General features: G+C 43.0%; 4 protein-coding genes and 1 long non-coding RNA gene across 12 annotated transcripts; 3 read left to right on the top strand and 2 right to left on the bottom strand.

Moving 5' to 3' along the window:
• Positions 1-3,720: 3,720 nt before the first annotated feature.
• Positions 3,721-22,100, bottom strand: HDAC11 (histone deacetylase 11). Its single transcript, XM_069968849.1, has 10 exons — positions 22,055-22,100; positions 17,738-17,886; positions 16,971-17,071; positions 16,494-16,610; positions 14,757-14,799; positions 12,596-12,672; positions 9,256-9,318; positions 8,475-8,571; positions 6,955-7,133; positions 3,721-4,227 (listed from the first exon to the last, which is right to left on the bottom strand). Coding segments are annotated over exons 1-10 (1,008 nt in total). The 5' UTR covers positions 22,057-22,100; the 3' UTR covers positions 3,721-4,047.
• Positions 22,101-25,035: 2,935 nt separating this feature from the next.
• NUP210 (nucleoporin 210) lies at positions 25,036-87,707 on the top strand. The gene is made up of 40 exons (XM_069967119.1): positions 25,036-25,378; positions 31,092-31,228; positions 31,658-31,789; positions 32,127-32,223; positions 34,266-34,416; positions 34,606-34,738; positions 35,769-35,933; positions 37,796-37,858; positions 38,137-38,243; positions 38,572-38,712; positions 39,601-39,738; positions 39,898-40,053; positions 41,282-41,477; positions 42,998-43,143; positions 43,463-43,684; positions 50,816-50,989; positions 52,904-53,096; positions 53,193-53,299; positions 53,528-53,632; positions 54,913-55,014; positions 56,255-56,383; positions 56,597-56,724; positions 56,840-56,975; positions 58,318-58,380; positions 58,476-58,655; positions 59,035-59,115; positions 59,286-59,417; positions 60,096-60,254; positions 60,483-60,574; positions 61,641-61,815; positions 64,766-64,941; positions 65,491-65,711; positions 67,519-67,655; positions 70,102-70,225; positions 80,032-80,178; positions 82,325-82,575; positions 84,582-84,789; positions 85,933-86,040; positions 86,127-86,198; positions 87,320-87,707. Exons 1-40 carry the CDS (start codon positions 25,221-25,223, stop codon positions 87,418-87,420), a joined length of 5,643 nt encoding a protein of 1,880 aa, XP_069823220.1. The 5' UTR covers positions 25,036-25,220; the 3' UTR covers positions 87,421-87,707.
• An 18,828-nt stretch (positions 87,708-106,535) lies between these two features.
• On the top strand, positions 106,536-360,964 carry LOC138789335 (IQ motif and SEC7 domain-containing protein 2-like). The gene is made up of 4 exons (XM_069967941.1): positions 106,536-106,786; positions 207,157-207,186; positions 304,389-304,433; positions 360,898-360,964. Exons 1-4 carry the CDS (start codon positions 106,536-106,538, stop codon positions 360,962-360,964), a joined length of 393 nt encoding a protein of 130 aa, XP_069824042.1.
• Positions 263,726-264,948, bottom strand: LOC138788811 (uncharacterized). Its single transcript, XR_011362654.1, has 2 exons — positions 264,447-264,948; positions 263,726-264,341 (listed from the first exon to the last, which is right to left on the bottom strand). It is a non-coding gene; the product is annotated as an uncharacterized lncRNA (long non-coding RNA).
• A 26,877-nt stretch (positions 360,965-387,841) lies between the features above and the next one.
• IQSEC1 (IQ motif and Sec7 domain ArfGEF 1) lies at positions 387,842-576,280 on the top strand. Of its 8 annotated transcripts, none has more exons than XM_069967118.1 (14): positions 387,842-387,866; positions 522,723-523,002; positions 527,284-528,536; positions 534,691-534,852; positions 540,325-540,447; positions 543,435-543,601; positions 544,702-544,841; positions 547,902-547,931; positions 550,554-550,679; positions 552,084-552,183; positions 556,989-557,162; positions 559,360-559,536; positions 570,455-570,504; positions 571,359-576,280. In XM_069967118.1, exons 3-14 carry the CDS (start codon positions 527,290-527,292, stop codon positions 571,911-571,913), a joined length of 3,051 nt encoding a protein of 1,016 aa, XP_069823219.1. In that variant the 5' UTR covers positions 387,842-387,866; positions 522,723-523,002; positions 527,284-527,289; the 3' UTR covers positions 571,914-576,280. The 8 variants fall into 8 exon arrangements, with proteins under 8 accessions (XP_069823219.1, XP_069823214.1, XP_069823212.1 ...); XM_069967113.1 differs by lacking the exon at positions 387,842-387,866 and adding an exon at positions 426,704-427,157 and having other exon boundaries at positions 556,989-557,150; XM_069967111.1 differs by lacking the exon at positions 387,842-387,866 and adding an exon at positions 426,704-427,157.
• Positions 576,281-576,716: the final 436 nt, after the last annotated feature.

Below are 576,716 nucleotides of genomic sequence, written 5' to 3'. Positions count from 1 at the left end.
ATACAGCATGCTGTGCGGGTGGGACCACAATGAAATGATAAAGTACTGCAAATAATTCAGTAACACAATGAAACTGCAATGTGTGAACACAGCCTAGATGTTCTGCAACAGCTTTGGGCGGGGAATAGGCAGGGTGGGGGACTGTGATGGAACAGCTGAGGGTAAGCATTGCATTCTGGAACCTGTAGTACTGTGTACATCTGCTCAACCAGGAAGTACAGCCACACAAAACAGAACAAACCCCCCCAAAACAAATGGATTTTTGGTAGTTTCAAAACTGGCATACATAGGTAAGTAATGCGTTATGCTTCTGCAGAAGTTTCATTATTTTTTTTTAGCTCTACCTGGAGTTCCCCTTTAACATATCCGTTTTATGGGGGGGGTGGATCTGATTTGCCATTGACTTTCATTATTTAAAAAAAAAAAAACATGTATCAAAACAGATCCTTGTTTGATTTATTTTTTTACATACCCCCACAAAAAAAAATTTAGTTGACCACATATTCAAGGAAAGAAATTCACTACTTATCTACTACCTTGTTCCCTATAGGTCACGGGCATGTAGACAACTAAATAAGCTCTACAGTGTAAGGACCCAACCACACCTCTCCCTACGTACAACATTAGTGCTGCAATAACTATGAGAGAATAGTTTATACAATTCAGTGTGTGTGACATTACAGTGTAGTCAAAGTCGTGTAAAATCTACCCACTATAGTAAATAGGTTGTGTTTTTTCACCCAAACTACTATTGCTAGACATAACATTTGGCACCTTTAGGCAAAAATCATTTCTTAAAAAAACAAAAAAAATGCAGCTGGTGACAAGTAATGGAATAAATGAGGATAGAGAACTTAAGATTTTAGTGTTAAAACCCCATCAGCTATAATACTGACATTTAAAAAGAGTATTCCTATTTATAGTATTTATGGCACATCCATAGGATAAACCAAACATGGCTAATAGATGCAAGCCTTACCTCCGGGATACCAAAGTTTAAATTGTCACAGTCATTTCAGCTTCCCTTCATTTTGTAACCAACATGATTCCTAATATCTCTGTAAATCTCTTCAGTCAACAAAAAATAAAAAGTAAAAAAAAAAAAACAGCTCAGGTCTTGGCTATTAGGGGTCTCACGTCTCTGCGGTCTGCCATCCACTGCCATCCACTGCCTTTTGTTAGGTTCAAAATATCCCTTGTAGCAGACAAAGCAAGATGGAACACAGTAAGTGGGGGCGGGGCTTAGCATATGCCATGTGCAGGGGAAAAAAATCTTAGCAACAAAGTGCATAGGAGAACCCCTTCATTGCAGTGCTGCTTCTCTTTTCTTCTGCTCACTTACCACCTTGCAAAGCCAGTGCATCAGTAACTCCTTCTTCCACATGGCATATATAGTATATTGTACTGTAGTGTATTGCTCAGCACAGTGCCAGCCTGTTCAGTGCACTTTTCCTATGATTATGTCAAGGCATAGATAAGAGGAGTAGATGGTGTGCTGTGGATGGCCAAAGTAGTAAGGGAGGAGGTCCCTGCTTGTGCACTACTGGCAAAAAAAAATCAGCTGGTCCCCATACCCTAAAATGGAGAGAATGAGAAATAGCTTTGCTACATGAAAGGGACTCTCAAGGGCCTTTTTTTATATAGTTTAGTGTAAAGGTGGCCACACTGTTTACTTAAAGCGACTCCGCCAGATAGCTGCTTTTAATCCAAGATCTGTCCTGGGGTCCGTTCAGCAGGTGATGCAGTTATTGTCCTAAAAAATAACTTTTAAACTTGCAGTCCAGTGTCAAATTGGTGTGGGCTACAGTGTCTCTGCCCTAGGCCTGCACCTCCTCCCCGCCCTCCTTCTGATTTGGAATGTCCCTGGGCAGGAATTCTCCTAATCATCACTTATCTAAACACTGCACATGGGTCTTAACGATCCAGCACATGTGCAGAGTTTAGGAAAGTGAAGATTAGGCGAAATCCTGCCCAAGGACATTCCTAATGAGGAGGAGGGACAGAGAGGCGGTGCAGGCTTAGGGCACAGACACTCTAGGCCATGCCAATTTAACCCAGGGCTGCAAGTTTAAAAGTTGTTTTTTAGGACAATAACTGCATCACCTGCCGAACGGACCCCAGGACAGATCTTGGATCAAAAGCAGCTATGTAACAGTACAAGCGGTTTCCGGGGGTTGCAGATTGTGAGTACTAAGCCGCTCTAAGGTCCCTGTTCAACTTAAGGGGCATCAACCACACTTAATAGGCATTTGTGGCATATTCTGTGAACATAGTTTGAAGATAGCATCTTAAAGGAGAAGTCCGGCCAAAATTAATTTTTGATATGTTGTTACTTATGAAAAGTTATACAAATTTCTAATGTACATTAATTATGGGAAATGCTCATATAGAGCTATTTCCCTTAATTTAGTAGATCAGGAAGTGTTAGAAATATCTCTGAAGAAGTGACGTCACGACCCAGGGTGTAATTCCTATGGAGTGTCCAGCAGGGGGCGCTCTCTATATAGAAGTCTATGGGACTTTATTGTTTCTATGGGTTTCTATGTAATGTAATGTAGTGTACAGTGCTTTATTGAATGAATACATCTATGGAATACTTTGGGGAGCAAGTGTCCTTGCTCCCCAAAGTATTGCATAAATGTATTCATTCAATACATTCAATACACAGTAAGCCCGCCGATCCGCCGCATTTCCGCCGAATTTCCGCCGCATTCCCGCCGATCCGCCACACGCTGAACCGCCGCATTCCCGCCGATCCGGACCATATACATTGAACTACAGCTCCCATCATCTGCTTCTAGTATGAACAGCTGATGGGAGCTGTAGTTGGGTAAGGGATATGACATGCCGCCGGGCGCAGGGGGGAGCCGCTCAGTACACAGGAGCGCTCCCCCCCCTCCTCCTCCTCCTTCCGGGATAACTTCCGCCTATACCAATGCTGACTCCCTGCCTTGCCGCCGCTCTCCGCTCACATATACCGGCTCCCGGCATCAGCGCGGACACCAGGATGCATCGGGAGCCGGTATGTATGGGGGGGAGAGCGGAGAGCGGCGGCCAGGCAGGGAGTCAGCATTGGTATAGGCGGAAGTTATCACGGAAGGAGGAGGAGGAGGGGGGAGCGCTCCTGTGTACTGAGCGGCTCCCCCCTGCGCCCGGCGGCATGTCATATCCCTTACCCAACTACAGCTCCCATCAGCTGTTCATACTATAAGCAGATGATGGGAGCTGTAGTTCAATGTATATGGTCCGGATCGGCGGGAATGCGGCGGATCAGCGTGTGGCGGATCGGCGGAAATGCGGCGGAAATTCGGCGGAAATGTGGCGGATCGGCGGGCTTACTGTGTATTGAATGTATTGAATGAATACATTTATGCAATACTTTGGGGAGCAAGGACACTTGCTCCCCAAAGTATTCCATAGATGTATTCATTCAATAAAGCACTGTACACTACATTACATTACATAGAAACCCATAGAAACAATAAAGTCCCATAGACTTCTATATAGAGAGCGCCCCCTGCTGGACACTCCATAGGAATTACACCCTGGGTCGTGACGTCACTTCTTCAGAGATATTTCTAACACTTCCTGATCTACTAAATTAAGGGAAATAGCAGTATATGTGCATTTCCCATAATTAATGTACATTAGAAATTTGTATAACTTTTCATAAGTAACAACATATCAAAAATTAATTTTGGACGGACTTCTCCTTTAAGTCTCAAGAAGATGACACTTAAGAAGTATATTGGGCTTCAGTGCTTTGTAAACTCCCATTAGATATAGTTGAAGGTTCAAGTGACTAGAATCCTCTAAAAACCGTATTATGCCAGAAGATCGTTTTAAGGTGGAATTCTCCTTTGACAACAAAAAAATAAAAATAAATATTATAAGTGCTCTCAGATTTTCCTTAAGGTATTATCCAAAATTCTTCCCATCTAAATAAATACACAGTATTTTAGATTCACACATTACATTTTTGGTAATCAAAATGTAAATTATTGCCACACCGATCAGTTCAGTTTCGTAAATCAATGAAATCAATGCTCATAAACTGGGTTCATGTGACAGAGGATTGGAAATAAGGCCGAGGTTGTGCAAATTTAGTATGGAATCGGCTATTATCCGTGCGGTCCTCTTCTGGTAGCCTCCTGAGGTGACCATCAGAATTGGGATGGAACGGCTCCTGGCAATGCTGAACACAATTTCATCTCTCTTTATAATTCCCTAATCATGGAAGCAATGCAACAGGATTATTTTAACTAAGGCTTCATTCATATCTTCATTTCTATTGTTCTGCTTCTCATAGGAGTAAAGCAATGGCGTGCTATATCATTTTATATGGTGATTATAGTAGGGTGCGTTAAAGGAGAAGTCCGGCGAAAATTTTTATCTAAGTATTGTATTGCCCCCCAAAAGCTATACAAATCACCAATATACACTTATTACGGGAAATGCACTTAACGTACTTTTTCCCTGCACTTTACTCCCTTGATAAAAATAGTGATGTCACTTCCTGGATAAAAAGGTGATGTCGCAACCCGACTCCCAGGGCTGTGTGGGCTGTGGCTGCTGGAGAGTATGATGGTCGAGAGACACTGAGGGACACAGGGCACTGGAGAGACACTGAGCATCCCTCTGCCATCATCCTCTCCAGCAGCCACAGCCCACACAGCTCGTGACATCACCATTTTATCCAGGAAGTGACATCACCATATTATCCAGAAAGTGAAGCCTTGATGCAGTAGTAAGTGCAGGGAAAAAAGCACTTTGTGTGCATTTCCTGTAATAAGTGTATATTGGTGATTTGTATAACTGTTGGGGGGCAATACAATACTTTAATAAAAAATTTTGACGGATTTCTCCTTTAATTATTACAGGATCCATCAGTTTTCCGTGGGGTTTTTTTTTTCATAAATCCCATTCTGAAATCTCCAACACAGATGGGGCATAAGCCATAGGACTTTTTTTTGCCTGTGAGAACCCATGCTTAGAGGTATAACAGTATGTGCAACTCCTTTTATGATCAACTGCACAGAGCCAAAATTGTGGTGGTCCCAAATTTTGTCAAATACATGCCTTGCCTTTTCCATAGCCCAAAATTACCTTAACCCAGCACCCAAAGAGAGCACATGACCCCTTTTATCAGACAGCAATTGAACCAGGTCCAAATAGAACCCAGTTTTAGGAAACACTTCCTTAAAGCGTAACTGTCATTTCAGGGTCATTTTTCTGAAAACATTAAATATCAACAGTACAAGCGATTTTAAGAAACTCTGTAATAGGTTTTATGTACTAAAAGAGTTTCCTTCTGCACTGAAAAAGCAATCTCCCAGCCTCCCCCCTCACATCAAATGAAGCAGGATTTCTGTCTCCATTATGTGGCTATGGAGAGGGGAGGGGCTGTTAGGAGTGACTGAGCACGGAGCAGTCCTGCACAGCACAACACCCTGCAATCTTCTCTCAGTAAGTTCATAGATAAGCACTGACCTTTCTGACACCTGAATTTAGCGTTTTAGGTGCCCAGAGAGTCTACAAACAGCTGACCTTCATGTCACCTCTTCCTGCTCCCTCATCTCCCTCAGCCCCTCCCCCCTTCATAGGCTTACAATGGAGAGAGCAGAGCCCGTCTTCACTGGCTTCTCTGTAATGTAGACATGTTTGCCTGATAATTCACAGATAAGAAGTCAGGGGGGGAGGCTGGGAAATTTCTTCTTGAGTACAGAAGGAGGCTTTTTTGGCTGATAAAACCTATTACAGAGTTTCTTACAATCGCTTATACTACTGATTTCTGCAATAAAAAAAAACATGACAGTTACGCTTTAAAAAAAGTTATCCTGAGACTTCACTGCACTTCAGTTGACTCACTGCAGCACCCACATATAATATACTGTAGTAAGGCACTGTGTACACAATACAGGTTTTATATCCATACTGTAGACTGTTTGTATTTTAATGAGGACCTGTCACCAATTCTGTCCTGTCAGTTTTAGCGAATACATGCAATGCCCTCGAAATAACAATTTCAAGTCACCTACTGCAATAGATCTGGGTTGTACTATTCCTCTGTTATTCTTACTAGAAATCAATGACTCAATAACCAACTGGGTGTTACCAATTGAGGAGGAGGGGGTGTCACTACATTGTCTGCCACTATACGAACAGAATTTACAGTGTTAGCAATAGGGGGTATATCCCTACACAGTCTAACACCTAGATTGTTATTGAGTCACAGATTTGTAGTAGGAATAACAGAGGAATGGCACATCACAGAGCTATAAGAGGAGATGTATGAGAACTGTTATTTTATGCAGAATACAAGAAGTTACTAAAACTAGGTCAAGAGAGACCAAAGATCCCCTTTAAAGGGCTTGTCCCACAATTAAAGAGGATGTATCTCCTGGTACATCCTCTTTAACCTAAACCCACTGATCGAACGGCGCCGGCACGGGGAAGTCGGTGCCGTGGTCCGCTTTTCGGACCGAGGCCCGGTTCCCGTGCACGGCGCCGTTCTATGCACCGGAACCGGCCGATGCTCAAGCACTGGAGGCTGGCCGGGCCGCCCCCAGTGGGAGGGAATTCCCTCCCCTGGATGACGCGGCTCCATTCATTCTAAGGGAGCCGCGTCATACAGGGGAGGGAATTTCCTCCCACTGGGGGCGGGCGGGCCTACCTCCAGTGCTTGAGCATTGGCCGGTTCCGGTGCATAGAACGGCGCCGTGCACGGGAACCGGGCCTCGGTCCAAAAAAATGGACCGCGCCACCGGCTTTCCCGTGTTAGCGCCGTTCGATCAGTGGGTTTAGGTTAAAGAGGATGTACCAGGTGGTACATCCTCTTTAAGCATTACTTTTCTCTGTCAAATCTTGCAAAACAAGTACTTTTATAACAAAAAGACTCCATTTATGCATACATTACATATCCGATATATATATTTTTAATTATTTGCTACTCACTTGAGGGGAAATTGAGAGCCCCCCGAGTGGATCTCCATCCAGGATATCTGTCCCCGCATTGTAGACGATGACATCTGGAGTGACCTCATTCAGTGCCCCTTTTACATGGGTTTCTACTTTTTCCAAATATTCCATGTCTTCTGTGCCCCAGTCTAGCTCTATTTTCCTCTTTATTGCACCTTTAGATTTTATAAGAACAAAGCAAAATCTACACTCATTCAATATATTTTTACTATGTTCATTATATATAAAAGCATTCATTGCCATAACGTGTAATGTAAAAATTTCCTATTGACATAAAGGCATGTAGTTTCATGAACGTTGCATGATAATAAAAATGGTTCCACACCACTGTTATGCTCCTGTTGAACACAATGAAGAAACTGGGCTTCTACAAGAGATATTAAAGGGAATCTGTCAGCTGAAATTTACATTCCGAACTGCTGACACATGATACCTTTCATATATCTGTCTGTGCTTCCAGAGGCTATGTTCACACAACGTATTTTTTCGTATTTCTACGGCTGTTGTTGCCGATTGCAACAACGGCCGTAGTAAATACGAGAAAATACGTTGGTCGGGAGTCTATAGGATCCCGGCTGGAGCGTATACACATAGTATATGCTCCGGTCGGGACCCCTAGCGGCGCCGCAAACAACTGACATGTCATATAACTGACTCACATATTCAGTGAAAAGCCCTGTCAGTTCACACTATGAAGCGAGCGGCTCTGGCTGCAAGCTTCATAGTATGCAGTGGGGAGTTCTAAAGCGGGCGGGAAAGATCAAGACTGCAGAACCGGCTGAGTTGATCTTTTCAGAGACCGGCCGCTCCATGACCCGGCCGGGTCCAGAACGGTCGATCTCTTACGCCATGTGAACATGGCCAGAATATAGAAAAAGGCTCTTTTTCTCTGGTACAAAGAGTCAAAGTGGCTTTCCCAAGCTTCTGAATAGCTGCTTGCTTGATTGATCCTGGAAGCTGGATCCTAAGCAGGGTCAGATATGGGAGGGGGAGGAGGTGTTACAGCCGGGTGCACTTCAGGAGCTCAGGAAAGCCTTTTTGACTATTTGTACGATTGAATAAAAGCATGTTTCTATGCATGTAAATCCAATGTAGCCTTTACCTTACAAATGTCAAAAAAAAGGTCCTTTTAGCCTCCACCAGGATGGTATAATTTTTTTCCTGTCTATACAATAGTATAGTTTACTATTTCATTTATAAAAGGGCAATAAAAAGGAAAAACAAAAAATACACACAAAAAAACGAACCAGTGTACCAGACCTTAGTTATCAGCCAGCCAAAAGCAGGACAGATAAATATAATAGTCCGCTGAAGTCTCACCATTTTCTAACACAAGCACCACGGGCAGGTTTACAGTGTATTTTTCCGTTTAGTGTTATTTTTTTTAAAAAAATCTAGTTTCCAATAGCTGATCTAACCCCGCGTTATCACCCATCTCCTATTAGAACATAAAAATCATCAGGCACTGATAATGTTATAAAGTGAATTTTACATACGCTTTGCAAATGTGTCTCCGGGGTATATGTGCCGGTTATACATGTCCATGATGTACACCCTTTTATCCTCCATAAAATCTCTAGCATGCCCATTACCCTAATAAAAAGACAATGAAATAAGGTGTTTATTGACATAAACCATGTATAGCAGATAAGTGTCCAGAATTAGTATGTGCCATATGAGCCACCATTTGTACTGTGTGTTATTATTGACTGATATTATTGGTTTTTCTAGTTTAATCACTGTATTTTGGGTAATATTTTACTTAAAATGTGACGTCATTGGCCTTTATGCCCTGCCCCCTCAGCAGCCATTGGAAAGGGCCCCACCCCCCTAGGTTGGCCCATTCCAATGGCCACCAAGGGGGAAGGGCCTACGGCGCAAATGTGGGCTGGCTACGTGGCGTTGGACGAGAAGCTCCCACTTGCCCATGTGGCACAAACCACCAACGATAAGCATTTTTCACTGGACCAAGCACCAAAAAAAATCTATAATAAAGTAAGGTATGAAAACTGCAGGATTTAGGCTTTACATCTGTGTAGAGAAGTCCTCATACATAAAGGGGGCGACAGTATCACTTTAAATGGTTGCACGTACAATACAGGGAATGTTTGGGCAGCTAAATTAGTTGTGGCTGCAAACAGGTGTTCATTTCAGTCATTGACACTCATTTGTGTCCTTGCATGGTCCCATATCCCGCTGTGTAATAGGACTTTTATTCAATTCCATAAAAACTAGCAGAGATCTGATGACATGAAGATACACGCATAGCAACGGTACCTGATGGGCGTCCAGGTCTATTATGGTTGCCTTGCAAACACCTTCAATGCGCTCAAATAAGAACTATAAGAATAAATATATGAAGTGTGTTACTGATTCTTGTTTTATTCTTTCACATAGACAACAATAAAAACTTACATTTTCAGTCATTGAAATACTGTGATATCAATTTAAAATAAAGGTGTGATCACTTTATCCTTCAATAAAATAATTAGCTACAAAAGGAGGGGCTAAAAAAACATTAAATTTCAGGAAGGCTAATTTCCAAAAACTAAGAGAGGACCTTGGGAACATAGACTGGGACAATGCCTTCAGAAATAAAAGTACACAAGAGAAATGGGACATATTTAAGAGCATCCTGGGTAAATCGTGTGAACGACACATACCATATGGGAATAAACGTAGTAGAAATAAGAGAAATCCAATGTGGTTAACTTCAGCTGTAAGGGGTGCAATAAATGATAAGAAACAAGCATTCAGACTACTAAAACAAGAAGATAGTGGGGAAGCATTGAGCAACTATAGACAGAAGAATAGAATGTGTAAAAAGCAAATAAAAGAAGCAAAAATAGCAACAGAAAGAAGGATAGCCACAGAAAGTAAAACAAATCCCAAAATGTTCTTCACTTATATAAACAACAAAAGACTTAAAACTGAAAATGTTGGTCCCCTCAAAAATAATCTGGGTGTAATGGTGGAGGGGGAAGAGGAAAAGGCCAATCTACTAAATACATTCTTCTCTACTGTATTCACAGAGGAGAATCCCATAACAGACGACATGACTAGGGATAATATAAATCCTCCCATAAATCTCACCTGCCTAACACAACAGGAAGTGGGGAGACGCCTTAAAAACATTAAAATCCATAAGTCACCGGGCCCAGAAGGTATCCATCCTAGAGTTTTGCAAGACTTAAATACTGTGTTAGACAGACCGTTATTCCTAATATTTAAAGATTCTATTACGACAGGGATTGTTCCACAGGACTGGCGCATAGCTAATGTGGTACCAATATTCAAGAAGGGGTCAAAGAGCGATCCTGGAAACTACAGGCCCGTAAGTCTAACATCTATAGTAGGTAAAGTATTTGAGGGGTTTGTAAGAGATAATATACTGGAGTATCTTAATGAAAACAATCTTGTGACGCAGCATCAGCATGGATTTATGAGGGATCGATCCTGTCAGACTAATCTGATCGGCTTCTATGAAGAGGAAAGTTATAGACTGGACCTGGGGGAGGCTGTGGATGTTGTGTATCTGGACTTTTCAAAGGCATTTGATACTGTGCCGCATGAAAGGTTGGTCTACAAAATGAGGATGCTGGGACTCGGGGAAAACGTATGCAAATGGGTAAGTAACTGGTTGTGTGATAGAAAACAGAGGGTGGTCATTGATGGAACATATTCAGATTGGGTTTTAGTTACTAGTGGGGTACCACAGGGGTCAGTGTTGGGTCTACTTCTTTTTAATATTTTTATTAATGATCTTTATGAGGGGCTACAGAGCAGAATCTCCATTTTTGCAGATGATACTAAACTGGGTAAAGTAATCACCACAGAGGATGATAATATCATATTACAGAGGGATTTGGAGAAGCTAGAGGCTTGGGCGGTGAAATGGCAAATGAAGTTTAATGTGGATAAATGTAAGGTTATGCACTTGGGCCATAGAAATAATAAATACAGTTATGTGCTAAATAATAAAACACTGGGTAAAACTACTTCCGAAAAGGACCTGGGGGTATTGGTGGACAGTAAACTCAACTTTAGTGATCAGTGCCAGGCAGCAGCTGCCAAGGCTAATAAAATAATGGGATGCATCAAAAGAGGTATAGATGCTAAAGATGAGAACATAGTTTTGCCTCTTTATAAATCACTAGTCAGACCACATATGGAATACTGTGTACAGTTTTGGGCACCGGTATATAAGAAGGACACAGCTGAACTAGAGCGGGTGCAGTGGAGGGCAACAAAGGTCATTAAGGGAATGGGTGGGTTACAGTACCAGGACAGGTTATCAAGCTTGGGGTTATTTACGCTAGAAAAAAGACGTCTTAGGGGCGATCTGATCACAATGTACAAATATATGAATGGACAGTACAGAGATCTTTGTAGTGGTCTTTTTACTCCTAGGTCTGTAACAATGACAAGGGGGCATCCTCTACGTCTAGAGGAAAGAAGGTTTTATCATCAGCATCAACGCGGGTTCTTTACTGTACGAGCGGTAAGACTGTGGAACTCTCTGCCACATGATGTTGTCATGGCCGATTCATTAAATAAGTTCAAGGGAGGCCTGGATGCTTTTCTTGAACAATATAATATTACAAGTTATGGGCATTAGATTTCCGGTGATACGTTGATCCAGGGATTGTTCTGGTTGCCATTGGATTTGGGGGGGGGGGGGAGGGGGGGGAGTTTCTCCATGTGGTGGGGCGGTTGTCGTCTCCCTAGTGGGGTTTTTTGCCTTCCCTGGATCAACACAGTAGGGTTTCCCTAGGTTGAACCTGATGGACTCTTGTCTTCTTTCAACCTTATTTACTATGTTACTTTACGATAAACAAGGTTTACATTTTTAGGACCCTCACCAAGCCTAACAATGAAGGGGTTGCAGTAATGGTGCAGTGCAGTGCTGTGTCCAATCATTGGCTATTGCACAGTATTGTTACGGAAATCACTCTGCATTCAAATGAATGGGACCCGGCCAGGAGCGGTCTTTTTAAAAATAAAATAAAAATAAAAATTAAAAAATCATTTCTCCAGGATCAGTGATTCTGCAGGATCATTGACATCATGGAGAAACCATCAGTGATGCATCAGCGTATATGCAAAAACAAATAAAAGGTCACACAGATTGCTAGTCAGAGCTTGAGGGGAAAAAAAACGGATGGCACATGGATGTTGCCTCTGTGTTTAGTCAGCTAAAAACGGACCCATAGACTTCTATTGGAGGTTCTGTTCTACAAAAGCAAGCCTTATAAGTGCAGGTCCTACTTTTTTGCCGAATAGATCAGTGTTTAAAAATGTCATTGAATCAGAATCCTGATTCACGGACAGAAAAAAACTGATGTATGGATGAGGTCTTGGGTTTTGTTGATTTTGCTCTTTACTGTTATAGGGTGGGTTCATAATATCCGTGGAATTCCGCTGTCTGTCTGCACGCACGGCCGCGCGCCTTTCCGCCGGCTCCATAGACACCATTCTATGGGCCGGCGTATTCCGCTATCCGCCGAAAGAAGTGACATGTCACTTATCCGCGAGAATTCCGTAGTGTGAACCCACCCATAAAGGGATTTTTCAAACAAGCATATAACATGCCTATATAATACCTCTTGGATCATACCTTGATGGCTAATGTTATGTCCGCATATGCACAAAATCCTCCGCCTTTGTCACTGGAACAATGATGGAAGCCTCCACCTTTAGATAAATAAGCAGATAAAATGTAAAAATGCATAGTCGTCTGTGCACCTGTATACAATCCAGCATGTAGATCACTGATCCCTAACCAAAGCTACAGATCAGGCATTATATTGTATAGGGCCAATCTATAGCAACAGCACAAAACTACTATCTTTTATAGTTTAATTAGCCATAAAGTAACGTAAAAGCAGTGCAAGGCCGTGTTTTTGAAGTCCGTTTAACTTATCAGTTTTATGGGGGGGGGGGGGGGGGAGAATGATGCAAATGTTTGTATCCTTTTGGATCTGTTTTTCTATTGGCTTCCATTATTTAAAAAAAAAAAAAAAAGGATTGAAACAAATCAGTTTTTTTTAAAATACACACATGGTTGACAGTTTCTTTTGTACGTTAAAAGTAACCATTCAAATGCGGATCTGTTAAACTGACTGCAAGAACGCAGTGTAAACCCACCTGTAAGCATTACATCACATTACATCACGTTAGTCTAGTGGGTGTGGTTATGAACAGGGTAATTTCTAACTATTTTCGATAAAATACAACTTTGTAAACCATTAGGCACAGGACCCTGAAGAATCTCCTACCCTCAACGCAGAAAGTAATTCAAAACTTCCAGCAGTGATTTCTCACTTTTTTTTTTACTTGCTTTACAGTTTTAGATATCTTTAATCTTTGTTTTGTTCTCATTTTAGGTGATATTTTGCCGCCTTTAACGCCAGTTCTAGGTTTCAATAGACTTTTTGTCTAAAGTTACGATAGTTTCAAGTTAAATTCGTCTTCCAGGATTGAATTAATCTTGTAAATTACAGGACAGCTGTAGTGATACAAGTTAGGTTAATAATTGAGGTATAGTGCCCTCTAGTGGCCACAGAGGTAAAGAAGTATACAGGTTTACAGATCTGCCCCATTACACTGCCGTAATCTGTGGAGGAAACTGTCAGTCAGTGCTATATTCCTTCATGGTGTCACCACTAGGGTAATAAAACATTACATAATGCCCACTGATATCCACATATAAAGATGTGTAGTACAATCCAGGGATCCCCTTCTATCAACTCAGAATCTGAAAGTGTAACTGAAATTTGTTATTGTAACTCAAACAACTCCTTTAACTCAAAGGGAATATATCCTATAAATATTAACCACTAATCTCCATTGTATGTGACAGGCGAGACGCTGCAGTATTATAAACCTAGACAAGTGACTGCACGCACCGTCATCCTGCACGCTTAGATCCTAAAGCTTTGATTCTAATCCCTTCTTTATTTTAGTTAAAAAAAAAAAACATGCATGCTGGGACCTGAACTAACACACCACACGCTTGGTGAACAAAAGAACAAAAAATATATATGTGTTTTCCAATAACACCCTATATGTGATGGCTGTCACTGTATGGCATCTGTCGGAGGCATCTGATTAATGTACAGTGTGTGTTTTGGTTTATACTGGAAATGGATGCCATCAATATAATGTGTACAGAGACTAAAGACCTGCGGGGCAATTGGGCTCCAATCTGATAGATTGGCACTTGCTTACCGAGCCTTTTACTTGGCTCGATAATCGTGCAGGTAGATGTCCATGCAGCCCTTGCTTTAAAGGGGTACCCTAGCGTCTATATATAGAAAATTATAAAGATGTTATGCTCACTTCTCTACGCTCTCCCAGAGTCCTCCTGCCATGTCACTGGGTCCCACATTGTCTGCAGCCTCCTTGTCTGCAGAGGTGGCAGCTGCGGTCAGCAGGGGACTCAGAGACATGGCAGAAGGACACAAGAGGAGCGTGGAGAGGTGAGCATAACATCTTTATAATTTTCTATATATAGATGCTAGGGTACCCCTTTAATCAGCTGTTGGCAGCACATCAGCTATTACAACAGCGGCCGATGATTTTTAACCGTGTTAAAAGGCAACAATCAGCGATCAAGCGAATGATTGCTCGCTCCTCGGCTGATCGCTGTCTTTATTACACAGGGTGATATGTACCTGATTCGGCAAATATTCGCTGTGTAATAGCGACTTAAGAAAAAAAGTCAGCTACATTATTATATCTTGAGCCGGATAATAAATAACACATCTTATACTTGCCAACATTGATTGCCCATCCTCTTTCAATTGCCAGTTTTCCAGCCTAAAAGAGAAGTAGATAAATCCAGTACCTGTAGGTCTATGTGCTTGAGCATTGTGCTGGCGGCTGATCCTACTCTCCTACTCTATGAGCTTAGCTGGTGGTGTTCCACTATGGCCGCCTGCTGCAGGAAACAAAGGTCGTATATACTGACTTATGATACAGCAAGTGCTCTGTCCTTCTTGGTACGCCATCACTAAATAACAGGTAACATGTATTATTACGGTTCAACAGGAACAGGCTTTAGCAGTCTGGTTTGCAGTACAATCTATCGAGTTTCTTTTTACATGTGGACAAATTGCCTACAGGTTTGTCTTCAAACCAATGGGAGTAAATCTTTTCTACAGATGCTGATATATACTGTAGTTAACATTGCCATTTATATCGGTAGACTTCTTTCTTACGGCTACTGACACCCCAAATGAAAGTAAAACAAGTGTCATAAAAGGAAGTAAAGTCAGATGTGTACAACATACATATCTGTAAAGGAGAACAATATGTGTAGTTTTAAGTGAAGTAACTTATTTCCCTGTACCATTTTTCTCCCCCATGCATCAAATCCCATCCTGGTTTCCTCCGTGAATTGTGTCCCCACTGTTGCCATGTTTACACACTTTTCCACAGTTCCTCTCCCTTGCAGGCTCAGTGGAGACTTCCAGTATTTTCTGGAGATGGCATTTGAACTGAGCATGCCTGGTCCAATTTAGTTGGTTGTAACCAAGGGCAGAAAGTCCCAGAAATATGGTGTGACCACTTTAGAATGCAGGGGATGTGTTTGAGACGCATGCAAAAGGGGACACAGCCCGATTTAAATTTCTACCAACTTATCACCATCTTGAATTGACAGTTTTCCTACTGACCAATATGTCCCCCATCTTGACAGGAGCCATTTTCACAAGAAAATCAATAGTATATGCCCCCCTGTCAGTGATTTCAGTGTTAAGGCTGATCAGGACAAGTTCTTTTTAGGTGAGCAGGGGTCAAAGGGGTACTAACTATCATTAAGGAGAGTTTGTCATAGAGACATATGGAGACTTACAGACCATTACTGTTCCATTGAGAATTCTGGGAAGAAAGGAAATGCAAAATAGCTCTCACACCTCTTGAGCAAAGAGATGTCCCTTCAAGTCAAGTCTCACTCAATCTAGGAGTCTTAAAACATTGACTGGGGATTTTATGTCAAGCCAAAGAATCTCTCCAAAAGGAAAGATTTCCCATCTGCAGACAGCTGTTTCGGGGTTGTTGCCCCTCTTCAGTTCGGAGCAATGTGTGTTGGCTGGCCATTGAGAGGCCTACCGAGGTGGGTCAAAAAGCATTTGATATGTTATATGGGGCGGTTGCAAATTTGGTTGGCATGGCTGTAGCAGTCCCTACTTTACAGACATTACTATGCAATAGTATTATATTATGTTATATTTAATATATATTATATTATGTCTTATTGTGAACAGTTGGTGTCACAGTGTGGACAGTGCCATGTTGATATTATTATGTTAGTGACACTTCTATATGTACAGTGCACTGCACCAATATGTAGATATTATGTGGTCCTAGTGTAGGAATTGTAGAGGTCAATTTGGAATAATATGGGAGTGCATCAGTCATTAAGAAGAAGATTGTACCTCAGCAGCCCAGTCATTTTACCTTATTTACTATCAGGTTATATGATAAATTTGCTATAGTCCTTGTTCACCTACCATTATGGTGCCTCCTGTCTGCGTCCTCAGTGGTTTCAGTACTCTCCTTTGAACTAGGAAGTTGGGAAGCAGGAACAATGGTGGGATCTCTGTTATGGTGGCAACTACAAAGGACCACTGTAAGAATGTTTCAGAGAGGGGATGATTCAGGACATATTATAAAGATAGCCTATAACAAGAGACAATTATTGGCTGAAAAGGCCGATAACTGTTCTGTGTAATGTACCGCCGAACAAGCACATCTGTGAGCGACAACCTAGGAGATGTGCTGCGGCCAATGAATAATAGAAGTAGAGGGCCACAAAACAATCCACAGGTCAGGTTGCATAAAGTAGTTCAATGTTTTCTTTCCCTTACAGTAAACCCCAAAATCACTATATAAGCTTTTGGGTTTTGGGTACTTTGTAATACAAAAAATAAAAGAATGATAAAAATAAATGGCAATCATGGGCACGATATCCATTAAAGTTAGACTACCTTTAATTTACTCAGGTAGCGTCTAGTATGTACAACCAGGAGATCATCTTCTGTTGCTTCCTTAGCAGCCACAATAGTGTCATCTGCGAGTAACTTCTCATCTGAAAGGGAAAATGGAACATTCTGTATTGACTAGGAACACTGTGCACTGTGGTGCCCTACAGAGGCGCCATAGAGTGCTAGGTACTGGAATATGGCAGTACAGACCAGATTCATATTAATAGTGGGAATGCTGTCTATCACTGAGTAGGACAGCCCTCTGGACTCCAAAGAAGCAGTGATTGAAATGTACAGATTACACATTATCTTTCAAGGAGTGAAGCTGTATGTCCTGCAGGAAGTGGAATTATTTTCAGTGTGGAGAGCAGGAGAGGTTTGGGATTTGCTGCTGCTCTGGACAGTTCCTGACATGGACAGAGGTGGCAGCAGAGAGTACTGGAAAGAATACAGTACTTCCTGCAGGACATACAGCAGCTGATAAATACTGGAAGACTGTAGATTTTTAATGAAAGTAAATTATAAATCTCTGGCACCCGTTGATTTGAAAGATTTTTTTTTCTTGCTGGAGTAGCCCTTTAATTTTTGTCACACATTTATAGTATACATCACTCTTTACACTTCTCCTGCCTTACACTATGCTGCTGGCAGATCAGACTCCATTTTTATAATAAAGGATTCCCTTCAAAATGTTGATCTAATGTGAACAAAACGTGTTTTCTTTTCTTTTCTGTTTATTTTTCTTAAAATAAATAATAATAAAAAATTACCTTTAAGGAAGTTAATAATTTTCCCCCATTTGCCAGAGTCAAACGGATGAAGCTTCTCTAGTCCAATAAAGGTGATGTTATAATTAGTGGAGTACACAATCGGCCAGCGACCTGCAGGGATGTCTTGATACAGCTTAGTTTCATGAGGCCTGGTAAAGATATACAGACATCTCATAATCACCCAAGGAGAATTCACTAAGACTGATCTTTCACAACCTTCCATTAAAGGGGTTTTCTCATCTCAACTAGAGATGAGTGAACCTGGAGCATGCTCGAGTCCATCTGAACCTGAACTTTCGGCATTTGATTAGCGGCGGCTGCTGAAGTTGGATAAAGCCCTAAGGCTATGTGGAAATCATGGATATAGTCATTGGCTCTATCCATGTTTTCCAGACAACCTTAGAGCTTTATCCAAGTTCAGCAGCCGCCGCTAATCAAATGCCGAACGTTCGGGTTCAGATCGACTCAAACCCGAACCCGGTTCGCTCATCTCTAATCTCAACCAATACAGTTATACTTGTAGGACTCGTGAAGCTTAATATTTTTGCAGATCCATTGCCTCCTTCTCCTCATATGCTGTTTTTCCCTTCCATTGTTGACAGTTTGTTGCCTAAGTCACCGACCACCACTCTGCTTTAACCCCTTAAGGACCGGGCCATATGTCACTTTTGCGTTTTTGTTTTTTCCTCCTCGCCTTCTAAGACCCATAACTCTTCTTTTTCCCACCTACAGGGCCATGTGGGGGCTTGTTTTTTTAAGAAACAGGTGCACTTTGTAATGTCATCTTTCAATCTGCCATAAAATGAAGACAGAACCCCCAAAATATCATTTATGGAGTTAATTGGGGTCAAAAAATGTGACTCCGCAAATTTTTTTGGGGGTTCCATGTTAACGTAATGCACTTTACAGTAAAACTGAGATTTTTTTCTTTATTCTATAGGTCGGTCTGAACCCAGCGATTTGCATGTTTACGAGGTTTTCTAACGTTTTACTATTTTTATTAGCAGTAAAACTTTTTTTTTTGCAAATAGATATATTTAAAATGTCCTATTGTGACTCTTACAGCGCTTGTATTTTTTTACCTACGGGGGTCGTATGTGGTGTCATTTTTTGCGCCATGATCTCTCGTTTTTATTAGTTACATTTTTTTCTAGATCAGACATATTGATCACTTTTAAAAAAAAAAATGTATACAAAAAAAACGTAATTTAAAAAAAGCAATCTCTGCGTTTTTGTTTTTTTTTTTACAGCTTTTTGTTCACGCCATTTACCATGCAGGAATAGTACTGTTTTATTTTAATAGATCGTACGATTACACATATTACGGTATATTATATGTTAATTAACTTTATTATTTTTATGTGTTTTATGTATAAAATGAGTACTTTACACTTGATAAGTTACTTAATACTTTATAGTCCAGATCTGTACTAAGAGTAGAGTGATACAGTTGTGCTGACTGAGTTGCGTGCTGAGAGGATCCAAAGAGTAGAGAGGAGGATTTTGAGAGAGTCCCAACTCAAGTAGTACTGTGCTCTGCCAGAACTTCAGAGGTAGAAATAGAAGAATACTTGAGAATAGATCAGAATACTTGTGCCTATGTTTTGACTCTTTGGTCTTTGTACCACCTATTGCCCACTAGTGCCGAGTGACCTGTCCTAGAGGGTGACACAAGCTTTAGACCTTGTTACCTGGGATGAGCGGTATGCTAAGGGTTCCCTGCTTACACCCGCGCTGCGAGATAGAGTTCATAGGCTTCTAGCAACTTTGCTCTATCTGGATCAATTCCTTACTTCTTCATGGATACTGTCCTGCACTGTGTTCCTCTGGTCCTCGATGTGGGTTAGGGTGATCCGTCACTTGTCCTCTCTAATGGAAGCTTAACACTGTTGTGAGATTGCTTGAGAAGGAACTGTGTCTAGCTGCATGTGCTGTCCATCTAAACCACAAGTTAGACTGGGGACCTGGTAGGAGCCAGGGCCCAACTGGACTGCTGTAGAGAGCATTCTAGCCTACATCCTTCTTCTACAGAATCCAAAGACAAAAGACCCTACACTTCCTCTACCCATGTGAATTCCTTTCTACAGCGCATGTGGGTGGGTGAGGAGTGCGTATGATAAAGTAAAGAGAGAGATGATAGGAGAGAAGAAAATAGAACTCTCATTGGTGTACAGACCCATGTGGTACATAAACAAACAATAATCCTTTGGGTACTACAGCTGTGCAACATCTAGATACACATAGTTATAACAGCGACATCTTGTGGCAAAACTCTGGTACTACTACATCACCACTCACTCTTAAAAGTACAGGCTTTTACAAAGGGTGTAACCAATAGTAACACCCGTGGTGGGACACCACACTTTTGATATTTATTTATTTTTACACTTTTTAGGTCGCCTTAGGGGACTTTTATATTAAAACATTAGATTTCATACATTGATCACTGCTATGCCATAGCATAGCAGGGATCAGTGTTATCTGTGGTCTTTTGTTGCAGACTCTATCAGAAGATCGGACTGCACGGAGGTAAGCAGTAGACCTCCGGCAGCCAGGCAGTGCGATTCGGAACCCCACAGGCATGCTGCGGGGGTCCCTTTCGGTAAATGACAGGAGATGCTCCTGTCACTTACACCTAAATGCAGCAATTGCGGCATTTAAGGGGTTCATGACTGGCAGCCGCCATTGAAGGTGAGTCCTCACCGGCTATGGAGCGCGCTCAGCTCATGAGCCCACTCCAAAGCCTGGGACCCTGGCAGGGCGTACATTTACGCCCTCCTGCGCTAAGGCCCAGGCAGTCGGGGTGTAAATGTACGCCCATGGTCGTTAAGGGGTTAAAAACATGGTCTGGCTGGTGTATATATTACTGTATAATATATAAACTACATATTCATATCTCCGCCAGCCAGACCACTGCTTTTAGAGCAGAGCTGTGGTCAGTAACCTAGACAACAAGCTCTCAACAATGGAGGGAAAGAGCAGCATATCAGGAGAAGGAGACAAGTTTGCTAAATGATTGTATATATAAAAATATTTAAATTGACTAGTCCTACAAGTATAACTATGTTAGCTGAGATGGGAATAAGCCTTTAACTTTTTGCTGTCTGAGCTATAAGCAGCACAACACAAGGATAAGGATAACACTCCATGAAACTGTCTGAGAACAGGGCTTCAAGTCACTCAGGTTCAAATAAATATATATATATATATATATATATATATATATATATGTATTTGTATATATCACAAGGAGATGGTGATGTAAGCTGTAAGGGCTGGTCAGAGGCGATGACATTCAGGGGGCGGGGCTAAAGCTCAGAGATAGAGGTAATCAAAAGCGTTATCAAGGATTTGAAAACACAAACAAAAAAAAACAAACAAACAGCTACTTTCTTGCAAAAACAGTGCCACCCCTGTCCTTAGGTGGTTGTGTGTGGTATTACAATTCAGCTCAATTCACTTCAATGGAACATATCAACATCAGTGGCTTTGTTTTGTTTTCTCCCACACTACCCCTTTAAGTGACTACCTTTAAATTACTTACTGATCAGCTGTTGTATGCCCTGGAGGAATATATACTGACAGGAAAGATACGGCTCTCAGAAAACAGGATTAAGGAAATAAAATATTTAAAAAAACAATGCGTCATAAAGATAAAACCTGCCAGTAAGGGGTTAAGGTTCCACCAAACAGTCTTTGCAGTTATTGGGTAAATTCACACAATAGATTTGTTACAGAAGCTTCATCGGAACGCTGCAATCTCGGCAACTCCTAATCAAATAGACAGTCTGCAAAAATCTGCAGCATGTGAATATACCCATAGCCGCCTTCTATACCGGAATGTAAAGCCTCATCTTCCCTTACTGCTGTTATTAGCTATGGCTGCCAGGAGACTATAGTCGCCTCCCTCCTGTCTTGCAGCTTTTCTATACATAATGCTGGGGGGAGGTAGACATTCCCTGTTTCACTTCCTATATATTGCTAGCTGGCCCTATTGCTTGTATTTGCTGACCGGCTTCCTTTCTGTCTATGGAAACAATAAACAGTATAGTAGTAGTAACAACAACAACAACACGGCCTCTGCCTTCCTGTCTGTGTGCAGATCACCCAGCAGCCTTCTGTATACACATCCCAGCAATCTGCCTAGACCAGTCTCTGCACTGGTGGCCCAACTATCTGCACACAACCTTCCTGTGTATACAGATCCCCCCCCAACCTACATACAGCCCCTATTTATACCCAGCAACCCTGCATATATGCTGCCCCTTCCTCCTGCCTATACACTGACGCCTGCTGCCCCCCTCTCTGCTTACTCACATGTTGTTTCCTTCCGTAGGGCTGGGTTACTTCTCCAGCTCGTGACGTCAGGCAGAAGGCAGGGCTATGCACTTGTCACCGTGATGTCACCAGAACCTGCTATACATAAGGGCTGGGATACAACGGACTGTCTGTAGCTACTGATTGATTTTAACTATTGAGTGACAGCTGCGGTGCATCCGATTGGATTTGATTCAGTGTATTGCTTTGGCTACAGCTGTAGGTCAATAGTTAGAAGAATTTATGTTAAAACTTCAAAAAGTCACAATGTAACCCTGACCTTATGGGGCTATGTTCACACATTCTACAAACGGCCGTTCACCATCTACTTACGGCAGGAATTAATGATCATGATCATCGATTCCGGACGTGGATTGTGTTAACGGTGGAATGACTGTTGTTTGTAGAACGTGTGAACATAGCCTAAAGATGGACTACTTCTCCAAAACTACAACGTCCATGATGCCCTAACAGTTAAAGGGGTACTCCAGGCAAAGTGTATTTTTAAATATGTTATTACATAAGGAAAGTTAGACAAATTTCTAATATACACTAATTATGGGAAATGCACATATAGGGCTATTTCCCTCAATTTAGTAGATCAGGCAGGCTCAATTCCTCTAAAAAACCGTGACGTCACATCTCAAGTGTATGTTCCGGCAGGGTCCAGCAGGGGGCGCATGTAGAAGTATGGAATTAGAATAGACATCTATGTAGATGAATGAGTGCCTTCTGCCTTCCTCGCTGTGCTGCCCAGTGCTTGTAATGTCTCCCTCCCTGCCCGGTCCTATTACACCTATCCAGAGTATCAGAGGCTTTCTATGGGAATCCCCATGGAAAACCTCTCCTGCTCTGGACAGTTCCTGTCTCGGCCAGAGATGTCAGCAGAGAACACTGTGTCAGACTGAAAATAAAACAACATTTCCTGCAGGACATACAGTAGCTGATAAGTATGGGAAGACTTGAGATTTTTTTTTATAGAAATAAATTACAAATCTTTATAACTTTCTGACACCAGTTGATGTGAAAGAAGCGTCGGCAGCTGATCATTGCTAGGCTGATTGTTGCCCTTTCAACCTGTTGAAAGACAACAATCAGCCGACATTGTGCTTGTTGGCTGATCGTTGTCTTCTATTACACGAAGTGATTATATCCCCGTAACGGCTGATATCAGCCAAATATGGCTGAAGAGGCACATGCACAAACAACATGGTACGCTTTAAGGTTTGACTGCTTATTCATTGCACATGTGTTATATATCTGGGTATACTGTGTGTATGTATGTATGTGTATATATAGTGGTACCTTGGTTTAAGAGTAACTTGGTGGTTTAAGAGCGTATTGGTTGAGGAGCTCACAGTTTTTCAAAATTTGGTGACTTGGTGTAAAAGCATTGTTTTGGTTTAAGAGCTCCCTGTACTGGGTGGGAGGGCGAGTGGGGGAGGGGCATGGTCTGCATAGCGGGGTCTACAGCCCCAGGAAGTCTCCCTCACCTTCCAAATCATAGTAGATCCACTTCAGGCTGGGGCTTACATCAGGGAACAGGACTGTGGAGGTAATCTCTTCATAGCTGTAACCTCTCTCTCCCCGGACAGGGTGCTGATTGGTCCATGCTGAACACCCCCCCCCCTTCCCCATTGCTGTCATGTGACCACACAGACCTCTGACAGCAGCCCTGCTTCTCTATTCTAGCCTGTTGTACTACACTACTGCATTGTGGGGATCTACAGTTCCATACTGTATCTACAAACTTTCAGATTTCTGCAATTACTATACATTATACACCACATGCGGATTGCTATACTGTACAGTAACTTATAATATCACATATTCATCTGTTTCTGAATGTTTATTTCATTTGTTTTACATGTTATTCAGAATATAAAATCATTATTTTTGGGGCCTGGAACCAATTGTCTGAATTGCAATGGTTTCTTATGGGAAAATTTACTTTGGTTTAAGAGTGATTTGGATTACAAGCACGGTCCCGGAACGAATTATACTTGTAATCCAAGGCACCACTGTATATATATATATATATATATATATATATATATATATATATATACACACAAATATAGTATATATAAATACTGTACATATTGTCTGATACCCTGTATGTATACACATGTATGTATATATTGGCTGGTGTGTGTGTATGTATATATTGGCTGCTGCTGTATGTATATCTCTGTGTATACTGTCTGACACTGTATGTATATATTGGCTGCTGTATGTGTGTATGTATATACTGGCTGCTACTGTATGTATATATGTGTGTGTATGTATATATTGGCTGCTGATGTATGTATGTATGTGTGTGTGTGTATGTATATATTGGCTGCTGCTGTATGTATGTGTGTGTGTATGTATATATTGGTTGCTGCTGTATGTATGTGTGTGTATGTATATATTGGCTGCTGATGTATGTATGTATGTATGTGTGTGTGTATGTATATATTGGCTGCTGCTGTATGTGTGTATGTATGTATACATTGGCTGCTGATGTATGTGTGTGTGTATGTATATATTGGCTGCTGCTGTATGTATGTATGTATGTGTGTATGTATATATTGGCTGCTGCTGTATGTATATTTCTGTGTATACTGTCTGACACGATATATATATTGGCTGCTGCTGTATGTGTGTATGTATGTATGTATACATTGGCTGCTGATGTATGTATGTATATATATATTGGCTGCTGCTGTATGTATGTATGTATGTATGTATGTGTGTGTGTGTATGTATATATTGGCTGCTGCTGTATGTATATTTCTGTGTATACTGTCTGACACGAGATATATATATATATATATATATATATAGATATAGGCTGCTGCTGAATGAATGAGGATGAGCGCTGCCGGGGTCCCCTCCATCCAGCCTGAGGCGTGCAGCGCACATGTTATGTCGTGTGGAGCCGCACGCCGCCCTCCCTCTCTTTACGGCTCTTTCTCCCAGATAGCGGTGCGGGCAGGAGGAGGCGGAGGTGATGAAACACATGGCGGGAGCTGATAACCGGCCGGCCTCCCGGGCACGCTGCGGGCTCTAGACGCTGCCGGATAGTGACGCTGCGGACAAGCCCCGGGACGTTGCAGCCTGCGGGGGGCGCTGTGTCAGCTCAGGACTGTCAGTACTAAGCGGTGGTTACACCGAGTCCAGCATGGGGCACCGGGAGCTGCGGGCGGCGGGGCTGCTCGTCCTCACTCTCCTGCACGTTACTTTATCGTCCAAACTCAACATCCCCAAAGTGCTGCTGCCCTTCACCCGGGGGACCAGGATCAACTTCACCCTGGAGGTCACAGAGGGCTGCTACAAGTGGTGAGTGCCTGCAGGGGGCGGTGCAGGGGGCAGGGGATGGCACTGTGCTGGGGGGAGCAGGAGATGGCACTGTACTGGGGGGGGGGGGGGGCAGGAGATGGCACTGTACTGGGGGGGGGGGGGGGGCAGGAGATGGCACTGTACTGGGGGGGGGGGGGCAGGAGATGGCACTGTACTGGGGGGGGGGGGGGCAGGAGATGGCACTGTACTGGGGGGGGGGGGGCAGGAGATGGCACTGTGCTGGGGGGGGGGGGGGCAGGAGAGGGCACTGTGCTGGGGGGGGGGGGGGGGGGGCAGGAGATGGCACTGTGCTGGGGGGGGGGCAGGAGATGGCACTGTGCTGGGGGGGGGGCAGGAGATGGCACTGTGCTGGGGGGGGGGGGCAGGAGATGGCACTGGGGGGGGGGGGCAGGAGATGGCACTGTACTGGGGGGGGGGGGCAGGAGATGGCACTGTGCTGGGGGGGGGGGGGGGCAGGAGATGGCACTGTGCTGGGGGGGGGGGGGGGGCAGGAGATGGCACTGTGCTGGGGGGGGGGGCAGGAGATGGCACTGTGCTGGGGGGGGGGCAGGAGATGGCACTGTGCTGGGGGGGGGGGGCAGGAGATGGCACTGGGGGGGGGGGGCAGGAGATGGCACTGGGGGGGGGGGGCAGGAGATGGCACTGGGGGGGGGGGGGCAGGAGATGGCACTGGGGGGGGGGGGCAGGAGATGGCACTGTGGGGGGGGGGGGGCAGGAGATGGCACTGTGCTGGGGGGGGGGGGGGCAGGAGATGGCACTGTGCTGGGGGGGGAGGAGATGGCACTGTGCTGGGGGGGGAGGAGATGGCACTGTGCTGGGGGGGGGGGGGGGCAGGAGATGGCACTGTGCTGGGGGGGGGGGGGGGGGCAGGAGATGGCACTGTGCTGGGGGGGGGGGGGGCAGGAGATGGCACTGTGCTGGGGGGGGGGGGGGGGGCAGGAGATGGCACTGTGCTGGGGGGGGGGGGGGGCAGGAGATGGCACTGTGCTGGGGGGGGGGGGGGCAGGAGATGGCACTGTGCTGGGGGGGGGGGGCAGGAGATGGCACTGTGCTGGGGGGGGGGGGCAGGAGATGGCACTGTGCTGGGGGGGGGGGGCAGGAGATGGCACTGTGCTGGGGGGGGGGGGGGCAGGAGATGGCACTGTGCTGGGGGGGGGGGGGCAGGAGATGGCACTGTGCTGGGGGGGGGGGGCAGGAGATGGCACTGTGCTGGGGGGGGGGCAGGAGATGGCACTGTGCTGGGGGGGGGGGGGGGGCAGGAGATGGCACTGTGCTGGGGGGGGGGGGGGGGGCAGGAGATGGCACTGGGGGGGGGGGGGGCAGGAGATGGCACTGTGCTGGGGGGGGGGGGGGGCAGGAGATGGCACTGGGGGGGGGGGGGGGCAGGAGATGGCACTGTGCTGGGGGGGGGGGGGGGCAGGAGATGGCACTGTGCTGGGGGGGGGGGGGGCAGGAGATGGCACTGTGCTGGGGGGGGGGGGGCAGGAGATGGCACTGTGCTGGGGGGGGGGGGGGCAGGAGATGGCACTGTGCTGGGGGGGGGGGGGGGCAGGAGATGGCACTGTGCTGGGGGGGGGGGGGCAGGAGATGGCACTGTGCTGGGGGGGGGGGGGCAGGAGATGGCACTGTGCTGGGGGGGGGGGGCAGGAGATGGCACTGTGCTGGGGGGGGGGGGCAGGAGATGGCACTGTGCTGGGGGGGGGAGGGGGGCAGGGGATGGCGCTGGGGGGAGGGGGGCAGGGGATGGCGCTGGGGAAATTCCCATCTCACAGGGCAGATCCTTCCTGTTCAAAAAATGTGTAACTTATCATAGTAAAAGTAGCAAAAAAGTATTTGTGGCCGCCGTGTAATGTGGGGGATCGGTATTGTTCTGTGTATTGTGGGGGATCAGTATTGTTCTGTGTATTGTGGGGGATTGGTATTGTTCTGTGTATTGGGGGGATCGGTATTGTTCTGTGTATTGGGGGGATCGGTATTGTTCTGTGTAATGTGGGGGATCGGTATTGTTCTGTGTATTGTGGGGGATCGGTATTGTTTTCTATGTATTGTGGGGAATAGGTATTGTTCTGTGTATTGGGGGGGATCAGTATTGTTCTGTGTATTGGGGGGGAGCAGTATTGTTCTCTACCAGTGTCCTAGTACATTCGGCTGACGTATCACCTATCCTGTCCTGTGGTTTGTGTTGCACTTAGATGAATCTTTGCAGCACCGGTTGTGGTTTTCTGCTCGTTTCATTCTCTGCTGTAAAGTTTTGCAGCGCCCAAAGTCTCCCGAAACTTATATGGCAGAAATGTGGCGTCAGCTTCATGTGCAGTTTATAGGAGACAGAGACCCAAACCACAGGTCATAGGGGGACATGACACGGTTGGATCTTCATGCTCCTTTGAACATTCACCAAACTAGTGATAGGCTGGTGGTCTTACAGTATGATAGATGGGGGGGGGGGGGGGGGGTATATAGTAAGAATTATTACTGTACACATCAGCAGAAAACCAGATGGGCACTGGTATTGGATTTCTCGCCCCTCTGGCTGACACCTGCCCGGCATGTGGTTATCTGCTGACATGTTAGCTGTCAGTGGAGATCTATATACAGTCTGATCACATGGCCAGTGTATATAAACAATCCCATTCCATTCGTCTGCTGTCAGCTGCTCATAGACATCACTTTCCCCGGCTATAGGTGCCGATCCGTGCAGAAGATTACAGTTCTGACCACGTAATACACACAGGTGTCAAACTTGCGGCCCTTAAGGGATTGGTGCCAGAGATTTGTAATGTACTTCTATTAAAAAAATTTCATGTCTTTCAGTACTTATCAGCTGCTGTATGTCCTGCAGGTTGTGGTGTATTCTTTCCAGTCTGACACAGTGCTCTCTGCTGCCTCCTCTGTCCATGGCGGGGATGTGCCCAGAGCCATCTGACTGGTGAACATCTAAGGTTGGGGCATTGTGTCTAGTAAATGAATAACTGCCTGAGGTTACAGGCGGGAAAGTAGATTGTAGATCTGTGACCGTTTACTCATCTAGAGAATAACGCTGGAGCTGGAAGTAGGAGGGGACTGTACTGTGAGCTGCCACTTCCTTCTATGTCGCCTCCAGCTAAGATTCCTATAACTATTATACATAAGAAGCCTACACTTCTCTATGGTCACCTCTGCTCTCATTCACCTGAAGTTTCTTTTGCACCATAGCAAGAACTTTTTATTACTGTGCAGACTGTGTGCTTCATGTTTTCCCTTGCAGGGCCATAACTAATGCTATACACTGCACTAATGCTATATACTGCACTGTTGCTATACACTGCACTAATGCTATACACCACACACACAAACTTTTCATACGTCAGATGTTTTTATCATTGTGCCCCACCTGAGATGACTGGGGAGACGTTGCTGTCTCCTTACTGAGGGTATGTGCACACTATGGAATCTGCACGGATCACGCAGCTCGCCCCCGCTGACCTCTTCACGCATTTCCGCCTGTGCCATAGACCCCATTCTATAGTGGGGCGGATTCCGCTGTCCGTCCGAAGCGGCGGAATTCGCCAGACCATAAAATGGAGTCTATGGTAAGGCCCTATTCACACGCCCGCAATTGCAGACAGAAAATAGGGTTAATGTATTTCAATGGCTTCATTCACACATCCATAGTTGTGTACAGGGCTGTGAAGAAAAGGACAGGCCCTAGTACAGACTAAAAGTCCTTTATGGACACACCAATAGAACCTTATGGCATCTGTAGTATCAGCAAAAAATACAGATGCAATACGGATGGAAATTTGCGGATTGCTGATGAAAAATAGTGGACTTAAATTTGCGGAGTGAAAAATATACTGACGTGTGAATAGACCCTTAGGATAGGTTCACACTACAGAATCTGCCCGGAAAAGTTCATTCAGATTCCGTGACTCATACCCGTTTACGGCGGTGCGCCTATCTGCCCGTGCCATAGACACCTTTCTACGGCCGGGCCTATTCCGCGTTCCGCCGAAGGAACTGACGTGTCTATTTTTTCGGTGGATAGCGGAATAGGCCCAGCCATAGAATGGTGTCTATGGAGCTGGCAGAAAGGTACGCAGCCGTAAGCGGGTACAAGCAATGGAATCCACCGGAACTTCTCCGTGCGGATTCCGTAGTGTGAACCCACCCTATGGCTCTCAGCCCTTGGACTTATATGCTCCTCATGGGTCTCTATGATGTGTCAAAGGTTTTCTGAGAGTATAGTTACACATAAATTTATAGAGATTATACATATATACTATAAAGGGGTTATTATCTATCATTGGAAAAGCACCGCTACATTCTTGCAAAAACAGCGCCACCCTTGTCCCCAGGTCGTGTATGGTATTACAATTCAGCTCCATTCACTTCAATCTAACAGAGCTGTAAAACTACATCCAAACTGAGGATAAGCGAGATGGTGTTTCTGGAAGAAAGTGGACATTAAGAAAAAACTGGACAACCCCTTTAAATTCTATTAGGAGATATTCAGAGTAAAATAGTATATGGTACATGATGTATTTGAATTTTCTGGCAAATTTTTATCCTTTAATATAAATGTGACTTATACTTTCCGTCTTCCCCTTTAAAATCCTATCACTAATACATGACCTCTTTCCGATTTACTACTTTCCTTTTTGGGTCTACCCCCCTTTTCTGCAGTGGAATATCCACAGCGTTTCCACAGATATATCTGCAGCAGCAATGAATTGGGCAGATCTGTGGGTTTTTGGTTAAATTCTAGACAAAAGAATAAATTGTCATTATACATCTTCCATTGCAAAATCCATAACTTCCTCATTGAAGTCAGTGGTAAAAATCTGCAAATAAAATCCATGAGTTATCGGCAGTATAAATTCTCATGCACACATCGGTTTTCATTCCGATTCTTCCGCTTCTGTGTAGGTAAAATCTCGCCCAACTCCCGGCCACTGTTACTGACGCTTTTTTTTTTTTTTAAAGTCTGTATATATGTCGCATGCGTAAAGGCTTGTGCAGTCCTGCAGTTCCTGACCCAGCCATTGGTGGCAGCAGAGGGGCTGTGTCTCCCCTAACTGCTGCCAGTGGTGGAATCATAGTTTTTCAGCAGCTGGAGGGCCACAGGTTATGTACCATATTGCAGTAAATTATACAACATCTTTTTTAACACATCTGATCAGCAGTGATGATCTCTTCCGGTGACTTTGATCTCTGTATAAATAGACTTATCATCCGTTGGTTCATCTCATGGATGAATCCGGTGGAAGTCGAGACTAAATACGTACACAGCTGTGTCCCACATATTTGCATCCTTTTATCCCTTATTCAGATCTATAGTTAAAACTGAATGCAAATGGACCCAGAGGTGATACAGGATCCTATTGTTTGTCTCAATGAAGAACAGCATCAAGACATCCTGATTTTAGTACAGTTGATGTAAATGGCAGCAGGATAGGTGCTCTCTGTTTTACAGACTTTTTTTATTTTTTTTGTTAATGCTGTATTCATGAAAAAACTTTTTGTGCAGAAAATGCTGCTGAGTCTGCTCCCTCTGATGTTCAACTTCTGGTAATTGGAAAGACCAGCAACATAAGCGTGTATCTCCATTATCATCCCTCTGAACTCTTGCCTCCTTGTTATATCTCTATGACATGTCAAAAGTTATCCCGTACGACACTGACACTTATTATTCATTTATTATTTTTTTTTTTAGGTCCTCAACCAGACCTGAAGTTGCCAGTATCGAACATGTAAATGTCGATGACCGTCAGTGTTCACAACGGGCCGTGGTACAAGCACGTGCAACCCATCCTACACGGCTGACCAGTATCATTTTTGCAGAAGACATATGTAAGTGGATTTTTTTCATTCATATTACGTTGTTTCTATTCTGTAGCACTGTCCACATATTATAATCACTTACACCATTCGCAGATTCATAGTATGGATGATTCTGGCGTCTATCTTCAGCAGCCGTCCATATGTCTTCAGTCCAGGCTTTGTTGTCAGAGTACAGTATTGCACAATCCAGTTAGCTGTCTGTCCCCAAAATATCCTGGGAAAATATATAAATAAATATATATATATATATATATATATATATATATAATATATATATGTGTGTGTGTGTGTATATATATATATATATATATATATATATAATATATAGCGCAGTATGATTCATTGGAACTCAATGAGGCATGCTGCATGAAAATTGTAAGTGAGTGTCTGTCTATTTTACCTGCTCCATTTTATAATTTTTTTTTTTTTGGTACTTAGATACCGGGCAGGTGCTCCGATGTGACGCCATTGTTGACATAGTCCATGACATTCAGATTGTATCCACGACAAGAGAGCTTTACCTGGAGGACTCGCCTCTGAAGCTGAAGATACAAGCGTTGGACTCTGAAGGTAGATGATCACATTTTTTGGTTTCCTAAGGGGACTTTTATTTTGTAAAAACTTAGATTCCAACCAATCAAAACTTTTAAAATGTCTCTTATAAAACTTTTCAGAGTGTTCAGACGCCCACTGATCATTAGAACGAGTGGGAAGAGTCGCACAGCTCAGTGCTTTACTCCTCGGTTGCCAGTTGCACTAAAACTGAGACTAGGGCTCAGCTCTAGGGCTGCATCCATCTTCTCCAGTGTTTTGCTAACCCGAACGTACTAGTTTTGCCTATCTATATTCATGTCAAAGGTTTCAATCTTTATGCATTAATTTATACATCACATTTGGTATGTTGCAGGCAACACATTCAGCACTTTAGCTGGCATAGCCTTTGAATGGGCAGTGGTGAAGGATTCTGATGTGGATGGATACTCTGATTCTCATAATACATTGCGGTAAGAGAAGTATAATGTAAACGCACCATAACACTGAGTGCAGGGGCGTAACTAGAAATGGCTGGGCCCCATAGCAAACTTTTAATTGGGCCCCCCCCCCCCTCAACCGACCACAACACAGTCAACACACCCAGCTCTACACAGGGTCTGTACTACATATAAATTACAGTGCAAATATATTTAGTGACTCACAGGGGACGTCTTCTCTGATCGGAGTTCTTCCCTTTTCATCATCTTCTCCATCTGTCCTGGGCCATTATGAGAACTTCTCCGAGCCACGAATCCACAGAATCTGCCAGACAGACATATTAGGCTCCTCACTCTGGCACCATCCTCATCTCTATACACACTGCACATCTGTATTGGCCCCTTTAAGCCCTCTTTCAGTGGGTAGCCCTGGCTCCTTATAGATAGTCCCTTGTTCAGTCTTCCACATAGATGGCCCTGTGTGCATCTACTATAGTAGAGAGCCCCTCTGTGTTTATAGTAGATGACAACCTCTGTGCATCCCCTATACCAGGGGTAGGGAACCTCGGCTCTCCAGCTGTTGCAAAACTACAACTCCCATCATGTGTAGACAGTCAAAGCTAAAGCTGTAGTTTTTAAACAGCTGGAGAGCCAAGTTCCCCATCCCTGCCCTGTAGTATATGGCCCCCTCTGTGTAGTCCCCTTATAGATGACCCCTCTGTTTAGTCCACTAAAATAAATACCCCCCCTCTGTGCATGCCCTATTATATACATCCCGCAGTGTAGTTACCCTTATAGATGCCTCCTCTGTGACGTCCTCCTTATAGATTGCCCCCTGTGTTGTTCCCCTTACAAATGGCCCCCAGTGTTGTCCCTCCCCATATATATAGCCCCCAGTGTTTTGCCTCCCCCATATATATATATACAGCCCCCAGTGCTGTGCCTCCCCCATATATATCCAGCCCCCAGTGCTGTCCCTCCCCCATATATACAGCCCCTAGGGCTGTGCATCCCCCATAATATATATATATATATATATATATATACAGCCCCTAGTGCTGTGCATCCCATATATATATATATATATATATATATATATATATATATATATATATATATATATATATATATATAATACACATATACATGGGATGCACAGCACTAGGGGCTGTGTACATACATATATATATATATATATATATATATATATATATATATATATATATATATATATATATATATATATAATATGGGGGATGCACAGCACTAGGGGCTGTATATATAATATATATATTATTTATATATATATATTATATATACAGCCCCTAGTGCTGTGCATCCCCCATATTATATATATGCAGCCCCTAGTGCTGTGCATCCCCCATATATATACAGCCCCCAGTGTTCCCCTCTGATAAAAATAAAAAAACTCACAACTCACCTAACCACACGATCCCCCGTCGGTCGCAGGCCTCTTCTTCTCTCTTCATCTGCACCCGACAGATCAGCAGCTTCCAGGCGAAGTCCCGGGCAGTGCCACCACTGAGCTCAGTGTGCGCCGCGGCGGCTGGGACTTCCGGTACAGGGTGCGCGTCACTTCCTGTACCGGAAGTCCCAGCCGCGGGCAACACTCTTGTGATCGCAAGCAAATGCTGCTTGCGGTCACAAGAGTGATTGACAGGGCGGGAAGCCTATGGCTTCTCGCGCTGTCAATCAGAACACTGAACACCCGGGAGGCCCGCTCGGCCACCGGGTGTTGTAGGCAGTAAGTTTCGGGGGCCCAGGCCTCAGGCCCCCCGATGCTAGGGGCCCCGTAGCAGCCGCTACGGCGGTAGTTCCGCCCCTGACTGAGTAATTAACAATGATTTTAGGGTCAGATCGTTGCCTGCAATTACACGGAACGATTATCGTTTCAATTTGAGCAATATGACGTTTTTCCGCACGATAATTGTCCCGTGTGATAGGGCCCTTACTCCGGACCTTTAAGTAAATCTGGACCATTGTTTTTTGTATTGTGGTTTTTAACCAATTTTTTAGCATTTATGTCACACTAAGATCAAATTTATTATTGTTAGAATTCTTAAGTTTTTGGAGTCGACCTATGTGCCTCCGGCCTACATATCCGAGATGGAGAAAGTCGCAAAACAGGGTGACACCATTTTGGTGTCTGGAATGAAGACCGGAAGCTCCAAACTCCGAGCAAGAATGTTGGAGCCGGTGTATGAGGCAAGTAAATGGGGCAATTGTGGGACATAGTTTTGGGTGATTTATATAAGGCTTTTAACTTTTATATAAGGATTCTAGTTTATTGCAGCTGTACTTTGTACTGTTGATGTGTATACACTCCATGTATTAAATGCGTTTTTATGTTTGTGTGATATAAACTGTAACTTTCTTTACCATGTTACATTGCAGAATGTGACTCCTGCAGAGGTCCGACTCCTTATTCTGGAAAACATTCTCCTCTATCCGGCATCTGATATTTATCTACTTGTTGGATCCTCTATAAAATATAAAGTGCAGAAAATCAAACAGGGAAAGATCACCGGTAAGCTTTATCTCTTCTGTTCATCAACCTCCTTCAGGCATCTAAAATCTTCTGAGGTATGCTGCTCATTTGTTTAGGTCACCTAGGGTTGCCTCGATGGGATGCGATCATATCTGTCTTCTGTAAACCGTAAGGCTGCATTCACACGTCCTGAGTTCTGTCCGTGAAACTCGGACGTTGAATGCAAACCCTGGTCTGATTTCCGGGACAGCATCATGTATCAACATCATGCTGGCAGCGGGGAAACTCTTTGAACTATCAGATGATCCTTTCTTCAGGCCCAAACTTAAAATCATTGGGTGTCGATCGTGCATCTCTACATGTAATAGCGATGCGTGCCCGGCGGCTGACAATTCTACAGGCAGTGTAAATTACCAATCCACGTTCCAGGGCTCCTCCTGCGGTCTTCTTCCTCCCAGGTCCCGAACGCTGCAGCTTCATATCGGCCCGTCTGAGCTGACATGCCGCTTAGCCAATCACCTGAGCTGACAGGCTGCTTAGCCAATCACCTGAGCTGACAGGCTGCTCAGCCGCCTCCAGTGGAGCGTGGATGGGTAATGTATACTGTTTGGGCCAGGGCTGCAAGGACATCGGTAACAATGTCCGTGCAGCCCTTGCTAAACGATTATCAGGCCGTGTAATAGACCCAGTAAATGAACGCTGATCTAGCAGATCTGTGCATGCTTACAGTATTCATCAAGCCCCCGTCAGCCCGTGTGATAAGACCTTAAGCTGTGTTGGGCTCTCCCTAACAACCACCGACAGATGGCATTGGTGGTGTAAAGTCACCTCGCATGCGGCACAGGGTAATGTGTCTCAAAAGTTATCAACACAGAAAGTTGCAACAACAATGTGAAAACTTCCCTATGATGCAAAGCTATTTGATGTGTTCAATGTGTCTTCCATGGTGCTGAATAAAAAGTTGAAGTTGAACACAAAGCAACTACCTTTTGACTACTACTTTTTGTATTTGGAGTTTTTGTTCACTTTCTAATGCTCTTTATTTTGTGTTGGTTTTTTTTCTCTCCAGATTTAGCCATGCCGTCTGATCAATACACTTTACAGCTACAAAACCACATTCCCACCCCTGAGGGTAACAAGTTTAAACCAGTAGCTAAGCTGGACCAGACCACATCCACCGCCACTGCATTACAGAAGGGTCATACCAACATTGTGCTGCTTCATAAGAATATCCTTGTGTGATGGCTGTCTTTTGGTTTCCATCTGTCATGTGCTCTTAGCTCGTCCTGTATAACTTGTTTCAGTGACGCTACTCTAGCAGCAAGCACAATACCGTATTGTACGGCTGGGAACTGCAAATAGCCTGTGAACTGTGTCACTTTGTCTATCCAGGAGTAGGAGCGTGCAAACCAGATCTTATACAAACAGCTCAGTGTGAGTGCGGGCCGGCCAGCTGTGCGAAAATCCTCTAAGTGTCTGTACAAGTGGATAATAGTCATGGCGTAAGGCCAGCAGCTGCAGACATGTGCTTGTCAGCATTATCCCTCCGGGTAGCCGCAGATCACTTGTACTGGTAACAGAGGCAGGAAAGTAAACCAAAGAATAGAGGGGAAGTGTACCTGGAATTATCGTGGAATATTTTTTACTGACATAGAAAACTTATTATAATATGGGTCGTGTGCAAGTGAATTCTGCAGTCCTGGACCTAGATTCCCCTTGTTCTTTGTTGTCATAGCTAAAAACAGAAAATTAGGGTAGATACAGTTCAGGCTGTTTTATTCCAAGTGCCTGACCCCTTTAGTTTTCTGAAAGATTAGCTTCTAACAATGATCTTAAAGGTGTACTCCAGTAAAATAAAAAAAATCTTTCACGCTAACTGTTGTCAGAAAGGGACGATTTGTAATTTATATTGCATACTTGTACTTTTGCTTATATTACATACTGGTATTCAAAAATCTCCAGTCTTCCAGTACTTATCAGCTGCTCTATGTCCTGAAGAAAGTGGTGTATTCTTTCCAATCTTGTAAAAGCAGGAGAGGTTCTTTTATGGGGGATTTGATACTGTTCTGGACAGTTCCTGACATGGGCAGAGGTGGCTGCCGAGAGCACTGTGTCAGACTGCAAAAAAATACACCACTTCCTGCAGGACATACAGCAGCTGATAAGTGCTGGAGATTTTTAAAAAGAATTAAATTACAAATCTCTGGCACTTTCTGATCCTAGTAGATGTGAATGATTTATTTATTTATTTATTTATTCCACTGGAGTGCCCCTTTAAGTAGTGTTGAGCTGAGAGGCCAAATTGTTCGGGTTCGGCAGCATTCTTCGAACCCGTATGCTCTGCATTTGAATACCGGTAACTGACTAAGTTGGATGCAGCCTTAGGGAGTCCTGGAAATCATGGATATAGCCTATGTCATCTAACTTCTCTACGAGGAGTTAAATGCCGCATATTTGGGTTCTGAGAACGCTGCCTGAACAGTATAGCGCCTCTGCTGAATGCTTATCCTAAATCCTTTTACTGGGGCTGAGATAGTTGCCTGTTTGCAGCGACCGAGTCAGATAACTCTCAGTAAACACACAAATGAGTAGTCATATATTGCGATCATCATTTCCATTATCAGCAGTGCATTCTGTTTACAAGGGAAGATCTGCGGCCGACCAGTTAATTTTTACTTCTGCATAAATTCTTTTGTGATTTCAATCTTGCTCATTTATTGGCCAATCCTTGAATATTAGCTGACCAAGAGTCCATAGGAATGCCCCATGCCATAGGCTGTATCCATGTTTTGCAGGACTCCCTAGGGCTGCATCCAGCTTCTTCAGCCACCGGTGGTCAAATTATGAATGATCGGACGTGAGCTGCGCTCATCTCTAGTGTCCACTTTGTGTCCGTCGCTGGTGGACACAAATGGTCAAGAGCTCAACGCCACTACTGAATCCAGTTGTACATGAGTGATCCCTGCTATTGGACGATCTGGGCACTAGTGGCACCTTCTTTGACTGGCACCAAGAAATGTTGTGTTCAAGCGCGGGAACCCCTTCAAAAACTTTTTCTTTCAAACATGTTTTTCTTTAACAATCTCCTACATATCCGTATGCAGGGTGTGTCTAGGCTGCCCAATGGTACCATCTACGTGGTTGAACCCGGATATTTAGGTAACTACCGTACATTTTTCCTCTGTATTAACTTGCGCGGTTGTCAACAATCTAAAAGGGCAGACTAGATGGAGCAAGTGGTCTTTTCGTCTATGTTTGTATAATTGAATGACAATACAAGTGGCTTCATTTGTATTTGTAAAGTAAAAAGGATTTTAGTGATTCTGGGACTTAAAGTTATATGTTCAGGACGGGCACAGAGAGGAATTCTTAAGTAGCCGCTCTTAAAGGGGGCCAATAGAAAATAAGTAAATTAACGTACGTGTTTTTTTTAATAGGTTTCACTGTTTACCCTGGAGATCGGTGGGTTCTTGAAACTGGAAAATATTATGAAATAACCATTGATGTGTATGACAAGTCTAGTAACAAGGTCTACTTATCAGATGTAAGTGTGAGGGTTTTATCTTGTGTGCTCTTATAAAGGGGGAAAAAATGCTTAGAGAAGGCGTAGGGAACCTTGGCTCTCCAGCTGTTGCAAAACTAAAACTCCTATCATGCCTGGATAGCTAAAGCTTTGGCTGTCCAGCCATGATGGGAGTTGTAGTTTTGCAACAGCTGGAGGGCCAAGGTTCCCTACCCTTGGCATAGAGTAAAATTTAGGACTGATCATAGATTGAAGCGGAGGGGAAATATGACTCTCACCTAGAGATATACCGGGCGCAGGTTGTTTTTATTTTAATTATCATTCAAGCTTGTTTTATTGTTGGTTTCAGAACATACGTATTGAAGCACACATACCTAAAGAATATTTTGATGTTCTGGAGTCCTCCCTGAATGGTTCTTACCATCGTGTGAAGGCCTTGAAGAGTGGTCAAACGGTTATTGACGCCGCTCTGACATGTATGGTGGACGAAGTACGTAGCATTTACAGTTATCTTTCTTTTACTTTCCATATTTCTCTCTCTAGTCTAGACAAAACCTACTTTGAGGCCCTATCCACACGTCTGCAATTTTCTCTGCAATTGCGGATCCGCAATTACTGACAGAAAAAGGGTCTATGTATTTTAATGGCCCTATTCATACATCAGTAGTTGTGTACAGGGCCCTGATCTGTGCCGCAAAAAAGGACAGGTCCTAGTCCGGCCTGAAATTCTTCCACGGACCCAACAATAAAAGTATGGGATCCGTATTTTTGCGGATGCGATCTGCAAATAGTGATTCGTTTATTATTCTTAAGTACACTCACATTTGTGCGGAATCGGCAAAAGTTATGGATGCAATACGGATGTAATATTGCGGGATGAAAAATTGTAAAAAAAGGACAGGCCCTAGTGCAGACTGAAAGTCCTTCACAGACATACCAATAGAACCTTATGGGATCTGTATTATTAAGCACCATTTTTTTGCGGATCAGCAAAAAATACAGATGCAATATGGATGGAAATTTGCGGATTGTTAATGAAAAATAGCTGACTTAAATTTGTGGAGTGAGAAATATACTGATGTGTGAATAGACCCTAAGAGAATGTTTAAATGTGGGTTTTACACTGCCAATTGTAACAATTTTCAATAGATTGAATCAATAGTAAAGTCATTTATGTGAATATTCAGCATTACAAAGATATGGCTGCTTTCTTCTAGAAACAGCGCCAGTCTTTTGTCCTCAGTTTGTGTGATATTGCAGCTCTCCTCCATTGAGGTGAATGAAGCTGAACTGTAATATCACACTTAACCTGAGACAATGAGTAAACATTTAGCTTTGCCATGTCTCTGCAATACTTTACACATCTCTTCTCTTTCAGGATGGCGGTGTTCATGTGTTGTCAAATCCAGTGAGGAATCAGCAGGAGGTGGAGATCTACACCCCAATTTCTCTATCACCCAAAATCCTAACTTTCCCCTGGCAGCCAAAACCTGGAGCCTACCAGTATACCATTAAGGTAAATCAGTGTGATGTGTGGATGATGTCTGAATATTTCAATGGATGGATTCTACCAAAATAATGTCATGTATTTGAAATGAACTATTACATGTATTACTATTAGTGTATGCCTATGAAAATGCATTGATTGATGAAGTCTTTTATTGCCCATGTCAAGGTACAAGGTGGAAGCGGCAACTTCACATGGTCGTCATCTAATAACGCTGTGGCCACTGTGACTGTCAAAGGGCTGATGACTACGGGAGATGACATTGGTGTCAGTGTCATACGGGCTCGGGATGTTCAAAATCTTCTACATTATGGAGAAATGAAGGTAATAAAAAATCTGGTTACTAACAATGGGATTAATGCTACTTTTAAAGGGGTTGTCACCCATATGTGATGATCACTGTTTGCTACCAGCCCTCTTGTTTTAGAAGGTATACCTCTAAGATGACAGAGAGCTGGAAGTAGAATGCTGGGGATGGAAAGGTTGTACCTTCTCTGCTTCCCAGATAATCCCTTTAACCCCTATTTGATCTTTGCAAAGTAAGAATTTTATGAACAACATATGTCCCCCTGAAGTTAAATGCTGTCCCTAGGGGTTCTTTTACAAGGCCCATTAAGCCGTGTGTGGACACAAATGAGCACCAATCAGTGAGATCAGGTAATCCGTACAGCCGCATGTGATAAGATGGGAATACTCCTTTAACTGAGCTTTCCTGCCATAAATGTTGAATTAACTCCTTTTAAAGGGGTTATCCATGGAGCAGAAAAGTTTCTGCCCATCTGCTCCACTTCCTCTCTCTGAGAAGAGACTGAGGGACGGATGCATTTTGCAAGCATTGCATGCAGGGGATATTCAGTAGCTGCACAATGTTACGGTAATGGTCACGGTTGGGATGCTTAAAAGGTACTTGTCCTTTTGTTTTGTTTTTTTGTTGTTGTTGTGGTTTTTTTTTTTGCAAAAATCAATAGTACAGGTGATTTTAAGAAACTTTGTAATTAGGTTTATTAGCCGAAAAATGCATTTTTATCATGAGAAAGCAGTTTGAAGCTCTTCTTCCTGTATTCATTGTTCTCTATGGAGAGGGGAGGGGTGGAGGGAGATGAGGCACCATAACAGGACAACAAAGAGTTAATTTACAGCTACATCACCGGTCTATCTCCTCTTAAGTCAGCACTGTTCTCTCTGACCTCTGAATAGAGGCTTTCACATAGCTCCTGCTGTGTAATTCTTTGTTCTTTGCTGCCACTAATGTCCCTCCTTCCTCCTCCCCCCTCCCCTCTCCATAGAACAGTTAGGGGCATGTCTGACGCAACAATACATAATTTCCTGATAATGAGCAGTGAATGGAAAAGTGGAGGGCAGGGGAAAGTCTTTTTGAATGCGTATAATGACATATTTGCCTAATAAACCCAATTACACAGTTTCTTAAAATCGCCGAAACAGGGATCTGCAATGCCTTTTCGCTGTATCTGTATTTCATGATTATTCCTGTGACCAATATATATATGCTCTCTGTTGGATAACATAATATTTCCTAATATAATCTAACTAGGTGTTTGTCATTGAACCCACCGGCATGGAGTTCATACCTTGCCCAGTTGAGGCCAGGCTGGGGAAGCCTCTGGAGCTGCCTCTCAGGATCTTTGGCCTCCTTAGTGGTGACAATGAGGTGGTGACACTGAGTGATTGTTCACACTTTGATTTGGCTGTAGAAATGGAGACGCCTGGTATATTCAAGATCCTGCCAGGTATGTAAATGCAAGTAATATAAATTGATTGTGTTACTATGTGTCTATTATTCTTTTCCATCTGGTTAGAGACTTGTCAAACCTTTTCATATCACGTGTAAACAAGCCATAATTCTCCAACCAAGGGAAAGTATTCCCATCTGCAGTAGTATGCCCTATTTGCTGGATAAGGAACTGCAGTAACCTGGGGCTGCTAGGTGTTGGAATGACCAGTGGGTTAGGTGTTGCGTGTACCAACTAGGCACTTGTCACATACTCCAGTTCTTAAACAAGCTGAACAGTTGACTGAGAACTTTAGTGCTATACAAAAAGTATAACTTTGCAAAAAGGGAAATAAGTGTATATTTCTCCTTGTGGACAACACAGAGTACTTAAGTTGGGTATTGAGGTATGTAAGTGTCTGTATTGGAACTTACTTAAGGCCCTATTCCACGGAACGATTATCGTTCGTATTCGGCCGATATCGGCTGCTACGGACGATAATCGTCCCGTGGAATAGAGTGCAACGATCAGCCGACATCGTTCATGTCGGCTGATCGTTGCAGTCGCTTGTTTTTCAACATGTTGAAAAACAAGCGACTGATATAGCAGCGATCTGCTGCCGTCGCTCCGTTGACAGGAGCGTCGGCAGCAGATGCTGCTATATCCTATGGGCTGCCCGGACGATCTAGCGATCCCCCGGGCAGCCCCCCCCCGCAACTCCCCGCCGACCCTCCCGCACTCACCCGCTCGCTGCAGCCGCGCTGAATAGCGGCGGCAGCAGCGAGCGGGAAACGAGGAGCAAACGAGCGCTGAGAGCGCTCGTTTGCTCCTCTGACGACCAGTGGAATAGGGGCATTAGGTCAGGATTAGTCTTGGTTAGGCTTGACTTTTGAGAAGGCTAGGGGGCCTTGCCTAACTAGTTGCAGAACTCTGTCAGGGTGACTTGGGTTTGTAGAGCTCTTGATAGAAGTAAAGGAGATTAAAAGTGTTACCGCCTCCTGCCACAAGCACGAGCCCTGGGCTTGCACAATCTGGTATAGCTAGCTACTCAAGGTTCCCCAAGATGGCTAAGCGAGGATCAACAGAGTACTTCGGCTTTATCTGCACTTTGCTCTGCTGCAGATAAACCTTTTTCTTGAAACCTCTTTACTTGAACACATAGAAGGATAGTTACCCCAGACATAGGCAAGATATCCTCATGTGGTAGTTTACGCCACTTTTAGGCTTTAGCACTGCATAATACCTGTATCTGTCATAGAATTTTAGCTATATACTCTCTCTGACACAAAACTAACGTTGGACTAAATTCCCACTTAAGGACCTCAGGGTGGGAGCTTTATAGTAGAGGAGGGGACTTAGCTCCCATTGGTGGGGAGGTTTCTGGAAAAGACGTAAACCTGAGTGTGTGATAGGCTTTGTGGTACCCAGCTTAAGGATTGGTCTCTAATTGTGTCTTCTATACATGCTATGAATGTGTATTATGCCGATCCCAATAATAATCTGCTTATTTATCTATATTTTTACACTTTGATTGCTAGGAAGACTTAAGCCTGGCGCCGACTATTGTAGCGGTATTAGAGTTCAAGCTGAAACACCAGGATACACCAGCATATTTGTCAGCTACACACATGGCCATGTACATCTAAGAGCTAAAATCATTGTGGCTGCCTATCTACCCCTGAAGGTAAACAGGATTCCTATGTGTGTAAAGTACAAATGATATTTTCCATTTGCATTCCCTTTATAGTCATCATGTCAACCATTGGCATATATCTGAGTAATGGAGGATTGGGCCCCTGGTTTAAAAAAAAAAAAAAAAAAAAAAATTTTCCCCAAAGTTTATGTCCTAGAACCCAAAACTGTTTCTCAGCAGAAATGTTGTGGTTTTTGGCATAGAATGCATAATATTAAATCTGTTGTGTGAATGGGGCTATACTCTCCATGTATGCAAAAGACCATTTACATTGAATAGTTAATTGAATGTATTTTTCTTCTGTTCTTAGACTATTGATCCACCATCAGTAGCGCTGGTTACATTGGGTTCCTCAAAAGACATGCTATTTGAAGGGGGCCCCAAGCCTTGGGTCCTAGAACCCCTGAAATTCTTCAGGAATGTATCGGCGGAGGATAAGCAGAGCGCCAGTCTGTCTCTGCTGGATACACCACTATCTCATAACCATTTCCAGCACTGGGTTAGAGCTGTGTGCAGAGACCTTGGTGAACAGGTAATCGCGATGGACTTTGCTGTATTTGAACTGTGAACACTCAAGTCCAGGTACCAATGCCGAACCCAAGGGCTGAGAGTTGTCACATTTGTAAATTTGTATAAATAATCCATTGATTACCATAGTTAAAGGGGCACTACAGCAAAAAAAAAATTCTTTCCAATCAACTGGTGTCAGAAAGTTGTATTCATTTGTAATTTACTTCTATACAAAAATCTCGTTTTCCAGTACTTCCAGCTGTTGTATGTTCTGTAGGAAGTAGTGTATAGTCTCCAGTCTGATACAGTGTTCTCTTCTGCCACCTCTGTCTGTGTCAGGAACTCTCCAAAGCACTGTCCATAGAAAACCTCTCCTGCTCTGGACAGTTCCTGTCTTAGAGGTGGCAGCAGAGAACACAGTGCCAGACTGCAAATACTGGAATACATCACTTCCTGCAGGACATACAGCAGCTGATAAGTTCAGGAAGACCTGAGGTTTTTAAGTAGAAGTAAACTACAAATCTATATAACTATTTGACACCAGTTGATTTAAAGGAAAAAAATGAATAAATAAAAATATGCAATCATTTTTCCTCTGACATTTGTGGGAAAATAATGGGCATACCGATATAAGTCTGTCCTAAGGTCTATATGGAAGCATTGCACATATGCTGGGCATGTGCTCTAGTCATTTATAGTGTTAAAGGAGTTATCCAGTTAAAATCTTTTTCTTTCAAATCAACTGATATCAGAAAGTTATATAGATTTGTAATTTACTTCTATTAAAAAGCTCAGGTTTTCCCATATTTATTAGCTACTAAATTTCATGCAGGAAATGTTTTTTCTCGGGCGTCTTATTGGGGGACACAGACACCATGGGTATAGGCTGCTGTCACTAGGAGGCTGACACTAAGAAAAAATAAAGCAAGTCGGCCCCTCCCAGCAGGCTATACCCGCCCACTGGCACTGAGCTAATCCAGTTTAGCTTAGTGTCACTAGGAGGCAGATGCAGGTCTGGTTGCTCCAGATAATCTCTGCTTTTTTTCCTTTTACTAACCCCTTTTTTCCCCTTACAGGTTGGGCACGGTGAGTGATCTAGACTCACCCTGATCCCACTTTCCACGTGACCAGGGAACAGACCCTAAATATAGAGGCACTGTCTACCCTAGGTCACCTACGGCCGGACCCAGGACACAGACCTGCCCAGCTGTCTGTCTCCTTTTTGCGGACCTTGCTCCGCCAGCCCCTGCACACTCAGCCTCCCAGAGTTGAGCGTTCAGCGTGGCACAGTGCCGGCAGAAGACCAGAAGACGTCGGATGGTGAGTTATCCTTCTGGCCCTCTTCCCGGATAAGCTCCCTGTACCCCCGGGTTCCCGACTTGCCCGGGCGTTCTGCGCGTCCCCTCCGCTCCCCCCGTGTGCACTCGGCCCCGGCGCACGGCCGCCTCTCTCGGCCCCGGCGCGCGCCCGCCTCTCTCGGCCCGCGCCCGACTCTTTCGCCGGCTGTAGCGCGCAGGGCCTGTCTCCCCCGGCTGCTCCTCCACTCCGGGCCTGGTGTCGGAGGATACCGCGATCGGCAGTGTCCAAGGCTCTCCCTGGCAGCGTACTCTACACTCCGGTCCCGGGCGCCATTCTGGTTCAGGCTCCTGCTCTGCAGGCTCTGGGTCGGCTCCAGGATACCAGGCTTCCGGTCCGCACGCCATTACTGTGTCCTGCTCTGCAGTTGTTCTGCTGGTCTTCCTGCCGAGTGCCTGCTCCTGCATCATCTTCTCCAGGACGCTTCTGATTCTCCCGGGTAAGCTCTCTGGGATTCTTTACCTCATTTTACTGTCTTTCTTGCTGCCAGCTCACTGGGTATCTGTTCTTCCCCTGCAGGCTGTCAGCCTCCCCAGCCTCCTTGGTACTCTGCTGGAATCTTTCTACCACGACACCTTTTTCCTTAAGCTGTCTGCCCCTAGGAGGATACACTTGTGTTTTTTCCTTTATATTGCATTATGTCTGACTCAAGGTCTGACTCCTCTCGCCGTCAGCAACCTCCACCTTCCTCTGTTACTTACTATTTCTGTTCATCCTGTAACACTAAATCTTCTTCTGGCCATTCTCAGCCACTCTGCACTGCTTGCTCCATGCAGTCCGGTTCTTCTCAGTCCCTTGCACAGGATCCCCCTCCTTCACAGGAGTCAGATGAGCCAGCTCCAGCTTGGGCGCGTTCCCTCTGTCGTTCTGTCTCTCAGATGGCTGAACTTTCCCAGTCGGTCACGGCTGCCCTCGACCGTCTATCCACTTCCGCGGCAGCTCAGGCTCGCCCTCTCCCTTCCACCAGTCGCTCAGGTCGGAGTCGTTCCCGTAAACGCCCTCGGGCGGCCTCCTCTCGTTCGTCTTCAGGCTCTCCTAGGTCGAGTTTGGCTCCTGCCCACATCTCCCCAGCTAGACGGTCTCATTCTCCTGGAGACCAGTCAGATTCTGAGTTGGCTTCCACCTCTGACTCAGAGGATTCTCTCATGTCTGCCACGGTGGATAACCTAGTGGCCGCCATCCGTGATACCTTCCAGTTGAAGGATTCAGCGGACCCACCTCCATCCGGAGAGGTCTGTTTCAACAAGAGCGCCCACCGTGTCCGTAGCGCCTTTCCCAGTCACAAGGAATTTGGCGCTTTACTCACTAAGAGCTGGAAGTCCCCGGATAAGAAGTTTGCCAAGCCCAAACGCTTAGAAGCCTTGTATCCGTTTTCGCAGGACCTTGTATCCCTCTGGTCCTCCCCCCCCTTCTGTGGATCCTCCAGTTTCCCGTTTGTCTAAGGCCACTACGCTTCCTCTTGACAACGTGGCTTCCTTCAAGGATTCCACCGATAGACGGGTGGAAGCCTTGGCTAGGTCGGCTTTCAAGGCCTCCGGATCCTCCCTTTTGCCCACTTTTGCCTCCACGTGGGTTTCCAAGGCGATCTCGGTGTGGGCTAAACAACTGAGGGACGGTCTTCTTTCTGGGGCCCCCCCTGACGACCTGGCTGACCTTACTCAGCAGATACAAGATGCGGCCCAGTATATCTGTTCGGCTTCCTTAGACTCCGCAGCCAGCTCGGCCTTCGCATCAGCAAATATCGTGGCCATACGCCGATCTCTATGGCTCCGTGAGTGGCGGGCTGACCCGGCCTCAAAGAGGTCTCTTACCAGCCTCCCTTTTGCAGGTTCCCGTCTTTTTGGGAAACGCTTGGACGAAATTATTTCTGATGCTACCGGGGGTAAGAGTACCAGTCTTCCCCAGCAGCGCCCGAAGCGTCAGGATCCCCGACGCAAGCCGGGTTCCTTTCGGTCGCTCCCGCCGGCTCCCTCCGCTAAAAATGCGGGCACTCAAAACAAGAGGACTGGTTTCTCCAGGAACCGTCCTTCCTGGCAAACCCGGACGAACTCCTCCCGGCCCCCCTTTAAGTCAGGCGCTCCCAAGACCGCCTCCTCCTGAAGTTTTCCCCCCCGTGCGACTCCCCGCAGGTGGGCAGCTGTCTCCTGTTTTTCCAGGAGGCCTGGCTCTCCCATGTCGAGGACGCCTGGGTGCGGGACGTGGTTTCTCGGGGCTACAAGATAGAGTTTTCCTCCATTCCTCGCGACCGCTTCTTTCCTTCTCGCCTGCCTCTGTCTCCCTCCCTGGCGGCCGGATTCTCTCAGGCCCTTCAGTCTCTCCTCGACAAGAGAGTTGTCGTTCCCGTTCCTCCCCCCCCCAACTGTTCCGCGGTTTCTATTCAAACCTATTTGTAGTTCCGAAAAAGGACGGCTCGGTGCGTCCAATCTTGAATCTCAAGCGACTAAACCGCCACATCCGGCTATCTCATTTTCGGATGGAGTCTTTGCGTTCTGTCATCGCGTAGCTGGAGCCGGGAGAGTTCCTCTCCTCGGTGGACATCCAGGACGCGTATCTCCACATTCCTATTCCCCCCCCCCCCCCCCCCCCACCAGCGTTTTCTTCGCTTCGCCATCGGATCGGACCACTTTCAGTTCGTGGCCCTACCTTTCGGCCTGGCCACGGCCCCTCGTGTTTTTACGAAGACCATGGCGGCCGTCATGGCTCTTTTACGGACTCAAGGGATTTCTGTAACGCCTTACTTGGACGACATTCTGGTCAAAGCCCCGTCCAGGGACCAGAATTTAGAAAGCCTCCGTATAACGTTGGACACCCTCTCTCGTTTCGGGTGGCTCCTCAACCACCCCAAGTCCTCCTTGACCCCCTCCCAGTCCATCGTGTTTCTGGGGATGAGGCTGGACTCGCTTCAGGCTCGGGTCTTTCTCCCGGAGGACAAGCTGGTGTCCCTTCGGTCCGGGGTTCGAGCTCTTTGCACTCATCGCCTGGTGTCCATTCGATTCTGCATGAGGGTTCTGGGGAGGATGGTGGCCGCAAAGGAGGCAGTGCCTTTTGCGCAGTTCCACTCTCGTCCCCTTCAGCTCTTCCTTCTGGCGCAGTGGGACAGGTCGCTCCCTTCACTGGATTGCCGGGTCAGCCCCCCTGCTCGTCTTCGGCGGGATTTCCAATGGTTGCTCCAGTCTCCGAGCCTCTCCATCGGTCGCTCATTCCTCCCCATTCACTGGCAGATCGTAACCACCGACGCCAGCCTGCAGGGCTGGGGAGGAGTGTGGCACACTCTCACCGCGCAGGGGACTTGGTCGCCGCAGGAGTCTCGGCTTCCTATAAACATACTCGAGCTACGGGCGATCAGGCTCTCTCTCCTGCACTGGCAGTCACAGCTCCGAGGTCTCCCCGTCCGCGTACAGACAGACAATGCCACTGCGATGGCGTACGTGAATCATCAAGGCGGTACCCGCAGCAGGGCTGCCATGACGGAAGTGGCGCTGATCCTCTCCTGGGCAGAGGTAAGCGTGCTGGCCCTATCAGCTGTCCACATCCCAGGGGTGGACAATTGGATGGCCGACTACGAGTCGCGCACGTGTGGATCCAGGGGAATGGACCCTGCACCCCGAGGTGTTCTCCCAGATCTGTCTCAGATGGGGAACGCCCGACGTGGATCTGATGGCATCCCGGATCAACCGACGTCTGCCGAAGTTTGTCTGTCGGACGCGGGACCCTCAGGCTCTGGCTTCAGACGCCCTGGTGATTCCCTGGCGGCAGTTCAGCATGCCTTACATTTTCCCTCCCCTCCCGCTCCTTCCGCGGGTCGTGAGAAAAATCAAGGCGGAAGGGGTTCCAATCATCCTGGTGGCCCCGGACTGGCCCCGCCGTGCCTGGTACGCGGATCTAGTGAACCTCGCCGTCGACGCCCCCTGGCGTCTGCCCGACCGTCCGGATCTTCTAAGTCAAGGCCCGATCTGCCACCCGCATTTCGCGTCTCTTCGTTTGACGGCGTGGCTGTTGAAACCTGAGTTCTAAAATCCCGGGGCTTCTCGGACGCAGTCGTCAGGACGATGATCAGGGCGCGAAAGTCGTCATCTGCCAGGATTTACTATCGCTGTTGGAAGGCCTACCTCCGCCATTGTGAGGAGAAAGCGCACCCGCTTTCCTTTTCATTGGCCCGGCTCCTCGCTTTCCTCCAGGCAGGGCTGGAGTCCGGTTTATCCCTTAGTTCCCTTAAGGGTCAAGTTTCCGCGCTTTCTGTTTTTTTCCATAGACCCTTGGCTTCGATCTCTCAGGTAAAGACCTTCCTTCAGGGTGTGGCACATCTCACCCCCCCCTTATCGTCGTCCAGTTCCCTCCTGGGACCTGAACCTGGTTTTGGATGCTTTGCAGTCTTCTCCGTTTGAACCCCTCCGGGACGTGCCCCTGTCTATTCTCTCCTTCAAAGTGGTCTTCCTGGTAGCCGTCACGTCGGTTCGGCGGGTATCGGAGTTGGCCGCTCTTTCTTGCCGCCCTCCCTTTCTGGTCTTTCATCAGGACAAGGTGGTGCTGCGGCCTGTGGCCTCATTCCAGCCCAAGGTCGTGTCGCCTTTTCACCTCAATGAGGATATTATCCTTCCCTCCTTCTGTCCCGCCCCCTCTCATCCGAGGGAGCGGGCGCTTCACCACTCGGACGTAGTTCGCGCCTTGCGCATCTACCTTGCGCGGACGAAGTCGTTTCGCACTTCTGACTCCCTTTTCATCATCCCTGAGGGTCCTCGCAAGGGATCGGCAGCGTCCAAGGCAACTCTTGCCCGCTGGATTCGTTCTGCCATCTCTCGAGCTTACAGCGGTAAGGGTAAGTCGCCTCCGTTCGGAGTCTCGGCTCACTCTACTCGGTCGTTTGGGGCTTCCTGGGCTATCCCACACGGGGCTTCGGCCCTTCAGGTGTGTAAGGCCGCCACATGGACGTCTCTGCATACCTTCTCGAGGTTTTACCGCGTGGACACCTTTGCATCGGCTGATGCGAGCTTGGGCCGGAAGGTCTTGCAGGCAGCGGTGGCTCCTTCTCCTTGAGTTCTTCTCTGCTCTTTCCCACCCAAGGGACTGCTTTGGGACGTCCCATGGTGTCTGTGTCCCCCAATAAGACGCCCGAGAAAGGAGGAGTTTTTACTCACCGTAAACTCTTTCTCGTAGTCTTCATTGGGGGACACAGCACCCACCCCTTGTTTGTCTGCGTTGTAGTTGCCGTTTGGCCTGTGTTTTCAGACCTTGAGTGTGGACTGTGTTTTTCTTTTCTCTTTCGGCTCCTCCTACTGCTTTTCACTACTGGATTAGCTCAGTGCCAGTGGGCGGGTATAGCCTGCTGGGAGGGGCCGACTTGCTTTATTTTTTCTTAGTGTCAGCCTCCTAGTGACAGCAGCCTATACCCATGGTGTCTGTGTCCCCCAATGAAGACTACGAGAAAGAGAGTTTACGGTGAGTAAAAACTCCTCCTATTTTCAGTCTGACACAGTGCTCTCTGCTGACATCTCTGGCTGAGACAGGAACTCTCTCTTTATTCTATGAATCCCCATAGAAAACCTCTCCTGCTCTGGACAGTTCCTGTTTCGGCCAGAGGTGTCAGCAGAGAGCACTGTGTCAGACTGATAATAAAACAACATTTCCTGCATGACATATAGGAACTAATAAGTATAGGAAGACTGGAGATTTTTTAAGAGAAGTAAATTACAAATCTATGTAACTTTCTGCCACCAGTTGATTTGAAAGGAAAAAATTTTCACTGGACAACCCCTTTAATAACCAGATGAAGTTCACTGATCCTTTTCTTCTCCTGCAGATCATCTCACTGTCTGTTGGAAACCAGCCCACCGAGACCAATCTGTTCCCAGCAGTAGAGAGTGTTACTGTGAAGCTGGCCTGCTCTCCCCCATCACGATTCACTGTCAATCCTGTGTATAAACATTCCCATATGGATCTCATCTGTCCCCTCATGCAGCAAGAAAAGCAAGTGGTATGTGCTGGAATCCCCCTTCCCGTTTCGTACAGGGTTCATACATGCTTTGTGCATTATTTAGTGTCTCATAAGGTAACTAAACAAATTGAGAATGTTTACCTTCATAGTTGGTAGAGGGAGGTTTTATGAGCTGTCAGTGATCGTAATGTTATTGGACTTTCCATAGTATAAATTTATCAAGTTTAGATTATTGGAGTCTGAGTGAACCATTTTTTTTTTATTTTTTTTTTATATACATGCAGCATATTTAACCCATTCAAGACAGAGCCCCTTGATGCACAAAAGTCCGGGTCAATTTAATGCAATGTTCCTCCCCGCCTTCTAAGAGCCGAAGCGCTTTTATTTTTCCACCTACAGGGCTGGTTGGGGTGTTATTTTTTGCACCATGATCTCTGGTTTTTATTAATTTCATATTGGTGTAACAGAAAAATTTTAATTGGTTTTTATTTTTTTTCTGATATATAATTCATTTCAATGAGCAATCCTGGAGTGTTTTTTTTTTTTTTTTTTTCAGTTTACGCCGTTCACCGTACGGGAACAATAATGTTATATTTAGATAGATTGGACCAGTCCGCAGGCTACAATATGAAATATGTTTGTTTATTTTTTAGTATTTTTATATTTATAATGGGCAAGAGAGTATTTTAAACTTTTAGTACTTTTTTTATTTTTTTTTTTTTACACTTTATCATTGTAAAACATGCAATCATTAGATTGCATATACTGATCTATGCTATGCCATAGCATAGATCAGTGTTATCGGCGATCTATGTATAGAGCCATCCTGAGAGCAGACTCTATGCACAGATCGCCGAACCGACAGGACAGAGGTAAGAGGCATACCCCCGCCTGTCGGCACAAGCGGTCGGGAACCTCGCAGCCATCACTCAGTGACAGAAGCTTGTTCTGTCACTGACTACCTTACACGCTGCGATCGCAACGTTTAAGGGGTTAATGAGACGCAGCTGCAGGATTGCAGCTGCCTCTCATTATCTCCATGCCCAGGCACACTGATGTGTGCAGGACCACTCTCACTGCAGCGGTCCCGCACACATTAGTAACCCCGTCAGTGCAGGAACATATATATACATTCCTACTGCACGGGGTATGTTCAGTAGGAATGTATATATTCATGTTGCTGACGGGAAAGGGTTAATAACGTATGTATCTGCACTCACACGTTTGCAGTTATCAACAATGGAGTTTATTCAGCTCATACAAAACCATAAATATATATCTAATAACTTAATATATTCTGTGACCTAAAGGAGGAGTGTCCTTCACCTCTTCACTTAGGCCCCTTTCACACATGTGTAGTGGATCAGTTTTGATGGACAGAATAGAATCACGACCTGTTGGTTTTATATGGGCTTTGTGTCACATTTGGGTCCATGCAGAAAAAAAACTATTGATGTCAGAACGCAACTAAACGATGAATCATCAGGATGGGCCCTAGTGGTTTTTCCTCAACCCACCAGTCTTTATAGATCACAGCTTCTTTAGGTGTAGGGATCCATCACACAAGGCTAGAGAAGCCACTGGGGCCTATCCTGATGAGGTCTGGTTCAGGCAGCAATAAAGTAATGACGGGTTCTCTTTAAGATATTAAAACCACTTGATCACTGCAGATCTGACTTTTTGAGAACAGGTTTGAATTAAGCTGCAGTCATACATGATCTATTCTTTGTACCTTGAAAATATTAAAGGGGTTATCTAGCGCTACAAAAATGTGGCCACTTTCCCCCTACTGTTGTCTCCAGTTTGGGTGGGGTTTTGAGACTCAGTTCCATTGAAGTAAATGGAGCTTAATTGCAAACCACACCTGAACTGGAGACAACCGTAGGGGGAAAAGTGGCCATGTTTTTGTAGTGCTAGATAACCCCTTTAAGGGTAATGTATGTTCTGTCCTAGATCCCGGTTTCCAACTATCGTAACCAGTTGCTGCAGTTATCGGCCTATGATCACCAGGGAAGGAAGTTTGACAACTTTTCTTCCCTGGCTGTGGAGTGGGACTCGTCTAAGATGCCATTAGCCAGCTTTGATGCTTCCAAACCTATGGAATATATTCAGAAAGAAGATGGAAGCGGTCAGAGGAAGATGCATGGTATTAGTCGATCATTGCTTTTACTTGATGTTGAGTTAAATGACTCAACATAAGAAATACAAGGTCGTGATATTTCACTTACTGTCATTGTCTTAGGTTTGAACACGGTTCACGTTCATCAGGTGTCAGGGACAGCAGGCATTACCGCCAAAGTAAACAACTATCAGGATTCTCACCTCCGAGCCGCCAACGCTAGAACACTGGTAAGTATCACTAGCCTTCCTTGCCTTGTGTTGTATAGATGACGCCATCTTTTCTCTTGTTATTTAAGAATGTTTTTCTCAGAAGTAATGTATATCTATATTAAAAGTATACATTTTCATATTTACACTGTTTACTATGACATCATTATATACAGGGTGTAAGAGGGGTTTATTTGGGATGGGGGGGGGCATAGATTGTATGTATAGTTGATGTTTTTTTTTTTTCAGGGTAATAAGCTCACTCCTGTTGCTGCCAGCCTAGAACTTCTGCTTGTAGAGGATGTGAGAGTGACTCCTGAATCTGTGTCCATCTATAATCATCCGGATGTCACGGTGAGATTGTGTCCTCAAAATTGTGAGATTGTGTTCTGTTCAATGGAGCACAAGCCAATAAGAAACATAAGGGCAATACAAATGATATAGCTGTTTAAGTCAGCATGTTAATATATATATGGGGTCTTTTAAGGACCTTGTACTAATTTGTTGACTATTTGTACTTTTCCCTCAAATAGTCAGGTGCGTGGGGGCTTTATTTGGTCAACACTAGGCTAAGAGGGTGGGATTAGGAACTTTATAATCACACTACTTGAATATGATTTAGTCCACCTCTGCCTCATAGTCAACCAGATTTTATAGACCCTGTTGGAATATGGACAACTGAGATCATAAAATTTATATAGAACTTCAGAGTACCTGTGCTCAGTCCAAAAATTAAGTATTCATGAGAGTTTGCAGTGCTTGTCTTATTAAAACACGCTGCTTGCATATGTTTAGTTCTTAAAGGGGTATTTTGCTCAGGTAAAATATATGTTGAATCACCTCCCCCCCCCCCCCTCCTGGAGACTAACAATTTATTTAATCCTTTCCAGTCCTGAGCTTGCTGCTTTCTGCTGATGACACAGAAAACTGTGTTTGAGCTGTTCACTCTTTCTCTGCCCTTCCGAGACACCTCATGTAAACAGTGTCCCTGGCTGGCTGTCTCTGCACTGTGTGATGTCTGGAGGATTAATCTGAGGTCAAATTGTTGATGACCTCACTGTGATTATCCTTCCCGGCATTACAGAGTCTAGATACAGCTGGCCAAAAAGCTGTTTATATGGGCCGTCTCGGAAGGGAGGTTGGAGGAAGGAAAGTTCAGAGCAGGGACAGAGTGAACAACTCTGTTTTCTGTGTCTTTAGCAGAAAGCAGCAGCTCAGAACTGGGGGAAAGAGACTGAAAAGATAATAACAAGTATGGAACAAATTGTTAGTCCCCAGGAGGGGGAATGACTAAACGTCTTTTTACCTTAGAAGAATACCCCTTTAAATTCTCCTCTGTCGGTGTGAAGACTTGTACTGCAGATAACCAGCTCTTCCCAGCACCCAGGGAGGAGCAGCACTGAGTTAAAAGGCAGAAGGCTGATAAGTCAACTACCAAGATGATAAAGCAAAGATGGGCTCTATAGAAAGTCTATGGAGCAGTCTTCTGCAAGGATCCAATTGGATCCCTACTGATGTAATGATCAGCAGAGATCCTAATCGATAAACTTTTTTGACATGTCAATGGGAGTAATGTGTTAATGTCTGTGTAAAGCGTCTCTTTCATATTACTAATATTTCACCTTCTCTTTCAGGCTGAATTCACTATCTTAGAGGGTTCGGGATATTTCTTCATTAACAGCAGTGTCCCTAATATCATTAACACCGCCTTTCAAGAATCAAAAGGAGTTGTCACAGTGAGTAGATATATATTTGATATAGTTTATTTAAAGGGGTAGTTCAAAAAAAAAAAAATTTCAAATCAACTGGTTCTAGGAAGTGCCAGAGATTTGTAATTTACTTCTATTAAAGAATCTCAAATCATTCTGTATTTATCAGATGCCGTATGTCCTCCGGAAAGTGGGGTGTGCTTTGTAGTCTGACACAGTGCTCTCTGCTGACATCTATCTATGATAGGAACTGTCCAGAGCAGTAGCAAATCCCCATAAAAAACCTCTCCTGCTCTTCAGACTGGAAAAAATACCACTTCCTGCTGGACATACAGCAGCTGATAAATACTGGAAGAGTGGACATTTTTTTTATTAGACGTAAATTACAAATCTGGTACCATTTTGATTTGAAAGATTTTTTTTTTTTTTTTGTAAACTACCCCTTTAACATGGCTTTTGATACAGACAAATACATTTTTATGTACTCTGCACATAACAGTAGCAGGAGACTGTGTCCACGTGTTGCAGATGAATTGTGTTGCATGGGTTTCTGGTAACATAAAAAAGGCAGCAGCATGGAATCGGGTAAATATAGAATAGTCTGTGTATTATATAAACCACTTAGCCACCAATCCTTTTCAAAGGTTCAAATGCCTCTACTGCCAACAATGGCTGTGGCGGGAACTGCAGGGCTGCACAAGCCCTTTCTGGTTACATATTGCTAACACTGCTGTATGCAGATACTGAGCCTCCCCTTATGTTTATTTTAATGCATGTTAGGATAGACATTACATTCCTTCAGTCTGATGCCTATCCCCTATTGCCTTTTTCAAACTAGTGAGGTCTGTTGGTAATGAGATTTTTTTTTTTTGTTTTTTTTTTAATGAAATAAAAAAGTGAGTTTTAACTTTTAAGATACTGAATCTCCAGACACACAACATAGGACTTGTTTTATTGTATCTGTATTGTGCACTCATTTAAAAAAAAAAAAAATATATATATATATAATTTTATTACATCGCCTATTTTTCATTATGTACTACTTTGTTAGGTTTTTTTTGTTGTTGTGGAATTACCGTGTTGTCCATAGTCTTCGCTCTTACCGAAGTTAAGCCATCTAGAGACGCATTAGTGTTATTAAATCCACTAAATCATTGTAGTCTCACGGTATTGCTCTCATTTGGTGCAGGTAGACTATAATCCTCTTTTTGTGTATAATGATTGACTTTTAGACCTGTGTTTGCTTATGACTTCATATCTCTTGTAGGTTTATCCTTTGCATCCAGGAACGCTGTCGGTCATGGTTTATGATCTTTGTTTGGCCTTCCCTGCGCCGGCTACGGTTAACGTTCACGTGTCGGATATTCTCCAGGTGGATGTGAGGGTGGTTGATAAGGTAATGTTGTTCATTCATTACATGGGTTCCTAGTTATTGGCAACATTATATTTCTGAGGATTGCTAAAAAAAAGGCTAAATCTTTACATAAGCTGTATAATAATTATTCATCTGTAGTGCTAGTAATATCTCAAGACATTATGGACAGCCATCTATGACACAATACTAAACCAAAGTATGAGACTTCTGACCAAGTTTCCTTGACTAATACAGGTAGAAATTGGGAAGACTGTGAAAGCCTACGTGAGGGTGCTGGACTCTTCTCAGAAGCCATTTCTTGCTAAATACTTTGCTTACATGAACTTGGATCTGGGCTCATCCTCTCAGATTGCGTCCATCAGGTGCGTATTCAGACTCCCTAGACCTAGAGATATATATAGATATAGAGAGGGAAAGAAAAAAAGAAAGATAGATATATGTTGTGTGTCATCAAATTCTCTGATATTCACCTTGCAGAGTCCTGAATGAGAAAGTGGATGAATTTACTGCAGTCTTTGCTGTCCGCGGTCTGGCCATAGGTCAGACAAGTCTCACTGCATCAGCTGTCGACAAAGCTGGTAACAGAATAGACTCTTTGCCTAAACCACTGGAGGTAAATAGCCGTGATGAAACCTGTAATGTTCTGCTTGGTTATCCTCTGATGATCGGTGGTGGTCTATCCTCTGCCACCCCCACAGATTGATTGTATGGATTAGCCAGGCAAGGGTAGCTCTGTCTCTCCTTTTAAGTTATTCCCTGCAGAGTGCCTCCTAGTCGTGCAGTTTTGCAGGAAAACGCATTTTGGGTGTGCCCTTTTAGGTGACTACAGCCAGCTATGGTTCTCTGCATAGCCAGGAGGGCTGGTGTGCTGCGTTGTGGGGAAAAACACAGTAAGGTTATGCTCACACTACGTATGAGACAGGCCGTTCCGTCACGGAACGGCCAGTCTGTGAAAGCATCATCACGGCCGATACTGCAGCACCAGCCAGTTGATCTTAAGCGCCACTAAGTGCTGATGCGGGCGCATCCGTGCGTGCCCACATTAGAACTCCCCACTGCATAGAATGGAACGAGCAGCGGGATACTATCATAGAGATTTATCAAACATGGCGTAAAGTGAAACTGGCTCAGTTGCCCCTAGCAACCAACCAATTCCACCTTTCATTTTCCAAAGAGTCTGTGAGGAATGAAAGGTGGAATCTGATTGGTTGCTAGGGGCAACTGAGACAGTTTTACTTTACACCATGTTTGATAAATCTCCCCCTATGTGTATACACTCCGGCTGGGATTCCCTCAGAAGGCAGCACTACGTAAGTTCCGTGGGAATTGCGGCCCCTGGAACAACGGCCAGGATTCCCACTGAACTAACGTTGTGTGAACATAGCCTAAGGGTGCAGTCACACAGATTTGATGCTGTATTCAGTTATTCAGTCAAATCTACGGATCCTGTACATGTGAAGCTACCCTAAAGGACATAACGTTACACCGGTGCTGCATCCCCTTAAATCTCACGATTGTTGGGATGAACCACTACTAATCAAGTGATAACATAACCTAGTATTATGCCATTATTTTATTAAATGTGAAAACTCTCTTTAAAGGGATACTTCAGCAAAAAATCTTAAGTCTTCAAGTACTTATCAGCTGCTGTAAATCCTGCAGGAAGTGATGTATTCTATGGGGATTTGTACTGGAAGACTGGACATTTTTAAATACAAGTAAATTACAAGTCTCTGACATGAGTTGATTTAAAAGAAAAACATTTTGCTGGAGTACCCCTTTAAGCGCAAAGTCCATTTATTTCAGGAACATGCAGAAAAGCCTGATGTTTACCAAATGTATTTCCTGTTCACTGGAGAACTAGGAAAATGATTTGCTAATCTCTTTATGTTAAAAGGCTCACGGAGAGCTCATACATACAGCTATTATCTCACATTTTGTCATTTACGTCACAGGTTTTCCCTCCATTCCGACTTTTGCCCAGACGCATTATACTCCTTATTGGTGCCATGATGCAGGTGAGTATTATTGGACGGTGGTAAGGTCAATGTGAATGACCTGTGACCCCTGATTCCGGAAATCAGAGTGACATACATCCTCTTATGTTGCCTAGATAACGTCGGAGGGCGGCCCGCAGCCTCAGTCAAACATCCTCTTCTCCATCACTGACCATGACGTTGCGTCTGTAAGCAGTAGTGGATTGGTGAAAGGGGCAAAAGTTGGAAATGTTACGGTGACCGGCGTCATTCAGGCTGTGGATGCTGAATCTGGAAAAGTGGCAATAGTCTCTGAGGTAATAATCTCCTGAGAAGATGATTGTGTAATAGGATAAACAGTAAGTAAGAATGTGCCCTGATAGTTACAGGCATCGTTGTGTGGGGGTTATTGTAAGTTGTGAGGTTCGTTTTTTTTTTTTTTTTTCTTCTATATTTAAAGGAAACTGGATGCCACTTTCATGTTGCCCGAACCAGGTGTCATTGAGGCCGTCCTTGAGAGCATCACACCTTTCCTCAGGTTGTGTGTAGTATTACAACTCTTCTCCAGTCACTTCACTGGATCAAAGCTGCAATACCACACACAAACTAAGGACAAAAGTGGCGCTGTTTTTGAAAGAAAGCAGCTTTGTTTGCAACCATTTTTAAGATGATGTATCTGCCTCCTTCTCTTTTCAGGATAAAGTACAAGTTGAGGTAATTCAGCTGAAAGGTGTTCGGATTCGCGCCCCAGTCACCCGGATGAAAAGCGGCACGCAGGTGGGTGTAGGTGTAGTACCTGGATACGCACAGGGATCATGATGGGCTAGACATCATGGCAGTACCAGTAGACCCTCTATCCTCCATTCTTCCCTGTGGTTGGATACCTTCCAGACATAGGGCCAATGTAAACCTAGAGTAAACTGATAACACTTCTTTCTCCCCACCAGATGCCGGTGTATGTAATGGGAATCTCCAGTAGCCAGACTCCTTTCTCATTTGGTAATGCTGTCCCTGGGCTCACTTTCCACTGGTCGGTGATAAAACGGGATTTTATAGAGGTGAAGAGCAGACATGATGAGGTAAGGACAGCTCTAAAATAAGTACATGCTGGTATGTAATGCTGTGGAAGGCTCCATTTGCATCCCGCTAGACATGGCCTCTGCAGATGGGTCTGCCACTTCTAGGTGTTAAGAGTAACCCATGGTCTCTACTGGACAGTTCACATCGCTGAGGTCCTGGGGGGAGGGTCTGGCTGCTTTAGTGCTGCTGGGGGCCATCCGTATTTACTGATAAATCCGGTCAAGTTGCAGATGAACTTGCTGTGATTATCAGCCGTCTGGGAAGGGGAGGGGAGCGGAGAGAAAAGCTCACACACTGTTTTCTGTGTCTTCAGCAGAAAGGATTAGCTCAGAACTAGGAAAAGGAAACTGAATAGATAATAAGTATAGAATTGTTTTAGTATCACCATGGGCAGCAAGATATAAAAAGTTTGAGTGGAATACCCCTTTAAGCATCACCTATAAATATTAGCAATAATAATTGCATAATGTAAGAAGTTAACATGTGAAACCTATTTCCCTGCAGTGAAGCTACTGGCCATCACTTTATTACAATAATCATACGGTATATAGTAAGAAGGTTTAGTGATCAGATCTATCTCCTTCTCCAGCTTTCCCAGTCATGGCACTGTTCTCTACACTCCAGGCGTGTAGTATATTCTAATATTTCAGTGCTCTGCTCTCCCTTTCTCTTGCCAGGCATCCTTTCATCTACCAGAACAATACAACTTTGCTATGAATGTCTATGCCAAAATGAGAGGGAAAACTGGGCTCAGAGTAACGGTACGAGTAACAGACGCTTCTGCAAATCAGTTCTTCGGCCAGGCCCAGGAATTGTCCGATGAGATTCAGATTCAGGTAATTGATCCGAGAACACGCTCTTCTGTCATTCTGCATCACTCATGTGATGTGTAAAGATATGCGCTCATGTGTACATGGTATCTGCCCTATATTCCTTATTGTAATCTCTAATCCTTATATACAGCATTGCTGGAGGACTTGTAGCTTTTGGTTAATATTTTTTGTGTTTTCTTCTCTTATTCTGTATATTTCTATAAACCCTCTAAGTGCATATTCCTGTCCTAGGTCTTTGAGCGATTGCATTTAATAAACCCAAACATAGAAGCTGAGCAGATCCTTATGTCTCCAAATGCCAACCTGAGACTTCAGACCAACAGGTACCTTCATTGATTTTTGTATTTGAAATCCCATTATAGAAGAAAGTAAATAAAAATTACGCTTTTTATACTTTTTGGTTTACTTCTTTATTGAAAAAAGGAAAGTGAGGTTAAAAAAAAAAAAAGAGGAGCCGAGCCACTATTGATTCATAGCTGCAGAGTTAAAGTGGTACTCCGGATACTGGTAATTTCTTTTCTTTTTGCTATTAGATTGCTTCAATAAAGTAAAATTATTTTGTAATATAACTTTATAAAAAAAAGTTTTTTTGTTTTTAATTTCTGTATGTATTTCTGGTAACTGGCAGCAGTAAGGGGCCACACGGACTCAAACTATGGTGGCAGCAGAGGGGGGCCATGTCGCTCCTTACTGTTGCCAGGCACTAGAAATATGTACAGAAATAAACTATATATATATATATATATATATATATATATATATATATATATATATATATATATATATATATATATATAAATTTTTTTTTTTTTTATATATATATGTATATATAGATAGATAGATAGAAAGATATCTTTACTAAAGCAATCTATTAAAATCTTTTTTTTTTTTCTCTCTCCGGAGTCTGGAAATCTGGAAACTGGTACCACGGATATATGCGTATCTATGCTGTCAGTTTCCCTTTAATATATATATGCATCTTTATATATGCAGCTATCTTGTCTTTAAAAATCTTCCAGTACTTATAAGCTGCTGTATGTCCTACAGGAGGTGGTGTATTCTTTCCAGTCTGACACAGTGCTCTCTGCTGCCACGTCTGTCCCTGACAGGAACTGTCCAAAGCAGTAGCAAACTCCCATAGAAAACCTCTCATGCTCTGTACAGTTTGTCACGGACAGAGGTGGCAGCAGAGAGCACGGTGTCAGACTGGAAAGAATACACCACTTCCTGCAGGACATTCAGCAGCTGATAAGTACTAGAAGACTTGAGATTTTTAAATAAAAGTAATTTACAAATCTATGTAACTTTTTTGGTACCAGTTGGTTTGGGAGGGGGGGGGGGGGATGCAGGAGTACCCCTTTAATGAATATTTTTTCCCCTCATACACAGGGATCAAGCAGCCACAGTTAACTATCGCATATTGAATGAACCAAATGCGTTACCTGTTATTCAGGTGGATAGCAATGGACTCCTGACATCGGGTTCGCTCACTGGTGTGTCCACCATAGAGATTAATTCTCAGGAACCCTTTGGAATCAACCAGACCATTATCGTTTCTGTGAAGGTAATATCCGAGCCGCCCGGGGCTTTTATTTATCCTTATAATAACTGACTAGTCTTTATTTTCCATATTAACCCTCAGCTTTGGCCCAGCTAGTAGCCGCATCTATGATTTAACTCCGAGAAGCTGCTCGAACCAGTGTTAGGAGTTTAATAGAAAAAAGTGCACGGCAGCGCTTGTGTGTAACTGCTGCGAAGTGACATAAGTTATAGCCGGGATTGTGCTGGCTTCTTGGCTCACACTAAAAACCATTATTTATGGCCGGTCTGCAGCTGTGATTGATTTTACCCAGCAACAATAGAACGGCAGCAGAATCGGCTTTGTGGGTTCATTAAAAGCTCATAGCAATGGGAGTCTGGATTAAAGATCTGTCACCTTCAATGTCATTTATTCCAATATTATTGTACAAGGGACACTTGATTTTTTTTATTTTTTTTTGGGGTGGGAGTGATAAGCGATGTGGAGGTGTTTAGGATGTCATCTTCTAATGATCAGATACCTGACATATAGATAGACCCTGAGTATTAGAAAAAAAACATACCCGCTTTCTTCCAAAAAAGAGCACCACACCTGCCCTCAGGTTGCATGTGGTATAACAACCTGGCTCCATTCACTTCAAAGGAGCTGAAGTGTAATGCCAAACTGAAGCTGAGGACAAGAGTGGCGCTGTTTCTGGAATACTGGATAACCCCTTAAAATCCTAGAACTGTAGGGAATGGAAGGGATGGGGAGGGGTTGGTAGAAGAGGACTGTACCTTCTTTTTAAAGGGGTATTCCACTCAAAAATAGCTTTCGATATGTTGCAGCCCAAAGCTATAACACAAACAGTGTATTCTTACCTTTCCGCTCTCTCCTGGTGTCCTTCTACGGCATTGAGTCCTGAACGTGACAGTCCTGCCTCCACTTCCGAGACAGACTCGCTGCAGCCGGTGATTGGCTGAGCGTGCTGTCACCCTGAGACGAGTCTGTCTCTGAAGTGGAATTGTCACAGCTGTGATCTGAAGATGACTTAGGGCAACACTGGGGGAAAGTTAAATGTATGCTGCTTGTTATGTTATCCCCATAAGCAGCAACGTTTAAAAAGTTATTTTTCCCCTTTTAAAGCAACAGTGTACCCACAATCTGACCCCCTTCCCCCCCGAAAAAAAACAAACCAAAACCATTTATACCTTCGGATAGCTGCTTTTAACCCTTTAAGGACATGGCCCATTTTCGTTTTTACGTTTTCGTTTTTTCCTCCTTGTGTTTAAAAGTTTATAGCACTTGCATTTTTCCACCTAGAAACCCACATGACCCCTTATTTTTTGCGTCACTAATTGTACTTTGCAATTACAGGCTGAATTTTTGCATAAAGTACACTGCGAAACCAGAAAAAAATTCAAAGTGTGGTGAAATTGAAAAAAAAAACGCATTTCTTTTATTTGGGGGAAATGTGTTTTTACGCCATTCGCCCTGGGGTAAAACTGACTTGTTATGCATGTTCCTCAAGTCGTTACGATTAAAACGATATATAACATGTATAACTTATATTGTATCTGATGGCCTGTAAAAAATTCAAACCGTTGTTAACCAATATAAGTTCCTTAAAATCGCTCCATTCCCAGGCTTATAGCACTTTTATCCTTTGGTCTATGGGGCTGTGCGAGGTGTCATTTTTTGCGCCATGATGTGATCTTTCTATCGGTACCTTGATTGCGCATATACGACTTTTTGATCGCTTTATATTAGATTTTTCCTGGATTTGATGCGACCAAAAATGCGCAATTTTGCACTTTGGGTTTTATTTAAAACCTGGGAAAAGGGGGGTGATTCAGACTTTTATTAGGGGAGGGGGCTTTTTACTATTAACAACACTTTTTTTTTTTTTTACACATATACTAGAAGCCCCCCTAGGGGACTTCTAGTATATACACTTGGATCTCTCATTGAGATCTCTGCAGCATAGATATGCTGCAGAGATCCATGAGATCGGCACTCGTTTGCTTTCGGCTGCTGCAGCCGAAAACGAACGAGTGCCGAGCAGAGGACGGCGCCATCTTGGACGCGTCCCCGGCCGGCATCAGTAACGGAGATCGCTCCTCCGGGACAAGGTCCCAGAGGAGCGATCTCCCCCACTAGACCCCAGGGAAACGTTGCCTCCGGTAATCGGAGGCAGCTGTCAACTTTGACAGCTGTCTCCGATTAGCTAATTAGCGGGCACGGCGATCAGACCGTGCCCGCTAATAGCAGCGGTCCCGGGCTACTCGCGGCACCCGGGATCGCGGCACTTCAAAGCAGGGCCGCCGCGCGGCCCCGCTTTGAAGTGCAAGTGAGGACATATGACGTACGCATACGTCCTATGTCCTTAAGAGGTTAATCCAAGATCTGTCCTGGGGTCCGTTCGGCAGGTGATGCAGTTATTGTGCTAAATAACAACTTTTAAACTTGCAGCCCTGTGTCAAATGGCCTAGAGTGTGTGTGCCCTGCTCGCCCTCTTCACAGCTAGGTTTTTTAATATTCCTCATTTGTCTGAACACCACACAGGTGCCTTAACGATCCAGCTCATGTGCAGTGTTCACACAGGTGATGAATAGGAGAAATTGTTCTAGGGGCATTCCTAATGATGAAGAGGGCGGGAAGGAGTGGCAAAGAGAGACAGTGCAATCCTAGGGCATGGGTACTCTAGGCTACGCCAATTTGAAACAGGGCTGCAAGTTTAAAAGTAGTTTTTTAGGCCAATAACTGCATCACCTGCCGAACGGACCCCAGGACAGATCTTGGATTAAAAGCAGCTATCTGACGTTACAAGCGGTTTGGGGGGGTCACATTGTGGGTACAGAGTCACTTTAAGACTTTAATTCATCCAATCACATTTCATATCATGAAACTAGGGAGTTTTATTCTTCAGCACAGATCTTTATGGTAACGCTACCTTATGGAAACGCCATCTCATTGTATTCTGTTTATCACACAGGTGTCACCCATTTCATACATGCGCATAGTGACCAGCCCGGCTATACACACGGGGAGCGGCCATTTATTGTCTGCCATTCCTCTGGGAGCTACATTTCGTTTCTCAGCCCGTTTCCATGACAACACAGGCGAGGTCTTCCATGCACAGAATTCCATTCTCAACTTCGCAATTAACAGGTTTGAGTAGATTCAGTATTTATCAGCATTAAAGGGAACCTGTCACATTGTAACCTTAGTCCAATCAGGGGGTAGCATGTTATAGGCCAGGAGGAGCAGAGTAGATTGATATATACTTATGTGGGAATGACTTGTCATTTATTTATGTAAATCTCCACCCTCTTGACTACTTAGCCAGAATCTTCATTGATTGGCAGCTCTTTATGTGCACACTTAAACACAGACTACTGTCAATCACTTAGAAGGACCGCCCCCTATACTAATTGGTTTACAATCACCAGAGATTTACATAAATAGATAAGTTATCCTGAAACTTTTTTCCTTTTTAAATCTGTATATCATTCCCCTCCGCTTCCCCTGCCTCACCCCATTATCACTAGTTTTGTTTCATGTCTGGTTCTTAGGCGCTCATTCACAAATAAATGTATGTTTTATGAGATTAGTAGTGCATTTCTCATCTTGTCACCACATGGTGGCAGTGTTAGGACATAGATGCCTGCCATGTGGCTTCTATGTGACGGTATTCAGTATTTTTATTCTTTGTTTCAGGGACGACTTTATACACATTGGAATGGGACCCACAAATGACAGCTTCATCATGCGCACAGTCAATGCTGGTTTTACAATATTTCGGGTCTGGGATACTGAGAGTCCTGGAATATCTGATTATGTTCCTATCCCTGTACAGCACAGCATTTACCCGGCTGTGAAGGAAGAAGCTGTGGTTGGGGATGTCATCTGTTTCACATGCCCAATAACTAGTCAGGAAGGTAAGCTGTTATTTTATATAATAATCTTAATACTTAAATGGGGTTTCTGGGACTTTTTTTAACGATTGGCCAACACTATATGTCCATTATACACTTGAAAACCCCACAGTTAAGAGCAGTGATCCCTCCTATACAGTAACTTCCAATTTATGGAAAGGGCCTCAGCCTATTCAATGTTTACCAGGGATAGCACCATCCATTCTGTAATGGCCGTGCCTGGTACTGCAGTTCAGTCACATTTACTTGAATTGCTCTGAGTTTATCAAATATTCTGTGTAGTATGTAATTCCCCCAGAATGCAATGCGGGACTGGATATTATATTATATGAGTGTTGCCCTTATTATCTGGCAGGAAAAAAAGAAAACAAAACTTTTTAATAACTATATAGAGAATATAAGTAAATATAATAAAGATTTTCTTATATGCCTATGTCGGTACATAACAAAGTAGCAGCTAGTCCATGTAAAGGAGAGGGTTGTGACCTACGGAAGAATAAGGATTATTTTGTCCTCCGGTCCCCCCTCCCCTAGCTGCGGCACACTCCGGGCTCAGCCAGTCCTTCCTTGCAGCCTGGAGCGCTTCCCTATCTAATAACACTGGGCCTGGAGTACTGACACTGCATAGTCCGCAAACAGCAGAGTGACTTCTGCCCTGATCTGCTGTGCCGTCAAGAGGATGACTGCACCAACTTTCCCGACAGGTTTCTGTATTGGGGTATCTCCTCCTATACAGGTTCTTTCTGCAGCGGCCGGATGTGCTTATTATAGTGGATGGGATTGTGCTCAAATTATAGTTTGCAGGTTTTTTTTATAATAGGAAATGTGTTTAGTATTCACAGCGCTGAAACCACTGGAGGCTTGTATTCTGCTACATGACTTGAAATCCATTACAGTACTTGGCTAGAGCTTAGAGAGTTGTATAGTATAGAGTCTGCCTACCTCTTATTCAGAAGATCAACTACCAGAGACTGTAAGCAGCACATTTATAGGAGCAATGAAGTATAAAGTAGCGTACGAGGAGAAGCCACAGGTGTCGTACAGTGTTAATGTTTGTGGCCAGGTATTTCTCAGTGCTTCATGGTCATTGACTCTATTACAGTCATTGGCTGTAAATGTAACTCAATGTAGTGTGTTCAAGTGCGCTGCAAATGGAGGGAGGTGTACTTTAGGTTTGGTGCTCTCTGAGCGTATGTTTACACATACTTATATTGATTATATTCACAGTGTTAAATCTGCAGTGGATTAAGTATGTGTGAACATACTTTTATTTTTTTTTTAATCCACAGCATGAGATTGCTGTACAGTAAGACACTTTAGAAAGTAAGGCTACATTCACACAACCGTAGTGCAGCCTGCGACTGCAACCCGCACTACGAATGTGCCTCTGTAGTTCTCTGAACTTCACGGAGCACTACATTGCTGCTTCATTAGTATAATGATCCGGACTGCAAAATGCGGTCCGTATTAAAGCAGGTCCTATTTTTTTGCGTCACGGATTGCGGCCCCGTACACACATATGGACGTGTGAATCGGGCAATTGAATAACATTGGTCCTAGGTTCTGTCCGCGATTGTGTGCCCGCAGTAGCTCACAGAACAATGGACATGTGATTGTAGCCTAAATCACCAGATCAGGCTCAGCAGAGAGAGGCAAAATTATTATTCCAGCTCTGGTTTGTAATGCATTACTCTTAATTTTACTACTTTTTTATTGTGAACATTTTACAGCTTTATCTAGGTGACTGAAGCAGGTGGCTGGGCACTCTTCTAATGCTTCATTTATTTATTTATTTAATTTTTTTCAACAGGCATTACTGGGACCTGGAGCTCTTCCTCTAGTTCATTACTTCAGATCGACCCAAAGTCTGGTGCTGCTTTAGCAAGAGATTCTGGACTTGTTACTGTCTATTATGAAATTCCTGGCTTACTGAAGACCTACCGAGAGGTAATGGACTTTTATCACGAGTTGTGACCTCTAAAAACTACATCATAAAGTATATAACGGTGGAGCTAAACTTCAGCTATTCTAAGGGGGCACCCCTTTTTCCCCAGTTATTTAGCAAGTACAGTGGAGTGAAAACTGCAGTAGGTGATATTGTCTATGGTGATAATGGGATTGCAAGGGTCTTGGATTCAGGAAGGTGTACACCAGTTACTTTATATAATTATATATAATATATCAGGCATTAAAGAGAATCTGTCGGCTCTTTGGACCCGTCTGGTGTGTATTTTCTGTTAAATAGCAATTTGGGGACGTACCTGAATGTTGTGCTGTTCCTCTATTATCCCTACTAGAGATGAGCGAACCAGGTTCGGGTTCGAGTCGATCCGAACCCGATCGTTCGGCATTTGATTAGCGGTGGCTGCTGAACTTGGATAAAGCTCTAAGGTTGTCTGGAAAACATGGATACAGCCAATGACTATATCCATGTTTTCCACATAGCCTTAGGGCTTTATCCAACTTCAGCAGCCACCGCTAATCAAATGCCGAAAGTTCGGGTTCGGATCGACTCGAGCATGCTCCAGGTTCGCTCATCTCTAATTACTACATATTTACTTTTTACTATTCCCCTTGTCCATTGAGCATACGCCTACCCACTCCAATACTGCCCTCTCAGTACTTGTTGTCCATTAGGAGTAACAGAGGAACAGTAGAAAAGGTGCATTACACTTATTTTAAGGGGGATATAAGTGTTCAATAAAACTGAAAGTCTGGGCTGTTGTCTGCTACTAGTGGAATTCCCTTTGCCGTTATCTGCTAAGAATAACTTTATAGGCAGGACTGACTATGTCTGAAAATGAATGGCGGATTTTCTTGTAGGATTCCTACAGTTTTTATATGGTAATAGGAGGAGGATTTTACGTAGATAAGATTTGTCAGATTAGTAGGGATAATATCTCAAATAAAACTGGAATGTTCATTAAAGTTCATGTTCTTTTGTCTGTATAATTTGGAGGGCAGTTTGTCCTCCAGAGCTGCTGCTCTTACTGTAGCTGAGGATCTGCATTTAGACACCATGTTAAAAGGGAGTTTGTAAGCTCTTTATCATGTTCAGATAGATAAAACAACTCACTCTGGCCTCTGGTAACTGTTTGCATAGATTTAAAACAATGTTTTCCTTCTAAGCTCAAATATAATAAAGACCATTATGTAACCCAACCCCCAACCCCCCCCCCCCCCCCCCACGTCCACCCCCGCATGGCTGATGTACAGTATTTGGCTTCCAGTAGCAATCATGTATGGAGAGGTGGGGAAGGGAGGAGGCATGCATGCTGCAGCTGAACCTTCCTCTATGCCTTTTATGCTTTGAAAGAAAAACATGATTTTGTGACTTAGTTTTTTTTTTTAATCTGCCGATGTCTGCAGCTGTGAGCACAATGTAGAGCTGGCCATACATTTTAGATTAATGCCGGCAGAATCGGCCAACCATCTATGTTTGTTTGAATCTTCCAACTTAGTCCAGATGGAAGTTGTCGAGGGAGAGGTGGATCAAGCTGTTGAGTTTTAACTTGTCGGTACTTTTTGTTCAGAAGGAAGATAAGCAGCCACTAGAGGCCTACTCCACTCCATCCGCTCTAAGCACATGCACGCTCAGCCAAACTCTCATGTGCATTGGGAAATGATGAGAGATGGCTGCTAAGCCGACAGCTGTCAGCTTGTTTCCAGCCTTACCCACCTGCACACACATACTATTGCCTGTTCCTGCTTTCTCACCACCATTCTCCATGTTGTGTACCTTTACTGATTATCTCTACACCTAGATTGTAACGTCCACATGACGGCCCACATGCATGAGCCAGGAACTAGACATACAAACTTTCTTTTCACATTTCCATAAGGAAGATTGCAGCCTAGAGAGCTTCATACGGCAGCTATTAATGACCACCACAGGGCCTTTTGGCGTACCATAAATCACAGTAAACAGGAAATAGAATACGCTTTCATCAATTTTTGTCTACAATATTGAATAGCCTGCAGCTTCAGAATTATCATACCATCAAAATCGGGGAAAATGCAGCAGCGAGCGCTGATCCCTCCGGTGCTTTTGTGGCCAGCTTTACACACGGGCAGCAGGAGAGAGATTTTTCATCCTGGTTATTTGTTGTCTGATGTGGTCACAGATCGAGGTGATACGGTTTGTTTAGTCATCTGCTTTATGATTTGCATTTCCTAATCTGAAAAAAAAAGCATTTTTGTTGAAAATGTAATTCCATTCACTGCAGGTAACCACCCTGCATAGCAAACGTTACCCCATGTATGCGAATGTTGGCTATTTAAATGAATGTGTACGCTCCACATGGTGTTCTATGCCGCTGAAGGGCGTTGTGTTTGTCTATCTAATATTCAAATCTTATTACTTTTATTTATTTATTTACCTTGTGTGTTTCAGGTGTTAATACACTCTCCGCAGAGAACACGAGTTGTGGATGCAAATGGAGAGAAAATCAATTTGCAGTCTGCAAATATTCATAAATTCCTTGTTGATATCGGGGAAAATGGCAACAATTTGAAAGGTAAATGTAACAAATGGTTCTCTTTCAATTTTCTGGATGAAAGGCCTTAGCAGGTAGCGCAACCAGTATTATAAAATGTCTTTCTCTGTCAGACCAGTGTCTCTATTCCAACTAGCAACTGCATGGATATATATAAATATATGTGTATATATAATCTTTTTTTTTTTTTTTTTTTTTAAATAGCTCTTAATTTTCATCAAATATTTTCACAAGTAAAAGTAGTAAGCATACACCAGCATGTACAATATACCCATTAGTATTAGAGTAGACTTGCTTTGCGCTATGCTGGTGAGTTATACAGTACCTCAAAAGTTGGGGAGGGGGAATGAAGAAGTACAGTGGTACCTCTGTTCACGAACTTAATTGGTTCTGGAAGGCAGTTTGAGAACCGAGCAGTCTGATAACGGAGCAAATCCGTGATGTCCGTGAAAAACGCGTATCAAATATTTGCAAACTAGTACTATTCAAATATAACAGAAACAGATGCAATACTGATGAATTCATACGGACCATGGAGTAAAAATAGCGGGAGTTTTTGCGGTCCAGAAAAATTACTGAACGTGTGAGTAAGGCCTAAGCCCCACTGCTGAGGGAAGCCTTTATTTTGTATGGACAGTGCAGATAGTCCGGATTCTTGCAGATGTATAGCCCTGGTTTTCTCTCTGTCTCACTCCCTCTAACCTGCACATGATATGCCCTATCCTCCTTCCTGTAATCTGACCTTTCAGAGGCTGTTACTAGAGACAGATTTCTCCTGACTACAGGCGTCAGACAGCATATTGTCAACAAAATCAACACAAATATTAGAATTCCCATAGGCTGGAGGGATTGTTTGATACAACATTGACCATTTAATGCACTGATATAAGATTAACCTCCCCAGTCTTAATACATTAGTGTGAAAGTGTTATCTGTTTCCATGGACAACCAACAGTATATTGGAAACTATTAAATGAAAGAAGAAATTGTTGCAGAATAGTTTGCCTTTTGTATATGATTCTCTTTAGATTAAAACGTGATCTTATTTTAGGTTTCATCCGGAGTTTTCTGCATCTCTATCGCATACATCATGTCATGTAGGATTTATTCTTTTTGACAGATCTGATATTTGATGTAATTTTTATGCAGACTCCCTTGCCTATTGTAAATGAGAACTATAGCTGACATTGCAGCACTATGCAGAGTATTATCTTGCTTAATGTCTTAAAGCAGGGGTAGGGAACCTTGGCCCTCCAGCTGTTGCAAAACTACAACTCCCATCATGCCTGGACAGCCAAAGCTTTAGCTTTGGCTGTCCAGGCATGATGGGAGTTGTAGTTTTGCAACAGCTGGAGGGCCAAGGTTCCCTACCCCTGTCTTAAAGAGTCCTTGTACTCTAGAGAGACTCATCATAATGCCACACACATCTAATGCCTGGCAGACCTGTTAGTGTGAGTAGCAGAGGCGTTCCGCCATTGCCATCAAGGGTCCCGCGTTTTATTGCTGGACTATTAATATAGAGCTCGCTCCTCTAAAATGCTATAGAGCACACTAAAGGCCCATCGTTTCTTTTTCCTTCCATAATGACTGTAAGTGCCGGACAAGTATCCTTAATGAAGAATTACTCCACCGCATTAGTGGAAGACTCTAGTCTGCATCTTCTGTACAGAACATTATCCATTATGTGCTCACACAAGTGTCCTGTTTCTTCCTCTCATGTCTGTTTGCTCTCAGCAGAGCACCAGATACAGTCTATTAGGGCGCACTGAGTGCTGTCATTGTCGTCTTAGTAGAATCCAGATGAAAGACAGAGTTGTGTTTCTACTAGTGGTATAACTAGTGGTTCACCCACTTCATCGTGCTTGTTTTGTTTGGCCTCTTGAACACGTGTCAAAAACTATTTTCATTGACGTCGTATTGCATTTACCTGCCAGCTGCTGACCAATGGCAAGCAATGCACAGAATCGTTCGAACTGTGTGAATATTTAGATCATTACAGCTATTGTACATATGTCGCCATATTTTAAGGAAATCTAGCATAACATAGCCCATACTCTTTACCTCTATGTATGCCAGAATCCACATTGATAGTGTGTATGTGGAAATAACACAAGAGCTGCTTTTGGCAAGTGTGCCCCGTGTGTCACACCTAGGGAGCAATTGTGATGTCACATGAAGGTTTGGCATCACAGGCACAGCAGGATATGGGGAAGGCTCATGGACCCCTTTAAATCAGGACCATACTACAGGTGACAGATGCACTGCAACACTATGATCCTGTGTTATATGCCAGTAGCTTAATGATAGGTGTTCTCTTTCGTTGTCTGTGATAGTCGCCTATGTATTTGACCCACACGTAGACAATATATACATTTGGGAAATAAACTATACGCTGTCTTGATTAGGCATTGCTTGGGTCATTGATGTCTCTGGGCCTTTTGGCAACACATTAGGTTGCATGTCGACAGATGGTGTGCCCATGAGAGGTCATAAAACATGGTTTAAATGCCGTCTAAGGGTCCTATTGCACTGAGCAATTTTTAATACTTAACGGCTAACAATAATCGATCGCAGACTAGATTGTTTATCGTTAACCTGAAATCGTTCACCATATTACACAGAGCGATGGTCGTTAGATACGATCGTTATTGCGATCGTTACTATGATCATTTATTACTTCTGATCTCAAAACAATGGACAATGTGCAATTACACTGAACGATTAGTGAAAAAATGCGGAAGGAATGTGGAATTACAGGGAACAATTAACGATAATTTTAGGTTTAGATCTAAATCAATGACACTCGAACGATTTTTCGACCGTTGCCTGCAATTACACAGAACAATTATCGTTTAAATTCAAACGCTATAACGATTTTTCGCACGATAATCGGCCTGTGTAATAGGGCCCTAACTCATTGGTGCTTACTTATGCAGCTGTTCATCTTCTTACTCCTTTATTAGAAAAAGAAATCCTAAATGTAACAGTAAAACTAAAATGGATGATAACCAGAAGAAAAGTTCCTCTCGGAAGGGTGGGGGGACTGTGATTTTTCCTCTGGATGTCACCCCTCCCTTACTGATCCAGAAAGTAAAAGTTTTCATCTGTCAAGCAATTGCCGAGCCCTGAATATCGAGCCTGGTATCATTATAAAGCTTAAATTCCAGGCTTTAGTATATAAGTTTACAAGGAACCAGTCATCAGTGTCATGCTGCCCCAAACCTCCTTATTACAATGATTATCAACTCTGAAACGTTGCAGACAAGAGCCGGCTCTATGTCATCAAGGCAGCTCCGACAGCTTCTCCCCGCGCTGCCGCCTCTGATTGCCGACCGGCCTTATAACAAGGATTCCTCTAAACTGCTGCAGTATTTCAGAGATAATCATATATCATTGTAATAAGAGCCTATGCCTGCTTTATGCTGTCCACAGCAAGCATGAAAAACCATTCTGTATTACATACTGTATATTCTTGCTAGTAAAACTGTTAAGGCTCCTCCATCTGTTATGCGCACCGTTGGGGAGGGGGTCCTAGAGGCCCATAAGGCTTGCCTGTGACTGCCCATAGTGAGGATCCTGTGAAACTGTATCTAGCAGGTTTGTCATTTGGTTAAATTACATAAAATTCTGGTTTGTTCATATTGCAAACCAGCAACGTTGACATTTTTTACAACGCTGAATCCATATGCATTACCACCGTTGTCGCTCCTCCCCGGGTGCTGGAAAAAGATAGATCCAGTCCTTGGAAACTTCTCCCAGTTTTCCAGGACTGAATCCATGTTTTCCCAGGAGTGTCATGGAGCGGAGCAAACTTCAAAACCCACAGCCTGATCTGCAGAATGCAGATAGGAAGAAAGCGATTCCTTCAATCACGATAAACAGCCGGGCGCGCAGTGCAGGTGCAACTCTGCTATTCCCTGTTGCTGCCAGTACTGCAGAGTAGGGTCGGCAGGAGGGTATAGCAGAGCTGTGACTGCACTGTGCTATTTAGGGATGCACAGGAGCAGGTAGTGGTAGCATGCTGCACCCATATACCGCTAACGTCTACAGATTCAGCATCGCAATAGGTAGAAAGAGCTTGGGGGGGGGGGGGGTAACTTTTCCACTGCAATTTTCTAATAGAACCATTCTGAACAGGTTAAAGGAGTCCTCCATCACTTAAAGCTTTTTATATATTGCTATTTTATTTATTATATATTAAATGGGGGAGACTTATCGAACATGGTGTAAAATCAAACTGGCTCAGTTGCCCCTAGCAACCAATCAGATTCCACCTTTCATTTCTCACAGACTCTTTGAAAAAGGAGAGGTGGAATCTGATTGGTTGCTAGGGGCAACTGAGCCAGTTTTACTTTACATCATGTATGATAAATCTCCCCCTTATTCTTACCTCACCTCACTCCCCCAGTGTCCTTTTTTCTGCATCTCTCAGTCCTGGTTTTTAATTGAGTACAGTACCCTTTTAATGAAAAATGTGGGGGGGGGGGGAATCATGTAAATTTCAATAATAGAAAAAAAAAAAAAAATGTTTTAAAACTATTCCAAGTTTTGTGGACTGGACATGGAGATAGTAGATTACTAAGCTCCCTCGCTGGTAGCTCTCTCAGTAGGTCATGTAATTGGTCGTTCTCATTGTAACTTGTTTACTCAGCACCAGTATATGAATGGAGAAAGCTAGAGCGATGTAACGTGGAGGATATCTGATAGCTGATGAGTCTGATCCCGCCAGGTTTGTCTTGAAGGAGTCTTTTATTGCTGACATGTCTCAGCTAAAAAAAGAGCAATTTGGGGGATGGGATTTGTCTTCGTTCAAATACTTATAAATACGTCTAAAGCGGCCATAATAACCATTTACAGGATGTCTAGTAGAATACAGAATCCTTTTTTTTTTTTTTTTTTTCCTGCATCATCTACACCAGTGTTTCTCAACCTGCGGTACGCGTACCCCAGGGGGTACACGCCGCAGGCTGAGGGGGTACGCCGGGAGGTGGGGGGGAAAAAATAGTTTTGGGTGCCGGGACACTGCTATCACCCAGCAGTGTCCCGGCACCTATCCCCGCCGCTTGTCTCACATCCTTCCCCCAGCAGCAGCCTCACCAGCATTCTGTGGGGTACGAGACCAGCAGCCTCGCAACTGACTGTGTCTCTGAGGCCCTGTTGGTCCGGCCGCCGGCGGGGACATCAGCCCGCCGCCGCCGCATCTCCTCTCCGCAGCCTGTCACCTCAGGCAGCCTGTTTGGGATTCGTCCCCAGGCTGCCGCATATCCTCCTGCAGCCCCTGGCTGGACGCTGCTACCCGATCCGGCAGCCTCGGGGGAAGAGCGTGAGGCTGCCGGATCGGGTTGCAGCGTCCATACGGGGGCTCCAGGAGGATATGCGGCAGCCTGGGGACGAATCCCAAACAGGCTGCCTGAGGTGACAGGCTGCGGAGAGGAGATGCGGCGGCGGCGAGCTGATGTCCCCGCCGGCGGCCGGACCAGCAGGGCCTCAGAGTCAGTCAGTTGCGAGGGGGTAGTGGTGCGCAAGGCTACCCCGTCCGGAGCTCCTGCATTGGATTGTGGACCAGGAGATGGGGCGCCCCCCATATCCACCTGCCGCCGCTTCTCACGGTCAAGCAGTGGTGTGTGGACCGGGAGATGGGGCCCCCCACATCCTACGACTGGCGCTGCTGCCTGTGGAAGTGGGGTGCTCGATCTCCCGGTCCACAATCCACTGCAGCAGGAGCCCCCGGCGGGGTAACCCGGTGCACCACTAACTCATCTCCTCCCTACCCACATTATCACCTCTGTACCCCTCCACCTCCTCTCTACCCCCATCATCACCTCTGTACCCCTCCACCTCCTCTCTACCCCCATCATCACCTCTGTACCCCTCCACCTCCTCTGTACCCCTCCACCTCCTCTCTACCCCCATCATCACCTCTGTACCCCTCCACCTCCTCTCTACCCCATCATCACCTCTGTACCCCCTCCACCTCCTCTCTACCCCCATCATCACCTCTCACCCCCATCATCACCTCTGTACCCCTCCACCTCCTCTCTACCCCCATCATCACCTCTGTACCCCTCCTCCTCCTCTCTACCCCCATCATCACCTCTGTACCCCTCCACCTCCTCTCTACCCCCATCATCACCTCTGTACCCCCTCCATCTCCTCTGTACCCCCATCATCTCCTCTCTACCCCCATCATCACCTCTGTACCCCTCCTCCTCCTCTCTACCCCCATCATCACCTCTGTACCCCTCCTCCTCCTCTGTACCCCCATCATCACCTCTGTACCCCTCCTCCTCCTCTCTACCCCCATCATCACCTCTGTTTCCCCTCCTCCTCCTCTCTACCCCCATCATCACCTCTGTACCCCCATCATCACCTCTGTACCCCCTCCACCTCCTCTCTACCCCCATCATCACCTCTGTACCCCCTCCACCTCCTCTCTACCCCCATCATCACCTCTGTTCCCCCTCCACCTCCTCTCTACCCCCATCATCACCTCTGTTCCCCCTCCACCTCCTCTGTACCCCCATCATCACCTCTGTTCCCCCTCCACCTCCTCTCACCCCCATCATCACCTCTTTTCCCCCTCCACCTCCTCTCACCCCCATCATCACCTCTTTTCCCCCTCCACCTCCTCTCTACCCCTATCATCTCCTCTCTACCCCCATCATCACCTCTGTACCCCCTCCACCTCCTCTCTACCCCTATCATCTCCTCTCTGCCCCCATCATCACCTCTGTACCCCCTCCACCTCCTCTCTACCCCCATCATCTCCTCTCTACCCCCATCATCACCTCTGTACCCCTCCTCCTCCTCTCTACCCCCATCATCATCTCTGTTCCCCCTCCACCTCCTCTGTACCCCCATCATCTCCTCTCTACCCCCATCATCATCTCTGTTCCCCCTCCACCTCCTCTGTACCCCCATCATCTCCTCTCTTCTTCATCATCTCCTCCCTACCCCCATCATCTCCTCCCTACCCCCATCACCCCATCATCTCTATCACCCCATCATCTCTATCACCCCATCATCTCTATCACCCCATCATCTCTATCACCCCATCATCTCTATCACCCCATCATCTCTATCACCCCATCATCTCTATCACCCCATCATCTCTATCACCCCATCATCTCCTCCGTACCCCCTCCACCTCCTCTCTACCCCCATCACCTCCTCTCACCTCTCATCACCCCTCTCCTCCTCTCTCCCGTCTTCCTCTCCCTTCTTCACCTCCTCTCTCCCCTGTCTTCCTCCCACATTCACCTCCTCTCTCTTCCTCTCCCCTTTCACCTGCTCTCTCTACTTCACCTTCTCTCTCTTCCTCTCTCCCCTTCACCTCCTCTCTCTTCCTCTCCCCCTTCACCTCCTCTCTCTTCCTCTCCCCCTTCACCTCCTCTCTCTTCCTCTCCCCCTTCACCTCCTCTCTCTCCTTCACCTTCTCTCTCTTCCTCTCCCCCTTCACCTCCTCTCTCTCCTTCACCTCCTCTCTCTTCCTCTCCCCCATCACCTCCTCTCTTCCTCTCCCCCTTCACCTCCACTCCCACCCAACACCTCTTCTTTCTTCCTCTCCCCGTTCCCCTCTTCTTTCTTCCTCTCCCCCCGCCATCACCTCCTCTCTGTTCTTCTCCCCCTTCACCTCCTCTATCCCCCACTTTCCTTTTTTCCCCCCTCAGACCTTACTCTCCCCTTGATCTCCTCGTGGCTCAGAGGCTGGAAAAGAGAACAAGACCCGCTCCATGCGCGGATAACGTAAGTATGAATTTTTTTTTGTTTGTTGGGGCAGGAGGGGGGGGGGAGTAGAATGGTGGGCATTACTATGGGGGCAGGGCAGGGGGCATTATTACTATATGGGGGGTCATAGAAGGGGATATTATTTTTAAATGAGGGATCCTAAATACGAGGACAACCCACACACCTACTCACTTTACTGCGCATGACACCAAACAGCAGAATTATTACTGTATGGGAGCCTATAGGTAGGAAAAAGGGAGGGAGGTTAAAGGAAAACGCCTAAGATGTTTTGCAGGTTCTCTGGCAAGAGGTAAATTGTAGCTGCGAGAAATCATCATGGTGGTCTGGGCCAGATGGAGAAGCAAAGGAAAAGTGATGTCTGGCTACATGGGGAGGTATCTGGCTATAGAAGGAGGTATCTTGACTACATGGGGAGATGTCTGGCTGCAAGGGGGTAGGTATCTGGCTACATGGGGAGATATCTGACTACATAGGGGGGGTATCTGGCTACATAGAGGGAAGTATCTTGACTACATGGGGGGAGGTATCTGGCTACATAGAGGGAAGTATCTGACTACATAGGGGGAGGTATCTGGCTACATAGAGGGAAGTATCTGGCTACATGGGGGAGGTATCTGGCTACATGGGGGAGGTATCAGACTACATGGGGGAGGTATCAGACTACATGGGGGAGGTATCAGACTACATGGGGGAGGTATCAGACTACATGGGGGAGGTATCTGGCTACATGGGGGAGGTATCTGACTACATGGGCGAGAGGTATCTGACTACATGGGCGAGAGGTATCTGACTACATGGGCGAGAGGTATCTGGCTACATGGGGGAGAGGTATCTGGCTACATGGGGGAGAGGTATCTGGCTACATTGGGGGAGGCCTCTTGACTACATGGGGGAGGTATCTGGCTGCAGGGGGACATATCCATCTCTGTGGGTTATATCCCACCTGCTTCTCTGGCACCCGGTTCACTGACAGCAGGCTCAGCCAATCAGTGCACTGTCCCACCGTAACCACTGATTGGGTGAGCGGGCTGTCAGTGAGCCGGGAGCCAGAGAAGCAGGTGGAAGTACAGGCAGGTAAGCAGGATCTGTTAAGGGCCGGCAGCTAATTAGGTAAATAGGCTGTGGCTACATTCTCGCAGCAGATTGAAAATCCTCTGTGAGAATGCAGATACATAGGCCATAATAGTACAGAGTATCGCAGTGGATTTTGCTGTGAAACGTACATGTAAATCTACCCTGGGCAATGTTATTAATGGATGGCTTCCTTGGGGGTACTCGGCTGGAGCATCTCGTCGCATGGGGGTACTTGGCTTGAAAAGGTTGAGAAACACTGAATCTACACAAAGGATTTCACAGTCTGACATGCCGCTATATCCAAACAAAACACTTACATTCTATTAGCGGAGGAAACTATGGTTTGTGATTTTTCTTACAAATACAACAGCAGATTCCTCTATAAAGCAAACAGAGCTGGTTTTACCAACCTATAGAAATATATATAGAAATATAGCATACCATTGCATCACCAGGTACAGAATGGGCAATGGAGATACCATTAGAGAGAGAGTCCTACCATTAGAGAGAGAGGTTATTCATTATAGGACACATGCATGTCTGACATGAAAATCTATAAGCGTTGCTTAAAGGGATTATACCAGAAGTATCAGTTCAGTAGGGATCTAACCGCTGGGACCTCCACTGATCACAGGAGCGGAGGTCAAATGTCTCCGGAGTGATGTGTATTGGACTTCTGAACATAGATGAGTGTTGTCAATGTTCCGAGGTCCCATAGAGAGTGAGCAGAGCAATAGGCAATCCTATAATCCATCTGACACTTCTATTACCGGTAGATGGGACCTGACCTCTCCAGTGTGCAATAAGCTGAAGGTTGGTGTAAATCTGCTCCTTCGGATCTATGCAGAACATTACAAAATACATCAATTAACAGGTTTCTAATAAAGCTGTCCAGAGCCGCACAGCAACAAGTGATTTACTGCTGTTTTCCTCTGTTTGGGTAATCGTATTAGGTTATTAATATTGGTAGGTTAAAATGTCTCATTTTTCGTCTTCTCTTTCAGGGGAATGTTCTTCCGGCCACATAGATGCAATTCAAGATCTTCACCCAGAAAACCTTATCCATTGCCATCTGCACTTTAAAGATCACAGCCCTGATGTCCCAGCGCCTGAGTTGTTTTCTATTAAAACAGGATTTGATGTAGAGACGGGTACGTTGATTTGGTAATCTAATATACTTGGTGCGGCACTGGTTTCGGCCCTTATTGTCTGGGCCGGTCCCTGTTTAGTGATTATAGTAAATCTGTCAGCTGCAATTCAGATTGTAATCCGCTGACACTATTAGGGAAAGGAGACATGTGGTATCTTTCTTTGTGAAATGTTAAGAGGTGTTCCCAAATCTCTGAAGTGCTGAGAATTGCAACACCTCTTGCTTCACTTTCCATCCCTGTCCTGTTTGAATGACAACTTTTAGGCATGTATATTAATGCTATGAGGCATGTATATTAATGCTTTGTTGCAGCTCTGTCCTGCGTCCCTGTGTACAGCCAGGCAGTTACCTATCCTTAAAGAGGGTACTCTGGCAACATTTTTCTTTCAGATCAGCTGGTGCCAGAAAGTTTTCTATAGATTTGTAATTTACTTCTATTTAAAAATCTCTCCTGCTCTTCAGACTGGAAAAAATAAACACCACTTGCTGCAGGACATACAGCAGCTCATAAGTACTGGAAGACATGAGATTTTTAAAGAGATGTTAATTACAAATCTATATAACTTTCTGAAGCCAGTTGATTTAAAAGAAAAATATTTTTCTCTGGAGTACCCCTTTAATATAGCACCTTATGGATGAGAATGTGATATGTTATTCTGCTCCCACCACTGCACCTTCACTCCTATGGAGGATGCATGATGACATGTTTTTTACATTCTCCTCCATAGGCAGCCATGCATGGATAGGGCAAGGGATCGACAGGGGGCTGAGATGCATAATTATACTCAATGGGGCCAACCCAGAGCAGACTGAGGTGCCTCAGTCATAATCTGTAGTGGTCACTGGAAGAAAGCTGCTATGTTTTCTTAATCCTGGATAACCCCTTTTAATACAGATTCAGATATGTGACCCTATTACTCTTGTCTTAAACTGGCCCAAGAATTAGGCCCTATTCACACATCCTGTTCCTGTCCGCAATTGCGGATCTGCAGAAAAATAGGACCAATGTATTTCAATGAACCCATACACACATCCGTGTTGTGTACTGGGCTGCAATCCGTTCCGCAAAAAAAAAAAAAAGGACAGGCCCTAGTACGGACAGTAACTGACATGGGGTCCGTATTTTACGGATGCAATACGGATGAAAATTTGCGGATTGCTTACGGATTAAAAATTGTGGATTGGAAAATATACTGACGTGTGAATAGACCCTTATGCTTGATGTCATCGTTTTTTTTTACAGATTTCTATTAAGTGTGGACTCTCTAAGGTTTTCATTGAGTTACTTATTCCTGATCAAGTCATAAGTGTAACTCGCATTCAGATTTTTTTTTCTTTGTGCTTTGTCTGCTGGATCTGGATCCTGATTGATGTCGCTCTTTCCCAGTTAATGGTACAGGTTGTTCCTTAAAGGAGAAGTCAGGCGAAAACTTTTATTAAAGTATTGCATTGCCCCCAAAAGTTATACAAATTACCAATACACACTTATTACGGGAAATGCACATAAAGTACTTTTTCCCTGCACTTACTACTGCATCAAGGCTTCACTTCCTGGATAACATGGTGATGTCACTTCCTGGATAACATGGTGATGTCACTTCCTGGTTAACATGGTGATGTCACTTCCTGGATAACATGGTGATGTCACTTCTTGGATAACATGGTGATGTCACGACCCGACTCCCGAAGCTGTGCGGGCTGTGGCTGCTGGAGAGGATGATGGCAGGGGGATGCACAGTGTCCCTCCAGTGCCCTGTGTCCCTCAGTGTCCCCCTGCCATAATCCTCTCCAGCAGCCACAGCCCGCACAGCTCTGGGAGTCGGGTCGTGACATCACCATTTTATCCAGGAAGTGACATCACCATGTTATCCAGGAGGTGAAGCCTTGATGCAGTAGTAAGTGCATGGAAAAAAGCACTTTATGTGCATTTCCCGTAATAAGTGTAAATTGGTGATTTGTATAACTTTTGGGGGTAATACAATACTTTAATAAAAATTTTCGCCAGACTTCTCCTTTATGTTGCTATTGTATATGATGTGCCTGGCATCTGTCACTTTTTATCCTGAGCCCAATTGCACATTCTGTTCTGTCATAACCATTTCATGTGCGCTGTACAAGCTCCTCACCATTATCTGTACTATATCTAGGTCACTACACCTGTTCCCTCTCCAGACAGCAGCTTTCAGAGAGCCAGCTCAAACATCTCAGCATGGGGGACACGTCTCTTACTGTAACAGCATCCATACTAGGGAATCACGTCTACCGAGAGCAGGTCGGCGCCCTGGCCTCTGTTTATCCTGGATTTTATGCCAGTCAGAAGGAAATAGTGCTCAGCAATCATTATACCACGGCCGACATAAAGATATTTGGAGCGGCAGAAGTTCTGAACAATCTGGAGGTGAGGCGTCCAATGCTAATCATTGTTCTGTGTGATCACACGTTCTAATGAAGTGAGAATCCATACCAGTGGTGTTTGGTTTATTGATGCTCAATAGAAGCAACGTGTCACGGACCCCTTCAAATCCCACAAGTCCATCCATGCCCCTTGCAGAGTACCAAGAGAAGTTGCACTTATTATACAAGGCAATATTATTACCGAGTTATTTATAAGGCAGTTGCCTAGAATAATCCAACGCAGAGTTTATTTTCCTTCTTTGCTTTCTCAGGGGTTAACATTTCTGAGATATTTTACAGTTTAAGGCTGGGTTCACACTATGTATATTTGAGGCTGTATTTGTGAGGCTGTATAGCAACCAAAACCAGGAGTGGATTGAAAACACAGAAAGGCTCTGTTCACATAATGTTGTAATTGAGTGGATGGCCGTCATTTAATGGCAAATTTTTGCTGTTATTTTAAAACAACGGCTGTTATATTGAAATAATGGCCGTTATTTACCGTTATATGGCGGCCATCCACTCAATTTCAACATTGTGTGAACAGAGCCTTTCTGTGTTTTCAATCCACTCCTGGTTTTGGTTGCTATGAGGACCTGACTTGAGGACCAAATACTGCCTGAAGTATACAGTGTGTGAACCCAGCCTAAAGGGGTACTCTAGCAAAAAAATCAACTGGTTTCAGAAAGTTATATAGATGTGTAATTTACTTCCATATAAAAATCTCCCATACTTATCAGATACTGTATGCCCTGCAGGAAGTGGTGTTTTTTTCTGTTTGCTGCCACCCCTGTCTGTGACAGGGACTATCCAGAGCAGGAAAGGTTTTCTATGTGGATTTGCCACTGCTCTGGACCGTTCCTGTCTCGACAGAGAGGGCAGTAGAGAGCACTGTGTCAGACTGAAAATAACATAATAAACATTTCCTGCAGAACATACAGCAGCTGATAAGTACTGGAAGACTTGTGATTTTTTTTTTTAAATAGTAAATTACAAATCTATATAACTTTATGAAATCAGTTGAAAAACAAAACAAAGATTTTCGTTGGATAACCCCTTTTAATGCTGGGGACACTGTTGGCTACTTTATACAGGGTTACAGAACAACTTTATTTAAAGGGTTGTTCCATGACTTAAACAAATCTCCTGTCCATGGGATGGGGGATAACTATCTGACTGATAGGGATTCTCATCAGCTCATTATCCTCCATCTTGTGGATGGGTTTAAAATTGGTATAAACCCTTTAAAGGGAATCTGTTCGCACTATATCATCCAGAAATGGGTAGATACCTGATAGTGAGATATAAAACGTGATACCTGTCTCTTAGCTGATGCCTGTTTGTGCAGTTGTTATAAAATCGCCTTTTCAGTTGAAGCTCAAGTGCAATAGAGGCCGAGCTGAGATGCAGCATGCACACCTCCTCCATCCCCCCCCCCTCCCCCCTCCCTGTTTGGCTTCTAGCACAGAGTTCTGTACATCAGTCAGACAAGGCAGGTAGGGGTGGAGAGGAAGAAGGCATGCATGCTGCAGCAGCTTGGCAACGCCTCCTTGGCACTTGAGCTTCTAGGATGATATTGAGCTGACGGATTCCCTTTTAGATACTGTAACGGACAATGGATTAAAGAGGTTGTCTTACTGAAGGGAGACCATTTTAGATTAAGTCCAGCGTGGTTGTCAGCACACTTCTATTCTTCCGGTATTAGAGACCCTTGGCAATGACCACTCATCGCCAGATGTTTTCTTCAGCGCAGAACACTTGGATAGCTACCTGACATCAAAATATAGAATCACATTTGCTTAAAGATGTAAAAAAAAACATACACAGTTTACATAGCATAGAATACCCAAAATGAAGACTGATCCCCCTTTCTCCTCTTCTATAGCATATTGTTAAAAAAATATATATATGCTGTATGTAAAATAGTGGTGGAACTACATGGACAGGACATGAAGGGTTGTGTATTCCATGGAATGGAAAGTGCCTAATCTTCTATGATCTGTTCCGCAGGTGAAGACTGGATCCCCACTGGTGACCGTGTATCGAAAAGAGAAGTCCTATGGAGTCCCCAGCTTTGTGACATATGAAGTTGGCATCACTGACGCACAGGCTTTACACCAGGGACCATTATCCACATCACTTTCTGTTTCTAGTTACTTGTCAGACCAGACCATAGATGTTCCCATCAGACTGATGGCAGTGACAGGGCCCATTAATGGTGTGTATTGGTGCAGCTCTTATTGTTTCTGCGCCAAGTAGTAAATCGCTATAGACTTGCTGAATGTTCCTGGAGAGACTTTTGGCATGAAACAGTTTTCTGTCACTCAGAGCCTGAAATTTGATAGGACTGCTGTTGTATAGTTCTTCTCACAGTGCTGGGCTGTTTTAGGCTCTGCTAACACTTAATAAGGGGATCAAAGGGGTTATCCAGTGTTTTAAAAAACATGGTCACTTTCTCCCAGAGACAGCACCGCTCCTGTCTCCAGTTTGAAACTCTGTTTCATTGAAGTAAATGGAGCTTAACTGCAAACCATACCTGAGCTGGAGACAAGAGTGGTGGTGCCTCTGGAAGAAAGTAATATGTTTTTTTTTCGAACGCTGGATAACCCCTTTATGTTAAGGTTTCTGAGCTGTGTATAGATGGATTGATAGATTTGGACCTAAAATGTCACTGTTATATAAAACATTTCACATGTCAGAGAGATACGCCAAAAGTTTTGATTGGTCCAGGTCTTTGTGTTCAGACGCATACAGATTGTGAGATTGAGCCAGGAGTCCGTGCTCAGCTATTTCCTCTCCCGGCTCTGTTTCACATGATGGGTCACACTCGTATTGCATCGACCCTTTTCACTGAAACAGAGCAGGGATCGCTAGCGGTCTGAACACTCAGGGGGAGATTTATCAAAGGGTGTAAAATTTAGACTGGTGCAAACTGCCCACAGCAACCAATCACAGCTCAGCCTCCAGCTCTGGTGAAAGGAAAGCTGAGCTCTGATTGGTTGCTGTGGCCAGTTTGCACCAGTCTAAATTTTACACCCTTTGATAAATCTCCCCCTCAGACTCAAAATCCTGTCCAGGCATGATGGGAATTGTGGTTTTGCAACAGCTGGGTGGCCAAAGGTTTCTCACCCCTGCCCTATAATGTAGTAAATGAAGAGTCCCTTCGATCTCTGACTAAACACACATGCAACACAGCAGGTTTGCCTCTGGTTCCATTAATTAAACTATGCAACTAGGATTCTACATTGTAGACGTTTCCTCATGGATTTCATTATGGTGATGTCAGTGAGTGACATACATTGTACCATAAATGACCCTTTGAAGCATGCTTTGCTTTAGTCTCTGTGTTCCTCTCCTGCAGTGCCTTATACCGGGGAGCGCGGCTTCTACAGGATATTTATCGACTCTTATCCCGTGTTCTTCTTCACTTTGTTCGCTCTCATAGCCGGGGCTGCCATTGCTATTCTAGGTAAACACTGAAATATTCTTACATTCTATGGCTGAGTTCACAGTCCTGTGTTATAATTATATATATATATTTTTTTTTTCTTTCAGTCCTCTCGCCAAAGGAGACTGTTAACCACCCGGCGTTTATCTCACGTTCTTCCCCCATTTCTGCAAAAAATAGTATGTATTAAAACCAGTTCAATGCACGCCATAGATTTATTGTTCCAATAAGTTGTGCCAGGATGTAATTGCAAAAAAAGTAGATGCCTGGACTGTATATCTGTGCATGTATGGAGGTCTCTTATACTGATCATGTTATTTTGTTGAGACTATGGACCCTATTACACGAACGATAATCTGCTAAATTGACCCTATCCGGCGGATTATCGTTATGTGTAATAAACACAACCATTAGCCGATGATCGTTGTTATCGGCTGATTGTTGATATAGGTTTGGACCTATAATTGCGGTGCGCGGCTGACGATATGCAAAGAAGAATACATTACCTATCCATGCTGCAGGGCTCCTCTTGCGCTCTGCTTCTCCCCTTGTCCTGCGCGCTCCAGCTTCAGAGCGGCCTGTCTGAGCTGATAGGCCGCTCAGCCAGTCACAGGCCGGGACCGCCACGGCCAGTGATTGGCTGAGCAGCCTGTCAGCTGAGACAGACCGCTCTTAAGCTGGAGTGTGCGGGACCCGGGGAGAAGCAGAGCGCAAGAGGAGCCTAGCATGGAAAGGTAATGTATACAGTTTAAACAAGGGCTGCAAGGACATTGGTAACAATGTCCCTGCAGCCCTTGTTAAACGATAATCGGGCCGTGTAATAGGCCCAGTAAATGAGCGCCGATCTAGCAGATCGGCGCTAGTCTACAGTTATCAGGCCCCCATCGGCCCATGTAATACCACCCTACAAAGCATGAGTCCTATTAAAGGGATAGGCCATCAACCTCTGATCAGTAGGGATCCAACAGCAGGAACCCTTGCTGATTAGTTGTTTGTCACAGCCATGATGTCTACATATACAGAGAACAGAGCAAGAGGAGGCAGACAGCTCTGTATGTTGTGTAATGGCAAGATGATTTCATCTCGGCTCCTTCCCACCTCAATAGGAGTTTAGCTGTAGTAACCCAGTACGGCCACTACACTGTGTATGGAGCTCTCTGCTTCCAGCTCTGTATATTCTTGGTGCTGTAATAGAGCCCTGAGTTACTGCAGCCAGGTATTATTAAACCAGAGGACCCCTTTTATAGGGGCTACATTTTAAAGAAACTTTACAAAACTTACATCCCCTTTGCCTTTTTAGGTTTTACATCATCGCCAGTGAATTATACCAACCACAGTCCAAACTGGAATAACAGGTCACCACCTCGGCTACTGTGGAGTCAGGATTATGCTTCCAACTAGAGAAGCCCAGGCTTCCCCAAAGAGCAGATCTATTTAATTTTGGTGCCTTTTCTGGTGCATGTGTTGTATAGCGCAGCATGAGGCTGACATTTTATGCATTTTGTTATGTTTGATGATTTGGGGGTTTCTGCACACAAGGATGTTGTACCCTTCCCAATAGGTGTGGATTATGCGCTGCTCATGCCAGTAGCCATCAGATCCTCACATATCGACAGCTATTTTTAATGCCGTCCATTTTGATTTCATTGAGGAAGTGTACTTATACTTGTTTGTACCAATACTTTGATTGGTACTTTTTTTTTTTTTTACACTTAGGTATTGAATGGAATTGATTGTTTTATGTATTTTTGAAGTCTTAGTTCTTGTCTGTTTTTATTCATTTTTTTTCTCTGTTTCCAAGACAAGACTTTATTTTTGTAATTTTGTTGGTTGACTATATGACCACTCAGCGATTTTTATTTTTTTATTTTTTTTTTTGCCTTCAGGGTAGGACATAGAATGCTTTGTATGTTGCAGCTCTTTCTGTTTAACTCAGGAATATTTTGCACTGATTAGTAATTGTAGCCTTGCAATGTGAGCCTGACCAATTGGAAGCGCATAGCTGTGAATCTGCCCTGTGCACGTCCGCCTCTATCCATAGAAACGACAAGCATGTCAATGCCGACAGAGCTGCATCGTACTGGGCTGCCAGCTTCTGGCCTCTCCACAATACATTGTTTCTCAGTGCTAATGTGTGAGAGGTGTCGCAGTCACATATTAGAGTTCTTCGTGAGCTCGAGGCATTTTACGGATGGCGAGAAACCACTGTCACTGGGATCACTTAGTATCTCTGGATGTGAGTATAACTGACCGCGCTTCTGTATACAATTTATTATTTTATCCTATTGTTTCATACTATACAACTGGAAAAATGTGAGGTTCAGATCCGTTTCCTGAACAGATAAATCAATAGTCCACCATTACATTTGCACTATGAGCCTTATAGCAAAAAATGGAAGGAAAGGGATCACTTAGGCTAGGTCACATTTTTGGAAAAGGTGCATGTATAACATAATGTCTGCAAAGGTATGTACATATAGGCACATACATTCCCACATACAAAAAAAATAAAAAATAAAAAGTATATGCAAAAGTTTTTTCTAACTGGACAAGAAGCGCTGTATTATCTATAAAAAAGACAAACACATGACAGCATAAGCAGATATATGTTTGGCTATGCTCCATCATACACTTCCGTACGCCCAGGTGGTAGACACAGGGCTTCAGCAGGGAGATGGTGGAGTCATTCTCCACGTCAAATGGCAATTCCCATTAGTTCTGCAGATATAACACTTATCAATAAGGCTAGGGTTTCAGTGCCACTTTTAGATGCTTTATAGTTATGGTAAAAATTGCAGTTCACTAAATCTGTTGGCAAAAAAGTGTTGAGGGATGATCGGATGAATTCTGCCATCAAATAATATTTTTTGTACTCTAGAATGTGACTTTACAGCAGTAGGACTATATAGCATGGGTGTGCATACAATAGGATTGTTCGTATACTAGTTGCCTATTATTTACATTCCAGTATCTCTACTAATATACCTCATTGTATAATATCCTCCAGCCTTCAAAATCAGTTCCTTGTTTAAAATTAAAGGGGTATTCACAAGAAGTTAGCCTCCATTCACAGGGTTGGGGATAACAAGCTGATCGATGCGGGTTTGACCGCCAATCCTGGGAATGGGGACACAGTTGTCTCTGGAATGAATAATGCACAACCATCCAGCGCGTCATTCATTCTCAAAAAGGCTGTTAAAGGGGTTATCCAGTGCTACAAAAACATGGCTACTTTCTTCCAGAGACAGCACCACTCTTGTCTTCAGCTTGGGCGGGGTTTTGCTGCTCAGTTCCATTGAAGTGAATGGAGCTTAATTGCAAACCGCATCGGAACTGAAGACAACAGTTGTGTTGTCTCTGAAAGAAAGTGGCCATGTTTTTGTAGCACTGGATAACCCCTTTAAAGATTGCAGTCGCCTCATAGATTGAAACGAGGCCACAGTGTGGAACCATTCATCCTGGGACGACTGTCTCTCTTCTTACGAATGGTGTCTGTCCCAACGCTCCAACCTATTAGCTTGTTATGCCCCCTCCTGTAAATAGGGGATCACTTCATATGATGGCAATACCCTTTTATCATGAAACTGACTCCCTGGCTGCTAAATTCTACAGCCACAGAGGTTTATAGTATTTTCACACAGATTACCACCATTGTATTAAAGTGCTGAACTCACGCTGTTGTTTTAATAGCACAAAATAGAAAAGAACTATAGTCTGACCCAGAGCTTGGCTTAGGGGCAGTACAAAGATCTATTAAAGCAGGGGTAGGGAACTTTCGACTCTCCAGCTGTTGCAAAACTACAATTCCCATCATGCCTGGACAGTCAAAGGCTGTCCAGGCATGATGGGAATTGTTTTGCAACAGCTGGAGGGTTGAAGGTTCCCTACCCCTGTATTAAAGCAATGATTCCATTGCGCTCCCTGAAAATCCTTGTTATGCTACAGCCACTCTGAACTAATAGTGAATCCTGGAGGGAAGTGATCATCACGTGATGTTCCCTTAATATGAAATAGGGTTATCCAGAATGGACAACCCCTTTAAATGTGAATGCCTATACAGACGTTCTAGCGCACTCCTGTCTACTGACATTTAGCACTGTACGTACATCCTGCCATGTTTAGTACCTCAGGATATATTCCGCAGCTCTCACGCTTTGTTCTGGACACACTTATTTCCGGATCCCTCTTTTAGTTTCAGGTGATAATTGTTCTTCTCTATGCAGAGTCCTTTCCATGTTAATGCATACTCCCTGTACTGTTATCGATTTAAAGGGCACAGTGATAGCCCGCGTGTTAAAAAGGCTTAAATAATTCATTCTGCCAGTTTTCAAGATGCTAAAAATGTCATGGCCTATCACTTCTGCGTTGCATCATGTGAGAGGGATCACTGTAACGTGTGTAATAGGTCGGATACAATGTGAAGAATGTGAGTTTTGTTTTCTTTGTCACAGTCAAGTGCTGAAGACGTATGAAGCTTGTTCTCAGGAGCCAGTGAAGTGTTCTCAAATACCTCAAAGCTTTTTTTTTTTTTTTTTTTTTTTTTAAAACACACTGAATGTTCCCACCACTATCTGTAGGTTTTATATTAAATTAGCTCCATTCATCATTTGTGTTTTGCTCTCTATCCTTGTGAATGCCATTTGTGCCTTATTTTTACCATGTCGGCTGCATTGCAAACTTATTTTCCTATGTACAATAAAGTGTTTCTTAATATGTTGCCTTTTATTGAACGATTACCAATTGTTTTCCACAATCTTTGTGGCAATGTTATCAATGACCGATGTTGGTGTGATCCAGCTCCGTTCTATAGTAATGTATGGTAAGCACAGCCCAAGGCTCTGTATAAGCCATATGTGTAATTCCAGAATGTAGTAAACCCCATAGCCCCCTCTACTGACAGAATTATGTGCTGGTAACGGGAGCATTAATCTGCAGACGTTGCCAGTGAGAGGGCTGTCCCCATGGCTGCCCAGCCCTATTTCCTCTAAAGCGAATCTGTACTGGACGCCACCCACCTCAAACCACCAGCACCAGTTTTCTAGCCTTCACCATGTCATGTCCAGTCCTGGGGTCTGCCTTTTTCCTGGGGCCAATATTGTGCCTAAAAACAAGTTTAATTATGGCAGCGAGGCAGGGCCTAGAGCATTTGTGCCCTAGGCCTGCAGCACCTCTCTCCCCACCTCCATCCAGCCCAGGGGCGTGCCGAAATAGAAGAGGGGAGTGAGGCCCCGCCTCTCCACCGGGAAAATAATTGTTTTTAGGCATAACAGGAGGAAAGCAGACTGCGGGACAGGACATGGGGTGGAGAAGGCAAGAAAACAGTGTCGGCGGTTTGGGGGGGTGGTGTCCAAGACAGATTAGCTTTAGGGTACGTTCACACTTACCGAATCCGCAGCAGATTTCATTTAAATAACTGAACACAGCATCAAGTCTGCTGCGGATCCTGTAGGTGTGAACGCACCCTTAAAGGAGAATTTCTGATATAAATTTTTTATATTTTTAACGATAGTCAGAAAAGTGCGGGTTAAAAAAAAAAATCCTCACTCTTCGTCCCCCGCGTTCCCGAGGCTTCTGTCATAGGCCCGCTCAGCCAATCAATGGCATCCTACATTAGTTTTTTTTTTTCTTATAACCCACACCTGCTTGATCATCATCATAAAAATAACTTAAAGGGGTTATCCAGCAATAAAGTTGCCAATTCAGGAAGAAATTAGCCATGTTTATCTAATCCTTACTAACCTCTTAAACAGGTTGTTTAGAATTATAAGTGGTAATGAAGGAACAAGTTCACACACACACACACACTGGTATTTACTGAGGGATAATGTGATATTTAAAGGGATTTCATCACAAAGTTAGTGTATACTAACCTGAATGGATCATCTACTAGTCTGTCACCATAATTTTAATGCTGTGTTCCTTTTTAAAATCCATTTAGCTGTTCCTGCCCAGGCTATCCGCTATGAACACACCCACTGTGAACGTTCATACCTCCCACAGCGGTGACAAAGGAGCTCTTGGCCCAGGAGCACAGTAGAGGAGCCTAGCAGCAAAGAAAGTATATATCCTATTGGGTGGTCATATAATCCACCACTGCTTGTATATGTGAAAGGCTAAAATGAAAGTGAGCAGCAGTTTTATAGAATTTTTCACTGCATAGAATTTTTCATTCAAAAACCCTGCGGTCAGATATCATAGCAAGTTCTACAATACGCAGTGCTTCGCTTCTGGTGCGTTGAGGGTCACTGGACTGAAACATTAAAAATGTATATAATGTTTTACAAATGTTTAAAAATTACATGGGGAGAAATCCAAAGGGTATAATAGTAAAATTCTATAAGATGTTTGAAGCGGCTCGGCAGGGAAGCCTTGCTGTATGGATATCAGTAGGGTATGTTTGTAATTCTATAACTGTGTTAGGATGACTCCAATCTTTTGTTATCTTTGGAAGTAAATTGTATAATGGAGTTGTCAGAAGGATTCTAAGCAGACCCAGATAAGAAAGCTAGGGCTGTTCTTAGATTATTGTGAAGAACATATTAGAATTAATAGTTAAAGGGGACGTTTAGCAAAAAAAATGTTTTTTCCTCAAATCAATTGGTACCAGAAAGTTATATAGATTTGTGAATTTCTTTTATTTAAAAATCTCAAGTCTTCTAGTACTTATCAGCTACTGTATGTCCTGCAGGAAGTGGTGTATTTTATTCCAGTCTGACACAGTGCTCTCTGCTGCCACCTGTCTGTGACAGAAACTGTACAGATCAGCAGCAAATCTCCATAGAAAACCTCTCCTGCTTTGGACAGTTCATGTAATCAGTCCCATTTATAGATCAATACAAGTAAGAATACATAAATGGTTATATTATTCTGTTTGCTGGTGTAAAGTAGAATTGTCTTGCCCCTAGCAACCAATCAGATTCCACCTTTCATTCCTCACAGATTCTTTAAGAAAAAGAAAGGGAAAAGACAATTCTACTTTACACCAGTTTGATAAATCTCCCCCATTGTTTTTTAAATCAACTGGTGTCAGAAAGTTATATAGTGTTGTAAATTACTTCTATTTAAAAAATATTAGGCCTTCAAGTACGTATCAGCTGCTGTATGCCCTGCAGAACGTTGTGTATTCTTTACAGTCTGACATGCTGCTCTCTGCCGCCACCTCTGTCCCTTTCAGGAACTGCCCAGAACAGTAGCAAATTCTGGAGGCTACAGGGAGCACTGTGTCATATTGGAGAGAATACACAATTTCCTGCAGGACATACAGCAGCTGATAAGTACCTTAGATTTATATGCAGGGGGTGATCCTAGTGAAACAAGCACCGTACTGAGGTGGGGAGAGAGGACTCGATGGCAAAGAAGCCCCACCATGTGGCTGGGAATGTCACCCGTGCAATAAAACAGTATCACTTTTATATACCATCTTTATTAGTTCTTCAGTTTTTTGTTTACTTAACAGACCTGGTGATATATGGTGTGTATATATATATATATATATATATATATATATATATATATATATATATATATATATATATTCTGTCCACTGCTATGCCATCTCATTCATAGCAGCATGTGACATGGAGAAAAGCTTGTCCAATTCCTTAGAGTGTGTGCACACTACGGAATCTCTGTGGATTCCGACGCTCGCCCGTGCCTTAGACTCCATTCTGGGCACAGGCAGATTTCGCCATCCACTTAAAGAACTGACTTGTCAATTCTTTGGGTGGATGGTGGAATCTGCCACTCTCTTATGTTGACTGCAGCTGGTATTGTAATGATTACTACAGTCACCTGCAGTACCAGACATAACCCATGAGGGCTAGAGAAGCGTTGTTTTTAGACTCTTCTACAACAGTCTTTGTTGGGAAAAATCTGGAAATTTTTACTTGGACTCTATTATAAACCTATATTGAGGAGCTAGGACTGTATGTGGCCAGCAGATGTCAGTGTAATAAAACAACTCATCGCCTATACACAGGACATCATCTATCCACCAGAGATGGCCAAGCTGTAATCTCTGCAATCTCCAGCTTTTTAAAAGGTTTACCCAGCATTAGATTAGAACAACATGGCCACTTTCTTCCAGAAACAACACCACTTTTGTCACCAGTTTGAATTTGATTTCCGAGCTCTGTTCCATTATAGAGAATGGAACTTGAAAGGGGTTATCCAGTGCTACAAAAATATGGCCACTTTCTTCTAGAGACAGCCCCACTCTTGTTTCCAGTTCGGGCTGGGGTTTGTAATGGTGCGTTTACACTGAACAATTATTGTTTCAATTTTCGCGATAACGATCGCACAGCGAACAATCAAGCAACGAGCGAGAATTGGTTCATCGTGATCTTTCAACATGTTCTCAAATAGTCAATGGTCGTTCGCAGAAAATTCGCAGATAGCTTCATCTAAACATTCTTTTACCGATTCACCCTGTGTGTGAGATGGGCTTAAGTGATCTAAAAACGATTGAAATAACAATTTTTTTCAAGCGATATATTGTTCTGTCTAAACAATGATCGTTCTAAAGAACACATTGTTACTTTGAAATCATTAATCGTTCGATTGGGCGAATTATCGATCCGTGTAAACGGACCATTATGGTGCGTTTACACAGAGACATTTATCTGACAGATTTTGGAAGCCAAAGCCAGGAATGGATTTGAATAGAGGAGAAATCTGAGTCTTTCCTTTATGACCTGTACCCTGTTTATAGTCTGTTCCTGGCTTTGGCTTTAAAAATCCGTCAGATAAATCTCTGTGTAAACGCACCAGTTTAATTGAAGGAAATGGAGCTTAAAGGGGTTATCCAGCGCTACAAAAACATGGCCACTTTCCCCCTACTGTTGTCTCCAGTTTGGGTGGGGTTTTGAAACTCCGTTCCATTGAAGTAAATGGAGCTTAATTGCAAACCGCACCTGAACTGGAGACAACAGTAGGGGGAAAAGTGGCCATGTTTTTGTAGCGCTGGATAACCCTTTTAATTGCAAACCTCAGCTGAACTGGAGACAAGAGTAATGTTGTCTTTTAAAAAAAAAAAAGTCATGTTTTTTAACGCTTGATACCCCCTTTAAAATCATGGCAGTTGAAAGCCCCTCCCTCCCTGCAATCATACTCTAATCTGGTGCTTCCCAACCTTTTTCACCTCAGGGCACCCCTTAGAAAAAAAAATTAGCTCGGGGCACCCCTACAAAATAATGTTCTACACAATATAAAAACCGCCATTTAGTGACTCACGGGTGACATCTTGTTTGATCTGAGACGTTACTTTCCCTTTTCCTCTCCATCTGGTCCAGACCACTATGAAAATTTCTTCAAGCTACAATTCATCTTTTCAGAACCTGCCAGACATTTTAGGCTCCGCACTTTTCCAGCAACTTCCTTCCCTTTCTCCTTCCTATACGCTCCCAAACTGCTGTGTACCCCCATACAATAATAATGCCCCCTTATACTAATGATCCCCCTTGCTGTGCTCCCACATAGTAATAATGCCCTATGCTGTGTACTCCCATACAATGATAATGCCCACCTTATACTAATAATGTCCCATGCAGTGCCCCCACATAGTAATAATGCCCCCTAATGTGCTCTCCATATAGTAATAATGCCCTCCATAGTAATAACACCCCTGCTGTGCCCTCAATATAGTAATAATGCCCATGATGTGCCTCTCATAAAAAAATGACAACTGTTGTGCCCTCCATAGTAACAATCTACCCCCTATTGTGCCCTTCATCATAATAATGCCCCCTTGCTGTTTACCTCAGTATAAATGTCCCCCCTCCCTGCTCTCCCCCCTAGTAATAATGTCCCCCATGCTGTGCCCCCACCTTCTGTGCACCAATAAAAAAAAAACCTACTCACCTAATCTGGGCTGTGTGGTTGCAGGGAGCAGCTCTGATTTCTTTTCAGGCTCCATCCTCCGAGCCGCGGGGACAGAACCTCCAGCAGGCATGATGATGTCACATCATCGCGCCTGCTGGAGAGGTCATGCCAAGGTGTCCCATAGGCTGCAGGTATGAAGTGTCAGCGGCCTATGGGGTTGAATGTAGGATCAGGACGCTGACAGTTCCTGCTCCTAGATTCTGTTCAATTGAATGTTTCGCATCAAAGTGATCGGTAAATCCCTAGAACTTGTGCGGCCGCAGCTTATAGGGATATTAAAGTGACAGTATCACAATTTCCACCGGTATCCCACGGCACCCCTGGTGGGTTCTCAGTAGTAAACCCCAGTGTGCTGCGGCACCCCGGTTGGGAACCACTGCTCTAATCCATGATCCACAAATCTAAAACAGCTAATATAGTTATACTTGTAGGATTTGTTATGTTAAATATTTTTGCAACCTTGCCTCCTTCTCCTTATGCTCACCTTCCAATGTTAACAGCTCATTGTCTGGGTTACCCACCACCACTCTGCTCTAAAAGTAGTGGTCTGGCGCTGGTGAATAAATCGCTTTAATATGTTTGTGTGTGTGTGTATATATGTAATATATATATATATATATATATATATATATATACATACACAAACACACAGCAGCCATACCTGCTTTTAGAGCAGAGTGGTGGTCGGTAACCCAGACAATGAGCTGTTAACAAAGGGGGGGGGGGGGCGGGTGCAGACATATCAGGAGAAGGAGACAAGTTTGCTTAATGAATGTATCTGCAAAAATATTTAACTTGATGAGTCCCACAAGTATAACTATGTTAGTTAAGATGGGACTAACCCTGGAGGAGAAACCTTTAACTTGAATCCATACTTTTTGTTTCTTTGGTGTTGGTTAGTTCATTGTTACTTTTAGCTAAAAACAACACACTTTGGGTACAACTGACACCTGCGCAGCTCTTGTATCCATGCCCCATTCAGGGGAGGATTGACTTTACCATAGGCCCCGGGCTGTTCACCAAGCCTGGGCCCCCCCAACCCACTGTAACTGTGGCAGCACTAGCGTGGTGCTCATAGTACAGAATAAATAATGTCATGATGCACTGAATTGTGCAAAATTGCTGTACAAAAGCCACAATTTTTTGCAGAACTGTATCGAGGAGACATTTCACCACTAAAAGTATCAGTCTTTTTGGGTGGCCATGGGTCCCCCAGGAGCTCAGGGCCCCGGGCTACTGCCCGAAACGGACCTATAATAATCCACTACTGGCCCCATTGTATCACCCCATTCTGCTGCCGGAGTATTATCACATAGAAGGATGCGTGTGGCCATTTTATATAGCTCAGGTATAGCTCGTATAGGAAGGGTTATTGATCAGTCTGAATTGAATGCACATTACATTACAGCCGATGATTGTCCTCCTTAGAATTAAAATGTATTCTTTGCATTCTCCGGAAATTGCTGATGGATCTATTTGCTGTAACACTGGGGGTAGTGCGGGACAGAGGCATTAATGACCAATTGTGATTATTAAATGTATGGCTTATAGATTATTACAATGAATTAATATGATGGATGGGTAGAGACGGCCAAGTAGGTTTTATTGGACGCTGGTTACATACAAGTGAACATTAAACAGCCCTGCTTAGAAGAAAGAAAAGCCTGTAAGCTATGGCTGAGCGAAACCGATAACAGCGTAATATATCAATGAGGATCAGCTATACAAGCTTAATTCTTGCTGACTGAAAGACGACTCTGGTATCTCCTTCAAAGCGGACAGTGTTTGCCTTCATACCGATCTGAAAGGGAATTCGTGAAATATTAACAATGTTTTGTGCTTTTTATTCATTCGTCATGACTTTTTTTTTCCAGGCTTAAAAGTATTAAATAGAAGGCTGTTCATTGTACGTGGACTTCACTAGAGGACTACCGATGTCCTCTAGACGTCTACAGCAGGGATGGGGAATCTTCAGCCCTCCAGCTGTTGCAAAACTGCAATTCCCATCATGCCTGGCCAATCCACACTATGGAATCCCATAGACTCCATTTTAGGCTCGGGCAGATTCCGCCGTCCGCCCTAAGAATTGACATGTCTATTCTTTGGGCCGACAGCAGAAGCCGATTGACCATACAATGGAGTCTATAGCACAGGCGGAGATGCAAGCCGGAATTCCGTAGTCTGAAGGCACCCTTTCATCTGACTGCCATGAATGTCTAATAGATGCAGGCGATGCAAGCCGCCAGCCCACTCTGGCATGCTTGGGAAGCTGGATGTTGCCAAATAGGCTGCTTTATGCAGTTTCATGTAACTCTTATAAAAGTTGACGGAAGCTGCTTAGTGTATTAACACTAGTCACACTTTTTCCTTAAAGGGGTTGTCCAGCGGGAAAAAAAAAAATCTTCCAAATTAACTGGTGTCAGAAAGTTATATAGATTTGTAATTTACTTCTATTAAAAAAACTCAAGTCTTCCCATACTTATCAGCTACTAAATGTCCTGCAGGAAATGTTGTTTTATTTTCATTCAGACACAGTGTTCTCTGCTGACATCTCTGGGGAGACAGAAACTGTCCAGAGGAGAGGGAATCCCTATAGAAAACCTCTCCTGCTCTGGACAGTTGCTGTCTCGGCCAGAGATGTCAGCAGAGAGCACTGAGTCTGAATGAAAATAAAAAATAAAAAAAATTCATGCATGACATACATCAGCTGATAAGTACGGGAAGACTTGACATTTTTTTAATAGAAGTAAAATACAAATCTTTATAACTTTCTGACACCGGTTGATCTGAAAGAAAAAGATTTTTGCTGGACAACCCCTTTAACACAGGTTAAAATTTTATGCCATACATACTTGCTATCTTTTTCTGTAGCATTTTTCTGTTCTCTCAGGCATTTTTATTTTTTTTTAGTGTGAACCTAGCCTTACAGCTTGCAGTGCAACTCCCATTACAATGAAGAAGATATTTGCACATCCGCAAATTTGTGGACCTTACGGACGGGGAAGGAATGTAATGGATTCGTTCCTCGCCCGACATGATGTGTCAATATCATGCCGGCAGCGGGGAAACTCTTTGAATTGCCACAGTTCTGTCACTACAGTGCCGTGGCAATTCAAAGAGTTTCCCTGCTGCCCGCATGATATTGACACATCATGCTGGGCAGGGAACGAATCCAAAACATTATTTTTTTATAATGGAAGTCAATGGATCAAAACAGATCCAAACGGATGACACACAATTGCATCTGTTTTTTTCCATAAAACATATACTTTACACGGCCTGCAAAAATGGCGTGTGAACCTAGCCTAATGCTACGTTTACACGGGGCGATAATTCGCCCAATGGATCGTTTAACGATTTTGCGGCAACAATTTTGGTTTTATAACGACCAGCGTTTACATGGGACGATAACTCGCCTGTAAAATCGTTTTTGCGATCGTTTTAAGATCGCTTAAGCTGGCCGAAAGCCCACCCGCAGCCCGGCCCTGCATCCTACAGCCCCCCCGCCGGCCGATCAGCACCCCCGCCGCCCCTGCCCCGAGCATACCTTACCTGCTCGGCGTAGCGGGTGTTTGAAATTTCCGGCTCCCCTCTTCAGTGCATTGATTTGCTGAAGAGGAGCTGTTTGAAATTCCCGGCTCCCCTCTTCAGCCAATCAATGCACTGAAGAGGGGAGCCGGAAATTTCGAACACCCGCTACGCCGCTGGCGATCGAGCCGGCGCAGGGGGCTGTAGGATGCGTGGCCGGGCTGCGGGCAGGTGGACTTTCGACAACCGTTTACACTAAGCGATCAGCAAAATTTTAGCAAACGACCAACGATGATTCGTGAACATGTTCACAAATCAAAGTGAACGATTTTTCACTCATCGTTTGCAGTGTTTACACGGAACGATTATCGCTCAAATGCGAAATTCGAACGATAATCGTGCATGTAAACGCAGCATAAGGTCCCCACTTTGACGTGGGAGCCCCCTAATATCCACCCCAGCTGTTTTTGCCTAACTGAGCACCTCTGAAGGCTACGAACTGGAAGGCACTGCAGGGTCCATAAATTGGAGGCAGGTGCAGGTCCCACCAGTGGGCCTTGTAACTATCAGACATTTATGTAACAGCCAGGCTTCTCTGAATACATCTGATGGATTTTAATCGGAATAACTTCATCAGTGCTCCTTTACTCTATAGAAACTCTGCCATTAGAAACACAAGCATCTCTTTCCATCCCTGAGGATTCCTTGCTCATCATCATGCCACCTCAATTACATGGCAGGAGGTCACGTGTAGACGAGTAAATCACCAGCAAGCCATGTGATATGTACATAGTAAGCAGAAAAACAGACACCCAGGAGTCATTAAAATGCTCTCCTCCTAACATCAAAGTGCAGATCCTCCTCCATCAGCTGATAATCTAAGGAGGCCTCGTATGAACGAACGTAACGGAAACTTCCCAGAGGAGGCTGAAGTGCCTTCTCACATAGACGCTTGTTATTTCCTTCTCTTCAGATGCCAATTACATTAACCTTCCTTTTTTGTGCTTACATTTTAGTCAGTTTTTGTAAAGTGACGCGATAGTAATTAGTCAGATAAGAAGAACTGGTACAGGGCGTGTTCACATTAGCGTCTGACGGCTGCAGATGGGAGCTACTCTTCTGAGAAGATTCATTCATTCAGTGCCCCATTTAAAGGGAACCTGTCATGACTTTGATGGGGCGGCCTCATTGGCTTTTCTCCGGCCCATGTACCTTTATTGAGAGATATCTCCCTGTTTGGGTATAGAGACATGTATTATGGCTGGGTCGGCAAAAGCTACCTGGGACCACACTGATGACCACTTCTTTAAGTGTTATGGTTCACTTTTTTGTGGTATAGGTTTATCCTTTTGGTCACTCACTAAGGTATAGGGGAGGTCAAATGAATAAAAAGGATACCTGCCCTGGATGATGATGGAGGAAAGAGGGGGGGGGGGGGGGGGTTAGTGGTCACACTACCTATCTATATAGCATATATCACTAGTGGTGAAAGGACCTGTCTAACTGTTTGGGTTCATCATTTGACTCCCGCAGCTGTATCCATGTTTTCCTGTCAGCCCTAGGGCAGAATCCAAATGGCATGGACCCCTGCATTCAATATAGGGGCTCCCGGCCCCAACTCACATCTAGCACGTACAGATGTGTATGGGGCCATAGGAAATAAAGGGTCCGCATTATGCCAATAGCCGTAGACCCGCAGCTACGGACAGAATTACCGCGTTTCACCAAAAATAAGACAGGGTCTTATATTAATTTTTGCTACCAAAGATGCACTAGGTCTTATTTTCAGGGAATGTCTCATTTTTCCATGAAAAAGAATTCACATGTCACATGCACAGCAGGGACAGAGCACATGGTATGGCATCTTCCGGCCACCAGGGGGAGCTCACCACAGCACACTCGTACAGCACAGCAGGGACAGCATACGGTATGGTGGCAGGCGACAGGATAACAGCAGACTGTGTGATACTCTACATCTGGCGGTAGGGGACAAGCCTCTTGATACCTTACCTGCACATTTACAAGTGACGGCCGCGGAAGGGAACATCAGGGTTGGTGGCAGGTGACGGTCATCATGTCCTGCACACAGCTTTTCTGTAATAGATACGTGTAAACGCAGCGAACAATCAAACGACGAACGAGAAATCGTTCATTTTGATCTTTCAACATGTTATCAAATTGTCGTTCGTAAAAAATTTGCAGATCGTTCCGTGTGAACAGTCGTTCGCCGATTTAACCAATGTGTGAGATAGGCTTAAGCGATCGCAAAACGATTTTCCGTACGATATATCATACCGTCTAAACGCTGATCGTTATGAAAAAAAAAATCGTTACTCCGACATCGTTAATCGTACGATCGGGCCAATTATCGTTTCGTGTAAATGCACCATTATACTTAGCAATTCAGCAGAACCTTTACTAGGCCTTAATATTCAGGGGATGTCTTATTTTTGAAAGGGGCCTAGAGGTAAATGGGGAGATTTATGAAAGGGTGTAAGTATATACCTGCCCACAGCAACCAATCACAGCTCCTTTTAGATTTTACCAGATCTGCAAGCGGAGCTGTGATTGGTTGCTGTGGGCAGTTTACACCTGGTGTATATTTACACCCTTTCATAACTTTCCCCCAAAGAGTAGAAATGAGCAAATCCTGAGCGTGCAGCCATTACCGCCATTGACTTAGAATCCTAAAAGCAACTGCACATATGGGAAAATGGATTGAACATAGTCACTACTGGGGTGGGTATACTGTGATATACGTTTATATACTGTTCTTCCAGTTTACAAACTGAACCATTTTCAGATGTGAACATAGCCCAGACTGAATCTTGCATCTTGTTATTCCAGATCTGTTCAGGTTAAGTTAAACTCTCCAGCCTGCAGCTTAAGCAGATGTTAGATAATAGGTCCCTCTGGTGACGGCACGTCTATGTAGACACCACGCTTTACTGTATGTCATACGTATATGTCAAGAGGGTCCCTGGCGAATACGCCAGACACATGTCACTGTGTAGGCAGACAGTGGCCACTATGCCAAAAAGGTATATACTATGGTATATGTGACAGATCACTGTATAGAGGGCAGACTGCTGCACATTCCTATATAGTCATGCCAATGGGGGGGGGTCTATGGCTATTTTTGGAACAAAAGCCGACAGCTTTCAATGTACTGTATATACACTGAACTTATACACCAATCTACCTTCACAAGGACTGATTACAGCCAAGTGTGCCAGCCCGGGGCGTTACAATGACATACTGACAGCATCATGGGGTCATCTAAGATTTTACATTGATTCCTATATGGATTTCTTAACAAAATCAATACTGAATCCGGTCACAATCCTCATTCATTTCATGAATGTAAATGGGATTTCCCCAACGCTGTCTTCACGCAAAAGGAAACGTATATACAGATATTTTTACTGTGGAAAAAAATTAAATTAAAGTAAAACTAATTTTGCACAGAAAAGCCGAGAAAGGATGAGACTTACTGACAATGGGGCTAAACCTTGTGCAGATGACAAACACTGTGTGGCTGACAGTCAATGGTTTTTAAGCATCTCACAATTGAGTGATCTCTGATGTGTGTAATAGGGCCTTAGGGTCTGTTCACACGTACAGATTTGCAGCTGAAATCTCGCTGCGAGTTTTGCAGTGAGATCAGCTACGAGTCAAGGTCCTGGCAGGTCCCAGTACTACATACTCGCAGCGGTCTGCTCTGCCGCCCAGCCAATCAGTGGCTGCGGCTGGGCAACACACTGATTGGCTGGGCCGGAGAGCAGGATGCCGGGATTCCGCACAGCAAGGAGAGGTAATGTATATACAGACAGCAGAGCGGGAGCCGAGCGGCAGCAGAAGGAGTTAAGGGGGCGTCTGCATTACATACTTAAAGACCGCTGTGAGTATGTAGTACTGGGACCTGCCAGGACCTTGACTCGCAGCGAGATTTCAGCTGCGAGTCTGTACGTGTGAACAGTGAAGTGAATGTACCAGCAGTAAGTGTTTCACATGGATAGAACGGCGCCGATGCAGGGAAACCGGTGCAGTCCTTTGTTAGAACCTCAGCTCGGTTTCCGCGTACGGCAGCGTTCTATTCCTGGGCACCAGCTGGGGGAGAAGCAATGGAGTCGGGCCAGCCTGCCCTCAGTGCGAGGACCCCCCCCCCCCCCCCCCCCCCGCTATGATGCAGCTCCATTGATTCTAATGGAACCGTGTCATAAAGGGGTGGGGGTTTCCTCCAACTGGGCGTGGGCCGGCCCGACTCCAGTGCTTCACCCCCAGCTAGTGCCCAGGAATAGAACGCTGCCGTACGCGGAAACCGAGCCGAAGTTTCCCTGTATCGGCGCCGTTGGCCAATGTACTTACCAGAACAGCGCCACCCTGTCCTCAGGCTGTGTGTGGTATTACAATTGAGCTCCATTCCCTTTAATAGAACTGAGGACAGAACAGAAGTACTGTTTTTGGAAGAAAGCGCCCATGTTTTTCTAAGCCTCGATAACCCTTTTAGGTTACAAACCCACTTGGCTGGTCTGCAGCAAGTCTCCATGCTGCGTTTTTGCAGCGAGACTCGCTGCAGATCCCGGCCCTATGCTTTTAATGGCAGACAAACACGCAGCAGGGATGTACATCCCTGCTGCGAGTTTGTCTGCAGCCCACCCCATTAACCCCCCGGCCGCCGGAGCTGATACTTCACCTGATCCCGGCTCCGGCGGTTCCCGATGTCTTCAGCAAGCCGGAGCGGGGACCAGGTGAAGTATATGCTCCAGCCAGCCGCCCGCAGCCCCGGCCGCCCGATCGCCCCCCCGCAGCCCCGGCCGCCCGATCGCCCCCCCCCCGCCCGATCGCCCCCCCCCCCCCGCAGCACCGATCGCACGCCCCCCCCGAGCACCGATCGAGCGGCCGGGGCTGCAGGGGGGCGTGTAAGCGATCGGTGCTGCGGGGGGGCGATCGGGCGGCCGAGGCTGCGGGGGGGGCGATCGGGCGGCCGGGGGGGCGGCGGTGCGGGGGGCGATCGGGCGGCCGGGGCTGCGGGGGGGGGCGGCCGGGGCTACGGGGGGTGGCGATCGGGGCTGCGGGGCGGGGGGGGGGGGGGGGGCGATCGGGCGGCCGGGGCTGCGGGCGTCTGGCTGGAGCATATACTTCACCTGGTCCCCGCTCCGGCTTGCTGAAGACATCGGGAACCGCCGGAGCCGGGATCAGGTGAAGTATCAGCTCCGGCGGCCGGGGGGTTAATGGGGTGGGCTGCAGACAAACTCGCAGCAGGGATGTACATCCCTGCTGCGTGTCTGTCTGCTATTAAAAGCATAGGGCCGGGATCTGCAGCGAGTCTCGCTGCAAAAACGCAGCATGGAGACTCGCTGCAGACCCGCCAAGTGGGTTTGTAACCTTAAAAGGGTTATCTGGGGAGCAGAGAACATTCCTGGCTGATCTACCTCTTCCTTCTGGCCATCTTGGAAGTATGAATATCCAATAGCTGTCATACAACATCGGGGAGCTACTGAACATCCTTCGGGAGCGGAAAGAGGTAAGTCCTTCTCTGCTCCCAGGATAACCCCTTAAAGGCTTCATGCACATGTTCCGTAAATGACAGAAGGTGCGGACACTGAAGCTGTGCGGTGGAATTGCAGACCCCCCGGCATCATGTAGCATTATGATGCCGGGAGCGCAGAAAGCATTTAAAGGGACTCTGTCAATAGGTTTAGGTTGTTCTATAATAGATAGCATAAAATAGTGACAGAGAAGCTGAACAGAATGATGTATCACTTACATTGTTCTGTGCAGCTGATGAAGGATCTCCTCCTGAATAACATGGACAATAACTAGTCCTCTCCGTTATGTGCATGAGCCCAGTAGTCCTGGATATTCATGAGAAGCAGAAAACTCCGCCCACCAACTGCTGATTGGCAGTTATATATTCATGCTGTGTATAGAGAGTCAACTGTCAATCAGTATCTGAGGGTGGGAAGGGGTGTGGCAAGAATCCTATTCTCCTGCGTATTAGGAGAACAGCTGAACAGAATGATGGAAGTAATACACCCAGCATTTCTGTCACTAGATTAGGCTGCCCTGCCCTCTTTTAAGACAGCATAAATCTAGTGACAGATTCCCTTTAAGACCAGTTTCACATGTAATCGATCAACAGCGGATTTCATGCTGCATATTCTCACGGCCATCACAATAAGCCAGTAAAATAAGTGACAATGCTAAAAAAAACAACCTCAAAGGCAAAAATTATGTGCATGAAAATGCAAAAGAAATACTGGAAATGTTGTGGTCTTTTTTTTTCATGTATAAGAAGCGTATATATAAGCTCCATGATACAGTGTGAACACAGCCTGAGGCTTTCTGTGAGGTAAATTACCGCATGTAATTCTTGCAAACTCCGTGTAGCACCGGTCCTCGGCTGCCGTGCCCCCTCCTGTCTCCCGCCGTCCTCCTGCCCCCCGTCTCCCGCCGCCCTCCTGCCCCCCGTCTCCCGCCGTCCTCCTGCCCCGTGCCCCCCGTCTCCCGCCGCCCTCCTGCCCCCCGTCTCCCGCCGCCCTCCTGCCCCGTGCCCCCCGTCTTCCTCCTGCCCCGTGCCCCCCGTCTTCCTCCTGCCCCGTGCCCCCCGTCTTCCTCCTGCCCCGTGCCCCCCGTCTCCCGCCGCCCTCCTGCCCTGTTCCCCTCAGTCGGTTCCTCCGCCAGTGGCTGGAGCACGGGAGCAGCCCGACATCCCTCCCGCCTTCCTCCTCTCCCAGCCCCCAGCTAATGAGCCCAGCCCTTAGCTCCATCATCCCGGGGACGGTATCCCAGCGACTCCCAGTCACCAGCAGCGTCTCCCATTCATCACCAGCAGCGTCTCCCAGTCTCCGGCATCAGAGCACAGGAGGCAGGTGTGCGGACAGCCCTGGCACCGGCTGCGGTCACTTCTCCCGGACACACACCGGCAATGGCGGCAGCGGGGAGCGGGCACCGGGCACAGGAGTGACTATGGGACCCGGGCAGGCTCTCGGGGTCTGGTGACCGGCTGCTCCCCGCTCTAAAGACCCCGCCACTGCCTGTATAGCGCCCGCCTGCTCTCCATAGGCATGTGGCCATAGCGGAGCGGGGGGCTGCGGTCCTACAGCATGGAGCCCCCCGCGGAAAGTCCCTGCCGGGCAGCGGAGTACCTGAAGGAGCTCAACAAGATCATCGAGACCCAGCAGGAGCTCCTGGAGCGGCAGAAGAAGAGGATCGACGAGCTGGAGGAGCAGGTGAGCAGCCTGTACCGGGAGAAAGCCAGCCTGCACGAGGAGCACCAGCAGCACCTCAGCACCTGCCGGCTGCACCAGGGGCCCCCGGGGCCCAACAGCCTCAGCGCCATCCAGGAGAACGACAGGTGAGTGCCGGCCGACTGCAGGGGGCGCTGTCACACCTGGGAAGATAGGGGGCGCTGTCACACCTGGGAAGATAGGGGGCACTGTCATACCTGGGAAGATAGGGGGCGCTGTCACACCTGGGAAGATAGGGGGCGCTGTCAGACCTGGGAAGATAGGGGGCGCTGTCACACCTGGGAAGATAGGGGGCACTGTCATACCTGGGAAGATAGGGGGCGCTGTCATACCTGGGAAGATAGGGGGCGCTGTCACACCTGGAGGTGGAAGATAGGGGGCGCTGTCACACCTGGGAAGATAGGGGGCGCTGTCACACCTGGGAAGTTAGGGGGCGCTGTCACACCTGGAGGGGGAAGATAGGGGGCGCTGTCATACCTGGAGGGGGAAGATAGGGGGCGCTGTCACACCTGGGAAGATAGGGGGCGCTGTCATACCTGGAGGGGGAAGATAGGGGGCGCTGTCATACCTGGAGGGGGAAGATAGGGGGCGCTGTCATACCTGGAGGGGGAAGATAGGGGGCGCTGTCATACCTGGAGGGGGAAGATAGGGGGCGCTGTCACACCTGGGAAGATAGGGGGCGCTGTCACACCTGGGAAGATAGGGGGCGCTGTCACACCTGGGAAGATAGGGGGCGCTGTCACACCTGGGAAGATAGGGGGCGCTGTCACACCTGGGAAGATAGGGGGTGCTGTCATACCTGGAGGGGGAAGATAGGGGGCGCTGTCATACCTGGAGGGGGAAGATAGGGGCGCTGTCACACCTGGGAAGATAGGGGGCGCTGTCATACCTGGAGGGGGAAGATAGGGGGCGCTGTCATACCTGGAGGGGGAAGATAGGGGGCGCTGTCACACCTGGGAAGATAGGGGGCGCTGTCACACCTGGGAAGATAGGGGGCGCTGTCACACCTGGGAAGATAGGGGGCGCTGTCACACCCGGAGAGGGAAATGTCATACCTGGAGGGGGAAGATAGGGGGCGCTGTCACACCTGGGAAGATAGGGGGAGATGTCATACCTGGAGGGGGAAGATAGGGGGCGCTGTCACACCCGGAGAGGGAAATGTCATACCTGGAGGGGGAAGATAGGGGGCGCTGTCACACCTGGGAAGATAGGGGGCGCTGTCACACCCGGAGGGGGAGATGTCATACCTGGAGGGGGAAGATAGGGGGCGCTGTCACACCTGGGAAGATAGGGGGCGCTGTCACACCCGGAGGGGGAGATGTCATACCTGGAGGGGGAAGATAGGGGGCGCTGTCACACCTGGGAAGATAGGGAACGCTGTGACACCTGGGAAGATAGGGGGCGCTGTCACATCTGGGAAGATAGGGGGCGCTGTCACATCTGGGAAGATAGGGGGCGCTGTCATACCTGGAGGGGGAAGATAGGGGGCGCTGTCATACCTGGAGGGGGAAGATAGGGGGCACTGTCATACCTGGAGGGGGAAGATAGGGGGCGTTGTCACGCCGGGAGAGGGAAGATAGGGGGCGCTGTCATACCTGGGAAGATAGGGGGCGCTGTCACACCTGGGAAGATAGGGGGCGCTGTCAGACCTGGGAAGATAGGGGGCGCTGTCACACCTGGGAAGATAAGGGGCGCTCTCATACCTGGGAAGATAGGGGGCGCTCTCATACCTGGGAAGATAGGGGGCGCTCTCATACCTGGGAAAATAGGGGGCGCTGCCATACCAGGAGGGGGAAGATAGGGGGCGCTGTCACACCTGGAGGGGGAAGATAGGGGGCGCTGTCACACCGGGAGGGGGAGATGTCATACCTGGAGGAGGGAGATAGGGGGCGCTGTCACACCTGGGAAGATAAGGGGCGCTCTCATACCTGGGAAGATAGGGGGCGCTCTCATACCTGGGAAAATAGGGGGCGCTGCCATACCAGGAGGGGGAAGATAGGGGGCGCTGTCACACCTGGAGGGGGAAGATAGGGGGCGCTGTCACACCTGGGAAGACAGGGGGCGCTGTCATACCTGGAGGGGGAAGATAGAGGAAGCTGTCATACCTGGAGGGGGAAGATAGGGGGCGCTCTCACACCTGGGAAGATAGGGGGCGCTGTCATACCTGGAGGAGGGAGATAGGGGGCGCTGTCATACCTGGAGGGGGAAGATAAGGGGCGCTGTCACACCTGGGAAGATAAGGGGCGCTGTCACACCTGGGAAGATAGGGGGCGCTGTCACACCTGGGAAGATAGGGGGCGCTGTCACACCCGGAGAGGGAAATGTCATACCTGGAGGGGGAAGATAGGGGGCGCTGTCACACCTGGGAAGATAGGGGGCGCTGTCATACCTGGAGGAGGGAGATAGGGGGCGCTGTCATACCTGGAGGGGGAAGATAGGGGGCGCTGTCACACCTGGGAAGTTAGGGGGCGCTGTCACACCTGGGAAGATAGGGGGCGCTGTCACACCTGGGAAGATAGGGGGCGCTGTCATACCTGGAGGGGGAAGATAGGGGGCGCTGTCATACCTGGAGGGGGAAGATAGGGGGCGCTGTCACACCTGGAGGGGGAAGATAGGGGGCGCTGTCACACCTGGTTAGATAGGGGGCGCTGTCACACCTGGAGGGGGAAGATAGGGGGCGCTGTCTCACCTGGAGGGGGAAGATAGGGGGCGCTGTCACACCTGGAGGGGGAAGATAGGGGGCGCTGTCATACCTGGAGGAGGAAGATAGGGGGCGCTGTCACACCTGGGAAGATAGGGGGTGCTGTCATACATGGAGGGGACCTGTGATACCTGTAATGTATAAGAGGGTTAGGATAGGGGGCGCTATCATACGTGAAGGGGAACTGTGACACCTGTAATCTGTAAGGGGGAAGATAGCGAGTGCCATCATACCTGGACTCTCCATGGGGAAGATAGGGGGTGCTGTGATACCTGTCACCTATATAGGCGGTGCTGTACCACCTGTGATCTATATTGGGTGCTGTGATGTACGTAGGGGAAGATAGGGGGCGCTGCGACACCTGGAATTTACATAGCAATAGATAAGGGGCACTATGATACCTGTAATCTACATGAGGATAAACATAGGAAGCTATGTAAAGGAATAGCGAGAGATAGGGGGCGCTGCAGTACCAGGAATTTACATAGGCATAAACATTTGTGTCCCCTTTACAAAAAGATAAAGATAGGGGGCGCTGTGACCCTTGTAAGCTATATAGGAGGCTGTAATATATAACATAAGAGTGACACCGTGAGGTTGTGTTATTGCAGTGTTTCCCATGGCGCCTTCATCAGTCAGGGTGCTGGAGCTGGAGAACACTACATTACAGAGCGGTCAGAAGCCCTGCCACCAGGGGGCAGTGTGTGGGCAGCGCGGCTCTTGTATCCATGTTGCCATCAGTTTCTGTGTTTATTATGTGGTCACAGCAAAGCGGCGTTGTCTCACTCCATTACCTGTATACGGATTACACGCCTGGGGATGTATATATGGCTATGGGTTTCCTATCTCAGCGTGGGATTGCTATTCCTTCTGTCCCTCTCCTTACTGTATCCATATGCTCCTGGACATTATCCATATACAGGATCCAATGTAACCATCCTGCCGTGACTGATAACAGAGAGGGAGCTGGCGGTGGAGAAGAGCTGCTGCTAATACACATGCAGAAATAGAAATATATATATATAATCTGAGCCCTAGAGCTGACACTCTACACAGCACCAGGACAGATCACAAATATTATATGACACCCTCAGATCCTGAGTAATAATAATAATCTGAATAATAATTAATCTGGGAGTAAAGCCGTCAGCTGTGAGGACGTGACGGGGATTGATGGCCGATCACCGGGGGTTTGAGGGTTAAAGGTTCCTGACTCTTCCTCGTAACGATCCCGCTTGATCCATTATCCTCCCATTTGTAGCTAAAATCATACGATTTATCAAGTGAGTCTGACTAGAAAGCGCTGGGGGGGATCGGGCAGATGAATGCGGGTGACGGGCGGCGTTCCTGGATTTAACATACCATTAATTCATTCAGAAGTGGAATTATTATACCCAATCATTTATGGAGCCGGAGTGTAATTTGGCCGTAAAGCTGAACGCTCCATTATAGTGCGGCCGCTGATATTTCATTCTAACTTGGCAGACGCTGAGGAATCTGCAGAGAGAGAGAGAAAAAAATCCAGATTTAAAGGGGTTGTCCAGGATTAGAAAAACATAGCCATAGCTGCTTTCTTTGAAATACAGCGCTACTCCGATCCTTAGTGTGTGTGCGGTATTACAGTTTAGTCCTAATAAAGAGAAGGAAGCAGAGTTGTAATGCCGCACACAGCCTGAGGATAGGGGTGGCGCTGTTTTTGGAAGAAAACTGACATGTTTTTCTTTTCTTGGAGAACCCCACCTTTAAAGAGGTTCTCTGCTAGCTTGTTGAAAAGGTCAGAAAGCAGCTGGGATCTGTGGGGAACCTGACAGTAAGTGAGAGAGAGAGACGCCTTTCAGAATGTGGCCCCCTGGGTCCTGCTCCCAGCACCCCAACAAACAGCATGTAGAGGTAAATGTAATATTACGTAGCAGTATATTTACACCTCCAGTAGGTGTCACTATAGAGCAAGTCTTCTTTTTCTTCTTGAAATTAGCTACTTTGCATAATCTTTTCCCATGAAGCATTGCAGAGCTTGTAAGAATCCATTTGCCAGTTTGGTGGTCTCCCTAAGGAAACACAGCTGCTGTGCATATCTAATACAAGGTCTGCCAGAAGGGGGCAACACTAGAACAAAGCCCCTTCTGGCTCATATAGAGGGGTAGCGAGCAGGGATCCTCCTCTTTGATGTCTATAACACCCTATAGAGTATATAGATAGTGGTGTCTTCATGAGACCATGAAGATGAATGTATGCTGTTATGCCGTATGCATGATGTGCGGCCGGCTCTCAGGATTTCTGTAGGACCAACGCTGAACATACAGATTACTTTTTGTTTTGTATTTATTTATATGTTGCAGGGGAGAACTGAGGACGGCTGCTTGTGTTTGTTTCAATAATCTTTATTTGCTGTTTGATTACAACAATAAAGAGAAACAGGAACATAAATAAGACAAGTACAAATAGAACAGCAAGAAGTTCTGGACAAATAATCAACTGAGGAAAGAAGGATGAAGCTATGTGCCCCATCCAGCCCACCTGGCTGAGATTTGTTTTCCATCCATCTCACCTTTATGTCCCTAGGACTAAGAGTCCTATTACACGGGCCGACTACAGCCCAATCATTTTTGTAAACGAGCGCCGATCTGCTAGATCAGTGCTCGTTTACTGGACCTATTACACAGCCCGATAATCGGGCAGTAAGTGTTGCATGGACATTCTTAGCGATGTCCATGCAGCCCTTGCCCAAACACCTGAAACCTTACCTTTCTCTGCTCCCAGTCTTCTCTCCTGTGCTCCGCAGCCTCCTGTGCTCAGCCAATCACAGGCTAAGATTGTCACGGCCTGTGATTGGCTGAGCTCAGACACTGCAGCCACCGGGACTGGGAAGCTGCGGAGCACAGGACTGGGAGCAGGGAGAGGTAAGGTATAAGGTGTTTGGGCAATTGTTAGCCATTGGACCCGCAACGCTATTCCATGTAGTGATGTGCGCCCGACGATTTTAGGTCCAAACCTAATCCAACAATCAGCCAATGATCGTTGTCTCTATTACATGAAGCGAAAATCAGCCAAATTGGCTGTTTTTCACTGTATATTAGGCCCAAATTCCCAACTCCTCATTTGCTTATAGTGACATTTCTATATAAGATATGGGGGCGGGGGACAACGATCATTGGCTGATTGTTGGATTAGGTTTGGACCTAAAATCGTCGGGGGGGGGGGTATCCTCATGAACCTTTAGCAGAGGGGAGAAATCAACCAAGGTTTGCCCCCCCTTTTATTCATGTAAATTGTTGCTCATTCTGGGGTAAGTGAGCAAGTGGGCGGTCCTACTCAGTGACAGTTTTTACTGCAGCACACTTATACACATGTCAATCATTAAGCAGGACCGCCCTCTTGACTACTTAGCCCAGAACAGACAGATATTTACATCTATAAATGACAAGTTATCCTGGAACTTTCCTGGGTCTGCTTTTTGCATATGGCTTATGTCGTCACTGTATCAGTTGTATTGTAAGAAGCTTCTAAATTGTCAGGCTGGGCTTTACACTTATATACTTATAAACTTATATACCTGAATTGGCTTGGCGTCAATCAAGATAGGATAGGGGTGGGAGGGGAAGCAAAGGGGCATGCCAGCTTGCAGCAGATCAGCTTGGGAACGCCTCTTTGACACTTTGCACCAAAGAATAAATACAGACAGACAAATATATAAAAGGTACCATAAACCCCTTTAAAGAACACTAGAGATAGTCCTCGCACTATGCCCAGTCCTTCTCACTTTGGTATAGTTGTCAGCGATCTTGTTTTTTTTTTCTTGGAACAATCCAGAAGTGGCACTGGGTGCTATTTACCTCTCGTATCGATACTTACTGGTTTTATTGCAGTTTTTCCAATTTACCTATATTGTATTCATGAAGGAAATATCATTACTGGAAATATTCATAGCAGATTATACAGAGAGAGCAGGTGTCCGAGCGCGCGCTATTCAGCCAACAGCAATTCTGCCTTCAGATAGAATGGAAGTGTAATAGTTCTGGCACGATCTGTCATGAATATTGAGAACAGTTGCTATTGTTTAATTCATATTTATTTATAAGATATACAGTATATACAGGGTGTCTAAGGTGAGGAGGTGCTTTCTACCAAATTGCTGTCTTATATATTTTCTAATTGGAAACTCAAAAGTGCATAATGTTTCCCGATCCCTAAACCCGCTGACTTGGGGGTAGTGTCAAAAATGTGTCCATAATACTCCAATGGACGTTGTCCTATGCAATTGTTGGGGTGGTTGTCACCTACATGATAGTCATGTCCTGGAGTGGATTTGCAGAATTATTATGAAGCAGTGCACCTAGAAGTCTGCCTGTCTTGTTTGCTTTTTCTCTATGTCTATAAAAGTTCTTATTACTTGGCTTCAGCTACTAAAAATATGAAACCGGCCCCTGGGGTCATATAAATGAGTCATAAAGTCTACAGTAATTTGTCCATCCTTCTGCCGGAGTAACCACAAAGAGAACGCGTCCCCTGTAATATTATCCGGAAACCTCACGTTTGGGGAAAGTGAATTTTTCAAGTAGAAACTTACATATTGGTAGCCGACAAATGACGCCTTTGTTTCCCATGTTCAACGTGGATTCCATATGAGGCGATCCAAACGTTACGCACACACAGCGGTGGAAACCTTAACGGGATTTATTATCTGCAACATGTTACGTTCTGCGGATTTCACCATGACTTTTAAGATATTGAGTAAGGTAAAAATTATGGTAAAATTACAAAAAATGTTGGTGTCCGTATAGATATTAATAGATATTTACTAGTGGTGAGCGAATAGTGATTATCTACGAATATCTCCCGAATATTCGATCGATTGTTCGATCCCATTAAAGTCAATGGTAACAAGTATTCGATTATTGAAAAACATCTATTCAACCACTTGGAGGTAAAAACCGGAAGCTGGGGGATTTGAACGCTTATCGAATATTTATTGAATATTCGGCGAACTATTCGATAATCGATAGATTGAATACCTCACTATTTGATCGAATATCTATTCGATCGAACAGTATTTGCTCATCACTAATATTTACTGGGTTCTGTTGCAGACATTGGGGCAAATTTACTAATTCCCCTTCAGACTGTTTATCCCTTGGTAACTGCCCATACGTGGCTGCCACCTTTTTATGGCATTAGCCTACCAGCCTCTGATACTGAGTCTCTGATCCTGAAGGTTAACTTGCTACATGTCGCAGTCAGATCATAACAGATCTAAAGGTGTCACTTACTACATTGGCAGTCCACTGACACCATGACACCATGGCTGCCGATGGGTTTTCATGGCCTGTCATGTACAGCATTTTGCAGCATTTTACACTTAACTACAGTGTACACACACAAAAAGATCATTACTTAAGATGAGGAAACCTCGAGCATTTGATTATTGGTGGCTGAAGAAGTTGGATGCAGCCGTAGGGAGCTCTGGAAAACATGGATATGGCCTATGCCTGTATCCATATTTTCCAGTCAGCCTTAGGGCTGCATCCAACTTCTTTAGCCACCGGTAATCAAATGCTGCATAATTGAGTTCGGACTAACCCAAGTGCACTCAAGGTGTATTCATCTCTGGTGATTAACTCCACCCAAAAAATGTTTGTAATTTAATCGAAAAGTTATATGAACCTTAAAATGGCACCAAAAAGGACAACTCGCCTGCAAAAAACAAGCCCTCATGTGGCCATGTCAACTGAAGGATTTATATTTAAAAAAAAAAAAAGTTATTCCTCTTGGAATGCAACAATGAAAATAAAGAAAATGATTTGGACAGTAAAAAATTAAAGGTATTGCCCAGAGATAGACTTTTTTTAATGGCCCAGACTGGCTTTAAAAAGGATGTTCTCCTGCCGATTCTGTGTTGCTGCTATTCCGCACACAGACCAGCACTTCCTCCCGCCATCTTCCTGGCCAATCAGAAGTGACCCACCTCTGATTGCATTTCCTTGTATCAAGATGGGAGCAAGAAGTGCTGGCGCCACCAGTACAGCAACAGCAAGGGATCAAGCAGATAAACCCTTAAAAATGTTTTCTGTCACCAAACAAACCCTTTAAGGCAGTTTGCATTAGAGGGAGGCTATGGAGTAAGTTGTCTGCAAAAAGTCTATTCCCTGTTTTCAGATCACTCCATAAATTGGCTTTTCTTTATTTTCCATATTAGAGACTAGTTTTAGTTTCTCAAATATAAAGGCTCAAATTTATTAAATTGCCTGAATTCAGGACTGTTTTTTTCTTTTAGCAACCAATCACAGCTCAGCTTTCATATCTTAATAAACCCTTGTAAAATGATACCTGAGCTCTGATTGGTTGCTTTGGGCAAACCAGACAGTTCTGATTTCAGGCAGATTGACAGATCCTTTTACTGACCAATTTTTTGCTTGCAAATACTCAAAGGAGTATTCCACCCAAGAGCTAGAATATGGAATGCTCCCAAACCCAGCTGGTGTTACTCACCAGTTACAGATCTACATAGATAGATTAGAAAGAGAGAGGGAGAGAGAGAGATGAAACAACTGTGTCTCCTTTCCCCTATACTGCTCAGGAGGTTGTAAACATGTGCCTTCTAATCCTAAAAAGGAATTCATTTTGTATTACATAGCAGTGTGACTGGCATATACAGCTAAACAATCCATAGCTGTGTCATAGAAATAATGTAATCTAAGAGCAAGAACATACTTCATTGACTTATTGTAGATAAGCAAAGCTAAAGGTGGAGATGTGGCTATAGCCTAGGTGGTTGTTTTATTGCAGAATAATACATAGCCTGTGCCAGTACATTGGTTGCCAGCAGTAAAGGCAGTTGTGGTTAGTGCCGGATGGGATGACGGAGTGGCTCCGGCTGCACTGCAGAGATGTGGTCTCTCCTTCTATTTGTTTTATTTAATTACCTTATTGCATTTGATACAAGTGTTATATAGGCATGGGAAACAGGAATGATATCAAACAAGTGATAAAACATATGTTATGCCTCATAAGTTGTACAAATCAGAGCTCCGGACTATTCATACCTTGCGGTGAGGAGCCAATTTGACTGCGCAGATTTTCCCGGTTGCAAGATTTCCATGTGTCTAAATAGGAATTTATGGATTCTGTTTTCCATAAAATCAGAAGATATTGCTGTAAAGACTCAACCTGTCGGCAGTGATCAGCACTGCTTTTATGCCTGATCGACGTGTTTATTTTTGTAAAACGATTTGATATAGATATATTTATATATTTTTTACATTTAGCATTGCAGTGATTTATTATATGTATAGGTATTACTGCATTATTTTTTTCGGTTGCCAGGGAGCAGACAGGATTTTTGAACAGCCGTGGGGTCACCAAAGAGTTGCGGTGATCTCAATGAAAAGTAAAGCAACAAAATTTCAGCAACACAGTCTGACCACATTACGACTTACCGATTAATTTGAGCTTTAGAACCAGAAAGTTTAAATAAAAATGTTGAATACACATAGAATTGACCGACTAAACCAACGCTGACAGTTTCACACTTTTCACTTTTTATTTAGGCACTGCTATTTTAACAAATAAATAGTACAAGTGCATATAAAATAATGTTGAAGTATATCCTATTCAAGAAAATGACATTTTTCTCTGATAAGATATATTACAAGGTTACTTATATTTATTTTTACTATTTATGCAGAATTTGTTTAAAGCAACAGTGCGTATGGGGTCAGATGACCAGAGGATCAGGTTGCATGTTGCCCATAGAAGTTTATGGAGAATGGAGGAAGGAGACGGTTCTTCGAGTGATTAATTCAGGGAAACTGACAAATATAGATGGAGCCTGCAAAGGGGAAAACTGGTGAAAAATGCCATATATGAGTTATATAACTTTTGTGCTTAGTGCCACTTTTATTGTTTGCAGACATGATAGCTTATTCTGAAATGTTACCTGAAGGCACTTTAAATAGGCGCTGTTGTTTTAAACAAACTTTGCATAAATCAATAGTAAAAAGCAAATGTAAGAAACCTTGTAATATATCTTATCAGAGAACAATGGCTCTATCTCCACCTAAACACATAAAATAATGCATCTCAAGTTCATCTTGTCCTTACTAAATAATCTAGAACCCCACTGGGAAGTAAGGTTACATGTTGCTCATAGAAGTGTGGAAGAGGAAGAGGAGGGGGCAGTAGCTGGAGAGAGCCAAAATGTGAGAGACAACATCAGCTTACAATGAATATTAGGTCACACACCATTGTTTAGACTGCTCAGCACTGCTTTATAATGTCCTCCATGCTGCTAATGCTTCTGAAGGTGTGCTATAGAGATATAGGAAAGCAGGATCCCTTCTTCTGTGTCTACCCACTAACTCAAGGGTAGCTGAAGATGGAGTATGTAGAGCTAAAAAAAATTGTTGAAAAATGCCATACTCTAGTTAATGTGCTGCTCTTCATGTACACACATGACAGGTTATCCTGACAGTTTATCTGAAATGACAGGTACATTTTATTAAGCTACAGTACTGCTGCTGTCCAAAGAAATACATTGAGTTGCATACAACCGAGTGCACTCCTGTGGATTGCAGCTGTCATTTAGACCGTGTTCACATATGCATTAGAGCACACATGTCAAAGCTGTTGCAAAACTACAATTCCCATCATGCCTCGCGAGATAAAACTTTAACCCCTTAACAACGTCGCTAGGGGCGCTCAGAGGGGGCCGCGCAGTGATCCTGCTCTGAACCACCGCAATCCCGGGTGCTGACAGCTGCATTTAAATGCCTGTTTTCTCCATACCTGGTGGTCTAGTGGGGGGGATTGCGCAATCGTAATGGTGCTGATCCCGGCTCGGCAATCTATTGTTCTCGGCTGCAGCAGCCGAGAGCAATAGAACACAAATCTCATTGATCTATGCAGTATATCAATGAGTGATCAATGTAGTGCTACTACATTGAGAGATCAATGTAGTGATACTAAAAGTCCCCCTAGTATGTGTGTAAAAAAAAATATATATATTTTTTTTTAATAAAAAGCCCTCTCCCCTAATAAGTCTGAATCCTCCCCTTTCCCCATTTTATAAATAAAAATAAATAAAGAAACATATTTGGTATCACTGTGTGCATAATCACCCAAACTACTAAATTATCACATTCCTGATCTCGCACGGTAATTGGCATAAGCACAAAAAAAATCCAAAATGCAAAATTGCGTATTTTTGGTCCCATCAAATCCAGAAAAATTGTAATAAAAAGTGATCAAAAAGTCGAATATACGCAAACAAGATACCGATAAAAAGTACAGATCATGGTGCAAAAAAGCCCCATAGACCAAAGGATAAAAGCGCTATAAGCCTGGGAATAGAGCAATCTCAAAGGGACTCTGTACCCACTTTTGTCCCCCCCCAAACTACTTATACCTTCTTGTAGGTGCAGAGAAGTTCTTTCAGCTGGTATAATTTTCAAAGCTTTTGGCGTTTTCCTGAGGGCAAAAATCATACTTTAGTTGTGGTTCAGTCGTACCGAAGAGGCATGGCCTAGAGCGCTTGTGCGCTAGGCCAGCGCCGCCTGTGTGGTGGTGTTCTCCGTGTCCCCCTGCCTCCCAATCCACCCTCTGTCTGCCCTCTGTCCGCCGCACACTGCTTACTGTAATTGCGCATGCGCCGCCTCCTGACCCCCCCCAGGAATCTGCTTGCCTTCTTCCTAGCGCATGCGCCATATGTCTCCGTTCCGTGCTGATCCCGCGCAGGCGCAATGATGCGTCAGGCTTGTTGGAGAAAGCCAGTCACGTGCCTGCGCAGGAGGGGGGTGCAATGGAGACCAACGGCGCATGCGCGAGGAAGAAGGCAAGCAGATTCCTGGATCCTGGAGCGCCGCCACCATGGTATGTGGGGAGGGGGACAGTGACAGACAGGAGAGGCAGGGAAGGCTGTAAATGTCACTAACACGGGGCGGGGACGGCGCTGAGAGGCCACACAACAGAGGCGGCGCAGACCCGCCTACGTCATTCCTGCAGCGCCTGGCGGGTCAGGAGGCGGCGCATGCGCAATTACAGAAAGCAGTGTGCGGCGGACAGAGGGCGGAACGGGAGGCAGGGGGACACAGAGAACACCACCACACAGGCGGCACTGGCCAAGGGCACGATCGCTCTGGGCCATGCCTCTTTGGCACAACTGAACCACAACTGAAGTATGATTTTTGCCCTCAGGAAAATGCCAAAAGCCTTGAAAATTATACCAGCTGAAAGAACTTCTCTGCACCTACAAGAAGGTATAAGTAGTTTGGGGGGACTAAAGTGGGTACAAAGTCGCTTTAAGGAACATTTATTTTTTAAAAAAGGTTAAATTTTCTTAAAAGCCATCAAATAAAATAAAAGTTACACAAGTTACATATCACTGTAATTCTACTAACTTGAGGAACATGTATAAGTTCTACACAACCCCCCCCCCCCCCCCCAAAAAAAAAAACAACCTTTTATTTTCAATTTCACACATCATTTTTTTCTGGTTTTGCAGCATACCTTATACAAAAATTCAGCCTGTCATTGCAAAGTACAATTAGTGGCGCAAAAAAATAAGGGCTCATGTGGGTCTCTAGGTGAAAATTTTTATTAAAGTATTGTATTGCCCCCCAAAAGTTATACAAATCACCAATATACACTTATTATGGGAAATGCTTATAAAGTGCTTTTTTCCCTACACTTACTATTGCATCAAGGCTTCACTTCCTGGATAAAATGGTGATGTCACAACCCGACTCCCAGAGCTGTGCGGGCTGTGGCTGCTGGAGAGGATGATGGCAGAGGGACACTTAGGGACACAGGACACTGGGGGGACACTGAGCACTGAGCATCCCTCTGCCATCATCCTCTCCAGCAGCCACAGCCCGCACAGCTCTGGGGGTCGGTTTGTGACATCACCATTTTATCCAGGAAGTGACATCACCATTTTAACCAGGAAGTGACATCACCATTTTATCCAGGAAGTGACATCACCATTTTATCCAGGAAGTGACATCACCATGTTATCCAGGAAGTGAAGCCTTGATGCAGTAGTAAGTGCAGGGAAAAAACACTTTATAAGCATTTCCCGTAATAAGTGTATATTGGTAATTTGTATTACTTCTGGGGGACAATACAATACTATAATAAAAATTTTCACCGGACTTCTCCTTTAAGGGGTAACGTTGGCTATCCAGGTATGATGGCGATTGTAGTTTTGGAACAGCTGGAGGGCTGCAAGTTTGACTCCCCTGTATTAGATAATCTAAATGACTGACATAATAGTGGAAACCTGACACACCATCATAGTTAAAGGCATCCATTACGCACTGCATGTGTTCACCATGTGGTTCACCACAACACAGGTGTGAACAGAACCTAATGCATTATAATGGTAAACTCTCCCTACCTAAAGTCTGCACATAGTCTTAGTCTTAGGGTACCTTTATTCATACTATGTTTACTTAGGGCCTCCAAAAACTTCATCAAGAAAGCCATCGAGAACATGCCCCAAGGCACAACCAATTGATAGAAGTCATCAGCCTCAGTTTAGGCCATCAGTGTTTAATAAAGCAAATTGATCCGGGGTTAATGCTCTGTGTAGGGTACAGACTCCACAAAGTCGCTTAGATTTTCACACATCATCAGGCAGGATACTTCTCCTCTATAGCTACAATCTATCCAGGCTGAGTTTCCGGAGCTGCAGACTTGAGTGTTTTGTTATATATTGCTCAATAATGACCATCGCCCCCTGCGTCTTCAGCATTGTGACATACAACAACTGGCCGGGACGTGAAAGAGGAGATAAAGAAGTCCCCGGTAATAGTGTCATAGGCACCTGTCTACTCTGGTGGTCCTGACGCCGAGGGACACGCTGATGCATTGTGCACTTATTTTCTAGTTGCCATGGCGACCTGGTTCCTGCACAGAAGGTTGTAGAGGTGATCTCTGGTTCTGTCATGACCACTGTTCTATACGGAGACATCAGTCACTATTACAGGTCCCAGCGGACGTCAACGTACAGTATATCTGGGTGAAAGATTTGCATATAGCAATGCAAAGACAACTATGTAATGAGACTTCTATAGAGCGATGACTTCCGAGCTGAAGGGGTGGGTTCCACATTTTGATTATTGCATGTAGTTGGTAGCACGCCTGCATGGGGTGACCAGTGATCGTGTAGCGTTCTCCATGTTGCACCAACATTGTGAGGCAATTGGTCATTGCGTCTGCAAAAATCACAATGGAGTACTCCATTCCTAAGGCAGAAGTGAAGAGCTTGAAGCAAGAAGGCTAAGGGCCCTATTACACCAACAGATTATCTGACAGATTTTTTTTTTTTTTTTTTGAGCCAAAGCCAGGAATGGACTATAAACAGAGAACAGGTCATAAAGGAAAAACTGAGATATCTCCTCTTTTCAAATCCATTCCTGGCTTTGGCTTAAAAAAAAATCTGCCAGATAATCTGTTGGTGTAATAATAAGGCATTTAGGGTATGTTCACACTGAGCAAAACTGGCGGAATTTTGCCTGCCTCAGTGTCTCTATGGGATGGGTCGCGCCTCTGCTCCCGCCGCCCTCCACTCAAAGAATCGACGTGTGGAGGCGCGCCAGCCATCCCACAGAGACACTGTGACACACTGAGGTCCACCGCGGAATTTTGCCTGTTTTGCTCAGTGTGAACATACCCTTACACTTCCTCCTTTCTGATAACTCCTTTAAGGAGGACCTGTCACCGCTCCTGACCTGTGTGCTTTATCAAATATATGCAGAGCCCATATTATAACTGTTCTGGATGACCTGTTCTTGCATCTATGTGTTTTGCTGTTCCTCTGTTATTCTAGAAAAATGTATGGCTGCATAGCCAACTGGGTGTTACCAATTGAGGGCGTATCCCCACACAGTCTGACAGTTTACTGACAATGCCAGAGAGGGAAGGGACACGCCCTCAACTAGTACCACCCAGTTGACTATTTAGTCATACATTCTTAACATGAATAACAGAGGAATGGCACATGCCAGAGCCTACCGTTTTACGTTTGGTATATACTCGTATTTCCCATGAAATAACAGCCAGGATTGCAGTGGTGACCGGTTCTCTATAAGGTTTTCTCCCTTTTTGAGTTCTTTGGGTTCTCCTACCCTTCTTTTCCACCCTTCTGGGAAGTACTTACCTCTGAGATATGGAATCACAGGAAGTGAACGTCAGGGAGTAGAAGGCTTCAGATGTCTTCTGCTTTCTGGACAAATCCCTTTAACTATTCAACGAATAGATATAATTTACAGATGTATTTAAAGACACCATAACTAGAGATGGCTGATCCATGTTTTCCCGGACTCCTTAGGGCTACATCCAACTTCTTCAGCCACCGATATTTAAATGGTGACGGACTTGACCATCTTCCGGTTGTGTTCATTACTAACTGTAACAGGATGCCAGCCATGTTTGTTACAATAAGAAACTTAATAATGACAAAAAAAGACAAAATAGCCTAAATATATGTACTTTTATTTTAGGTACAAAATTTTCAACTCCAAAAATACAATTTTTGCTAAGTCCTAGGAGTGTGGGAGCTTCTATAGTCCGGAGCTGGCTTACAGAATGGAGGCGAAGCTTTGTCCGATTTCAGAAATATGTTGGAATAAACACTTTTCCCCGGCCGTTTTATTGTAATTGTTGTCATAGTGTTAGAATCCATTCGCTGGCTTGCTTTAAAGCAGATCTATCCACTTGAATCAATCTGTCGATATTGTGTTAAGGAGCAGGAGCTGTTTATCAGCGTGATGAATAGCTGTATAGTAAACAATGCAGTTTTTGCTTCAGGATGAGTCTCTTCTTCACATTGGGATTTCCGATTCTGCGGATTCCCATGTTTCACCTTGCCCTGTCCTTATTAATTGATAGCTGCCTCTATAATAGATATGTGAGCTGCACAACAGTAGGAATAGTCCATAAAGAACTATACACCAGCAATACTCCGCTCTGTGGAGATCATGCATAGGCCGACATCCAGTATTCACCTTAGATGATGCTCAGCTTCACAGTGCAGTACTCAAGTCCATATCATTCCATAGAACATGTTAGCACTTTTCAAGAATCCAGTGATGGCGTGCATTACACTACTCCATCTGACCTGGCACACTTGGCGACCCAAGGATTGCATGCAGCTGCTCGGCCATGGAAACCCATGACATGAAGCTCCCAACAGGGCAGTTTTTGCATTTATTTTAATACTAGTTGAAGTTTGAACTTTGTAGCTTAGATGCTGTGGTTTCCAATCACTTCCAACCGTGATTGTGGAAGATCTAGAAAGAACTGACTTGTTGCAGCAATGGCGTCCAATGGCTATGTTCACACAACGTCAAAAATAAAGAAAAAGCGGCCGATTTTGCTATTTGAAATAACGTCCGTTTTTGCCGCGATTAAACTGACAGAAATTGCAATGCACTGAAGTCGATGGGAAGACGGACGTCCAATTCACACAATGCATTGAATAACGGATGTTTTTACAGCGGACGGCAAAGTAATGAACATTATCATTATTTTAAGATGTCTTTTGCAAATAGAGGACGTTTTTTATTAGTTGTTCACACACAGTTTTTCTTTTGTCATCTTTCTTTTTCAGTTTTTACTAGGACTTTTCAATTAAGCCGCATCCAAAGCCCAATTAGTAATCCCAAACTAAAATAATGTACCAACAGCCATCATTGCACTAAGGGGAGGCAAGGCTGCTAAATGACGTCCGTTATTTTAGACTCAAAATAACGGACGTCATTTTAAAACAAAGCTGAAAAACTGTTGTGTGAACATAGCCTATTACAGTACAATGTTGGAAAATCCATTCAATCCATCCAATCCATTCTATCACAATTGCTTGTAAAGGCAGACTGTTTGGTAGGTGCCGAAATGTTATACACCTGTGGCAGTAGGACCAAATGAACCACCTGAATGAATTGATTATAAGATGGGGCCCAATATCTATAGGCCTATAGCGTACATTAAGCTAGGCAATACGTCCAGCAAAAATATGAATACTTGGTTTTCCACAGAAAGATTACACTTCACTTCTGTGGCTCCTCCAAACATACATTTATAGGGTTGAAAGGTCTATTATTGTTTCTAGTGTAAAAGAATATACAGGCATGCTCATTTCTGGGATCAGAGCTGTGAAGTTGGCTTTCTTAGCATTAGGTGTGCTGAATACTTTATAGATCATGGAGAGTTCATCACAATTCATGAAGCATTAATCATATGGATGGACAGAAGAGAGGACTGCGGGAGCCAACCTGATATCTGTTGGTTGCCTAGTAAGTAAGTATTGATAGAAAATAAGAGTAAAAGTTAGGCTTTATTTATATAATATTAAACCTATGCACCTTCTTTTGAAAGAAACTGATCTTTAAAGGGGCATTCCATCTTTATCTTTTTGACATATATGTGGATAAATTGAAATCGGTGGATCGCCATGTGTCAGTTTACCATTCTGACAGATTACCAACATATGCCCCAGATAGGTTATTTCATACGTGGACCTAGCCTTCCCTTTTAGGCAATAAGTCCAGTATAGCCACGTTAATGTCAATATAATACACCTAATGTAATTTCAGTAAAGGAATTCCTGCCTAAGGCTGCATTCACACATGGCATTATAGGCCATTATAGGTCCGTTATAGACATTCCATGTCCGTGCTTCATGCGGAACATGGAACCAGGGCTGTGGAATCAGAGTATATTGTATATGGGCAGCAGTGTAATATGAAGATATCCTGTGTAATATAGAAGAGGAGAAGACATAAGTAGTGAAGCAGTAACCTCTGTCCTCAGTGTGGTGTTTCCTCCCTGGGAGAAGATTGCGTGTTTTCTTAAGTGATCTATGGCTGCAGCTGTGTGTGTGTGCTATGGCTGCAGCAGGCTGTGTGTGTGTTTGTGTGTGTATGTATGTATGTGTGCTATGGCTGCAGCAGGCTGTGTGTATGCTATGGCTGCAGCAGGCTGTGTGTGTGTGTGTGTGTGTGTGTGTGTATGTATTTATGTATGTATGTGTGCTATGGCTGCAGCAGGCTGTGTGTATGCTATGGCTGCAGCAGGCTGTGTGTGTGCTACGGCTGGAACAGGCTGTGTGTGTGTGTGTGTGCTATTGGTTGCCCCCACAGTGACCCCCAACATCACTATGTGTGACCCCTCTCTATCAGTATGGCTGACCCCTCTGTATCACAGGGATTTGGCAGTGTTAGCAGTGTTTCTTTGTGTATGGTGAATATTTAGTTAGAAACATAGAAGACTGTTAGCAGGAAAAACCACCTGCTCCATCTAGTCTAGTTCTGAGTTGTTCAGGACAGGCTGAATCCTCTGCACACACAGTAGAAGCTGCTTTATATTCAGTATTCCTTTATTCACTCAGAAGCCGCGCCCAGGATCATGTAGGACATTAGGGAGAAGATGCTGAGCCAGTGTTATAAATAACTCCCCTGGTATCTTACTGGCCATTTATGAAAGAGCAGGAGTCGGAGTCGGTCCTGATAAAATTCAGGAGTCGGAGTCGGAGCTGCGGCTTACCGACTCCACAGCCCTGCATGGAACGTGTGAATGCAGCCTTAGGCTATGTTCACGCATAGCATATAATGCAACTTTAATTAGTACTATTTTGCCACGAATTTGCAATTTCGCTGTAAGATAGCAATACTTTTGCGGCAAAATAATTGGTGATATTTTTGCTGATTAAACGTGCATTGCTTCCATTTAAAAAAACTACTTATACTTATCAGCTGCTGTATATCCTGAAGGAAGTAGCGCATCCGTTCCAGTCTAACATGGTGCTTGCTACTGCTGCCTCTGTCCATGAGTAGGAGAGGTTTTCTATAGGAATTTGCTACTGCTCTGGACAGTTCCTGACATGGACAGAGGTGGCAGCAGAGAGCAATGTGTCATACTGGAAAGAATACACCACTTCCTGCAGGACATACAACAGCTGATAAGTACTGGAAGGCTTGAGTTTTTTTTAAATACTGTAGAAGTAATTTAAAAATCTGTATACCTCTTTGGCATCAGTTAATTTGAAAACTTTTTTTTTGAGTACTCCTTTAAAGGGGCACACTGGAGAAAAACAAAATGTTTTTAAATCAGTTGGTGTCAGAAAGTATACAGATTTAGTAGGAAGTAGAGATGAGCGAATCTAAAGTAGGAACGAAGCAATTCGCTTCATTCTTACTGTAGATTCGCTCATCTCTATGAGGCTATGTTTACACTATGTAAGTTCCGTGGAAATCACGGCCCTTGTTTTAACGGCCATAATTTCCACAGAACTTACGTAGTGCTGCAGGCTGAAGGGATCCCGGCCGGAGTGTATACACATAGTATACGCTCCGGCCGGGATCTCTCGGGGAGCCGTAGCACACTGACAGGTCAGTTTTCTGCAGCCGCTATTCCCTTTAAGTTTGCTGAAATTTGTTGGTGGATTGGGCAGTGCTTGTCTTGATAGTCTCTATTAAGCTGTTTGGCTCTTTAGTTTGAGTGGTGGGAATACTAAACGGATTGGTATAATTTATACCCAGTGATTGAAGTGCTAGATGATATTGTAGCAAGCTGATGGCTAAATGCATCTCAGAGAGCTCTTAGCTCCCTTATCGGTAGCGATGAATGAATTGTGATATCCCCCTTGGAATCGGGCCTTTTATGGCTTACAGAAGCACCACAACTCCCTGGACTGAATCCTTCATTAATTATGGAAAAAAATTACATTTAATTTGCTATAAGTATGTAAAACTATGCATCTATATGTCGGGAGCCGCCTCACATGGAAAAAAAATATACTAAAGATGAAAAATAGCCTAGAACTAATAAAATGCATAAAAGATCATAAGAAAAGATACATAATATACAGTAATATATCATGTTATAAAATCCCTACAAGATGATAATACATGATGGAGCACACACACAAAAACATTAAAGAAATAAGAATAATGCTTTAAAAATCAAATAACTGGTGTCAGGAAGTTATATAGGTAAACGTATAAAAAGTATAAATTAAAATAAAGTAATTTAAAGTATATATTATTTTTTTCCTCAAATCAACTGGTACCAGAAAGTTATATAGATTTGTGAATTTCTTTTATTCAAAAATCCTAAGTCTTCCAGTACTTATCAGCTGCTGTATGTCCTGAAGGAAGTGGTGTATTCTTTCCAGTCTGACTCAGCATCACTTCTGTCCAGAGCAGTAGCAAATGGCCATAGAAAACCTCTCCTGCTCTGGACATTTCCTGACATGGACAGAGGTGAAGGCAGAGAGCACTGTGTCAGACTGGAAAAAATACACCCACTTCCTGCAGGACATGCAGCAGCTGATAAGTACTGAAAGAGTTTTTATAGAAGCAATTTACAAAATATGTGTTGTAGGTTGGGATGATCAGAGTCAACTTGTATGCCTTGCTTTTTACACATGGTCACAATATATTAGTTTTAGCAAAAGTTAAAAGTTCCTGTTAAACTTACCCTGACTTTCCAGACTGTCCCTACTGGGAAGAATTTGTGTACGGCAGAAGCAAACCGGGGCACATCAGCGCTCTGGTATACGGCCTGACTCCCGAGTGGATACTCCACCAGATATCTTAGACCTGAACTTTGTTTTTTTCCTCATTCATTTTTCAAGAATCTAAAAAGCTCCGGTTCAGGATGGGGTCCTTTGGGGGCCAAGGAATCAAATTCAATTTTTGTGAGATTCTGCTTTGGGCATCCTGGTAATGTAACCTGCAGGGTATGCTTACATGGGATGGAGAAACTTGTTTTAGATTTTGCCACAAAGTCCACTCCTTATTTACATGTGGATATTGTCACATTTAACCCTGTGCATAGCAAAAAGAATTGACGTTCTGCAGATTTTAAATCCAAACTGTATTTAAATTTATGCATGGAAACTTGTCTTCAATGTGTGGATGAGACTTGCTTAAAGCGACTCCGTACCCACAATCTTAAGATAGCTGCTTTTAATCCAAGATCTGTCCTGTGGTCCGTTCAGCAGGGGATGCAGTTATTGTCATAAAAAAAACTTTTAATCCTGCAGTAAATGTTCCTGGATCATTCCTAATGATGAGGAGGGTGGGGAGGAAGGACGGAGAGGTAGTGCCAGCCTAATGCATATACAAATGTAATGGCCGACCGGACCCCGGGACAGATCTTGGATTAAAAGCAGGTACAAGTATTCGAAGGTACAAGTGGTTTGGGCGGGGTCAGATTGTTGGTACGGAGTCGCTTTAATAGTGAGAGAAAAAAGAACATAGTGTATGTGTCACAAGTGTGTAACTGTTTGGGTTAGAGAGAAGTTGAGATCAGCAAATCGCTTCATTTGATCGGCAATTGACTTATCAGCCTGCTGCCTTTCAACTCTGTGCCGCTCCCTGCTGCTCCTCCCTGGGTGCCAGGAAAAGCTGGATCTACTCATGGGAAACGTCTTCCAGTTTCCCAGGACTGGATCCTAGATGTACACTTTAGAGGTATGATAGGGAATGATCCTACTAGGGTCTTGTAAGTGCTCTATGGGGGTGCTCTGGAGAGGTTTTTTATTATTGGGTTGTCTTATTGCTCTTGTCAATGAGTGCATTTTTGGCCGTCTCTCTGGGGTCCTTAGAGTGATGCAAAGAGGTCATCCTGGAAGCTAATGCATTTAAGACATAACCCAGGACCATAATGATATATAGTTTCTCCCCTTGTTGTTGCAGTCAGTGCACAGCACACTACACCCTGTGAGTGACTGCAGACCCAGGAGACGACACTCACAACCCAATTTCTTTTTTTTTTAATATTCTCTACACATTATATGATTTTAGTTTGTGTCTCCATATATTTTACATAACATTGTAATTATTTGTCAGTCTAGAGATATGCTATAAGTGAACTAATGCCCACACAATGGGTCTTGTAGCTGGGTCTCCTGGATCTCTGGATCATAGTGTTGGTATGCAGTAGAAACTGGAATCTGCTTTTGAATGTCAGATGAAATCCTGTTCCTATGTGATATGTCCTTACTCAATGCTATTCTACATAATCCTGGAAACTATAGTATATCGCGCTGTAGAATCTTGGAATAATCTTTAATCAACTTTGTTGTCTGATGTTTTATGCATTTTGCATTTTTCTGCATCGGGAGTAGCGGAGCAGATTGATATATGGTTTCAATATAATTTCTTATTTACTGTATGTAAATGTTTGCTTATTTGGAGATTAGGAGTCCAGTGGGCGGTCTTAATCCATGATTGACAGCTGTCTGTTTGACTGAGACTGTTTTAATCAGACAGGTTTCCTTAAAGGGCATCTATCACCCAGATTTTTTTTTTACCAAGTAGAGACAGATCTGGAAACATGCTCTTTTTTTTCTTATCTGTTTCTGTTTCATTTTTTTGTACATTATTATGGGGCAGCCATGTAGTCTGAGCTGTTTTAACAGAACTTCTAGATGTGTTTTACCATAAACCTAATCGACATAGACAACAGTGGACAAGAGCTGTCATGAATGGGAAAGTTTTCTGGGCATGCTCTATGATCTTACTAGAGGTCATTCCACAGGTAGTCATAGGCTGAGCTATGAATATCACCTATTGTCTCATAATAAGGAACATTATGTGATTGATCAAATTCAGTGACATAGCTATAGGCTCTTGGACCCTGGTGTAGAAGTTCAGCTCTTTTTCCACTGCGCTTTTCAGTCCCACAAAATTAAAAGTACATTTGAGAAACAGACCAAACAGTCACTAGTACACTGTGTTTGGACCATTGAAGTCAATAGGCAGTGATGCATCCTGTACTGTACTGTATGCATCACCATTAGTACTTCTGGCTTTGCCCTGCAGCACGGTGAGCATAGGGATCTGCTAGTCATGTTAGCAGCTGCTATGACTGTATATCTGGAAACCACAGGGGTCCCGTGCCTTTTACTGACATCTTATGTGCTGAATATAGATTTACTATCTCAGTACAGAAAAGTGTTTGTAATTGACATTTACCTTTGGGTGATCTCTAATCTTCATTAATAGCATTGTCCTTATATGTGATCAGTTTTATAAGGCATCGATTATCGCTTTTTAATGATAGAGTAAACTAGTCAGGACGGGATGTCCTTTAAAGGGACATTAATGTATATATTTAATATATGGGGTTTTCTTCCATTATCAGGATGTCTGGGGAGCTGGTATTTCCACAAGATGCACAGAGGGACCGCAGTGCCAGCTATGCCGGAGCAGCATAGAATTCAAATTGTGATTGTATGAGAGTTTATTTCTAGTCATTCGGAGCTGGGGAGACTTGCGGAAACCTCTTTAGTGACGGGGTCTGTGCTGCATACAGAGGAGGAGAGATAGGGCGAAAAAGGAAAATGAAGCAGCACACACACAGCAGATTTATAGTAGCAGAACCTCAACCACATGCTGCAGAGAGGAATCAGCATAACGTCCATGCAGAAATAGATCTGCGGTGTGGATTTAAAGGGAACCTGTCCTTACTTTCATTTTGACTAAACTACGAGTCGTTGGGCCGCGGTCCCTGGTGCCTTCTTCCTGTCCTGTCAGCCTTGATCGATAGCTCTCCCATTTTAGATAACCAGGGAAAGATCTATCACTCAAAGCTGGTGGGGTGGAGAGAAGTCACTAGGGACCACGCCGCATGAAAGTAATGACAGATTCCTTTAAGCCTCCTTTAGGGTGGGTCCACACGTAGTGAATCACAGCGGGTTTCCTGCTGCAGAATCCGCTGCAATTCCCAGCACTGTCATTTTGAGTAGGTTTACATACTCGCAGTGGAATTTTTATGTAAACCTCCACCCCCTTAACCTGTAAATGCTTTGCCAGTCCGCTCTCCGGCCTGCTCCCGGCATTCTGACGTCACTCTGAGCCAATCGGTGTGCTTTACCGCCGCAGGTACTGATTGTCTGAGCGGGATATCAGGATGCCGGCAGCCACAGAAGCAGGCTGGAGCGCGGACTGGATAGGTATTTACCGGGCCACAACGGGTTAAGGGGGACAGGGTTTACATACTCACAGCAAATTAAATTAGAATTCCACTGTGAGTATGTAAACCTATTCAAAATAACAGTGCTGGGAATCGCAGCGGAACTCACAGTGGAACTCGCAGCATGAAATCTGCAGCGAAGCCAGTATGTGTGATCCCACCCTTAAACAACTTTTTTTTACCAGCATTTTACTGCTTAAAGCAGTTTACATAGGATATAAGAAGATGTCACTACTAGGGATGGTCCGAAACTGCCGAGGTTCGGATTCGTATGAACCCGAACGCTCTGCGTCAGATTCCCGCTGTCTGCCCGCTCCGTGGAGCAGGTGGATACAGCGGGAGGACCGTTTGGAAAACTGGGATACAGCCTATGGCTATGGCTGTATCCCAGTTTTCTAGGCGGTCCTCCCGCTGTATCCACCCTCTCCACGGAGCGGGCAGACAGCGGGAATCATTACCGAGAGTTCAGGTTCGTACGAACCTGAACCGAACTCTGTTTGGACCATCCCTAGTCACTACTCAAGCAACACAACCGTCTCCCATTCCAAGAAAAATAAGAAAAGGAATGGTCCCTGCACTTTTCAGCTTATGGTGGCAGTGCAACCTTTTTATAATGGGTGATGTTAGGACTATTCTTTCATTCTTTTAAAAAACTACAATTTCCATCATACCCAGACTGCCAGAGGGTCAAAGCTTCCCAATCCCTGCACTGTACCATGGGGTCTTTAGGTTACACTGCCCAGAATACCTTACTGTTGTAATTACATATATATATATATATATATATATATATATATATATATATATATATATAGCCATCATAACTTTTATAGCTAAACACTGGAAGGCGTGTCAGCTTCTCATCTCGATCATCTTGGCAATAGTAATAAATAGCGGTTTATTGGATGGTGTACAACGTTTGGATAACTCTGACCCTTACTCACATGTGGCACATTTGGAGCGACTGTCAGGACCCCCTACTTATATATTATATGGTACCTGGCAGACTAAATAATCTGCTCTCAGTGATGGTCACTTGTTTACAGAGACCTTACTAACACTCAGTCAGTCCTGTGGCCCTTTCTGACAATCAGTTGCACAGTACCTATTAAAGGGGTACTCCAGCTTTTTTATTTCTTTTAAATCAAATGGTTTCAGAAAGTTATATTGATTTGTAAATTACTTTTTAAAAAAGTCTTCCAGTACTTATCAGATGCTGTATGTCCTACAGGAAATGGTGGATTCTTTCCAGTGTAACAATGTACTCTCTGCTGAATCTCTGTCCAAAACAGGGACTGTCCAGAGCGGGAGAAAATCCCCATAAAAATCCTCTCCTGCTCTGGACAGTTCCTGACATGGACAGAGGTGGCAGCAGAGAGCACTGTGTCAGACTGAAAAGAAAACACCACTTCCTGCAGGACATACAACAGCTCATAAGTACTGGAAAACTGGAGATTTTTTAAATAGAAGTAAATTACAAATCTGTATAACTCTTGGACACCAGTTGATTTAAAAAAAAAAAAAAAAAAAAGGATTTTCACTGCAGTACCCCTTTAAACAATGAGATGTGTGGCCTATGATTTTCCGGGATGTCAGGATGGCCTGATCAGCCGACAAACGTATCACGATAATAGAAATAGTCTAAAAATGAGACAGATTTATTAAATAGCCTGAGTCCCTGTGATAAATCTGCCTTGTCCAATTTTACAGTAAAAGTACAGAGATAAATCTGCCCCTATACGTGAAGGAGGCATAAGAACCTTTCATTTTTCTCAGCGGGGTTCCTTACATACATTGAAAAGAAAATCCATGAAATTCAGTGAAATTATTTTCCTGACTAACAATAGGCCGGCTACGTGGTGCAATGAAGATCCAGTCTACTATGCAGAGAAGCTATTCATGCAGCAGAATACAGTAATAACCCAAGTCACAGATAGACAAATGGACAGAGGTAAATGAGCCTGGACTGGGCCAACAGCAGCATCAATCTCAGCTTCCAGGAACTGTGTGATAGTAGGTACAATACAGCCGGTGTAATTCAGACTATGGATATATCAGCCACTAGATAGTCTTTGATAGTTTTCTTGTGCACTAATCATAATGAATATGATTTGCCATTTAACACTTGAATATGCACAACATATTATTATTATACAGTATGCCTCTTTATCTATGTTTGGTCCTTCATGTGATCAGTCCGTTCACTGAGAGGTGTGGGAGGCTGAGGATGTTTCCAATGCAGCTGCTACTGCTAGACAGAATACAGTGTATCCCAATAGCTAGATACATCTACACTGTAAGTTCACACTACATTTTTGCTATCAGTTTTTGCAATCGTTTTTTCTAAAAAAAAACGGGTGAAAACCTGATGAACAATGAGATGCAATTATGTGCATCCGTTTTGATCCGTTTTTCCATTGACTTCCGTTATAAAAAAAAAAAACGGATCTGTTTTTTAACCTCTTAAGGACGCATAACGTACCCGTACGTCATGCACCCGTAAGAGGTGTTCAGAGCGGGGCCGCCCGGCGACCCCGCTCTTAACCGCCGCGGTTCCGGGTGCCCCTTGTAGCCCGGGACCGCGGGTATTAGCGGGCACGCTCCGATCGCCGTGCCCGCTAATACAGTAATCAGATGCAGCTGTCAAACATGACAGCTGCATCCGATTACCGGACGCAGCACTTCCCTGGTGTCTAGTGGGGGAGAGCGCTGAGTGATCTCTGTACCTGCTGCCGGTCGGGGACCGCTCCAAGATGGCGCCGTCCCCGGCTTGGCACTTGTTTGTTTTCGGCTGCAGCAGCCGAAAGCAAACGAGTGCCGATCTCATTGATCTTTGCTGTATAACTATACAGCAAAGATCTCAATGAGAGATCAAAGTGTATATACTAGAAGTTCCCTGGGGGGGCTTCTAGTATATGTGTAAAAAAAATAAAAATAAAGTATTGTTATTAGTAAAAAGCCCCCCCCCCTAATAAAAGTTTGAATCACCCCCCTTTTCCCAGGTTTTAAATAAAAGTAAATAAATAAATAAATAAACAAACATGTTTGCTATCGCCGCGTGCGTAATCGCCCAAACTATTAATCACATTCCTGATCTCGCACGGTAAACAGCCTAAGCGCAAAAAATACCAAAGTGCAAAATTGCGCATTTTTGGTCGCATCAAATCCAGAAAAAATGTAATACAAAGCGATCAAAAAGTCGTATATGCGCAATTAAGGTACCGATAGAAAGTAAACATCATGGCGTAAAAAATGACCAACCACCTCTGCTGGATGTTTGGTACAAGCATCTATAATCTTTTAAGTACAGTAATATTTTCTCATGTTGCTTCTGTCCAATAACCTCAGATTTCTGGTGTAAGAAAAGTGAAGTACATATGTGAGCAGCAATATTAATATTTTAAAAAAATAGCAATAAATAAAATCTCAGTTACAGTTGTTGGCATGGGCTACATAAAAATAAAAAAATAGTTATTCTTGCTTTATTTTTTCTCGTTGAGGTAGTTTTGCACCTTTAACTACCAGTCCATGTGTTTCTTAATACTTTTTTGTATTGGAGTCTGTGTTATTAGAGAGATTTATCATGAGCCGCACAATCTTAAAAACAACATAGCAGACTTCCTTACGTTGCCAAAAGCCATCCCTACAAAAGTATTGATGGACCTTTGACCAGCACGATGCAAACCGTCCCAGGGATTGTGTTTACTTTTATCACAACAGTAGGTATTGATGAGATTGGATTTTCCATTAGATATTAGGGAACGGCACGAACAGTAACTCCCCAATGTGTTACCTGCTCTTGGAATCTCCGAATTTGCATGCAGACGTAAGGGGATGTTTACAAATGGGGACGTAGCAAATGTGTGGTTGAAAATCCATTCCATAGATCTGAATGGCTTATAGCAGGTCCAGCACTATAATCTTTCAGAAAAACACAACTTTCCTCTTTGTTGAATATGTTTTAGGAGTATAATTCGAACATAGAACAAGATAAGGGAAATCCATTACTTTGTAATTGGGATTATTAGCCAAAAAATGCTTGGGGTGGAGGGAGATGAGGCACCAAAACAGGTCAACAAAGAGTTAATTTACAGCTACATCACCGGGCTATCTCTTCTGAAGTCACCACTTACCTCTCTGACCTCTGAATAGCAGCTTTCACCCAGCTCCTGCTGTGTAATCCTTTGTTCTCTGCTCTCTGCTGCTGACTAATCTTCCCCCTCCCCTCTCCATAGAACAGACAGGACCCGACTGATGTAAACAAGACGCGATTTCCTGATAATGAGCAATGAATGAGAGAGAGGGGGTGACTTGGGAAAAGCCTTTTTGAATGCAGATAATGGCATATTTGCCTAATAAACCCAATTACAAAGTTTCTTAAAATCTCCTGGACTGCAAAAAAAACAACAAAAAAAAACCAAAAAAAAAAACACAACAGTGACTCTTTAAAAGTGAATTAGCAAATCTGGGAGAAGGTCATGTGACATAGTTTTATGCATCCTTTACATGTGATGGTCTATAGGTGACAGCACAGAGAAATATTAGACATTTGCATATCCTAATAATACAGAGTATGCTGAAATAGCAATGTGAGAATATATATTAGGTAGATGTTAAAGTTACCTGAGGTGACTTTGCCTGATGGCTGCTTGTACGTGTGGTTCTAAATGGGGTTATTAGTTGGATGCAGCCCTAGAGCCTTCAGGAAGGCATGTATATAGCCTATGGCCTACGGCTATATCCATGTTTTCCAGGTCTTCCTTGAGCTGCATCCAACTTCTTCAGTCATCGGTAATCAAATGCCGCACGCTCTGGTTCAGGCGGGTTATAGAAGAATAATGACCACATGTGAGCTTACCCCAAGGGTGTGTGTGTATATGGACAAAAACCTCATTCGGCTATGTCCTGTTTGTCTCCAGGCTGCAGGTAACATGGCAGGGTGTGTAAGGAAACTCCTGTTAATTTAAATGTAAGCTTCAAAGCTTGACTCGTACATGGTAGTCACATTTAGGACCACTCTTTCCACACGACAGGCCCTCCAACGATCAGCTGATCCCAGTTCCAGAATATGTCTGATTAATTTTTTATTTTTTTTTTGCTTATCGGCATCGCCATCTTAAATTGTGAACAACTATTCATGAGATCCATACAGTATTGTTAACAACTCTGTATAATTTTATTTAACCATTTTGCAACTGGAGTACTTTTGGCTTTCAGGATGAAACACAATTTACCGGCTATTTTCCGCAGTTTTCCTCAGTTACAGGAGCTGACACTGCAGTCTCATTTACAGAAGCCACTACAACTCACAATTACAATCAGGGCTCATCCGGGTCTAGTTCCTGGCTCTGCCCTTGTGATGCTCATGTGGTTCTCAGGATCCAGACAGCATGCAGCATTGCCGCCATTCCTTCAGTTAGTGCTGTGTGTAATGCAATACAGAAGATACAAGCAGTAACACCTCTGCCTTCTTCATGTTGGCATAAAAACAATGGCATCATGTTTCTTTAGGCTTCTTGCACACATCATATTGTCCAGAGGTGTAATAGGGCTCCCATAGAGGTGCATGGAGCCTTAGGGTACTATTACACAGAACGATTCGGACGATTATTGTTCTGTGTAATAAAGACAACGATCAGCTGATGATCGTTGTCATCGGCTGATCGTTGATATAGGTTCTGATCTATAATTGTCGGGAGCCGTCCGCGCACCGCTACGTGTAATAGCGGTGCTCAGCCAGCGACTGACAATATACATTACCTATCCAGGCTGCAGGGCTTCTCTTGTTCTGTACTTCTCCCTGAGTCCCACGCTCTCCAGCTTCAGAGTGGCCTGTCAGCTGACAGGCCGCTCAGCCAATTACTGGCCAGGACCTCTGCGGCCAGTGATTGGCTGAGTGGCCTGTCAGCTGAGACAGGCCACTCTGAAGCTGGAGCGCACAGGACCCGGCGAGAAGCAGAGAGGAAGAGGAGCCCTGCAGCCTTGACAGGTAATCCATAACGTTTAAACAAGGGCTGCAAGGACATCGGTAACAATGTTCCTGCAGCCCTTGTTAAACGATTATCGGGCAGTGTCATAAGCCCAGTAAACGAGCGCCGATTTAGCAGATCAGCGCTCATTTACATTTATTATCAGGCCCCCATCGGCCCGTCTAATAGTACCCTTACTGTATGTGCGTGTTTCTTGGATTTATATGTATGGAGTTCTTCTGCACAATTATGCACACTTAAACCCGGACCGATCAAAACCTTTGACATTTCTTTATGACATGTCAAAAGTTTTTTGTAGTGACAGTGACACTGTTTTTGTTAATCACTGTTTTTGTTAATTTAATGAATTTATTTAGTTAAAGGGGTATTCTCAACTGCCAAACTCACCCCTCTTCATGCTCCTGGTCTGCTTTCATTACCTGCTTTGGATGGAGGGTGGGCACCTCCCCCACCATTGGCTGTTCTGGCCTATGTGCGCCTCTGCTCTGCACTCTGCTGTTCTGTTCAGCTCTGATATGCTAAGTCGCTTCCTGACAGCTCCACAGGCTGTCAGCTGTCAGTGTGAAGATGGATTACTGCAGATAAGGTGGCCCAGCACAGGAACCCTGCTTTGATATCCGGACCACGCCTTCGTTCATAGCATAACAGTGAGGGTGTAAGTCATTAGCCCGGCCACTGATAACACAAGAAAGGTGGTCAGGAACCTAGAAAACCAGCTGTAAACATGACAGACAGCTTAGAGAGCCTTGTAGAGTTAAGACAGCTAAAAAGATAACTAGAACCAATTGTAAAGTTTTATTGACCTACTGTTTTAGCTATAATTGTTGTGATGAGAATACTCATTTAAAGAGGTACTCTTTGCTCTCTTAAAGAGTGCTCTTTGCTGCCACCTCTGTCCATGTCAGGAACTGTCCAGAGCAGGAGAGGTTTTCTGTGGGAATTTGCTACTTTTCAACTCAGCTCCTACTCTCCTACTGCTCTGAGTTCCTGATATTCTGATGAGCTTTCCTAAAAAGTGTTATTGTTATTCATTAAGGAGTTAATGTATGTAATTTTTTTAAATGTATTTCTTGTCCCTTGTCCCTTAAAGTATTGCTCCCCAAAAGTTATACAAATCCCCAATATACACTTATTACGGGAAATGCTTATAAAGTGCTTTTTACCCTGCACTTACTACTGCATCAAGGCTTCACTTCCTGGATAACATGGTGGTGTCACTTCCTGGATAACATGGTGATGTCACTTCCTGGATAAAATGGTGATGTCACGACTCCCAGAGCTATGCGGCTGTGGCTGCTGGAAAGGATGATGGCAGAGGGATGCTCAGTGTCCCCCTGTCCCAGTGCCCTGTGTCCCTCAGTGTCCCCCTGCCATCATCCTCTCCAGCAGCCACAGCCCGCACAGCTCTGGGAGTCGGGTCGTGACATCACCATGTTATCCAGGAAGTCACATCATCATGTTATCCAGGAAGTAAAGCCTTGATGCAGTAGTAAGTGCAGGGAAAAAAGCACTTTATAAGCATTTCCCGTAATAAGTGTATATTGGGAATTTGTATAACTTTTGGGGAGCAATACAATACTTTAATAAAATTTTTTACCAGTCTTCTCCTTTAACTTATTACATGGTGTTGTACATACATTGTCACTGCTTACAATAGCCCTTGTCCCCTTTAGGGCTCGCAGTCAAATTTTCTAAGACCTGTTACCCTATTACTATGGTTTTTGGCGGATGGGAAATGAAAGGAATCCCCAGAACATACAGCCCAATGCAGGATTTACACCCATTGCTGCAAATAAACCTTACTAACCACTAAGCAGCTGTGCTATCCTTGTGTGTGTTCATCCACAACCGTATATTTCTTTTTTAGAGGAATAAGGACATAGATTTCTATTATAAGCTGCAGTGTATGAGGCATGACACCACACCGGAGAGTGATCTGTAATCAGTCTTATCGTAGATACGTTTCCTTTATGAGTTATACGTCTGATTTACTGATGAGTTCTTGCCCTGATATAACCCACAGGGATACAGCAAACACTTACACAATAATAATAATAATTACACAACTACTTGTCAGAAAGATAAAATTAATAGTAAAAAGGCAAAAAGATTAAAACTCTGAGTAATGCCGTACTTAGCTCCTCACTTGTGAATAATTTATTGTGGATTCTCCAGTCAAGCGAATCCCGGACAATTTATTACGAGGAGTCTAATAATAAAAACCTCTTCTGTTGTTTTCAATCGCAGCTTGAGGCCTGAGGTGGCTGAAGCCAAGTCTGTGAAATCCTTTAAGTGGATTTGGTCTCGGGATGACAATTAATCTGGGATATTTATGGAAGGGAACTTAGCTTTCCAGGGTATACCATTAAGATATTACACTTCTGTTTCCTCCTAAATCTTTGCGTCTTGAAAACAACGGCGTCGGAGGGAAGAAGTTTCTCGCAACTCCATTGGAGCTTCATGGGAAAACGTAGAATTGTTGTGCCTTTTGGTTTTTATATTGGTGACTCATAATGACGTTCCTGATAAGCCCGGATTAGAGAATGATATCTGAAATAAACATTCGTACCCGTTCTGTTATAGAGCTCTCGAAAGTAGTGGAGAAGCCCGATCTCTCATCAGTGTATCATAACGTATTAACATTTATCGCTCTACAACGCTGTACTATAAAGCAGGGCGAAAAACAAGTACAAGAAGCATAAAGTGATGGGCTGGTACACAGGGCAGAAGAATCCTGTGCGCAAGGGCTTGCAATCTACAAGGGAAGGAGGAAGGGGATAGGAGGTGAGGTTAGAAGCTTCTTTTATGGTAGTTAGGCAGCAGAGTTTTTATATAGAGTTTTTTTTTAATTATTTTGAAGGTTTCAGAAGTGAAGTAATACTGTGTTTCCCTGAAAATAATATAGGGTCTTATTTTTTTTTCCCAGAGAAACGCAATATGCCCGTACACTGTACTGTAGTTAGCCCCCATACTGTATGCCCCACTGTTTTTAGGCTTCTATATTGTAGGTGCCCCTGTAGTTAGGCCTATATACCCTCCATCTGTAGCTGTTCCACCATACTGTATAAATCCCCTCTCTGCAGTTGGTCCCAATACTGTATACCCCCCCCCCCTCCCTCTGTAGATGTTTCGCCATACTGTATACATTCCCCCTCTGCAGGAGATCCCCATACTGTATACCTCCTTGCTGCCTGTGTAATTGTCCCCACTATAATTTATACACCCTACTCTGCAGGTAGTCCCCATACTTTATATCTCCCTTCCCCCTCTGTAGTTGTCCCATGTACCCACCATATTTAATGTCCCCTACTGTGCATCTTCTTACCCCTCCTGCCTCCCCTGCAGTTTGTGTTGAGCAGGTGGTGGTGGAGCTTAGAAAGTCTGGCAACAAAATGAAGAGAGTCCAGCTCACTGAGTGCTTGAAGGATTACCAGGGTGGATCCCAGGATTTGCAGAGCAGGTGGAGGGAGGAAACGGGCCTTTCACTGGAGATACCAAATATAAGAGAGTGGTTTCCACAGCTTCATGCGGTAAAAGTAGAAAATCTTTATTCCATTTTTTTTAAATCTTTTTGTACACGTTTTTAAGAAAGGGAATAAAGATTTTTTACTTTTACCACATGAAACCACTTTTTCTTACATTTGAAAAGTCTGGCCTGATAGGCTAATGCTCAGCCACCCGGTGTCAGGGATCTGGTCAGCTGACTAAGACTAGGGTTTATTTTTGGGATAGGGCTTATATTTTAAGTCTACTCCAAAAAGCCTGCAAAATAAAGCTAGGTCTTATTTTTGGAGAAAGTTCCAATGTATATTAAAGCGACTCTGTACCCACAATCTGACCCCCCCCCCCCCCCAAACCACTTGTACCTTCGGATAGCTGCTTTTAATCCAAGATCTGTCCTGGGGTCCTTTTGGCAGGGGATGCAGTTATTCTCTTAAAAACAACTTTTATTCCTACAGCGTTGTGTCTAACAGCCGGAGCTTACATTTGTATATGCATTAGGCTGGCACACCCTCTCTGTCCTTCCTCCCCACCCTCCTCATCATTAGGAATGATCCAGGAACATTTACTGCTGTTTGAGCTTTGCACAGGTGTCTTAACGATCCAGCCCATGTTCATTATGCACACAGGTGGGGAATAGGAAGCAATCTGCCTGGAGCACTCCTAATGATGAGGACGGTGGGGAGGAAGGACAGAGAGGGTGGGCCAGCCTAATGCATATACAAATGTAAGCCCCGGCCGTTAGACACAGCGCTGTAGGATTAAAAGTAATTTTTTAGCACAATAACTGCATCACCTGCCGAACAGACCCCAGGACAGATCTTGGATTAAAAGCAGCTATCCGAAGGTACAAGTGGTTTGGGGGTGGTCAGATTGTGGGTACAGAGTCGCTTTAAGTATAGTAATTCTGTTCTCTTATAAAGAGTACAAAAAAGTGTTTTCAAGCTCCTAAATAGCTGCAAGCTGGAATGTCTCCTCTCCCTCCTTGATTGACATCTGGAAGCTGAGTCCCAAGGAGGGATAGGAATCAGAGGGGAGGGAAGGAAGGATACACTTGCTGCACTTCAGGAGCCCTTGGACACTTTGTACTAGAGAATAAAAGCATTTTTCTACATTCTACAAGTACAGCTGGATACAGGAAAGGTACCATGTGTCTCCTTGACGTAACAGCTACCTAACAGTGCCAGCAGTTTGGAATGTGAATTGCAGCTGACGGATTCCTTTTGAAAACAAATAATGGATTGGCAGAGGGAACCCTAGGGAGAAGTGGATTAACTGGGAAGTAGAGGGGAGGATGGATTGGAGGAAGGAGTGTGAGATGGGAGGACGAGGAGAAGGCTAGAGTAGACCGAGCAGGGGATGGTGAAGACATTCACTAGTATTTTTTTAAAGGGGTTATCCAGCTCTACAAAAACATGGCCGCTTTCTTCCAGAGACAGCACCACATTCTGTTGAAGTGAACGGAGCTTAAAGAGGACCTGACCCCCCCCCCCCCCCCGTGCCGGGGTGACAGGCTCCAGACCCCCAGTTAGATCCCCTTATACGTACCTCATTCCGCCAAGTCCCGCTGCCGGAGCCGGTCCCGGGACGGAGATATCCCGATAATAAGCCGGCGAGCGCTGTGGAGATAGCTCCAGCGTCCATAGAGAATGAATGGAGACGGACTCATCTCTGTAGCGAGCGCACGGCTCCATTCATTCTCCATGCCGGACCTCTCTCCAGTGCACACGCACCGGCTTCTGACCGGGATATCTCCGTCCCGGGACCGGCTCCGGCAGCGGGACTCGGCGGAATGAGGTACGTATAAGGGGATCTAACTGGGGGTCCGGAGCCTGTCACCCCGGCACGGGGCGTGACAGGTCTCCTTTAATTGTAAACCACACCTTACTTTGACACAAGAGTGGTGCTTACTCTGGAAGAAAGTGGCCATGTTTTTTGTAGTGTCGGATAACCCCTTTAAGCCATACCTAACCTTTTGTAACCATATATTGTAGATTGCATTGACTCTATATCTTGTTGGAAGCGAATGTCAGAGAACACAGAGTACTGCCGGGCCCTTGTGAACAAAATTTCTAACATTTAAATTATTTTTCTCCATTGTAGTCAAAATTTGCATATGAATTCACAATTCACAATATTCATATGATCATTTTTTTTTCATGAATAACTTTTTTTTAGTTATGACTGATCTCACCTTGGCTCACAGAGACACTATCTTCTATACAGTTCTACAATGTGATTCTAGCAGCTTTATTAAAACTACCGAACATAAAGCCCCATTCACACATCAGTAATCGTGTTCGTAATTGTGGATTAAGGACAGAATTTAGATGTGTATCTGTGCTCGTCCGCATTTGCATGCACCCATTGATGTCAGTCACAGCCCTTTTACTGATCTGTAGCAACTGTGGATGTGTAAAATGGTCCATTCAAATCAATGGGTACTATACTGTCCACAATTACAGACCTGTAATTGCAGACAGTATTATACTGATGTGTGAAAGAGGCCTAAGGAGTGAACCTACGTCCCCCATTGTCCTCATCCAATAACCACAAACAACGTTCTTTTTGGCAAAATGTTATGTGGCTTACACTACCCTTTTATTAGACATTTAAAATGTTACGTATGCATCACGCAGCCTCACCACCATTGCAGTGAACCCCTTATGGTTCCTTATGTGGAGGTCCCAGCATTTATCTTTCCTACTGCCATTGTCCTCAATCAGTAAGGGGTCATTTACACGCTCTGTGAATTACAGACCCTATGAAGCGGGAAGCAGTACATTGGAGTAACAGACCTTCCAGCATCACCTATCAATATGATGCCTGGAGAGCTAAAAGTATTTAAATCGGGTGGCTGTGTCAGTACAGTCTTGGAAAAATCTAAACACTTTCAGTTCTCCTGGCATCATATTGATATATGATGCCGGTAGCACAGCTCCATGCTCTGTAGAGTCTGTAAATCACGGAGCGTGTGAATGGCCCCTAACCAGAAACAATATTGTTGTTGGAGAAGGTAAGCGTGGCACAAGCCACATTTTTATTAAAGGGGAACTAGTCCCCCAGAGTTCTGATCCAGCCTGCCAACTCCACTGATAATCGTTAGAAGGGGTGAACAAGCCAAACGGCCTTATTAGACAAAGCAATTTGCAACACGGCCTTGATTAATTCTTTACCTACATTGTGCTGCAGCTAAGGGAATCCTGGCCGGAGTGTATGCATATAGTATACATAGATCCCTAGCGGACGCTATTCATTGAATAGCGGGTGCTGAGAACCTGTCAGTTCACACAATGGATCGTGCGGCTCCGGCCCCAAGCTCCATTGTGTGCAGCAGGGAACTCGGCTGCTGGTGCACGCTGATGCGCCCGCATCCGAATTCATTAGTAATGAAGATTGTCCGGCTGATACTGCAGTAACGGCCAGGATGATCAGCAGTAACACCAGCCGTTCTGTGATCTGGCCGTTGTTTTACTACATGTGAACATGGCCTAAAACTGCAGTGCCGAGGATGAAGTTAAGAGACATACCTTTATCTTTTGCACCCCTTACACCATAGGAAACTATCAGTAGGTTTGATTTGTCTAACCTACTGATAGTTCCCCTTTGAACATTTAAAATACTAAACACTTCACTCCCCCATTACTTAAAGACTGGGGATATATTTGCAATTATTTAATGTTAATTTGTTTCCTGAATGCAGCATGAAGCAACTTGATTCGTATAAAAATTTAGTTGGTACTCAGAGAGGGTGTTACATACCAGCTCAATGTATGGGCAGGGGGGTAGAGAATCCTTGGAGGACAGCTTACGTATGCTGCTAAGAGAGCAAATAGCACATAACAGGCAGTTTGCTGGGGACAATTATGTGGGTCGTGTTAAAGTGTAGATGAGTAAAGGTATGTTCACGCTCTGCAGATTTGTTGATGAAATTTTCATCTTATTAGGGTCTTCTGAAACCATGCATATGTTGTAGAAACAACCATGTCAGATCACAGGACAGATATTTAGTTGCAGAAATGCGTGCAACATATCTGTACATGTATTTTTAGATTCTTAGGTTTTGCTAACCCAGCCATAGTATTACATCAGGTTGCTTTTTGACAAGCGAAGTATGCTGCACATTTCTATTAAATAAAAAAAAAAGGTAACCTCATGGGATTTAGTACATTATAACACCTGTCATATATTTGATGGCTATTTACAGTTATTAGTTCAAAATGCCCCATACAGATTTCCCTCCATGAATATATGAGTCTCCTCTCTATTGGAATAAATGTAAACCTTAAGAGGATGAGTTAGCATTGGTAGATCCTATGGGAATGCATGTGGGCTTTGCCGATCAACACAGCAGGCGCATACGACTGACAGCGGAGTAACAAGCACAAATCTTTAGGACACATATTTGCTCTCTCAGCCATGAAGATTGGAACCACATTTCATTATTCTTTTTTTTTTTTTTCCTTTCTACCTACAGTCAAAGAAAATTTAATAGGGAGATGGGAGAAAGCCGCTATTAGACTCCTGGGGATGGCTTATCTCCACAAAAGCAATGGGGTCAGGCATGTTGAAATTCAATATGCCTGCCCATTCTGTCCCCGGACAGCATATATATACATTACATCAGAAATGGGGTACCTTTGGCCCTACAGCTGTTGCACAACTACAATTTCCATTGTGCCTGGACAAGTATGATGGGAATGTAGTTTTGCAACAGCTAGAGGGCACCAGGTTCCGCATCATGGGTGTAACTACCACTATAGCAGACATAGCGAGTGCTATGGGGCCCGCTGCATTAGGGGACCCGGTGGCTCACTCCTGCAATACACTGGGCCCCCTAGGCCTGCATCATTTGCAGCACCAAGTGTCAGGACTGCAAATGTTCCTTTAACTGCAAGCGCTCCTGTCAAGCACTTGCAGTTAAATGTTAAAGGTTATGACTACACTTGACGGGTTTGTGGTCAGTTGGGAGGTGGGGACCCAATCAAAGGTTTGCTATGTGGCCCAGCCATTTCTTGTTACACCCCTGCTCAGCATCCTTGCATTAGACAGTCGGCTGATCTACCAAAATAGGAATGTCTATGGCCAGCTTAAAGGGGTATTCCAGAGACAAAAATATTGTTTTCAAATCAACTGATATAACAGTAATTTGTATAGATTTGTAAATTACTTCAATTAAAAAAAAATGTTGAATGTTTCAGTGCTCATCAGCTGCTGTATGCCCTGTAGGAAGTGATGTATTCCTTCAAGTCTGACATGGTGCTCTGTGCTGCCACCTTTTTTCAGTGTCAGGAACTTTGCAAAGCAGGAGAGATTTTCCATTGGGATTTGCCACAGCTCTGGACAGTTCTTGACATGGACAGAGGTGGCAGCAGAGAGCACCATGTCAGACTGGAAAGAATATATGACGACTTGCAGTGCATACAGCAGGTGATAAGTACTGGAAAACTTGAGAATTTTTAATTATAGGCAATTGCAAATTTGTGTAACTTTTTGACACCAGTTTATTTAAAGCGACTCTGTACCCACAATCTGTCCCCCCCAAACCACTTGTACCTTCGGATAGCTGCTTTTAATCCAAGATCTGTCCTGGGGTCCGTTCGGCAGGTGATGCAGTTATTGTCCTAAAAAACAACTTTTAAACTTGCAGCCCCGTGCCCAATGGCAGGGGCTTAGAATATCTGTGCCCTAACTTTGCACCACCCCTACGTCCCTCCTCCCCACCCTCTTCATCATTAGGAATGCCACTGGAACAGTTTCTCCTGGCTAAACATTGCCAAAAGATTCAGCCTATGTGCCGGGCTGACACAGGTGGGGAATATGAGACAATCTGCCTGGAGCATTCCTAATGATGAGGAGGGCGGGGAGGAGGGACAGAGAGGTTGTGTATACACAATCTAAGCCCCAGTTGTTGGGGACGGGGCTGCAAGTTTAAAGGGAACCGATCACACAAAAATAGGCCATAAAGCTAAGGAAACGTGCTGGTACATTAGCCAGCACGCTTCCTAACCATCCCCCTGTACCCTCCGACCAATGAACATTCAGCCTGCAAAGTTAGTTTAATCGTGTCCTGCGCTCTATGCAAATTACCATACAAGTAGCCACGGTGGGTGGGTGGCTGGTCAAGTAGTCACGGTGGGCGGGGGCTTCGTCAAGTAGTCACTGGGTCCTGGGCCGGCTCCAGTGCTGTAATCACGCCCCTCCGCCGCGCAAGCGCAGTACAGCAGCGTCTACTCAGGCTGCACTGCGCATGCGCAGCTTAGTAAAGACGTCGGCGTGGCCGACTTGCAATGAGGCCCCCCCCCCCCCCCCCCCCCCCCGAGTGACGTCACCAGACGCCGCTTAACAACACGCCCGGAGGGGCGTGATTACAGCGCCGGAGCCGGCCCAGGACCCAGTGACTACTTGACGAAGCCCCCGCCCACCGTGACTACTTGACCAGCCGCCCGCCCACCGTGACTAATTGTATGGTAATTTGCATAGAGAGCGGGACACAATTAAACTAAATTTGCGGGCTGTATGTACATGGGACAGAGGGTACAGGGGGATGGTTAGGAAGCATGCTGGCTGATGTACCAGCACGTTTCCTTGGCTTTATGGACAATTTTTTGTGTGAATGGTTCCCTTTAAAAGTTGTTTTTTAGGACAATAACTGCATCACTGGCTGAACGGACCCCAGGACAGATCTTGGATTAAAAGCCGTTATCCGAAGGTACAAGTGGTTTGGGGGGGTCGAATTGTGGGTTTAACAACAATTTAACAACAATTTTTTTCTTCAGAGTAAGCGTAGTAAATGACTCATCCTCCTTTACCTCCCATCATTGTATGTAAGACAAAGCACTTATTAAAGGTGGTCATACAATAAAGTGTTTGCATTTGTAGTTGGACCCTTGGAGGGAGGGATCCCATTCCCAGTTGGTCTTTTCTTGTTTAGTAGGTGGTAAGCACCCACAAAGGGACATGGCCTCCATAAGTCCTGCATATAAGGTACTTGAGTGATGAAAATTGGATGGAGCCAACAAGACCTCCTCTTGTGGGTGTGTAGGAATGGGATGGTGTAGATGCACCTGAAAGCTACCTTATTTTTAAATCTATTATGGCCCCTTTTTCCTATACCCTACTGAGACCTATCTTGAAGAGTAGTTGACGTGTGGCCAGTAATGCTAATACTAGGTTATATGACACCGTTAGTTTGATAACTATCGATACACTATAATAGTGCAGCCCTTTAGGAAGCGACAATGTACTGGTACACGTAGCTTTCCAAAATGGACCTCTTATTTCTTTTACTATCAATGTAAATAACAACCGAGACCATGATCCCAAGAGCCACAGCTTCTGGTACCTGGAGAATTTGCATGAATGCCTTACTAAGTAATTTGTTTGTCTTGGAGAGTAAAGATCAATAGCCGCAGAAGATTGTTTGTATTGACGTGCTTTAGTATGGATGACTAAACAGCTGTTCAGGGCAGGGAGAAGCCCATTAGATGATCAGCGGGGGGAACATTGGCTTATTTCTTGTAGTATTTAAATAATACATTATTACAGAATGCCTGGTTATTATACCTTATCTAGAAGCAGATATTCTACCGCTGATAGGTGAACTGACTTTAACTGTTTCAGGCCTGGAAGTGTTTTACAGCTTCACTGTCAAGCCTAACGTGCCGCTTTCCTTAGATCAACTTACATAGGAAAAGCAATTTAACAAATACTTGATATTGATAGGACCCATGGGGCATTGCTTTTTATAGTATGAATACAGCTGAAGGATTAACCCTTTAAAGACGCGTTTCCTCCTTTCCTTCTAAAAGCCGTAACTCTTAGTTTTCCATCTACAGTGTAGGGACACACTAATGTATGGCAAACCTGAAACAAACAAACAAAAAAACATATATATATATATATATATATATATATATATATATATATATATATATTAGGGATGGTCCGAACCTGGTTTGGACGGGGTTCGTACGAACCCGAACCCTCCGAAATGATTACCACTGTCTGCTCGCTCCGTGCAGCGGGCGGATCCAGCGGAAGGAACGCCTGGAAAACTGGGATACAGCCATAGCCATAGGCTGTATCCCAGTTTTCCAGGCTATCCGCCCGCTGCAGCGGGCAGACAGCGGGAATCCGATGCCGAGCGTTCCGAACCCGAACCTCGGTGGGTTCGAACCATCCCTAATATATATATATATATATATATATATATATATATATATATATATATATATAATGTGTGTGTGTTTTGTGTTTGTGTATTTGTGTTTGTGTATTTTTTTCATGTTTTTACTACTTTTTAAAAATTCTAACTTAAAGTGTAAATTTTTTTATTATAACTTTCAAAATCGAAATTAACGGTATATGTGATATAAAGCAAGTTTGCAATATACATTCATTATTATTATTTTCTTTTTGTTATCATGCTGTAAAACAAAGCTATACTTACTTGTATGAGAGTCTAAATACAGGAAGCGCCGTGTTTTCCATAGCTGAAAAAATAAATAAATAAGTAATGAATGTAAATTACAAATAGGCTTTATATGACATCTACTGTGGATTAATATTTTGAAAGTTCTAACGACAGGTACACTTTAAAAAAGTAATAATCTGTCTGAAATTGCTCTCTTCTCCTCCCTCTGTAGGGTTTTGTGAGGGCTCGTTTAGGTTCAATTTAGGTTTAGATGGATCTTTTATAATCACTTTTTTATTTTTTTTCTGATATATTATGTAAGCAAAAAATTTACAATTTTGGTGCTTGGAATTTTTTTTCATTTGTCGTTTATCGTGCTGAACTTATAACATTATATTTTAATATTGTAGACGATTCTGTATGCAGTGATGCCAAGTATGCCTATTTATAGTTTTGTTTTCTTTTTTATTTGAAAAGGGGGTATTTCAATGTCTATTTTTAAAAAAAAGATTTTTCTATAAATTTTTTATACTTTTGTTCTTTTAGAAGTCCCCCTAGAATGACTTTTATAAGCAATAATCGGATTATTTATACTGATCAATGATACGATATTACATAGCGTTGAGATCAGTCAAATCCATGTTCCATTAGTAGAATCTGCGTGGAGCATAGTTACTATGGATGGCATGAAGGCATAGTAAAAGCCTCTGATTGTTATAGATGTGTTATAGATCAGCACCCTGCGATCACTGTTGATCATAGCATTTAAGTGGTTCAATGACTGACATGATCGCAGTTGTTGGTCATTGGTCATCGGCAGTTCGCATCATACAGCCTCTGTGAGCATAGCCTTGCTGTGGAATTTTGCACAATGTCTGGATATGGTCTAGGGTCAAAGGGATACTAGTTCACTTTAAGGAGAGTTCATCATAAAGAAGTGTGGAGACTTAATGGCCATTCCTCCACTTGGAATTCTGGGAAGAAACTATATGCAAAATAGCTCTCACATCACTCAGACAAAGTGGTGTCCCTTAAATTGCTTCACTTCATCTAGGAGTCTTAGAACATTGACTGTGTATTTAGTGTAATGGATGACAAGCCAAAGACTGCCTATCTACAGACAGCTGTTTCGGGTGTCTTAGGCCGGGATTACATTTATCCAGCAATCCGGCAGCGTTTCCCTTTGGCGCAGTAGAAAAGCACCGAAGGGAAACACATCTTTGAACGGATCCCATTCATTTCAATGTGACAGTTTAAATTATCTGGCATGCTAATGGTGCTGCCGGATCGGTGGAAAAGCCTTACGTCTGAACGTGTCTTGCAGCGTTCTGCTGTGTGGCCTGCCCATTAATGGAAGAAAGGGTTAAAACAAGTTGACAGCTGATGCCTTTTTGCATCAGTTGTGGCATCAGTTGTGTTCAGTTTCTGGGAAAAAAAAACCTGAAAGGGAAGCAACTGATAAATGTAAACCCAGCCTTAGAACATTGACAGGGATGTATGCCAAGATGGAGTGAAACACTGACTTGAAGTGGTGTGAGAGCTATTTTTCACATCCTTTATTCCCAGAATTCTCAGTGGAACAGGAATTGCCATTAAGCCTCCACATGTCTATATGATGAACTCTCCTTAGGAAGAACTAGTATCCCTTTGGCCTCTCACTAGCCAGCCATCACCCTGCTCTGCACTGAAGAGGGGCAAAAACTCCGAAACAGCTGTCTGCGGATGGGCAGTCTTTGCTTTTTGGAGAGATTTTTGGCAGTTATTTTGGAGAGATTTTTGGCAGTTTTGAGAAATTTGGAAGTTAAAATGTACCTGTATGATCGCCTGTGTTGACTAACACTAGCTCTGTGCTCTGAAATGTGGAACTAAGATGATGAGCTCTTGAAGTGGTTGTGTCAGGTCTCCTATGTTACCCTATCTGGGGGCTACAAGCTGAGCTCTGGGATACATAGTTTACTCTGATTTGATTCTGTATTTTCATGTAACAAGCTGTTTATAGAGCATTTGGCACTAAAAGGCCGCTTTTCTGTGTCTCTGGAGCAATCATATGAAAATGATATTCAGCTCGATGTGACAGCAATTTTCTTCCAGTAACTTACACTGCATCGGTCCCAAATATTATCTATGTATACAGTATTATGAAAATGACTTCTGATAAATATTCATCACTCAGGATTCAGCCGCTGACTGGTTAATAATCGCTGCTATATCTAATAGGCCAGAGCCAGCACTGCAGCTCCTTCCTGCAAACTCACTCCGATACACTATACTATACTATATAGTGAATGTGACTGAAAAATAACACAAAAACATAATAGAAATGTAAACTATGTCCTCCATCTAATGCTACGTTCACACAGAGCAAAAGGAGCGGATTACGCAAGGAAATATTTCCGCCTGAAATCAACTGACGCTGAATTCCGAGCAGAATATAAGCAGAATGTAAGCAGAAACCCTGCGTATTCTGCTAGGAAAGTGTTCAGCTCGTAATCAGCTCTTGACAAATTCAGCGCGGAATACTCGAGGAATCCGCGCTGAATCCGCATGCATTCAGCGCTGAAATTCAGCGAGTATTTGGCGAGTAAACTAGACTATACCAGAACATATACTAGAATCCTCCTCCCCCCCCCTTTCCCCATTTCCGCGCTGATTCAGCGAGTAATTTCCGCTTGTATTCCGCGCCGAATACGCGCGTATTCCGCGCTGAAACAGAAAATCAGAGCCCCATTGATTTGTATAGGCTTTCGCTAGCGGAAGAATGAACATGTTCATTCTTCTGGCGGAAAGCGGATTAGTTCAGTGCGGAAATTCCACTGTGTGAACTGCAGAGCAGAATTTCCATTCAACACAATGGAAATTAGCTCTGCACCTATTTTAACGGCTGAAATTTTAGCGCTGATTCAGCGCAGAAATTCAGCTGCTTTTGCTCAGTGGGAACGAGCCTTAAATGTCCACAAGAGGAAACCTCATGTATGGATTACTAGATATAAATGGTTTATGTTCCCAATTTGTAGTTTCCTTGTCACCCTACATCAATACTATAGGGTGTCACTGCCTCTGTATTTACTTTGTGTATGTAACTGCACTGGTTCTCAGTGAACATTCTCTGGGCTTGGTGTAGATGTACAATCTCTACTCGTGTACTCTGAGCAGAAAGGAATACAGTGTGAGTAAGCAGTGATGGATACAGAATCATAGCTTGCCTTTAAAGGGGTTATCTGGCTAGGTATAATATACGCGTGGAATTATCCCACCTCCCAGTGACTAATAATTTGTTCCATATGTGTCATTGCCTCTGTCAGTCTCCTTCCTCCAGTTCTGAGCTGCTGCTTTCAGCTGAAGACACAGAAAACTGTACGTGAGCTTTTCACTCTGTCTCGCCTCCTCCCCTTTCCTGCACCCAACCCAGCTTATGTCTTACTGCTCTGTAAGTACAGGAGCAAGGACTCCTGTCTTTGACTGATGTCCCTGCTCCTGTATGTAATTTTTATAGTGCCCTACCCCAATATTGTAGGGTGCCACTGAAGCTACGTACAGGAATGGGTACCCCTGTCAAAGACAGAAGCCTCTGCTCCTGCAAACTAAGCAATGAAGCACACAATGTAAATAAGCAGCAATGGATAGCGTGATGAATCACTCTAGGTCAGGCATGTTCAAACTTTTTTCGAAGAGTGCCAAATTTGATGAAGTGAACATGTGCGAGGGCCGACCATTTTACATGCTACATGCTATATGCTTTATAACACAGGCAGATAATAGCAAGCTGGATACCTGGGGGGCCGTAAAAGTTCGGAACGCGGGCCGCAAATGGCCCTCCGGCCGGACTTTGGACATGCCTGCTCTAGGTGGTCCAACACATTCGCTGGGCTAGACGCATACAGTACATGGCTTGCGCTCAGTATGTACAGGTGCAGGGACCCAAAGGGAATTATCAATAGTCAGATTTGAATAAACAGCAATGTATCACTTACCTTTTTTTCATGCAACAGATATTATAAAATCGGCATTTATCCTCGGTACCATAAGCCAAGTGCATAGCCATCCCCCTTGCCAGCCCTTCATTAATTGACAGCTTTCTGTATAGCCAGTGGATGGAGATCGTCAGGTCTAGTGCATTCGGCTTATAAATCTTCATTTTATAAGATCTGCATGAAAAGAAAAAAAGAAACTTTAACCCATGCTGCTGTTAGATCGAAGAGGAGCATAATAGAGCTGACAGACCCACTTAAAAATAGGGTAAATTGTTAGTTAATGGCAAGTAAAGTTTTTTTTTTTTCATTTAAATTCTTAAAGTTGTCAGGATGGGCTAAAAGTAAGGTAAAAAGAAGAGCCGAGGCGCACCATAGGGGGATAATGTTAAGAAAGGGGAAGGGGTGAGCTTAGTTTGACTCACCTATGCATGTTGTGCTAAGAGAACAACATTTACCAGCGCATGTAAGACACATAAGCAGCTTCATGTTCTGCCCTATTCAGTAGCTAGGTAGTAGACAGTATTGGGTTTATCAACATATCGAGGCTATGTTCACAGTGCGTATAAGTCCGGCCGTAGTGCGAACCGCGAATATACGCACGTAGTTTTGAGGTTGATGCGTTCGCTTGAAAGTATACGATATACGCCCGCACATTGCACACTACGTATGAGCTTATGAACGGATCGTATGTGGCGCCGTGAAAAATGAACAAGACCATTGTTTGAGGAAGGAAATGTTCCAACTCACGGCCGTGGTGTTCCATGCGGTCCCGTACGGAGTACTTATTTCCGCCAAATTGAACTTGATTTTTCGATCCAAAAGGTTCTGTGAGTTTTATTGGGCTGGGCGAAGATTTCCAAGTAAATGACCTGTTTCAGATCGCTTCAAAACAAGCTAGGGAAGCATAACTGTATTACGGGCGTATGTTCGCGGTTCGTACGCATCCGGCCGCATGTCGATTTTTCCCATGCCCGTAGTTTCAGCCGCACATGTACGGCGGCGTACGAAATGCAGCCGGACTCATACGCAGTGTGAACATAGCCTGAAGATGGAACAGCTTCGATTTCTGGATAAACCACCAATCTCAAGCACTAAACCTAATATCAAATAAAGTTATGACGTTTGTAAGATAAATTTATTAAAGGGTTATCCAGGATTAGAAAAACATGGCCACTTTCATTCCAGAAACAGCACCACTTTTGTTTCCAGTTTGGGTGTAGTTTTGCAACTCTGTTCCATGGAGCTTGTTTGCAAAACCACACCTAAACTGGAGACATGTGTGGTGCTGTTTCTGGAAGAAAGTGGCCATGTTTTTCTAATCTTGGATAACCCCTTTAAAGAAAATGTTTTGTGACAGCAGTAAGATGTGACACATCTGCTGCTATCAACAACTCTGCTTGGAACTGCAGGGCTGTGCAAGCCCTGTCCTGCCACAGTTACATATCACTAGTGCTGAATGCATTGTTAGCGATAGTCCCCTAATGTCCCCTAATGAGTTGGAGATGCTTCCTGTGTCAGGAGTGCTGCAGTCATAGCACAGTGTAACACAGCAAGCCAGAATAACTGTCAGGCACCACTCGCTCTGCTACAGTCTGCTCCCCCTGCAGCGCTCGTGACACAGGCCGCCTCACCAAGTGCAATGTCTGTTGTAATGTTAACATGCATTTGAATAAACTTCAGGAAAGACTCAGTATCTGCAGTGTTATGGATATGTAACTGTCCTGGGACCAGAGCTTGTGCAGCCCTGCAGTTGTTGGTGGCAGCTGAGAGGCTTAATAATAATAATAATAATAATAATAATAATAATAAAAAATTTATTTGTATAGCGCCAACAGATTCCGCAGCGCTTTTTTTCTATGCATACAGTACAGAGGTACATAATACGCAGTTAAATTGGAATAAATAAGTACATAGTTAATAAAAATAACAAAAAATACAAAATACAGAATATAGACGAGACCTGCTCGTTGGAGCTTACAGACTAATTTTCATAGACACCAGGCATAAGTGCTTTATTTGTCCATGGTCCAGCCATTGTACATAATTAGAATTACAGGATGAGCCAGTAACAACGCCAATGTCTGATGCAGGTAAACATATAAAGTGCAGGAACAGTCAGAGAAATAGAGCAAGGGAAACAGAAGGGGGAAACAGTTTAGGGAACGTTATAAGCGAGCCTGAAGAGATGAATCTTCAGGGCACGCTTGAAACTGTGGGTATTGGGTATTAGTCTGATGTGTTTGGGTAGGGCATTCCAGAAAATTGGTGCAGCACGAGAGAAGTCTTGGAGGCGGGAATGAGAGGTTCTGATTATGGAGGATGTTAAGGTTAGATCATTTGCAGAGCGCAGAGCACGGGAAGGATGGTAGGTGGAGATGAGGGAGGAGATGTATGGAGGGGCAGAGTTGTGGAGAGCTTTATGGGTGAGGGTGAGGAGCTTGAAGTGGATTCTGGATTTGATGGTTAACCAGTGCAGTGACTGGCACAGAGGAGAGACATCGGTATAGCGGCTGGAGAGGAAGATGAGTCTGGCTGCTCCGTTCAGGATAGACTGGAGAGGGGAGAGCTTAGACAGAGGAAGACCGATTAGTAGGGAGTTACAGTAGTCAAGACGGGAGTGGATCAGGGCGACAGTCAGAGTCTGAGCGGTGTCAGTGGTGAGGAATGGGCGGATTCTGGAGATGTTTTTGAGATGGAGATGACAGGAGCGTGTAAGAGCTTGGATATAGGGAGTAAAGGATAGATTGGAGTCCAACAAAACCCCCAGACATCGAGCCTGATGCACAGGAGTGATGCTAGTACTACAGACTGAGAGGGAGATGTCGGGTTTAGGTTTGTTAGAGGGAGGAAATACAAGAAGTTCAGTTTTAGAGAGATTAAGTTTGAGAAACAGAGAGGTCATAGTGTTAGAGAGAGCGGATAGGCAGTCACTAGTATTTTGCAGGAAGGCAGGGCAGACGTCACGGGAAGAAGTGTATAACTGGGTGTCATCAGCATAAAGATGGTATTGGAAACCAAACCTGCTGATGGTCTGTCCGATGGGGGCTGTATAGAGGGAGAAGAGGAGGGGACCCAGGACTGATCCATGGGGAACCCCAACAGTAAGAGGTAGGGGACTGGAAGTAGAGCCAGAGAAGGATACACTGAAGGAGCGGTCAGAGAGGTAGGAAGAGAACCAAGAGAGAGCAGAGTCCTTGAGGCCAAGAGAGCTGAGCATGGAGAGGAGAAGCCGGTGGTCCACAGTGTCAAACGCTGCTGAGAGATCCAGGAGAATCAGCAAGGAGAAGTTTCCTTGTGACTTGGCCTTCAGGAGGTCGTTTGACACTTTGGTGAGAGCAGTTTCAGTGGAGTGAAGGGGTCGGAAACCAGACTGTAGAGGGTCAAGAAGAGAGTTATCAGAGAGATAGCGGGTTAGGCGAGAGTAGACAAGACGTTCCAGGAGTTTAGAGATGAAGGGGAGATTGGAGACAGGCCGATAGTTGGCTGCACAGGATGGATCTAAAGAAGGTTTTTTCAGCAGTGGGGTTATAATAGAGTGTTTGAATGAGGAGGGAAAGATACCAGAGGAGAGGGAGAGGTTGAATATTTTGGTGAGGTGAGCAGTGACAGCAGGAGAGAGGGACTGGAGGAGGTGCGAGGGAATAGGGTCACTAGGGCAGGTAGTAGGACGAGAGGAGGAGAGGAGCTTGGAGACTTCTTCCTCTGTCACTGGGTCAAAGGCTGAGAGCGAAGGGGGAGAGGGAAGGGGACCTAAGGGAGAAGTAATAGGAGCTATGGGACTTTGGGGCTGGGAGGTGATGTCGGAGCGGAGAGTGTCAATTTTGGTTTTAAAGAAGGAGGCCAGGTCTTCAGCGCAGAGGTCAGTAATGGGTGTCTGAACTTTGGGCTTAAGAAGAGAGTTAAAGGTGTTGAAGAGGTGTTTTGGATTGTTGGAGAGGGAAGAGATGAGAGAGGTAAAGTAAGCCTGTTTGGCAAGGTGGAGGGCAGAGTAATAAGATTTGAGGGTGAATTTGTAATGAATGAAATCAGCGGAGGTTCTCGATTTCCTCCACAGACGTTCGGCCGTCCTGGAGCACCGCCGAAGAAAGCGAGTTTCCGGGGTGTGCCAGGGCTGCCGGCATCTGTGGCGGGGTGTGCGGAGAGTAGGGGGAGCTACAGAGTCTAGGGTAGTTTTAAGTGTGTTGTGGTAGTGTTGTGTGGCTGTGTTTGGGCAGGTGAGGGATGAGATTGGGGACAGTGAGGATTGAAGGGAGTCTATGAGTTGAGGAGTGTTAATACCACATAGATTTCTGTATATGTATGGGGTAGGAGTGTCAGGAGTGGGGCAGATGTTGGTAATGGAGAAAGAGAGAAGGTTGTGGTCTGATAGCTCAGATGGATCGTTAGAAAAGTTAGAAACAGAACAGTGGCGGAAGAAGATCAGATCCAGGGAATTCCCACCATTGTGTGTGGGAGAGTTGGTTAGTTGTGAGAGGCCAAAGGAGGAGGTTAGAGAGAGAAGCTGAGAGGCAGCAGGGGAGATGGGAGTATCAATAGGGATGTTGAAGTCACCCAGAATAAGTGTGGGGACTTCTGTACATAAGAAATGAGGGAGCCAGGTGGCAAAGTGGTCAAGGAATTGTCGAGGAGAACCAGGGGGACGGTAGATGACAGCTACTCTAAGGGGGAGCGGGCGGAAGAGTCTGATGGTGTGAACCTCGAAGGAGGGGAATGAGAGTGAGGGCTCAGGTGAGATTACCTGGAAGGTGCACTGTGGGGAGAGAAGGACCCCAACACCTCCACCTCCTACCCTCAGGTCTGGGGGTGTGGGAGAGATGAAAACCACCATAGGATAGAGCAGCAGGGGAAGCAGTGTCCGATGGTTGCAGCCAGGTTTCAGTGAGGGCAAGAAGGGTGAAAGATTTGTTAATGAAGAGATCATGAATCTCAGTGAGTTTGTTACACACTGAGCGAGAGTTCAAGAGGGCGCAGGTGAAAGATGCTGGAGAGACAGAGGAAAGGGAGGATGGCAGACAGTGGTTCTTAGTAAGCTTAAAACAGTTTTTGGATGGAAGTGAAAGAGAAGGATTAGCAGTAAAGGAAGGAGGACCAGGATTAGGAGAGATGTCACCAGCAGCCAGAAGCAGGAGGATAGAAAGAGACAGCAGGTGGTTAAGCAGAAGGTTAAAAGACTTGTGAGAGCGACTTCTGTGCTGAACAGTGGAAGGAGTTGTAGGGATGTGAGTGAGAGTGTACAGGGTATGGGAGCAATGCATAGGGGAGGAGAGGAGAGAGGGGCTGATGTGGATGTAATTTATAGTGTGGATAGAGGGTGGGTAGGACGGACAGAGAACACAGGAGGTGCAGACAAGGATAGTTAGGAAGTTGATGAAGTATTTCATGGTGATCAGATGTTGTAACTTACAAAAGAGTGTATTTTCAGCAGTCCTTCTCTGATCAATCCTGATCCAATTCTGGCCTAATTCTGAATTTAGCACTTAAAGATTGCACTTTAAGATGGGCAAAAATGAGACCAAGGTCTAAAATGAGACCTTGTCTCTAAATTTATACTACTAGGTCCAGGAAGTTGAATCAGATTACTGCTTACTGCTGTCACTCAATGTAAAGCAAAAATTTTAGAATGTTATGTAATTTTACTAATTTGTGTTATAAAAAAAAAAATCTTTATTCTCTAGAATACCACTTTAAATATTTCTTTTTTTTTTTTTTTTTTTTACTATTTCCATATATATATATATATATATATATATATATATATATATATATATTCGAAAGTACTGCAGCACACCGTAATCAAAGTGAAAAAGTAAGGTGATTTATTCAATCCATACAGCAGGTAATGCGACGTTTCAGTCTCTACACTGAGACTTTTCTCAAGCAAGCGGGGTAAAAGTCTCAGTGTAGAGACTGAAACGTCGCATTACCTGCTGTATGGATTGAATAAATCACCTTACTTTTTCACTTTGATTACGGTGTGCTGCAGTACTTTCGATTGGATATTTGTGTACTGGAGATCCCCAGTACACTGCTGGCACCCGACACTCACCTGATAATTTTCAGAGTGCAGCGCCATTTTTTCTTTGTGTATATATATATATAATGTTTTTTTGTTTGTCTATATATAGTTGTGCGTGCGTGTACCTCTGTACATCTGCCAATGTTCTGCTCCTCAGCAATCTCAAGCACTCCACCTGGAGTTTCAGTCTATCAGACGTGTGGAGCAGGGATTGAATAATTCAGTATCTGTCAGAATAAGAGCAGCACATGGGGTGCAGTTAAATATTTTTATGTCAGCTCCTGCCTCAGCTCAGCAACCGCAGTGAGATGTCAGCGAGGTCCATATGTTCCGCGCACATCCAATTACGCATCTGCCAGAAGAATGTAAAAATGTTTATTCTTTTAAAGAGATTATTTTTTTTTTATATGACTGTATTTTTAACATCAGCTTCCTGAAGCTAATAAGGCTAATTTACGAATCGAAAAGATTTAGACATATATATATTTTTATTATTGGATGTAAAATAGAATTATGCTCAGTGTTCGTGGACGGCCATAAATTATAATAAATAATCATAAATTGTGGAAAAGAATAGCACATTTTAAGCCCCCATATAATAAAGTGTTTGAATTGGAATCATAAAGCAGAAGTTTATATAAAATTATATACAGAAGGAAAATATATGAAACTGTAGATTCATGATGAGGCCTTAGAGGAGATTATTATTTGTATATTGAACTATTTGTGCTCTTTTTTTTTTGGCTAATACTAAGTTTTTGTGCCAAATGCATTGTTAGGTAGATTTCTCCAGCACCCAAGCATTTTTTTTTTTTTCAATTAAGCTGTTTTAGGCAAAAATTGTGCAGGAATTATCAAGGTACTTGTGCCTAATGATGATTTTTTTGTGCAACAATCAGAAAATTTAGCGTACCCATAAAAAGTACCACCTGCACAAACCAAAGCCGTACATGGCACATGTCCCGATTGTATTCTAGAGGGATGATGCTGTCAAAGATATATACAGAAGATTTCATGGAATTACAAATCTGAAAATTCATAGAAAAATCTGATTTGGGTTGAGGGTGGTCTTCTCAAAGAGGTGGTCTTTAGATTTGGATATATGATTGATACTGTTATGCTAATGCTACTTTTCATTTACTTTTAGCATGAAAGATTAGTTGTCTTGTCACAAAACTTTTGACAGGTCATAGAAACTAGTCAGAAGTTTTTTATGGTTGGGGGTCCGGTTTTTGAGACCCTCACTGGTTGATAACACGAATGGGGAGAAGCACTCAGCTAAATGCTTTCTCACAGACGGGCTCAGTGCGCACAGGATTTATGTAGAGGCAGCGCACCTCTACATAAATCCTCTGAGCTCCGGAGCTGCAGGGGCATTTGTAAGCCCGGCGTAAAAAAACACCGGCTTCATAAATGTCCTCCATAGACTTTCTAAACAGTCTGTCCTCAGAGACAGAGCACTTCTCGCCATTCATTGTACTACCACCCCCGGCCGGCCTTCTAATGAATATCGGCTGGATCGGTGCACTGGGGGTGGTAGACTTGCCTCCAGTGCACTAAATCTCCTTACTAGTCCAGGGATCAGACTTCAAACTTCACGAAAACAGAGTTGAGGATGAAGGTAATAAACTTCATCCACTGCGTCCTGTGCCCTATAGGAACATACCCTGTTTCCCTGAAAATAAGACATCCTCCGAAAAAAGGCATAGTGGAGGCTTTACAGGATAGCTCAAAATAAGGCATACCCTGAAAATAAGGCGTCTCCTGAACGTAAGACATCCGCCGTCACCAGGGTTATGTCTGGTTATACTGGAAAGTATGTAATAAGTGTTCGTTTTTTTCATTGTTCATCAATACGTGTGAATTTTTCATGGAAAAATAAGACATCCCCTGAAAATAAGACATAGCACATCTTTGGGAGCAAAAATTAATATAAGACACTGTATTATTTTCCGGGAAACACAGTATAAGTAAGTTAGTAGGTTTCTCTTTAAATGCTTATTTGTAGCTTACTGGTAAGTACTATGCCCAAGTGTCTTTCTAGCCATATTATCCACAGTTGTAATTTATATAAAATATATGAAGGGATTCTGTTACAATGCCCTGGTTACTAACTGTTCAGTGGTATTTCTATTTCATATAGTGATTTCATATTGGGAGGGTGTGCCATTACTTGAGCTCCCACCGATCCTCTTTTGCGGCCGGGTCTGTCCCTGCACAGCGATGCCAGGTCACCATTCGCATGAACAGGGTCAGCTATGAATCCCTGCAGGAAGTGCTGCAGTCATTGGAAGTGCTGTGCAGGGATTTAAAACAACAGGATCATGCTGTTCTTAGGGGTCGGACGTCCCATGATTATAAAGCATATCCTAGTTGTACACGAAGATGAGAATAACGCTTTGACTTTCATCTGCTGCTGCTGTTCACCTGGCTAGTATACAAGTTTGTTAAGATTTTTCTCCACAGTCTAAATTAGTATTTTACATCGGAATACGGAGCAGCTGCCAGACAGCCCTGTCCTATCAGTTATTACATCAGTCATGACATCACAGGAGACATTTGGAAACATGTAGAGAGGACAGGATCTGTGTTTTCTCTGCATGTCTGCCCATACAAATCAATGTAAACAGTGATCTAATGGGCTGTTAGCATTAGGTCAATATTATTAGAGATCTGTATATAAGAACAGCAGGGAAACGATAGATAACGTCTTCCCTGCTATACTGTAACTCTACAGTGGAAAAAAAAAATAAACACAATAAAATATGATTATATTTATTTTGTTAATTGATCATTAGGAAATAAAAATATGTCCCTCCTCCCCCAAAGACAGGGAAGAGAAATTCCAAATTGCCTGTACAAAAAAGCAAGTATGAACCTGAACTCTCGGCTTCTGACTGCCGCTGTCTGCCCGCTCCGTGGAGAGCGTGGATACAGCCGGAGGACCGCCTGGAAAACTGGGATACAGCCTATGGCTATGGCTGCATCCCAGGCGGTCCTCCGGCTGTATCCACCCTCTTGTAGGAGGCTGCAGACAGCAGCAGTCAGAAGCCGAGAGTTCAGGTTCATACGAACCCGAACCACGGCAGGTTCGCTCATCTCTAGTGCACACTATGGAATATGGGCTGAGACTTCAAGAGGATTCCACCACGTGGCCTCTGCTTGAAGTTCCGCCTGTCCCATAGACTCAATGATATTTGCCGGCGAATTCCCCCCCCCCCCATTGCACCCCCATTGACATTGCACACGAGTAACTTGAGTAAAGTTGTGTGGCTTTAACTGCATTTCACTGAGTTCTGGTTGATAGTAGCTACTACTTGGACCTTTGAACATGCTCCACCCCTTTCTCTTTGGATTTGTTTGTAAACAAGCTAATAATTGGTCTAAAGCTGTGTTCACACATTGCGGTTTTCTGGCAATACTGCAATGTGTGCAGTGCCGCAACAGTGCTTCAATGTATCTCCAATGTTTGTGAACACGGCCTAAACTTTAGACTAGACAGTTTGCTACATGAGGACATTATTTGCCGGTAAGGCTAGATCTGTGCGCTCTACTAAATAACTATTTACATTTAATACGATCATTTAGTCAAGAAGCCAAATTAGTTTTATGAGAGGGGAACATATTTTATAACTTGAACAAATGTAGTATTAAATAGTTTAGGAGTTACACTAAATCAATTCTCTTTCACGTAATTGAGTCTGCCTACAGTACGGCAACTTGCGGCAAGCATCGGTGCATAAAGGGAAATTCATTTACAAGTCACAAAATCAATTTTGTCCATAAAATTAATTTTGTAAGTCATAAATAGATGGGAGGCCAATGCTTCACTGTCTCGATTTTTCCTCTGAATTTGGGGATGTTAGTTTGGTGTTCACAGTGTGGCAAGTCTCATATCGACAAACCCCTTTAATCAGGGATGAGTATCACCGAAGAGTCCAAACTTCATAGCTCTTCAGTTCTATCTATTACTCGGAAGAAAAGAAAATGTGTCCCTCTAGTGCAAGGCTTTGAGGTGTCTGCATGATGAAGGGTTGTAGTCCTAAGACACCGTGCACACTGAAGATACTGCCTTGAACTAAGAACATTAGACCATGCACTATTCTTTTGTGGTCCATGAGGGGCAGCCGGGTCACAGGCTCTTTACTGCTCCTTTAGAGACATAATTGGAATAATCATCCGCTAACAAGGATTCTTTGCTTTCGGCCAGGCACACCGTGTTCTTTTTTATCTTCAGTAGAGTAATAGTCGAAATGATCTCGCTCTCGTAAGATCTTTTGATGTGTAAACCAGTTTCCAGGATGGTTGTTTTCACTTCTTCTGTTTCTGAAGTTGTAAACTTTTCCTCTTGTTTGATATATTATGCACACTACACATTAATAACCACTGCTACTACTACTAATTCATAGCCTGGGCTGTGGATTCAAGCACTTGGCTTGTACTCAGTGTAAGGGTGGCGCACTTTACTGCAGCTTTGGTTCCTTTTGAAGCAAACAGGAGTCAAGGCTGCAGTAACCCAGTGTCACCACTACAATAGAGTATGGAGCCAGCCGCATTATGGGCTTGTTCACCCTGTAGTGTGGCTGACAAACAGCTGATCGGCAGGGGAGTTGGTACCCCGCTTATGAATTAATTTTTAAAAAGGACAACCATCTTGGACAACCACTGTAATCGCAACAAATAGGAAAAGTATATCACATGTTAACATTGTATGTAAATGTATGTATCCTTACTTAGTGGACACTTTTCACTTTATCATACCTATTGTCCATTTGGGATCGCAAGCTTTGTCAATCTTCTTTCTTGCCATCCGAGAAGGGGCTGCAAAAACTGGACTGGAACACTGTTAGGGTCCTATTACACAGAGCCATTTTTAACGATTAACGACTAACCATATTACACAGAACGATAATTGTTAGATACGATCGTTATTGCAATCGTTTGTTCCTTCTGATCTCAGGAAAACAATGGGCAATGTGCTATTACACTGAACGATTAGTGAAAAAATGCGGAACTTGAGTGAACGAATGTGGAATTACAGCGAATGATTAACGATAATGTTAGGTTCAGATCTAAATCAACGACATACGAACGATTTTTCAATCGTTGCCTGCAATTACACAGAACGATTATTGTTTAAATTCGAACAATATAACTATTTTTCACACGATAATCGTCCTGTGTAATAGGGCCCTTAGGGCAGGGATATATTCATACTGGCTTTTCGTACACAAGGAAGCAGTCCATTTTTTAAAGTTGTTTTTTTTTTTTATTTCACCCCTGGCACAAGCTGTGCGCATATCTATATTTGGCTGATCACGTTCCAATGGTGCAGCGTTATTTCAGTGTCCCTCAGGTTCCGCTGATGCCCATGTGACTTTTCCTTTGACTGTCCAGAGTCTAAAGCGCTTTAAAAGACACAGAACTCACTTCTTGCATACAAGACAATCATTACCAGTCTCTGAAGACTCTGAACTTAAAAGTGGCGCAAACAGTGTTGTGTTTAAAAAGTTTTGCCAAAATAATAGCATAATAAAGGAGATGGACCTTCTTTTTCCTTCCTTTCCCTTTCTTACCTTCATTCATTTCTTCCTTCCTACCGTTCTTTCTGCATGGGTATGTTCCCATTACGGAATCAGTGAGGAATCCTCCGCTTGAAGTTCGGCCTGTCCCATTACTTGAATAGGATTTCTCATGTGGATTCTGCCATAAAAATTGACATGCATGGACTTCACTTGAAAATTCCTCACCAATTCCGTACTGGGAAAATACCCTTTATCTCTGACAGCAGGGAGGAAGTAAAGGGCCGTAGTAATTCATGTATATCATCCTCCTCTGCTTCATAGTAAAATAAATTGTGTGTTTAGCTAGTGAATATTATCGAACACCACAGACCATAAATTTTCTTCGAAGTGTAGAATAAACAGTATAGAATTCACACACTGTAACACTGTGGTTACTATTGAACTTCAGTTTCCAAAATGTAACATTTGTAAATAAAATAAAAAAGCCTAAAAAGTATGTATAAGCTATAAATGATGATAGCTAAGGTGTAGGACCATTTGTCGTTCATGGAAAAGTTGGAACATGGGAGTTTGCACGTTGCAGCGCTCTACTTGTAGGCAATTACACCAGTAAGCTTTACATTAGCTAATTAACTTCTGTGAAGACGGAACCTTATAAACTCCTCTTAATTAACACTGGCGTTCTGATTGCTGCTCCAGATGAAAGCTGCCAAAGCGGAAGGCTTGTGTACCGACAGAAGGAAGAGCAACATACACTGCCTGCCATGTTCTACCGAATATATTTGCACACACAGATGTTCCAGAACTGAATTTTTTATGGGACTGTATCTTCTATTTATCCCTGTCTAATTTACAAGATAACCCTTAAATCCTTAGATACAGCAATCAATGGAGATCTCGGCATATAGGGGGTTAAACAGAGGGAGGGGAGCTTAGTTTGTCGCCCTATCAATAGAGTTGCAATGGCAGACTGGGGCCTTTGTGGCGCTGCATGATGGATTGCCTGTAAGTGTAATACTGACAATCAATATTGCTTTGGCATACTAAGTATAGCACAGCATTATGTAAATAATCAGCGGATGGCAATGTGTGGTTGCAAGTTGGACTAAGAATTATTTAGTAGAGTTTGATTAAAAAAAATAAATAAATAAATATATATATATATATATATATATATATATAGTGATACCTTGGTTTAAGAGTAACTTGGATTTGCAAGAAGAGCTCTCAGTTTTTCAAAATTGTAACTTGGTTTAAGAGCACTGCTTTGGTTTAAGAGCTCCCTGTACTGGGTGGGTGGGGGAAGGGCATGGTCTTTATAGCGGGGTCTACAGCACTGTACTCTGACCCAGGAAATCTCCCTCACATTCCAAATCATAGCAGATCCACTTCAGGCTGGGACTTGCATCAGGGGACAGGACAGGAGGGAATCTCTTCATAGCTGTAACCCCATATCTGCCCTTGCTCATTCATTCATGCTCCCTGCAGTCTCTCAGCCCTTGTGTTTCCCATCTTCTCCATTCTTTTTGTAATGTGCCTGCACTTCTACTCAGCTATACACACTGCTGCTATAATGTGCCTGCACTTACACTCAGCCATTCACACTGCAGTATAGAAAAGTTTCTGCCACTGTCCTCCTGCACAGCTCTGTGATTGTCACTTCCTGATTGGTCCATGCTGAACACACCCCTTCTCCATTGACCACATGTGACCACACAGACCTCTGACAGCGGCCCTGCTTCTCTATTCTAGCCTGTTATACTACACTACTGCATTATGGGGATCTGCAGTTCCATCCTGTATCTACAAACTGCTGCTGTTTTTTCAGGTTTATGCAATTTTTATATAACATATTCAGCTGTTTCTGAATGTTTGTTTCATTCGTTTTACATTGGCTTCGGTTTAAGAGTGATTTGGATTACAAGCACGGTCGCGAAACGAATTATGCTTGTAATCCAAGGCACCACTGTATGTATGTATGTATGTTTTTATATATATATATATATATATATATATATATATATATATATGAAACAATGTAACTTACATTAGTAGAAGATGTGCCACATACAGTACTTACAAAGGTGCGGCATAGTGTCAGCCCACTGCTGGCACATATTGTATTGTCACAGAGAAAACAGATGAACAGAGCCGACAGCAGCATATATATTACTCTCCTGTATCTCTAGGAAAAGATCAACCCCGTCTATCTCACTTTTTTTTTACATGTCATTTCCCATTTATTCCTATAGCTTACTTTTACAGAGAGGAAAATGATAGAGCAGAGCTGGCAGCATTATATCATGGTCCATGACACTGCGTTTTCCAGGAAAAAAAGAAATGTTCAGCTAACGTTTATTGAAAACATAATTTCCCAGTGATTCATATGGGGGACGTGTAGCATAGGCCGTGGTCACACAAGTGGATTCCACACTTACATACAAACCTAATATGTCAATATTTTACAGCTAATGCAAGTGATTGGTGTATTTCATTTATCATTCAAATACAGTAATCAAAATCCATACATAATAATGAACGCCTTGTGGGTTTGAAAATATACAAGTTCAATATGTGCCTGGGTTCCACACAAAACACTGATTTTTTTTTTTTTTAACTCTTAGTCATATCCTGAATGGGTGAACATAGAACATAGCATGTATTTTGCAAATATTTCTACAGAACCAATAGACCTAAGGGGTATAAAAAAATGGGGGTTGACCTTAAAAAAATTCATGTCATAGTGACTACTAAATTATTGCTAGAAATGGGCAGAAGTGCTCAGCTGAGTGCCATGCTAGTTCTTTTCCACTTAGCACTAATGGCTGTGTCAGGAACTGCAGGGCTGCTCAAGCCCAGACTCTGGCACAGTGACATATTAAGCCTTCCCTGGTGTCTATTCTAATGCATGTTAGCATTAGAATAGACACTATACTTTGGAAAGCTGCCTGTGTCAAGAACACTGCAGCCAAAGCAAGTTTTAGCAGAGTGATCAGAAATCACTCTCAATCACCACTTTCTGTGCTACAGTGCTCCTGACGGGGACAGCTTTCCAAAGTCTAGTGCTTATTCCAATACTAACATGCAATAAACATCATAGCAGCTAGCGATATGTAACTGTCGGGATCAGGGCTTGAGCAACCCTGCAGTGCCTGACACAACCACTGGTGGTAGCAGAGGGTCAGTGCCACCCCTTACTGATACTAATCTTTAAAATTGGGAACAAAAATATACCCTTATAATTATATATAATATTATATTACATCTAAATATTGCTTGCAACACTTTTGAGTTGACCTGAACAGTCATGACGCTGAGCACCATATGCGTTTACATGGAACGATTATCGTTCGAATTTGCACGATAACGATCGAATTCGAACGATAATCATACATGTAAACGCAGCGAACGATCAAACGATGAGAGAGACATCGTTCATTTTCTTAAACCGTCGTTCACAAAAAATTTGCAGATCGTTCCGTGTAAACATTCGTTCACCCATTTTACCTGTGTGTGAGATAGGCTTAAGCGATCACAAAACGAATTTTCGTATGATATATCGTTCCGTCTAAAAGCTGATCGTTATAAAAAAAAAATCGGTACTTCGAAATCGTTAATCGTACGATCGGGCGAATTATCGCTCCATGTAAACGCAGCATAAGTCTCTTCAGTTTTAGTTATTAGTGAGAGTCTCGGCGATCACCACCGACGAAAACTTCTAACATGTCACTATGAGCATCGTGGTTCGCTTTGTTGTTGATGTGCCTGAAATGTAAAAAAAAAAAAAAAAAAGCATGCATACAAATAGTAATATATACATGACCTCAATTTCAGGAACCGTAAGGCCAGTTTATTTATTGTGACCATGTACAGTGCCTATAAAAATATTCATCACCTGCCATGGCAATAAATCATATTCTTTTGTTGATGTAAAAAAAAAAATCCAATTTAATCTATAGTGATTTAATAGTGTTACACAATAAAACACAAAGTAGTAAAAGATGGCTGAATACTATACTTTATAGGCAGCAGTTTGGAAGAGTTATAGCAAGCATTTTCCTGCAGCTTGCAAGTACTGCTGCTTTGTGGTGCAACCTGTTAAATTTAAAGGAATTGTTCAAGAATTTCAATGAATGTCTTACCCTTAGTATAAGGCATCAATGTATGATAAGTGGGGGGTCCAACCCCAGGACCCCAACCGATAAGTAGAAGAAAGGTGATCGCCAAGTCTCCTTCATTGTTTATACAGGCACAGCAATAAATGTGACCATGCCTGGTACTGCAGATCCGCTCAGCGCCATACACCTGCATTGGCTGAACTACAAAACCACATTCATGAAGGCACTGCTGTAAGGTGAGAAATATAGTCAGCTCACCCCAAAGAGATTTGTCCCATGTGCACCATGAGGTTCCCAGAAAGGAGCACACAGAAGTTACTCAGGCCATGTCCCAGTGTATGCAAACATGGAAATAAAATTGTGGATTCAAAGCTCCAATAAAATCCATAGTAGTTTATTAACACATATATAAAAAATAACAAACGCTAAAAACACATAGGCACATTTCAGGGTAATCCCCTTAGGCCGGGTTCACACTGAGCAAAACTAGCAGAATGCCGTTAGCCTCCCTCTCATAATGTGAGTGGGAGGCGCGCGCTCCTGCTCTGTCCGCGCTGAAGAATGAACATGTTCATTCTTCAGCGCGGAGAGACGCTGTGAGAACAGCAGCGCGCTCCTCCCATAGACTTACATTATGAGAGGGAGGCTAATGTCTTTGATGGGGACATTTTTTTTGTTTTTTGTTTTTTTTCCTTCTTGGGTGCTAAGAGCCATAATTCTTGTATTTTTACATAGATTGAGCCAAGCGTACCCTTCACAATTTTTTTTTTTTTAAGAAATAAACAGGGGTTGTGATCAAAAGCAGTTTAGCAATATACAGTGGTGCCTTGTATTATTGTAATCCAAATCCACTCTTAAACCAAAGCAAATTTTCTCATAAGAAATCATAGAAAGGCAGACAATTGGTTCCACAAAAATTATGATTTATTATTCTGAATAACATGTAAAACAAATTAAACAAACATTCAAAAACAGCAGAATCTGTGATATTATAAGTTACTGTACAGTAATGGAGAGGATGGGAAACACAAGGGCTGACAGAGACTGCAGGGAGCAGGAAGGAATGAGCAGGGCAGATGTGGGCACATACATGCAGCACTCTCTGTCCGGGGAGAGAGGGGTTACAGCTATGGAGAGATTACCTCAACCGTCCTGTCCCCTGATGTAAGCCCCAGCCTGAAGTGGATCTGCCATGATTTGGAAGGTGAGGGAGACTTCCTGGGTCAGAGTACAGGGCTGTAGACCCCGCTATGCAGACCATGCCCCTCCCCCACTTGCGCTCCCACCCAGTACAGGGAGCTCTTAAAACAAAGCAATGCTCTTAAACCAAGTCACAATTTTGAAAAACTGTGAGCTCTTAAATCAAAACACTCTTAAACCAAGGTACCACTGTACTCTCTTTTTCTATGTTTAAATCAATGTTATAAATATGGCCAAACTGTGGTCCATGCCAATATTTGGTCTTTTCTATGTTCAAAAAAAGAGACCAAACACAGGAAGTCCCAGGCCTTTGCGCATTTGTGTAAGGAAAAGCACCTTTTCATCATGCAGTGTGTATAAGGGCAATTAACTGAGGCTAATGGTCCTTTTACACGGAGTGATAATTCTCCCAATCGGACGATTAACGATTTTGAAGTAACAATGTGTTTTTTATAACGAACAGCATTTAGACGGAACGATATACCGTTTGAAAAAAAATAATCGCTATTGCGATCGTTTTAAGATCGCTGAAGCCCACACACATACGGTAAATCAGTGAAAGACTATTTAGCCCAGACATGTCAAACTCAGGCACTCCACCTGTTACAAAACTACAATTCCCATCATGCCTGGACAGCCAAAGCTTTAGCTTTGGCTGTCCAGGCATGATGGGAATTGTAGTTCTGAAACAGCTGGAGGGCCTGAGTTTGACACCCTTGGTTTAGAAGAAGCAATCTGCTAATTTTAAGTGAACGACAAACAACGATTTGAGAACATGTTGAATGACCAAGATGAGCGACTTCTCGCTCATCGCTAGATCGTTTGCTATGTTTACACGAGCCGATTATTGCACGAATGCGATTGCTATCGTGAAAATTCAAATGATAATCGCTCCGTGTAAAAGGAGTTCGAAGTATAAACTCTAATTTCTCTAAATTCTAAACCGCATACACAAGACATCTCCATCAGTCACCAGGCTCCTGATGCAGTGAGATGGATAGCACACAACTGGTTAAACCCTTCTCTACTAGAGCGTAGCTGTCATGTGCTGCCCAGTTTCAATCATCAATCATTTCCATATTGTATGCTGTGAAGTCACGTGTTGTACTGTATCTTTTTTTTTTTTTTACCAGGATAGATATGTAGATAAGCAGTGTGTGAAGAATCAGAAAACAATCAATGTTTTACTTGCTTTACATTTACATGAAATATATATATATTTTATTATTGGGAATTTGTGTTGTTATTTAGATATTTTTTACTGTCCATTGTTGTATACATATAGTCTACCACTAGAGGGTGTTGTAGCATGGAGTACATTTTCACATTCTGTCATGGCACGGCGATGTTTTCACTAAAATAACGTAGTAACGCAACAGTACTTTAATATGTAAACGCAGCTGTACAAATAGACAATAGTCTGGGGTTTTTTTTGCGTGGTTCTCTGCATTTGTCTAATATATTGGTCCACATTCGAGATAAGCACATAGACATGAGCAGTAGAGCAGTGCGCAAGTCTTATTCTTTGCAATTTTAATACCGGTGGGTGACGGATTGGATGCAGCCCTACGGAGTCCAGAAAAAAACCTACACGGAATTTTAGGTGGATTCCGTGTCAAAATGCACGGGTCGGATTCCACTAGAGAAATCCTATAGAGGTCAATGGGGCTTGATTTCTGTTTGAAATTCAGCTTGAATTCCGCTTGCATTCCACTCGAAGATGAATAGGTGAGGAATTTCAAGCAGAAAACTTTCCTCTTCAATTCCTCGCTAAAAACTCGCCTATTCCTCAGTGTGAACACACCCTAAAAATAAAGGGCATAATTTTCAGGTAAAAAAACGGTTGTGTTTTCAATGCAATAATGCGCTCCATTAAAGTCAATGGGAAACAGGACGGCAGTGCACGCACCTTATTTTACTCTGTGTGAACATGGACTTAAAAGTAACAAGCAGACACATAGAAAGTATTGATAAAAAAAATAAAATACTGTAGAGTATAATGCTAACCTTGCGAGCAAGACCTCAGAGGATTTATATAAGCAGCAGTAATACTTATTTGTAAATATTACTGAGCTCCTCCCGTAGAGATTTCATGAAATCTGAAGCCTCAGTCTCGGATGCAGAAAGTGTATGAGAGACTTAGTATTATCAGATTAACGGCAACAGATACACAGTACAAGAGACACACACACTACGTTTTATGTGTAAAACATCCTCTCCTCTGAGAAAGCAGTCACGAGCTTGTCCGTGACTGATGTACGCCTTTTGTTATTCACTAGCAACATAAAGTAATTAATTGCCACAGAACAATGGCGGGCTCCTATTTCCATGCAACGCTCATAGAACGTCTTCACTCTTCAAATACATTCATCAGTCAAACCGTCGTTCTGATGGTGAATGGCTTTATCATGATTCTTACAATAATGAAAGATAATTATTCAGAATTGTTCGAGTACGTTCGCCATTGTAAAACGTCCCCGACGATCATCCCACTGCACAACAATGAGATGACGATAACGTAATATTTTTACAAGATTAGATAAATAAATGTTTCTCTCGGAAAACAAAGGTAATGTAATTGGCATCGGAAATCAAATTAAACGTGCGTGTACTTTATTTTACTGCGAGGTTAAACAATTATTTACTTGTGCTTTAATTAAAGGAAGTTCTGGTGAGTTAATTTTATAGTTAAAAGAAATCAGGGAGGTGTGAAAAAAGAAAAAACAACAACACATACTCACCTATCTCTGCTGTTCTGATGGTGTCAGTCCTTGCTCCTAAGTAGGGATGGTCCGAACCTGCCGAGGTTCGGGTTAGTATGAACCCGAACACTCGGCAGCAGATTCTCGCTGTCTGCCCGCTCCGTGGAGCGGGTGGATACAGCGGGAGGACCGCCTGGAAAACTGGGATACAGCCTATGGCTATGGCTGTATCCCAGTTTTCCAGGTGGTCCTCCCGCTGGATCCGCTCGCTCCACGTAGCGGGCAGACACCGGGAATCATTACCGAGGGTTCGGGTTCGTACCATCCCTACTCCTAAGTGCTCACTATTCTTCTCTCTACAAATGGGAAATGTCTGCTCAGCCAATCACTGGCCATTGCGGTGACTTGCCTCAGCCAATCACTGGCCATAGCAGTGACTTGCCTCAGCCAATGACTGACTGTGCCGAGCGCAGAACAAAAGCACTCAGAAATAGCCGCAGCAGGGGAGTGGGGGCAGGTGAGTATGTGTTTTTAATTGACTAATAACTAATCAATAATAATATATACTCTGTATACACTATCCCTGACATGGGCATTATAGTTTATTTGTCGGTTATTGTAGACATGTAAATATTATTTAAAAATGACGTGACGTGCCTGGCCCACTCAGCCAGTCAGCAGTCCAAGTCCCGCTATGGCTGCTGACTGGCTGAGCAGGTGTGACACGTCATGTCCCAGGTCCCCACTCATACCAAGAAGCGTTTTGGACTGGGAGCCCGTAACTGCGAGATACCGGCACCAAGGCTTCAGCGAGGGGAGATGAGAGCATGTTACTTCCTTCATCCTCCCCCTCCCCAGCACTCTGCCAGAAATCACCCCAGCCCAGAGTTCTCCTTTAAGGAAGTCGTTATTTGTTGATTAGCGCTAAAAGAAGCCTAATTGTATCCACTGCAGAAGGCAAGATAAATCCATCATGTAGGGAGAGACTGCTTCTCTACCCGTAGGAGGCTTTTAAGGTAATGTTGTTTAGAGATAATGAATTCTCTCCTAGGCTGGCCACGTGCAAACTTGTCTTGAATGAATTTCAGGTTCACCATGGCATGTTAATGGTTGAGGGAAATACATTAGGAGGCAGAATGCTGCTAGAATTGCATACTAATGTCGAAATAATCAAATTGGTATTATAGGGTGCACATAGGAGTAAATGTGTGAATTTGCTGAAGGTTTTTGGGGGCAATTCTGCAATAAACGTCTCCAACAATTTACGGTATAATAAATGGGTCAAGGTTTTCAAAGTAGTGGGAGATCTGTGTCAGCTTGGCAATATAATCTTCTTGTGATACATGTTGAAGCTGGCATGGATTCATAGCAAAATGAGCGGTGGAAAATATCTGTCACATATGTACTAGAGATGGTTATACACGGTGTGATTTCAGTGGGATCGGCCAACCATCTAATGGGTATGGTGGTCTTCACGGCCGCCCTTGATGGCAGATGGACAGGGTCCCTGGAGAAGACCCAGTAGGCGGCTGGGCACCTCAAGGAAGCTGTCCTTCTGTTGTTCTTTGGTTAAACTATTAATCCAAGGCTTGGATATGGGCATGGAAAGACTTTTTACGTTGTTGTGCATGGAGCATAACCACCCAAGGTGAGCATACTATAATCCAAGTACTCGCAACCTATTCAGTAATGGCACTTTGTTTTTACCCTGTGTTCTCCATTTTCTTTTTACAGTAAAGATCAGGCACAATGGATGACTGCCTGATCCATTTGTTCTCAGGGATATACACTCACTGGCCACTTTATTAGGTACACCATGCTAGTAACGGGTGGTCTTCTGCTGCTGTAGCCCATCTGCCTCAAAGTTCGACGTACTGTGCGTTCAGAGATGCTCTTCTGCCTACCTTGGTTGTAACGGTTGGCTACTTGAGTCACTGTTGCCTTTCTATCAGCTCGAACCAGTCTGCCCATTCTCCTCTGACCTCTGGCATCAACAAGGCATTTCCGCCCACAGAACTGACGCTCACTGGATGTTTTTTCTTTTTCGGACCATTCTCTGTAAACCCTAGAGATGGTTGTGCGTGAAAATCCCAGTAGATGAGCAGTTTCTGAAATACTCAGACCAGCCCTTCTGGCACCAACAACCATGCCACGTTCAAAGGCACTCAAATCACCTTTCTTCCCCATACTGATGCTCGGTTTGAACTGCAGGAGATTGTCATGACCATGTCTACATGCCTAAATGCACTGAGTTGCCGCCATGTGATTGGCTGATTTAGAAATTAAGTGGTAACGTGCAGTTGGACAGGTGTACCTAATAAAGTGGCCGGTGAGTGTAAACCACTGCTTTGGTTGACAAGCAGTAACTTTCTCTTCATCCCTAACCTGAACACATATATACTTGGCCATTCCAATTGTACGTGTGTATGGGGGCGATAGGGAAAATGCTTTTGTCCAAATAAACTTTGTAGGGCCAGCTTGACCCATATTTAGGTTGCATCTCCTGTCAAACGCTCACAGACAGTTATAGTATCTTTTTTTGTTTTTTTTTGTATAAAAATAGAACAATAAAAATCCACTGTGGAAGTCCATACCAATAAATATTTTTAAAATGTACAAGTTTAGCACATTAGGAGTAACATTGCAGTTTAGATACCAAGAAAGACAGAGACCTGATAAGGTAGAAACAAGAAGGGAAATACAATACATCTCCTAATGGAATACAAGGTGGATAGAATATGCAACTATTATATGCTTGGAAGAGGAAACCAACACGTGTACACAATACATAGAGGTTTTATATATGGCAGTATATATTGTTGATGTAGGGGCCCTTAATAAATATGGTAGTTCATTGAAATTTCATGACCGTGTTCTGAAACACCAAAGTCTTATATTCTCTATTTCAAGGGAAAATTGCCTGAAATCTCTCGGGAAAAGCAGTTAATCTCCTATCCCCATTAAGAGTGTATGGGCGAGATTAATTGTTTGAAACACGCCGTAGGCAATTAAATCGCAACAATGAGCGATTAAACGACATCATTACGGTACACACAGAATCAAAACTGCTTGTATAGCACAGCAAAATGGAGAGAAATAGATATGAACCAGCCATTCTTCTTGGTGGAGTAATGCACGACTGAAAATGTGCGCAGATCAGCTGTAAGGCGAATGGCCACTCTGAAAAATGGGTCTCTTCTTTTTGTTTTAAAAAAGGTCCAAAATTGTGTACTGAGGTAATTGCATATTGAATTTCTATAACGGTCAGAGTTATGTTTTTCTGAGAGCTCTAAATTCCCTTCATAGTCATAGAATTAAAGATGGCCATCATAGGCTGGCCATACACATGAAAGAGCTTGTTTAGCTAGTAGACGGTTCTTCTGCTGCCCCCCTCCCCCCATACACAAGTGTTCTTAATAGGAAGGTCAGAGAAAACTCTTCCATGCACCTCTGGCCATGACTTAAATTGCAAAAGACTAGAAAAATTGACCAGTTGTAATCCAATGTGTCCGACTATTTTCTTCCCTGACGTCTTTTGTCAATGGAGAGTCCGCTAGATCCTACATCAGATGAGTCAGGTGATTTTGCCAAAATCAGCATGTTTGGCTGACTCTTACGTAATATATAAGGCCACCTGTGACAGAACTAATCAATACTGATGACTCCCACTTTGTCGTCCATTTCCACGCCGTAAGCGTTCATTTAGCAATTTTACACCTAAATAAAAAAATGTTACTCCTATTACATTCTTCCAATGACTTTAATGGGAGGAAATTCATAGCAGGCATAGAAGACTTCAGGAGGCCCCTGGCTGCCATAAGAACTTATTGGCACCTATGATTGTGTTTTGGGTTGTGGGTGGTGATTGGACACAACAGGACAGGCACTTATTAGCTGCCTAGATGCCACGGCATCTGCGAGGTTAAATCACCAGGTTCAATGCCGGTCACTGATGGTCAGTGTTTGATGCTACGTATGGAACAGGTGTCTCATTTTTTATCTTCAAGTTATCCAACCTAAGGAAACTTCACCAATCACAAGAGCATTGTGGGGGATTTTCTCAGCCCTATCGAAGTATATGGAAAAATGAAAAAATTGGTCAGCTCTCCTAGAACACCGTTCACACTAGGCAGGAGCACGTTGCCATGGCTGAAATTGCAAACACATTTTTGCAGGTATTAGACGGATCTTGCATGCCCAGAGCATAGGCGTATTACACGCCATGGAGAGGCTATTACAGTGTAGGGTCTGCCTTGATATGAGTTCACCTTATCGTGGTGAGGCAGTTTACGCTGTTGGCAAATAGTAATCAAGACACTCATTATTTTTGTGGGAATTTTTTTTGGCAGTTGGGGGGGCTGCTTTTAACTATTATCGAAGTATATAGAGCTGAAGTGAGATACTTGTGCTACTGTAGTCCACAAGCCCTACAGGAAAAAAAATTGCTTGTGGCACAACGCCAATTTATTTGTATGAGTGAAGGGGTTGCTTACCTTAACGCCTTAGAGAAGCCTAGCCAAGTACCTCTTCCCATGCCTCTTCAGCACCGGATCAAGGCTTGGGGATCTCAACCAAAGCCGACGTCACAACCTGGTGGATTGACTGGCCGCTTAGCCAGTCAATGACTCGGGCAGGACACCCTGCTGCAGTCACTGATTGGCTGAGTGGCCAGTCCATCAGCCGGGATAGGCCTTTTCCCCAGAGTAATGACGTGCTCACAAAATGCCTTCAGTAGGGGGCCCAGGGCCGGTCATGTGGCGGATGTCTGGCACGGGAAGAGGTAAGTAAACGGCTCAATAATCATGCAGTCAGAGCGTAGATTTGCATGGCCGACGGCCGATGATACTTTGGCATGATGAAAGACAATGATCCCCCGACAAGTAAGCGTTTCCTCGCTTGTTGACTGATCAATGTCTCTGTTATATTTGCCTGATTCGACAGAAACTCGCTCCGTGTAATAAAGCCTTTAGATGGTCACACGATTCTTCAAGAAAATGAAAAACGCTTGTATCACGTCACATGTAAACTTATTGTTCTATTCTATTGTTGATCCAGTGTATTCCATTTATGAAAATGGTTTGGAGGAATAAATATATTGCGGAATGTTTCTAGTTCTCTGACATAAAACTTCATCTAAAAGTTAAAATAGGAACTATCACTAAGCGTAAATGGTTGAACACATTGGATATTTAAATTTGTGGCATTTGAAGTTGATAACACTTGCAAATGTGAAGCCACAATGTATTTCCCAAGGTACATTTCACCGGCGATGGATGTTTTTCCATAACAGCAAATAACGTGCGCTCTTTAATCTCACCCACGGGGCAAAGGATTATCTACATATTTACAAACCAATATACAACGTTCAAAATAACCAACAATTCTAAAGTGGCGTCCTGAGTGTATTAAACAACATTAGCCTAGAAAAACAACATTCTCCTTCATTGTGAGCGAGACAAGGCGCACGCAAAGTGATATTTCACCCAGTTCGACAGAAGGTCAGATTTCGAGACATTTCAGATGGTAAGATATGTCACCATAGCAACAGTTCTGGTTCTTTTTAACACGTACCACATCGGTATATTAAAGCGGATCAGTCATCAGACTATGCTGCCCAGCCACCCTTTTCTGCGGTGATTGACGGGCTGCCATGTATGCAGATATATACGGCCGCCAGCCATCAATCACCGCTGGAAGAAGAAGGGGGATTGTGCTCTTTGTGAATAAACCGAACTTATAAATTTATTTTCCGTATTGCTATCTCATTATTCCTACTAGCCAAATGGAACTTTTTGCCGGCTTGGCTAATAGAAGTGTGAACCTGTTCCTATATTAAGCTGCCCTTTCATAGGATGGCATTGTCTAATGATTAATCCCCTCTAAAGGGTTTAATCAATTGATGTCAGGACGTTATATAGATTTGCAAATTACTTGTATTTAAAAAAAACAAACCTCGAGTCTTCCAGTACTTATCAGCTGCTGTATGTCCTGCAGGAAGTGGTGTATTCTTTTCAGTCTGACACAGTGCTCTCTGCTGCCACCTCTGTCCATGTCAGGAACTGTCCAGGGCAGTAGCAAATCCCTATAGAAAAACTTTCCTGCTACAGGGACTGAGGTGCAGTGGCGGTCTTTGGCACCAAGCACCCCAAGCGATCGCTTGGGGCTCCCAACATCCAGGGGGGCCCGCTCTTGTGCTCAAGACCGCTGGACAGGGCCGCTGCCCCGCTCGCTGCTGCCATCTGAACTGTAACTATGAGCACTCGTAATGAGCGCTCACAGTTACATGCAGCAGCACTGACAGGGAGGGAGACATTGGCCCCCTTCCTGTCAGTCACTCTTGTGGCCGCAGGAAGGGTTTTCCCTACGGTCACAAGTGGAAGCTTTGTCCTTGTGGTGCCGACGCTCCAGTGATATCAGTGGAGCATCGGCGCCAGGACAAGGGGAGTGCAGTCTCTTGTGATCGCAGGGAAAACCCTTTCTGCGGCCACAAGAGTGAAGAGAAGAGGAGACGCCCGAACCAGGTGAGTATAAGTGTTTGTTTTATTGTGTTATACACTATATGGGAGGGGGAGCACACAGGGGTCTGTTTAACTGGGGGAGCGCACATCGGGGGTCTATATAAATGGGGGGAGTACACAGAGGGCTATATAACAGGGGGAGCACACAGGGGGCTATAGACTACGGGGGCTTCACAGAGGGGTCTATATACTACTGGAGGCAGCACACAGGGGGTCTATATACTACTTGGGGCAGCAGAATGGGGTCTATATACAACTTGGAGAGCACACAGGAGGTCTACATCCAAGTGGGGGAGCACACAGGGGGGCTATATACTACTGGGGGAGCACACAGGGGTCTATATACTACTGGTGGGGCACACAGGGGGTCTATATACTACTTGGGGCAGCAGAATGGGGTCTATATACAACTTGGAGAGCACACAGGAGGTCTACATCCAAGTGGGGGAGCACACAGGGGTCTGTATACTACTGGGGCAGCACACAAGGGGTCTATATAATACTGGTGGGGCACACAGGGGGTCTATATACTACTGGGGGAACCACACAGGGGGTTTATATACTGCTGGAGGAGCACACAGGGGTCTATATCCAAGTGGGGGAGCACACAGGAGGTCTATATCCAAGTGGGGGAGCACACAGGGGGGCTAAATACCCCTGAGGGAGCACACAGGGGGCCTATATACTAGTGGGGGAGCACACAGGGGGTATATACAACTGGGGGCAGCACACAGGGGGTCTATATACAACTAGGGCAGCACACAGGAGGTCTATATACTTCTGGGCGAGCACACGGGTGGGGCTACATATAACTGGGGGAACACAGAGGGGTCTATATACTACTGGGGGAAGCAAACAAGGGGTATATACTATTGGGGGCAGGACACAAGGGGTATATATTGGGGGAGCACACAGGGGGCTATAGACTACGGGGGCTTCACAGAGGGGTCTATATACTACTGGAGGCAGCACACAGGGGGTCTATATACTACTTGGGGCAGCAGAATGGGGTCTATATACAACTTGGAGAGCACACAGGAGGTCTACATCCAAGTGGGGGAGCACACAGGGGGGCTATATACTACTGGGGGAGCACACAGGGGTCTATATACTACTGGTGGGGCACACAGGGGGTCTATATACTACTTGGGGCAGCAGAATGGGGTCTATATACAACTTGGAGAGCACACAGGAGGTCTACATCCAAGTGGGGGAGCACACAGGGGTCTGTATACTACTGGGGCAGCACACAAGGGGTCTATATAATACTGGTGGGGCACACAGGGGGTCTATATACTACTGGGGGAACCACACAGGGGGTTTATATACTGCTGGAGGAGCACACAGGGGTCTATATCCAAGTGGGGGAGCACACAGGAGGTCTATATCCAAGTGGGGGAGCACACAGGGGGGCTAAATACCCCTGAGGGAGCACACAGGGGGCCTATATACTAGTGGGGGAGCACACAGGGGGTATATACAACTGGGGGCAGCACACAGGGGGTCTATATACAACTAGGGCAGCACACAGGAGGTCTATATACTTCTGGGCGAGCACACGGGTGGGGCTACATATAACTGGGGGAACACAGAGGGGTCTATATACTACTGGGGGAAGCAAACAAGGGGTATATACTATTGGGGGCAGGACACAAGGGGTATATACTATTGGGGCCAGCACACAAGGAGTATATATTACTGGCGGTAGCGCACAAGGGGTATATACTACTGGGGGCAACACACAGCAGTCTATTATTTTGGAACGAGTGTCGAGGGGGGCCCCAGACATAACTTCGCTTGGGGCCCCAGAAATGCCAAGACCGCCCCTGCTGAGGTGACCACAGAAAGCACCATGTCAGAATTGAAAGAGTACACCATTTGGTGCTGGGCATACAGCAGCTGGTAAGTACTGGAAGACTTGAGCTTTAATAGAAGTAATTTATAAATCTGTTTAACTTCCTGACATCAGTTTATTTAAAAGTAATAATAATATTTATTTGTATAGTGCCAACAGATTCCGCAGTGCAGTAATTCTCCAGAGTACCCCTTTAAGACTCCTTATTAGGCAAATATTTTATATAAAGGTCAGCCATAAATACAAAGATGTTTCCGGGATCAGTTGAGCTCCATAATACTTCTAAAAGGTACAAAGTGCTTTACAGTTTGTAAAATCTTTCAGAAAGTTAAATTTAAACATTCACTGTGTTTGAAAAAAAAATATCTTTGTACCTTTTATCTTCTACCTTTTATGTGTACGAAAACTCCAGCAGACACATGAAATCATATCCACCGCCTATCTAACCCTGCCCATATCATGCCAGTGTTCTTCCTTCCATGTAACCCCTATCTCCTGTCTGTCATCCTGATTATAGGGATCATTGTCTGCAGCCGGTAACTACTTTCCCAATCATCAGAAATGTAGGTGTGCCAGATGACATCTGTCAGAAGCAATAGTTATAGAGTTCTAATCTATAAGAAGCATGCCAGATTGCTGCAAATAGAGGTGTAAGATGCGTAATGGTGGCATGGGAGAGGTGGCAGGGCTGCAGCATTTGAGCTACTGTAGATAATAGAGATGAGCGAACCCTGAGCATGCTTGGGTTTATCTGCCTCACACTTTGGTTACAAGTGTGCTCTAGGTGCTGAAAGGTTTTAGTTTTTTTCTAATCTATTTTCTGATTTGTAACTTTTAAAATTTTATTTATTTACATTTTTTGGACATAATTACAGGTCAGCCTTCTTGTTTTTTTTTTTTTTTGTTTGTTTTTTAACAGCATTAAAAGCGAATGCACCACTAGGTACATCACTTGTTTTTTTTTCACATTAACGGATCGGTGCCGGAATGGGGATACCGGTGGCACGGTCCTTTTTTCGAACCGCTGCCCAGTTTCTACACATAATAATAATAATAATAATAATAATAATAATAATAATAATAATAATAATAATAATAAATTTATTTGTATAGCGCCAACAGATTCCGCAGCGCTTTTTCTATGCATACAGTACAGAGGTACATAATACACAGTTAAATAATTAGAATAAATAAAAATAACATAAAATATAAAGTAGAAACGAGACGTGCTCGTTGGAGCTTACAGACTAACAACTTGAGTTGACACCAGGCATAAGTGCTTCATTTGTCCATGGTCCAGCCATTGTACATAGTTAGAAATGCAGGATGAGCCAGTAACAACGCCAATGTCTGATTGCAAGTAAACATAAAAAGTGCAGGAACCGTCAGAGATAGAGCGAGGGAAACAACAGAAGGGGGAACAAGTTTAGGGAACGTTATAGGCAAGCCTGAAGAGATGAGTCTTCAGGGCACGCTTGAAACTGTAAATATTGTGTATGAGTCTGATGTCTTTAGGTAGGGCGTTCCAGAGAACTGGTGCAGCACGAGAGAAGTCTTGGAGGCGGGAATGAGAGGTTCTGATTATGGAAGATGTTAAGGTTAGATCATTTGCAGAGCGCAGAGCACGGGAAGGATGATAGGTGGAGATTAGGGAGGAGATGTATGGAGGGGCAGAGTTGTAGAGAGCTTTATGGGCGAGGGTGAGGAGCTTGAAGTGGATCCTGAATTTAATGGGTAACCAGTGCAGTGACTGGCACACACATGGCACCAATCTATTCACAAGCACTGGTGCGGAGCACTGTGGGTGGGCCCTCTGGCCCCCAGTGTGTCGAAACCCCCTCCCCTTCGTAACGTGGCTCTATTGATTCTAATGCATCACAGGGGGAGGGAAGATCATAACACTGCAAAATGCCACAGCCAGAAGTTAGCTGTGGAGTTTTATGAAATGCCATATTTTGCATTCTTTTTTAACGTTTCCTCTCTGGCTATTTTTTTATTTTTTTTTTCCAAAATGCAGCATGTTGAGCTTGTGACATTTTATTTGTTGTTGTTTTTTTGCAAACTGTGGTTTTTCTTTCTCATAGACTTCAATGGAATTTCTTCTGTTCATCTAAAAAATTCCATAGGCAAAAAAGCCATTCACACCTAAAGTCAAAAAACGGCAAAAGAAACCAAATCAGTAGGATAGTCTTTGGCAGTTTTTTAGGCGTTTTTTTTTTTTTTTTTTTTATGGCACCCTTACAGCAAGCCTCGCAGCTTAGTGGTCAGAAGCAGTGAAGTCCTAGGTGCATTGCCCCCTAAGAAACATGAAAATGCAAAAGAAGAGCCCGTGGAGCCTCATCAAAAAGTCTCAAAACACAGGACTAGCCAGATATCCCTCCGGGAAGGACCCAGCCAAGGGGTGGCTCCTGTAAGGATACCACCAAAACCACCATATTAAGTGGCCCTGTAAGTCAATGTAATGACAAGGGAAAAACCAAGCCCAGGTAACCATCCACATACAGCTGTTTCGGAGTGTTGCCCCTCATCAGTGTGGAGCAGGATTCTGGCTAGGTGGGAGCAATGCCTAGTAGAGCCATAAGAGAAACACATCGCTGATCTCAGGGAGACCAGCCAAACGACAACACCGCCGGCTGCTAGTGAAAGCACTCAAAGCAGTGAAGTCCTAAATGCATTGCCTTGGTTGCCCTTGTCATTACATTGACTTACAAGGCCTCTTAATATGGTGGTTTCCTTACAGGAGCCACCCCTTGGCTAAGTCCTTCCCGGAGGGATATCTGGCAAGTCTAGTGTTTTGAGACTCTTTGATGCGGCTCCACGGGCTGTTTTTTTGCATATTTATGTTTCCCAGGGGGCAATGCACCAAGGACTTCACTGCTTTGAGCGCTTTCACTAGCAGCCGACGGTGTTGTCGTTTGGCTGGTCTCCCTGAGATCAGCAATGTGTTTCTCTTATGGCTCTACTAGGCATTGCTCCCACCTAGCCAGAATCCTGCTCCACACTGATGAGGGGCAACACCCCGAAACATCTGTATGTGGATGGTTACTTGGGCTTGGTTTTTCCCTTGTCACTACATTGACCTACAGGGCCACTTAATATGGTGGTTTTGGTGGTTTCCTTACAGGAGCCACCCCTTGGCTGGGTCCATCCCGGAGGGATATCTGGCTAGTCCTGTGTTTTGAGACTCTTTGATGAGGCTCCACAGGCTCTTCTTTTGCATATACTTCAGCCGGGATCCCTAGCAGCACCTCAAAAAACTGATACGTAAGTTTTCTGCGGCCGCAGAAAACCTGTCAGTGCGCACAATGGAGCGTGCGGAATTTGGATGTGTGCGGAATTCGGATTTGGGCACGAATGCACCCGCATCCGAATTCAGCAGCAGTAGAGATCATCTGGTCGGTACTGAAATACCGGTCGGGATGATATTTTCTGACACCGGCCATCCCGTGACCCGGCCAGGTCTTGGAACGGCCGGTGTCATACAAAGTGGGAACTGCAGGTCATTTTCTGATGAGTGAGGTCACTGTATGGTAAAATTGTGCGCAATGATGTCTCACAGAAAGGACAATAAACACAGTAATGCCATACAATGTCACATGGATATTAATAACAGTGTCCACAGCCTCCAAACCCCCTGGAGTCCCTGGGTCATTGCTGTGGATATGAGATAGATATAGATAGATAGAAAGGAGATAGATAGATGATAGAGATATGATAGAGAGAGAGATAAATACAAAAGATAAATAGAAATATGATAGATAGATAGAGATAGTATAGGTAAAGAGAGAGAGATAATCTAATCTTATATTATTACAATAATAGATCCTCGCTGTGTAAAACATATATAGTAAAGATTACTATAGTATAAAAGATAATATAGAATAACTATAGCAAGGAATGGTTAATATATGAGAACATTGAGTTGCTAGTGGACTTGCTGTGATCGGCAATAACCCATGTAGTGGTTAGGAGATATTAGTCCTATATAAACCCATTTCATTGTGTCTATGTTTTCAGCATGTCCAGTGAGGACGCTCCGCTTCAGCTCACGTCGCAGCATTACTACGGGATTGAGGTCAGGACTCAGACTTGGCCTTTGTAAAATACAGAATCTCTTCTGATTGATCCACTCTTCTGTTGATTTACTTCTGTGCTTTGGGTTATGTTCATGTCAAATGCCTCAACCTTTTTTTTTTTTTTTTTCACTTCTGTAAGGCAGACAGACATCCTGCCGTTCCATTGTCCTGATATAACACGGACACTTGTAAATGAAGCTTTTCAAGCCATGAGCTATTCGCTCCCGCCAACAGGGATTTGATGGAATATTTAGTATTGCTCACACACTTGTTTCATTGGCGGGATGTCTTTCTCTTCTAACCTCCTATGAAAAATTTTCTGTGTTGTTTTTATCTTTAAGTGGTAGAAAAATTACTTATATATTAAAATTTAAAGGGAAACTAACAGCAGGTTTCTACGTATGAACCTGCTGCTGGTTTGGTGCACTGGGGGCATCCCCTGGCCTGCCCGCCTGCCCGTCAGCTTATACTGTACCTCCTACTTATACATATTCATATATGAATAATCAGTGACGTCTCCCTCCTTGGTCAAGATCTTGCGCTTGCATAGAAACACTTGCCCAGCACCATTTGGCTCTTAGTGCATGGATTCTGGGAAGGGAGATGTCGCTACTTATATATGAAGATGCATAAGTAGGAGACCTAGTATGAGCTGAATGGCGGGCAGGATGGTGCACCAAGGGGCCGAAGAACACCCCCAGTGCAAAAAATAAAAAAAAACCCTCAATACTACAGAGAAAGATAAGAGCCTTGCTGGAATCTACTCGTCTTCCTCTATAGTATGTACAAACTCGCTGATAGTTTCCCCTTAAAGCATTGATGTCATGTTATGGTAAAACAGTACCATTGTATAAAATCTTTTCATGCTCACAGATGCAATACTCTTGTGCCATTAGAAAATGGTATATTAATTAAATGGAACATTTTTGTGAAAAAAAAATTGTTTTTCATTTTACTAACTACATTTTCAAATAATCCAGAAATTTAGCAGTTTAAATTCTGAAAGCTAGACTTACTGTATGAGACTTACATATGGGTCAATTATGAGGTGCCCCTAGGAGCGCTTATTCCCGCTCAGTGACCCGTGTTTGTTCACACATTCAGGGATTTGATTGCAATTAATGAAAACAATGCCAGAAATTGATTTGGAAAGACGAGAACTCGCAGTCTTTCTTTTATGACCTGTCCTCCATTTATAATCTGTTCCTGGCTTTGCCTTCAGTAATTGCAATAAAATATCTGACTGTGTGAACATACCCTAAAAGCACCAGTGATTCATTTGATTGAATCCACTCTGCGGCCAGTAAAATCATAGTTATGCGTCATAGGTGATGTGTCCGATAATGATGAATCTGAATGGTCACATGAACATTTCCGCAAACTTGTCTTGTGAAGGCACAGCAATTCACAGGGATTGGCATTCACTTTCTGCAGCTGGTATGAAGGTCCTTAAGTAGAGACTTTGGGGGAGATTTATTAAGAGATAAAGAGATTTATGACTTCGGAGGAGATTTATATATTAGGCCCTGCCCCCTTTTCCATGGCCGGATTCATTAAGAGGAACACACCTCTTAGTGTATCCGGCCAGCCAGGCGCCCGAACCTGTACCCGGCGTACCAAATCTACACCTCCTTCCAGGTGTAAATGAGTAAATGAGGCGCAGGAGGAGGTCACACCTCCTCCTGGCCTTGCCGTGCCCCCCAAGCCCCCCCTTCCCACCCATTGGATGAGCAGTGGATACGGCAGGTGTAGACCAGGGAGAAGGAGCAAATCTGCGCCTTCTCCCTGGCGTATGCCTTGGGCGGGACTTTCATAAAATGCCCCCCAGTCTCCTCCTTATCATCATTAACAGGAGAACAGTGAAAGGCAACACTAGTAGATACATAAGATACCATATTTACAATGTTCAGAGCTCCCCCTCTGTACACATTGGAGCGTGCGGCCAGAGCCGCACGCTCCATTGTTTGCACTGACAGGTTTTCTGCTGCTGCTATTCACTGAATATCGGCCTCAGAAAACTCACATGTCAGTTTCTTGTGGTGCCGCTAAGGGATTCATAGAAGGCAGCACTACATAAGTTCCATAGTAATCAAGGCCGTTGTTACAATGGCTGTGATTATTACGAAACTTGCGTAGTGTGAACATAGCCTAATGTAGTAAAAATTAAGTTAAAAAAAAAAATTGAAAATACTTTGGTTAATCCTTCCCTGACTGATAACATAAAACTGTTGCCATTAATAGCATAGAACTCACAAGTATTTCCAGAATAGCATTACAAGCCGATGCACGGAGAAATGCTTAAATAAACTTGTGTCCCCTTGACCGATCGTCATGAATACAAGAGAATAGGAAAAACAAGATCCGCACAGATACATTCATCTACTGAGCTCTGAGCGCCTTTTCTCATTCTGCTCATGAACGGACTTCATCTAAAGAGGAATATTTAATATATAACATTGAGTGTACTCTGCCTTGAGCGCTGGGTTTGTGAGCACCGTTACAATGTACAAAGACTTCATAAAAAGCCGAGTCTGGAAAGCTATTTTGGCAACACAATGTTTTACCCAAGGCCGTAATATAATGTTTTGTTGTAGAATGGTTATAGCCACTCACTCTCACAATTTCTGATTTGTAAGTCATTGTGAATTGTGACCTGTGTGTGTCAGGACAGCACCGTCACATCTTATCCACAGGGTTTTCTAATTAATTAAGGTTCTGTGCCTCCTTTCCAACACGCTTCATTAAAGCCAACCTCGTATTCCTGTGTATCCAACGCTAATTGCCGAGATTAAAACTAAACTAATGCTGAAAAACATCATTAGCGTAATGTAATATTTTCATATTATGTAGGACAAGGGAATTTGGAATTATTTTTGAAATCTTTATAGCCCCCCCCCCCAAAAAAAAAGATAAATAAAACTTAATAATAAGGGTCAGCATGTAAATATTTTATATGCTTTAAAGAAAAACTTACAGCACAGATATTGTCTTTGGAAAAAACTATCTTGCTTTCAGGCTGACAGTGTCACAGAGGTGGCACTTTGCGCCCACCTATCTTTTCAGCCACCTCCCTGTCTTTAGGTTGCCACCGCCTCCTTGAGAGTGATTGACAGCCGTCTCACCTTGAAATCCAGCACGGCTAAAGATAAGCTGGCTTTCAATCATTCTCAGGCCCGCCTCAGTGATATTGTTGGCCCGAAATAAAGATTTTTTTTTGCCAAAGACATGGGATCACAGAGATAAGACAAAGATAACTACAGGACACTAGCGGCAGGATACACGCTAGCTGTGGTGAGGTCTTGTTTTTGTGAGGTAGGCTGCAGATTTTATAGGCATGATTATTACTTACACTTGTTTAAAGGGGACCTGTCTGGTTTATGAAGGATAAGGATAAGGATTCATTATTCAAATGAAGGCCGAAAGGTTTCCTCTTTTGACCTCCGTCTGGCTGACATACATCAGGGATTCACTATCCCTACTTGGTTTGATAGAGAAAATCTGTAGCATTAATGGACATGCTGATAGAGATGTGTAGTGTTCACATGAGAGCTTTCCCATTGGACACAACAAGCATAAGGGAACAATGGGATTGGAGAACCGGAGAAGAATCTGGTAGCGAGGTTCCCTGCAGCAACAGCACCACTATATACATGGTGCATTTTGAAATGAATGGGCTGTTATGTAATGTTCAGATAGAATAAATCCCATGAAGTGAGGGATACTCAATGCACCTACTTTCCTGAAAACACCAGGTATTTGAAATAAGATTTTTAAATTTTTTTTAAATTTAGCATTATTGAGCAACTCACTAAACTACTGTCTATGCTAAGTGCGGGCAGTATAGTCTAGAAATAGCAGGATTGTCAGGTACCATTCAGTTCAACTAAATGGGATTTTTATAATGAAAACAGCATGCAACACTTGCTCCACGGAAATATACATTAGTAGCAAAGCTATAAAAAAATCAATTTCAGCTCATCTCTTAGATTTAGTTCTATGGTCTAGATGAAGGCAAATGCCCCCCCCCCCTCCCCCAATTCTTTCCTGGCTGATTTTTACTTGTAACCATATTGATATATTCTCTGTTTTTCTGTTCATCCTTCCTCTATCTTTGCCTCCTTTGACCTCTGCATGAAGGGAATCCCCACTCCTGTAACCTTGGTGTTCCCAAACACCTTAATTATCTCCCCCGATTTTGTTCGGATACCGGACAATATTCAAGTACCGGACAAAACTTCAGGGAGGAATTTTGTTTGAATACCAAAGGAACCGAGGTATTACAGTATTTAGATATTTACATGGTCTATGCTGGTTGGTAGCAATAAGGTGGACCTTTTCTGTGTATGTACCCATGATGGAATGACTGTGTATGACTAGACTATCCTGGACTATCGAGGGGTTAGCGAAAAGTGGATTTGGGCTTCCCCACACATTTATTTTAATTTAGGATAGAAACTGATCCAAATAATTCCTGATATCTATGTCGGCATGTAGCTGTTGTAGCACAGACAGGGGTACAGAGAGTCACTATTAAAGTCACAAAGTAAAATTTGCACCATTGCATGCTGTCATGAGACTGGCATATAAAATTCCAATCTTTTATATATTTGCCCCACTATATGTTTTAGTAACACCCGCTGCCAATAATCAGCCTGTGTGATAGGGGCAGCGATCATCTGATCTGACACTCGTTGATCTGCTGTACAGCCGATGTTTATTATGTTCTCCAGCAGAATTATATAAAAAATGTCCTAACGCTGGATAACCCTTAAGATTTTAAAATGCTGGGTATTAACCAATAAATGTTGATCTGAGATTTTTTTAGTCCCACTTTATATCTATGAACATGCCCTTATCTGCTTTTAGCTGCATCATAATCTTTGTTGTAAAGATGGCATCATAAATAAGACCTTAAAGGGAAACTATCACTAGGTGTATTCTGCTTTCTTCCATCATTTCAGCCGTTCTCCTAATATGCAGGGGAATTGGATTGCTGCCACACCCCTCCCCCACTTCCAGCTGCTGGTTGACATTTGACTGCCTATACACAGCATGGATAGATAACTGCCGATCAGCAGCTGGTGGGCGGGGTTTTCTGCTTCTAATGAATATGCAGGACTGCTGGGCTTATGCACATAATGGAGAGGACTAGTTATTGTTCATGTTATTCAGGAGGATATGTCCAAATCAGCTGCATAGAATAATGTTAATAATGCATCATCCTGCTCAGCTTCTCTTCCACTAGTTTATGCTACCCTTAGATAGGACTGCATAAACCTGCTGACAGAGTCTCTTTTAAGGAGAAGTCCGTCAGGGCAACAAAAATTAAGTCTGGGCAGGGGGTGGGGGAACATAAAGAACACATACTTACCACTCCCCGTGCCTGTTCCACACCGCACCACATCCTGCTCCAGGGGCACCCATCTGCTTTCTCTACCTCTCAGCTCTTCTGCATCATGACCCGGTTGATGGATGCCCCATTCAGCCAGTCAGTGACAGGGGAAGGACAACTTTGCAGTCACTGATTGCCTGATGGGGCAACCATCAGCCGGGTCAGGCATTTTTCCCCGAGTCGGGACGTTATCAGAACTCCTTCCGGCGGGGTCCAGGACCTTCTGACCTGGCGATTCATGATCATGGGCAAAGGTAAGTAATTGTTTATTATGTTCCCCCCCCCCCCACCCCTGCCAGCTGTTAAAATAAAAAAAGCGCCAGACTTCTCCTTTAAAGGTTATATGTGAATCATCCCGTAAGAAACAGACAATAGGGGCAAATGATTTTTTTCATGTCCAAATGGAGTTCTCTTCTGCTGGCCATAGTTTTGTGCCAGAGCCATGTCCTACCAGCTCTTGTATTCTGCACCGCCAGTCTAACAACTTAAGAAACACATAATTGAAATTTTGATAACATGACATTTTATAGTTACATTATACAGAATAAACACAGAACTTATAGTATATATAGCGTTATACAGTCATGATTTATAGCATGAGGAAAAGTGGAGTTACCAGGATCTGGAAGCAGAATCTACGCCAAGCACACGGGCGACCTTTGGCATTTGATTGTAGTATTGTTGTTTGGCCTGACATTTACCAGGAGACACGCATTTCATTATGGTAGAACCTGACCCATAGTGACATAGCGGACCTTATTACGGTATACTAGTGTATTGTGACACGCAATAAGAAGCCCTAATAATAACATACCTGTCAGGGCTGTAATTGGGAGATTACTTGAATTTATCGAAGAAACAGGTATTGACTAGAATATATTTCCCTAAAGTATATCGACTATATTACAAAAGACGTAAGTTTTTGTTACTCTAAGCAAAATATTAGCTATGAGCTTAATATACTTAAGCTGCCCTTTGGTTCAGTAAATCAACATATTAAGAGGATATGTCATAAGAAAGTGATGGTTTGGTAAAGTAAAAGGACGTGTAGTGGGCATGCTCTGTGACCTGTGCAGATATCATTCTACAGGGAGGGGGAGGAGGGGAGGTGTGATCATCATCTTTTGTGCTTTCTGTCTAGAGGTGATACCTTTTATTACTATCTTGCTTGTGATGACGAGCACATGACTGCTGGAAAGTGATCTTTACAGAACAGGAAGTGACAGCTTATTGTTAGGCTTAGTGGCCAGAATAAAATATAGGATAAAAAAATGCAAAGTTAGTAAATATCACCAAAATTATGTCTAGTATAAAAACATGATTTGAACTATGTCTTTTTCTGATGGTACATTCCCTATACAGATCCATTTCTTAGTATTTCTTTTTATTATATAGTATACTTAATTTATTACAGTTGGCTATAACTGCTCCCTAAATAGAACATGGAAACTGAGGAGTATTGAAAGACCATTTAGATTCCTTGTCAGCACATGCAGGTTGTTACTACATGTTATTTTTGATGTTCCCTGTATAGAACACACATCACTGGCAATAGGCACCCTGTTGGCATACATGCATGTAACTACATGGATCTTTTTTTTCTCTCCATATCTGAATTGTGCATATTTGTAATGGAGGCCTCCCAATACAATATATGAGAATGGCTTTTAGTATAGGTTTACGGAAAATGAAACAATGTTTAAAACCAGTTATTCCCAACCTGTGGACTGACAGCCTTAGCAACCACCCTTAAAGGGCTTGTCCAATTTATAACAACATTGTCATATTGAGGAGTTCTGAAGCTCTCTGCAGGATCCTCCTCTCTAGATGTGACCGGTGTCAAAGTGCCCCTGATCTGGAGGACCTGTCCTGTCCTGCACAGCACACAACTAATTGATTTGAATGGATATTGTGTAGTGCTCAGTTTCCCCTGTGGTGGCGCTGCAGGGAAATTAAACACCTAGTTCCCCAAGATTACTGCTGATCACTAGGGATCTCGTCTGCAGGACACTTTGGATGAACTTATTGTCAAGGGGCCGTTTCAAGTATGGATTGTCCAAAGCAGCCAGCCCCTTTGGAAATATACCAGCTTCTAATGCTTCTAATTCCTAGAGAGCGGTACATTGCGTTCATGCAGGGTCTGCATAAAAAAATCACAGCTTGTTTCATCAAATTCCCACTGTTTTACTGTTTTAGAGGATAAATATATTGCTATATACAGCACACAGTGCTCAGAGATGACTACAGCAAAACAAATTCACAATGCAGTTCTGTACTGTCATCCAAAAAAATATTAACCCCTTAGGGTACATTCACACATACTGAGCTCACAGCGGATTTCACACTGTAAGGTTTGCAGCAAAATCAGTTGCGATACTCTGTACTGTCATTACCTATGGCTCTACATTCTCACGCCGGATTTTTATTCTGCCGCAAGAATGTAGCCCCTGCCCACTTCACCCACCAGCTGCCGGGCTAATACATTACCTGCCCGCACTCCCACTTGCTTCTCCAACTCCCGGGATGCTGACATCCTGCTCAGCCAATCAGTGCGCTGTCCTGCTACAGCCTGATTGGCTGAGCATCGTCAATTTTGGGGGGACAGATTAATAAAATACAATCATACTTGCATTGTTTTTTTAACTTCTCAGCACCCAAACCCTCTCCTGCTCTGGACAGTTTCTGACATGGACAGAGATGGCAGCAGAGAGCACTTCCTGCAGGACACATTGCATCTTGAACAGTCATGTCAAACTCTGGCCCGCGGGCCAAATCTGGCCCATGGTGCCACTATTTTTGGCCCGCCAGGCAATTCAGAGTTTTAATTACATCTGGCCTGCCATGGCTACTGTATAAGAGACTATGGGGAGGGCTGGCTACTATATGAGACTATGGGGGAGGCCTAGCTACTATATGAGACTATGGGGGAGGGCTGGCTACTATATGAGACTACTGGGGAGGGCTGGCTACTATATGAGAGACTATGGGGAGGGCTGACTACTACATGAGACTATTGGGGAGGGCTGACTACTACATTAGACTACTGGGCAGGGCTGGCTACTATATGAGAGACTATGGGGAGGGCTTGCTACTATATGAGACTACTGGGGAGGGCTGGCTACTATATGAGAGACTATGGGGAGGGCTGACTACTACATGAGACTATTGGGGAGGGCTGACTACTACATTAGACTACTGGGCAGGGCTGGCTACTATATGAGAGACTATGGGGAGGGCTTGCTACTATATGAGACTACTGGGGAGGGCTGGCTACTATATAAGAGACTATGGGGGAGGGCTGGCTACTATATAGGAGACTATGAGCAGGGCTGGCTACTATATGAGAGACTATGGGGAGGGCTTGCTACTTTATGAGACTACTGGGGAGGGCTGGCTACTATATACGAGACTATGGGGGAGGGCTGGCTACTATATAGGAGACTATGGGGAGGGCTGGCTACTATAAAAGAGACTATTGGGGAGGGCTGGCTACTATATCAGACTATTGGGGAGGACTGGCTACTATATTAGACACTATTGGGGAGGGCTGGCTACTATATCGACTATTGGGGAGGACTGGCTACTATATAAGACACTATTGGGGAGGGCTGGCTACTATATGAGACTATTGGGGAGGGCTGACTTCTATATGAGACTACAGGGGAGGGATGGCTACTATATGGGAAACATGGGGGGCTGGCTACCATTTGGGCACTATTGGAAGGGCTGGCTGGCTAATATGTGGAACAATTTTTGGGGGATTGGCTATGATATGGGTTTGGGTTTTAATCATGTCATACCAATTCATCATGTCATGTCATTTATGACACAGGGCTGGGAGACGCACACCTCTGACAGTGCCATCACCGCGGCATTCACGCTTTAATAATTATCAAGGTTGTCCCCGCGACTTTGTCCAATTTTTAAATTTTGGCCCACTGTGTATTTGAGTTTGATACCCCTGATCTAGAACAACCACTGACAGATGATATCGGTGGTGATGATGGTTGGCCGTAATGAAATGTGATGGAAAATCACGGCGACCCCCTTGTTCAGAAAGAAATAAGCTGTGGCTTACCCCTCCCCGTAAAGAACACATCAGCTGTGTCAGGCAGAATACATAACTGATGGACGTACGATCCTTCAGCCGTCAGTTATTGAAGGTGTATGACCACATTTAGTGACTTGCCATAACCTGGTCCATCACTAAGGGGGTATTTTTTTATTTTAACTGCCTGAAGGACACAGATCGGAGTCTTTTGACATGTCCTAAAATCATCGCTGGTCGTTCACTGATAGGCTATGTTCACACAACTTCAAAAATTGAGAAAAAGCACCCAATTTTGATATTTAAAATAGCATCCGTTTTTGCCGCGATTTAACTGACTGCAATGGCAATGCATTGAAGTCAATGGGAAGACGGACGTCCAATGCGCACAATGCATTGAATAACGCACGTTTTTACCGCAGACGTCAAAATAATGAACATGATCATTATTTTTGGACGTCTTTTGCAAAAAGCTGACATTTTTTATTAGTTGTTCACACACAGTTTTTCTTTTGTCACCATTCTTTCTCCGTTTTTACTATTAAACTCAATGGACTTTTCAAACTGACGAACGTTATTTTAAGCGGAGCTGAAAAAACGTTGTGTGAACATAGCCTTATTATGTTTTGTCTAAATAGTGGTTCAAAGCAAATAAGATGAGGATAACGATTTCCCAACGATTGAAAGAACACGATTTATCTCTTTGTCTAAACATAGATTGTGTAAAAAGCAAAAGTGTTGCTTCACAAATGCTAAACAATGGATTGAGCGATTTATCTGTACGTGTAAAAGGACCCTAAGACAAAATGTATTTACTTATCGTGAATCCTGTATCTAAATATCCTGGCCAAGGTACAGTGTCTCGTTGGCGTCCTTCCTAATATTGAGCACTCGATGCACATTTACCACCAACCCCCCCTCCCCTCCTCATCCTCCACCCAACCTATGCCCTTCTTGTGGTCTGTAGTGTCGCAGCCCTGTACATGAGGCCGGGTATAAATCCTGTGCTATGGCAGCAGGGTCACAATAGTCATTTAATCTATCTTGAAACCACCTCAGGTTATATGACAGCTGATGTATCATCTGGAGATCGTTACGGCAAAGTAATAAGGGACCATTGCGTGCAGCACAAATGAATTCACGAACGATGGCTGGAGTTTTCATAGCTCCCCCAGTATAAAGGTTATATCTGCATGCAGACACTGGCGTCCTGTAAGCCCTATCTGCTATTTAGCCCTGTAGCTAAGCTAATCACTGGGGCATGGCAACAGACTTTCATGGCAGGTGGATTTGCATAACGGTATAACTTCAGAGTAAAAAAAAAAGTGCAAAACTATGACACTGCCTTTAGCAGGAGAATCTCCGTTCACGGCCATCTTACCGGTTGATGCATTTATTCCTATTCCACAGGAAACCATTGCACGGGAGTTGGAGGTAAACTACTAATCTGCATGTCTTGCTGCCCAGGAGGGCAATAAGCAGCCGGTGTAGATGTAGTAATAGGCTGTCAAAGATGAGGAGATACAGTATTGTGTTTGTGCTGAGGGACATGATATAAAGAGAACTCTGAGGTTTTTTACTTAGAAGGGATAATAAACTATTGTTGTCCCTTCAGGCAACAACATAAGTGAATCAAATTAGATTATTTGTTCATTTAAGTATCCAATAATATTCAGATTTGAGAAAAAGCTTTTACTGCTGTATTTTTAATTTTATTTTTTATTTTTATTTTTTAATTTTTTTTTTCCATTTAAATTTGCATTCCTAATTTAATGGCTTCATCTGATCATACTAAATAGCAATACAAGTCTTATTAGAATATATTGTTTTATTAGCTATATGTATTATTTTTAACCCTTTTTCCTCCTCTGTGCTGATCACGCACAGGGGTCACGGGGGGCATTTTTGGGGGGGATTGGGAATGTGGTTTGTACCAAGTGGGATTGGGGAAAGTGATTGTATCTGTTTAATCCACTAAACCAGGGGGTGTTAAGCTTCCAGCCCTATAGCTGTTGCGAAGCTACAATTCCCATCATGCCTGGAAAGCCAAAGCTTTAGCTATGACAGTCCAGGCATGATGGGAATTGTAGTTTTGCAACAGCTGGAGAGCCGTGAGTTTGACATTTGTGCACTAAACCATGATCAATAGCGATCGCATCAGCAATAAAGGCAGAGGTTTCCTCATTTTGACCCTTATGTTTGCTGTTTTTATGGGACACCCATGGGCATGACAAACTTGACATTTCCCACAGGTTCCATCAGCCCACACAGACTACCACTAGGACAACCAGGCTGCTTCTCTGAAAAGTATCACCTTCCCCATAAAGCATTCCATAGCATGTTTTTATTTTATTCATTTCTATAGCACCAACATATCCCACCGAGCCCCTACAGGCTGTTTTTGTTTATTTTCAGATTACTTTTTGATAGGTTCCTGATGTTTTCTGTGAACAACCATTGCAAGACCAAAGGTGCCTATACACATAGGAGCAAAATCAACTTAACCTGCTAAAACCATTGACACTTCTATAATCAAGTGCAAAAATATAGAGACATTGGGGGACATTTACTAAGGAGTCTAATTCATCGGACACTTCTAATGAGGATCGGTGTATATTTTGGTCCACTATTTTGTGAATGATTTATTAAAATGTTGAACTGCCTTAGTGAACGTATCTAAGTAAAAAGTCTTAGAAAAGGGCGCAAAAATTGGACAAGTATATTCACCTGGTACTGACCAGACGTAGGCCTGCACCTGTTTGTGCAACTTTTTAAAAAGTCGCAAATTATAAATTGAGTGACTATCCCGGATTATCCGAACTTTCTAGTGAATACTTAAAACAGACGGATTAAAAAAAAAAGTCACATCTAAAAAATATTCACCCGTCGAACACTGGTTCATAAATAGAACTTAGACCAAAAATGGGTGAAAAATCCAGTTATTCACCTAAAAATAGACACAAAGCCCTTGATAAAATTTCCCCCTTTGTCTCCTATGTGTCAGGGTAGAGGCTGTGTTTCAGATAGCGGGACTCAGTATTGATAAAATATGGATGCATGTACTATAAATTGAACACAGAGTATAACACCCCACCCACACACACACAAAAAGGCCTCAAATATTTTCACAAACAACTAGCCCTTGACTGTGTCGATGGAAAAAAAATAGGTAAGTCTTGGAAGGCTACAATGCAAAAAACAATTTTTTTTTTAATAGCACTACATCTCAATGCCCTTACAGTATGATGTAAAAGGTTTGCATAGATATATGTACATGACTGATGATGTGTACACATACACAACAGTTCCTTACTTAGAGAAGCAGGAACTCTTGTCAAGCAAAAGGAGTCCCTGCTCCTGTACTGAACAGTAAGGTGGCAGTGCTTTTTGCATCACTGGCTTACTGTCATTAGATTTGCTGTCCCAGGCACTGTGTGTCCAGCTAAGGGAATCTCTGTGGCAACAGAACAGAGAATAACCAGCATTGCTATATGCATCACCTGTCAAAGACAAGAGTCCCTGCTTCATCCAGGGACAGATGTAACACGCCATTGATCTAGATGGAGTTTTGACACAAGACCGGTGTGTCTAATGATTGTCTGCAGTGATGACATGGATATATGGGCACATTATCAATGCAGCCATGTACACAATGCCAATACTGGACACAGCTAGGGTCAAATTGATCAGTATAGGATATTTTTATGTTTATCACAATAAGGGAATATTTACACCTTTTCTGTCGTCTGGAATAATTTCTCACCTTGGTAAAAAATAAAATAAAAAAAATCTGACTTACATGAGTCTGCAGTTTATGCTCCAAATAAATACATATAAATATACTAAGATTTGTTATGTATTAATGGGCCCCATAGCCCATTTCTCAATTTTTAGATAGGTGTGAAGGTTGTCTAAAAGCTGCAGTAAATAAACAACTATATACAGTACATTACTGATGGAGGCTTAAAAGGTAAGTGAAGTTTAAGAGAGTATGTGGAAAGGTTACACAGCTGGAAGTCTGTCTTTATGGGAAGAGCGTCCTAATAACAATCATTATCACTATTAATTATTCATATAGACAATGGGATTTGTGGAAACCTCATGTTGTTTGTTCCCTACTGTTCCTGTTACTTGTCAGTTTCTAATTGCCCACCCACTTTTTATATAATGTAGTGTCCCTTTTCCAGCGGATAAAAATCTTTGCGGGAATGTACTGATTCACCTGTGCAGCTGTATTTGTACATTTCTTTGAAGAGTTAAACACTTACATCTCTCTCTGCATCATACTGATATGTGGCACAAGAAGAGCTGTGAGTACATGTCGCAGTTTAAGGCTATGTGCACACATCGTAAGAGACAGGCCGTTCCGTGACAAGGCCAGGCCGGATGATCTTTAGGGCCCCAGGGTTCTGATGTGGGCGCATCCGGGCACGCCCACATCACAACTCTTCACTGCTCACTATGGAGCTTGCGGCCTGAGCTGCTCGCTCCACAGTGTGCACTGACAGGGTTTTCTGCGGCAGCTGTTCAATGAATAGCGGGCGCAAAAAAAGGACATGTCGCCGCTAGGGGTCCCCGCCAGAGCGTATACTATGTGCATACGCTCCGGCCGGGATACCGTAGGATCCCATACACAGCAAGGTAACGTATATTTTCGTAATGATCGTAATGGTTTTTCTAAAAGATACGCTGTGGGAACACAGCCACTTCATAACCTCTTTGGATTACCTAGCATGGGAATAAGCCCTAACAGTATGGTGGTAATATGTATGGTGATAGTTGCATATAGATAGATAGATAGATAGATAGTAAGGGGAATATTTATGAAGGCTGCGCCACTGGTGTATGCCAGGGAGAAGGCGCAGATTTGCCCCATCTTCCTGCTGTATGCCAGCTGTATACCCCACTCGCCCGAACTGTTCAGGCACTGGAAGGAGCTGAACAAGAACAATCTGATTCAGGATTCAGGTCGTACTGCAGGCTGCTGGTATGTGGTGGGAGTGACATCGGCAATACACTTTAACACTGATTGGCAGCACACGCACTGCGCCAACGGGCGCAGTTGGGACACTCAGACTGTGCGTGCCACTTCTCCATTCTACGGTGCCTGTGAGAACTGTGAAAAGAAGATATCATCCTGTAATAGATTGGATCATAATTCCCCCCTTTACTCCAGACTATACCAATTTACAACCACACTTTCGTTGCTGAGCCCCCCCCCCCCACAAAAAAAAAAATAAAAATAAAAAAATAAAAATAAAAAAAAAATATATATATATATATATATATATATTATACATACAGATTTTACTATTTGACTTTTCCAAGAATAGTCAGATCGGGGAAGTACAAGTTCCTGCCCATCTTACTTTTCAGGAAAAGAGGGATATTCAAAATAGTTTGGAAACAGGTGGTGTCCGTCGTGCACACAAGGCTAAAAAAATGGTGTAAAATAGATTTTATATTTATATTGACCACAGTGGCCTCTATTAAATAATTTTTCAGAAGAGGAGCAGTAAGGGCTGGAGAGTTGTTACAGGACGGAACAGTCTGCACTTTCTGTAAAAACTTGCAGGGGGCTGCAGAAGGGAAACAGAACACAGATAAAAAAAAAAGTATTTTTTAAACATAATACGTACAATAATAGAGAAATTACATTTAAGTGTGCCAATATTTATCCTATCAATAACTTATACATGAGAATATGGAACAAGGCCTTACAGTACAAGTGGCTGTATCCTGAAAAAGATGGGATGAAACATGTTTCTTAGCAAAATTGTACTTCCCTGACCAGTTCAACTATATCCATGAACTTCTCTCTCAGGAACATTTTTTTTCCCTTTCACAAAGCTCATTTTTAGCCTTTTCCCTTCAGCTGTAAAGCAGTCTACTCCATCACTGTCTGGTGGCTGCTGTGACTTCTACAATGCTGGCTCATCTGAGACAACAGATCCATATTGATGAACCTTCCTAGATTTTTCTTTCATTTTTTTAACCCTAGTTCCATGACTAGAATGGAATCGATGATCACTACATAATCTCATCTTTTGAAAACCTTGCAAATTTTTTTTAGTCTATTCCAATTTTTTGTTTCTTCTTCTATGGGACACTTAGGGACTAATTAATAATTATAATATATAGGATATAATATATCTTCTTATTTAAAGCGATATTCTGAGTAGATTTTTGAGGCGTGACACCGCTGTGGCTGAAAGAGCTGTGCAAGTTGTACGCTGTATAATGTATGACATTACTACAGCACAGAGATTTATTAAACTGGTGTAAAGTAGAATTGTCTTAGTTGCCCCTAGCAACCAATCAGATTCCACTTTGCATTCCTCACAGATGCTTTGAAAAATGAAAGGTGGACTCTGATTGGTTGCTAGGGGCAACTAAGACAATTCTATTTTACACCAGTTTGATAAATCTCCTCCTTACTCTCTCTGGTTTTAGCAAAAACTTTCAATCCCACCTTAAAGGGAAAGTCCGGGCTAAATAATTTTAAGATATGTTCGTGCCCAACAAAAGTTATGGAAATTACTAATAGACACTTATTATGGGAAACGCACCTATAGTGGATTTTCTACTACAGCATGGTGTGTTCAGGTCTCTGTAAAGTTGGTGATGTCACGTCACATACACTGCCGACTCCTGCTGCAGCGGTGGGACAGACTGGAGCAGTAGGAGTTGGCAGTTTATGTGACGTGACATCACCAACTTTACAGAGACCTGAACACACCATGCTGTAGTAGAAAATGCACTATAGGTGCCTATTAGTAATTTTCATTACTTTTGTTGGGCAATAACATATCTAATTATTTTGCCTGGACTTCCCCTTTAAACCACCCACCTCCTCTAAAAACTTACACAATATCGCATATACTGTGGCAGTAACCAATCTACTAGCTGATAAAACTGATGAAAAAAAAAATCCATCCTCTGACTTTAATTCTTCAGTGAGTCTAGTTCTGCCACTATCCACCTGTGTGAATCACGCCTTCCATTTTTTTAATCTCAGCTTTCATTTGGTTCCAGCTCCGTTGCTGATTCAACATTACCACCAAGTGTAAATTTAAATATAAAGTAAATATAAATATCGGTATGTATTTTCTTAAGCAGGTATTGAATTATTATTGAACAGGTATTAAAATTATTGAAGACATTGAAAATTTAAAGGATGTTACATAGAGAAATCTGAGGGTAGGGGAAAAAGGGGGAATATATCAAAACAATATAAGCACCCCCAGATTTCTCCTTTAAATTTGCAATGTCTTCAAATATTTCATCTGTAACTCATCTGATGAAGATGTTCTTGCACATAGAAAGCTAACGGATCTAATGATTTTTTCTGGTAAAGCCAATAAAGGTATCAAACCTGAAATGCAACGCAACTGCATCCCAACTCAACCAGTCGTGTATATTCACCCCAATGGACAGAGATGCCAGGAGTGTTGCAGTTCCGGGGTTTTGTCTTATCCCAGGATGCTTAGTACTCCACAAGATAAAGCACACGTCCTGTATAATAAGTGTATCTTGATTCCTATTACTCCTGTTTCTAGTGAAGCGAAACTAATCAGTATTTAATTACAATACGTGTCAGATTCAGGATGTGTGCACAAAGATAAACTGTGTTCATGGAGGCCTTACCTAGATACATGCAGCTCTGCTCTGGGGCCATAGGCACTCGTTGTACCTTAATAAAACACTGTATTACTGTGATAGTCAATTTTCTATTTCTTTACTTTTTCCCCCAGAATTGCTGAGCGTGAGGCATTGTTCTTTCCAGTAGAGAAATAGAAACTGCCAGAATCTTTTACAAAAGAAAAAGATTTTTTGTATCTTTCTTTGTACTCTAAAAACACCATTGTGGTTTCCTATGATATTGGACCTGGCTTACTGTATATGCGCATGGCCCTTTCGGTCATGTAGCTGCCTTTCACTGTATGTCTTTGTCTGTGCCCCAGTCCAGCACATTGTTCCCTATGCAGCATATCCTTCCCTTTTTGATTCCACTCTTCTCTCACCCTGACCCTTTTATCATCCCCAATGCAGCCCACCCACACCGTTATGCTATGGGTAAACGTGTAGGACATGAAGACCACTATGTTGTGTTGTGACATCGCATCTAGTGATGACGTAACTGCTGTGTGATGGTGCCCAAAATCCAGTTTTAAGAGCTCTTTTGTCACAGGTTGTATTCATCCTTGCCAGCTCTGACCCTTATATGTTTCCAGCAGATATAATACTATAACCTCATATCGATCGGCATGTCTCTGTCACATTTGCTCTCCCTTTTGCCCATTGATGGAAAGAGCATCGCGCTGGGATTCGTCCAGCAACTGGTTCTGATTTGTGTGTTATCACCCGGCCAAGCTCCCCTCCCTAAGGAGCGGTAATACTGTGTGTAGTCACATCTGTAATTACTTTTCTAAAATATCCTTCTCTTACAATGTGAAAAAAACAGATAAAAGACCCGGTATGTAAATAATACAATGCATGCACCGACTGTGTCATCATTCTGCGCTCCGGAGGAGGCTGTAGTGTTCAATTTACAGCTTGCATTTTGACAATTTAATGGTAAGGAGAGTTCTTGATATATTATATACTGCCTCGTACTAGAAACAGTTAGTTTCCTGGCATGGCAGATTGCAATATGTCAGGAGGTTTTCTTATAACGGATGATAAGAGGACCACAAATTGCTTTGGACATCCAGGCATGAGATTTAAATGGTAGATGTAATGGCCTAACAGGTGTGGACCTGCTTTGTTACCTTACCAGTGTGACTCTTTGGTCAAACTCGGGAATGCAGTCTCATCTAGGTTTTTACCCTTTATCTAGAATGGAAGTTTGATGTCTGCTGCTAGAACATGCCAGGTCGCTCCACAAGAGTGATCCAGCTTAAAGCAGAATGCACCACTTTAGAGGCTATATCAAGTGTTACATACCATTGGATGCGTGCCGACACGATGAATCATCTGTTTTTTAATCAATTGTTCCATTCGCATTATTTTGCATTATGTGCAAATCTGGTCAGTTGTGCACAGGAGGTGAGCCCGGGAAGAGCAGTTCAAAGATATCTCCTCCTCAAGCCACCATGACGTGTGCCTCCTCTTCTCCTCAGTCTTGCCTCCAGTCCCCTCCCCATCTGACCTGTCAGTGCGGCCCCATCTCGGGCCATTATCAGAGCCGTCATCAGAGATTAACTGATGATGAAGATGCGCTGAAATGCTGACAGACCGAGCGGAGAGGAGACTAGAGACTGACGGAACTGAGGAGAAGAGGAGGCACACAACATCAGGGCTGGGGAAGGAGATAGCTTTTAACTGCTCTTCCCCAGCTCACCACCTGTCCAGATTTGCACATAGCTATTCAAGTGAAAATAAAACAAATGGGACAACCGATTAGAAAACGGATGATTTAGCGTGGCAGCGCACATCCAATGGTATGTGACACTTGATATAGCCTGTAAAGTGGTAAGTTTGCTTTAAGGTAATGACTCACCAGGCTAGTACCAGATAGTACTAGTGCCAGACACTGGGGCCACGGTGAGAGGTGAGGCAGGTAGAATAGGCCAGTAGTCTGGTGGTAATAGGAGGGACGCAGAACATTGCAGTGTAAGTAAGTCAAAAAGCAGATCCAATTGGCGGCTCTGGTCTGCAGAAAGTAATTCCACCCATCAAGGATTAGAGGCTGAGCAGATGACCTCATGTAGAACTGAAAGTGTTCTGGTAGCAGCTAGGCAGTTGAAAGTGAAGATGTAGCAGAGCTGGAGATGTTAGCAGCTAGCCAGTTACAGGAACAAACAAAGTGTTGACAGTCTGATTCAGATGCAGGATAGTAGGACCACCTTGCTATGGCAAAACCATTATATTACTCTGGCACCATTGAGTGGGCAGTGCAGCCTGAAATGGAGAGAGGCGTGCACTGAACCTTTAAGTTATAGCCAGTGCACACATGTGGTTTATAGGGGGCACAGCAGGAATTAAAGCCATCGTGGAAAGCCACAGGAGAGTGCCTAGAATAGAAAAACTGAAGCAGACTGCCGGGAGACGGAGCAGAGAACACGACTTCATTGGTTAGAACACGCAGTTAGCACCCATCAGCATAAGAGTAGAGAATGTGTTTTATGAAAAGCATTTCTCTAGTATAAAAATATCTCCAGTAGAAAGAAGTCTTAAAGCGACTCTGTACCCACAATCTGACCCCCCCAAACCGCTTGTACCTTCAGATAGCTGCTTTTAATCCAAGATCTGTCCTGGGGTCCGTTCGGCAGGGGATGCAGTTATTGTCATAAAAACAACTTTTAATCCGGCAGCGCTGTGTCTAACGACCGGGGCTTAGATTTGTGTATGCATTAGGCTGGCACACCCTCTCTTTCCTTCCTCCCCGCCCTCCTCATCATTAGGAAAGCTCCAGGCAGATTGCTTCCTATTCGTCAGCTGTGTGAGCCCGGCACATGGGCTGGATCGTTAATACACCTGGGCAAAGCTCAAACAGCAGTAAATGTTCCTGGATCATTCCTAAAGATGAGGAGCGCGGGGAGGAAGGACAGAGAGGTGGTGCCAGCCTAATGCATATACAAATGTAAGCCCCGGCTGTTAGACACAGCGCTTCAGGATTAAAAGTTGTTTTTATGACAATAACTGCATCCCCTGCCAAACGGACCCCAGGACAAATCTTGGATTAAAAGCAGCTATCTGAAGGTACAAGCGGTTTGGGGGGGACAGATTGTGGGTACAGAGTCGCTTTAAAGTTCATTCCTCTTCTGTCAAACTCTTTAAAAAGGTATTGTTCCTTCAGAAAAACTGTACTGGCATCAATATATCCAATATTGTCACTGTCACAACGGTCGTCGCCCAGCTGTTCCAGACTCTTTATACACATTTCGGTATAGTTATTAGGGCTGGATCAATGTTTATGGAGGCTGGTGGCAACTTATTTGGTGGATAGTGGAACAATCGGCATGTGTGGACCCACTGTGCCAATTTAGTGGTTTGGGAAACTCCTGAGGGTGTAATCTAAGAGGTCTACTGGTTTTTATCCAAGGATCACAGAAAGAACTGCAAGGGACCACCATGTCTGACCTCACGGAAGGCTCCAGTGACAGGACATGCAAACAGTTGTGTTACCACATATTCTCATATACTTTAATAACGTTTCATAGCGCAGATGCCACAGGTTAAAATTAAGTTTTGCACAGAGCCTAAGAAATGGATGAACAGAATTTTAAGAGGACGGCTCATTGACTTTTTCAGATTTATTTTAGTGGAAATGTACCTTTGAGTTGTATGTTCATAGGTGGACATTGCAGTATGCAACAAGGACTGCTCCAAATGTCAGATTGTGCTGTTTTCTAGAATCCAGAATAGTAGATATGTTTATAGCAGATGTCTCTGTGAATGTTTTATAACTACACCGTAGCTGAAATCCACCATCGAAATGTTTTAAGTGCACATTACACTGAAATATGGCTTATACCGAAAACAATCTATATGCATTATTTGGTTCTTTTTCTTTCAGCATAAAACAATTGCACTCCTGAGGTCTGGCTGAGATGCATGGTTCAATGTTTTCTCATTAGCAATATGGAGCGTGCATGTAAACATTTTTCAGGATCATTTGCCCACTGGGGGCACTATTCTTTTGGAGCCTAACATTTACCTTTTTTTTATTTATTTATTTATTTATTTATTTATTTTTACCTTGGACAATCAATACCACGGCTTTCTAGTTTACTGGCAAATATCTGAAACTGCTCTTACAAGATGGTATTGTTATATAATAGACTACATTGTTGTATTCACTTCTTGCATCCATAATGCGGGATGCTGCCTGCACTTTTTCCAGCAAACAGGTGGGACAGCTATTGAAGTAAATGGGTCCTCATTAATGTAGGTTTCTATGAGAGATAATATCCTTGGTATTTGGTTGGCGGACTTTGGTGCACTTAGGGGTCCCCAGTTGAACAGTTGTTTAGCCGTCAGTTATCTTTCCTGTCTGGTCCCTGCCCTCCTCGTACACAGGAACATTCAACACGGCTGAGCAATCCTGTGTTCTCTATGGGGATGTAAGAGGTAAGCCACAACCAAAGAGCAGAAAGGGGTCGGCAGTGATTTTCCACCCTGGCTGTCATTGCCACTCATAGGCACGTGTCCAATAGAAAACAGACCCTGAATATACATACCACCAAGCTATCTGCCCATGCTCACAAGAGATGAGCTCAATTCACACATGCTCCAGTCCCATTGTTCCGCTTTTGATTACCGGTGGCTGAAGGAGTTGGATCCAGTCCTAGCGAGTCCAGGAAAACATGGATACAGCCTATGGCCGAACGATTGGACTCAAGCATGCTCAAGTAGCGGTCATCTCCAAAAGAACATATTGAAATATTGAAATTGGTAAAATCAGCTTTTACTAGCATTGTCAAGATGGAAAGACTACGCTGATACATTGTTATATTTATATTTTTCAGGTATGAAGAGGAAGTGCCAAGAAATGTAAGGTAATGTACCATTTAAACTTTTTTTCATACAGTAAATATACGTCCATTGCCCACTGGAGACTATCCAAGTATGTGTATATTCTGTATCCATGTAGATAGAAATTATATACAGTAGCGGATTACAAAAGGTCCGTTTTGGGCGGTAGCCCGGGGCCCTGAGCTTCTGAGGGGCCCATGGCCCCCAAACAGACTTATATTCAGTCATAGTTTTAAAAAAAAACACAGCTTTTTAGCGCAATTTTGCACAAATCACGGCAAAACTGCAGCCAGGAAACAATGCAGTAACATTAGAGAATATATTGAAGGACCTTATCATGTGACAATGATGTCACCACAGGTCCTTTTCAGGCTGCATTATGGAGGAAAAAGACTTAAGTTAGTGCTGCCATAGTTACAGTGGGTTGGGGGGCCCAAGCTTGGTGAACAGCCTGGGGCCCATAGTAAAGTTAATCCGCCCCTGATTATATATACAAGCTTCCTCAAATGATTTTATTATTTGCCTATTTGTATTTGATAAGCAACATCTATGGTTAGGGTTATGGTATTGGGATTAGACTACTGCTGTTGACAGAAAGGATTGGTCAGACTTTTTCTCTTTCTTTACTTAATTTCATTTTACCATTTTACTATTTTTATTCTCTTTTACTCTCGCTAAGAAATAAGACCAGGCTGGATCCAACCTTGGATCTCGGCTATGTGTTCCTTGTAAAAACAGATGCAAATCGATACAAGAGCCTTCATGAAACATGAATGTTAGAATAAGTTATGTAACGTAGTAGAGACATAAATAGTCTGCCTGAAATATAATAATAGCTATATATAGAAAGCCTTATATTAATAATATAACATTATTTCCCGTTTTAAATTCATAACTGTGGGGGAAATCCAATATTTCCTATCAAGTAAAACACAAGTATGAGTCCCTTCTTGACTGTATCGAACGGTTAATGATTTACCCGAACCTTCATGTAGAAATATAGTGCCTTGCCTCATTTCACAATATGGTTCCTAGGATCTAATATTTCTCCCAAGTGTTAAGATTTGTTTTTAAGGCTTTGATTACTGCAATCTAAGCATAGCTATTGTACACTGTTTCCTGGATTGCGTGTACTACCTGGTTACTATTACAGTTAAAGGACAACTCCGGCCAAAACATATTTTTTAATATGTTATTACTTATGGAAAGTTAGATAAATTCCTAATTATGTTAAATGCACATATACTGCTATTTACCTTAATTTAGTAGATCAGGGAGTCTTCAAATTCTCTCAAAAACTGTGATGTCACGAATCAGGTGTAATTCCTATGGAGTGTCCAGCAGGGGGCGCACTATATACTAAAGTCAATTAGTACCATTGACTTCTATTTATAGTGCGCCCCCTGCTGGACACTTTATGCATTCTATGGATGTGTATGTAAAAAGTAATGTAATTTAATGTAGAGTATGTTTTATTGATTGAATACATTTATGGAATACTTTGGGGAGCAAGTGTCCTTGCTCCCCAAAGTATTCCATAAATGTATTCAGTCAATACATTTGGAGGGCACCCAGAAGGGAGGGAGAGAGGTGCCTGTGCATCTAACTACCTCCCCCCTCCCTCGCTGCTCGGTGCTGGACACATATACACTGTACTACTCTTCCAATCATCTGCTCATAGTATGAGCAGATGATGGGTGAGTAGTACCAGGGCCTTCCCAATCACCAATTCACAGAAATGGAGGAAAAGTAGGAAGTCGTGTGGGCCTCGTATCGGGCCCCGCAGGTTCTGTTATGAATAGAGCCGTGGGTCCAGCGCACAATCCGCAGCTCTATTCATTCAACAGAAAGAGCCGAGTATGCCGGAAGAGCACTTTACTTGGCTTTTTCTGTTAGCTATATAGGAATAAATAGAGCCGTGGTTCGTGTGCTGGACGTGCAGCTCTATTAACAGAGCCTGCGGGGCCCGATATGGAGATTTCCGTGGGGTACAGTCTCTGCTGTGTGTCTATTCTGTCGGACTGCACTGACGTCTCGCTCCCAGTTCAGCCAATCATAGCGCTAAGAGCTCAGCGTTAGTCCCAGCTTTGTTCCCATTCTGTGAGCTATCAAAATCGTTGAATTAGGCTAACCTAATAATCTTTAGGCTCCAACTAAACTTCCAGCACAGAGAGAGGTCACAGCTTAGCCAGAAGGTCAGGCATGCTTGATAAAGGCAGTTGTATCTGTCGAAACCTTGTATCTGAAGATGGTGGAATAAACATATCCATGTTTTGTAAGTAACTCTCTGGCTATGCTGTGATCTATCCCTCTTGTTCTCATGTATTATAACTAGAGATGAGCTAGAGTATTCTCAAATCCGATCGTTCTGCAGTTGAATTCCAGTGGCTGAAGAAGGTGGATGCAGCCCCAGGGAACCATAGCCCGTATCCATGTTTTCCCGGACTCCCTAGAGCTGCATCCAACTTCTTCAGCCACCGCTATTCAAATGCCGTATGCTCAGACCTGCTTGAGTTACGATCATCTCTAGTTATAACCCCCTAGAGTCAAACCATTAGGCATAAGTTGTGCAAGTTGCTGATGAAAAATAAATGGTTTTGAATGATTTTATGATTGACTATGTACAAATTGATCAGCGTTCAAGAAACCTTTAGACAGACCAATAGAAGCCAGTGGAAGGCCACACGATCGATCATTGGATCATACATGTGGATATTTTCATTCAACACTATTGGCAAAATCTCCCGTTTACATTGGGACGTGTGCTGCCGACTCATAATGACTTTTCAGGCTTCCTGATCCCAGCTGTTGGACAACAAATGAGTGATTGTTTTTGAGACAACTGTTGTTCCTTTTCACACAGGGTATTAACCGGCCCACTAAGTTATTTATTACCTTGTGTAAACGACCCTTTAGTCCTGTGATAAATTAGTTTATTTCCATCTGATTTGAGAACAAGTCCACATTGTGGAAACTTGTAACACCAAAGCAATTGTCATTTATTGACCATTTTGCAGACATCGGGTTAGAGTGTTATTACACACGCCGATGGGGGCCCGATAATAGCTGTAAACAAGCGCCAATCTGCTAGATCGTCGCTCGTTTACTGGGCCTATTACACGGCCCAATAATCGTTTAATAAGGGCTGCATGGATATTGTTACTGATGTCCTTGCAGCCCTTGCTAAACTGACATACATTACCTATCCATGGTCCAGGGCTCCTCTTGCGATCCACTTCTCCAAGGGTCCCGCACGCTGCAGCTTCAGAGCAGCCTGTCTTAACTGATAGGCCACTCAGCCAATCACTGGCTGCGGCGGTCCCAGACAGTGATTGGCTGAGCGGCCTGTAAGCTGCAGCGTGTGGGACTCGGGGAGAAGCAGAGCGTAGGAGGAGCCCTGGACCATGGATAGGTAATGTATTTACTTTGCAAATCGTCAGCCACCGGCCGCGTACCGCTATTAGACGTAGCGGTGCGCGGTTGGTGGCTGACAATTATAGGTCCAAACCTATATCAACGATGACAGCAATCATCGGCTGATCATTGTGTTTATTACACGGAACAATAATCGGCTGGTTAGGGCCGATTTGGCTGATTATCGTTCCATGTAATAGTACCCTTAGTCCGGATGTTGTTGCCTCTATGCTTCTTACCACACTCTTTGTTTAGTTTTTTTATATATGCTTTCCTTCTATTCTTTTATATATATATATATATATATATATATAATTGGAAGACCTTTCAGGGTGTATACTTTGGGGTACAATATATTCAGATCTTTTTACTTATTATAGATGATTTAATTTCTAAGGAACTAAACCTGAAGTTCTGTTATACCTTTTGCCTTTTCTGTTTTATGATTGACCTCGGAGTAGCTTCATAACGCTCCCTGTGGTCCCATTTCTATTCTTCATTATAAGTACAGTCATGCAAGTCTCACTGGAACTTTCTTTTTTTCTCAGTAAATGGGATGGAATCCTCAAGAGCTTTAACAGCTTTCAATGACTTTTGATATAATTCATCATATTTAAGCATGTCCAATAAATAATTTAGTGGCGTTAATCTCCTCTTGGATTTCTTTTATTTTTTTCCTCCTTATAGTTGAATATTAAACTTAAAAGTTTCACTTAACACTTTGAGGGAATTTGATTCCACTCCTGTACAAAAAAAAAAACATCTGAATGGGATTTTCTTCATCCCAAGACCTCTCTGAATCCTATTTGTGAATATGTTTACAAGGGGTTTAGATCCCACCATATCTTGATCTATTCAATGGTGGGTTGGAAAAATAGTTGGGTGAATAATTTGATAATTTCCAGTGGGGGGAATATATTGTCAATGTAAAAGGTTACACTGGGTATAATATGTATAGTATATCATTAAATGGACAGCAAAAACTCACTGTGAACCTAGCCCTACTGAAAATTAGTAATTTAATTAAAGGGGTATGCTAATAAAATTTTTAAAAGATAAGAGATCACGGAGGGTCCAACCTCACAGACCCCCAGCAATCTCCGTATCGTCCCCTGGCTTCTATGTTAAAAATAGAGCCACAGGTACGGCACGAGACCGGGGTCTCTATTCATTCCTATGGAGGTGCCAGAGAGAGCTTAGTAAGCACTCTTCTGGCTTACTTGGCTCTTTCCGGTGTCTCTATTCATTCCAATAAAGGTGCCGGAGGGAGCTGAGTAAGTGCTGTTCCTGCTTACCTGTCTCTCTGGCACCTCCATAAAAATGAATAGAGCCATGGGTCACATGCCGTACCTGTGGCTCTATTCATAATACAGAACCCAGTGGCGATACAGAGATCTCCGGCGGATTCCGAGGTTGGACCCCCATGATCTATTACTTGTCCCCTATCCTGTGGAGAGGAGACAAGTGAATGTTTCTTTAAATACCCCTTTAATAGAAAAAAACTTTAAAGACATCATCCAGCGCTACAAAAACATGGCCACTTTTGCCCCACTCTTGTTTCCAGTTCAAGTGTGTTTTGCAATTAAGCTCCATTTACTTCAATAGAACTGAGTTTCAAAATCCTACCCAATGTGGAGACAAGAATGGTGCAAAAGTGGCCATGTTTTTGCAGCGCTGGATAACCCCTTTAAGTCAACCTGCTTTGTGTAAACTTGTCCTGTTTTGCCAAAAAAAAAAATGATCTCCTTTCCTTTCTGCCTTTGGCTTTTTTTTAGGATACTTAAAAAACTGTCTGGACACGCTTTACTTAACACAATAAAAAGGTACACCGCTGCTTAGCCTCTCTCACAGGGACATAGTGGTTCTCCCTGTATAAAGCTCATTACAAGGTCACCCTAGGACATAAATCAGGTTTTTGCTTGGACTGTTAAAGTAGTTTTAGGGTATAAACCCACACACCGTATACACAGCGTATTTACTGCTGCGATACGCAGTGAATACGCAGCAAAAACGCAACAAATACGCAACAAAAACGCAGCAGATTAGATCTAAATAACTGAACTCAGCATTAAATCTTCACCATCAAACTGCTGCGTATTTGCTGCGTATTTGTTGCGTATTTGTTGCGTATTTGCTGCGTATACGGTGTGTGGGTTTGTACCCTTACTTTAATTCATTTAGTTAATTTCAGGAGCTGTTAGATCATCTGCCGGTAACCCCTTGATCCTTAAACATAATGTGCTAAGAGCGCTTACATCTCAAGTATCCACATCTAAAACACCATCCAGGGGAGCTGTATAAAGTAGAAGGCCCAGAGTCTTCTTTCAGTGTACTTTTAGTTTTTTTGGCTTTATAGTAGAGGAATAACAATTATCATGGTCGTCACCTACCATATCCTTCACCTCTTTCTTGCTGATAGGGTGCTTATTCTGACTTGTCCTACAAATCCAGCATGTCTATGTTATTTGTGGTTCTCTGTTAGGGTGGGTTCACATTGAGGAATTCTCGCTGTTAAACTCAGCGGAATTCCGCCTGCTGTATGGGCTGACGGACGCGCGCCTTTCAGTCGGCTCCATAGACACCATTCTGTGGGCCGGCTTATTCCACATTCCGCCGAAAGAACTGACATGTCAATTCTTTCGGCGGAATGCGGAATCAGCTTGCCCATACAATGGTGTCTATGGAGCTGGCGGAAAGGCGCGGGTCCGTGAGCGCGTACAGCCGGCGGAATTCCGCAGAGTTCATCCGCGAGAATTCCTCAATGTGAACCCACCGTTAGTGTCTCATGCTTAACCCCCTCTTTGCTGTACTCCTCTTTGGTTATGGTTCTCCATGCTTATACCTGGGGCTTTTGTATGATGATGTCATCATGACTTCCTATTTATGAACCTCTGCCCCATTACTCCTCTGTCTGGGTAGATGGTGTAAAGGCATATCTACTGCTGATTATCCTTATAAAGGCTTGACTTGTTTCTGACCTTGTACTTCTATCTGCTGCCTGCCCTGATCTTCTGCCTGACTATGAATTCCAGCTTCTGCACTGTTATCATGTTTTGGTTTCCAAGTCATCCAAGAGCCAGTCCTTAGCAGAGACTACTTTGGGAGTAACATCCTTGGAATGGCCACCCCCCTAGTAATACAAAAAATCAACATTTCTTGTAGGCAAATGACTCAAATCTTACAGAAAAGAAAAAATTCTACTTCTCCCTCAAATCGCTTAAAAAAAGTCAGTTTTTAAACCCCACTGCTTCATGCTAGCAATTTATGGGGCTAGGTTTGGCCACATGGCAAATCCCAATAATTTTTGGGTAAACCTCTTTAGGAGGATATCTTTAGGAGGGATATCTGTCTTGTCCCGTGTTTCAAGACTCTCAAAGGAGAAGTCCGTCTATAGCAAACTACTACCAGCCGTCAGGGGAAGCAGAGAAAAAAACAATCGGACATTGCTTACCTCTCCCCGTGCCCGCAATGTGCTGTGGGCCCGGCTCTGGGACCCCCACCAGAAGGCATTTTCCCCCGAGTTGTGATGATGTCATGTCTCATGGGGGCCACCGGATATCCGGAGCTGCCAACGCCACAACCTGTTTGATGGACAAACACTCAGCCAGTCCATCACTGCAAAGGCATGTGGAGTGGTAAGATAACATTGTTTGTTATGTTTCCTCTGTGCCCTGCGGTTTTTAAAAATGTTGTCGTCAGACTTCTCCTTAAAATGACACTCCACGGACATATTATATCAATCAATGAGTATGTACAACGTATTTCTAATATTTTAGTGCTGTACCCAAGTGATCTTAGGCACTATATCCATGGGTGATCACTACTTCCCCCCATTAGGTGAGTTAACCCTGAACGGTGAGCCACAATACCCTTTATTATTTGACCCATTTAGTGTATTATATAGAAGATTGGCACATCAGATGTTCCAGAATTGATGTTCCAGAATTTTCTCACGGGAAGTAGAGGTGTTTATTGAATCAGATATGTTAGTCACTTCAGTGTGCGCCTGGCTCTAGCATGATGCCTGAATATTATTACTGTGACAGCAACCGGACAATAAAATATCAGCCATTTAATGAGGATGTTGGCCTCCTAGGACATGCCGTATCATAGGCCTCCAGCACTACACGCTCCTGCTGCAGTAATTGAGTGAATCCATCACTGTAGCTACAAGCAGAGGTGTATAGTACATGTGCACAAGACGCGGCACTGAAGAGATCACATAATCCAGGGTGACCTGACATACCTGCTATATTGATTCAGTCTTGTCTTCTGTGGCTTTAACTGTTGATATGTTTATTCATCGAGATCTATGCGTGTTATAGTTACCAGAAGAGAAGAAATCTAAATTCCGAATGCAAACAAATTTGCAGTGGAAATGCCATGTGTGTTCAGCAATGTTTGGAAAGCCCATAGAGAGTAAATCGAATAGTGACCACTAGAGATGAGCAAACTTTGAACACGCTTGTGTTCGTCAAAACCTGAATGTGCAGCATTTGATTACCGGTGACTGAAGAAGTTTGATGCAGCCCTAGAGAGTCCCGGAAAACAGTCATACAGCCTATGGCTATGTTCACACTATGTAAGCTACGTAATAATCACAATTATTACAACGTCCGTGATTACAATGTAGCTTACGTAGTGCTCCCTTCTATGGAATCCAGGCCGGAGTGTATACACATAGTATCCCTAGCGACGCCGCAAGAAACTGACATGTCAGTTTTCTGTGGCCGCTATTCAATAAATGGCGGCCACAGAAAACCCTGTTAGCTCACACAATGGAGTGTGCAGCGGGAAATTCGGATGTGGGTGCGCACGGATGCACCCGCATCTGAATTCAGCGGCGGTAAAGATCATCCAGCCAGTACTGCAGTACTTCCCGGACAGACCGTGTCATACAGAGTGTAAACATGGCCTATGGCTGTATCCCTGTTTTTCCAGACAGCCCTAGGGCTGCATCCAACTTCTTTATTGACTGGTAATCTAATGCCAAACGCTTAGGTTCGGATGAATGTGCTCATCTCTAATGGCCACACATGTCAGGTCTGCTTAGTTCATTTAGGGCCACCATTTTACGCCATTCTCGAGAACAGCGAGGGCCCCAGTTGTTGTATCCTCACCGACCCAAATCGTATCCCTAAATTCTGTGGATAGGGGATTAGCTTGCTTAAATGAGAATACTCGATATTTCCAATATTCCCAACTATCAGTAGGTTAGAAGTATGTAACCTGCTGATATCTCTGCTGGGGAAGAAAATATGTTTCTTACCTTTATCCTTGGTGTCATTTCTGTGATATTAGTAGCTTAATCCTTATGCAGATATGTTGCTTTGGTGTACTGGGGGCAGGATTACCAGCCCACTCTGCTGATATTCATAGGAGGGGTAGGCCGCCCTGGGGTGGATCGGTGCACTGGGGGTGGTAGTCCTGCCCCACTGCACCTAAATCATGTATCTGCTTAGAGATTAAACTCCTAATATCACAGAAACAGCGCCAAGGATGAAGGTAAGAAATGTACCTTCATACTCAGCACCCCATGCTCTATAGGGAGATATCAGCAGGTTGGATACTTCTAACCTGCTGGTAGTTTCCCTTTAAGGTTAATACCAGATCCGCCTCATCACGGATGCAGTCATACTCAGCCATTCAATGCAGAACTTTTACATTACAGAGGGAAATAACTATATTTTACTGTTTTACTCAAGGTGCTTCAAATGAAAAGAAAAAAATTCTAATCCAAAAAACTCATTTCCAGCATTTCAGATAATAGATCCCTTCTCTATGCTTAGTAATTATAATCAGTTTTCTGATTGTTCTCCACCAGCCCAAGGTTACAAAATTAGGTAATTTAACACTAAAATTGCATATTTGTCATTGTGCTCAGCAGGTAAATTACTTACATGCCTAGGAATATTTTTCCCCATGCAATCTCACAAGATATGAAGAATGTGTTTGTTCTATTGCACGTGTAAAATTACTCCATCGATTAAAGGGTTACTAGAATTCCATTCTCCTGCCCGGTCTGATCCTTTGCGGTTGCTACAGTTGTCTAGTTGTTCTATGTACTGGTGTATTTGGGGGCTGTTCAGTTTAGAATACACATTTTCGTATATGCCTTTAGGCAATTCTGAAGTATTACTGGGGGTCCTTTGTTCTGGATCTTTATCTTTTTTTCCAGAATGAAGAGGATTAGGGTTTGTGCACACTACGGACTTTGGGCGAAAATTTCAAGCAGAAAAGCCTTGAGTAGACTCAATGATATTTTAAAACTCATTCTGCCGACTGCCCATAGAATTGACATGCTGTTTCTTTCGGCTTTAGAGTACCATTGAGTCTATGGGACAGGTGGAACTTCAAGCGGAGACCGCCGTGTGGACTCCGCTTGAAATTTCCACCAAAATTCCATAGTGTGCACATAACCTTGTAAAGGACATCTCTTGTTCAGGAGGACCTGTTCTGCATTACAAAGACAACCTAATTAATGTACTCTGTGTAATGCCTGACTTCCCCTTTAGTGGCGCTGCAGGAAAAGCAAACACTACTTTTCTCCTACTGTGTGATCAGCCTTTTGTTGAGGGGCCCTCCTAACAAGTAAGGACTGTCCAAACTAAGTTTTACAGAGGTATACTTTCTGAGGTGAGAGGGGGGCAGTTGCGTTTTTCCGGCTACATCAGACAGCTATTGCACACAGCATGCGGGCATCTCGTGTGTCTTGGAAATATACCTTCATAGGGAAGAAGTGCAGTGCTGGACCGAAGAACATGTAACAACTGCTCCCAGACAACCCATTTAAATGTGGATTTAAATCAGCAGCATGTTAAGTTTTTGTTATATCCACTGTGGATTTCTTGTGAATTTCCTACATTGTTGTCATTGTTGAAGTCAGAATCTGGATTTCACTACAGATAATCTGCCAATCCTCAGCAAAATCTGCATGTGTGAATTACACTGATTTTACAGGAGCAGGGACTCCTATTTCTCCCTGGACAGTACTAATTGTGAAAGGGTGAAATAGCGGAGCACCACTAAATCTTGCTGCTGTTAACGAGTGATCTCCTTAGTGTGTCCCTGTACACACTAAGCAAAGGATAAAAAGGAAGTAAAGAAAGTTAGAGAACCTCAAGATACACAACATACTATGTCTAAAAATCTAATTAAATCGCAATAAAAATAGCAATAAAATGAGTACATAGTCCAGTAAAAAATCAATATATTTGGAAAATATGATCTAAAAATAGTCCAGCAATAGTCCTATTGAAAAATTGTGAAATTGTTCTATGCTCCTCGTGTGTGCAGTGGGCTTACCAGTCCGATGTGAAGAGGTTGCATGCAGTCTTACCCGGGTAAGTATCAGACAGCTCCGGAGCGTCTGATGGTAGAAAGATGTCTTTCAGCGTGAGACTTCTATCGGGATTGCTGATGTTAGAAAATTTCTTTGTATCGGGATTGCTGATGGTGAAGGGATGTTTTTGTATGTTAGGCTGCTGTTAGGATTGCTAGCAATCTGGTTTGCCGTATCTGCGATGCGTGTGGTCAGCGAGGTCAGCAATGGAGCAGTAGAAATACCTGGAAGTGAAAGATGGTAAATGCGGGTAGTAGTTGTGACTCGGGCTGGATGGCTGAGAGGTGTAGTAGTCCTTGCAGTATTCCTAGGATGTTAGACACGTTTCAGAAAGTCTCTTTCCTTCGTCAGTAACGAAATGGTTAAACAGTTATGAAACATAGTGTTTTATACAAACTCTCAATAGAGGAGGTACTTGAAGTTAGGGTCAGTGCTAACAGGAGGTCTGGAATCTCGGATTTGGGTCCAAAGGTACCTGTGTGGAGATTAGTTGTGTGAGCCTGCATAAAAAAAGTACTGTTTGTACCTACACTTATTATACATTAGCTGATTTGGTGCAGATTTGTGATAGCATTTCCTCCACATGTGCCTGTGGCCTCACACTAACGGGACATTCACACCTTCCATGACTATGTGCTATAAAATGGAGCAGGTTCAGGAACATTTGGGGGTACAGTTTTCATGCATACAGCCGGGGCATATGCTAGGAAGAAGGCGTATGCTAGGATAATGGGCAGGCAGGGGTGCAGGCGAGAATGAGGCAGGAGACTGGGCACTGCCAGTGCCTCGTTTATTATGATTTACAACTGATCACAGGTGTAAATTATGATTCAAATCTACACCTGCTGGAAGCAAGTGTAGATTTGGTATGCCGAGCACAGGTTCGGGTGCCTGGCTGGCCAGATTCAATAAGAGGTGTGCGCCTCTTAATAAATTTGGCCTGGGAAAGGGGGTGTGGCTTAATTTGCGTACGAGTTCATAAATCCCCCGCTTAGGCTATGTTCACACAACGTATATTTTTGTAATAATCACGCCCGTTGTTGCAATGTGCAACAACGTGCATGATTATTACAAAAATATATGTTACCTTGCCGTCTATGGGATCCCGGACGGAGCATATACACATAGTATGTGCTCCGGCCGGGATCCCTAGCGGCGCCGCAAACTGACACGTCAGTCTTCTGCGGCTGCTATTCATTGAATAGCAGCCGCAGAAAACCCTGTCAGTGCACACTATGGAGCGAGCGGCTACAGCCGCATGCTTAATTGTGTGCAGTGGGGAGTTCTGATGTGTGCGCGCACAGATGTTCCTGCCGAGATTATCCTTTCTGAGACCGGTCGTCTGAAAATAGCCTTAGTATGCATAAAAAGTACAGGAAGCATTCTCTTGGGGTGGTAACAATAAGCTGGTGTGGCATGGACTAAGCTCAAAATCTCTAACTCTGATCCCTGACCTCTGCTCCAGAGGCTCACAATACACTCACTCAGTCTCTAATTGCGACCAAGGCTTTCACTACCCTATCAGAACCCTTGAGACTTGGAGCCCAAAATACTTCTGGATTCTGCAATTCCTATTGAGATAAACCCCCTGGGATTCTCCTTGATGTATAACAATCCTTCCTTTGCACGGTGACTTTAAGGGATTGCAGGTTGATTACCTTGGCCGCAAGGGCAGAAGCGTTTGTGAAATTGGCCATAGATCTGTTATTGGTGGCGGCTGTGATGTTTGCCGCTCCGGTCGCAGCTCGCCTGTTTTTGCATTCCTGAGGAGTTTTTAATGACTCATTGTGACGGCTGAATGCGGGTGATTTGACATTCTCTTGTCTCGAGGTGGTGAGGACATAATTCCTGTTATGAGACTAATATAATTTCTTTGTCATATTACGGTACTCAATAACAGGAGCTCATTTATTCTTTTTTTTTTTCTGCTGTAATACAACTAACATAGAGTTATTACATCCCGGGATGACTTCATTCATTACTTTGTTATTTGTTGGTAATTGTTGTCGTCTCAGCCATATTAAATGGATAATTACATTTCTAACTAGATCTGACACGCTGTACCTGTGGATCCCTGGGGTCATAGTTGCTTTCCTATGTATAGAATTCGAGTCACAAGGCTAAAATGTGTTAATAGCAGAGCCGTGAATGAGCCATTTTGGTGTAGAGAAGCTAATCTAGTCATTCCTCTCTTTATATACAGTTTATGTTGTTGTGCTCTTCTCCTCCCTCTTCTCAGTGGCTAACAGTCTTTAGTATGTTACTCTTTAGGCCACAGGTGTCATACTGCAGCTTTCCGGCTCTTGCAAAACTTCAATTCCCATCATGCCTGGACAGCCGAGGGTATATTCACGACAGGCTTATACCAATAAGCCTGAATGGGCAAAACACCCAGCTAAAAATGTAGATCAGTCCTCAAGAGGTTCACAGACCTAACACATGTTATAATGTTTGTGAACCCCTTGAGTACTGATATACATTTTCATCACTATATACATGCACTTCCCATAACATGTCATTTCTTGAAATTCAATTATATTTTTAGTATAATTAAAACATGTAAAAAAAATAACTGAATATCTAGAGAAATTACAAGAAAACACAAACCACATTGTAAAAACACTTGAAGGGAAGATATACAATTTAAAAGAAAAAAGTCAGTACTATTGCAGGGATGCAAAATGTGCAAAAACTCTTGTGTCTGAAATGTACCTATTTTTTATTTTTTTTATTTTTTATTTTTTATTGCAATATGAGGGAGAAGCTATGTTTCGAATGTGAACTGCCAAACTGTTTAGAAAGTGAATTAAAGGGGTTAAAAGCCTTTAAACATTGATGGCCTATTCTCCAAATAGATCAGAGGGGGGTCTGATTTCCTACACCCCCACCAGTCAGCTCAAGTAGGGATCCAAGACACCAGAGTTTAACCCCTTAAGGACAGAGCCTGAAATGGCCTTAATGACAGAGACAAATTTTATGAATATGACCAGTGTCACTTCGGGATGCTTTTACCTATCCGGCTGATTCTGAGATTTTCTCGTGACATATTGTACTTTACATTTCTGGTAAATTGGAGTCGATACTCATAACCAATCTTTATGAAAAAAAAACCAAATAATGTGAAAAAATTTGAAAAAATGCATTTTTCCAACTTTGAAACTTTTTTGCTTATACAGAAAGTGGATATACCACATAAATTATATATTAAATAGCATTAGCAACATGTCTAATTTATGTTGGCAGCATTTATTAAACGATCTTTCATTTTTTTTAGACAATAGGAAGCTTAAAACATTAGCAGCAAATTTCCAAATTTTCAGTAAAATTTCAAAATCAGATATTTTTAGGGACCTGTTCAGGTTTAAAGTGTATTTGAGGGGCCTGTATGTTAGAAAGCCCCACAAAGCACCCCATTTCAGAAACTGCACCCCCCACACTCTGCAAAAGCATATCCAGAAAGTATTTTAACCCTTTAGGGGAGTCACAGAAATAAAAGCCAAGTGTGTAAGAAATTTGAAAATTTTAATTTTCTGTGCAGAGATTTTATTGTAATCCAATATTTTTCATAATTATAAACCTATTACCAGAGAAATGCACCCCAATAATTATTGCCCCGTTTCTGCAGTTTATAGAAATACCCCATATGTGGCCCTATTGCGCTATTTGACGCAACCACAAGCCTCAGATATAAAGGAGCGCCTAGTGAATTTCAATGCCTCCGTTATATTTGGTCATTTTTGACTGTACCACTTCAGGTTGGCAGAGGCTCTGGGGTGCCAAAACCTAAAAAACACCCCTAAAGGGACACCATTCAGAAAACTACACCCCTCAAGGAATGTAACAAGGGGTGCGGTGAGCATTTGGACCCCACAGGTGCTTCACAGATTTTCCGAACAATATGGCGTGAAAAAAGAAACATTTATTTTTTACACTAAACCGTTGTTCTAGCCTTCAATTTTTAATTTTCTTAAAGGGATAAGAGGGAAAAAAAGACACAAAATGTGTAGCGCAGATTCTCCCGAGTACGGAAATACCCCACATGTAGCGATAAAGTGCCAAGGGGGCGCAGGACGAGCCTCCAAAGGGAAGGAGTGCCAATTGGCTTTTGGAAGCTGAATTTCACTGGAAAGGATTTCAAGGGCCATGTCGCATTTACAGAGCCCTCGTGCTGCCAAGACACTGGAAACCCCCCACAAGTGACCCCATTCTGGAAACTACACCCCTCAAGGAATCTAACAAGGGGTGCAGTGAGCATATGGACCCCACTGGTGACGGGCACAAATGTGGAACAATGTGACGTGAAAGGGAAAATTTTCATTTTTTCACTTTCATGGCACAAATGTGCCCGTCATCAAGGGGTCCATATCCTCACTGCACCCCTTGTTAGATTCCCTGAGGGGTGCAGTTTCCAGAATGGGGTCACTTGTGGGGGGTTTCCAGTGTTTTGGCAGCACGAGGGCTCTGTAAATGCGACATGGCGTTCATCATCCATTCTAGCCAAATCCAACCTCCAAAATCCAAATGGCGCTCCTTCCCTTCGGAGGCTTGCCCTGCGCCCACATGGCGCTTTATGTCCACATGTGGGGTATTTACGGACTCGGGGGAAATTGCTCTACACATTTTTTTTTCCCCTCTTTTAACCCCTTGTGAAAATGATAAATTTAAGGCTAAACCAACATTATAGTGTAAAAAATTTAATATTTCATTTTCACGCCACATTGTTCCACATTTGTGCCCGTCAGCAGTGGGGTCCATATGCTCACTACACCCCTTGTTACATTCCCTGAGGGGTGTAGTTTCCATAATGGGGTCACTTGTGGGGGGTTTCAACTGTCTTGGCAACACAGGGGCCTTTTGAATGCAACATGGCCCCTCGAAATCCATTCCATCCAAATCCAGCCTTCAAAAACCAAATGGCGCTCCTTCCCTTCGGAGGCTTACCCTGCACCCGCATGGCGCTTTATGTCCACATGTGGGTTATTTCCGTACTCAGGGGAAATTGCGCTACACATTTAGTGTTTTTTTTTTTTTTATCTTTTAGCCCCTTGTGAAAATGAAAAAATCATGACAAGGTTAATGATTTAGAGTAAAAATTTTACAAAAATTACACTAAATGTTGGTCTAGCCTTGATTTTTTCCATTTCCACAAGGGGTTAAAAAAGAAAATGAACACAAAACGTGTAGGGTAGTTTCCCCTGAGTACGAAAATACCCCACATGTGGGCATAATGTGCCATATGGGCACAGGGCAAGCCACCAAAGGGACAGAGCGCCATTTAGAGGCTGGAATGGAGGATGGAGGCCATGTCACATTTCCAAAGCTCCTGTGCTGCCAGGACAGTAGAAACCCCCCACAAGTGACCCCATTCTGGAAACTACACCCCATAAGGAATCTAACAAGGGGTGCAGTGAGGATATGGACCCCAATGGTGACGGGCACTTACGTAGAACATGTGCCGAGAAAATAAAAAATACAATTTTTTTCATTTTCACGTCCCAAATGTGGCCGTCACCAGGGGGCCATATCTCTGCTGCCCCCCTTGTTAGATTCCTTATCGGGTGTAGTTTCCAGAATGGGGTCACTTGTGGGGGGTTTCTACTGTCCTGGCCGCACAGAGGCTTTGTAATTGCATCATGGCATCCTCTAAAGGGAATGGCGGCCATACCTACTTAGCTGGGGAAAAGGGACAATTTTAATTTATTTGGGGGTATTAGGCCAATTATTGGTTTATAAGGTTGAAAATGACAGGTGTCCATCAAATTCAACCTGTGTTGACCCAGAGGAAGGCAAAAAACCCTCGTGAGGCAGACAACAGTAGCCTCATCACAGGGGAAAAATTCCTTCCCGACTCCATAATGGCGATCAGAATAATCCCTGGATCAATGTGACCCCTGAAATAGGAATAAGGGACAGAATTTAGATAATAATGTAGAACCCCAATGACGTGTGGTACGCCTTGAAGCGATCCAGTATGCAGAGGCCGGGATGATCAGGACAGGTGTCACACTGGAAAATGGTGTCCCTCCTGACAGGGGCGTAACTACCACTATAGCAGCCATAGCGGCTGCTATGGGGCCCGCCGCATCAGTGAATGGAGCCCGCCTGTGCATAGAATGGAGTCTATGACACGGTTAGAGACATGCGCTCGCATCAGTCCGCCGGCGGGTGCCAGCTGCGGAATGCACAAAGGGTTATCCTTCGCCATTCCGCAGTGTGCACGTACCCTAAATCTGAAAGAGTACCCAGAGGTACGCTCACAGAGTTTGTAGAATTTCACGCCATACCGTCATCTCTTAGTGGGACGGTACTGGAGGAAAAGACGTGTCTGGGGGGCAGCTGGGGGTACGCTACGCTACCCCCCAGACATGTCACTGGCTGATGAGGATGAATGGAGGAAAGAAGGATCCCCCCCATTCATCCTCACTGGCTGTTTCGTTGTCGGAGGCAATAATAACGTATCCCTCTGACGCCGAAAACACCCGGTCATCTTTATACGGGGACTAGTATATGGGGTATGTAGTGGTGTAGTGTCAAACTTTATTCAATGTAGTGTGGTGTAATGTAGTGTTTTTTACGTTTTTTTTTTTTTACAGTAAGTATAAAAAAAACCTCACCAACAAAGGCGTTGCTGATAAATGCCGCACTTATGTGCGGCACTTATCAGCAGACCGTGGCAGTAGGATATAGAAAAAAAACACCCTACGCCAAAAAGGTTGAGTTGCTGATTAGCAGCGCACTTTCGTGCGATGCTGATCAACACTCAGCGGCGATAGGGTGCGGAAAAAAAATAAAAAAAATTTGCGAAAAAAAAACAACTTTCTACATTCTGAACATCCCTGTAGCTGCTGATAAGTGTATTACACATATCAGCCGCTAGGGGGCAGCAGAGCGCAAAATCCGGAAAAAGACGAGGCTGGAGCCGAAAATAGCCGAAAAAAGCCGATGGGGACCGCCGGAAAGAGCCGAAGACCGAATGAGAAGACGGAGGACGCCGCAAACCCGGAAGACGCCGATCAGGACCCCGGGACAGGTGAGTAATGTACAAATACCTGCTCTGGACCCCTCAGCTACCTAGCTGAGGGGTCCAGAGCAGGTATTTACTATTTTGGGGGACTCTGATCACCGTGCCACCGGCCCGATCACCGTGAACTACCGGCCGGTACCGGACGGCCGTTCACGGCGATCATGCTGGTGGCACCGTGACCACCATTACTTTTTACAGTAATGGTGATCGGTGCCGTCCTCGGACAGCACCGACCGCCATTTTTATCCGGTTCATCGGGTCACCGATGACCCGGAAAGGTTCCGATCGCCGCTATTGGCTAATCTGAATTGATCAGCCAATAGCGGCGATCGTAAGCACGGGGGGTGTTAACCACCCCCCGTGCCGAGAAGCTAAGATGGCCTGCTATGATTTATAGCAGGCCATCTTCCCCGATCGCTGTGTGCGAACACGCAGCGATCGGGGAAACATCGGGCGTAAATTTACGCCCTGATGCGCTAAGTACCAGGGCGCGAGGGCGTAAGTTTACGCCTGATGTCGTTAAGGGGTTAAATGTAGACACTTTACAGCAGCAACATTTCGGCCACAACTGGTCATTTGAAACCAAAACTGACACTGTACTAAAGGTCCCAATATTGGCCCATATACGGACACAAACGAGCGCTGATCCACGGGATTGGACCTTGTTTGCAGAACTTTTACACAGCACTATAAATTGAGCAGCTGGGCAACACAAACAATCCATGTTTTGTTTGTATGGCCATTAACATTCATAATTATTGACCAAACATCTCCTGTTTACTCTGTTTTACCATAAATTTTAACCCTACACAGTGTGCAGTGCCGCCACCCCTTCAAATAGCTGATCGGCTCAGGATAGGCAGTCAGCTTTTACAGACTGGATAACCCCTTTAACTGTTTACGTAATCACAAAGGAACAATCACATCTCCTATTTACTAGATTGTTGCTGTGTCGAGAGTCTACAAAGATGCCCTGTGTGTTTTTTTTATTTAGACATAAACAATGGAATATTATTTATAAGGTGAGTTTCCCTTTAAGAGTGTTCCTATCCAAAATAAAGCGAGGGCCCATTCTCTGAAGCTATATTCATTGAAGGTGCAGGGGTTACTAAAAGAGCTGAGTTATCCACCAGTCTTTCGATAGCTGACGGTCCTAAAGGCATTTCTGGCATATCCTGTAAATGTTCAAGGTGGTAAAGTCTCTTTTAAAATAAACACCCATCCAATCCACTTCTGATTTCAGAAGGCTTTAGCGAGTGTAAAGTAAATGGCCGCTCCGGCTCCAGATATTTGCATATCATTACGTGTCATGAAAGATGGAATATCGTCATTGATTGAATTTTTTCGAATTATATTTGCTAGAATAAAACTAAGGAACAGTCAATCTGTTCCATTATTAATATTAATGCGTTTACTGCGCTCTGTCACTTTGAGGAATTAATTATATTAGGATTTGCGGCAACACAAATTCTTACTGTACATCCGAGCAAATTCTGTTAACGTCTGGAAGAAATAAATGAGTCATAATGAAGGATCCTGTCTTCATTTTCTTTTTTGCCCGTAATGTGTGACATAGGTCTTCAGAACTGATTATAATCTGCTCATTTGCATTTGTGCACATTTGTAACAATGACTCGGAGATTTGTAGGTGACCTTGGTTCTTTTCTTTTTATCTGTTGATTATATTGAACCTCATGTATCAAAAATCCCACAGAGGAAATGGCTTTGTCGCCCTTAGTAACAAAAATTTTACAGTGCTTCCCATGTGCAGTACTTTTGTGCAGCCTTCAATAAGTTGTATAGAGCTCTAGTGAGACCACACCCGGAATACTGTGTCCAGTTCTGAAGACCTCACCTACAAAAAGATATTGATAAAAATAGAATGGGTCCAAAGACGGGCTACAAAAATGGTAAAGGGTCTGAAGCCTAAAACATATCAAAACTAAAGATCCCCATACACCTTATACTTTTGTAGGCTATAGCCACCATTCTGGTCCGGTTTGGCCGTTAGTATAAAGTGTAGAGCACAGAAGATATATATACAAGGATTCAGGCCTCCAAATTAGATACTGTATTTGAATAAAAAAAAAATTCTATGTAAGGTTGGGCTCAAACTGCGTTTTTGCTGTCCATTTAATGGAAAAACTGATGTATTTGTGTTCTTCACTTTTGATCCGTTTTTCCATGGACTTCCATTCTAAAAAAAAAAGGAGAAAAAAACTAATCAAAATGCATAATTTTTAACGGACACATTTTCTTTATAATCAAAGTCTAAAAATGGATCAACACACAAATGCATCAATTTTTTTCCATGTCCCCCCCCCCATTAAACAGACAACAAAAACGCAGTATGAACCCAGCCATAGTATATTGTATTTGACATCTTTAAGAAGTCTTGGTCAATATTATTTTTTTTTTATTCAGCATATTCTAGGTATGTTTTTGTGTGGTGTCTTCTGTATTGACTTCAGTAACAGATGAAGCAATATATATGAACCATGGGCGAAAAGGGACAGGGGAAAACACACCTGTTGGAATTGACCCAAGGATGGGTGCAAATCAACCCAAAATTTAGGAGGAAAAGTATATGGACTAAGAAATGGAAAAAAAAAATCAAGAGACAGTTAGGAGAAGGGACTAAGGGGGAAGTAAAGGTCTTCAGTGTCCAGGTATTGTACTCAATACCTTGCAGTTTTGTAAAAGCTAAACATTGTTAGCCCTTAAGTCATTGTCCTGGATTTTTTTTCCAATTATCGTGAAAGCATGCTCCCTGTGCTTTTTGTGTATTTGTTATGGTGCTCCCTGGTGTTCTCTTTATTCTCTCATGACCACCTAGCATGTCCAGTGCTGAAGCCATTTGTAATACACTAATTCTTATTGTCTCTATAAGTAGGTGCAACCACCAACACTTGGGCGCCATAACATATAATATATATATATATATATATCCTTTTTGAATGGTTTCTTTGTTGCTTTTACTTTGGGGGGCATTTATCAAAACTGGTGTACTGGAAGAAGACCACGCTCATCCCAATGCCCAGAGAAACAATAAAGGGGAACACTAAACCGGCAGGGATAATGGACACAAACTCTGCACTTTTCTGACAGACCACATTACTAAATCAGCCCCATAGTATTTCATTGCACATTGCATTTGTAGCCCTCTTTTATTGATAATAGCCACCGGACTCTCCATTGCATTGGTCAAAATTTTATAAAATCCAATTCATACAATATGAGAAGTCACCCAATTCTTGTTCTTAGATCTGCAACGTATCCTATTCTCTTTTCTAATTTCCCAATACTCTCAGGGAGGAGAAACCTTAACATTGTAAATCATCATATTACCAAACCACACTAGTGGTATGATTATCACAATAGTTTTCTGAACATTTTCTAGAAGAACAGGTAATCTATGTGTATTTAATATATAGGTTTCCAGTGTTTTCCTTCCAGCGGCGGTGCAGCTTCCAGCAATGCCGGGGATCTTTCACAATGAGAGTCTTCTGTTTTGCATTTGACAAGTTACATAGCACGGTGGAGGAGCTGGTGGATTTAATACATTTTTCAGTCCAGGGGCTGTGAGATCTCATACATTTTTCAGCAGTGGTTGATCTGCCGGTGCTTTATACATTTTTTGATTGAAAGAGTGTTTGCCTAGCTCCTCATGGCACGGCTTACACTGTATTTTTCCTGCCTGTAAATATTTAAACAGCCAGCAACACATGTAATTTTCTCCATATGCTTTAGTCATCATACAGCATGTCTAAGGTTAGGAGATTTTCTTTAAATGAAATGCTGAAATAGGATTTGGCATGTTCAAAGAGGATTTACTGATATATCCACCAATTCTATTATTTTTTTCATGAATTTATTTATTTATTTTTACTTATTTCATTAAACCTCTTTTGGCATGTAAAGGGTTACTCTGAACAAATTTAAAGTGATATTGTCGCCCCCTTACCATATGAGGAGTTCTCAGCACCATTCTTAAGCTTATATTCTGGACATTTCATATCACAGCGTATAAAGGATATTAAGTGCCGTAGGGGCGGCGCTTAATAGCGGTGTTGCCCCATATCTCCTCCCACATCTACACCATAGGCCCCACCCCCTCTGTGATTGATCGGCGTCTAGGGCCTCACCCTCTCCACAGCATCATCAGAATGGGCCAACCTAGAGGCATAGACGCCGCCCTCTCTGTGACAGCCAGATCAGAGGGAGCGGGGCCTAGGCCTCTAGGTCGGCTCATTCCAGTGGCTATGGAGGGGATGGGGCCTAGATACCGAAGACATCACTGGGGGAGGGGGCTACAAGGCAGATGTGGGAGGAGATATTGGGCACCATGGCTGTTAAAGCGGTTATCCAGCGTGGGGGCTCTTTTTAGATGTGGCCAGGGAGGAGGTGGCTGAAAGAAAAGACGTCCCGCCTCCTTCACTGAGTGGCTGAGCGGACCTGAGACGTCATGTCTCGGGCCCGCGTCAGACACCCGGAAGCGGCCGGGCATCGGAGCGCCGCAATGCGGGACCCGCCACTGAAACCGGGGAGGTGAGTGGATGTCTTTTCTTTCAGCTACCTCCTCCCCGGCCACATCTAAAAATAGCCCCCACGCTGGATAACCCCTTTAAGCGCCGCCTTGCGGCACTGTCCACCAACAATGCATTTTTGAGGGCAGAGACCACTAAGAAATCTTTTATATGGGAAGATATGAAATCCACAATATAAGCTTAAGACATTATAGGAACTACCAGCTCAGCCAAGTGTCCTGCCTCAGTCACTGATTGGTTGAACTGGCATTTCTGTGCAGGGCAGTGATGACACAGGTTTGGGAGATAAAGTAGACCAGCAGGTGAACGTCCGCTGCTCTGCAGGGGCGCCAGGATTGGGAAGTATGGTTACAGCCATAGGCCGGGTTGCAATTTGGCCGCTATTTATTGAAAATATGTAGTGTGTGAATATGGCCATAAGCTATATTCAGGTTTTCCAGGACTCCCTAGGGCTGCATCCAACTGGTGTGTGTGTGTGTGTATGTGTATATAGATATAGGTTTCTGCAGGGCGTCTACAGTATATCTAGAGTCCAACGATGATATGCTGTAAAATGTTTTAAGTTGAATGTTTTCATTCAGTAAAATTGAATGCATTAAAATATCTCTACCAGCTCTACAGAATTACATGTGGACTTCAGTATTTAGCATTATAAAAGAGGTGAACTCTTAGTCAATGTAAATCCTACATGAATGGATTTCTATTCATGCGCCGCTAATGCACAGAGGTTTTGTGCATTAGGTAAATGTCACTGTACATCCAGCGTTACTGTGTAGTCTTTGATTGTTTGACCTTTATTGTATTATACAATGCTTTTGTTGTTTTATATACTTTCATATACTATGGCATGTTAATAGTATGGGATTATTTTCAACTTGCAATTGACATATTGACTTGAGACTTATTGAGTTGCATACAGATTTGTCCATCTTTGCCTTTCTGTAAATTTTGTTAATGACTCTTCATTTTCACAAAGCAAGTTCAATGTCAGCAAAACTCTCAACAGGCTGCAGGACATATCACAACCACTAGGTGGTCACCTATAGACACATATAGCATAAACATATCCCAAATAAGCATTGTAGAATCATGTTTTTTTCCAAAGTTGGCCATTTTATGGCACTATGTTGTCATAAAAGTATAAAGGGACATACAACGCATTCAGAAAATCTTCAAACTGTTCACTAGCAGGACATAAAATCCCCAAATCCCTTTGAATAGTGCTCATTGATAAATGTATTTCAGGTATACCTGAATTCTTTTCTTTTCTTTGTATTTTCTTTCTCATTAAGTATTTATAAGAGTTATAAAAGTAACAATAACAAGCAAGAGCAAGAACACAGGGAATCTCCAACATGGGAGCGGAACCCTACAAACAGCTAAAAAACAGCACAAATTGAGAGCAAGATGTAGCAAAAGCAAACTCATCAAAAAGAACAATCATGACTAGCATCTGTGCACGGCAAGCAAAATGTAACAATATAAAACAATAAAAACAAGGGAACCTGAGACAAAACAAGAGAAGAAAGAGAAGAAGAAAGGGAAAGGAACCAATATAGGAGGGGGGGTCACAGTCATGGATACAAAAATATGAAAACAGAAATTACCTCACAGTAAAAGTGTTTTGTCGGATATACACCAACAACCGACCAGAAGGGAAAGCAGACAATGACTAATCTTGGGGCACCATGGAATGTCACAATGTGTAAGGAAAGAGAGTAGGAAAGTATATGGAGAAGAGGAAAGAATAAAAGAAGAAAAAGAAGAAACACAAAGACAAAAAGTAAGAGTTGTAAGTGTGTTAGAGAGTGAATGCAGCTATACTAATTTATATGCATCCTTCTTCATGAGAGCAACCCATTGCAACAGCAATCATGCCCATTTGTGGTCTGGATAGCGTCTGCTATCCTATGTAAGAGTATGTGAACACTACGGAATACACGCAGAGACTTCAAGTGGATTCCGCTGCGCAGCTTCCTGCTTGAAGTTCCGCTGGTCCCATAGACTCAGTGATATTCGCTGGCAAATTCTGCCCTCCGCCCAAAGACATGTAAATTCTTTGGGCTGACTGTGGACTTCACCAGCGAATATCATTGAGTCTATGGGACAGACGGAAATTCAAGCGTAGGTCACACGGTGGAATCCACTGGAAGTCTCCACGTGTATTCCGTAGTGTTTACATACCCTAAGTGAGCTATCCCCTGAAACCACTCTAAGATCGTAGGGGAGGACATATCTTTCCATTGATGAACTATAACTGTACAAGTAGGAAGGAGTTGGCGCTTTACCAGGGATTTGGAGGACCGTTGTAGTGACCACAGAGAACAACGCTAGAGAGTCCCATAAATATTTAGTAATTGGACATTCCCATAAAATATTGGACATGGTACTGTATGTATGGCCTCATCGCCAACACCGAGGAATAGATCTTAGCAAGAACTGATGGAACACTATATCAATGAAATACTGCTTTATAGTTATAGTCTTGTGTTTTGCAGGAAAGGGATGATTTATGACATAAAAGCTTTATGCGAATCCTCCGTCCATAATAAATGCCCAATACTTTTTCCAAGTTGATCATAAAAGAGATCATAAGTTTCTGTGTGCACGATCAAGTTTCGGTGTTGGCACGGAGGACGCACACAACAATTTGAAAAAGGCATGATAGAGGTATGGCCTCCGATTGTAAGTTGGGCCTCCGATTGTAAGTTGAAGGTAAGCTTCACCTTACAGTCCCCTCAGCCCCCCCTCATGCCCGTCCAGTGCTCGTCCCCACTAACTCATCTCTCCACCATCACTGAAGAACATCTCTCCAAATTACTCTCCACTTCGCACCTCACCACCTGCGCACTTGACCTAATCCCATCCCACCTTATCCCCAACCTCTCCTCAGCACTAACCCATCTCCTTCATCTATCATTAACTTCTGGCGTCTTCCCATCTCCATACAAACATGCAACCATTACACCCATCCGTAAAAAGCCATCCCTTGACCCTACCTCCTTATCCAGCTACCGCCCCATCTGACTTCTCCCCTTTGCCTCAAAACTCCTGGAACAACATGGAGGAACTATCCTCCCACTTTTCATCCAACTCGCTTTTTGTCTCCCTGCAATCCGGCTTCGGACCCCCACCACTCCACAGAAACTGCCCTCACGAAAGTGGCTAATGGCCTGCTAACTGCCAAAACCTCATGCCAATACTCTGTGCTCCTTCTCCCTGACCTATCTTCTGCCTTCTACACAGTTGACCATTCTCTCCTCTTACAAATTCTCTTATCCTTTGGCGTCACTAGCTTAGCCCTCTCCTGGATCTCCTCTTACCTCTCAAACCGCACTCTTAGTGTCTCCCATTCTCTCACCACCTCCTCTCCTCGTCCCCTCACTGTTGGTGTTCCCCAAGGCTCTGTAGTAAAAAAGAAGAGGGAAAGGGGGGAAGGGCGCTTCCTAGTGCAATATCAGGGTTACTGGATAGCAATAATGCACAAGATCGTCAATGTGCTCACCTTTTAAGGTTGTGCAATGATAGGCACAACACTATATCAGACGTGATATCAATACCGCAGCTTAGCCTAGGATCATCCACACAGCGTGTGGAGCAGATACACCGGGAAGAAGCAAGGTCCTTGTAAGACTATAGGGCCCACAAACGATCCTTCAGACAGCGTAGCGCAGGTATTAAAGCCAGGTGGTTAGTAAGCCATATACTACTGGCTACCAAAAGATGTGACTCACCAAGCCAGATCAGAATGCCAAGATAAGTTTATTTAAAAAAGCGACGCGTTTCGGCACACTAGTCTATCAGTGCCTTTCTCAAGCTTGAGAAAGGCACTGATAGACTAGTGTGCCGAAACACGTCGCTTTTTTAAATAAACTTATCTTGGCATTCTGATCTGGCTTGGTGAGTCACATCTTTTGGTAGCCAGTAGTATATGGCTTACTAACCACCTGGCTTTAATACCTGCGCTACGCTGTCTGAAGGATCGTTTGTGGGCCCTATAGTCTTACAAGGACCTTGCTTCTTCCCAAGGCTCTGTACTCAGAGCTCTTCTCTTCTCCATCTATACCTCTGGCCTGGGACATATCATAGAATCCCACGGCTTCAGGTACCATCTCTATGCCAATGACACACAGATCTACCTCTCTGATCCGGATGTCACCTCTTTGCTATCTAGGATTCCAGAGTGTCTGTCAGCCATATCTTCCTTCTTCTCCTCCCGCTTTCTAAAACTCAACAATGACAAAACAGAACTTATCATCTTTCCCCCATCTCGCTCCACCCTGCCGTCTAATCTGTCAATCACTATCAATGGCAGCCACTTTGTCCCCTGTCCCCCAAGTCCGCTGCCTTGGGGTCACCTTTGACTCTGCCCTGTCCTTTAAACCACATATTCAGGCCCTGACCACCTCCTGCCACCTTCACCTCAAAAACATTTCCAGAATCCGATCTTTTCTCACCCCTAACTGCACCAAACTGCTGGTACATGCTCTCATTATTTCCCGCTTGGACTAATGTAATATCCTCCTCTCTGGCCTTCCATCTAACTCCCTTGCTCCCCTCGCTTTGCCTCTGCCTCTACCCTCTGCCAATCCCTCCACTGGCTTGCCCTTGCCCAACGTATTCACTTAAAATTGTTGACCATGATGTACAAGGCCATCCACAACCTGACCCCTCCGTACATCTCTGACCTGATATCCCGCTACCGTCCCTCACATAACCTCCGATCCTCCAGTGACCTCCGTCTGCGCTCCCCCCTTGCTCGCCTCCAAGACTTTGCCCGAGCCTCCTCCATACTCTGGAACTCGCTACCCCGACACATCAGGCTCTCATCCACCATCACGTCCTTCAAAAGTAACCTAAAAACCCATCTCTTCAAACTAGGCTACAACCTATAATAATTCTGCATCACACTTGACTGGCTGCACTTTACCTCCTGTTTCTCCCCCCGTACCATATACATTGTAAGCCCCCACGGGCAGGGTCCTCTTCCCCCATGTATCAGTTTGTCTTTTGCCCTCAGGTAATTTGTTCTGATCTTGTATTGTTCCTGCTTATTTCCCCTATCTATTGTATAGTGCTCTGGAATTAAGGGCGCTCTATAAATTAATAATAATATTAAAGATATTCATACCTGCAAACCGGCTGGACAGGTTTCAGGGAGAAAAGGTCAGAAAAGGGCTTTAAACCATTGGAAACCATTAGTTTATGCAATTTTTAAGCTGGAGGAAAATCTGCACACCGCTGTGTTAACAGTAAAATAAAAAAAAATAAAAGCCTAAAAATAAGTTAGAGCTTTTAGAAGGCGGGGATGGAAAAAAATTACTGCTTCAGAGAAGGGTTAAAACTTACAAAAAAAAAAACAACAACCCTCCATTCTGCTACTAAACTAGCATCAAAGTACTAATATAGCGGCTCTTTAATGTCTTCAGAGGCCGAGGGTTATAAAACAGGTGTCAGTTAATGGCATTTGGCTTCCAGCTCCTAATTATTAGCGGTGAGGTTGCTGTTATCTGCAGATGTTGCTACTTTGGAAATTTAATGAGTTTCTTACGTGCCGCGATGGAGAAGGACAGTTGTAGATTTCACTGAAATTATCAAACTTTCAGAAAATGAAAAAATACTGGAACATTCAGGGCAGACCAAAGCCTGGGAAGTTATCCAAATGTATAGATGAGGCATTGAACCATCACAGTTTACAAGTCTCCATCCCTAAAACACCCCCCAAGGGAGTCTACAGTATATCCTTTTTAGTTAATTGAGATGTCCGGCGCCCAATTTTTTTTTTTTTCTTAAGAGTCGGGGAGGAGGTGGCTTAATTTAATTACATGCACCTACCTCCCCGATTCTAGCGTTGGAGTCTGCTGTCTGGCTGAGCGGGGCTGACATGTCACCGCCCAGACCAGGAAGCAGCCAAGGGACTGGGAACAGAAGGGGCCAACAGCGGACCGGGGAGGTACAGTAGGTGCCTGTAGTTAGGCCACCTCCTCCCCGAGTCTTTAAAAAAAAAATGTCGGGCACCGGACATCTGCTTTACTATTAATTTTTAAGCCTTCTTGCATTCAGGGCTAAAAGAATTTCCAACTCTCCCTCACAACATGCATAGAATTTATAGCTTGGATAGGTATAATTTTTCATTGCAAGTGCTATGTAAGGTTTACAGCTATATTGTTAAATTGTATTTGGTATTAATTTACAGTTGACTAAGATGACATTTCTATACAGTCCCTTCAGGCTCATCCTATTTTGGATACAGTTGTACTGGTGTAAACCCGACCTCAAAAGTCAAAAGTACAGTCCCACAAAATTCTAATGTATTCTAGTGTACGGACTATAGGCTGGTATAAAAATGACTCAAAAAAAGTTATACCATGTAAAATGATCAATTTTCACCATTGCAAGAACTGCTGTCAGTTTCTTATACAGTAGAAGAGTATATTTAAAGGGGAAACTAGATAGTGTCTACAGGAATATCTCTGAACTTGGTTTATATAGGCAATTCATATACTGATATGGATTAATTGATTAAATCTTAAAGTGGCTTGCCCAACAAAAACAAGTTATGCCCAATCCACAGGAAAAGGGATAACTAACTGTTGGGGGAGGGTCCAATTGCTGGGATCCCCTTGTTCTCAAGAATGAGAATCTAACTCATGGCAGTGCTTATGTTGCTTTATTCATTATCTATAGAAGTTGCTGGAGATACTGAGATTATGTTGAGGAGGGGTCGAGTGGTTGCACCCCTTGCAAGCAGTTACTTATCACTTATCCTGAGAATAGAGCATAACCTCCTTTAAATTTTTTGGCAAACAGCAATCTACCTATTGATCGGTAAAATAACTATAATGAGCTAGCATTGAAAGATCTTATTGCATGGGAAAAAACGTCATTATTAAAGAGTACCTGTCATTAAAAATAACTTTGGCATGTCATCAGCCATGTCAAAAGTTACTGATCGTGGCGGGTCTCACTGTTGAGACCCACAGTGAACAGGAGATGGCAAAAAAAAGTGCCGCAGCCACTCCCCGGACGTATCTCCGTAACAGGTAATTCCAGCAATGTACTTTAAGTCTATAAGGAAACTTTGAAATAAGTAAGTGGCCTGGAAGTGGATCACGCCGCTGCTGCATTCTCTTCCCGACTATGTCCGCTAATCACAGCGGGTCTCAACCTGATGTTCAAAGTTACTTTTAACAGGTACTCTTTAAATATGGAAGTGTCCTGAGTCACAGGTGACCGAAGACAGTGATTGTATCATTATCATGTGAATAAAAAATAATCTGAGCAGAGGCACTAAAAACATTTATGTACCCCCAAGGCTATGTATGTTACAGTCTGTGTACACCCTAGAGACATGATATGCACCCATGAACACATACCACAGGTTGAGAACCTAGATATCAGACAGTCTTTAGTTCTTGCCATTTCGCCTCCTTAGTAAATGCTATTGTGCATCCTACGTTATTCATGGACATCTGGAGTAAAGACCTAACAGTTATTATTACTACTATGTGTCTTTTTTTTTTTAGTTCTCTCTGTAATGATAGTGTTAGCGGTCAGTTCGGATATGCTGTAACCTTCACAAAGGTCGCACACAGTAACACGTTCCTGTGGCTGTTAGCATCTGTGGTATAGAAAGCTCATACATTTTTTAATATGCATTACTTACGGCAAAGTAATTATAAGTTATCCCCGGCAAGGACTGTGAATGTTTCCAATCCTATATCCCTAAATATATTTATATACAAATGTCACTGTCAATGTTATTGCCATTTTGAAATCTAACTTGTGCCCGACAAAATAAACTAAACAAAGTTCTTTGTGGGCAATGCGTCTGCGGGCCGGTGGGAAGGTTTGTTGTTTTTGCCTTTAATCATGTCTTGAACCATTGTACAAGAATCGAGCCATGATCAACATCTTGTTCTTTGAATAGAATTCATTTCAATGCATTAGAATTGATTGCAACGCTTGGCAGGCTTAGAAAACAGGTGAGAATGGAAATCACAGCTATTGTTGAACCAACAGCGAGGTGAAGTAAATCAGAAAGAATTGTTTCATTAGTGCTCCAAAGGGAGTTTCTTAAAATCTGCTATGGGCACCCACAGAGGTAATTTATGGTAACCTTAAATAGTGCCTGGGTAAATAAATAGTGTCTGAAAGAGTAGCAGTCTGGGTTTTGAATGTACTTTGGAGTTGAATAAACAAGAATTTGCTTATAGGAATCTATTAACAGAAGTGATGATAGAACGAGTCAAATAAAGAAAGGCAACTGAGACTTTTTATACTCTCTGCAATTGCCCTGAATATTCATCAGCAGAGTTTAGGCTGCCATACTGTATATTTTAGGTTGTTGTTTATTTCCAGCCCATCCTGCTATATTTTCAGACTCCACTCACCAAGTAGCTTCTTTGATAAAGTTATTACAGTTAATTCCTGATTTGTTAATATATTCAGGAAAGTGGTGAATTATGTTTTTTCTTTCTTTTTACATTTTAAATTGATAGTTTTTAGCGTCGAGTGAACTTGCCGAACTGTTCAGGTATTGCAACGTTATGTGAATGCTCGGCATTTGACTCCCAGTGTCTGGAGAAGTTGAATGCTGCTTTCATATTTTCAAAGACTTGTTAGGGCGGAATCCAACTTTTCTAGACACTGGGAGTCAGATGCCGTGCGTTTGGGTTCAGAGAACGTTTCTGAACTCAAAAAGTTTGTCAAGTTTGCTAAACACTAGTATTTTGTTTTCAAAATATGTCAAACATATGAAAAAATAAAATTATAACAAATTCCAAAGCATAGTAGAGTAGTAGTAGCACTGTATCTCTGTTTTTCTGTCTACTTTCCATTATTTCACAGCAGCAACCCTCACAGTATATGAATAGACCATCACACACATCATAAATTAAGCAGCTCTTACTGCCTCTCTAACAGCGGGAAGTCCCAGCAAAACCCCAAACACCAGTAAGGACCTGATTCACATCCATCTCATTAGCTTCATGTAACAAAGTCCTTGGCTCTATGTGTATGAAGGAGACCGTACAAACATATTTTTTCAGGAAGGATAAAGGCTTTGGCAGAAAGTAGAACCTAGCTATGGCCGGGGATGGGGTGTTTATGGACGGCAGAGGTCCATTACCACCCCGGGTCCTGGATTGCGCCGCCCGGTACACCCATCCCACGACCGCTTCCTGGTTTGAGCTGCCGCATGAGACGTGACGTCTTAAGGCAGCTCAGCCATTCTGTGGCCGTGGCAAAGTCCCGCCTCGGCCGTTGAATGGCTGAGCTGCCTTGAGACGTTACGTCTCATGCGGCAGCTCAAACCAGGAAGCGGCCACGGGACGGGTGTATCGGGCGGCGCAATCCGGGACCCGTCGCTGGAACCAGGGAGGTAAATGACCTCTGCCGTCCATAACCACCCCATCCCCGTCCATAACTGAAAAATACCCCCGGGCCAGAGTACCCCTTTAATATGTTACTCCGATATAGAAAATACAAAAATTGCTCGCTGATTCCAGCATTTTGGTATTCTTCTCAGTTTATGTATTTGTTGTGATAACTACTTTTTCTTGACTTATAACAGATGTTACCGTCAAATTTAGGTTTAAATTTTAGTTGTCAGTGAGTAGTAACAACAGGTGTCGTCCTATGTTAATAATCTCTGTTCAATTTATCTAGCTCTCAGTCTGGAGACAATCCTGTTATCCAGACAATCCAGACCCCCAAGCCTTTCCTTACGAGAAATAGTTAGTCTGCTATCCATCTCAGAGCAGCCAAACTGTTAGTCCTTCTTCTTTGGAGATTTTGTTAAGAACCTTCCAACACCTGGAAAGGTTCTACTCCTGTAGCTTTATGATCCTTACATTAGGGGGCACTGATATAGAAGCTTTAGGGTCCATTTACACAGAAAGATTATCTGACAGATTATCTGCCAAAGATTTGAAGCCAAAGCCAGAAACAGACTATAAACAGAGATCAGGTCATAAAGGAAAGCCTGAGATTTCTCCTCTTTTTAAATCCATTCCTGGCTTTGGCTTCAAATATCTGTCAGATAATCTTTCTGTGTAAGGGTCCTATTCCACGGGCCGAGAAGGGCCCGATCAAGGATGTAAACGAGCGGCGATCTGCTAGATCGCCGCTCGTTTACTGGGCCTATTCCACGGCCCGATGATCATTGAGCGAGGGCTGCAAGGACATTGTTACCGATGTCCTTGCAGCCCTTGCAGCATCACACATTACCTGCAGGTCTTCTCCTCCGCGCTGTCTTCATCCCCGGGTCCCGCGAGCTCTATCTTCTGAATGGCCGGTCAGCTGACCGGCCACACTCAGCCAATCACAGGCCGCGGCGGTCCCGGCCTGTGATTTGCTGAGCGCTCCGTCAGCTGACCGCCCATTCAGAAGATAGAGAGCGCGGGACCCGGGGATGAAGACAGCGCGGAGAAGAAGCCCTGACAGGTAATGTATGCTGCTGCTGCTGTCAAATCGTCGGTCGCCCGCCGTGCACCGCTATTTAACCATAGCGATACGCGGTGGGGCAACGATGATTTTAGGTCTGGCCCTAAATGAACGATCAGCCGATGACACGATCATCGGCTGATCGTTCTCTCTATTTTACCGAACGATAATCGGCCGAATCAGGCCAAATGGGGCCGATGCGGACGATTATCGTTACTGTGGAATAGGGCCCTAAATGGACCCTTAGCCACTTTATGCAAATTGGGAGGTAAAGCCAACAGAGTGTTCCCCTGGGCGGCAGAAGTCCTGCAATTCATGTTGAGCGGACTTGTTTGGGTTCAGAAACACTCTTTGTCTGATTCCCTGTGGTTGCAGAAGTTGGATGCCACCCTAGGGCTGCCAGGAAAACATGGATACAGCCTATCGTCTATGTATGGATCCATGTTTTCCTTCTCCAAACTCCTGCATCCGCGGGGAATCAAGTGCAGAGCATACAGGTTTGGATAATGTTGCCGAACCTGACCATTTTGACAGGTTCGTTTAACACTACCAGCAATGTTTACAGCATAGGTGTGGGTTTTATCTCCTGATTTGCATTAAACTTCTTAATCTTACTGTATATCGGTGCTGGAGATAGGTTCGCTGTAATTCTGCAAATCTGCTGTGTTTCTTTGTTGTATCTGGTCTTGTTTTATGTTGGGTATTGTCCCTCCCCTTCTTTTGGTTGCTTAGTTAGCTGCCCTTTCCTAAAGTTTCCCTTACCTCTGCACAGCCTAGTGTTTATAAGCCTTTGTTTCCTTCCACACAAGGCCTGCATGCCTAAATTCGTTTTCGTTTCTATGTTAAAACTTTTTCAACAAAAATAAATGAGAAAAGAATACGCTTTTATGGATTTTTCTTATTGCGATGATTACATATTCTGTTTGATGTTTTACCTTGTTCTGTCCTCTTGAATGTTTATAATACTTAGCAATACTTCCCCAACTTTAAGGAAATCACCAGACTGCAATATAAGTGTAAGCCCAAAATATAATAAAACAGTCATTTCTACAGTCCAGCACTTGGAGTTGGTCTTCAGATGGTTTCAGAAAACTATTGACATTAGCATTATGGCCTCAGCTGCAAATATAACTAGCAGATTGTGGGGGTCCTGATCACTAAGCCCCACCCCCACCCCTACTTGAGAACAGGGACTCCAGTCTGAGGCCACATACAAATAGAAAAAAAAAACATACTTGCCTACACTTGCTGGTTCCCCACAGTCCTGTCCAGCTGCTTTCAGTCTTCTGATGCTTCTGTCTTCTGGCCACTTCCAAGACGAGAGCTCATAACAGGATATGCACACTTAGCCGATTAGTGACAGAAGTTGTGTCTTTTCTTGGCCAGGGATACATTGGGTAGCAGGTCCTTCTCCATGCTCTCGTCTTGGAATGAGAAATAGAGGACTGGAAGAAGCTGAGCAGGAGCTGCAGGGTTAGGCAAGTATAGCTTTTTCCCACCTTTATGTGGCTCGAGCAATGTACAGTATGTTGTTTTTTTTAAGTGCTGGGATACCTTTTAATACTGGTCATACTGGTTATGGTAATGGGATCAGTTGACTATCCTATGTGTATGATGTTCTGTCCTCTAGGCACAGATTTAATGAGCAAGAAAAGTCTGTGCTCGACTTGACCTACCATGCATGTGTATGGTGGAGTTGACTAAAGCAAATTTTTGGCTCCACTAAAGGGGAGCATGAAATTCCATGATCATCTGACTTCCGTGGTTAATGGCGTCCTCGGTGATCAGTGTATACCAGTAAAATATCTTTATATTTTCTCCTACCACAGTTATCATTTTAGATGCCAGTCAGGAGGCAGAAAATATTGGTCAAATAAAGCAGGGAGGGATGTCGTATATATCAAATATTTCCCATGTGAAATGTTTTTTTGAACATTGACTCCCGTTCATCATTTTGATAGAAAAACCTCAAACGGCATTTTTGGTTTCATTCTATGAGTTACTGAGAATACATCAGTCAAACCATTTATAGTTCCTGTCACTTCAGCTACCAAGTGGCTTCATTCTTTTTTGAGTGTATTTACAGTGGGGAAAAAAAGTATTTAGTCAGTCACCAATAGTGCAAGTTCCACTACTTAAAAAGATGAGAGGGGCCTGTAATTGACACCATATGTAGACCTCAACTATGGGAGACAAATTAGAGAAAACAAATCCAAAAAATCACATTGTCTGATTTTGTAAGAATTTATTTGCAAATTATGGTGGAAAATAAGTATTTGGTCAGTAACAAAATTTCATCTCAATACTTTGTTATATATCCTTTGTTGGCAATGACAGAGGTCAAACGTTTTCTGTAAGTTTTCACAAGGTTGGCACACACTGTTGTTGGTATGTTGGCCCATTCCTCCATGCAGATCTCCTCTAGAGCAGTGATGTTTTGGGGCTGTCGCTTGGCAACACGGACTTTCAACTCCCTCCAAAGGTTTTCTATAGGGTTGAGATCTGGAGACTGGCTAGGCCACTCCAGGACCTTGAAATGCTTCTTACGAAGCCACTCCTTCGTTGCCCTGTCGGTGTGCTTTGGATCATTGTCATGTTGAAAGACCCAGCCACGTTTCATCTTCAATGCCCTTGCTGATGGAAGGAGGTTTGCACTCAAAATCTCAAGATACATGGCCCCATTCATTCTTTCATGTACCCGGATCAGTGGTCCTGGCCCCTTTGCAGTGAAACAGCCCCAAAGCATGATGTTTCCACCCCCATGCTTTACAGTAGGTATGGTGTTTGATGGATGCAACTCAGTATTCTTTTTCCTCTAATTACGAAAAGTTGTGTTTCTACCAAACAGTTCCACTTGGGTTTCATCAGACCATAGGACATTCTCCCAATACTCTTCTGGATCATCCAAATGCTCTCTAGCAAACTTCAGACGGGCCCGGACATGTACTGGCTTAAGCAGTGGGACACGTCAGGCACTGCAGGGTCTGAGTCCCTGGTGGCGTAGTGTGTTACTGATGGTAGGCTTTGTTGCATTGGTCCCAGCTCTCTGCAGTTCATTTACTATGTCCCCCCGCGTGGTTCTGGGATTTTTGCTCACCGTTCTTGTGATCATTTTGACCCCACAGGGTGAGATTTTGCGTGGAGCCCCAGATCGAGGGAGATTATCAGTGGTCTTGTATGTCTTCCATTTTCTAATTATTGCTCCCACAGTTGATTTCTTCACTCCAAGCTGGCTGCCTATTGCAGATTCAGTCTTCCCAGCCTGGTGCAGGGCTACAATTTTGTTTCTGGTGTCCTTTGACAGCTCTTTGGTCTTCACCATAGTGGAGTTTGGAGTCTGACTGTTTGAGGGTGTGCACAGGTGTCTTTTTATACTGATAACAAGTTTAAACAGGTGCCATTACTACAGGTAATGAGTGGAGGAAAGAGGAGACTCTTAAAGAAGAAGTTACAGGTCTGTGAGAGCCATAAATCTTAATTGTTTGTAGGTGACCAAATACTTATTTTCCACCATAATTAGCAAATACATTCTTACAAAATCAGACAATGTGATTTTCGGGATTTGTTTTCTCATTTTGTCTCTCATAGTTGAGGTCTACCTATGATGTAAATTACAGACGCCTCTCATCTTTTTAAGTGGGAGAACTTGCACTATTGGTGACTGACTAAATACTTTTTCCCCCCACTATATTTGCAATAGTTTTTTGGCGCTTTGGCCTGTCACGTATATACATGAGCCCAAATGCAAACTAGTGTGTACAGACAATGAAATATGTGTCATATGTATTTTTAGCGTGGAAAACAAATCGGTTTTTGACAATTAATATCAAAGGAGTTTTAGTTTATAAGACCACAAAAAAGTTAAATTATTAGGGTCTTAACATTGTGGCTACCGCACAGAGCCCAAACCATGGCAGCATGCAGTGGCCATGGCTACATGTTGTTGATGAAATTTAAGCGATAAAGCTAATAAAAGGGGGAAAACTACCATTTCCTTCAATGCATAAATGTTCTGACTGAGACCTCCAACACTGTCAAAGCGAACCAAGTGATCAAGGTTTATTGGGTCTACATCAGCCAAACTAGCACCAACTTTTAACTGTTCACGCAAGATGCCGCTGGCTGGATCCTCGGGCCAATCCTCAGGGTACCCCATCAATTATAGATCAATGGCCCCCTGGTTTTATTATTAAAAACCTTTAGCATATCACAGGGACATGTCTAATGTTTTAATGGGTTGGGGCCTAACTACTGAACCCTGTGCCGATCAAGAGAATAAGTGGAGATACACACACATAAGCTTGCTGCTCTTCCCCACTCATCTACATCCAATGGTCCTATAGGCTGGGGTGCTTATTTTCCTGATTGTCGCAGGTCTCTCATGTGAGGACCCCCTCCCACACACACACAATTTTTATAAAAAAAACAAACCCTTTGACATGTCTCAGGGACTTTTAAGAAGCTTTGATTGCTTGGACCCCCACCGATCAGGAGAATGAGTGGGGAGTGACCTTTAAGGCTCTGCACCTTCTTCAAATTTACACATCTTGCAAGGTTCCTGCTTGCAACAGTGCAAGGTATTGCAGTATTGTCTCATCCAAGTGAACGCCATAGTACTTTGCACTGCAGATACAATAAGAGCATTTTCAAGTATGAACTAGATTGCAGCCCATGTAAGCAATGAACAGGTTGCAGTGCCACCCAAGTGCCATGTCCATTGATGGCTGGATCCTTAACCCACAGTAGCCTGTTGCTACCAGCTATGGGAAAATTCTTATTTAATGTCTTTTTAAAGTATTCCCAATATGATCTTTACTTTAAAGGAAACCAAAACAAAAAAAAAAAAACATTGCAGGCTGGAGGTGGGGAAAACATCATAAAGAGATTATACTTACCTGTCCCTGTGCCCCCGCACAGGGACAGGTAAGTATAACTTCTTTATTATGTTCCTCCTACCCCCTGCTCGCAAGGTATTTTTTGTCTTGGCTGGACTTCTCCTTTAACCTTTTGAGGACCAGGCCCAAAATGACCCAGTGGACCGCGCAAATTTTGATCTTTGTGCTTTTGTTTTTCCCTCCTCCCCTTCTAAGAGCTCCAGCACTTTCAGTTTTCTATCTACAAGGCAATGTAAGGGCTTGTTTGTTACAGGAATAGTTGTACTTTGTAATGGCGTCTTTCATTTTACCATAACATGTATGACGGAATCCCAAATACACTCACCGGCCACTTTATTAGGTACACCATGCTAGTAACGGTTTGGACCCCCTTTCGCCTTCAGAACTGCCTCAATTCTTCGTGACATAGATACAACAAGGTGCTGGAAGCATTCCTGAGATTTTGGTCCATATTGACATGATGGCATCACACAGTTGCCGCAGATTTGTCGGCTGCACATCCATGATGTGAATCTCCCGTTCCACCACATCCCAAAGATGCTCTATTGGATTGAGATCTGGTGACTGTGGAGGCCATTTGAGTACAGTGAACTCATTGTCATGTTCAAGAAACCAGTCTGAGATGATTCTAGCCTTATGACATGGCGCATTATCCTGCTGAAAGTAGCCATCAGATGTTGGGTACATTGTGGTCATAAAGGGATGGACATGGTCAGCAACAATACTCAGGTAGGCTGTGGCGTTGCAACGATGCTCAATTGGTACCAAGGGGCCCAAAGAGTGCCAAGAAAATATTCCCCACACCATGACACCACCACCACCAGCCTGAACCGTTGATACAAGGCAGGATGGATCCATGCTTTCATGTTGTTGACGCCAAATTCTGACCCTACCATCCGAATGTCGCAGCAGAAATTGAGACTCATCAGACCAGGCAATGTTTTTCCAATCTTCTACTGTCCAATTTCCATGAGCTTGTGCAAATTGTAGCCTCAGTTTCCTGTTCTTAGCTGAAAGGAGTGGCACCCAGTGTGGTCTTCTGCTGCTGTAGTCCATCTGCCTCAAAGTTGGATGTACTGTGCGTTCACAGATGCTCTTCTGCCTACCTTGGTTGTAACGGGTGGCTATTTGAGTCACTGTTGCCTTCTATCAGCTCGAACCAGTCTGCCCATTCTCCTCTGACCTCTGGCATCAACAAGGCATTTCCGCCCACAGAACTGCCGCTCACTGGATGTTTTTTCTTTTTTAGACCATTCTCTGTAAACCCTAGAGATGGTTGTGCGTGAAAATCCCAGTAGATCAGCAGTTTCTGAAATACTCAGACCAGCCCTTCTGGCACCAACAACCATGCCACGTTCAAAGGCACTCAAATCACCTTTCTTCCCCATACTGATGCTCAGTTTGAACTGCAGGAGATTGTCTTGACCATGTCTACATGCCTAAATGTACTGAGTTGCCGCCATGTGATTGGCTGATTAGAAATTAAGTGGTAACGTGCAGTTGGACAGGTGTATCTAATAAAGTGGCCGGTGAGTGTATATCGTATATCGTGAAATCGTAAAAAGAATGCAATATGGTAACGTTTGGGGGGTTCCTGTGTCTACGTAATGCACTATATGGTAAAAGCGACATGATACTATTACTCTATAGGTCAGTCCGAACACAACCATATGCAGGTTTACACAGATTCTCTAATGTTATATATATATATTTTTTTTATGAAATCCTTTTTTTTGGCAATTAATTATTAATAAAATGGGCCTATTGTGACGCTAACAGTTTTATTTTTCACCTATGGGGCTGTGTGGGGTGTCATTTTTTCTGCCATGATCTCTAGCTTTTATTAATACCATATTTGTGAAGATAGGACGTTTTGATCACTTTTTATCAATTTTTTTTATATATATAATGTTACATAAAATCGGTAATCCGCGGACCTTTTTCCCTCTTTTCGTCTACGCCGTTTACTGTTTGCAATGACGCTTGTTATATTTTAATAGATCAGACAATTACACACGCTACGGTATATTATATGTTTATTTATTTATATATATTTTATTTATATAATGGGAAAGGGGGGTGATTTAAATTTTTATTGGGGGAGGGGTTTTGGGGTTGTGTAATAGTGATTTTAACTTTTTTTTTTATACATTTTAAGTGTCTTTGGGGGACTTGTACATACATTACTTTGATTTTTACACTGATCATTGCTATACCATAGGCATAGCATTGATCAGTGTTATCGGTGCTCTGCTGATTGAGCCTGCCTGTGCAGGCTCATTGACCACAGCTCCGATCGGACCGCATGGAGGCAGGTGAGAGACCTCCGGCGGTCCGTTTTAACGATCGGGACCCCCGCAGTCACAGTGACAGGGACTCCCCCTGTCAGTTACACTTAAACGCCGCGTACCAGTACATTTGGAGGGCACCGCATAGTGACAGGAGGGACATGGGGGTTGTGTGTGACAGGAGGATAGATAGTGACAGGAGATAGGGATGTGTGTGACAGGAGGGCCGCCGCTCTCTGCTCCCACATACCGCCTCCCGGTCTGCACTGCATGCCTGCCGCATCCGCCCTCCCCCACCCCTAGGGAGCACGGCGCTCCCGGTGCTTCCTGTCCCTGGCCGGCCTGTCACTATGCTGTGCCCTCCAAATGTACTGGTTAAATACATTTATGGATTATTTTGGGGAGCAAGGAGACTCATTGACTTCTATATATAGTGCGCCCCCTGCTGGACACTCCATTGGAATTACACCCCCGATTCGTGATGTCACAGTATTTCAGAGAATCTGAAGTCTCCCTGATCTACTAAATTAAGGGAAATAGCCCTATATGTGCATTTCCCATACTTAATGTAGATTAGAAATTTGTCAAACTTTCCAGTAATAACATATTAAAATAACATATTGTAATAACATATTAAAAAATAGTTTTGGCCGGACTTCTCCTTTAACTAAAGTAGTTCTTATATGTTTATTTAACAGTGTCCGCCAATGGACACAACAATAACTTTTTAAGCAGCACATTTGGATTCTTCTCCGGTGCGTCACTGCTGCAGAATAGAAATAAACTAGTTAGAAAGTCTGTCAGTAGTAAAACAGCTGGCAAAACATGGCATAACCCATGCCAAATGATCCTGCAGCATCACGCTGCAGTGAGACACTGCATAACAAGGCACAGCCATTTTGTTAATAGTGCGGTTAACTTGCCATACGCTTTTAATCAGTAAGATCAGAATTTGGAATAAATAAGAAAAGACGACGGGAAAAAAAAGGGCTGCGACAGACGTTTCTTTCTATAAAACAAGGATACAGTAATCCATTGAACAGAACATTAATACCTTTGCCAAACAATAATTAGCATATGGCGGTCCACTGTGCCCCATTATCTTACTGGGAAGTGTGGAGTAGAGATGTGCGGCACATAAATGAGGAACACAAGGCCCCTCTGTTTGTGCAGTGTAGAAGATACATCTGTAGCAAAGGGCTTCATGCAACAAAAGAAGCCAAGAAACTCCTTTTTCTATGTCAGATTGTTCCTTTGTAAAGCAAATGAAAAAAGTTATTAAATGCAGCTCTCTAATATGTACTGTATGTCATGCATGTAAGCTTTGATTAGCAGTGACTCCTCCAAGCAAGAGATCAAGTCCACTGGAGTCCACTGGATAGAGATGATTGACAGTAGGGAAATGTATGCTGATGTGTTTGTCTCCCCGCTTATTTTCCTGATCGGTTGGGGTCCCAGCGAGATTCTCAAAAATCAAAACTTTTGTCATGTCCCAGTGACATGTTAAGAGGTTTTTCTGTTATATGGCAGGTATGTCTTAAAGCGAATGTACCACTAGGTACATGGCTTTGTGTTTTATACATTAATAGAATGGCACCGGCATAGGGATGCAGTGGCACAGTCGTTTTTTTTTTTTTAAACTGCTGCCCAGTTCCTGCACACGGCACCAGTCTATTCCCCAGCACCGCCCTGTCCCGGACTACTGTGGGCAGGCTGACCGGCCCCCAGTGTGACGAAACTCCCTCACCTCTGTTATGCGCCTCCATTTGAATCAGTGGAGCTGCGTCACAGATGGAAGGGGAGATCAGATTTGCCCCCAGTGCTCCAGGGCAGGCCGCTGATCGGAAATAGACCAGTGCCGTGCGCGGGAAAGGGTGGCCGTTAAAAAAAAAGGACCACCAGCATCCCCATGCTGGTCTATGAATGTAAAAAAACACAAAGCAGAGTACCTAGTGGTACATTCGCTTTAACTAACTGGATAGGGGAAAAGTTAGTTATTTACGAAATACCTCCCATCTGCGTTAGAAGTTTCCACTGGGAACTGTCCACCAAAGATGCCAACCAATGTAGTAATATTCCAGTCCCCATGATGGAAATCCAACAGACCCTAATAAATGGGTTAATAATCTTAATAACACAATATTCTGGAAGTTACATTTCATTGGCCGCTGTTCATGTGTATACTGAGGGGGTGAGGAGCAGGAGCCACAATGATAGGCCACTCCCTAGGTGTTAAGATAACAGGTTGAATATTAATCTGTGATTGAATTGTCAAAAATATGCCTTGGTAGATAATAAACAATCCTTTTTTTCAAATATAATCCTTCATAATTCATTTTTACTGGTTATCACTGACATAAAAACCCTTTGAAGAGGCACTGTCATGAAAAGATACATTTTTGACTCAGACCCTGACCGATAAAAACTTTTGACATGTCTCACTGAAATAGACAAAAGAACAAAAAAAAAAGCAAAAACAAAAAAACTTGTAACATGACACACACAACAAGTTTTTTTTTTTATCTGCAAAAGAAAAACCAGGATGGCACTATAGGATAAGAGGCAGAACTCAGAACTCCACAGTTCCCCTACCATGGTGCTCTCCCTCCACAGTCCAGCAGAAAAAGATAAGTCTCTCGAAACAATAATACTTGTAAAATGACTTGCAGTGTGAACTTCAGCCAACATTTATTGCATGTCAATTTCATATGCAAAGAAAAAAGTGTGACTAATCCATAATGGTCAACACTGCCCAAAGAACTCCAACAGTTGGAAACAGATAAAAAGTTTAAAATATTTATTAAAATATGCACAATTTACGTGTTTCAAGGATCAAGTCCTCTTCATCAGAATAGCAGTGCATGACATTTATTGCATATAAAAATTAAGTCATAGAACACAGGCCTGTGTCCGTGTCCTATGAACTTTTAGTTCTTTTAGTTCTTTTAGAACTTGAGTTCACACTGGTGAGTGCCGCAAGTCATTTTACATGTATCATTGTTTCGAAAGACTGTCTGTGCTGGACTTGTAGAACATCACGGTGTGGGAACTGTCCTGAGTGCCGTGTGTTATTCCACTCTGGTAGTGCCATCATGGTTTTTCTTTTGTTGCATTTGTACATTTTAAGTCTAAAGAAAAGCATCAATAGATATAATAAATGCATTTAAAGGGAGAATCATTTTTTGTTCTGAATTTCTACTTTTGAGTTTTCCCAGCAATCATCTCTCATTGGGGAACCAAGTGGTAAGTATTGCTCTGCAGAGCCCCCACAGTCTATATGAAGCATTAAAAAACTGCCTATAAAAAGGACTACTGGGAAGATTTATGAAACATGGTGTAAAGTGAAACTGACCCAGTTGCCCCTAGCAACCAATCAGATTCCACCTTTTATTTTCCAAAGAGTCTGTGAGGAAAGAAAGGTGTAATCTGATTGGTTGCTAGGGGCAACTGAGCCAGTTTCACTTTACACCATGTTTGATAAATCTACCCCTATGTCTGTAACGCATGGACATGCTGGATTCTCCAAAGCAAATAAAGGCCCTATTACACCAAACAATTATCGACCGTTACAGCCGATAATCGCCTTGTGTAATGCTGCGTTTACACAAAACGATAATTGGCTTGATCATACGATTAACGATGTCGGAGTAACGTTTTGTTTTTTTTAAACAATCAGCGTTCAGACGGTACGATATATCGTACGGAAAATTTGTTTTGCGATCATTTTGCGATCGCTTAAGCCTATCTCACATATTGGTTAAATCGGCGAACGACTGTTCGCACGGAACGATCTGCGAATTTTTTGCAAACGATCAACGACTATTTGAGAACATGTTGAAAGATCAAAAGGAACGATTTCTTGCTCGTCGCTTGATCGGTCGCTGCGTTTACACGTATGATTATCGTTCAAATTCGATCGTTATCGCGCAAATTTGCACGATAATCGTTACGTGTAAACGCAGCATAATAGAAGGCTATGATCAGCCGACAACAAGTCAGGCCTGCTCAGCCATTCAGCAGCAGAGGTGGGACAGCGCTACAGCCACATAACATCTCAACTCCCATCTCAGACCAAGGGGTTGCTGAATACCAGGGACCGGAGTAACGGGATGTGGACGGCAAGGCTGGAGCTGGAGAGGAAAGTGGATTTTATTGCTCTTACCCACACCCTGCTCGGTGATTGTGAAAAAAGGGATCTCGGTCGGAGTACCCCTTAGTTAGGGCAGTGATATGGTAGGGTAAATACGTGGGTATATTAACAGAGAAACCTGCATGCAGACTAGTCTAATAGAGGCCAGCTCATCCACATCCAAACCACAGCCAGTTCCACAAAATTGAAAATGAAAAAGTTGAAATTCCAATGGGGAGATCCATTGTGTGAATATAGTCTATAGGTTATATCCTGTCAACTTCTCAAAAATAACGTAAAAAAAAAACACTTTAATGGAAAATAAAGTTTAAGAGTCGACTGCAGGGGCTGAAGAAGGAATACCTAGACTATATACCCGCCATATTCTCAGGGTATTGAGAACAATCGGACATCAGCTAAATGATGCCCTTTTCCCAGCTGAGCTATAGGTAATATTTGATATAACTTTGTATGTAAGAAATGGAAGAATCAGAGACCACTTAGGCCGTTATCCAGCAGAATAAATGCACACAGTCCACAGCACAGTACTTTTCAGGGATTTTCAAATTTTTTGGAAAATGCAAACATGTCATTGAGCAACCCTGAGCACATAAAGCAAGGCGGCTCACGTCTGGTCTGTCAGCAGCACTCAGAGCCAAAAGACATTGTAGTGATATAAGTAATTCTGCTATTGACTCCACGGACTCTGTTATGATGAGATACGACGTGAGGACCATCAAAATTATTAGAAAGCACCCACAAAGGAAATTACAGCTGATAAAATTCATAATAAAATGGTAAGCCAGACATAAAAAGGAAAAAAAAAGCACACTGTTCAGTCTTCTCTCCAGAATGATGTTTAAGTGGATGCGTTGAATAATGTACTCACTGTGACAAACACTTTATTAAATAATCTAGTTTATATATTTGGTTATAGAAACACTGTGGCAATTTTTTTTTATCTTCAAGGTGCATATAGGTTACTATTAGAGGTGTACTCCGCGGGGGAGGGGGGGGGAGAGTTTCATATCAATTGGTGTCAGAAAGTAGGGATGGTCCGAACTTGCCAAGGTTCGGGTTCGTACGAACCCAGACTCTCGGCAATGATTCCCGCTGTCTTAAACCTCCGTGCAGAGGGTGGATACAGCGGGAGGACCGCCTGGAAAACCGGGATACAGCCACAGCCATAGGCTGTATCCCAGTTTTCCAGGCGGTCTTCCCGCTGTATCCAACCTCTGCACGGAGGTTTAAGACAGCGGGAATCACTGCCGAGAGTCCGGGTTCGTACCAACCCGAACCTCGGCAGGTTCGCCGGACCATCCCTATCAGAAAGCACCAGAGATTTGTTATTTACTTCTATTAAAAAATCTCTAGTCTTCCAGTACTTATCAGCTACTGCATGTCCTGCATATGTTTTTTTTTACCCAGTTTGAGACAGTGCTCTCTGCTGCCACCTCTGCCCATGTCAGTAACTGTTGAGAGCAGCAGCAAATTCCTATAGAAGACCTCTACTGCTCTGTACAGTTCCTAATATGGCCAGAGGTGGCAGCAAAGAGCACTGTAACATACTGGAAGGAATAGACCAGTTCCTGCTAGACATACAGCAGCTGATAAGTACTGGAAGACTGGATTTTTTTTTTTAAATCTCAGGCACTTTCTGGCACCAGTTGATTTGAAAGAAAGCATTTTTTTGCTGGAATACCTCTTTTTAAAGAATAATGTGGAAGTTCATGGGCATATTTCCTTTTAGCTGATGAACCATTTATGGGTTGTCTGCCATCTTGATTTTTCCCCCCTATGATATAGGAAATAATGATATAATGCAGTACTGTATATATTTCTCATGATGCCTCTGACTTTGCAGAGCCCCGTGCGATGAATTGGTGCATTAGCTTCTCGTCACAGGGACTGTGTACCCCCCACATAGTATAGCCCCTCCTTCGTCGCTCCCACATAGTATAGGTCCCTTTGTAGTCCCCTCATAGTATAGGCCCCTTTGTAGCCTCCACATAGTATAGGCCCACTGTGTAGCCCCCACATAGCATAGGCACCTTTACAGCCCCCCCCTTTGTAGCCCCCACATAAGATAGGCCCCTTTGTAGTCCCCGCATAGTATAAGCCCCCTGTGTAGCCCCCATTTAGTATAGTCCCCCCTATGCAGCCCCCACATAGCATAGGCCCTCCTCCCGTGCAGCCCCCACATAGTATAGGCCACATAAGAGGCTGAGATCCTGTCTACACTGTGGAGAAAGTCACTTATTAGTAGTCTGAATAGTGGTCACAAGACCTAATTTAAAGGGGTACTCCAGCTAATTTATTTTTGTTAGCGTACCCTTTTAAATAATGAAAGAGTTTAAAATCTATAGATGCAACTGAGCTGGGATGACACCAGTCACATTCCCAGGCTCCTGGTGGTGAGTTAACATTATACTGACATAAAATTATACCAGAGTCCCATGATGTAAACAATTCAACACAGACATTTGTAAATTTATTGCCATTGTGAATATTGAATTTAATAAAGAGTATGAGGCTCGCACACATTGCAATTCATTAGCAAGGAGAGGCCTTGAGTTCATTTATTATTCCTAATTTTTGAGGTCCTCTTCATCTATATCTTAAAGCCAATGTCTCACGCCAAATAAAAAAAGTTTTTAACGTTATTCTTTTTAGTTTTGACAAGGTATTGTGGGTAGTTTATACCCTGGTACATATGCAGAGCCGTAGCTTGTATTGTTATGATTACTTATTGATTTTGATGTGCATAGTCATTTGTTGATTTGAGGTCTGCAATGTGGCTGTCGACAGAAGTAATTGTGCTGACCACAACAATCACTCAGATCACATCTTCACCTTACCAGTCTGTTCTGGAGGAAGGAGAGCTGTGTGAGCTGCACCTATACTTATTATTAGAAGCCTCTGTATTTCTGTCCTGTGGTGTAAGAAGCCTCACGGTCTTCATTCTTAACCACTTTGAAGGGGATTAGACTTTTGTGGCAGGCAACTCCCAGGTAACTATCCTTATTGCAGTTACCCTTAGGGCCCTCTTACACAGAAAGATTATCTGACAGATTATCTGCCAAAGATTTGAAGCCAAAGCCAGGAATGGAATTGAAAAGAGGAGAAATCTCAGTCTTTCCCTTATGACCTGATCTCTGTTTATAGTCTGTTCCGGGTTTTGGCTTCAAATCTTTGGCAGATAATCTGTCAGATAATCTTTCTGTGTAAAAGGGCCCTTAGAAGCTCGGTACCAAATTATTTTTACATATATATATATATATCTATATATATCTATCTATATATATATATATATATATATATATATATATATATATATACACACAGAAGGTGATTTTTTTTTTTTTTTTTTTAGATATGGGACAGGTCAGGGCAGGCAGAATACACTCAATCAGCCAGGTCACAGGTCACAGGTCAGGGAAGGCAGAGAACAAAAGAATGGTGAAATAATTGGATCGATACAGTCAAAAAGGAAACAAAAGTACATCTTTGAAGTTCATTTAAGGCATAGGTCTCCAAACTGCAGCCCTCCAGCTGTTGCAAAATCACAATTCCCATCATGCCCGGACAGCTAAAACTTTGGATTTGGCTGTTCAGGCATGATGGGAAAAGTAGCATTGCAACAGCTGGAGGGCCGCAGTTTGGAGAACCATGTTTTAAGGGATAGAGATTGTGCAAAACAGAAAGCACAGAAATCAGATAGTGTGTGAAATGGGGAAGAGGCATAGTAAGTATGCTCTAAGTAAGTATTATTTAAAAAAGTAAGTAAAGATTAAAAAATATATATTAAACATTACTTTATAGGAACAAATATGCAATGATACAAGAAGTCCCTGGTGTAGAGCAAGCAACCACTGGAAAATCATTGTATTACTATATACAGTTATATGTTATAGTAATCAGGTTATCTCTGCCAGTCAGCCAGCCGAGAGGCATTTGTTGCTTTTCATAAGCCACAAATTGGGACATCAGGACTTAATGAAGTGGGTGCATACACAATGTTAATATCATTGTGGCATTGGTCCCCAGTTTATTCCACAAGGGGCTTAAGTCCACCTTATTCTATCAATGAGTGAATCCTCAGGGGCGGGGCCTATAATGATTGGTCACACCGCGATGATTAAATGAATTTGAGGGAGACAGCACTTTATAAAGTGAAAACGGTGGCCTTTATTCACACCTCAATGTTGCGACGTTTCGGCTATACACAGTAGCCTTTCTCAAGCATAAAACCAAGTGCCAATACACACACTTATATATGTGAACACTACAATCAATTTCAAAGCATCAGCTGTGATTCAAATAAGCAACAATAAAGCAATTCCAAAAACAATCATAAAGTACAAGTGCCTAGTGGAGTATATACAATAAAAGCATATAGATCATCATGTGTCCGTGTTCATTCGTATGCATAAACAAGTGTTATAGGGAGCGATCCTCACACCGATCGCTCTATAATCCCAATATTGAACATGTAAACAGTAAAGTAACAAGTGACAATCATGTGTATACTATATAAATCAAACAAAAGAGGGGGGAAGGATGTTATTACCTAACACACAAGGATGAATGGCGTCCCATAACTCCAGGTGAAAGCAGTAACATGGCGCAGAAACAATGACTACACTCATGCCACGTCACTGACCGGCTCCCGCGCATGCGCACAGGGGTCGGCTGTTCCCTGGCGGCCATCTTAAAAAAGGGCTGAAATGCCAGGAGTCCGGTTATGGTGAATAATATGTCAAAGTAATAAACTAATGATGCGAATCATCTAAGGTGGATTATAGAAAAGGGACATAAGCATTAAGAGGACCTATATGTCAGTTGGTAAAGATATAGATTCACAGCCCTGTCCACATCCACAGTGGATAATATCATGGGCTGGAGGTATGTGAGATTAACCCTTAGTATACACATCAAGTGTTGTAGACCGTTACCTGTCAATATTTTATTTACAACGTCACCTTCCCCGGTGGACTGCGCCACCCTTTATGACTATATGTCAAGACTCCATCCTCATGTCTATACATGGCAATCTACACAGAGTGTTAATCACCACATAGTCAACACAGCAGACCACCAATGAATCTCCGGTATACCAAGAGACTATCATTGGGGCTGACGTGGAGTCCAATTTAAGTCAATTATTGGGGCAAGGGACAAATCGCACTGTGTAGTGCTTACAGGGCAAGGGACAAATCGCACTATATAGTGCTTACAGGGACGCATAAGGGAAAATGGACCATATCTACCAGGGTTCGCATCCTCAATTTATACTAATCCACACAGATTCAGCCATCACCATCAGTTTACAGAAAAAATGAATAAGAAAAATATAATGCACAAAAAAAAAAAAACAATTACATTAATCAGCCTTTAATGATAATAACTCCATGTGCAAAAAAAGATGGCTTCAGAATTCATAGATGAGAATATTCAGAGATTGAGTAAAGGGAGCCAAATAATATTTCAAAGCTTGTGGTTGGTAGTGTTCCATCCAATCCCATAGATGAATTATCTAAAGAGAAAATTAACGAGAAGGTTACTGATCAAGATAAAAAATTATAGAAAAATACAACTCTGTGTAATGTTGGCACTAAGTAACCTCTCACTGCAGTAATATGAAAAACAAGATTACAGGTACGCACCAAGTCATGGCTGTATCCCAGATGGCACATTCAATGGTACAATATCAGATATTAAATTCTAGGTTCAAACCATGTGGGGCTAAGCTGTTCAATTTATGTATCCACATGAGTTCCCTCCGTTTCAGTTCTGCCACCCTATCCCCTCCTCTACGTCTTCTTGGGATCCTGTCAATGATGGCGAATCTCAGGTCCTCTACCCTGTGAGACATTTCAACAAAATGATGGGGGACAGGCAACTCCACTCTCTTGGTTCTAATTGTGGACCTATGTTTATTGATCCTTGACCTGCAGTTCACAGTCGTTTCACCTACATATAGCATTTTGCAGGGGCAGGTAAGTACATATACCACAAAGTCAGTAAGACATGTTAGGTAGCCGCGAATCTTATAGATCTGTCCTGTCAAGGGATGTTGGAAGGTAGGGCCTTTTAGCATTAGGGAGCAATTGCTGCACCACAAACAGGGGAAACAGCCATTTTTAGGGGGCCTAAGATGTCCCTGAACAGTGATGGGTAGGGGACCTAAATCTGCCCTAACTAGGGTGTCCTTCAGATTTTTCGGCCTCCTATATGCCATCCTAGGGGGTGTATTGAACTCCTCTATCTGTGGGAATGCCCTTCCAAGTAGAGCTGGGCGGTATACCGCAAAAATACCGATACCGTCACTGGCGTCGGTTAACCGACCTCAACTTAGCCAGGACGGTATCTGCGGTATTTTTGTACTTCCTGTCCCGTCAGAGCACACATGCGCGCCGCCCGGCATTAGCGCTGCACGTTATGTGCAGGGATGCCGGCATCAGAGCGGGAGGAGGAGGAGGAGGGGCAGCAGCAAAAGCTTACCTCCCCCCCCCCGCAAGTCCCGTCCAAGCGCTCGCTCTCCCCACCTCACATGTCCAAGGCCCCCACCCCACTGGTCCGGTCCCGTCCCGTCCGAGGCCTCACCACCTCTCCTCACGTGTGTGTGCCAACACGCTGGCATTTCAGAGCTGGAGCTGGAGGAGCAGCACTTGGCGGCAGCTGTCCTGTAGTTCCCTCATTAACAGTACAGGAGTCTAGCATAGGAGGAATGGATGTGCTGCAGCAAGCAGGATGTCACACACAGCAATGTCTCCTATAGCTTATCCTGCCTGCTGAAGCCCATTCACTCCTCCTCCTATGCTACACTCCTGTACTGTTAATGAGGGAACTACAGTCATACACCCCTGCCCCCCCCCTGTACAGTCATAGACCCCTGCCCCCCCTGTACAGTCATACACCCCTATCCCCCCCTGTACAGTCATACACCCCTATCCCCCCCTGTACAGTCATACACCCCTATCCCCCCTGTACAGTCATACACCCCTATCCCCCCCTGTACAGTCATACACCCCTATCCCCCCCTGTACAGTCATACACCCCTATCCCCCCTGTACAGTCATACACCCCTATCCCCCCCTGTACAGTCATACACCCCTGCCCCCCCTGTACAGTCATACACCCCTGTCTGCCCCCCCTGTACAGTCATACACCCCTGTCCACCCCCTCCCTTTATAGTCATACACCCCCCCTGTATAGTCATACACCCCTGTCTGCGCCCCCCTGTATAGTCATACACCCCTGTCTGCGCCCCACTGTATAGTCATACACCCTTGTCACCCCCCCGTATAGTCATACACCCCTGTTGGCCCCCCTGTATATAGTCATACACCCCTGTCGGCCCTCCCTGTATATAGTCATACACCCCTGTCGGCCCTCCCTGTACAGTCATACACCCCTGTCGGCCCCCCCTGTACAGTCATACACCCCTGTCGGCCCCCCCTGTACAGTCATACACCCCTGTCGGCCCCCCCTGTACAGTCATACACCCCTGTCGGCCCCCCCTGTACAGTCATACACCCCTGTCGGCCCCCCCTGTACAGTCATACACCCCTGTCGGCCCCCCCTGTACAGTCATACACCCCTGTCGGCCCCCCCTCTATAGTCATACATCCCCAAATAATGACAAATGGTAATGATAATAATAATGATAATAGACTAACCACGGGTTGCTGCTGAGTGAGTTCTTTTTTACTTTTTTGATATCGCCAGTTTGTCATGGCAAGTGGGTGTGGTTTGTAAAAAGGGGCGTGTCATAATTATCGTTCAGTTATCGTCACCGCGGCTACATGTGCGATAAACCGCGATATTGATTTTGGCCCATATCGCCCAGCCCTAAGTGGAACCTCTCTTCTTGAAGTTCTTGATGATGCGATAGATTGTTGAATGAGGTGCAATCTTTTTAGCTGCAATACTCTTCCCTGTTAGGCCATTTTTGTGCAGTGCAATGATGACTACACGTGTTTCTTTAGAGATAACCATGGTTAACAGAAGAGAAACAATGATGCCAAGCACCAGCCTCCTTTAAAGTGTCCAGTGGTGTCATTCTTACTTAATCATGACAGATTGATCTCCAGCCCTGTCCTCATCAACACCCACACCTGTGTTAATGGAGCAATCACTGAAACGATGTTAGCTGGTCCTTTTAAGGCAGGGCTGCAATGCTGAAATGTGTTTTGGGGGATAAAGTTAATTTTCTAGGCAAATATTGACTTGGCAAGTAATTGATGTTAAGCTGATTACTGTTTATAACATTCTGGAGTATATGCAAATTGCCATTTTAAAAACGTAAGCAGTAGACTTTGTAAAAATTTATATTTGTATCATTCTCAAAACTTTTGGCCATGACTGTATGCCATCTCTTTATAATTGGTAGGGGTCTGACCTCTTGAACCTGTGCCTATTGTGGAAGCCCATGTATTCTCAGGATGGTGTGGACCCCATAGGTCAGACCAGGGCTGGACTGGGACTGAAAATCAGCCCTGGCAGTTTAGAGCACACAGGCCCACTCGCCGCGCGGTGATAGGTTATGAGACAATGTTGTGAGTGCAGCACGGCTACATGTTGTATCATCACGGCCATGACTGGAATTACAGATAATAACACAGTAAATGGGGTCAGAAGGTTCTGTCTCTGTACTGTGTAGCGGTGCTGCAGTTACAGTTCGTCACCACTACACAGTGTACAGAGTTGACTGTTTTCGGCCCTGAACACTGTGCTGAGTTTAAAGGGGTACCGTGGCCCGGGCTATTTTTAAGCTATGGCCGGGGAGGGGGTGGTTATGGACAGCGGATGTCACTTACCTCCCCCATTACAGCGTCGGTGCCCGGATCGCGCCGCCCTGCGGCCGCTTCCTGGTGTGAGCTGCGGCATGAGACGTGGCATCTCAGCCATTCAGCGGCCATAGCGGAGTCTCATGCCGCAGCTCAGACCAGGAAGCAATCCGGGCACCGGCGCTGGAACCGGGGAGGTAAGTGACCTCCGCCGTCCATAACCACCCCCTCCACGGCCATAGCTTAAAAATACCCCAGGGCCAGAGTACCCCTTTTAACAATACTACCACATACTGACTAATACCACCACATACGGACTAATGTCGCTGCTGCTACTCAATAAAATCCACTTCAAATAGACCAATATCCCCTTATACAGTCACCATATAGAGGTGGACACAGCTCCACACAGCTCTGTACACCATATACATTACAGTGCATTTACATCAGGTGACTCACAGGGGACGTCTTCTCTGATCAGAGTTTTTCCCTTTTCATTTTCTTCTCCATCTGTCCTGGGTCATTATGAGAACTTCTCCGAGCCACGATCCACAGAATCTGCCAGACAAACATATTAGGCTGTCACCATCCTCCTCCTTTCTCTACAAACTGCACATCTGTACACCCTCATTTAGTGGGTAGGCTGACTCTATGTGACCCCCTTATAGTATATGCCCCCGCCCTCTATGTAGCTTCCTTATAGATGGTCCCGCTTTGTGTATCCCCTATGATATATGCCCCCATCTATGAAGCCACCTTATAGGTGGCTCCTTATTTAGTCTTCCATATAGATGGGCCCATGTGCATCTACATAAGAGCCCCCCCCTCCTCTGTGTAGTCCCCCTTATAGATGACCCCCTTATGTTGTCCCTCTTATGGATGGCTCCCCCTGTATTGCCCCCCCCCTGTATTGTTCCCCTTATAGATGGCCCACCGTGTTGTCCCCCTTATAGATGGCCACCCTGTGTTGTCGCCCTTATAGATGGCTTATGCTATGTTGTCGCCCTTATAGATGGCTCATCCTATATTGCCCCCTTATATATATCCCCCTCTCCCCCTATGTTGTTCCCCTCTCCCCTATGTTCCCCTCTCCCCCTATAGGCCCACTCTCGCCCTATATTGTCCCCTTATAGATGGCCCCCCTCTCCCCTCTGTGCAAAGCAGATTTAAAAAAAAAACACAACTCCCGTCCAGCCTCTCTCCACCTGCAGGCTCCGTCTGGCCCCCGAATGATGCACGGCTGCCTGGGGTGTCCCGTCCTATGCCCGAGCAGCACATCAGAGAACTCCTTGTGCGCCGGGCTGGGACTTCCGGCAGAGGGAGTGTCACTAACGCGTGCTCCCTGTTCCGGAAGTCACGGCTACAGGCGCACAGAGAGTTCACTGATGCGCGTGCTGCCTGGGGATAGGATGGGACACCCCAGGCAGCCGCACACAGTCTTTCTCCTGGCCCAGTGACTCCTTTTCCCTACATTAGGGGAAAGGAGTCGCCGGGTCAGGAGGAGCACAGGACCGGAGGCCCCCATGTACCACATTTTTATTTGTGACTTTTTTTTTTTTTTTGTTACATTTTATAGTTTGCACAGTTACGCATGCAATAATGCCAAATGTTTATTTATTTTTTACTTTTATGCTTTTTGAACAAAAGGAAAAGGCGGGGATTATTAGAACTTGTATTGTGATTTTTTATTTTTTACCTCTTAAAGACTGAGCCAATTTTTGTTTTTGCGTTTTTGTTTTTTCCTTGTGTTTAAAAGGCCCACATGAGCCCTTATTTTTTGTGTCACTAATTGTATTTGCAACGATAGGCTGAATTTTTGCATAAAGTATACTACGAAACCAGAAAAAAAATTATGTGTGGTGAAATTGAACAAAAAAACAATTTTTTTTTAATTTAGGGTATAAACCCACACACCGTATACGCAGCAGATATGCAACAAATACGCAGCAGATTTGTTGGTACAGATTTGATGCTGTGTTCAGTTATTTAGATCTAATCTGCTGCGAGTTTGCTGCGTATCGCAGCAGTAAATACGCTGCATATACGGTGTGTGGGTTTATACCCTTAGGGGTTTTTTGTTTGTACGCCATTCACCCTGGGGTAAAACTGACTTGTTGTGCATGTTCCTCAAGTCCTCAAGATTAAAACGATATGCAACATGTATAACTTTTCTTGTATCTGATGGCTTGTAAAAAATTCAAACCATTGTTAACAAATATATGTTCCTTAAAATTGCTCCATTCCCAGGCTTATAGCGCTTTTATCCTTGGGTATATGGGGCTGTGTGAGGTGTCATTTTTTGCGCCATGATGTTTACTTTCTATCGGTACCTTGATTGCGCATATACGACTTTTTGATCACTTTTATTAAATTTTTTCTGGATTTAATGCGACCAAAAATGAGCAATTTAGCACTTTGGGATTTTTTGGGCGCTGACGCAGTTTACCGTGCAAGATCAGGAATGTGATTAATTAATAGTTCGGGCGATTACGCATGCGGCGATAGCAAACATGTTCGTTTATTTACTTTAATTTAAAACCTGGGAAAAGGGGGGTGATTCAGACTTTTATTAGGGGAGAGGGCTTTTTACTAATAACACTTTTTTTTTTTTTTTTTTAACACTTATACTAGAAGCCCCCCCCCCCCCCTAGGGTTACGGTTATTCCCCCTAGGGGACTTCAAGTATATGCACACTGATCTCTCATTGAGATCTTTGCTGTATAGTTATACAGCAAAGATCAATGAGATCGGCACTCGGATGCTTTCGGCTGCTGCAGCCGAAAGCATCCGAGTGCCGAGCCGGGATCAGCGCCATTTTGGCGGAGACCCCGGCTGTCACCAGAAACGGAGATCGCTTCTCCGGGACAACGTCCCGGCGGAGCGATCTCCGCCAGTAGAAACCAGGGAAGCGCTGCTTTCGGCAATCTGATGCAGCTGTCATCTTTGACAGCTGCATCTGATTACTGTATTAGCGGGCACGGCGATCAGACCGTGCCCGCTAACACCCGCGGGCACGGGCTACAATCGGCACCCGGGACCGAGGCAGCGACCCCGCTCTGAACACCTCTTACGGGCGCATGACGTACGGGTACGTCATGCGTCCTTAAGAGGTTGAACACTTTTTTTTTTTTTTACAATTTTTAATTCCCCTGTACCTCCTTGTACACTACAACTCTCAGCATACCTCCTTGTGCACTACAACTCCCAGAATACCTCCTTGTGCACAAGGAAGTATGCTAAGAGTTGTAGTGCACAAGAAAATATGCTGGGAGTTGCAGTTGTGCAGTAGCAGCCTCCCGACACACTAAATAAAATAAAAAAAATATATGTGTGTGTGTGTGTATATATATATATATATATATATATATATATATATATATATATATATATTATAATATAATATAATATAATATATACATACATACACATATATATACATACATACACACACACACACACACACCCTATGGGGACCAAACTACAGAGAACCCTTTATTATAGAAACCTAGCAGCAGTGGTACGTACAGTATGGCGGCTATCTACCGTATAGAGTGGGCTACAGTGTAGGGGCATACTGTGTGGACAATAACACCTATCTCCAAAAAAAAAGCCCTAGCCTTTTTTTTACATAAAAAAAAAAACTATATAAGACCTGTGGAAGAAACAAAGTTTAAAAAAAGAAAACTTGGTATAAAAATATATATTTATTAATAATTGAATAAATTGCAAAAGTTTTGTGAGGATGAGTGGTCGGCTACTGATGGTCTGCTAAACTGGGGTCTTCTCTCTGGATGAGTCTTCATGAGAGTCTCAGCAGTTTGACACCTGTGTTATAGATGGTCTCCTCTCTGTTGGAGTCTTCAGCAGCCTCAGATCTAATACATGGTCTTTTCTCTGTTGGAGTCTTCAGGAGCCTCAGATATAATAGATGGTATCCTCTCTGTTGGAGTCTTCAGCAGCCTCAGATATTATAGATGGTCTCCTCTCGGGAGTCTTCAGGAGCCTCGGATATTATAGATGGTCTCCTCTCTGTTGGAGTCTTCAGCAGCCTCAGATATTATAGATGGTCTCCTCTCGGGAGTCTTCAGGAGCCTCGGATATTATAGATGGTCTCCTCTCTGTTGGAGTCTTCAGGAGCCTCAGATGTTATAGATGGTCTCCTCTCTGTTGGAGTCTTCAGGAGCCTCAGATAATATAGATGGTCTCCTCTCTGGAGTCTTCAGGAGCCTCGGATATTATAGATGGTCTCCTCTCTGTTGGAGTCTTCAGGAGCCTCAGATGTTATAGAGGTTATTGGGAAACTGCAAAGAAATAAGAGAAATAAATGAGTGAGAAAATGAACATTTTGTCTTTTCACAGTTGTAGAACAGTCAGAGATGAGAGGGTTGTCACTGTCAGGCTCTTACCTCTAGATGAGTCCCAATAGATGTTGTATGTAGGTAGATCCTCAATCTGCAGCCTTCAGTCCACCTCCATGTCCTCCACCGCCGGCAGGCGAGATGTGGAAATCTTCCTCCTCTTCTTCTTTGATACATCCACCATCTCCACATCATCGGGAAATTGGCGTCCGCCAACCTCCATGGGCTCGCAGATACTCTTGTATGCCCTCTTGAGCATGCGAGCCGGTCTTGCTGGTGGGGCAGGGTGGGATGGGGCGGGGCGGGGTGGTGGGGCAGGGTGGGATGGGGCGGGGCGGGGTGGTGGGGCAGGGTGGGATGGGGCGTGGTGGTGGGGCAGGGGTAGTGGGGCAGGGTTGGATGGGGCGGGGTGTGGTGGTGGGGCAGGGTAGGATGGGGCGGGGCGGGGTGGTGGGGCAGGGTTGGATGGGGCGGGGCGTGGTGGTGGGGCAGGGTTTGGTGGCTGGGCCACAGTCGAAATCTTTCTCTTCCTGATTGTCATCCTGAGAGACTCTCCAACACTCCAACTTCAACAAAAGTTAGCCTGGACTAACACTGCTGTCAGGGTGCAGCTTGGTTTTATTGCCACAATCAGGTTCTATTGTGACATCATCCTCATACGTGTCATGATGACATCACAAGCAGTGGGTGTGGCCAGAGCACTCAGAGATGAATACTATGAGGGAGATTTATCAGACATGGTGTAAGGTGAAACTGGCTCAGTTGCCCCTAGCAACCAATCAGATTCCACCTTTCATTTTCCATAGTCTGTGAGCAATGAAACCTGTAATCTGATTGGTTGCTAGGGGCAACTGAGCCAGTTTCACTTTACACCATGTTTGATAAATCTCGCCCTATATGTACCTGCACTGGACTTCTACATTATAAGATTACAGGATTTGTTCTCTGCTCCACTTTTAGTCCCATTAGTAAATAAAAGTAATAACCAGTGTTTTGTCTGCCTGGTAGTGCAGGACGGGGTCTATAGAGGGGCTTTATTTATGGTGATAATCAGGAATACACCCCCTCCCAGGCTGACATGATGCTTTATGGTAGATGCTGAGGGTTGTACAACCTGACGGCTCCATCATGAATGAGCTCCCAATATATCTGTTAGATGGCTCCTATGTTCTGGATGGTAGATGCCGCTGTTAGGCGTCTCACAACCTCCCCATCATAATTTATATGGAAGCTATAAAATAGTGTTATAGTGTAACTGTCATTTATAACCTATGGAGGGGGGGGCAGCTTTATGAGGACAGAAAGAGACTTTTTTGCCTCCCAAAACCAGTCAGTTTCCTATCACTTATACTATTTGCTTTCTGTACAGTTGTGTGACATGACAGTTACACCTGAACCCGTCATTACTCTGCTTCCTGCTCTGAGGCCACGTTCACACAGGGTATTTTTTCATTAAAGGGGTTATCCAGCGCTACAAAAACATGGCCACTTTCCCCCCCACTGTTGTCTCCATAATGGGTGGGCTTTTGAAACTCCGTTCTATTGAGATAAATGGAGCTTAACCCTTTAAGGACGTGGCCCATTTTCGTTTTTACGTTTTCGGTTTTTCCTCCTTGTGTTTAAATGGTCATAGCACTTGCATTTTTCCACCTAGAAACCCACATGAGCCCTTATTTTTTGCGTCACTAATTGTACTTTGCAATTACAGGCTGAATTTTTGCATAAAGTACACTGCGAAACCAGAAAAAAATTCAAAGTGTGGTGAAATTTAAAAAAAAACGCATTTCTTTTATTTGGGGGAAATGTGTTTTTACGCCATTCGCCCTGGGGTAAAACTGACTTGTTATGCATGTTCCTCAAGTTGTTACAATTAAAACGATATATAACATGTATAACTTATATTGTATCTGATGGCCTGTAAAAAATTCAAACCGTTGTTAACCAATATACGTTCCTTAAAATCGCTCCATTCCCAGGCTTATAGCGCTTTTATCCTTTGGTCTATGGGGCTGTGCGAGGTGTCATTTTTTGCGCCATGATGTGATCTTTCTATCGGTACCTTGATTGCCCATATACGTCTTTTTGATCGCTTTTTATTACATTTTTTCTGGATTTGATGCGACCAAAAATGCGCAATTTTGCACTTTGGGATTTTTTTGCTCTGACGCCGTTTATCGTACGAGATCAGGAATGTGATTAATTAATAGTTCGGGCGATTACGCACGCGGCGATACCAAACATGTTTATTTATTTATTTATTTGTTTACTTTTATTTAAAACCTGGGAAAAGGGGGGTGATTCTGGTAATCCAAGGCAGCTGTCAACTTTGACAGCTGCCTCCGATTAGCTAATTAGCGGGCACGGCGATCAGACCGTGCCCGCTAATAGCAGCGGTCCCGGGCTACTCGCGGCACCCGGGATCGCGGCACTTCAAAGCGGGGCCGCCGCGCGGCCCCGCTTTGAAGTGCAAGTGCGGACATATGACGTACCGGTACGTCATATGTCCTTAAGAGGTTAATTGCAAACCGCACCTGAACTGGAGACAACAGTTGGGGGAAAAGTGGCCATGTTTTTGTAGTTCTGGATAACCCCCTTTTAAACAACGTCCGTTTTTGCAGTTTGCAGACACAGCAGTAGTTTATTGCCACTGCGGCATTACATTAGATTGCATAGAATCACAGCCATAGTGTATACACTGGGAACTGGGTGCCGGTTAAAAAAAGGTCCACGGCATCTGCATTCCCTCGCTGGTCTGTTGATATAAAAGGGGATGTTCACCCAAAATATTTTTTTTTATTTCAAATCAACTGGTGCCAGAGATAATAAGAGGTAATTTACTTCTATTAAAAAAAAGTCAAGTCCTCCAGTACTTACCAGCTGCTGTATGTCCTGCAGGAAGTGTTGTATTCTTTCTAGTCTTGGGGGCAGGAGAGTATTTGCTGCTGCTCTGGACAGTTCCTGTCATGGACAGAGGTGGCAGCAGAGAGCGCTTATATACCTTTATGATCTACAACTTGGTTACTGGTTAGCTGTGGTTATTTAGTCTTAACATGTCTGGTATGCCTCTAAAGTTACACGGATCTGCCGATTCAGCAGATCATTGCTCCATGTAATAAAGACAATGATTGGCTGGTCATGCCTTCCGATGCTGCCCTAAAATCATCAGCTGCCGGATGCGCATCGCTACATGCAATAGTGATGCGCGATCAACGGCTGATGAGTCTGTAAAGAAAATAATAAACTCTGTATGTTACCTCTCCACACTCCTCTGTGTTCTCTTCGCTTCTCCATGCTTCCCCGCAGCCGCCGGTACAAGTTCAGAGCCGGTCTCTGAAGTGATAGGCTGCTGGCCGGAACAGTACCGCCGCAGCCGGTGATTGGCTGAGCAGCCTGAGGCTTCAGAGACCGGCTCTGAACTTGTACCGGTGGCTGGTGAGAAGCCAGTAAGATACCAGGGAGCATGAGAGGTAATGTATACAGTTTATTATTTACTATATACAGCAAGGGCTGCACGGACATTGCTAACTATACAGGGCTGGGCGGTATACCGCAAAAATACAGATACCGTCACTGGCGTCGGTTAACCGACCTCAACCTAGCCAGGACGGTATCTGCGGTAATTTTTTATTTTTTTATTTTTATCTCCCAGAGAGCTCCTGCACACAAACTCGCGGCCCGGCGTGATCGCTGCACGTTATGTGCAGGGACGCGGAAATCTGAGCGGGAGGTGGAGGAGCAGCAGGGCCCAGGTGAGAATGCCCGAGTGCACAGCCCTCTGCCCGCACCCATCCAGTCCGAGCGCCCGCCCGGCGTCCCTGCACACACAGAACATTAATGTGCAGCGCTCGCTGGCTGGGGGAGAAGGGCATTTGGACGGGACTGGTACCGGTCCCCCAACCCCCCCGACCGGCGAGCGAGCGCTGCACACGTTGTCCTGTGTGTGCAGGGAAGAGACCATGTCAGAGCTGAAGGTGGAGGAGCAGCACATGGGGGCGGCTGTCCTGTAGTTCCCTCAGTAACAGTACAGGACTGTAACATAGGAGGAATAATGGGCCTCAGCAGGCAGGAGAAGTTATTGCTGTGTGTGGTCTCCTGCCTGCTGGAGCCCATTATTCCTCCTATATTACAGTCCTGTACTGTTACTGAGGGAACTACAGGTCCCATACCCATAGACCCCTGCCCGCCCCCCTGTATACTGTATACCCATAGACCCCTGCCTGCCCCCCTGTATACTGTATACCCATAGACCCCTGCCTGCCCCCCTGTGTACCCATAGACCCCTGCCCGCCCCCTGTGTACCCATAGACCCCTGCCCGCCCCCCTGTGTACCCATAGACCCCTGCCCACCCCCACTGTGTACCCATAGACCCCTGCCCGCCCCCACTGTGTACCCATACACCGCTGCCCACCCCCACTGTGTACCCATACACCGCTGCCCGCCCCCTCATATAGTAGAGGAGAGAGAGATAGGAGATAGATATCTTCACAGCGTGTCAGTGCAGCGCCATCTGCAGCCCCCTATAATGTGCCACTCATAATGTCCCCATAACAGTGCCTTTGTACTGTCACCTATACATATATACTGTACGTCCCTGTACTGTCACCTGTATATACTATATACCCATCATATATACTCTGGGTACCTATAGTACATAGCTATATACCTGTATATACACGTCCTGTATTGTGCACATAGCTGTATGCTGTATACCTGTATATACACGTCCTGTAGTGGGCACATTGCTGTATGCTATATACCTGTATATACACGTCCTGTAGAGTGCACATAGCTGTATGCTGTATACCTGTATATACACGTCCTGTAGTGTGCACATAGCTGTATGCTGTATACCTGTATATACACGTCCTGTAGTGTGCACACAGCTGTATGCTGTATACCTGTATATACACGTCCTGTAGTGTGCACATAACTGTATGCTGTATACCTGTATATACATGTCCTGTAGTGTGCACATAGCTGTATGCTGTATACCTGTATATACACGTCCTGTAGTGTGCACATAGCTGTATGCTGTATACCTGTATATACACGTCCTGTAGTGTGCACACAGCTGTATGCTGTATACCTGTATATACACGTCCTGTAGTGTGCACATAACTGTATGCTGTATACCTGTATATACATGTCCTGTAGTGTGCACATAGCTGTATGCTGTATACCTGTATATACACGTTCTGTAGTGTGCACATAGCTGTATGCTGTATACCTGTATATACACGTCCTGTAGTGTGCACATAGCTGTATGCTGTATACCTGTATATACACGTCCTGTAGTGTGCACATAACTGTATGCTGTATACCTGTATATACATGTCCTGTAGTGTGCACATAGCTGTATGCTGTATACCTGTATATACACGTCCTGTAGTGTGCACATAGCTGTATACCTGTATATACACGTCCTGTAGTGTGCACATAGCTGTATGCTGTATACCTGTATATACACGTCCTGTAGTGTGCACATAGCTGTATGCTGTATACCTGTATATACACGTCCTGTAGTGTGCACACAGTTTGGGTTGCTGCTCATTGAGTTACTGCACTTTTTTTTTAACTTTATTGAAACAAACTATCCCCAGTTTGGCACGGCCAAGTGGGTGTGGCTTGTAAAAGGGTGTGGCTTACAAAGGGGGCGTGTCATAGTTATCGTCCAATTATCGTTACCGCAGCTACATATGCGATAAACCGCAATATTGATTTAGGCCAATATCGCCCAGCCCTACTTCCAAGTATACCCCATTCTTTCTGAAGTATACGTGAGACATGTCTGCTGGCATGGGAATATGTGTTGACAACTGTCATACGTGGATTAGTCCTTGTCTCCCGTAGGTTTGTAATTGGTCTGGGGGATAAGGCTTTCTCTCTCTGTTGAGCGATTAACATAGGGGGATACTTCCTTGCCCTAAATTTTTCACACATAGTGTCCAGTCTTTCCGGGAGTCTCGTCTGGTCTTGTACAATCCTGGTCACTCTCAACACCGCGATGATTAGACAATAAAGAGCTAAATTACAATCGAAAAGCACAATTTCCAAAAAAAATTACAGTAATTCCTCTTTTCATCATAGGATACAGTATTTGTGCTACACCCTGAGGTCACAATGAGCTTAGATTCTTGTGTTCTAGTTCCAAGAAAAATGCCATACATGTCATGTGTAATTCACAGTTGTGCACAAATACATACAAGGATATCCAGTAATGTACACATAATTTCTGTACATTTGAGGTGTATACATTGATAATGTCGCACATACACAGTATATATTTATTGTAGTGATGGACATGGGCCATAACTTTAGGTAGCCTTACAGCATGGTGTTTCTGTCTTCGTATTTAACATACCAATTCTACTTCCTGATCACATTTTTTTCTAAACAGTTTGGAGGGGTTATAAATTATTCAGGGAACCATAGAGGGCATTTGGATCAATTTTCTTACCGCCTGCCTAAATGAGTCTCTAAAGCTCTTGACTTCCCATTGAAGTATTTTTCTTACATAACTACTTGTAAAGTTGGTTGTCTCGCGAGTTGTAAAAGTCATGGCTCGATGTAATTTAATGATAAGATAATAACAATCGCGCTCCCGTACGCATTTACATTTATACGTTTTCATAATTTCGAATATATAATCCTAAATCTCTATTCAAAACGATATACATGAAAATATTCCACATATCATATCCATAGTTTACATAATCTATAGCAGAGGGGCAACAATTAAAGTGTACCTGTCAGGAACTTACCGTCCGATTCACCCCTGAACAATGCGGGAGGCAGGGTCTTCTTGCTATGGGAACCTTCCCGTCTCTAGCATTGGGGGGGGGGGGGGGGGGAGGGGTTTGGATCCATCTTTTCCCAGCACCTGGGGAGGAGCGGCATGAGCGGAGTGGACTTTAAAAAGTCTTGCTTTTGATTTTGTCTTTCACATATTCTCCAGGTTTTGACTGATGACTATTCTTCCTGATGGGCCTGCACATTGCAGTGTAGAGACCATCGCCCAGTTAGGGTCTGCTATCTAGGGCAGTACACCCAGGTATGTAGAGTGGGGTGGGTATACTTACAGCTCACTGCTCCCCTACAGACGTGGCAGTACTGTACTTGTCACAGTGCGAACTTTGAAACTTCAGCTTGCAAACACAGTGGCCATAGGAACGTTCTAGCTTTAACCCTTAGAGGACACAGCCAGTTTTCATTTTTGTGCTTTAGTTTTTTCCTCCTGGTGTATATAAGGCCATAGCACTTGCATTTTTCCACCTACAGACCCAGATGAGCCCTTATTGTTTGCACCACTAATTGTACTTTGCAATGGCAGACATCATTTTTGCCTAAAATATTATTTGAAAACAGAAAAAAAATAATGTGTGGTGAAATTGAAAAAAAAAAAAAAAACAATTTTTATTTATTTGGGGGGGTTGTTTTTTTTCCCCGTTTACCCTAGGGTAAAACTGACTTGTTATACATGTTCCTCAAGTTGTTACGATTACAACGATATGTAACTTGTATAAATTTTATTTTATTTGATGGATTTAAAAAATTAAAAACTTTTTTTTAAAAAATATACGTTCCTTTAAATTGCTCTATTCCCAGGCTTATAGCGCTTTTTTCCTGTGGTCTATGGGGCTGTGTGAGGTGTCATTTTTTGCGCCATGATGTGTTCTTTCTATCGGTACCTTGATTACGCATATGTGACTTTAATCACTTTTTATTACAATTTTCCTTGATTTGATGCGACCAAAAATGCGCAGTTTTGCCCTTTTGGAATTTTTTTTTCTGAAAGACATCACAGGAGGAGCCCTGGGGACTGAGGTAGGTACACAGGTACACATGTACACAGACACTGCACAGTCACGTCTAGGCCTTTACACGGGCAAGCAGGAGAATCTATGCACCCAGTAGTCATCTGCTCTTAATGTGACCAATAAGTCTATCACTGCTCCCAGAATATTAACATATTGTGGTCAACCCACAAATATTTTTTATAGCATGGGATATTACAGAGACGGGGAACGTGTTGCCCTCCCGCTGTTGCAAAACTACAATAACCATCATGCCTGGACAGCCAAAGCCAAAGGCTTTGGCTGTCCAGGCGTGATGGGTATTGCAGTTTTGAAACAGCTGGAGACCTACAGATTCCCCATCCCTGTGATAGTAGATAGAATCTGCTTGTTTCTTTCACTACGGGCCAGCTATAAACTGCTGGTATATAGTGTATAATACAACTTGAGGCTGGGTTCACACTACGTATATTTCAGTCAGTATTGTGGTCCTCATATTGCAATCAAAACCAGGAGTGGATTAAAAACACAGAAAGGCTCTGTTCACACAATGGGGAAATTGAGTGGATGGCCGCCATATAACAGTAAATAACTGCCATTATTTCAATATAACAGCCACTGTTTTAAAATAACAGCAAATATTTGCCATTACATGGCGGCCATCCACTCAATTTCAACATTGTGTGAACAGATCCTTTCTGTGTTTTCAATCCACTCCTGGTTTTGGTTGCAATATGAGGACCACAATACCGACTGAAATATACGTTGTGTGAACTCAGCCTAATAGGTACAAAGCCACTTTCCATATGTTTCAACCCTTCACTACAAAATATGGAAAACATGGTGTAAAGTGAAACTTTTTTTTTTTTTTTTTTTTTTTTTTTTCTGGTTTGTGCGTATTCCACTTACATATTTTCCTTCTGTGGATTGTTTTGTGATGGGGCTATGGTTACAACCCCCTTTGTGGGTGGTACCAAACCCCAGGTGCTTGTATTAACAATGGACATAAATATGGCTACATAGCATGTGGAAGTCAGCCATGACTAAGGAGCTTAGGCTCTGAAACGCGTCGGTTCTTTCTTTTGTATGGACGTCCATGTAATTTTTAATATGTATTTACAATAAATTTGGATTTTTTATTCGCACTGGCTGGAGCTGGATTCACATTTTTTGCCATTTGGCACATTGCATTTGTATCTGTGGATGGGAGTCGGCCCATTACCATCCGTGCTCCACCGAGGATTGACATTTACAGGTCTGAGGATTTGGGTGAGCTGAATTTTTCTTTGCTTTGCTGTCAGTAAAGTGAAACTGTCTCAGTTGCCCCTAGCAGCCAATCAGATTCCACCTTTCATTTTCCAAAGAGTCTGTGAGCCATGTTTGCTAAATCTCCCCCCATCACTCTATAGAATCATTGTCAGGGTGTCCTGGGGTGTGGGAAGATGGCAGTCCCTTCTCTCGACCCGCAACCCCTGTTCCTGCCTACTTGCCCCCCTGGGCTAAACCCCAGGGCAGCAACTGGGCAACAGTCCCCAGCCTAACTAGGGATACACGTCGGTAGACAGAACACACAGACAGGTATACAATAACAGGTCAGACAGTCCGAGTCGACAACAGGAGGTAACGTCAAAATCCAAATCTGTAAGCAAAGGGTTAACAGAGTCCAGTCCAAGGTCGAGCACAAGAGGTAACGCAGTACAAAGGGATGAGGCAGAGGCAAGTCCAGGTCCAAGTGTCAAATAACAAGCAGTATAATGGATACGCTGGTGTAGCTGGAGACCAAACATACACTGGCTACTCCTGATAGAAATGGGCAGACTAAATGCTGCCAGAACTCCCTCCCCAGCCCCTGATAGGAGCAAAGAGTCTGACAGCAGTGATGGAGACCAATAGCAGCCAGGGAGCCCTCCCCTGTGCTCTGAATGGCGCAAGCCTCAGGAGCAATGCAACACTGAAGGCTTAACCCCACAAGCACCAGAGAGGAATCAGGAGAAGCATGAAGCCGGGTAAGAAGTGTGTGAATGAGGTCAGAGAGATATGACGTCAGCTGGTTCTTCCAGCCGACTTCACACACAGGGAACAAATTCTAACAGTAATGGTTTGGTTTGGTTGGGTTGAATAGGGCTCCTTCGTTCTTTTCTGTCCATGCCCATCCTTACTATGTTTTACATCTGACTGACCTTACTTTGGTGTTCACAGACGACGGTGGCCCCCTGTATTTTAGCACTTGCCCCATGGGTGTTTACCCCTGCCCAGCAATTTAATGAAGCATTTGTAGCAGCCCATAGTCCACACTGATACATGCATGTAGACTATAAATAGTATAGATTGTAAGAGAGTGTAAAAGGCTTACTTTTAGAGCATGTTTAGGTGTCTATCAAAGTGCACTAGGAAGAAGCAACTAGCACCAGAAGTGTCCGTCCCTGGGGGGGAAGTGTACAGATGGTTGAGTCCTTCTTTAAATCAAGATATTTAGAAACCTGGACTCCTGCCACATCTAAGAGGCCCTGGCAGAAAAACGAAATTATCCGAGAATAAATTGAGGCCATTTATTTTTTAATGACTCATCCCTTTAAGGGCTGTTGTGAGGAATTAATATTCATCATCCAGACACATCATTGTGGAGCATTTGAAGGTAATTGGTTAGTGGCCCCTGACTGCTTAGACTGCATAGACTATAGAGAGTGTAAAACCCTCTGCTCCCTTTGACAAATCGAGGACATTGAGTTGCGCGAAACTCAATTGACTGTTCCAGGAATGTGATCTTTGTAATAAATGTAATGCTTTGTAAGTAGTCATATAAGTCACGTTATGAGCTGCCTTGAATAGAAGAGGTCAGAACCACAGACTGGAAACATAAAAGATGCGTCAGCCGCCATCACCTTATCTGTCATTACCACTTAGAGTCACTTTATGAATAATCTTTGTTTTCGGCAGACGATTGTACGGAACATTTTATCAGTGGTATCACAAAAAATTCAGTTCAAAGACCTACAGTATCTGCATATACATCAACTTACTATTAGAAACAACAATGCTTTTTGTGTTCTGCTTATAGCAACTCAACTTTTTATTTGATGGATGAAGAGGCCTATATTATACTATCAGACTATGGAATGTCAGAAAGAGCAAGATGAGATGTGACCTTGTGGGGTTATTTAATGCCAGTAAAAGTCATATTATTAAAAAAAAAAAATTATTTAAAAAAATCCAAATTCCTTCAGATGGACTGGTGCCAGAAAGTGCCAGAGATTTGTAATTTACTTCTATTAAAAAAATCTCAAGTCTTCCAGTACTTATCAGCGGCTGTCTGTCCTGCAGGAAGTGGTGTATTCTTTCCAGTCTGGGGAGCAGGAGAGGTTTTCTTTGGGGATTTGCTACTGCTCTGGGCAGTTCCTGACATGAACAGAGGTGGCAGCAGAGAGCGCTGTGTCAGACAGTTTATCTTTGGTTCAATTCCCCTGATGAAAATAAAATGTTGTTTATTTTTAATTTTTTTCTCATTTTTAAAAGTACAATCAGGTCCAAATTAGTTTTCAAATTAGTTTTTCTTAATGCAATGATCAGAAAAGATCAAAATATATACTTGAAAACTGATTTGGACCTGCACTTTGCACTTTTAAAAATGATACAATAATGAGAATACTAGCCTATGAGTGATGGATGGCATACTAGCCTATGAGTGATGGATGCAATACTAGTCTGTGAGTGATGGATGCCATACTAGCCTATGAGTGATGGATGCCATACTAGCCTATGAGTGATGGATGTCATTCTAGTCTGTGAGTGATGGACATCATACTAGTCTGTAAGTGATGGACTTCATACTAGTCTGTAAGTGATGGACGTCATACTAGCCTATGAGTGATGAATGTCATACTAGCATATGAGTGATATATGTAATACTAGCCTATGAGTGATGGGTGCCATACTAGCCTATGAGGAATGTATGGCATACTACCTATGAGGGATGTATGGCATACTAGCCTATGAGTGATGGATGCCATACTAGCCTATGAGTGATAGATGTCATACTAGTCTATGAGTGATGGATGTCACACTTGTCTATGAGTAATAGATGTCATACTAGTCTATGAGTGATGGATGTCACACTTGTCTATGAGTAATAGATGTCATACTAGCCTATGAGTGATAGATGTCATACTAGCCTATGAGTGATGGGTGCCACACTTGTCTATAAGCGATGGATGTCATACTAGCCTATGAGTGATATATGTCATACTAGCCTATGAGTGATATGTCATACTAGCCTGTGAGTGATAGATGTCATACTAGCATATGAGTGATAGATGTCATACTAGCCTATGAGTGATGGACGTCATACTAGCCTATGAGTGATGGACGTCATACTAGCCTATGAGTGATGGATGTCATACTAGTCTGTGAGTGATGGACGTCATACCAGCCTATGAGTGATGGATGTCATACTAGCCTATGAGTGATGGATGTCATACTAGCCTATGAGTGATGGATGTCATACTAGTCTATGAGTGATGGATGTCACACTTGTCTATGAGTAATAGATGTCATACTAGCCTATGAGTGATAGATGTCATACTAGCCTATGAGTGATGGGTGCCATACTAGCCTATAAGTGATGGATGTCACACTAGTCTGCGAGTGATGGATGTCATACTAGCCTATGAGTGATGGACGTCATACTAGCCTATGAGTGATGGATGTCATACTAGCCTATGAGTGATATATGTCATACTAGCCTATGAGTGATATATGTCATACTAGCCTGTGAGTGATAGATGTCATACTAGCATATGAGTGATAGATGTCATACTAGCCTATGAGTGATGGACGTCATACTAGCCTATGAGTGATGGACGTCATACTAGCCTATGAGTGATGGATGTCATACTAGTCTGTGAGTGATGGACGTCATACCAGCCTATGAGTGATGGATGTCATACTAGCCTATGAGTGATGGATGTCATACTAGCCTATGAGTGATGGATGTCATACTAGCCTATGAGTGATGGGTGCCATACTAGCCTATAAGTGATAGATGTCATACTAGCCTATGAGTGATGGGTGCCATACTAGCCTATAAGTGATGGATGTCACACTAGTCTGCGAGTGATGGACGTCATACTAGCCTATGAGTGATGGACGTCATACTAGCCTATGAGTGATGGATGTCATACTAGCCTATGAGTGATGGATGTCATACTAGCCTATGAGTGATATATGTCATACTAGCCTATGAGTGATGGATGTCATACTAGCCTATGAGTGATGGATGTCATACTAGCCTATGAGTGATGGATGTCATACTAGCCTATGAGTGATATATGTCATACTAGCCTATGAGTGATAGATGTCATACTAGCATATGAGTGATAGATGTCATACTAGCCTATGAGTGATGGATGTCATACTAGCCTATGAAAAATTGATGTCATACTAGCCTATGAGTGATGGATGCCTCTGTTAGGGACGATTATCGTTCAGATTATCGTTAAATCGTTCGAATCTAAAATATAATCGTTCGATTAAAATGCAGTTAACGCTTAACGACCGAACGAGAAATCGTTGATCGCTTTATAAGACCTGGACCTATTTTTATCGTTACTCGTTCGCAAAACTTTCGCAAATCGTTCGCATTGAATAAGACTGTCGATACGGCAATAGATACGAACGCAATAGCGAATAAATAGTGAAGAAAAACGATCGCAATTACGATCATAAGTAACAATTATCGTTCCATGGAAATGAGTGAACGTTTTCAGGTCTTTTGCAATAGTGGTCGTTTGAGATCGGTAATCGTTAATGATTATGCAAATGATAATCGTTTGGTGGAATAGGGCCCTTATGGCCCTATTCCACGGGTCGTTTTAGAGGAGCAAACGAGCGCTATTAGCGCTCGTTTGCTCCTCGTTCCCCGCTCGCTGCCGCCGCTATTCAACGCGGCTGCAGCGAGCGGGTGAGTGCGGGAGGGGCGGCGGGGAGCTGCGGGGGGGCTGCTCGGAGGATCGCTGATCGTCCGGGCAGCCCATAGGATATAGCAGCGTCTGCTGCCGATGCTCCTATTCAACGGAGCGCCGGCAGCAGATCGCTGCTATATCAGTCGCTTGTTTTTCAACATGTTGAAAAACAAGCGACTGCAACGATCAGCCGACATGAACGATGTCGGCTGATCGTTGCACTCTATTTCACGGAACGATTATCGTCCGTAGCGGTCGATATCGTCCGAAAACGAACGATAATCATTCCGTGGAATAGGGCCCTTAGGCTTTTGTCACATTCTCTGTTTAAAGCTTTTTCCCACTGTATCCACTTAACAGAGGGGAAAACATGATGTGAACCAAGATATAGTATAAATTAGTTAAACATTGCCTCACACATTAGGAACCATCTTTTATTTTCCCTTCATCAATATTTAGCAATTTGTGTTTCACTCTGGTGAATATGATGATTTATGTCACCTATTCTCTAGCTGTAATCCTGTATCTAATAAAATAGTGCCTCCATTAATGTGTTTTAGAGTCTTTTACAGGGAACCTGTCATGATGAAAATACTTTCGATATTCAGAAACACTACGGCACATAGAACTGAATTAACTTAAAGGATTATTCCAGGCATTGAACATTGATGGCCTATCTACAAAGTTAGCTTGGTGGGGTGCTGACACCCAACATCCTCACCGGTCAGCTGTTCAGCAGAACCGTCACTCCAGCATGGAGATGGCCCATAGAAGAGAGCAGCGATTTGCTGCCACCGCTCCCAGTACGCTCAGCGACGGCCAGACCATCGCTATCATTGTCATTTTTTAAAAACATGCTGAAAGACAACGGTCAGCCGACATTGTGCCCTTCAGCACTGAATGATTTTTTGGAGTTAATATTTTCCTTTATCATCCGGCAGGTCATGTAAATGTGTATCGAGACTAGAGGCTTCTCGCTCGTGGTGTAAACGTCCATTGTGGGCGGAAAGTAATAAATGACGTAATCTTTCTTAGATCTGGTAACCATTGCTCTTCTGGTTGACAAGAGGGATATTTGCAGGGGATGCTGAGTTTGCTTTCCACTGACTGCGTAGTCCTCTAATCTTTGCAGTTTATCAGTGGAAATACACTGGCTGCATCAGGAGATCATTGCACAGTGACAAAGTGTCACTCCGACTAGAGATAGGACAGATGATGTACATAAACACATTTCCCCTGTGTCTTCACCTGCCAGCAGCAGCCGGTAAGCAGAAAACGCTCATGCACACAGACAAATACATTTCTATACTGGATTTTGACAGAATGTGATACAAGTCACATTACATTATAACAGGCTGTGTGCAAAAACAAACTCTGTTTATTACTTACTAGACTAGAGGAGGCAGCATGATGGCCTAGGGCGACATCTTGTCTGGCAACACTGGATTTGTATATAACAAGGGTCAGTGCTTTACCTGACCATCCGCCCTCACCCCCAAAAATATATTTGGGGCCTCACTTATCAAAAATGTCCGGCCTAGTTGCCCATAGCAACCAAAGCTCATTTATATTTGGGTGTTTCTGCAGCCAAAACATCCAATAGGGTTGTTTTAGCAAGGGCATGTAGTTCTGCACATGCCATTCACATAAATGGGACTACTAATGAATATACAATAGGCTTAAAGAGGATGTACCACCAGGTACATCCTCTTTAATCTGAACCGATGGATCGCGGCACTGGAACGGACCGCGGCATCGGCTTCCCCGTGACTGCGCCGGTCAATGCATCGGAACCGGCTGATGCTCAAGCGCTGGAGGTAGGCCGGCCAGCCCACGGTGGGAGGGAATTCCCTCCCCTGTATGACGCAGCTCCATTAGAATGAATGGAGCCGTGTCATAGAGGGGAGGGAGTTCCCCGAGGAAGCGTGCAATAGCGAAACGTACGTAGGAACGGCTCGTGCGGTGTCTGACACTATGGGTAGGTGCAATATGCTCTAAAATGTTATAATGGCCATTTGGTTATTACAGCCTATGTGTTTATTGGAACTGAGGCAGTACTAGAGCACTACGAGACTTAAAGCACCTTATATACTTATACTCATATAGAAAAACTGTTGTGGTTAATATATTTCATTGCGGACACCTGTTTTATATAGAATTTTACTGTGGTCATACTTTTTAACTTCATTTAGCATTGAAAAAGTTTTTTTATGTATTGGTACCTATTATATATAATAAAAATTATTTGTATTTTTACGAACTAAGCCCATTTTTCCTTTTATTGTATCCAATTTTAGTGTGGGTAGTTTCAAATGGTAGAGTGATATCTGGTGGTGTACAGTAGGTTGATACTACAACCCATATTTTTAGATCATTTTTTCACATCTATCACAAACCAGTGTGTGTAAATATACAGTATTTTGTATAAATCCCGGCTGCAACAATGGCCGTGATATGTACAAAACATACGTTCTGTGAACATAGCCTCATTATGTAATAATAACATCTGTTTCTTTACCGTAGTTGTAGGATCTTTACAGAACAGCGAGGGACAGAGTTTTCCACAGGGATATACATTTTTTTTCTTACTTTCTTTTTAAATTAATTTACTTAATTCCATTGTGGCCTTTTGCTGTGTGTTTAAGGTCATCGTCCTGATAGGATTACATAGCCTCCTAAGGGCTAGAGTCCCTCACACCGCGTCAATGTTTCCAGCTCGATTTGCCTTCCTACTTCCACGTTAATTTTTTTTCTATTTTTAGGATTTTTTTTTTAAACAGGCATAAGGTATGATTCCGAATAAAATGACCTTCCTGGGATTCCTGTTTTCTATTCCATATTTTACCTTCGTGTACTAGAGCGTACAAGGCATTGTGATTCCTATGCATTTCAGCCCATACATTTCTCTTCTCTTCCGTACGGTAGTTAGCGCGGTAATGATAACCGCCCGTCCCCGGATCCATCACTGTGTCACTCTTATCTTTCATTTGTTCTGAGTAGAGAAGCAGTAAACAGAAAAGCTAAATGGAAAGTCATTCATAAAGATTAGTGCAGAGATATATGAAGCGTCGCCTCAAGCAGCCAATCCTATCACTTCTTTTAATGTCTAACCTGCACCGAAAACAAATAATAAATAAATGGCTGGTGTCTGTGTGCAGCTAATCCATTTCTCTGCAACATTTTTTACATGGATGAGGGACTGTGACTGAAAGCTGAGAAATGATATTGATGATGGTTTTGATGATGATGGCTTACTGAAGGCATTCATACATAGTAGGTATATGGATACTTGTAAGTTGAGCGCACCTCGAGCATGCTAGAGTCCGTCCGAACCTGAAAAATATTTTTTTGCCCTTTGGAGTACCCCTTTAAAGGGGTACTCTGGCAAAAAAAATTCTTTAAAATCAACTGGTTTCAGGAAGTTTTAAAGATTTGTAATTTACTTCTCAAATCTTCCCGTACTTACCAACTGCTGTATGTCCTGCAGGAAATTGTGTTTTCTTTTTATTCTAACACAGTGCTCTCTGCTGACATCTCTATCTGAGACAGGAACTGTCCAGATCAGTAGAGGTTTTCGATGGAGATTTTCTGTTGCTCTGGACAGTCCCTGACATCAACAGAGGTGTCAGACTGGAAAGCATACACCACTTCCTGCAGGGCATACAGCAGCTGATAAGTACTGGAAGACTTGAGATTTACAGATAGATGTAAATTACAAATCTTTGTAATTTTCTGAAACCAGTTGATTTGAGAGAGAAAAAGATTTTCACCGGAGTTCCCCCTTTAATTCTATAAGCACACATGTGCTTGGAGATGTCATTTTATGAGTTCAGCCTTATGAAAGTAACCACTGGGTGTCACAATAAAGCAGTTATATCCATTGACAGGTTAAAATGAAGTTGAATATATTTACCTTAATTTATATATTATTATTTAATCTGAATTAAAGTTGTGATTTAACACTACCCAGTGGGATATAATTAATGCGTGCCTGCTGTGTCCTGAATTACCAGGATAGAAGGCCTTCATTTAGGCCCCGTAGTGTACCAGAAAATACAGTGTGCCGCCCCATCCACCCAAGCCATAATTGCTTGGAAATTCAATATAACTGCACTTTTTCATCCTGCATTCAAAGTAAGAGAAGCTAATGAGATTTTGCTTTGTATAGAGACAGATTCCCGAAGAATTTACAGAGCTGAAAAGTGACAGTCTCGGCTGGTGGAAGCAAATGTCTGACAATCAGCACAATTGTATTGCAGATTAGCTGTGCGGACAATTGATGCAGGTTCCTCCGTTTGCGCTAATGGAAACTGAACCCGTCAGATTACAGCTCGGATTTCAATGGCTTTTTTTTTTTTTTTAATTCCCCCTATAGTTCATATTTTCTCCCTTAATTATAAGACTCTCCGGCATGTAGCTATGGGTAACGTGCATAATATTTCCAACCTTTCACCCTGACGTCGCCCAATGAGCTTGTATACCTCAGAGCGGCATAAGGCGAACGCTGTTATTATTATTTTCCTACAGTTAATGAATTACTGGCAAGTCACCCAGAGCAAATAAACAATTTACAGCCCGGATATAGATTCCATTATTAGATTATTAAAGTTTATTACATTATTAAAACCGACTCATTTGTGTAAAAATACGATTGTGATATCGAAAACTCTTCTAGCCTTCATTGTAAAGCAATTTTGCCGATTGTAAGAAACAATATTATTTTACATGGTTGTTTAGGTGGTGCTTATGCCTTTCATTCATGACCGTATTAAAGAGAAACTCTGGTTTGGTCATTAATCAGGTTAGGAAACAATAAGAGCAAATCTGATGGATTTCAGAAAGAGCAGAGAGCGTTGTAGGTAAGAACAGGCTGCAGAAGAGAAATCAAGCAAAATCAGTAATAAAGACCTATAAGATTGTTTAATGTAGTAATAAAAATTGTATTCAAAGTTGTTCAAAGCATTTACATAGTAATTGAACATGTAGTTACTTTATTCCTACATTTGTATTATATATATATTGTATGTATGTGTGTATACTATTAGTGAGTTTTTGGATTGTGGAAGGAAATCTATACAAATACAGGTAAAACATACAATCTACATGCAGACTATGTCCTTGGTGAGATTTGAACCTAGGAATCACAGTGCTGCAAAGTAACCAAGTGCTGACCACTAAACCACCGTGCTGCCTATTGTTATAAAATGATACAATGTAAGCGATATAGCTTCAGCTTATACTTGATCAGGGGGTAGAAGAAAAAACAAAATGAATAGAAGATTAAAATAAAGACTACGAGAAAGCCTTGAAGTTTCCCAGCAGTGTCCCAGATCTCTGTTTGTTTCAGTACTTGCTGCTTGATATTGCATTCTTCATGATTTCTTTGTTAGTTTTTTTCTTTTTTATTTATATAATATCTGGTGGTCTAGGGCAATTAAAACGTACCTGTCATTAAAAAAACTGACATGTCACAGAGATGTATCAAAAGTTCAAGGGATGAATGTTCGGACCATAACTGATCAAGACAATGAACCTGGAGACGTCGACGCTTAGCGTGCTCTCTCCCATGTCTGTGTCATGTGATCGCATAATGTAAGTTTCTGGAGCCCTCCAGCTCACACAGACACGGAGCAGGGAGAGGAGGGCACTGTAGAGCCGACGATTCCCTGCTGGCTTTCCTGATCAGTTGCAGTGTAAGGCTATGTTCACACAACGTATAAACAACGGCCATTATTTAGCAATCAAATCAACAGCTGTTGTTTTAAATGAAAATTGCATTGAAATCTTAGGACAATGGGCATAAATAATTGACATAAATGTTATTTTAACGACCGTAGCAAACAATGGCTGTTGTTCAATACATTGTGTGAAACAATGGCCATTGTTTGCATTGACTTCAGTGCAAATTATTGCATTATGAAAAGAACGTCTGTTGTGTAAATTGAAAACAATGGCCGTTCTTTTCATAAATATGTTGTGTTAACATAGGCTAAACACTCAGAACTGGACGAATCAAAACTTTTGACATCTCAACTTCAATGTGTCAACTTTTGACAGTTTTTTTCTAACGGCGGGTACTCTTTAAATGGTAAATGACAGTATTCATTATGGTCTACTACTGAGAAGGAGCCGACTGTTAGAGATGAGCGAACCTGCCGAGGTTTGGGTTCTTATGAACCTGAACTCTCGACTTCTAATTCCTGTTGTCTGCCCGCTCCGTGGAGAGGGTGGATACAACCTTGAGGACCTCCTGGAAAACTGGGATACAGTCATAGCCATAGGCTGTATCCCAGTTTTCTAGGCCGTCCTCCCGCTGTATTCACTCTCTCCACGGAGCGGGCAGACAGCGGCAGGCAGAAGCCGAGAGTTCAGGTTCATACGAACCCAAACCTTAGCAGGTTCGCTCATCTCTACCGACTGTCTCTGAGAGAACTCGACAGCCATGCTGCTGCGCAGTTTGTAGAGTGTTTTTTTTTTTTTTCTAACTCTAATCTGTTTCTATTTTTATGAACAATATTAGGGGTCAGCCATATTGCCTGAGCTCCTGCTCGACCTTAACAGCATTTTGAGACATGCTTTACAGCAGCTATGTAGGCGTAGGAAACAATAGATCGGGGATGACTCATCAAAAATTTTCTAGGCATGCTCTATGACTTGTGTAGAGGACATTGTTTAGGGAAAGGATAGTGGTGTCTGATTCCACCTTAGGTACTGTTTATAATGGGGTCACCTGAGGTCATTTAAGGCATTGTAATCCTGCCTTGGATGATAAGGAGGAGACTGCTGAAAGGTTTTCTCGGCACAGGAAGTGTCAGAGATCAGAAAAATTCTGGGTACAAATAGCATTATAGTGTCCCATTATTATCTCCATTGAATGTTACTACCATTTGCTTTCTCACCCTATTGATGGCTCAGAGATGTTTGAAGGGAAGATGTAAGTGTTTGTTGATGGTCTCTAAATGCTGCCACTATACACACTGTCACATTTCTGCTCTCTCATCTACTTATATGATCTGTGATGGTCATTAAGGGAGCTATTTCTCAATGTCTTCGATCTGTAAATGGCTTTTACGAAGATGTTCTTGAGTAACCCTCATGAGATTTATGGAAGCCGACAATTTCACATCATTATTTAGAATGAGCCAGCATATAGTTTTGGTGCCATTGCTTGGGTGAGCATGTCGTGTAAGGCTGTGGCTACACAGAGACATCTAGCAAGTTGTCATCCCAGAATAAAAGAAGTGCAGCACTCACCATGGATACATTAATACGCTTCATTCTGTGCACTTGGTCATGGATGGAGGCCTTAGGGCAACATCCACTTAGCCCCGCAAATACACATGCTTCCTCCTGGCCCTTGTCCTTCTTGAGATTGTGGGTGGTTCCGGGTCTTTCTACTTCTCCCATACACTGAGGTTTTGTCTCACACATTGACCATGACCAGAGAAATATTGAATGAGAAGTCTGGCTAATTTATTTATTTATTTATTTATTTATTTATTTTCAGATCAACTTGTAGCATAAAGTTATATACTGAAAATTTGTAAATTACTGTACTTCTGTTTAAAAATCTCAAGTCTTCCAGTACTCATCAGCTGCTGTATGTCCCACAGGAAGTGGTGTATTCTTTCCAGTCTGACTCAATGCTCTCTGCTGACACCTCTTTCAGCAAAGTTGGTGCAAGGAGTATTTATAGTCAGCAAGTCCAATTCATCAGTTTAAGAGTCAGTGCAGTACCAGGGACAAGACAGGAACCGTGAAGGGTCAGGGCAGGCGCCTTTAAGACAGGTCAGGCAGTCCACATTGGCAAAGGAAGAAGCTAGTGGTACAAATGAGAGTCAGGTCAAAAACATAATCCTGAGAACAGTCACATGTCAGTATACATGAAAATTTAGCAGGAAGAACAGACGAATACCTTCACTACATCAGGGGCTGGCTGGCAAATTTTAGCCTGGGGGGCAAGCACACAGCACTGGCCCATGAGTAGCCGGCTAGCGGCCCATCCTTCTAGGCCCTCACTTATTACACTCCCCACATCAGTGCAGGGAAGGTAGATGCCACCCACTCCAATACTTTCTCCAGTAGCACTGTTCTCACACTTCGGATAACACATTCAGCCCTTCCAGTCATTTGTAAACAGGGAATTCCTACTGCTCGCTGTGACGGGGTCGGGGATCTCTTTACTGTATAAGTATATGGGACGGCTCAGCGCTGACACGGAACCATCCCACAGACTTACATTGACAAGGTGACTTCTGGCCCCTTCACACAGAGCAGTAGGAATTCCCTGTCACAAATGACCAGAAGGGATGGAGACGTTACCCGAATTGTTGGAACATCGCCGCTGGCACAAGTACAGGTCCGGGGTGCCATCTACCGTCCCTGCACTGATGTGGGGAGAGTAATAATAGGTATGGGCTGGAGTGCTCCTTAAAGGGAACCAATTAGCACAATTGTGATGATATGGTTTTCAGCTGCACAGTATAGATATACTATGCAGCTCCCCGAGGCTACCAGCCACTGAGTATAAGATAGTGGGAAAGCTGGGTGACCATAATATACTGAGTATAAAATGGTGGGAAAGCTGGGTGACCATATTATACTGAGTGAAAGATATTGGGGAAGCTGGGTGACCTCCATTTTACTGACTACAAGATGCTGGGAAAGCTGGGTGACCTCCAACATACTGACTACTATACAATATGCTCCAAAATACCCAACAAAATGTGTGTATTGTTCTGTATGAGTGTGTATTGTTCTGTATGGATGTATATTGTTCTGTATGAGTGTGTATTGTTCTGTATGGGTGTACATTGTTCTGTATGGTTCTGTATGGGTATATACTGTTCTGTATGGGTGTATATTGTTCTGTATGGGTGCGTATAGTTCTGTATGGGTGTATATTGTTCTGTATGGTTCTGTATGAATGTAAATTGTTCTGTATGGGTGTATATTGTTCTGTATGGTTCTGTATAGGTGTATATTGTTCTGCATTGGTGTATGTTGTTCTGTATGACTGCATATTGTTCTGTATGGTTCTGTATGGGTGTATATTGTTCTGTATGGTTCTGTATGGGTGCGTATTGTTCTGTATGGGTGTATATTGTACTGTAAGGCTGGGTTCACACTATGTATATTTGAGGCTGTATTTGTGAGGCTGTATAGCAACCAAAACCAGGAGTGGATTGAAAACACAGAAAGGCTATGTTCACATAATGTTGTAATTGAGTGGATGGCCGTCATTTAATGGCAAATTTTTGCTGTTATTTTAAAACAACGGCTGTTATATTGAAATAATGGCAGTTATTTACCGTTATATGACGGCCATCCACTCAATTTCAACATTGTGTGAAGAGAGCCTTTCTGTGTTTTCAATCCACTCCTGGTTTTGGTTGCTATGAGGACCTGACTTGAGGACTAAATACTGCCTGAAGTATACAGTGTGTGAACCCAGCCTAAGGGTGTATATTGCACTGTATGGTTCTGTATGGGTGTATATTGTTCTGTATGAGTGTATATTGTACTGTATGCTTCTGTATGAGTGTAAATTGTTCTGTATAGGTGTATATTGTTCTGTATGGTTCTGTATAGGTGTATATTGTTCTGCATTGGTGTATGTTGTTCTGTATGACTGCATATTGTTCTGTATGGTTCTGTATGGGTGTATATTGTTCTGTATGGTTCTGTATGGGTGCGTATTGTTCTGTATGGGTGTATATTGTTCTGTAAGGGTGTATATTGCACTGTATGGTTCTGTATGGGTGTATATTGTTCTGTATGGGTGTATATTGTTCTGTATGGTTCTTTATGGGTGTATATTCTGATTGGGTGTATATTGTTCTGTATGGGTGCGTATTGTTCTGTATGGGTGTATATTATTCTGTATGAGTGTAAATTGTTCTGTATGGGTGTATATTGTTCTGTATGGGTGTATATTGTTCTGTATGGGTGCGTATTGTTCTGTATGGGTGTATATTGTTCTGTATGAGTGTAAATTGTTCTGTATGGGTGTATATTGTTCTGTATGAGTGTATATTGTACTGTATGGTTCTGTATGGGTGTATATGGTACTGCATGGTACTGTATGGGTGTATATTGTACTGTATGGTTCTGTATGGGTGTATATTGTACTGTATGGTTCTCTATGAGTGTACTGTATATTGTACTGTATAGGTGTATATTCTGTATGGTTCTGTATAGGTGTATATTGTTCTGTATTGGTGTATGTTGTTCTGTATGAGTGTATATTGTTCTGTATGGTTCTGTATGGGTGTATATTGTTCTGTATGGTTCTGTATGGCTGCGCATTGTTCTGTATGGGTGTATATTGTACTGTATGGGTGTATATTGCACTGTATGGTTCTGTATGGTTGTATATTGTTCTGTATGGGTGTATATTGCACTGTATGGTTCTGTATGGTTGTATATTGTTCTGTATGGGTGTATTTTGTTCTGTATGGTTCTTTATGGGTGTATATTCTGTATGGGTGTATATTGTTCTGTATGGGTGTAAATTGTTCTGCATGGTTCTTTATGGGTGTATATTGTTCTGTATGGGTGTATATTGTTCTGTATGTGTGTATATTGTACTGTATGGTTCTGTATGAGTGTAAATTGTTCTGTATTGGTGTATATTGTTCTGTATGGTTCTGTATGGGTGCGTAATGTTCTGTATGGGTGTATATTGTACTGTATGGGTGTATATTGTACTGTATGGTTCTGTATGGGTGTATATTGTTCTGTATGGTTCTTTATGGGTGTATATTCTGTATGGGTGTATATTGTTCTGTATGGGTGTATATTGTTCTGTATGATTCTGTATGAATGTAAATTGTTCTGTATGGGTGTATATTGTTCTATATGGGTGTATATGGCACTGTATGGTTCTGTATGGGTGTATATGGTACTGTATGGTTCTGTATGGGTGTATATTGCTCTGTATGAGTGTATATTGTACTGTATGGTTCTGTATGGGTGTATATTGTTCTGTATGGTTCTGTATGGGTATATACTGTTCTGTATGGGTGTATATTGTTCTGTATGGGTGCGTATAGTTCTGTATGGGTGTATATTGTTCTGTATGGTTCTGTATGAATGTAAATTGTTCTGTATGGGTGTATATTGTTCTGTATGGTTCTGTATAGGTGTATATTGTTCTGCATTGGTGTATGTTGTTCTGTATGACTGCATATTGTTCTGTATGGTTCTGTATGGGTGTATATTGTTCTGTATGGTTCTGTATGGGTGCGTATTGTTCTGTATGGGTGTATATTGTACTGTAAGGGTGTATATTGCACTGTATGGTTCTGTATGGGTGTATATTGTTCTGTATGAGTGTATATTGTACTGTATGCTTCTGTATGAGTGTAAATTGTTCTGTATAGGTGTATATTGTTCTGTATGGTTCTGTATAGGTGTATATTGTTCTGCATTGGTGTATGTTGTTCTGTATGACTGCATATTGTTCTGTATGGTTCTGTATGGGTGTATATTGTTCTGTATGGTTCTGTATGGGTGCGTATTGTTCTGTATGGGTGTATATTGTACTGTAAGGGTGTATATTGCACTGTATGGTTCTGTATGGGTGTATATTGTTCTGTATGGGTGTATTTTGTTCTGTATGGTTCTTTATGGGTGTATATTCTGATTGGGTGTATATTGTTCTGTATGGGTGCGTATTGTTCTGTATGGGTGTATATTATTCTGTATGAGTGTAAATTGTTCTGTATGGGTGTATATTGTTCTGTATGGGTGTATATTGTTCTGTATGGGTGCGTATTGTTCTGTATGGGTGTATATTGTTCTGTATGAGTGTAAATTGTTCTGTATGGGTGTATATTGTTCTGTATGAGTGTATATTGTACTGTATGGTTCTGTATGGGTGTATATGGTACTGCATGGTACTGTATGGGTGTATATTGTACTGTATGGTTCTGTATGGGTGTATATTGTACTGTATGGTTCTCTATGAGTGTACTGTATATTGTACTGTATAGGTGTATATTCTGTATGGTTCTGTATAGGTGTATATTGTTCTGTATTGGTGTATGTTGTTCTGTATGAGTGTATATTGTTCTGTATGGTTCTGTATGGGTGTATATTGTTCTGTATGGTTCTGTATGGCTGCGCATTGTTCTGTATGGGTGTATATTGTACTGTATGGGTGTATATTGCACTGTATGGTTCTGTATGGTTGTATATTGTTCTGTATGGGTGTATATTGCACTGTATGGTTCTGTATGGTTGTATATTGTTCTGTATGGGTGTATTTTGTTCTGTATGGTTCTTTATGGGTGTATATTCTGTATGGGTGTATATTGTTCTGTATGGGTGTAAATTGTTCTGCATGGTTCTTTATGGGTGTATATTGTTCTGTATGGGTGTATATTGTTCTGTATGTGTGTATATTGTACTGTATGGTTCTGTATGAGTGTAAATTGTTCTGTATTGGTGTATATTGTTCTGTATGGTTCTGTATGGGTGCGTAATGTTCTGTATGGGTGTATATTGTACTGTATGGGTGTATATTGTACTGTATGGTTCTGTATGGGTGTATATTGTTCTGTATGGTTCTTTATGGGTGTATATTCTGTATGGGTGTATATTGTTCTGTATGGGTGTATATTGTTCTGTATGATTCTGTATGAATGTAAATTGTTCTGTATGGGTGTATATTGTTCTATATGGGTGTATATGGCACTGTATGGTTCTGTATGGGTGTATATGGTACTGTATGGTTCTGTATGGGTGTATATTGCTCTGTATGAGTGTATATTGTACTGTATGGTTCTGTATGGGTGTATATTGTACTGTATGGTTCTGTATGGGTGTATATGGTACTGTATGGTTCTGTATGGGTGTATATTGCTCTGTATGGGTGTATATTGCACTGTATGGTTCTGTATGGGTGTATATTGTACTGTATGGGTGTAAATTGTTCTGCATGGTTCTTTATGGGTGTATATTGTTCTGTATGGGTGTATATTGTTCTGTATGGGTGTATATTGCACTGTATGGGTGTATATTGTTCTGTATGGGTGTATATTGTTCTGTATGGTTCTGTACAGGTGTATATTGTTCTGTATGGTTCTGGATGAGTGTAAATTGTTCTGAATAGGTGTATATTGTTCTGTATAGGTGTATATTGTTCTGTATGGGTGTATATTGTTCTGTATGGTTCTGTATGAGTGCGTATTGTTCTGTATGGGTGTATATTGTTCTGTATGGGTGCGTATTGTTCTGTATGGGTGTATATTGTTCTGTATAAATGCGTATTGCTCTGTATGGGTGTATATTGTTCTGTATGGGTGCGTATTGTTCTGTATGGGTGTATATTGTTCTGTATGAGTGCGTATTGTTCTGTATGGGTGTGTATTGTTCTGTATGGGTGCGTATTGTTCTGTATGGGTGTATATTGTTCTGTATGGGTGTATATTGTTCTGTATGGGTGCGTGTTGTTCTGTATGGGTGCGTGTTGTTCTGTATGGGTGCGTGTTGTTCTGTATGCATGCGTGTTGTTCTGTATGGGTGTATATTGTTCTGTATGAGTGCGTATTGTTCTGTATGGGTGTATATTGTTCTGTATGGTTCTGTATGAGTGTAAATTGTTCTGTATAGGTGTATATTGTTCTGTATAGGTGTATATTGTTCTGTATGGGTGTATATTGTTCTGTATTAATGCGTTTTGATCTGTATGGGTGTATATTGTTCTGTATGAGTGCGTATTGTTCTGTATGGGTGTATATTGTTCTGTATGAGTGCGTATTGCTCTGTATGGGTGTATATTGTTCTGTATGAGTGCGTATTGCTCTGTATGGGTGTATATTGTTCTGTATGGGTGTATATTGTTCTGTATGGGTGCGTGTTGTTCTGTATGGGTGCTTGTTGTTCTGTATGGGTGCGTGTTTTTCTGTATGAGTGCGTTTTGTTCTGTATGGTTCTGTATGACCGTATATTGTTCTCTATGAGTGTGTACCATTCTGTGTGTTGGGGCACATCAGTCTGAAGTGTGTGTGTGTGTGTGTGTGGGGGGGGGGGGGGCAAAGCAGCCTGAAAAGGGGGGGGGGGGCTCACACAGCAGCCTTAGGAGGTACATATCAACTACAGGTGCAGAGGGGCAATGCAGCCTGTGGAAGAGGGTGCAGCTATGGGGGGTAAAGGGCAGCAGCTACAGGGGGTTGGGGGAACAGATGCTAGTGTGTGTGTGTTTGCCTCTGTCAGCCCAGGTCAGCAGACAGCCCTCTCCTCTCTGTCCCGACCTCCCTCCTATCTACAACCCCAAGTAGCTGCATTTATAGCTGCTGAGCACAGAGCAGGAAACGAGGGGGATGGTCAGGAAGCAGGAGCCCCCCAGCCCAGCCCGCCCCTGCACTACATGAACTAGAATGCAGCAACGTTCAGGCAAGAAGGGGCAGGTGGAGCTAGTTTATGTAGGTGCAGGAGGCTCTGGATTGGCGTTCTTGCCAGCTGCATACTGTAGCAGTGAGCAGCCTACTGTCCTGGGGTCCTGATCGGCATTCAAGCGCCAGAAGAGTGTCCCCCACACTGTCCCACCAGGTCGGCCCACCCCCTCCCATGCCGCTGAGCTGACAGCCTGCTCCCAGCCTGGGACAGTGTGGGGGACACTCTTCTGGCGCTTGAATGCCGATCAGGACCCCAGGACAGTAGGCTGCTCACTGCTACAAGTATGCAGCTGGAAAGAACGTGATTGGCGCTGAGAGCCTGGGCAATTGAGGGGGCGGGCTGAGCGGCACGGGGAGATGCTGCCTGGGCGAGCTGGATTGGAGGAGGTGCAGGAGGGCGGTACAGATGGGGGCGGACTGGGCGGGACGGAGTGGTGCTCCCGGACTCAGGCAACGCCCCAAATACTCTTAAGCCCCATATTTGCATAGGGGCAATTGGCTAATTTTAAAAGAATGCGGAGGCGCAGAGGGGCGGTTATAACAGCTATCAGCTCCTAAGGTAAGCAGCTTCTGTGGCATATCAGCAGGTTCTCTCGGCAGAACCTGCTGATAGTGCTGCTTTAAGTAAAAGTAATCTATAAATCTGTATAACTTTCTGACACCATATTTAAAAACATTTCCCGGAGTACCCCTTTAAGGTCAATCTGTCACCTGCCATTAATGTCCCAAACTGTTGACAGTGTCAGATAGCTGCCAGGCCAAGGAGACATGGTGTATCTTTCATATATTAGTTAAAAAAAAATTTTATTCTCTAATATAAAGTGTTAAAGAGGCTTTCCCAACTTCCTGAAGTGCTGAGGGCTGTAACACCTCCTCACTTTACCTTCTATTCCTATCCCTGCTTCATTGACTATCGGCTTCCAACAGCAGGAAGGGATAAGGATGGGGGGGGGGGGGGGGGGGGCAAAGAGCCATTACAGCCCTCAGTACCTCTTGGGCCTGGGAAAGCCTCTTTGACATTTGAGCATACTTGGGGTCGTCCGAACCAGAGTGTTTGGCATTTGATTACCAATAGCTGAAAAAGTTGGATGCAACCATAAGGCTGTCTACAGGGGCGTAACTACCACTATAACAACCATAGCGGTTGCTATGAGGCCCATCGCATCAGTGGGCCCAGTGGCCTACTCCTCCAATACACTGGGCCCCTGGAGCCATCATCTTTTGCAGCAGCCAGTGGCCGAGTGGGCCTCCCGGGTTCTGCACATGTTCCTTTAACTGCAGGCACTTGCAGAAAACATGGATACAGTAATAGGCTATGTTACCTGCAGTAAGAGACCGGACGTTCCGTGACCGCAGTACCGTCCGGATGATCTTTAGCCCCCCAGTGTTCTGATGCGAGCGTATCCATGCACGCCCTCATCAAAACTCCCCACAGCACACTATGGAGCTTGTGGCCGCAGCCGACATGTCAGTTCTTTGCGGTGCCACTAAGGATCCCGGCCGAAGCGTATACTATGTGTATACACTCCGGCCGGGGTTCCCTAGATGGCTATGGCGTATATTCTCGTAATAATCGTGGCCATTGTACAACGGCTGTGGTTTTGCGAAAATATACGTTGTGTGAACATAGCCATAGGCTGTATCCATGTTTTTCTGGGCTCTGTAGAGCTGCATCCATGTCTTGTGCCACCAGTAATCAAATGCTGCACGCTCGGGTTCGGACATCTCTGTTTCTTAGTGAATCCGCAGGAAGTAGTGGCCATGGGGCAGTAAGTGTCACGTGTCCTCCTGTCACCCCCCTCCCCCCAGTACAGTCTGACAACTGGTGCCCTGTACGATCATACAAATTGCACATACCGGCTAAGAGTATCAATTATATTGTATGACACTGTGCTGCATAGACTAGAAAGAAATGAAGAGAAATCTCGGAATGGCCTCTGCTAAATATTACATTGCAAGCCTCTGAATTTCATTCCATGATTTTTTTTTTTGTAGTGCTTTGCTTTCTGAAATGGATCTCGCCTAAAGAAATGTGCTAATTTACTCGTTTTATGTCCCAGTCGGTATGTCTTCTTCTTTCTACCTGACTGTATTATCCTCTTAAAGAACTGTCAACCGCGTGTTTTGAGGCTGAATTTACACCCGCGTTCTAGGTGGGACTTTGATGAAATGCGTCGTCCTGTACTTAGCGTGACACCGACACTTAAATCCTTAATACCTTTCAGTGTGTGGTAATAACGGAGCTGACACATGAGCAGGAGATCACAGGCAGAAAGGGAAAAGTGTCCACCAGCTTTAAACACTTCATTGATTCTCTGGATTATTGACAAGGCTTTTCCTGGTAAGATTTGGAAAGAGAGCTGATGTTTTCCCTTGAAGAAATAAATTGATCCATCAGCACAATGAGATGTGGGTGTTAAATAGAGTTATTGTTGAAGGCAGTGAGATGGAATGGACAATAAGATGTCATTTAGGGCATCTGTCTGTCTATCTATCTATCTATTTATCTATCTATTTATCTATATCTATCTATCTATCATCTATGTCTCCATTCATTACCTTGTTACCCTGTTACCTTCCTCCCTGGCACCGGTCACGCACGTTAGTCTGGGTAAACTCTCAGACCCTTAGGAGCACGGCTGCATCATCCGACCCACCCCCTTCAGTGAACATAGAAGGGGTGGGCCGGATGACGGAGCAGTACTCCTAAGGGTGCTCCGGAGCATAGTTTACCCCGACTAACAGCGTAGGACTGGTGAGGAGGAGGAAGGTAACAGACAAAACTTCCTCCTCAGCATCCTCGGCGCTATAGGGGGCTATCAGCAGGTTAGATCCATCTAACCTGCAAATAGTTCTCCTTTAATGCATCCTACACACATCCCTATTACTCAAAGCGATTATCGCATAACGATTCACTATAACGATTGAGCACTAGCGATAACTAGTGATTTAGTAGCGAACGATTCTGACGTTTACATTCACCAATTGCTGTTATGAACGATCATTTTTGCCTCATTATATGGATGTTAATCGTTTCTCAGGACAACCCACACAACACGTTTTATCCGTGAACATCTTATAAGGCAATCAGATAAGCGAACGATCGGCAAACTATCAACGTGTTAAAAAACAACGATTAACGACTTTAAGTTCATCGTTTGCTCATCTTTGCTCATCCTATGTTATTACACAGTGAGATAAACGCTCATTGTTGGTCGTTTTTGTGAATTTTGAATTATTACTGCCCTCTGTTTACTTGATACTTTCAAGCAAGCTTGATACCACATATTCTCATCCCAGCAATTATTATATAGGATCCATATCAAGTCCTATCTGTTTGCTTGGTCACCAAAGAGAGAACAATGATTCCACTGTGTACGATTATAACTCAGTTCGGAAGTAAATAGTCGGAAATGTTTGACGCTGTTCTATGTATCAGTGCTTAGTGACAAATGATATTGTCTTGATGGGTATAAGGGAGGAATAACACTTCCATCACCGGCCGCTCATCCATCCAGACTAATTGGTCAGAGTGAGAATAGCAAATTTACTGTGTGACTGCTCGGAGCTGATAACACCAGCACAATCTATGATCAAGCTGAGAAGTCTCCATTGTCCAATTCTACCATTAATATGGCTTGTAAACCGAAGTGAACAAGCAAACATCTTGGTATATTCAGAAAGTCTATAAGGAAGAGAACAGACCGACATCATGTACCCTGTGAAATACAAATTAATACTCATTTCCATATACCTAGTAATCCAGTTTAGTTTGATGCCACGAACGGCCCCATTGGCAACAATAGGATCGATTCTGGCATCGGTTTGCCTCCAGTTTCGAAGGGAAAACTTAAGTTGCTGTTGTGAGTGGCAGCTAATGTGTGGTATGCCCTGATTCCAGATAGAATACGCCTTGCAGTGTTTTGCCATTGGTCACTAAACTGTTCACTGTAAAATGTGGATGACAATTGATGCATTTTTAAATAAAAAACTGAGCCTGATTCTCCGGACATAGTTGAACCCAGCCTTTGTTGTATATATGATGCTATATAAAACATACAAGCCTTTTGTCAGGAATGTGCAGTAGCCTGGTGTGAACTGGGCTTGTTTTTACTTTTTGTGTGACACACCTGCTTGCTTTTCAGCCTCTTGACAATGCAGGAGTAATGGTGGTTTTACACGGAGCGATAATTCGCCCGATCGCATGATTAACGATTTTGAATGAACGATTTTTTTTTTATATAACGATCGGCGTTTAGACGGAACGATACATCGTACGGAATATTTGTTTTGCGATCGTTTTGCGATCGCTTAAGCCTATCTCACACATAGGGGAAATCGTTGAAAGACTGTTTACACTGAACGATTTGCTAATTTTTTGCAAACGATCAACGACGATTTGAGAACTTGTTAGAATATCAAAATGAACGATTTCTCGCTTGTCGCTTGATCGTTCGCTGCGTTTACATGTACAATTATCGTTGGAATTCGACCGTTATCGTGCAAATTCGAACGATACATCGTTCCGTGTAAAACCACCATAACACTGCTCACTGCTAGCCTTGATTGCTGCAGCTGAGCAGTTTGAGCTCTGCCTGTCCGGAACCTTGTGGATCAGCGCGCCGGTCCAATGGGGATCCGGACCGGGCTCTTGATCCTCATAAATGAAAGCAGAGCCAGTCATTCCCTGCTGGCTATTAAGGTTTATACCCTGATCCCAGCTCCCCCTGTCTATTCCTGCGATCCCCGTACCCAATTCCTCTGCTTTACCTGTTACCTGACCTCCCGCCTGACCTTTGACTATCCGTTTGCTCTCTGATTTTGTACCGTGTTGCCCGTTTGGTTCTGACTTGGCTCCCTGACTCTCCTTTATTGTGTTTGTCTGTCTGTCTTGTTCTGTGTTGCACGTATCCAGTACAGGGAAAGTCTTTGTGGTTGTCCATGGCTGCCTAGAGCCAATTGAGGCAAGTAGGTAGGGACAGTGGGTGGGTTCAGTATCGGGGCCCACTGTCTTGTCTTTACCTCCCTGTCCTGACACCTTTGATATCCTTTTTGCTGTGTTTTGGGGTTTTCTCGTCTACAACTTATTCCATATATTAAATGGGTTATTAAGGATTTGTAAAAACAGCACCATCCCTGCCACTAAACCAGTGATGGTGAACTTTTAGAGAACGACTGCTTAAACTGCAACCCAAAACCCATTAATTTATTGCGACGTGCAATCCTGAGGACTGCATGAGATTTGTGTACTATATTAATATATACTACGGTATGTACTATTATTACTATGGACTATGTGTTTTCAGGTGTATGTGCAAATCCACACACAGTACACCTAAAAGGAGCGATCTGTGGCACGTGTGCCAGCAAGGTCACCATCAAGGCCCTAGGCTGTGTGTGTGTGTGTGTGGTATTGCTGTTTCTGGCAGAAAGCAGTCATGTTTTTCTATGCATGGTGAACCCCTTTAATAGAAGGGATGCAGATGTGATAGTCAATCCTGTTGAGCTGTAAATCTTGACGGGACTATGTCACCTCCAGCGCACTCCACCCCTAAAATAGTCTTCTGCATATTGGAAAAAATAATCTGATTCCATCTGTGTAGTGGAATTTTTAGTTTTTTATGCATTTCCTTGCTTTTCGCCTACAAACTGGGCATGATAATGCATAGAGAGGACTGCTTAGCTCAGGGTATAAGGGAGAGGACTACTAATGCTAGGTTTACACTTTACGATAATTGGCCCGATCGTCCGATTAACGATTTCGAAGTAACGATTTTTTTTTTATAACGATCAGCGTTTAGACGGAATGATATATCGTACAGAAAAATCGTTTTGCGATCGTTTTGCATTCGCTTAAGTCTATCTCGCACATAGATTAAATCCGTGAACGACTGTTTACACGGACGAACTGCCAATTTTTTGCGAACGACCAACGACGATTTGAGAACATGTTCAAAAATCAAAATGAATGATTTCTCGCTCGTTGCTTGATGGTTCGCTGCATTTACACGTACGATTATCGTTCGAATACGATCGTTATCGTGCAAATTCGCACAATAATCGTTCCGTGTAAACGCAGCATTAGACTACTTCATTTGTAGGCTTATAGCAAAGGGATGCAAGAACATAGAAAGATATAAATTGCAGATTTAGAATCAGAGTTGTTTATTCTACTGAACTAACATTTGGGGGGGGGGGGAGTCCCTTTATTGAAGTTTGGAGGACTTGCATACTGCAAAAAGTTTAAACATGTAACACATGAGTAAAGAACAAAACATAAAATTATTACACATAAGGGGCGGTAGAGACACACTCCCAATCCTTTTTTTGCAAGGTCTTGGCAACGCAGTTTGATTGCACTACAGTATAGTATTATAAACAGGCTGGTGTTTACCATTCTCTTTGTTAGAAGGGTTTTTCATGACACTTGGCACATCACAAAGTATTCCATTGCTTAGAATCCCCGCTGTAATTTGCAGAGAGAACCTGCAGTAGGTGTTCAGTTTCCCTTCGCTGCCTCCACAGGAGATAATAAGTATTACGCGGGGCCTATTCAGATCATTAGGTTGTCTGTGCAATGCAACTGGAAAGGACAGGTCCTCTAAAGCAAGAGACGCTCTTTGTAACTGTTCTCGACTTTGGACAAGAGATACAGAACATGGAGACCCCCTTTTTAACTCACTATTTCTTAATAGGGTATATGAAAGGGGTTTTACTAAAGTAGACAAGCCTTTTACCATCCCAGTTTGTACCCTGTTTACAGATATTTAAACCTGGGGTAGAGAACCTTCAGCCTTCCAGCTGTTGCAAAAATACATCTCCCATCATGCCTTGACAGCCAACGCTTTAGCTTTGGCTGTCCAGGCATGATGGAAGTTGTAGTTTTGCAACAGCTGGAGGGCCAATGTTAATTAAACCATATAAAAAATGTGGAGCAATCACGTAAGTCAATATGTTGGCACCAATTGTGCCAATATTCTGGTGCTTTGTTTTTTTATAGTAAATCTGTCCCTTTATATCCCACACTAAGAACAATTTTAGATGGGAACACAAATGTGAATGTGTTATGTGTTCCTATATGTCGGCTAGCACCTTTCCATGCATGAAAAGCTTTACACGTTATTAAGGTAAATAACACGTCAATATTACATTTCAATCCTAGAGGACTAAAGACTGAGCTTGGAGCGATCCACAGTATGTGTTCACTGGGTGCACTGGGGCAGATCACAGGTCAGTAGAGGGTAATGGAAGCGAATACTGTTTACAGACTGTAGAGCTGAAGGAAATGAAGGTTACACACTATATCATTCTTCTTGTATGTCCTCTCTGTGTTTATCCAGTCATCTTCATTAAACATCTTACAATGTTTTTGTAGAAAGGGACCACTGGGTCCAAAACAGTAGTCCTATTGTAGAAAAATTCAAAGACCAAAAAGCTAAGCATAGGTTAGGGTATAGCTAAGCTCTGGATTTTACATGACACTAGTGTGCAATATAGAAATGGATAAAATATATGAATAATAGTAATCATAATGACACTACAGACAGTGCAGATGACATCTTGAATGTCTATGAGATTCAGACATCCTAATGTCTAAGTAGTAGGCACTAATACATATTGGTAGGTGAGTGACATGCATGGATAGATATCAATGTTACTGCTTTATTTTAATTGTAGGCGTCTTATTCCTGCCTTTAATAAAACATGTTCACTGTGAAGAAATTCTTTCGCAGCATTAAAGGGCTAATCCACCTTTAATAAAGGCATAGTAAGTCTGTAATATAAATGTATAAATTGTCTATCTATCTATCTATCTATCTATCTATCTATCTATCTATCTTTGCATTGAATGGCAGCAATAGGGAGTGACACTGCCTCTCTGCTGCCACCAGTGGCTTTAAGAGCTGCAGGACTGTTCACGGAGGCTGCAGACAGCAGGAATTAGAAGCCGAGAGTTCAGGTTCAGACGAACCCGAACTTCAGCAAATTCGCTCATCTCTAGCTGATATGGCCTCTTCCTCAGGTGCTTATAAAACACCTGAGGAAGAGGCGGGATCGGCCTTGAAATACTTTGTGCTCATAACCTGCTGATTATAGTTTTATTGTTTTAATAAATCGCTTTTATAACCATTGGAGGAGTTGTATCTGTCTTACCCTGGACATTGAGGACTGGAGGTCTGCATCCGATCTCTTATCCTGGCACAGTTACGTATCGCTAGTGCTGCTGCATGCAGTTCTAGTGATACTGAGCACCCCTGATGCCTGTTCTAATGCATGTCAGCATAAAATAGACATGACATAATAGATTTTATTTTTTACATTGAGTATAAGCACTCAAGGGGCGACTTGTCTCTCTGCTGCCCCCTGTGGATGTGTCAGGAACTGCAATGCTGCACATGCTGCTCCTTTTTCTTTTAGATGCTCTTATTCAAATAAATGGTTGTACAAATCCTATAACTGATCCAAGGCCAGACTACAAAGATGATATACAATAGGGTTGTGTATGAATCTTCGGAGGCTGGACGAAATTAGGTAACCCTTACATATTAACTGCCTGCTATGATGTTAATAATTTTTACAGATCACGCATAAGAAATGATCTTTTCCTGACCTCCATCCCATGCAGGAGCTATAAAACTGTATGCATTGTGGTATGCATACATGAACAGCAAATATCCATACTTTAGTTGACCCATTGGATTTACTAGCCGAGTTGTAGGTAGGATAATCATACAGATCATACAGCACTATCTGTATCATGATGTGAGCGATGAATAGATTGATATCATTTTGTGGGCTCATCTGGTGCGGCTACAGTATTACAGATATTTTATGATTACACAAGCTCTTAGCATCCCTTTCTTTTAGTAATGAATGATTCAGTGAATAGTTAGACCTTCCTGACATAGACAATAATGAAGCATGAGTCTTATTTCTCAGCTGTAAAGAGAATTACGGCTTGATGGATTTGTGTACTTTGTGTCATACCACAGTATGTACACAAGGTGGCAGTAGAGATAAAGCATAAATTCTACAAGACAATTTATTCACAGTTAAGGTATGGACTGTAATTACGCCAAAGGCTAGAGCTGACTCATTTACCAGCAGAACCTATTTTAATGCTATATTGCTAACAAGGCATGTGTAAGGTAAGCACATAATGTAGGCAAGGGCGATCTAGGGGAAAGAGACTGTAAAATCATGTCTTAATTGGGTTTAACCCGGCTTAAGACAATGTAGGTACTGTAAAAATAACATTCATTGACCGCATATGCCCTCAATATGAAACTTTTTGAGTTTTTATCAGGGTTATCTCATTGGGATTTCCAGATTTACATAAATTAACTTAAATTTTTACCTTTAATTTGCCAAATATCCAAAATATTGATAAATAAAGCTCTGACCCTAGTTACGTACGTGTTCCATGTCTATATACTACATACTATTTACTAATTACTTTGTAAAATTAGAAAGTTGCATCACCTCTTATTATACAGTGATTAAAGTGTACCTGTCATTATCGGTAGCCTATCAGGATATGCTTTTGTGCGTACAGGAAGAGTAGCACTCCTGACCATTGTACAGCTTGTATTTGCCATTTTCCATCGTTTTTTTCTACAGGCTCCATCTCTGATTTTCAGTTTTCAGCTAGTAGATGGAGCTAGGAGAAGTTCGGCGAAAATAGTTATTAAAGGGATATTCCCCCCAAGAGCTAAAAAAATAAAATGCTCCCAAACCTAGCTGGTCTTACTCACCAAGTCCCCCTGAGTATTTTGAGCTGTCTCTTGTCTTTCTAGCTGCTTCCTTTCCATAGTTACAAGTTTTTAAAAAAGCCAATCTATATCCAACATGGCGCCATCCAGAAAACTACATTTCCCATCATGCAATGCTTATGTCTAACTGGTACATGATGTAGCAGAGCTAATATGCAGTAGATATATCAGAGTTGAATGAGCGGCATAGCAGAGTTGAATGAGCGGCATAGCAGAGTTGAGTAGCAGAGTTGAGTAGCAGAGTTGAGCGAGCGGCATAGTAGAGCTGAATGAGCAGCATAGTAGAGCTGAATGAGTAGCAGAGTTGAGCGAGCGGCATAGTAGAGCTGAATGAGCAGCATAGTAGAGCTGAATGAGTAGCAGAGTTGAGTGAGCGACAGAGTTGAATGAGCGATATAGCAGAATTGAATAAGCGATATAGCAGAGTTGAATGAGCGTCATAGCAGAGTTGAGTGTGCGACCTAGCAGAGTTGAGTGTGCGACCTAGCAGAGTTGAGTGTGCGACCTAGCAGAGTTGAATGAGCGATATAGCAGAGTTGAATGAGCGGCATAGCAGAGTTGAGTGTGCGACCTAGCAGAGTTGAGTGTGCGACCTAGCAGAGTTGAATGAGCGATATAGCAGAGTTGAATGAGCGGCATAGCAGAGTTGAGCGAGCGGCATAGTAGAGCTGAATGAGCGACATAGCAGAGTTGAGTGAGTGACATAGAGTTGAGTTAGCGGCAAAGCAGAGTTGAATGAGCGATATAGCAGAGTTGAATGAGCGATATAGCAGAAATGAATGAGCGATATAGCAGAGTTGAGTGAACGACATAGCAGAGTTGAGTGAGCAGCATAGTAGAGCTGAATAAACAGCATAGGAGAGCTGAATGAGTGATATGCTGATCAGGTCAGTTGGGGGGGGGGGCGTATGGATGTCGGGTGCCGCGGGCGATGACCTCTGGTCAGTTCAGATTTGGAGGGGGGGGTGTCGGGTGCTGCGGGCGGCCACTGCTCATCAGTTCAGGTGCGGGGTGTCGGGTCCCGCAGGCGGCCGCTCATCAGTTTCGGTGCGGGGGGGGGGGGGATTTTTTCGGGTGCCGCAGGCGGCCGCTCATCGCTTCAGGTGCGGAGGGGGGTGTCGGGTGCCGCAGGCGGCCACCTCTCAGCAGTTTAGGGGCGGTGGTGGTGGTGGGGGGGGGGAGTGTCGGGTGCCGCAGGCGGCCACTGCTCATCAGTTCAGGTGCGGGGGGGGGGGGGGGGGCGGCATCGGGTCCCGCTGGCGGCCGCTCATCAGTTCAGGTGCGGGGTTTGGGGTGTTGGGTGCCGCTGGCGGCCGCTCATCAGTTCAGGTGCGGGGGGGATGGGGGTGGGGGGTTGGGGTGTCTGGTGCCGCGGGGGGTGTTTTCAGAGAGGGAGACAGTGATCAGCAGCAGCTGTCACTGTGTCACTGTCCTCCCTCTTTTCAATGTGCTGGGTTAGAAGCGATAACCCAGCCCATTGAAGAGACTGAGGACACGTGATGCCGTCTCGGAGCAGGGAGCGTGTCGGAGTGGACTTAGAGCTGATGATTCTATGCAATCGGTGGGAGTGGGGGCACCTAGATAACAGCAAAACTGTGCAGAATCCATAATAACTTTATATTGGAAAGATGGAAAGCTACGAATGGGCAACATATTAATGCAAAAATAATTTTGGGGGGAATACCCCTTTAAAGTATTGTATTGCCCCCCAAAAGTTATATCTAGCCTCTCAGGAGTAATTGATGGTTTGGTGCTGGGGTTGCTACAAATGACGCCTGATAAAAGGAGAAAAAAACATTTGTGTCTGGTAAGATATATTAAAATGTTTGTTGTACTATTGGTTTATGCAAAGTTTTGAAATAACATTGACCATTTAAGATTTATTCACATACAGGTGAGAAATTCTTTTAAGCAGCAGAAAACTGATTTCCTTAGAAACATTATAACTAATGAGGTAGCTGTAATGTTGGAATGTACCCCTAAACTACTAGCTAGTACCAGAGATATTGTTACTGTATTTCCATGTTTTTGTGGATACCATTTTAACTGTAATGCATTTTGTAGGGGAAGAAGAACACCTGTGCCCAGTGCTGGAACCAGAGGTGCACTGTAAGTACTTTTTCATGTTTTTTAAAGGATATTTGTTGGGGGAGGGGGGTGCTATTTCATCCATCTGTGCAGTCGCAGCCACAACTTGTATCTGCTGATGAGTTTTGAGCAATCTGCATTCACTATGTTTTGTTTACTATGTCAGCAGATTTATTCTAGAAATTTCTGTGACTGTCCTGTTCATCCCAATGTGACTGTGAATTTACCTTATGGCCCATTACATGTGGGCAATGGTTGCCAGCCCTGGCCTGACCACCTGTCGCTTTGTTATATATTGCTGCATGCTTACTAATGGTGAGCATATCCTATAAAGCTCACACAGAGCGAGTGAGCTCCGCAGATTGACGAGCGTCTTCTGCGCATTGTCGCATTGACTGGGCCACTTTAACTTTTGACACGATTTGTGATTTTTGTTCTTAATATATCTTTTGTCCTGGTCTCAACAGTTCACTGAGTGATTTCAAGCACTGGGGGGAAGGATCTATAATTTTCTATATAACACTTCATTATGGAGTTCTAAATACTCAGCGACATCGTTATGACGGTCCTGATTGCATATTATTCTGCCTAATCAGCCGCACATTGTATTCATACAGATGGAAAGTTTATGCAGATTATACAGTACATATAGTACACAGCATTACACAGAGTTAGTCTAAAAATGAATTCACTGACAATATGAGCCGTTAAAATAAATCTGATGGCGTAGACAAATATTGTTGTCATGAATGCGCTAAATGTCACCTAGAAATGGTCGACTTTGATTATTACACCTGGCGATATACAATGGGGATATTCTTTTATTACAATTTCCTTATTACCTGAGTCATAGGAAACTATATAGTGAGAGGGGGCTCTTCACCAGTCCAGGACACCGCCCAGATGACTTGTCACGGCTTTCCCCCTGCCTTGAACACTTGATTAAAAAGCTATTTATGGGGACCTGAAGCAAAGGAGCCCAAAACCCTTGGCTCCATAGGAAACCCGACTCTGAGATCTCTTTGCCCCTATAGAGTAATTAAGTCTCCTCTGTACCCCCAAAGAGTATTAAGGCCCTCTCTGTGCATCCATATAGTAGTTAGGTCCCCTCTGTGCCCCCAAAGAGTAATAAGGCTCTTTCTGTGTATCCACTGAGTAGTTAGGCCTCCTCTCTTCCCCCATAAAGTAATAAGGCCCTCTATGTGCCCCCATATAGTAGTTAGGCTCCCTCTGTGCCCCCATATGGTAGTTAGTCAACCTCTGTGCCCCCATATAGTAAGTAGGCCCCCTTTCACAGACACTGTGGTAGACTACTACACTATAACATTGAGCAGTATTCTGTTAAACATGTATGTTAAAAGGAATCTGTCAGCTCTTTATCATGCTCAGAGCTTATGTGTCAAGGGGAAGTTGCCAAGCTGCAGCATGCATGCCTCCTCGCTCCCCACCCCTCACTGCCTTGACTGATTGACATGCAAGGCTCAGTACTGGAAGTCAAGCAGGGAGGGAGGAGGCATGCATGCTGCAGCTCAGCCTTTTTTAGCCTGTGATTTCAAATGGATTCTGCAGTAAGGCCTCTGATGCAGTATGAAGCAAGCCTGAGCACTTTGTAAGTGTGTGTATTTATCGATGTTTGTGTATTGGAATATGAATGGCTCTGTGTTTTCATAGCGGAATGGTATCACATACAGAGTTTACTATGGGCCCTGTGATTATTTTGTGTGTTGTAAGGCTATTAGTAAAATGCTATTACAGTCAGGGCGGTGTTAACAGCTGAAGACGCCCCATCTTAACTCACCAATCAGCATCATGATTTTTTAGTTTCTGAACATCATATTAATATCTGATCAGTTTTAGGCCGCGTTCCCATATTTACTTTATGTCACCACATGCAGCCGAAACCAGACCCTCATGCGGTAACCAATAGGCGTATGGCCACTAATCCTGGTAACAGCACATAACTACTGGGGAAGAAATGGGAGCGTGGTTTCGGCCACATGGATTTCTCTACATGTAGAAACATTGTCTGAATTGGGGGTTTTCATGGTTTTTAACTGCTTAAAACATAAACATAAACATAAAATTTCCATATTTAATTAATGATTAGAGCAGTCTGCATATTGTCTAAAGGAATTTTCTCCACAGGATTGCTAGATTGGTAGGTAATAGTACAAGGCGTCACACTTACCACCACCACACCAGACCTGACCAACACCGTCATACTGTGACTGGATAACACCTCCATACCAGACCTGACCAATACCGCCACACTGTGACTGGATAACTCCGCCACACCAGACCTGACCAATACCGCCACACTGTGACTGGATAACACTGCCACACCAGACCTGACCAATACCACCATACTGTGACTGGATAACACTGCCATACCAGACCTGACCAATACCTCCATACTGTGACTGGATAACACCGCTATACCAGACCTGACCAATACCACCATACTGTGACTGGATAACACTGCCATACCAGACCTGACCAATACCACCATACTGTGACTGGATAACACTGCCACACCAGACCTGACCAATACCACCATACTGTGACTGCATAACACTGCCATACCAGACCTGACCAATACCACCATACTGTGACTGGATAACACTGCCACAACAGACCTGACCAATACCGCCATACACTCTCCCCCCTAGTGGTAAATACAGCCCTGATTACAGTGATGAGGGAGTCAAGATGGCAATTCTTGTATAAAAATAATGTAATTCAAATAAAAGATTAGAAATTGCCGAATGCGGTATTCACCTTAATGACCTTCTCAGAGAATAGCAATTGATTTGATAATGATCGAGTAAGATGTAAAATTGACAAATAATGTTCCACCCAATTTAAGGGAACATTATGAGAATGCTATGAGCTGGTATAGGGGGTCACAGGAGTGATTTATCCATGGTAATAGCGGCCAATAGCCACTTTAGGGTCACCACTGTGCTCCTATATTACACTGAGGAGACTTTTCATTAAGTTACCCCATACAGAATATATATTTTTTAACCTATTGTAACTATAGTCTACAAACAGTGGGGGCAGCAATTCACCACTTTTTATATTTGGGTGTGTGATATTTTTTTCATACAGTGTTGGTGACTATCAGCTAGCTCTGCTACTGTATCTGTAAAATCTGCATTTGATCCTGTTAGCTTTCCTGTTTGTGTGCAGATATAACTATGTGGCAATGTCTGAATAAATATGATGCTAGAAAAATGCTGCTAACAGATGGTGCAGCACCTCTGCGTATATAGAAAGATCTCTGCAAAGGCCCTGGGTTTAGGATGAAGGCGACAGAGGCAACTTTATATAATTCTTCTGATTCAATACGTAATAAAATTAAAAGACTTGATTCCAAAAACACTCAACTGAGTATTTTATATATAGAACTGTGTATATCATTCGGATAGACCATAAGTATCAGACTCCTGTCAAACTCAGCTGATGAGGAAGCTTTGGGGTAGGGCTCCATATATTGAATGGATGGGACTGGCACAGCCACTGTAAAAGGTATAGAGCTGTGCCCAGTGAACAATGAAGAGGATGTAGCATTTGCTGGAGCACCATAGTTCCCTCATTCAGTGATGAAGGTACTAGGAGTGGGATCCTCTCTATCTGATACTGATGGAATATCCTAAGGATAGGTGTTGGCATTTTAGGTGTCTCAAAGGGGTACTCTTTAAGTCAATTGGTGTCAGAAAGTTTTATATATATATATATATATATATATATATATATATATATATATATATATATATATTTGTAAATTACTCTGTATACCTTTCTGACACCAGTTACCTTAAAAACCTTTTGCCCCTCTGAAACACCCCTTTAACACCTTTAAAGCCCGAAGCACACATTACCTGATCGGCGCCGCGGCTGTGTGAAGCTCCCGTCTCCCTTCGCTCCTCATCAGCCAATCAGTGCACTGCAGCAATGATTGGCTGATGAGCGAGGGAAGCTGGGAGCTTCACATAGCTGGGGCACTGAGCAGGTAAGGCATGCTCTGGGCCGGGGGCAGCCCTAGAGCATACATCACCTGCTCTAGGCTCCTGCTTGCTTCGGAGCCTCCCCGCATCTCCCGGCGGTCAGCCAATCAGTGCGCTGCGGCCGGGCAGACCGCCGGGAGATGCTGGGAAGCCCCGAAGCAAGCAGGAGCCTAGAGCAGGTAATGCATGCTTCAGGCCGGGGCATCGGGGGTTAAAGGGGCCGGGTTACATATCCGCAACGGAATGAAAATATGTAACCGCATAGACCTTCACAGTACCAGGATCCGCAGCAGATATGAGTAGCAATATATTGTTGTATATTTTTTGTTTTAAATATAAAAATAGCCTTGAAAAAGACACTTTCGCCCCCTCCATCTTTTCCAGCCCCCTCGACCCTCTGTTTAGAAGGTTGAGGAACAATGTCACATGTTCATAGATGGCAGCCAATAACATATGATTATAGTTATAATAATTCCCTAAACGGGGCACAGTAAATGGGATTTCTGAAACAAGTCCAAATCTCTGTAAAATGCTTTGGTATTACAGCGCTAATATACTGTGTACGAGGTTGGAGATGTTTATGTTGTTTGTATGGAGAACCCGGCTAACCCTATGATCTTATGGAGTTTTTGCAGTTGTCTTAGGAAATGCAGAAAGCTGCCAGAAATTCTTATCTATGATTTCCTTGGGCGAGAAATCACCGCAGACAGCAAAGCTATTACACATTGCCTCCGAGGATGTGATTCCTTAAAAATATGACTATGCTCTATATCAAACTGTTTAGTGGAAGCTGCAGATAAGCAGAACCTTTGTATCAATCCTTATTGTCTCGCTGCCTTCAGATAATGTATTATCAAAGTTTAGAAAGAAAGTTGCACTGCATGATGCTGGCCATATACTAAGCAATACATACCCTGCAGGGATACTTAGGCATTGCTTAAAGGGGTACTCTGGAGATTTTTTTTTCTAAGAACAGGAAGTTATACAGATTTCTAATGATATCCGTTAAGAAAAACTTTTGCTATGGCCGTTTGGTCCTGCTCTGGACAGTTCCTGACACGGACAGAGGTGGCAGCAGAGAGCAATGTGTTAGACTGCAATTAGACAGCAGCTGATAAGTACTACAAGACTGGAGGTTTTTTTAATTTGAAGTAATATATATCTATTTTTTCCCCACAGCTCGCCATGCTACCCCGCCCCCAGCCCCCCCCCCCCCCCCCCCCCCCCCCGCTCTAACTTGCTCACTGTCGGTGTGTAATAGCGTTGGCAGCAAACTGGGAACGAGAAGCAAGCGATCGCTGATCTGACTGATTGGTGCTCGCTCCTCCAGATTGATCTGTGTAATGGTGCATTTACACAGACAGATTGATCTGACAGAATTTTGAAGCCAAAGCCAGGAATAGACTATAAACAGAGAACAGGTCATAAATAGAGATGAGCGAACCTGGAGCATGCTCGAGTCGATCCGAACCCGAACTTTGGGCATTTGATTAGCGGTGGCTGCTGAAGTTGGATAAAGCCCTAAGGCTATGTGGAAATCATGGATATAGTCATTGGCTGTATCCATGATTTCCAGACAACCTTAGAGCTTTATCCAAGTTCAGCAGCCCCAGCTAATCAAATACCAACGTTCGGGTTTGGATCAACTCGAACCCGAACCCGGTTCACTCATCTCTAGTCATAAAGGAAAGATTGGGATTTCTCCTCTTTTCCAATCCATTCCTGGCTTTGGCTTAAAAAAAACTGTCAGATAAATCGCTCTGTGTAAACACACCATTAGGCTATGTTCACACTAAGTATGAGACCGGCCGTTACGTGAACCGGCTCTGAAAAGATCATCCCTGGCAGTACTGCAGTACCGGACGGATGATCTTTAGCGACGCAGAGTTCTGATACGGACATAGCCCTATAGTGCCTTCAGCAAGCAGTATCAAAGGTATACTAAAGTAGACATAAAAGGCACAGACAGCTCTTTCTTCCTGTGGCTCTCCAGCACTTGCCCAGTATAGACAACATAAGGGGGAGGGGGATTTACGAAGCATACACCAGGGAGAAGGTGCAGATTCTCCTCTTCTCACTGGCGTAGCCGCCTGCTCGCCCGATGGGCGGGCTGGCGGAGCTTGCGGGGGAGTGATAAGGTGGGGAGGAGGCGTGGCCTCCTCCTGCGCCTCATTTATTAAGATTTACCCCTGCTCGCAGGCATAAATCATGATCAAAAGCAGCAGGTGTAGATTTCGTACGCCGGGCGCAGACTCGGGTGCCTCTTAGTGAATCCTGCCGGAGAAAAGGGGGCGGGGCATAATATAAGACCGACGTACTTGTTTGCCGGTCTTCGTAAATCCCTCCCTATGTGTTAAAGTTAGCAGTAATGTAGTTAAACTAAATTCCATGCTAACGACCATAAAAATGGGTCATGATCATACAGTATAACATATTGGTACTACAGTATACATACACTTACCTTCACTCATAACTTTATGTAAAGGGGTTAAGCCTACAAAATGGAAGAAGATAAAGGTCTGGAGTTATACACATCCCTATTACCACTCTCCATATATAAGCAAACCATATCAGCAGTTTTTGCCCTCTTTTCTTACCTCTCTGCAGCTGTGATCTCCTCTCTGTCTGTGTCTGGAACCAGTGTGATTGTGTGACTAGGAGGCTCCGTATTTTCCGGGATTGCATTGCAGTCTATCTTGGTTCCCCTGTCTCCCTCCGCTGACCTACACAAAAAGTAGTCCCTTACATACAGCTCTAGAAATCTCAATAAATAATGCTAAGGGATCCAATCTGCTTGAATGGTTTTCGGTGGGGCCTAGATTCCCCTGTGCCCTAGCACCCCTAAAGGCCCTATTCCACGGGGTGACTGGAGGACCAAACGAGCACGGTCAGCGCTTGTTTGCTCCTCGTTCCCCGCTTGCTTCCGCCATTGCACGTGGCGGCAGCGAGCAGGTGAGCCGGGGGGGGGGGGGGGGGGTCATGGGGAGCTGCTCAGGTGATCACTAGATTGTCCGGGCAGCCTATAGGATATAGCAGCGGTCTGCTGCCACCTTTCCTAATCCACTGAGCGACGGCAGCAGATCGTTTGTAGAGTCAACATGTTGAAAGACAAGCGACTGAAACGATTAGCCAACATCGTTCATGTCGGCTGATCGTTGCCTTTTATTACGCAAGACAATTATCGTCCGTAACGGCTGAATGCGGCCGATAATAGTTCCGTGCAATAGGGCCTTAAGCCTACCTGTGCTGTATGTAATGTTGTGGGCATACAGCACAGCGAGTCACAGCAGTTCTAGGGTCCAGGAAATCTTAGACCCCGCCCCCTTTACTATTTTTTATGAATATAAAAACAATCTTGATTGTAAGCGTGTACTGATATCTATTCACTGCCATCTCAATAGGCATCCGTGGTGACAGATTCGCTTTAGGATTTCCAGGCAACATCTTCAGAAACCAGATCGTCCTCTTTCATTTCTCCTCTATCGCCTTGTTCCTGGGCCATGAATGGGCCTATAAAGAACCTTAGGATGTCTGTTATCATTACAGTCTTGTACTAGCATTTCTTATCACATAACAGACTCCGTTTTTCTTTGCACAGTTGCCAGGCTGAGAAGAGGAGAGCAGCAGGTGGTTCTCCATAGATCTAAAAATCACATAAAACAAATATATTTCTCTTCACCGGTGGCTTCGGGCAACATCAGGCAGATGCTTTTGAAAGGGTGAATATCCTTTTCATTCACTCTTTTTCCTCGAATGACTACCCCTGTCCAAATTATAACGCTGAGGCCGGCAGTGAGAAAATAACACCAACCACGTGCGTTGGTATTGCTCCTCTCTCAGCAGGGTGCACACTTTATTGCAAATACAGTGGGGTCTTATACAGTTCAGGGTGGGCTCAAAATGGACAAGAATACACATGTGAACTTCTCATTGGCTGTAGTCCAGAGACAGGGCACAGTTCTTTGCATATTCATAACTTCACAGTAAAGGTCTGGTACTTCCATTTAGGGCCAGGGCTCCTCTCAATACATCCAGGATGGTATAGCTTGATTGACAAGAGGGTCTGTTGTCCAGCAGCATGGCAGAAACAGAAAACCTTCACACGCAGATTCCATATGCCAAATATATATTGGCTGAGTCTGAGTCAAAGAATTAAAATTTTTTATATATTTTAATATATACCTTCATACTTTAACCCTTAAACCCTGCTTCTCGGCATTGCAGCTATCTCTCCTCTAGTGCTACAGTAGGTTCTGATGAGAAGGACCAAGATGCGACTAATCGGACCTGTCGCTGTACATTGTACACTTAGCCTGAATGTGAATGTAGTTGGTTAATGGCATGCCCCATTGGACTGTGTATCGTGAATCCATTCCCCAAAATACAGCACCATATGGAGCATCATGTGGCAACACAGCTGCCTGGACTCCGTTTGTCTCTGGGCAGAGCGTACTGCCATGGGCATGAGGCCTAAACACATACCAGATTAAGAGGCCTAAACTCATACACGTTAGCCATTTTATATCCCATGGGGCTGTTGGCTAAACAAGCATGTGGTCTGTATGTAATTACCATTGATTTTTTTTCTCTCTCTCTCTGCTAATTGTTCGTGGCATACAGTCAGTATTATTTAAAGAGGCAGTGTTGCAAAAACTTTTTTTTTTTTTTTTAATCAACAGGGGTTATGATTATAAGCAGTTTTGCAATATATTCTCCTTTTTTTGTTTATTTTTTCCTATATTTTCTATGTTTAAATTAACATTATACATATGGCCACTAGGTGTCTCCCATGTGTGTCCACATTCAGTAGCAGAGAATTCTGGAGTTGCTCGCATTGTATGGTCAGCTCTACCATCACAAAGTAGGTCCTGCTGTAGGTCCTTATGCTGTCTGTCAATACAGAATACCATAAATAGCATCTCATATGGATGTCTTACACAAACAACTGTGGTCTGCAACATGTGATTCACCAGACACTGATCATACACCGCTGACACATAAAGTAGATGGGTTGCAGCAACCTATAAACAAATATATAACAGTATAAAAATACAGTGGTGCCTTGGATTACGAGCATAATTCGTTCTGGGACCGTGCTTGTTATCCAAATCCGCTCTTAAACCAAAGCAAATTTTCCCATAAGAAATCATTGAAATGCAGACAATTGGTTCCACACCCCAAAAATATTGATTTTATATTCTTAATAACATGTAAAACACGGGAAACAAACATTTATAAACAGCTGAATATGTTCTATTATAAGTTCCTGTACAGTATAGCAATCAGCATGTGGAGTATAATGTATAGTAACTGCATAAACCTGAAAACATAGCAGCAGTTTGTAGATACAGGATGGAACTGCAGATCCCTATAATGCAGTAGCGTAGTACAACAGGCTAGAATAGAGAAGCAGGGCTGCTGTCAGAGGTTTGTGTGGTCACATGACAGCAAATGGGGAAGGGGTGTGTGTTCAGCATGGACAAATCAGGACTGACAGAGACTGCAGGAAGCATGAAGGAATGAGCACGGTATATGTGCACACAGTATAGCAGCACTCACTGTCCGGGGAGAGAGGGGTTACAGCTATGGAGAGATTACCTCCATAGTCCTGTCCCCTGATGCAAGCCCCAGCCTGAAGTGGATCTGCACTCTATACAGACCATGCTGCGCTCCCCCACTCAGGCTCCCACCCAGTACAAGAAGCTCTTAAACCAAAACAGTGCTCTTAAACCAAGTCACAATTTTGAAAAACTGTGAGCTCTTAAACCAAAATGCTCTTAAACCAAGTTACTCTTAAACCAAGGTACCACTGTATGTGCACATAGGGGGAGATTTATCAAACATGGTGTAAAGTGAAACTGGCTCAGTTGCCCCTAGCAACCAATCAGATTCCACCTTTCATTTTCCAATGAGTCTGTGAGGAATGAAAGGTGGAATCTGATTGGTTGCTAGGGGCAACTAAGCCAGTGTCACTTTACACCATGTTTGATAAATCTCCCCCCCATGGAATATAGACAAGGAGGAAAGATATTCAAGGATACAGCATTAGGGTATATTCACACGGGCGGGCTCGCAGCGAGATTCTCGCTGCGAGCCCCGCAGGTCCTGTCAGTTCCCATAAACTACATACTTGCTGCGGTCTAAACGACCGCAGCGAGTATGTAATTATACCGCGCTTAACCCCTTCTACTCCCGCCGGCTCCCCCGCTGTAAGCAGCATACATTACCTGTCCTTGCTGCACGGGTCCGGCGTCCTGCTCTCCCGTCCGGCCAATTAGTGTGTTGCCCAGCCGCAGCCACTGATTGGCCGGGCGGGAGAGCAGGACGCCGGACCCGTGCAGCAAGGACAGGTAATGTATGCTGCTTACAGCGGGGGAGCCGGCGGGAGTAGAAGGGGTTAAGCGCGGTATAATTACATACTCGCTGCGGTCGTTTAGACCGCAGCAAGTATGTAGTTTATGGGAACTGACAGGACCTGCCGGGCTCGCAGCGAGAATCTCGCTGCGAGCCCGCCCGTGTGAATATACCCTTAAGGGAGAAAGCAACTGGATATTACTACCTTTACTTCTAGGTTACAAGACATTTACAGAAGAAAAACTAAACCCCACCACACTTTATTTATGGATTACTTTACAACTTTTACCATAAATTCTATTGAATATTTATATTTAGTACAAATAATTAAACAGGTTCCCTAAATAATTCTGCAACATGCAGACTAAGTGATTAATACGTAATGACTCAAAAACTTCAATTGTTTCTTTATGCCTGAAAGAAGTAAGAAATAATTAAAAAAAAAAAAAAAAACTTATTGGGGATACTGATTAAGGCTATGTTCACACTGCGTACAAATCCGTACGCAGGTCTTACGCTGCCGTACATGTGCGGCTGACACTACGGGCGTGCAAAAAATCGACATGTGGCCGGATGCGTACGCACCGCGAACATACGCCCGTAGTACAGTTATGCTTCCCTAGCTTGTTTCGAAGCGATCTGAAGCAGGTCATTTACTTGGAAATCTTCGCCAAGCCCCGTAAACCACACAGAACCTTTTGGATCGAAAAATCAAGTTCCATTTGGCTGAAATAAGTACTCCGTATGGGACCGCATGGTAATCCACGGCCGTGATTTTCAACATTTCCGTCCTCAAACAATGGTCTTGTTCATTTTTCACGGCGCCGTATATGATCCGGCCGTAAGCTCATACGTAGTGTGCATTGTGCGGGCGTATATCGTATACTTTCAAGCAAACGCATCAACCTCAAAACTACGTGCGTTTATTCGCGGTTCGCACTATGGACGGATTCATACGCAGTGTGAACATAGCCTAATAAAGGTAAAGAAGAATGATCAGCAAAAAAAGGGCTTTAGTAAAAAGTAAAGATTGTTTCTGGGTTGATTATTCTATGGAGAGAAAAATAGACAAGGTAGCACATCCATAAACTTATGACTGACCATTTGCTTCTCAGCACTATATACTACTAACAATAGGAGTAAGGGTATGTTCACACTGAGCAAATTCAGCAGAATCCCGCCTGCCTTTGCTCCCTGTCAATTCTTTGAGCGGAGGAAACGGAGGTACGCGAGCCCTTTAATACAGACACTATGGGAAACTGAGGCAGGCGGGAATTCTGCCGAATTTGCTCAGTGTAAACATACCCTTAGGGTGCGTTCACACCTACAGGATCTGCAGCAGATCTGAAGCAGATTTGATGCTGTGCTCAGTTATTTAAATGAAATCTGCTGCAGAAAATCAGCTGCAGATCCTGTAGGTGTGAACGCACCATTAAAGTAGAAAGTAAAGATTGTTTTTGGGTCGATTTGCTATTCTATGCAGAGAAAAATAGACATGGTAGCACATCCATAAACTTATGATTGACCACCTGCTTCTCAACACTGTATACTACTAACATCAGGATTTAGTTACATTTTGATCAAAGTGCATAATTCTATACACCGTTTCAAGGTTCCTGATTCGCGTGGGTCCCTAACTTAGAAATGGCGCAGGGGGCAACCACCACCAGAACAACAACAGCGCCACAGGAGGGAGTGGCCCAGATAACCAGCAAACCCAAAGCTGCCAGACATAGTCCCCCTGGGCTCTGGGCCACACCACCTGCAGACACCGCGCTGCCAAAGCAATGGCCACTGCATGGAACCAACAACACAAGGAAAAGCAGGTGGAAAAGAGACCTTAGGGTCCATTTACACAGAAAGATTATCTGACAGATTATCTGCCAAAGATTTCAAGCCAAAGCCAGAAACAGACTGTAAACAGAGATCAGGTCATAAAGCCTACGATTTCCACAGAACGATTATCGTTCATAAACTCGCTCCAACGACCGCTCGTTAGCGATAATCGCTTTGTGGAATTGGTGTAAACGAGCGAATGACAAAGGCGAAATCGTTATATTGTCGTTTAAAATAGTTTTTCAGCATGTCGAAAAAATTTTAAATCGTTAGTAAAAAGGTTTTAAAAAGTAGGTGTGTGTCGTCTGGTCATGATCACCCTGGCGAACGTTTTAAACGACCATGTAACGACCGCAAAATAATCGTTATATATATATATATATATATATATATATATATATATATATACGTTGCTACTGCACATACCCTGTGCAGTAGCAATGTATATATATGCACAAGCCAAAAAGACAGAAATGGCTGCACATCGCACCCATGGCTGACACAAAAGCTTATTCAGCTACATTTAAAACCAACATCAGAAGTTAGTATATAATTTGGCCAAACCATATTGCCTCATGTACCACGTGCAGGTCTTCTGATACACATGAGTCCCTAACCAAAAAACATCACTGTGCCGGTCAGCGACCACAATCCCCGCAAAACGTGCGCAAGCAGAGAAAGGGGGCCACGGAATGGCCCTGCAACCCCATTGTCACAGGACCAGACCCTGGAGGGCCCCCCCGAACCCCGCAATGTATATATATGTTGCTGACTACAGGGGCTTTCTGATGTGAGCGGGAGCACTACAGTGAGAGCGATGCCGCTAACATCAATGTCCGGGGCCTGGAGGTAATGAGAGTCAGCTGCGATCCCGCAGCCGACTCTCATTAACCCCTTAAACGCCGTGATCTACAGTGCTCACGACGTTTAGGGTACGTTCACACGTATCGGATCCGCTGCGGATTCTGTATTGTGAACGTTAATGGGTCCTATAAACGCAGCAGATATAAATAAACACATTACATATCGTAGCGTGCGGAATTGTCCAATCTGTTAAAATATAACATTATTGTTCCCGCACGGTGAACGGCGTAAACGGGGGGGGGGGGGGGGGGGGGGGAACGCACCAGGATTGCTGATTTTATTAAATTTTATATCACAAAAAAAGATTAATAAAAAGCAATCAAAAATTTCTGTTACACCAATATGATATTAATAAAAACTAGAGATCATGGCGCAAAAAATGACACCCCAACCAGCCCTGTAGGTGGAAAAATAAAAGCATTATGGCTCTTAGAAAGTGGGGAGGAACATTGCATTAATCTTACCCGGACTTTTGTGCATCAAAGGGCTCTGTCTTGAAGGGGTTAAATAACCAAATGCACAGGCAGAGTTATCTAAGCTTATAGGTAGAGATGAGTGAATTTTCAGTACTAATGCTCCATGCCATTCCTTTCCGGGTGCCTGAAAAAGCTGGATCCAGTCCTGGGAAATGTTTCCCAGGACTGGGTCCAGCTTTTTCCAGCACCCGGGGAGGAGTGACAGTGAGTAAGAGCCATATTACACTAACAGATTATCTGACATTATTCAAGCCAAAGCCAGGCATGGATTTGAAAAGAGGAGAAATCTCAGTCTTTCCTTTATTACCTGTTCTCTGTGTATAGTCTGTTCCTGGCTTTGGCTCAAAAAAATCTGTCAGATAATCTGTTGGTGTGATAGTGCCCTTACAATGAAGTCGGCTGATGAGAAGATTTCTGAGATAATGAAACGATTTGCTTTGTTATTACTGTAAATTTGCTCATCTCTACTTATAGGCATACATTGGCATAGTATATGTTTGGTTGCATCTAAAGAGAAAAAGTCAATATCCAATTCACTTTTGAAAGAAGAAGAATGGGCCTGTTAGATAAATGACATCTGTTTGCACCCAATTGGCTTTTGATGGATTGAATACATACACCTTTACAACTTTCCACTATTTATTTTTTGTATTCCACAGTTCGGACTATGTTGTCAGGTCCATTACAGTAAAGCTAAGCTAAAATCCATCCAATTCCATTCTAGTTGTATTGCAACAAGAAAAAAAATGCCTAGAGGGAGGTGAATACATTTTGCAAGGTACTGTAAATTCTGTAAATTAATAAAATACAAGGTAAACTAAATTATTCTCCTGCTCTATAACCTGCTGCCTGCAGATTTGATTCCATTCTCAACATGACAGTTTTCCTTTAAAGGGGTACTCTGGTGAAAATGTTTTCCTGTCAAATCAACTAGTTTAAGAAGGTTATATAGATTTGTAGTTTACTTCTATCTAAAAATCTCAAGTCTTCCGGTACTTACCAGCTGCTGTATGTCCTGCAGGAAGTGGTGTACTCTTTTCAGTTTGACAAAGTGTTCTCTGCTGACACCTCTGTTTATGTCGGGAACTGTCCAGAGCAGGAAAGGTTTTCTATGGGAATTTGCTATTGGTCTGCAGAGTTCCTGTCACAGATAGAGGTGGCAGCAGAGAGCACTGTGTCAGACTGAAAAGAAAACATTTCCCTCCGGACATTCAGCAGCTGATAAGTATGGAAAGATGAGATTTTTAAATAGAAGTAGATTACAAATCTGTATAACTTTCTGAAATCAGTTGATTTGAAAGAAAAAGATTTTCTCCGGAGTACTCCTTTAAAGGGAACCTGTCACCTGTTTCATGCTGCCCAAACCACAGGCAGCATGAAACATATACAGACAGCGGGCTGCTGTGACAAAATCAATTCTCTGAAACACTCAGTCCTTTCAGAGAAATCATAGTTTAAAAAAGCTGGGTGAGTATTCACAGGAGGAGAGTTAATATGGCTGCTCCCTACCCTGACGGCTTTGAGTGTTTACACCTACAATTTTTTTTGTGTAGTTTGCACCAAAAATTGTGCCATAGAATAACCTGTTTTATTAGCAAGTTTAAACATATAAACGTTCACAGACTCCGAACATAAACAGGTAAAAAAAAATTTGCCCAAGCACTGTACATTATTATTAAATTGGTGCTCGAGGGGGTGAAAATGTGATGATTGAGGAATAGTACATCCCCCAATGTGTTGTAAAGGTTTTATTTTCTTTAATGGGGTCCGTCGGGTTTTCCCGCTCCTGTCTGTTATTTTACGGGACAAAAAATATACTGAACACAGCATTTTATTTGTCCCGTAATTCCTAATGGATTCTGTAGCGGAGGTCTGGCCTACATATGTATGGCGACTGTACATTAACTGAAAAGTAAGTATTGTGCATATATATATATATATATATATATATATATATATATATATATTTTTTTTTTTTTTTTTATATCCCCCTTAGAGCCAACATTCATATGATGCAAAAACTTACAATTTCAGCCAATGACAATACTGAGCACCAGTGCAGGAATAAAATAGAATATAAAGCAAGTAATAGAATTATTACAGCTGACATATCTGATATAACAGCACACCCTTTCATATATACATCTTTCCCCCATGGGTTGCGTTATTTCTCAACATTTATTAGATGTGATAAGATCAATAAATGAATAATAGGATTCCAACATGTTTTCCTTGGCGATGTCTGTGAAATCATTACTTAAGACAAAGAAGTGCAAATGACGCTGCTCCCTCTCTGGCTGGAAGATAACCCAGGACCATAGGGCGCATACACATGGCAGCTTTCCCTCCATTTGTGTCATGTTGACTGTGATCTGCATTCATTGCTTCGGAAACGCAGCTGAACAGACTCTGCATATTGAGCAGTATCTGGAGTGAAAGGAAAAATATAAGTACAAGAGTTTCCCTGCATAGAGTTCTTTGGCCTTCATAGGACCACTGTGGCTACTGCTCTTGAGGGGGGCACAATGGCTGTTTTCCAATGGGGTGTTTTATCGTTCACATACTTTTTATTGTTTTATTGTTGTTGTTATTATTATTTATTTTTTTTTAGAAAGGACAAGTTACAGTAATAACAGACAAGTTGAGGATCCACCAATAACAAGGCGGCCCACGGCAACCAAAACAGGGCTTGGTACATGAAGGCAGTATACAGAATAAAACAGTCTGCAGTAAATAACAGTATACAGAATATGGCTAAAGGAGAAGCACACTTAACATACAGTAGTCGGAACATAGATTCCACCTTTCAGAAAAGAAACCATAATTGTTCATTCTTTGGGCTATCAGTCTTTCCATTTGATAGTTATGCGACACCATAGCTAGGATAGAAGAGAGAGTGGGAGGCACAGAAGTTTTCCATGCCTTGGCTATCGCTGACCTAGTGGTCTTAAGTAAATGAACCATAACGGTTAGGTGTGGGGGAGGAAGTTCCTCTAAACTCAAACTCAGAAGAGCCGCCTCTGGGCCCCAGGGGAAAGGAAGGCGCAGTAACTGGCGCAAAGAACTTCGGACCTTATTCCACAGAGGAAACGGTGGTACAGGTCCACCAAATATGCATCAAAGTTCCAGTGGCCTTCTAGCATTTCCAACAAAGACTAGATGATGTTGGAAACATCCGAGAGAGCCTATATGGGGTGTAATACCATCGGTAAATTAGTTTACGTGATGCCTCCAAGTGGTAAATGCACCGTGAAATACTTTAATGAAGAGAGAAGATGGAGCTCCATTGAGCGTCTGTAAATAATTTAGCAAGATCAGATTCCCATCTTTACTAGAATATGAGACATTTGCCCATAGGGGGCTTTGAGAGCTCCCGATATCCAATGGAATCCAATGGAGGGGCTTTTCTACAGCCACTTCAGAGATTGAGTAAGATGGTGAATTTGCAACAACTTAAATAGATCCCTGCTGGAGATGCCAAACCGCCCAACTATGTCGTCGAAGGGTAACAGACCTGTAGTGTCGCCAATATCAGCTAAAGACAGAATGCCTTTAGATCACATTTGTTGAGATAAAAAAAAAAACACAGATGAACGTCACTCACCAATAACTTTTGTGGTTAATTTATTTCTGCATCACAAGACACTGGTAACATGCTATATTAGACAAAGAGCAACAGGGGCGCTCCCCTAGGCTATAGGGATGGCCTACTAGGTTGTTTCCATTGGCCAGAGGAAGCGCGTCAGTGTGAAATGGCCGTAGCCTAGTGGAGCACCCCTGTTGCTCTTTGTCTAATATGGCATGTTACCGGCGTTGTGTGATGCAGAAATAAATTAACCACAAAAGTTATTGGTGAGTGACGTTCATCTGTTATTTTTATCTGCACGAATGTAAATTGATGCCTACTGAATTAGAACAGAGCGCCACTAACAGGTTAACCGGTATATCCAATTGCGGGTGCAGTGAATCAAGCTAATTGCTCACCTTGCCCTATGGTAGCGGCAGTGCCGGGATTCTACTCACTTTGCAATAATGCCTTTAGATATCCATGTTTGTAGGTAATGCTTCAGTGGGTCTAAGAGCGAGACCATTTGGTACTTAGCGAGGCAGGGGCACCCCAGGCCACCTACTCAATTGGTAGGTACAGGACGTTTACTGCCATTCTGGGTCTCTTATCAGCCCATATAAATTTAAGGAGTATTTTTTGCAGTTTGTAAACAAAGCGAGCTGGGACAGAGATGGGGATTGCGAACGAAGTAAAGAATTTTGGTGCGTTAGATCATTTTGGTAGCAGCTATGCAGCCCAACCAAAAGATAAGGAAGAAAACTATTTAATACCCTTACTAATTGTTGCTATAAGATTATTATAATTACCAGAAGTTACCTGGCACAGGAGAAGTGAGAGTAATGCCAAGGTATGGAATACTCATTGAAATGGGAATGTATCCACAAGTTCTTGCTTCCATTGGGCTGGGAGGTGAAGGGCTAAAATACTAGGTTTAGAAACATTCAGTTTATATGAGATAGCTCTGCTGAAGACATTAATGATATCCATTACAGGACCTAATGATGACGCAGGGTTCGCTAATGAAATAATTAAGTCGTCAGTGAACAATCTTAGACGATGGTCAGTGTTACCTATACGGATACCTGAGATATCAGGAGAGGGGGTGTTTTATCTTATATTGGAGACATTCTTTGGATGCACTGTTCTACTTATGGCACTGTAGTTTTTACTGTTACAAAAGCGTTGTGACTCGTGAGAGAGGGAACTATTTGGGATATTTGCCTCAAGCCTCCACGGGCCGACTGTGAGGAGCAAACGAGTGCTGTCAGCACTTGTTTGCCCCTTGTTCCCCGCTCGCTACCACCGCTATTACACGTGGCAGCAGCAAGCGGGTGGGGCCGTGGGGAGCTGTGGGGGGGCTGCCCGGGTGATCGCTAGATCGTCTGGGCAGCCCATAGAGGATAGTGGCGGTCTGCTGCCGCCACTCCTATTCCACGGAGTGATGGCAGCAGAGCACTCCTATCACAGTCGTTTGTTTTTCAACATGGTTGAAAGACAAAAGACTGCAACTTTCAGTTGACATAAACGATGTCTGCTGATCATTGCCTTCTATTCCACAGGACGATTATCGGCCGTAACAGCCAATATCGGCCGACAATCGTTCCGTGGAATATGGCCTTTAGATACCAAAAGAGCTTGTCCTGTCCTGGACCTACTGACTGTGTAAGATAGTCCCTCCTCCATTAGGATGAGAACTTAGCTCTCTAGTGCCACCTATTGGAGGTATAATCCCCTCTGAGAACTTTGAAACATAATTGGGGATTATTAGCTAAGGCTTATTTCAGACATTTTTAAATGTTTACTGTTAAGGTAGAGAAAACGTGGTTAACCATATTGTTGGGGGGAAAAAACGACAATTTTTTTAATTTTTTTTTTTTTAAAAGTCAGTAGAAAAACTAATCCAAACTGGTGTGCACAATTGCCTTCTTTCCTCCTCTTCTGCCTTTCGGCCTCCTCTTCTGCCCTTCTGTCTCCTCTGCTGCCCTTCTGTCTCCTCTGCTGTCCTTCTACCACATTGATTTCCCCATAACAGTAGCTGGGTCAAGACTCACCACGTTTGCACACCTATCCCATTATACCTGTAGCTTATGGTATAGTTTATTTAATGTACTAAAAGGGAAAGCCCCTTTAAGGTAGAGTTTAACTGCACAGCATCTGTAGGAGGAAGATGCATGAATAATCCAAGTCACTAGGCGACTGCTAAATGTAAACACTTCATAAGGGTTCAATGACTTTGTTAATGTCTGTGCAGACCCCTAAGCAAATTGAGGTTCAGACTCTTTCAAGTATATGTCAGAGGTTTGGCTGAAGATGTTGGTTAATTTCTCATTACCGAGGATGCCGTTTTCCTATAAGCTGGTTCCTGGATAAGCTGCATGGTTTCAAGTGGTTGCTATGTGAATTTGGCTCATCTCATTACATGGTAAATTAGGTTTTAACTGGCATTTTGTATCATTTGACCTTAACTTTCTATTAGAAATCCGTGACATGAACTTTCTGTGTACTGCTGCTAATGTAACTTTAAAAGCATTTTGGGTACAAGAAATATTGCTAGCAGGTGTGAGGAAATATATTAATTCCCTTATTAATCCCTTAAAGGGGCTCTCCGGGCCTTTAAGAAATTCAACTAGCTACAGGATTTATTTTTTAAAAATATGTTTCTAATGCATTGTAGCCTCCTACACTCCATTGTTGTACCCTCCGCCACCCCAGGGGCCACTCAAGCATTGGCACTGGAGCAGCAGGGGATAAAAGGTGGGTAATACGTTTTTTTTTTAGTTACTGTGTTGCAGTTAGTCGGCTCACAAGTATCTTTCGTGATTTCCCCATACACCTAACGTCGGCACAGCTGAACATTCATATGTTATCTATGGAGAGGTAAACCAACCCCATACCTTTCTGGTGGTGGCTTATGTCTCTGAGAACAATAGGGTTGGGCATTTGAAATCCAGAATGCCTGACCCTTTTCTCTCCCCCCACATTATCTGTTGAGGAGGGGGGAGTTGGGAGGCCGCCATACACTTTATAGGGTTGGCTGAACCCACCACTTGGAGCTCAGCTTGCAGCTGACTGTAAAGCAGGGTTGAGTATGGGAGGGATAATTGGAGGTGTTACAGTTTGCAGCAGATCAGGAGCTTGAGAAAGCCTCTATGACACCTTTCACTGGAGAATAAAAGCATGTTTCTGTGTGTCAGCAGTGTGGAACGTAAATTGCATATGACAGATTTACTTAAAGTGTCTCCTTCAGCATAACGTAAAAAAAAATGAAGTTATAATGTAGTATGTGCTGTTGGAGAAGAGTCATGTATGAAGTCATGCATCATTACAAGCCAGCAAACGCTAGCAGATCTTACTTTACTGCTTGTGCCCCAGATGACAGGTTCCCTTTAAATATATATAGGCATCCCCCGAGTGGTGAGCAGCCTGGGTCTACCCATCTCCATTAGATCTCAGTACCTGCCCGATATTACCAGAGCTATTGAAAAATCACTATCTGTATGGAACAGGAGTTTTTCGGGGTCCTACACAGTGCACACAATGTACCAAAAAAATACAATGAACCTTCCTCACCTGGTGGGCAAAGGAGCAGTTTAAAGAAGAAGTCTGGCGGATTATAAAATCCAGCAGGGGCAGGGGTGAAATTGATTAAAAGTACTAAATTACCTCTCCCCGTGCCTGTTCTGAGTGGCAGGACCGGCCTCGCCCCCCCTCCCCCCCGGTAGGCATTTTCTCCCAGGTTGAGATGACATCACAACACGGCGGGGAGGCCTGTCCCAGCTGATGGACTGGCCGCTCAGCCAATCAGTGACTGGAGGAGCGTCCTACCCCAGCCAATGAGGAGCCGGTCCATCAGCCAGGTCATGACGTGTTAGCTCTGGAGATCCTGGAGCCTGGCGGGGTCCTACAGACGGTCCCACCACTCACCGCAGGCACCGGGAGAGGTAAGTTAGTACTTGTTTCCTAAATTTCCTAAATATTTGGGTAATTTTAGGCAGAACAAGGAACAACATGTTGTGCTGTAAAAACATTTTTTTTTAATTAATTAAAAAAAAAATGAAGATATTTTTTAAAGACTTCTTGTGCCTAGTATTTGAATAAAGAAAAAAAATATTTGTGGTCCAAAGCTATATTTTATTTTGTAAAACAAAGAGCAGATCCATGCCCAGGGAAGGAAGTGTGAATGGAGCAATATGGATATAAATGGATTCCGCTTAAGCCCTAGTTGTTTTCCGTCAGATATCTTTCTTGCCTTTGATACTGTACGTATGCATCTGAAGTGACATCTGTAGTGCAGATGTCTATCACAAGTGAGATAAAAGAGAAGAAAAGGCATAAATCTGTAAGTAAACTCAATTCTGTTGATTTACATCTCGCATGCTGTCGACATAAACCTTTAAGTAATATTTATCCCTATCCTCTTAGACTTGCCAATAATATATATAATCGTAAATAACAGGAAAATAGATCTTTCTGGCAATTTTAATTTTTCTTGTTGCCTTAGAGTTGCACATAACGCAAGGAGGTCACAATGCTTGAGTGAAGCCTCATCACATAACTCATCTAAGCATTCACCCTAACAAGGCTTCAGCTTCCCCCGGCGTATACCTGCCAAATATTTTATGCAATATACGTCCATTATTCATATGCAGCTGGAGTACTTCCAACTATGTGGAACATAAATTGTGATATTACAAATGCCTACTGAAGAGGATTACATTGTATAAGAGGAGCTTTTGGGGAAAATGTAAAGTAGGTTATACTGTATTGTATTCACTTTTCATCCGTCTGAAGATTCAGGATACTTGTGTGTGTAAACAAGAAAGCTGGGTTATCCTTAAAGTGATGGTTCATTGTATTTACTTTCTGTACTCTATGCAGATTATTTTATGACTACATCTGTATAGGGTGGTATGTGTACTGTTTTTCTGATGCAGTTAAATGATTAAAGGGGTAAAAGCAGAAATATTTCAGACAAGACATAGCAGAGAGGAGCTGTGCTGTGACTGGTCAAAGTAGTAAGAAAGGAGGTTCCTGTGCGTGTACTACTGTTAAAAAGCTCAACTAGTCCCACCACCTGATGTCGAGAGAATAGCTGTGGCCATAGGGTTTCATACTCTTATTCGCTCAATAACAAGAACAGCACAAAAATTACTTTGTCATAGGGATGGTCCGAACCTGGTTCGTACGAACCCGAATCCTCGGAAATGATTCCCGCTGTCTGCCCGCTCCGTGGAGAGGCTGGCTACAGCGGGAGGACCGTCTGGAAAACTGGGATACAGCCATAACCATAGGCTGTATCCCAGTTTTCCAGGCGGTCCTCCCGCTGTATCCGCCCGCTGCACGGAGCGGGCAGACAGCGGGAATCTGATGTTGAGCGTTCAGGTTCATACAAACCAGAACCTCGGCAGTTTCGGACCATCCCTACTTTGTCAGTATCACTAAAAGTTAATCTAATAAAACCATGGAGGGTTTTACAGTTGTGGTATTAAAGTTGTACTGTCATCTATTTAAACTTTAGATTGTCTGAGCAGGCATTGCCTATGTCGGGATGTAGAACAGGAAACCTTGACAGGCAAAACTGGCACCATCACAATGGCACGCATTTCTTTATTTCTAAATAAATGTATTTCTCTGGATGGCTGAAGCCGAGTGCATGTCCCGAAGTAGGATCTCTCCTCCTCATATCACACTGCCCGGCCATAATACATCTTTATGCCGTATACCGGGTAGCTGTGCGGTGTTGTGGCTGCTGCGTGGGTGTAGGCTCACTTGGGCACTTGTCATGGAGGCCAGGAGTGGTGTTGGAACTGACCCCCAGACAAATGGGCACTGCGCTGGAGGTTTGGGTAGCCCAAGTGTGAACAGGTATATAGGTGCAGGTGCGGAGGAATAGACCAATGTCCAATGGCTTAACCAGAATAACTTGGGTTACTTGTAGAAACCTCAGTGCAATACATGATAAATACACTGAGAGAGTTACTTTACCCAGGTGTTCAAAGACTAAAGGTACTATTACACAGAACCATAATCGGCTGAATCGTCCCTATCCAGCAAATTATCGTTCTGTGTAATAAACACAACGATCAGCCGATGACAACAATAATTGATATAGGTTTGGACTTATAATTGTTGGGCACCGACCGCGCATCACTGCGTGCAATAGCGGTGCACTGCATACATTACCTAACCATGGTCCAGGGCTTCTCCTGTGCTCTGCTTCTCCCTTGTCTTAGCTGATAGGCCACTCAGCCAATCACTGGCAGTGCTGTACAAATATTATAGTCTCTCATATTGGTCCCTGTCTTCAATGGGGCTCAGTGTTTTGGGGTGTGATAAAATCCATGTAAACCTTGGGGGCCATACATGCAGCTGTTATCCTTGGTGGCATTTCATCCCAGGACTCCAACACTACAAAGTAACATGGCTAACCTCCCACAACATATCAGCTCCTGGTCTCCTCCATGTCATGCTGCCCGTACTGCTGTAGTTTCTACTGGGCTCAGATGTTAGCTCCTCCTACAGGGGTGGGACTAAAGAAATGTGGATGCATAACCCCGCCCACCTGATGACTGTTCCCTCACTGGCAGGAACAGGAAACAAAAAGGGAAAGTGACATCACAGGAAATAGAAAAAACAAAGGCATGGTCATGTGACTGAGCCTGAGAACACAATTAGTGCCCTAAATATAGCACAATAAATGCAGCTAATCTAGCAGTAGTTGTAGTAATCCAAAATTGTATAGAGCTGTGTATCAGAAGGGGCAAGCACAGATTATTATAAAGATATATTAAGAAATGAATAATCATAGGATTTGGACCTACTATAATTAACCTTCCTGCACGAGGACGTAACTGTACACCCTCATGCAGGTGGGGGAGTTCAGAGCAGGGCCACGCGGTGACCCCGCTGTGAACCGCCATGGTCCCGGGTGCGGCATGTAGCCCGGGACTGCGGCTATTAGCGGGTACGGTCCGATCGCTGTGCAGCAGCCAAAAGCAATAGAACACTGATCTCATTGATCTATGCTGTATAACTTTACAGCATAGATCTCAATGAGAGATCAGTGTGCATATACTAGAAGTCCCCCAGGGGGGCTTCTAGTATATGTGTAAAAAAAAAAAAAGTATCATTATTAATAAAAAGCCCCCTCCCCTAATAAAAGTTTGAATCACCCCCCCCTTTTCCCATGTTATAAATAAAAATAAATAAATAAATAAGCATATTTACTATTGCCACGTGCGTAATCGCCCAAAATAATTTTTGGGAGCATTTGTAGTTCAAGTCATGCCACATGTATGGACTTCTGTATTTTGGGCCATTAACAGCCTAAAAAAAGGGCCTGACGTTTCATTTTACGTTTCTTAATGCATGTGTGCACAAACAAGCAGTTTTACCGTTAAGTCCAATAGACTGAAAACTTGAAAGAAAAAAAAACACACCGTAAGGCTAGGTTCACACTATGTAACTGTGCGGCTGTATTTTTTATGGGGCTGTAAATGTGCGGATGAAACTCCGGCCGTAGGAAAAAAAATAGACATGCGGCTGAAAACATATGGTCATTTACTTGGAAATCTGGTTCAACTAAAAATAACAAATAAAATCTTAAGAAAGTGATGCAAACACCTCTGGATGCATCTGGGAAAGCAGGGAACACAGTTTACATGAATTGCTATTACCGGGGTTTGCGATCCTCTGCAGTATGCCGATGCCGATGTCTCTCATGGTTAATATATTGAATTAATAAAACACATTTTCTTTGTAATAAAGTCCCTTTCGTTGTTCAATAATTTAATTCTAACGAATCCATCATTTTGCAATTAAATATACTGTTAAAATAAATATATATATAAATAAATGTATATTTATATATATATATTTATTTTTTGACAGTATATTTAATTGCACAATGATGGATTCGTTAGAATTAAATTATTGAACAACGAAACTGATTTTATTTCAACGAAAATGTGTTTTATTAATTAAATATTAATTAGTACAGGAAGCTCCAGTAAGCCGTTAATTCATATTGCCGGCAAAAGAGCTTTCTGTACTAATCATCACTTTACTTTAATTAAAACATCAAATGTTTCTTCTAATTATGTTATCACAATAGCATTATTAGAAGAAACATTTAGAATTATATGTGCGCTCAGCTGATTGGCTGATCGGCTGAGCGCACGTATAATTAGCGGGTCCACAGCACAGTGACTTCACTGTGCTGCGGACCAGCGAAGAGGACACATCGGGGTGAGTATAGAGCTCTCCCCACCCCCTCCCCTGCACTGCACCCCTCCCAGCAAGGAAGGGGGGTCACTTAACCCCTTCCTTGCTGGGATGGGTCAGTCTGACATCAGTCTGGCCCCCAAGGGGTTAAGGGGGATACAATACATCCTCCCTTAACCCCTTGGGGGCCAGACTGTAAGCAGCGATCTGTAAAGATGCTGCATACTGTAAGGAGCACAACACCGCTCACAATGATGGGTGTTGTGCTCCTTTTTGTGTGTTTTTTGTGTGTTTCTCCCTTTTTGTTTTTCAGATATCGGTATCCTGGGGATTACGTCGGATTCGGTGGACTACGTCGATGACCAGCGGTTGTTTTTTTTTTTTTTTTTTTTTAATAAAATGGTCAATGAGGGGTGTGGGGGTGTTTTTATTTGAATAAAAAAATTTTTTAACTTGTGTCTTGTCTTTATTTCTTTACTTTATAGACTTAGTAGTGGAAGCCGTCTAATAGACGGAATCCATTACTAAGTTGGGGCCTAGTGTTAGCCGGTATAAAATGGCTAACACTAACCCCCTATTATTGCCCCAGTACCCAATGCCACCAGGGGTACTGGGAAGAGCCGGGTGCCAGTGGTCCCGGAGCGTCAAAATTGGCGCTCCTGGACCGGGCGGCAGCAGGCTGGTAAGATTTAGGCTGGGGAGGGCCTAAACCAATGGCTCTTCCCACCCTGGTGTTACCAGGCTGCTGTCGTTTGGTTTTTAACCCGGCTGGTTATAAAAATAGGGGGGACCCTATGCAGGTTTTTTTTTTTTAAATAAATAAATAATTTAAAAAAACGCATAGGGTCCCCCCTATTTTTATAACCTGCCAGGTTAAAAACCAAACGACAGCAGCCTGGTAACACCAGGGTGGGAAGAGCCATTGGTTTAGGCCCTCCCCAGCCTAAATCTTACCAGCCTGCTGCCGCCCGGTCCAGGAGCGCCAATTTTGACGCTCCGGGACCACTGGCACCCGGCTCTTCCCAGTACCCCTGGTGGCATTGGGTACTGGGGTAATAATGGGGGGTTAGTGTTAGCCATTTTATACCGGCTAACACTAGGCCCCAACTTAGTAATGGATTCCATCTATTAGACGGCTTCCACTACTAAGTCTATAAAGTAAAGAAATAAAGACAAGACACAAGTTAAAAATTTTTTTTATTCAAATAAAAACACCCCCACACCCCTCATTGACCATTTTATTAAAAAAAAACAACAACAAACAACCGCTGGTCATCGACGTAGTCCACCGAATCCCCAGGATACCGATATCTGAAAAACAAAAAGGGAGAAACACACAAAAAACACACAAACAGGAGCACAACACCCATCATTGTGAGCGGTGTTGTGCTCCTTACAGTATGAAGCATCTTTACAGATCGCTGCTTACAGTCTGGCCCCCAAGGGGTTAAGGGAGGATGTATTGTATCCCCCTTAACCCCTTGGGGGCCAGACTGATGTCAGACTGCACTCATCCCAGCAAGGAAGGGGTTACGTGACCCCCCTTCCTTGCTGGGAGGGGTGCAGGGGAGGGGGTGGGGGAGGGGGTGGCGAGATCTGTATACTCACCCTGATGTGTCCTCTTCGCTGGTCCGCAGCACAATGAAGTCACTGTGCTGCGGACCCGCTAATTATACGTGCACTCAGCCGATCAGCCAATCAGCTGAGCGCACATATAATTCTAAATGTTTCTTCTAATAATGCTATTGTGATAACATAATTAGAAGAAACATTTGATGTTTTAATTACAGTAAAGTGATGATTAGTACAGAATGCTCTATTGCCGGCAATATGAATTAACGGCTTACTGGAGCTTCCTGTACTAATTATAATTTATTTAATAAAACACATTTTCGTTTAAATAAAATCAGTTTCGTTGTTTAATAATTAAATTCTAACGAATCCATCATTGTGCAATTAAATATACTGTCAAAAAATAAATATATATATATAAATATACATTTATTTATATATATATTTATTTTAACAGTATATTTAATTGCACAATGATGGATTCGTTAGAATTAAATTATTGAACAACGAAAGGAACTTTACTACAAAGAAAATGTGTTTTATTAATTTAATATATTAACTATTAGAGGCATCGGCATTCGGCATCATTGCCGGCTATTTTTGAAGTACTCCGTACGGACTGCCTGTCAATCCACGTCCGCATGTCCAGCCGCAAACAATGGTCTTGTTCATTTTTTACGGGTCCGTTTACGATAGGGCCGTAGATTCATACATAGTGTGCACTGTGCAGCCGTATATCGTATACTTTCCAGCGTACGCATGAACCACCAAAAATACCGCCGCACAATTACAGCCGCAAATACAGCCGCACAGTTACATAGTGTGAACCTAGCCTAATACTGTAAGAGGAACAAGGCCTGTTACAAGCTGATCGTTTTTGTTCTGATGAATTAAAGTGATTCTGTCAGCTGTAATTCATGATCCAAACTGCTGGCACTATTAGATGCTATTTAGTCAAGGAGACACATGGTACCTTTCATATATCTGTCTGTGCTTCCCAAACATAGAAAAATGCTTTTATTCTCCTGTGCAAAGTGTCAAAGAGGTGTTCTGCAGGCTTAAACAGCACCTCGCTCCACATCCCATCCCTATCACTGTTTGTTTTCTAGTATCTGAAAGCCCTGACTGTAAATCAAGCAGACATAGGGCTAGGAGGGGGGTTGAGGAGGCATTTGGCACAAGAACAAGCCCTTTTTCCTCACTCGTTGCCACATATAACTATACCTTTGAGATGGGCTTCCTGCTGCATCTCTATAGCTCCCATCTCCAGCGTGAGACCCAGCACCATACGCTTACATTATGCTGGGTCATGCACTGGAGCCATAGAGACACAATGAAAAGCTCTGTCTCAAAGTATAGCTGTGTGCGGCAGAGAATAGAGGGAAAAGAAGCCTATTCCGGCACAAAATAGATTTACAATAGAGAAATGACTGCACAGTACTGGACAACAGTCATGTTTCAAAAAAACTTTAAGCCCTTTCTGTGAGACTGTGGATATACCTTGCATAAGCATAATGCAAGCAAACTGTGCTCAGCTTCTCTTAGGCTTCTCATTATAAAATGAGCCTCATATTTTCATGCTTTTTTTTGCTATCTGCAGTGTTTTTGTGCACATTTTTGTTTTATGGAGGGTGTTTTGCATGTAAAACAACCATATAATGTCCAACACTTCCTTTGTGACTTTAAAGGGGTTGTTCACCAATTTTTTTTTTCTTTCAAATCAACTGGTGCCATAAAGTTCCAGAGATTTGTAATTCACTTCTATTAAAAAATCTTAAGTCTTCAGTACTTAGCAGCTGCTGTGTGTCCTGCAGGAAGTGGTGTTTTCTTTCCTGTCTGACACAGTGCTCTCTGTTGCCTCCTCTGTCCATGTCAGGAACTGTCCAAAGCAGCAGCGAATCCCCATAGAAAACCTCTCCTGCTCTCCAGACTGGAAATAATACAACTTCCTGCTGGGCATACAGCAGCTGAAAAGTACTGGAAGGCTTGAGATTTTTTAATATAAGTAAATTACAAATCTCTGGCACTTTATGGCAGCAGTTGAATTGAAAGAATTTTTTTTGGGGTGTACAACCCCTTTAATAATTATAAGCTATGTGCTACGGGGCAAGTGTTTTCCCACTGAATTAAGATCAATAGGGAAAGAGTGACATTAAAAATGGCCATTTTATGCCTGAAAATACACTGTGTGTGTGATCATACCTCAAGACTGGACCACGCTCCCAGCAGGACTCTGTCCATTAACAGGACATGTGGCGTCACCTGTCTCCGCTCCCTCAGGGCAAGCTAAAAGCAAAATCAATGAGCAAAATAATTGTCTCATATGTGTCGTCCTATAATTGCGAGAAGGGAACCACCGCGTCATTTTATTAATAGTCGACAGCTACATGTAATTGCTCGCCCCAGGGGGTTACAGGACTGATATTTCTGAGGTCCATTATACACTTTACAAGGAATTCTGGGTAAGAGATCACACTGGAAGATAACATCTCTGTTCATTTCTATTTCCTTTATGCATTAACTATATATAAGACCACTAAGTGGATATCATGTATAATGGGCTCAGTGTGATGTACAGAAGGCAATACACACATTCATGTAGATTTCATAGGATTCTAGGAGCCATATAGATTTAGACTTTTGACCCTTGGATGCCACGCTACAACTTTCATCAATTAAATGTGTCTTGTGTATAGTGAGGAATAGGGAAGATGGGACACCATGGCACCTGTCAGACCAAATACAGATGATGGCTGAGAGGAGATATTGTTTGCTATGAATGTGTATTGTGAGCATGGATCCCCAGCCCTCTAAGATCATCTCTAACCACAAACAAGTCTCTGAAAAGCGTCCTCATTGGGACAGACTACAGAAGGAAATCCATTTTGTGGAGACATCAGATTAGCAGCTTTATATTATCTTACCAACCAGACAGCATCTGGATAAAGGAATAAAAATGCTAGGACAAGATGTAGTTCAGCATTCCGATTAATAAGGGTATTAGTGCTGCTTAAAGGGGTTTCCCGTCACATTTAAACATTTTCATACAGGTCGGGATCAGGTTGAAAAAAAAAATATATATGTGTGTGTGTATTTACCCCTTATTTAGTCACCTCTCCAGTGTCCCCGACCAGATGTGTTGCAGTGACATTGTGTACATTGTGCAACCAGTGGCTGTCCAGGAAGGTCACTCTAGACTGGTGGGAATGATGACTACAGCTTTGTCGGAAGTGGCAGGTAGTCACAAAGATCTATCTGGTCATTCAAATGAATTCCAAATAATGCAAGGAGGATTATATAGACAGCTGAGGTTCCAGGTTGTAGGTTCACAAACCTGCACCCTAAGGTTTGTGATCCTACAACCCGGAATCTCAGGAATCTGGTTGGATAATCCGCCACGGATTCTGCCGCTTACCCCCGCTCCCATCTCCGCTGGTGCCCTAGACTCCATTCTATAGTCGGGCGAATTCCGATGTCCGCCCAAAGAATTGACATGTCCGTCCAACCATAGAATGCAGTCTATGGCGCGGGCGGAGATGCGAGCAGGGGTGAGCGTCGGAATCTGTGGCCTAATCGAGACCCCACATGTTTTTACAGACCCCACTTATCAGAATTCTGTTTCATTTTCAATTTTTATTAAAGTTTTCAATAACAAAAAGAAAACAGAAAAGCAAGTAAAACAAGTTTATAACAGAAATCATATGCAAAAAGAAAAATAATACAGGGGTAGGGGTGGGGTGATGGGGGTTAACCAGGAGAGGGCAAGGGACCTATGGAGGCATATAGTACACCAGTCGCAAGTAGCAGCTTATACGAACCACTGCATCAGGCAGACTAACAATGAACCGGGATGCAGCAAGAATGTATCTCATGGTGACATTGCCAAAATCCAGCAAGCAAATCAAATAATAGCAGATGGAAGAAAGTCTATCCAGAACAAGAGGTAAAGAAAGGAAAGGTACAAGAAAACGAGCAACAGGTGCCTGATGTCCCGACCACTTAATAAAGAAAACATATCCACTAATCAGAATTCACAAGATGGCGCTCATAGAGTAACTTGGTATAGGCCCATACTATACAGGAAACTCCTTCAGGACCATGCTCACAATTCTATCAGGATTAGGGTGCATATTCTTGACTGGATTCATTGACATCCTGACAGGTTTAAATGCACAATGACTAGGCCAGGGTTAATAATATCTATTGCATGTTTAGTAAAGAAAAGGATTAGCTCCACTCATCTACAGTGAAGGTAATCCATGACTAATTTGACTAAGGCCATGTCCAAACTGTGTGAATATCCCTTTAAGGACTTTTTATTTGGGGAGGATTTTGGGCTTTATGAGCTGATTATTGTCTGTAAAAGGCGCAGCCAATGCTTATTTGTTGGTTGACTGTATTGTTTATGTGGCCATGATGTTTGCTGGCATCACATCTCTCTGTGTAATCAGGGGACAGGATGCTGACAATAATGGAAGGCCTCACAATTAATCCAGTGATTGTTCAGGCAGCTGATTATCCCGAATAATTCCCTATATATATTTTATATATTTTGTGAAGTCATTACAATATGGCGCTGACCTTCTAAACACTTGTTTACATGTAGGAGATGTTTACATTCCCTATAGCTTATGTAAGTAAACACTAGTGCTATGCAAGTAACTCTTCTTTTACCTCAGCCAATGAAGTAGTTAAATAAGCCTTAGTAGAAGAACCCCCCCCCCCCCAGGATATATATACCGCCTGCCAGTGCCATCTTTGAAAAAAGTAGACCCACTTTGACCATGTGTCAATGTTTTTCTTTCGTGCGCAACTTTTAACTATGCAACTTGGAGCAGACAAGTCAATATGTCAGCACTCTTGGGGTGCATCCATTTTAGCCCATCAAAAGGGCCCTTTCTCTTTCCAGCAACTGTCAGTCCATATGATATGACCCTTAGGGGGTATTCACACATTCCATGCACAGACTGTAAATAAGGACGAAAGGCTATGGAATAAATTCGGAGTTTCCAGCATTATCATTCATTATTATTCCAGGAGCTTCAAAACTGTTTAAATCTTTGCGCAACTGTACTGACACAGTGTGTCAGTACAGTAGCCTGAAGATTTAAACAGTTTCGAAGCTCCTGGAATAATAATGCCAGGAATTTTGCATTCCGGTCCGCAACACATGGTCCTTGCACGGACCGTAATTAGGTAATGGTTAAATGACCCTTAATTCTTTTAGACATATTGCATGTATAAAATCCACAGTCAAAACTATATATATATATATATATATATATATATATATATATATACATATATCATACATTTATTGACCAAATAGGGATCACATAGTGTACTTGTACATCTCAAAACCTCATTCTTTAAACCTGTTTCATAGACTATGTACTGTCCTATCACTTGTCTGATAATCGATCATGTAAAGAGACCTGAGGCATGATCAGGGACATATCCGTTTGGTTCCATATCATAGGAACAACATGGCAACTTATTCTCTGTTGTTGGGCTTAAATATTGCTTAATATGGTGAAATAGAATTTCTGGGATTGGTGCAACAGTGACTTTTTTTATATATATACTTATGTGTATTATATATACCTCCATAACTTGTATAATATCTCTATAAATTGTTATATTTCATTGTAAACTAAAGTCATTTACATTAAGTACATCAACATTTGCAACCTATGTAGGTTTAGAAAGTCATTTCCCTGGTGTCTTATTCCAATGGACAGAGGAATGCGACTGCGGTACCTGCTGGGAGGCCGCCAGATCTTTCTTACTAACAGAGAGACAACCTAGGTCGCCCGGTATTACAGCTAATCGTTCTTATGAGCAGCTTTAATTAATTAAATTGTCAATTTTCCAAACACAATTGTACATGAGCAAATGGATCTGGAAATATTGTGGGCACCAGGGTTATAGATCAGGTGGAAGGTAGTGTAGATGTAGGCAATGCAGATGCCTGTATGAATGAGAAAAGATTACTATGAAAATATGAATTCCTCTAAATACCCAATGCAGACGCTACCGGTAGAGACAGCGTTAGAGACAACGTTAGACACTACATAGTAACTAACTAATAAACAGAGGTCACATGATGCACAGAGGTCACATCGGGAGTGCACCTATGTGCTTTTTGTACATTTTTATTGTATCCCTAGAGTTCCCCTTTAAATGTTTATTGGGCAAAAAGCAGAACACTTAGAGGACTGATTTTCATCTTTGTTTGTGCTGTGTTCTGTATTGGATGGGTTACCAGTGCAGTGACTGGCACAGAGGGGATGCAGCAGACAGAAAGAGTCCGACCGCTGTATTTAGGATAGATTAGAGAAAGGAGAATTTGGAGAAGGGAAGATCAATTAGAGTGTTTTCTTGTGTGAAGTGGAAAATACATTCCAAAGCCATGTTCACGCAATGTATGTTTTGTATAAACCACGGCCGTTGTTGCAATTTGTAACAACAGTCGTGGTTAATACAAAACATAGGTTGTATGTGCATGAATAGAATCCCGGCCGGAGCGTATACACATAGGGGGACATTTATTAAGTCTGGCGTTTTCTGCTAAAAATGTCCCTGCATCACCAACACTTTGCTTATTTACGTAAAGAAGCACCACCTCTACATAAATCCCGTGTGCACCAGTGTACGCGCCGAGGAAACCTACGCCAGCTCAGAGCTGGCGTAGGTTTTCTTGTCATTTTTTAGCGTGAAAAATGATAAATTAAGCGAACCCACTGCCGCTGTCTGCCCGCTCTGTGGAGAGGGTGGATACAGCGGGAGGACCGCTTTTCCAGGCGGTCCTCTGGCTGTATTCACTCTCTCCACGGAGCAGACAGACAGCGGCAGTCAGAAGCCGAGAGTTCAGGTTCATACGAACCCGAACCTCGGCAGGTTCGCTCATCTCTACAGAACACGATCTTTATTAGCAGCGATCGATGTAACCAGACAGCTGCCTTCTCCCGATATGCTCCAGAAGTGCGAACATAGACTATGGCTGCCGTTCAAGCTTTTTACCTTAACGTTGTTGATAGCCCCTTTAACTGGCAAATCTTTTTAGTTTAACAACAATCATGGAGTTGGAGTGTCCCTGCATTACTGGTCTGATTTGTCAGTCACACCTCAGAGATAACAGAGTACAATAGATAATATGTTATGTATATAGTGTATATTTGGATAAGAAATTCTGATTGTGCCGCTCCATTAGGCAAACAGACTGACATGGGTGGGGGTAATCTTTGTATTGCGCTACAGGAAAGAGTACAATAAATAGTAGTAAAGTGTCAAAACAGGACTTACTACATAATAGCTCTGCAAGGGTAGGAAACCTTTGACCCTCCAGCTGTTGCAGAACTACAGTTCCCATCATGCCTGGACAGCCAAAGCTAAAGCTTTGTCTGTCCAGGCATGATAGGAACTGTAGTTCTGCAACAGCTAATAGAGGGTGGAGGAAAATTTCTTTCTCTGTAAGAATGGGACATTGGTGATATCGCTCATTATTCGGGTGCCCCCCACTAGGCTGATCTTCTTTTAAGTGATTTGTCTTGTTTCATTCTTAAGGGGATTCACTCTTTTCCTTCTGTGTACGGAGATCACAGCAGAAATCTTTTCACTGAAAGTAGGTGAGAAAAATACATGAAAACCTCATAGTACAATAAGAAGGGAAAAATCCTCACTGTTAAAGTATTTTCGGAAAAGTTTGTGATCTGTTATCCTTCTCGGGAATGTGTAGGAGGAACGACGCTTATTGCTGCAAGTCTCTAAGGAGCTCTCAGCTGATGCTCTTTAAGGAATAAAATGTGCTTCACGATCCTGATGCAAAAACTTAGTATTTGTCCCCCGTCATAGAGCTTTAAGGGATTTTACGAGTGTTGAATGGGTTGTATTGGTAGAACCCAAAGTTTGATGACAAAACATTTGTAAGTCAAAGTGGAGAGACGCTAATAAGCATTTGGGGAACTCCAGCCATCCATGTACTACATGGACAGCCTTTCATCAGAATGGACAACTACTTACTCAAAGGGGTAGTGCGATGTTCAACATTTATTCACTAAATAACACTCAAAGTTATACAACTTTGTAATGTGTGTTATTTAAGTGAATGGCCCCCTTCCCCTATGCTCAGCTAATGGCGGCTGAGCAGCTGATGACGCGCTGTAGGGGGGCCGGCATGAGGGATGGCTGGAGCGGTCCAGCCGGCCTCCCGAAGATGACGTGTGATTCGGTGAGTATAATGCACCACACTTCTGGGGTGGGGGAAACATGGGGAAGGGGGCCAAACACTTAAATAACACACATTACAAAGTTGTATAACTTGGTAATGTGTGTTATTTAGTGAATAAATGTTGAACACCGCACTACCCCTTTAAGCAAGTAGTTGGTCATTCTGATGAAAGGCTGTCCATGTAGTACATGAATGGCTGGAGTTCCTCAAATGCTTGTTAGCGTCTCTCCGCTTTGACTTATATATGTTTGGTCATCAAACTTTGGGTTCCACCAATGCAACCCATGCAACACAAGCAGAAAGCACACGGTCACACTGCAAAGAATACACCTTTCCTACAGGACATACAGCAGCTGATAAGTACTGGAAGCCTTTAGGTTTTAAATAGAAGTAATTTACAAATCTATATTACTTTTTGACACCATGTTTTTTTCCCTCCAGAGTACCCTTTAATGTTGACATCACATTTCCCGCACATTCTTATGGGTAAAAGGCATAAACCGTGTAGCCCCTTCAACCACCTGTTCAGAGTGCATGTTGGGAGTCAGATTCCCATTAATGTCATATCGATGACCTTTCCTGACGATAGGCCATCCATTTTAAAAGCCTGGTTACCCCTAAAAATATCTGAAGTCATTTTTTAAATGAGACCTAGGGGACCGGGCTTCTATCCCCCCACCTCTTTTTTTTTTTAGCTATTTTAGTCTCATTCCCATTCAAAGAACAAAAATGATGGCAGAATTTTGCTAAAAATAATTAGCTTTTACACTTTCTTGCCCCCAGCAACTCTGGTCTCTTTTTTCTTCAAATAAAATTAATGGGAAAAAAAAAAAAAAAAAATCAGTTCACTTTATACATTCTTATTAGTTGTTACAACTTTTCGATCACCTCAACTCCCAGTGATGTCAAATAGACGATAGAAAACAGACAAACAACAACAACATAACTTGTCACCTGCCGTCTCTGTCCATCATCCCAAAGGATGACAACATATGCACGCTATTACACAAAAAAGCAGACAAAATTGTATTGAAACCAATGGTGTCCCCTTTAGCATGTTGTTTTTTTGTCAGAAAGAGAATTTTGTAAACTGAGTCCTAAAAAATAAATGATAAATCGAGAATCCTGTGACAAATTTCTTTTATGTTATATGTGTCAAGATTATAGATCATAGCAATGTCAGCCATGTAATAAATGAGCCCTCTTGGTCGCCTTGTGACAGGTGAATTGTGGCGTCCTGTGAGCGAGTAACATTAAATATGATGGTGGGTGTTATTAGCAGAGCGCCGGGAATAATTGCTCTTGTACAATGACACGAGAGAAAGCTATTCGGCGGCTGTATTTTTATAGCTGGTATAAACAACATGTTTTGCCTATCATAAGATAGACCCAATAAATTATTTTCCTATTTGCGGCCCGTTCAGTACTTCCTTTGGAGGACATCATTTTCTGTGAAATAAATAATAAAAGAACTTTGTCCAGTGAGATCTAGGGTGAAGCAGGGCAGAATAAGGATACTATTACATGGGCCGATGATGGCCTGATTAATATTGTTAACAAGCGCCGATCTGCTAGATTACACAGCCCGATAATAATTTAGCAAGGACTGCACGGAGATCATTAGCGATGTTCGTGCAGTCCTTGCCCAAACAGTTAATACATTACCTGTCCATGTTCCCGGTGTTCTCCTGTGCATGCTTCCCGATCCCACAGCTGCAGCTTCAGAGCGGCCTATCTGAGCTTACAGGCTGCTCAGCCAATTACTGAACGGGACTGCCACGGTCAGTGATTGGCTGAGCGGCCTGATGCACAGACAGGCCACTCTGAAGCTGAAGCCACGGCACCAGGGTGCACGCAGGGCGCAGGAGAACACCGGGAAGGTGGACAGGTAATGTATTAACTGTTTGGGCAGTCGTAAGCCGTCGGTTGTGCATCACAATACGCGTAGCGGTGTGCAATCGACGACCAATGATGTTGATTCTCGACCTTTAGAAACGATCAGTTGATGATCGTTTCATTGGCTGATCATTGTCTCTATTAAACAAAGCAATAATCAGTTGAATCGGGCTGATTTGGCTAACTATTTCTCTGTGTAATAGGGACCTAAGCTGGGCAGGCACCCTCCTAGGGTACCAATAAACTACAAATAAGACCCAATTGGTTGAAAAATAAACTGCCCTTTTAAATTTTGGCCCGCCCACTTTGCATCAACCTCCAATGAGCACTTTCCCTGAGCTAAAGACAGGTGCTCATTTGTGACAGAAAGGTTGCAGTCACCTAGGATTGGCCTGTATTCCTATGACATACAGCAGTAATAACCAGTTGTTCAGGAGCTCCCCTTTTTACAAGGGGAAGTAAATGCTTGATTGAAAAGGCAAGGTAGCTATTCAGTGTTCATGTGGCCGGCAAAATGGCGGCCACATCTGGGTGAACAGACTTCAGAGCTTGTCCCATCCCTGTTGAGATCTGTATAACTGTACATCTGCCATCCATTTACATTGTATACTTGGCTTATGTTTATCCACTGGAAAAAATGGAATGCAAGACAGCAGGGAACAGTACAGTTTCACATGATTAGATGTAGAAGAAGGGGATGTATTATAACAGTGCTAAAGATTTCTTAAAGGGGATTATCCAGGCTTAGAAAAACATGGTTGCTTTCTTCCAAAAACAGTGCTACTCTTTTTATTTTTTTTATTTTTTTTGGTTCATGTGTTTTATTCAGGGATGGTCCGAACAGAGTTCAGTCCGAGTTTGCACGAACCCGAACCCTCGGTAATGATTCCCGCTGTCTGCCCGCTCCGTGGAGCGGGCGGATACAGCCGGAGGACCGCCTGGAAAACTGGGATACAGCCATAGCCATAGGCTGTATCCCAGTTTTCCAGGTGTTACTCCCGCTGGATCCGCCCGCTCCACAGAGCGGGCAGACAGCGGGAATCTGCTGCCGAGCGTTCGGGTTCATGCGAACCCGACCCTCTGCAGGTTCGGACCATCCCTAGTTTTATTGTATAATGTGCTGTAGCCATGTTACATGAACATCTGTTGTGTTATATAAAACATATAACTAATGTTCTACAGATCCAGGTGGTTATACAGAAAACAGCTATTCCCTCTGCTCTCCGCTTATTTTCTCTCTTAGGGTATGTGCACACTACGGAATGGTGACGCATTAACCAATGCACATTCCGCAGCTCACACCCACCGGTGGACTGTGGCGGGTGCGCATGTCTCTGCCCATGTCATAGGCTCCATTATATGCACGGGCGGATTCCACCGTCCGTCCAAAGAATGGACAGGTTCATTCTATGGACGGAGGGTGGAATCCGCCAGTGCATATAATGGAGTCTATGACATGGGTGGAGACGCGCGCACCCGCCACAGTCCACGAGCGGGTGCGAGCTGCGGCATGTGCGACGCGTTATCTGTCACCATTCTGTAGTGTGCACGTACCCTCACTGAGTAAGGGCATAGGCATAAATCCTGATGCCCTTACTTGGTATCCATTTGCTGGGGAGCACATGGACCTCTTAATAAATCTGGCGCATCTTACTCCAGTGCACTGTATGAAGAGCAGCCCATGAAATATAGACCTTTAGACCTATAGACCTGATGTGTTTTTGGCATCTTGGTATAATTTTCTCGTAATATTTAGTGTTTGTTTTTTAGTAGCATTCTCTAGGTATGGTGTTTTTTCTGATGGTTTTCCTCATAAAATTCTCTATAGGACTTAAAAAATTCCAGGAAAAATGGATGCTGCTAAAAAATTCTTGAAATGCATGCCTTTTTTTTGTTTTGGAACGAGGCTTAAATGGCATTTTTTGATGAGCAGTTTGTCTTTTTGGCAGTGGGCCAATTCTTCATAATACACAATCCCACCTCTTGTAATTGAGCTGTTTCACTTCACTCATGACATATTGCTCGGTTGATGATGCCTCAGCTACAGCATATCCATTATATACCGGCTGGACACATAGAAGGCCGCACATTCGCTGCACATTTGCTGACCACCATCTGAGGTTAGTTTTTATTCCACAGCTTCAAATGGATAGCTAAAACTGATATGTCCTCTTGCTTATAACTAGCCAAATCTTTCATTCAAAAGACCGGGAAAGCTGAGCAGCTGTTGCTATCTAACAGAGCAGGGTCTTATACTTCACAGTGTCTATATGACAGATAGCACCATATGTATGACCGCACCATATAGTGCCATTTGTTGTAGTTAGTTTGTAGTAAATTCTGAGCAGCCGGGCATATGCATCATTTTTAATCCTCTGTGCCTGACCTCCCTGATACCCCTTGGTGGCGATGGGAAATGCATGTTTGTACGTTAAAGAATACTGTATTCCCCCTTCACTGTCACCCTCTGAGGTCACACACATCTCCAGGGCTTGGATTGTCCCTGGAGACGTGTGTAACCTCAGTGGGAGACACAGCGATGCAGAGCTGATTCAGCGCAGCACGTATGCGTCCTGTCCTCCATCCCATCATGCCAAACCAGAAAGTGAGGGGGACGCAGCGGTGCCAAGTTGAATTTTCAGCAGAGGAGATTAACCCTTTAAGCCCTGCTTAGTAATGGATGTTGGAAGTACATAAAGTTTTTTTAGTCCTCTAAACCACAACAGTCCTATCTTACCAGTTGAAATGGTTACCTGTACAGGTCGTAAACATATACTAATCTGGCCAAGATTTGGACAGTAATAAATTAATTTAATATAATCATAAATAGCGCATGATATAAATATTCATCAACAGAAGATAAAAACATATATACGCATTCCTATAGTTATCAAAAATGAGGATTAATACATGGAACATTAAATAAAGCATCATCGCCACTGACGAAGAGGTTAAACATTGAGAACCTTGAAACGCGTATGGCAATTATACAGACTAATGCTACATCAGATTAGTTATTGTGATTTTAAACCGAACATTATTTTTTCTCATTTTTTTTTTTTTTTTTTTTTTTTTTTTTTTTTATTATTATTATTATTTTTTATTTTTCTTTCCTTTTTCCCTTTTTTTGGGACCTACTCTTGACCCATTGTCCCTCTGGGGGGCCCCCCGATTGTATTGTACCATCTGGACACTTGCCATTTGGAATACCACAACCATCTTTACCACCCTGTCCCGGACGGAGTCATCTGTGACGAGATCGAGGCTGTACCATCGCGCGCGAAGGTATCCTCAGAACCACGAGGACGCGCTGCGGGATCGCTACACTAGCCGCTAACCTCATTCGGCCGTTGCGAGCTGATAGCAGAGAGGGAAGAAGCGATACCACCAGCCACCTCGGGACGGGTGAGAGGCGCTACAAACGCCATAAGTTTGTGTCTGATATCACTGTTTGCGTAAAATATCATCACTGATCTAACAAAGCAGACCATACTTTGATGACTCGGGAGGACTATTAGTCTAAAAGGGTGTCTGTAAAACACGTTAAAAAAGACTATCAGTCCGAGTCTTGATATGTACCTGGAAGGACTACAAGTCCAAGACCACCCTCTAAACTGAACTGCAACTAGAGTGGAATTAGTAGCTTACAATTAAAGGTATAAGCAATATTACTTCGCAACCGGCCGGCACCTAGCGGTACCGCTCATTTTAAAGAGACCCTTTTTTTTTTTTTTTTTTTTTTTGACTCATTTTTCTATTGTTTATTTTTTATTTCTATTTATTTATTTATCTGTGTATTGAACCTTTATGTGCATTTATTTAATGTTCCATGTATTAATCCTCATTTTTGATAACTATAGGAATGCGTATATATGTTTTTATCTTCTGTTGATGAATATTTATATCATGCGCTATTTATGATTATATTAAATTAATTTATTACTGTCCAAATCTTGGCCAGATTAGTATATGTTTACGACCTGTACAGGTAACCATTTCAACTGGTAAGATAGGACTGTTGTGGTTTAGAGGACTAAAAAAAACTTTATGTACTTCCGATTTCCTCACTCGCTCCTTTCTAGGTAAGGGCATTTTTTAGTTTAACCTCGACCTATACAGCGATAATTGTGAGCTGCACCAATATATTATAGTAATGGATGTTATCTTTCAAATGGCTCCAGTACTGTAAAATTCTGTAAAATATAAAAGTCTGTAAAATGAATACAAAAAAAAATAAATACAAATCAGTGATGGCTTTTTTTTTTTTTTACATGAAAACTCCCGTACACCCCTTGTAGACCATTCTATAGGACAAACAAAAAACAAATCTACTGGTCCAACAGTCCATCAAATCTGCCATAGTCCATGAATCTAAAGAAAAAAAAATACATACTTACCTTCTTCCCCACAGTCACTGTTGTGTTCTCTTCTTGGTATTGGGCCACAGAGAGCTCATTCCTGCAGCCACAATAGACAGGTCCTCTCAGGAGGTACAGGCAGTAGTGGATTATAATAGGGGCGTTTCGGGCGGCAGCCCGGGGCCCTGAGCTCCTGGGGGGCCCATGACCACCCAAAAAGACTTATACTTTCAGTGGTGTACTGTCTCCTGGCTACACTTCCGACATGATTTGCAAAAAATCACTGTTTTTTATGGCAATTTTGCACAAATCAGGACATCATGACATTATCTGTCCTGTACTATGAACGCCAGGCTAGTGCTTCCATAGTTACAGTGGGGTGGGGGGGCCCAGGCTTAGTGACCAGCCCGGGGCCTATGGTAAAGTTAAAGTTAAAAAAATACTAAATTACAAAAAGACCTATATATAAATGGGGTTTAAAAAAGGATAGTTATTGATACAGGGCTCCAGATGGCGACCAAAATGGTCGCCAATGCGACTGACATTTAGCAAATGGCGCCCAGATTTATTAATCTGGGCGCCATTTGCGACTGGCCCCGGCGGCGGCGCGCTGTCTCTTTAAGTCCGGGCCCCCGGCTGATGCGCGGCTGCCGGGGGTGTCCTGTCCTATCCCCGGCAGCGCGGCGCATCAGTGAGCTGCCTGGGGCCCTGACTTCCGGCACAGGAAGCGCACGTCAGAGACGCTTCCTGTGTCAGAAGTCACAGCCCCGGCGTACAGGGAGCTCACTGACGCGCCGCGCTGCCGGGGATAGGATGGGACACCCCCGGCAGCCGCGCATCAGCCGGGGACAGCGCCTGAAGAAGAAGAGGATCGCCGGGGGAGCGGGTTATCAGGTGAGTTTGTGTGTTTTTTTTTTATTAAATACTGCTTAGCATAGAGGAAAGGGGGGGCATCTATAATGGGGGGAAGAGAAGGGGGGGCATCTATAATGGGGGGAGAAGAGGGGCCATCTTCAAGGGGGGGAGAGGGGGCCATCTATAAGGGGAGGGGGTATCTATAAGGGGGGAAAAAGAAGGGGCATCTATAATGTGGGGGGGAGGAGGGGGCATCTATAATGGGGGGGAGGAGGGGGCATCTATAATGGGGGTAGAGGGGGTCATCTATAAGGGGAGGGGGTTATCTATAAGGGGAGGGGGCCATCTATAAGTGTAGGGCAAACTGGCTGCAGACACTGGGAGATAGATATATGCACATTTATTATTATCAGGGCCCCTCAGGTGTCTGTATTGTAGGGGGTCACTTGCATTAGTCAGTAGGTGAGAGATATATCTATTTATATACACATCTTGTGGGGGGTCACTATGGCTGCAGTCATAAGTCTAGCTCAGTATGTATAGACTGTTGCAAGCTTTTAAAGGGAACCTGTCACCCCTGGTGCCGGGGTGACAGGCTCCCAACCCCCGTTAGAACCCTCTATACTCACCTCATCGCGCCGGGTCCCGCTTCTGAAGATGGTCGGGTCACGGAGATCTCAGCTGCTGCAGCCCGACGCGCACACTGAGAGATGAGTCCAACGCTCATAGAGAATGACGGAGCGCTGGACTCTCCCGTCATTCTCTATGAGCGTTGGACTCATCTCTCAGCGCACGCCAGGCTGCAGCGGCTGAGATCTCCGTGACCCGACCATCTTCAGAAGCGGGACCCGGCGCGATGAGGTGAGTATAGGGGGTTCTAACGGGGGGTTTGGAGCCTGTCACCCCGGCATGGGGGTCGACAGGTTCCCTTTAAGTTCAAGTTCAGAAGAGTAAGCCTCATTAAAAGGCTAGCCAAGTGAAGCTGAAGTACTGAGTCAGACTGTATATGGTTGTCAAGTTGCAAGTTTCCATGTTGAACGTTTTCAAACTAAGAAAAGAAAGGATCTAAAGGAGGATGCTGCCGTGGCCTCTGCACACAGTAAGTCCCATTTAACATAACATTAATTTTACATGGTTAAAAATGTTGGCGACCAAATATTCTATTTGGCGCCTAAATTTTTCAGGTTAGGAGCCAATGGCTCCCAGGTAAATTTTTTAGTCTGGAGCCCTGTGATAGAAATACCAAATCACTACATGAGCACATTTATAGGATATAGTTCTTGCTACAACAAACCATACCCAAACTATGACTGTGAATATTACATAACACTTCAATAAAGGAACAAGTCAATATAAAGGTGCAAAGGTAAGAATGTAAGACATATAGAAACTGACTCTATTAAAACTTAAAAAGTAAGAAGAACTCTATTGAAGAGCTCTAAACACTTTGGAGAAAAACTCTTCTTAGGATAAGGTTACTGGATACGGTCAGGACTTGATATCCGCTAATTTCCTAGGGAATAAAAAAGAAATTTACCATTGTACCGAAACAGAATGTGTAAGAGATACAAAATTATATTGATCCTCCATTCCATAAAAAAGAGTAGTTTTTAAAAAGAAAGCATAATAGACATGGTGCCCCTCTTGTGTGGAAATATTGGAGGCAATGTCACTTTAATGGGGGATGTTTGACATGCTGGGCTCGGACATAGGGATCGGGCTACTCTAACATTAGCTTGTAATAGCCAGCTGCACATTAGTTATTTCACACAGGTTGTCTCATCAAGGACTTGTCAGCTAATCGATGCAAGTCCAGCTCTGAAATTCCCCTATGGGAAGTTGCGGATGACTGTATATATTTACCCACTAAGATTACATGCCATTTAAATGGATGGCAACCATGTAAAAAGTAGCATGTTCCTATCTAAGAGTAAGAGATGGTCTTCAGTAAGAGACTCTGTGCTCTGGCTAATAGAGTAGGTCCCAAACTTGTTACTCTCCCCTTAAAGTGAATGTGTTGCTTAGAATTTTCTTTACTGGTTAGATGCAGATACTGAAACATGTTGTTTTTTTTACTAATGTTTTTATTTTGTATGTTTTTAATTGTATTTTAGCACATTATTATGGGGGCTGCCATCTTGCCTAAGCTGTTTAAACAGTATGGAGTGACATGCTTTACAGCAAGCCCCATGGACATGGAAACAAATAACATCTCTATACCCTATTCTGAGTATGGGAAACATTTGTAACCGCTCAACAACATTGGGCGTATATTTATGCCGCTAGAACGGTTCAGAGAGGGGTCACGCCTTTGGAATCACTTGAGAACCGCTCACACAGGCTGTACATAGAAAGAGGGGAATCAAAGGGCGGTCCGAAGGGGGAGAATCACATGGGTGTAGTGTAGAGATAAAGCAAAGCTTACACAGCAAACTGTAATGGCTGTCGAAGAGAAATTAAGCAACATATTTATACCAGGAACCAGGACGGTGTTTAATTCTCTGTCCTGGTTCTCATTCCCTGCACTGTTTTTCCTGATTCTTACTTCTGATTCTGATCTCTGACTTATTTTTTGAGTTTACACCTAACCCAGCCCTCCAGACCTAGCGCTTCCATCCACATTCTCTCGGTGCCCGGTCACTACCTGGTCTTGAGAAGTGATATGGCAGGTCCACTCAGCCAGGCAGAGGCAGGACACTGCTACAGTCACTGAATGGCTGAGCAGCCTGCCGTCACAAGTCCCATCCAGGGCCGATTCTAGCTTTTCTGCCGCCTGAGGCGAAAACTGACAAAGCGCCCCCCCTTCCCCTCAGAGCAATAGTCAGAGAGAGAAGATCCAGGACAGGCACAGTGCATTACCGCAGTGTGTATGGGACAGCACTATAGATAACAGTGTGCTCTGTGCAGTGACCAGATTTTTTAACTGTTTGAGCCACTATGGGCCCCCTGGGAGCTTCAAAACAAACAACAATCTGCAACTGCTGACCTCTGACCTCAGGAGCCGGAGAAGAGCCATAAAACAGGCTGCTCTGTTAACTCTTTCAGTACTGCAGAATGTAGAGTATTACTGTGCATCACTTACATTCTGCAATACAGAAAGAGTTAACAGCAGAGCAGAACATTACTTTGATGCCTCTTCTCCTGCTCTTGCACTGTGCTGAGGTCAGCTCGGAGGTCGGCAGTGCAGAGAAGACATAATATAGCGTTCCCGCTGCTGCTAACTTTTTCTTTTCTACAGTGTGTAAGTGATGCAGAGTATAATAACTATATCTATGTCTTATGTGATGTGAATATGAGGCTTCCAGTGCCTCCTCAGCGCTTCTCATGAGGAAACTGACAGGAAACACGGCTGGGCACTGAGCCGGAACTAGTTGTAATGATAAGGACACAGGACGCTGATGCCGCCCCCCTCAAGGGCTGTGTTATCTGCCGCCTGAGGCAAACACTTCACCTCGCCTCATGGCAGATACGGGCCTGGTCCCATCTCAAGACCAGGAAGCAGCTGGACACCCGGGGACCAGGTTGGCAGAATGCGCCCACCAGCTGCTGTTGCTGTTATCTATCCATGCTGTGAATAGTCAGTCAACTGTCAATCAGCAGCTGGAGGGCACTAGGAGTGGAGCGGCACAAACCCCATTCTCCTGCATATTAGGAGAACAGCTGAACAGAATTATGTAAGTAATACATTGTTCTGTTTAGAATTTCTGTTATTCTGACCATTCACTTCAATGGAAATGAGCTGCAAAACCCACACCCAAACTGAGCACAAGGGTGGGTGCTGTTTCTGGAAGAAAGTGGCTATGTTTGTAAGCCTGGATAACCCCTTTTAGTTGCATGTATCTATGTGTATATCATTTTTAGCTGCTCTTTTTTTTTTTTTTTTTTTTTGTATCTCTTTACCCTCCTTCTGTTGTCAGAAAATGTTGAACTAAATCTGGACGTAAAATGATAACTCATAGACAGACTGATAATCTATTACTAGAAAGCATGACATCAAGAGTTCCTACAATGCCGAGATCCCGGGGATTCTCCTTTCACGCTTTTTCCTGATTATGACACCTCGGCATCTGCATGGAGCACTGAGCGCTATCGTGAACTACCATTTCCTCTCTTTAAAGGATGAGTCACTTTGCTGATGGAAACGGCAACTTCTTTATACAGTTTAATGACACCATCCCTTGTAGGAATTGTGAGTTGCAGCAAGCTAGTGTAGAGCTAGAAGATCTCATTATGTGGCAAGACCCCAGATCACTAAAAGGAGGAGAGTGATATTGCCCCATGTAATAGGGCCAGTGATCAGCCAATCAGCGATTTACCGTGCCAGGAATGGGATTCTGTGTCATCAAGGTGATCTGCTGGCCCTGATCGACAGATTGCTTCACCCATGCAAATAAGCAGATGACTCAAGAGCCCTGTTAATGGCCAACGTTACAGCTAAGATTACACTATAACATAAATAAATATATAAATATTTCAGATATTTTACACACTTTTTGCTTTTCACTAGACAGATATGCAGAGGATGGAAGGGTGGGTAAGGACATAATCCTGGCATTGATGATGTCCTTACATACCCACCTTTATAAGTATATCAGTGTGACCATTCCTTCAAGCTTGAAAAAGGCCTGTGACCTAATAGACAGGCTGAAACGTGTTGGACCAAATAAATACAATATCGAGTCACGCCAGTGTGCCAGCCTTTGAATGCTATTGTGTCTTCACCTTGGACATCTGCCTGCGCTTATCCAGTTTCTTCTGGTCCGATGACCCTCTGCATGCATCCACCCACCGCTGGTGGCGACAACCCGAGGAAGAGCTGCGGTACCTGTTCAAGTGACACCCCTCTGTTTACAGTAGAGTTGTGCCTGTCCTTTGCACAACTCCGCAAGGTGAGTCCGTCTACTTAGCACCTTGACTATACACCCCCCCCCCCAGCCTTATTGCACCAGGAGGCGCCCCTCTTTGTTCTTCACTAGACAGATGTGAATTAGACCAAACTTTTGGCCAGAAGTTGGCCACCAAAAGGCAGCTTATAGGAGAGGAAAGCTTCTAGCAACATACGCCAAATCTATCACAGAGGGTGCACAACTGATGGGTTTGGCACAGGTTCTGCCTGCTCTAGCTGAGACAGTAGTAATAAATCTGCTCCATTATGTCTAGCTACAACTGTTATGGGCTCAGTAAGGATGGCAGCAGCGTTCCATGCACATTGTGCCTGGGTGCAGATGTTTAGATTGTATTGGAGGGTGTCATTGTATGGGCACTATGTCTGGCTATATGGCACGCTGCAGGTAGTATCCTCTCTGGTTATATCAGGGTAATAGGAGGATAGGATGCATGCTCTGTGTATGGGATATATCAGTGTAATAGGAGGATAGGATGCATGCTCTGTGTATGGGATATATAGGAGGATAGAATGCATGCTCTGTGTATGGGATATATCAGTGTTATAGGAGGATGGTTGTAGTAATTGTGCAGGAGTGACTCTATCTTTCAGGATCTTAGGGACACAGCTAACAAGCTATTTACTATACAAGTTGTAATATTAGGCCTCCTTCACATCCTATATTCCATGTACATCACTGGTATACTTTGGGAAACTGGTAAAAGGGTACGCTGATGTATACCGTGAAGCAGAAAGAATAAAGTAGACTGAATGTAAATTGCTAGTGACTACATTTAATCCATTTCTCAAATTTTTATAGGACTCAACAGTGTAGTCTGCAGCCGGTAGACACAAAGACACAGGTTGGATACTTACTTTCCTTGCTTCCTTTCAGCACCTCAGTAATGGGGACTACCTGCTTCCCGACAATCATGCACTTACCGGTGGTAGGAAGGTTCGACAAGGTTCGAGTTCTATAGAACCTAAGATTTTCCGATGTTCCATCATCTCTTATCACAATTTTTAATAATTTAGAGGACTAATATATTGTGTTTTTAAAAAGAAACTAACAATAAGGGGCCACAATCTGAGATTAGTAAAGGGAAAGGTCAGAAGCAACATGAGAGAATATTTCCTCAATGTAAGAGTAGTAGATGCTTGGAACAAACTTTCAGCAGATGTGGTTCGTAAATCTACAGTAAGCAAATGTTAACCTACCTGGGATAGACATATATCTATGCTAAAATAATAAGAAAGGAAATAACATAAGGAAGCGGCATGGTGGTGGTGGGGGCCCAAAGTACCACAAGTAAGAGAAGTACGTATCCCCCCCCCCCCCACCTTCTCATCTGCCTTAGCACCATTTTTTAAAATTAACATACATGGGATAACAACCCTCCAGGTGACACATCACCCCTCTCACCCACACCGGTCTAGCAGCCTCAGACATCTGTGTCAGCTCGGAGCTGGTGAAGACTTCTACTACTATTCACACTTGCTTGGAGGTGTTAATTGTAGTAATTTTGGCGCAGGAGAGGCCTCGTCGGGTGCACAAGCAAACGTATTATTTGTAGAAAAACATGCAACATTTTGTACCTGGCGCGCCCTGAATCTATACAGACGATCACACGATTGATTCATTACCTAAATTAAAAATGTAATATTTACAGGTTCCCATAGTGAAAAAAAGCTGGAAATCATTTAACTATCTTGTGGAATTGTTCAACTACAAAACTACTAATGAACTGAAGAGGCTGATTCATCGTCACAGAGCAGACACTGACATCTAGGACATAGGCAACACACTCATCGCATATGTTATATATGCAAATGAATGTTAGCCCCCAGTATATACTATATACCTATATACAGCCATGACCTAGTTTTCTCTCCAGCCAACCCTATTGCACTCTAGAAATGACCCGGGCTTTGTCAATACCCAGAATAGAACTAGCACAGCAGATAAATTATTAACCAGGGCTGGGGCCGGCGTAGCTTGCATGTGATCGGCTTACACCGATTATTATTATTTACCGCTAAGCTTTGAACATGTTGTGATTTTGTGAACGTGACATCATTTACGTTGACCTCTGCTTTTCCATATACATATATTTTTTTTTTCCTCTTCTTCCTTTGACTGAAGCTTAAATCCTTCTGCCTTATCAGCGGCCAGCATTGTGTACAAGCATAAATTGCAGATGAGAGTGACTATTCCCCAGCACAGATGCTGCTGTTACTATGGGGACGCGGCAGCCAATGAACGTCCGATGCTGCGGACTGTACTATGATGCTGAGACAAGATGGTGAATTCTACCTCTGCCTCTCATTCATTCCTTCCAGCTGATGCAAAACACGCACACAGGGTGTAGAGCAGCACGTCAATGAGAGCTCAGCCATCAGCTGCAAAACACCAACAAAAAAAACCACAGCCTTTTTTTTTTTTTTTCCTCCTCTTTGCTATCTTCTCCGATGCTTGTTTGTTTATTTGACCCCGATCACGGGCGGCGTAGGCTCTTTTGATTTATTTTGGCTCTCCATAACAAGTCCCCACAGAGGCTTGATAGCACGCAGCCCTTGAAGATGGTTACATCACAGGCTGACTGGTGTACATCTCTCCACTGAGGATCAGGCTGAATGAGCAGACCGGACTGTAGATCGCAGCACACACATTGCCCGTAGAGCCTTCAGATCCAGAATAAGTCATCCGAACGTGACCGCCCTGACGACATTGAACATGGCATGCAGAAGGTGTTATTTGTGAGTATCCTTCCCTAATATATTTTATAGAACGCCACGTCCATACCCGGGGAGCCGGTGTCATTGAAATTTTCTCGGTCAATAAACAAGCGGCCGTAACGTGTACCATTTTTGAGATTTAAGCGAATCACCGGGTTTTGCATATTAATCGTGGGAAGGGATTGCAGATCTGGGTGGTGAATTGGAAAGCTTTTAAGGGATGATATTACCGGGGTCAGCACTTACGTAGAAAATGCTTTGTCATAATAAGCTGTAAATTTCCTCAGGGTACGGGCATAGCCATGGATTGTGCTATAGGCTGACCGGTGCCAACCATATAATGACATGAATGCTAATATATTAGTTTGGGTAGTAGTGACATATAGTATACCGATATTGAATAATCTCATTGCCTTTGAGTTGATGTTATACTATATGCTTATTCAGGGCACCACTGCATGCATCCTGTCTATGAATAGTAAGTTGCCAAGTGTGTTTTCTATGTACCGAGCCGATAGCGTCAAAGCCGGACAACAGAGTATTTATCTAATAAACGACATCTCGACAAAGAGATCGATGCTGTAAATGAATTAGGCTGGGTTCACACTACGTATATTTCAGTCAGTATTGTGGTCCTCATATTGCAACCAAAACCAGGAGTGGATTAAAAACACAGAAAGGATCTGTTCACACAATGTTGAAATTGAGTGGATGGCCGCCATTTAATGGCAAATATTTGCTGTTATTTTAAAACAACGGCTGTTATATTGAAATAATGGCCGTTATTTACTGTTATGTGGCGGCCATCCACTCAATTTCACCAGTGTGTGAACAGAGCCTTTTTGTGTTCTCAATCCACTCCTGGTTTTGGTTGCAATATGAGGACCACAATACTGAGCAAAAATACTGTGTGTGAACATAGCCTAAACCTGCATTTCAGATCCGTGCGCCCGTCTACTGTCGGGGTGATACAATGATGGTGTCACATATTGCATTACAAATTGCAAATATTCATTTTCAGGCTCTCTGTGCAGCCATTTTGGAAGGCAACATGCATCAATTGGGTATTAAGTTACGTTTAGGAGACAGTCAGCCCCCTGCTTAATGTTGTGGAGTCTGAGTGCTGTGTTTATGGATTTCTAAGGTAGACTGCTGGTAAAATATGACTATAGGATGGTATAATTATCGCTTTATTATTACGTGACGGCAAATTGGTTTTGATTATACGTAAAGCGCTTCACTTTCTCTTTTGGGTCATAAGGTTTTTTGAGATTTTTACCATTTAAAACTAAATCTGTTTTAATTCCTTCCGAGTGATAAGACACGTATGACCTGGACTTATCCACTGCCTGCGTCCGCCTGGTTACAATAAATCATTACGTCTCTGCCGAATATTTGTATGTTTGGTATAATGGAGCCATGTCTATTCCCGTATGCATATTTGTATTTAAATTAACATAATGTTCTCGTCTCCATACATACAAATTCAGCTTGCAGAAAGTGTGTGAGCACCTCTGCTTTCTAATACCCTAAGGGTATATTGTTCAATCTACATCTTTTCTGCACCTTAAATATAAGTGGACAGGGTCATATCCCTGGTGTCACTGCAGACTGGACCGGCTGTCATTTTTAATCATATCCTATCACATTTCTATCAAGTGTTGTCAAGATTACACACAGACACAGAGGAATTCCCAGCAGGAATCACATTATACACTGTAAATATGAACCTCCCAGTGTTTTATGATAGCCTAATGATATTCTTATTTCTGTCCATTAATAATGTTATAATTATTTATAAGCAAGTGTAGCGGCATACATTGGAGATGAACAAACCTCAAGCGTGTTCGTGTACTCTCGGCATTTGATTACCAGTGACTGAAGAAGTCGGATGCAGCCCTAAAGCTGCCTGGAGAATATGGATACAACCATAGGCCATAGGCTGTGTCCATTTTTTTTTCTAGGACTTCCTAGGGCTGCATCCAACTTTCTCGGCCACTGGTATTCAAATGGCGAGAAGAGTTTGTGCTTGAGGTTCACTCATCAATATAAAACAAACTAAGGCTATGTTCTTACAATGTAAGTTCAGTAGTAATCACGGCCATTGTTGCTGATTTTTAACAACGGCCATAATTACTACTGAACCTAAATTGTGCTGCAGGCTAAGGGAATCCCGGCCGGAGTGTATACATATAGTATACGCTCTGGCTGGGATTGCTAGCGGCGGCGCAAAAAAACTGATATTTCAGTTTTCTGCAGCCAAAATTCATTGAATAGCGGCTGCAGAGAACCTGTCAGTGGCCACAATGGAGCGTGCGGCCACATATGCGCCCACATCCAAATTCATCAGAAGTAAAGATCATCCAGCCGGTACTGCAGTACCAGCCGGGATGATATTCTCTGACACCGGCTGTTCCATAACCTGGCCGGGTCACGGAACGACCAGTGTCTTACACCATGGGAACATAGCCTAAAAAAGTATCCCTGAATCGTCAAAACTTTCATAATACAGGTTATGTCTAAGGGTAGGATGTAATGCCTGCTTAAGTAAGCAGTGAAAGTCGTTAGAACCAAGGTTTACAACAAGCTGAAGCTTTAGTGGCTGGTTTAAAGGCTAAAAGTTATTCTGACGCCCTCCAGTCACAAGAACAAGGAACTTTGGTAGGGGTCTCAGAGGCCTGGCCCCCATTGACCAGATATCTCCTATATTAATCATGGTTAAAAAGTTCTTCAAATAGCCCTATAAAGTAGAGATGAGCGAACCTCGAGCATGCTCGAGTCCATTCGAACCCGAACTTTGGGCATTTGATTAGCGGTGGCTGCTGAAGTTGGATAAAGCCCTAAGACTATGTGGAAAACATGGATATAGTCGTTGGCTGTATCCATGTTTTCCAGACAACCTTAGAGCTTTATCCAAGTTTAGCAGCCCCAGCTAATCAAATGCCGAACGTTCGGGTTTAGATCGACTCGAACCTGAAACCGGTTCGCTCATCTCTACTATAAAGCTATTAAATCCAGACTGATACTATTCAGCCCAAATATTTGTAGTTGCTATGTTTGTGATGACTATACAGAATTATCCAGCCAATGCCGTGCAGTGACCATACAGTATGTCTATATTATATAGGTGTTCACACACCTTAGACTGGCCAAACCTACCAGCTTTGGCTTGGTGATTCTCCACTGACATGATGTTGATGGAAAAAAGGTCGGGGTTTTTGGATTCTCACCATGCGACCCCACCGTTCTGGGAGGGACACACCACCACCAGGACAGTCTAGCAGTGACTCGCCCCTCCCCATAGAGAACACATGAACAATCGGCCATGCTGTACGTTTATAAGTATGTTGTAGTTGCGAGTGATAACTGTTGGCTGGATGTTTTCTTGACAGCTATTGAAAGTGTAAGGCCACAAAACCACATGGTGTTACATGTTGCTCCCATTTAGAGCTATGTGAATGTGAGTTTGATCCAATTAGCGTCTACACGCAGGGATCCTATATTATGCATCCCTTTCCAGTTATTAAGTATATTAGGGCAGTACCTCTGGAGTACCTAGAGCTATAGATCGGAGCAACGCCCATAGGAATTGTCACCAGAGTAACACTAAGTGACAATTCCTATGGGCATTGTAATTACTGCCATTAATAGCAGTCACTTGAATTTGAAATGGTTGAATAGGATATTAAGGAATGCTCTTTAAAAAAACATGTACCCCACAGACTTGGGCAGATGCCAAGGCCCACTGGTCTTCTCAGGCCTATGGGCTAACTTGCTCTTTACTTGTCAAGTGCTGCTTCCTAGACACTCCTGGAGCCAGCCCTGTCTGCTAATCCACCTCCTACCGAGTAACACCACGTTCTCCAAATGCAGAGAATCTCACCACTTACCTACTCATCCATAGTCCAGAAGGGGCAGTGAGTATCTTTATTTCTGGGTGAAACGTGATAGTTTAGAGGGATGTTCCTGTTCAGTTTCGATGGGAAAGCTTGTCACTGCCATTCCATTTTCCTTACAGGATCACATTTGGCTTAGATTTATGCATTATTTAGGATTATATGAATGAACTAATTTCTTATCTCCCAAGTCTGACTGTTTGACCTCTAAATGGGTTTTCCTGAGAGGATTTTTTCCTAGAAAACAATGAAAAATAAATGATATACCTATATATTTCCCTTAGTAATACAGTAGTGTGATTATGTTCCCTCTTTTGCCTGTCCCGTCAGCGTTTCGGCAGGTTATATCAGCAGGTAGGAAGCTCCTACGGCTGTACAGGTAGAAGAGATGTGTGATTATGACAGCACAGACATAATAAATCAAGGATGTCATGTGGATGTCTTTAGATTCAATGGGAGATGTTACATGCAAATAAAAAATGACAAGAAGGCAGGGGTTTGTGGGAACATAATAACTAAAGTATACTTACTCATCCCCGTTCCCGCAAAACGCCGTTCCTGGGACTTGCTGACAACCGCCGGCTGTCATTTTCAGCTGTCATCTGGGTACTTCATGTATCCGGCTCCTTCAGCTTTAATGGCCTTGCCCGGTTGATGGATTGCCTTCTCAGCCAGTCAGTGACCGGGAAAGTGCCCCACCCAAGTTACTGATTGGCTGAGCGGGCAGTTCATCAATGGGGTCCCTGATGCTGTAGCTGGAGGAGATGCAGGAGGCCGGCTACTGTCAGTAAGACCTGGAAACAGTGATGCAGGGCACCGGCATTAGTTAGTATACTTTGTTCATTATGTTCCTGCACCCCATGCCTTCTTTTCATTTTTTAGTTTTCATGGGATTTCTCCTTTAAAGGAAGAGAGGTATATAGCTTTGTATATTTATGTAAAAACAAAATAAATTCCTGCCTCAGATTTTCTTTTTAATTCAGAACCCTTCCACTTTTCATATTATTTCTGGTTTAGCAACATCCAGAATTGTATTGCTTTATCATCTGCTGATAAAACCGGAAAGTAAAAAATGTTTGCAAGCCTTTGGTCATCACAGTCATTTTTACTCTATAAAGTTCCGTGCACACGGAGCAAAAGTGGTGAAATTCCGCGGCAGAGAATGCCACCAGCCTCCCTGTCATAGTGAAAGTCTATGGGAGGCTCGCGCGCCTCCTCTCCCCGCACTGAAGAATAAACATTGAATATATACACAAAGGTTCACAGAAGAGGGACTTAATCACCCAAATTTGTAGTATAGCCTACTAATTAATTATGGCTATGGGCGTCACTCTTACTCAAATACCAGAAAAACCCACCATAAAGATGAATACAAAAAGAGCCATGGGCATAAATTCTAAAGCACTGCAAAATTTATTTATCACAGTTATGTTAATAACATGATAGAAATTTCATATAAAATATCACTAAAACGTATTTAAAAACAACCAGGTACCATATATGTAAAAAAAGAGACCACAGCATAGGAAAGATGGGTGATAAAAAATAATAAATGAACTACAAAAATGTGTCCTGTCTCAGAGTAACCTGCTATTCTAGCAATCGTATGGCATGAGACAAAACACAAATGATCATAAACCGTATTATCACTCACCCATCAATCCTATGTAGGTCACAAACGTCCCTACGTACGTTTCACCACACCGGGCTTCTTCAGGGAACTGAAGAATAAACATGTTTAATGAACTTTTTTCCGCGGAATTCCGCCACATTTGCTCCATGTGCAAAGAGCCTAATGGAATGTGGATTCTGCCGCAAGTCTTCCACATGTTTGTTTCAGTGTGCACATACCGTAAACCAGTAAAAACTACTTTGAGTCTTTTTTTAAAAAGTCATATGGGCAGGGTCAAATAAAAAAAGATTGTACTCACCCCTGAGTTTGCCATCCTCCCAGAGCTGCTGATAAAGGGATTGTGATGACATCCCCATATACTGAGCATGTGATGCCGCGGCTTCCTGCATGTACTGCGAGTGCCTGGTAAGGTCATTGACTGGCTGCTGGGTCACATGCTCATCGCCGTACTTTAGGAGCAGTGTTGGGGCTGGAGCAGTGGAGAACAGTACTTTTTATATACCTGTTTTTGACACCTGCTGCCCTTATTTCAACAACAATCTCTGTAATACTTGGGACTTGTTTAAAAAAAAAAAAAAAAAAACACTGGTGCACATAACAAAGTCCATAGTACATAACAAAGGTTTTATTGGGCCTCCCCAATAGCTGCTGGATTTTGCCATCCATAGAAGTGTCTAGTGTTTGTCCTATCAGTGACCCTGAGAAAATACTATATCCTTTTGGTTTCTAACAATGCAGTTCTGCAAATAGGGTCCTTTATGGCATTTGCATAAATTGATGAAGCTGAGCCCTAATCTGGAGCAATTCGGAAATGTGCCAATGATATACGTTTATATGTCGCATTACTTACTTTGCCAGACTTCCGATCACTTAATAGATCACTTGTCTTTCCTTCTTCCCTCCTGTCTCCTCTGCGAATACAGTAACTAGCAGATGCCTGTTTACGGGAAGGGATATGACACGACAAATAATTTCTGTGTCACCGTAAAAGATTTGATCAATGACAAACAAGCGATTTCTTGTTTATTTGAATATGTGAACACAGCAAAAGTACTGGAATTTAATTTTTAATTTATATATTTTTTTGTTAAAGGCTAAATAACCACAATCTAACATTGATAGGAAAAGAAATGAACCAGGCCTCGTCTTCCTCCTGCTGAGTACCCCATAACAGAAGTTTCTACTCTACATATGACCTTGGCCAGAACACTCCCACAGGATGATAAAAGACTTTGTTATAGCTTTGAATCAGACAATAGGTTGCCATCTTTAGACTTAGGGCCCTATTACGCCAAATGATTATCAGCCGTACTTTGCCAATTACTGGCCGTTCCGGATGATAATCATTTGGTGTTAAAAGACCACGATCAGCCAACATGCGCGATGTCAGCAGGTTGAAAAACCGCGATAACGACTTCGGTGCGCGTCATTCGGTGTTATAGGAGCAGCAGCAGCAGACCACCACTGACTTCAGTGGGCCACCATCCTTAGGTCGTCCGGACAGCCCCTTTTCCCCCACTCCTCCCTGTGCGTGTAATAACACAGACAGCAAGGGGGGAAAAAGAAGGAAGAGAGCGCTGACCAGACAGATCAGCGCTTGCATCCTCCTCTAGACCGTGCCGTGTAATCTGGCCCTTAGGGCCCTATCTAATAGGGCAAGTGATCAGCCAAAGACCAAGCAAATGCTCATTCATCGACTGATCCTATTTTGTTTATGTGTCTGAAAATCACCATTCATCAGCTGTAATGAGTGATTATATAGGAAATTGAGGCTCCTATTGGGGTGGTTGCTTGGCGAAATATTTGTAAAATATAAAAAGGGGAAAACATTTCCCTATTTATTAATGTTTGTGGCTTACCATTGTCTTTTAAACGGTTTCGTTGCCATTAAATTTAGACATTAATTCTGTGTTGTACTAATAATGAAAATGATTGGTTATATTGGTTAGTATATGGTTATATTCGAGATGGCAGCTTTAAAGATGGTGAAGAGGTAAGCTATCACGTATCATAGGTGCACTTTTTTTTATAATACATAGTTATAATGACAAAATCTTAAAAATAATATTGATTATATCTACAGTTAGACTTATGTCTATTATATATATATATTATGTATGACACGGTACATAGACGACGTAATTCCTCCAGAATTTGATTTGTAGCAAATTATTACAGCGCTAAATGTTTTCAGTTCATGGTACTATAATATTTTGGATGCATTGTACTCAACTGTCAATTTTAATACCCAATTATCTATTGAGCTTTCATATATTGTTCTCACCCTGACAACTCTCTGTATAAAATGTTACGAATGGCACAGCGCTTTGTCTTGCCAGCTAAGGCAAGATTCTTTTTAATTGAATAATTTCTGTATAAATTGACAAATTGGGATATTTAAAGATTTTCTTTTGTGTTGTTCTAGTACATGATGATATTAATTTTTAAAAAGCTCCATAGTGACCCATAACAGAAGCATCAATATTCTATTATCCCTCTCAGTGTTGGCATAGAGTTGCTCCTGACTATCTCTCCTGCCCATCTACGTATAAAGGAGCTTTACAGATCTCAGATGTTCTTTGCGATTAAGTGTTCTCTAGTCCTGACTGCTTTATTTCATGTTTTATTAAAATCTGAGTATTTTCCTCATTAAAGTAGCAAGAGGCACAACTCGACATTCCCGATGCAAATTCTATTCTTGTACTTGGTAATTGTGTCAGATGACATTAAAGTAATCTTGCACAGTATATAAGGATTCTATAGATGTTTGTACAGTGAATGTTATTTGAGAAGATTACCAAAACCGCACTGTAAAATGGTTCTCTAGATGTGTGTCTTGGGGGGGGGTGTTCTCAAATAAAAAAGGAGCTATGCATAAAGTATGGTGGACAGAAAATCCATCACGCTAAATTCGGTCTTGAAGTGGGGCTGGTCTTCTCAAATAAGGAAGTATACAGTTAGAGGTCAGTCTTAAGGCCCTTTTACACAGGCCGATTATCGGCCAGGAGTGTTGCTAGAAACAGTCCTTCAGCCGATAATCAGCCAGTGTAAAAGTGACAGCCATCAGCTGAGCAGCGAGCTCATGTGATATGTCTTTGTACAGTGTCAGTGCGTGAGACCACATTTTGGCCATGTTCACGCCTTGTAAAAGAATGGCCGCCATTTGAATTTAAAATAACGGACATTTTTTCTTTTCTTTAATGACTTCCATTGAAGTCTATGGAACCAATGGCCGTTTGGTTCACACAATGTTTAAAATAATGGCCGCTGTTCGCACTGCTTTTTTTTCACCATCCTTTCACTGTCCTTCGAACTAAAATCAGTGGACCCTTTAATTAAAGATACACCCAAAAGGGCCATCTTTGACTTTGAACTAGAGAAATGTTCCAACGGTCGTTCAATGATTGGAACATGCTAAACTGCATCCGTCGTTTGGTACTCAAAACAACGGCCGTTATCAAATAACGACCATAGAAAATTGTTGTGTAAACTTAGCTTTTTGGCGGAGGATAGAGAAGTTGAATCCACAGCAATCAGCTGATCATTGGGTTGGCTTCTATTTTAAAAGGGTGTTGTCCTCGTTGTACATTTTTTTATTGTTTTTTTTTTAAATTCAGGATGAAGTCTTCAACTATGAATGTATAAGGAAAAGGTTCACATTCTTTTATTACATTTCTTGTACATGTATAACACCTTTTCCAGTAGTATTTGTGAATGTACGCTGCGGTCCCAATTTGTATAGAAATACAGTGAAGGGTATAAATAAAAACTGTCTAACAGCAAAACTGTCTGGATTTCCCATAGAAACCAATCAGGGCTCGGCTTTCACACCGTAATGAGCGCTGTGATCGGTTTCTATGGGAAAGCCAGACAGTTTTGTTGTTAGGCCGCTTTTATTTATTCCCCCCAGTATACAACTTAATGCTACAGTTTTACCTGCAATAAAAATACCTTTCCATAAAGAAGATTAATTTGGTCCAGTACATGAAGCGGTGCTAGTGCCCATAAGACGTTATTACTCTGCCCTCATATTTTCTGATGTCAAGAGAAGACCTAAAAGTGGGTTGAACTGTAAGGTGTCTACACACCTTTAATCTATCCCGTCTTTCTCCTACACATGAATTGCCAAACATTGTGAGAACAGGAAAAGGGGTAAGAGGGATAAGATGATTTTTTACGCCCAACCCTTTAAGGTGGCCATAGACCATCAATAAATATCTCTACAGCTGTCTCTCTTAACCTTCCCATAAACATGAATGTTTGGCGTGGCCGAACTTTCAGGTATGCTTCAGCCAGCTTATTTTTCTGATAACAAAGGGGTCAGGCAGTGAAGTTCCATCATACCCAACCTGTATAGTTACCAATGTCATCTATATGGGGGGTGCAGTCAACATAAGTGTTAAATGTATGGGGACCTCTAGTCTGTCAGGAATAGTGTTGAGCGGACTTTCCGAACTGTTTGAACTGTAACTACCAGTTACGTCTCACTTGTTGTGTGTATGGCCACAGTCGGGTTGAGGGTTTCTTAAAAGGGGTATTTCGCTCAAAATGATTAACTCTTTATTCAGTTATATGCATCACAGCAAAAATCTACTGAACTGCTTCACCTCTGTCTTGCTCCTTGCTCTCTCCCGCCTCCCATTGGAGACGTCGATCACAAGTCCTCCATCTCTGCAGTGGGCCGGATTAGTGCTTAATACCCAGCCCACGGCAGAAATGGAGGACACAAGATCCATGTCTCTGTCGGGAAGGGGGGAGCAAGGAGCAAGATGAAGTGGAAGCAGTACTGCAGCTTTTTTGCCTATGGAGGGGGTGAGTCTTAATAAAACCAATGGAATGGTGCAAAGGCCATTGGGAAAAGGAAGAGAGCACTGACATCAGTGTTCTGGGATGGACCGTGTCCCTCCCCATATTGCCAATCCCAGGCCTTCTGCTTGCTTTTGTGTTAGGCAGCTTAGCAGTGCGGCTCTGGGCAGGTAATAAAAGACAGGCAAGTATGTATACTAATATGCAGGAGGTGCACGGCATGGCGGGAGATGTAGTTCCCTGGGCAACGCTATCTTCAATATAGTCCCTGACATACAGAAAGTTCAAACAGAGGAATGGAGGCACCGAGAGGAGCGGGAGAGAAGTCTTAAAACCCTGAGTTGGGCTGTGAGTGAGGGTCCTATTTTACGGGCCGATCAGGGCCCGATCAAAAATGTAAACGAGCGCCGATCTGCTAAATCGGCGCTCGTTTACTGGGCCTATTGCACGGCCCGATAATTGTTTAGCGAGGGCTGCAGGGACATCATTACCAATGTCCTGGCAGCCCTTGTTTAACATTATACTTTACCTATCCAGGCTACAGGTCTTCTCCTGCGCTCCTTCTCCCGGTCCCACGTGCAGCAGCTTTAGCCAATTACTGGCCGCGGCGGTCTGTCAGCTTAGACAGGCCGCTCCGAAGCTGCTGCTGCTGCACGCGGGTCCGGGAGAAGGAGCGCAGGAGAAGACCTGCAGCCTGGATAGGTAAAGTATAATGTTTTTAAAACATCGGTCGCCCGCCGCGTACCGCTATTCTACGTAGCGATGCGCGGGTGGCGACCAATGATTTTAGGTTTAAACCTAAATGAACGATCAGCCAATGACACGATCATCGGCTGATCGTTCTCTCTATTCCACAGAGAGATAATCAGCCGAATCGGGCCGATTCGGCCAATTATCGCTCCGTGGAATAGGCCCCTAAGACCAGGGGACTTTGGAACAATTTGTTTGGGGAGGGCATGGGCGAAATACCCCTTTAACAGACAGGTTAAAGGTTCTTGACGGATTCCTGATTCTCACTGAGTAATATGTAAAATTTTCTGGGCTCCACCAAGTGGGGCACCCTGTATTACAAGCTATCACCGAATTCTGGTTGTCTAGGTTGGCAATTTTTATATCACCTTATCATATAGACTAGTAAGAGAACAAGACAACCTAAACAGTGCTTAATACTCTGCTGGCGTGTTTATTCTCGTGATACTCCGCTACTTCTGGGATGTGTTCAGGCTGCCAGAACAGACCTGCAGACTTTAATGAGCCAACTCCTTGGAGTAACACAGGAATGGAGATGATCCTCACTTGTAGAGTTCTTTGGAGTTGTATACCAGCTCTATCACTCCCTTGAGAGTAAGCAAGATTCAGAAGGCGTCTATTATAAGAAACAAGTGTTTTGTCTGGGTCTGGAATAGAAAGTTAGATCAATACTACATTCTCTTGGTACAGAGCCATTATTTCAGGATTGTAGTCCTTTACCTGCATTTGAATCATATACTATGGTTTTATATGGTTTCTCTGCATATGATATTTATTATTTTTTGTGCTATAGAGAGGTTGTTTTTGCACTTTAATGTATTTGCTAGTGACCATGATCTGTGAAGTATATCCATTTCTGCCCTCCGTTAGGAATGGATTCTAAGTTTAGATCCAGGGAGCGATCGCTAAGAAACCGCACATGTAATCTCGCCTGGGTCCCATGGGTCCTGGGATATTTTAGTTTTGCTTATTTTGTTTTCCATCAGGGAACAATAGCAATTTAAATAATGACTCGGTTTAATTAGAATATAGCAGATGTGCGCTTCCCGTCTAACATGCACGCACCAGATATGCCGCTATAGAAGAATCGCACCAGATATGAGCTCTACGGCCTTTATCATATTGATCAGAGAAATGGGAAATATCCTGGTATACGGCTTAATAAAGAAAACGCTGGAAGCCCAATGAGTCTTCTGGGAGTTGTAGTACAGCTATGTAGCGGCCACTTTTTCTTCTTCCATGTAATTGAAATTTTTGCTTTATTAACCTGAAAATTCGGGGGCCATGTGATATGAGTAGTAAGATTAATATATTACTATATTATTATTATATAGAGTGCTGCCAACATTGAAGGCTTTATCCACTTTAGATGACCAAACTAATTATGGAATGGGGGCCTCGAGGATCTTCTATACTCAGGAGAGTAACCACAAAGTACGTTATCCGCATCACAAAGAACCTATTCTTTTTAATACGTATCAGTGGTTCTTCAGAATGGAGAATGACTTAAGATCAATTTAAGCAAATAAAGATGCTTTTCAATCAGACAGCTCCCTTATATTGGCTGAACACGAGGTAAAAGGCTTATACCAAGGGGTCGTATAAAGGAGATGCCTATTTAGCAAAAATGTTTTGCTAAGGCCATGGTCAAGGCAGAATCGGCTGGGTCTTGCAGAGCAGCGTGCATGGCCGCCGTATAGACACATGGACTATCAGTGGCTATATACTGTGGAGCTGTAAGCAGTCTGTTTGTTGCCGTATGGTGCTCCATATGGAGGTATCTCCATTATCTCTAGAGGAAATAGCTCCATAGTACAACATCGAATGAAGCAAACCTAAGCTTTTTTTCCTGTTCGATATACAGTTTATACAGTAGAGATTTGTTAAGTATTGTAATAGCTAAAACCCACTTCAGATCACAGTATCATGTATGGGGATTTAATAAATCTCCTCCACATTGACCTGCGGCGTGGAGTAGGACTTTTAATTACAGAGAATATCAATTTCTATTGCAGATTTGCAGGAAAATCCGTGTCAGCGAAACCACAGCAAAATCCATATCTATCCAATGCGTGTGAATGACATATATATATACATGTGTATTATTGGCCCCATCATGGCCAAAAAAAAAAACTGCCATGGAAATTAGTTGGCTATGTAGTTCTTGAGATTTTACCTGTAAATGAGAATAAGGCTACGACTTCATTTTTGCAGTCCTTTTAACATATGTTTGTTGAAAGAAAAAAAGAACAGTTGAAAAAAATGGATGTTTTTTAGAATACACAAAAATGTGGTTGACCATGTTTTTGTGTACGTTATAAGTAACTATTTAAAAATAGATATGTTAAATGGACTGCAAAAACTTTGTGTGAACCCATCCTAATCCTTGAAATTCATGGCACACCCAAAGCAGGGGCGACCTTCGATTCCTGCCCTTGGAATACTGTTACATTTTTGGGCTATGTTTACATGCTGTACAAACAATGGCCATTCCACACGAACGGCCATTGTTTAACGCTACCTACGCCCAGAATTGATGATCATGATTATTTCAGACATAGGTAGCGTTAAAGCGACTCTGTACCAAATCTACCCAAATCTGACCCCCCCCCCCCCCCCCCAAACCACTTGTACCTTCAGATAGCTGCTTTTAATCCAAGATCTGTCCTGAGGTCCGTTCGACAGGTGATGCAGTTATTGTTCTAAAAAACAACTGTTAAACTGGCAGCCTTGTGTCCAACGGCCGGGGCTTAGATTGTGTATTCATTTGGCTGGCACAACCTCTCTGTCCCTCCTCCCCGCCCTCCTCATCATTAGAAATGCTCCAGGCAGATTGTCTCCTATTCCGCAGCTGTGTGACTACTGAACATGGACTGGATCGTTAAGGCACCTGTGCAGTGTTCAGACAAGAGAAAATGTTCCAGTGGCACTCCTAATTGTGAAGAGGGTGGGGAGGAGGGACAGAGGCGTGGTGCAAAGTTAGGGCACAGATACTCTAAGCCCCGGCCGTTGAGCACGGGGCTGCAAGTTTAAAAGTTGTTTTTAGGACAATAACTGCATCACCTACCGAACTGACCCCATAACAGATCTTGGATTAAAAGCAGCTATCCGAAGGTACAAGAGGTTTAGCGGGGTCAGATTGTGGGTACAGAGTCACTTTAAACAATAGGCGTTCACGAGAAACGGCAGTGAACGTATAAGAACGGACGGACCAAGTGCTCGTGTCTTTTCATTGGGATGAGGAGAAAAGGCTGCTGCTAGTCAACTTATTTCATGGGGGAAAAAATGATTGGGTGTTGAAATTCTTTTCCCCAACATTATCTTTTGAAGAAGCGTCAGGAGACCTCTGTACACATTGGACAGTTGAGCGGTCCCATCAGAATCACCAAGTTTTGTAAATTTAAATCTAAGTTAAGCAACATATAACAAAGAAACTTGGAACACAGGAGCAATGAGGCAGAGTTGGTGCAGGGCGCAGCATATATCACAAAGGCAGCAGTAAGAGATAGGGAGATAGCAATACCTAATATTACTATATGTGATACACCAATTGCAGGAAGCAATATTTTAGAACCGGAAAATATAAAAGAAATTCTGTAAATAAATATGAATGATTCAACCTTCTTTGGAGCATGCTGCATACATATTTAACCCCGGCCCATGAATATTTTATGTTGTACCGCTCAGAGGGGGATCCTCCTTTCTCTTCCACAAAATTAGACAATGTGGCTGTAAATTCAGTGATTTGCTTTGATGCTCCTGATATTTACCGAGCAAACAAACTTCACCTTTCTTGGAAGTTTACAACTCACGGCGTCCTACAGAGAGGGACAAGTGGAGGAACATCCATTATGCTAATCCGGTGGCTTCTCTCTCCTAGTTAAATTGTTTATTTATTTGGCGTAGATGCTGAGGAATACTGAACATTTCTATACGTTGTGCATGATAGGCAATGAAAATAATGGAGCTGTCATTGGAGACATATATGGGAACATTTGGCGACATGGAGTGTGGACTTGATGGTCAAACAGTGACTGTAATCTTGCAAAAAAAGACAAAAAAACAAACAAAAAAAACTATTTAGCATTGAAAACCTCATGTTTGTATTTTTATCTTGAAAGAAAGTTATTATATAAATGAATGAACTTGAAATAACCTTGTCTTACGAGTATGAACGGATTATCTGCTGAAGACCCCCGGGACCTTTGTAAGTCTTTTTTATGGTTTGGTCTACTTGGCGTTCCTTCCAAACCTCTACAAATTTCTGATGGTTTTGTTAAATTCTGGCACAAAGCCCTGAGGCTCAGATAATAAATCCCATTTTTTTTGTATTTCTGTCTATTTTATTCTTTCTCCTCCTTGTTTTTTGTTTTTAATGTTGATACTGTTAACAGAACCTACCGTCTCATATGGTGTAGTTCTGAGAATTGCTGCTCCTGAATGGCTGGTCCAAAAGCTCCCGATTTTTCTAATGTGTCTTTTTATGTTACTTTGGTTGTATTGGTATACCATTTATTGTTAGAAAAATCTATGAAATTGAAGAAATATAATGTTATCCAGCTCCCTAAACGCTGCTGATCTCTGGGGACAGGGACTGAAATAAGCCTTAGAGGGGAATGGACCACATTATAGATAAACAGAAATATTACAGCAGGTTCATAGAAAGCTAGACTGAAGCGGTAGACGACAAAAAAGCATTAAAGGGGGATTTATTTAGACCGGGGTTAAACAGGTAAAACTATATTGGCGTAATGTGCACCAGATGTTTTAGGAAGCACAAGCCTTTTGGCACATCTTTCTTATTGTCTGTGCATTATAGTAACCTGTGCTGGGTTACTGCAGCCAATGAATAACTGAACACTCGTTTGCTGATCAGACTATTTTCACTTGCTTAAACATTATTGTCCATTCTTAAATGAAAATGAAAAATCCAGTAAACAAAGCTCTGCCTTACCATTCACAGACCCCTGCCGGTCTCCAGTTTCCCCCAGCTTGCTGTGTTGTCACAATCCAGCTGAAACTCCCCGCTCAGCCAATGAGTGATTGCAGCAATGTCCCGCCTCATTCACAGACTGGCTGAGCAGGCAATCTTTATCCGAGTTGTGACATTGCAGAAGCTGCAGGAGGCTGGTGGGGGTCAGTGAGTGGTAAGGCAGAGCTACAAGGGTATCTGGACAAGTAAGTATAGCTGGTTTATTTATTTCCCCCCCCCCCCCGCTTGCACTGTTTGTTTGTTTTTCTAGTTGTTGTTCCTGCGGCCCTTGCCACTCGATTACTGAGCTGTGTAATAGGCTTAATAAATGATCGATCAGCGAGATCATGCTCATTTACAGAGCAGCTATACTAGTTTTAGTAAATCTACTTTTATGTATGCAGCCGTCTATTCTGGTTGCATTCACTAACTGATGCAGGCAGTGTGGCTCTGCAAACAGCTGAAAGGTGTGTGTGTGTATTGGGTTCCCCGCTGATGAGATATTGATGGCCTATCCCGAGGATGCACCATCAATGGAAAAAACACCTGGAAAGACCCTTTACGCCCAGATTTAGCTTCAAGCATATTTTGAAGCTTATAGGCTCTACTGAAGAATGTGTTACAGGGATCCATATTTACATTGTGCCATGCAATTTTAGTACTAGTGTCTTCAATTGTGGCACATGGGCTCTCTTGGCACCAGGACTTAGTGGCAACTAGTGTGGCTAAACATCATCAAGTCTACACCTAAAAGGGTTAGAAAGTTACATTCTAAGGGCCCTGGTCCTGCCTGTGATTGGCTGAGCAGCCTGTCAGCTCACAGGCCGCTCAGACGCTGACACTGCCAGGACCGGGAAGCTGCGGAGCACAGGAGAGAAGACCGGGAGCGGGGAGTGGTAAGGCATTAGGTGTTTGGGCAACGGCTGCATGGACTTTTCTAACGATGTCCATGCAGCCCTTACTGCCCGATTATGGTGTCGTCTAATAGGTCCAGTAAATGAGCGCCTATCTAGCAGATTGGAGCTTGTTTACTAAAATGATCGGGCCGTAGTCTGCCCATATAATAGTACCCTTAGGCTCCTCGTTTCAATGCCACTATGAACAATCCCTTCAACTATACACACAGAACATATTCAGCGATGACCAGTATACGGCACAATCATTAAATGTTGCTTGTTGACTACGGTGGAAAAATAAAAATATTTCTTGGGAACATTTTTGTACAATTCAGAAATCAAGCATCCATTTCTGAGACATAAGCAGCGATCATTTGCAGTAATATTATTCATGGTTTGTATTATACTTCAAACAAGGCTCAGGTATGAGCGCGCCGTCCCGTCAGATGAAATATTCAGGAGGCTGTTTACCTATTCCGTAAGATCTCTCATGTGACTATGTGATCGCTGGAAATAGTAATGGAACGTTAAGTGCGACTCTATCATCTTTTCCTCCACACAATACTTTATGGTCTGGAATTCTCTTTCCATTCAGATTTTATACAGATTGATATTTTTTATTAGATATCTTCATTTCTCTTAAATCCTGAGAGCCGACTCCTCCGCCGCTTGTTATATATTCAGGATTTTCAACAAGAAAGTAATGATGTGTCAAAGCCAATCTACTCTTTTCTTATCTCGTAGGGGAACCGACCACCGAGCAATCACCGCGCAGTCAATGTAGTTTAAGTGGTCAATAAAGCTAAAGTCTATCTTATCAACATTTGCTGTGCAGGTGACTGTCTTCTATTGTTCCCTGCTATCAGCCAGTTCAGGATAAAGCAGGACTGTACTGACTGTAGCTTTCTTTGATGGGATTACTAATGGGGAGGGGGGAGGTAGAACGTTGTCTTTCAACCATGATCACAAGTCGCGAATAATTTTTCTGAGAATATTAACGTGACACCTACGTATTCTATGGGGTCGAACAATAGAACAAAAGAGTAACAATTAACATACAAAGTAAAAACGACAAGAGTAGTATACATTTTTTTTATTAATATGGGAGTGTATGAGGGATGCCATTAAGTTAAAGGAGATGTCTGAAGAAAATCATAATTTTTCAGTAGGCAGGGCTTGGTGAAACATAATAAATAAGCTGTACTTGCCTTTCTCCATGCTTCTGCAGCGTTGCCTTACCTCTCCAGGATGCCCCACAGGCTCCTGGATGTCCTTCTGAAGGGATGTCACCACTTCGCTGATGGACTGCCCACTCAGCTAACCAATAACGGGGGCCGGACCCAGCTGCACTGATAGGCTTAGCTGGCAATTCATCAGCCAGGTCAGGTATTTCCCCCCAAGTTGTGACATAATCGCAGTTGACGGGGGATCCCGGAGCCTGTGACACAACACTATGGAGGCACGAGGAAAAGTAAGTAGCCCTTGTTTATTATGTTCTCCCCTACCTTCTGGAAAAATAAGATTTTTACCATAGCTCTCCTTTAAATCCATCTTAAAGGGGTAGTGCGGCGGTAAAGAATTATTCACAGAATAGCACACATTACAGCGTCATCAGCCGCTCAGCCGCGATTGGCTGAGCACAGTTAGCCTCAGCCAATCGCGGCTGAGCATCGGATGACGCTGCAGAGGGTGGCCGGCATTCGGAACAGTCGGAGCTGTTCGCCGGCTGAAGAAGACGTCACTGACTAAAGATCGGAGACAGGGGTCGGCACGTGACAGGTAATGTATAGTGCACCACACTTCCGGGTACACGGGTGGGGGTGGTGGGACATGGGGAAGGGGGCCGTTCACAGACATAACATACATTACAAAGTTGTATAACTTTGTAATGTGTGTTATTCTGTGAATAATTCTTTACCGCCGCACAACCCCTTTAAGGCTATGTTTACACACACTGTCAGAATGGCAGACATTTTTATTGGATGACCATCACTAATTGGTACAGAGAGTACAACCATACCTTTCGATGGTATGCAAATGTTACCTTCCTTCTGAAGCAAGCCACTCGAGCAGATCTCTTAGCTACGGAGTGGTCACAGGAGGGCCTTTGATATACTAGGCCACCAATGCCAGCCTGTGTTTGAGCCTGAACCAAGACAGACCATAAAAGCAGGAGGAAGCTCATTAGAATATATTGCAGATTGGCGCCATGTTACAATTTGCAGTTTGAGGGCTGTTTAGTGGGCGAATTTAGCGCCAAATAGTTGAAGAATAAAATCCTTTGGATCCCATCTACAGTTTATCATAGAGGCAATGTAAATTTTCAGGCGGCCCTGCCATATATCTCAAAAAGAGTTACCTCACAAAAATGAGGCTGCATAATCATTGGTGCACAAAAGGTTACTATAATGATACTGTAGGACAGTGATATACACAGTGTATGGTAATTGTCTGACTGAAGTACTTCTCCCTTCAGTGGTTTTAGTCTAATGTTTTTTTATTGTATACTTGGGGGGAGATTTATCAAACATGGCGTAAAGTGAAACTGGCTCAGTTGCCCTGAGCAACCAATCAGATTCCACCTTTCATTTTCCAAAGAGTCTGCGAGGAATGAAAGGTGGAATCTGATTGGTTGCTAGGGGTAACAGAGCCAGTTTCACTTTACGCCATGTTTGATAAATCTCCCCCTTGGTGTCCAAAGTTTTCTGCTGGTTTAGTCATTGCTTTCCAGTGGCATTTAAAGTGAATGTACCATCAGGTACATTCGCTTTAAGTTCTGCGTATGTATAGAACGCTTCAAAGAGCTCCGTGGCACTCCCCCATTATCGCCTGTAGACACAGTCTTATGTGTGAACACACGTTTGCACGGAGTGTGCCACTGGTGGTGCTCTACTTCAATCACACAGTCCAATTGTAGTATAAATCCTCAAAAGAAATGAATGTGGCACTCGCCATCTGTAGCAAAAACACGTGATAGCTTTTTTTCTTCACCAACAGATTACATAGAGTGGACAAGACAATTAGTCTTGTTCACTCCATGTAATCTGTTTTGTGAAGGAATAAAGCTATCACACATTTTTTGCTGCAGATGGTGAGTGCCACATTCATTTCTTTTGAGTAATTATGTATAGAACGCCACCGACGCAGGGAAGCCAGTGCCACGGTCCTTTTTTTTGGACCGTGGCACTGACAGCTATCTATACATATGCAGAACTTATGATGGTACATTCGCTTTAAGTTTGGGGAGTCATAAACGTTAGCCATTGTAAATGGCCCCGTCTTGTCTTATCCACTAGTGTAACTTTTTATTGTAATGCTCTCTGTGATGATAAGGAGGAGACTGTTAAAAAAGTGATTAGCACAGAATGGCTTATTATCAGGCTCAGTGAATGAAATGGAAAGATGCCAGGATTTTTTTTTATAATATAGACAGCAAATGGAAAATTAGAAGAAAAAAAAAATCAACAAAGCTTTTAAAAAAATATATGTCCAACTTAAAAACCTGATTAAGATAATAGGTAATTTTCTGGTGACACATTCCCTTTAAATCATCCCCTACATATCCTTCATTTGCAAATGTATGAATATGCAAAGCCATGTGTGAGCTAAGGAAAACAACAGGAATGTGTCAGCAGAAAATGATCCACTATTAATTAAATGATCGTGTACAAATATTTTGATAATTTTTGTTGACTTTTATTTCTCTTATCGCTACATTATAAAAAATTATTCTGGCCATTAAGCCAAATAATATGTGAACCGCAGTCACTCCCAAGTCATCCACTGAGGGATCTGACATCAGACAAGGCTCCACAACAAGAGTATATGGGTACAGGTCTGGGTATAGGCAGGAAAAATTTAAAACTTTAAAAACTTTTATTAAAATAGACACAACGCGTTTCAAGACCGCACCAATCTTTTTCAAGTGTCACAGAGAAGCAAATCTACATATAAGTATTACAGCATCAGGCCATTTATAATATGTAATGGTTACACCGCTTCTCTTCCCCCTCTATGCACAATTACCTTTGCAAAGGTCACAGAGCACGCCCATAGCAGTCTCCTTGTAATCATTGCGGAGAAGTAACATCTGCATGTAAATAATACAGGATCAAGTAATTTACAAAATGTAGTGGTTACACCACTTATCCTACCCATCTCTACACAGTGACCTCTGCAAAAGTCACAGAGCATGCCCACAGCAGTCTCCTTGTAATCATCACAGAGAAGTAACTTCTACATATAAATAATACAGCATCAGCCCATTTACAAAATGTAATGGCTACACCACTTCTCCTACCCATTTCTGCACAATTAACTCGGCAAAGGTCACAGAGCACGCCTAAAGCAGTCTCCTCTTAATCATTTCAGAGAAGTAACACTACATATGAATAATACAGGATCAGGCCACTTACAAAATGTAATGGTTACACCACTTCTCCTACCCTTCTCTACACAATGACATCGGCAAAGGTCACAGAGCATGCCCATAACAGTCTGTTTTTTAATCATCTCAGAGAAGTAACATCTACATCCATGTTTCCCACATAGCCTTAGGGCTTTATCCAACTTCAGCAGCCACCGCTGATCAAATGCCGAAAGTTCGGGTTCGGATCGACTCGAGCATGCTCCAGGTTTGCTCATCTCTATTCCCAATGTATAGTCTTTAGTTAATGTGATAATATGCAGCATCCCCCTAAATATGTGACACCCCGCATATAATCGGTAGTGTTATTTCCATTATGTATTGCAAATTAACGCTTTCATCAGGAATATATTCTTAAATACATATTAAACACAATCGGAGGCTGAGAATAATTATAGTATTTCCCAGCGCAGAAAATGAAGCGAGGTATATAGGAATATTACTGTTTTGCTCACAGCTGCGAGATGAAAGTTACAATGAGACGAAGCCGCGGTTTTCTCTTTGAATAGCCGTGAAATGGGCGCAGTTCCTGCCTCATTAAAAATATACATGAAAGTAGAAGTAAATTCTCATCAGGATTTAGTCTGGCAGGAGCCGAGCACAATAATGAAGCCGATTCCCACATTCTTAATGAAGATTCCAATCAGCCGACTGCAATAAATTCTTTGTGAGCAAAACCACCAAACAGTTCACATTGTACACACGACATGCGCTGATACATTGATTCATTCCTGGGCCGCCTATATGGAAAGAGCCTTGAACTAATCCTCTATGGCGCCAGAATCTTGTGGAGCGGTTATCGATGGAATACCAAATAGTACATGTATCTCCATCTGACATAGATCAATATTCATGGTACATAATGCATTTCTACATAAGCCATGCTGAATATCAGGTGCACGGCTATGGGGGCGAGCAGCGCAGGAGGAGGCGCCAACAATCCAGACTGTCTGGAATAAAAAGTTTGTGTCTAGGGATAATAAACCAGTTCCTTGCCTCAGGTGAAGAAAAGTCTGATGGATATGATGGATTTGTCTTGATCCGTTCAATCCAGTAGGATAATGTCTTTATTACCTTTAAATTATAACGGGCTGCGGCATATGAAAACAGATCACAACTAACTAAAGTGAGAACTGAGGCCAAGTATGAACAGGTTGCGTTCAGCTTTCCTATTATTAGGCGTGTTACTTGGTTCAGCCTTCAGGCATGATTGTGGTTTCTTCCATAGTTCACACTCATCTTATTGCTGGCCATCTTCACCTTTATTTTTAAGGGACCCGGTAACATTAAAAAAAAAGGAAGCATGTTATAAAGCAGGCGGAGCTGAGCAGATTGATATATATTTTTATTGGAAAAATTCCAATATGAGGGTATGTTCACACCGAGGAATAGGCGAGGAATTGAAGAGGAATCAAGTCTTATTTCAGCTTGAAATTCCTCTCGTAAAATATGAACTGAGCAATGTCCCATTGTGTTTAATGGGATTTCCATTCTGTTGTTCACACTGCAGAATTTCCGAGCAGAATTTTCTGACGCAGACGCTTTCTGCCCAGAGAATTGACAAGTCAATTCCTTTGGCGGATTCTGCTAAAGGATGAATAGGCAAGAAATTTCAAGCAGAAAACTTTCCTCTTCAGTTCCTCGCTGAATACTCACCTATTCCTCAGTCTGAACATACCCTAACTAAAATCTGCTTATTTTGAGCTAAGTAGTCATGTGGGTGGTCCTAGTCATGATTGACAGCTCTATAAGTCTATAAGTATGCATATAGAGAACTGTGAAGGACCGCCCACATGACTACTTAGCCCAGAATGAGCAAAGATTTACATGAATAAATCACAAGTCATCCTGGAACTTTTCCCACAACTTTTCCCAGCTCTTCTTTCCCTATAACCTGATGCCTACAAATTGAATTGTATTTTCAATGTGACAGGTTCTCTTTAAGGCTAGATTCACACTGTTCTTATTTGCTGCAGATATTTTCCACAGCACATCTACAGGAATTTATATGGAAATCTGCAAGGCAAATTCAGATCACATTGTTGCAGTACTCCTGTTTGGCAGCAGGTGTCACTATATCAAGGTGCCCAATCCTTATCTAGAGTGTATTTGAGTTGTACTGCAATGCATTAGAGGTACGCAGAATTAACCTTTGATGGCTCATTAAATATTTCTTACTTTCTGGATATAAATATAGATATACTTTTATTGTACGCAGTAACAGTAGTGGTATGATCTGACATTGTCTCTACTGATGGAGTTATCCAGTGCTCTCTGTTCTGTGTGATATACCGTCCTTGTAGAAAAAATCGAGGATTAGTGCAAAGAATCTAATTATTTTCCACTCCTGATTATATAACAAAACTATAATTCGTCCCGCAGCCAAACGTGCAAACAATTAAATGTAGAGCGCTTATTTGTGGGGCGATAATAAAGCGCTCAATGAATACGGTAAGTGGTGCGCGGAGATGAAATGCTTTACATGGTCCTGTGAACGCCGATGATGGTTTTGGCAGAGACGGTTTCCTCTCAGTAGGTGATTAGCACAATATCTCTCGCTTTGTTCTGCAGCATCTCGGAGTCTGACAGCACAGAATGGTTTATCAGCCGCCCCTGAAAACTGACAAGATACAAGGAGATTACAGCTTGGCTTCATCCAGCTCCCACAATGCAGCAGGGGTAAAGGAAAGCATTGTGGGCAAAGGCTAGAACAAGATGCATTGGATACATTCTCTGTATTCAAGGGCAGACAATGACTTTCTGTAGATCCAGTATAAGGGGCCATTCACACTGCAGATTTGATGTCGCAAATATCAGTGTAGCTGATTGATGGAACACAGCGTCAAATCTGCTGCAGATCCTGTACGTGTGAATAGACCCTATTGGCATATTTTATGTTTATTTATTATTAAAAATAATAGTAATGTCACAAAGTAGTGCTTAAATCGTTTCTTTTTTTTAAAGCACACATTTTATGGCCTTTCCCATCCCACTATATGCTGCGTTGTAAACTGCATAATGAAGCATGCATAAATACAGTAGGTTCAAAAAATGGTAATGGAAGGCGTACATTTTCAGTTTTTTGCATAAATAATTGTCATTTTTTAAAGGCTGTAAGTAATTAGGACTTGAGAAAACTGTGTCCACAAAGCCTAAGCATTAGGCCAACGGAGCACCTGCCAATCAGCATGATCAGCGCTCAATTGCAGAGTGTTTACAAGGCTTAAAGGAGAAGTCCGGCAAAAAGTTTTATTAAAGTATTGTATTGCCCCCCAAAAGTTATACAAATCACCAATTTCCTCCAGCAGCCACAGCTCTGGGAGACGGTTCGTGACATCACCATTTTATCCAGGAAGTGACATCACCATGTTATCCAGGAAGTGAAGCCTTGATGCAGTAGTAAGTGCAGGGAAAAAAGCAGTTTATAAGCTTTTCCCGTAATAAGTGTATATTGGTCATTTGTATAACTTTTACTTTTTTTTTGGGGGGGGGGGGGGGCAATACAATGTTTTAATAAACATTTTCGGTTTTTAAAATTTGTCAAATTTATTATGGCGGAAGTGTTCCTGCCTGACGATAAAAGGAGGTAACTGATGCAGTCCTTGCCAGTTCTGTTCTATAGGAAGGTCCAAAGACTTCTTTGCTTCTTAGGAGGACTGATATAAATGCCATGTGATTATTCAGCTGTTGCAGGATAAGGATGCTGCACAGGATCTTCAGAATCTTCAGCTCTGGCTCATATATTAGTTTATTGCCTTCTGTTCTAGATAGAGGTGAAAATACCAGTACTTCAGGCTGGCACTATATACAGTATTCCAATATCATTGTTTTCCTTGTAGATTGCAGAAAACGCATTAGTTTTACCATTGTGGCTAATGTACTAGCACTAAAGTAATACAGTGTCTGCATTGCCAGTGGCCTCAACCATAGCAGGGCTGGGACAAAGATAGGCAGAGTTGGTGGCTGCCTAGGGCAACACTGGGAGTTTATAGGATGAAAAATATAAATTATACAATGTACCAATGCATGAATGGTAGTACATAGATAATTTTAGTAATCTTGTTACACCTTTAGGCTACGTTCACACTACGTATATTTCAGTCAGTATATGTATATTTCAGTCAGTATATTTCAGTCAGTATTGCAACCAAAACCAGGAGTGGATTAAAAACACAGAAAGGCTCTGTTCACACAATGTTGAAATTGAGTGGATGGCCGCCATTTAATGGCAAATATTTGCTGTTATTTTAGAACAACGGCTGTTATATTGAAATAATGGCCGTTATTTACCGTTATATGGTGGCCATCCACTCAATTTCAACATTGTGTGAACAGAGCCTTTCTGTGTTTTTAATCCACTCCTGGTTTTGGTTGCAATACTGACTGAAATATACTGACTGAAATATACATATACTGACTGAAATATACATAGTGTGAACGCAGCCTTAGCTATGAGATGGTGGCATCCTCTATAGAGATGAGCGAACCTCAAGCATGGTCGAGTCCATCCGAACCCGAACATTCGGCATTTGATTAGCGGTGGCTGCTGAACTTGGATAAAGCCCTAAGGCTATGTGGAAAACATGGATATAGTCATTGGCTGTATCCATGTTTTCCAGACAACCTTAGGGCTTTATTTAACTTCAGCAGCCACCTCTAATCAAATGCCGAACGTTCGGGTTCAGATGGACTCGAACCCGAACCTAGTTCGCTCATCTCTAATTCTCTACATCTAGAGGAAAGAAGATTCTTTTACTGTAAAAGCAGAAAGACTATTAAATTCGTCCCCCACAGTGTAGAGATAGCTGTTTAATGATAATGTTTAATAGGGACTTGGATTTCTTTCTTGAAAAAATATAACATATAAAAATATAACATCTTTGGACCTGGGACATTGATTCAGGGATTTATTGTCATATTTTTTGTCGGGAAAAATTCTGTCCACAGCACGGAGCTGTTAGCATTTAGGTTTTCTGCTTTCTCTGGATTAGCGCAGTAGGGTTATTGATTAACTTTCACTCTATATCTATGTAAATTATACTCATCTTTTACATTTCTTTGTATAACTACGAATACTGTTTTTAGGTTGTGGATAGAGATGAGTGCAACTCGAGCATGTTCTAGTCCGATTTTTCAACATTTTAATACCAATGGCAGAAGAAGTTGGATGTATGGAATACAGCCATAGGACATAGGCTTGTCCATGTTTTCCCAGACTCCTTAGGGCTGCATTCAACGTCTTCAGTCACCATTTTTCAAATGCCAAAAAATCAGACTTGAGCATGCTTGAGTACCTCTGGCTGCTCATGATGCCATCTGAAACCCATGTCTTGAGCACCAAGACATTGTGCTCTACTTTGTAGCCATATACTATTAGTGTTTGATACACTCTCTAGTACCGTATACAGATGTGTACACCATTACCTTTCCACAGTCTAATTTTGCACAGTACAAACTCAGTATTTCAGCATGCCAGCAAACCCATAGCAGCATGCAGTTCACATCACAGCCACATATAGTATACATTACTCCTGACAGAGTATTAGAAGTCATGTTTTTTTTTCAGAGTGGATGACATAGGGATATGTGGAACTAAGAGGAAAGGCAAGGATGGACACATTTATATAACCAGATAATGACTTTGCATCCACCCTCTGTTCCATCTTATTGGTGGAGGTCTTGAATGAGACATGGGCCTCTGTTAAATAATAAGGTATAAGAAAATTGGTTTTCTAAATCGGGCAGCCTTGTCAAGAATATCTGCATACAAATGGCTCTAAAATTAAAGTGCATGTATAAATTGAAAAGAAAATGGATCCAAGAACAGAAGCCAACAAAGAGAAGACATCAAAAGGAGGAATAGCTGAGTAAGTGACAAAAGCAATGGACTGATAAGATAAGACGGGTTAGTAATGCTTGTTCTTAGCAATATGTCCCTGAGTACTTTACAAAGGACCATTTCTGTGGAGTAATGACAGTAAAAGCAGATTGTGGAGGGGAATTAGAGAAATGATAGCTCATTATATGTTCAAGGAGCTTAGATATAAAATGGGGCAGTTAAACCCAATGACGGACTGAGGAAAGGAAAGTCCTGAGAGTTATAATGATGGGTTTGATACTGTGTTTTAATGAAGATGGGAATGTGCCAGTAAGGAAGATATTAGAGTCTGAGCGCCGTATGCCTCAGGGGTGAAGAAGATGTGAGAAAAGAACTTTTATTTTTATGTCTCTGAAATCAGAAGAGATAAGAGCAAACAGTGAGAAACATGCGGGATAAGAACACTTTTATGAGTAGGAGATAAATCACAATACTTAGTCATAGGGTCAAATTATGGAAGGAAGAACACATTCACTTATTATCATGGAAGACGTATTAAGTCATGGTTTCATGTAAGCAAAGAATGTGACTAGAGATGAGGAAAATGAATGTTATGAACTGAGATTCATTTAGAACTTTGCAAAAGTTTGGTTGAGTACTGAAACAAACGTTTTGCAAAGTTCGGAAAAAATGCGGATATACTTACATGTCTGCACTCCACCTGTGTCCCCTGTTGTTTGTAGCCGCCTTCTGCCCACTCAGCCAGTCACTGATTGAGATGGGACAGTGTCGCAGTCACTGTTGTCTTGGGGGTTGAAGTAACACTCAGTCAGTCAGGCTGAGCAGGCTTTTGGCAGTTGCAGGGGACACCAGAGAAGAAGGAGAATGGTGGGAGCATGGACAGGTAAGTATGAGTGAGGAGTGAACTTTGTGAACTGCACTAAAACAGATAAACATCTGCAATCATTTAACTGCTTTAGTGCTGTTTATTTACGATACGAAATCCACGTTAAAGTTCTGTGTACCTGCTGAGCCAAACCTTCAAAAAGTTTGATCATATCTAAATCTGACGTGAAATAGGCACTTTTATTTCTACAAATCTTGCAAGTCAATAGTACAGGTGAATATAATAAATAATTTATTTATTCATCAGGATACTTTCTTGCCCTCTCCTCTAAACTCATTATTAATTATGAAAAGCGAGTTCTTCATGAGAAAGAAGACAGGCCAACATCTCACTGAGGGACAAGGTTACAAGTTGCCTATGAAATACAATGGGGGTTGGCTGCGGAGAGCGAGAGAGCTAAACATAGAGAATTCAGGAGTTTATAGTAGTGTTATAATTCACTCCATTGCCGGATTCACAGCTTACACTGTTCAATACAGCTCTAAAAAGGGGTGAATAATACTACGCATATACAGTACAACTTATGTAATGGCTATCATGTACACACACGTATCCTGTAAAAGCCCTGCTTTGACTGTTGGTAAGAATGCAGTATATTCTATTATAGGAGAAAATACCCTATGAAAACATTTGATTGCAGTATTTTAATAAACGTGTCTAACTGAAAGATTAATTTATTAAAAAATGCTAATATCCTCATTTGATTTCCTCCTCTATTCTAGCTGGAATAAATCGAAGCTGACAGTAATATGCAAAGATTTAGTTAAGCGGTACATCCAATTAGAAATAAATGAATCCTGCCCTTTTACACTGCCTGAAAAACAAAGAAACTGAAGAAGAAACATGTAAACTACAGGGCAATAAGGAAAGAGTTCATAATGCTTCACTGGCATCAAAAGCAGAAAAAAAACAAAAAGCTCAATAACCCCATTAATGTTCATTTTGTCAGGCTAAATTATATTTTGTCAAAGCAGGTCCTTGTTACTAAGTGGGGTTTCTTTCTAGCATATTATTCCGCTAATGATAATGACATCTGTGTACATTGCTCTTGGTTCTCTTATCCATTCGGGATATTTAGAAGAACTAGTCATCTTCTGTAGAACATCAATGTCTACTCATCACCAGTGTATCCCTGTAACCCGGAGCAATTACTAATCTCAATCAGATGTTCCGTAAATGACTTTGTTCACTGTTACCAAAGTTATATATAATGAACAGGTTGCCCCAAGGCTTCTATAAGGCCAGTTTTTGGCCTACAACATTTTCCCCCATGGTCAATGTGAACTTTACAATCCGCAAGACAGTAGTATGGAAGTAAGGGACTGAGGGTCAGGTCAACCCTCTCTACTATAAGGAATAGGTAAAGTGGTGCTGATCAGCCAGTTACTGTTGTGGAAGTTCTGTAGATGAACCGTATTTTACTTTTTTGCCTTCCTATATGTGTGCGCTTTTTAATTGTCATTTCTTTAATTGGATTTTTAGTTTTTAATAGCGATTAGGGTGCTACAACATCTGTCATGCTTAAAGTGAATCTCTAGGGGCTTTTTAAATTAACAGGCAGGCTTGGGGATGCCGTTGGCACAGTGCTTTTTGGAACCGCCCAGTTCCCGTGCATTACGCTGGTCTGTTCCTAAGTACCAGCAAGCATGAAGCACTGGGGGCGAGCCCGCCGCCCCCCAGGGTGATGAAATCCCCTTCTCTCTGTGACACGACTCCATTGGAACCAATGGAGCCGCGTCACAGAGGGGAGATCGTCACACTGTGGGCCAGTGGGCTCGCCTTCAGTGCTTCATGCTTGGCCAGTGCTCAGGAATAGACTGGCGCCATGCTCAGAAGCCTTGCAGCAGTTCAGAAAAGGGTCTGCACCACCAGCATCCCCGCACTGGCGCTGGTCTATTAATATGAAAAGGCCATAGCAATGTACCAGTGGTACATTCACTTTAACCTGCTGATATGCCACAGTAGCAGAGGACCGTAGTAATACATACCCATTAGTTTAACCCTTCTACACCCCCGCATTGTTTGTAAAATTGCTAATTGCTCTTATCCAAATTACCAGCATAGGAGCATTTAGGGTGTTGCTCGTGGCCATAGAGCATCGCTGCGTCCCGCCAAGCCCGCCCCCTGCCGTCCCGCCCAGTATGCATATTCATACATCATACATGGTGGCTGCGCAGGGAAGCAGTCCCGTCAGAGACGGGCTGCTACCCACGTATGTGTGAACCCCCCGGGCCGCCGCCGATCCTCCCGGAGGCCCCTCGGGGCGTAAGTATAAGATAAACTTTATACCTACGTCACTTTAAGAGGTTGTGGAGGTAATCTCTTGATAGCTGTAACCCCTCTCTACCCGGACAGAGAGTGCTGCTATACAGTGCCCCCATATGCCCTTCTCATTCCTTCATACTCCCTGCAGTTTCTGTGAGCCATTGTGTTTCCCATCCTCTCCATTCCTGCTATATTGTGCCTGCACTTACACTCAGCTATACACACTGATGGATAGAAAAGTCACTGTCCTCCCGCACAGCTCTGTGATTTTCACTTCCTGATTGGTCCATGCTGAACACACACCCCTTCCCCATTGCTGTCATGTGACCACAGAGACCTCTGACAGCAGCCCTGCTTCTCTATTCTAGCCTGTTGTACTACACTACTGCAATATGGGGATCTGCAGTTCCATCCTGTATCTACAAACTGCTGCCGTTTTTTCATCCTTATGCACTTACTATACATTATACTCCACATGCTGATTGCTATACTGTACAGTAACTTATAGTATAACATATTCAGCTGTTTCTAAAGGTTTGTTTCATTTCTTTTACATGTTATTTAGAATATAAAATCATTATTTTTGGGGTGTGGAACCATTTGTTTGCATTTCTGTGATTTCTAATGGGAAAATTTGCTTTGGTTTAAGAGTGGATTTGGATTACAAGTGTGGTCCTAAAACGAATAATGCTTGAATCCAAGGCACCACTGTATTCTTTACTGCAAGCTTATCCATAACTCATCATCATGCATGAGTCCTGGTTGTCATAATTAAAGCTGCTGATTGCCCCCTGCAGCCAAATAGTCCTCTACCTTCTACCAATACATCACCTGTGACCCGGGGCTACAATCTGTAATGTGGAGGTGGTAAAGTGGTGTCATTTGCAATGCAAAACAGTAATTATAACTGAGAAAATGTAAATTTCTATCATTAGAGGTAACGTTTTTATTATGTACATGTTAAAAAGATTTAGTTTGCAATGCAATTAAATAGCTACACCTCTAAGAGGACAACAATATCCTCAGCAATGAATCAGTCCAAAAATAGACACCCTTTAAGTATGATAAAGACATGGGGAATACTAGAAAACATAGGACTCTTATGTAACATAGGACTCTTATGATGGGACCATATACTTCAGATGGCTGTTAGATGTCTATTCCTCCCCACGCTACCATATTTATGCATGCTTGGCTGAATATACATGTGTTCTCACTGAGAAGAGGGGAGTAAAGGTGGCCATAATAGCTGAATGATCGTTCAGCTGTCTATTATGTGTCCTGTCCAGTGCCCATCCTCCCCATACAAAGGAACATTCAACACATGTTCTCAATGGGGAGTATTGAGCCACAATCTACGGAGTATTGAGCCGCAGCCAGAAAGCTCTGACTGCGGCTAATCTCTCCTAGAACAAAGAGCGCACTGTGATATGCTATCACCCTTAAACCCCTATCTGCCGACAAAAATATATGGTGTATGCAGAGCTTAAAGGAATCTGTGTCATCAGAAAAGGACTTATTGTTTAAATAATGTTTTTATGTTCAACGTATTTATTTTTTAAAGATTTTGGGGACATTTTTTGTAATTTTCTTTTCTTTATATATAAGATAGAATTATCCTAAAATCTTGTAGTTTTCATTCTTACCACTGGTGCTAAAACTAAGCTGAGACTTCTTGTTCTGCTGTGGGGATAAACGGAGGCTGCTGTGAAGTGATTTGTACAGCATTGCAGCGACATGTGCCACCAGTAGATAGAGGAGACAATAGCAGCTCCCTGTGGAATGACCTCTTCACAGGTCACGGAGCTCACTCAGTGATGTTTCACATTCATCTCAAGGGGACAGACTCTGTCTATTGTTGTCTACATCTATAAGTCTTACTGTAAAGCATGTCACTAAATGCTGTTAAAAACAGCCCAGGCAAGATGTCATAACAATGTACAAAAAGTGAAATGAAAAAAGTTGCAGTCAGAAAATAGAAACATATTATAATTAATTAACAAGTTTTAGTATCTAACACTAATCATTAAATGCAATGTGGTCTTACTCACCAAGTCCCCAAGTATGTTGAGCCATCTCCTATCATTCTAGCTGATGCCATTCCTCAGTTACAGATTTTTCTAAAAGTTGGTCTATATTCAAGATGGAGCCAGCCAAGAAACTACATCTCCCAGCATGCATTGCCCTTTAGAACCAACTGCCAAGTACCTGCCTTATGTTGTAGTATCTGCACATTGACAATTCAATCTGCTTCTGCTTTACACTGCTTACACTATCTATCTATCTAGATTAGAAGGACAGAGAGAGAGACGAAAAATCTGTATTTCCTTTTCCCTATACTGCTCAGAAGGCTGTCACTATTCTGTTGTTTCCCCACCCCTTGGCAAGGTACTCACTGATTGGTGTAATGTTACTGGTGGGCGGGGTTACAGATGAGGTGTTACCGCTTGCCTGGCAACAGAAGAGATAGATCATGAAGGAAGGTCTCAGAAGGGAGGGGGAGAACAGAGGAGTGGAGACCAGGAAGTGGACCAGTTGGACCAGGAAGAGAGGCTTTTATGCAGCTTCGGGTGTGAGTCAGGTTCTGCTGCAGACAAATGGCCCAATTTATGTAATAGAAACTTATTACATACAAGCTTAGATTATGGGTAGGAATTGAACAGGGTTAAATTTTCTTAAGTAGAGTACCCCTTTATGTCTTTGTAAGATATCCCAGGTGGTGAGTTACCTCACTAAGAAAGGCATACTGCAATTCAATGGGCCTTACCTTTTCTTCCTCCTGACATCTGTATCAGGACAACCCAAAACACATTAGATGGTCGTCGGCTCCTGCTGAAATAAGCCGCTTTATCCGATGTTGTGAAGTCTACTTGATTGGGGCATCTGCAGTTTTAATCTTGTTTGCATCATGTGCTTTACACTGCCGTAATGGATTTCTACATTAAGAAACAGTAAGGTGCTAATAGCTATAAAAAAAAGATGTGATGGGAGAAGATCCTAAAGCCTAAACCCCTGGTGCCTATTAAAACCATCTCAGTGCATTTTCTTAATAAAAATTCTCATTCTTAAATAACATCCTTTGAGAACGATCACCCGTGGTATTTATTAATGGCTTGAGGAGTCTTCTAAGCAAGTTCTGATTTCTCTTTCCTTCTCATTATGTAGTTATTACCCACGGACCTCATTGGAAACCAGGAGCAGTTTATCTACAGAACCACTAAGGTACTGTGTAATGCATTGTATTATCTGGGAAGATTCCCCCTCGTCTGCTCAGCATGAGTCCATGGCTGTTTTATTACTTATCTTCCTTTTAAGTGTTAAAAACTCCAGGTCTACTACTACCATTCAGAAAATCAGTATGAACCTTCTGTAGAAAAAAGAAGGTGTTCGGCTTCAATAAGTCCTGGAGATAGGGACAGTGGAAATGGCCGCTCGGGATCTGTGCATTTTATTCAGATTGATTGACTGCTTCATAGTCTATTAACATTGGAGATGTAGGTTCCATCCAATTCACCTTCAGCCTCATGTGGTTGGGCACTGCTTTTGTGTGTGGGCGACTGCACGGTACATAGTCATTTAGACCATGTAATGCATGTCATTTATTTATTTTTTCATCTGAACCAGCAGAAAATGTGCATGCCTGGCATGACATAGGACCCAGGTGGCGTCCACACACATTGTATCAACAGAATAAAAATATTAATAAAAATTAAGTTATAATAGATCTCTTCATCGTTATGAAAAGTTAAAGGAGAAGTCTGGCGATTTAAAAAATTTGTGGGGAACCTAATCACAACTTACCTCTCCCTGGGTCCGTAAAACCATGTGTCACAGGCATCCCCCCCCCCCCCCCCCCAGTTCTGATGTTTTTGTGATTCAGGGGAAAATACCCAACCTGGTTGATGGATTGCCCCTTCAACCAATCAGTGACTTCAGCGTTGTCCCACCCCAGTTACTGACTGGCTGAGTGGGCAGTCCATCAACCCAGTTGTGGTGTTGCGGCCAAAGGAGATCCCTGGCAGAATTTCCGTAACCTTGAGACAGTGCTGCAAAGGCTCGGGGAGAGGTGAGAAGTGATTGTTTATTATGTTCCCCCCTGCCGGCTGACAAATTTTTAGTTGCAGGACTTCTCCTTTAACACAAAAAACTTGAGCATAATGATTCATGTGAATGTGACCCTATCATAGTCTCAACACTTCATGTGAAGATCTAAGGGGATGTGTATGGACAGGACTGGGATATGATAGTAATACAGTACAGAGTAGTGGGCCCAGGGGTCTAAGCTTATACAATAATAAAACTTGTGCTGGCCACACTCTATATGAAGTTAGTACTTGTCTGGGTCCAGAGCTATAACCACTAGGGGAGATTTGTCAAGCTATCTTATAGGAAGATTGCCTTTTTTGCCCAAAGCAACCAATCAGAGCTCAGCTTTTATTTCTCATAAAATTAAAGCCGAGCTCTAAATGATTGTTATGGGCAACAAAGAAAATCTTACCGATAAATCTCCCCATATAGCTTAAAACTCTGGACCTGGAGCAATAATGACTACATATCGCAGGGATGGGGGACCTTTGGCCCTCAAGCTGTTGCAAAACTACAATTCCCATCATGCCTGAACAGCTGAAGCTAAAGCTTCAACTGTCATGTCATGATGGAAATTGTAGTTTTGCAACAGCTGGAGGGCCAAAGGTTCCCCATCCCTGATATAGAGTGTTGCCAGCATATGTTGTATTATTTTATACTCTTAGACCCCTGGGCCCATTACTCTGTAATGTACCACAAACCAGTTGTCTCTTCCTGGCCAGGAATATTTCCCTGTAGTAGTTCCCATAGTCCCTATACAATCCTGGATCTCCAGTACATTTGTACATTTGCTTGTTGCCCTTTACTGTAATAAACTATAATGACATTACTATCCCTTGATATACACTCATATGCTATCCCTTATATTGGTCCATTCCCCAATGGGATCTGCACATTCAATAAAAATTCCAAAATATTTTCAGGCTGGGTCTTGAGAAAATGCATATTGAAGAAATACAATCCACAATCTTTTTGTTTTGTCTATGATGTTACTGTCAGTTTTATTATTGTTTTGTTTTTTTTATATAATTTTATCCAAAAAGTCATATAACCGATCAAATGTACATCCTGGAATTCAACCTCAGCTGGTCACTGAACATTTTTCTCAAAAACTCCACATACTGTATTCCCCTTTATTTTAAAAACAGTTTTAAACTCAATATCATTTACAAGTTGTTTGTCAGTTAAGAAAATAAATTTTCAGTTAATAAATAAAGTGGTTTCTTTGTTCAGGATCCTCATCTCTGGGTCACAGTGTAGAGCAGTTATAAAGAGCGTCTCTTGCTCTGGAGGACCTGACCTGTCCTGTCACTCGGATAACCAATTGATTTCATAGGCATAGTGTAATGCTTTATGTCCCCAGTGGAGGCACTGCAGGATGTCTGAACACTTGCTGCTATTCTTCCCCCACAGATTACAACTGATCAATGGGGATCCCAGCAGAGGGATACCTATCAGTGCTCATTTACTGCACTAGGGTGGGTTCATACTGAGGAATTCTCGTGGAAAATGTCCACGGAATTCCGCTGTCTGTCCGCCCGCCTTTCCACCGGCCCCATAGACACCATTCTATGGGCCGGTGTATTCCGCTATCCGCCGAAAGAAGTGACATGTCGGGGCCGGCGGAAAGGCGCGCGGTCGTGCGCGCAGACAGACAGCGGAATTCCGCAGACATTATCCGCGAGAATTCCTCAGTATGAATCCACCCCTAGTCAGTAAACCCTTTTGGGACATGCCAAATGGGTTCTGACATTTTGATAAAATTTTGCATGACTACTATTTCATGGCTCATGGCTCGATAATCGTTTAACCAAGGCTGCATGGACATTGTTACCGATCTCCTTGCAGCCCTTGCTTTAAACAGCATGCATTACCTATTCATGGTCCAGGGCTCCTATTGCGGTCCGCTTCTCCCCGGGTCCCATGCTCTGCAGCTTCAGAGCGGCCTGTCTTAGCTGACAGGCCGCTCAGCCAATCCCTGGCCGCGGCGGTCCCGGCCATTGATTGGCTGAGCGGCCTGCCAGCTAAGACAGGCCACTCTGAAGCTGCAGCTCGTGAGACCCAGGGAGAAGCAGAGAGCAGGAGGAGCCCTGGACCATGAATAGGTAATGTATGCACTTTGCAAATCGTCAGCCGCCGGCCGCGCACTGTTTCACGTAGCGATGCGTGATCGTCGCCCGGCAATTTTAGGTCCAAACCTATATGATCGATCAACCGGTGAGTGTTGTCATTGGCTGATCGTTTATTTATTACACAGAACGATAATCGATAGGGCCGATTCGGTCGATTATTGTTCTGTGTAATAGTACCCTAAGAAGTTGATCCAATATAACCAAAGATGGATTAAATGCTGGAGACTAGAGTTAGACCAATAAAAGCCATCAGCAGAAGGGGATCCTTTATTCATACTATTCATACATTGACGCCAGAACATTAATTTACCAATGTTACGCTTACGCGGGTGCTTCTGCCACGTTATGTCATATGTTATGTATTACAGGAAGACAGGGGCCTGCTTTAATTAAGCTAAAGTGTTCCCACGTATCGGCACTATACATGACAAGCCCGCTCACGGCTAATGTCATCTACAATGTTTTACATAATTTAGGCTGCCGGATTCATAGTGCACAGAAATGTAATTTGCTTCATCTTGAAGTCTGCAAATGCACGATAAAATGCGCGGCCCTCTGGTTTTTCCCTCATGCCTCAGTGGTTATTGCTTTTATTTCCTGTAGCGGCTGGACACTTTTATTAGATCTCACTTCATCATTCACAGTTTTACTGTTATTTAGGTGTTTAGTTCTTCATAAATATTAAGGATTAGCATTATTCCGTAATGTAAGTGGAAAGACAGATGCCGCCATATAGACACATTTATCTCTAGCATTATAATTAGGAATGTAAAAGTTTATGCTCTACATTTTATTGAAAACAAAGAAGTTTTTAAATAAAATGGGACACATACTGTAATACATCCCTTAAAGGTGTACTCTAAAAAATTCAAAATTCAAATCAGTGCCAGAAAGTTATACAGATTTGTTAATGACCTCTATTTAAAAATCTCATCTTCCACTACTTATCAGCTGCTGTATGTCCTGCAGGGAGTGGTGTTTTCTTTTCAGTCTGACACAGTGCTCTCTGCTACAAATGCCCATAGAAAACCTCTCCTGCTCTGGACAGTTCCTGACATGTACAGAGGTGGCAGCAGAGAGCACTGAGTCACATTAGAAATAATACACCACTTCCTGCAGGACATAAAGCAGCTGATAAGTACTGGAAAAAATTGAGATTTTTAAATGGAAGTAAATTACAAATCTATATAACTTTCCGAAACCAGTTTATTTGAAAGAAAAAAAAAATGTCTGAGTACCGAGGGGTCCTACTCAAATTGATGGGTTTAGCCTACAGTCATCTCATGTGTATGGCTAGTAGCAGTATAAGAGCTGTCATATATGTCTTTCAGCTATTCTAGGGGTTGGTCTGAAACATTTTGGTGAAAAAAAGTTATAGTTTCATACAACTTTCTTAGATACAAACACATATCCATTGATTTCCCACATTATTTGATGGGAGGAGAAGGGAGACGCTATCTTTCTGATTAGCGTTACATGAACAGGTTGCTGGTTTAGTCTTAGCCGCTCAGTTCTGTCTTTGCATCTATGTATATAATGTTGGGGGCCATATCTCTTTGTGATCCTTGCTAGCACTGTATTCTGCCGGCCGCCTTTCATCATAATGGTCTCATTTACCATCAGGAGAGAATTCATGAAGAATCAGCCGGAGACGGCTTGTGTAGTATACTCTGCTGTTTCAGGAACCCACCTGTTTTATGTGCTATTAAATCAGAGTAAATCATTTACATTGCAAATGACATCAGCTATAAAGACAACTCACAGCGAAGTAAAGACTGTGAGGCTACAAACAACCTACTAATGGTTTCTATGTAGGTTATTATTTCAGGGCATTGCACAACCATTTAGCTTCGGCTAAAGCAAGAGCCCTCTCCTATGCTGAATAGTAAATCTAGTGATAATTAAAGGGGTTCTCCAACATCAGCCTAACAAAATGTAAAAATGCTGCAGAAGCATGAAGCATTGCTTACCTGTCTGCTCCAGTTCTGTATTTCATGGTTGTACCTCCTGGTTGAGTAGTTGCTCAGTACTACAACTCCCAGGATGCATTGCTTTTTTTCAGTACTCCCACCCTGCCTCCCTCCCTCCCACAGCACTCTTGACAATCCCCCGCCTAAAGCTGTTGCAGCACATATGTCTAGGGGTGATGGTTCTATTTAAATACAGTCTCCCTATACCAGATAACCTCTTGAAGGTTAGGCCTACTCGGCGATTGATGGTTATGCACCATGTAACAGTGTCACACTGCCTGATCGCATGATGAGCAAATACAGAAAATTAATCCTTGATGTGTACACAAAACAGTGGCTGTTGTGCAACGCCATTCACAGAAGACCGAGGCCTCCAGAATGGACACTCTTTTGGATCCATCCGGTGGCCCATTCATACTGTACTTTTGACGTATGTGCGAGGAGTCTTCCCGACACATACAGCAGATAGCTTGAAAATAACATGGTGTGAAAAGAGCCTTACATTAACACAGCATTTTAAATAAACCAAACCTGACATGAAGCAGCTCCACTTCTGAAGTATCGTTCAGGAATATATTAGCCGATTGCATAAATCTCTCTTCCTTAGCGTATCATTATCAGAGCATGCAGCGCAAGCAGGGAGAGTGTAAAACTCCTTCCAGCAATACAGGTTATTATTAGATCATTCTCGGGGTTAAAAGGAGCGTATCCAGCAGCTATAGCTATTATTCCTATTCCTTAAAGGGGCCCAGCTCAAATGTCTATTTTTGTAAATAGTAGAGACGAGTCCAAACCCGAGCATGCAGCATTTCATTACCGCTGGCTGACGAAGATTGATGCTGCCCTAGAGACAGCCTATGGCCTATGTCTGTATCCAGGCAGCCTAAAGGCTGCATACAGCTTTACACAAATTTTGCACACTTGGGTTTGGACGAACCCGAACGTGCACAAGGTTCACTCTTCTCTAGTAAATACTTAATACATACAGTATAGTTCTCATGAAATGGCAATACCTTCTAGAAGTGGGTTGTAGTAAGCCAGTGTAGAAGTGACAGCAAATGCCCAATCCTCAGCTGATTGCATCTTTCTGGCGGGCTATAAAATTTATTGTTATCGGCTGGTCGTCTTCCTGTGTAAACTATGGGAAACTGACAGCACAGACATGCATATACTGTATCTGTGCTGTGTATCTGTTGCATATACTGTATCTGTGCTGTCAGTTTCCAGATCACAAACAGTTCATACTTCACTTTTGTGCTGCTGCGTGATCCGGCATCCTGTTCTCCGTCTCTCCCGTCCTGCTCCGCTGTATCTTTAGGTCCCTGCTTCCTCCAGAATGATTAACAGCTGGTGGAGCTGAGGGGGTACAATACAGCGGGGGGACAGGAGAGCTGGAGAGCGGGATGCTAGATCATAAGCAGTGTAAGAATGCAAACGCGTGCCGATCTCGCTGATCAGTGCTCATTTGCTTCTGTAGACAGACCCATGTTGGGTCATCTAAAAGGTCCCTTATGCATATGGTCAGCTTTATAATGACAGCCTGGACACAAAACCTGGGGACGGTAATGTGGATAATGGGATATTAATAATAAGCTCTATTAAAGAGAGACTGTCAGTAGGTTTATGCTGTCCTATCTCAGGGTAGCATAAAATAGTGACTGAGAAGCTGAACAGAATGATGAATCATTGTTCTGTGCAGCTGATGCAGAGATCTCCTCCTCAATAACATGGACAATAAGTAGTCCTCTCCGTTATGTGCATGAGCCCAGCAGTACTCAATATCTACCAGAAGCAGAAAACTCCGCCCACCAGTTGCTGATTAGCAGTTATCTATTCATGCTGTGTATAGGCAGTCAGCTGTCAATCAGCAGCTGGAGGGTGGGGGAGGGGTGTGGCAAGAATCTCATTCTCCTGCATATTAGGAGAATGGCTAAACAGAGTGATATAAGTAATACACCAATCTGTCCAGCATTTTTGTCACTAGTTTATGCTGCCCTCATTGAAGGTGACATAAACCAAGTGATATGTTCAATGAGTTGCAAAAGTTTTGGTGCTTAAAGAGAATCTAATGCATCCTCCTCATTATATGTGTACAATTAAACGGACATGATACCCATCTAGCAGACACAGAATCTGTCTTGTAAATCCTTGAATAAAATAGGTAGCAACCCAATATCTCTTTCAAAGTCTTTGATTCGCTTTGTCTCGGATCGTGAGATGAAGCTTAAAGCTTTTTTTTTTTTTTTTTGTATTGAGTTGTTTGAAGGAAATGAGAAATGTTGAAACTCAGCGGCTGCCGCTGACAGAAGTCTTCATTTGCATTCCCGTGCTGGCAGATTACCGCTAAGTATTAGTGACTGGCAGCTAATTCACCCGCAGCTTAACAATAACCGTCCCAGACTTCAAAATGTGAAGGAGACGATAAAGTGCTCTCATTTCTACATGGAAGAAAGAGTGTAGTGGAGGCCAAAATTACAGTGCGAGCACAATGAAGGCGGGGGCAGGGGGATCTCTTTAAATCTTTCCATTAAAATAATCAGTGTTTTGCCGCATTTCCAACCTAATTATATGTGTGCGATTCATTGCTGGATTTTTGTTGTCATTGCTCCTCCATAGTAATTAGCATCACATATAATCTCAGGAAGACGCCTACTATATTCTTATGTAAATACACCAAATTTTTTTTCCCCATCTCGTGAAATTTTTGTTAGTATTCATTCAAATTAAGGTCCCTCTGTGGACTGTGATACTGAGTCCATAAGGTTTCTAACCTGATCTACTTCTGACACAGTCCACAGTAACTGTTCGTAGCGCCATCTGTAATTTTTATTTTTTTTTCTGTGAGTTTGCCATGCACACTGCAATCACATTTGGTGCCTCAACTAACCTGTGCACATATTGGTGTGACCGGGCCCTCAGGTTGGAACCTAAAAGGGACTCTGTCAATAGGTTTATGCTGTCCTATATAGCATAAAGAAGAGACAGAAACTGAACAGAATGATGTACAGTATCACTTACATTGTTCCGTGCTACTGATTTGGAGATGTTCTCCGAGTCTTTGTTATTCATGAAAAGCAGAAAACTCCGCCCACCAGCTGTTGATTGGAAGTTACTTATCCATGCTGTATATAGGCAGTCAACAGCTGCTGGAGGGCGGGGGAGGGGTGTGGCAAGAATCCTATTCTCCTGCATATTAGGAGAACGAATGAACTCAATGATGTAAGTAATACGCTGATCTGTTAAGCATTTCTAATCAATTTCCATCAATCTTATAGCAGTGAATGAAGAGGCAGTCATGCATATGTGTTTTATGGTCTCGTAATGTGGTTGAATTGCATTAAAATATTGTGGCCGGGGCTAAGCCTGGTGTAAGGTGTAACCCTGGTATTTACTTTGCAGTCTCTTAAAGATATAGTACAGTCTTTTTCCAATGACTGTGTTCACAAGGTGTGTTTGACAGCAATTTCCCTTTAAAGGAGAAGTCTGGCGAAAATTTTTATTAAAGTATTGTATTGCTCCCCAAAAGTTATACAAATCCCCGATATACACTTATTACAATATACTGCTTTTTTCCCTGCACTTACTTCTGCATCAAGCCTTCACTTCCTGTCCCTCTGTGTCCCCCCGCCATCATCCTCTCCAGCAGCCACAGCCCGAACAGCTCTGGGAGTCGGGGCATGACATCAACATTTTATCCAGGAAGTGAAGCCTTGATGCAGTAGTGCAGGAAAAAAACACTTCATGTGTATATTGATAATTTGTATAAACTTGGGGGGCAATACAATACTTTAATAAAAAATTTCACCTGACTTCTCCTTTAAGAGGTTCTGTAAAGAACCCTGCGTTAGCATTTAAACTGGGAATAGATAATACTTCCTGGAGGGAACCTGTCCATCTACATACTATGCTCTGTTTGGGGGATTCTGACATCCTTGGGTACAGTTGCGATAAACTTCACATGAAAGGAATAACCCATACTCATGGCTATGACTGATCTGTTGATGCTGGCCAAGTACACAGAGTGGCAAGTCCAGTAATACGGGTCCAGGTTTGCACAACTGGGCAGAGTGAGCTCCTCAAATTAACTGAGTAGGAAAATAGCGGGACACGTCAGCAAACAAAAATTTGACAAACCTCTCACAACATGGACAGGTGTGATCCATGATAGGTACCCTTCCATAGCTTAAGAAGGCCATGGCCTGGCTTTCAGGAACTTACATAAGCAGGAACTGTTCTGATCTTAATTTACCTCTAGCACTGGCCATAGGGCCAGGCCCTAGAAAGAACACCTTCATGATGCTTTGTTCTGCTCTTGTCACAAGAATCACAGATGTACAACATATCTAATCTAGACACATGGCCCCCTCCACCAGACTTATAAGCTAGGGCTGGGGCTTTCTTATTGGTGGAGCAGGTTCTGAGCTACCTGGCACCCGATAGGGTAGAACTGGAGGGAAACTTTTACAGGGCTGTGATAGGCCCAGAGCTAGGGAGACAGCTGGTAAATATCCTCTCAAGTAGGCACAGATTTGGACTTAACCCCTGCAGCATCCTTTACCATGTGCTCAATATAAAATAAACAGAGACATCTAGTGACCAAAATGCAGTATAGCACCTTTATCCACAGGTTACCCTGAAATATACATAATATCAGTGACAATCTACATACATGCATACACAGCAGTGGCACATGGGTTCTAAGAAACTGCACCCCCACTTCAATAATGTTATTAGGGAACTTAATAGATACTCTCTTTTCACATATCCCCTGTAATTCACTCTCTAATATGTTCTATACACATTCCATGCAAACACTGTTCTAAAACATTCATTAACATTTATTCAATGTAAATTTATAATCAGATAATGACTGTATACTTTGCGCCAAGCGGAGAGGAATACTTTATGTATGTAGCAGCATGATTATATTATCATCAGGATGATGGCCGGGTTCACACACAGCATAGAGATTATACAGTCTAAGAATACGTATCGAAATCTGCAATGAAATATACATGGGGTATATGCAGATTTATATATATATATATAGATGTAGATTGTCATCCGCACAACAACACATAGGGCACTAAGCAATCACATGGAATACAGATCGGACACAATGTTACTGAAAGGGATAAGCGGTAAAATAGAGATGGGGATGAGAATTACCGTAATTACTCATTAGTCTATTTATAGCAGTATAAATGATTGGCGTATACTTTGTATGTTTTATAAAGCGATACCCCATAGTCTACTCAATGAAGAGCTATCACAGCACATCACATTTGAGGCCGACAAATGATTTTTTGGAGCCACTGAACAGATTTACAATTCCACATCAACGTAAATCAAAAGAAAAAGCTAACAGATGGAAAACCGGGTCTAAAAGAGGAACCGTGCTCTTCTCTACTTGTATAATGAGAACTTTCCAGTCTAATGCCTAGTTATAAATGCTGGTGTCCCAGAACACAATTATGATGGAGACCTCTGACCTGTGGAACATTTCAGAGTCTTTGGTCTATTTCAATCAATACAGAAATCTACTTGTAGTAATGGCAATCTGGTAGGAAGATGGGAAGTCAGATTACTCACAAAAATTACGCTAGAAATACACTTTTTTGGGATTACATATGACTAATGACTGTACAGTATTGGGATTATGGATATATACAGTCTGGGAGTTTTCCACATATTCACTACTCTGAGAACCCATTGGGGTGTAATCCCAGCCTTAGGCCACGTTCACAAGTTGTATTTGTTAGTAGAACAACGGCCGTCGTTAACTAACAATACTCGATTGCAATGAAGTGTATAGAACAATGGCTGTGGTGTATACACGCTGTATATATTATGGCTGTTGCTCTCTGCAGCCACACAAAATAATTGACAGGTCTGTTTTTTACGGCCGCAGTTCGGTGAACAGTGGCCGTACAAAATAGCCTGTGCTCACAATGTAAAGTACTTCAGAGGAAAATCCCAGCCCTCACCACTTTCATCATCATGAAATTTTTTTTTCGGTTCCATAAACCATATCAGTGGTTAACAGCAGATCGGGTTTCGGCCATTTGCCTTCGTCAACTGCCATTTGATGAAGGCAAATGGCCGAAACGCGTTCTGCTGTTTACACTGATATGGTTTATGGAACCGAACAAAATCGCATGAAGATGAAAGTGGTGAGTGCCGGGATTTTCCTCTGAATTACTGTATTGGGACTACATTCTTTTCCCTGTGCACCACCTGCATACACAGAGTGCCGCTCTGATCCTTTTCTACACAATGTAAAGTACGGCTCCCGGACATACTTTACACTGTGGTCTATGGCAAATTAGAGTGCGGGCACACCAGAATGTGCCCACATTCCAATTAAAATCAAATGATGTTCATCTGGCCTATACTTCAGTATCAGCTGGATGAATATGTCAAACAACGGCCCATTTTCTCACAGTGTGTGAAGATGGCCCCAATAATAATATAAATGAATGGAATCTGGGACTGAGCTGCCCCCCGAACGGGACTCCAAGGCAAGTGTGAACCCAGCCTTAATAATGCGGTTTTCGCTTTCTTAATTTTTGAGGTTACGCTCAGCTGCATCTCTGTTCCTAGGCTTAATACTTGAGACCTTTTGTGCAGATATCCAGTTTATTATACTGGGGAAATAAAATGTCAGGCACCACATGGTCCCTTACTATTAACTCTATTGATTGGTGACAGGGATTACCTAAATTATCAGGACATCTGTGACTTCTGGAGTTCATAATGATTTTTTTTATGGTTATGACATAAACCCAGGAAAGTTCTGCCCCTGGTTGTGAAGGTCATCTATATAAGTGCTGGTAGGAGTTTTATACATCATAGGAGATAAAGGCACTTTAAATATGGGTATATATAAGATTTTATTAGCCTATTCTGGTCATTTCTGTGGACAAATAGCTGTTAAGTAGAAGCCGTCTTACCTGGCTCCCTGGCCAAGGCAGAATTGTTATTTGATGCCCCTTCTGTCACCCAGCATCTAGTGCTTATAACTTACTGAACCTTTTGGCAACAATAGGACGGATTGGCATAGGAGATGAATGAGTAATGGGTGGATGTGCAACCACTGATCAGAGGAACAGGGGTCTCTGTTTGAATGGAGGTCGTAGAGATCCATGCTCCTACTCTATTCATCTTATGGTCATGGCCATGGATTTGGATGGAGCAGCAGCATGCAAGCCCAACCTCTGCCCCACTCAGGCAGGAACACAGGACCCCCTGTTCTTGTGATCTCTATCCTCTGGAGTGTTGTTAGTTTGGAAATCCCTTTAAATATGGATGACAATGAACTCTTGGTTGCAATTGGGGACATTATGACATATGAGTGTTTTTTTATTGAAACATAAGAAGCTTTCGTTGTTGCTGGCAGCAGATTACATACTGGTACAATGTGGTGCACCTGTAATAATGTATTCTTCTGATGTAATGACTGCTGGTGCTGCTGTGTTCTGCACTGTCTATATTGTATCCACCATTATTATATTGGCTTCCCCCTAAGTTAGTTTCTCATTCTGTGGAGTAGCCAAAACCAGATAAAGTCATCAATTTTTTTCCTATGGACTAAAAGGGAAACTACACCTGTGCTGTATCTGGGCCTGACCACTGAACCCTCATTCTGATGACAGCTGCTTCTCATATTTATGCACATACAAGCGTCCATTATTATTCCAGTGGGAGCAATGATATAAGCCGCTGCCAGACACTTATGATAGCAAATTTGTTTCCTGCAAGTACAAAGGATTGGAATTATTAGAACTCAGCATGGTCAATCCTCCTTTTCCACCTGCCATGATGGGACTTCCATACACATTAGGTTCTCTGAGTATGACGACATCTGACTTTTTACATTAGAGTCCTATTACATGGGCCGACTACGACCGGATCATTTTAGTAAACGGGCGCCGATCTGCTAGATCGGTGCTCGTTTACTGGACCTATTAGATGGCCCGTTAATCTGGCAGTAAGGGCTGCATGGACATCGTCAGTGATGTCCATGCAGCCCTTGCACAAACACCTGACACCTTACCTCTCCTGGTCTTCTCTCCTGTGCTCGGCACCTTCCAGTCTTGGTGGAAGCTGCGTCTGAGCGGCCTGTCGGGATCGGGAAGCTGCGGAGCACAGGAGAGAAGACCGGGAGTGGGGAGAAGTAAGATGTCAGGTGTTTGTGGAATCGTCAGCTGCGCATCGCTATTAAATGTACCGATATGCGGTCGGCGCCCAACGATTTTAGGTCCAAACCTAAACCAACAATCAGCCGATGATCATTGTCATTGGCTAACCGTTGTCTCTATTACACGGAGCGATTATCGCTCCATGTAATAGTGCCCTAAGGGTGTTATTACACAGGCCGATGGGGGCCCGATAATAACTGTAAACGAGCGCTGATCTGCTAGATCGGCACTTGTTTACTGGGCCTATTCCACGGCCCGATTATCGTTTAACAAGGGCTGCATGGACATCGTTACAGATGTCCTTGCAGCCCTTGCTTAAACTGTATACATTACCTATCCATGGTCCAGGGCTCCTTCTGCGGTCTTTTTCTCCCCAGGTCCTGCATGCTCCAGCTTCACAGCTGTCTCAGCTGACAGGCCGCTCAGCCAATCACTGGCCGTGGCGGGGAGAAGAAGACCGCAAGAGGAGCCCTGCAGCCTGGATAGGTAATGTAAATCGTCAGTCGCCGGCTGCGCACCGCTATTACACGTAGCAATGCGCAGTCGGTGTGCGACAATTATAAGTTCAAACCTGTATCAACGATCAGCCGATGATTATCGCTCCATGTAATAGGGCCCTAAGTCTATGATCAGCTTTTTGTTGCTTTTTGTAACATTTTATTCTGTGGGAAGTTTACTCTTCCTCTTTCATCATGAAATTTCTGCAATTATCCTGGAATATCCCCATTCAGATAAATCAGGGTTAACCCTTGTTCACATGTGGTAGATACGCTGCAGATTTTTACTTCCCTGTTAAAGTTAATTCTGCAACAATCTGCATGGTGTGTAAATACATAGACTATGTTCACACTGCGTATGAATCCGTCCGTAGATCGTACCCCGCCGTACATGTGCGGCTGAAACTATGGGCGTGGGAAAAATAGAGATGCGGCCGGATGCGTACGAACCGCGAACATACGCCCGTAGTACAGTTATGCTTCCTAGCTTGTTTCGAAGCGATCTGAGGCAGGTCATTTCTTTGGAAATCTTCACCCAGCCCCGTAAACCACACAGAACCTTTTTGATCGAAAAATCAAGTTCAATTTGGCTGAAATAAGTACTCGGTACGGGACCGCATGGCAATCCACGGCCGTGAGTTGGAACATTTCCGTCCTCAAACAATGGTCTTGTTCATTTTTCACGGCGCCGTATACGATCCGGCCGTAAGCTTATACGTAGTGTGTATTGTGCGGGCGTTTATCGTATACTTTCCAGCAAACGCATCAACCTCAAAACTACGTGCGTATATTCGCAGTTCGCACTACGGACGGATTCATACGCAGTGTGAACATAGCCCTAAAGTGAATTCACACACGACATATTAGTTGGTGACATTTCTGAACACCTGTGACATTCACGTGAATGGGATATTTCACCTTTTTCAGAAATTTCTGCAGCCAATCTACCATGTGTGAGTTCACATCTTTTTTTTTTTTTCTTTCTCTTTTCAGTTTTTAAAGGGAACGCTTTCTGTATTGTTCACATTGGTGTAAGTGGCCCCTCCCAGACTTGGCTTTGTGTGGAGGGGGTCTCTCCCAGGGTCTTGTACTGCACGCTACACAGACATTATTCCCCTGAATAGCAGAGAAGGCTGTCATCCAGGTCCCATTTCGGCTGTTATCAATGTGTTCCTGTTTCCTTAGAAACCAAGGAGGGCCAATCCCCGGGCCCCCGTCCCTGGCTGGGAGCCTGTCCCCCCTGTGCAGCATGTGGCTCTCACGATTAGCTGTTCACACAGACCTGACTGACAACGTGTGCTGGGAATAAGATCAGAATAATTTCTCTTACGGCAGGGAGGGTGTGTGGTGACATTTCTTTTTGTCGCGCGCTCACATGTTCGGTTACAATGGACTGGACGTGTCCGGTGACAGCAGAGTGAGCCGTCCTGACAATTTCTACTACAAAGAGGATTTTCTGGTGATTTTTTTTTTTTTTGGAAAGCCTTTGGATTAGCAAAAAAATGACCCTGGAGGATGATCGGAACCTGCACGGATTAGTTTCTTCTCCCATACAAAGATCTCCATAACTTCCCAGTAATATGAGGAGGTGGGAGCAGTCACTCGGAGGTGTCGGTCTTGTCTTGCTGGATCTATCTGGAGTTTGTTACTTGTTGGGGATGCAGAATCTTGCCAGGGATCTGTGCCAATGTGCACTAAGGCACCCGCTGGTATTGGATGGTGCCATCTAGGCACTCTTCACCACTCGCTATCAAAATGATGAAGTTTAAAGCTTTCTGTCTGGATTATTGGCAGTTTCTGTGTCTCCAACCCCTTCATGGGCTCTATAAGAGGTATGACATGTCAGTATCACTTACATCCAATATGATGTATAATATACTTTTATAAAATTCAGTATATGCATCCAATGTGTATCACTTACATCCAATATGATGTATAATATACTTTGATAAAATTCAGTCTGTGCATCCAATAAATGTATATTATTGCTTATGCATGTAGAAATGTCAGTGTATCTGCTGGGTGGATATTCTGTATCCATATCACTCTGCATGTTCTTAAAGCTGCAAGATCAAGGGTTACTAATCTGAGGATGTTGTCAAGATGGAGATATCTGCCATTGGCTAATAAATAGTTAATCTCTGTGAGGCTCATGTCCTGTGACAAAGCAGCTTTGTGATTGATGGTGAGAAGGGAGGAGGGAGCCGTGTAAAAGGCAGATGCATTCATATTCATGAGGAGGGACCCATCCTTTATACCGGCAGATATCAGCAGATTACACACCCACCATCCACACAATGGATTTACAGACTCTCCGCCTTTCTGTCTGCAAGCTTCTCCTATGGTTAGTTAACCTGTCCTTCGTGCTGAGGTTCAGGGGGTGGACGTGTCGTCGCCTTTGCAAACTAAATTTAGCCTGGGAACTTCAATGTGTGATAACACATTGCATATTTGCCGTCACGTGTCCCTAGATTACATGGTGACTCCGATGACTTCCAGTAGTCGTGTGATGAAATCCACTTAATGTTTTGTGTCATCCCCAGTATTAAAGGGGTTATCCAGTGCTACAAAGGTGCGGTTTGCAATTAAGCTCCATTTACTTCAATGGAACTGAGTTTCAAACCACACCCAATCTAGAGACAAGAGCGGGGCAAAAGTGGCCATGTTTTTGGAACCCCTGATAACCCCTTTAACACAATTGTATACATCAACTAATCTCGTAGTTTAGTTGGATTGAATACCTGTCTATAAAATGTGACTGGTCATGCCACTTTGCTATGTCTAGTGTTAAACTGTTGCTGTGATCGGCTAGCTTGGTCTGAATTGCAGCTATTAAATCATTTGTATTGTCGATCCCGTGATCAGTCGATTGTGCTTGATCAGAATCTTATGTGTATGGACAACGTAGGATAACTTTAAACATGGCACTGGGCCTAAAGGACTGACATTACCCCCCCTCCTCTCTAAAACAACATTTCATTTGTTCACACTCCCAGGGTTAGCGAGGAGCACCAGCTGGTTGTGTCATCTCTCATTGTTGTGCATAGATGGGACTCAATTACCCTTTGTTGTCCAGCACGTGTAAGGTTTAAAGCCCTGAGAGTGGAGGAAGGAATCAGGGACAACATGTAGAACAGAAGACTGGGAAATTAGAGAGGCCTCCAATTTGCTGCCAATTAAAACCTAGAAAATATTTACTAGCCTGGAGGCAACTGAAAAGGGAGACTCATCACAGGGAATGGGTATAGGACTACAGGACCATGTCTGCTACTGAACCAGACACCAGTGTAATCATACAAAATATGTCCATATACCATGTAATATATTCTTAATGACCTATTACAGTTTCTACTGATATAGAGATCCGCTGCTCTACTTCTTAAAGGTGATGTCTGTGAAAATATAAAAATGACTGAATAACAGAATTCAATCCCAGCTAACATTTCTATATACTTATAATATTAAAAGTGTGATTGTGGTCAGCTCACCCGCTGTGTCTCTGCAATCGGTGCACGGCAAAAAACCCAGAGCCAAGGTAACAAATAGTGAAAAGGAAATCCAGCACCAGATCAGCCGATAATAGCAAAATAATTCTTCTTTATTGGAAAATCTTCACATAACAGGAACAGTACTTGCAGTTAGTTGACGCGTTTCAATGTATCTTACATCTTGTTCACAGCTGAGCACGATTAATTGTGAACAAGGTGTGAGATACGCTGAAACGCGTCAACTAACTGCATGTACTGTTCCTGCTATGTGAAGATTTTCCAATGAAGAAGAATTATTTTGCTATTATCTGCTGATCTGGTGCTGGATTTCCTTTTCACATACTTATAATGTTATAATAAGTATAATACTATAATAAGTATATACTTCTATATACTTTCTATATAAATATAGACTTTAACCATCAGGTTGGGTACGCAGCTGCAGAGGTGGTGAGGGGTGTGATTGTCTAATTATGTCTCTCTCTTGGGCATAGGATATGTACATAGGTCCCTATGGATTCACAACACATGTGCACATATAGAGACATCTCCATACCTCCTCCCCATAGCTGTGATTATATATGTATATTGCTCATCACACCCTTATTTTCATATGTTTTTTTTCCACATTTTTCTTTTTTGACATTTTATTTTATTTATTTATTTTTTGTCGCTAGTGATGTATTTATAGTCTTGTCATACAGCTATAAGGAATTAAAAGTTTCTACAGTAGAACAATACACGGTCACATTGGGTCCTCCACTCATTGTAGGGCCCCCTACTGACAGAACGGCCGGTCTCTGAAAACATCATCCTAGTACCGGCCAGATGATCTTTGCAGCCGCAGGGTTCTGATGTGGGCCCATCCGTATGCGCCAGCATCAGAACTCCCCACTGCACGCTATGGAGCGTGCGGCCGGAGCCACTTGGTCCATAGTGTGCACTGACAGAGTTTTCTACAGCCGCTATTCATTGAACATGTCAGTTTTGTAAGCCACGAGAGAGATCCCGGCCAGAGCGTATACTCTGTTTATACGCTCTGGCCAGGATTCCATAGAAGACTAGGGAACATATCTTTCCGTAAAAAGTATGGCTTTTACGAAAAGATACGTTGTGTGAACATAGGCTTAAAGTATATACAGAGGTCGACCTCATCAGCAGAATGTCATAACAGTGAGTGGGAGGGGTTTTCTTTTCTTTATTTTTAAGGTCTGTGATGCTTGCTCTTGAGGTCCACATCTGCCTTTCGGTAATGGTGGGCTTCTGAACAGTGCCTCCTCCTCATTGCAGCTGTCACATTGGCGCTTAAAGAGTTTGTCCCACCAGTTATTCCCTTAGTACAGGGACGTAGTTACAGCTCCTCCTGCCCTAGGCGCACAAGAATCAACATTTTATAGATATATAAGACAACCCGCATCAGGGATAAGCAGATTTTGTTGCAGATTCACCATGGATCTTACATGCATACACAGAAAGGGGTCACAAATCCACAACATGCTTAGCAGGTGCGAATCTGCAGGTAAATGTCAGACTGCTACTTTCTTTAGTACTGGCTTTACTCATTAAAGTGCTGTCCTTCTCAACACTGCTTCCCTAGGCACAGGGCCAGGAGTGCCTAATGGCAAATACAGCCCTGCCTTAGGCCTCTTTCACACATCAGTATTATACTGTCCGCAGTTACCCCTTCTACACATCCATAGTATATCCACCCATTTCAATGGATAGGTCAGTGCAAATGCAGACTGGGACGGATACACATCCAGATCCTGTCTGTAGTTGTGGGGCAACAATTATGGCCAGGATTACTGATGTGTGAATGGGGCCTAATAGTCTGTTCACAGGAGGGGGAAAACACAACTTCTGGGGCAGATCCCCTTTCCACACAATCTCAGAAAGGGCACCCCAAGTCTCCCATCAGAACATATAGATAGTCAAGTGTGTGCTACACAACTGCATATGGGAATTGAAGCACTGCTCCATTCATTCTCTATAGGACCCGACACAGGTACAGTAGCTGTCTCCTGCAGCTCCCATAGAGAATGTATAGAGCAGTGGTGCACATGTATAAATGCCACTGAATCCCAGCAGCCAGACTCCCATATGATCAGACACCTATTCCCTATCCTGTGGATAGTTATGTTCTTATGATAGGACAGCCCTCTAAGAGCACACTCACATCACTGTTAGAGGGGAAGTATGTTAAAGTAATGTATCCATAGAGAGAAAAAAGATGAAGGCACTCACCATATATCATGATCTTCTTTCTTTATTTCATCTTTATACGTGCATAAAAGTTACTGGATACATCGGGCTTAGCGTGGACCCCAGACACCCACCAGATTGGGTGTCTGGCCTCCACGCTAAGCCCGATGTATCCAGTAACTTTTATGCACGTATAAAGATGAAATAAAGAAAGAAGATCACGATATATGGTGAGTGCCCTCATCTTTTTTCTCTCTATGGATGTTTGAAACCGGTGTATACCTAACTTCGTAGTGAGCACCAACCAGTGATCCACCTTCCTATCCCTATTAACCTGTGGGATCTCATATCGTGAGCCGAGATAGAGCAGTGTCGGTGGCTGTTTGTCTTTTCAGAAGTTTAAAGTAATGTATACCCACCACACAGCCAATAACCACATCATGAAATCACATCAATATACAATAAAATGCACTGTTACGTGTGTTTTATGCATTTGCAAAATTCGCCACAACCGATATGAAGCCAGATATTACTCTAAAGCAAATGCACCACCGTTACATCGTTTTTCTGATATTCGCATGGATAGAGTGGCACCGCCACAGGGATACCGGTGCATGGTCAATTTTTTTGAATCACTGCCCAGTTCCCGCATACGGCGCCATTTTATTCCTGGGCTCCGGCCGGGGTGATGCACTGGCAGCAGGCTTCCAGTGGGAGGAAACCCCTGCCCCTCTATGACGCGGCTCTATTAGAATCAATGGAGCCGCATCTATTAAAGTCTATTACTGTGTATTGGTTTGTGTTTTTTTGTTGTTGTTGTTTTTTAATGGAGTTCAGCTGTGTTTGACATCTTTTTGGTAAAAGCTTCAGGAATCCCATCCAAATATGTATGTTACAAAGGAGGCCTAACCCAGTATTTTATGCTGCACTGAACAATCTCATTTCTTCTTTATTTAACCTTTGTTTTATTAAAGAGAACCTGTCATGTTTTCCGCTCCTATGAATTATACATTGCTTTTGCTTTGGATGCCTCTTCTCCAGAATCCTGGCATTTATTCCAAGCCTTCAGCGGTGAGGACACTGACCCCATAGAAGGAGGCAGGAGTCCCTGGTGCTATGGCGTCCCAGCTGTATTTGTTATGCACTGGGTCTTAGCCAAGTTCATGACAAGCAGGGCTCTCTGCATGTCATATTACAGCTTGTGTTATGATCCGCACTGTACAGGATAAGCCCTCGCAGTACGAGCATTTATAAACGTCTTTTCATTCATTTATAATTTTTCTAAAATATTTTCATCCCCTTCTGCCATTAGCAGCTAATGAATAGCCAACATGCTGGTAGACCTGGCAGATCTCGCTCAATATGATCTATCTGGCAGTGGTATATCATTCCTAAGGAATTGGTACCATTTGGCCAGAGTACAAGTGTCAGTGGAATGGGAGCTGCAGTGCACTCATTAGCATATTTGCATATTCATGAGCCATTATGCCACTCATTGAAGTTTTCCTTGTGACAGATTTTGATAAATATTTTGTCAGCACTGTAAATAAAGCATAAAACCGCGTCTGTCTCTCCGTCGAGCCGGATGATTATAACAGGAAGTGGGGAACGCGAACGGCTGCTATCTAAGGCGGGAGGAAGTCCAAGTTCACATTGTTGGCACGCCATACTGGGCCTCGGGATGGGGGTCACAACTGTTCATCAGTCTAAAAAGACGCCTGTCATCTTCTGATCCAAGTCACTATGTTCTAAAGAAAGATATCAGTATGTAGATGTTGCTCAGGAAATCATGCGTTGGTGGAGAGTTAATGTGTAGCCACTAAGTGGACGTTTATAGAAACTGATATCTGCGCAAATAAGATTAGGTAAAATAAGGAAAAATTAGACTTTGACTCAGATTCTCTGTAACACCACCTGGAAATATCCCAAGGACCTAAAGACACCGCAAAGACCTTATCGACGTAAAAAGGTTTAAGACTTATTACGATATGGCAACAAAATTCTGCTGCCAATTTCCCACAGGAGATAAGCCATCGCCGGAGGTGTCTGCCAGACGCTTATTTTCCTCTCCCCATTGAAAAAATTTGAATTCTCTAGCCAATTCATGCATGGTTGGAGGAGTTGGGGTGGGGATATTTGGCCACAATGGATGTTCAGCTATTGAAGGTGTACGGACTTTAGTCTTTTGTAGGGAGTGAACTTCAAGCTGCATGGAAAACATGGATACAGCCATAGGCCATAGGCTGTATCCATGTTTTCCCGAACTTCTTAGGACTGCATACGACTTGGTAATCAAATGCTGAACAATTAGACTGGAGCATACTCGAGTTATGCTTACCTCTATGTAAAGGCCCTATTACACTATTACACTGACCGAAGATAGCGGCAGTCTGCTGTGCAGCTCCTACATGGAGCAATGGCTAGCAGACTATCATTATTGTAATTTTTTAAAACATGTTGATATACAAGGATCAGATGACATTGTGCCTGTCAGTTAATCGTTGCCTTTTAACACCAGCTATTACACCAATCAGCCAAATATGACCGATAATCACTTGGTCTAATAGGGCTTTAAGACATATGGAGGCCTCCTAACTCTCTGCCAATAAATGATTTTAGTGGATTAAAGCTCCTATTGCACGGGGCGATGCAGAGGAGCAAGCGATCGCTGTCAGTGCTTCCTTGCTCCTCATTCCCCGCTCGCTGCTAGAGCTATTACACGTGTTGGCGACAAGCTGGTAAGAGCTGGGGGGAGCACCAGGAGCTGCGCGCGGGGGGCGGGAATCTGTCCTGGGGTCCGTTTTTCAGGTAATCCAGTTATTGTCCTAAAAAAATACTTTTAAACTACGTGCCCAACGGCCGTAGCCTACATTGTGTATGCATTAGGCTGGCACAACCTCTTTGTCCCTCCTCCCCGCCCTCCTCATCATTAGGAATGCTCCAGGCAGATTGTCTCCTATTCATCAGCTGTGTGAATACTGAACAAGGGCTCGATCGTTAAGACTGTTCAGACTGGAGAAAATGTTCTAGTGGCATTCCTAATGATGGAGAGGTTGGGGAGGAGGGACGGAGGGGTGGTGCAAGGTTAGGGCACAGATACTCTAGGCGACGGACGTTTGACACATGGCTGCAAGTTTAAAAGTAGTTTTTTAGGACAATAACTGCATCACCTGCCGAATGGACCACAGGACAGATCTTGGATTAAAAGCAGCTATCTGAAGGTACAGGTGGTTTGGGGGGGTCAGATTGTGGGTACAGAGTGGCTTTAAAGGGTTGGGCATGTTAGACATCCACCAACCGACCCTATTGTTTGGGATGAGATAAGCTGTCCTCCTTACCCCTCCCCATAGAGAATGTTAGTCAGACAATTATTGCAAGTGTATGGGCGCCTTAAGGATAAATTCAGAAGATGACTTAACTACAGCTGGGAATTTTTCCATAATTTAGTTTAATAACAAACAGTACAATGGCCTGTGGAGAGAATAGGAGAAGAATATAGAGACGTAATGCTAAATTGTCTAGAAAACCAGAGACCGGCCTTAGATTTTCTCTGTGATTGACATGAGTGACAAAACCAGTGGGGACATATGCTAATCCTTTAAATCCCACATTGCGGGTACTTACACTACAGAAAGGACAAGTCATGTTGACCGGGGCCTCCAGATGTCTTTCTCTCGGCTGTGGTGAGACAAGTTGCCCAGTGTCTCCTTATGCCAACATGACATCACTGCAACAGGCCGTACAATGAAAACAGACTACTGTATACCACTTGGATTTTCTATGAGAGTCCCATTCATGGGTGACAAAGGCTGCACAATTTACCAGTGGATTTGTTCTGCATTGGAGAAATATTGTGTGTGGATCTACCCTTAGGAAAGGATCTGCACACCGGTCTTCATACATTGTCAGAGAGTAGGAAATTGCCTTGTTACATTCCGTGTGTGTGTGTGTGTGTGTGCGTGTGTGTGTGTGCGTAGTTAGCTCTTCATTCACATATATATGTGTAGTTGTTGTCACACTGGTCCCGTCCTAGCAGCCCGTACATTAATCTCTGTTACTGATCACTGTTCCTTTAACAATAGTTTCTGGAGTGATGCTCTGCAGCAGGACCAGGAATTAGGCCAAAGTTCTTCCCTTCTGGTGGTGTACAATGGAAAGTGCTTGGAGAGCATGGGAAGAAATTTCACCATCTTCCCTCCCAATCCAAATCTTTCAAGACAATTTTCTGCCGTTTGCTTCCAAATGAGTTCCGGTCCGTGCGAGCCGGGAGATTGCGGCCGGAATAATGAGGAATTAAGCGACGTTTCAGGCTTTGGGTTTATTGTTGATTGTCCTGCACCAAATTCCGTCCAGATTATAAATGATGTGCTGAGATTTCGCAGGCCTCGCCTCTGTAATTCTGTGATTTACGCTGTCATCTCTTTGAACTGGGATCGGCTGACGGCCGGGGGATTGCTGCATTAATTACATCTAGACCACTGAAGCGTGAAGGAGAATTATCATTAAAATGTAGTTTTGCTCTTTATGGTTATTTTAGAATGAAATCTTCTGATGCGTCTTCTCTTTTCGGTCGTGTTCTCACTTTGCGAGAGTAAATGTTTGCTGTCTCTTTGTACAGGTATTATTCTGCTGAGTCTTAGCTATTCGGACTAGTGTTTTCAAGGGAGATTCAAATCTTGCTGTCACTTATGGTGGAAAGTTAAATGGTGCCCCCTTTTCTCCATTTTGGGCGGCACATTATATGCAGTGAGCACCCTGTCACCTGTAGGGGGCGCCCCTGAGTGTTCTCATTTCTGTTATTTCTCATTGTGCCTCAACTACTAGATCATAATGTACTGTCTAGAATCTTATGTCTTTCTATAATAAATTTCAGTTCTGTTTGTTACTTCTTACAGCTTTTCTTTGCCTTTAAAGGGTTTCCAGGATTAGAAGAGGCTTTCTTACAAAAACACTAGCTCTTCTGTCCTCAGTTTGTGTGTTTGATCTTGCAGCTTAGTTTCATTAAAGGGAATGTACCATCAGGCCTGGGCTGAAGCACTGGAGGCGGGCTGACCCGCCCATAGTATGATACGGCTCCATTGATTCTAATGGAGCCGTATCATAGAGGGGCAGAGGTTTCCTCCCACTGGGGGTGGGTCAGCCCGCCTTCAGTGCTTCAGCCCAGGCCTAATGGTACATTCCCTTTAGAGTCAACGGAGCTGAGTTGTGATACCACGCACAACCTGAGGATATGGGTGGCGCTGTTTTTGAAGCATGTTTTTTCAAATCCTGGATAACTCCTTTAAATCTCATTTCTAATCTGGACCATTGTGAGTAAGTGAAACGTAAGACCATTTCACAGATTTTGGTATTTGCTAGTTTTCTGGTTTCAATCATTCATCAATTGCCCACATTGTCTCCTTTTGACTGTCACATTCTTAAAGGGGTTAACCGGCAAAAAAAAATAATTTCTTTCAAATCAACTGGTTTCAGAAAGTCGTATAGGTTTGGATTTTATTAATATTGAAAAATCTCGGGTCTTTTAATACCTATCAGCTGCTGTATGTCCTGCAGGAAGTGGTGCATTTTTTTCAGTCTCACACAGTGCTCTCTGCTGTCACCTCTGTCTGAGACTGTCCAGAGCAGGAGAGGTTTTCTATAGGGATTGGCTGCTGCTCTGGACAGTTTCTGACATGGACAGAGGTGGCAGCAGAGAGCACCTTTTCAGACTGGAAAAAAATGCACCACTTCCTGCAGGACATACAGCAGCTGATAAGTCTTGAAGACTTTTAAGCAGAAGTAAATCACAACTTTCTAACTCCAGTTGATTTGAAAGTAAAATAAAACATTTCACCGGAGTACCCCTTAATGCAGTTTTCTCAAGATTAACATCGCCATTGTTATGGTACTTCAGTGCTAAACATCTACTTAACAGTAAAGCCGCCAACCTTTCTTGTAGATATTTTACGTCTATGTCATTGGTGTTGGAAAGTTACAGAGGATCCGAGGCTGCTGTGATGCGGCGATCTCAAGATGTTTCTTGTTCTGATTTCTGTCGGGGTCGTCGTTCTCACGGAGATGAGCTCAGCCGTGTTTATCATGGGACTACAATTTATTGTATATGAAAGGACCTTGTATAGATTTCCTGTAAATTTCTTTCAAGGGGTTTTCCATCTCTCTGACTATAAACTATCAATATCACCCTGGTTGATTTGTCCATTTACTGATATTTGAGGTTCGCCATCATTGTGGTGATGCAGAAACCAGTCAGGTGACCTCTAAAACCGTCTTCGGGTCTATATCAGGAGCCGTCCATGCAACACAAAATCCACACCAGATTGGGCTAAGTAAAACAATGCTTTACTGTTAAGTTTTTTTTTAAATATGATGTTCCCCTTTAAGTCATAACAATGGCTTGCTTACTCATTGTTTTCCATATCTGAGCCGATTCGGGAGATGAGGCGCACGCAGAGAGAAGCAGATGATAATGAAGCTGTATGTATAAGGGTTCCTTAATCCTGAACTCTTTTCACAGTATTCTTCACATTTCATGGATTTTGTTATCGACTTCTACAATCTTAACCTTTAAAATGTTTGTAATGAATGTTCAGGATGCCGCTTCTCTCTCCTCGCTAATGATTTCTCTAATTGATCGCTGGCACTTTCAAGTATAAAACTGAGTTTGGATTATTTCCATATCCTTGAGTCGACTAGATGCTAGGTTAGTGGAAAATATGCACAAATCTCTTGTGTTCCTAAGGAGAAAGTTCACGTCTTGGTCAGATACCCCCCCTCCCCCCTCCACCCTCCTTCACTACACACTTTCTATTCCAAACCTGAGTCCCATGTACAGTATAAGAAGCAGTGCAGACTGGGAGCACAGCAATAGCTGGATTTGTCAATAGTCCTACCAGTATCATGTTACTAGGTCATAGGTTAGGGTAGAAGGACACATGAAGACTTCTCCCTGAATGTTAAATAACAGGTATTAACTCAAACACCACGCAAATCAATTTAAAGGGGTTATCCAAGTTTAGAAAAACATGGCCTTTCTCTTCCAGGAACAGCGCCACCCTTGTTCTCAGTTTTATGAGAAAAGAGAAATCTCTAGTGGTACTCACCGTAGGAACCAACTTTATTTCATATTATACATGTTAAGCAGAAACATAGAGGATGCCCCATCCCGGTCAGGAGAGTGCGTCCTCTATGTTCCTGCCTAGCGTATACAATATGAAAAAAACGTGGTCTTATTGCTTTTGCCTAGTTAATAAAATTTTGTTAAAAAAAAAAGTGCTTTCTACGGTGAGTGCCGCTGGAGATTTCTCTTTTCTCGTAATACCGTATGGACTATCCATGGCGGCTGAGCACCATCTACACCACAAAGTTGAATGTGGAGTCTACTGTGTGAAAAGCTATAAAATTGCATGCTGGGACCAGTAGTGCCTGTCATACTAATCTCTATTGGACTACTTGTCCTCAGTTTGTATGTGTTGTTTTTGCAGCTCAAGTCCATTGATGTGAATTGAGCTGAATTGTAATACTGTACACAACCTGAGGACAGGGGTTGAGATGTTTTTGCAATTAAGTTGCTGTTTACTTTCCTCCATCATATACCAGGATTTTAGCCATTGCATTGTCATGGCGAAAACCTAGGAAAAATACACAATCCGTCCGTCTTTTGGGACCCGAGCGTGCAGTATTTGATTAGCGGTGGCTGAAGAAGTTGGATGCAGCCCTAAGGCTGCCTGTAAAACATGCATGCAACAGAAAAGGCGTCTGTTTTTTTTTTCTATTTAAAAAGACGTCCATTTTTGCTGCAATTTAATTGGCTTTAATGACGAATGACGGATATTGTCTGCACAGACATCAAAATAACGATCATGACAATTATTTTTGGACGTCTTTTGCAAACACTGGACGTTATTCTTTAGCTGTTCACACGCGGTTTTTCATTATTCGTAAGTTCCGTGGTAATCACGTCCGTTGTTGCAAATCGGCAACAAAGGCCATGATTACGACGGAACTTACGTAGTGTGAACATAGCCATACACAGCATGGGATGTGGACTGTCATCAGATTACTATGCAGAATCCCTGTAAAATTATTGCCAAATCTGACAAGTGGGAACAGGGCCTTATGGTTGGAGTTCTTCAGATCTAAAAAATATTGTCGATCATTGATCTAAATTATTAAATTGTTACTATATCGATATATTGTAGTTGCCTGTCAAAGACACAAAACAACTGTGATGGTGCCCTAAGAGGGTAGACTCCCTGATGACTGGCATAGGTCTGGGCATCAGCATACTCTATATATCTGAAGATACCGCTGATTGTACACAAGAGAAATGTGGATTGAGCCTAATGCAGATCATACAACTCCTTTGTTGCGCACCTGGGAGGACTCCATTCAGACAACCGATGGTAGATAATCTGCTGCTCCATATGTATTTCCCAATGTAAGCTTGTTGATAGGAAGTGCACCAATTGTGATGTCGCTCACTAAAGGGAGAAGTTATTTTTTTGTTATGTATGAAGGCTTTGTGCTTTTATCTCTTTCATCTCTTTGATACGTCTTTTTTTTATCTTCTATTTTTAGAATGCGATATTAGGCTGCATTGCAGCATCGGAGCCTAAGCCATTTGCGTTCAGTCTGTTTATGTGAATAATGATTTAGAGCGGCGCTTCTGATGATCAGCTGTAAACAGGGGGATAAATCATTCTCTCCCGGCCTAGTATTTTAGTTAAAATAAAATGGATGGTTCACTTAAAGGAGCGGTAAACCTAAAGGAACCTACAAACACAAGTTACCTTACATAAAATCTTTTTATCAAAGTCTACAACAGTCATAAGCATCAATAGAAGGATGTACCATGTACTCATACAGTGTATGTATCCCTCAATACTATTTTTACCATGCCAGGTCAGCAATTGCGATATGTCTTTCAGTCCATATAAAGCACAATGTAAAACAGATGGCTGCTAGGTCGGTGCAAAGATAATAGTACAGGAGATAGCAAATAAATCAAAGGTTTCAAATTCAACCTTTAGTTAGAGATCATATAGTTGGCCCAATGAGGAACAAATAAAGCAAACAATTATACATTATATCAGGAGATGCTCTACACCTGACCTGTTTTGCTTAGGAAAGCTTCATCAGGGGATCAATTGAGTTTTGTAGCAAATGTTGCTTTCCTTCATTGGAAACATGGCATAAATTAATAGTACAAGTGAAGACAGAGGACATTATAATGTTTTTTTTTTTTTCAAAATGTTTATTGGGTTTTCCAACAAAAAAGTGAAAATTGACATATATAAACAGAACATGGCATTTACAAGTGTCCACAGCGAAAAGAGAGCATAGCAAGAATAAATACAACATTCGAACCTAGTGAACGCTGAGAGTGAATAATGCACATTAAGTAACAAGTTCAATAACCAAAAATTAAGAGCTTAGCAAAGAACTCATGGATGATATTCTTCAGACCTCCCTCAAGATTCACTATTAAAAACTGTGGCCACATGTACATTCAGTTCTCTGCAGAGATTATGAGATTTGCAAGGCACCTAGGGTGCCTCTTATCGCCTCAGTACAATACCACTTGGTCAACTGGAATGGGCATACAATGTCACATATTTCCTGAGGGGTATAATGGGTGAGAATAAATGGTTTCCACTTTTGGAAAAAGCGGTTCGTGCCAGAGTCTTTGTGTCGCTCCGTGTCAAGCTTGTCCACTCCTAAGAACAGCTTCATTTGTGTAACAACCATCTCCACATCTGGTACATTGGGGAGCAACCAGTTGGTAAATAGACATCTCAATGCAACTAGTAGCGTGATATGAACCAACTGGGGCACGATCTTGGGTCTGTCTGTTCCTTCTGGGGGCCTCAACTGATGGAATAGCAATTCTGTGGGGCGTAGAGACAACCGGATTTTATAGCGATCACTGATATACGATATAATGGTGGTCCAATAAGAGACTGTGAATTCACATGTCCACACTCCATGCCACAAATTGGTCAATGGAGTGTGGCACTTCGAACAGTCAGTGATCCTATCGGGGAATGTCGAGGAAGGGAGGATGTTAAAACCGTAAATTGCCGAGTGGGCCAATTTGAAATACGTCTCCCTCCACCTCTCATTGACCACACACTTCCTTATCATCACCCATCCGTCTAGAATCACCTCTGTAATGTCAGTCACCCCCGTTAAAGGACCCCACTTGTCAAAAATATTCTTCGGATTCACTTTTAGAAAATTGTTGCGTAAGGCATTATATAGGGTTGATATCGAGGCTTTATTCGAAGAATTTCCTATGATGCCGTCTAGTGTGTGATGCTGGGATTCCCTTTTTACGTCTCTGAGTCTACTTACGCAGAATCCATGTACTTGATTGATGTATAAGTTGTGAGACTGGGGGAGATTAAATTTCTGCTGTATCTACGCAGGTGTAAGCCATTTTTGCGATTGGGAGTCCATCAGATCCCCCACGGACTCAAAGCCCCTGGATTGCCACACTTGAAGCCATTCCTTTCTTTGATCTTTAAGGAATTCCAGGTGGCAATCCAAGGGCATGTACTTGGAAACCAGAAAGGGGAGCTGCAGGAGTTTCCGTATCTCTTTCCATGTAACTATAGTGTCCCTTAACAGAAGGGAACGCTTTACTTCTAGGGGTAGTTTAGCATACGCTGTGTGTAGCAGACTCCGCAAGTTCCACGGGTGGGCTAGGGCTTGCTCAAGTTTTATGTTAGAAAAGTGGGAGGAATTGTGGAGCCAATCCATTATATGTCGGAAAAGACTAACTAAATTATATCCTCTTACATTGGGGAAGTTCACTCCACCCTCCGCCTTACATAACATTAATTTAGCCAGTGAGATTCTCGGGGGCGTTTTCCGCTCCAAATGAAATTAGTAAATGCCGACTGTAGTGTTTTGATGTCTGCGTGTCGTAATAGAAGGGGTAGAGTTTGTAGCGGGTATAGAAATCTAGCGAAGCTGATCATTTTAATTAAATGACAGCGTCCCATAAGGGAAAGAGGGAGATGGTGCCAAGCTTTAAGTTCAGTAATAATCTTACGTACTAATGGAGTATAATTAAGGGAATACAGCGAGTCAGGAGATTTTCCTATTTTTATCCGTAGGTATGTCAAGGAAGAAGAAGCTACGGTCACCCCCAGCGAGTCAGCTGCTGAACGTAGGGACTGTGATACCTTCCCCAAGGGAAGGAGTTCACACTTGGAAATATTCACTTTGTAGTCTGAGAACTGTCCATACCAGTCTATAGGTGAATCGGCGGGGCAAGGCACACTCAGGATTAGACATAAAAAGTAAAACATCATCCGCAAACATGGCCAGTTTAACCTGTTGGTTGCGAATGACATTATAATGTTTATTACAAGAGAAAACAATGTCCCTTTGTCTTTTAACCAGCCTATGTTCCAGCCCTCCTCAAACTCATTCTGGAAAAATCTCTTAAATCTGTGCTGAGAGGCAGGGCTACTAGTTAACTGAGGGATCAGTTATATGCTGCCCATATAAATGTGTTATGGAGGGCAGGAAGGAGTTGCCAAGGAGACACAGAAGCCAAGACTACAGAAAGGCTTCAAGGGCTTACAGTGAGTATTGAAGCTCACAGTTTACACTGCTCATAACTGCTCTATTATGTCGTCCATGCTGCCATTGCATAAGGGTATAAATAGAAATAGCTGGGCCCCATAACAAACTTTTAATTGGGACCTCTTCCTGCCACATCACTTGTGCACCGGAGCACTGAGGTAGAGTGGTACTGTCCTCTTGTGGCCAGAGGCACAGTGCTGCCTGCAGCCACAAGAGTGATTGGCAGAACGGGGAGCCAAAGGCTCCAAGCTCTGTCATCAAAGCGCCGCATTTAACGACAAGTGCTTGTCAGGAGTGCTTGCAGTTAAAGGGACATTTTGCAGCACCTAGGAGGCCAGCTCGGCTGCCAGGTGCTGCAAATGATGACAAATCATTGGGCCTAGTGTATTGCAGCAGCTGGCCGCCGCCCCCCCCCCCCCCCCCCCCTCATACAGTGTGGCCCATAGCAGCCTCTATGTTTGCTACAGTGATAGTTACGCCCCTGGAAAAGCAGGATACCCTCTTGTGTTTGTACACTGTATGGGAGACTCATAGCAGCTAGTCTTCACTAACTAGCTCTGGGAGAACTGAAAACTATTGATCGAGCTTGCAGAGCAGAAATCTAATGAAGAATTCCAAATTTGCTTGCTGCATTCCTCCTGTGGATGGCACTGAACAAATCCCAAAGGGAAAGTCTGTTTTACTTAATGCTATTTATTCTGGATGATTTTACTTTATATTGACAGAAATAGTTAAATAGTTCACAGTTTGTTCATGATTATTCGATTTACAGTCTGATCATTTGATGTAATGTGGAGTAATACTGATAGATTGCAGGTTAATGACTGTACTTCTATTACTAATACAGCGACATTCACCAATCAGGCTCAGACATCTATGGGCTCCGATAATTACACCTCTTGTTTTAGCTAAAATAGACAATAGTAATTAACAAAGCACTGTATGTAAATTACTGATTAGTCTAATGTCTAAATTATCAGTCTGATAATGAATACTGTTAACCCGAAATTAAAAAGAAAAAACTTGTTATGTGCCGGTCCCTAAAATAAAACAACCAGAACTCGGTATTCATGCATGCAAGTGTATTATAGCACTATGCAGAACCATAATACTCCCCTCCCCCTTAAAGGAGAACTTTTTTCAAAATGGTTGAAAGGGGGTGAAAACTAAATTATCTACTTACTTCACCGTCTCCAGCACTGAAACCCATCGCTCTAGGCCCCACCTGATCCCTGGTGGTGAGAAGGGACCTGGGAAAGAACATGTTTTCCTGGCAGCCCTAGGGTGGCATCCAACTTCTCCATTCTCTGGGATTCAAATGCAGAGCCTTCGGGTTCAGAAAACCTTGTCGAACCTGAACGGTTGGACAGGTCTGCTCAACACTACTTACGACAACCAGAAGGGGGTCTGAACGCTCAGATCCCGACCAATCAACAGAGACATATGAAAAATCTTTTCACATGACAGGAACACTTTAAAGGGAACTTGTTATCACTTTCATGCTACCTAAGCCAAAAGTCACTCTGGTGATCCTTGGTGCCTTCTGCCTGACCTGCCCGCTTGGGCTGTTGGTACATTGAGGACCTCCATGATAAACTCTGCTTCAGGCAGCATAAAGGTGACGAGAGCTTCCAAACTGGACAACTATTACCTTGTGTATAAGACGTATGATCTGCTGACTGATCACCAGGATCAGGTGGCCCCAAATCACTCTGTATAAACAGGGAACGTGCTGACGCCAATGATGTAAGTCAAGGACCATGTGAGAGATCCGGTTTGGTCTTGCACTCACAATAGCTGAGCCATGTAAAAGTTCCACCAGTATACTATATCGCCACTTGTATCGGGCAGCATTCTGCCTGTCTAAAAGCAGCCTTACATGTGTCTATTTTCCAGCCTGATATATAAAAGTCAGAACTGGATTCTGATGCCCCCCATGGTGAACGCCGTCATCGTCCCCAGAGTTCTCAATGTTTTCATCTGGGTGACTGCTGGGTCATAACAATTACAGTTTCCACCCATGGTGAGCTCATTCTGAATTAGTTCCAGATCTACAATGCTTTTGTTAGAAACATACAATCTGCCCGCAGCAAAGTCTTTTTCAGTTCTTTCAGCCTTTGTAAATCTGCGTAGTCATGCCTTAGCAGATCCGGCCTGTGCTCCATCTATGTCATTTACCCTTTAAACTACGATTCCGGAATGTGTTCGGGGAACTTGCTTGTATAAATCTTTTGAGAATCTAAACATTGACTTAAAACCAGAGACTTCATATCATACACATTTTAGAGTTTTCAAGTTCTGTGTGTCTGATCACATACATGAACGAGCCCATAGACCTTAGGTCAAAACTGAACAATTTTGTAACCTGAGATTCCCCCAAAACACAGCGCTACCAAACTGGAGGAAAAGGGTTCAATCTCCAACTACAAACGGAGGGTTCTACTAACGTAATAGTAAAAATAAAATAAAAAATAAAATTCAGTTTCATGAATTATTTCTCTATTCAGATAAATAGGACAGTCGCTGTCATTTTTGCAACAAATCTGCCATGTGTGAATATACCCTAGGGCTATGCTCACAGCAGACTTTTCCATTAGAAAAATCTACCACATATTTGGAGTAGAAATCTAAAGCCGACTTTCAGATTTCTTTTTTTTTTTTTTTTTTTTTACACCTTGATACAATGTGGATTTAGATATGGATTAACCTCATTTGATGGAACTGATCAACATGTGGTTACCTGGTGTGTTAAGCACATGGAAATCAATGGGGTGTGAAATGTTGGAATGGAATCTGCTTCGAGATTGACATGAAAAATTAAGTTTTTATTTTAAATGGAACAGCAAGTTGTACATGTCCACTGACCCTCCATTCATACTCAATGGAGCTGCTGGAGACTGCCAAGTGCCATACTCTTTTTTGGCTCCATAGGCAATGAATTGCGTAGTGCTATGTATGCACAACTCGCTGCTCAACACAAAAACTCTGTTCTTGAGATTACGGTGGTCTCAGCAATCAGACTTCCACATCCACATCCCTCCACAACTTCCTTCTCTCTCTCACCAGTGGGTATGCCGCCCATCAGAAAGGATGCCAGTCACAAGCTTGAAATGCACTGTATAGTCTTCCCTTCCCCAGCCTCATCGTAACAAAAAAAAAAACAGTACTAACCTAATAATCCAAATCTACATCATATAAATATACGCCTCTATATATTTCTCTTGTGTGATTGACAATGCTGGATCGCCACAAGAGCCGATTCTGTATTCTCCCCCTTAGGCTGCATCTAAGTAGCAGCAAACAGAAGAATGACGCCTCCACGACGCCCTAGGGTTCTTGTTTGTTAGGAATTATGTAAGACTCCCCAATAAGAAACATAAAATAGAATAATCTTTTTTTTTTTTTTTTTTTTTTAATATTTTCTCTTTAATAAATAGTTTTATATTTTTTAGATCACTAGGAATATCTTCTCTTGGTATTTATTCTATGCATTGGCTGCTACATATTTAATCTTCTTCTTTGTCTGGATCAATCTGTCTTAATCTTCTTTGTCTGGATCAATTGCCATCTTTTGTGACTATATTCTCCGTAATATATTGGTATTGAGTGCTTTATATCCAATATATAAAGATTTCTTTACATATATCCCCTTGTGTTAAACATTTTATTGTTTACCATCCTGTGACAACTACTTATTATGTTTACTATATTCCCTAAGAGATAATAAAATCAGAATGCTCTGCATGTGTCAGTCTTCACTGGAGCTCTGACATTCTATTCTCAGATCAGGAAGCTGAGAATTACAGGTACCTGCCTAACATCAACCAGGCAACCAGTCAAAAAAAGGAATACCAACATATAGTTTAATATGTTCTCCATGGGCCTATTGTATTTTTATTTTTTTTCTGAACATAGTCTAATGTTGACTATGCATGCTCTATTTTCAGTTTCTATGCAGGACTACGATAGGTTGGTCATGTTTACTCTGACATGTGTCTCAAAACACCATGTGAATGGGTCCTTGGAGAAGTCATCAAGTCGTACACTCCCACCATACTGTATGTCAGAGACAGCCTTCAATTCCCGGAGACTAAAGGGCTCTGTGTCTGCCATAACTGATCAGGCAGCTTGTACTAGTATATTACCGATTTAATACAATACTGAACCAGGGCCGTCTTAACAGCATTATGGGCCCCTGGGCAGAGGTGCGAATTGGGCCCCACCCCCCGCGGCCGCCGCCATCAAAACCCCCATCTTTGCAACCCCGCCCCTAGCCAGTACAATTACGTACAATAAAAAATACAAATTATTGTTAACATAAACTTTAATTCACAACACAGTCTCTCAGCAGCGCAAAAACAAACCGTGCATGCCTCACCAAACCAGACCAGGTTGGCTTCAAAGTATCCAAAAAACGCAATGGAGACAGCACTTCCAACAGCAATCTGCAGGGTTTATTGTCACACCAGTGCAACATATCTCATATATACAGAGGGGCAACAACATGACTATTATATATGAGAACCATGTTGTCTCCCTGTATGTATACTGTATAACACAATATACAGGGAAACAACATGGCTTATATATACAGAGGGGGCAACAACATGACTATTATATATGAGAACCATGTTGTCTCCCTGTATGTATACTGTATAACACAATATACAGGGAAACAACATGGCTTATATATAGAGAAGGGCAAAACAACATTTCTCATATATACAGAGGGGCAACAACATGACTATTATATTATATATGAACCATGTCGTTTCCCTGTATAAAGAATACAGGGAAACAACATGGTTCATATATAATATAATAGTCATGTTGTTGCTCCTCTGTCTATATGAGACATGTTGTTTTGCTCTTCTCTATATATATGCCAGATAACAAGCAACAAATATTACCACCGCATACTGACTAACACCACCGCTGCTACTGACTAATCCACTGTACACAGATCACTATCACCTCATCCAGTCATATAGAGGTACCCAGCTCTACACAGGTTCTGTACACCATATACAGTACATTACAGTGCAGATACATCAAGTGACTCACATGGGACGTCTTCTCTGATCAGAGTTCTTCCCTTTTCATCTTCTTTTCCATTTGCCCTGTGCCGTTATGAGAACTTCTCCGAGCCACGAATCCACAGAATCTGCCAGACAGACATATTAGGCTCCACACTCTGTCACCATCCTCATCTCTCTACACACTGCACATCTATATTGGCCCCTTATAGATAACTCCCCCCTGTATTACCCCCTTGTAGATGGCTTCCCCCTGTATCCCCCCCCCTTATAGATGGCTCCCCCTGTATCCCCCCCTTATAGATGGCTCCCCCTGTATCCCCCCGTATAGATGGTTCCCCCTGTATTACCCCCTTATAGATGGCTCCCCCTGTATTACCCCCTTATAGATGGCTCCCCCCTGTATTACCCCCTTATAGATGGCTCCCCCCTGTATTACCCCCCTTATTGATGGCTCCCCCCTGTATCCCCCCCCGTATATATGGCTCCCCCCTGTATCCCCCCGTATAGATGGCTCCCCCGTATTCCCCCCTTATAGATGGCTCCCCCCTGTATCCCCCCCTATAGATGGCTCCCCCCTGTATCCCCCCCTATAGATGGCTCCCCCTGTATCCCCCCTATAGATGGCTCCCCTCTGTATCCTCCCCTATAGATGGCTCCCCCCTGTATCCCCCCTATAGATGGCTCCCTCTGTATCCCCCTATAGATGGCTCCCCCCTGTATCCCCCCCTATAGATGGCTCCCCCCTGTATCCCCCCTATAGATGGCTCCCCCCTGTATCCCCCCCTATAGATGACTCCCCCTGTATCCCTCCTATAGATGGCTCCCCCCTGTATCCCCCCTCCCTATAGATGGGTATCCCCCCCCCTATAGATGGCTCCCCCGTATTCCCCCCTTATAGATGGCTCCCCCCTGTATCCCCCCCCTATGGTTGGCTCCCCCGTATTCCCCCTTATAGATGGCTCCCCCCTCTATTTACCCCCACCCCCCGTATAGATGGCTCCCCCGTATTCCCCCCTTATAGATGGCTCCCCCCTGCACAGCAGATAAAAAAACAAACACCCAACTCACCTACCAGCGCTCCCCCGTCGCTGCTTCCTCTCCTCTTCTGCCTCCGGGTGATGCGTCGCTCCCCGGGGGATTCTCCGGGAGCGCACACATCCGGAAGCTCAGTACAGGAAGCGCACTGAGGTTCCTGATGCGTGCGCTCCTGGAGAATCCCCCGGGGAGCGACGCATCGGCCGGGGCCGGATTTCCTCTTGCGACTGCAAGCAAGAAAGTGCTTGCGGTCGCAAGAGAAGGGGGAAGGGGGGCGCGCAGGGCCGTCTTACCTATTGGGCATGGGAGGCGGCTGCCCGGGGACCCTTGCGTCCTAGGGGGCCCCTGCCCGCTGTCACAGCAGGCAGGGGCCCCCTAGGACGCAAGGGCCCCCGGGCAGCCGCCTACCATGCCCAATGGGTAAGACGGCCCTGTACTGAACTGTGTAAGCAGTAAAAGCAATAAAAAGAAAGAAAAAAGTGTAAAAAAAAAGTTTTAAAAAAAAATTCCTAATAAAAAATTTAATCAACCTATTAACAACTCAGAACAAAAAGAAATTAAAAATTAAAAAAGTAATCAAACAGTCCTATCTATCCTAAAATCAAAGTATCAAAGTAGGCGGATTTGGACTACCTCTATTTAAAGTTCATCTTAAAATGTATAAACCAGTGGACAGGCAGAAACTTATTACCCTGAGTGAGTGAGGTGGTGGGGTAAGAGGCGGAATAACCAGCTTAGCGTGTGATTGAAGAGTATAAGCAGTGTTCATAAAGTTGTATTACATGTCTGTGTATTTAGTGCCAGAAACAGCATTGGTTAAGGGTAAGTAGGACGGCACTTCCGAGGGTCGGTGGTGCTCATGGTGGTGGTATCCAGTAAGAGCCAGCACTCACTAAGTAGTTCTGCTCATTTATTATAGTGCAATATGTACCAGACACAGTAAGAACATATTTCAACCAAGCAAGGACTAAGCTGATGATGGCCATGCTTGGCCGAAACATGTCTTTACTGTATCTGATGCATATTGCATTACAATAAATGAGCAGAAACAGGATTGGAACCTATCATTGAACCGTTTTGGTTCATGTCTTTAAGACCTAAGGTGCCTCCAGGTGCGTAGCTGTAGGGAGTGCATAGGGTGTGGTTGCACCTGGGTCGGGGAGCCTGAGGGCATCCATAAACTCACTATTCCCCACATGAGGAGGCCAGGACTATAAAGTTGAGGGCCCTGTGACAGATTTTGCATTAGGACCCCATTCCAGTCATGCGCCCTGGTCTGACTGTGAGGTTAGATGATCAGACCCATGGTCAGTCTATGAAATATGAAAGCAAAGATGCGCCTGTAATACACCCTAAGGCTTGAGACTTTTTGTAGTGCTAGTGATTGATTTCAACGATTGAGTGACAGCTGCTGTCCAAAGCCATCCCCTGCCCTGCAGCTGTCACTCAATAGCTAAAATCAATAAGCAATGTTACTTATAGTGCCAGTGCAGCCCCGGCCTTAGGTGGGCCTTCCAGGTCTCTCATCCAGTCTACCTGTTCCTGAGGAAGCACATTAAAACAAAATGATTCATAGAATTTTCCATTTCAGAAACTCACTGGTGTGTCCTTAATACGGCTTCATTTCCTTGTACTAAAAACAGATTGCAGTGCCTCCTCGCACACTCAGCCGTGCAGCCTCCCATTTCTCTGGTTCATTTCAGTTTCAGGCTCCTTGTTTGCTTATTGGAAAATGATTCATTAGGACGCTTGGCCTGGGAAAGAGTTTATTACACAGCCGTCAAGTCAGATAGTTTGCAGACAGCTGGGGTCTTGTGCCGGCTCAAGAAGATGATTCCAGCTTCTCCGAGAGTGTAGCTGTACAGAGAGACGCTGAAGAAACCTCATATAAAAAAAAGACCCTTGGATGAAGTCCTGACTTGAGGAAAAACCCTAACCAGTCATTTTGAGGTCACTATGATTTTTTTTCCTTCCTCGGAAAATGTGCATAATATTCGGCGTAACACAGATTCCTGTAAACCATGAAGAGGTAACATGAGACCAGGCTCCAAGTGAAGTTTTTGGTCCCAGAAGTCTGGGGGATTTCTGCAAGTTGAATCTTTATGGAATCTACTACCTCTTTGTGAGTCCTGCACTGATCTGGGCTCGTGTCTTCAGTTGTACCTTAAGAAGTGGATTGTACAGGACATCCCAGGTGGTCATGAAGGGGGATGGAGGAGCCATGTGGAATCTAATGTGGAAATATTGCCTCTCTGTCAGAACAATAAGGTAGGGTCATCATTTATGTATAAGAGGAATAATTCTTAGCGACAGGCAATAACATTTAATGGGGGGGGGGGGGCGTATAAGGGAATGGTCTTGCAGATGGGTCTCCCACCTATGATTAATAGGAAGCAGTATCTATTGGCTGAAGGCATCAGAGGGGCTTCTCCCAATATGGATTCAAGATCGATAACGAAGTTGAGGGTTATAGGGTGGGACCCTGGGGAGGATTAGAGCAAAAATAACATGTGCTATGGCTTCTAGATTGACAAATAGGATTGTACCCTCCAACTAGTAATAGGTTTTAGTATGTGTTGGATAAGGGATTTTTTTTTTTTTACCTTTTGGCATTTTGGAATTAGGTGTCAACTGGGGATAGGGAACAATATAAGTGCCTTTTATATAGTACACATTTATTATGAGCACAGTACCTGGTTCTTACCTGGACTTGGATCATGATAGAATCCTATGATGTCCAGTCAGTAGGGCTGTGTAAAGTCAGAATACAGTAGTTGTCATAGAGGCACTGCTATTTTGTGGAATTTTCTATCTGGGGTGAAACTACAGTACGTCCAAAATCCTGTAATAGTTACCGATTCACTTTTTGGACATAGATTAGTCCCATTCACCGGGTCCCCAATGCAGTTACTGCATCAGTGACCTGTCACTTATTTTTCTTTCCAAATGTAAATTTGGGCCATGTTCACACTTAGTGAAACACTGACCGTTCTGTGACCCGGCTGGGTCACAGAACGGCCGGTGTTATTGAAAATCATCCTGGCTGGTACTGCAGTAACGGCCAGATGATCTTCATTTCTTCTGAATTCGGATGCGGGCACACCTGTATGCCCCCACTAGAGATGAGCGAACCTGCCGGATTTCTGGTTCGTACGAACCAGAAATCTCAGCATCTGATTCCCGCTGTCTGCCGGCTCCATGCTGCGGGTGGATACAGCCTAAGGAACGCCTAGAAAACTGGGATATAGCATATGGCATATGGCTGTATCCACCGGCTGCATGGAGCGAGCAGACAGCGGGAATCAGATGCCGAGATTTCTGGTTCGTATGAACCAGAAATCCGGCAGGTTCACTCATCTCTAGCCCCCACATCCGAATTCCCCGCTGCACATGCTCCATCGTGAGTACTGACAGGTTCTCTGTGGCCGCCATTCAATGAATAGCGGCCGCAGAAAACTGACATGTCACTAGCGATTCCGGCCAGAGTGTATACTATGTGTATACACTCCGGCCGGGATTCCCTCTAGCTGTAGCACAATTTAGGTAAAGTATTAATCACGGCCGTGTTGCAAATTGGTAACAATGGCCGTGAATAATACTTTACTTATGTTGTGTGAACATGGCCTAAAAATGTATTTGTATTAGTATAATGGGACATGGTTAGGGGAAGCTACTGGCTATATAGCAAAAGGTCTGATGTAAAAAAAAAAAAGTTTTTGGAGGTGTAGATCAACAAATGACTGGCAAACTGGATGACCGCATTTTCCACTACCTGCACTTTTTATACCTCCAGCCCATTAATATAGGGCATGTTTATAATAAGGAGCACTGTGCTCGCCCCGCTCTATTCTGGTGTATAAACAGGGCTGTGAGCAGCAATGAAATCATAGTGGTGACAATGAGTTGCCCGGACTTGCTGACATCTTATTATTGCATCCCAAACACTTACTATGTATGGAAATGTATACATTGCTGGGAGCGGGTTACACTTCAGCCAGCTTATAGTGTAAGATTCTCCGCAGCTATTGTGTTACCTCCCGGCCCTCGTCTGGGTGATATTTAGCCTCGCTGTTGTTTAGAGGGATTACTTGTATCCTATTGACATGAGTTTCGTATGACTGATCTGACCCGGTGACTTTGCACAAAGTTTAAGAAAGAAATAATCAAAAAGAAGAAATCAATATAATACAATAGAGGAATGGGAGCCAAGGAAAAGAAGGGGGAAAATAATATAGTGGTTTATAGTGGAGGGCTGACTGTATTGTGCAGAAATTATACAGAGAGAAATACATATCAGCATGGCAGATTCCATATATAAGTATCCAGTAAAGATTACTAAGAGGGGCTCAGTAGTCAGCCAGGGGGAAGTGACTTAAATGGTCAAGGATGGTCTTTTGAATAAATCATCAGTACAAGTGAAGAAACTTTGTAATATATCCCATTAGAGGAAAAAACTCTTTCTCCATTTTTCACCCAACCACTCCTTAAACTCAAAAGAACTGACATATTCTGATTAGCTTACTGAGAGATTAGGTTACATACTGCCCATAGAAGTCTGTGGAGAAGGAAGGGGAAGTGGTTGAGGAGGGTAGTTGCTGGAGAGTGACAGAGAGTGTCTGGATAAGTCCCCCGCAGCTTAAAGTAAGTGCTGTATCTCATCCACAGTATACACTGCTCACTACTGCTCTATAATGTCCTCTGTTCTGCTGCTTTTGAGGATGTGCTATAGAGATATCGAGAGGCAAGATCTCTTCTCTCTTCTGTTTGAGTACTGTGTATAGTGGACATCATCCACATATGCACAAACATGGCGGCTTATCGCAGAAAGTCCTTCGAATCGATGGGTGCATTTTAATGTAGCGCGCATGCGCGTAAAATGGCCATCATATTAACGCTGTGAAGCGGTATGGCGTCTGCCCACATAAGAGATGTTCCATGGAAATTTTAAACTGCACGATGTTTGAATAAAACAAGAAATTTTGCAACGTATGGGTGAGTGCCCTCATCTTCTTTCTATTTGATTGGACTGCATTTTAATGTAAACATCATTCTTTATATATCTGTATACGGTCAGATCTCTGCTTTTCCTTAATCTGTATATATGTGCCGAATAAATGATAGCACTCTGGGTGTTTACTCATCGCTAGGGGGAGCTAACTGTATACTGTTAATACGTCGAGCTCAGACGTATTAAGAATGTAATAAGCTCCACCTAGTGGTGGCGGTGTTATCTTGTTCATATAATATTATTTTTTCCTTCCTTATACTTTGTATATATTCTGCACACGATCACCATAACCTACAGTGCAGTATATGACAGACTTACAGCTTATCTTTAGTACCATGGGCTTGTACCATTCATCTTATGCTGCATTACTGGAATCCATCATATGGCAGATTATGTGACTTGTGTGATATGTACAGTGTGCAGTACATAAGTAATTCTGTATTTACATCTGAAGGCTCCACGTTGTGTTTTGTGATGATATTTTCCCTTTATCCTCCTTTCAGCCCGCTGATAAGTGTGAAATGGCGAGAGATCAGGCAGTTCAGCATTTACATAAGCAGTTCTACGTTTTTCCCTCTTGAAGCGGGTTTTATAGCTATCTCTGCAGATAATATGTATAAAACATGTCACAGCATCCACACCAGGTCAGGTCTTGTACATCAATCATGGAGGGCAGAGAGGGAGGGGGTATGCATGCTGCAGCTCAGCATGGCCTCTATGACACTTTAGCATGTAAAAAAACATGATTTTATATCTTTGCAAACAGCCATCAGCTAATAGACAGGTATCATTTGTTACTCAGGAGACTGAGAAGCCTGGCAGCAGTTTATCCCCCTCATATCCTGAAGGATATATGAAACTACTAAGCAGGGTCACATTCACACTATCCCTTCACTCACAATATTGCTGTCCTTGACAGGAACTGTCCAGAGCACGAGCAAATCCCCATAGACTGTCCTTCTCTGGACAGTTCCTGTCATGGACAGAGAAGGCAGCAGAGAGCACTGTGTCAGACTGAAGAGAATATACCACCAGCCACCACCAGATCTGTCCTCATCTTCCCCTGCTTACAGTATGGCTACATTGGCCTGAGGAAGGTCGGAAGCACGACCGAAACGTCGCCAGTAGCATTACTTACCTGCATAATTGCTTTGTACCCTGATCTGGTTGGATTGTGGCAAACTACTTATTTTTCATGCAAATAAATTTCTTTTCACGAACATCATAAAATTGGAAGTGCAGTGCTTTTGTCTTCATATGAAGAGAATATACCACTTCCTGCAGGCACACAGCAGCTGATAAGTACTGAAATAAATAGATGTCATTTACAAATCTATATAACTTTCTGACACCAGTTGATTTGAAAATAAATAAATAATCGCTGGAGTTCTCCCTTAACCTTAAATTCATGAACCAGGAAGATCAGGATGAGCAGCTATTTTATTAGACAATTTCTTAAAGTGTTCCTAAACTTGCATGGTTTTATCGCCTTGACACTTCAGAGTGGTGACGAGATGAATTTTAAGGCTCCCATTGTTCTTATTGAGTCCTGAGAGTGCACAGCCATTTTCTGCACTTGAAATAAAGGGATTTAGAGTGGGCTGGACCAGAACAGGGCTGCTTGCTAGTAATCCACACACTACCTACTGCGCTAGCCAATCACAGCACAAGACATCACTTGGTTCCCTTTGCTAACATAGGGTTGGTCCAATCCATTTCCTGTGAACCCACTTGCAGAGACTGTTGCTAGAGATGGATTTCCCTTTACAACAGGCAATGGACAGCAGATTGCAGTGAAGGGAGACACCTAGTGGCCAAGACTTTATTTTTTGTGGTAGTCACTTTTGTTAAATGAATTGGGGGAAGGGGGGTGTTTGACACAACAGTGACCATTTAAATGACCATATATAAGAAATTGCTGTCCTTATGGCTGTATATAGATCCTGACTAGCAGGGCAGCAAGGAGCTTCCTAAATTCCTTGCAGATTATATAAGGATACATATGAACTTTCTGCTTTTAAATAGCACATTTGGTACAATGTAACACTTTATCAGTTCAGCTTAACAAGATGTAATGGGAATGTGACTTTTACGCAGGATGTCCACAGGGCGACACACAGTCCTGGCTAGAACTGAATTACACAGTCTTTAAAACCACTCCTAAGAAAATAGCTGGGAGGTGTGAATATGTTCCTGTTCACCATAAAAGCTTATTCATGTTGGGGATGTTAAACCACCCTCTAAAACAGCACAAGTCTGGGCACCGGCTGCTTCAACCAATGTTATAAGCTTAAATAAACTGACCATTTATAAGACGAATGAAGGGGCCAAATCCTACCTCAGAAAGTTGACCCGTTCATAGTACCAAAATACATAATAGCAATAGCAAAATACATTAGAAAAAAGTGTAAAGCTTTATATGAAGAACAGTCTGATGGCTGAAAAAGTTAAGTTTCTCAAAGCCATTACAAAATGATGTAATCTGAAAGTCTTTGTCCACCATTGCAACTGTTATGCATTGCACCAATGCCCATACGGCTATGGCTTCATACTCCTTCCCATTTATCCGGCATGTCCTCTTTCTAACTTACAAAATGTGTAGAAGGAGGAAAGGGATAGGAGTTAGTATGACTGCGGGATCAGACTACACAGGGTTAGTTTGTAGTCTGTTACCATGGATACATATTAGAACATAGAAACTGTAAACACAATGATTCTGTTTGCAAAGTTGTTATACATCTCCTTTTAGTTGTACTGGGACAATTAAGAAAAATTCTTTGGGAAAGTGGAACTCTTATTTTAAAGGGATTATCCAGCACTGGAAAAACAGAGAATCTGGAATATAAAGAATCTTGAAGACTTGACAGATTCCAGCAGTGGTCTGGGGCATTAGCACAGTAGTTGTGAAGGAAAGGTGAGAATAGTGTCAGACATTCTGGGGCACAGTTATTACGCGCCCTGTCATGAGCCTTTTCCATAGTGTAAGCCTGGTCGTCTCATGAGCGTGAAGGGGTGTGACAAGACATGGAGGAGGTGTGGCCTATGGTAAACCATGGTAGAACTGTGCTGCGGAGCAGATGTATGTTTTACTGGATTTACAAGTAAATCTGGTGGACTGCATGGGGTTGGAGCTTTGTTTGAGACCAGTGTACTGATAAATGCCCCCCTACCCTATATTGTAGATTTACCAACCACATCTGCTGGAAGTTTTTTCCAAGTATCTACTACTCTTTCAGTGAAGTAATATTTTCTTATGTTGCTTCTCAACTATTCCTTAACTATATCATGTGAGTTGTCTGCTGGAATATAAAGCATATTTTCTCAGTTATATAGTAATGGAAGGCAGAATAGACTCCAGACATAGTCACTCACTGAGGAATGTGCTCAACCAGAATGTTACTCATGACTACAAGTCATATTCCAGAGAAACCCTAATTATAGGGGAAATAACCGATATTACAGGAAACGTGGAACTGTATCTGTTTTCTCTTGTTTTTATTTTCCGTTATGTAATTGATACATTTCAATAAGACATGATGTCATTGTTCCTTTAACAATAACTGTCCCGTCAGTGGTTACAGTACCGGCACAGAGGGAACGTTCACTGTTTTTAATATCTTTCCACCTAAGAATAAAATCAGCAAACGTTATTAAAATGCGATGTTCTTGTCAATTTGCCAACCACATTTAGAGGAATGAGCCCGGAGAAAATGGCCAGATATTATTACCTATAATCACCGAACTGACGATACTATACTGAAAATTTATGTCCAAAATAAAAAGAAATTAATCATCATTTATACCGCGTCATAAAATGCTACAGAATACATGTTATGAAAACCGTACACAAGGAAAACTATCAGGCAGGAAGAATTCTTCTTAAAGGCTTTACCTGAAAAGGGGTATTCCCATCTGAAGATGTTATCCTGTAACCATAGGATGGGGGATAACAAGCTGATCAGTGTGTGTGGGTGTGGGTGTGGGGGGGGGGTCCTGATTCCCGACAGATTGTGATATCATTGACAAAATTGTACCTGGAATGAATGATAGGCACTGTTCTTGCCTAGCCAGCACATTCATTCTCTATGAGGCCACCATTCTATTTCTGAATGCGGAAATTTTGTTAGCCCATATGTTATTGATAGAGGATAACCTCTTCAGATGGGAATGCCCTTTAAGGTCATTTCCCATAATGACAACTTATATAACTAGTGTTGAGCAGGTTTGACAAACTGGAGTCCTGGAAAACTCACACAATGTATAAATTCATTGTTCACACAAATTCATTGTTCACACAATGTATAAATTCATTAGAGATCAACCGCTGTCGCAGTTTTTCAACGATGGACATTTAATGACAGCGGCCGATCGCTTTCATTACTATGAAATCCTGTCCGGAGTGTAAAAACACTGTACACACTCTGTTCGGGATTCCATGCGGCTGAACAAAAAACTGGCTTGTCAGTTTTGTGCGGCCGCACTAAATAGACTATGCAGACAATGTAAAGTGTGGCTCAAGCCATACTTTACATTGTCTGCTATGGTTAATTGGAATGCAAACACGCCCGAATGTGCCTGCATTCCAATTTATAAGAAATGATGTTCATCTGGCCGGGATGAACTTTACAGACAACGGCCGTTCTGTAACACAGCCGTGGGAACAAGGCCATAGGCTGTTTTCCTGCTGTTTTCCTACTTCTTTAGTCACCAGTGAGGGTTCAATCACACCCCTGTTTGAAAGGAGTATTTTCATTGATATTACCTGCAAACTCATTGAGATAGCCAATTCTGTAATTGGCACCCTTAACAGCCCCATGATGGGAACACTTGGGGTCACTGATCCTGGGGTTGTTGGAGGCCGCCAGACTCCTGTGGATAGGAGATAAGTTGTTTTTATGGGAAAACCAATAGTTGTAGAACAGCTTCAACACTGGCCGCAAGCTGGAACCAGTAGGGTTTAAGTACATGTAGTGTTGTATGTTGTAGTGAAATAGGATGGGTAGTATTTGTTATCAGTGGAGCTTAGTAGGATACTGTGTTTTCTGCAGGGCCGTGACCTCTCCACCCTCTTGCCATTACGTCCTGCCACCTTTGACAGAGCCAGTGCCTGGCTGGCGCGATGATAGTGCAGTAAATCAATACAGGACAGGCTGATGGAAAGCTGAAAGTATAGGGTTACCAAACAACACTAAACACTATTGGGATTCACATAAATTATTGTAGATGTGAGATATTCAAAAACTCAGAAAAAAAAATAACTGTAATGTGTGGACTAGGTCTGGGTTTGGTGCTGCCTCATCTATAGGGTCATCTGCCATGGGTTCTTGACTAGCTAAAGCCTGGTGTTAGAGTTAGACTGTCCTGTTCGAGGCGCGGTATGCATCTTTTGTTAGTCTTGCTTAGCAGGTAGAGATGAGCGAATCGCGAGCATGCTCTGGTCCGCCTAAACCCGAGGGTGTGGCATTGGATTACCGGTGGCTGAAGAAGTTAGATGCAGCCCTAGGGAGTCCTGGAAATCATGGATACAGCCATAGGGAGCCTTAGGGCTGCATCCAACTTCTTCAGCCAACGCTGAAGATGCTGCACGCTCGGCTTTAGGTGAACCAGAGCATGCTTGAGATTCATTCATCTCGATTGACAAGTAAAGAAATTGATCTTTAAGCTATGTTCCCACTACAGGATAGTGCTGTCCTATATCGGGGAAGACGGCCGTCCATTGATTATCATCGTTATTAGCTGCCTTCAATATTAAGGAGCGGACGCCTTGTCACGCTTGTATGATCCCATACTAGGAACATACAGTAGCCTTAAAGTGTCTTTGTGACACCAGATGTAGTACGGCAGTTGTATATAGAGAAAAGAGAATCACTTTAAAGGCTGCGGACGCCTTTACACATTTGTTTTCATTGCAGTGTGAGCACTTTTCGAAATAAAACCGATTTGCAATCGGTTTTAGTTAAAAATGTTCAATCATTCTGCCTTCTGCAGCTTTTATGTGTATATACTATAAGGCAAGCTGCTCTGTGATCGCTCAGTCTACAGCTCCTCTCTCTGTTATAATATTATTATTATTATTATTATTATTATTATTATTATTATTAATTAGCCAATTGCTATTTGATTATATTGTTTGGTGACAGCAAAGTGGAACTTTCTTACAGGACGTCTCGTAAATGTACCTACAGCCTCCTTCCTTAGTTCTACTCCATGATACTGAGATCATTCACAATTCATAGGCTGTTCTTGCTGCTTTTAGTTAATGGAACGACAAGGAACGTGATGTTGACTTGAGCGGCTACATTGTGAATTCTCTAAATGAGTCTTTATGAGTTCCAGTGAGATTGGCTTTATAGACACTATCATGTGCATTTACAGATTGTACATTGTACTGTATGTAACTCCTACTAACGTATTCCTATGTTAGTGGTATAATAATGTTTACAGCTACATGACACACAGAGCGATAATGGGCCTGACATGGAGAGAGCACTCATGGTAATTACCAAATAATCACATTATACATGGTAATATTATATGTATGCTTGGGCTGCAGGGGAAAGGAGGCAGCACACGTCTTTGTACACTACTAGAAATAATAGCTTCTCATCATATATGTATGAAGAACATGGCAGAGATTACCAACAAACATTGGAAATTATTACCATGGATGAGGACATTGATGAGTGGGTTGTGTTTATCCAAGACTAGAAATGAGCGCAACTCCAATATGCTCGAGTCCGATTGTTCACCATTTGATTACCGGTGACTAAAGAAGCTAGACACAGTCCTTGGGAGCCTGCAAAAACATGGATATATCCTATGGCTGTATCTAACTTCAGCCACCAGTATTCAAATGCTGAACAAAAATAGAAAAAAATGTATTCAAATGCTGAACAATCAAACTCAAACATGCTTGAGTTGCGCTCATCTCTATCCAAGACGTATTGTGACCGAATCCCGGAAACCACTTGGCTGTGTGGAGCTTCATAGAGGGGAACATGAAAGGGCAAGTAAGACAGGTCTAACCCAACATGTTAGTAAATTTACCCCTGCAATCTCTATACATTAGAGTTTATAGGTGGAATAAATTTCAAAGTGAGGCCATGGCAGAAATCTGGGTCACGTCTTTTATTTCCACTATGGATCGGCACTTGATAGGTTATAGGTTCATATTCAGATTAGGCCCATTTTATGGGTACTTGATTGTACATGTATGGCACATCAATTGTGATTGCACACGAAATATATAATGACTTAGATATCCAACCCACATCGGAAAGAGCCAGTGGCATATGAACTTATGGCATGGAATATCCTTTGAAATCACACAAATTTTAGCACAGGATTTAGAACATAATCCATATGAAACATGCCTTTAGACTTGCATTCTCTTAAAGGGAAACTATCATGGTAAAAATATAGTTCAGTCTGCTGGCATCATGCTATAGGGCAGGGGGAGCACTTGAGTGGAAGATAACTTGTTATGTATATCTCTGCTCAACTGATAACTAAACGCTACTCATAAACCAAGGGCATCTATAGGTCTAATGGATACATCTTACTATACTGCCATATTTCATGGCACAATTTTCCGGGGAAGCCTCCCCCTTGTTCTCCTCTTGCTGTCTGTGCAATTTCACGCAAAGATAGCAAGTGTTAAGCAATGATAGGGGCCACCCTAATGATCCTCAGATCGTTCGGGTGGCCCATTGAAGTCAGTGGGGCAAAGCACAGCAGGCATTTGCTGACATAATCATGATCTTTCAGCATGTGGAAAGACCACCATCATGCATGTCAGCTGATCATTGTCTTTCAACATACGCTATTACACTAAACAGTTATGGACCTGAATGGTCGATAATCGTCCAAGTAAGGCCAATAATCTTTTAGTGTAATAGGGCTCTATGTCTAGATGTTTCCATGCTGTATATGCCCTGTACCCTGTCTAATATTTTATCCTGGGAAGCTAATTCCATTAGGTTTTTGGAGTTTGTGATTGTACAACTTGGACCTTATGTCCTGAAAAGTTCCTAGCTTAGACCTTTTGTTTCGGTAACACTTTCTAGCTCTGGTAAGTAATTCCTCTGTAATATTTTTGTATTAATAGAATTTCTAATGTAAAAGGTAGAAGAAGCCATTTAATATTGAAGCTTATAAGATGGAAATCCACATCTAGCAATAAACTGCAATCCATGCGAGCTTCAGTCAATCTCAATACCATAGTTATGACCTTGACAAGAAACATAGAAACTTCTGAGATGAACCTTTAAAAGAGGGGGCCGTGTGCTGACGGCTTATTGCACTTATCTGATGTATAACGCTGTGCCCTATAACAGGAGAGCGAGAATTTTTCCGTGTGTGTGTGTGTGTATATATATATATATCAATGGCTGGTGTCCTATGAGTGGTGTAGTATATAGAGGTAGATGCAAGTTGTTATTGTGCCAATTGTGACTAAATACTAATTTTAGTCTTGTGTAAGGATACAAAAGTTTATAGGACATGTAGAGTGGCTACATGGCTACAAGCCATATACATGGCTTGATTTTCATTTTCTAGCAGGGCCCTTCCATTACATGCAGTAAATGTCTATGTCAGGCACGGGGAACCTTCAGCCCTCCAGCTGTTGGAAAACTACAATTCCCACTATGTCTGGACAGTCAAAGGCTAAGGTCTATGTGGTGTTCCACCAGTATTGCACCAAATAAGATCAGGTACGTGTTGATCCCTTAGATGTTTGAGTGGACAGAGTATGGGCAAATTGGAGACCAAGTCAACTTCTTGAACGATTTGTCATGTTCGTTAATTGCATTTTTATATACAGTGGTGCCTTGGATTACGAGCATTATTCGTTCCGGGACCGTACTTGTAATCTAAATCCACTCTTAGGGTATATTCACACGAACGGTCTTGCAGCGAGATTCTCGCTGCGAGACCGGCAGGTCCTGGCAGTTCCCACAAACTATATACTCGCTGCGGTCTGAACGACCGCAGCGAGTATGTAATTCTGCCGCCCTTAACCCCTTCTGCTCCCGGCCGGCTCCCCCGCTGTAAGCATACATTACCTGTCCTCGCTGCACGGGTCCGGCGTCCTGCTCTTCCACCGATTGGCCGGACGGGAGAGCAGGACGCTGGACCCGTGCAGCGAGGACAGGTAATGTCCTTACACCAAAACATATTTTCCCATAAGAAATCACTGAAATGTAATTGGTTCCACACCCCAAAAATAGTGATTTTATATTCTGAATAACATGTAAAACAAATGAAACAAACATTTAAAAACAGCTGAATATGTGATATTATAAGTTACTGTACAGTATAGCAATCAGCATGAGGAATATAATGTATAGTAAGTGATTAAACCTGAAACAGCAGCAGTTTGTAGATTTAGGATGGAACTGCAGGTCCCCATAATGCATTAGTGTAGTACAACAGGCTAGAATAGTGAAGCAGGGCTGCTGTCAGAGGTCTATGTGGTCACACGACGGCAATAAGAAAGGGGGTGTGTTCAACATGGACCAATCAGGACTGACAGAGACTGCAGGGAGCAGGAAGGAATGAGCAAGGCAGATGTGAGCACATACATGCAGCGCTCTCTGTCCGGGAAGAGAGGGGTTACAGCTATGAAGAGATTACCTCTACAGTCCTGTCCCCTGATGCAAGCCCCAGCCTGAAGTGGATCTGCTATGATTTGGAAGGTGAGGGAGACTTCCTGGAGACCATCCCCCTCCCCCACTCGCACTCTGACCCAGTACAGGAAGCTCTTAAACCAAAGCAATGCCCTTAAACCAAGTTACTCTTAAACCAAGGTACCACTGTATTTATATTTTTCAGATAAATTTCTTTCATTTTTTTTTCTGAAGCTAAATGCTACTATAGCATCCGAACCGTCCAGTTGTACGGTTGTAAACAGCTGGAAAAAAGGACCTTCCACTTAATTTTATGTGTGAAAATTGTATTAAATGTGATTTGCTAAGCCTTTTTCCATTGCGTTCCATAGAACTTATGTTTTTTTGAATTGTAAAATGGTCGTTTTATGGCTCAAATGACTGTCCAAACTGCTGTGCATGAACATAACCTTAAAGGGATTCTGTCACTGGGTTTATGCTGCCTTAAATGAGCATGGCATAAACTTGTGACAGAAATGATGAACAGATCAGTGTATTACTTACATTATTTTGTTCAGCCGTTCTCCTAATTTGCAGGAGAATAGGATCCTTGCCACACCCCTCCCCCACCCTCCAGCTGCTGATTGACACTTGACTGCCTATACACAGCATAGCAAGATAACTGCCAATCAGCAGCTGGGGGGTGGAGTTTTCTGGTCCTTATGAATATCCAGGACTACTGAGCTCATGCACGTAATGGAGAGCACTACTTATTGTCCAGATTATTAAGGAGGATATCTCTGGATCAGCTGCACAGAACAATTTAAGTGATACATCATTCTGTTGAACTTCTCTTCCACTAGTTTATGCTACCCTTAGATAGGACAGCACAAAGCGACTGACAGAGTCTATTTAAAGAAACTGTGAATGCCAGGACCCAAGGTACCCTAGTCAAATATTGCCATTATGCTGCCTGTACCCTCCTCATGGGTAAGGTGGGGAGATAGTAACATTTTATTTTTCTTTTTTTCTTTTTTTTTTTTGCTGTAAAGCTTGAATGGTTTGTGGTATACTAAATGGAAAAAAAAAGTATAGAATTTACCAAATAAAATAATACAGAAAACTCCCCGGCAAGACAAGAGGATCATTAATGAGTGTAAATAATACGTTGTGGAGCCGAGCACTCACGTTGGCGGCATGTTCTGCCTATATCACCTTTAGCCCATGACAGCTCTAGCCTATTGAATAATGTAGTATACTGCAGGATGGAATGGGGGGGGGTCTTCTTTCTTTATTCTTTATGTACTTTATTTTGACCCTTATGTTTCTACCTTTCCCGCCCACCTTTGGACATGTTTGTCCTCCTATATTGACTTCAAATAAGGAAATTTTGGGACAACTGTAAATGTGAAGGTTCCCAGGACGGAGAAGTTTAACTGCATCCTCTGAAACAAAGTCCTGGTATGCTGTGTAACCTTAGACGGCAGACACATGATCCGTGCAGGGCTCCTTTATTGTGTATGTCCCTGTCCATGAGCGGCATCTTTCCGAATAGCCATGATACAGTATTGCAGGGTAGCCACATTGTATCCTGGCAGGGGGAACTTTGTGTTCCTAGGAATGCAATATTAAGATGCTGAACGCATTGATGTAGGGATCTTCTCTCGCACAATCCCCAAGATTATCCGGTGTTTTTATCACCGATTTACTTTGTTTTCAAGGGCGGAACGTTCAAAGCCCCTTTCTTCTTTCCGCAAACAGTAATCTCTTCTCAGAGAGGTTAATTTAGGGATCAAGACATTGCAGGGAAGACATCTAATTGATATGGGGAAGAGGTGTTTAGTGTCAATATTTAAGCTGGATCTACCTCGCCTATCGTGTACTGTATGGGATCAGCTCCAGGCCGCGGTAAGTACATTTCATAGATTTATTTAGTTCTTCGTTGTAAGGACGTCTCTTCGCTTTCTTAGAAGTAAATAACCACAACATTTCTGCCGTTATGAGTCATGTGGTATTTATGTACAGCTCATTGCCCATGGTACATGTGACTCTCCCGTGCACAGTGTATGTGAGAGACGGGGTGTTCCAGTGTATACAGCAGCTTACAAAAGATCATTGACATGAGACTTATGATACACATGTGAAGACTGTGACTGTCATACTGGGTGAGAAAGAGGGTTCTCATGCTTTCAGGGTCTGCTGTACTGTACGCAGCATAAAATGTAGCTCAGTCTATGGTGCGATTACACAAACTTATGTAATTTAAAGGGCAATTGAAGAATTGCACGCCATATTGTACGTCTGACTTTGAACTTATAATATGTATATAGACTGAATCCCACATACAAAGTCACTTTGTAGATTCGTCACATTACATATTTAGATTTTTTTTTTTAATCTTTCCTGTTACAGCCTATATTAAAACGAGTTCAGGCACAGTAGATTTTTCTCGAGTCTTTGGTATGTCTGGATGAATGTATCTGTATGACCGGTAATTGCATAGATCGCCAATAATCCTTTTATATAAGAGATAAACTGTAAAGTTGAATGACTTTGTATTGTGCTATGGTGTATGCAAGAGGACTGCAAACTCTGTGTGAACAGCTTTATACAGTATAATACACTGACATTTATATTTCAAAGGCTCTTGGTTTGCTTGGGTGAAACCGGTCTTACTCAATACTTCATGTAGGTTTGGTTATGTAATCACCAGGTTAAGTTTCCCCATACTCTTGTACATTGGCGACCTATCAATAAAAGGTTGCTGTTGTAATAGACAAACAAGTGATTATGTTCGGTCCATTTTGCGAACGCATACATTCATTTTGCAGGGCCCTGGTCTGGGCTGCAAAATTAACATGTACAGAAAATAAACTGAAATAAACAGTACGAACAGAGTACGCCATGATATACTTCAACAGGCTTTTTTAACGCCAAGAAGTTCTACTTGTTTTATTGACCCTTGGAAAGTATGGCTCCCAATGTACATTAGCTAAACTAGGCATATGAATGGCACAGGCCTCAGTGCATCCAGGTTTTGCCCGGCTGATCTACGACCATACATCCTGCCACAGTCTCAGAGCTTATAGCAGGGATGAGGAACCTTCGGACCTCCAGCTGTTGAAAAACTACAATTCCCATCATGCCTGGAAAGAATTGTAGTTTTGCAACGGCTGGGGGCCGAAAGTTCCCCATCCCTGGCTTATAGTATTAGCAATGAACACTATCTAGGATACACTGACACAAGGAAGAAACAGAGACTGTGAAGAAGGCTGTTTTGTCTTGTATAGAAGACTTTAGTTCTATTACAGAGATCTCTTCTTTTCCTATAATCACCTAGTAGATACATCCGCAGTTCAAGCACAGTGCACCACACTGAATATTCACCTCGGGCTTTTCTTACCACATGACAGGGAATTTTTCCGCCTTTTCATGACTTTGCAGCATCATTGCTTCTTAAGTGAATGTGACAGGCCACAAACAAAGGTGCAGAGTCTCCTGAATTACCGAGAAATAGCATTGCGTAACTCAGACGTTCTTGACTCTTGGGCACAGTACTGACACACCACTGGATGTTAGTATACAGCAAGATAAATTGTAATTTTTTTCTCTAGACTAGAGCTTCTCGACCTATTTCTATTGGGGCCTGACTGGGGAGAACATGGATATGCCTCGGCCTCAACATTGGTCGATATTCATAACAAAGAACAGTATAATATTAAAATAAGCACAAAATGAATGGATTCCATTGCTAATCTAGAGATTAGAACAACATTTGAGTCATAATACCTCCCCAACTTGTACCAAGCCAACTTACAGTATGGGCACTTTACCATAGTCATATCTTGACTTTCAACCAAATCAAAGGTTGGGTTTATTGCCTTAAAGGAGTTATCCAACACTACAAAAACATGGCCACTTTCTTCCAGAGAAAGCACCACTCCTGCCTCCAGTTTGGTTGGGATTTTGTAACTCTGTTCCATTGAAGTGAACCGCACCTTAACTGGAGAGAAAAGTGGTGCTGTCTCTGGAAGAAAGTAGCCATGCTTTTGTGTTGTGGCTCTGGATAACCCTTTTAATCCTTTTTTCACAGATGTAGTGGTCTACAGCTCGTCCATGGTGTACGCCATGATGCCAGCTCAGCCTCACACCCAAACTAGAGAAAGTGGCCATGTTTTCTAATCCTAGATAACAATAAGTAAAGATCCTTAAAACACATGTATTCATTGTGCACAGTAGACATAAGAAAAGTACAAAGTACAACTACAAGGTACAAAGTTGTCAGGTGAAAGTAATCACAATGGGGGAGATTTATCAAACTGGTGTACAGTGAAACTGGCTCAGTTGCCCCTAGCAACCAATCAGATTCCACCTTTCATTTTTCAAAGAGTCTGTGAGGAATGAAAAGTGGAATCTGATTGGTTGCTAGGGGCAACTGAGCCAATTCTACTTTACACAGTTTTATTCCCCCATTCTCTTTTGCACCTGGCTTTATGCTTTATTATAGGCCATAGGCTGATCATGAACCAATCACTGGTACACCCAAGAAGGGACCGTTGGTTTTATTCATGTAAACCCTATTATTATATTGTCAGTTTTATGTTATTTTTCACGCTACTTGTTTTAATAGTTTAGTCTACTTGCTTTATGGTGCTAGAAAGACCGCTATAAGCGAGGACGTCTACTTCACAGAATAGATGAGATTGGACGTAGCTAAATATGTATTGGTATGTTAAGGGTTAATGAGAAAAAATAAAGGTGGGGGCTGCATATAAAAGACAAACAGTATGTCTGCGTCTGCATAGACCAGTCCCACGGGGACCGGCCGCGTCCCTCAACAGCTGCGCCATGTAATTATCTCCTATTTATTTGCAAAAACTCATTGAATTGAACGTGAAATATTTATGGGCCGAAGATTAGAAAATCACGTCGCACATTGTCGGGTCGCCAACTGACGGCTTTCATTTTTTTACTATATAAATATTACGGCCATTTGGAACAAAAGGTTTAGTGGATCATTTCTAAGGTGAAGAGGTCTTATTAGACTGGTTATATTCCCCACAACGCATTGAAGATGCAATTATAGACAGGTTTCCATAGCTAAAAATTATTGCAATTATTTTGCGCCTTAATTTTTTTCTTTATAGTCTATGGGACTATGGGGATTTTGGTTTGGTAAAGTCACAGGGGTGTTCATGTGAGATTCCTAATACGCAGACTGAAAGGCATATTGCAACCATTTTAAAACCAGCCAGAATGGGAGATCAGTCCTGTAGAGACTGATGGCTTATTCTCATATTCTCTTATTCTCATATTGCCATTAATATTAGGTTGGCGGGGAATTCTGCAGTCCCTTACAACAGTCTGCAAGGACGAATGCAAGTAAACATTGAAGAAGCTGCAGCACTCGCATACGAGCCACAGTCACCCTGCCAGTCTAAGGGCCCTATTCCACCGGACGATTATCGTTCAGATTATCGTTAAATCTAAACGATAATCGTTCGTTTGAATAGCAGTTAACGACTAACGACCGAACGAGAAATCGTCGATCGTTTAATAAGATCGGGACCTATTTCTATCGTTGCTCGTTCGCAAATCGTTCGCATTGAATAAGAAGTCGGTCTCAGTAGTAACAAACGCAATAGCAACGACAAGACGACCGCAAGAACGATCATAAGTAACGATTATCTTTCCATGTAAATGGGTGAACGATTTCAGGTCTTTCGTAATAGCGTTCGTTTGGATCGTTTATCGTTAACGATTATGCGAACGATAAAATAGGACCCTAATATTGATGGCTACAGGTTGGATAACCCCTTCAACAGTGGTATTAAAAATTCTGTAGTACGCTAAGCTCGAATCTCCCTGCAGTCTCTACTGGTTCAGTATCTGCACTTTGCAAATATAGAAGTCTGATGTCTCGTTCCTTGTAGCTTTTTATTATAATATATGCTTAAACTATAGATAAACTCAAGAGAAACACTACAAAGATCTGAATATAGCATAAGGGCTTGTGCACTGAGCCATATAAAATGCCGTGTGCTATAATAGGTCGCTTATAGGGTCTTTACTATCTCCCATATTAAACTGGAGGCATACAAAGAGTAAATTGTTGGATTCTCTATGGATCTAACTAAAAATAATGGCATGTTCCACTAGACCAGGGGTGTCAGACTCGCGGCCCTCTAGCTGATGCAAAACTACAAATTCATCCACATTATAACTACCATATGTAGCATCCAATTTCCATCAATGTAAAGGGTAATTCGGTTGCTTAAGTGGAAAGTATTTTGGCCTTTGCTAAAAGTACTGGAACGTCTCCATCCTATCCAGTTGTTAAATTATTCAGCTATCTTCATGTGGAGAATATCCCATGTAGTGGAAATGCTAAGAGTAAGAGAGGTTTTAACTTTTTTGGAAAAAGACTGGAAAACTCCTCCATTTCACTAACACAAAAAATTCCTTTGAAAGTTAAAAAAAATCAATAATACACTAGAAACTTGGCAGCCGGAGGACGGCTTTTATCCTAGAAGATGGGGTTCTCCTAAACCGGGGGGCACTAACTGAGACAGCTGGCCAAAACCTCCAAGCGTTAGATGGCCTGTTAAATGGGGGGAGGGTTAAGTGCTCCAGCAATGGCTTGAAGGAATCAAATGAAATGCTGCCAAGAGTATTGTTTTCTTGGACGGCCTTCAAACAAAATCATACGTCGCTATCTGTTTGGAGATCCCTATAAGCTCTGATGACAATCCTGTTCTATCTGTATGGATAAGAGCTAGTATTGATATTAAATAGTAATAGCATATACTGTAAACTGCTTCTTTTTTAACCCAGCAGGATAAACACCTTCCATATATTGTGTGTGTGTGTGTATTTATATATATATTTATATATGTATATATATATATATATATATATATATATATATATATATATATATATATATTATTGGGGCTCACTGATGGGGATATGAGGTTCAGCCAACATAAGCATAAAGTGTATCGGCACCTTAAAGGAGTAATTCAGGTTTAGAAAAACATGCCTGTTTTTTTTTTTTTCTAAGCTCCTCTCCTGTACTTAGTTTGGATGTGGGCTTTGCAGCTCCTTTCTATTGAAGTGAATTGAGCTGAATTGTAATACCACACACAACCTGAGGACAAGAAAGTAGCTGTGCTTTTTAATTCTGGAAAACCCCTTTAAGTACCCTTGCACACACGTTTATTTGGGGGTCTGTCTTGTATGAATGCTACAGTCCATAGTCCATGATTCGACTAACTTAGAGAATAAGATGATCTATAGATTCAGACAGTGGGTCACACCAGGACCTGAGCGGCTGCTGGTTTTGTAGACAGCTAGAAGCAGACGGTGCAGAAATCAGTAATGGAGGGGGGCTGCCTCACACATGTTGTCGCACTCCACTACACATGGTAATCCAGGGACAACACCTGAGCCTTCAGGACTAGCGAGGCCGAGCCTAATGTCTCTAATTTATTGTACTGTATATATCAGTAGAAGCCTGTGTCAGCTATGGTAATGATGAGATGGTGGATGTGATGCTACCATCTCCCCAGCCCCCACACTCGGCACATTACAATAATCTGACCTCATTAAAACAGATCCATTGAGTGACTTAGGACAATGCCGCGCATCATACATAGCGGACCAATTAATCTCGAATCGCTGCTAAATGGGACTCATTTATTTTCAGGCCCTAACTTCTACCGATTTGTTTTCGTAGGACTTGGAGGCGTCTTCCACGTTATTACATAATGCAAATCCTCCTTAATGAATCCCTTCCATAGACTATTATTACACGGAGCTGAGATAATAAACAGATCGCAGAGTAATGAGCTGTACAGGGATGAATGGCCAGCTGTACAGATGGCGTCTCGTGTGCTCGCACTTGGCACGCAGGACGTGCTGGTCGCTCATGCGTCATGAACGTGTTTGATAGCTGGATGGAGCGTGGAAGCGTCATAGCGGTTTAGGCAGCTGGTGGAGCAATGTTATTTCCTCAGCCGCTGACCCCATGTAATAACCTGTATTGATCGAGTAAATGAATGACTGTTTCTGCCCCAGTTAAACAAATAAAAGAAGATATAAAACTACAAAAGCAATAAATGCTGGGTTATAAACAGTACAACAAAGCTCTGAATGACCATCCACTTTCTATGTGCTAGATGGATAAACAGCATAAATCCACACACAGAATAAAGTATGTAAAGGCTCAAACCCACAATCTTTTGATTATCTGAGAAAGGTCAATGAATTGTGATATTTACTATTTTTACTACTATCGTGAACATAGTAATTCAGCAGAGGACTAGAGATGAGCGAACCGGGTTCGGGTTCAAGTCGATCTGAACCTGAACATTCGGCATTTGATTAGCGGTGTCTGCTGAACTTGGATAAAGCTCTAAGGTTGTCTGGAAAACATGGATACAGCCAATGACTATATCCATGTTTTCCACATAGCCTTAGGGCTTTATCCAAGTTCAGCAGCCACCGCTAATCAAATGCCGAAAGTTCGGGTTCGGATCAACTCGAGCATGCTCCAGGTTCGCTCATCTCTACAGAGGACCCAACACTATTGTCTATCTATATGTCTAAGATTTATACATTATCAGTTTAATTGAAATAAGCTTTATTGGCAGAAACAAATACACATAATCATTGCCAAGGCATGTAGGTGAGAGATGGAAGATTGAAATGCATAAAATCTCACCCACATATATTGTAGTGTACTCCGCTGTGTATGTTACACCCACCCACAGGGAACAGCCAAAACAAATCAGCAACATGTGAATTTAGCCAATAACTTGTCAGCTGACTCTGTGCTGAATAACATCCACTTTTATGGGGTTCACTTACCTAAGGAATTCCTTTAAGAAAAGGAATATCAAAGGAATCTATTAAAACTGAAGATCAGAACAGGATGTAATCTTGCTGGACGTCTTCCCCATAAAGTCTTTTTTCCCTTCTTTATTTGTATTCGGATGCTTTATGGGGTCTTGTGTGTACGGCCATCCTTGTAACTCGATCTGTTGTGACACTGGAGTCTCCTCCGACACTTGTCCCCTGACAGGTTTAGGTTCATTTATTGCGCCATGTGCAACAACATCTTTAACCTGAAACTCAGCATGTCACATATTATGACCAAACACCATGTAAGTCAATACTAGTCTGCTATCCCTCACCTCCAGATTTCATCTCGTGTCTCCGCGAGCGCTCCCTGCAAATCACTGTCCTTGGGATGTCCTTAGATCTTAGTTACTGACCAACTGTTTAATGCAAAGGTAAAGTTTGTTCCAATAAGCGTGCGTTCACACCTGTTGTCTTTTTACAATGTGGACCATTCCACTGCAAAATCCACATGACTTGCACACAGATTGGAATGTGGAATTACAGTGGTCAGGGTCTGAGTGTTCAATAGAACTAGAGGGCGGCTGTGCCCCTATGTGTATGAGAGATAGACGGACCCATAGACTTGCATTGGATGTCTGTCTTGGTCACTTGATAAGGAGCGGGGAGTAAATGAGCTGCGCATAAACTTCTCACGGCTCGTTCCGCTGATCGGTCGTGATCTGAACACTCAGAGCCTGACTGATCAAAGCTTTGTGACAAATCTGTCATGTGCACGTGTCTTTAAAGGAGAAGTCCCACCAACTATGAAATCTGCAGGCAGGTAGGGGTGGGTGTTAAAATAACAGACACGTTAACTCACCTGTCCCCCGTGCCTCGTAGTCCTGAAGCTCTTCTAGCTGCAATGTCACGACCCGCTCAGCCAATCACTGACTGGGGCGGGACACCACCTGAGTCAATGACTGGCTGAGCAGGCAATCGCTCAGCCGGGCCGTGACGTTGCTGCTGCAGGAGTCGGGTACGTGACATATCCATTTTCCTGCAGAAGATGACGTCTGGTGGAGGTAAACGGTACCTCGTGGTGGCGTTACAAGGCACGGGGACAGGTGGGTAAATTTGTCTGTTATTTTCACACCCACCCCCGCCTGCCTGCAGATTTGTTGGGAATCTCCTTTAAACCCACAGTTTAATCCACAGCTGAAGCTACTGCTCATTTTTTCTCTGTACTTTACCCTGCAACTCTGCTTGCTCAGGTTGAATGCTGTGTAAAAGAAAAAAAGATTGTGTATTTCAAGATTGTATGAAAATAAATATTTCATCTATAGACATAATAAAAAAAGTCTGTGATGAGCTATTTTACATTGATGTCAGCTATAGCGCCCCCCGCTGTTCCTTGTTCTGCTGATTTCTGGATCCACATTATACGTTATGCACTTCTATAAGCCTGTATACTGTATATATATATATATATATATATATATATATATTTTTTTTTTTTTTATTTTTTTTTTTTTTTTTTTTGCATATACAGGCTTATAGAAGTGCACAAGTATATAGAGCAAAGATGGAATAGGAAGGATACATTGGTGAAGACATTGGAGAAAAAAAATCAGAGATAAACAGATCCTATAGCACTGTAAGGTCTCTGTGACTGTGACTCGGTCTGTGTGAGGGACTATTTTCCCCTGCCCCCCTCACTGTATACGACGCATCCAGCCCACCCTGTATGTTATTATTCACCGCTCTGTACTTGCTTATTGTTGCCTGATTTTCCATTACTTTCCTGTCTGGTTCTATTTTCTTTCTGTTCTGTTTCTCCCCCTGGTGGCAAAAAGGGGAAGTGTATCTGCTGAAGCTTGTCTGACTCTGGTGGAGGGTTCCCACCTACAATCTGCTGCAGGATCCTACTATAAAAGAACTGACATAATGCATGATACAGATCATGTATATAGCATCTTCATCCCTGAATTCGACTCTTGTGTATGATAAGCTAACAGTATAGAAATGTTCATGTAATATTATACTATATAATATTTCTGCATTACTATATGTTGGAGCATTAGGTATTAGGGTTTTTTGTTTGTTCTAAATTTAATTTAATTAGATTTAACTATATATATATATATATATATATATATATATATATATATATATATATATAAAATTGTTATACCCACACCACTGTTATCTTCTTCCTATACCATGAAGAAATGCACTCGTATATGTACAGCATGGTAGGGAATAGGACATGTACAGCATGGCAGGGAATAGGACTAGCCCCTCGCCTTATCTGTGGGAAGACGTGTTTGACATCAGGGCATCTCCTCTTATTTGCCTGACAGCCATCTCTTCCCTATGTTCCTATACACATAAAAGCTCTGAATGTTATGTGTTCTCAGTTGAGAGAGAAGGGATAGGCTGACGTCAGCTCTTGTAGTGGTTTATTTCTCCCAAAACAATAGGGTCAGGCTGTTGAAATCCTACATGTCCAACCCTTAGGAGGCCGCCTGTTTGTGGGTCAGCTGTCTTTTGTATAAAATACATGGGACCTTAAAGTCGGTCTTCAATAAATAAAGATTTAAAGGGTTTTTCTGGACAAAATGTACTAGCTATCTACCGATCAGTATGCCTTATTAACTCATATATGTATATAACAAACACATCTGCTTACTCTCCAGACCATGTGGTAAGGTCTAGTAGGAGTGCAGCAGTTGTAGACATGGAAGTGGCATACTGGGAAATACCCCAGTGCCCGGCACCTGACTGCCAGGGACGCCCATGTGACCTCGGGATGCCAATTACTGTTCTGATCTGGGTGCTCAGGGTGTATCAGGGTGTCATTACTTCGCCAGTTGGAGGCGTAATTCGTTTATAATGTCTCCAGACATATAAACCTTGCGCAGGGTGACGGCGTCCTGAGGGGATGTATCTGGACTCCATGCAACACGAGAGTGATAGAGCTATATTTCACTAAAAGGCCATCAGCCGCCTAGATGAAGCTTCAATTAAAATGTAAGGCTGCGAGGTGTCAGGAGCCATGATGAATAGGTCTCTGATTATAGATGCCGCAGTGATGTCATTATATGCAAGACTATAGACAGTATTATCACCATTATCCAGAGTCGGCATGTGCAGATCATTGTCGGACTGAGATGTAGATTTCACTCAATGCAACTAATGAAGATCTGATGTAAAGCGTGTAAAGAATCCATAGGTTTTCCTGGGGGGGGGGGGGGGGGGGAACAGTTGGTAAAGGGAAAGCTGAGTGACCTCCCTTGTGGGACCTATGAGGGTGGCATTAGGCTTAATAACTTGGCTAAAATCCACATTGATTTGACAAGGAATCGGCTCAGATTTTCACATCCAAATCACTGCTGCTTTGCACCAAAATGACATGTTCCCTTAATACTCATTTCCATTTGGGTTCTTTCTATTTAAATTAATGGGAGCTCTAAACTTCCTATACAGATCTGTATATAAATCTGCATGTGCATACCGTGGACGGACGTAGAATATGCAGCCAGTGACGCATATGAATTCTGCATATAAAAAAGCAGGTGCCCCTATTCACTTCAGCCAATGAGTTTATTCTGTAACCTTGTCCATACACAGTCCTCTTCATATAATAGTCCGCTCCAGACAAAAGTGCCCATTACTGGTAAATGAGGCCGGGCGATGGCCGCCCACCGCGTCTAACAGGCTGTGTACACTGTCCACCTGCACTTACAAGCTGCAATGAGTTGGACAGGATCCAGACTCTCAATCTGGTTTCCTAAAAGGCGAGAAATCTCCATCAATCTTCATTTAGCTGCAGGATCACTGCAGGCGGCATAAAGCCGCATACAGACTAGACTTTGCATCCATCAGTGGGGGTCAATGGGGGACATTTATAAAAATATACAATTCTTTACAATACAGGAGGTGGGAAATGTGTAGTATTTATATGTAATGTGCAGTATATGCTTTCTGCTGTTCTCTAGCTTCCTGTTAATGGATAAATATGGGAAGAGTTGTGTGAATGATGTACAGGGCTTGGCTTCTAGCACTGAGCCCTGTTTATCAAATAGTCAGGACAGGGAAGGGTGAAGGAGGGAGGAAGCAAGCATGCATGCTGTCATGGTCTGTCATGGTAGTAGACTTGTGACTGGGATAAGTGGCACAGTCATTATCTGTCTTGAACTGTTGATGTAGTTCCATGTTTTTATTGGAGTCTTCAAAGAACTTCCTGGGAGGGGCCTGGTTAGTTTGCCTATTAAGGGGAAGCCCCGTCCCAGCATCTCCTCCTCTTGCATTGCAATAGATTGAGTGTTACTCCGAGCTGCTCATATCCCCTTGTAGTGATGTCACCGGAAGACAGTATAGCCCAACGTGTTTTGGAGATCACAGACCCCTTCATCAGGGATAACATCTACCTGCTATAAAATTGCCTTTGGATATATTCAATACACAGGACATGTAAGGAGCATATATTTTCTTGAACATCGTACATTATGAGAACCTACAGGATTAACTGGCATTTATGGGCCTCATAATAACTATCAGATCAGCTGAAAAGAATAATATATAGTAAATAAATTTTTTGCTTTTCTACCATAGTCCACTATGTGACCCGGTTATACGACTTCAAGATCAGCCCAACTGATTCATTAACACAATCCCTATCCCCCTCCATATCATTACATACATGGCAATCTGACCCCATATTAGCTTTGTGGAAATAACAGTGATATTCCGCTATTTGTGACACTTGTAAAGAATGGAAGTCATAGCACGGCTTAATGAAATACTGGTGTTTTAACAGCACGCTACATCCCTTACCCATTAGGATGTAATGGAACAGTAAAACATATTTAATTACAATTATTACAATGTTACACCACCTCGTATGAGGCTAAATTGCCTTTATTTAAATGGCATTACGGCTCCTGTCAGACTGCGAAAATGAAATTCCACGTTTCCATGGATGTGTTGTATGAATGAGTCATGAGGTGACTGCGATTGCCGATGGAAATTATACAATCTGTAAGGAAGAGCCCTGGATTATTAGATGGGAGTCCAGGCTGCAGGATCAAAGCCTTTTCATATGAGTCACATGACCGCCAGCTTTTCACATTGATCTGGAAAAAATGATATGTCTTTATTGTAGCCACGTCAGGAACGGAATAGACTAGATGAAGAGCAAAAGCACATGGACAATTTGTAGTGGTTGGATTATATTACAAAACCTTTGGAAAGTTTCCTTCTTTAGGGCCTTACGTGTATTTTATGGACATATTTGCCAACAGTCTGGATTTTGGTGGAACAATCCTGCAAACTGAAATGCAATGGGCCAAAATGGATACGTGCTGTTGGGAAATACTCTTATACTATATGCTTTTTTAAGGGGTTAAACAGTCAAAGCTTATCAATCACCAGTATACGATTAATGTGGGTGCAGACAGTATGTGGAGGCAGACAGCTCCATACATGACATAGTGGCCAAGCAGGGTTACTGCAGCTGAGCATCTATTACAGCAAATGGACTCCAGTAACTCAGCATGGTCACTAAACTGTGTACAGAACTATATGGGGGGCAAACAGATGATCAGCAGAGGTTCTGGGTGTCAGGCTGACACTCATCCGATCCTAAAGAGGTTTTAAGGGAAATACTAAAAGGACAGACTAGATGGACCAAGTGGTCTTTTTCCGCCCACAATCTTCTATGTTTCTGTGTCTAGCATTCGGAAAAACTAGCTGCTTTCTTTTAGCAGTAGCGCCACCCTTGTCTCAGAGTGTTTGTGGTATTGCAGCATACACCTTTACTTACTGTCAACTCTCCCAACTTCTACATACACATCAATGTTCATCAAGGCCAAACATTCTTGTGTTCTCTATAGAGAGGGGTAAGACGAAGCAAGACTGCTTTGGTACTGGCTTATTCCTCTGAGATCAATAGGGGGATGGACACTGAGAATCCAACGAAGAACTTAGTATATGGTGTATGGCTACCCTTAATGGTGTGTTTACACAGGCAGATTTATCTGACAGATTTTGGAAGCCAAAGCCAGGAATGGATTTGAAAAGAGCAGAAATCTCAGTCTTTCCTTTATGACCTGTTCCCTGTTTATGGTCTGTTCCTGGCTTTAGCTTCAAAAATCTGTCAGATAAATCTGCCTGTGTAAACGCAGCATAACTGTGATCAACTTAGTCATAAACTCTTAGGGCCCTATTCCACCGGACGATTATCGTTCAGATTATCATTAAATCGTTCGAATCTAAACGATAATAGTTCGGTTGAAATGCAGTTAACGATTAACGACCGAACGAGAAATCGTTGATCGCTTTATAAGACCTGGACCTATTTTGCTCGTTCGCAAATCGTTCGCATTGAATAAGACGTTGTTCGGTCGTTCGCTTTAGATACGAACGCAATAGTGAAGAAAAAACGATCGCAAATACGATCATAAGTAACGATTATCATTCCATGGAAATGAGAGAACGTTTTCAGGTCTTTTGCAATAGCGGTCGTTTGAGATCGTTAATTGTTAACGATTATGCCAAAGATAATCGTCTGGTGGAATAGGGCCCTTATCTGGAAATGACAGGCCCTATCTCATCAGGGACATTGGGTAATCACTAATCCTCACCATTTCTTTGGGTTACTCCACATGAGGCTATTGCGTGCCCCAAGCTGTATCGCCTATCCCTTAGGGGTACATTTTCTTTTCACTATTTTGTCTTCTCTCTCGTTTTATTCAAATCAAGCAGCGCTGGCAATAGGGTTGTATATTTTTCCTTTTTGTTATCTATATTTTATACACGTAAGTCGTGAATGCAGCGAACCAGGAAAGCCATCTGCTCCAGTTTTAAAGGACAGCTGAAGCCCCTTTTTTACGAGGCTGAAAATATCTATTTTCATATACAACCTCATCATGAAAATGGAAGACAGGATACTGCTAGGATATTATATTTATGTAAAGGATGTTAGCGGCATGAACAATCGTTTTCCAATTCATCGACTGGTCCGTTTACATGGCACGATTATCGGCAGTGAGCGTTCCTGCCTGTCGGTAATGGACCCATGTAAGAGGGCTGGTATGGTAAGTTGACCGGGCCAGTTACTATAGAGGTCGATCTTGTCCTACCCCAGAATCCCACTCAGCAATGTATGTAACAAATATCATTTTTCAGACTTCAACTTTAACAATTCCATTTGTGTCCTTAGACAGTAAGGTCCATGTGCTTCATTACATAAGATGTTGTGTTTCTGACCTGTCGTCTCATCTGTTACACAAACAATGGAAATTTTACCAGGTGACCTTGCCAAAGATATCTGTATCTCAGTGTAGTGCCTCTTTGGGATCCCTGCCAAGAGCGGTTTACATTACATTCTGCTGCCCTGAAAATAGTCCTTTAGCTGTATACGTATAGGGAATTATTACCAGTCTAGAGTACATCCACATTGCAGTGAATTGGATAATTCATTGCAGTAAGTATGAGTATGTGATATGGAAGCATGAAAAAAACTTACAGTTCTTTAAAGGGCTAGAATACCCCTCTAAGTAAGAGTAGTTGGCTAAATATATTTATGAAAATGGGCGAAATAAATTACCAAGACTAATTTTTTTCAAATTTATTTACATAGCACCAACATATTCCACAATGTTGTACTAAGATTATTACATCAGACCTGTCCCCACAGTCCAGAGATCTTTCTAGGGATCTTTTAACACCAAGGTCTGTAACTATAACATCTACTACACCTAGAGGAAAGAAGGTTTCACCATCAGCACAGAAGAGGATTCTTTACTGTAAGAGCAGTGAGGCTATAGAACTCTCTACATGATGACTCATGTAATATTACAAGCTATGGGTACAAGATTTATGGAAACATCGACCCAGGAAATGATACTGATTCCTGAATTTAGGGTCTGTAAGAAATTTCTGCCCTGGTATGGGTAAATTGGCATCTGCCTTGATAAGTTTTTTTTTTTTTTGCCTTTCTCTGGATCAACACATTAGGGCAATAGGTTCTACTTAATCGACTCTTGTCTTGCCTAGGGGGAAAAGGCTCCCCTATGCAGGGAGAGACTATGAAGGGGTCACAGGATTAGTGGGGGCACTAGAGGTCTGACCCCCCAGTAATGGTATACCCTAGTAAAGTTGGAATACCCCCATTTAAAGAGCAGCCATAATCCTTTGTATAGGTTATACATTTTAAAGGGGAAGACTTATCTAACCTGCTGATAGTCGGAGTAGTCTTCGTCTGGTGCACAGATGACGCGGCAGTGCTCCTAACAGTGCACCGGAGCGCAGATTACTCCGACTAACATCGCCAGACCAGTGCCGAGGAGGAAGGTAACACACATACCCTCCTCCTCCTCAGCATCCCGGGTGCTATAAGGGGCTATCAACAGGTTAGATTCATCTAAACTGCTGATAGTTCCCCTTTAAGTCTTGGACCAATGGGGATGTGAAAGAGCACCAATTTGTTGGCTACTTACTGGGCTAGACCTGTGGTGCAATCTTTAGGGGGGGGGGCAGTTATTATTTATAAAACACATCCAAGAAGCACAGTGTGAACTTGTCCAGCAGAAAAAAGACAGGATATTTGGGATATATGAACAGAAGGCTTCATATGTCATTATAAAATATGTGTTATTTTTCAGCTCGGTTCCCCTCATCTGCTGACTCCTTTGCTTGGTAAATCAGTTTTTGTGCGACTTCGCTCTGAAGAACAATAGCAGAAACCATAGAAAAGCACAAAACCTAAAAAATGGTGAAACTTTTGCTGAGCATGCATACTTTAATGATCAGTTTCTTTAAGGCGGCTGTCAAGGTTTATCGTTGTAACGCTACGCTATAGTGCAGGCCATCAGAAATCTACTTTTGTTAAATTGTTTGGGTACAGAGAAATAATAGTGAAATACTCCGGCAAATAAGTTATGTCAGAGCCATAGATTATGGATAGGGTCCTGAGTGCCGGAGCTTGTCTCGAAATGTTGGAATGATGGCTTAGCTGTTTTCATCATTTTTCATAGATTCCTGTGGATAATGTTGGCCGTCAGTGCATGCTCAAGTCCGATCGTCCAGCATTTGATTATCGGTGGCTGAACAAGTTGGATGCGGCCTAGGTAGTCCTGGAAAACATGGATACAGCCATTGGCCTAGGGGCTCCCTAAGGTTGCAGCCTTGAGCCACCGATATTCAAATCAAAAATGGTTGGAATCGAGCATGCTGGAGTTGCCTTGAACTCTGATGGCCATCTGCTCCAATCCTTTTTAATCCTTTAACCCTCTATGTTCACACTGTATATGAATCTGTCCGTAGTGCGAACTGCGAATATACGTACGCAGTTTTGAGGTTGATGCGATCGCTTGAAAGTATACGATATACGCCCGCATAGTGCACACTACGTATGAGCTTACGGCTGGATCGTATGCGGCGCCGTGAAAAATGAACAAGACCATTGTTTGAGGACGGAAATGTTGAAACTCACGGCCGTGGATTTCCATGCGGTCCCGTACAAAGTACTTATTTCAGCCAAATTGAACGTGATTTTTCAGTCCAAAAGGTTCGGTGTGGTTTACAGGGCTGGGCGAAGACTTCCAAGTAAATGACCTGCCTCAGATCGCTTCAAAACTAGCTAGGGAAGCATAACTGTACTACGGGCGTATGTTCGCGGTGCGTATGCATCTGGCGCCATGTCGATTTTTCACACACCCGTAGTTTCAGCCACACATGTACGGCAGCATAAGACCTGCGTACGGATTCATACGCAGTGTGAACATAGCCTTAAAGTAGAAGTACGGTGGATTATAAAATCCTTAAGCCAGCAGGGGCAGGGAGGGAAATTGCTTACAAGTACTAATTTACCTCTCGGTAAATTACAATCGGTGAGCGGCGGGACCCCGGCCCGAAGGGAAAGGGCCTGTCCCGGCTGATGGACTGGCCACTCAGCAAATCAGTGACTGGAACAGCCTCTCGCCAGTCCATCAGCCAGTCCATCAGCTGGGTGGTGATGTATCAGCACCAGAGATCCCAGAGCCCAGAGGGGGTCTCGCGGCCGGTCCCACCACTCACTGCGAGCACAGGGAGAGTTAAGGCCCTATTACACAAAGCGATTATCAGCCGTATTCGTCCGATACCGACCATTACGGACGATAATCGCTTTGTGTAATAGAAGACAACAATCAGCTGACATGCACAATTTCGGCTTATCGCTGTTTTTCAACAGGCTGAAACATTAACGCCGCTGTCCCCTATGGGCTGCCCGGATGATCTATCAATCATCCGGGCAGGCTCCCACACCTCCAACCCCCCGACACCACCCCCCCCCCGACCCCCTCCCCGGCTATTCCCCGCTCGATGCAGATGCGTGTAATAGCGACAGCAGCAAGTGGGAAACGAGGACCTGACAGGTTGGCGCTCGCTTGCTCCCTCACGTCGCTCTGTGTAATAGCGGCTTTAGTACTTGTAATCAATTTCCCCCCCCTGCTGGCTGCCGGGCTTCTCATTTAATGCTGAACCACTACACTCCTTCATTTTTATGGTCAGTGGAGGGTCCAGATCCTAATCAGTCATATCCTAGCAATATACCACCTCTTTAAGACATAACCATCACAATGTCTCTCTATTTAGGGGCAAAAAAAAAAAAAAAAAAAAAAAAAAAAATATATATATATATATATATATATATATATATATATATATATATATAAAATATAGATAGATAGATAGATCACTGTTAGTGGTGGTTCTGGGTCAGAAGAGCATAGGACTTATTGTATGTAAATCTTGCTTATAGTACGTCTGCACCCAGCGTCCTTTCCCATAGATGTATGCCTGATATCCTTTTGTTGGTATTTTGAACCCTGAAATATTTTGGGTATGCTGAGTATGTCCATAGGCTTATTGCTGAGCTGCACACATCAGAGCATCTCAATATAGAGAGTATACACAGGACCTTTCATGAGCGGAATATCCCATATAAACAATGAGATGTCATTCATTCCATAGAGAGTGGAATCATCTCAAGTAACGTCCTATGGACTCTCTGTACAGGAACTTGTATGTCGTAAGTACTGTGTTGAGTATAACAAATAACACTAATAATACTGTAAGGTGGTGCCCTCCATAGAGAAGTATTATGAATCTTGTGGCATAATTTGACCGGACTTTTCTTATTGATATTGTAAAATGAAGGATCAGAGGTAGGGGGTGAAGTTATGGCAGGATAAGGAGGTCTGGCAGCGACTAGTCATCAGACTTTATGGACCACGGCTGCTGCCCAGGTGGCATCTAGAGTTGATGCTGGAGTCCAGTTGTACGGCATTTGAATACGGGTGGCTGAAGAAGTTGGATGGAGCCCTAGGGAGTCCAGGAAAATATGGATGCAGCCTATGGCTGAAACCAACTTCTTCAGCCACTGATATTCAAATGCAGAACAATCGGACTCCAGCTGGCCTGAGCTGCGCTCATCACTAGTGACGTCCCTTTGACGTCGATGATTAAAAGCACAGCAGCCTCCATTTATATTTCAGTGTATTATCTCAAACATAGGCAACTGCAACCCTTGTCTGGCAACCCGCATCTAGGCCTGGGACTCTCACATCATCATGTTGTGCAGCTGCAGTAATAACACAAGCGCAGCCATTACAAAATGCAACAATCAAATAACTAAATAGCTAGATAAGCTCACTACCTTTTTTCTTTCTTTCATATCAACAGATGTCAGAAAGACATACAGATTTGTAATTTACTTCAATTAAAAAAAAATCTAAAGTCTTCCAGTACTTATCATCTACTGTTTGTCCTGCAGGAAGTGGTGTATTCTTTCCAGTCTGACACAGTGAAACGTTTCAGGAACTGTCCAGAGCAGTAGCAAAAAAAACAAACAAAAAAAAAACATCTTCTGCTCTGAACAGTTCCTGACATGGACAAAGGTGGCAGCAGAGAGCACTGTGTCAGACTGGAAAGAATACACTACTTCCTGCAGGACATACAGCAGATGATAAGTACTGGAAGACTTTAGAAGCAAATTACAAATTTGTATCATTTTCTGACACCAGATGATCCAAAGAAAAAAAAAATCAGCCGGAGTATCCTTAACTTTTCACAGGCTGGTAGTGCCGAGGTTGACTCCAGGGGGCGACGTGACCTATGACCAAGAACCTGTTGTGAAACAAATCAGCTGTTCACACTTGTATCCATGTATGTAATTTTTTATAAAGTGTACCGGTCTCGATGAGTTGCTCTTGGATCAGCGGCGACATCCTTTGTTAATCTTTTAGTTCGGGTCTCCATGAAGACGCAATGAGACCATAATGCGCATGACACCGACTGAATCCGATGGGGTCACATGCGTTATGGTCTGATTGTGTCTCTGTATCCATGGAGACCCGAACTTCTGGATTAAGGGCGGGTTCAGACTAAGGAATTCTCGCGGATAAATTCTGCCGAACTCCGTTGCCTGTACGCGCTCACAGCCGCGCGCCTCTCTGCCTGTACCATAGACACCATTTTATGCACAGGCGGATTCCGCATTCCGCCAAAAGAATTGTGTCTATGGTGTCGGCGGAAAGGCATGCGGCCGCGAGCGCGCTCTAGCGACGGAGTTCGGCAGAATTTATCCGCGAGAATTCCATAGTCTAAACCCGCCCTAAGGGTATATGCACACTGAGCAATTCTCGAGGAATTGTAGCTGAAAGATTTCTGCTTGAAATTCCTCGCCTATTCTGCTCTAGCAGAATAGGAGCTGAATTTGAGCGGAATTTAAGCGGAAATCGAGCGGAATGCAAGCGGATTTTAAGCGGAATTTCAAGCCCCATTGACTTTATAGAATTCCTCTAGCGGAATCCGCCCAAAGAATTGACATGTCAATTATTTGGGCGGAATGCGGATTCCGCACGGAATTCCGGACGGAAATTTACTCTGTGTGCACGGGCAGTCGGAAATCCCATTTTTCTCTATGGAAGGAGCAATGTTGCATTTACACTTTGCATTTACGCTTTTTATGGCGGAATTCGGGCAGAATTCCACTAGAATTGCTCAGTGTGCACATACCCTAGGGTATGTGCACACTGAGCGATTCTCGAGGAATTGAAGCAGAAAGTTTTCAGGCAGAATTCAAGCAGAATTTAAGCCCCCCATTGACTACTATAGGATTCCTCTAGCAGATCTACAGCAGATAATTCTGCTCGGAAATTCTGCAGTGTGAACAACAGAGCAGAAAACCCATTGAACACAATGGGACTTTGCTCTGTACATTTTTTACGGGAGGAATTTCAAGCCTAAGGCTATGTGCACACTGAGGAAAAGGCGAGGAATTCAGCTTGAAATTCAGCTTGAAATTCAGCTTGAATTTCCTCCCGTAAAATATGTACAGAGCAAAGTCCCATTGTGTTCAATGGGTTTTCTGCTCTGTTGTTCACACTGCAGAGTTTCCGAGCAGAATTATCTGCTGTAGATCTGCTAGAGGAATCCTATAGAAGTCAATGGGGGGCTTAAATTCTGCTTGAATTCTGCCTGAAAACTTTCAGCTACAATTCCTCGAGAATTGCTCAGTGTGCACATACCCTCACAGAGGACCTTCCGCTGATCCAGAAGCGGCCCACCATGACAGGTACACTTTGAGGGCATGAAATAAAAACTTGATAGAGCTTTCATTGACTTGGACTTAGAGCCAAAACCCACTTTGTAGATCAGACATTATTAAGGGTACAGTGACATAATACAGCACATCTTTACATTTGCCGCTATTGACATCTGACAATATATTCTACATATTTCATTCCTTATACTTTTATTCTTTTATGCCTTTCTGGGGTGTACAGATAATCTCACTTTCTTGTCGTAGTTTTACTAGTAAAGCCAGTGTATATAAAGAATATCCTGTTTTCACATCCCCGGCCTATAGAATATATATCTTTTGTCCATGCTTTTGCAAGTTACCACAAAGATAATAGCTCGCCAACAAGCTGCGTCACAGGAAATTCCTTCCCCCTTCCATAGATTATGCTTTCCATGGTCACAATGCTCAGATTTAGCCATTCATGTTTATTATGCTGTAAGCAGCAGGAGGCCATGAGATTGTTCATAACAGCGGGAGAGACGTCTGCTAATCTTACATGATGGAATAGACACACAGCGCCACTTCATGGCCTAGAGAAGGGGTAGGGAACCTCCGGCCCTCCAGCTGTTGCAAAACTACAATTCCCATCATGCCTGGACAGCTAAAGCTTCGTCTGTCTAGGCATGATGGGAATTGTAGCTTTGCAACAGCTGGAGGGCCGAAGATCCTTCATATCTTAACTAGAGCGTCATATGCTATACCTGTAGTATTAATATGGGTGATTTACCCCTTTTTTTTTTTTTTTTTTTACACTTTGGTCCTGTCTTTTATCACAGGAATTATATGCGTATAAGAAACTGGAAATCTGCGTCAAACACCAAAGCCTGACCGCCATCGCACAGTGTATTTTATTACTATTGATGATCAGTAGTGCGGAAATGAACAGTAGGCGATACTATAAGGAGATGACCTGAGCAACGATAACTCATCCTCCATGTCATTGAACCAAGTAAAAAAAAATGTCATCAATCTCATGGCGAAGATAATCACAATCAATAGGTAGCACCAGGGTTGTAGATGAGTCTCTAAGGAAGCGATCTGTCCTCCCACTTCTATATGATGACAGGCAGACCCAATCTGCATAAATCCTTATCACATACCCTAATGGAAAGTGCTAAGGAAATGGCGTCTTATCATTCTCAAATACAAGATATAGACACCATAGAAGTGGGGAACCTGTTACAGCCTGAAATTATTCCATGTATTCTCAGTGCGGAGAGCGGATAAAGCCACTACCAGAGACCTCTAGTGGCGGCTTATCTCCACTGATAACAAAGAGATCAGATATGTGAAAATCTAACTACCTGCTCCCTATACCAGTGGCCTCCCTAGATCTACCATCAGGAGACCACCATACACTTTAAATGCTTTGCTGATTCTATCAAAATTGGCAAGTTCAGATATCATTCATCTTATGTGTGTGGCCTGCTGGGCAGTCTGGTAGGTCTACAATGGTCCTAGAAGGGTCTTTTTTAGATAGATAACTATATGGGCAAATGGGAGCCTGGAGAACCCCCATAGACCCCTTAAATTGTACAAGTGATGTGAGTACAGTCCTTATTAGATAAGTACAATTCAAGCATGCTCAAGTCCGACCCTTCAACATTTGATAACCAGTGACTTGCAGCTCTAGGGAGTCCAGGAAAACATGGAGACAGCATAATGGAGGACATACTGTAGGACATCGAGACACATTGACCATCCTTAACATAGCCACAATGAACTTCTAAATCTGGCCATGTACGTTTAATTTCCATTTATCTCCTGTGCATCGAGTAGCCATATCTCCTGTGCATCAAGTAGCCATATCTCCTGTGCATCAAGTAGCCATATATCCTGTGCATCGAGTAGCCATATCTCCTGTGCATCGAGTAGCCATATATCCTGTGCATCGAGTAGCCATATCTCCTGTGCATCGAGTAGCCATATATCTTGTGCATCGAGTAGCCATATCTCCTGTGCATTGAGTAGCCATATATATTGTGCATCGAGTAGCCATATATCTTGTGCATCGAGTAGCCATATCTCCTGTGCATCGAGTAGTCATATCTCCTGTGCATCAAGTGGCCATATATCCTGTGCATCAAGTAGCCATATATCCTGTGCATCGAGTAGCCATATCTCCTGTGCATCGAGTAGTCATATCTCCTGTGTATCAAGTGGCCATATATCGTGTGCATCGAGTGGCCATATATCCTGTGCATCGAGTAGCCATATCTCCTGTGCATCGAGTAGTCATATCTCCTGTGCATCAAGTGGCCATATATTCTGTGCATCGAGTGGCCATATATCCTGTGCATCGAGTAGCCATATATCTTGTGCATCGAGTAGCCATATATCACAGCATTGTCTAGCTAGTGAACTGCAGCCTGGGCAATAGATATAAGAAGTGGGCAATAGATATAAAGGTCCCGTTCAAGGCGTACGCCAGGCAGTACGTCCCTTCTCCCTGGCATACGGCTGCCATATGCCCTGCTCACACGATAGGCGGGCAGAGGGAGTACGGGGGACACGGCAAGGTGAAGAGGAGGCGTGGTCTCTTCCTGCGCCTTATTTATCATTAATTACGCCTGGCCAGGGCGGGGCCTAATTTAAGACTGGCGTACAAGTACACCGATCTTTATAAATCCCCCACATAGTGTATAGGCTCAGCATACCTCTTTCTTTGAAGTACCTAGCCAGTCTATATTTTATATTGACAATATTTTAATTCAGTGTCCAATAGGAAATACTACATGCTAGCCAGTTTCCATCACTTACAGTAAAGCAGGTGATTCCCAGGCCCAGTCCAGTATGTAAAGCAATCGTCATGATAAGACAACCCCTTTAAGAAAAACTAGGCTATATAGAAAGCCTTTACTCACTTGAACCAGAGATCCTCCAATGATCGTGCCTTAGTCTTTGTGCCTGTAGCCATCTTAAGGCTGTGTATAGGTATAGTTTAGCAGTTTAGGATTTAAATTTTTTTCTTAGATTACTTTTTTTCTTATACCTTCGGGTGAAAATGTAGTTGTGAGAGACCAGACGTCAGATAAAGCGATAATATTCTGAGCTATATGGTGGCTGGGTTATAAAACAGCGATCTTTATAATTTACTCTGCTATTTTATCATTGCTTTCATCGCGCCTTCTCCTCTCATTAAGAGATTGCTGGTTATTACCAACCTGTGATCCAGCAAAGACTTTCTTTGACGTGTACGCTGATGTGCAGTAATTACTCAAAGCCGCGCTTAACGGCATGCGAATAAAAACAAGCAGAGCCCCGGGCGCTCGTGTAGTTATGGATAGTTCTGGATCCTGCAAAAAGATTTCTCTGTCATTTCAGTGCACACCTTGAGATCAGAAAACAGCTCCTGCAATTACATGGATGGAAAGGAAGAGCCAAGATGCAGCGGGCCCCAGATCCTGCCGTCACATTCATGGGCTACACGCAGCAGTGGCACTGTGTTATTGTAGGGCCAGTTACAGATGAGCATAGTACTGCTGCAAGCCCCATCCTTAAAGGGGTTATCCAGTGCTACAAAAACATGGCCACTTTACCCCTACTGTTGTCTCCAGATTGGGTGGGGTTTTGAAACTCAGTTCCATTAAAGTAAATGGAGCTTAATTGCAAACCACACCTGAACTGGAGACAACAGTAGGGGGGAAAGTGGCCATGTTTTTGTAGCGCTGGATAACCCCTTTAATGACCCTTAAAAGCAAAAATCTTTTTTTTTTTTTTTCAAATAAACTGGTGTCAGAAAGTTATATAGATTTGTAATTCACTTTTATTTAAAATTCTCAAGTCTTCCCACACTTATCACCTGCTATCTGTCCTGCAGGAAATGTTTTCTTTTCAGTCTGACACAGTGCTCTCTGCTGCCACCTCTGTCCATGTCAGGAACTGTCCAGAGCAGGAAAGGTTTACTATAGGGATTTGCTGCAGCTCTGGACAGAGAGGTGGCAGCAGAGAGCACTGTGTCAGACTGAAAAGAAAACAACACTTCCTGCAGGACATACAGCAGCTGATAAGTATGGGAAGAGTTGAGATTTTTAAATAGAAGTAAATTACAAATGTATATAACTTTCTGAAACCGATTGATTTTAAATTTTTTTTTTTTTTTTTCGCTAGATAACCCCTTTAATAAATACTTTCATTTTGGGTCATTCGACTCTTAGACATTTAGACCGGAAACTTGCAGCCATAATATAGATGCAAAAATGTGGATATTCCAGTCAAAATATTTTCTTGTTCTCAGAGAGATATGTTACTGCCAAAGGAGTCCGGCAGAGACTTACCCACCACCTCCTCTCTATGTATAACAGCCGATTGGAATGTTCACATATTTGGGGGGATCAGGAGCGACCACACTAACATTTACCCAACAGCAATCACCTCTATAAAGCCGGCTTTAGGGTGCCTTCAACACACAGCAGCAGCGGATCCAGTGTTAGTGCATCCCTATGAGAATTAACCCCCCGGTGGCTGGAGCATACATCACCTTCTCCCCGCTCCGGCTTGCTTTGGAGGTTCTGCTAGATTGTCGCTCGTTTACTGGGCCTATTACAGGGCCCAATAATCATTTAGCAAGGGCTGCATGGACATTGTTACCGATGTGATTGCAGCCCTTGCTTAAACAGCATACATTACAGCTCCAGGGCTTCTCCTGCGGTCTTCTTCTCCCCGGGTCCCGCGCACTGCGGCTTCAGAGCAGCCTGTCTGTGCTGACAGGCCACTCAGCCAATCTTTGCCAGTGGCGGTCTCGGCTAGTGATTGGCTAAGCAGCCTGTCAGCTCAGACAGGCCACTCTGAAGCTGCGGCACCCGGAAGGAAGCAGACTGCAGGAGGAACCCTGGAGCGTGGATAGGTAATGTCTACTGTTTGCAGAATTGTCAGCCGCCGGCCACGCATCACTATTACAGGTAGAGATGCACGGCTGATGGTTTTAGGCTTGGGCCTTAAGATGCGTTTACACGTAACGATTATCGTGCGAATTTGCGCGATAACGATCAAATTCGAATGATAATCGTACGTGTGAACGCAGCGAGCGAACAAACGACGAACGAGAAATTGTTCATTTTGATCTTTCAACATGTTGTCAAATCGTCGTTCGTCGTTCACAAAAAATTCGTAGATCGTTCCGTGTAAACAGTCGTTCGACGATTTAACCAATGTGTGAGATAGGCTTTAGCGATCGCAAAACGATTTTCCGTATGATATAATGTAGCGTCTAAACACTGATCGTTATGAAAAAAAAAATCGTTACTCCGACATCGTTAATCGTACTATCGGGCCAATTATCGTTTCGTGTAAACGCATCTGCTTTATTAATTTCCCTGCAGTACTGCCTCATTTCTGTATAGAAGCTGCAGTACCGTGACAGTACTGCAATAAAACTCTTGACGTGAATCCCTGTAAGCCGATCTCCACCCTAGAGCGACGTCCCAACTGCTCATCCTAATGACCTGCAAAAAAAACTGTTAATTTTGCTCAGAAAGGTCCCTTCCTCTGGAAATCAGTGGCGGTCGGTGATCACAGACTTCAACAATGTGACTTTTTTATTTTCTGTTTATATAGATAATATTGCAGTGCTGATCCTGCTCCCTGGTGACTTGAAATCTGCTTCTGTTTTCTAGGAAGTTTTAGGTTTTTTTTCCAGTATGCATCTGCTGTGTCATGAAATACCATACTTTTGATGGCTTCTTTAGCTACACTTGGTGAGAAAATTCCATATACAGTGATAAAGAAGGGTTCCGTTTGCCTGTATGTTGTCTTTGATGTCATGTATAGTAGCACCTGCCGTGCCTGCGATGTAGGAACAGGGGTCACAGCTGCACCCGGGCCCTGCCAGAACAGGGCGCTCTGCTGCTGACCTTCTTTTCCGACTTAGCACAATATCCAAGCTTTCAATGTATACGCCAGAACATCTCATATGTTACAGAGGAACTATTAAGTGACCCCCACCTCACTGGGCGACATTTCACATTTAGTATCTATACACATAGTTAAAATAGTTCTTAAAAATACTTACTTTACTTTGAAATTGTTTTCCGCTAAATGTCATAATCTTTCCTAGTTACACCCAAAGTGAAAGTAGAAGTTCTGCTGGGTTTTCTCAGAATCTGTCTGTGACTTTCCAGAAACCTGCAGGCATTTACTGTAAGGGTATGTTCACATGGGGAGGTATGCTGCTACTTTTTTATCCTGATTTTGTGGGCGAAAATCCAACTTTTTCACTCTCTCAACCACTGGATACACATGGCATGTGCAAACGTTCATGTTTCCTCTATAGGGAAGTGAGGGGTAAACTACAGCCAGACGTATAAATAATGCAGAGTGGTAAAAATCCAGCAGGCCTGACCCTTCTCTTTTTCAACATCATTTGACCCATTGAAGTTAGTGCAGGGCTCCAGACTAAAAAATTTACCTAGGAGCCATTGGCTCCTAACCTGAAACATTTAGGCGCCAAATAGATTATTTGGTCGCCAACATTTTAAAACATGTAAAATTAATGTTATGTTAAATGGGACTTACTGTGTGCAGAGGCCACGGCAGCATCCTCCTCCTTTAGATCCTTTCTTTTCTTAGTTTGAAAACGTTCAACATGGAAACTTGCAACTTGACAACCATATACCCCCCTGCTGCCGGTGTGTTCCCTCAGCCAGTTGCCATCTTACCGGCAATGATCTACTATATATATATATATAGCCCCCGGCAGCCGATGACATATAGCCCCTGTGGCAATGTATATGGGAAGTGGTACTGTGCAGTGTATACATACACACACACTGAGGGAAGTGGTACTGTGCAGTGTATATACATACAGACACTGAGGGAAGTGGTACTGTGCAGTGTATATACATACAGACACTGAGGGAAGTGGTACTGTGCAGTCTATACATACACACTGAGGGAAGTGGTACTGTGCAGTCTATATATAGCTGGAGGGCCATAGATTTGGAAACGCCTATACAGAAGCATGCTATATTTTATGTCATTCTTAGGCTGCATCGACAAAGAACTACAAGTCCCAGCTCACCTACAAAAAGGATTTCTCCACCTGTAACAATAAAGTTCCACCCCAGCGATGCCCACAGCCGCACTTGTATCTATAACCCCGCCAGCTCCCAGTCCCTGGCTGCAGCACAGCACCTACCAGACAAGTAGTTGGTCCATTTCAGCAGCGAACCCTCCATGTCCTGCAGCCTCATAGCCCCACCCCCTACAAGAGGCGATCTCGTCCATGAGCGAGTAGCCTCAATCCCCCGCCCAGGCCTCGGTCCCCCCACACACATTACTGGCCGGCCGCCACCCCTGCCGTCCCTCCGGTTGTACTCACCCACTATCTAAGCTTGGTGCCGCTGGGGTGAACTTGAAGAACCGCGGCGCCGGGTGAGGAGAGGCGGGAGAGAAGCGCTGGAGGAGTGTGGCGCCTCTGCGGCCGTCCGTCCAATGAATGACGGACGTGCTGGATGACGTCACTGGAGAAGCGTGTCCCCGCACACGTCATCCAGCACGTCCGTCATTCATTGGACGGACGGCCGCAGAGGCGCCACGTGATTCGGCGCAGTGTGCGGAAGGCGGAAGTCCTTAAAGAGACAGCGCGCCGCCGGGGCCAGTCGCAAATGGCGCCCAGATTAATAAATCTGGGCGCCATTTGCAAGATGTCAGTCGCATTGGCGACCATTTTGGTCGCCATCTGGAGCCCTGTAGTGGACAACTTTAGTCCAAGGTATATGGACACAATTAGAGGAATACCCTGAAAAGAAGATGATTCCACAGATGCAACAATCAACCGTAATCTGTAGGTGTTCCTTCTAGCATGTGTTTAATTTCTCTGCAGCACCTCCGCAGGGGAAATGGAGTATTACATCATACATTACCAGGTCTTCCCTTGAGTTGCCCTTTAATCTGACATAAAACTGTCTAAAACCGATACCCAAAGGGATTTATAGAAGTAAAATGGAATAGAGGTGTTTTGTTTTGTTTTTGTTTTTTAAGGCAGATGAAAAAAGAGACTGTCTCCCACAATAACGTAGTTATAAAATATACAATTTTCTGTAACTCTAATCTCTTGTATCTAACACAAGTACAAGGCAGACAATCTATTATTATTATTATTTATTTATTTATTTACAAAGCGCCCTTAATTCCAGAGCGCTATACAATAGATTCCAGAGCGCTATACAATAGATTCCAGAGCGATATACAATAAGGGTCATTGTGAGAAAATATATATTTTTTTTTTACTAAAAGAATACTGTAGCAAGTGAAAGGAAACATGCCTGGGATAATCTTATATCCTAAGATAGAAACAAAAAGAAAATAATAAAACAATGGACTAAATGAACTACTGATCTTTTCTGATGGCTGTCTTCTTTGTAATAGAAACGTTATTAGTGGCTACAATATCACCCATTAATTGTCCCTCAGAACATGGTAATTTTTCAGGTCATCAACAGGATACGGTACATTAATGCTTATGTAATAGTTCACACTTGACTTGTGATAAGTATACATCCTGTATATGCACTAACAGCTAAGAGATACACAGTGTAGCCTGCGGCCTGATGGCATGACTCACTATAGTTACCTGTGTTCAGTGAATTACAGACTTTCATACAGTGACATCTTACTTGGACGGACTAAGACGTTTACTCTTATGAAGGTGGATGATTGCTTTGCCTTGGGCACATTTTGATGCTGTTTGTGAAAGAGATGGAGATTTTTTTACTCAGCTTTTATCATGTTCTCAGCTTTTATCTGTTTTTTTTTAATTTCCTTATTTTTGTTATATGTTTATTAAGAACAATTATTATTATTATTATTATTATTATTATTACTATTATTATTATTTTATTTATTTTTACATTAAGTGAAAGTAAAGGGGCGGCACTGCCCCTCTGATGCCACCAATGGTTATGTTGAGAACTGCAGGGCTGCTCAAGCTCTGTCTGGTTACATATTGCTAATGCTTCTGCATGCAGTACTGACCCTCCTCTGATGTCCATATAAGGTTTGAATAGACATTAAACCTGGGGAAGCTATCTGTGTCAGTAGTGGTGTAGCCAAGTTAGTGGTACCTGACAGTTATCCCCGCTCGCTCTGCTTCACTGTGTCAAGGTTGCAGCGCTTCTGACAGACAGCTTCTCAAATGTAATGTCCATTCTAATGCTAACAAGTATTAGAACAGATATCACATATCTAAGTGTAATGGGACAGGGATTGTGTAGCCCTGCAGTTCCTCATACAGCTATTGGTGGCACCAGAGAGGCTGTGTTGCCTGCTTGTTACTGCTGCTACTTAATGTGAAAAAAGTTGCATTTTCTTTAAAAATATTATATAACATTATTAAAGAAATGTTAAAAAAATAATTAATGTGAAAATGCAACACTGGGACAACTGCAATGCCTTGTTCTCTGAAATTATATATTGACCTATCATCAATCCTATGACCACCTCTCCTGGAGTCTGTATTTTATAGACAGTACTTTACAGCAAAGCAGTGTACAAGGTAAGTACTAGCAAAGTTCAGGTTCTAGTTGAGTCATGGCTGGTGCTATTTTGTAGCAGAATTTCCCCCTACATTGAGTTATGGCTTGTTGCTAGAATGATCCTTATAGAGGATGTACCACCAGGTACATCCTCTTTAAGCTGAAACGACGGATCAAATGTCGCCGTCACGGGGAAGCCGGTGCCGCGGTCCGTTTTTCGGACCACGGCCCGGTTCCCGAGCATGGCCCCGTTCTATGCACCAGAACCGGCAGGTGCTCAAGCACTGGAGGCCGGTCGGACTATCTCCAATGGGAGGGAATTTCCTCCCCTGTATGACGCGGCTCCATTCATTCTAGGGGAGCCGCGTCATACAGGGGAGGGAATTCCCTCCCACTGGGGGCTGCCCAGCCGGCCTCCAGTGCCTGAGCACCGGCCGATTCCGGTGGGTAGAACGGCACCGGCTTCCCCGTGACTGCGTGGTTCAATCCTTTGTTTCAGCTTAAAGAGGATGTAACTTCCTGAATAATGAGGGTCCTATCGCCCTATAAAGAAGGGGCCACAGCCACTATGCTTTACCTTTTTAGATGAGTAGGCCTATGCCCAATACTAGTGCCAATCTGCACCCAGGACCACATAAGTAATTGCTGGAATGTTGGTGCAGCCCTTCAATTGCATCACACATCCCCGTGTGGCCAGCCAACAATGACCTTTAGGGCTGCTCAATCCCAGCTGACGAATGAGCAATGGCCTGTGCAAAAGGCTTAAGAATCTGTGAATTATGGTATGTCCTTTATCCTTTTTCCACAGGAAAATCACAAATCCGGCCATGTAGTTTTTTCTAATCCCACCCACCCACACTACATTAAAAAAAAAACTTAATAACAGAAATTAACATGCTGTGGGTTGTAGGCTATATTCACACTGCATTTTACTTTTTACAGGGAATGTACCATCATGTACCAATGAACATCGCTTTTCTTTTACTTTAACATGAGCGTGGGGATCTCAGGGGCACAGTCCTTTTTTTTGAAACGCCGCCCAGTTCAACGCGCAACTGTCTTTTCCCAAGCACCGGCCCATGTCAATGCACTGGAGGCGGGCCCACTGCCCTCCATGTGGCTTTATCCCCTCCCCTCTGTGACACGGCTTCCTTGATTCTAATGTTGCCACGTCACAGAGGGGGAAGGGGCGCTGGGCGGCATTCCAAAGAAAGGACCACGACAATGGGATCCCCACACCAGTGCTCAGCGGCTAAGGAGAAAAAAGAAGCACTGTACTTGATGGTACATTTGCTTTAAGTTTACTTTTAATGTTTCTAAATTAAAAAGTAGGCAGGAGGCCTTATCGTAAAATAAAATGAAAAATACCAGCATGATTACGGTTGAGCGGAATTAAACTTTTTACCTCTTACCATTGTTTTCAGCTTAAAGGCTGCCAATCAAATGTAAGTGGCTGAGAAGAGGGCGGAGGCAGCGTGACTACATGCTGCTGCGACTCCTCCCTTATGTCTAGTTACCAGGCGCCGGGGGATTTAAGATCAAGATTTTGAAGGCATTTCTTCCCCTTATATATGTATTGGACTGGACAATTTTCCCCAAAATTCCAAATTTGGCGCAAGACTTTTTTAAGGGTGAAAAATGCGGCAACCAGATGTGAGCTGTGAGTCCATGCAGAAAAATGAAGAACAGTACCCACATGGTGGGGGTTAATTTATCGAAGTGTTAGCACTCTTTTTTTTTTTTTAGCTAATGCTGAGTTTTTTGCGCACTGTGTATTTATTTTTGTTTTTTTGCACAACATTTATCAGGGCAAATTAGCTAGTTTTTTTTTTGTTCACGTCACATTCTCCATTTCATATTTTTTGTTGCCATGAGGGGGCATGGTTTCAGATTAGCTACCTTTTTCGGCTGATTTATCATTTGGGATTTTTTAATTTTTGTGCAAATAATAGTTATTCTAGCCAAGCTGTTTCAGGCAAAAAAAAATAAAAAATTGTGCAAGATTTATTAATGCCTATATGCCTAACAGTACATTTTGTGCAAGCAAAGGAGGAACATGCACAGAAAGTTGACACCTGCAAAAAAAAAATATAGCTCAGATGATAAGTTCCCCGACACCCCCATCCATGGTATTTTTTGCATTTTTCAGTATGTTTGCTGTTTTTGGAGATTGCAGCAGGGTCTACTTTTGGCGTTTTTCTACAGAAAATGCATCTCATAGGGGATTATATTGCCAGAAAAAAAGTCATGTCTGTACATACACTGGCGATTTTACTGACAACCCCCTCCGGTTACTGACGACCCCCTTCAGTCCATCAATAAATAACCCAGAATCACATGACTTGTACTAAAGAAAACAAAGCACTGTTTACAGGGTGGTTGCACAGCTTTTTGGCCACAGTTGGAAATGATTTCCAAAGTTGTGACACTCGACCCACGGACTGTACCTGAAATCACAACCAGTGAAGTCATCTTCCAGCACCTCCTTAAGAGACCGTCATCACACACGTTCATCAGCCTCCTATGTTAATGATAACCTTCCATGACCGCAGATATTTGTCCACGTAACCAAGATTACAATGTAACAAGACAGCTGATGGTCAACACACGGTTAAATAACCCTTTGTCCCAGTGAAAACTGAGCTGTTGTGCATTAGTGTATGTGCACATGACTGTGTGGGTGAGGCAGGGGTTAACACGCTGTGCAGCTAAACCAGTTTTAAGGAAGTACACAGCCCCGGGTCACTCAGACATAGAATCCCTGAACTTCTCGCATCTCTGTAACGCCACATTGGCTGTCATCCTGTGAATTCAGCGCTGGCCGTGTCCTCTACCTGCGTAGGTAATAAGATTTCTCTAATTTACTAAACGCCATTGGCCACTACAGTACTCGGGATCTAGGGAGATGTCCTGTAAAGCGTCTACGGTGGAAGTTTTGTTGCATCCTATCAATGAACGCCCAGGGCTTCCTCCGCCGTATTATTTATATTTTGTAGAATGAAATGATTTGGTGTCGATCTGTCAGGTTTCGTAGACGCAGAGCGCAGTTTAATTCCATTAAGTAACCATCCTCGTGAAGGAAAGACTCATTTAATTCCATTAAGTCACGTGCCACATCATCTGTTATGTACAGTTCAGCTCCAATCTCTTAAGCCTCAGACTATGTCTTGCAAGGATGAGAAGGCCTTTGACCTTGCAATAAGGTTGCCTAATGTCCGCAATCACCATACAGAATGGGAATTACCCTGCTGGTAGTGGACGAAGCTATAGGGTCCAGCCCATCGCTACAATGTGCTGAGCTGTACTGTATGTTATATCTTGCACATTGCTCGAGAGTGAGGGACTGACCTAGCTGCATCCTCCTCTACAAGCACAAAGCTTTGTGTTCTTTTTTTTTTTTCTTCCTGTGTCATTACGGAGTATCCACTGCAAAGTGACACGGGCGACGCTCCACCTGGACGCCGGATCCTGGCTCTTTGTCGCCTGCCTGTGCACGGATGGAGTCAGAGGTAGGTGACTGATGCAGTGCAGGACCCTGTGCCGCAGGAGACACAATGATTTAGCAGGGCAGTTTAGCAGCAGTGAGCGTCTGCAATGTCTGCTGTTTTGCATCTTGTGAAGGAGACTCCTCTGTATGAATGCGGAGTATTGTTATTCATCCATTAACCCTTGTCTGACTGCTTGAGAAGCCCGGACAAGTAAGGTGCTGCTATACCTAAGAAGTAGGTTTTGGCGTGCAGACATAAAAAGAAATCTTGATCCGTGTCTGGATCTATTGAACCCCACCGGTGTATTGGGCCTATAGCTTTATCATAGTGAGGATTCCGGCTGAATTGTCTGCTTGTCATTATTGCACTGGGGAAATGTTAATAGCTTGTTCTAGGAATCAGGTTTATAATGATAAGAGTAGTGATAGGGACGGTCATTGGGATGTAATAATATCTCGGTTATCCGTTTTATTACCCCTCAGTGTTATTTCCATGGAGAACACCTTTAGTTGTGCTATGTTCACTGTTGTTGGGGGTTTATACTGTACTTTGCAATAACGTAAGTCTCGGAAAGTAAAAGTCCTTTATAGAGTAACCTTGTGCGTGGTGTTTCAATAAATGACCCTAGCGTTCTAAAACATATTGGGGAATTAAAGTCATCTATGTATCGAACCATTCGAGATATGTTGCATGTGCCATACAATATTGTAATGTATATCGCTCTTTGTTATGTTAGGTGATGCTAATCTAAGCCCTATAAAGTAGCACAAAAGTTGTTAAAGGAGCCTCACAGATGCCATATTGCAAAAGATAGAGATGTATAATACAAACAGCACTATTGCACTTACCTAAGGTTATATAGACTAGGACAGCAGTTGGGTATTCCAGTCTACTATGGAGCCAAGCAACCATGCTTGGATCCATGTTAATGGAGGCCTTGGAGAAACAGTAACAATGTCTTACAATGCATGCTCAACAGGTTATCCAGGACTTGGTGGTCTATATTTAGTCATAAGATTGACAACTCCCGGTACCTATCGATCAGATGTGTGAGGGGTCCATGGTTCCCCGGCAAGCACTATGCAACCAACATTGTTTACCAGGCACAGCTCCAATGTTTTAATGGGGACTGTGGCTGTTAATACAGCTGGCTAGAGCTTCTTCCCAGTCAAGGGTATAGGATGCAGTACAAGGCACGGACGCTATGGATCTGTGCCTGGTACACAATGAAAGGGATGTGACATTTGCTGGATGCAGCACCTTCAGATACCTGATTTGGGGGGGGGGGGGGGGGGGGGGCTACCGGGTATCATACTCCTGCTGATCTAATGCTCATGGCCTATCCTATAATATTCGTGAGTAACTAATTTATTCATTCATCCTGATATTAAATATGGTGGGGCCATACATGTTATCCAAATATGGGCCAAACCTTCCAATTTTTTACTAGGACTATGGCCATCTAATGGATCTGGGGGACCCTAACTCTTTCATGACAGTAGATGTTGGGGGATAGAAAGGTAGGGCATGTTCAGTTTCAGCACTCCCAATTATTTTGTACTCATGGATCATAAGTGGTGTCTGTCAGTGGCCTATTTACTTCTATTCATTGAGAACAAATGCTCACCTGAGCCCAGTGTGCTTGTATAAGGAGAGGAGTCAGGGGTAGTCAGGAGAAGAGATGAGCGAACCGGGTTCAGGTTTGAGTCCATCCGAACCCGAACTTTCGGTATTTGATTAGCTGGGGCTGCTGAACTTGGATAAAGCTCTAAGGTTGTCTGGAAAACAAGGATACAGCCAATGACTATATCCATGTTTTCCACATAGCCTTAGGGCTTTATCCAACTTCAGCAGCCACCGCTAATCAAATGCCGAAAGTTCGGGTTCGGATGGACTCGGGCATGCTCCAGGTTCGTTCATCTCTAGTCAGGAGTAATAGCTGTCAGCTGAACAAGTTATCTAGTGTATGGCAGCTTTATGCTGCCAGTCTGCAATCGTATAAAGAAACAAGGTCAACGATGGCAAACGTATGTGATTGTCTACCAGTATTGAGCCTCGGGAAGTATTGATCTCTGAGAACAGTGATTTGAGCCGTGGTTCAGGTGTGGGTTTGATCCGCTTATACCTTATCAGAAAGCAATTTGGTTTACTGCTGAAAACAAAAGAATTCTGTTAAAGTGCAACTTGGTACCATCAAAAAAGATTTCACAGGATGTCAGAAGTAGCGTAAGAAGCTAATAAGACTGGAAAGCTGTAGAAAAAGGGTTTCCAAGACTTGGGCTTCCATCGTTCTAAACTAAAGGCAATGAAATGAACTCACAACTTCTTTTCGTGAGTAGGTGAACAATTTTACGGAGGCAGAATCTATAGGTTTCTCATACATGTAACCTACATGTCTACCTTGGGGAGAACAAAATAGACTTGGATGAAAATGTTGACCAGACGACTACTGCCCATGTCAATTTCACTTAAAAGGTCACTGATCTTTCCAAAAACTTTTAACATGTCTTTGTGACATGTTAAAAGTTTTGTTCGATTGGGGTCTGGGTATTTAAATCATCACTATAATGAGTCGGTAGAAGAGTGTGCTATACATCCTCACTTCCGGTGACATAGTGCCCCATTACACGGGACGATTATTGTGCGAAAAATCGCTATATCGTTCGAATTTAAATGATAATCGTTCTGTGTAATTGCAGGCAACAATCGAAAAATCGTTCGTATGTTGTTGATCGTTGATTTAGATCTGAACCTAAAATTATCATTAATCGTTCGCTGTAAATCCACATTCGTTCGCCCAAGTTCCGCATTTTTTTACTAATCGTTCAGTGTAATTGCACATTGTTCATTGTTTTGCTGGGATCAGAAGGAATAAACGATCATAGTAACGATCTAACGATTATTGTTCTGTGTAATATGGTGAACGATTTCAGGTTAACGATTAACAATCTCGTTTGCGCTCGTTTATCGTCAGTCGTTAATCATTAAAATAGGACCCTAAGACGGCCTCACATTGTAACTCTATGAGGCCTCCTTAAGGTGGAGTGAAGAGAAGCAGCACTTAGCCACACACTACTTCTTGGTAGTTCTATTGATCAGTCCGTATCTGAACACCGAAACCGATTAAAACTTTGGGACACTGCAAAAGTTTTTAGGAGACTCTGGTACCAAGGTCAACTCGCACTTGTCTATAGTGAAAATTGTATGGATAGACCAGACAAAGGTTTAACTTTTTAGCGAAAGTAAGTATTGCACATAGTTAATATAGTTTAAAAGACATATGTCAAGCGGATGAAGAGGAAGGGTATCTGTAACCTTAGATGCATTGGCGTTATTTCGTTTTAAGAATTTGTTCTGGCCTGTTTTGAAGATAATTACATAGAACAGTTGAAAGAAGACGCATTGTGCCCTGACCTCTACCTGTTGTTAAGTATATGGGTGTCGGGCTGCTTTGCTGTCTATAGGCCTAGGCAACCTGCAGTCATGAAGGAGTCAATTTAAAGTTATATTAAAAACTGTGTGACAGAGTCTTATTTGGTGATCTAAGGGTAATTCCCAAGGCCACACATTGTTATTTACACCAGAAGGTTGTGGCCGACTAACCATGATTTAAATGGTCACACAGAACAAGCGATCAGCCGACGATCCAGAGATTTCTCATTCATCAGCTGATCGCTGGTCCTTTTACATGGGCCGATTATCATCAGTGAGCATTCCTACCTGTCAATAATCATCTCATGTAGAACCCTAAGATTGGCTATACTTATTATTGTATAAAATTGGTCTATACATTAATTTACAAATCTACTTTAGTTCTATGTATTCGCAAAATTTTTGTAAAATGTTCCAAGATGTGTAAGGAGAACACTTTGTAGAGTGGTCCATAATATGCACCATATTCTCTGTCATCTGCAGTCTCATCATTACACATCCTATCCTTATGTCATATTACGGCATATGGTCCATGCAGGACCCCACTGTGTATGGAGAGTGGCTAACATAGATCGACTTTCACTTAGGAGGACCCAGCGATTTAGTTTAATGTATGTATGTCGAAATGGATGGATGGCTACAGCTTACCCCTGGTGAGGCCATATGTGTATGGCAATAGATCCTAGCATGACGAAAACCCCTTTAACGTAGATGAGAGGTTGTCCGCTACAGATGTTACCGTTGTATGAGGAGCAAGATCAGATGAATCTCTGATCAAAATGTAAATGGGCTACATGGGGAAACAAAGGATAAAGTACAAAGTAATAAAGCAATTATGTATTTTGGTTGATGTTACCCTCTGTGAAGTATACGCCACGCTCAACCGGATGTTCTGCATTAGTGTTTTACATCATGACGGAGGAAGTATTACACTGCGGGCATGGGAATTGGGCTTCTCTAATTTTACATTCTCAATAGCCGCTTTTATTAGATCAGTTATTATTCTAACACCCCCCCCCCCCATAGGACTGTGTTCCCCACCCTGTTGCAAAACTACAACTCCCAGCATGCCCTTAGATGCCTCTTTGAAGTTCCTTCTCACCAGGACCTAATGTAAAGGCAACATTGTTGATTTCTCTCCCATAGACTGACAACATGGTGGAGGATCCAACCCTTGATGTTCCTCCGACATCCATTCCACTTGTTTTCCCGTACTCTATTTTGTTTTATCAGGTGAACCTGTTGGATTTAGTCGAGAGCTGAGAAAATATTAGTTTTCTTACACTCTTTCCTCGAGAGCGGTACTTGAGTTTTTGTTGAGTATACAGTATATTGATTTTTATCTGCCTTTTCAAGTGTATTAAGGGAAGCATGTTTTACTCTGCCTATTGTTTTTATTTTTCTATGAGATATAATATCTGTAGAGAGAACTATAAGGCCGCATTGAGCAACATTAGGTTTTATATAGGAATTAGGCCACTTCAAAGGGATTCTGTCAGCTCTAGATCATGTTCAATGCTGCAGACATGGTCAGATAGCTGATAGGGAAGAAAAACAAATGACTCCCTTTGTAAAGTTATAAAATCATGTGTTCCTTCCTCAAGCTCAAGTGTCATAAAGGATATGCTGAGCTGCTGCATGCACATACAGTAGCATGCAGGCCTCCTCCCTCCCCCATCCCTCCCAGGGGTGGGGGAGGGAGGAGGCATGCATGCTACTGTATCCAGTTCCAAAGATATTGGAGTTTAACAATTTCATTGACTTTCTGTACTTTTTACTAAACAGGAAATTTATTGCAAAATGGGGTGTAAATGCTAGCCTACGGGAAGGGGGGGATTGGGAGCTTTATAATTGCAGCCTAACAGTCTAACATTTACACCCCATTTTTAAAAAAAAGTTCCTGTCTATTTGACAATTCAGTGAATAGTATAATTACATAGTATAGCCCCTATATTTCAGGAATTGGGGGTCATATCAAAAAATTAAAAACACCACTTGAATCGGGGAACCCATGGCTACAACGTGATTAAACGTCTTATTTTTTTTGTCTAGAGCACGGGTTCTCTTTAAGAATAAATGAAGGTGGTCGGGATTTAGACTGCACTTTCCAGCTGCTTATTATAATGATGTATGGATAAATCTTTATATAAGCAGAGGAAAGTACATGCTTGATTCTTCGCATTGCATTGGATTGCTCGTCTATAGAATTTTATGTGAATTGATCACTCACACAAAGCTCACAATAATAGCCTCTTGTCCATACGTAGCTGCACTGTACTCAGGGTCAATTGACATCGGAAAATGGAAGGCAATTTGAAAATAACAATAAAAAACATTGGCAAGGCCGCGGAGCCGGTTGTTGGAGATGCGCGGTAAAGCAGGTATGTTTGTTATTCACAAGAGATTGATTGACTATTTGAGACATTTTTGTGGACTGAAAATGTCAGATCAAAGTGAGTACAATGCAGATAAATGATCGGGGGCCTGTGACGCTGCTCTTTGTTTCTGGTACATAATGAGACTGTTATTTCAGCTGTTACCTTCAGTCTCTGGCCATTGTATAGAGGATAATACCCCCCCTGCTGCAGAGAGTGTGCTGCTCACAAGGCCGATTGTGTTGGTCAGAATCCCACCTCTCTTCAGTCAGTTTTCTATTGGGAATCTATACCAGCCCCTCTTTTTGAGTGAGTGACTGGGATTTTTCATAAAGTCTCAATGGAATATACCAGTGGTACCCAAGCGTCTCCAGACCAGTTAAACTTGTCACACTTTCTAACTTTTCCTCAATCTTTATATGGATGGGGTGAGGTTTCCTTTCATGAAGACATAGTTGTCTGCCGTGGACACGTAATATCTCATCAGTATGAAAAACGTGTTCACGCTGCCAGAAGTTGAAGGTGTTGCAATCTTTTTACAAACATTTTGCATAGGCCACAAAATTCAACCCGAAGAGTGAGTAGTGCACGAAGCCTACTACATGAGTAGTGCTCTTGACACCTAAGGCTATGCACACATCACATTTATGGCCCCCTTTTGACCTGCAGTATAAGTCCGGATGTATCTGATATATGTATACAGTGACATCTATCGCCCTTAGGAGCTCATTCTAGAAAAACATGTCCTTTTAGTGTATATGTTTATACTTTTAGGCTATGTTCACACAACGGCCGGTCTCTTACGTAGTATGAACATTGCCATATACTGTAGTATAAAATAATATTGGTCTACACTAGTCCATATCTATTGTGGTATGTAGACATATAAGAGCCATACAGAGGCCAAAACGACAGCCATTGGCCTCTTTTAGGCTGTAACAGTATGGACATGCTTAGTAGGTACATCACATAGTCACGCAGTTTGAATAATTGCGTTCATCCAAGTTTAGTAATAAGGACCCTATTAGACAGCCTGATGTACTACTGTATGTAAATGATTAGAAATGTTGTAGATTGGTGCTCATTTGCAGAAAAAATTACATGGTGTGTGTATAAGATTAGATGGACTATTTCTTTGCCGTCAGCCGCACGTCCCCCATTACCCTGAAAGATGTGTGACTGATGCCCGGTGATTTTCTGATGGCTCAAAACAACCTGATGAGCCATGAAGCGTTAGCTTGTTTGTTGGCTGATCACTGGCCCTATTATGCGGGGTGATATTGGCCTGTTTGACTGACAATTGCCCCTTAGATGAAGGGAGGGGTATGGGTAACTGTGGAAATTTATTTCCCTTCTGTTGATCCAGATTAAGGTAAAAAATATTTACGGAAAAATTGAATATGCATTAAAATGAAAAAAGTTTCCATTTTAATCCAGAGTGTGCACATCCCTGGCATACATACTAAACGTACATCACAAAAGTGAGAAATGTAACCGAAAAGTGACCCCTAAAGATGCTAGGATCTTGTGAGGTTTGGTAGGTTTCCCATGTATTTATTTTTTTTTGCCGTGACTCGTATAGCAAACATTTTAAATCTCTTCTCGGATCTATTCCCGCGTGTATAAATAAGGATTTTTCCAGACGCGCTGCGGACAGAACATTGTCTTCTATAGGTGATATACATTTCGCCACCATCATACATCACAGAGTCGTTCTCCCTCTTCTGTCTTTGCGGCTTGAATCTCTGTGGACTGGATCGGGGCCTACAAGGATTTTTTTGTTCCTCAGATTTTTCCATAAGAGCCTATTGTTGACATTGCTGTTTTAACAAGAATTGGCCTGAACGTACTTCCTTACAACATCTGCTTGGACAGAACACCGCACTAGTTTATTAGCCTGGCTTTCTATTTGGCCAAGGAGAGCATGATAAATAACTTGTGAAATGACCTGTCCTTGCAAAGCACTGATAATGTAATATTTCCCTAGCCAGCACTTCTGCCGCCTGTACATGTGCTCCGGGCCGAGCTGCTGGTCAGCATTTCCTCCTCTACAGATAATAACACAGTCATTGCTTCCTCATTTCCTCTCAGCTGCTGCCAGCTCTTCAAAAAATGATTTTCCAGAATACATCCCGTTCTGGGGCATCTGCCAGTAGGAGCCTCACACATAGTCTGAGGTTAGGTGGACATTGCGCCATCTTCTGGGTTAGGGTGGTTTCTGTGGCCAGGGTGTGTGGGTGGTTAAGCAATGTGACCTGCCCAGGGGTTTCGTTGATGCTGATGTGTATTACAAGCTCTTCTAACTTGGAGATTGAACCCATTGATGTCCGATGTGTCAGCCAAAATCTTGAAAATTTTTTCTCGGTTTTTAGTTTAATAATTTTATTTTAATAATCTGCACCAAAAATCAACATAGAATCCGCTTCAAAATCCAGACGATATGGTATTCGACAAATACTGCTCTAAAAACAGAATCCGGCCCATAGTGATAGGGTAAACTAAGAAAGGATTTCATCACCTTGACCGTCCTGATTTATTGCACCGAACTATTAGTGAGACTTGATCCAGTGAAAGATGAGCCATGTCCAGGGATTAGGTGGATGATCCGTGCTATCTTGTGACGACGCATCATTGATTGTTGTCTTTGCATTGAAAGATATTCCAGTCAACTGCGGAATAACGTCATGTGCCTCTCCCATGGCAATGGATCCTTTATACTCATAAGGAATAAAACGGCATGTAATAGTTTCTCATGGGTTTTATGCAAAGTCCATGGGAAAAACTGTGTACTTCTGTATTTAATCAGAATTACAGAATTACAGTGTGATCTCTATCCATCTACTTTGATATGGTTATGATGGGTTCTCATTGGAGGGGAGGGAGCACATCTCATGTTAGGAGTTAATCTGTCCTTTTCTGCTTTTTCCGCTATGGTTTATTCCAATTTGTTCTCTGTCCTGTGCAGTTTTCATGCAACGCTGAGAACATTGATCGGTGTTGTTTAACAGTCGATATTCATTCAACATCAAGACGGGAAAAAATGATATAGCACACTGCAGGTCTCTCTCTCTATTTTCTCTTTATATATATATATATATATATATATATATATATATTTATTATTTTATTTATTTTTTTCTGCACGAATGCCTGATTTTGTGAAATGACGAGACTTTTCAGCTTGCGTTGGATACTACCATTAGGAGCAGTGTGATTAAGAGATTGCTTTTTTGGATGGCTTGTTGACTCTGGGCAGCAAACTGTTGGTGTCAGCAGATGTGAGGAATTCCCGCAGCTCACAGATTATACACACAAAGGACGCTGCTTCATACAAATGCCAATGAAAAAATCAAGCAAAGTGGTAGAAAACCAGAATGGAGATTGGGATATAGCCGGAGCACAGGTGAGAGAAACCAACTAAATAAAGGAATGTAAATGGGGATGGGGCGGGTGGGTGCACCTGGGAACCGGGTAGGCAAGGTGGGTACACCAACAAGCCACTGTGCCCTAAACTCAGGGCTAGAATGCCAAAATAAAACCTCGCCCTGGGTGAAGGAAAGATATATCAGCATGAATAATACTATTGTCTCATGGAAGCAACCACATCCTCCTCAATGACTTCATCTATTCACAAGTTCTTCCCTGTGGCTGTTAGAGATCGTCATGTAATAACAATATAATCACTATTTCTTTAAGATAGATTGATATCCAGCCATTATATGCAAGAAGTCGTTCCATAGATAAACTCTACATGTTAGCATCGGAGAACCCCTTTAATACTAGGAAAACATTACATCATTGATGAGCTAAGCGCATATGTATTTCCTTACCGGGGATCGTTGATAAGGTTAGATTCTGTATGGTACATAGTAGTGTCAGTACTCTCTTTAGTTAGTCTCTATGGACCATACACCGTCCATACTAGTAGTTATCGGTCTGATCTGAGTTTCAGTAGGTAGTCTATTGTATGGGAGAGACAATTGTTTTGTCTATTATCTGTATTGTGTGTCGTCGTCACTTCTTGCACCAGTTGTTCTGTGTTTTGTGACTTCCCTTTATGACGTTGGTACACACCATAAAATCCCCATCTCTATTGTCTCTTACAAGTCTATCTCTACTAAACAAGCACTAGTCATTGTTACAGAAAAATATAAGAGTCGCTGGTTCCGCTGTTATCCACTGATTCGAGTATTATTTGACTCTTCTCGGAGATTTAGGATGTAATGTTGCATTGTACTAATGAATAGATCAGACAAAGTGGTATGGGGGAAGTTTTCTAAAGTTTTCTCCAAGATCTAGAATCAGATCTCTGCTATAGCACTGACAGGAGTAAGTCTGGATTACAGAGAGTAGTGTTGTCAGTAGACCACCCCTGCCCAATGTTGTCATTACAACAAATAACTAGGCAGCAGCGGGCTGGGTTCTCCTTGATGCTTGACCTATGACTTGAAGACCGTTCACAGGCATGAGAAGACATCTGGAAGAACTCAATTTCTCAGACGCTCCCTTGATACTGTAGGTATTGAGTGTTGATATATGTATATGAATGAGGGTGTATGCATGTATAAGTAAGTGTGAAAACCTGCATAATGCAGCCATTGTTCATCCTTGTATTATGTCTATTGAACTACTTAAGAAGTTGATATGAAGTTGAATTCTAAGTTTCCTCTCAGCGTCTTCTTTCCCTTTTTCCAGTGATATTATGAGTATTGTATAGACTAAGATATTGTGGCCATTAAATAGTTTACTGTAGAGGAGTGAGACACATCTGTGAGCCGGGTCTCTAGGAGGCAGCCCTGTCTACTGCAGTTCTACCAGTTTCTCAGTATGGATTTGCATAATGCTGCGTTTACACGTAACGATTATCGTGCGAAGGAGCACGATAACGATCGAATTCGAACGATAATCGTGCGTGTAAACGCCTCAAACGACGAGCGAGAAATCGTTCATTTTGATCGTTGAACATGTTCTCAAATCGGCGTTGATCGTTCGCAAAAAATTCGCAGATCGTTCTATGTGAACAGTTGTTTGCTGATTTAACCAATGTGTGAGATAAGCTTAAGCGATCGCAAAACGAATTTTCCATACGGTATATCGTACCGTCTAAACGCTGATCGTTATGAAAAAAAAAAAAAATGTTACTCCGACACTGTTAATCATACGATTGGGCTAAATTATCGTTTCGTGTAAACGCAAAATTACTTTTCACAATTTACTGGACTACCCGCAGCTGCAACTCTAGAGCAGAGGTAGGGAACCTTGGCTCTCCAGCTGTTGCAAAACTACAACTCCCATCATGCCTGGACAGCCAAAGCTAAAGCTTTGGCTGTCCAGGCATGATGGGAGTTGTAGTTTTGCAACAGTTCTAGAGCCAAGGTTCCCTACCCCTGATCTAGAACAGTGCTTCTCAATTCCAGTCCTCAGGCTTCACTAACGGGTCATGTTTTGAGGATATCCCATAGAAAGAACACCTGTGATAATACCGGATGCACTGAGTATAATTATATCACCTGTGAAATACTAAGGAAATCCTCAAAATATGACCTGTTGGTGAGGCCTGAGGACTGGAATTAAGAAGCACTGCTCTAGAACATGGTACCAACCCACAGGGTGGCCAACACTGTTTTAGTCTAAATACTTTCCTTGTTAAAAAAAAAAATAAAAAAAATAGAGAGCTACCCCCTCTGTAGTGATACAGAAGACAGCAACGTCAGATATAACTTAAAATGTTGGCTCACTTAAATGGGTGGAGGAGGATTATTCTCTCTCACTGTGGCTTATCTGGATTTAGTATGGTGCCTCAGACCACACCAGCCTGTTGTGCTTACTGATACCAGCCTCTCACTGTACCTCCAGTCTCTGACTGTCCATAGGTCTTTATCAGGGTTGTCACAAACTCTAAGGGCCGTATTACACGGGGCGATTATCATTCAAAAAATCATCCGATCGTTCACATTTAAACGATAATCGTTTTGTGTAATAGCAGGCAACAATTAAACGACCAACGAGTAATCGTTGATCGTTTGATAGAATCTAGACCTATTAATTTTATTTTGATCGTTCACAAATCGTTTGAACAATATTCAGTGTAAAAACATGTCATTCGGTCGTTCCCTGGTCTGTCAGCCAGTAAAGGAAAGTAACGATCATCGTCCTGTGTAATAGGGTTAACGATTAAGGATCGTTCGTCATAGCGTTAATTGACGGAACATCGTCCATTGTAATACCACCCTAACAGTCACTGTTTTAGGCCCTTCTCTTTCCCAGTGACAACACTCTGGCCTACTCGCACAGCACCACACAGGAGCTCTGGATCCTCTGGTCTCTCCCGCTGGCCTACTGTCTCATAGGGGCCTCAATGGACCACACTGCACCTTTTCACTCAAACTCTCCATTGTCTACAGCCCACCAGGAGACTCCATGGCATCTGTACTCAGGACAGATTACATAGGACCCTGTAGCTCTGTAAACTACTACCCAACACTCCTTGACTTTCCCTGTAGTATCATCTCTAACTAGGGGCACAATACTTCCTCTAAGGCCCGGTGTCAGAAAAGATCATCCCAGACGGTACTGCAGATGATCTTTACTGCTGCTGAATTCCCCGATGCTCATAATGGAGTGTGCGGCCAGAGTCGCATGCTCTATTGGGTGAACTGTGTATTGATAGAGGACGGCACTCTGTGGTAGCGATGGTGCACGTGGTAGGAGTTATCCCAAGTATAGGTGAGAGAGTCAATCCCGGCACACATCAGGTAGGTTTCTGCTATTTTATTGGCATAACAAGTGCAGTATGTACAGGAGTACGCGTTTCGGCTAAGTAGCCTTCCTCAGCTCAAAATACAGTGGTAGCTGGTGGCTTTAAATACACAAAAGACCGCCAAATAACAGGGGGTGGTCCAATGATGACGTCACAATGATGACATATGTAAACAATACAAGCATGGTCAGATGTTGTAATTAAATGCACAAAACGTACATGACATAAGTGAATTAAGTGAGGGAGAGGGTAGGGGTATGGGTAGCAACTGGACAGGTATATAAAGAACACTTGTCGGCAGATCCACAATGTCCCATGTGTACGCTGTGAGCGAGAGCCGCTGGCCGGAGAAGCGCTGGTCCGGCGCATGCGCAGAACAGAGATACGGCCGGCGAGCCTAAGCCGGCAGCTTCACAGTATCTAGAGGAGCGCATCACAGGAATGGTGAGTTCAGTTATAAGGACAGGTCATAATGCCAACAGTAGAGTACAAAAACGATCACTGCATGAATATAGCATGAATATAGCAATCACAAATATGATCATAGATGAAAAAATGTATGTAATGTGGCGCTAGGTAAGAGTGGCAATAATGGGACCTGTGGGAGATGTGCCATGTGTTCAAGGGGGAATATAACCTATATACATATATACAAGGGCATATATACAGTGGCATATTTACAATATAAATGTATAGAGAATCCAAATAGGGAAAACTGAAAGCTAGTCCCGTATGTGGGAGACAGAGGGAGAGGAGGGGGCTGTAGTGGATAGATGGGTAAATGGTAGGTGTAACAGAGCGGTCCACGGGACACGTACCTAGGTCAGCTCCCTGTGTAGCGGGCCAGCCCGAGTGGGGAGGTTATGGGTGGAGGGCAGCCTGAAGAGAGAGAGATATATATATATATATATATACACATGTATGTCGCATTATAACATGAAGCTGGATAATTCATACTCCCTGTTTAAACCTCTTGGTGCGAGTGTTTGCAACGTATGTATCCAGTATGCCTCGCGTTTTTGTAACAATTTTTTTATGTCACCTCCTCTGCTGGATAGGGATACCTTTTCCAAGACCTGAAACCTGAGTTGGGCCACAGTGTGTCCTCTGTCATTGAAATGGTGTGGTAGGGGTAATAGCAAATTGTTACATCGGATGGTGGATTTATGTTTGCTTATCCGATCCCGAACTGATTGTGTGGTCTCGCCTACATATAGTAAGCCGCAGGGGCATTTGATGCAATAGACCACATTTTTAGTGTCACATGTGTGAAAGCCCCTGATTTTATGCAGTACGCTTTCACACATGCAGGGGCTTTCACACATGTGACACTAAAAATGTGGTCTATTGCATCAAATGCCCCTGCGGCTTACTATATGTAGGCGAGACCACACAATCAGTTCGGGATCGGATAAGCAAACATAAATCCACCATCCGATGTAACAATTTGCTATTACCCCTACCACACCATTTCAATGACAGAGGACACACTGTGGCCCAACTCAGGTTTCAGGTCTTGGAAAAGGTATCCCTATCCAGCAGAGGAGGTGACATAAAAAAATTGTTACAAAAACGCGAGGCATACTGGATACATACGTTGCAAACACTCGCACCAAGAGGTTTAAACAGGGAGTATGAATTATCCAGCTTCATGTTATAATGCGACATACATGTGTATATATATATATATATATATCTCTCTCTCTTCAGGCTGCCCTCCACCCATAACCTCCCCACTCGGGCTGGCCCGCTACACAGGGAGCTGACCTAGGTACGTGTCCCGTGGACCGCTCTGTTACACCTACCATTTACCCATCTATCCACTACAGCCCCCTCCTCTCCCTCTGTCTCCCACATACGGGACTAGCTTTCAGTTTTCCCTATTTGGATTCTCTATACATTTATATTGTAAATATGCCACTGTATATATGCCCTTGTATATATGTATATAGGTTATATTCCCCCTTGAACACATGGCACATCTCCCATAGGTCCCATTATTGCCACTCTTACCTAGCGCCACATTACATACATTTTTTCATCTATGATCATATTTGTGATTGCTATATTCATGCTATATTCATGCAGTGATCGTTTTTGTACTCTACTGTTGGCATTATGACCGGTCCTTATAACTGAACTCACCATTCCTGTGATGCGCTCCTCTAGATACTGTGAAGCTGCCGGCTTAGGCTCGCCGGCCGTATCTCTGTTCTGCGCATGCACCGGACCAGCGCTTCTCCGGCCAGCGGCTCTCGCTCACAGCGTACACATGGGACATTGTGGATCTGCCGACAAGTGTTCTTTATATACCTGTCCAGTTGCTACCCATACCCCTACCCTCTCCCTCACTTAATTCACTTATGTCATGTACGTTTTGTGCATTTAATTACAACATCTGACCATGCTTGTATTGTTTACATATGTCATCATTGTGACGTCATCATTGGACCACCCCCTGTTATTTGGCGGTCTTTTGTGTATTTAAAGCCACCAGCTACCACTGTATTTTGAGCTGAGGAAGGCTACTTAGCCGAAACGCGTACTCCTGTACATACTGCACTTGTTATGCCAATAAAATAGCAGAAACCTACCTGATGTGTGCCGGGATTGACTCTCTCACCTATTGGGTGAACTGACAGGGTTTTCTGCGGCCGTTATTCATTGAAAAGTGGCCGCAGAAAACCCTGTCATTTCACACAATAGAGCATGCGACTCTGGGTTTTCTGCGGCCACTTTTCAATGAATAACGGCCGCAGAAAACTGACATGTCAGTTTCTTGCGGCACAGCTAGGGATCGTAGGGATCAGTATTGTGGTCCTCATATTGCAACCCAAACCAGGAGTGGATTGAAAACATAGCTAGGCTATGTTCACACGCTGTTAAAATTTAGTGGATGACCGTCATTTTATGACAAATAATGTCTGGTATTTCATAAAAACAGGCGATTTTTTAAAATATCGGCAATTACTTGCCAGTAAATGACGGCCAATTTCAACAGTGTGTGAACATAGCCTTGCTGTGTTTTCAATCCGCTCCTAGTTTGGTTTGCAATATGAGGACCAAATGAGCAAAAATACTATGTAAAAACAGTTTGCACAACTACAGCCATTGTTATGAAATACGGCCATTGTTTTTACATAGTGTAAACCCAGCCGAAAGGGACGTTACCAAATAAAGTGTAAGGGCGAACGTCACCCCCAGACACAGCCACATTCTGCTACATTCCCATGCACCAAATGTCAAATGAAATAAAATGGCAATTTGTAGGATACAGGATATATTTATGGGCTGTGAATATTTTCCACTTACACAGCCCGGCATGTTTCATAACTGGAAGCACATCACTATCATATGATCTGGAATACTAATATGTTATAATGCCATTTTTTGTGCATATTTTCCATTGAGCTCTAATGGGGCTGGCTCCCGTGACCCGTGGCTGATCCAGCTTCCATGTGATGACAGGTTCCCTTTAAATTGCCTGTGTATTAGGAGAACAAGATTATTACTCCATGGAGAAGAATTATTACATCTATTGTAAACACAATGCTATAAATATAATATTCCTTATAGTGATCCCAATTACTGTATCTCCTATCCGCAGTGGAGTTGTAGCTGTAGAAGCCCCCACAGATGACATGTGATCGCTGCACAGAACTCTGGAACAATTAAGATGTTGATACTCATTATTTTTCTTACTAATTAACTTCTATTTAATTATAACTGAGAACTTCTCTCTGAGGCTTTATAGAGAGTTAAAGAATCATATTCTCCATCCCGCACATATAATCCTAGTACCTGAGAAATATCGTGCGCACAGTAATAATGGTTCATGTTTAGGGTACAGTCCCACATAGCGTGGGCTACAAAATCTACGCCCACATGTTATTGATGTGGTTCTAAAATGTAATAGAAGTTTTATCTACAAAACCATATGGCCATTAAAGGGGTAGTTCACCCATTTTTTTTCTTTCAAGTCAACTGGTGCCAGAAAGTGCCAGAGATTTGTAATTTACTTCTATTAAAGCTGCTGTATGTCCTGCAGGAAGTGGTGTGTTCAGTCCAGTCTTACATGGTTCTCTCTGCTGCCACCACTTTCCAAGACAGGAACGGTCCAGATCAGCGGCAAATCGCCATAGAAAACCTCTCCTGCTCTCCAGACTGGAAAGAATACGCTTCTTCCTGCAGGACATACGGTAGCTGATAAGTACTGGAAGACTTGCAATTTTTTAATAGAAGTAAATTACAAATCTCTGCCACTTTCTGGCACCAGCTTTTTTTTGTGAACAACCCCTTTAACATTCAATGTGAATGTGATTTATGGCTTTATACAGCCCATGGTTTAACATAGAACAATGGCCTTAAGAAAGAGAAATATTTGGGAATAGATTGTTATAGGACCAGGTTCACAATCTGTGAGTTATAGAAAACCTGGCATCACTTACATTTTTCTGCCTATGTATCAGTCAAGGCTGGTGAGATGGAGAGAATCCACCGGGGGCCACCATGATGACTTATGGTTCAGGCAGCATGAAGGTGACAAAAACTTCCCTTTAAAGTGGTACTGGCATCAGAAAGTTATATAGATTTGTAATTTATTTCTATTTAAACATCTGCACTCTTCCAGTATTTATCAGCTGCTGTATGTTCTGCATGAAGTGGTATTTTCAAGCCAAGTCTGACACAGTGCTCTCTGCTGCCACATCTGTCCTTGTCAGGAACTGTCCAGAGCAGGAGAGGTTTTCTATGGGGATTTGCTTCTACTCTGGACAGTTCCTGTTACAGACAGAGGTGGCAGCAGAGAGCACTGTGTCAGACTGGAAGGAAAACTCCATTTCCTGCATACTTACTTATGATTATGTTTAGGCCATACCTCTGGGTTTTATGGGTAAGGTGGGGACTAAGAATGGTCTGGGCCCAGGCCCCTTACCATCCACCATCCACTTGAGCTAGGTTTCCACTCCTTTGGGCAGTCTTATGTATCTCTTTATTTTAAAGATGTTTTTGAAGACCATGAGCTGATGGCCTCTACCCTAATGCTCATATGGTCATTCGGCTTCTGCTAGAAGTCACCAACCCAATAGAAAGAACTCACCGTTTAATTTGTTTCATTGCCAGGGTAAACTTGTTCTTGTCCTGAAAATTTCCCTAGATGATATATAGATCACTTTAGTGAACTAGAATGACAAGTAAAAGCTCCTTCCTCATAATACGCCATTGACGACTTCTCCCTGAGATGTTTCAGCTCGAGCTTTATGGGAAGAAGTTGCTGGCGTCCGGCCAGTGCCCCTTGTTACAGATTGCAGAGCGGTTCTGCTTCCAGTGCATAGGACCTGATTATTTTCCAATGACATTGAAAGTTAGAAGACACACAGGATTGATCTGTTCATCCTTCAAAGCTGCTTATTTGACAAGGATAATATATTATCTGTGATTGTATCACATCCTTTTCATTTTATGCAGACAGTCGGAGCTTTATAATGTGTCGCTGCTATATTTTTCTTTCTTATGTTCCCTTTGGAAAATTTCTCTTTTCGCATTGGATAGACTCCTTATGCATCAAAACCTGTCTAGACTAAAAGTGGCCGTGTTCACATCTGCATCATTCTTTCCGCATCATATATGGAGTGCAAAGAAAATAGCATTGGTGCCAGATGCCTTACAGGCTGAACATGAATGGTGGTGGACGGATCTTGTGGACTTTACTGGGGTGTGACAAGCTTCTTTTATGGTGTCTGATATTCTTCTGTATAATCTATGATTGAACCTCTGATGCAAATGTGAACAGAGCCTTATAACAGATAAGATACTGGTTTATTGTAGTCGTAGTCAGCAGTGGTGTAAAGGCGGCCATACATTTTCAATAACTATTGTTTGAATGTTCCTTCAGCTGACAGTTATGTCTCCCAATGTTCCCATACACATGAATGTTCACCATGGCTGAAAGATCATGTGTTGTCTATGGAGAGAGGAGGGGTAAGCCACAACCAGACAGGTCTGGCATCAGCTTATCCCTCCAACAACAAGTGTGGGGTGGTGAAAATCCAGCATGCCTGACTTTTCTGTCCACCAGCATCATCTGTTAGTAGAGAGTTGGGAGGCCACCATACACCTTAGGGTTGGCTATTCTGGACGATAATTGTTTCATGTAAAAGCTCATGCTGAAAGGCAACAATCAGAATGTTCTATAATTCCAACAATGATAGCGACGTCTGCTGGCCGTCGCTCGGTGTAATAGGAGCGGCACCAGCAGACTGCCACTCTCTTCTATGTCTTCTATGGGCTACCTGGACGATGTAAAGATTGTCCAGTCAGCTCTTCCCACAGTTCCCAGCGACCCCCCCCCCCCCACTCCGAATCCTCCCCGCTTGACGTCTGTGCGTCAAGAAGCAAGCGAGCGCTGATCTGACAGGTCACGCTCGCTTGCTCCTTAATATCAGGCCCTTAGAGAGTTGGGCAAATTTGCCAATTCTGATGGGTTAAGTATAAGGTGTATGAGCATCTTCACTTATATGTCCCCTCCTACTTTGGCCTTGAAAGCTCCTAACTGTAAGCTATAGTATTTCCCCATTGTGCCCTCATAAGGACCTCAAGCCACAGACAAGCCCCCATAAATATGGAAAGAAAAAGTCCCAGCTGCTTCTTTTGGCGCAGGTAGTACCGGACTCTCCCGTCTGCTTACCGAGCCTGTAAAGAATGTTTCTCCCCTTCTGTCTTGAAGTTATGAACAAATTTTATTTTATTTTTTTTCAAAATCTAATGTTGGGTTTGAATTCTTACTGTAAAAATGCTGCGACCGTGTGGGCTTCTTAAATATCTATATTGCATACTTTAGGGGGGCTATCCCAGTAATAAGAGCCCAGCTTGTAAGACGAGGTCCAGTACAAGGCACTGCTCCCTCTGCCGCTCTATCACATGTCCTCGCTCCAGTCATGTGCTCCACTGTGTTCTTCCATAAAACATTTTCTGCCATCCCAGTGCAGCCAATGCAACATGCTTTACTGACCAAGAACAATGTAGTGTGCTCTCGAGGTGCTGTCAGTGTAGCATGCTCTGCTTACTCAATACAACATACTTTCTTTCCAGTTACAATGTGAACCTCCCAGTGCAGCCCATAGCTCACATTCTGCCCTTTCGGTGTATAGTACCTGCTCTCACTTTATTGAAATAGCTATAGGGATTGCAGTCTTATTCGAGCCTGGTGCCTTAGGGGGCCCCACCACCACTGAAGAGGACAATCTACTAGACATGGCATGTGAGGCTTTGCTTTTGCCCTGCATTCATGGTTTTACTTTCCCAATACTTTATGTTCTGCTGCTTTTATAATGTTCTGGCAGCCAGAGAACTGGTCATAAGCTCCTCGCCCAGTCTTACTGTACTTTCTGCTTCTCTCTTCTCATGTTCCGCTTTTCTGGGACAGTGTCTTCTCTGTTCTTACTGTGCCCAGCATGGCTTGTTCCTGAATTTATTGTTCTTCTATGACCATATTGTGTATTTCATACTAAGAGGATATTTCAGTGGTATCTTCTGACTTTATCATAAGGCTGATGTTGGTAGGCAGGATATTGGTGAAGAAATGGAGGCTTGTTTTTGGCCAGTTTCGCGATCACAAATTTGGGAACTAGAGATGGGCAACTCAAGCATGTGTGAGTCCGATCGTTCAGCATGAAGAAGTTGGATCCTAGGGACTCCCGAAAAACATGGATATAGCCATAGGCCGCCCTAGGCTGTATCCATGTTTTGCCAGACTCCTTAGAGATGCATCCAACGATCAGACTCAAGCATGATCGATTTGCATCTTTAGTGGGAATTCAATTGTGTCGTAATTATATTGAGGTTTTATAATTGCATCACATCTGTTTTCAATAGTAAGTAATGGAGGAATCCCATTGCATTACTGAAAATTGCAATGCAACTTGATTCTATGTTTTCATGCTAAGGCGGGGTCACACATTTGCAGTTTTCTTTGTTAACATAATAGTTTGCTATGTGATCAGCAGTACCGGGCTTAATCAGATTGTTTATGACAAGAAAAACAGCTGAGATAAAGCCCGGTAATGGTGATCACACAGGAAAGCCCTGACAGTCAAGTTGGACATAACTGCAGAGACCATCAGGGCTCTAATTATGTAAACAAAGAACATGGGCAAACCCCCCATTTATTCACCAGTAGCCATGCAATGTTATTGGGATTACTGGCAACTTCCAGTGGCTCTAGGTGACAAAATGGGGTTGTGTTTCGGACGCCTTCAGAACGTATAGTGAATGCACAATGTGGACAAAATGCAATTCATGTGTTTCCACCATGAGTCTAGTTTCACATTATGTAAAAACAACGGCTGTATTTCATAACAACGGCCGCCGTCATTTCTGAAACAACGACACTGTTATGAAACGACGGACGTTATTATGAAATACGGCCGTAACCTAGCCTGGGTTTGCAAATCACCCTGGAACTCGGACCAATGCAGTTATTAACCTGGCTGCAGCTTTAAAAATTGTTTTTATAGGTGATGGTGTCTCGACTTCCATTGCAGCCACTTTTTTTTGTCCACAATAGGAGACACAAGTCATAGTACACATGACACAAGTATAAAAAATGTGCTTAAAAGGCACATAAAAAAAAAAATTGGAAACGTGTTTAAAAAAAAAAAAGAACATAATTGTAAATATATTTATTCGTGTGTTTTATTTAATGCGTTTTCTGACAAAATTTTTAATAGAATTACACGTGCTCCTCGTATATTAAATTTATACGTCCCAAAAAGTGATGGGTAACAGTAGTTGATTGATCATCCCTTCCTGACAGTATACTCTGCTCTGTACTGTTTAGCAGTTTCCTGTTCCCTGGCTAGGAAAACACAAGCCAAGCAATGGGCAGCAAATGAGAGCAGTTTAATCCTGTGTTCCTCCTCCCCCTCTCCCCCCTATCCCGGCTTTCCAGCCATCCCCCCATCCTCCCCTGGACTGGAAGGGTGGACCTCTGTGCTGATTCTTCCGGATCACTGCAGTAGCAGCAAGGAGAGGGTCAGGGGGGACACAGGATGTTGGGGTCCCAGCTGGGGTGATGTGACACTGTCACCTTGTACTGTCCCTGCCATGTGGTGTCTGCAGTGTAACTCCGAGAGGACCCAGTCTCTGCTGGAGCTTGAACTGGACAGCTGGTAATACAGTATATTTATATACAGACACAAATAGCCTGCAACATTGTATATACAGGACTCCGCACCAGACCTCACGGGGCCCATACCCTATATAACTCTACAGGCGTGTGTCATAGATCACCGCTACATCACTTATACAAACCTCATCACACAAAGAACACAAAACACACACTGCAAAAAGGAACATAAAACTATCTACACGATTCACAGCCGCTTTCTACTTGTGCTTGAAATGTGTTGTTATTGATATAATGTATGTGTTACATGTAGAGACTATAAACTGTGCCCATGTGTGTATGTGTTATGTTATCTATACAGCTGTAGCAAAGCTGAGCCTGTCCATTAATCTCTTTGCCGCTAACGTAATTGCAGTCCTATGTAAAAACAGACAACTCATTATTTTACAGCTGTGACAAACTCGGCTCAGCTACAGTCAACACAGATCTGCTACATCCATGTATCGTGTGCATAAGTCTGAAGCCATCATTGTGCATTGTACATACCAATCATAATAATTTGTTGTAGACATAGATTAGTATGGACCTAATGTTCTGTCTGGATTACTGTGAGTATATACCGCCTACTGTCAGTACATGTCCCTGTCTGTATATATCCTACTGTCAGTATATGTCCCTGTCTGTATATATCCTACTGTCAGTATATGTCCCTGTCTGTATATGTCCTACTGTCAGTATATGTCCCTGTCTATATATGTCCTACTGTCAGTACATGTCCCTGTCTGTATATGTCCTACTATCAGTATATGTCCCTGTCTGTATATGTCCTATTGTCAGTATATGTCCCTGTCTGTATATGTCCTACTGTCAGTATATGTCCCTGTCTGTATATGTCCTACTGTCAGTATATGTCCCTGTCTGTATATGTCCTACTGTCAGTATATGTCCCTGTCTGTATATATCCTACTGTCAGTATATGTCCTGCTGTTAGTATATGTCCTGCTGTCAGTATATGTCCTGCTGTTAGTATATGTCCCTGTCTGTATATGTCCCACTGTCAGTATATGTCCTGCTGTTAGTATATGTCTTTCTGTCAGTCTATGTCCCTGTCTGTACCATACATTCATTCCGGGATAGAAATGTATGCGGCTGTTGAATGGTTAAACTGAATGAAGTCATAAGGCTGCACTTACAGATGAAAATTATGCCTCGAGTTTCCGTAAAACAGTTCCAGATATTTCAGATATGGAGAATTTACTGTAAGACGTGACCAAAATATGCAGAGAATGACAAACTTAAAGTGCGCTGATCCCCAGAGAGCGCGGCTGGATAGTTTGTGAACCTAATGTTAGTCTTATGTACAATTAAAATTCCCCTGCTATACATGGCAGGGCGGTCTGTCTGATGGAGTCCATGCATGGACTGTACATGGAGAACTGAAAGTGGCACAAAATGCTTGTATGGATACTTTCTCATTCCTAATAGATGTTGTATTGTTTCTCATTGAAGAGATCCAGGCAAAGTTTAATGGGGAAAAAGTATATGTATGAATTCTCCTTGAGAAGTAAGAAAACTGTCTCTCTAGTGCCACCTATATGTAGCCACCCTGCAAGTCCATGCCCAACCCATTAATGGAGCTTTGAAACATGACTAAAGGGTATTAGCCAAACCCAACACCTACCTGGAGACTGTTCTCTTCTTCTTTCCCTGAAGTAGTGTTAAGCAAACCTTTCAAAAGTTCTGGTTCGGCAACATTCGCTGAACCCATACGCTCGCCATTTGACTCCCGGCAGCTGGAAAAGTTGGATGCAGTCCTCGGGCTGCCAGGAAAACATATTTTCCAGGACTTACTAGGGTGGCACCCAGACCCTGGGAGTCAAATGCCAAGCGTATGGGTTCAGACAAACGTTGCTGAACCAAAACTTCATTGGCTGCTAGAATGATGGCTGCGATGCCTAGTCAGGTTTCTTTATATTGACTTAGTGCTGGAACGTGAAACCCACGGCTCTCCAGCTGTTACAAAGCTACGATTCCTATCATACCCGGACAGTTTTAGAACAACTAAAGGACCACAGGTTCCCTATCCCTGACTTATCACCTATAGGTGGCACTAGAGAAACTTTTCTTTTTTTTTTTCCATTTGTATACATTTGTCACAGAGAAAGGATAGAGGATAGGTCATCAACTCTCCGACAGGATCGGTCTTCCCAAGTGTTGGCATCAGTGATGTATCTGGATATGTATGGCAAATTGGCTTCAGTATTATAGGAAGAGGCATACAGGGGTATTCATGGGGAACTTGCCCTGGGTTCTGGTTGCCATTGGGGAGGCACTAACTAGTCACCCTCCCCAAGTGAATCTTCTCCCATGGTGGAAGTCCTAGACGGCTGTATTCAGTTTATAAGATGTTTTCTAATACTTTAGACTGTTTGGTTGGATGTCTGGAGGGATTAGTAATCTAATACCAGTCTGGGCTTATCGTCACTGCCTCAGTAAATCACCTCCATAATCAGCTTTATTTCATATAAGTTTGTGAGTTTTCAGTATTAATTTAATTTTCCCATTTTTTTTTGCTTTTGTGCTGGACGATATTTTACATAACAATGTTGAAAAAAAAATTTGGATTGATTTTCCTTTTACATGTATTTTAATGTTGACTTGTGTGATAAGGGTCAGATTTGTATCTGGGACCTTCATCGAAACAAAAGGGCACCAGTTCTTGTTTTCACTGAAACCAGTGTCTTCTCAAGATCGAGAGCCCCCAGCCCAGACCTGAGGTCGTCAGAAAGCCGAAATAGCAGAACAGTTAACATAACTCCCATAGAGCTTAATGGTAGTTGCGTAAATTCTACACTGTTTCCATAATGTGGGAGCAATGGAAACAGCAGAGCTAGCAGTACTACACTGTTAGTACAAGCCCCAATAATGTCAATAGGAGTTATAAAAACTGCATAAAACAGCTGTTTTTGGCTTCCTGACCACCTCTCACGGTTGCAAACAAACCGGGGGGGCCAGAAGGGTCTCGGTCTTCAGTTAGATGCCGATTCCATCCTAACCCGAACGATCGGCATTTGATTAGCGGTGGCTGCTGAAGTTGGATAAAGCTCTAAGGTTGTCTGGAAAACATGGATATAGCCAATGACTATATCCATGTTTTCCACATAGCCTTAGGGCTTTATCCAACTTCAGCAGCCGCCGCTAATCAAATGCCGAAAGTTCGGGTTCGGATGGACTCGAGCATGCTCCAGGTTCGCTCATCTCTAGACATAGACTGTAGTATTTCAAGGTGAAGACATGCTGGGGAGCAAACCCACATTAGGTGTCACTAGAGGGATGTGTTTTTTCATCCTGGAGGAGAGCTCATTTACATATTTTTTTTTCCCAGGGAGCAATTCTTCCTTGCCTATAAGACTTCACATGCCAGCCTGGTGGTCTCCAATTATTTCCCCCAAGACCTGGATAAATGGGTGCACGATATTTGTATAGACGCCTTTAACTCCTAGATGAAGGATACAATCATAGGAAAAGTATATATGACATGTCTGAGGACAAGCATATATACACAGACACCTATGATGCTGCTTATCTGGGTAAATAGTAGTAGGGCACGACAGGTTAAAATTCCACTAAAAGCAAATCTTGGGAAATGGTCTACCATTCTCCATAGACTTTAGAGAAATTCACCGGAAAGTTCTTTTGTTTTAGAAAGAACTGAAGGATAATACAGCAAGGGACTTTGTGTTCTCATGACCGAGTTTTTCTTTAAAAAGTAGTGAAAAAGTTCTAAAAGCAACAAGATGTCCAAGTCTGCCCTGTTTAATAACATGACATCAGAGCAGTACAGGGATACCGCTGAGCCCACTTAACTCCTTCATATCCTAACATGGACAAGAACAGCCCTGCTCACACGTATAGACAGGATGGACTATTGTGAATAGCAGGAGGCACAGCATACTGCCCCTATGGAGAGTCATTGGCTCTGTCAGTAGTTTACAATGATTGAATGAGAGGCGCTGTACTGTACATTGTTGTTGAAAATGGCAAGATGTGAAGTCCTACCACACTAGTCTCTATATGAATAGAGATGAGCACAACTGGCACATGCTCGAGTCCAATGGCATTGGATTACCAGTGGCTGAAGAAGGTGGATAAAGCCCTAGGGAGTCCTGGAAAACATGGATCCCCAAGCGTGCTATTTGACGAAGCAATTTTTTTAAAGACTAACGATAAACGATCGCAAACGGGATTGTTTATTGTTAACCTGAAATCGTTCACCATATAACACAGAATGATGGTCGTTAGTTACAATCGATACTATTATCGTTATTGCGATCGTTACTATGATCGTTTATACCTTCTGATACCAGGAAAACAATGGACAATGTGCAATTACACTGAACGATTAGTGAACAAATGCGGAACTCGAGTAAACGAATGTGGAATTACAGCGAACGATTAACGATGATTTTAGGTTCAGATCTAAATCAACGATTAACGACACACAGACGATTTTTCAATTGTTGCCTGCAATTACACCGGACAATTATCGTTTAAATTCGAACGATATAACGATTTTCCGCATAATAATCGTCCAGTGAAATACGGCCCTTAGTGCATGGTCGCAGGGATCCAACTGCTTCTCAAGAACAGGGTTTTGAATCTGCCATTGAAAAACAGTGGCAATCATGTGTATGAGAGAGAGATGGGCTGACCATGTAAACTACAGACATCTTGTCCTCCAGGGCAAAAGACACTTCATATCCACTCTCCAACCCTAAATTTGACCCCAAAATTGCTTAACAAGGATCTTAAAAGCAGGCGGCATTTTCGCCATCTGTAATGGCTGTCGGGCAGATAAGGATACCTTTAAGACCTCTAGATAAGCCGCTCACCTTCCGTTACTGCTTTACAAGTTACCGTATAGGATGGACCAGGTCAGGTGGCATGTAATGTAGGGACTTGTCCTGAAAGTCCTCCTGGCCCACCATTCTGACAGGTCTTATTGCAAAGTCTTTCTCCTTTCTTGATGTAATCGTCTCAGTCTCTGTAAACATTTCCTTAAAGTTTCTTGCCAGTAATAGCAGCCCCTGACTCCATTTACTGCGTGCCAAGGGATCTTGCCAGCAAGCTGAACCTTTTGAAGGATCTCAGCTTCCTGAAGATATGCTGAGGGACTGTGAGAGGAGAACGGGTGGCAATGGATGGGCTATGGTTGCTGTGGTAATTCTGTGGTTTTTTTCTGGAGCTTTTACAATAAGTCTAATTGTGTCATGTAATCAGTATTCTCTATGGAGGGAAACGCTTCCACTATCAGCACTTGGGCCCTCGGGATTTTGGGACATTACACAGGCCAATATGTATGCTATACAAATAACTTGAATTGCAGAACATGGGGTCTATGTACTTAAAGAAGTACACTCCGTCAAAAATGTTTTCTTTCAAATCAACTGGTGTCAGAAAAATTTGTAAATTACTTTTACTTTAAAAAAAAATCTGAAGTCTTACAGTACTTATCAGCTGCTGTATGCCCTGTAGGAAGTTGCATTATTCTTTCCAGTCTTACACAGTGCTCTCTGCTGCCACCTCTGTCCGTGTCAGGATTTTTCCAAAGCAGTAGTAACTCCTCATAGAAAATCTCACCTGCTGTGGACAGTTCCTGACACAGACAGAGGTGGCAGCAGAGAGCACTGAGTCAGACTGGAAAGAATACACCACTTCCTGCAGGACTTACAGCAGCTGACAAGTACTGGAAGACTTCCAAATCTGTATAAATGTCTAACACTAGTACTCTTACAATTTTTTGTACCCCTTTATAAAAATAGATGGAGTTAGATTGCAAGGAAACATATTACTGATTTCTCTCTAAACTTGAACGCTTGGCCTGGCTAAGCGAGTATGGATGTGTCAATGGGAGAAGAGGGTGGACTACCTACACCTGAGATGGATGACAGCTGTGTTGGTATCAGAAGGTTGGGTTTTCTTTTATGTGTATGGACAAATTAAATGACCATTGTTATTATGAAAAAAGATGGTCTCAATGTCCCATAGACAGAGAGTGGGGAGAGAAGCACTCACCCACACGCTTCTCTCTCTGCTAGTACTATCACTCAGTTGGCATCTGGACACTGAGAACCCGACTGATTAAATATTATGACAAGTCTCTTAGACTATAGCCAGGTACTACTAAAGTTGTTATGTCTGGTTACGTCTCGTTTCATTCCTTCTCGTAATGGATATTGTGTAAAGTAGTTATTCTCATTCGGTTCAGAGTGTTAGAATGTAAACCAACTCGTCTAACGAGAATAAAGTTCGGCATCACATTTATTTTGACTTGCCGCAAAAAAAGAAGAACATAGCAATGCGGAAGAGTTGGATTTCCACATTCTAATTCCATATACCGCAACACAGGTACCCACAAGTATGCAGAAGGAGGTGGTATACCATATTTTAAAGACTGGGACTGCAGCTGAAATAGACGGTTTAGCATGGAGGGCAAGATCTACAGAGTCACTCTATATTATAATTGTCTATGGGGGAGATTTATCAAACATGGTGTAAAGTGAAACTGGCTCAGTTGCCCCTAGCAACCAATCAGATTCCACTTTTCATTCCTCACTGACTCTTTGGAAAATAAAAGGTGGCATCTGATTGGTTACTAGGGGCAACTGAGCCAGTTTCACTTTACACCATGTTTGATAAATCTCCCCTTATGTCTATATTCCCAGAGGAGTAGCTAGCTTCACATTATAGGGGTACTCCAGAAAAAAATGATTTTCTTTATAATTAACTGGTTTAAGAAATTTATATAGATTTGTAATTTACTTATATTTAAAAAATCTCCAGTCTCCCAATACTTATCAGCTGCTGTTTGTCCTGCAGGAAGTGGTGTATTCTTTCTATTCTGACACAGTGCTCTATGCTGCCACCTCTTTCCATGTCAGGAACTGTCCAGAGCAGGAGAGGTTTTCTATGGGGATTTGCTACTGCTCTGGACAGTTCCTGTCAGGGACAGAGGTGGCAGCAGAGAGCAATGTGTCAGACTGAAAGAATACACCACTTCCTGCAGGATATACAGCAGCTGATAAGTACTGGAAGGTTTCAGATTTTTAAATAGAAGTAAATTACAAATCTGTATAACTTTCGAAAGAAAACAAGTTTTTTAATGTTTTTAGCCCTCTGCTGATCTATATTCGGAGAGATCCCAAAGCAAACTGTAGCCCCTATGGGAAACCGCAACATATCCCACTCTATGCAGGCTTCTTATTTTATCAATTACTCTGAAAGAAAGAAACACGGACATCTGGGGCCATAGTCTTCAAGATATTATAACTACATAATCCCTACACCCTCATTCAGACATCTTCATGGTTTGTCGCCAATTAATAAATAATTTGCATTAAAGATAACAAACAACTGTCATGTGACACCCCCCCCCCCCCCATGAGACCATAAATAAAATATAGCGCTCTTTCAATTACATTAAAACCTATTACTTATTTAGTCTCTGCTGTGAAAACACTTCACATATAACTACAATAAACGAATGTCTAATGGCTGTTTAAGCTTTGCCGGATGATGTCATCGGCAGTTATGTAATGATGTCATCTTTTTAGTATTGAATAGAATGCAGACGTTCTCCGACGCTGTATAATTTATGCTAGTAAAAATAAATAGCCCTTGTAAATGTTAGGAAAAAAATCTACTAGGTACTATAGGTACTATAAAATAATAATTTAAAAAAACTGTGTAATAGTATACAATTTTCTGATCAGAATACCGTTTTATTTACTAGGTACTATAGGTACTATAAAATAATAATTAAAAAAAACTGTAATAGTATACAATTTTCTGATCAGAATACCGTTCCAGGTTGCAGGATTCAAATGCCAAGCGTTCAGGTTCACGCAAACCAGTGTTGGACTGGGGCCCACTAGAGGAAATGATCCTGGGAGCCCATTAATACTGCAGGTGTTGCACTAATACTGCAGGTTTTGAGCTGGGGGCCCACCGTAGGATTCTCCGGTCGTTCGGTGGGCCAGTCCGACCCTGGCGCAAACCCAAACTTACTGTATGTTCGCTCATCTCTATCCACCACCATGCTGTTAAGGTAACGTTTTTATATCTGTGTAGGTATACGGAGATCTGGCCATGTCACCCGCTGACATCTCATCATCTTGAAGAATAATTGCTTGGGAGACTCCAGTTTTGCTGGAATTATCCTTGAAAGGGGTACTCCAGCGGGGGGGCACTTTTTGGCTGGAACCAGCGGTGGGTCCCGCATCGCGGCGGTTCCCGTCCGCTTCCGGGTGTCTGACGCGGGCCCGAGACGTGACGTGAAGGAGGCGGGACCGTTTCAAGTCCGCTCAGATCCCGCCTCCTTCACTGAGTGGCTGAGCGGACTTAAAACGGATCCCGCCTCCTTCACTGATTGGCTGAGCGGACCTGAGACGTCACGTCTCGGGCCCGCGTCACACACCAGGAAGCGGGAACCGAAGCGCCGCGATGCGGGTCCTGCCGGTTCCAGCCAAAAAGTGCCCCCCCCCCGCTGGAGTACCCCTTTAAATAGCAGATTATTCCTGGCCATGATGACATGAATACAATGTAATACCCTAAGTGGTGTTAGAAGAGGAACATGGCACTGGACTTATGAGTAAAACATCCTGGGTGTTTCTCCTACACAGTTCCCTTTCTGAAACCTAAGTTTCTTTTCTTAAACCGAGTTTGTTACCCAGAAGTGAATGAGGTAGGTGGCAGCCTATAAAACACTATAGAAGCTGTGTCAGGGCCGGGGCCGGGCAAGGCAGCCAGACGTTTCCAAATTTTTGGTAAGAACTGAACATTCAGTGTGTGCAGCCAGCGATCTGTTATATATAGCATATAAAAGTGTCCACTGATCATTGCCATGAGTCAGGCGGCAGCGCTCCAGGTATATCACGCAGTAAATAGATTTTTAGGTTTATTTTGGTGGAAAATGTGAAACACGGGCTTAGTCAGGGCTTGTGTAATGTGCAACAGCTGTGGCGTAAGGACCTCATTACTATATGTTCTCATTACACACAACTTGCTGACTAGTGGATTGCCTATTGCAGTGCTGGGAAATCAGTGTGATCCTGATGATCGGGGCGGATTTGTAGAAGACATTTCTACTGACTTTCAATAGTGGATTAAACTTCTAGTAGTTATCAGCTGCTGTATATCCTACAGGAAGTGGTGTATTCTTTCCAGTCTGACACAGTGCTCTCTGCCGCCACCTCTGTTTTTGTCAGGATCTGTCCAGAGCAGGAGTGGTTTGCTCATGCCCTGAACAGTTCCTGAAATGGACAGAGGTGGCAGCACAGAGCACTGTGTCAGTATGAAAAGAATAAACGGACATGGAGAGAAAGGAGCTGCTGCACATCACACCTATGGTTGACACCAATGCCTCTCGGCCACACCTAAAAACCAACGCCAGGATGTTGGTATATAATTTGATCAAACCATATTGCCTCATGTACCACGTGCAGGTCCCCTGGTTCACATGAGTCCCTACACCAACTCCACACTGTGAGTCAGCGACCGCTAACCCCTCAAAGCGAGCGCAAGCAGGGAAGGGAGGCCATAGAATGGTCCTGCAACACCAATGTCCAGGACCAAACCCCAAGGGCCCCCAAACCCAGCAGGTGCCACCGGTGGAGAAAGCGGCCACCAAGCAACACAAATGTGAACAAGGTCTTAATACTCACCATTGCTCCTGCAGGTACAATGGGAAGAATAAGAGGTACTTGCCATGTGTGCACAGGTGCTTCCTGCTAATTGGGGTCTCATGGGGGTCACATCACTTCATGCAGGACATACAGCAGCTAATAAGTACTGGGAGACTTCAGTTTTTTTGTGTGTTTTTTTATTTATTTATTTATTTATTTTTTTTAAATAGAAGTAATTTACAAATCTGTATAAGTTTCTGATGCCAGTTTATACTAAACATTGTAAAAACCCCTTTTTAACATGCACATTAGCTAAGCCTAGTGTATGGAGAAATACAGTATATAGTCGTGGGTATTACTGTATAGGATGAAGAAATTGCAGCCACATCTCTCCTCTAGAGCAGTGATTTTGAACCAGTGTGCCGCGACACATGGTCGGGTGTGCCGCGGGGAAAGTTCCCCAGACTATGGTGCCCCTGTGTTTTGTTCCCCGGCAATGCGCAGCGATCAGTGGCGGATTATAATGTGGGCGGTTGCGTGGTGCGCTGCGGCGGGCCGTGATGCACGCATCCAATCAACGTGTGCGCTACGGCCTGTTGCAGCGCACCACACTCAGAGTCTCCGCTGATTGGAGGAGCACGCCCGGGCCCTACAGGCGGCCAGTAGGTGAGGCGGACAGCAGCGGCGACCATCTCAGAGGAAGTGAGGAGGAAGGGGGGGAGAGAAACCTGGGGATGGGGGAGAGAAACAGCGGAGAGAAGCAGAGGGGAGAGAAGTTTGGTGGAGAGAAGCAGGAGGGAGAGAAGTATGGTGGAGAGAAGCACAGGAAAGAAGCATGGGGGGAGAGAAGCAGGGGGGAGAAGTATGGTGGAGAGAAGCACAGGAGAGAAGCATGGGGGAGAGAAGCACAGGAGAGAAGCACGGGAGAGAGAAGCACAGGAGAGAAGCAGAGGGGAGAAGTATGGTGGAGAGAAGCATGGGGGAGAGAAGCACAGGAAAGAAGCAAGGAGGAGAAGTATGGTGGAGAGAAGCAGGGGGAGAAGTATGGTGGAGAGAAGCACGTGGGAGAGAAGCACAGGAGAGAAGCAAGGGGGAGAAGTATGGTGGAGAGAAGCACAGGAGAGAAGCATGGGGGAGAAGTATGGTGGAGAGAAGCAGGGGGGAGAAGTATGGTGGAGAGAAGCACAGGAGAGAAGCATGGGGGAGAGAAGTACAGGAGAGAAGCAGGGGGGAGAAGTATGATGGAGAGAAGCATGGGAGAGAGAAGTACAGGAGAGAAGCAGGGGAGAGAAGCACAGGAGAGAAGCAGGGGGGAGAAGTATGGTGGAGAGGAGCACAGGAGAGAAGCATGGGGGAGAAGCACAGGAGAGAAGCATGGGGGAGAAGTATGGTGGAGAGAAGCACAGGAGAGAAGCATGGGGGAGAGAAGCACAGGAGAGAAGCAGGGGGGAGAAGTATGGTGGAGAGAAGCACAGGAGAGAAGCACAGGAAAGAAGCAGGGGGGAGAAGTATGGTGGAGAGAAGCACAGGAGAGAAGCATGGGGGAGAGAAACAGGGGGGAAAAGTAGGGTGGAGAGAAGCACAGGGGAGAAGCATGGGGGAGAGAAGCACAGGAGAGAACCATGGGGGAGTGAAGCACAGGAAAGAAGCATGGTGGAAAGAAGCACAGGAGAGAAGCAGGGGGGAGAAGTATGGTGGAGAGAAGCACAGGAGAGAAGCAGGGGGGAGAAGTATGGTGGAGAGAAGCAGAGGAGAGAAGTAGGGAGGAGAAGTATGGTGGAGAGAAGCACAGGGGGGAGAAGAAAAAAGGCCCACTTACATAAATACATTTAGAATCTATATTATTAACTATATGTATAATATGTACTGTTTTAGTGTCATTTTGTGCCATTTTGGTTGGTGGTGTGCCCCGGGATTTATTAAGTATAAAAAGTGTGCCGCGGCTCAAAAAAGGTTGAAAATCACTGCTCTAGAGGACCTAGTTGCCCTTATGCCCCATAACAGGGCATCTGCACTTGTCACTGATATGTCATAGGTGGGGGCCCCATTATAGGTTTTAGTTCAGGGCCCCAAGTCATGCCTCTGGACTATTGTCTGATGGTGACTACTAAAGCTGGTCATATATATAAGAAAGCTGACGGCTGTCTGTACCAGTCTGCCCATATACTGTCCATGCACGCTCAGCTTGGCTAAGCTTGAATGTATTCTGAATAGGGAGAGGGTAGAAAACCGCTGTCAGACGCCTCTGATATCAGCTTATTTGCCAGAGAACAAAAGGATCAGGCAGTCAAAATCTAACATGTCTGATCATTATCTCTCCTAAAATCAGGGATGGGTTATACATTAGATGAGCATCCAGTCCCGTCATAATTGGTGGCTTCGGGCACCACATATTTCTTGTTTTTATAGTCGGCTTAAATTCCCAATGACGGCCGTGGGGGATGGATGAGGGGACCACTGACTGTTCAGTCCTACACACAGTGAAGACTCTCTGCGACAAAGTCCGTACAGATGTTTTCCATAAACCAGAGCTTTAGAAATAACTATAGAGCCAAAAAAAAAATTCTTATAGATCCGTAAAAATGGATTTTTCCTTTAAAGATTATAAATATCCATATCGCCCCACTGAACCTCCTCGTCTTCCCTGGATTTTTGTCCAAGTGAGAACGGCTGCCAGAAACCATGATGTAATGCAGAGCTCTCTCCAAAGAATCCAGTAAAATCACCCCACATCTGTGTTTCACATTACCAAGAATCCCTTAAAATGGAAAATGTCCCCAGATTACGGCGGTCTCCTGGCGACATTTCTCCAGCTCCCACCACGTTGAGCTCGCCTTGAACCGGCTCCGTCCCTGTGCAGCTGTTCTCACAAGATTATCATAATTAAAAGGAGCTTACGGGTCATTGACATTTATTCAACAAGTTTTTGCGCTCTTGACCGTCATAGACCAAACGGAGTGCACATGTGAGGTCCTGCTGAATAATGCCACTTATACCGGTATAAATAAACCAGTGCCAGTTGTTACTGGTTCAGTCTATTCCGAGCAGCTGGCAGCCATAAAAGGATTCTATGGCTATAGCTAAAATGGGCTTTTAGTGCTTAAAAGGGTTATTCAGCCAAAATCTTTTTCTTTCAAATCAACTGGTTTCGGAAAGTTATATAGAGTTGTAATTTACTTTCATTTAAAAATCTCAAATCTTCCCATACTTATCAGCTGCTGTATGTCCTGAAGGAAATGTTGTTTTCTTTTCAGTCTGACACTCTCTGCTCTCTGCTGCCAACTCTGTCTGAGACAGGAACTGTCCAAAGCAGCATCAAATTCCCATATAAAACCTCTCGGGCTCTGGACAGTTCCTGTCTCGGACAGAGATGTCAGCAGAGAGCACTGTGTCTGACTGAAAAGAAAACATAACTTCCTGCAGGACATACAGCAGCTGGTAAGTATGGGATATCTTTAAATAGAAGTATATGACGAATCTATATAAAATTTCTGTCACCAGTTTTTTTTAAAGAAAAAGAAGAGTATTTCCATTATATCCTCATAGCAGTGCTCTGAACCTTGAGGTCCTCCATTCATTGCCGAACTACGGCTCCCAGCCTGAGGCTAAATAACCAAGGCCCACCATTCATAATAGGAGATGGTTACAGCCCCCCCCCCCTTGCTGCACAGTGACCTCTGAGCATGCCCACACCACTCTCCCATAGAAGCTAATCAGTCATCTGTAGACTATAGCTTTATATTAAGCAAACATTCCCAATGATTATCCATTGTAAACATGAACCATAAGCGAGAATCCACTTATTGATGGAATGTTTTATTATAGTGTAAAAAACTGCTTGTCAGTGCTATATCCCCTTATGTAAACAGGCAGCTACTAGTCAATAGCAGAGCCGACTGGAGGGAAGAGACCAGAGACTAGAGAGCTAAAGAGCAATTGAATGTATTGAAAAACCTTGGGTTTTTTTATGTTAAAAATTTGTTATATTGTCAATTGATGCTGAATTTTTTTCAAGTTTTTCTTATAATATTCCTGTTCCATTCATATGAGTGAGGTTGCTTTTGCAGCTGCTCATTGACCTCATTCAGATGATGAGAATAGTGATGGCAATTTCTGAAAACATTGGAAGAGGATAGAACATATATATATATATATATATATATATATATATATATATATATATATATATACACACACAACCCCCCATAAGGCTGTATCACTGTATACTATTCTGTTTTTTTTTCTTTTGTACTTTTATGGGTTCTTTTCGCTTTTATGACTAAGAAGCCCCCTGTCATACTGGAATGTCACATGGAGTTTTCCTCTAAACATCTCACCATCTGCCAAAAATATTTTGTGCTGCCCCTGGTTGAGCCTGTCAGTGCTTGTAGTGATGTCAGCATGGGACAGGTCTGGATTTATCACCAGTTACATAGCTGTGCGAGGCGGCCGGCCATTTCAGCTCCTGCATGCGGCTGGATGACACTAATGGCTCTCAGCATCTACTCACCAAGGGCAAGTCATGTTTTCTCTTATAAACCTTATACCTTCTAAGGATTTGCAGATTTCTGTTTGCCGGGTCTGGTGCATGACATTTAGAAGATGTCCTTATAATAATTAATAGGGGTGACTTGGGGACAGGGGTCCCAGATTGGACATGAACTAGTGGTGGCTCCCCCTGCTGTGTGTGGACCCACTTCACTACTTAGGTTGCACGACATTTAGAGGTGTCAAAGATGTATCCAGCTGCACCATGCCCAGATTCTCTTAGTTATTTCTATATACTATCTCTATTATTACCCGACCCTGGATCATCAGGTTTTAGATTTATTTAGTTCTGACGAATGGAAAGATTCTCTGTCAGATTGTAGACTGAAATAGAAAACTATGAGCGTGTATCTACTTTTATTAACCAACATGAACTTTTAAGCATTTGTTACAAAGTGTAAAGCATCGGTGCAACATTGCATGAAGGCGCCAATGAGTGTAAAGTCCTGGGGGGCGTTTTCACAATGTATCAGGAGTCGGTATGGGGGTGTTATATTGTTTTGGAGGAGGATGCGGATGTTATTGAATTATAAGGTGGCTTTTTTGGATCACAAAAGTGTACTTTAGATTAGTTTTAGGTTTTTATTATATTTTTGTACAAAAAAAGCAAAAATAACTTAAAACAATAAAATGTAAGGCTGGATTCACACTGTGTTTTTAACATGTGTGATTGGAAATGTCCCAACATACATGATATGAAGGTCCCTTCGTCAGGTTGGTAATACGGCACCGGTATCAGTACTATATTAGCCTATAGGTCAGAGAAGGGGAACCTACAGCCCTCAAGCTGCTGCAAAACTACAATTCCCATCATGCCCGGACAGCCTTCGGCTGTCCAGGCATGATGGGAAATGTAGTTTTGCAACAGCTGGAGGGCAGAAGTTTCCCCATCCCTGCTGTAGGTGATGGAAGCCATTATATGACATAGATGACAGGTATCTGATGTATACGTTATGAGCTTTTCATGACGCAACCATTTATAGCTTAGGGGTAATGGTTGCCTAACAGTGGTCTCAGTCACTTATAGGCTATAATGTTATCCATTCATTATATATGTCACGAAAATTAGCAATGAATGGATTGCATATTAGGCTGTTAGTTTACAGGTGAGGAATGTCACAGCTTCCAGTTAATGTATAGGCCCTGTTTGCTTTCTCTGTGTGTTGCTGCAGATCATCTCCTGTTCACTTTGAGGGTACGTTCACACTTACCGGATCCGCAGCTGATTTTTCTGCTGCGGATTCGCAGCAGATCCGCAGCAGATTGCATTTAATTAACTGAACACAGCATCAAATCTGCACCATCAAATCTGCTGCATATCTGCTGCGGATCCTGTAGGTGTGAATGCACCCTAAAGGAAACTAAGCTGCAGGACCCATCATGGCCATAGCATATTCCCCTCTCATTGGGGCACATTTATTAGTGTACTGAAGCTTAACAGTGTTTTGTAGTGATGGCCTACTCTTAAGATCAATAGTCATCAATATCAGGTCAGACTCCCAGTTATAGCTAGTATTGTAGTTTGTGCCAATTCACTTCAAATAGATGAGCTGCAATACCGGATATGGCCACTATTGAATGTATGGAGCTGTGCCTCGGTAGAAAGCATGATCGTGGTGGCCCCACCATTTAGCAGGGATGTCAGGTGTCAAACCCCAACAATTTGACATTCATGACCTAGAAAACTTTAAAAACTGAAAGTGTTATATTTAAATAAGGAGGAGAAAGGTGTGATGGGACGGAGCTTGTTACTGTGTTTCAGCAAAAATAAGATAGTGCCTTTTGTTAATTTTTACTCCAAAACAGGCACTATGGGGGAGATTCATAAAAGGGTGTAAAATTTAGACTGGTGCAAACTGGCCACAGCAACCAATCACAGCTCCTATTTCCTTTCACCAGGGCTGGAAGCTGAGCTGGGATTGGTTGCTGTGGCCAGTTTGCACCAGTCTAAATTTTACACCCTTTCATAAATCTCCCCCTATGTCTCAATTACGGGGTATGTCTTACTTCTCTCTGGCTGGGGGGAAGGAAATAAGACACCACCCCGGACCTCCCCGGAATATTCACACCCTTGCGGGACGGGTGGCAGCGTGAAGCGGGACGGGCGGCATTGTGCGTCGGGAAGTGCAGCAGCATTGTGTGTCGGGATCTGTGGTGGCGTTGTGCGTCGGGACATGCAGGGGATGTTGGGGGTCATGGACCAAACTGCCTGTGGTGCCGGCAGTGAAGCTCCTTGAGGGGATTAGGTGAGTTGGGGATGGTGGTGGGCAGCCCTTTGGGGGGCACCTTATTTTTAGGGGGTGTTCTAGTTTAGGGTAGGGGGTGCCTTATTTTCGGGGGGAAGCCTTACTTTACACTAGAGGGTAGGGTAGTAGGGGTGTCTTATTTTCAGGGAAACACAGTATTCACAGATGATCAGACTGAGGGTGGGATGTGTCATCTCTGCTGTCGTAGATTATTATTATTATTATTATGTACCTGTATGGTGTACTCATGATTGCCTGTAGCATTCGTCTCATGCCGGAGGGTGATATTGCCATGTGATCCATCCATCCAGTTGCCAAGCTCATGTCACAAAGCAGCCTGTGTTCCTCTATGCAAATCACCAAATGATTCATCCTCCTCTTCAACAAACATGAAACATTTCGCTTCACGTCTGAGTAAACAAGGAAGAGCGCCCATCAGTCCATGTGCGCCGAGCCTGATTCACATGGACTTTTTTTTCTAGGGGGGGGATAGAATTTTTCCATGTTTTGAAAGTAAATATTTGAGGCTTTCCTGAAGTTTATTGAAGGCAAGGACTGTGGTCCGGTTGGTATTTTTGACTTTTTGCAGAAAATAATCTGTAGCCGACAACTGTATGGATCCCGATAGTGAATTATAGTAAAAGGAATAGACCCCGGCTTGCATACATCTTCAGGACACATGGGAAGTGGAAACTGGGTTAGCTGTAGTTTACTAAACAACTTGAAGTTGCATATTAGGGACTTCTTGTCCTTGGCAAAGTTCTTGTTTTTTCAATTAAACAGCTACACGGTGGTTTCCAAATCCACAAAGGAAAGTCCTCTCCTTCATTTGTAATATACTAGAACATTAGAGAAGTCCCACTTGAAAGGGAAGCTTCATGGTGAATGAACAGCGGTCCTCTCCGCCGCTATACTGCCCTTCTGGGCTTGATTGACAGGTCTATCTGATCACAGGGAAAGACCTGCCAGTCATGACAAGGGAGGAGCCAGTAAAGACCACCCAGATGACTTTTAACTTTTAACCCATTCCTAAAGGGGTTATCCAGGCTTAGACAAACATGATTGCTTCTTCCAGAAAGAGAACCACTCTCGTCTCCTTGGTTCCATTGAAGTGAATAGGGCTTAATTGCAAGAGTGGTGCTGGTTCTGGAAGAAAGCGGCCATGTGTTTCTAATGCTGGATAACCCCTTTAAAATAGGATTTCTCTAAACATTTTAGAGTAATATATAGTATATATTTTAATATATAGCATTCATGAATACCTATAGTTCCCAGATTCCTATTTTTCTCCCTGATCAGCAGCGCTATGTTACATGTCTAACTGTGTGTTTGGGAGAGAAGTGACAGCCCTGGGAGCAGTGACAGCCCTGGGAGCACATTTGAACCACTTTGAGGTGTAGAATTTGCATTGTGGTAAAGGTAGGCAAATTTTAGCATTGTGAATTGGTTAGTGCATCAGTTTCCTTTATTACCTGACTGTAGCAGTAGAAGATTAGAGTCGGCCAGGCCGAACCACCATGCACCTAAAAGACCTTTAGCATGGGGAATGATCAGCTGAACAGGCTGACCATTGTCCTGTGGAAAAGACCCAGCGATCAGTCAACAAATGAGCAAATGTTAATTCATCGGTTATCACTGGGATTATGCAGTTGTAAAGGTCATTGTTAGTTACCCACACCTCTCCCTGTATCAACAAGAGACATGCAGATAGCAATGATATGAGTGACGGCCCACATGGACAGCCCAGCGATCACGTGTCCTTGTATTGACACTCATTAAGCCGTGCAAAGGCCCCTATTAATGAGTGCCTACTATCTACTAGATGGTTCTGGGGGGCACCCTAACACTTTCATCTACCTTAGCCCTCTAATATGACCCAGCACAGATACTTTTTGACACGAGAGGACATACTCAAGGGAAAATATTTACAGGATATTGTTTATTGCAATAGGAAGGCTGGGGGGGGGGGGGTGTTGCAGAAAGCAAAGAAAAGATCTGCAAATAGCTCTCACATCACTTAGGCAAAATGCTGTCCCTTCAAGTCATTGTTTTACTCCACCTATAGTCTTAGAACATTGACTGGGACTATGCACCAAGGCAAAAATCTCTTTAAAAGGAAAGACTGCCCGTCTGGTGAAAGCCATTACCCCCAGCCAAAACATTGTGCCCCAATCCAGTGGAATCAGAGAGTCCATCAGGTTTGCACCCTTTTCTAACATGATCCCCAACCTTTTTTTTTCTCCTGAAGACCCCTCCCCCCCACACACACACACACTTTACTTACCATAGAAGAACATTAACAGCACCTTATAAAGATTTGCCCCTTTTGCCTCTTCCCGCCCTGCCATGATCCAATAACTGACTACCGCACTTCTGACTGACTACACCCCCCAGTTGTAGGTGCGTAAACCAGCACATTTGTAGAGTTGGTCGTTCCATATAACTACCACTGAGCTGTCGGGTATATGACAGCTGCAGACACTATCACGTATAGCGTACATAGGAGTCACAGTATAATGTCCAGACGCCAGAAGAAGCACTGGAGGGGTTTAGGACAAATTGTACATGATGTGAACTGCAGCTTCACTTCTATGTATTAAAACCAGGATAGAGGGTCAGAAACTGAGATCCTTTAAGATGTTTTTCTAGGAACCGGATTAGTGAAAGTAGTGCAGATATTCAGGAATTAAGGGGATAAAATAAGATCTGGGTGGGATTTCAGATGTGTCAGGTGCCATACCCGTATATATAGTGTATGTGTCCATACACCTTATACTGTTGTCAGAACCCACATCTGTGGACCCCCTTAGTCACATAGGGGGAGATTTATCAAACATGGTGTAAAGTGAAACTGGCTCAGTTGCCCCTAGCAACCAATCAGCTTCTAGCTTTCATTTTCCAAAGAGTCTGTGAGGAATGAAAAGGGGAATTGATTGGTTGCTAGGGGCAACTGAGCCAGTTCTACTTTACACCAGGGATGGGGAACCTTCGGCCCTCCAGCCGTAGCAAAACTACAATTTCGCTTTGGCTGTCCAGGCATGATGGGAATTGTAGTTTTGCAATAGCTGGAGGGCCGAAGGTTCCCTATCCCTGCTTTACACCATGTTTGATAAATTTCCCCCATAGGCTATATTATCAGTATGCTAGGACTAGCAGAACATATAACCTGTTTTAAAATAGTTCATTTTATGTTTATTAAGTCTCATTCATCTTCTTTTCCGCCCTTAATTGTAGTATAATTCATGTATTTTCAGACAACACAATATAGAAATATTAGATGCATGGCAGATGAATACAGTTTATCAGAAATGCTTCAAAATGCAAAAAAAATTTTTTCCCTCGACAGCATTTCCCAAGGAAGCGTTATTAGAGTAAGTGAGTGTGTATATATGGCCTGGAGGCAGTACTGCTATATTAAGTGCTGCAGGCTCCCAGCTGCCAGGCCAGCGGCTCGGCTTCTCCTCTTCTCTATCCGTCACTACTTTATTTAGGATGAATGCTCACATTCCAGGACTCAGCTGTTGGAAGAACCGTAGGAGTCTTCGAGGAATGTTACTATTCCAAAATTAGCTTTCACCCTGAGCTTTAATTCCAAAAAGAGAGATTTGGGAAGCTCATTACGCAGATTTTTAATTCCCAGCAGCTGCAGGTTTTACGGCCTAAGTGTTCTGCGAGACAGAAGAAGTCGTCCTCTATATTTCCTCGGCGGCGCTGTCTCTGTACGCGGCTGCAGACATCTTGGAGTCTTGATTACACTTCCTGGCATCTCCCGCTCAGGCTGAGCCCTGCTGTCACATTGCTGGCTTTTCCGGGGAAGTGAATGAGCTCTGTGTTGGGAGGATGAGGTTTAATGATTTAACCATATGAGCTGGAATGGAATTTTTTCTTGCCGTCAGACGTTTCATCATAGGTTGCTGGGACTGCAACTATAGTCTAAACAGTCTCCCATTATACTGTAGAATGCATACTGTGATTTATGCATTATATTATGTATATTCACATGTTATGGTGTGTGCAATAATCATATGGTGCACAGTATACAGTCATGTAGTCATATTCTTCTAGAGAATACCTTTGTCATATACTGTATGTTTTGAAGCATTCTGCAATGCTTAAAGGGGTTATCCAGGATTAGACAAAGTACAGCTACTTACTTAAAGGAGAAGTCCGGCGAAAATTTTTATTAAAGTATTGTATTGCCCCCCAAAAGTTATACAAATCAGCAATATACACTTATTACGGGAAATGCCTATAAAGTGCTTTTTTCCCTGCACTTACTACTGCATCAAGGCTTCACTTCCTGGATAACATGGTGATGTCATTTTCTGGATAAAATGGTGATGTCACGACCCGACTCAAAAAACTGTGCAGGCTGTGGCTGCTTGAGAGGATGATGGCAGAGGCACACTGAGGGACACAGGGCATTGGAGGGACGTTAAGCGTCCCTCTGCCATTATCCTCTCCAGCAGCCACAGCCGCACAGCTCTGGGAGTCGGGTCATGACATCACCATTTTCTCCAGGAAGTGACATCACCATGTTATCCAGGAAGTGAAGTCTTGATGCAGTAGTAAGTGCAGGGAGAAAATACTTTATAAGCATTTCCCGTAATAAGTGTATATTGGTGACTTGTATAACTTTTGGGGGGCAATTCAATACTTTAATAAAAAATTTTGCCAGACTTCTCCTTTAATAAATAGGTTGTATGTGGTATTACAATTCAGCTCCATTCACTTCAATGGAACTAAGCTGCAATACCACACCCAAACTGAGGACAAGAGTGGCGGCTATGTATTTCAAAGCCTCAAGCTAAAGCTTTGGCTGTCTAGGCATGATGGGAGTTGTAGTTTTGCCACAGCTGGAGAGCTAAGGTTACCTACCCCTGCTGTAGGCCACTGGCAGGAGTGTGTGGTCTGCTGACTGGAGTGCAGGACCACCATAGAAAATATCACATTGTGTAGGATATCACAGGAATGTAGTCTGGTAATAGAGTGAATCTGATCATAAATAATATCAGGTTATTCCTCTTAGAATTTGGAACCTTTCCGTAATAGCGGCCAATCACCCCGCGGGCCTGTCAGCAGACCAGATGTTTTCTCTCACTGAGGATTCAGAACAAAATACCTTCTTACCTTTGAAATGTCACATTAGAAAGGTTTCTATAGAAATGTGGGAGCCTATTCTTATTGAGTTAGGATTTTTGCAGCCTTCCTTGTCACCGCCAATGCTCTCGCTGTCACATGCCCAAATACAGAATATAAAAGGTCAGCCTAGAACTCTTTGTCATCTCTGTGGTCGGACTAGGCAGCTCTTATGTGAAATTTTCACATTTATTCAATTTAGTCTCATTTTACAGATCAGCTTTATATATAATGGGGAAGAAAAATACATATGCCATATGTCAGGCAGATTGCGGCAAACATTTACTGTCATGGTAAAAAAGTTCTCAGGTAATATAACTCGCCAAACTGAGGAACAACAGAGCAAAGAGCATTGTTTCTGAGTGAACTTCATTTCACAGCTCGGTGCCCTTAGACTGCAGATGATCAGATATTCACAGCACGCCAAGTGCCAACAAATGGCGATTCATGCGAGCGGAGCTGCTGGCACTGACAGAGGTAATACTTTGTCATGACTGTGGGGGGCAGTGCGCCCCGAGGCAAACTCCATAATTATATTCTGCACAATAAATCATGTTCTCGCAGAATAGTTAAACTTTTGTTTCTTTATGAAACGCCGGATTGAGTCATATGTTTGGATTATTCCAGATGGATGGAATAAACAGGGAAGTAAAAATCACACGTCTGGAGGAGGTTTACACAGTTGGGAGTGATAGTTTGGTAAATAGAAAAAAAGGCCAATGTTATGTGTATATATATATATAGATATATAATTTTTTTTTTTTTTGTGACAATAATGACAATGATCATGACAATATGATTCGGGAAGCATAGATCTCCTGTATTTAAAGGATGCAGAAGTTCTCAGCGCCCGGACCAATGCGATTACTCCACCCTCTAACCCGGCCTAACAAATATAAAGTAAGAGGAGATGCATATAGTATACAGGAGCAGAGAGTCCGGTAATAGGGTGGAATCCACGTGGATAAGTTCCGGCAGATTCCTTCACTTGTACCCGCTTATGGCGGTGTGCATCTCCGCCCGTACCATAGACTGAATTGTATGGGCGGGCGAATTCCGCCGTCTGCCCGAAAAAATTACATGTCAAATCTTTCAGCGGATGGCTGCTGTATGACCTGCAGGAAGTGGTGTATTATTTCCAGTCTGGAAAGCAGGAGAGATTTTTTATGGAAGTTTGCTGCTGCTCTGGCCAGTGCTTGTCATGGACAGAGGTGGCAGCAGAGAGCACTGTGTCAGACTGGAAAGAATACACCACTTTCAGCATGATCTTATTTTATTGTATTTAGACAATATCACTAAGGTTAATAAAATATTGTTAAATAAAAAAAAAAAAGAATACACCACTTTCTGAAGGACATACAGCAGCAGATAAGTACTGAAATACTAATGATTTTTTAATAGAAGTAAATTACAAATCTGGCACTTGCTGGGACCAGTTGATTTGAAAGAAAAACATCTTTGGTGAACTACTTTAAAAAAGGATTGACCTGCAGAGAGCTGCAGTACCAATCACAGCCACTACAAATTGTATGGCACTGTGCTAAATGAACAATAAAAAGGGTGCAGCTCCTGCAATAAGCTGAGCTGTGGGGTGGTGGTTAAATCCCTTTTTTTTCATATAGGAAGTTTGGACCTGTATTACCTAGTAATAATAATAATAATAATATACAGATGTAGCAAACAATAACTTGACCTTTAACACAGAAAATCCCATTCAAACAGTCAAGTTAATGTTTGCTACATCTGTAATATTCTTGTCAAGTCTTATACATAGAAGAAAAACATTGTAGCCCTAATATACACAGCCATGCAAAATATCCCGCAAAGCAAATATACCATAATCCCCAAGGGAAAGCGGATGTTACTAGTTACATAGCGCTGACGTAACCTCAGGTTCTGCTATGACGGGTAATGGAAGAGGTGTGTTACAAGAGAGAGAAAACGTCACGTCAGGCATGTAAGAGGAGGAACAGGATGACAGGGCGGGATGGTTATAAAAAGACTTGTGTACTGTACACAGCTACTAATAGACGCCAATGTTCCATAAATAGGATGGTTCCAGCTATGCTATCCTGTACTCAAGGTGTAAAAATTATTCTGTACTTTATAACGTTTTGAAGTGTTTTATTATGTTGTTTGACCTGGATTATGAGACATAACATTCAGTGCATTTATTATGGGAAAAAGTCAGTAGTTTCATTTATGTGGTTCTGAAAGAAGAACGGAGGGGTAGGCCTCTCTGGCAGCTGCGGATTTACATTGAAAGATTAGTATATTTTAAAAAAAAACAGCTACTTTCTAGCAAAACAGTGCCACCCATGTCCACAGGTTGTGTGTGGTATTACAATTTAGCTCAATTCACTGCAATAGAACTGAGCTGCAAAACCCACACCCAAACTGAGGACAAGGGTGGTGCTGTTTCTGGAAGAAAGCGGCCATGTTTGTTTCTTATCCTGGATCCAGATCTGCAGGACTGGGTGCGGATTCTCCCTATGGACCTATGTGGATTTGTAGAAAATTCCCACCTCCAATTTGCTACATGTGAACTGAATCCACAGCCACAGGTAGTGCACAGTTCAGGATTGCTTTCTGGAAGGAAATCAATACATTCTGTAGCTTTATAGCGACGATAGAATTAAATATGTCGGTGAAGTTTTCATTATCGGGTTGTGCGAATTCCCCGGCGCTACAGCTCTGAAGTGAACATTCAGCCGAGAGGAAAGACATAAATCTGAGCTGCTCCTCAGGAAAACCCAAAGCCTTACAGAGCCCCGATCAGTCTCCAGGCGCCATTTAATATCTTGTCTTTATGGGTCCTCTTTTATAAGAGAATAGGAACGGCTGTACAGTGGCGTAGCTGCCATAGAGGCAGGGTAGGCAGCTGCTATGGGGCCCGGGCATGCACAGGAAAGATAAGAGCCTCCCATGTCCTTCTGCTTAACCCCTTGTGTACTGCAGTGTATAGGTGACCCAGTGTTCACTTGCAACATTTTGTAGCTGCAGGCAAGACACTGCCTCTGGCCACACAAGATTTTCTGGTCACAACACCGAGCCTATATACATATGCACAGTGCTTTGTTTTGTGTGTAGGGGAGGGGGGCCCCCCCATACAGTTTTTTGCCATGAAGCCTAATGAATCCTAGCTACGCCTTTGCTCAGATAGGTCATTGGGGATCCCTCAATAAAATATATAGTGCTACTTAGGGGGTATAAAGGCATAGCTGATAACTATAATTATACTTGCTTTCCTTATAGAGAGAGGATTTTTGGATAAAGAGGATAAATGTTACAGATAATTTATGTAAAAAAAAAAAAAAAAAATATATATATATATATATATATATATATAATTTTTTTTTTTATTATTATTATTATTATTATTTAGAATTCTTTATATAGAAAAAGATGTCATTGCCTTAACCACTGCAGTGCTCCTGTTCCAAATGTATATTGATTTCTCAGGATATTTATTTTGAGGGTATTGTATTCACAGCTAAGAGTCATTGGGTGAAAGTGAATAGGGATTTCTATAGGCATGCAGAGAATAAATGCTTTTAGACGAGTCTTTTTATATCCTCTATTAGGATATGTATCACTCGTAGAAGGGTCAGCTACCCTGGACCCCTACCTGGTAAACCCGCACTGAGCTGTCTGAACTGCAGTGTTGCAAGGAAAGCGCCTCGGTGGGTTAGAGTGGGCACTTTTTTGCTGGTCCACCTTTTGCAGTTTGTGCACATTAAGGCTATGTTCACACTATGTAAAAACAACAGTCTTATTTCATAACAATGGACACAAAAACAGCCATTATTTGCACAACAATGGCCGTTTTAAAAATATGAAAGACGGACGTTGTTTTCACAAAGTGTGAACATAGCCTTAGGGTTACGCTTGAAATTTCAGCACGTGTTCCGTAGTGGGAACATACCCTAACATTGGGGTTCCCCAGGCCCATTGTAAAAGGTCATAGATGTACCTTATGGACACATAATATAATAATAATAATAATAATAATAATAATAATAATAATAATAATAATATAATGTTATGTATGAAGGTGAAAGGCCTCGATAGTTTTAAAAAAAAAAAATTTACAATAATTTAGCCACACAGAAAGAATAGGATTATTATTTTATTATAGAGGTTCCTTTAAGGAAGTGACAGGGAAAACTTTGATCAGTTCATTGTGTGATCAGTCAGTACTTTGACCTCTTGATAGGACTGACACACGACACGCCTAATACCTGCCTGCATTCAGTCTCTATGTTTTACCTAAGAGATGAAGGAAAAAGCACTTTGGTGCCTGTAACAGGTGAGACGTGGAGATGTTATCTGCCGTTTCTTTGTCTTCTAGGTGTGAATAAGTGTTCTTTTTGCGGATCTAAATATATCCGACTATGTGAAGTCTTGTTTGGCTTATGTAATAGATGAAGACGGCGACCTAGACTCACGTTATTTCTCCCTTTTCTTTTGTGTAGTGTTGAAGGAGAGGTCCCCGGGAGTGAGACCGGCGCTTCCTTAGACGGTTCATCGGGTTACCACCAAGGAGCCATAACACACAGCTCATCCATAAGCCCCGACCAGTACGACCACCCTGCTTACGGAATTTATTCTGTGTCCCCTGGACAACGGTCACGGAGGCCAAAACTACAGCATTCCACCTCTATTCTCCGAAAACAGGCCGAGGAGGAGGCGATAAAGCGCTCCAGATCACTCTCCGAGAGCTATGAATTGTCTTCAGACTTGCAGGACAAGCAGGTAACAGTGTTTCTCTCTATATATTGCTATATACATAACATAGCTTTTATTGAATAATGAACCGTTAAGATCTGAAAATCTCAAAGTTACATTTTGAGGCTATGTTCTCACACTATCAATGGCCGTTCTTATTGGACGGCTGTCATTTAACTTGAAATAACAGCTGTTTTTATAAAATAAAGCCCGTCCAATAAAAACGGCTGGCATATTGACGGTGTGTGAACAAAGCCCTATACAGTTTAAGGCCAGGTTCACTCTAAATATAACACAGGCCGTTCTGTGACCCCGCCTTATCACAGAACGGCCAGTGTTACTGAAGATCATCCCAGCCGGCACTGCAGTAGCGGCCGGACAATCTAAATTTCTGATGAATTGGGATGCGGGCGTACCCGAGCCGCACGCTCCATTGTGTGAACTGACATGTTCTATGTGGCCGCTATTCAATGAATAGCGGGCGCAGAAAACTGACATATCAGTTTTTCGTGCGGCCAGATGGAATCAGGGCCGGAGCGTATATGTGTATACACTCCGGCCGGGATTCAATTAATTCAAATGCAACATATGTTTTCCATAAATGACGCCCATTGATGCAAATTCCAATAACGGCCATGATTTATGTAAAACATATGTAGTGTGAACATGGCTTAACAGGGCTCCAGATGGCGACCAAAATGGTCGCCAATGCGACTGATATTTTGCAAATGGCGCCCAGATTTATTAATCTGGGCGCCATTTGCGACTGGCCCCGGCGGCGCGCTGTCTCTTTAAGATGCGCGGCTGATGCTGCCTGGGGCCCTGACTTCCGGCACAGGAAGCGCGCGTCAGAGACGCTTCCTGTGTCAGAAGTCACAGCCCCGGCGTACAGAGAGCTCACTGATGCGCCGCGCTGCCGGGGATAGGACGGGACACCCCCGGCAGCCGCGCATCAGCCGGGGACAGCGTCCGAAGAAGAAGAGGATCGCCGGGGGAGCGGGTTGTCAGGTGAGTTTGTGTGTTTGTTTTTTTTAAATACTGCTTAGCATAGAGGAAAGGGGGGGGGGGGGGGGCAGATATAATGGGGGGAGAAGAGAGTGCCATCTATAATGGGGGGAAGAGAAGGGGGGCATCTATAATGGGGGGAGAAGAGAGTGCCATCTATAATGGGGGGAAGAGAAGGGGGGGCATCTATAATGGGGGGAGAAGAGGGGCCATCTTCAAGGGGGGGAGAGGGGGCTAGCTATAAGGGGAGGGGGTATCTATAAGGGGGGGAGAAGAGGGCATCTATAATGGGGGGGAGGAGGGGGCATCTATAATGGGGGGGGAGGAGGGGGCATCTATAATGGGGGGGAGGAGGGGGCATCTATAATGGGGGGAGGAGGGGGCATCTATAAGGGGAGGGGGTATCTATAATGGGGGGAGAAGAGGGGGCATCTATAATGGGGGGGAGAGGGGGCATCTATAATGGGGGGGAGGAGGGGGCATCTATAATGGGGGGAGGAGGGGGCATCTATAATGGGGGTAGAGGGGGTCATCTATAAGGGGAGGGGGTATCTATAAGGGGGGGAGAAGAGGGGGCATCTATAATGGGGGGGAGAGGGGGCATCTATAATGGGGGGGAGGAGGGGGCATCTATAATGGGGGTAGAGGGGGTCATCTATAAAAGGAGGGGGTCATCTATAAGGGGAGGGGGCCATCTATAAGTGTAGGGCAAACTGGCTGCAGACACTGGGAGATAGATATATGCACAATTATTATTATCAGGGCCCCTCAGGTGTCTGTATTGTAGGGGGTCACTTGCATTAGTCACTAGGTGAGAGATATATCTATCTATATACACATCTTGTGGGGGGTCACTATGGCTGCAGTCATAAGTCTAGCTCAGTATGTATAGACTGTTGCAAGCTTTTAAAGGGAACCTGTCACCCCCGGTGACGGGGTGACAGGCTCCCAACCCCCCGTTAGAACCCCCTATACTCACCTCATCGCGCCGGGTCCCGCTTCTGGAGATGGTCGGGTCACGGAGATCTCAGCCGCTGCAGCCCGACGTGCGTGCTGAGAGAGGAGTCCAACGCTCATAGAGAATGACGGAGCGTTGGACTCTCCCGTCATTCTCTATGAGAGTTGGACTCATCTCTCAGCGCACGCCGGGCTGCAGCGGCTGAGATCTCCGTGACCCGACCATCTTCAGAAGCGGGACCCGGCGCGATGAGGTGAGTATAGGGGGGTTGGGAGCCTGTCACCCCGTCACCGGGGGTGACAGGTTCCCTTTAAGTTCAAGTTCAGAAGAGTAAGCCTCATTAAAAGGCTAGCCAAGTGAGGCTGAAGTACTGAGTCAGACTGTATATGGTTGTCAGACTGTATGTGGTTGTCAGACTGTATGTGGTTGTCAGACTGTATGTGGTTGTCAGACTGTATGTGGTTGTCAGACTGTATATGGTTGTCAGACTGTATGTGGTTGTCAGACTGTATGTGGTTGTCAGACTGTATGTGGTTGTCAGACTGTATGTGGTTGTCAGACTGTATATGGTTGTCAAGTTGCAAGTTTCCATGTTGAACATTTTCAAACTAAGAAAAGAAAGGATCTAAAGGAGGAGGAGGCTGCCGCGGCCTCTGCACACAGTAAGTCCCATTTAACATAACATTAATTTTACATGGTTTAAAATGTTGGCGACCAAATATTCTATTTGGCGCCTAAATTTTTCAGGTTAGGAGCCAATGGCTCCTAGGTAAATTTTTTAGTCTGGAGCCCTGCTTAAAAGTGATGCAGCTGTGTTCCTGTATAATTTCTAGCTTGATTTCCGATGTGTCAAAAAAATCTGCCAATCTGCTTTTTACATTTTATTACCCAATTTTTTTTTAACGTGATTTATTAGGCATTATGCATCAGTGAATTATACCCGTAAATGTAAAGTATAATTTTCAGCAATATTAATTTTTATAATGCCAATCTTTCTGCACCGGTGGCAGCTTTCCCAGACTCTCCATTGTAAGCAGTGGGATTTGATCTACATTACACCCTCTCCTGGAGCGGGCAGTGATACCGCAGTACTGTGTAGGAATATGGCAATTATGTTACGGTATTAATTGTGGCCGGAGCAGATCCGCTAAGCATCGCGCTGCAGTAAGCAGTAATATCTAGCACCCGTTCTGAAGTGAGAATGTCACTTTAACTACTTCAAGACGTGAGAAGGTTCCTGTTCTCTAGTAACCACAGCCTGTGAAGGAACAGAAACCTTAAACCTTTCACACGTCCATGTACTATGTCCATTTTGATAGGCAAAATGCAGATCCGTTATTTTGTATGGGCTTAGTGTCCTATCTATATGTGACACGGATTCATGATTCATCCAACGAAATCAATGGGCCAGTGCAAAAAATGAATATATGGATTAATGGTAAAATCCAAATGTTCACACAGATTTCAGATGAGGGTTCTGTTTGCTGAGTGAAGCTTCTTGTAACAGTCTGGAAATCAACACACATCTTGCAGTATAATGGGTCAAGAGATCTGGTCTTAAAGTGATTCTGTAACCCCTGACCACCTACTGAGCCGATTGCACAGCTGGATAGATCAATGAAAGCATTCCGACCAAACCTTTGTTGTCTGAGTCTGTGTTTTCATTTTAATTTTTTTAAAAAAAGACCTTCCTTTAGTCTGTACATGGTGTCAAAGAGGCGGAGCCTATTATTCCCTGGCCCTCAGCAGGCTCCACCTCTTTGACACCATGCATAGCCCTAATAAAGGTGTTTTTATATAATAATAAAAACACAGGCAATAGAGGTATGTTCTAAATGCTTTCATAGATATCTATACAGTGGTGCAAGCAGTCAGGTGGTTACAAATTCACTTAAAATTATTTTCTGCCAGTGCACGGTATGCTGGGTATATGTTAAAGCGAATGTACCTTGCTTTGTGTCTTTTACATGTCTTTTACAGGTGGTCCTTTGTTTGAACTGCCGCCCGGTTCCTGCATACGACACTGGTCTATTCCCGAGCACCGATCCACCATGAAGCACTGGGGCGGGCCCGCCTCTGTGATGCAGCTCTATTAAAATCAGTGTTCATGCCGGGTCGGTGCTCAGGAGTAGACCAGGGAGCCGGGTTATGGTTCAAAATAAGGACCGCGGCACCAGTATCCCCACGCCAGCGCCGATTGGTTAGCGTAATAAACACAAAGCAATGTTCCTAGTGGTACATTCACTTTAAGGAGCACATTTCTGTATAAAATGCTTGATTAGTCTCCCCCATTGTATATTATCTTTTATTATATTATGATTATGACTTTGTGTTTCTTTCTTAAGGTGGAGATGCTGGAGCGCAAATATGGAGGCCGTCTCATAACCAGACATGCTGCCCGCACTATCCAAACGGCCTTCCGGCAATATCAGATGAACAAGAATTTTGAGAGGCTTCGAAGTTCCATGTCGGAAAACCGCATGTCGAGACGGATTGTACTGTCCAATATGAGAATGCAGTTCTCCTTTGAAGGACCGGAAAAAGTCCATAGCTCCTATTTTGAAGGAAAGCAGGTGTCTCTGTCGAACGATGGCACAAAACTAGGGCACCGTCTTGTGCCGTCTGACTGTGGGGATCTCGGTGAGCAGACATCACTGAAATCTCCGGTTGCTTCCAGTGACTTTGCTGATGCTATCACGGAACTGGAGGACGCTTTCTCCAGACAAGTCAAGTCCCTCGCAGAATCTATCGATGATGCTTTAAATTGTCGTAGTTTACACGCAGATGAAGTCCAAGCATCTGAACAAGTTAGAAGCCGGGAATTAGAAAGAAGTAGTCAGATGAAGCCAGCACATAATATTGATCACAGGAAACTTGACGAAATGACGGCATCTTATAGCGACGTTACCCTGTATATTGATGAGGAAGAACTCTCCCCTCCTCTTCCTCTCTCTCAGTCTGTGGACAGGCCGTCCAGCACAGAATCTGACTTGAGACTCAGGTCAATGAACTCTTCTCAAGAGTACTGGTCTATGACCCATAAGGACGATAAGTTGGATACAGATACAAGCTGTCGGAGCACTCCGTCTCTGGACTGCCAGGACCATCGGTCAAGAATAGACCATCTCCCTTTGCTTACCATTGAGCCACCTAGTGACAGTTCAGTAGACCTTAGCGATCGTTCAGAAAGAGGATCTATAAAAAGGCAAAATGTGTATGAAAGAGCTATTCACAGTCAGCAAGGAAGCCCCAAACATATCTCCCATATTCCAACCAAAATAATTTCTAGGGATGATGAACCAAGTCACCATCGGCCCAGGCCCATAGATGCACAGTTGATAATAAATGGCACTGTAAACCGGCAGAGTAAATCAGAGTCTGATTATTCGGATGGCGACAACGACAGCATAAATAGCACTTCCAATTCCAATGATACCATAAACTGCAGCTCGGAGTCTTCAAGAGACAGTATCCGAGAGCAGACCCTGAGCAAGCAGACATACCACAAAGAGACGCGCAACAGCTGGGATTCACCCGCCTTCAGCAATGATGTCATCAGGAAAAGGCATTACAGGATCGGGCTCAATCTTTTCAATAAGTAAGTACATTGTCATACGTGAACACTTAAAGCGACTCCGTACCCACAATCTGACCCCCCCAAACCACTTGTACCTTCAGATAGCTGCTTTTAATCCAAGATCTGTCCTGGGGTCCGTTCGGCAGGTGATGCAGTTATTGTCATAAAAACAACTTTTAATCCTACAGCGCTGTGTCTAATGGCCGGGGCTTACATTTGTATATGCATTAGGCTGGCACCACCTCTCCGTCCTTCCTCCCCACCCTCCTCATCATTAGGAATGATCCAGGAACATTTACTGCTGTTTGAGCTTTGCACAGGTGTATTAATGATCCAGCCCATGTGCCGGGCTGCCACAGGTGGGAAATAGGAAGCAATCTGCCTGGAGTATTCCTAATGATGAGGAGGGTGGGGAAGAAGGACAGAGAGGTTGTGCCAGCCTAATGCATATACAAATGTAGGCCCCGGCCATTAGACACAGCGCTGCCATTAAAAGTTGTTTTTATGACAATAACTCCATCCCCTGCCGAACGGACCCCAGGACAGATCTTGGATTAAAAGCAGCTATCTAAAGGTACAAGTGGTTTGGGGGGTCAGATTGTGGGTACGGAGTCGCTCTAAAGGAACACTCCGCATAGCCTCAATATGATCAAATGTGATTTAAGGGAACACTTCGGGTGAGATAATCAAAACTGTCTGCACCAAGATATTGAGTTATATGACTTGCATCATATTTTTATTCAGTTTTAGCCATTTTTTAGAACTTAACAAACTTAAACTTAAAGGGGTACTCTGGATGGGAGGCCTTTTTCAGTATCACTAGGGAGGGGATGGATGAAGACAATGGCGTATACTTACCTCCCGGTTCCAGCAGTGAGGCCCGCACCATGATGTTCTGGTCTCAGGCCGCACACGTCTTAGACAGGACTTGACATGACATTGACAGGCCCACTTAACCATTCAGCAGCAGAGGCGGGATAACACTACAGCCTCTGAATGGCTGAACGGGCCTGCCAACGTCACGTCTCAAGTCCCAACTGAGATGTAAGCAGCATGATGCGGACCCCAGTGCTGGAACCGTATGCGGATGTTCCTGTTTTTATTTACCCCTTCCCTGGCAATACTGAAGAAGGGCCTCCCACTCAGAGTACCCCTTTAAACTAGATAGTCTAACAGTGTATCAGATTTACTGAATTACTGGTAAAATCCTGTTCTTAGGCTGTGTTCACACAAAGTATAATAAAACTAATAAAATGTTTGAACTGATGAAAAAAAAATGGCCAATTTGCAAATTTGCAGGTGGTAAATAATGAGCCTGTTTGTTATTTTTACAGTCGTAATCAATTACAGCTGTCATTCTATACAGTGTACCCACTGCCGGCCAATATCCCATTGATTTTAAGGAGCACATTATTATATTGAAAATACGGCTTTATTGTGTCCTCAGAATTACGTCCTTTATTTTACAGTGTGTGAACATAGCTTAAAGTGACACTGTCACCCCCTTTTTGCATTATGACTTCTCCCTCAGGTGTAAAGGGTAAATGTTGCAGTTTTCATACCTTATTTTATACCATACATCCTTATGCTTGTTCCAGTAAAAAGTGATCTTTTATCATCTGTGGATTGTGCTATCTGGACGGGCCTTCACGGGCGAAGTGCTGCTTAGCCCCGCCCACAACACAATCGGTAGCCCACCCCTGTGACATCATCAGTGCATAGGCCCCGCCCCTTGACGGCCATCGGAACAGGCCAGCCTAAAGGACTAGGCCCCACCATACCAATGGCCACCGAGGGGATGTATGATATAAAATAAGGTATAAAAAAAAAACTGCTAAATTTACCCTTTACACCTGAGGAGAGAAGTCATAATGCAAAAAGGGGGTGACAGTGTCACTTCAAAAATGTCTAGTTTAGGTTTACATTGTCAATGAATTAAACTGTTTTTGATTATTTCTTTGTTTTACTGTCACAATAAAAAAGATACCAAAGAAAGAAAGACAGGGCCTGTACTAGACAGAACACAGTGGCAGACTTAGTGAAACAGTCTAGTCTAAGTTCAGTCTATACCATCTATTTGGATGGCAAAGTTTGCGCCAAATTCTCTCTGTAGTTTTGAGTAACACTGTGCACACACCTTCAAGCAATGCCATGCCCTCTTGTTGAACTCGGTGGAAAAACCATGTATTAGACATAAATTTGGTGCACAGAACCAGCTGTTGGGTAGTCCTGCAGGGTAACATTTAGAAAAGGGGCAGATGGGTAAAAAAAAGAATTAAAACAACAGTACTCCCCTCCCCCAATCCCATGCTGCCACCATTCCTTTGGTACCTGGGTCCCCACTGATCTCCATGTCCTGGTTCTTGTTATGACGACTGAACAGATCACTGGTTGCAGTGGTGACCAGCCTCAGCCTATGATTGGTTGTGCAGGTGTTTCCTTGTGTAAAGGGAGGGACCAGGAAGTGTGAAATGTGAGGATGATCATAACAGCAGTGGTGGGGGATCAGTGAGGTGAGTACTGCTCTTTTAATTCTTAGTTTTATCCTGCCAGACAGCCCCTTTGCTGCTTTTTATTTGAAGAAGGAAATTTAAGGAAGGTTTTAAAGAAGGAAATGACCACACATTCATCATCTGGTTTGTATTCGCTGGGTAGAATTCAGCACCTAAAGACAGGTGGGACAGGGGACTGTTTGTTATTATACAAGGCCTAGCAGAGTCCTGTATACCTTGTGTAGTCTTGTGTATGAACCATAGTAACTCAGAGTCTCTATGTACGTCCATAGAGAAGGCTCTGTAAGCCATGAGATCATATGACTATTCCTATTGTAAATGGTGTATGTGAAGGGATATTTACCGAGATAATCTAGATTATACAGAGTTTCAGCACCATGGATACTAGAAGACAAAGAGGCCACATCTTCCCCCGGCCATGACCAACATCGAGGAAAAATGTAATCACTATATTATAGGAATTAGTTATTTTATATCTTTTACCTCAGAAGTATATATTAATCTTCGCCACAACATGGTGATCACACATTGGACTGCACTGTCAGTGTGGTATTATGGTTATAAAGGGGACTTTTGGTGCTACGACTGGAGAATCTGAGCCTGGTTTAACATGATGACTTGATGAATGTCACGATTTACAAATACCTGTGGTACATACCTATGATCTGGTGGATACCTAGGATGGCTGCCTGTAATTGATACTTGTAGAGGATACCTAGGATGGATACTTGTAGTGGATACCTAGGGTGGATACTTGTAGTGGATACCTAGGATGGATACTTGTAGTGGATGCCTAGGATGGATACTTGTGGTAGATACAAAGGATGGATGCTTGTGTTAGATACCTATGATGGATACTTGTGTTAGATACATATGATGGATACTTTTGGTAGATACCTAGGATGGATGTTTGTAGTGGATACTGATGATGGATACTTGTCTTAGATACCTAGCATAGATACTTGTGGATGATACCTATGATGGATACTTGTAGTGGATACCTATGATTGATACTTATAGTGGATATCTAGAATAGCTACTTGTGGTGGGTAACTATGATTCATACTTGTGGTGGATACCTATAATGGATACTTGTAGAGTATAGCTAGCATGGATACTTGTGATAAATACCTGGGATGGATACTTGTAGAGTATACCTAGAATAGATATTTATGGTAGATACCTGTGATGGATACTTTTGTGGATACCTAGAATGGATATTTGTGGTAGATAAATATGATGGATACTTGTGGTGGATACCCATGATGCATACATGTGGTAGATACCTGTGGAATACCTATGATGGATACTTGTAGTAGATAAGTATGATGGATACTTAGAATGGATAAATATGCTGGATACTTGTGAGGGATAGCTACTTGTGGTGAATACCTGTGGATACCTATGATGAATACCTATGATAGATACTTGTGGTGGATACCTATGATGGTAGCTCTCTCTACCTTTGCATGAGTTTCATGATTCTCCTCCTAAGCTGAATGTGTGAACCAGCCTCACCTACGGATGACAACATCAATTAGACCTTAGCGCTGCAGGCCGCTTACAGAGGATCTTCACCATCTGCTCTTGTCACATTCCCCAGCAGCCTTTCTCCCGGTCACTTCAGGCTCCGACCGATCCATCTCTGCTCAGAGTATACTATTACCATACGCGTGTCTGTTATGCAGCCATATTGGCCTTTACAGTAGTTCATACTGGTCATAACTGATCGGTGAATGTAATACGATCTTTCATTGTCTAACATATTTTCATGGAACTATCATGTAGAAGCCAACTGTATCGTACATAGTCAGCCGACTACTGGACTGAAATTGTAAACAACTTATTTCTAGTTGGGTTGGCAAAAGCAATCTTTCTTGTTGTAGAAAGGTTTTTACAGTTTTTTACATATTGCCAAAACCCATCCCAGAGACAACATTGGTCAGTCTTTATTGCACTAAATAAATACTCTCTGAAAGTTTAACAGCACACCATGTGGTAAGGCATGGAATTGCATGGACAAAGTAAATATATTCTGTTTCATACTACCAAATTTTAACACTAGCTGGAGGTGTGTCTCTACATACCCTCATACTGTCCAATCAGTGCTGCCAGTGTTAAGTAAGCAGGGACACACCCCTTTGACAACAGAAATGGTAACACCCAGTTGTCAATTTATTCATACGGTTCTAGTTTGGAAAAAAAATTGAGAGCTAAAAGTAAAGATGTTACAGAATTGTCACTTCATGGAAAATACAAGCACTTACTAAAACAGACACTTAGTGAATGGAACGCACCTTCTGCTCATGTAATAGCATTGTGACCCAGACCCTGTGATCTTCTTATAGTAAAAGCCAAATGTGGTTACTGGTTTGTCTACATTATTTTTGGCGTTCAATAAAAGGCATTACATCCGCCTATAGAACATACGACACCATATTTCCGGTGCTTCATAACCGCATAGTGTAAGAACCTTTTTTTAGACGAAGCATTCTTATCTGGAAACAAAAGCCTTTAATCTTCAGTCATCCTCAGGGTTGGGATTGTTTTCAGCATAGTCCGTGGATGTTTGGAGGTCACCTTGTCGTGGAAACCAATTGTTTTAGGATCTGGAAATGCAATTTTACTTATGTTCCTGGTTGAAAGAAACAATCCAGTAATAAATGTTGGTAAATCAAAGGGACGACCGTAACCAGCGACATGCGGTGTCAGGGTGACGTTCACACAGGATGGATTTGTTGCAGATCCAGAGCAGATTACAGTACCGTGAATATAAATCGGGACTCTGTACAGATGTCATATACAGAAGGTTGTCAGCAGCCCATCTAGATTATTAACTTTTACATAATGTAATGCTGAATCCCCCTTTGCTTACATAAAGCCAATTGACTGAATATAATCAGGCTGCTGATTGGTGACTGCAGTCGTGCTGGGACTTCCCGCTGGGAGAGAGGATTCGTTCATAGTCTGTTCATTCAGCTGAGCAATGCAAATTACCACTCATTACCATTAGTCACTTACAGCTGTGATTTTTATATTATTATACTTTTTTCTTGCTGCTTTTTTTTATTTTCCATTTTATTACTATAATCTTTGCAGTTTCCATTCTCACCACTAAGGCTAAAACTAAGCTGGGATTTTCTGTTCTATCTGTGATGATAAGGAGGAGGGCATTAAGGCCTGAAAGTGGCAGAATCCTACCTGGAGCCCCCGTCATAGTCTCCACTCGGAATCCCGCCTGCCTCATTGCAAATGCAAAGCCATTGCATTGACACACTAAGGCAGGCGGGATTCTGAGTCCGCGGCGGGGGCTCCACACGGAATTCTGCCAATTTTACTCAGTGTGAACACACCCTTACAGTGAAAGGTGACACCAATAGATAGCAGCTCAGCCTCCCCTCCCCTATAGGATCACTCCTACATAGGTCACAGAGCATGCTTGCAAACATGACCCTTACTAAGGCTAGGGTCTGAAGATGTTCATTATTATGTCTGTGTCTGTGGGGCTTGTTGTAAAATGTATAAAACATATCACAATGTAAACTGCAGTTTTATTTTAAGATAGAAAATAGATCTCTGCTGTATATGAAAATGTAAAATATATTCATCCTTGCAACACAACGTGTTCATATTGAATTAATGGCTTTTTTCTGTTTCTGTAGGAAACCTGAAAAGGGGATCCAGTATCTCATTGAACGAGGCTTTGTACCAGATACCCCGGTCGGAGTGGCTCATTTTCTCTTGCAGAGAAAGGGACTCAGCCGCCAGATGATCGGAGAGTTTTTGGGGAACAGGCAGAAACAGTTCAACAGAGACGTCCTTGAGTGAGTAAAAGTTTCCTAGAACTATATGTTGTTTTCCCATAGGCTTCTTTCACACTATTTTATTGACCTTTTTGCCAGGTTTAAATGGATTCTTAGTCCCTATTGTGTGGGACAAATAACTTTTTGGGCTTTATTTTTTGTGTTGCTTTGGTTTAGTTTAAAGGAGTTCTCCAGGATAAGATATACATAGCTGCTTTCTTCTAACAACAGCGCCACCCCTGTCCTCAGGTTGTGTGTGGTATTACAACTCTCCTCAATCACTTTAATCGATATGAGCTGCAATTTCACATCCAAACTTGGAAAAAGGGAGGCGCTGTTTGTGGGAGAAAGCAGCCAGTTTTACCCTTGATGGAAAAACTGTCAACAATGTATCACAGGTTTTGGTCAGCAGATTTATGCTGGCAAATACATCAATCAGACACAATTGAGAACAGCTAAAAGTAAAAAAAAAAAAACTAAATCTGTCCTGTGCTGTTAGTAACCTGTTCAAATGGTTGGAAAGTATATAACAGAAAAAGTTTTCCACATATTAAAAGGGTTATGGTATGGACTCTCTTAGTCTGCATAGTGACTTCTAAATTGCCCTTTTCTGCAGACTCTCCTCAATAACCCAGTATGGCACTGTCTCCCTCCCCAGAGCTAAATACAAAGCAGTACACCCTCCTGATCACGTAATCCATGAGACCTATAACTCACATAACCCAGCACCTATGTGGTGTCCTATCGGCATTATACTGGCGCAGCATTTCCTCCTCTGACAAGTAGAGAAGACGCTGAAGAATATGAGGGAATCGTTCTACTCCACCAAAGAGGAGCCCCAGGAAAGAGACCAGAGAAATGGCACATAGTTATCCACATCTGAGCACTAGGTGGCGCTACAATGCATTTAAAAATACTATGTCTTTTGAAAAACGAGTGTGAATAGAAATCATGTTTACAACAGCGCTTTGTAATAAACAAAATAAAAACACATAGTATAAAATAGTATGACTATAAAAATAGTAAATATAAAACAATCACAAATAAAAAGAAATATATATTGTGTGAGGTAAAACATAGAAGATTTTTGGCAGAAGAAGACACCGGGTCCATCTAGTCTGCCCTTTTAGTATTTCCATTCTTATTATCTTAGGATAGATATATGTTTATCCCAGGCAGGTTTAAATTCTGTTATTGTAGATATACCAACCACATCTGCTGGAAGTTTGTTCCAAGTATCTACTACTCTTTCAGTAAAATAACATTTTCTCACGTTGCTTCTGACCTTTCCCCCAGATAACCTCTCACTGTGTCCTCTTGTTTTTGAGCTCAGTTTTTTTAAATAAAATCACTTCCCTCCTGAACCTTATTTAGTCCTTTAACATACTTAAAGGTTTCAATCATGTCCTTACTTTCCCTTCTTTCCTCCAGACTATACAGATTCAAATCCTTAAGTCTTTCCTGATATGGTTTATGCCTCACACCCTCCACCAGGTACCCCTTTTAGGGATGGCCATTACCCGTTTAAAGGCATTAATATTGTGGGTCGTATCAATCCTAATTCTGTCAGATCAGTAGGGACCAATCATATATGAGGCATTGTAGTAGCGCTGGTGCTTCCTAACATACGGTGCCCCCTTCCATACACAGTATAATGTATGGTACACTTCACATATTTGGAAGTTCAGGACTATATTTGCAGCTCTTACTGTCATGGCATTAAAGGGGTTGTCCAGTGGAAAAAAAATTCTTTCAAACCAACTGGTGTCAGAAAGTTATATAGATTTGTAATTTACTTCTATTTAAAAATCTCAAGTCTTCCCAAACTTATCAGCTGCTGTATGTCCTGCAGGAAGTGGTGTTTTATTTACATCCAGACACAGTGCTCTCTGCTGCCACCTCTGTCTATGTCAGGAACTGTCCTGAGCAGGAGAGCTTTTCTATGGGGATTTTCTGCTGCTCTGGACAGTTCCTGTCATGAACAAACGTGTCAGCAGAGAGCACGGTTTTTGAATGTAAATAAAACAACACTTGCACCTGCAGGACATACAGCAGCTGATAAGTACGGGAAGACTTGAGATTTTTAAATAGAAGTAAATTACAAATCTATATAACTTTCTGACACCAGTTGGTTTGAAAGAAAAATAATTTCGCTGGACAACCCCTTTAAAAAACCCACCTGCACATCATATCATATACAGTATACAGTTACCTCACTAACCCCAAAATTAATAATAATAATAAAAAAAATTATAGATAGTAAATGGATACCTCAGTATGTGAACAGTTTCAAACTGTCCAGCCATATACCTATGTCTTATATGTAATTTAGTATAACTAGAGCTCGGCCGGGTAATCCTAAATCCATTCATTGGGAGATTTGCAGATGCCTAGCCTTGAATAGTGGAGTAATCGTCCTCAGTCAGCATACAATGTCTGAGGCCTTGTGAAGCTCGCTTAGCCTTCATGGACAGAATTGATGTAGCCGAACAAAATACCCAGTATTCTCTTTATGGTGTTCATTAACGTGAAAGCCGTCTGATGGATGTCATCCATGTCATTCCCAGAGTCCCTGGAATCCATCCCGGACCATTGGCTCCTCTCTACTTGTCAGTGCAGTCTCATTGGCCTAACCAGGTAGCAGGGGCGCCGTGTGCACTTCACCTAGACTTACCGCACCTGTACATAATACAGCTGGTAAATGTACAGTATGATACACAGTCCCACATATAGCAGCACCTAACAAGGATCATGCTCATATTGCTGTATTATTGCCATATACTTAAGTGCTACAGGGGGCATAGATAGCTGTTGTTAAATGTGTATGTATATATATAATATATCCATCACCTACTGACTGTTATGCCCCAACCATTTTGTTCATGAACCAGGAAGATCAGGATGAACAATATTTTCTTCCAGAAGATAAACCACAGAGTTACTGTAACCTGCCATCCGTGTTTCTCATCCATAAGCAGTCCTGCCTCTGTGGCTGCAATGTGTCAGGGCCTCCTGGAATAGCTCTTCAATTACTACAACCCTCTCAGTCTTGGCATTTACAGAGGATTTGTGTTAAATGGCTTTTAGCCGGCTAGCGATATGCCGCAGGTTGGCTCTGCAGTAACCGCTGGGTCCCCATTACCTTGTCACTTTCAGGAACATAAGTAATTTATAGAGTCACCAACCCTCCTGTCCCTTCTAAAGCTGCCCCCTGCCTGCACCGGGGCGTCCTGCTGTGCCTGTAACTCCAGCACACATGCTTTCTTCTTCTACCTGCCATTCCTTCCAATACTGCGAAACGTGTTAATCGTCTCTTCGTCATGACTAGTGTTTAGGATAAGTATAGCAACTAACACAATCTAGTACATAGAAAATCTGTTCTTTTCCCTTCAGTTTGCTGGCGTTGTCTTGAGGGGAGTACTTAGCTGTTCTTGGACTTTTATGTGTTTTTTTATGGTGTGTGTCGGTGTGTGTGTTTGATATAAAACAGGATTCTAGTAATACTTTATGTATGGAGTGATGGGATTGCAGATTCTCAGCCCATACTGTATACTTGATGTTTATTAAAGATACACTGACCTTGTATTTCCTTATATACACTATATACACTGAACTAGTATATCTTTATATACACTGTATACACTGTCCTAGTATTTCTCTATACGCTCTATATACACTGACCTTGTATTTCCTTATATACACTATATACACTGACCTAGTATTTCTTTATATACACTATATACACTGTCCTAGTATTTCTCTATACACTGACCTTGTATTTCCTTATATACACTCTATATACACTGACCTTGTATTTCTTTATATACACTGTATACACTGTCCTAGTATTTCTCTATACACTCTATATACACTGACCTAGTATTTCTTTTTATACACTATATACACTGACCTAGTATTTTTTTTATAAACACTATATACACTGACAGGGGCGTAAATAGGATTCATGGGCCCTATAGCAAAGAAACAGTTTGGGCCCCATGAATCCTAGTGTCCTGGGGGGTAGTGTATGACCCCCACCGCGGGCACTGCTCAGAGCAGCTCTTACAGCCCCCCCTTGGACTGCACTCATGGACCACCCCTCCCCCCTGGACAACGCTCACAGCGGCTCTCACAGCGTAGCAGTACCCCCCCTAGACGGCACTCACAGACCACTCACGGGACGGTGCTATGAGCAGGGGGGTGCTGCCCGGCTGTGAAAGCCGATCTAAACTTTGTCATGGGGGGTGGGGGAGTGGTCCATGAGCGCCATCCGGGGGTTTTGCTGCACTGTGAGAGATGCTCTAAGTGTCTTCCCTGTGGAAAGAGGGTGGACCGTCCCAGGGGTCCCACACAGGCCCTAAAGCAGCTGCTTGGTCTGCTACGCCACTATACACTGATCAAGAATAACCTAACAGGGGACATGAATATCACTGGCAGTGATGCCTATCGAGGCGTGGGATATATAAGGTAGCAATTGAGCATTTACAGTTAAAGTTGAGTTGCAAGCTAGCAAATGGGATCTGAGTGATTTGGGAAGGTCAAATAATGATGCCGGTGAGATGTTTCCAGTATGCAGTGGTTAGTGCCTAATAAATATGGTCCAAGGAACATTGTTATTCGTGGGGAGTGAGGGGTAGTCCATCCGGAAGAGCATGAATAAGCTGCTGGTCATTATCAGACTGTGTAGGAACACACCCCTTTGCCAAAAAGAATAGCAACACCCAGTTGGAAATTTATTCCTGCACTTCCAGAATGGAGCAATAGAGAAACAGCAGAATGCAGAGCTATAAGAATATAAATGTGTAAATCATTGGGACACAACTATTTACCAGTATAGACATGTTAGGAGAGGTGACGGGGCCGCAGCTATATCCGATCACAAGAGGTGAGCCGGCGCTACGTGGTCTGACTAGAAATGACTGTTCTGAGAAGATTAGAAGCTGTTCATTGTGGTTATTACCAGCAAATTAGAGCAATATAGATCACTGCCTAATGCCGGGTAGCAGATCAATGACTGGAATTAGTCCCCATCTCTTTCTTTTTTGTCAAGAAGGAAACACAGGGAAATACCATTCTAGTATTATAAAGAACCATGATGGATTGTAAATATATGTGTTGTTTTTTTTTTTTTTTTGTTTTTTTTTGCTAGTATTCATTACTAAGTTAAATGGTGCAGTAGCTCTAACACAACCGTAGAGATAAAGGTTGCATGCTGGGAGTTGTGGTTTGCAGTAGCCAAAAGTCGTCTTCTGAACTGGTGAACCATCAGACCGGTCAGAGATCCTTTTAGGTTTTCGGTATGTGTGATGGGATTTTTAGTATGTCATTACGGTACACCATAGATGTTGACGTTTCTTATAAAGCAGTCGGCCACTATTTAATTACAAGATAGCATATAATTCTAATAATTTCATATTCTACGTACCCAATTTGCTCACAGTTCTGGTTCCCAGCTGGGAGGCTAAACAAAGCGAATGTGATTCTGTGTTCCAGCTGCGTGGTTGATGAGATGGATTTTTCAGCCATGGAGTTAGATGAAGCTCTCAGGAAGTTCCAAGCTCATATACGGGTCCAGGGAGAAGCCCAGAAAGTGGAGCGACTCATCGAAGCATTTAGGTATGTGTCCTGTATTCATTCTATTGTGCGTGTCCCTGTTATTTTAAAGGGTACTCCAGCAAAAATCTTTTTCTTTCAAATCTACTGGTTTCAAAAAGTTATATAGAATTGTAATTTACATCTATTTAAAGTCTCAAGTCTTTCCATACTTATCAGCTGCTGTATGTTCTACAGGAAGTGTTGAATTTTTTTCAGTCTGACACAGTGCTCTCTGCTGACACCCCTGTCCGAGACAGGAACTGTCCAGAGCAGGAACGGTTTTCTATAAGGATTTGCTACTGCTCTGGACAGTTCCTGTCTCGGACAGGGGTGACAGCATAGAGCACTGTGTCAGACTGAAAAGAAAACACAATTTCCTGCAGGGCATACAGCAGCTGATAAGTACTTGAAGACTGGAGATTTTTAAATAGAAGTAAGTTACAAATCTATATAATTTTTTGACACAAGTTGATTTTAAAGAAAAAGATTTTTGCCGAAGTACCCCTTTAGTGTTTCGGTATATACTGTAAATGAGGGTAAGGGTTTTTTAGAGGGGAGTACACAAGGTTGGCAGGTGGAAATAACACATCAGGAATTCAGAATATGAGGAGCCGCACACAGTTAGTTAAAGATTTAAGCTTCACTAAGCTCTTGCAGTTTGACTTAAGCAGAGTCAGATGGTCATGGCTCGGGCGTGTGGAATTTAAACAGCATGTGTGAAAACACTAGGGAGGGATGAGCCGTCCCTGGAAATACAGCGCCTGCATCTGAAGGTCAGGGATGAGGAATACATTTCATGGGCTGATCTCTGCTCCCGCATGTAGAAGAGCATTGGACTGCAGGCGGATATTGCAAACAGCCGTCGGAGAATAAATTGTGATTCGTGGTGCATTAAGCACAGAATACAAAGCCACAAACCACCGATACCGACATATGTGAAGTCATCCCAGCAAGACGGGCAATCTACGGTTCCTTAACTACACTTGGACAACGTGCAATGTATGTTCTTCCAGATGCTCGACTACCATGTGACGCCGGCTAGCAGCTGCTGGTGTTACTAGCATTCATATGGATCACCCATCAAACAGTGGCCACCATCTGGAGCTTGTATCTGTATAGTACTGTAAGGTTTTCATTTTCTATAGGTCAAAGATAATAAAGATATACAATAACACAAACATGGCGGAGAGAGGGCCGAAGTCTAAATTTACATCTCTTCTGATTTTGTGTTGAAAAGACATATAGGAATGGGAGAGCAATACTTTTATCATGATGCTGTCACAACAAATGGTCTAAAATACATAATGTAATGAAATGCAGTCACCTTTAGGAGTGGTTCTATCACTTTTAACAATTTCCCCAGACGGTGTATGGGCTAGGAATTTTGCAGATTGGAATCCTAGTGTGGGTTGTTGCTTATATACTTATTCCCCTGCTGATCCTATAAAGTCTTTCCCCAATCCTTCCACCTGTACGGGCACTCTGGACATTTAATGGAGATAAGGTGCATAATAGACGCTCCAACGTGTTTCTGTTCTGCATCAGGATCTTCATCAGCTGTCAACACCTGATGAAGATCCTGGTGTGGGATTGAAACACGATGTGAAATTATAACAAAACTTTATCAATGCATGCTAGTAAGTACATGTAGATGTTTTGGTATGCCGACCCGTCCCAAAGCCTGCAGTAGGAGTGACTTTTGGGGTCTGTAATGCCACTTATCTCCATTACAGTTCTATGTAGAAATGTGGTGTGAGGCTTGTGCTTGTTCACCATGTTGTTATACCCTTGGAGGTTGGGACTGAATGCTATCCTCAGCTGGAGTCTACTTTTAACAAAGCCCATTAATGTTGGGTGACTAGCATCATGATCTAAAACATTATACCCTGTATATCAGCTATCGTATGCCATAGGTTTTAAAGGGTTGCGGTTATCTGAAAAGTAGCAGAAAGCCCTGTCCCTGAGAGTATTCCAATAGAATACTAGAATTATTAGATAGTAGTATGTGCCAATTATGAGGATGAAGAGGATGTAGTGCTAATGTATTGCTGAGTATTCCCTGCGCTATAGCCCCCAGTAAGGGAGCTGCAGCCATCCTGAACCCTGCGTCCATTGCTGCAGTTCCCGGCACAGCTGGCGGCCAGGAGCTGCAGTGCAGAGACTTCAAGGTGATGTAGCGTTACATCAGCCCTGCATCCTTCTCATTCTCATGATTGGTGGGGGTCTCAGAGGTCAGATCCCCATCTCTCATAAAGGGATGGCATAGTCTAATATTACACCATCAATTTAAAAGATGGGAATACCCCTTTAAGACTTATCATTTATTGTTTTCCTAAACTGTACACTTCTAATAAGTTTAACTTCCTCCTGACATATCCACGTATGGCTGCCCCGAGGCTCAGGGGGACTTACTGGAGAACATTTGTCTACTGAGACAGTTACATAATACGCTCATATGTCACGCTCTCAGTGATTCACTGTATATGTGGCTCCGGTGTTGTTATTCTAAGCAGAGATTTAACATTTATCATTTTCATTCATTCACATAGTATTTCTGTCAGTCTTTTGGTCAGTATTTTTACAACCAAAATCAGGACTGGATTGAAAATAAAGAATCTGTGCAAATCTTTCCATCATAGTTTTTCCTGCTTTTGGCTAAACATACTGACAGAAATACTGACCAAAATACAGTGTAGGAACATAGCCTTAGGCTGGGTTCCCACTGCGTTTTTGCAAAAATGGATCAACACGTTCGATAAAAAAATGGCCACAACCACGTGTGCTAAAAAACGGATCTATTTTTTTATTTTAAAACTTCCATTTAAAAAAAGAATGGATCAAAACATCTGTTTTTTTAGTGTACCCAAAAACGTTGTCAACCACGTTTTTGTGTACGCTAAAAAAATGGATGCGTTTTGATTCATTTTTTTCATCAGTTTTTTTTCAATGGAAGTCATGAAAAAATGGATGTGCACAAATGTACTTGATGTTATTTTCTTGTATTACAGTCAGAGGTATTGCATCTGTAACCCCGGGGTTGTTAGGCAGTTTCGGAATCCAGACACCATCTTCATCTTGGCATTTGCAATCATCCTTCTCAACACTGACATGTATAGCCCCAATGTCAAGCCCGAGCGAAAGATGAAGCTGGAGGATTTTGTCAAGAATTTAAGAGGTAACAATTCTTAATTTTCAGTTCTATTACAGGCTCTATTACACAAAACAATCATCAACAGTACTTGGCCGATTTCTGGCTGTTTAGGCCGATAATCATTTTGTGTAATTAGACATTTAAAAAACATGTTGAAAGAGCACAATTAGTGCTGCGATGGTCTGCTGTACATTGATCCGTGTAATATCAGGGGTGGCAGCAGATTGGCGCTGACTTCAATGGGCAGCCCATAAGTTCAGGCATCCCCTCTTGCTGCTTCCTGCTCCTCCCTGCTTGCTGTCAGTTCGTGTAATAGTACAGGCAGCAAATAGTGAACGAGGGAAGGGAGCACTGAACTGACAAGTCAGTGCTCGCTTCCCCTGGATTATCATACCGTGTAATACAGCCTTTAGGCTCCGTTTACACGGAGTAAAACTGGCGGAATTGACATGTCTATTCTTCCGCGCAGAGAGAGGAGGCACGTGAGCCTCCCATAGACTGCCAGTATGATGCAGAGGCTGGCGGGATTCCGCCAGTTTTACTTTATGTGAATGGAGCCATAGATAGATAGATAGATAGATAGATGGATAGATAGGAGATAGATAGATAGATAGATAGATAGATAGATAGATAGATAGATAGATAGATTCTGTCTATTCCTCTTACAGAGACCACAAGTGACTAAAATCTATTTTGAACAAGACATTTACTAAAATGTGGATGACATAACTAATACTGATATTTTTAGGAATGTGATTTAATCCATCCGGATATTCCAGTGATCTTTGGAAGTATCTCACTAGGCGGATAAATCACCTTTGTAATGATAAAGAAAACCCATTGGTGCATAATGTAGGTTTTATATACTTCTGGGTAATTAAACATTGCTGCCTGGCATGGCCGGTAATGAATGCAGAACAAGTAACAGTGTGAATATCATTTTCACGCTGATCCAACTACCCAGAGGAAAGCTGTTGTGGTTCCTGGGCTAATTGTCAATTCAGGAGCCGCTTGTCCATCCCTGAAAAACAGCGGTATGTGCGATCATTGTCCTTGGCTTTGACCTTGCAGAGACAAGCCGTAATGTCTCGTCCTCTAGTAATGAGAACTGTCACTCTCCGCAGGTGTGGACGACGGCGAGGACATCCCGCGAGAGATGCTGATAGGCATTTATGAGCGCATCCGTAAGCGCGAACTCAAGACTAATGAAGATCATGTATCTCAAGTTCAGAAGGTTGAAAAACTTATTGTAGGCAAGAAGCCGGTAAGTTATGGTTTAATAATTTGCACTGACAGTCATTACAGAATGAGATACTATGATGTATAACTTGCATTTTTCTTTGTAATGTTTAGAATAGGAGAGAAATGTAATGGAAAGGTATAGGAAAATAGGTGAAACTCTTTTTACTTTACATTTACCTCTAAATTGCAAGAAACTTATTGGGGGAGATTTATCAAACATGGTGGAAAGTAGAACAGGCCCAGTTGCCCCTAGTAACCAGTCAGGTTTTACTTTTCATGCTTTACAGATTCTTTGGAAAATCAATGGTGGAATCTGATTGGTTGCTAGGGGCAAGTGGGCCAATTCCACTTAACACCAGTTTGATAAATCTCCCCCATTATATTTAATGAACGTTGTCACACGGAAGAGTGCATTATAGAAATAGAACAAGAAGAGTTGGCACCATACTATAGACCAGGCATGGGTAAGCTACAGCCCTCCAGCTGTTGCAGAACTGGACAGCCAAGGCTAAGGGCTGGGATGGGAGTTGTAGTTTTGCAACAGGTAGAGTGTCCTCGGTTCCCTATCCCTGCTATAGACTAAAGGCAACTAAAATCAAATCTTGGGAATCAGATGCCTTTAGACTCATGATTGGAAGCTGTATATGTTTTTATGTAAAGCGTTCGCAAACCGGAGGAAGGTCTTTTTGACATTATTTTTACATTTCCTAGTTATTTTCAGTACTTGAGGTAAGAAGATAAGTCAGTGCTTTTAAGATTTGCAAAGGGTAGAAAGAAATATAGAACATGAAGTTATGATCAACAGCTTCACTGTAGTAAAACCAGTGGGTCAATGTAGGTGCCAACTGCTTAAAGTGAATGTCTATTGCCGCATGGTAAAATGATACATTTTGCTAGTAGGTGGAGCATATTTCTATAGCTTCAGTCAAACGCTATGATTAGAGATGAACGAATCTCGAGCTGGCTTGGGTTCTACCAAACCTGAGTGTGCAGCAATTGATGTCCAGGTCTGCAGAAGTTGGATGAAGCCCTAGGGAGTCTTGGAAAATGTGGATACAGCCATAGGCTGTATCCATGTTTTCCAGGACTCCCCAGGGCTGCATCCAACTTCTGCAGCCAGCAGTAATCAAATGCCGCACGATCAGGTTCAGAAGAACCCAAGGCAGCTCGAGATTCGCTCATTTCTAGGCATGATTAATCCATCTTGGGATACGTTCACACAGAGCAAAGATACGGTTGTAAATTTTTGTGCAGCTTATGTTTTTATGTTAGTAGAAATACACATTTGAGGATTTTGCTGCAGATCCACAGCGTGACCATAGCAAAGTCCTCAAAAATGGTGACTTATTTGCTAAATTTTAGGTCCCTATTGACTTCAGTGGGGAAAATCTTTAGTGTTTCCACAGTATAAATTGATGTACTGAATCCTATGCAGATTTCTTCAGCTCTTTTTTGCTGCTACTGTTATATATTAAAGATTTTTTTTTCCCCACAGCAATGTTTCTGTTCTGTGTGAACAAGCCCTCAAGCAAGTTGCTAAACTGGTGATTACGTATAGGCCGAACCTTTCTCGTTTCCCTTCCCATGAGTCAGGATTATTAATTAAAGAGATTTTCCCACTAACATTAGCGATCACTTATCCATTGTTGAGTTGTTAAATGTTAAAAATGCAGGAGGCTCCTGGGACACCGGCCGATCTCCTCACCAGCACATCTATAATAGATAGCTACACAGCCCAGCACTCTCACTCCACTATTCCTATAGTTCACCTAAAGTGCTATCTGCTCAAATGTGGCTTATATTACACTGAGCGATTATTGGCCAAACAAGCTGATATTGCTCTGTGTAATAGGGCCAGCGATCAGCTGATCAACAATCAAATGCCTATTCATCAGCGGATTGCATTGATTTAGCGCAAACAAAATTCTCCTTCACCGGTCAAATACCATAGGAAATGTGTAGCCGATGAATGATGGAAGGACATCAAAGGAACGATCGTTGATGATTCATGAGGCCCTGTCTGCACGGTGGCTGAGCCATGTAAAAGCTTATAAAACAAATGCTGATCTATCAGACTTGTTAACAGCAAACAAGTCTACCAGAGCCTTTACAATTTCTCATCCTCTTAGTGGTTAGACCCACCTTGATCTAGCACAGGATACTGTAGATCATAGGTGTCAAACTCACAAGCCTCCTGCTGTTGCAAAACTACATTTCCCATCATGCCTGGACAGCCAAAGCATTGGTTGTTCACTCACAGTAAGATGGGAATTGTGGTTTTGCAACAGCTGGAGAGTCGTGAGTTTGACACCCCTGGGATAGATGATAAATGTTGTAAGTAGGAATACCCTAAAATCTGTAGTCTCCATGTTTGTTAGCTGGATGTTCCAGAGTCCTTGGCTATCACTGTACCTGCTTTCTTGTCATATTCGTACCATATGTTGTGGCACATCTTATATACACTTTTTATTATTATGGATGACTCTCTTCTCCTAATTTGGACACATGACAATTGGCAACCCAAGGTGTAAATCCCAGCAACACTTCTATTACCCGGAAAAACCATTGATGGACTGTGTCCACCTTCTGTTTTTTATAATGTTTGGATATCGATTTTATGATCTGTGTAATAAATGACATCATCAGCATCTCTACCAGTCATGATGGAAGGATAATCTGTTTTATTGCTTTCTGCAGATAAGTGCCCTCTAAAAATGTCAGAGTTGCTGCAATGACCCCATCCCTCAGGCCCTGTCTCTAGATTGTCTGCTGTATCAATGTCACAGAGCCAAAGATCCCTGGAAATATCACTCCCAAGTGATAGCAATAACGTTCCTATAGGACATATAAAAACCTATAATAAAACAATCAGCTGGTAAACCGTACTGAAATATATCAATACTCGATAATTTTTCCCACGTGGTGTAAAAAGTTTTGAGATGAAAATGTGTTTTTTTTTTTGTCCAGTTCTCCATATTGCATGTTGGGAGTCTCAGCCCGGTTGTGTTGTCACTGTATTTCCTTTGTTTTTCATGTGTTTTTTTTTGCTGCTAATAAATTTATGTGTGTCTCTTTACTGTAGATCGGATCCCTACACCACGGACTTGGCTGTGTAGGTATTAGTTTTGTTCACACTTCTTAGATCATCTCTAATAGAACCCGTCTAATGTCTCGATTTTTTCTTCTTGACACCTCATAAGGTCTGAAACATGTTCTATGGTTGAGCAACTTACATTGATCTCCATCTCTTTAGTGCTTGGTTTATCCTTGCCGAGAGCTGAGTATGTATTGAGCTCTATGTATGTGGCTTATCCATAGAGTATGATGTATAGTTCATTTTTGGTGCTCAGTAGGTTTTAAAATGTTATTCATATATTATAGAACAGATGTAGAAGATGTATATGCAAGAAACAGGCCTCACAACAACATCTAAGTAAAGGAACATCAATGCATAGGTCACTAAAATGTGACTACTGTATCCCAGAATGGTGGAAAGTTCCAGCATGTCGTACCATCTGGGTCCTGACATGGCAGTGTCCTTATGGGATTGTCTCTGCATAAACAGTAATAGTATACTACTAGGGTATGCCATTAAAGTTAATGTACCACTAGGTACATCGTTTTGTATTATTTACAAATACAAACCAGAGCCAGTGCTGGGATGCAAGTGCCATGCTCGTAAACCAGGAGGCAGTTCAATAAAGGACCAAAGCACCGGTATCCCTGCATCAGCGCCGGTCTCGTCTTTTAAAAAACACAAACTAATGTGCCTAGTAATACATTTGCTTTAATGTCTGATCGCTGGAGACATGACCTATAGTATGTGACCACATTTCCTATTCGAACACTGTCACTTTTTTAGCCTTTTTTTGCCCACTATGTAACTTCAAGATCAGACTCGAGAGGAGACAGAATAACATAAACATATATTACTGCCGTATTTTAGCCTTCAGTGTTCTTATTGAGACAACCACAGTAATAGGGTTTTGGATGTTTTTATGTTTGTTCTTTGTAGATTTAATATGTCAGCAGAGACTATATTTCTGCCTCATGTCTGTCAAGCATCCCTGGATTTTTTTGTATGCTCCATTTATTACTGTGCATTTTTACATGTATTGATATAGGCTCAGAAGGAGAAGTCTGGGTAAAATAAAAATTTTACAGCAGGCAGTGGCAGGAAGGAACACAATAAACAAGCATTACTGAGTCGGGACACCGCTGCGCTTACTGATTGGCTAAGCGGGCAATCCATCAACCGGGTGGGGTATTTAAAGGAGAAGTCCAGTGAAAATTTTTATTAAAGTATTTTATTGCCCCCCAAAAGTTATACAAATCACCAATATACACTTATTATGGGAAATGCTTATAAAGTGTTTTTTTTTTCCTGCACTTACTATTGCATCAAGGCTTCACTTCCTGGATAAAATGGTGATGTCACGACCTGGCTCCCAGAGCTGTGCGGGCTGTGGCTGCTGGAGAGGATGATGGCAGAGGGATGCTCAATGTCCCTCCAGTGCCCTGTGTCCCTCAGTGTGCCTCTGCCATCATCCTCTCCAGCAGTCACAGCCAGCACAGCTCTGGGAGTCGGGTCGTGACATCACCATTTTATCCAGGAAGTGAAGCCTTGATGCAGTAGTAAGTGCAGGGAAAAAAGCACTTTATAAGCATTTTCCATAATAAGTGTATATTGGGGATTTGTGTAACTTTTGGGGGGAAATACAATACTTTCATAAAAGTTTTCACCGGTTTTCTCCTTTAACCCCCGAGTCGTGATGATATAAGAATTTAGGGAAAAATTTGCTCTGACAGGGGTCCAGGAGCTTGTGACGTGGCCCTTTGGGGACACAGGGACAGGTAAGTAATAATCGATATTATGTTCTCCACCTGCCTGTTGGCAAATTTTCATTTTCCCCGGACTTCTCCTGATTTAGCAATCAGGGAGATACAGGTCTATGGCATCCACTGTCTGCAGAGCAGAGCATTTAAAAATGAAGTTCCTTGGTCATAGTCAAACAAAGATGGTGATGATCAGAAGTAATGTCCAACCGAAGGAAGGTCTGTGCTGGTTAACAGAGGATCATGGGTGATGAAGTTAATTTAGTGAATTTACCTGAACTAAAATGTGCTGTCATTTTTGGAAAATAACCCTGAATTTTTTAAAGTTCCAAAGTTGTTGTAGCCAAAGTCAGAGGTGGATCCAGCAAGAAGAATACGTCCTTCCTTTGGAATCTACTCCTAACTTCTAATGCATTGGCAACTAAAGTCCAAGGATGCCTTTGCAGTAATTCTATTTTTATTGTTCTATTTATTTCCTGAATGCAAAATCAAGCAAAATCAATACAATTTAGCTGCTGCTCAGAGAAAAAAAAAAAAAGATACATTTGAAATGATACATTAGCTCAAAGTTTGCACAGAAGGGAGATAATCCTTTAAGGGCAGCTCACACAGGCTGTAGATCGAGAGGAAAGTGCACAAAAGGCAGTTTCAGAGGAAACTCGTATAGGCTGTGTGCAAGTGTAGGCAGAAAATAGAACTCGCATAGCAAACTGTAGAGGCTGTGAAACTAAGAAAAAGCTTTAATAAATAGCTATAGAGAAATGTTTTTAGATTCCTTTAAGCCCTATCTATCTTCCTTTCCGCTTCTTGATCAACCATTGTAATATAACTCTTGCACATTCACCTTAGCTTTGGATCCTGACAGTGTCATGTGAAATTTGTACTTGTCTTCCTACAGGTCCTTTCCTTACCCCATCGAAGACTGGTCTGCTACTGCCGTCTTTTTGAAGTTCCCGATCCGAACAAACCCCAAAAGCTTGGTTTACATCAGAGAGAAATTTTTCTATTTAATGACCTGCTAGTGGTATGTATTGGGTTAAGCAAAGTCTATGACATGAAACGGCAGCTTCAGACATCATTTAGTCGGGGTGCTTTATTATTAATACAGATTGCCAGTAGGGCTCAGGAGGAGATAGATATGCTCCTTGTTTCAGGATGGATAGAAAAGGTAGAGTGTGTGCACACGATATATATTATTTGTACGGCTTGAAGCTTTCCAAAAGCGTTAAAAGTTTTATCACTATAAATTTGGTTCTTTCATCCTTCTCCAAAAATAGATGTGGAGATCAAAGAGATCCGTCTTCTTCATAATCTATACATTTATGTAAGGCTGACGCTGCTGGCACCATAAAAGCCACTTTGTAAGACTGCAGATAAATAGGAGAAGTGGCGTGCTCTGTGTGCAAAGCGATGTTTGGCTTTCACACAGCTCATTTACTCCAGTTTATTAGAACAACCAGATCATTAGACTTTCCATAGACTGCAAATAGACGTGTTAAGGTCAATTCTTCCCAGATGCAAAAAATCTAAAAAAAAACCTTTTGTTTTTCAACAAAAATACGGACCATAAAAACAGATGAAATAGAAAACTAAATGGTAATGGTAAAAAAAATGGTAAAATTTTTCATTATTGGCCAAAAAAGTGAGTGTACTTAAGAAGTCTTAAGATGGTTTTTTAGCAATACTGATGTACTACATCTAAAATACACAATCAATGCATGCTCAGTGGGGGCAACTACTGGGACCCCCAGTAACCAGCAGATAGAAGGGTACATGGTGTATGTGTACATTGTAGTGAATGCAGCTGAGAAACCTTACCAGACACAACTACATGTACAGATTCACTGGGCCCTTTCATTATACTGATCAAGGGTGTTGGACCCCAGTGATCCAAATTTATTTATCCAACATATTCATCCATCATTGCATATACTCCTTTAATGTTTAAAATTTAATTCTGGATTTTCCAACTTTTTAATATTGATCTTATCATAGTTTTTTTTTTTTTCCAATAATCCAGAATATGTCATAATCCATCACTTGTTGGGACCCACTGGTGCCGAATTAGAGGGAAGCTGTCATCACTCTTTTACTGCTTGAACTACAAGTCATGGAGGTGGTCCCCACCTAATAGCTCTCACTGTTTGAGTATAGGAGGGGATCTGTCAATCAAGGCCAGCAGGGCGGGAAGAAAGCACTAAGGAGCGTTGCAATTATTTGTGGCTCACGCAGCATGAAAGTGATGACAGGTTCACTTTAAGGGAGTTCTACTGTATAATTTAAACTCTAAATGTCTAATAAGGTACACAATAGTATGTAGTAAACCGTTACATGCATCATTAATCTTTTCATTTGTTCACATAGTGTTACAGAACGTGCACCAAAGTTCCTTCAAACGCTAAATGTTCAATTATTAACTACATTCCAGGTAACAAAAATCTTCCAGAAGAAGAAAAACTCTGTAACCTACAGCTTCCGCCAGTCCTTCTCCCTCTATGGAATGCAAGTGATGCTGTTTGAAAATCAGTGTAAGTTTTTGCGTTGACTCTTATGACCTGTAAATAGGGAGATCTTTTTGGAGCAAAATCAAAAACATTGTAAGGTATGTTCACACAATGTTTATTGAGGCCAAAATGCAGCTGTACACTGTGTGAACATACCCTAAATGTGGCCTATTGTACAATAGGTCTGTATGAGATTAAAAAATGGGTTTTATTTTTTTACAGAAAACTCTTCATTTTTTACCCCCATCACTAGCAATGCAATTTAACTATATTCACTTTCTTTAAAGGGGTATTCAGGGCTTGTCAACAAATTTTTAGGGGATAGGACTCCAGTTGCCGTGGTGCCGCTGCTATGGGGTCCTCAGTGTATACTGCGCACAGGACTGCTGCAGCCAATCACTGGCCTCATTAGTGGATTCCTTCACTTAGTGCAGTCAGGGGCATTAGATTACATTAGAAATGTGTACTCTCTCCAGGGGTACAGGTGGGTTATCCTTTTTCTGGGGCAAAGCCCAGTATGTAAATACCCCAACCTAAGCAGAATAGCTTGTTAATGCAAACACGGCACACGCCTTACCTAGTTACCCCCCTCACTTTACCATAAGAACAATCTGGATAGCAATGGTGCAGGACGACAACTCAGCTCCCAGAACATATTGGGTGAACTGAGACTTGAGCATTAAACAGGATAAACTATTCCGTAAAAATGTCTTATTGGTCTCTGTTGGTTTTGGACTCGAAACACTGAATTCTTCCCGAGATTGGTAATTGTGCAGTTTCTCAGTGATGACAGCATATATAGCGTTCTCCAAGAACCAAAGCTAATATGATGCAAGTGTTTCTGTACTCAATGTAATTTACAAATACTGGGAATGCTATATCACAACCAAAGCCTCTCCTCTCATATTAAATGCAGTGTAAGCCATGTACTTTTAATGTTATAAACTACTATGTTATAGTGTCCCAGTACCGCTGGCTCAGTGGTTAGCACTGTTGCCTTGCAGCGATGGAGTCCTAAGTTTGGATCTGATCAAGGGTTTGTCTGTTCTCCCCATGTTCTCCCGATACCCTAGCTCAGGGATAGGGAACCTTTGGCCCTCCAGCTGTTGCAAAACTACAATTCCCATCATGCCTGGACAGCCAAAGCTAAGACTTTGGCCGTCTAAGCTTAATGGTGATTGTAGTTTTGCAACAACTGGAGGGCCAAATGTTCCCCATCCCTGTCCTAGGGTATCCCTGAAAAGTCTGATGTTTGTTATAGAACTGAGGAGGCCCAAACAGGGAATAAAATGCTACTCCCCTAATGTACATCATACTCTCCCACAGTCACAGGATTAGGATGGTTGGCACCTGGTTGCCATTCTCGTTCTTTGCAGGCAGTGAAATGATTCTTTTCTGTAAGAGCCCTGTAGACCCTGAAGAGTAGCAGAAAGAAACCCTCTTAGTCACTGCTAAAAGGGGATGATGACCTGCAATTTATTTCCCTCAGATATTCCTGCTTTTTGATTTTTTTAGCTCAACATAATTAGGAGAGAGCTGGGATTTGTGACTACAGGTTAGATACAGTGTATATAGGGAGTCTGAGATAGTCTGAGACACGCCTCCTGTGTCATGATTGGTTCATGCTGCTCCTCCCTGCTTCCTTGTGCAGCTCCTCCTCATCTGATTGGCTGCTGTGGTAAACACAGGTCTATCACAGGTTCACCAAGAGGCTTCTACAGCATGGGCAGAAAGATTTTAAGGTACAGATCACTAAACCACCTGAGAGGAAAATGAGTATTATCAAGTAGCACCTAGCCTGAGGGACATGAGACTTAGGATCCATTTCCACGGAAAGATTATCTGACAGATTATCTGCCAAAGATTTGAAGCCAAAGCCAGGAATGGATTTAAAAAGGCTGTTTCTGGCTTTGGCTTCAAATCTTTGGCAGATGATCTGTCAAATAATCTTTCTGTGTAAATGGACCCTTAGTAAGGTGCATAAGTAAATGGGCTATCAGAGGGAGGTAAGGCCATGGGAAGGACATAGGATAAATGCCAAACCTAAATTTAAAGGGGTAGTCCAGGCAAAATAATAGGTAAAACAACAGAGCATAATAAGAACATAATGAACAAGCTATACACCCATCCTGGTGCCTACAGAGCTATAGCACCTCTGCTTCAGGTTCAGCAATGGTCTCCTGTATTTCCTGGTGCTATGACGTCACAGCCTTACAGGAACTGTCTGCTCATCCAATCTGTGACAGAGGTGGGAAACCGCTGCAGTCACTGATTGGCTGAGCGGGCGAATACTGTGGAGCTGTGAGCTGTGTCAAAGGTACCAGGAGATATTGGAGACCAATGGTGAATTAGGAGCGGTGGCACTGCAGTAGCACCAGTACAGTATATCTATAGCTTGTTTGTTTGTTTGTTTCCTTTTGCCTGGACTTCCCCTTTAAGTTTTCTCTGAAGCGACTCTTTAAATATCAGACTCTACTTTCATACCCTGTATTTGCCACCACAGATAATTGTTATTTGGCAGCTGAAATATTTGGGCTGAAATGGCCATTGTGTGCCCGTCCTTAATTTAAGTGATGTGGTTACCAGGCAACCGTCTAGCCTCTCCGATCTGGCTTCTAAAGCACGGATGATAGAAAACGAGATGAATTCTCGAGAAGACAAGTGTGAAAGCTGTAAATTGTTCTGTAAATGTCAATTTACACAAGTCTTAAACAGCATTATTCACAAAAGCTTCAGCAGGTCACCGCGGTGCAGAGTATTTGTGGAGTCCATTAGGCTGCAAATGCTAAAACACCCTGGCAGGCGACTGGGTACTAGACTATGGTGGTGTTATAAGCGCGGCCTTCCATAGTAACCGTACCGTTCAGTATGTGATTGTGACATTAATCATTGGCTGTCACAATATTTATTTACATTCCCATATACGTTCCTGTCAATGCACACAACCTGCAAAGTATTAGGACGGCCATTATATATTACCCCTGACCTTGTGCGGCAGCAGAAATAACACTGGTTTATTCCGCACCATCATCCAGACTCCCTGCTATTTCATATAGAGAATGATATCTTGCTGACAGTTTACTCAGGAGAATATTAAATGTTTTTCTCCCCTCTGACTGATCTCTCTTTCAGGATGCTGAAGTTATAGATGATATTGTAAGCCGTCATTATATGGCATCTGCTACCCCTTGGGCATATATGACAGATTTATGGGCATCGGATAATATATGACGGCCGACCAGGAATTAATATCATGCCATAAAGGAACACTAATGTGTGCAGAAATAACATTTCTTATGCTTGAAGGGAGACTGTTACCTTGTATATCTAAAAATAAAAAGCAGATGTCGTCAGCTGCCGGCTCTCCCGAAACTTCATGAATTACACGAGGCAGATTCATTTCTTCTGCCTTCAGTTTCTCGGAACTGTCAGCTGTAATCAGCGGAGATAGCATGCAGTGTATAGAATGCGGAGCCCGCTCTTATTTCTGAAATCCGTAAGACATTTGGCCAAAGATTATTTTAAGTGCCGCTACTGCGAGAGTACAAATGTGTGTTACATGATGTGAATTACAAGGTGGTCCGGATTGTTGAATATGAGTGTTGCTTGTGGACAGAGCCCTTTTCCAGTTACAGATAATGAAGGACAAATAGGCTAATTTTTAAATACCCCCTTCTAATAGTTAATGTCCTTATGCCAAATATACCTGTGCTTAAATCGGAATGTTTTATGAGGAAAGCAATATCTGCTTTGCGAACAGCATTTAGAGAGATGCTTTACCGTATCTACGTGGACACAGGAAGCAACAGACTTGAGAGGAGAGTTTTTTAGCCATGCTCTATGACCTATGCAGATGTCATTTGGTAAAGGGGGTGCTGTAACTATCATCTATTGTTAATGGGCTTATCCTGCTGAAACGTTTTCTGTAAAGAACAGGGCCAGAATATATACTGCAAAATTTCAGGATTATTTTTTATAACATAGGTAATAAATGAAACATTACATTTTCTGATGACACATTCCCTTTAAAAGAGCTGAGGTTCGGATGAAAAAGGAAAAAAATATGTACTTGCCTACCGCTTCTCCCCTGCAGCAGAGCATTTCCTGCTCACCTCTCGACACACAGGAAGTGACCACTGGCAGGTCACTGTTATGGCAAATGATTGGCTGAGCAAATATTTCATATATGTGGATAGCAGGGGAAGAAGCATTTGGCAGCGGGTTCTGGCTCCACTGAAACATCAGTGGAGGATAAGTAGCAGATGAGCACATTTTTTTTTCCCTTAGCTCTTTCAAATCTAAAATTAATTAAATTAATTTTTCTGGACAAACCTTAGTACATATAAACGTGAAATTTTAACTCCTATTAAATAAAAGTGGATCCTCCTCACCTTCCAGCAACCTAATGTTCCCTCTATCTTCCGCTTTGTAAATGATCAAATACCTCCTCTCATCACCAAAAATGACCTCTAGGGGCTCTTCTACAGGGGATGATCCCTGGTAATTTACTAGAAGAAAAAAATACACAAAACAGGATTGGGAAGAAAAAAGACCCCAGCTGATCAGACATGCACAGCTAATATATATTATTATTATTTTTTTTTTTTACTTAAAACACAGTATTAATATTTTTTATGGACTTTTAGATACTGATAATCATAAAATGTCATGCTTAGGTTTAAGTCTCAAAAATATAGAGATCTTATTAGCAGTTTTCTCCTTTTGTTTTTGCCACTTGACACATATGACATTACAGATACGACGCTGAGGTTGACTGCACGCTGTAATTCTGTATTCATTCATTGACTGTTACCATGTGTTCATTTTAGACTATCCAAATGGCATCCGACTCACATCAGCAATTCCAGGAGCAGACATTAAAGTCCTCATAAACTTCAATGCACCAAATCCTCAAGATCGCAAGAAGTTCACAGATGACTTGAGAGAATCCATTGCAGAAGTTCAAGAAATGGAAAAATACAGAATAGAGTGTAAGTACAAAGGTATATACAATATATACAATACGGTTTTATTTCTGAAATAAGAACCACACTCCTTGAAATCAATTGCATCACTCCAGTTCTGTCTGAAGACGATAGGAAATAGGCTTGCCATCCCAGGAAAGAGAATATTTTATATTGTTTTAGGCTCCTTCCCCGATAGCCAATTTTCTGCACAGTGTGAATGATATATAGAGATGATTTCTGTTGAAACACTTTATTCAGTAGGATGGGGTTGTGATAGTAGGTCTGTTGGATGATAACAGACATCACCAAACAGAACTCACAGCCACGCTGTATATTAAATGGAATATATTGAGGATACAAGTGATTCTGTCTCGTAGTCACTATCAATGATAGGACTCACTACCCCTAAATCCTGCTCTTCACCAACACAGAACTGCTGATATGATACTTGGATAGAGGAGTCCCTTCCCCAAATGCATTATTTTACAGTTGCAGTTCAATGTTTTCAAATGTGAAATACTACACTTTGGGAGGAGGAATCCTCTATCCGAGTATTATATTGCCAGTTCTGAAGACTTCAGAAGAGAAGGATTTAGGGGTAGTGATTTCTGACAGCCTTAAAATGAGTTACTGGTGCAACCAGGCTGTAGGGAAAGCTAATCATATGCTGGGCTTTATAGCTAGAAGTATAACTAGTAGGAAGAGGGAGACTGTGATCCTGCTGTATAGAGCTCTAGTGAGACCACATCTGGAATACTGTGTCCAGTTCTGGAGACCTCACCTAAAAAAAAAAGGATATTGATGAAATAGAACGGGTCCAAAGACAGGCTATAAAAATGGTGGAGGGTGTCAGGCTTAAAATTTATCAGGAAAGACTTAAGGATTTGATTCAGTATAATCCGGAGGAAAGAAGAGAAAGGGGAGGACATGATCGAAACCTTTAAATAAGGACTAAATAAGATTCAGGAAGGAAGTGGTTTTTTTAGAACTCAAGAATAAGAGGACACAGTGAGAGGTTAGTTAGGTGAAAGATCAGTAGCAACATGAGAAAATATTACATTACTGAAAGAGTAGTAGATGCTTGGAACAAACTTACAGCAGAGGTGGTTGGTAAATCTACAATAACAGAAATTAAACCTTCCTGAAATAAACATATATATAAGAAAATAAGAAAGGAAATACTAAAAGGGCAGACTAGATGGACCCAGTGGTCTTTTCTTCTGCCAATCTTTGATGTTTCTATGCAAAGAGCAGGGAGAGGAGGGCTAAGCTGTAAGCTTCTTACCTTCATCCTCAGCACCACTTTAATTATATTAGCAGTTTATTCACTATGCTAGTGAGGCATTTTGGTGCACTGGGGGTGGGGTTACCGAGGATGAACCTAAGAAACTTACCTGGGTATGTAGAATATATGATGACCCACTCTCACTCCCTTGACTACTATGCAGAAGAAAGGTGGTCACTTGTACCTCCCTATCCCATGTACCTCTCTATCCAAAAATATTCACAATCTAAAACACAAAGGGGGGCATTTATTAAGTCCGGCGTTTTTTACGCCGGACTTATAAATGCCCCCGCAGCTCCGGCGCTACAGAGATTTATGTAGAGGCGGACTGCCTCTACATAAATCCCGTGTGCACCGCCGAAAACCTACGCCAGCTGAGGACTGGAATAGGTTTTTGGCGTACATTTGGGCGGAACGGATGGTAAATTGCGCGGACTCTGAGTCCGCGCACTCCGTTCCGCCCACTACACGCCTCCTCTGCCCCCCTGGCGTACTCAGCGGAAAGTGCCGATTTGCGAATATTTTATTCGCAAATCGGCCATTTGCGAATAAAAAAATACGCAAATCGTCACTTTCCGCCGAAAATCATCCGTTCGCCGGATGATACATGTGGCCCAAAGAGATTAAAAGTAAGGGCCCTCATGAGAGCTCCATGAGTGCTTCTCGAATGTTGTACCCCTGTATGTATAAAGGTGCATAGGCTCCAGTGCCTAAAGGGACCATAGGTGGATAACAGTGAAATGATCCTATTTGGCATGCTATGTTAGATTGCATCCATTAGTATGACAATAGAAAGCTATTTGTGCCCTTATCTGCTGTAGTGTGTCCTAGAGATTGGTTCCTGCCAATGATATCAGGGATTTAGATGCTTCTGGTTCTTCTTTATTGGATTTCTGTGAGTTGATAATGCAGCTCATCTTTCCCATATACTCATTCTGTTTGCTTCAGCGGAGCTAGAGAAGCAGAAGGGAGTGGTGCGTCCTAGCATGTCTCAATGCTCCAGCTTGAAGAAAGAGTCTGGTAACGGCACATTGAACAGGACCTGTCTGGATGACAGCTACGCCACAGGCGAAGGACTGAAACGCAGCGCTCTCAGCAGCTCCCTCCGAGATCTCTCAGAAGCAGGTAAGGAAGATTCAAGTATACCTGGTTATGAGCTCAATATACACAAATATGTATATTCAATCTAAATATACCATACTTTGTGCTGTATACAGCCGTAACCCGTATATGAATATTTATTTGGTCTATTTGCTGTTTTCCTTTTTTTTTTGCCGACTTATTTCGAAAATAAACTATTATAGATTACTATGTATACTTGAAGTGAAGACAGTGGAAAGCGTAAGTGGATTTTGTAGATTTAGAAGCAGACAGACCCAGGTCCATGTAATGATCGCTTCATGTGTATCCTGTGCTTCCGTGTACCCGTGCATTACATTAGATGAATGAAATGGAGTGAAGCCCGTCTAAATTTACTTTTTCCTTACAATGCTGTACTAGATATTTGGCCTGATGTCTTATAGCGTTTCGTCTCAAGCTGGACTGACATTAAGCTCAGGGTCCATTCTAACACAAGACCGGACCAATATCTTTTATCAGCATTACTATTCTGTTCACATAGTTCTTCTTAGTAAAACTGTTGGTTTAGACCTGTCAGCAGGATAGCGCTGTACTATGCAATGTCTTTACGGTACACAATGCAGAAACACCGCTTACCTATATATAGCATTGCACACAGAGCTATAAATGTGAAAATTCCCCAGAATATTGGTATTATTGGTGCCATTTGTAACATAATAGCCCTTATTGTTTTACTTGGGTGATAAGCCTTGTGTCTGGCTTTGACCTTGTGAGCTGGAAAGAACCTTGTACCTAGTACTAAAGCAATTAAGACTCTTTGTTGTAGCCACTAATATAAGGATATATATGGAGGGAATACCCGACTATCAACCAAGCCGTGATTTTATAACCACAATAATTTTATTGTATATAATTTTTCATCATCATCATATGTGTCCATCCAATATACCGCCATACTCACCACAGCATTCTTCAATGTAATAGTCTCTTCCTGTGTCTCCATTTAACCAAACCAGATTCCACAATGACTCTTGGAGTCTTGTTCATTCACCCATTTCAGTATTGCCTCTTGCATTGTCATGAACCGTTCCCTCTGCGTCATACTCCATCTTCCATTCATTCTAAGTTAATATAATCCAGAAAGAGTGTTTTATCACAAAGATAATAAACTAGGGAATACTTGCAGTATAAGTCTAGTTCTATAAAGCCAGATTTGTAGTATATCCTATAACTCTCAGGTGTCAAACTCGAGGCCCTCCAGCTGTTGTAAAACTACAATTCCCATCATGCCTGGACAGCTAAAGCTATGGAAGTCTAGGCATGATGGTAATTGTAGTTTTGCAGCAGCTGGAGGGCCACTAGTTTGACACCCCTGCTATAACTTCTACCCCCCCCCCCCCTTCTTTATGTGCCATGTGATTGTGCTCCTATCCACCATAACTCATTTGATTCCAAGCCCAACTCGCTTGATATATTTTATTGATGTAAAACCTCCTCTACCATAACCCAGTAGTCATCTACATAGGTGTCTTATCTTTATTTTATTTTATTATTTTTAACCTCCATAGTTCCTTATTTATTTGTTGCTTTTTGGGCAGATTTACTGTTTAAAAAAGACAAAAAACATAAAGAGAATCTGTCAGTTCTATATCATGCTGAAAGCTGCATACCTGTTCAAATAACAGAAAGGGAGATAAAACCAACAACACCTGTCTTGTATTTTGATTTGTTTTCAAGCTCTAGTGTGATACAAGCTGGGCTGAGCTGTAGCATGCATGCCTCACCCCCACCTAGAAGCAGAAGAAGGGTTAGAGGAGATATGAGGCATGCATGCTGCAGCTCAGCTATGCCTTCTTCACGCTCAATCCCTGAGCATGATATAGAGTTGACAAATCCACTTGTATACAATATATACATACTTACAAAGTTGCTCTCCATCCTCCCAAAGTGTCTTGTTTTCATTCATTAAATCTAATAGTAAATGACCATAGATAATTTATCATACAAGATTAAAGGAGAAGTCCGGCAAAACAATTTATTAAAGTATTGTATTGTCCCCCAAAAAGTTATACAAATCCCCAATATATACTTATTATGGGAAATGCTTATAAAGTGCTTTTTTCCCTACACTTACCACTGCATCAGGGCTTCACTTCCTGGATAAAATGGTGATGTCACGACCCGACTCCTAGAGCTGTGCGGGCTGTGGCTGCTGGAGAGGATGATGGCAGAGGGATGCTCAGTGTCCTTCCAGTGCCCTGTGTCCCTCAGTGTCCCCCTGCCATCATCCTCTCCAGCAGCCACAGCCCGCACAGCTCTGGGATTCGGGTTGTGACATCACCATTTTATCCAGGAAGTGAAGCCTTGATGCAGTAGTAAGTGCAGGGGAAAAAAGCACTTGATAAGCATTTCCTGAAATAAGTGTATATTAGGGATTTGTATAACTTTTAGGGGGCAATACAATGCTTTAATAAAAATTTTTACCGGACTTTTCCTTTAAGGAGCTATACCTCTTACCCCCCCCCCCCCCCCCAACACACACACACACACACACATCTTCCCACATGCACATAGATATATTATATACAACCACTCAGCCCTCTATTTGAAGCTACTTTTCAGACTTGTTCTGGAAACTGGTTATTAGCAATCACCCATTACAATATTATTATTGGAATCTCAATTAGCACTGGTTACTTTCCTGTTATATGTATTTTCACATGCAAATCAAGGAGGGTTTAAAATCCATATTAAAATCAGCATATAAATCTGCACCAAAATCTGCACCAAAATCTGCATGGATTTTAGATGAGAATTTTGAGAATTTTCCCCTTTTTTTAATTTGCAGTGTGAACAGGCCCTTAGCATCTCCCCAATGGCAGGCATACTGTGGGTAGAACTTGTATTGCAGAGTACCTTTGGCAGTCAGGATTATAGATCAGTTTTATGTGCTATGTCATTTTGTATCTCATTGTCATTCCAAACAGCAGAAAACATAATGATACACATATAAAAGTCTCTACTTTACCGAAGCGCAGTGCATGCACATAATGTGAACAGTCATAAACCAACAGATTGGTTTTGAGCTTGTCTAGATGCACAGCCTGAAATAACATTACTTACCTTGTTTATAGTGCGGAGCATGATATCATATCTACCTAAAGACTAACAAGAGGTTGTGTGTGATGTCTTACAACCTAATTTTCTACACTCTCTCACTATAGATGGTTGTGTTTCATTGTTATAAGATGGTGGCTACAAGTAGATGTCCTTCAAACATGTAGGGCATTTAAATTTGTCTCCAGACTATCCACCAGCTGTCCATACAGGAAACTGCCGAGTGGCCCCATTAAAATGAATGGGACTGGCTGTAGCTTACTGTATAACCAGGTAGCAGGGAGCACTGGATCAATGGAGATCCCAGAGGTTGGATTGCCACCAATCATAAAGCAATGGCATGTCCTAGTGATAGGGTACCACTGTATGAGATGGGAGTTTGCCTTTATCAAATGTTTTTATTCCTTAAAGGGGTTGTCCAGCGAAAATCTTTTTCTTTCATATCAACTGATAACAGAAAGTTATAAAGATTTGTAATTTACTTCTATTAAAAAATCTCAAGTCTTCCCATACTTATTAGCTACTATGTGTCATATAGGAAATGTTGTTTTATTTTCAGTCTGACACAGTGCTCTCTGCTGACATCTCTGGCCGAGACAGGAACTGTCCAGAGCAGGAGAGGTTTTCTATGGGGATTCATAGAAAACCGAGTTCCTGTCTCTGCCAGAGATGTCAGCAGAGAGCACTGTGTCAGACTGAAAATAAAACAACATTTTCTCCATGACATACAGCAGCTAATAAGTATGGGAAGACTTGAGATTTTTTAATAGAAGTAAATTACAAATCTGTATAACTTTCTGATATCAGTTAATTTGAAAGAAAAAGATTTTTGCTGGACAACCCCTTTTAATAGTAGATATGGCAGATATGTATATAGTCATGCCTATGATGTATAAATGAAGTTTCATGACATGCAGTGGAAGAGATGGCAGCATGCAAATCTCATATTGAGATCACCTGGGCAACATACAAATACATAGAATTAATGCCCTGATTTTAAGGGTACATTAGAAGGTTACTTTTAGAAGGTTACTAGAAGAGTCACTGGCATTAAAAATAACTTTTGACAAGTCATCAGTCTTATCAAAGGTTATTGATTGCAGTGGGGCTCACTGCTCAGACCTGCTGTGATCAGGAGATATAGCCAGGGAGAAAACACGGCGGTCATGTGATCAGTGGCAGTCTTTGGCACCAAGCACCCCAAGCGATCGCTTGGGGCCCCCAACATCCAGGGGGGCCCCCACGCCCTGCTCTTGTGCTCAAGACCGCTGGACAGGGCCGCTGCCCCGCTCGCTGCTGCCATCTGAACTGTAACTTTGAGCACTCGTAATGAGCGCTCATAGTTACATGCAGCAGCACTGACAGGGCAGGAGATATTGGCTCCCTTCCTGTCAGTCACTCTTGTGGCCGCAGGAAGGGTTTTCCCTGCGGTCACAAGTGGCAGCTTTGTCCTTGTGGTGCCGGCGCTCCAGTGATATCAGTGGAGCATCGGCGCCAGGACAAGGGGAGTGCAGTCTCTTGTGATCGCAGGGAAAACCCTTCCTGCGGCCACAAGAGTGAAGAGAAGAGGAGACGCCCGGACCCAGGTGAGTATAAGTGTTTGTTTTATTGTGTTATATACTATATGGGAGGGGGAGCACACAGGGGGGCTATAGACTACTGGGGCTTCACAGAGGGGTCTATATACTCCTGGGGGCAGCACACAGGGGGTCTATATACTGCTTGGGGCAGCAGAATGGGGTCTATATACAACTTGGAGAGCACACAGGAGGTCTATATCCAAGTGGAGGAGCACACAGGGGGGCTATATACTTCTGGGGGAGCACACAGGGGTCTATATACTACTGGTGGGGCACACAGGGGGTCTATATACTACTGGGGGAACATACAGGGGGTCTATATACTACTTGTGAGGCACACAGGTGGTCTATATATAACTGGGGGAGCACACAGGGGTCTTTATACTACTGGGGCAGCACACAAGGCGTCTATATAATACTGGTGGGGCACACAGGGGGTCTATATACTACTGGGGGAACCACACAGGGGGTTTATATACTACTGGAGGAGCACACAGGGGTCTATATCCAAGTGGGGGAGCACACAGGAGGCCTATATCCAAGTGTGGGAGCACACAGGGGGGGCTATATACTAGTGAGGGAGCACACAGGGGGTATATACAACTGGGGGCAGCACACAGTGGGTATATACGACTGGGGGCAGCACACAGGAGGTCTATATCCAAGTGGGGGAGCACACAGGGGGGCTAAATACCCCTGAGGGAGCACACAGGGGGCCTGTATACTAGTGGGGGAGCACACAGAGGGTCTATATACAACTGGGGCAGCACACAGGAGGTCTATATACTTCTGGGGGAGCACACGGGGGTGGGGCTATATATAACTGGGGGAACACACAGGGGTCTATATACTACTGGGGGAAGCAAACAAGGGGTATATACTACTGGGGGCAGGACACAAGGGGTATATACTATTGGGGGCAGCACATAAGGAGTATATATTACTGGCAGTAGCGCACAAGGGGTATATACTACTGGGGGCAACACACAGCGGTCTATTGTTTTGGAACGCGTGTCGAGGGGGGGGGGCCCAGACATAACTTCGCTTGGGGCCCCAGAAATGCCAAGACTGCCCCTGCATGTGATCCACTCCCCGGCCGTATCTACTGATTGGCCAATTCCAACAAGATAAGTCTTTGTGGCTAAATTCTCAGGATTAGAGAGTGGCCGGGGAGTGGATCGCACTGCCACAGCCCTCTTTCCGTTAACTTTGGACATGTTAATAACCCTCTGACATGTCAAAAGTTAATTTTAATGACAGGTATTCTTTAGAAAGACATTTCAAAAGTTGTGCCCACTGATTGTTAGCATGAGCAGGGAGAAGTGCTCAGCCGAGTGCTTCTCTCCCAGTCTCTCCCCTCACTGTAGGAGAAAGGCCCATAGATTTGTATATAGTCAACCTTGTACAACAAGGAGACAAGCACTTAGCTAGGTGCTTCTCTTTGCATGTTAAAGCAATAGGTGATGGCCATACTAAAACCTTTTTTTAAATTACAATAATACTTTAAGCAGGGGCAGACCTGTAGAGCCCTGACTTGATATGGCCCAAATGCCCCTCATTTAAAGGGGTTAACCAGCGCTAAACACATAGCCACTTTCTTCCAGAGACAGCACCACTCTCGTCTCCAGTTCGTGTGTGGTTTGCAATTAAAGGGGTTATCCAGTGCTACAAAAACATGGCCACTTTCCCCCCTCTCTTGTCTCCAGTTCAGGTGTAGTTTGCAATTAAGCTCCATTTACTTTAATGGAACTGAGTTTGAAATCCCACCCCTTTAAGCTCCAGTCACTTCAATGGAGTTATAAAACCTGCACCCAAACTGGAGACAAGAGTGGTCATTTCTCGTGGCCATGTTTTTGTAGTACTGGATAACCCCTTTAAATAAGCAACACATATAAATGATGGCAGCTCATGGGGGGCTGTTACAGATTTTTTATTGTGGTTCAAAAGCTTCATCTTATGCTTTTACTTTTAAGTAGTTGATATAGAGGATGTTTCCACTTTAATGCTGACCCCAAGTATGTAGTCAGAAATGCAATGTAGTGAAGTATTACCGATCCTCAGAGACATTACATTGCACCTTGTCTTTGTTGGGGCAGGGAATTATAGAAAAAGATGAAGTCATGTTGCTTTAAAATAAAAAAAAAATAAAAAAAAAAGTGCAGTCTCCAACCTCTTCCTTTGCATCTTGGGGTTGGGGGGTCATTTCATATGATTGAACACCAATGAAATACATGTTTCCTGCAGACAATGTGCAAAGTGCTGATCAGTATCCAATCACACATGCAGGAGGGGTGGCTGCTTACCAGTTACACCCAGATAAAGCCCGTCAATTGGTTACGTGTAGTTCACCACGCTGGCTAGCATTATAAAAGGTTGCCTTTGAGAACCTTCTAACTATCCTACATGAGGTATTGATACCCACTGCTCCCCCACCATCACAGGGATGGGCTAGATCCTGCAGGAATGAAAGAGACAGAAGGTATTAGTGGACACTATGGAGAGAATACACAATCTCACAACCCACTCAGTCATGTGTAAGATGCCTATAGACTATACCAGACCTGTCACTTCCGCTTTGGTCTTTGTTCTCTTTGTGTGTTGGAAATGTGAATGTGTAGCGTTCAATAGAGATGAAATATAAGAACGCCTACTCTGTCTATAAGGATCATTACAAGTTTATAACAATGTCTGTGATGTTGAATCATTTGCTGTCATTGAACGCGAGGTGGGAATAGTACATACACAATGACACACACAGTGCGGGTTATGGGGCTCCAGGATAGTGTTGATCTGTTGCACATATAGCTTCATTGTATACCTGAAACAAAGACTTTCTATGACTGAATACTGTGCACATTACATGTTCTAGGGAAGTGTTTCTCAATGTTATTCAGTCAAATTGCATCAAAGTACCCCTAAGGCTATTCATCAAACACTGTACTGTATATTAAAGATATAGTGTGAGAGCAGTGTAAGTACCCCCTAGAGGTACGTCGTCTACCCCCTAGGGGACTTGTACTTTGAGTTGGGAACCTTGGTGCTGGAGGCTATGTATTAATACATAATAGGGATGTTAACAGTTATCCATATTCTCATCCTATGTAATGTATTATGGTTCATGGGAATAAATACACCCAAAACCTGATGTTTTTTGACACCTTGTACCATCTTTACCACTGTGACTCTGGTATTGTTGAAGGAAAGCTATAGTAGCCTCTGATTATACATCTTCACATATGTCTTTCTTGATGCCTATGCGTGTATCGTGTATCAGCAGCTTTTTAATGCCTAAACTAAAGGCAGAGTAGAACAGGGCTTCTTACCCTGAATCCATACATGTCACTCTTATTGCAATCCACTGCTCCAGCACCTAGATATAAGCATTAGAAAAAAATATGCAAATTAGGGGAATTTATATAGCCTTAGACAGGCAGAACCCTGTACTTTTAGCCTGGCCCAGCCTGGTACAAGTGTTTATAACATCACCAGCAGCACATGTGATTTGCTTTTCTCTTGGTTGCCTCAAAATGTGATATTCACTTTCGCACTTTGCCCAGTGTAGGCTGTTACTAATAGAGGCTTCTGCCTGTCTGTCTAAAGTCTGTGGGCATATACTGGCAGGTGGCGTTAGCTTAGGGGCCTATTACACCAACAGATTATCTGGCAGATGAAGGGGCTGGAGTGTTTTTATTCTCTAATTTGCTTATAATTTTTAACTCCTATATCTCAGTGCTGGAGCACTCGATTATAATAAGAGCAAGATCCATGGATTTAGGATATAAGGCACTTTAGTTTAGGTATTAAAAATCTGCTGACTGGTCTGCTTTGAGAACAAGTAACACGATGATCAGGTTAAGAGCAAATTTAGGTTTTAATTACAAATTCTTTATACGTGTTTAAAGAAGACGTAAGTCTCTGATTCTTGACTTGTATCCAGTATTGTGTCAGTCGGCTGCGGGACTGGGACAGAATCTTGTGTTATTGGAACAGGAACTTAGGATGGAAAACAAATTATTTTTGTACTTTGGTTTGTTCCATACCATGGAGCGTGGCAGTTCTTATTGATGTATCACAGCTAGAGATGAGCAAATATCGAGCATACTTGAGTCCGTCCGAACCTGGGCACTCGGCATTAGATTAGCTGGGGCTGCTGAAGTTGGATAAAGCTCTAAGGTTGTCTGGAGAAAATGGACACAGCCAATGACTATATCCATGTTTTTTAGATAGCCTTAGGGCTTTATCTAACTTTAGCAGCCACCGCTAATCAAATGCTGAACGCTCGGGTTCGGATGAACTCAAGCATGCTCAATATTCGCTCATCTCTAATCACAGCGTATTTTTGTATCAGTGACATAGTCTGTTCATCCTTTCTGATATACCTTCTTATTATAGCTGTACTGTACATTGATCAAACACAAGAACACTTTATAGCCCTTCTAATAAAATGCTAAAACTTATATCACTGTCCGATCTCTAAACACAAGTTATTTATTTGTACAAATTAGAAATTATTTCCCCGTTAAGCTATCTAAGGAAAAATTATTACAGACCTGTGTTGTTGTTCAACTTCATAATATCTCATGACATAAAAAGCATGCATTGGGGTTGGACCGCTAATAGAAATGAGCGAACCTCAAGTACGCTCAGATTTGCCCGAATCCTAGTGTGCGGCATTTGATTACCGGTGGCTGAAGAAGTTTGATGCAGCCCTAAGCCTGCCTGGAAAACATGGATACAGCCATAGGCCATAATAAAGGGGTTGTCTAATACAGTTAAACTGCTTTAATTGTATAACCACTGGCTTCAGAGAACTGCTAGAAGACAGCTGAGGGAATTTGCTAGCAGCTACTAATTCTCCCTGCAGCGGCCACTACAGGGCAAATGTAGTATTGCATGCAGCCATTCAAATCAACAGCCATCAAGGTAAATCATGAGTGGCCCAAGTCCACCAGATAGCCCTTACCCTTTGCTATGGCTCATAGGGGGTCCCACATGGGGAGTTCCTGTCCCTACCCCATACAACATATAGAAAATCATTGTCTTGAAGTAGAAACCCCTTTAAGTCCCTTTAGCAAATCCAAGATTGGCATACCCAAACAAATCAGACAAAGCTGTTTATTATTGTAAGAAGTATTGCGTCATGACAAATTCTCTTTAAAATCTAAGTATTGTGTTATTTTGTTGTTACTAGGATTATTAATATGATTTTTCCCAAAGGTATACATAATTTACATTTTATTCTCTATTAAACCTACAAGTAGTATTAGGTTGGCTACATCCCTTGAAGCCACCAGCGTAACACTTCATCCTGACACAGAACACACATCAGTATCACACTCTTCATTTCACGGCACCTATATATATATCCCTATATGAAATCTCCTCCTGCAGAATAACTTTTAGAGCTAATACAGCAATTGTCTATGAGAAAAAGATGTTTCATTTCCATTCATTGCATCACTAATCATTCAGTGTCATTTTGCAGCTTTTATGTTCTTGTTCAGAAACGGCAAAACCCGTCCAAGTAAGCTACTGTGTGTTGGCGTCTGTAGCTTAGCCGCCTTCCCCATAGCTCTGGCCCCGGACTGTGCTCGTAGTTACTATTCTGCTGATGTAGAGATACTAGATCACAACCAGACGTCTCACCTCTCATATTCTTAGAGATTTTGCTGTGTAACAATCATCTTCTCACCACAAACTTAATCTGCTACAACCTGAGAATGTCAGAATTTCTGTCTTGACTATAGCCGTTACCAGATACATGTCTATTGAATCCTAGGAATAAAAACAATGAATGATATAGATTGTACAGCGAGGGATGTGGCATTCTCTTCCCATGTAATTCTGATAATGTCAATCATATAAATGGCTTTTTCCATTACGGCCTCTCATTCGATTTATTATTATGAAACTAGACGGTCTTATGCCACAAGGCCCTAACCCATAAGCCCCCTATATAGAGTGGGTATCCCTCACCTCTGGTGTAAGAACAGCTTCCAGTATACTATGTCAATTCTCCATGAGAGCTTACCCAACCTGGCAAAGCATTCTGGAAGATGGAGCATGGTGCTTCTACTTCTACCGGGTAGATCCCATGTTTTGTGGCATTACACCTCTAGACAACATACGGCCATGTTCCTCCTAGTAGATCATGTCAGGTTTAATTGCTTAGAGAATAAAATGAATAGGTTGTCAGCTAGGGGAAGACTTGTATTACCCAGATCTTGTGTCGATATCTAATCTATGGTGTTGCATGTCCTGGGCAGGCAAGCGTGGGCGGCGCAGCAGTGCAGGATCGCTAGACAGCAATATGGAAGTAAGTAGGATGCCTAGCTGGATGTGATATGCATTTGAAACCTTTCCTTTCACTTGAACACTTTTTTTGTTCCTCTGTATTCTGCTTGCCTCAGATATTGCATGCCTGGGATTCTCACTCTGTATATTCCAAGCCAAACAGACAAACACTTTTAAGATTTGTGAGGACGCTCCCGGGCTCCTCGTAATCCTACTAGCTCCTTGAAGCATGACTCCACCACACATGACTGTCTGCTTCCTTCTCACGGTGGCCCTAGACCACTAACTGGCTGCTAACACTCTTTTCCTTACTATCCTATACTTCTAATGAAGCTCTTCACTGTCTCTTTACCGAATTTGTTAGATTGATGAATAATATGACACCACTGTTAGCTGATCGAGTATATATTGACAGGAAGCAGAGATTGTACTCAGGTAGACAGACAACAAAGTCTATAATATAATAATTACTTCAATGTGGATTTCATGAGATTTCATTCATCTTGAAACCATTAATTTACACTGATCATGTGCTCAGCCACCTATCTCTGTGTGTTCACCTCCAAGAATTTGTGTCCCATGACCGCCTAATGCCCGTCCCTTTAAGCCCAGGCCTAGACCTAGTACATATAGGATTAGCTGACCTCTATAGCTAGCTTAGTGATCCTATAGATAGCGGCAGTGCTATGGTACATTTATGTTTGCTTCAGCTTTTTGCAAGAAATATTTAATATGACAGCGTGACAGTCAAGTGACGTAGTGGGGTTGTGTTAGATTAGGTATGTAGCTTGTTGTAGTAGTGAGTGTACTTCTTTATAGTAGTACTAATAGACTGCTGCAAATTGTGTAATTGTGTTTTCTATGCTTCCTTTTCAGGGGTCCATCATTAGCAGTCCTCACATGCGCAGACGAGCCACCTCAACAAGGGAATGTGCCTCCCGTCAGAGCTTACCTAACTCTTCCTCCCTCCTAGGTTCTTTGTTTGGTAGTAAGAGGGGGAAGCCATCTTCCCAAGGCCATCTCGTAGCTGGACAAGCGCCACCGCAGCACCCCACACTGATTTCACACCAACAACATCCGACAAGTCATCACTCGGCCCAAGCCGAGGGGCAAACGCAGGCACAAGTACATGCACAACACTCACAGTACTGTCACATGCCGCAAAACCCACCACCGTATCACCATCATCATCACTACCACCCTCCCCAGCACATCCAACCACATTCGTACCACCCACAAGGACAGCATTCTTCCCATGCATCGTATATTCAGCACCCTCACGCACAGCACTCCCACTCCGGCCACCCACCATTGCCTCACTCTGGGCACTCGGCACATTCCCAGCATGGACAACATCACCATCCTCAGCAGGTCCCGTCTACGTCCACGAGCACGAAGCCTAAACACAGCGGAATTAGCACAATAGTTTAGAAGTATCATTTTAACAGGACTTCCAGCAGGGGGAATCTGAATCCAGATGAAATGAAGAATGATCTCCTTGGCGAGAGCATTCATAGCCGTCAGACTTTAAAGGAGAAGCGTTATTTATTATTTAATTACAGTATAGAAGTAGCAAATCAATAGAAGACAGGCCTGGTTGCTGCATTAACAGTAAGGGTGGATCCACACGGGGGCAGATTTGTCCATCGTAAATTTTGCTGCCGATTCAATACCCTATTCAAAGGGGTGACCATTGGGGTGAAAGTTACAACGGTCAATGTCCATATGGAAAATTTGCCTGCTACTTTAGTCCCTGTGTGAATTTACCCCGTAGCACTGGCCTGGTTCATAATACTACTTAGCTAATACTCTAGTTATCCTGTGTGCGTGTACACAGATACATTTAGCATCTTATTAATATATTGCGTGCGTGTACACATTAGTACCTTAAATTATTGTATCTGAAAATACAACAACTATTTAAATTTATTTTCAATTCTAGCAATATTGACTCACAAGCATTTTCACTCCATCTAGTTTGTAGGAAGAGTAAACTATACGAAGAGGTGACAGTATTTTCCTAAAAAAAGAAACCAACAAAAAACAAGCAATCCGTAAATGAAATGTGCCAATTCTCATACCAGTTTCTGTACCTGTCCTAGCTACACTGCACTTGTACAAAGGATAAGTTATTCTTGTTGTAAAAGGAAAAAAAAACAAAAAAAACTTACTACAGATCAGTATTACGCTGTCTTCTTCCAGGTAAGCGAGCTAGTGGAGGAACCCCTGCAGTTTATAGAGTAACTGACCATTGACCATACCAATTCTTGGACACTTTAACGGCTGTAAGAACTGTGAATTTTCATTATCTACCTTTTTATATACATATATATAAATATATATATATACATACGATTTGTAAACACATAAAACTTAGATGTGTGTTTGGTGTATTGGCGTCATCCAGCCATCATGGATCCTCTCCTCCATTGTCTGCAGTGTCTTGCTGTCACCTTTCATTTTGATTTTGAAACTACGAGCAAAACATTTGAGACCTTTTTATAGCAGAGAATGTATTTTCAGACTTTTTTAGCAGTGTTTTTTCATTCTTTTTTTGTTTTTTTTTCTAAGTTGTCTTCTTTTTCGATTGGCAAGTGCTACTGAATGGAGATTTCACTATAAGGGTTTATACCACAGACCCTACAGATCTCAGTACTAAGAGTGTCTGCTCTTTTCTATGTCACCCAACGTGTCTAAGATTACCTCGATCCAGAGTTGCTTGATGTCATTACTTTATTGGTTAAGTTGCATTTAGGCTTATCATCCGGGATATTACATTAAAAACCAATCCAAATGATACTTTTTACTGTGATGACAGGAACAACCGAATCGATGGATTTCTATTCTGTACCTTGCCCGTTTCACACCTTATTGATACCAGCAGAAACGAAACACTTTGTGTAACTCTTCACAGTCCAACAAGATCATTGGACTTTCAGAGGAACAAACTTCACGTATCTGACATATCTGAGCCCCCTGCCATTAAAAGGTTAACTCATAGAACGGATTGGGCCTAATTTCTGTTCCTGTGAGAAGCAGAGACTGTGCCTTGTAGAATATACAATGCTATTGTGAGAGGCAGAGACTGTTACTTTTCTTTGTATTTTTTCCAGAAAACCATAGTCGACGACCATCTTGGATGGTCCTGAGGATTTTAGAGACCACAGTATTCATACTTGACCAATGGCTCTCGCTCTGTTTGGTGGTTAGGTTAATATCTTGCATATAGACGTGGATATGTTAGAAGCAATCTAGAGAAAAGACCTGCTAATAGAAGACAAAATATGATAATTTAAGGGTAAAACATATTCTTGTAGACTGCATAAATCAATGTGAAGGTCACGGCACCCAATAACGCAAAAAAAAAAAAGTCTGTAGAGCAACTTCATACGAGCACTCGCGTTCGGGAATATTCTCACCAACATCACTTTAGACCACAGAGTAACTACATGCAAATCATAGATTGCTTGCTACCCCTAGAGTCCATTTTTTGCGGGTTGTCCCATCCCATTGTACACTGCAGAGGACATGTCCATTCCAGATTATCCTGAAGATGCCCACATCGTGTTTCGGTTCACAGCCCCCCCATTCACATGGAAGGCCCAGCTCTGTTCCTCACAGGCTATAGAACTTTACTAGTAAGGCAAACACACCAGTTTTGCATGTCATCTATAGTAAATATTCTGATGCTACATTCTAAATAGTGTATATTTGCAGAATATATCAGTATTATTGTTCATATTAGCCAAGGTAAGGTGATAACATATACAATATGTAGCCTTCCCTTCTTACCTCTGTACTTTATAGTAGAAATTATCGGTAATTTATATGTTATTCCAGGAAAGGAAAGACTTGACATGTTGGTTGTTTTTTTGTTTTTTTTTAAAGTTATGCTTCATTTTACCTTTTTTTTTGTTTTTACCCCCGACCTTGATGTTATCTAGTACTAGATTTATGTTAGTGGGGTAAAACACAAATGGCACAAAGCTGGTGTGGGGTTTCCTTAAGATGGACCCTCATTATTTTATATGTGTTTATAAGCACACTACTCACATTCGGAGATTGGAAACAGAATTTTTTGTGTCCAAAAATCCATGTTCTAGTATTGGGGATGGTGGTTGTCCTTATATCTTAACTGTGGGATATGGAAGTGCTGCTTTTGTGGAATTCAGAGGTGTCCGCACTAGAGGTTGTTAACCAATGGCAAGCCAATCATTTTTTAGTAGTTTGAAGATGTCCCTAAAACATGGTTAAAGGGGTTTTCTGGGTCTTTGAAGGGCTGTTATATGTGCCCCACCCATCTGATATGGATGGCCTACCATTAGGATCCTTTTACATTGTCCATTTATTGGGCCATTTACTGCTCAATAGAGATGAGAGCCACTCAAGAATGATCGAGTCGGAGTGCACTATTTGTATACCGGTGGCTGAAGAAGTTGTATGCTGCCCTAGGGGGTCCAGGAAAACATGGATACAGCCATAGACCATAGGCTGTGTCTATGTTTTCCCGGACTCCCTAGGGCTGTATCTAACTTCTTCAGCCTCCAGTATTCAAATGCAGAATGATTGGACTCAACCATGCTCGAGTTGCCTTCATCTCTAGTGCTGCTGCTTCTTTGTTTACTAGGCACAGTGCCATCCCTTTGTAGTGGCTGTGTCTGGTACTGTAGCTCTCTGCAGACCAACCTTACCCTACAAAAATGTGTTTTAAAAAAAGGCCACAGTGCTCATTGGAACGCCATGGCCCCCTTTAATCACCTGATCAGTGATGTTGCTGGAAGCCAGACCCCCCACTGATCTGACACTGAAGTCCCATCCTAAGAATAAACCATCAATACTAAACTTCCAGAATTTCTTTTTATATTGTAAAGTGACCCTTTCAGGATCTAGTAGCGGCATCTCTTACTGAAATGTTCAATTAGTAGCGCCATATTAAGCCTATGTAATACTATCCCTACAGTGCAGATCGTGTGATTGACGGGCACATTAGCGGTAACATTAGAGCCTTTTTATTTGATACACCACACTCCGATATTACATAACCAATATGAAAAGGCTTACCCTTTCCTGGAATAGACACATAATGTATATGTATTTTTTAAGTTAAGGATGAAATGTACACTGTAAACAATAACAAGATACTTATATACTGTACATGTATTGTAGAATGACACTCCCCATGGTGCTGCATGTAGCGGAGACCTCTGGTTTCTAACCGTAAGCTGAACTTGGCAGCAGATATTTATACATATATGTATATTGAATCTCTACTTGTTGACTTGCTGTGTCTCCTGCAGTTCCGCATGAATTTGTTATGTTTTCATTGTAAATTATCATTGCACTTCTTGCCTGCAAATAAAGAAGCGATTGCTTTGTATATATACAACAACAAAAAAAAAACCCACAAAAAATCAAAAAAGAACTGCAAGGTGGAACATTTTTGGGATGGCGGCTCTAGGACCAAGTGAGAGCTAGGTTACTGATAACTGTACATAGTGTGTATATTACAATGCCGACTGCAGTCATACTGAGGTTGCATACAGTACCTATCTCTGACTATAACATTTACATTGTAGAAAACAAACAGAGGTTGGTTCCTAAGAGTAGACTGTTAGAATCCCATTAGACGGACTCATTTCCGATGGGACACAAGTTGCATTTTGTAAGTAATGCGAAGAGAGGAGTGCTTTCATTTTAATATGCATTCTGTTTGTAAGTAGTAACAAACCCTATCGATGTACAACTATATCTGTGATCATGTGGACTAACTCAATAAACCATAAAAGATGACAATGTCATTTTGTGACTGTATTGTAATGCATTTGTGCAACGTTTCTAAGGATATGGAGCTCACTCGGATTTTCACCTTCAAAACAATATGGTGGTTGGGCTCTATGACCAGTGGATGACAAGTTGTCCATTATTGGTTTGGTTTGGATGCTATTGTGAAGGTTTGTTATCTGAAATGTTTCCCGTTGGTGACCAAATCCTGCACTTTTCCGCAAATATGGTTTATAGCTATATATTGTAGGATGGCCCCGTTAAATGGAGTTGGCAACACAACAGATCAGCAATACACATGGATAACATCTACAGCTGGTACAGAGCCTCCTATGGATCCACACCATCTTTAAGCTCCTGCTGATGCAAGCACATCATGGCCTGAACATTGGTCACCCTTTGCTTGTCTGGAACAACAGGTAGCTGTCCATGTCACCAGTGCCCTTGTTTAGT

The sequence above is a fragment of the Dendropsophus ebraccatus genome, chromosome 4, assembly GCF_027789765.1.
Source record: "Dendropsophus ebraccatus isolate aDenEbr1 chromosome 4, aDenEbr1.pat, whole genome shotgun sequence".
Taxonomy (NCBI): domain Eukaryota; kingdom Metazoa; phylum Chordata; class Amphibia; order Anura; family Hylidae; genus Dendropsophus; species Dendropsophus ebraccatus.
This window is presented reverse-complemented; position numbering and strand designations above follow the sequence as displayed.

Coding starts and splice junctions, on each gene's coding strand:
- HDAC11 (XM_069968849.1), bottom strand. Junction 12,673..14,756: donor AGGATGGGCAATCAATGTTG/GCAAGTATAAGA, acceptor ATTTATCTAAAG/GTGGAGGCTTCCATCATTGT. Junction 7,134..8,474: donor CGGAGACACATTTGCAAAGC/GTATGTAAAATT, acceptor TAAAATCTAAAG/GTGCAATAAAGAGGAAAATA.
- NUP210 (XM_069967119.1), top strand. CDS start 25,221: ATGGGGCACCGGGAGCTGCGGGCGGCGGGGCTGCTCGTCCTCACTCTC. Junction 31,229..31,657: donor CATTTTTGCAGAAGACATAT/GTAAGTGGATTT, acceptor TTTGGTACTTAG/ATACCGGGCAGGTGCTCCGA. Junction 56,725..56,839: donor TCTCAGATTGCGTCCATCAG/GTGCGTATTCAG, acceptor TTCACCTTGCAG/AGTCCTGAATGAGAAAGTGG.
- LOC138789335 (XM_069967941.1), top strand. CDS start 106,536: ATGGAGCCCCCCGCGGAAAGTCCCTGCCGGGCAGCGGAGTACCTGAAG. Junction 207,187..304,388: donor GAAGTGCCAAGAAATGTAAG/GTAATGTACCAT, acceptor TGCATTTTGTAG/GGGAAGAAGAACACCTGTGC. Junction 304,434..360,897: donor GCTGGAACCAGAGGTGCACT/GTAAGTACTTTT, acceptor TTTTTGTTAAAG/GCTAAATAACCACAATCTAA.
- IQSEC1 (XM_069967111.1), top strand. CDS start 427,090: ATGAAGGGGGATGGAGGAGCCATGTGGAATCTAATGTGGAAATATTGC. Junction 534,853..540,324: donor TTCAACAGAGACGTCCTTGA/GTGAGTAAAAGT, acceptor TCTGTGTTCCAG/CTGCGTGGTTGATGAGATGG. Junction 552,184..556,988: donor GATGCTGTTTGAAAATCAGT/GTAAGTTTTTGC, acceptor TGTTCATTTTAG/ACTATCCAAATGGCATCCGA.